Consider the following 576,716-nt stretch of genomic DNA (forward strand, 5'->3'; position numbering starts at 1 on the left):
TTGTGGGGTCTTTGTAAGAGTTTTGACAATTGGGTGCCCACATCCCCTCAATAAGAGAAGAGCTGAGGACTCAAAATGCTGACCAGCCCTGAGGCCAGGTCTTTAACACACCTCCCAACGTTGGAAGCCTCAAGCTGATCATCACATACAGATAATGCAGATAGGTGGTTCACTTTCCACAACGAATCCTGGATTTCCAAATCCAATATTTGGAAGGGAAAAATGCTTTTAAAAATTAGAATGCCAGGTTTAACCAGGAGTTTAGAGATTTACCGTATCTATGGTCTAAATAATCTTGTTAGTTATTAATTATTTTGCTGTCTTTGTCTGTTTTGTTGAGACAGGGTTTCAGGTAACCCATCTGGTCTGGCATTTACTGTGTAGCACGGGCTGGCCTCGAACTACTGACTCTTCTGCCTCCCAAGTGCTAGGATTATAGGAATAAATAACCATGCCTGTCTTACTTGCTACATTACATAATTAGATGAATTTCTGATTGTACATCTTATGAGTCTTTAGTTCCTTTTAGAAACTTTATTATTTCCAACTTTAAAACTGTAAAGTATTGGGAGAATATAGTTCATAACTATATTCTGATAATTTTGCTGACAATTCAGGAAATGCTTGTCTATTTTTTTTTCCAGTTTCTACAAGTAGTTTGGAAAAGAAGCTTAATGGCTGTTTGGAAACTCACAATTTTTTTTTTTTGTTTAGTTTTTGTTTTGTTTTTGAGTAAAATCGCAGCTTTGATCCCGAGAAGAAAGAGAGAGAGAGAGAGAGAGAGAGAGAGAGAGAGAGAGAGAGAGAGAGAGAGAGAGAGAGAGAGAAGTTCCCGAATGAGAGTTGATAGCATTTGTACCAGAAGATGAAGTCATAGATGAATATGGATGTGATTAGATGACTAAACCCTCTACCTGCCCAAGAGGTTCCCAGTTATTTCGTGGGCACAAAAGTTACAAAGTGTTGCAAGGCATTTGCATTGTGATAAGTATAATCAACACATTTTCTGCGGCTGAGGACCTGCTCGTAAGCAGCACTGAAAGAAAAATAAGGTGACACAATGTCTGGGAAGGATTTCTCAATCGAAGCGGGCTCAAGTCCATGATTTGTGGTTTTTCCAAGCTCTCAATTTCTTCAGGGAGGCCTGTTGACAGTTGAAGACTCTCTCACCTAGGTCTGAGTGGGTGGTACCTGCCCAACGGGACTACGTTTTTTCTACTATCCTCCCTGACCAGAGAGAGAAAGGAGCCTGTGGCTCTGACTCCAGGGGGAGGAGCCTGTTGCTGTGGCTCCAGGGGGAGGAGCCTGTTGCCTTGACTCCAAGCTTCATTCCACAGCCTTCTCCTTGCTACCTCTGGGACTGAGGCTGGCTTTTACTAAGCCTTGGGAGCCAAGACGAGACGCCTTTCCAAGGTCACTAATGACAGGATCAAATCTTCCCAGGCTACCGCGAGCGAATTGGATGGAGCTTTGCGCTGGACCAGGTGTGTCCTGAATAAACAAACCTGTCATTTCACAGGAAGTTCTAGTCTGGGATCATTCCCACTTAAAAGTTAATTGTTCTTTAAAAAGTAATGGAGGGTACAAAACTGGGTGTGGCGGCGCACGCCTGTAGTCTCAGCACTCAGGAGGCAGAGGCAGGCAGATCTCTGAGTTTCCAGCGAGCCTGGTCTACAGAGCGAGTTCCAGAACAGCCAGAGCTACACAGAAAAACCCTGTCAAAACAATACAAAACAAAACAAAACAAAACAAAAAACGAAGTGAGCTTATCAAACGGGAGGATAATAGTTTTTCATTAAAAAACCCCTGTATGGTATTACTAATTCTAATGGCTGACAACAAACCATGTTCAAATATGTGGAATTCTTTTATTTTTGGTGATTACTTTCAAAGTCAAAGTGGCATTAATCAGCATAGAAAGAGTGAAACGAACGGTTTTGAAAATGCTTCTCAACCATCATACATCAAATACCCGTATGTGCTTATCTAGTCAAATGGTAAGTAGGAATTTAGCCACTGTCTACCTGGAGGGGTGAACTCAGGTATCTGCTGTGTCTGCCCATGCCCATGGTATAAATATTCTCACCACACCACAACAATTTCAAGCTAATTGTTGCTGGTGGAATTTGGACAAAATACATGCCATTTGGCTCCTAGGAGCCAGCTTAATATATCAAGTGGCAAATTTAAAATCACAGAGCCATAAACAGGAAAATGCCTATTGCCCAGGTACGGCCAGATGTGCCCGGCAGTTCCAGACATACCTCTTTATATCTGAACATTATGAAAAAGAAATCCCATTGGAGAAAACCACACTAGGGTCAAGGTTGCAGCTTCTTTCTGATATGGCTTTGTTGTTGTTTAGAAAGGCGGGTCCTTCAGAGTTGTGTCTTTTCTCATCGAATTATGCATGGAAGGCGTTCTCCTTCATGGAATTAGAGGGTACTCGCAGACCGCTCAGTGACGTGACATAGAAGAAACCACTCATCAACAGAGAATGTGCTGCTGCCCCGCTCCCGAATGAAGACAGCTGCGGAGAGCCCTGCCCACCCAGCTTCTTAGAATGGAGGATGAGAACTATGAGTTAGGACTCAGATCCTATAGGCTGTGTGTGATGTGACTTTGTGACCTGGGACTTTCCCTCTCCTCTCTCCTTTTCTTCTTTTTAAAAATTCTTCTGTTATTTTGTGCGTATGGATGTTTTCTCTGCATGGATGTCTGTGCACAATGTGCATGCCCTTGGAAGCCAGGAGGGGCATATAACCCTCTGGGACTGGAGTCACAGAACCACCATATGGGGTGGGGCTTAAACCTGAGTTCTCAGGGAGAGCAGCCAGTGCTCTTAACACTGAGACATTGCTCCAGCCCCTCTTTGCAATACTGCAGCCTAGTCAAATTCTTTCTAGCCTTTGTACGATCTACCTGAGCTTTATTTGTATGAGCATAACTCAAGAGTAGCTGAAACCACAATTTTGATAAGAAAGACAAGCTCATCATGATGAATAGTGGCACAGCCTCATGAAAGTATTTATTTGGTTTCTCTTTTTTTTTTTTCCTGTAATCAAACTTTATATGAGGCTCACACTTCTTCTGAGTGCTGGTGCTCCTTCAATGTGTCCTCCAAGTATCTCATACTCTGGGTAAGGGCTTGCCTTCCTTCATTTCTCGGTTAGCTTCGAAAGTCTTCCTTAGAAAAACAAATTTCACTGTACACATTTAAGGTATGCAGCTTGATAGCATAAAGATTTATCTATGATATGTATGGTATTTGCACAGAGTAAAATAGTTTCTTTAAATAAGTTTTGTTTTATTTTGTGTGTGTGTGTGTGTGTGTGTGTGTGTGTGTGTATGTGTGTGTGCATGCACATGCCATATAAGTGAGTGTGGTGGTGTGAATGTAATTGGCCTCCATAATCTCATGGGGGGATGGCACTATTAGGAGGTGTGACTTTTTGGAGTAGGTTTGACCTTGCTGGAGGAGTGTTTCACTGTGGGGGTGGGCTTTGAGGTTTCCTATGCTCGGGACACCACGCAATGTCTCAGTCAACTTCCTATTTCCTGCAAGATGTAGGACTGTCAGCCACTCCTACAGCACCACCTCTGCCTGCATGCCACCATGCTCCCCGCCATGGTGATAATGGACTGAACCTTTGAACTATAAGCCAGCCACCCCAATTACATGTTTTCCTTTGTAAGAGTTGCCGTGGCCATGGTGTCTCTGCACAGCCACGGAAACCCTGACCGAGATCATGAGTGTGGGCCTCAGAAGCCATCAGCGGCCCACAAGCTGGAGTTGCTCCTGATTCTGGTTCTCAGGAGGAGGAGGAAGTGCTCCTGACTGCCGAGCCATCTCTCCAGCCCCCAGTAGAGCTGTTTCTGCAGCGGAACAAATGGACTTGTTGCCTCACCTAGTGCTCACCTAGTCATCCATTCCGCTCCCTGCCCATGGCAAGAGCTGAAGCAGTTTTTTTTGAGTACTTCTTCTGTTCCTCTGCTTTCATTTCCTCTCCTCTTTCCTTTATCCATCTCTGATCCACAAACTCCAGCCCCTATGGCTCACTTCAGTTCTTTTCATGAAGAATTTTAAAAAAAAGAGAGAGAGAGAATAAGAAAGAAAAAGAAAATGAATTCTAATCAAAATAGAAATACAGGAAATTCCAAAGTTAAGCTTCAGCTGGTGGGGCTGACTTGGCCTGCAGTATGGTGTGCTTTGGGCTTTTCTGATGCTCTATGTTAGGAGAAGGTAGCCAGATGTTCTGTGTTAGGTGAGATCGCGTCTCAGGTTTCAGCTGTGTTTGTTTGCTTGTTTGTTTTTGCTGCTCCTGATAATAGAAGAGTCAGCAGTTCCCATTAGAGTCACCCTACCCCTCAGGTCTGTTCTGACCCTAAAATGGTTTAACTCTTTTCTGACCACGATTATCATCCGGGGCTCTCGGAAGGCTTGTGATCTGAGATGTTGCAGCATGCCAAGGAGGCAGCAGCAGCAAATGCTGTTCTCCTAGGAACAAGTCATGTACTGCCTTCCAGCACAGAGGCCAGTCTGAGCCTATGGCCTCTCACTGGTCAACACATAAAGAAGGGTGCCTTATTTTAAGGGTGTGATGACTACTGTTTGCTTGACATAAGGCTTTTCAAGGTTCATGTGTTCACCCCTTATAAAGCCCACTTTAGCAAGGGGTCCTGTTGAATTGTGTTAACTAGAATCCCCCCCCCCTCCACTGCCTGCCCCGGCTCTGTATCTCATCACCCTTAATACAAAATTAGGCTCCTGTTCCTCTACCATCCCCTAGCGATGTCTGGTTTGCTGGCCTGTCTTCAGTCTTCTGTCTTCTGTCTTCAGCAAATACCCTCTCAGCACACATCTGAAATCCCAGCCCTTGGGAGGCATGGGCAGGATGGTCAGTAGATCAACACTAGGGAAGGCTATGGTGTTAAAACCCTGTCAAATGTGATAGATGGATAGAGTGATAGATAGATACATAGATAGATGAGAAGTTGGTGAATGAATGGCTAGATGGTAGTTAGGTAGACAGACGAATAGATACTTGATGGGTGGATGGAGGGCTGTTATATAGATGAATGGATGAATAGATGAATGCATGTATGGAAGTATAGATAGGCAATTGGTTATGTCTATATGTGCGTGTACATATACATACACACACATATATATACATATACATATATACATACACACATACCCACATATGTATATCATGTGGGGTTGGGTTTAACAAGAAAAATAGCCGTAACTCACTGTCTCTGTGACTTGAAGCCAGTGATACGGAACTCTCCTTCTCTCATGATGACAGGAGTGCTGTCCTTAATGGCATCTGTTCCCAGCAGTGCAGCTGCTGCTCTCCAGCTCCCGTTCCTCGGGACAAGCGTCATCTGGCGTCAGGAGAAGAGGAAGGTAAGATAACCAAGAAGAAAGAATCTCAAATGTCCAGAAAGTTGAGCTGATTAAGAACTGAACATTATTTAGTATACTTGATACTGGCCATTCCCCCTGCCCCATCCATGGCTCTTCCTTTACTTGGCCTTACCTTTTTAAAAATGACTTGCTTTTGCTGCTCAGAATAATATTCATTTGTAAACATGGACATTTAATTTCCTAATTTCCTGCAATTAAAAAAAGCAGCTGCAAGAGACTGGGCTCATTCTTAACTCTGCAGCGTGGCTCCTGTCCCCTGGCTGTGCCCACCCTGCCTGGGTTGTCCTTCTTTAACCAGAGCAGTTCCGAGCTGCCAGTGAACGTGCAGGTCATATCTATGCTGTGGTTTCTGTTTGAAATCACATCTGCAATGTATAGTGACTTCATGGTAATGATGAAATTCTAGATTGAACTTTGCACCACCACGTAGTTAAGTAAAAACAGTATGGTCACACCCTGTGGTGTATCTCAACCCTTCCAGAGCTGGTCCAATCTTTCATCTCTAGTCTGACCACCTGGCTTCCATTAGTGGACACCCCAAACCTGTGCCCCAGAATATGCGCAGCTGGGTCTTCAAGCAAGCTGTGCAGAGTTCTCCTCCTCATTTCTGCTTAGTCTTTTCCTTTGGCTGAAGTATTATTCTCTCCTTCTTCTTGACATGCATGGAGCTTTCCATAAAGCCAGATCAAATTGCTTTTTGTCATATGTATTCATTTATCTTGAGAGTGTTGGGGATTGATTGCAAGGACTCAAACATGCTAAGCACATGTCCCATGGTGTCCATGTTAGGGCTATACAAAATTGTACCATATAGTATCTATCAAGCAGTCAAGAGGAATGTGGAAAGTAATAACAAACTATAGCAAGAGATAGTGTAGTCAATTTTAATATTGTTACTGTATTAATATGGAAAATAAGTGAATAGTAATTAGGTAAATTTTATAAAGGATTAGAGATGCCTGTTGAAATAAACACAGGAGCATATGGCTGCAAAGTTATGAAAAAAAGCATATGGTATTGAAGTTATGAAAAAGCTCTCAGTTCCCCCAGAATTAATCTTTAAGTTCATTCTTTCTAAGTTATAGTTTCAAAATTGCCTCCAGACAAACTGGCAAACTGTACCTATTATGGAAGAGAAATATTCAAGGAATGGACGATCTCTAAGGAATATAGAAGCAAAGGAGATATGTCTTAGCTAGATATCAAAACATTAAAAAACTACTCTGCTAATGGACCATGCAATAGGTCAAAATTGGATATCTAATAAATGTAGCAGTTCAAATTAATGGAAAAATTGTTGTACAGTTCTACTTTCAAAAACAAAACTGGCTTTTCTTTGTACTTCCCACCGTTATAAAAAGATATAAAAAACTTGCAATAAGGTTGTAGAATAATATCTTTCATACATCAAGATAATAAAAGATCTTTTTATAAGAAAAGAAATAAAAATTTACTCTAAAATTAACCATAAACAAAACAGGAAGAAAGAGGGGGAGGAAGAATGGGAGAGAGGAAGACAGAAAGAAAAAGCACCCCTTCACATAAAATCTTCCTGAGTTCTCTGTGCCTCTTTGTGGCTAGATGGAACATTCAATGTTGTTCCCAGAGTTCTGGGCCACTGAAGGACACACACATAGATGCACATACATGTGACTTTTTGTGGGAGACTTGTCTGGGGAGATCAACAGTAAGAAAGGCTTTAGAGTTTTAAGTAGTTCAAACAATAATCTCAGGGTTTAGAACATAATTCTCAGACTTCTTAAATGTCCTGGCATTTATTCTGGCATTAAGCTAATCACATGGTTGTAATTATTGGAAAGAGTCTGTCTATGACAAGTTATTCAACTGGAATAATCGTGGGCAAGTAGGCAAGCAGCCATACAGTGATTCCCTTGTGGAAGGATCTAGAAGACCCAAATGGTTGAGCTGTGCACATCGTCCTCAAGTGTATTTGAACCCAGTGCCCATACTGTATCTGCCCAGCCTCTATGACATCATCATAGCTGGGCATCCTTAGGTTTTCAGACAATTGCTTCAATCCATAACTTTACTATTAAGCATATAGCTGACTTTTGTTGTAGAAAATGTTAGAACCTTTCTTGTTTATTGGTGATCCTGACTGAAAATGTCGAAAAGGATTCTATTCGGTGGCTGGAGCTGTCAACTCTCTTCTGAGGGCATTGAGTATCATATTATTCACTGGTACTATTTAGTATTTCAGTACACAAAATAGTATCACATATATCTATCCCTCAAAATTTAAGTCTGCAGCCAGGCATAGTGGTACATGCCTTTAATCTCAGCTCTGGAGAGGCAGAGGTAGGAGAATCTCTCTGAGTTCAAGGTCAGCCTGGTCTACAAAGTGCATTCCAGGACAGCCAGGGCTACACAGAAAAAAAACCCTGACTCGAAAAAAAAAATTAAGTCAGAGATTCTTAATTATAGTAGAGTTTGAAATCATTTAAAGCACTGAGAGGGGCCAAGGAGCAACTGTACGATGTGATGGGCCTACTTTCCTTGGGTGTGACTGGGAGCGGAAGTAGTCATATATCTCCATTCTATGAGATCTGCAATGGAACAAGCCAAAAGGAAAACTTGCCAGAGTGTGTCTTGAAATATTATAAATGCCACACATTTTCAAAAGTATGGAGTGACCTCTTTCTCTTTTCCTTTTCATCTTCGTCCCTAATGCCGTCTCTCCTGGCACTTCTAGAGGACTGTGCTAATGACCGGGCGGTTCATTGAAAGAGCAGGGACTTTTGCCCTGAGTCTAAACTTCAAAGCCTTGAAGTGCCACCTCCAAGTTTACTCGTTTTGTGACTGAAGGTCTTAACCTCCTTGTTTAATAATGTATACCGCAAGGCTTTTATGATAATTACAGGCAATCTTATACATAAACTATTATTCCCGTGTGTGTATCCACGCTTTTGTATGCCGGTGCTCACATGGCAGTGGTGCCCCATAAAAGGCTTGTGTCTTCAGTGGTGTTCATAATATACTAGTGTGCTCATGTGTTCTCGTGGCTTGGGCTCCACCTTTAAAAAAGCAAGCTTTATTTCATGTTTCCATGACACTCAGTGGAATGATGTGCACAATTAAGTCTTCCTCTAAAAGTTTGTTTCATTGAAATCTTGAGTCCTTTTCAAAATACAAGAACAGGGATTAAAGATCCAAACTGTAATGTTTATTTGTGTATACCAAGTATATGCGAACTCATTTTCAAAACAAAATGCGATTCAGTACTGCATTTTCTTTACCAATGAAACCCAAATCAGTGTTTAACCTTAAGGTTGCCAACTGCCTTGTGTTTGTCTGGCCATGGGGGAGGGGGGGGGGCTTCTAGTCAATGACAAAGAAGTTCAATGCAGAGAGCTGCAGTCACCGAGCTCCCAGCCTTTTTTTTTTTTTTTTGCCTATAATCACCCCATTTTAGACCAGGAAGAAGCAGAAGGTTGGGGGAGCGACATTCACTGCAGTGGTTTGAACCAATCCAGAGAAAACAGCAACACTGATAGCAGCTCAAGTTCCTCCTGTGTGGGCTCCATGCTACATGTGGAAATGGATTTGTCTATAAAAGCGAAGGACTGGGTTGGGAGTGCAGGGCAGAACGTGAAGGAAATAATCCAGTGTGGAGCGCTAAAGGGCAGAAAAAAGAAAGCTGAGCTTGAAGGCCAACCACGCCAGTAGGAGTTTGTGTTTGCCCCAGTTTAGTGTCCAGAGCCGTCAGCCTTTGAAAGGCTCTAAGCAAGGGTGCTTTAGGAACTGCCAATGCTTTTAAGTTTTCTTACTGGTGTAAGAACCGCAGAGACATGAACGCCTACCACCAGAGCTGATTCTGTGGAAGGGGCAGTGACCTCTTTGGCCATACCTCATCAGGGGTGTTTCTGTGCCAATCTCTGGTGGCTGGAAATGAGGCTAAAGTGCCACTGTCCTGTGTGTGAACCAACCCCAGAGGTGGTAGCAGTCTCAGACCTTCCTAAAGCAGAGGTATGTATATGCTTACTTACAACAGGATACATTCCTTGTGTAAACTATTCGTGGGAAAACAGCCTTTCCACTGCTGGCCCTTAGCCTTCTAGGGAAAATACTCACCCTCAAAACACGACTTCTGCAGGACAGAAATGAATACTAGCAGTCTAGAACAGCATGTCATCCTTTTGTTCCACAGCTATCTTTATTATTTTAATTAATTATCTTCTGGATTTTTGAGACAGGGTTTCTCTGTGTAGCCTGGCTGTCCTGGAACTTGTAGACCAGACTGAACTTGAACTACGAGATTTGCCTGTCTCTGCCTCTGGATTGCTGGGATGAAAGGTGTGCACCACCACTCCCGGAAAATATTATTTATGGGTATGAGTGCTCTATCTGCATCTACACCTGACTGCCAGAAGAAGGCATTAGATCCCATTATTTGTCATTATGTGGGTGCTGGGAACTGAACTCAAGACCTCTGGAAGAGCAGCCGGTGGTTGTCACCATTGAGCTATCTCTCTAGCCCCCTCAACAGTGATTCTCCCTCGCCCCTTTTTATTTTAAATTTAATTTGGTTGTGTGGGTCTGTGTCTATATGTGTATGTATGAACACATGAGGGTGGTTGTTCATGCACATCCTGGTGATACATGTGACACATGGGAAGAATTGCCTGGATCAGTCTCACCTCTGAGCATGTCTGTGAGGCAATTTCTTAATTGTGAATTGAGGTAGGAGGGCCCAGCCCACTGTGGGAGGTACCATCCCTACACTGGTGGGCCTGGGCCACATAAGAAAGGAAGCTGAGTACACCTTGGGGAACAAGCCTATGTGGTTTCTCTTTCAAGTTTCTGTCTTGAGTTCCTGCCCAGGTTTCTCTTGATGTTGATATGCTATAACTTAAAGATGAAATTAACCCTTTCCTCCTCAGGTTGCTTTTGGAGATGTGTTAGGTCACAGCGATAGGAAGCAAGCTAGGACAGTGTAGGTGCATCTGCACATTTCCAAGCATGCATGCAGAAGCTGGACATCAGCCTGTGGTGATCTGCTGGAACAGTCCACCTTGGATTTTGTGACAGAATCTCTCCCTGGATCCCAGGCTCACTGGGTCAAGTCAGGCTGGTGGACCAGTTAGCTCCAGAGATTCCCACAGCCTTCATTTTTGTGGATGTTAGGGAAATCTAACATTCTTAGGGTCCTCATTCTTGCAACTCTGAGAGCTTTCCCAACTTAGCCACCCCCGGAGACCCCTCAACAATTACTTTTGCATTCTTCCTATCTACCAAACACTGTACCAAGCAGTGAATTAGCAAGCTCATCACAGAGCTGATGGTTTAGTAGAAGAAAATGGAAACCAATAACTATAATAATAATATTGCTAATACTTTGTTGGCAAGTGATATACAGGCATTGTAATCAATATGATAAGGAAACAGATTATATCTGAGCACCCAAATCAATCTACTAATGCAAAGATATTTGGTTAGAAAAATATCCCCTTACCCTCACACCCCTGCTCAGGAACCTGAAACTTTTAAGGGGCAGACGACCTTAGAGGATCACCTTCTAAAAAATACAAAAGGTTAGGCATAAGGTCATACGAAATGAAGATAGGGTTGCACCTGTTGTTGGTGGGATCCTCCTAGAGGCTTATGTTCATTAAACATTCTGAGAACATATCAGGTACTCCAGAAACGTGTTTTGGGCTCGAAGATGTATTGGCAAGCAAATGGCTCTCAGGGCTTGAGAACCCGAGATCCTAGGAGGTCGCTGGTGCATTGCTGGGCATGCAGCATGGAACTGACTGACCTCACTGGGTTCATAGTGGCCAGTGAATGTTCTCCCTGCTGGCAGTGTGCCTCTGCCAGGCTTGTCCATGCTTGGACTTGTAATCCAGGTGGACTTTGACTCAGCAAACACTGCTTTATTTTCCCACAGGACTGTCTCCTGTGCCTTTACTCTGCTGCGTGATCCCCGAGTCTCTGAAGTTTATAGTTCGTTTGGCACATGCAGAATTTTTTTTTTCTAAACTCAGTAAAATCAAAATGAAGCCTTGGATTTACTGAGATAATTGAAAATTGAAAATCACAACACATAGAGCGCGGCGGGGTTCTTGCTTTGTTTTGTGTTTTGAGACAAAGTCTCTCTATTGCCTATCTTATAGTGATATTTTTATTTATGTTTTAATAAATAAAGCTTGCCTAAACATCAGAAGGGCAAAACTAAGTCACTAGAGGTCAGGCAGTGGTGGCACACACCTCTAATTCCAGGATTTTGGAGACAGAGGCAGACGGATCTCTGTGAGTTCAAGGCCACCATGGGTTACACAAGATTAATGCAGAAACAAGCCCAAGTGCTGGCGGCTTACACCTTTAATCCCAGTACTAGCAAGTCACATGCCTTTCATTCCAGCACCAAAGGGAATATAAAATGAGAGGAGAGAGAGGCTCAGGCTGCTTAGTCTGCTTAGTTTGTGGTTGCCCAGCCTTGGTAGAGGTTAAGACTTCTCTTGTAGCTTGGCTGCTTTGCTTTTCTGGTTTTCAGGTTGAACCCCAATTTCTGTTCTCTGGGTTTTTATTATTCATGCTATACCACCTGGCATGGAACTTGTGTGGCATAGGCTAGCTTCATATCTACAATCCTCCTGCCACAGTCTCCTAGGAACTGTGACATTTGGAACGGTCTCACCATGCTAACTGAGAATTCTTTTCTTCATTTTACACAGGGCCTTGCAAGTCTAAGGATGTGTTCTACCACTGAGTTGTAGTCTTAGCTCCGTGAAGGGAGGATATTTAAAATGCCTATCAGAAAAAAAAACAAAAAACAACTTGCTTATTGTGTTAAGACATGAATAAAATCATTAAGATAACTCTGACAAGTTACACCCATGCAATTTCAAGTTTAAATATATCTTTTAAGTCATTAGGTTGTCATGGAAGATGGTTAGATGCTATTTGTCAATGGCTAATTCATCCCTGCATTACAAGTGGGCAGTGGGCAGTGTATTTCCTAAAGACCATAGCAGATGCATGATGAACAGCTTCACAGTTCTGTATCTGTGCAGGGATTGAAAAAATTAAATAAAGCGACCAGCAGCCACCACGTTACAAATACATTCTAGTCCTTCAAGTTAAACACACTCATCAAGTAGTCTTCAAGTGGGACCAAATTTGGATATTCTGAAATTTTACTCTAAATATTAACCAGATTTAGGTCTTGTCTTAGTTATGATTTCCATTGCTTTGATGAAATACCATGGTCAAAAGCAATTTAGGGTGGAAAGAGTTTGTCACTGAAGGAAGTCAGGACTGGAACTCATACAGGGCAGGGACCTGGAGGCAGGAGCTGATGCAGAGGCACTGGAGAATGCTGCTTACTGGCTTGTTCCTCATGGTTTGCTCAGCCTGCTTTCTTATAGAACCCAGCACCACCAGCCCAGGGATGGTACCACCCACATGATCTGGAACTTCCCTGATCAATCACTAATTAACAAATACTCTACAGCCTCACCTACAGCCTGATATTAAGAAGGCATTGTCTTTTCTTGTGGGGAGGTGGTGAAGGGAGCTCTCAAGACTAGATTTCTGTGTGTAGTCCTGACTTTCTTGGATCTCGCTCTGCAGACCAGGCTGGCTTTAACTCAGATAGCCACAGCCTCTGCCTCCCAGGTGCTGAGATTAAAGGCCTGTGCTGCCACCACCCAGCAGTGGAGGCATTTCTTAATTGAAGCTCCCTTCTCTCAGATGACTTTAGCTCGTGTCGAGTTGATATAGAACTATTCAGCACAAATGACCTTTTGTCAGCTTGGCACACTAACACATCACTGTTAAGCCACAATCTTTCCTTTCTCATTAATGCCCAAGATCTCACATTAAAACGGTATTTACTTTAAAAAGTCCCACAGTCTTTACAGATTCAAACATATTAAAAATTCAGTCTCTTTAAAATATTCAATCTCCTTCGAAAATCCAAAATCCTTTTAAAAGTTCAAAGTCTCAGCTGTGAGTTCTTGTGAAAAGAAAAATTAAGTATTTTCTTCAAGAGGAAGTAACCAGGGCACAGTCACAATCAGAACAAAGCAAAACCAAACCCCAATAGTGTAAAGGACTCAACATCCAGTATCCGGAATTCACGCATGCTCTCCTGTGCTCCTCCAAAGGGCCTTGGTCTCTTCTCTGACTCCTCTTTCAGCTGCACAGAGCTTGTCTTCTGAGCTGCAGCAGGCTCTACCCCACCATGGCTGCTGTTCTTGATGATCATCCCACGGTACTGCCATCTCCACAGTGCTGGAGTCTCTGCTGCAACTGGGCTGCATTTTGTCTAATAGCCTCTCCTGGGCTCTTTTGTGGTGTAGAGCCTCAACTTTTCTCCATGAACCCCTTGATGCTTGGATTTCAACTGCTACTGAGGCTGCCCTTTCTCCGATGGTCTATCCTGAATTCTCAGAGTGCCAGTACTCAGTTGCTCTTCTTATCTTCACGCTTTCAAAGCCAGTACTACCTAGATGACTCTTCCAATACCAAGTTCAGATGTCAGCATGACGTACAACCTTGACTGTCTCTGGAACACAGCTTCTGTGTGCTAAATCTGACAAAACACTTCCCGGAAGATTTTACCTCAATGATACTGGTTTTTCCTTAATCATCATTAGTTTCTCAACTCTGGCTGACCAGCATTAATTGTCCCAGAAATACAAAATCAGTGCTTCTAGTCTTCCATTAGTTTTATCAATGGCTGATTCTTCAGCCACAACTACCGGAAACACAGATTCATCACACAGAAGGCTCAGTAGAGTTTGCTTCCTTCTGACACATCACAAGCCAGTCCTCCATTTTGTCCTCTGCTCTCAATGTTCTTATCTTCCTAGCTCCTACAGAATTGCTCACAGAGCTTTCAAAAGTCAATGGCTTTTCTAGTCCAAAGTTCCAAATTCCTTCCATAATCCTTCCCAAACGAACATGGTTTGGTCTGCAAGAATACGTTTAGTCCAACTTCAAAAGTCCCCATAGTCTATTATAATCTCATTTAAAAACTCAGGACAATCTCTTGACTATAATCCCCTGTAAAATAGAAATGAAAAGCAGATCACAGGCTTCCAACCAAAAATGACCCAGAATATACATCACCATTACAAGAGGGTGGAAAGAGAGCAGAAACTGGACCAAAGCAAGCCTGAAAACCATCTGAGAAACTCCAAACTCTGCAGCTCTGCTTCTGATGTCAAAGCGCTCTTCGGATCTCCAACTCCATTCAGATTTGTTGCCTATAACAGATTTCTCTTTCTTGGGTTGGTCCCATTCCCTGTTAGCAGCGGTCCTTGGCAAGTATTGCACAATTCTGTGTGTACAACACTGTGGGCTGTGCAAGGTAATCCAGGCTTCACCTTCACAGCTTTGTGCAAACACGTCCCCGGACTTCCATGCACGGACAGCCCTGAAACATGCTTGGTCTCAGCAGCTTTCCTTAGCCGTGGAGGGACAGGCCACAACCCCTTTCTTGTGTCCTTGACGTTAGAGACAGAACCATGTGGCCAAAGCAGCCACACTCTTCTGCTTTCTGGGGATGGAACATGGTCTTCTTGTACAATTACATCTTCAACAGCTCTCTGTTTTTAATGGTTTCCTTCACTGCCTAAGCTTGGATATTCTAGAACTTGCTCTGTGGATCAAGTTGGCCTCAAACTCAGAGATTCACTTGCCTCTGCCTCCTGAGAGCTGGAATTAAAGGTCTATGCCACCATGCCTGGCCTTAAGCTTTTCTTTAATTTCCTTTTTCACAAATTGGAAGCTTGGCTTGTTGGGGATCTTGCCTGAGGTCATCATTCCCTTTATTTCTTTTTGCATCAGGGTTTTCTTTAAACGTTTTATCTGCTTGAGCACTGGACTTCACTCCACTTCTTGGTGCTTGTTTTCCCCTCAAACTGTGCATGCCATATTTTACCTTGCTCAGCATATTTTTTTTGTGGCTCAGTGCACTCCTTTTCATAATAGATCTGCCTAAGAGTAGCCACTAAGAACCACAAGACACAGTCCATACTTGGCTTTTTTGATATCTGCTCTGCCAACACCGTTAATACAAAACTCCTCATTCTCACCTCAGGCTGACTTTTCAGACAAGGGTAAAAAACCAGCCATATTCTTCACTAAAATATCACCAAAATAATCTCTAGGCTACTTACCAATATTCTCCTCCTCTGAAACCTCTTGTCCTGGGCCGTCATAATCTACATTCCTACTGTCACCACTGTCTTCCCTGCTCCTACTCGTATGGCCCGTTAAATCCCACTTCTAGCATTTAATTGATATCGTAATCCAAAGTCCCAAAACTCACATTCTACCATCAAGAAACCTGGTCATGCCTGTAATTTAAATACCCCATTCTGGTACCAACTTTGTCTTAGTCAGTGTTCTATTGCTTTGAAGAGACACAGTGATCATAGCAACTCTTATTAATGAAAACATTTCCATAGGGCCTGGCTTACAGTTTCAGATGTTTAGTCCATTATTGTCTTTGTAGAAAGCATGGCTGAATGCAGCAGACATGGTGTTGGAAAAGTACCTAAGAGCTCTACATCCAGATAAACAGGCAACAGGAAGAGAGTAACACCAGGCCTGACTTGAACTTTTGAAATCCAAAAGCCTATTCTTGGGACACACTTTCCCCAACAAGTCCACACTTTCTAATCTTTTCCAAGTTCTGCCATTTCCTAATGACAAATATACATTTTGACATTGTTGCATTCTGTTGTCTGCTGCAAAGTTTACACTCACGAACGGTGCAGTCAACTTAAAAAAGAAATCTCAAAAAATTCCCCCTCATAATATCAAATAAGTTAATGATTTCTCATTGGGCCATGTTATTTTCAAGTATACTGGGGTGTATGCACAGATTCTCATGTATACTAATACCTTCAAATTGTTTTTAACTTTTTTTCTTTTGGAACAGTACCTATTATAATAATGCAATTAAAATCTAAGCTCTATGTTTTGTTTTTCTTGCCATGTTTCTTATTTATCTTGTATATTTGATATTTATCTTATTGATGACAAATGTATAATTTATAAGCCTGTATTCTTCTGTACACATATTATCTGTTCATATTTCTCTTTTTTTAAAAAAAGTTTCACTATAAATTCCTTCAGTAAATGTAGTACTTTTATTTTTAGCTAAATTATATTTTATATATTCAGGGCAAAGATGATTTCCTTTGATAATCACTTATAATTAATGAACTATGTTCTAAAGTTTTAATGAAATAATTCTTGAAATTAATGGAGTTTTAAAAATTGCATATGTAAAATATCCTAGCGAGAACTTTTAATCCGATAAAGGCTGAACAATTTAATTAAAAGCAAACTCTAAATGTGTAAACTTGTCTTATTTTCTTTATATGTTAATTTTCTTATTGTTTTATGAAAACTTTTTGTCTTCGGGTTTTTATAGTCTCAGGGATTTTATTGCTATGAAGGGACACCATGGCCACGCTAACTCTTCTATAGGAAACATTTAATGGGATGGCTTAGTTTCAGAGGCTTAGTCTACTGTTGTCGTGGTGGAACACCGTGGTGGGTCAGTAGACATGAAACTGAGAATTCTTCATCTTGACTCCCAGTCAACAGGAAGTGAACAGGGACACTGGGTGTGGCTTGAGCATATATGAGACCTCAAAGCTCACCTCCACAATGACACGCTCATTGCAGCAAGGCCACACCCACTCCAATAAAACCATGCCTCCTAATAGTGCCACTCCCTATGTGCTTATGGGGGCCAATTACACTGAAACTACCACAACTATCAAGATCTTTGGGAAGCTTATTGCAATTATTAGCCTTCAACAGTTATGATTTTTATGATAATGATAACTTTGCATAAGTTTCACTTGGTGGTGCATCTGAATTGCACAACTGATGATAGGAAGCATCAGACCAGGTAACTGTTACTTAGACTACTTATATTTTTTGTTTTTTTGTGTGTGTTTTGAGACAGGATTTCTTTGTGTAGTCCTGGCTGTCCTGGAGCTTATTCTGTAGACCAGCAGGCCTTGAACTCATGGAGATCTGCCTGCCTCTGCCTCTTGAGTACCAAAATTAAAGGTGTGAGCCAACACTGCCCAACAGCTAGAGTATTTGTACATATGCTACAAGCACATTTAGAGAAATACTGATCCCAATATCTTTTTTCAAGGACATAAATATTCACGCTATAAATACTAACCATATATTATATCTTCCTGGACCCTCCGACTTCAGGATTTTAAGATACACTTATGTTCCTCTGATCAAAGGCTGGAGACAGACTGTCTCCCGATCAAATGTCTTTGGAGTCTTAGTCTTCCGCAGTGTCTTTTCCCACTTCCACATCTGGTAAGGCAGCTCATAGACAAGAACCATCTCCAGCAGGGAATGCAATATTTTGGCCTCCGTCATAAAGAGGGCCTCAAGTGAATGCAGACCTGGCCATAAGCTTCTCATCTATCTTCCCATGGCACTTGCTGGATTCACATGGGTTCATCCTGGCATTCATTTGCAAAGAATCCGTGACCTTGGTTTGTGGCTGCTGAGACTAGAGTTCTGTCTTCTCCGTCCCTCCTTTAACATTATTTTCTACGAACCAGCCTGTCTAGCCCAGTTCTGAGTGAAAGTCGATGCTCATTTGCATTTCTGGAGTATTGCTGCCCCGCCATTGCTGGGTTATGGGGAACCCTTTCTTGTGTTGAACACAAAAAGCCCATGATTATTGGCACCACAGATTAGCACATTCTTAATCAGTTCCACCTGGCCAATAAACAGTAAAGCCGGGGCTGCTTCTCTCCTGCGTGGGTTTTCTACTTTATGGGTAGTAAAACTGTCTTTGGTGTGATTTAGGAATCCCTTTGATGCCTGCTAGTTTACCGTATTGATATTTCAGGGGTGTTGGCAGTCACTGGTGAGACTCCACCGGGGTATACCTGAACTGCAGCAGTGAGGTGAGGTAGTCTGAGTAAATTGTGGGGGGGCCCAGCTGGGAAAGCTTTTTCTTTTACCTAAGCCAACAAGGAAATGCTTAGAAGTTGGAACATGCTATGTCGGAGGTGCTTAGGGGCCTTTCAGACCTAGAGGAAGGTGCAAAAGAGATACAGGAGAAGAGGCAAAAAAGAGCAGAGGGAAGAAGCGTAGCAGTTTTGAACTCTGAGCGTTCTGAATTGAGTGTCTGACATGGTCCTGTGTTTAAAGTGACTTCAGTAAATCGAGCTGCCAGTCTGCAAGTTGAGAAGGAGGAGGAGGAGGGGAGAGGGGGAGGGGGAGGGAGAATAGATGTGGGAGGGCTGGGTGGGGGAGCAAGGGAAAACGGGCCTCCTGAAATTTTAAGGAAAAAGAAGTATTAAAGCCATTCTGTCTTCCCTTTTCAAGCTCCAAGTCTGAGGTCCTTTTATTTCCAATGCCTGGTTTCGGTCATGTGTTACTGCTTCATGGGGGAGGTGGTTTTTGTTTTTATTGTATTTTTTTTAACTCTAACCAATGTGTGAAAGACTTTTGTAGTGGGAAGGTCTAAATGGTGTGTGGGTTAGTTCAGTTCATCAGACGCATACATAAAAAGCAAACGTTTCAGGAACTTGCAGACCCTTGCATGGCGCTATCTTATTTTAAACAATTCGTTTAAATCGTATTTACCAATAGTTGTGACAAGCAGCACTCTTTTGAGACATTTTTATAACCCAGAGCCCTTCTTTGTGTGAGTGGCAGATATCTACCTGTAATTAATTATTGGGGTCACTTCTTGAAAAGAACAAATGCCATAAGCTCTATTATTAGTGTCATTATCATACGTTAATCACAGATAGTATTAATTATTCATAGTTTATAGAGTTTAGGGATGTTCTGTATTGTATGAGAATTCTCCCTTGGGCTTAGGACCCAAAGGTTATTAACCAAACACAGGCATCATTTGCATCATTTTCTAGAGTTTTGGAGATTCAAAATTTCTCCTAAGTACCTTTTCCTCAAATCCATTAAATATCTTAATTAATTTTTAAAATATTTGTATAATCAAAATGTTACTCAGGCAAGATTTATAATTTAATTTTGCAGATGGTGAGACACACTCTTAGAGACAGACCACATAGCATGTTATGGACGGGACCCTGGGTACATGGATGTGTGTGTATGTGTAAGATGACAGCTCAGCAGACATCTACCTAGATCATACTGCAATAATTTCTGGCACCATTAAAAAAAAATCAGTAATATGCAATCCATGCCTTTAGGTGCTGTATGGTATTTAAATGTGTTAGATTTTTCAAATAAATCGTCAGAATAAAAAGTGACCCACAGTAGAGGATGGTTTCCTCGGGGGAGTTGAGACAGATTGCCGAGGAGAGGAGTTTTGAACATAGCTTTGGTTGGAAGAAATGAGAAAGACAAAATCTGGGAAGAAGCTGAAGAGTCAGTGTCTGGGGACAGTCAGAGTATAGGTGGAAACGACAAGAATTGAGACATGTCACTTCTTTTAATGTCAAGACGTTACTCATTGGCTGCTCAGGCAAAAGGACGTAGCTGAATACTCGTCATCAGCCTTTCACGTCTTACTGACAATTAAGAGTGTTTTAGAAGAGAGAGGAGAGGGAAACACCAGCACAAATCTACACTAGATTGATGGAGTCCCTGGCAGCATTTCATAACCATGGTCTTCAGTGCTTAGGTATATTCCATCTACGTGTGTGGAGCTCTTTATGCATAGATTCATTTATCAACGCTATATTCCTAGTCTTATAAAAGGGTACTTGAAATAAAATGTTTGGTAACTTCACACTAAGTTAACACAAGTAAGGAACTTCCTATATTTATACAAAGTCAATATTTCCAGCTGGGTTTAAACAAGAAAATAACAGGTGTCGATAAGGCTGGGTTTCAGTAATCTATAGCATGAGACAGAAAGATTTTGTTTTAGCCGGGCGGTGGTGGCACACGCCTTTAATCCCAGCACTCGGGAGGCGGAGGAAGGCGGATCTCTGAGTTCGAGGCCAGCCTGATCTACAAGAGCTAGCTCCAGGACAGGCTCTAGAAACTACAGGGAAACCCTGTCTCGAAAAACCAAAAAAAAAAAAAAAAAAAAAAAAAAAAAAGAAAAAGAAAAAGAAAAAAAAGAAAGATTTTGTTTTGTTGTGTGTCTACATTAGTTACAGTTTATATAATACTGTTTTCCATATATTTCTTCATGGAAATAAAACTTAACACAAACACTAGTAATTATGACACTCCAATTGAAACTGATAGGCAGGAGATATTCAGCTACACACCTACCTTATGCACACCGACAATTGACAATTGTTATATATGGGTTGTCAAAAAAGAGAAATCAAAGTGCATTTGGAATGTGTGTGTGTGGTTTTGTTTCTTTTATTTGGTTTTGGTTTTTGGTTTTTCGAGACAGGGATACTCAGTGTTGCCGTGGCTGTCCTGGAAACTCCTTCTGTAGAACAGGCTGGCCTCACACTCAGAGATCTGCCTGCCTCTGCCTCCCATAGCACTAGGATTAAATGCATGTGCCAACACTGCCCATTAACACAGTGTGAGGTTGGCTTATAAAGGGGTCTAGGGCAGATTGGTGAGTACTATTGTGGCTGCTACTACACCTTTCTCTCTCTCTCTCTTTCTCTCTCTCTCTCTCTCTCTCTCTCTCTCTCTCTCTCTCTCTCTCTCTCTCTCTCTCTCTCTCTCTCTTCCTCTCTGTCTCAGTGCAAGAGTGAAATTTTCTGTGTAAAATTTAAACCTTTTGATCTGAATTATCTTGGGTGAAAACTGGCTTATTTAAAACATAAAACAAAGAAGATTTTTATATAACCATTAACAATTCTCATTATAAAGAATGAATGCCAAGCTACAGAACCTTTTTAAGGTATTGAGGATATATTCTTAAGGTTAGATCTGAACACAAATTTTTAACAGAGTGGAAAATAAGTCTATTAAAGGTATAGTTTGTAGAGTTGTATTTGTTACCCAACTTGGTCTGCATTCCTTCTTCTTTCCTTTTATACTGAACTTCTTTACTCTGCATAGACACGGTGTACCAGATAAAACAATAAAGGATGTTCTTATAATTCATTGTTGCTATCTGCTGTCCACCTGCTATGTGCTGCTGCTAACGGGCTGGGAAAGGCTTGACATGGGGACCTGTAATCACTTCAATTACTGTGGTACTCTGAGGAGCTCAGGTATTGCTCCTTACACAATTTCGACACCAGTAGAAACAAATTAGGTAGATGTCCATGAGATCATCCCAGGGCAGATGTGTGTCTTGTTCATTCCTAACCCGCCCAGCCAGAGGAATAGCCTGGCTGCACCAGGAATTCCTACGTGATATTCTTTGCATGAGCTGTAGATTTCCGGAGACATCCCCAGAATTCCAGAAGCTTCCCTCAAAACTTTGGCTTTGTGTTGAGGTAAATCTGAAGGAACTGCAGTCTACCATTCCAAACCCCTAAGCATCCTGTTCTCTTTTGGACTTGGTGGAAGGTTTCAGATGCATCTCTGAAAAAGGAGCTGGGAGGCAAAGGCAGAGGGATCTCAGAGTTTAAGGTTAGCCTGGTCTACAAAGTGAGTTCCAGGACAGCCAGGACTGTTGCACGAAGAAATCCTGTCAAGAAGAAGAAAGAAGAAGAAGAAGAAGAAGAAGAAGAAGAAGAAGAAGAAGAAGAAGAAGAAGAAGAAGAAGAAGAAGAAGAAGAAGAAGAAGAAGAACAACAACAACAACAACAACAACAACAACAACAACAACAACAAGAAGAACAAGAACAAGAAGAAGAACAAGAACAAGAACAAGAAGAAGAACAACAAGAAGAAGAAGAACAAGAAGAAGAACAAGAAGAGGAGGAGGAAGAAGAAGAAGAAGTTGGGTATATCTGTTTGCTTTTCTTCTGTTTTGTTTTTTGAGAGGATCTTAGAATGCAGTCTCACATCTCTGCTGCATTCTCCAGCGTGCTGGAATTATAACATGAGCTGTAGCACACCCAACACAAAGCTCACTTTTAATTTGCCAATGTGTTCACTGAAGCACTCATTAGGAATTTTCATAGCGGTCTGGTCTTAACAAGCAAGGGTCTGGTAAGGGCAGTTGTGCCGCCTGCTTTTCCTTTGGCTTGAGTGGATATGCTCTCAATACTGTCAGGATGAGACAGGTTCTGATTTCCACCTCAGAGAAATCTGTAAATATGTCCTCTGCTTTGATGACCACCGACTCACCAATGACTTCCAGACTTTAACTGCCCCAGACTCTTTCTTGACGTTCAGATTCTTGGACAGAGGAAGGTTTCGGGAATCCCTGACAGCTAACTATCCCAAACCTTGTGGTTCAGTGCTATTCTCTGTCCTAAGCAATATCACTCCGGTGTAGAACTGGAGCAAGTGACAGTGGAAATCTAGAGAACTTGTTTAAATTATCCTGACACAGCCTGCTCACCTGGGAGTGCATTTAACGGAGGGCTTTCCATGAAGATCACGCCATCTGACTTTGTGCTTGGTGAGCATCCACAAAGCAGTGGCAGAGCTGAAACAGAATGCTTCCATTGGATACTCTGTAGTCTAACACTGTTGACCATAATCTCAGTGTTTATCATTGTCCAGTGATCAGTTGTGGGTAACAAATTTTTCTTCTGCTGTTCCCTTCTATCTTAGCTGACAAGAAATGTTCAGAAAGAACATTTTTATGTTTATAGAAATCAAGTTTATATGAATCAAGAATCAAGTGAGCCCTTGAGAAAATCCTGCTAGCTGTAATGCTTTCACTGGGGAAGATTGACAGCAAAGATGAATTTTTTTTAATATTTTATGTCAATTAAGTTATTGTCCTTTCTTAAAACAAATATGTACACATATTTCTTAAAGAACAAAGAAATATACATTTTATATATAATATATATATATATATGTATATGGAAAATATATTCTGGAAAAAATTATCAAAGTGGGGTTGAGGATCTAAGAGGGGTTAACACATTAGCTCTAAGGAACTATAGAAACTCAAAATCACCCATGAAACAGATAATAGAGGAGCAGCATGTGACAATTTACTAAGAAAAAGGGCCCCAAATTGGGTCATGAGAAGGCGTGTCTCAGTGGAGAGAAGAGTGAGCTCCCATTGGTAACTATGGGGATAGAATTTCAGGAGGGTGTTTCAATGTAGGAGACCCATGCATACCAAATGGAACTTGGGTGACCCATGAAGATTCAAGTAGAGGCTACGGTGTGGTACCTGGTAGAGGAGGTTGCATGGGATAAGGCATTTCAGAGGGTGGATATGGTAATCACTGCGTCCTGGAACTCGGAGACCTAGCACGAGGTTATCTAAGCCATGAGGACATGGTGGGCCAGCTGCATCTGAGATGTCCTGACTAGGGCATGCCACTTGGTTGGAATGGGTCAGCATGTAGATGTCTATGACAAGGATGTCCAGTGTCTGGGGTTCCTGCTGCTAGAGGCCATGTCCTCTAGGCCCAGAAGAAATAAACGATGGGGCATGTGTCAGGGTATCTCTCTTGAGGGGTTCCTAGGAAGTATCAGTGATGGTGAGTAGTGTGGAGGAGACATCCTTGGTGGAGAAAGCTCAGATCCTAATGGTGATGCTACAGGTTTGGGAGCAGAACACACATCTTCAAACAGCTGGTGAAGTTGATGAACTTGGAAGAATGGATGCTAGACTCCCAGAAGCCATTCAGCTGCTAAATTGATAAACACCCTTAGAGTTCTTGAAGGCATAAGGCAGAGTGTGGGGCACTTATGGAGGTATTGCCTACTCATGGCCTCAACTACTATATCCAAAGTGCCAGATAAAATTAAAACAGGTGTAACATTTGATGTTGCCTGCGTCAGGGTCCCCCATGATTGCAGGGGTATATATGATGATCCAAAAGGCACTTGAAGTGTCAAAAAGTAACTTTTCATCACTTCAGATTCAGTTCATTGGGTTCAGATTCCCAATGAAGATGCTGGCCTACTCATTCATGGTTTGGTTCTTTGTTTTGCTTTGTTTGCTTTGAGATGGATATCTGTATTGGCTTCCCATAGAGTTTAAACCTGGTCATAATCTTAATGGCATAATTGGCCTCTTCCTTACTCAAGAGTTCAACAGAGCCAAACCTTGATACCATCTGGAGCGCATGTCAAGAGCCACGATAAAAAGGCACCCACCATCCTTAAGCAGCAGCCGTGTCCCAGATTCTTAATGCAATGAAGATTTTGGACAGACGTGATAGTAAGCAAGTTTTTGGTAGACTGTTTTGACCATTTCTCCCCCCCCCCCCCCGATTTGCTCATAGAGGGAGTTCTGAAGGTTTTATAAATGAGATCAGAATATGAGCCTCTGAGTGCTATTTGAATTGGAGGCAAGATTTTAGGCCACAAGACTGAGTTAACCCATTCCATCACCTGTGTCTTATAGTCGCCAGCATCTTCAGAACTCAGAGCGTTCCTGCAACAATCGCTTGGTGGTGTGAATAGCTGCTGTCTGGCCTTGGGCGTTTCATTTATCTTTTTATTTTTTTCAATTATATGATTGTAATGTCTTTTCAGGATAAAAAAAAAACCCACTACCCTAAAAGGGCAGTGTTTACTAACTTTTTGAAATCTTACATTTTTCACCAGCTAGTCATTAATATGCAGTCAAGCAAGACAGTAAGAAAAAAAATGCATAGATCATATTTACCCATAAATGAAGTGAAAAGGAGGATATTAGGATGTTTACTAAATGTGATGTTGTTTAGAAAGTTCTCCTGGTTAAGGATGAGACAGGCTGGGAACCAAGCTGTAGACATCAAGTAAACGCTACCATGTGAAGCCGCTTTCCCTGGTCTGGAGAATCACATGTGCTATAACCCAGGCTCTCATTTATTCTTCCACAGTGCACCCCCTTTTCAGGTCGGGATGCTAATCAGGCATGGCTGGCAGTGTGTGTCCAGCTTTAAGGTCCGTTGAGAGATGAAAACAAACCTTGTGTTTCAAAATAAAAAAAAAAAAAACATTACAAACACTATAAGATAAATGTCGATAAACAGTTAAATATCTATGAACATATTAACTTCATCACTTGTTAAAGTTAGTTTTCATAAAAGGTCATGATGTTTGGAAACAATCATCATTTAATTTTTTTTTTAGAAATTCTTGAGTAGGCAAGATGATTATCATAAAAGTAACCAATCTTAAGTACAGTGATAACCCTAGCCAAAGAATTTTAGGAGCAAAATTACACACACGAAAAGAATCCTCTACTAACTTAAACAAACAAAAATCAAGTTTAGGTATAATTTGAGTGTATTTCAGTACATCGGCTTAGTAACTAGTGAAACAGAACAAATTTGATACAATAGCATGTATCAAATGCTCGTTACGTGACAAATAGCCTAAGCTCCCATCCGTTATGGAGGCACCATTAATCTCTCTTCCTATCTAATCAATCGCTAGCTCAATATTTTACCTACAATTTTAAATGATCTTGCCTCCTCTTCTCTGCATTAATACCCACCCCTCCTCTCATTAAGAGCTCTCTATTTCAGCCGAATTAGTTCAAAGGTCTCCCAGGTAGCTTTCGTGCCTGTCCTAAAACTCACTCTGTAGACCAGGCTGGCCTTGAACTCACAGAGATGTGCCTGCCTCTGCCTCCCGAGTGCTAGGATTAAAGGTGTGCGCCACCACCGCCCAACTTGACATGGTGATCCTTTAAACACTAAACTGTTTTAATCCCTTAGGTGGCTCTTCATACTACCATGATGACTAAATACTAAATGTAGCAAGCCAGTCTCAAGCATTTTACAACCTGCCACTTCGCAGAGACTTCCTCTTTATGCTCCAGGGGGAGGAAATAAATGCATAGCCACCAACCTCAGGCACCAAAGCAAGGATCTAAGGATTGTTCAGGACAAGTGCCTGATGCAGGGAGACACCAGGAGTAGAGTGAGACCTAATTGAATCGAGTTTACCATCAAAGGGAGGGGGTGAGACTCTCCCAAGAGGAAAAGAAAGAAGCAAATGCCTAGCTAGGGAGAGGCTCTCCTGAGCTTGCCTGCACACCTACCACAAACCTGTGAAGCTCATGTATGAACATGTCCAGACAAGGTGCTCAAGGCAACACTAGTGAGCACACAATCAGAACATGGAATTTCCCTTTGAAGCCAATGTTTTTACTACTTAACACCTGCCTTGTTTTGTCCTTGAATATTCCTAGTCTACCAAAGAGACTCAAGACGCTAAGAACCTACCCAGTAAATGATGGGTAAATAGAAGTCCAATATGAAACAAGGACTTGCTAAAGGTACTTGCTCATCCTGGGCATCGAGACAGCTCTTGTAGAGGTTCGGTGCCTCTCCCCACATGTACCCATGTGTGTAGTGTTATGCAGCGTTGATGACATTTTAAGATGAAGCTACCTTAGAAAAACCTGATCCACATGAGCATTCTTGCGGCATGACTGCTATGGAGAAGACTTAATCAGGAGCACAGTGCTGTCTTTCTCTGAATACACTGGCGCTATTTCCAGGCCTTTAAAATGTGCCGGGGTGTGATGCTCTGTCTGGTTTTACTAGCGTACAGATGTAAATATTTTAAAGTGTTCACTAGAGCAAGGAAGGTAACCGCTTGGAAGCTTGCCGGCAGCTGCTCACCACCGGCCAAGACCTCTCTCGTGCCAAAATCTCCTTCTGTCAGTGAATGGGATGATGAGTGGCCAGGTGAAGACCACATGTGTGAGAGGTGCCCGTCAAACTCCATCACAGTTCCTCAGAAGCTCATCCACGGTTCCATTTTCCTCTGCTGCTTTCCCGATGTGTGGTTGAGAAAGATCTGTTTAAAGATGTAGCAAAGACTCATGGCATGTTCGGATCAGCTCTTTGATGAAAACAAATGGCTTCAAACTGCCTTTCCAGAATTCCCCACACCTGAAGTTTTTAAGTTAACAGCTAAGAATATTTATTTGTACAAGCTCTTACGTCTATGAAACGTTTTCCAGACAGACATTCTAATTATATTCTATTCACCAATAAACCAAAAACTCATAAAGAAAAATATCTCACTTCAGATTAAACAGAGAATGGGGGGTTAGCCACCCAGGAAGTGAGAGTAGGCACTTAGCTGGCATGAAAGGAAGCCATTGTAAGGTTGCACTTGAATTCTGTTCCTAGATCTTTCCTTTCCCACCTAAACCAGGAGCTCACAGAGATTTTGACTCAGCAGAGATGATGCCCAGTGTCTGGACAGCTCTAGGGTGGGTAGAAGTTGGATTGAAACTGTGGTGTTCTCATGCCTGTGCAAGGGACAGGGACAGGATTCTATAGAACACGCAGCTCTATTCCTAGCCTGTGACCTTGCCCAAAATTCCTAACCTCTTAGATCTTAGTATTTTTACACATACATAATTCCTTTCATCTGTGTTGCTGTAAGGAGTAAGTTGAATAAAGCATGTATATTAGATTAATAAGGCTGCCATCGTAAATGAACATAAATGAAGTGGTTTCAAAAGAGGAACTTCTGAACTTTCTTCTGAAATCAAGGACGCACTAGGCTCCCATAATTGTTTGTGGTTTAACTTGTATTTTAAATAATACAAACAAAAGACACATAGGTACCAAAGATGAAGAACACTGGTTTTTTTTGTGGCCAACTTAAGTTTTTCCAAAGGGATGATTGATTGCTAATAGACAAGTCAGTGAAGCTTATGAGGTCATCACTTCCTCAATAATTAAATAATCAAGCAGGTGGAATCTATATTTTCTATCTGTCATGTGACTTTCCCCGGAGAGACATGAACAAACGTGTATCCTCCAGATAGTATGCTTTATGACAGAGCAAAATTACATGATTCCACCCAAGCACAGCCTAATGGAGCAGTGAGTTTACTGGGGAGTATGGATGGGGGTTTCTTGAAGGGACACGGATGACTCACAGCAACTACATCACCAAAAAGCCCACCTCATCATGTGTGATAACTCACAGAGGCTCCTTCCCCAGAACTCACTACATGACTTACAGGCAACTTGGCTGGTTATAGAGCACGGTCTTCTCAGCCGCTGTTTACTGCCTGTGGAGGAACCTTGTAAATTATGTAAGTTTCAGGAACTTCCTGAGATTTGTGAGTTTTTCTTAGTTTCCAGAGTCTTATGAGCATTCCTCCAGCACTGAACGAGTCAATACAGAGGAAATATTATACAACACTGTCCACATTTCTTATTTTCAATTTTATTTACTTTATTGATGATACCAAGAAATTAGTTATGATCTTCATTTTCATTCACATATCTAAAAGTTGTTATCAAAATGAATCTGATCACCAGAATCTCTATTATCAGTATTGATATCATAACACATTTGATTCTGTATTTGAGTAAAGAGCCCCCTGTGTTACAGTATTGTGAAATTACGATCAGCATCTGAGGTGTGTGTATGAGATGTGAACACTTGGTCTCACAATGCAAAACATTTAGTTTAATGTCACCACATTAAAACAATAACATGGTGGCCCTATTTTGATATCCTGGCTAATTTGAAAATCACAGGCTGTAACATGTGAAGACAGAATCAGCAAATGACACCAGATGTAGAAACTCCCCATGCACAGACTCTGCTCTGAATCTTTCTATGTGTAACCTTTAATCCTCAGCCCTGTGTGCTGCATGTTAATAACTTCTCCACTTTACAGAAGGGGAAATCAGGACACATGACAGTGCAGTGATTTACACACAATCAGTTATAGACCTGTCAGTGGAGGGGTGAGAGCTCAGATACAATCTACTTCAAGAACATAGGCTTGCAACACAGGTTTAAGAAGGTATTGGCTTAATATTCACTACCTCGCACCATGAAAGTTTAACTCATTTTTGAAATTTGTGTTTCATTATTTTAATTCAATATTGGCGAATTAGGTATTAGATGGTAACATTAAGGTAAGTCGAAAATAGTTGAGTTACTACAATTGGAATTATATTCCAGGTATGTTATACAATACAATACAAAGAATTTGGAAAAGACTTACATGTCTGTTACATTGACTTCAGGAAGGCATTTGATAGTATTTGGAGGAAAGGACTTTGGGAAACAATGAGGTTCTACAGGTACCCAGAGAAAATCATAAGAATGGAGGAAGAGTGGATATGGGAGCAGGGAAGTAGATATCTTAATTAAGGGAACCATTTTAGGGTTGGCAAGAGATTTGACTCTAGAGGGGTTCCCAGGTATCCAAGGAGATGTCCCTAGCTTATTCCTGGGGCAGCTGAGGAGAGGGTGCCTGAACTGGCCCTATCCTATAGCCACACTGGTGAGTATCTTGCATATCACCATAGAACCTTCATCTGGCAATGGATGGAGATAGAGACAGAGACCCACATTGGAGCACTGGACTGAGCTCCCAAGGTCCAAATGAGGAGCAGAAGGAGAGAGAACATGAGCAAGGAAGTCAGGACCGCGAGGGGTGCGTCCACCCACTGAGACAATGGGGCTGATCTAATGGGAGCTCTCACCAAGGCCAGCTGGACTGGGACTGATGGAGCATGTGATCAAACCGGACTCTCTAAACGTGGCGGACAGTAAGGGCTGACTGAGCAGCCAAGGACAATGGCACTGGGTTTTGATACTACTGAATGTACTGGCTTTGTGGGAACCTAGTCTGTTTGGATGCTCACCTTCCTAGACCTGGATGGAGGGGGGAGGACCTTGGACTTCCCACAGGGCAGGGAACCCTGACTGCTCTTTGGACTGGAGAGGGAGGGGAAGGGAAAATGGGGGGAAGGGGGAGGGAAATGGGAGGAGGTGGAAATTTTTAATAAAAAGGAAAAAAAATGAAACCCATTATAGTGCACATGATTGTCATCTCTGGAAATTCAGAAGCCCTGCAGTAGAAAGAAAAATAAAAATGTCAGATAAAGATAAAGTCATCACATTCTCCAAGTCTTTCTAAAATACATAGGAAACCAATTTAAAACTGTATCACTAATTGATTAAATTTCCCCCAAAGAAGTAAAGATAATTGCAAACACTCAAAAAACAAAAAAAAAGAGAATACTAGAAAATGCCTATAGAGATACCTTTGCATCGGTCAAAGTCTGTGGAGAACTAAGGGATCAGTTGAAGACCATCGTAGGAGTGCTGCAGGGATGGGTCCACCCACCACCGCTCTTTCCTATATTCCTGGAATATAACAGCAACAGCCGTGGAGGATGAGGGTATAGGCGTGAAGGTAGGTGGAGTGTCAATCAGTAATGTGTTTTGTCTACGGTACAGCACTACTTGCTGAAAGTCCAAATGAGCCGCCCATGGTAAAGAGAGTGAAGAAAGTAAGTGGAGACCTTGGTATAGAAGGAAACATCGAGAAGACTGAGATGCAACATGTGGGAAGGGCGCACAGGGATTGTTAACATTGTCATAAAGAATCAGACCCTCATACAAACAATCAACTTAGTCTATCCGGGAGGAAGCCTCAGTTCAAAGGAGGGAACTAATTTCAGACGTCAAGAGGCAGATAGGGACAGCGAGGGCTGCATTCCAGGCACTAGGAAAGGTTATGGTCAGCAAGAGACGTAACGACAACAACAAAATTACAAGTGTATGAGACTCTTGTCTTGAGCTGCCTTCTTTACAACTCCGAAACCTGGGCAAGAAAACGCTCCTCAGAACAGTGGCTGAATGTTCTCAAGATGGCATGCCTAGTGTTGTTCTAGGTCTCACATGAAGAGATAGGCTGTTCAATGATGACATTAAGAAATATCTCCATTTACAAGGGGCTGGAGAGATGTCTCAGAGGTTAAGAGCATTGCCTGCTCTTCCAAAGGTCCTGAGTTCAATTCCCAGCAACCACATGGTGGCTCACACCATCTGTAATGGGGTCTGGTGTCCTGTTCTGGTCTGCAGACATACACACAGACAGAATATTGTATACATTATATATATATACATATATATATAATATTCCATTTACAGAAGGAAATAAACTACAGGATACAACAACAGTACTTGAGATATTTAGGCCATGGGATGAGAATGAATGGCAGCAGATACCCGAAGATAGCACTGCTTAGAGGAGTATATGGGATAAGACAAAGAAAAAAAGTAAGGCTCCCAAAACACTGGATAGACAGCATAAAGGATACCTGGAACCTTGGGTGTTACAATAACACAAGCATCTAGGACTGCCCAGGATAGGAACAATTGGACAACAGCCATAAACGGGCTGCCCGGGCGTGCTTAAGCATGGCCAGGGCATAAATGATCATGATGATGATGGTGGTGGTGATAGGGATATACAATACAAAGTTTTAAAGTCAATATCAGTTGTAAACTATGCTTTCTTTATACATTTTTGATAACTTCTTGGGAGAAAAATAAAGCAGCATTAATTTTTATAACAGATTATATTTTACTCTTCAGAAAAAAGTTTCATCTTTTGCTATCTTATGACTAAACTTACAAGATAAGTTTATCTTATTATGTGTAAGATAATTTTTATAAGTAAAACTATAAGCAAAGGTCCAGCACTCCCGGTTTGCCTTGCCTCTGGCCACCTTGCCGCCTCTCACATTGGTACTCATGGCTGCTGATACTTTTGTCAATGGCTGCATTAATACAGAAGATGAAGAGGAGTGCTGGCGGAGCTGGATGCTTCCTACCTTTTCCCGAGAACATGATTTTTGGTCATTTCTCTTTTAGGTCATTAGTATTTTTTTGGTGACGTTGATAGATGCAGTAGCAGGTGCATGTCAGGGATGGATATCCTATTCCAAATCTAATTGATTATGCCAACAAAGCCCTTTCATCTTCCTGACTCATGACCAGAGGTGAGGTAAAGAAATCCCCGGCACTCACAATGTTTGGGAGGCAGTGTTTGAGGAACACTCCAGATCAGGGGTAGTTCAATACATAGGAACGGGGAGAAAGGTTGTTCATGTTTCCCTTCTGACTTTCTTTTTACTTTAGGCTAAATGACATTGTTTATACACAGTTTTATCAGAATGCAGTGTGTGCTACAGACAGAAATCACGACCTGTCATGAGTACAGCTGTGGAATGGTCTTTCACTGCTTTGAGGCTATGTTGCCATAGGCAAGTTACTTCATAACTCTGGCCTTCAACTGCTTCATCTACAAAGCAAGAACCATGATAATAGACTTTTCATCTCCTATTATTATAGACTTTTCATCTCCTATTATTAGGATTACCAGTTAACCCTTGTAAAACAGAACAGAAACGGACATGTGGAAGCTGTCAGTGATACAGTTTCGGTTACTATCAATAAAGAACTCCATGCCTTCTTCCTTTCATACACAGGAAATTCCTCCTTACTCCTCAATATCCCTTTGTCCGTCCCATGGAGTCTTTTGGACATTTCGCCATTTCTCCTTAGAATGTCCTTAGTAAATTGCCTGCCACTTTCCAAAAGCATGCTTGTATATTTTTTCCCCACTAGCTTTGAACTCTCAGATTAAAACAAACAAACAAAAAACAACTCAGTTTGAGGAGCAATGTCCGGCCTAGCAATGAGTACAGTAGGTATCTGTGGATAGATTACTTGAGATCACTGAGCTACAGTGCAGCCTTTGTTACATTTATTATCTACTCCTGGTGTACTGCCAACTTGAAGTTCACTATCAGAATCTATTACAGTATTTGTGAATTACCCTAAATCAAGTTATCAGAATCCTAGTCAACCTGAGTACACGGCTTTAAAATTCTGTTTACTTGGCGTAGAATGCTAGGGTGCTTACAAATGATCAAAGTCATAACTGGTTCCTTTCCTCTAATCTCAACCGCTTTAGATAATTTTTATTTCTAACGAATATATTTTCTTAAAGCATTGCTCTCAACATTTTTTTTTCTGTTTCCAAACCTACAGCGTTTCCCAGGCCAAATGAAAAGTGCAGTAGCTATATTTTGCATGGCTATTTCATATCAGATTCTGTGCTAAGCATTTTTATGAGTTATTGCAAATAGCTAACACAGGTGCCTCTCGTTGGAAAGAAGATTCTCTGAGAACAGTGGCCAGTACTGTTCCTCTGTTAATGCCTGGTTAATACTCTAAAATATGTTGATGGAATGAATTAGGTACTGTTACTAATCCCGTTTTATTTTTTTAATTTATTTTTTATGGCAAACATTTTTTTTTTAAAAAAAGAGAATGGCAAATGAAAAAAAAAATCACACACCGAGAAATTAACCAGACCCAAAGACTATGCAACTCAATAAACTTCTATATAGTTAGAGTAGCCATTTGGAACAGCAGCTATGGGGCTTAATATTGGATTTTTATACCTTTACTGTTGGGTATATTTTTATATGCTTATCTATCACCCAAAGCAAGAAATCATGACAGAGCTAGAAGTGGAAAGACAAGCAGCTTTAAACCCTCCTTTATAACTCTTGTTCATTGCCTGCAGCCTCCAGGCCTTCCTCACTCCTTATTATTCACCTTACTTGCTCAATTTTCCACATGTTGTACTGTGCCCACATAGAGTCTGTATATAAAAGATAGTGGGTAGTTTTGTTTATGATATTGTGTGACCTCACTTAATATTCTTACTCCTCTTATTCCTTATTTATGAAAATAAGGAAATTAAGAAACAGAGAATATTTATTGTGAAGCAAATTCACTCATCCAGAGAATATTTATTGTGCATCAAAGGCTCTGGATCTGGATCTGGAGATACAACAGTAATCATAAAATGTGGTGTCTTTATTTTCATGACTGTATATTTGAAGTCAGAAAACAAATAAACAGATTTAACAAGAAAATGCTTTCACTTACGTGAATAAGCCTGAGAGACGAGCTAGCCAGTGGTAAAGATGGTTAGATGGTGATGGTAGGGGCTGGTATTAGGTGAGCCATCTCTGAGAGGGACCCATTAGAGATAGGTCAGTGGGCCCTGAGACAAGAAAGCAAGCTAAGGGCTAAGACTTTGGCTAGAGCCATAACAAGTGGAACACAGGCACATGCCTGGTGCCACTGAGGCAGACAGATGCAGCATGGTTGGGTATTGCTATTGGGAGAACAGATGGGCTCAGATTCAGACTTTTTGATAATGGAGGTGATGTTATGGGCAGACCTCATGTGACAAGCTCCAGCCAAAGCACAGATGCATGAAAGTGCTCTCTGCCATTACCTCTCTGCGCATAGAAGGCATGTAGGACACACATGTGTAGTGGCATTTTATTTGTATTTTAATAAGTAAAGCTTACCTGAAGATCAGAGAGGAAAACAGCCCCACATGCCAGCCTTACCGACGAGGCAGTGGTAATCCACACTTTTAACCCTAGTAGCCACACTAGTTGCCATAGAAACTGGGTGGTGCATGCCTTCTTTAATCTCAGCTCTAGAGAGTAATATAAAACGGGAGGAGATAGCTCTCAGTCTCAGTATCTCTCTGAGATTTCTGGAGGCAGGATTACCATTTCAGACTGAGGTCAAGATAAGAGCCAGTGTCTGGATGCTTTGCTTTTCTGACCTTCAGGATGAACCTTAATATCCGTCTCTGAGATTTTATTAATCATGTTTCATACATGGGTTTTATCTTTAGCTTCAGGTCAAAACATCTCAGTGCTCATATGTGCATATTTCTATTCTGATAGCTAACCCAGTTCAGGGGTGTCTCTATCCCAAGCAGTTTTAACCGCATGGACACCACAGTGAAATACTCTAGAATGCTAATCAACAGAGGACAAAATGTCAGCTTTCTATTTTGAAAGATATTCCTATTAAAGTCATAGAACAGAAAATGGACGTTCTTTTAAAGAGCTGTTGTGGCAATCCAGAAGAGAGTTGGGACACTGTATTCTAAAGAAGTGGTTTACACGGAGTTATGATTTAAAAACAATTAAAAATAAAATTACCTGGTAATTAAAAAGCTCAGTAAATACACAGTGGTTCTCTTTCTGAGAGATGGGTGTAGAGAAGCAACGTATCCTTAGCCCGTGGTTCAAGATACAGTAAATAGTGGGCCTTGGGACTCTTTCCTTAAATATATCCGCAGTTGTGGAGAAAGGGCCGCATAGCAAGACTTGTTCAAAGCGTTCATACCATGTTCCATAATAAAACGGGCAATCAAGTAACAAATATTTCAAGGGGTTCCATTTCTTTGTGTAGGGAGTAGAATTCCCCTAATAGAAACAGGGTGATAGGGTCCTCTGTGAGTGCAGGGAAACGCGAAGTTAGTTAGAAATTTACTTAAATTTCTAGACGTTAAGCATTTAGGAGAGCAAGTCAAATAGTCCACACACTGTAATACAGACGTGGAAAAGCAGAACTGCAAAGAAGGAAGGAATGCAGCTTGCTAAGAGGAGAAAGGTGCTTTCAGAACGACTTTGTGGGAGCCAATGACACTCTCGAGATGGTGAGAACATGTGAATGAGATCATGTGTTATGTGACATTTCATTGAGCAAACTGTACCAGCGTTTAAAGGGTACATCAACTACCCATTGTGTTTTATGTTAAAATAAAAAATGTATTATACTTTTGTCTTAAATTATATGTTTTACATTTTATTAAAGTACATTTTATATTAAAATAAGGAAATGTATAATGACGTATGGAATATATATGCATTCATGGATATTATAAATCTGTACGTGTGTATTTGTTTTAGAGGGTGGACTGGGGATCTGCAGTGTCAGGCAAGTGCTGTGCCCCTGACTGCTCTGGACTTCGGCCATTTCACATCATGGATTCTGCTGAGAAAATTGAAGTTACATTCTTCTTTCAACAGTGTAGTTTAAACAGAAAACGAAGCCAAAGCATCATTGTGACTTGAGGGCTAGCCTGGGCAACATTGTGAGTTCTAGTATAGCGTGAAATATGATCTCAAAAAACAAAAGTTAAACAAAAAAAACCGTAATGACACTCATCTTCACTTAAATGAGGTCACACGTAGCTACTAAGACCTGGAAGAAAAGAGCCAGTGTGTTGAGAAGGGTAGGAACACACCGGCTGAAGTGGGAGCATGTTGTTGTCTGTGTTATACCCAGGAGGCCATGAGAACTACAGACACTGGTGGAGCAAATTAGCATATTCCTATCTTAAAAAGAGAAGAATAAAATGCAGCGCTCAATTTACACTAGAAAGGAATATTCTGTGTATCCAGGAAACCCCACAAAAGTATGAAAAAGGAACAAGGACACGGAGATATTAACATAATACACAGATTATATCAATAGAAATAAGTTTTGTAAAATAAAAATAAATATGACTTATAAAATTCACTGGGAAGAGTTCAGCAAGGCTGTGCTCAAATACAATGTTCAGCAATGTGTTGGATAATGAATACACCTAAAAAATATAGGGAAATGGCCCGGCATAGTAGCGCATGCTTTTAAAATCCCAGTACTCGGGAGGCAGAGGAAAGGGGATCTCTGTGAGTTTGAGGCCAGCCTGAACTATGGAGTGAGTTCCAGGACAGCCAGGAATACACAGAGAAAGTCTGTCTCAAAAAACAAACCAAACACAAATGTAGAGGAAGAAAAAAACAGAAGAATATTTGGCTCAAATTCTATTGCCCAAGTGGTTCTGAGACATGGGCTTTATGTAAAACAAAGCAAAACATCTTTAAAAGAGGCAAAGGGCAAGGGCTTAAGGATTTGTAGGGATCAGGGACATAACTATTTGGCATATAGACCAGAGAGAGAGAACAGAGGTGAGGAAGTCAAGCAACAGAGGAAGAAGCAGTGGAATTGGGGATAGTATCCATTTTAAAAGACAGCCCCAGGCAGAAGGATGGGTGTGACCAGATAGAGGTATGGTCAGTACTGCACACCCTCAGGAAGTTCAAAAGATGAGAGGTGGAAGGAGGGGCGAGTACCTCGCATGAGAGAGGGCTGTGTGGGCAAGCTCCCTCCTCTAGTTCAGTTTTTTCTTATTTAAAAAAATAGTGCATGTATGTGTGTATGTATATAACACATGTGCATGTTCGTGTGTGTACAAGTTTGTGTGTGAATGCAGGCACACCTGTGCCATGGCACGTACATGGAGAACATAGGATGACCTCTTGTCAGTCTTGTTTCTGCCATGTTGGAGGGGGTTAGCTGTGTTCTCCTCTTCTTTTGCCTCTGAGGACTCTCCTCTGTCCATCTTCCATCTCGCCATAAGGGCGCTGGGGTTGCAGATGGACACAGGAGACACACTCCGCTTCCCATGGGGCCTGGGGATTCCAAGTCAAGTCCTTGCGTGGGTGTGTCAAGCTCTTTACCCATTTCTCCAGCCCCTCCTGCATTTGAAAATGACAGCCAAGGCCTCTGTTATTTGGACCGTATGACAATGAAACCGAAGAATCCATGGAAACTGTGTAGACTCGCTGCTGCGTGCTAACTTCAGTAGAGGCGTCCACTAGGACATGCTCAGATCTGTTTCCTTCCTGCCGATGTCCACTGCCGTCCATCCATTCCACTGTGTATATGGTTCTGAATCTTTACTCTGTTTTCTGAAGCCCTCTTGCCGTTTCCCCATTATTTCAGAAATGTATAATTGCAGAGAAGAATGAGAAATGACGGAGATGTTTTTAAAACCCACCTTGTCTCGGCATAGGTTTTTCTTTTTAATTTTTTTTCCCCGTATCCTCCCTTGAATTCCAAGAATTTGGCTGCTGTTTATGCAAGCGTGGGTGCTTGTATGCATGCTGCATCTGCCACACACAGGATCTCTCCATCTGGGTCCTCTCTCTCCAGGTTGGAAAGTGTTTCTATGCCTTTACAATGGTTCAGTTTTTGTTCAGGTATTGTTCATGTTCTAAGAATTGCACTTTCCAGTGCGCCAGGAGTGTGGGGGCAAGGCCTGGTGAATTCCTTCTGAGACAGGGCCCCACAATGGAGCCCTCAGCGGGTCTGGAACTCAGAGATCTGCCTGCTTGAGAGCCACCATGCCTGGCTAGCTTCGCCGTTCTTTGTGTGAGTGGTTTGGTTTTTTTTTGTTTTTGTTTTTTGACTACTTCACATTTGCCTTTTGGAGTTTTAGCTTTTTAAGTATGATAAATCTTCTCTTAAAATTATATTGTATTTATTAGTATAAATATGTAGTATTTGTGCATGTGGTGTGTATGTATGTGTGGAGTTAGTGTACAACTTGTAATCCTAGGTTCTTTGCTTCTATCATGTAGGCTCTGGACATAAGCTCAGGGTGAAGGTGTTTGAGGTCAGTGCCACACGGGCTATGGACATGAAGCTCAGGGTGCCAGGTGTGGGCTCAGGTATTTGGGGTCAGTGTCACGTGGGCTCTGGACATGGAGTTCAGGGTGTCAGGCGTGGGTGCAAGTGTTTTGGGGTCAGTGCTACGTGGGCTCTGGACCTGGAGTTCAGGGTGCCAGGTGTGGGCTCAGGTGTTTGGGGTCAGTGCCACGTGGGCTCTGGACATGGAGCTCAGGGTGCCCCGTGTAGTGCAGGTGTGGATGCTGGTGTTTAAGGCCAGTGTCTTCCTGCTGAGCCAGAACTAGAGCAGGGCAGGGATTAATTTTCTCCTCTCTCTCTCTCTCTCTCTCTCTCTCTCTCCCTCCCTCCTTCCCTTCCTTCTTTTCTTTCTTTTATTTTTGATAACTTTTTTTCTTTACTCAAAACCAGATTGTTACCTGCCTCCACACTTTGGTTTTCATAATAAATATTTCAAAATAAATGTCCTTCATAGAACAAAGAAACATAAATTTAATGTCTATAAACTTAAATGAGTCCAGTAATTAGTGTTAATAACAGTGTGTATATATTATTAAACTTTTGCCCATTTCTTTCCGTATCAAACAGTATTTCCTAAAGTGTAATTTAGGCCATAAAACTGCAAACAACTCTTAGGTTTTATTGGGTTAAACATTTCTCCTCCCAGCCGACTGCTGGTTTCTATCTGTCAGCTTTCGACTGTTAGTTTTGGAGTACCTAGCTGTGCTCTGTTTGCGTTTGTGGCAAATGTTCCCATTGGGTCTTTCTCTCTCTCCAAACAACTTTAAAGTTTGTTCTTTACAAATAGTGCTCAGTTGGGTTTTGTCTCTTAACTCGTCATTCTCTTAACGTGGACTGGTTATCTGCTGCGGGCTTGTATGCTTTCAAAGAACTGAGGTATTTCCTTAGCATGTGATCTTTCTGATTTTCTCTTTTGCTTTCCCTGATCTTATTTATTTTGTCCTCCCCTCCTCTCTTCTCCCCTTCACTCCCATCTCTCCTCCTCTGGTAGCCTCCCCACTTCCTTCCTAAATTCTCCTCTCCCTCCCCCGCCACCCCCCCCCCCTTAACCTCTTCTCTCTCCTCTCCTCTCTCCTCCTAAGGTCTTCCCCTCCACCCCTGCCCTCCCCTCCCTCTCTTTCCCTTCTCTTCCTTCCTTCCTTCCTCCCTTCTTCTTCTTTTCTTTTTTGTTTTCCATTCTTTGGGAAAGTGTGATTTTTACAAAGTGATTCCCTCTCAATTTGTCAAAGTTATGTCCAATCTCTGATTTAAAGGATGAATAAAAGAATATATTGGTGTATCTCTAGCCAAGATACAGTATTTAAGACGCCTTCGCTCGTCTCTCTCCTCCCCCTTCACATAGCATTTTCCAGTAGACTCTTAAACACTGAATAATTTTTACACTCTGCCTTTTTCACGAGTAGAATTCTGCTCCTTCTTTAAGGGGCAGCTGGGTGCCCACTCATCTTCCTCTGGCCCTTTAAGAAGGTCTCTGACGTCACTCCCAAGGCTTACATCAATCAGAAGATCACTGGATCTTCTGCCTGCCTGCTTTCTAACACATCCCGTATTGGTATCATGACTATCAGTTTCAGTGTGTGCCTCCCCAGTCAGTGGTGGATTTTCTCCTGATGAGAGCCAAGTCTTCAGGTTTGCATTTAGATGACACAGAGCTCATGACACAAGCTTGGTAACTTGTGGAAAGTAGAAGATAGAATATCTATATAAAGTATTTGGCATTCTTTGGGGAAATCTGGTCATCATAAAGGAATAGAGCATTAAAGATAAAGTCATTGTACTTACATGGATCTCAGCCCTTGAGTCACTAGTATATTCAATATTTAGTAAGCTCCTACAATTTGCCAAAGACGCACAATGTATCCCCTTAGAGTTAGAAAGAATTCTAAGACTTTATTATAAACCATGGAGTTGCTATGATATTACTATGGTCTAAAATAGTGGTAGAAGCTCATTAAACTCATTAAATTCCAGAGGGCAAACTTAAGATATCCTTAAGTAACTCCCTTTAATTCTCTAAGCCTCACCATGGGATTTGCCCCCCAAAAATTGGTTGCCATTTTGTTTGTGAATCCCTTTGTCTCAAGTCAATTCATCTTGCATTTTAGCTACAAGACAGATTACCTGGCACTGTGGAGGGGTCTCATAAATCTAAAACACTCAAGAACTTTTTCTTGTTAGAGTCAAGAGGCACAGCGCTGGTCTCTGGTCAGTCATGATTCAGCTAAGTGAACTACACACTGGGAGTATATGTTATCAGAACTTTTCCTTCCATCCTTCAGGGGAGGGGAGAAGCTCCAAATGATCTGGTCTTGGGTTTAGCGCGTTAAGATCATAGTCTAGCTGAACTGCTACACAGGTGAGTTGTTTTCTCTGCAAATGGAGCTGCCTCTGTCCTCCGTCCCCTGTGTTCTGGTTTCAAACACCCCGCAGCTGCTGTTGCCCCGTCAGGGCCAGCAACAGTTCCTTCCCTGAGGAAAGATATCATTTACAACGTCAGACACATGGCATCTTAACTGTGTCCTACTACATGTGCAAGGAAACAGGACTCAGATTTCTAGAATGCATCTGAATGGTGGTGCTAAAGTCTAAGCTCGCATTTGTCAGACTCGACAGGAAATTTTGTAAGAGAAATATCACTTCAAATTAAGCACTGTCTCCAAGTGGTGCACTTCTGGGTGTTCATTTTACATAGCTACAAAAACAGACCCATCTGCAAGCACACATGTGTGCATAGATGTTTGTGCAGGGAACATGGGCTCATTGACTCCACTTCATAGCATTTTATTATGCAAGTTAGTCATCATTTTTAGAATACAGCAATGAAATTTGCCATCAAAATTTAAGGGAATGAATAAGTAAACAATACGTTTTCTCATCTCCACCTTCTCGAATTCCCAATTAACTTCAATGGTATCAGTTGACACCTCTTCCCTACCCCACTCCTTCATACCAAGTTCTAAGCCTTTGAAATTCTACTCCCTTGAAAGGAGGTGGGATGCCCTTTGCCTACATGCTTCCCTGCTGAGCTGAGACAGACTTCTTTCTCTTTTGTTCGCCTTATGAATAACCTTAAGTGTACAAAGAGGTACTAGAATTTTCAGTCATTTCTTGTTATAAGCATTTCTTAACATCTGATGTCAGATTGAAGCTTTCTTTTCTAATACAAAAGTGTGTGGCTGACTTTCAAACCACATGGCTAATGACATAGTAAATATGAAAGTTCCCCTTCTTAAAGTCCTTTTCTTCTCAGAGGACATTGTAGGAGCTTCATGGGAGCAACAGCCAGAGCAAGGGAAACATTAGTCTGTCCTCAGCATAGCAAGTATGAAGTGCTGAACTTAGAGGAGCAGAACCAGGAAGGAGGCCGTTTGGCCTAATTGGACTTCCAATTCCCTCAATAAGAAGACTGGACCACTGAGATGTTTAAAATGTGTGTGTGTGTGTGTGTGTGTGTGTGTGTGTGTATGTGTGTGTGTATGTCTGTGTGAGTGTGTGTGTATGTCTGTGTATGTGTGTATGTGTGTATGTCTGTGTGTATGTGTGTGTGTGTATGTGTATGTCTGTGTCTGTGTGTGTATGTGTGTGTGAGTGGTAACTATGTGTGTGATAAGTGTGTGTGTATGTCTCTGTATGTGATAAGTGTGTGTATGTCTCTGTGTGTGTGTCTGTGTGCCTGTGACTGTGTGTCTGTGTTTGTGTTTGTGTGTGTGCCTACATGTGTGTGTGTCTGTGTGTGCATGTCTGTGTGAATGTCTGTGTTTTTGTCTGTGTGTGTGTCTGTATGTCTGTGTGGGGTGTGTGTGTGTGTCTCTCTGTGTGTGTATGTCTGTGTGTGTGTGTGTGTGTGTGTGGTAATTGTTTAGAGGGGTAATAAAAAGACAGGTGGGGGTTCATGGATTCCCTGGACCATGAGGCAGAACTAAGAATATGGAAATGGTATTTTTAAAAATCTGGAGTTCAGGGAACAGATGTCGCATAGGAAAAAGTTTGGAGACCTGAGGAGAATCTCATGTCAGTCTTTAGCCGAGTTCTGAGCACACTCATGAGAGAAACACTCGAGGTGAGGGAGGAATCTTCGGTTCCTACTAGACCCAAGGGCTTCGCAGTTCATGGAGCACTGGGTAAAAACCTTCAGAGAAATGTTTCCCTGCTTGTGGGGAATGTGAACCTTAGTTAAAATGCTCTTTTAGTCTCGCCAGCACATGGAAAAAAGAAAGCCTGAGAAGGATCAAATGGTCGTCATGTGACTTAATCGTACCCCAGAATGAAACATTCAAATTCTTAAGGAAACTAAATTCTGTGCCTGACTTGATAAAATTTGTAGTGCCTGGAATCAATCAAAAGTTACCTGGCATGCAAAGACACAGATATTACCAATAATGAGGAGAAAAATCAATTAGTGTAAAACAACCAAGAATTAGCAAGCAGAGACATCAAGGGAGCTATGTAATTGCATTACTTGTGTTTGAGTTTAGGGCAGCCCTAGAGTGTACATCATTATAGAAGTTGAACCTCTATGATGGAGAAGCACAGTATATACATCATACCCCCCCCCCCTTTTTTTGTATGTGGCTTTACCTGCCCAACTTTTTTTAACTAATGTAGAAAACAAAATATGCAATTTCTACAATTAAAAAATGTATGTAACATAATTCACAGATTAGATTTTGCAGAGGAAATAGTTGTAAGACTGAAGCCATAAAAATTATCCAACGTTTTACACACACACACACACACACACACACACACGAGAGAGAGAGAGAGAGAGAGAGACGAGAGAGAGAAAGAGATAGATAAGTAAAAGAGAGAGAGACACGAGAGAGAGAAAGAGATAGATAAGTAAAAGAGAGAGAGAGAGACACGAGAGAGAGAGCGAGAAAGAGAGAGAGTAAGAGCACAAAGTTGAGGTTAACTTAGTAACTCAGTGATAGATTACCTGTTAATCATGTAAAAATCTCCCGGTTCAATCTATATATACCACCATGAAAAGAAAAAAACAAGTACAGAATAACTCATCCAATCATCATTGAACTATGGGACAATGTCAAACCCTAATTGTATGTGTAATTGGGGGAAAATCAAACATGCAAAGAAATAGACACTTGGAGACATTGTTTAAGCAGATGAAAGTTCTAACTATCCACAAAATGCAATGAATTCTCGAGCACAGAAACATGAAAATAAGCACAAGACATATTACCCTACGCACAGTGAGTTCGAGATAGACATGGATGTAGATAGGAAGATGAAAAATAAGTAGGCAGGTAGATAGATAGATAGATAGATAGATAGATAGATAGATAGATAGATACATGATAAATAGATAGATAAATAAATAGATAGATAGATAGATAGATAGAAAGATAGATGATAGATTGGTGGAGAGATAGATGATAAATAGATGGGACAAAAATTAGATAGATAGATAGACAGACAGACAGACAGACAGATAGAAAGATAGATGATAGATGGGTGGAGAGATAGATGATAAATAGATGGGACAGAAAGGAGTTAGACAGACAGATAGATAGATAGATAGATAGATAGATAGATAGATAGATAGATACATGACAAATAGATAGGTAGATAGATAGATAGAAAGATAGATACATGCTATATAGATAGATGATAGATAGAAAGATATGGGGCAGATAGAAGATAGATAGATAGATAGATAGATAGATAGATAGATAGATAGATAGATAGATAGATAATAAATAGGTAGATGGTAGGTTGAAAGATAGATAATAGACAGATGATAGATAGATGATAATAGAACATAGAAAAAGAATTTATAAATGTCTGTTAAAAAGATTTCTCTGAAATCAATGCAAGTTAGAATGGGGTAATTATGAGGATTGCAAGGGTAAATAGACAAGTATATAATCATAATGAAGACTTTAACATTTTCTCTCAGCATCTGAATCAAAGTACAAAGGAGCATGGGTGACTTGAACAATATTTTCAACCAACTTGACAGCTGACATTCGCAGACTATAAAGTGAAATAAATAAAATTTCCATGTTCACAGAGAACACTTAGCAAACTAGAATATGTATCCTTGGCCATCAAACAAGTCTCCACGCACAAAGTTATCTGAAAAGTTCATAAATAATTAAAGATCAAATAACAGATTGTTGGATAATTAATGTATCACAGAAGGAATTAAAAGTGAATTATACATTGTTCTCAGTGAAAATTAAATGCCACCACTATGTGAAGCAAGGGAAAATAAAAGAATAAATTAAAAGTAAGGAAAGGAAGAGAAAGAAAATAAGAAAAGTCATAGAAAAATCCTTTTGAGAGCCTGAGGGTGGTGGCGCACGCCTTTAATCCCAGCACTTGGAAGGCAGAGGCAGGTGGATCTCTGTGAGTTCAAACCCAGCCTGGTCCTACAGAGTGAGTTCAAGGACAGCCAGGACTACACAGAGAAGCTCTGTCTTGAAAAACAACAACAACAACAAAACAAAAACAAACAAACAAACAAAAAACCAGACCAGAAATATTGAAATTAGAAAGTTTATGGAATCCTAGTCCCTGTAACAGCAGAAGGGGAACCGACACCACGTGTCTGTATGAATAATAAACATGACATCACTGCAGCGTGTGAAAGCATTAAACAGATAACTTTATAGAAATAATTTTATGAATGCAGATGAGATGTATGCATTCTTAGTCAGACAGACTGCCAAGGCTCACCCAAGAAGAAAGAAAGCTTTTAATGGCCCTTTGTGTAAGGGAGGAATCAAATTTGTGGTTAAAAACTTTTCATACAAAAAGCTCCGTGACCAGATTCCTTAATTGTTTTTTTTTTTTCCCCATCATTACAGGATGAAGTAATAAAAAGTTTAACGGAACTCAGAAAATCAAGAGGAGGCCACATTTATCAACTCACTCTATCAGACGATTAACCTGATTCTCAAACTCAAGGCATCGCAGGGAGAGAAAGTGTGGTTCTCTGTAGCTAATGAACACAGTCACCAGTTTTTAAAAATCATTCTGTGTGTGTGGGGGTGGTGGTGCACACATGCATGCACGTGCACCTGGACACATGCATAAGTTCCCATAGCACACATGTGGAGGTCAAGGGTGACTAACAGGAACCAGTTCTCCTCCTCTAGTGGATTCCAGGAATCAAACCCTGGTCCTCCACCCTGGTGGCAAGTCCCTTTGCTTGAGGATCCCAGAAACACTCTTTAAAGAAAGTAAACAAATCAAACCTATGGCTTTATGTGAAAGACGATTAAACAGGGTTTATTCCGGGACGTGCTGCTTTAATGTTAATCCCACTATGAGAAGAGCGAGACCACCAACCCAAATCGTTAATTCTTATTAATGGCCAAATTATTAATTAAAGCAAGCTTTCTTATTTGTGTTCACGGCTGTCTCTCCCTGAAGGTGGGGCTCAAGAGATCAGTGTTCGATGTGGGGAGGATAAGGTTTTTTAGGAGTTGGGGGTTTCCAAATGGGGGACTTTGGTGGCAAATACGTGGGGTTACAGAAGCAGATCAAGTTGATCATAACAACCTCTTGTGAAACAAAGTCATGGGTTTCAAGATGGTCCTAGCAAAGTAGTGGTAATAATCTTTTAAGACAAAAGCATGGCTGCCATTTCCCAGAGCAGGCAGTTCGGAACCGTATGCAGTTAAGGCTACAGCTGGGGCATAGCCCAATCTTCGAGAAACAGATTTCATCCCAAACAGGAATGAGCATAGTGTGTTTTACTATAAAAGATGACTTCCAAGCCTAAGATGGAGGCAGGGTGGTTCATCATTAACACCTGAAAGTCAATCTGTGTAATTCATTAGTTAACTAAAACTGACATACTTTAACTCCATAGGTGATACACACAGGATTGCCAAACAGTTTAATGCTGACTCATAAAAGTTCTTGTCAAACTAGAAGAGAAGAGAGTATCCTCAACCTGCCAGCACCACAGTGGTTGACTCTTTTGCTCAGACCCAGAGCAAAGCTGCCACCACCTCTGCTGCTGTTTCTACTCAGTGGCGTCATTTAGGTTCCGTCCACTACGACAAGGCAAGGAAAATGAACACAAAGACAGCCAGACTGAAAAGCTGACTTGTCAATACACAGTAATCAAATCTAACATTAAGCAGACTGGTTTTCTGAGAAGCAGAGAAACTGACTATAAAATTCATTTTTAAAGAATATAGAACATAGAGTTAGTCAACTCTTTCTCTAAAGGACAATTAGATGAGTTACTTATTTTAATCCCAGATTTAATGCAAAGATACAAGAAGCATATCATTGTATTGCCGGTGTCTGGGGAGACTTGTGTCAGTGGAGGAGAAGAGGGAATTTAGAAGTTGACCCAAACTGGTCAATTAATTTCCAATAAAGGGGCAAAGGCAATCCAATTATAATATGTGTATATATATATATATGTATATATATATATACACACATATATATATATACACATGTGTGTGTGTGTATTTAATACATGATACTGGATGGTTGGGGCTGTGGCTAAGCAGTGGTAGAGCATTTGCTCAACATTTATAAGGCCCTGGATTTGAATACATGAATGCTCCTTTTGGAGATTTAAAAAGAAATTCCAAGTCACAAACTCAAAAAACAAACAAACAAACCAATAAAAACAATTTGCCTTTAATTCACAGTGAGTACCAAACTAACCAACAACCTCAAAAGTATTACGATATTAAATACAAAGCTTAAAACTGGAAACCTTTTAAAGATAGGGTAGGGCTTACAACTTAAATTAAGCAAGTTCTTAGATGTACTGCTTTAAACAAAATCTCTTCTTCCTGGACTTCTAGTAAAAGTGGGCAGCCATGTGAACAGGTATAGTGTGAAGGAAAAATTACAGAGGCCAACTGAGGACATGAAAAAGGCTTAGCACTCCTTTGGTCACGAGAGACATGTGAATTAGGTCACTGCAGATGCCTGTCAGAAGAGCCTGAATTCTAAAACTAATTCTCACTAGTCTCATGACATGTCCTAACAGCTAAAAATCTGCAACTATCATAGTACGCATGATATGGTCCCTCCCTTTCTAGGAATCTCCTCCACATAAAAGAAAGCATGTGTCCAAATATGAACATTAAGCTTTTGTTTTTTTTTTTTCTTTTTGTCTTTTAGCATTGTCTGCAATGTAAGCCAATTAAAAGCAGCCTGGATGTGTGTCCGTAGGTAAAGAGATGAATGGCTCTTAGTATATTCATATGTGGTGAGCCCCCAAATGAGTGTGAACTATTGATAATGCAGAACATTCATGAACATAGATGAATTTTGAAGTAATTATGTTAATTCACTGAAACTGAGCAACAAATAGGAGCCACCACACATTCTGAAACATAATACCATGTGATTCCATTTATATAAAAGTTTATAATTAAAATTAGAAAGTTACGTGTTATTGAATAAAATATATCACAAAGTTTTTTAGACATTGGGAAATCTTAGAATTCCTTTTAAAATCATTTATAGTGTTGATTTTTTGTTATAAATATTCTAAGGGCTAATGGTTTGAAATTTTGGATTATTTTGAATTTGACTTGCAAGAAAATAAAATTTTTGTAGTTGTAAATTAAATTGGCCATTGCAAACTTTCTTGTTTTGAAATATTAGTTGAAGATGTGTTACATTTGTTTCTGCTGTGGAACATTTGTTTAGTGATGCAAAGATGTACTGTATTCTTTTATGTTGCATTAGTTTAACTCTAAAGCTGGGTTACTTTGCTTGTTTAAAATACTTGATTGGTCTAATAAAAAGTTGACTGGCCAATAGCAAGGCAGGAGAAAGAAATAGGTGGGGCTGGCAGGCAGAGACTAAATAGGAGAAGAAATCTAGGGGCAAGAGTGAGGAGTGAGAAAAGGAGGGGAGGAGGATGCCAGGGAACAGCCACCCGGTCATCCAGCCAGCCACGAGTAAGAAGGAAAGAAAGACATATATAGAATAAAGAAAGGTAAAAAGCCAAGAGGCAAAAACGTAGTTAAAAAGAAACAGGATAATTTGAGTTAGAAAAGCTGGCTAGAAACAAACCATGCTAACACCAGGCATTCATAAGTAAGTCTCTGTGTGTTTATTTGGGAGTTGGGTGACAGGCCTCCAAACAATTAAAAAGATAAAATAAAAAAGAAAACAACCATTCTTTCTTTATTTCTATCTTTCTCTCTTTCTTTTCCTTCCGTCCTCTCTATCTCTCTCTTCCGTTCTTCTCTCTTTCCCTCTCTCTCTCTCTCTCTCTCTCTCTCTCTCTCTCTCTCTCTCTCTCTCTCTCTCTTTCTCTCTCTCTCTCTCCTTCTTTCCTTTCAGTTGGTTTTTGAGACAAGGTTTTTCTATATAACAGTCCTCGCTGTCCTGGAACTTGCTCTGTAGACCAGTCTGGCCTTGAATGAAGAATGAAGATATCTGCCTGCCTCTGCTTCCCAAGTGCTGGCATTAAAGGCATATGCCACCTTGCCTGACCAGAGTTTTCTTTTAAATTTTCTCCCAGAATATTTTGGGCATCCATGCTTTTAAGTTATTTTTAAAGATGTATTTATTTTGATTTTATGTGTACAAGTCTTTTGCTCACAGGTGTGCCTATGTTTCATGTACCTGGCACTTGCATAGGTAAGGAGCCTTCTGAAAGTGGAGTCATTATAGACAATTGTGAGCTGCCATGTGGGTGCTGGGAATCGAACCCTGCTCTTCTACAAGAATAATTGCTCTTATACTAAGCCATCTCTCTAGTCTCTTGCTCTGTATGTGTGTGGGGGGGGGGGTTAAAATGAGGTGTTTGGCACAAAACACTTGCACACAATGACTTAGTTCAATGTGACCTTGAACATTACTTTTCGTTTTGGACCAATGTTTGGCACACACACAAAAAAAATCTAGGAAAGAAGGGAGGCTGGAAGAAAGTCTTCAGAGATTAACAGTAAAAAGAATATGTTGAAAAACATTTAAAATGCCTATTATGTTGGCTGAATTTTGAAAAAAATTATCAATTACAGAAAGACTGTTTTACCAAATATCCAATTACTTATCCTCTGAACTCAGTATCTGACTGGTTGATGCAACAGTCGATTCAAAAGAATTGTTCCTACAATATTCAAATTCCAACAATAGTTTCAAATTAAGAATAAAAGAAAAATTTCGTGATAGGTAGGCTGACACTGGTCAGAAAGACAATCATTCTCTCTGACTGTAGATTACAGATTTAATGGTCCCAAGCTTATACTTTAAGAAACAGATGACTAACAGGTTTTTTTTTTTTTTTTTTGGTTTTTTTGAGACAGGGTTTCCCTGTAGTTTCTAGAGCCTGTCCTGGAACTAGCTCTTGTAGACCAGTCTGGCCTCGAACTCAGAGATCCGCCTGCCTCTGCCTCCCAAGTGCTGGGATTAAAGGCGTGTGCCACCACCGCCCGGCTAGGTTTTTTTATGACAAATATGGCAATACATGAGCTAGCTAGGGAGATTTGGTTAAATAATCCTTATTGACTGAGGTTTCTGTCCTTTCCGGTTCCCACAGTCATTAAGTCCCAAAGAAATCACAGAGGCCTACATTAATTATAAACTGATTGGCCTATTAGCTCAGGCTTCTTATTAACTCTTATAGCTTATTATTATTAGCCCATAATTCTTGTATGTGTTAGCCATGTGGCTTGGTGCCTTTCTTGGCAAGCAGTCACATCTTGCTTCCTCTGTGTCTGAGTGGCAACTGCAGACTAAAACTTCCCTCTTCCCAGATTTCTCTTTCTGCCTGGCTCTTGTCCCACAGCACCCCCTCTTTTTTTGAAAAAAAGAAAAAAAGCAAGAACTCTGAATCGAATTTTCTTTGTTTAGCTTTTCTACTGACCATTATTCATAACAACTTGTAATCAACATTCTAAACAAAGGCAAACATGCATAATCCATTTTGGGGGAATGTGGGCATAGTTTTCTAGGCTACTTCATGCTGATTGGGGGCAGTGATTTAGAATTTAGAATTATGATCCAGTCCTGACTGGAGTATCCTGTGAGGTTTAATCATCTCAGGCAGCAGTCTTTGACCTGTTCTGGATGTAGAACTCAGACATCTGGGCCATTCTTCCTATTGGAGATTTCTCAGGGGGTCTTCCTTGGTCAAACCTGATTTTCTTAATGCAGAATGAATCTACAGTCCCTCATTTCCTGTGGAAACAAAAGCAAAACTTCTTCTCCAAAGTAACATATCTTTTGGCTTAAATTTTAAAGTCAAAGCATTATATATAATATAATATAATATAATATAATATAATATAATATATGATTGATCCAGTAGCATTTATAATCAAATGTCTTTTATAATCAAATATCTTTTAGCAGCTTTTGGTCCTTTCTCAGTCATCAAACAATTTAAAGACAACACAGTAACATACATTATCCAGACTCTCTATGTATTTTTCATCTTTATGGGGCTTTATTTTAACCTCTATTTATTTTATTTTTATTTTTAATGTTTGGTTTTTCAAGACAGAGATTCTCTGTGTATCTTTGGCTGTCCTGGAATTCACTCTGTAGACCAGGTTGTCCTTGACTCACAAAGATCTGCCTGCCTCTGCCTCCCAAGTGTTGGGATTAAAGGTGTGTGCCACCACACTGAGCTAGTCTCTCTCTCTTTTTTATTTTAAGGACTTTATCCTTTTTTTTCTCTGAAGCCCACATATATTTTTAAACACACAGTAAACTGTTTAGAGGTTTTCTTCATTTTTGAATCTATCTTTCTGTATACCTCTTTTTTTTGACCATATGAGTCTTTAATTTGCTAAGCAATATGGCTAGGATTAAAGCCGTGGCTTTGATGGCCCATTCCTTAGCTTTTTTCTTAGAGTCTAGCCTCATGGCACTGGTACTGGCTAGAACCATGTTTAGTGCCGCAACTCTATGACATTTCAAGGTTCCTGCCATCGCCAAAAAGTGTGCAGTCAGCTTTTCATCAACACCATTTAAGTGTTTCATGGCAGGACCTCTTAAAAGAGCTGCAAGGTTTTGCAGCTAAGGCTGAGTCAGAAAGCCTCTCTTAAATGAGAGCGCTTCTCTCTAGCAAGCAGAGCCCACTTGAGAAAGTGCTGCTATTAAGAAGCCGTGCTTAACTCTATTCTTTTCTATCAAGAATAACTTCCCAAGCTCTCTCAGGCTTTTAAGTGGATTTGGTCAGCCCCATGTTGGCATGCCATTCTTTTGACTGAGGTTTCTGTCCTTTCTGGTTCCTGCAGTCATTAAGTCCCAGAAAAAAATCACAGAGGCCTGCATTAATTATAAACTGATTAGCCTATTTGCTCAGACTTCTTCTTAACTCTTATCATTTATATCAGTCTATAATTCCTGTATGTGTTAGCCATATGACTTGGTACCTGTTTTTGGTGAGGCAGTCACATCTTGCTTGCTGTGTCTGGCTTCCTCTGTGTTTGGGTGACGATTGCAGACTGAAACTTCCCTCTTCCCAGAATTCTCTTCCTGCCTGGCTACTGGCCAATCAGCATTTATTTAAAATACACATGACAGGGTACAGACCATTGTCCCACAGCAAATCCTTATGATGAATTTGTCTTGTCCAGTCTTGGCAGTGAAAGCCAATTCCACTCACTGACTGCTGCACCCTATGAGGTCCTTTGTTTTAGAACGATGGAAAGATGGAAAGAGAGACAGCTGACTTTCATGGGAAGAATCCTTGCCTCTTTCTTTTTTTTTCTTCTTTCTGTACTTTTTTTTTTTTTTTTTGTAATGAGTTCCAATTGTGTAGGCTTCCAGCAGCATCTGCATTCTGCCATTCATCTGAGTAAACTTCCACGATTGTACAGCATGGAGATCACAGAACACATCTTCAAAGCTAATTAAGTCAACATGATGAGCTGCCACAGCTGTTGGCTCCATGTTGATGGCTTCCCATTGCAGAAACCCAACGTGTGCCTTCAGGATAATAAACCCCTCTGCTGCTTTTTCCTGCACTGTATCCTCTTCCCTCCTCCACTGAGTTTTACTCATTAACCATCTCTGCTTTTTTTTCCCCAGGCATACACTGGGCTACGCCCACATTGTTCATGTTGGAAGATCATGTTTTAGTAAAGCTATGTTTTCTCTCCAGGAAACTGACTGATCCACTTTGACATGTTACTGGTCAAATTCTTATAGAATAAATAGAATATCTTTTATGTTAAAACTACGAACTAAAGGCAAGATTTATGTAGCACTAATATTTAAAGGATTTTGTAAATCAGTTATATGTTGCCTAGCCCCAGCATTTATTAATAGATTCATTATTTTATTGTCGTCTCTGCAATGATTATATGAGGCATCTTGAGCTTTAATTATAAAAGGAGAAAACAAACTGAAGTAGCTTTCAGGAGTCCATTTTCTCCAACTGTGTGGGGTACAGGGACCAAACCCATGTCACCAGGCTTGGTAGCAGGAAAGAAGTCTCAGAGCAGAGAAAGTCGAAAACAGTAACTGCCTCTTGATTTTTGCTTTAGCTATTTTTGCACCTGAGCACACCGTTGACTTTGGAAAATAACTGGTGTCTTCACTGACAGCCTAGATGTCACTCTACTTGTGTTAATAAATCCTGTTTTTATATGTATTGGCAGGCTGTTTGGGAGAAATTTGTGGTCCAGCCATTTTCTTTCTTTTACCAAAAAGGAGGTTTGCATTCCTTATAACAAAAGGATGATGCTCGGCTCAACTTGACTTCTGTGTTTCAGAAGTAAAACTACATTCCTCAGGTATGTCTATTGCAATGCTGAATTCTCACAATGCCCCTGAAAGGGGGGCAGTTAGGAGACCCCATGCAAACACTGAAGCAATTTGCACAAGACAGAAGACAAGTTACTCTGAGCAAGCACCATTTGTCCTTTTGAGGACAGTTCTTTTGCATAGTGATCACATGTATAGAACATGCTACATCACAGGCACATGTAAAGAGCCTTGCCAAAGAGAGAGCTGGGTGGAGCCCAAGCCTGGAGCAGCATGGCAGTGTTTTCTGTCTCAGAGCAGAGAAATCCCCATCTTCTGAGCATCTGGCTCCGATCAGTGCTCAGGCCACTGTCAGCGTCTACTCAAGCAGGGAGAGGCTTCTTAGCCAGTGGCATCCTAGGGACACCATTATTTTTTAAGTGTTTTAAAAAGTTACATTTATTTATTATTTATTTGTGTGTGTGTGTGTGTGTGTGTGTGTGTGTGTGCGCGCGCGCGCGCACATGTATGGAGGCCACAGAGCAACTCTTCTGTTTATTCTCTGATTCTACTTTGTGTATCTCAGGGCTTGATATTACTTCATCAGCTGTGACAAGAAGCCCTTTTACCATATGAGCCTCTACGGCGGCCCAAAAGATGCCATCCTTTTAAGGTTGAATTGGTTTAAGTTTTTATTGACTAAGACAACATGGTGACACAAACAAATGCTTCCTGAGTTTGAAGTGAGTCATTTCCAGAGTTGCTTCAGTCACTTGAAATAACTTCCTTCCTTCCTCCCTCCCTCCTTTCCTTCTTTGCTTTTTTCTTTCCTTCCTCCCTTCATTCCTTCCTCCCTTCCTCCCTTCATTCCTTCCTCCCTCCCTCCCTCCCTCCCTCCCTCCCTCCCTCCTTCCCTCCCTCACTTCCTCTCTCCTTTCCTCCCTCCCTCCCTTCCTCCCTTTACTCCCTCCCTCCTTCACTTCCTCCCTCCCTCCTTCACTTTCTCTCTCCCTCTCTCCTTCCCTCCCTCCCCACTTCCTCAATTCTTCACTCCCTCCATTCCTCCCTCCCTCCCTCCATCAATTCCTCCCTCCCTCCTTCCATCACTTCCTCCCTCCCTCCCTCTCTCCTTCCCTCCCTCCTTCACTTCCTCCCTCCCTCACTTCCTGCCTCCTTCACTCCCTCTCTCCATTCCTCCCTCCCTCTTTCCCTTCCTCCCTCCCTCCTTCACTTTCTTTCTCCCTCACTTCCTCCCTCCTTCACTTCCTCCCTCCCTCCCTCCATTCCTCCCTCCCTCCCTCCGTTCCTCTCTCCCTCCCTTCCTTCTGCTATCACCCTTACCAACCCAGCTGATATTAGACTCTGCAAGCAGCATGGTGTTGGTGTTTGACTGCTATGGCTGCAAATAAAACTTGAACTGTTTTGGTCCGTTTCCCACTCATGCTGTTAGAAAAGCTGGGTATCTTGCCCTTTCCACTTCCATGCTAGAAATAGTGTGGCACAGCAATTGGGCACATGAACTCTGGACCAGGTTGCCTGGTGTGAGTCCTCACTCTGCCACTGCCTTCCATGGGATACTGAACACACCACTCCACCTACCTGTGTCTTAGAGTTCTCATCTGGAAAATGGGGAGATGTACTTGACAGGAAGAAACAAGTGTCATGGGAATCTAATGCTTAGCTTGAGTCCGACACGTGCACACTGCCCTTCCACTTATAGGCTGCTATATTGTAATAAAGAGGACATAAGAATGGCCTGTGTTCTCTCTGAGTATCCTTAATGACATTTAAATCAAAAGAAAATGTGGCTTGTTCACAACCATTGTCAGAGTCGCAAATTATTTCAATATCTGCGTACTAAAGAAGAAAAAGACACGCAAATTCTTCTCAAGGAACCCCAGTAATTGGATATTTTGAGACCAAGAAGGAAGCAAGGTTACTTTTTAACTAGATCCGTTGGGGTTAGATGTAAATTCATTTCAAATTCTTTCAGAAAATTCTACTTCCTCTATTCTATGTGCTCTCTTCATCCTTCGAAGAGAATATTCCCTCCGGGGCTTGGGGAAGAACTTTAATCGTCATCCTCTCCAGTTCCTTGCCCCAGCTTTCTTTGGCCAGCAACGATCTCCCGGGACCCTCAGTCAATGTCAAGCTGGCCCTGTCTCTCGGTCCCTTTCACAGCCTAGCTCTGCCCACCTCTTCCTCTCCTCTCTGCCTCCTCCCTTAGTTACCTGTGAATCCAAGTCCTCACCTCAGGCTGTGAATCACAGCCCAGCTTTCACTCCCTTCGAAAAGCCTTTCGCTGGTGCTCTAAGATGTGTGCATTGCTTTCAACTCTGCGTCCTCATTTGCTTTTGCCAATTATGACTAACAGTCACGTTGAAAGTCATATTTAATATGCTTATCATGGTTAACTGTGACGTCCTTGGAAATTTCAACCACACTGACTTCTGTGCTGCCAAACTTTGCCCCTGGGTCGCCGTACTTCGTGACGTCATTTCATATGTATTATTTGGATAAATTATGCTGAATGCATACATCACCATTTGGTTTCACTTATTTCCAGATGCAAGTGAAGAAAATGTCTCAGCAGTGCGTATTGTTGGAGACGAGAAAAAGAAACCCCAGTGGTCTAGATTTTCCATTGAAACTGCCTACCTGCTGCTGGTTATAATCCCTTGCAAATGAAGATTTAAAGTCTCCGTGCATTTTCATCTTGTTCAGACATCACCGAGAGTAAAATTAGTTTAATAAAAAAAAAAAAAAAGGATGGGAGAGCTGCTGACATTTTTAGGAAGACCTGGTTTAACTGAGAGTGAGGAAGATCGATACACAGAAAGGGCAAGTTCAGATTCAGGAGGATCCGGAGCCATGATTCTCGACCTTCCTAACGCTGCCACCCTTTAACACAATCCCCACAGTGTAGTGACCCGCAACCATAAAATTATTTTTATTGCTATTTTGTAACTGTACTTTTGCTGTTGTTATGAATCACTATGTAAATATCTGTGTTTTCGGATGGTCTTAGAGACCCCTGTGAAAAGATAGTTTGACTTTTGAAGGGGTCAGGACCCGTAGGTGGAGAATCTTTTTTCTAGAGTGCTATTAGGGGAGGGGCCTTGATCAGTCAGGACCTGAGCAGCAGCCACGGACACACTGTGGGAATCCAAAGACTGGTGGTGTCCAGCGAGCCATCTTGGACTGTGTTACTTTTAAGCAACTTGGATTATGTTATTTTCCAGTTGAGATTGGGCCTGAGACTTAGCACCTAGAAAAGACAGTTCACAGTAACCTGGAGGCAACTCGCCATCTCTCTGAAAATAGAGTTTACTGAGCTCACTGCAGCTCCGCAGCACGAAGAAGTAACTACACTTAGCAAAACAAATTAGAGTCAATAGTAGGTTTAAAGTTTGAAAAAGTATAGAATTATTGAGCCCAAATAAGATATTCTTTCTTGTCATTCCTCAACTCTGCTTAACAGAACGGATCAGAAAACCTTTCTATCCACACACAGTCCATAACACGTGTTTAGATTTCTAAAAGTGGTCGAGATGGAAATCATCGGCTTTACAAACCCTGCCTGTCTCACTGTTAAATTATTTGCAGACTGTCAAACAGTGTTCAGTTGGAGGGGTCAGAGGTCGCAGAACTGTGCTACTTCCCTTCTCTGCTGCAAAGAGCTATTCATATGTGAAAAATAGCATTTAAACCAGGTTTGTAATTACTTTTTAGAAGTGACTTTGGGCATTAAATCATACATGTGTCTGTGTAGGCTATCCACAATGTTTGCACTAAACCATACATGTGTCTGTGTAAGCTACTCAACATTGTTTGCATTAAACCATGCATGCATTTGTGTAAGCTGCTCCGCAATGTTTGCATTAAACCGTGCATGCATCTGTGAAAGTTACTCCACAATGTTTGGGGCTGGAGTAATCCAGTTCTATGATATCCTCTGGGCCAGAATTTAGCCATATTGAAAAAAACCTATGAAGAGGCTTGAGTACATGGCATTCTAATGCCAGTATCTTTTAAGTTATTATTTTTCTTTAAATTTTATTTTTGATTGTTTTGGGACAAATCTCCCTTTGTGGCATCGGCTGGCCTTGGAATAACAATCCTACAATGTCTTCTGACCTTCCCACTTCTCACCCATTTTCACATGTGTGAATGAGGCATCAAGTCTGTTTTTGTTGCCCCAGAACAGCCAGGATCAATTTTCTTTGAGTTTTGCTCTAAATCTGTCATTTTTTCATATTATAATTTTTATAGAGATACAAAACTCCTCTCTCCTATGAAGCCACCACTTTGGGGACTGATCTCCGGTTATTCCCTGAGCCTCTTCCTGTCCTGGATCCTCCATTCTGTCTCAAGAACACCCACTTCAGTCTCCCTTTGCTCTGCTCTCTGTAGGGTACACTTATTCCAAGTTTGTGTGTCTTATTCTCTCCTTCCTCAGTGCCAGGGATAGTCACCTTACTGAGCATAAGCCTTCATGTCACTGGTGTCTGGACTGCCAGTGGCTTCTCAATGCTTCGTGTGTTTGAAAAAGTTCCAATGTAATTAGCTTCATCAGTCCATTTCTCGCTGTGCAACACAGTCTGGAAAGCATTGCAAAGATCACAAAACAATTGTCAAAGGTAAATTCTGCCCTCCACTGTGGTAGAATTATAACTTAATTAATGATGTGCATGGCAGTAACCCACATTATTGCAAAATAAAGGACAGAACTCTGTGGTTTGAGAACACCATCCTAAACCTCAGTACATTCAGCCTTGCAAGCCATTTCTTCCCGCTAGGTTACCAGAGTCCCTCCTTCATACCTCTGGTTTTAGTTTTCTGAGCTGTTCCATATGAAAGCCATTAGCCACACAGGGTTCTGCTACCCTCAAAATGTGACCTGTGTGACCAAGGAGCAGAAACAATTGTGTTTAATTCTAATTAATTTCAACTCCAATTTTAAAACAGATATTCTGTTAAGCTGTTGGAAATTTTACATATCTGGGACAGCTTGCGCCTGTGAGCCTATTTTTCCCAGCTGTGAAATTTGCAAATCTAAATATAGATCACTGATTAATAGTGAAAATTTAGCATCAGAATTCTCTGAGTATAAGATATTTAATAGGTAGTGATGGTCATATGGGGCAAAGAATATGAAATACCCATTAATTTGTTTCTATTGATTGTATTTTAAACTGACAATCTTTAGTCTATTGGGTTAAATAAGATATACTCATAAATTTTAGTTCATTGTTGTTATTTGGAAAATTATGATTTAATTAATTTATTTTAAATTATAAATTATAATTTAATTACTTGAAAGCTTTAAATACACATGAAGTGCTGCGCCATTCTCTTAGCTAGCTTCTCTCTAGATGAGCAGGCCTATACTGGATTCCTATGTGTCCCTGGGTCCCAAGGTTTGCAACTTTCGTGAGACTATGTTACCCACAGATTTAGAACCCTGCCCTCCTGTTTTGATTATATTCATGCAGTATTAGGCTGTGTCTAAAAGCAGTTCTGTGTTGTTGTATGTTGCTAGAAAGAAACAGAGACCTGTGATCACATGGCTCGCTATAGGCACTTCACATGACCCAGTGCAGGCACTTCGCGTGATCGGCTACACGTGCGCATGTGAGCATGACGGGTAGTGGTGCCAACTTGACAGAAGAATCTAGAATCCCCTGGGGCATGGGCCTCCACACGTGTCTTTGGGGAAGTATCTTGCTCACATTAACTGATTAGCGGAGATTTGACTGTGAGCCGCTCTGCCCCCCTAGAGTGGATCGTGGACTGGATGAAACGGAACAGTGATCTGAGCACTGGCTAGGAAACTTTCATTGCTCTCCGGTTCTTGACCATGGACGAGAGGAATAGCCCTTTCAAGCTCCCACTGCCTCGACTTCCTAGCCCCAGACTTTGAAACATGATAAACCATTTATTCTCTGAGTGGCTTTTGTAGAGGTATTCTTGTGTCTGCAGCAGAAAAAGAAACTAAGATAATCAATGCCTTGAGTTTCTTCTTCTACCGAGATTCTTATTCCATCTAGTCCGCTCTCTGATATGGCTATGGCTTCTTCCATCTCTTTTGTAGGGTATGTTTTCCTCAATCTTGTCTTAGAAAATCAGTTCCCTTTTGAATTTAATTTCATGTCATAAACGTGATCGTTTCTACAACCAACTAGCTTCACGTTTGGTTTGGACCTGTCCTCCTGGTCTCCAGTCCATCCTGCACCATTCTAGTTAAAGGGGTTAAGAGCTACTCCATGGAACCAGCCTGGGGTGCAAGTCTAAGCAACAGTGGTCTGTGTTGGGATCTCAATAACTAGAGTTCTTATGACTTTAGGCCTCAGTTTTCCTCTTATTTATTAAATCCTTTGTTCCTAGCTTAAAACGTTAAGTTATTGTCACCAACCCATTATTCCTCATTTATTATATTCAGATCCAGATTGCCAGTCTCCCTCCACAATTCTTCTCTTATTTGGGAGATGAACTACAAAGTACTTGTATTATCTTGACTTCTATCTGTATTGACCCAACCTAGTCTGTCCTGGTTTCTTTCTTTCATGGTTCTCCTAACATTGCTTACATCCTTGGATTTTTGAAGGCTTGAATTAAGAACCTCATGAATACTAAGCAGATGGTCTAGCCATGAAGTGTACCTGCTAGTCCGTAGTAGTGACACTTTACATCACTCTCTTTGGCAATTTTCATATTCTCAGTTAAGTGGAGAGAGCTATTTAGTTTGACTCAAACATTTTAAATTGTAGCAACAGTTTAAAAAGAACAGATGGAATTGATGATATAGAGCTGGACATGAGTGAGGTACGAGTTAAATCTCTACCAACCACCCACCCATCTATCTATCTATCTATCTATCTATCTATCTATCTATCTATCTATCCATCCATCCATCTAACTATTTATCTATCTATCATCTATCATCTATCTATCCATCTATCTATCTATCCATCCATCTATCTATCTATCTATCTATCTATCTATCCATCCATCCATCCATCTAACTATTTATCTATCTATCATCTATCATCTATCTATCCATCTATCTATCTATCCATCTATCTATCTATCCATCCATCTAACTATCTATCTATCCATCTATCTATCTATCTATCTATCTATCTATCTATCATCTACCTATCTATCTATCTATCTATCTATCTATCTATCTATCTATCATCTATCTATCTATCATCTATCTATCTATCTATCTATCATCATCTATCTATCTATCTATCTATCTATCTATCTATCTATCATCTATCTATTTATCTATCTATCATCTATCATCTATCTATCTATCTATCCATCCATCTATCTATTTATCTATCTATCATCTATCATCTATCTATCTATCTATCTATCTATCTATCTATCATCTATCTATCTATCTATCATCTATCTATCTATCTATCTATCATCTATCTATCTATCTATCTATCTATCTATCTATCTATCTATCATCTATGTACTTAAGTATATATGTATCTGTTAATGATCTATATAGCCATGGGTAGTGCTATTTTGTTTGTGTTTTAACAAAAAAGCTTGCCTGAAGATCAGAGTGCAGAGCTAAACCACTAGAGGCCAGGCAGTGGTGGCTCACACCTTTAATCCCAGGACTCAGGAGACAGAGGCAGAGGATCTCTGTAAATTTAAGGCCACCCTGGGTTAAAGGAGATTAAATCTGTAAAAAAAAAAGAAACAGAGCTCACACAAAGGTGATCCCCGCACTTGGGAGTCCCATGCCTTTAATCTCAGCACTAGGGAAGGGGAGACAGGAATGATATGGCTGGGCAGAGAAAGGAATATAAGGCGGGAGGAGATAAGAGCTTAGTGCAGTCCCCAGCAGTCTGAGGAGCAGTGCAGTCTGAGAACAGGATTGCCCCTTTGATAGAGGTAAAAGGTATCTCTAGTGACTGGCCCACTGCTTCTCTGAATCTTTAGCTTTTACCCCCTAGTATCTGACTCTGGTTTTATTTATTAAGACCAATTAGAATTCATGCTACATCTATGTATCTATGTATCTATCTTCTATCTATCTACCTATCTATCTATCTATCTATCTATCTATCTATCTATCATCTATCTTTGTACCTATGTATATATGTATCTATCAATGATCTATGTATTTATGCATTTATATATCTATCATCTATCAACCCAACTGAGTAAACACATTGTTAAATTATTAAAAGTTATGAAAACTCCAGGCAGTGCATACAGAGTGGAGACATAAGGAACTAGAGGGGTGATTGTTTAAGCTGTATGAGTAGTTCAGGTGAATATCTTCTAAAAGGAGAAATTTAAGCTTCCAGCTCAATACAGAAGAGCCGAGGTGGGAGGAGTGGCACACGAAGGTCGCAGGAACAGAGCAACAGAGAAAACTTTATCTTAACCTCATTGATCCATGAGCCTCCCAAACCGAAGACAGTTTTGTGGTCCGTTTACCTTCTTCCTTCTGCTCCCATTGCAAGCAGAGCCACACACATTTATTAAAATGTCCCGACAATTAGAGTAAGACCATCCACGTTTGTCATTTGGCAGGAAGTCTGTCATTCCTTTTTGGAAACAGCTTCTATACTGATTGAATTTATGCACATGAATATTTGCCTACCCATGTGTATGTGCACCATATGTGTGCCTGTGCCTGAGGAGGTCACACGAAGGCATTGGATTCCCCAAAAAAGTTACAGAGCGTTGCAAACAGTGACATAAACATTGGGCCTTCTCTGCAGTCCTGACTCTGGTATTCATTAACTATTACAGAATATCATTTAAAAACTGTAGACATTTGTAGAATAATGTAAATGCACCGGCTATCTATGACCAGACCTTTGAAGGTCTGCTTCAAAGCCTCCGTGTCCTGTGTTTCTCGTCAAGTGCATGCTAGCTGCTTGCTGGCTGTGTAAGCTCGGGCAAATACATGAGCTTACGTATTTATTTATTAGTGTATTTATTAGTGAGATGGGGGAACGATCTCTACTTAAATGCCATTGTACAGTTTGCAGTTGATTAAAATATTTGAAATTAAAATATTTGAAAGCACTTGCCACAGTATTTTGCCATGGAGTGGGTATTCAAATATCCAACTCATAAATTTATAATCTCCACATAGGTCAATAATCCTAATCACTCACACTTATTGTGAGGTTATTACTGCATGGACCACATGAACTTTCACTGTTTGGTATGGTGGGTTCATGCCTGTAATTCCAGGATTTGGGAGATGGAGACAGAAGTTCTGAGGTCCAAGGCCAGACTCAGGTACGTAGTGGCACCAGTGGTACCGTGAGACTAGCCTGGGCTACATAGACCCTGTTCCAAAATGAAAATCCCAAGAAACACAGGAGGTGGCAGAGGAGGAATTCCTAACTCAGCTTACTCTCACAGAAATCCTATGGGATTTGTGGTGATTTGAATAAGAATGGCCCTCAAAGGCTCATATATTTAAATGCTTAGTCAAGTGCCAGAGAGTGGCACTGTTCCAAAGTATTAGGAGGTGTGGCCTTGTTGGAGGAGCTGTGTCGTGTCACTGGGGGTGGACTTTAAGGATTCAAAAGCCCAGACTTGGTCAAGTGGTTCTCTCTTCCTGCTTCCTACCATCTGGATGTAGAACTCTCAGCTACTTCTCTAGCGCCATGTTTGCCTGGGTAGTACCAAGCTTCCCACCATGCTGATAATGGACTAAACATCAAAAAAAAAAAAAAAAAAATCTAGGCCATCCCCAATTAATTGCTAAGTGCTTTATTTATTTATTTATAATAAGAATTGCTGTGGTCATGGTGTCTCTTCACAACAATAGAATACCAAGACAGAACAGTTTTGTTTGTTCCTGTAGTTTGTGTCTGAGGACCAGGAAGGAGACTACAACTTCCTCAGTGTCACAGACGCAGTGACAAACCCAGCAGAGGGGGCAGGTTTCAAACAAGCTTTGGGGATTGGCTTGAATGACACCCTTCAGAATATGGTTGGGTATCTAGAAAGGAAGGATAGAAAACACGTCTTTTCGGGTAAAGAGTGCAAGGCAGTAGGCATTGTGGGTGAAATCTGAAACACAGAGAATGGGTCGGGCTCACTGAGAACAAAATACCTTCTCTTTAGCATGACCTCTGTGGAGATTAAGGCCAGGTTTCAGAAGAAATAAAGCAAAAAGACAAACTGACCATTAAAATCTCTGGCTTGTTATTATAAAAGGCCGGGCCTGTGGATCACATAAGGGATTTTCACACCAATTTATTGTCAAACAGATAGCGGCATGTAAATTTCCAAGAATCAACTTGGCATGGCTGGAAAAGCATCCCCTGAGGCTGGGGGATGGTAGACAGTTCCACAGCAGCTGAATCATAAAGACTTTTATAGATCAATAACCTTCAACCTTGATTCATTAAAAAGCATCTTAATCAACACAGAGGGTTTCAGGGAGACCCAGAAGCGCAGTGGGATTATCAGAGCAGGTGGGCTTTTGCATTTATGTCTGTCTGGCTTTTACTTCTCACAAGGTCATTGCGGTATAGTAATGACTTAACCATGATTTAATTTTAATATTTAAATATAATATAGCATCAGTATACACTATAGTCTTTCCCCCTCTTGAATAATGCAATGGTTCTTCTTCATATCCATCCTCAAATCATTGCAGATCCAAATGCACTTGGTTTTGAACAACAGTATGGTGTTTGTTTGTTCTATGCAAGGTCATGATGATATATAGCCCTGGCTGGTTTGGTATTGGCAATCCTCCAGTCTCACCCCCACCAGGGCCTGGATGCACACATTCCTGTATGTAGACTTTTGTTGCTTTAATAAAACACTCATCAAAACCACACTGGAGAAAAGAAAACTTCTTTGTCAATCATCGAAGGGAATTAGGCCAAAAACTCAAGTAAGACATCGGAAGGGACCATGGATGGAAGCTAGAAATGGCGTGTTTTCCAGGTACATATTCAGTTATCTTTCTTATACCTCCCAGGAACACTGCCCACAGTGGGATGGGTCCTCTCACACTGATTGTTAATCAAGAAAAAAATGCCTTGCTCACCAGACAATTTGATGAAGGCATTTTCTTAATAAGATTCCCTCTTTCCAAATGAACCTGCTCTATGTCAGGTTGACAAAGTATTGGCCCACACCGTTATCACACCTGGCAATATGTTCTTTATTATGTATTCCAACCTGAGTTGTTTCATCTATCAATGTAAAGATAAGGATGAACACTTGATAACCATAACTTAATAACCAAAGTGCACATCTTGTGGAGTTCCTTTCTTGTGAAAAGTAGGAGTGAAGATCTATTTCACAGCATCATACTACCCGTAAAAGTGAGAGTGCAGGCTGTCTTCTTTAAAAAAAAACTTCTTTTATTTTTTGATATTACAATTAAGTAATTTCCCCTTCTCTTTTCTCCTTCTAAACCCTCACATATGCCCCTTCTTGCTCTCTTTCAAATTCATGGCCTCTTCTTTATTAATTATTGTTATATCCCTATATGTATATACACACATGTGTGTGTTTTTGCTATTTGGGTGGAATTTTCTGTAGCTCTCTGTTAAGACCATTTGACATAAGATGCCTTTAATTCTGCTATCTCTTTGTTCAGATCACTTTCCTGCTTGGTGCCGGGGCCTTGTCTGGCATGGACCTGTCCATGTCCTGTGCATGCTGCCACAGTCCCTGTGAGCTCATATGTGTCTCAGTCCTGTTGAGTCTGGAGGACACTATTTCCTTGGTGCCATTCATCTCCTCTGGCTCTTACAACCTTTTCTGCCTCTTCCACATAGCTGAGCCCTGAAGGTTGGGATTTGATGAAGACATCCCTTTCGGAACTGATTGTTCCAAAGCCTCTCACCTCTCCTCATATTCTTCAGTAGTGGATTTTTACATTAATTCCCGTCTACAGCAAGAGGAATCTTCTCTGATGATGGCTGAGGGAGACACTGATTTCTGGTTACAGTGGAATGCCATTAAAAGTTATCTAATTGCAATGCTCCTTTAGCAGAACAGTAATATTTGATTTCCCCCTAAGCCCATTGTCTAGGTTAACATCAGGTTCTTTGTTAACTGAGCAGTATTGTGCATAGGTTCCATCTTATAAAGTGGTCCTTAAATCCGAGCAGACCATGGTTGGGACTCCTATAATGTCTGTGACACTATTGTACCAGGCAGGTGACGATTTTAAATGACAGAGTTTGTAGTTAGGTTGATGTTTACGTTTCTCTTCGGGTAACATTCAGAGCTCCTTCTAGTCCATGAATACTGGTTGGTAGGGGGCGAAGGCTCTAATTAGGTATCACCTTGACTTCTTCACGTTCGGTGACTATTGGAGCACTTTTTTTTTTTTTTTTTTTTTTTTTTTTTTTTTTTTGGTTTTTCGAGACAGGGTTTCTCTGTAGCTTTGAAGCCTATCCTGGTATCCTGGAACTAGCTCTTGTAGACCAGGCTGGTCTCGAACTCACAGAGATCCGCCTGCCTCTGCCTCCCGAGTGCTGGGATTAAAGGCGTGCGCCACCACCGCCCGGCCTATTGGAGCACTTTTATCCATCCTTTAAGGTGGTGTCTGTCTTTGAAGTTTAGATGTGTTTTATGTTTTGTAGATAGCAGACAGGTGGATTTTGTTTCCTGATCAGTCAGTCAGCCTGTGAATTTTGATTGGAGGGACAAGGCCACTGATGTTTAAAGATATTATTGAAATGTGTGCAATAACTATGCGGTTAAAGTTTTGTTAATTTTTGTTTGTGTTCTCAGTGGGTTTGTATTTCTATCCACAGTCTCTTGACTATGGTCAGTCGTCTCTTCAACCCCAGATATTGCTTCCCGTATTTTCTCTAGGTTTGTTGAATTTTAATTTTTTAAGGCTGTTTATATTGTGGAAAGTTGGTCTTGCTTTTTCAATTACGGTGAACTTTTCTGGATGTATTAATCTAGGCTGGTTGGCATAGCCTTTGGGAACTTGAAATGTATCACTCCTGGCTCTTCTGGTTTTCAGAGTTTCTCTTGATAAATCAGCTTTATTCGGATGGATTTTCCTTTACGATGCCACTTGTGGGGTTTTTTCCCCTCTTACACCTTTCAATGCACTTTCTTGTTAATAAACTCAATGTTTTTCCTATGACATGCTGTGGGGATTCTTTATCTAGTCTTGTCTATTTGGTGTTACATGTACGTCTTATGTCTGTTTAGGTTTGTCTCTCTCTAGTTTGGGAAGTTTGTTTCTAAGATCTTATTAAAGATCTCATCTATGCCGTTGACCTGGGGTTCATCCTCATCCACTGTACTTATGATTTGAACGTTTGGTTTCTCCATGGTGCCCATTTTCACGTCCATTTGGTCTGAATGCTGCAGGCCTGAAGACTGTTTCTGAATCAAAGCAGATACAGATTCTCCTAGGAGGGCTGGGCAACTTACTGCTTTCACATGGCTCCTCTACCATGAATCTTCATTTGAAAAGATTCTAAAGCATGGCAACATGTTGTGTTTAAGCAGTGTATAATCCAGGAGAGGAAACCCAAAAGTTAACTGTTGCAACAGAATGTAGGCTCATATAAACCACCGGCCCATCTGCCACCTTTCCATGGAAATGAGAAGAAAGATAGACTCCAGGAAGGAATGTTACCTTTCTCCTTTCCCATATTGTATATCAAATATATTTTAAATGTACCTGGTTGTAATTTTTTTTCATTTCTTAAAAAGAAATCTTCCAATATCTGAAAAGTAACAGGTTTAAATAATTTTTTGTTGAACTCCAAATGCTTTCCTAATGGGTGCTGTTGTTCCCAAACTGAAACTTGGAAATTAGCTTTAAAATGAATGGACATGCTGGGGACTCTGTGATAAATGAGCTTCTCACCAGATCAGATGACTGCTAAGAGTCCAAACCAAGAATCGAGCCTGAGTATGAATTGTATTTGGCTCTTGCATATTATGATGAATATTTAAAAAGATAAAAAGCCATCAGGGAAAGTTTTTTGCTGGTAAATTATGTTCCTTGGGGGAAAATCCAGAAGAGAGAGACTAATTTAGTCAGGGGAAATTCTAGTCCACCAATCAGGATGATGACTCTCAAGCAAGGGCAAGCACATGGCAACAATTTAAACGTTACCCATGAAAGTGCCGCCCTCAGACCCCAGGGTGTCTTATTTGTCAGTCTCTGTTTTCATACTCCCTGCGAGAATTCTGCTGCTCCAGGAAGGAATATGGGCTTTGGGACGTTCTTCCGGCTTCAGGGTGGGACATGCAAGCTTAGTTTTCTGTCTACTGCTCTTGCACTGGAGAGACTTCTCTGAGTAGCCTATATTCAATATTTTATTCCAGATGATAGGTTGCAAAGAATTTGGAAAAAGTGTTGTAATTAGCATGCCACCCTCTAACCTATATTCTTTTTCTGTAGTTAACCCAAGAAGGTAGAAATTCATTCAGGCCTTCCTGTAAGATCTTTAGAAAACATTATTATCCTTAGATGGGTTTAACACAGACTTTTTCTGATTTAAAGAGAGCTCCTCTTTCTTGGAGCCACTTGAAGGTACATGTAATCACATTTTTTCGCCTGCTCACATCATAAAGTCAAACCTTGGTGAAGCTGTGACTTCTCAAGAAAATTCCTCTTGGGATCTCTTTTATTTCCGCTTAACGTAGTTCATCCTGATGGTGGCATTTGCTTGTGAGAAGGTAAAGGGATTGTATTTTTGATGATGGTGTTTGGTGGTGGGATTATCTTATCCTCCCAGGTTACCTGGGCTCTTGCACTAATGGAATATTCCAGACTGTGAAGATCTTCAGAAACCCACGATTGGCCGAAAGAAGGAAAATATTCTTCTGCGCTACTGGCAGGAAGAGCTATTGGTTGTGATCGTTTGGCTAGATGGACCTGTTTGGAGCTACAAGCCTCAGCCCTCAGGAGCATAAGTGTATGTGCTTCACTCGGTTTTATATCCCACTTTCTTGGCTCCAGTGCTGACTGATTTAGCCCCGCCCCACTTCAATCTTCTCTTAAACGAGGATATGATTCTTCCTCCCTCACAGAGTGATGCTAAAGGATTAACTCGGTACCCATAATGCTTCACTCTCTCGGTCCGTATTCAGACTCATAATGATGGATCTAGATATCATCCGTGTCTAGATGTGGAAACCCATAATGATTTATGGAAGACACAGAAAGGTGTGTTTTCTGCTGTAGAGCCTGAGAGGTTTAGGGTCCTAGGCGTGTCTGTCTATATCATGGTCCCATCATTTCTTGTTCTGGTACCATTCATGTTTCTGTTTCTTCAGCTCTTCTCTGCCCTTCATCTCTGTTTTCTCTTTCTTACCTGTATTCTCTTTCTCTTGGCAAGTTGATACTCTTTGGCTGGCTAACATTTTCTTTCTTGATCTTTGGACATGCTGTTCTTTCCGACAGGGATGTTTCTCTCTAACGCCCCTCTTCACTGAATTTGAAACCACCAATGGGCGTTGCTTGGGTAGATCTTTCCTGAGTCTATAGTCAGCTAGCTATCCTTTCCTCTGATCAGCTCTGGGATGCAGAACCAATCTTAAACCATTTCCTAGACTATGGTATTAGTCGATGATGGTCTTGGCCTTATCGCCACACCAAATCGCGTATTCTGAATCATGGACTACTGGATGTGGTAAGCCAAATAAGAGCTCCAAGCAGATAGTGATTTATCTTCCCAGGGATTAAATTTCTCAGAGAATTTCATTTCCTGCACTCTATTACATTGTCCAAAGCCAGGAGGTCTGAGTTTTCTCCAACCCTTGCTTTCCAGGTCTTCTTCAGTAATCACTTGCTGCCTGAATTCTTCTTGTGGATAATTACACCTAGACAAAGGTGAGAAAAATTAAATTTGCCTTGCAATTTGAGAATCTTTGTATATTTTGTTCTCTGCTATGAGGTATGTCTGTCAAAGGGAAACACATTCTTCCTTGAGACTGATGTTTAACGAACACTACATCCACTTTCCCAGCGTCTCTGGTAAACAAGAGACTAAAAGGTAAATACATGGTTTTGATATATTAGCTGACACCAAAGGTGTTTCTAGAGATATATCCAGCAGGTTCTGTCTCCTGCTGGCATTAATCTATCCTTATCCTTGTCCCACACCACTTCTCTGAGATGCTCAGTGGACCTCCTGCATATCCATCCAATGTTTCTCCACATGTCTGCCTACACTTGTGCGTTGTTCTAGCTCCTCACTAAATTGAGTCAACCCCCTTTCTCACTCCAATCCATTCCTCTGGCTGTAGTGAGGTGGGGGTTCAGGTGAGTTAAATTTCTCTTCTTTTTCTTTCTAGCCAAGTTCCTCAATGTCCCTAGAATCTTAGCTGCAGCAAGAATTAATTAAGAAAATACCCATATATTCCCACATAGTTGCTTTGCCTTTGACTCTTGGGTTTTCGTTTTTCCTTACATTTTAACTATTGTATGGAATTTGATGTCCTGCTGCTGCTTCCCAGGGGCTAAGGAGAAAGCTTCCAAGAGCTGGATCCTTTAGTTGAGAAAATATTGGGAACTTCTCATTTTAACTGAAGTGTAACTGGTTTAACTGGAATTCTTTGAATTGTGTTGTTATCTTACTGATTTTTTTTCTTTCTTTACAGAATAAAGATGATCAATTGGAGGTAAGGGCTCCTGTATATCCACGTTCAAGTGGTTCATTTCTCCTCTCAGTGCAAACTAGATTTTTTTTTAAAGCTTTGGTTTAGCATTTTGAGATTTGCAGAAACTAGTTTTTGAACACCCAACGTTAGTCTTCTCACTGCTCTGACTTTGGGCAGGCACGAAGAGGCACGGAGCACTGCTGAAGCAGCATTAAACAGGTGACTTTTTTTTCTCTTAGCCAAATTGAGGGCCTCCCATTTGGGGTGAGATTAAATATCAGTTAAAAATATTTTCTCATGTGCGCCCCTTACAAGGGTTCTTTTGAGGGCGTCCCGAGGAATGTGAGGTTTGGCTTTCCCTTTCACACGTGCACGGACAGAAAGAACAACAAAGGTATTTTAGGGCCCTGGGTTTGCATAAAGAGCCTTTAGCTTTGTAACAGTGGCCTGCGAAAATAGCTCTCAGCTGCTTTAGCTCGCGTGGGGGGCTGTGTGCACAGCTAGACCCACCACCTCGCCGTGTCATGTGAACACCATTTGCCTCCTTTGTTCCCTCCTGCTGACTGATCACCCCATCCTTCTGGCTTCTGGCTTCCTTTCTGAAATATCTCTAAAACGCACCCTTTCATCTCTCCTGGGTGCCCCTCAACCCACACCCTCCACTCACACCTCATTGCTTTGCACGCTGGCTGGTCTTACACATCCTCACCCTCTTCTCTTCAGCCTGCCTACTTCCAGCACCAAAACGGACACAGTTCTGTCTACTTCCCAGAATGCTTCCTGGGGGCTCCTATGGTCCACACCCAGTTTCGTTTTTTAACTCCTCTTTGAGACATAGTCACAGATTTTCGATTCCTCGGGGTCATTGCTTTCAACGTGTGCTCCAGAATCAAGGACTGTTTTCTAAAATCAAAGAAATCAAAGTGGCCTGGTGGCTCATGACTTTCTGGTCTCGGCCTGGGAATTTACATTTTAAAAAGAACTCCCCAAGATAATTCTTTTTCACTATTACTAATTTGTTATTTCATAGTTGCACACATATATAAAATACATTCTGGTCAGACCCCACTCCTTATCCCTTTCCTACTACTACCACCCTATCACCCCCCCCTACACACACACACACACACACACACACACACACACACACACATACACGCTCTCACACACACACTCACACACACATACACACATACACGCTCACACACACACACACACACACACATACACACAAGTACTTTTAGAGTTGGGTCTTTCTGTGTGTAAGCCACGGCTGTTTATCTTCATGAGCATGGGTGTGGCGCTATCCCCTGGAACATGGGGGCTCCACAATGGCTACATCACCAAGCACAATGACTCATCCACCCCGCCAATAGCTCCTCTGAGAAGAGGCCAGCATCCCCATGATCTCTTCCCCTACAGGTGACTGGATGCTGACAGGTCCAGTCTTGTGTCTGCCCTGTGTAGGCAACCGCAGACTGCTTCGAGTTCATGAGTGCAGCAGATCACACCAGAAGACATCATCAAAGCCTCTTCGCCAGGGTCTGCCTCTTACATTGGTTTTGGCTTCCTCTTCTGTAAAGCTTTCTGTGACTCAGAAGGGATGATATGGAAGTCCCCTTTGGGACTGAGAATTCAGTAATCACTTATTCTCAGTATATTGCCCAGCTACGAGTCTCCATTAACTAGCGTTTACTGCAAAAGGAAGCTTCTTAGACCAAGACTGAGGTGAACACACTTCTATGGGAATAAACATACATATTTAGGAGGCAGTTTGACAGCATATCTATTCAGCAAAACAGAAGCAAAAGGCTCATTCCTAGAGCCTATGATCTTCTCAGCTACTGACTTTTGATCACTGAAGCAGGCAGGGATTCTCTCCTGAGAAACAGGCATCAGGCCCAGTCACAATGCTATCAGAATCTCCCATGAGATGGTTGGTTTTTATCAACTTGACATACTATAGATTGACCTGAGATGGGAGTCTCAATAAGTAGTAGTCTAGACTAGGTTAACTGAGGTGGGAAGAACCTTCCCTGAATATAGGTGGCACTATTTTATGGTCTGGGACCTAGAATGAAGAAAAGAGAGAGCTAGCTGATAGGGCACAAGCGTATCATTACTCTCTGTATTGGGTGTTGATGTACTACGAGGAGCTGCTTCAAGTTCTTGCCTCCTCAACCCTCCCATGATGGTTGAATATCATCTGGAATTGAAAGCCAAAATTTTTTTTTTCTCTTAAGTTGCTGTATTTTATCACAACGCTGGGAATAAAACTAAGATACCATACAGCAATCATGTCACCACCGTGCCATGTGTGTCACCACTGTGCCATGTGCACATCTTGTTCTGTAGGTTGGTATTGGAGCTAGCGAGGCTGGCAGCTACATGAGGCTACTGATGGCTTTCTCCCTCACCTGGCTGCCTAGAAATGGTCAACACTATCGAAGCTAGCTAGCGGGGAAGAAACTCCCAGCTCCGCACCCCTGTGCCCAAAGCATGAGATATCTCCAGCAAGAGGGTCTCATCATCTAGTTCTGGGAGGCAACCAAGAACAACGGCAATGCCGTGTCTTGTTTCAGAGCCACAGCTCACAGAGAAGTGTTCCACACGCGTGACCAGCAACTCACAGAGAGGAGTTCAGTGCATGACATTTTTATTTAATAGTCCATGGCTTCTGGATTTGACATTATCTGCTATGCAGGATATGGCTAAGCAAACTTTGATTTTAAATATTTCATTTATTAAATATAATATTATTGATTTTTAATATTTTTATTTAACTTATAAAGAAAATTTCCATATGACTTCTTCATACTCCTTAGTTTCAGATAACCCACCCCACACCTACCTGTATCCTGTCCTCCTGCCCACATCCTTGTTTAAGCGTTGTCACTCCCAATGTGTCTCCTCTACTTTCATCACGTCTCTTATTCACAGCCCTCTCAATGTCCCTTCCCTCCTCCACACACTGTGGCCTTTTCTAGCATCCAAATGACTCTTTCCTGCTTGGACCACTTGCCTCTCTGTCTTCAGCTTCATTCGAACCTATAAGGAGGAAAAGGCCTCTTCTGCATCGGGTAAAATATCGCATTAACATGTCCACTTGGGCTTCTTTCTGATTAGCTGTTTTTAAGCATGGTCCGAGTTCTCTTGGGGCGGAGATTGTATTCGTTCTTTAAGGTGACGTAGAGAGATCATGGGCTCCTACAACCTGGATTTTGCTGGGAGGCAAGAATGGAGGCTGGTGAAGATGTATGCATTTCCTTCAGCTTAAAAACTTCAAGTGCTAAAAAGTGGTCCAAAGGATAAGAGCTTCAAGTCTTGGCTCTGCCTTCACCTTTGCTCTCCTTCAAAGAGGGGGCATAAATGTAGCTTTCAAGACTGGTGTGGAGATAGGACACTAAAGTACCTGGCACAACAGCTCATTTGTGAAGGTACTATCCATATTATCATTCCATGTTCTCCATTTCTCCTTATCCTAGATATAGGGAGGCTTGAGATTATTAATGAGATTATTAGTTATTTGAAAATATTCTGGTCCTATATAAGTTACTTATTCGTGACTTAATCATAAGATATGGAACAGACTGAGTTCAAGCTTGCCTTCACTCCGTGATAGATGATCAATTTGTGCATGCTTATTATTTAACTTTTTGAAGCGACAACTCTTATACTGACTTTACCGTGAAATTGTCGTGAGATTTAAATGAATTTATGCATGACAAAGACTGGCCACTACCTACCTCAGAGTTCCTGACCAGGCTGGTGTTCAGTGCTCTTGAACTCAAAAGACCCCCCACTGGACGCTGGGAGCACCCTCTGTGTTATATGTCTGTGTGGGTTGTCCTATCTCCCTGTACTTTGGTTTCTGCTCTCCAAAAATTGCTGCCAGTAACAACTTTCTATGGACAGCATGGCTAAACATAGAGAAGAATTATGGGTTAATTTAAGTTGTAAGAACTAGTTAATAATATGCCTGAGATAATCAGCCAAACAGTTTATAATTAATATAAGCCTCCATGTGTTTCTTTGGGACTGAATGGCTGTGGGATCGGGTGGGACAGAAACTTCCATCTACACTTTAATTCTTTGACGGTTTTGTGAAATTTTGTGTTGAATCCATCTGATCCTGGGATTTTTTTTGTTTTATAGATTTTTAATTATTGCTTCTGTTTCACTAGGGGTTTTAAGTATATTTATATTATTAATTTCATATTGATTTACTTTTGGTAGATTGTATATCATGAAATCCAACCACTTTTTAGGTTTTTCAGTTTGGAGGAATATAGTTTTGAGAAGTATGTTCTTATGATTCTCTGGAATTCCTCCATGTCTTTTGTGATGTCCCCCTTTTCATCTCTAATTCTATTACTTTGGACATTTTCTCTCCATTTTTGGCCAATTTGGTTAAGAATTTGTAAATTTTGTTGATTTTCACAAAAGATCAACTCTTCATTTCATTGATTGCTTTTATTTGATTCCATTTCATTGACTTCAGCCTTGAGTTGATTATTTCTTCTTGTTTACTCTTTTCTGGGTATTTTATCCTTATTTTTCTAGAACATTGAAGTGTGTCATTAGATTACTAACATGAGATCTCTAGCCTTTTGATGTAGGTTGTGATCTTACCTTTCAGAACTGCCTTCATTCTGTTTCAGAGGTTTGGGTTTGTTGTATCTTCATGTTTCTTCAATTCTAAAAGTTTTTAATTTCTTCTTGATTTCTGTCTTGACTCATTTTTTTCAACCCAGTAAATTGTCCAGTTCCCATGAGTTTGTAAGCTTTCTGTTGTTTCTGTTGTTGATATCCAGTTTTAATCCATGATGGGCAGATAAGATTCCAGGGGTTATTTCAATATTCTTATGTCTGTTGAGAATTGCTTTGAATCCAAGTATATGGTCAGCTTTGGAGAAAGTTCCATGGGGTGCTGAGAAGAAGGTATATTCTGTAATGTTTGTGTGGAATGTTCCACAGATGAGTACTAGGTCTGTTTTTTATTAGTAATGTTATTTCCAGCATTTTAGCTCTTGTCTGGATAACATGTCTATTGGTGAGAATGGGGTACTGAAGTCACCCACTGTCACTGTGTGAGGTCAATTTGTGATTTTAGCTGTTGCTGTTTCTTTCATAAACGTGGGTGCCCTTGTGTTTGATGCATAAATGTTTAGAATTGCTAAATCTTTGGCAGAATTTTCTTTTAATAGGTAGTAAGTATTCTCCCACATCTGTTTTTGTTTAATATCTATTTTTTCAGATATTGGAAGAGTTATACCTTCTTGCTTCTTGAGTCTGTCTGGAATACCCTTTTCTGTGTTTTTCCTCTATGGTATCTATCCCTTGTGGTGAGGTATTTTATCCTTTCCTTCTCCCCTACTGACTAGTGTTCATGGTGATGGGAAGTACTCTTCATTCTTCCAGAGGAAAAAAAGCCATCATCAATATCACCTAGTTACAAACCCCATCATCTACAAGAGAAACCTGCCTTCGAGATATACTGGTGCAAAAATGGCACAAATGTTATTGGAGTAACAAACCAGTTTTTAAAATTGGGTTTAAGACCTATTCTGTGAGATGAAACTACTGTAAAATGGTCAAGAAACTGAGACTGTATGGGTCTCAGGCTTAGGAGAAACACTAATGCTATTATTCTACTAAAGAAATCATGGCAGTAAAATGGCTCCCAATGACATACTGCTGTACCCATAGATTGGTGCCTTACTCAGCCCACACCAGAGAAGCTTGCAGTAGATGGAAATCAATGCAGAGACTCACCATTGGCCAATACGTAGAGAGTGAGAGACTTTAGAGCCTTCAGTCCTAAATGAGATGTCTTCATCAAAGTTCTGCTCTCATGGCTCAGGCATCTATGTAAAAGAGGCAGCCAAAAAATTTAAGAGCCAGAGGTTGTGGATAATTCCAAGTAACAGTGTCTGTCAGACTCAATGGACTGATATATGTATAAACGCACAGAGACTGGCAGCAAACCAAAACCTACACAAATTCAATCCAGACAGGGTCTCAGCACTGAGAGGAAGAAAAAGACACAGAATTCTACCCCTAGTCCAGAAGCTATCTACAACTGACACCCTGTGGCCAAGGGAGTTTCACCGGGATCCACGCTCCAGCACAGGCCTCATGCCCAGGAGTAGCTGGCCAACACAAAACAAACTCATGTCGTTTTTGTGGAAGTTTTGTTTTATTTTATCATGTCTTAGTAGTTTTGTCTTACCGAAAGTTTGCTTATTTGTTTCTTTTTGTTGTTTTTTTGTTTTTTTCTGAGGTTTTTCGTTTTTGTTGTAGAGAAGAGACAGGAGAGGGGGGAGGGAGGGAGGGAGGGAGAAAGAGGGGAGTGAGAGAGAGAGAGAGAGAGAGAGAGAGAGAGAGAGAGAGAGAGAGAGAGATAACATAAATTTGAGTGGGTAGGGAAGTGAGAAAGAGGATCTAGGAGGAGCTGGGAAAGGGAAAATATAACCAAAGTATATTGAAGGAAAGAAATAAAATTTAAAGAAAAGTTTGAATGACTAATACTGTAACTACATGTCTCAGTACTTGAACTCCACATCTGGATTTTGAAAACTGTGAGTGTGTTTACATGATCTCTGGCATGCCTGTATTATAAACTCAACAGCTGATAAGAATTATAGGTGAGCAGGGCGGCGGTGGCGCACGCCTTTAATCCCAGCACTCGGGAGGCAGAGGCAGGCGGATCTCTGCGAGTTCGAGACCAGCCTGGTCTACAAGAGCTAGTTCCAGGACAGGCTCCAAAGCTACAGAGAAACCCTGTCTCGAAAAAAAAAAACCAAAAAAAAAGAATTATAAGTTATACCATGTAGGCTAACCATTTTACCAAATGCTCTTATGTACATCGTATTAGATTACAAGTCAACTTGTCTATACATAGGAAAACATGCTGAATGAAGAACTCTGGTCTAGGTCATACAATAGAACTATGGAGATGTGAGTATTTCTTTCCTGATACCAAGTTTTGTATTGTTTTAAATACATTGTTCTCCTTAGGTATTATCTAATCTCTAACTGGTCTGACCTGAATGTTGTATTTTACGTAACTACTGAAGAAACCTCTCTTGCTGATACTACACTTTATAGCATACAATCATTTCATGTGGTTCTTACGTCAGCCCTCAGGAGAGCAACTCTTTCAGAGATGAAGTAAATGAAGGCCCGGGGAGGCTACATAGTTTGTCAAATTTCCCCAGTCAGTCAGAAGCATGACCAGCGTTGCATTTCTTCATGGGTTTTAATACTAAACCCCATTGCTGGTTTTGACATAGATAATTAAGATTCCTTAATCACTGTGTGTTTTATAGAAGAGTCTGGCGACTGAAGAAATATCTCAAGAACATGGTCATCATCCAAGCACTCAAGAGGAAGAGGCAGGTGGATGTCTGTGAGTTCGAGACCAACCTGGTCTACAGAGAGTTCTAGGACTGACAGGCTCCAAAGCGACAGAGATACCCTGTCTCAAAAACCCAAAAGAACACAGTCATCATAAAGTCACATTTGAAAATGCATATATTTTAAGGAAATTGAAAATATTTCCTTAAAGATCTGCTTTCAAATTTAGTTCTAATAATAGGCATTTAAGTAAACTAATGAAAAGAAATTGATCATTTTTTGTTTGTTTTGTTTTGTCTTGTTTTGTTGTTAAAAAAAAGAAAAAAAAGAAAAACAAGGGAATTGTTCTGCAGCCTCCAAGTACTAGACAACCCAAAGAAGCATTGGTTTTAATTGGGGTTTTGGTCAAGCATTGACTGAAGTTTTCTGAAATGTATATGCTTTCACTAATTAATCAATTCTTTTTTCATTATTTAGACCTTGCATTGTGCTGCTTTATGAGCACAATTTGATGCACTAATGATTAAAAAGGAAAACTGAGACACATCCATGAACAAGCCCAAAGCAGAAGTAGAGTTCCGTCTCCATGCTTCGAAGACTAGAATTCCTGTCTTCCTCTCCCCATCCCCATAAAAGGTCAGTGTCATTCAGCAGCAGCATGACAGCTTCATTTTCTTCTTCTTCTTCTTCTTCTTCTTCTTCTTCTTCTTCTTCTTCTTCTTCTTCTTCTTCTTCTTCTTCTTCTTCTTCTTCTTCTTCTTCTTCTTCTTCTTCTTCTTCTCCTCCTCCTCCTCCCCCTCCTCCTCCTCCTCCTCCTCCCCCTCCCCCTCCCCCTCCTCCTCCTCCTCCTCCTCCTCCTCCTTCTCCTCCTCCCCCTCCTCCTCCTCCTTCTCCTCCTCCTCTTCCTCCTCCTCCTCCTTCTCCTCCTCCTCCTCCTCTTTCCCCTCCTTTTCCCCCTCCTCCTCCTTCTTCTCACTTTAATTCCATAATCATTGTACTTGCTTTTTCATCCCTTTGAACATTAATGCATCAGTTACACAAGTTGTCACTGAATGTATTTGTTGTATTGAGCCTCTTAGAAAAAGCAAATTTTTTTGAAGTTGTTTTAAGGGGATGGATTATGTAACTAGATACCTTTCTACTTTCTCTTATGCTTAAGTATATTTTAAAAATTCAGTTATAGTGTTATTTAACATGCAAAATTTTTTGCTATACATAAAATAAAGTACACTTTTAAGAATTTAAATATATATATAAATAATATAAGGAAAAATAAAAACAAAATTCTGAATTTACCTATAAGGATAAAGATGAACATTCAGTGTAATTTTATTAGAATTTAATTCTACAAATAAAAAAGGAAAGAAAAAAAGAGAAATTAATTCAACATGTTGCTCTAGAGATTTGGAATTTTTTCTTCAAAGAGATTAGAATTTTTATTTATTTATTTTTAAACATTTCTTTGTGTGTGTGTGTGTGTGTGTGTGTGTGTGTGTGTGTGTGTGTGTGCGCGCGCGCGCGCGCGTGTGTGTGCCCCTAAGTATATGCATTTACACTATGTGTGTGCGGGAACCCCAGGAGGTCAGAGAGGCATTACATATCCTGTTACTATAGTTATAGGCAGTTGTGAGCTGCTATGTGGGTGCTGGGCACTGAACTAGATCCTCTTTGAGAGCCATCAATGCTCTTAACTACTGAGCAGTCTCTCCAACCAGCCCTTAGAATTTGATTTATTGAGGAAATAAAGTGGGTATTTGGCCCATACGCCATGTTAATCCATGTACCTAGACAAAAGCCATAGCAGTATAGCCAGTTAAGTAAGAGTGTAGCGAGGATAGATACCAGTGCGTCTCAACGACTCCAGGGTGAGGTGGGAGGATCATTTAAGCTCCGGAGGTCAGGACCAGCATGGGCACCACAGTATGGTAGTAGCTGAGCCTGAACCAATCAGCGAGCAAGGCTGCTCACTCTCAGCCAGTCTCGTCTTGCTGTCTCAAACCTCCTCAAGGCTTCCTGCGGTTTCCTCTGCCTTTCAGGTAGAAACTGGCACTCCGCCACTGAGGATCTAACTCTACCATAGCAGGGCTTGCAGGAAAAAACAAACAAAAGTCCAGAACGAGTCCTCGCATGTCCTAGGAAGCAGAGTCTTTGTCCTCATGTGAGAGAGATCAGCTAGCCAGGTTCCTCCCCGTATGAATTTGTTATCATCAATTTATTGCTGATATGAGAACTTCGATTTAACCACATTTCGATGTGAAAAACAATGGAATTTTGGCTGAGCAGGTCAGATTAGCTTTGAGATTTTCCTTGAACAGGGAATTTTACGTGAGCAAATGAAAGATTCTTTGCTTTTCACACAGTGCTGTTCAACCAAAGGCAAGTTCTTCATCGTGAATAAGAAAACATGCTCATGACCCCAGCACAACACTCTCCTTTTTTTTTTTTTTATGAGAGGGAATATTTCTCCTTTGACTGTAACTTTAATTAAACTCTATTAACTTTAATTTAATTTAAGCTGTTTAAATAGTTCAGATGCTATTAAATGCAAAGAACACATTTTTTTTTAAAGGTATTTAGTTTCTGGGCATTTTCCCTCGATCTCACACAGCCTTAATTATGAATCACTTATTGTTAAGTATATCATAAAATAAAATATAATGTATAAATTGCATTAATCTCCACTTGAGGCAGAGCCATGCACTAGCCAAAATCAGAGGCACAATAAATAAGCAAAGTGCATAAAACATCCTCAAGCACTTGGACCTCTGTGGATGGTGAGCAGACTTTATTATATTCTTCCGTTATTTCCGTGGAAATGAGAGGAGTCATTTTCACGTACCCCATGTCATTATATAATATTCCCATTCTATTATGTTATTCTCTATGTCTTCTTTTTTTTTTCTCTGCAGCATTTTAATTGTCTTTTCCCCAAAGTGGGGCCTTCTCTGTATCTAGAATAATTTTTGCAAGCTCGCCAAGTCATATATTTTCCTTTCATAATTACTTGTATAATTACAGTACCCTGGCACGTATTAGTAACTAGGGAAACAGGGCGATTTAATTACATCCTAATGAACATTTGCAATTATATAATTTTTAAAATCCATAGAAAATTAAGAAAATGCTCTCCATCAAGCCAAGGATTACTTGAATTCCATTTTCAAGAATCTTAATAAACTAAATTAACTCTTTCTAAAAGTATAGTTTCCATGTCATAAATGCTATATACACTTCAGCTTTTAGAATGTAGAATCTGTAATTCTCAGTTTGGAAGCAATTCTGGATGTCTTCAAGTTCATTTTTTCCCCCTGTGGTTTACTAACATGTTTTATTAAACCTTTTCTAATTTGCCGCACACACTCATTAATGAGACATTGCTTAAACATCTCCTGAGATGGAGTGCTTACCTTGTGTCAGCTGAACAGTTTTAATGATGAGCGGGTAGCCACTGACCCCTAATGTGTGCAAGGCACTCTTGATTTTGCATGGACTATAACATTCCAGTCAAACTTTACTTGTGTTCGTAGAGTGCCAACCTAAAGCAATGGATGTAGCAATCCTACAGGAAGAAAATGGCATGACTGGCGTCTACCACACGAACTGTGCACTCAGTGGAGAGTTCAGATGGTCTGATAGCCAGACAGCTGATCCGGCTCTGTAGCCGCTGTTTTGACCTTTGTCACTTTTAGCCCCGCAAATCGAATCTCTTTGACTTTGTACCTGAACTTTCTCTTCCTGTCCAGCCACTTTTGATTGACGGTACAGTTAAAAGGCTGGGGATTTCGTTGGTCACTTCCCAGAGGCTCTTGCGTTGGCCTAAACTTTCAGTTCTTTGTTTTCCAGTTCACGAGGAAGTCATCCCCACGTCCAGCCTTGCACGCCAGAGCAGTCAGGTCCAGACGCCGCCAGTCAGTCCAGACTTGGTGCGCAATCCTGCCGGGATTATTAGAGCCAGGTACATAGGTCATGGGGATTAGTTGGTGGCAGACATTTGAAAGGGTCCATTAAGAATTAGAAAGTCACGCTGATGAAGGCAGGAACTTCTCAAAGGTGGAGGTCACCTTGACCAGTCAGGGTTCCATAGGAATCCATCTGATAGCACTTAAACCGTTGGTCTTTGTCGACAAAATAATAATAATTATGAAAATTGCTGTGTCCATATAGCTAACCAGCAAAGGTACTTGGGAAAGGTAAAATATAAATATCTCAATAATTTCATTGTGTTGTTTTTTTAGGAAACAATGCATTCAAACAGTGTACTACTGCAAAACCAAATACAACAGTGATTTGAATATTATAAAAAGGAAATTACCATGTTCAAAATGGTTTTATGCATTTTCTACTTTATACTATTAATTTTTATCTTTTAAAAAAAAAAGCAGTAGAACTTACGGCTGTGAGACCAGAGCTTTTTCTCCAGCTCTGAAGGACTGCTTTGTGCACATGTGGCTTCATTCCATTGGTCCCCAGGGATACATAGGTCATGGAATTAAAGCCATATGGTGATCAAATCCGCGCACAGACATGGAACATGCAACGCCTTCCACATCCACGATGCTACCAGCTCTCAGAAGTACCCTGTGCGATTTGCACTGTTGTGCAGCAGTTTTGGGTGTGAGGAAATGAACTTGCAAGGGGTGAAGAATTGCCCTGGATACAAAACTAGTGGCAGCAAAGGTGGGGTTCAGTGCTGAGCCTCTGGGTCTTAATGGTCTCTATTCCAGGGCTGTGTAGCACTATTGCTTGGGTAGCAGAGCCATGACTGCCAATAAAGATGAGAAAGCCTGGAGTGGCTGAAGGGAAACCAGGGCTCAAAGCCACCAACCACCATCTGCACCAGCTGTGCTATGCCAACCGCCGTGCCTACCATTCTCCAACACTAACAGGGATGCGCCATTGAATGAACAAGGAAGGAAGGATTTTATTCCCATTTCACATGGTAGCCACCGAGTTCATGTTCATGTTAGACTGTAAGGGGTTTCACTCTTCAACACAAATTTGTTTCTTAGTGCTTTCAAGGCAAGAGTCAACAGCATGGTGACCACTCGGACTCTGTGAACACAACTTAGCTTCACCTCTGTCCTTAGCTAAACACCCTCTCATTATTAACCTGCGCTGTCCGAGTGAAAACAAGGGTAGTCAGAGTTTCAGGTATAATAGGTTGTGAAAAGTATCAGAAGTAATACAGGTGAGAGACAAAATGCTGTATGAGTTAGGAGGAAGAAAATATTTTATTAGGTCAGTGGAGATTTTATGCAAAAATATGTTGGCATATTCCTAGATGTTAATGGTTGAGTTTGGAGAGGTAAGTTTGATAGCAGAAGGGACCTTTAGACTAAGGACTATTGCTCTTCTGTTATCTAAACCAGGACACAGAAGAGAATCAAGGAAGCATTTCCCACCATTATACCAATACAATAGACAAAGCTGGGATTGACCTCGGCAAACCACAGCCATACAAAGCAGAGGAAAGGGTAGAGTAGTTCTTTGACTTGAGCAGGGAAGGGAAACAATAAAACATAAAACTATGGAAATGCACTAAGACCATATTGTAGAGGACATGGAGGGTCAGGCAGTGTTTGACAAAGTCTGATCTTCGCTAGTGAGAACAGTTGACTGTGAAATATAAGTAGGCTTGTCTTTCAGAGAAATACATTTGGTAGAAGAGAATAAGATGAATGAGTGGGTAGACAACAGACCTTGAAACGCTTTCTGAATATACTCAAGCTGTGGCCTCTTCCAGTAAGCCTTGCTTTGAAAAAAGCCTTTCTTCTTCACTGTGTAAAGCAGGACAGCTCTATGCTGTACTCTTTTTTTTCTGCACACATCCGATAAAACCAGGGGCAGACAAAAGCCATCCAATGCGATATTTTCCTTTCAGTAATTTGAACTTGGGATGAGGGCTTGAGTTGTTGAATTATGGGAATTCATTTTTCTAGAATGTTTCAGGTGGGCCATGAGCAAAAGGATTGGAGATAAGTTTAGAAAGTTGATGTGTGGAGAGAGAATAGCGCTATAAATGTGCAAATGAAGTAGAAATAAGACACGCATGTTTGTGTGTGCATGAGCACGTGTGTGTGCATGTGTCCGTGTGTGCGCATGTGTATGTGTTTGTGTGCACATGTACATGTGTATGCATGCATGCGTGTGTTTGTGTGTGTGCACACACATGTAAAGAGAACACAAAGGAGGGGTAAAGAAGGAGAAGAGGTCAGGTGTGCTACTGAGACTCTGTGATAGTGATCTTATCCTCCATGTGGCCACAGGACGTTGTTTTTCTCTCTCTGACATGTATTTTTCCTGAGGTAAATGTGCCTGTTTTGGATGGAATATGAAGCATTCCCCAGTAGGTTCGCTTCCTGATTTCCACTCTGCACTTTGAACGCTCGAGAGATTGCCTTCTCGCAGCAGCCCCTCAAGGTTTCAAGCCCACGTCCTTTCCTGCAAATCCTTTTCTCTTCAGGCTAAATGTTTCTTCCTTTGCAACACCTGTTCCGTCACTTGGTTCCTGTGAAAACAGAACCTCAAAATTGAGTACCTTATCTCAAGAGACATCTAGGCAGTCAGAAAAACATATTTTTTCATTTTTTTAAATATTATATTTTTACAGCCCGACCATAATTTCCCTTCCCTCCTCTCCTCCCGGTCTCTCACTCTCCCTCCCCACTGCCCTCCCCCTCACCCCATCCACTCCTACTCTGTTTCTTCAGAAAAGGGCAGGCCTCGCGTGGATATCAACCAACCACAGCATAACAAGTTACAATAAGACTAGGCACCTCCCCTCATATTAAGGCTGGACAAGACAACCCAGTATGAGGAAAAGGGCCCCAAATTTGACAAAAGAGTCAGAGACAGCCCCTGTTCCGACTGTTGGGAGTCCCAGAAGATTAAGCTACACAACCATAGGATATATGCAAAGGGCCTAGCTCAAACCCATGCTGGCTCCCTGGTTGTCAGTTCAGTCTCTCTGAGTTCCTAGGAGCCCGGGTTAGTTAGTTCTGTGGGTGTTCCTTGACCCTCTGGGTCCCACAATCCTTCCCCTCTTCTCTTCCAAAGGATTCCCTGAGCTCCACCTAATGTTTGGCTGTGGCTATCTGCATTTGTTAAAAAAAAAAAAAATATTTAACCTATTTTTTTCTTGCATCTCTTACCTACCAAGGCAAGAAAAATAATGTTTATTGTATCCAGGCCTGTTGTGGAATATTATTTTAACTAGGCAAAGATGTGCTACATTTGTTTATGCTGTGGAATGTTCCTTTAACTGTGTAAAGGTGTGTGACTTTTATTTATGCTGCATTTATTTAATTATGTACAGATGTGTTTCTGTTTCACCTTGCCTGCCTAAGGCACCCAGTGGGTTTAATAAAAAGCCGAGCAGCCAATAGCTAGGCAGGAAAGGGATAGGCAGGGCTGGCAGACTGAAAATAAGCAGGAGAAATCTAGGCTCAAAAAGAACAAGAGGAAGAAGAGAGGAGAGAATGAGGGAGACGCCTGGGACCAGCCAGGCAGCTGCCAGCTAACAGACATGGAGTAGGACATACAGAAGTAAAGGCAAGAAGCCCCCAAGGCAAAAGGTAGATTAAGAGAAACAGGTTAGTTTGAGTTATAAGAGCTAGCCAGAAACAAGCCTAAGTTAGGCCAAGCATTCAAAGTTAAGTCTCCATGTTGTGGTTTGGTAACAGGTTGGTGGCGCAAAAGAAAAAGCCTACTACACAGGCCTCTGCAGCTATGGAGCAGCTAAGGGATGGCAAGAACTGATAACATGTTCCTAAATGGTAATATGAATGCAGAAATGTCTATCAACATCTCTCCCTAAATAAAAGGTATAAACTCACTAGGAGAGGATCCTTTACTATTTTTGTCTAGGAAAATGACAAGATTTTTGAAAGTGTAGAACTTTTCACATGACCATGAGGATGTGCCGGAGATACTGATAATGAAAAACAGCAGGAGTTTGGTTCTCAGACTCCACTGCCCAGTTGGTGGACATTATACAAACTGCCACCACTACCCTGCCTACTTCATGGGAAGGGAGAAGCTCTTGTATGTACAGCAATACCATGCGTATTTCTATACCCTGCATGTTGATCTCAATAGCTAAGAAATTATTAAGTTTTGCATGTAACACTTTTTATGACATTTGGTGCAACACACACATGCCATGGCATTCATGTGGAGGTCAGTGGACAGCTTGGGGAGTTAATTCTTGCCCTCCACCATGTGGGTCCCGGGGATAGAACTCAGGTCTTCAGGCTTGGTGTAGAAACTTTACCAGCTGAGCCATCTTACTGGCCCTAGATATTATACTTTCTTTTCTTTTCTTTTTTTTTCAAAACAGGGTTTCTTTGTGTAGCTTCGGTGCCTCTTCCTGAAACTAGCTCTTGTAGACCAAGCTGGCCTCTAACTTACAGAGATCCACCTGCCTCTGTTTCCCTAGTGCTGGGATTAAAGGCATGCACCACCACCACTCAGCAGATATTATACTTTTATAAATATAATTTAAGATTATATTGGCTGTAAGTCATTCATAGTCTCCAACCACTGTAATTCATTCAGTCCTAGTGAAGTTAACCCTAGTCCCCAAATATGTATTTAGTAACAAACATACATGGTTTCTGGCTCCAAAACATAGCAACAATCCATGCTATTCATTATACCTGATTTTCTTTCTTCTTCTGCAAGAACTAAAGGATGGAAATAAATCCATCCTGAATGATTTGGCATAGAAAAGTGTGGCAGAAGGTTTCCAAGGTTTGGAGTTTATTTTGTAGTGTAGGATAATATGGAAAGTTAGCCACAGATTGAACACAGCTTTCTTCTAGCAGGGACAAAACAGTTTGTCCTCAAACAGGTAAGACATAGCGCATCATAAACACAAGCATGCTTTGGCCTCTCATATTTCAGCGTCTTCTGAATAGCTGATATTCATGTCACACACAGACATGAAGTGACACCAAAAGGGTGGAAGTGACATTAGTGTCGTGTGTCTGTTAGATTTATAAGAGCTCACGATGACCCCTTTACCAGCTCTGATTCCCTATGGGCCATGCATGGCATAGAGTAGGGCATGAGGAAATCCCAGTGTCCAGAAAGAGGAGCCAAGGGGCCGACTATCAAGGCAAGGAAAAGTCAAATCGAAGGTCATCACTCAGATCGTGAACAGCTAAGTATATCAAAGCCAGAGGAGCAACAGGCGGTGATGATATAGAGGAAAAGCAGCCTTCAAAGAAAGGCTATGAGAAATGATGACGGACAGTGGTGGAGCCTGCCTTTAATCCCAGCACTCAGGAGGCAGAGGCAGGCGGATCTCTGCGAGTTTGAGGCCAGCCTGGTCTACAGAGCAAGTTCCAGGACAACTAGGACTGTTGCAACAGAGAAACTCTGTCTGGAAAAAATAAAACAAAACAAAACAAAACAAAGAGAAATGATACAGCTTAGAACATAGCTGCAGGCTGGAGAGAGGTGAAGGACCTACTAGTTTGGCATCCGTAATTTTTATTTTATTTTTTTGCCATCTCTTATTGTTCTGAATCTACCTGGCTAAAAAGGAGAAGGTCAAGGGATGATGGGTAATTAAGAAAGCAATGCCCCCTGAACAGATTGAGTCAATCTGCTAAAAATTAAGTAATTTAAACAAAAGTACCCTGAGTTATTTAGAAGGGACATTTTTCAGTCTTTATTTGGAGAAATAGGAGCTTGTAATGAACTTGCATTTCTCAATGTAATTATATCTAATTTACAATGTATGCACCTTTGAGCTCCTTTAAGTATTGAATATTTGACTCAAGAGAATCCAGTGTACAAACATCTACGAGTGTTCTAACTATTACAATTTATCCTATGACTATGAGGTGGGCCTAGCATTTGAACAAAACAGTAAATGATGGGAATGATTTTAATGAGAGAGAAGGAAATGGTGGAGAGGGATAATTTCTTTTAGAAATGGAGCCTGGATGAGAAGAAATAGCCCAGAGTATGAAAAGCGAGTATTCTATTAGCTGGGGCAGATACCAGTTGATTGGACTACAACATTTTCACGTGGGAAAGGTGTTATGGTAAAAATAAAATGGCGCCAGTCACTGAGTGGCAGCAGTGGGTCCCAATGCAGTGGGTGAGAGACAGAGACCGATAGGCATGCCATGCAGAGTGAGTTTGGATATTTATTTAGTGGGTTATGGAAGGGAAGGGGAAAGGGAAGGGGGAGAAGGGGGATGAGGAAAGAGAAGCAGAGAGAGAGAGAAGGAGAAACGGGGAGGGGGGGGGAGGGAGGAGAGAAGCCATGGCAGCAGCTACCTCTTTGGGATAGAGACAGAAAATCAAGGAGCTCAGGCTGGAAGCAGAAGGAAGATCCACTTGCCTTGATGGATGGGGAGGGAGTGGGTGTGGCTTGTCTCTTAAAGGGACAGGAAAGACCATTGCTAAAGGTCTTTGGGAAGAACGTTTCTTTAATACAATTTTTTTAACCCATGCAAAAAAAAAAAAAAAAAAAAAACATAGGCATGGATAGAAAATAGTCTCTTATCCTCAAGCTGACAGAGCCCAGGCTCCCCAGACACGGGTGCTAGCCCTGTAAGCTACCCCTGCCCTCCATGGCAACAGAGGGCGCCATGCAGGCTGTTATGACCCTGGCTGTGAGACGTTCCTGAACATTTTGGGGAAGAGGGTTCTAATATATATGCCCGCTGAATGCCAGGAGAAATGGCGTAGAGTAGAAGACCCTGTAAATATCAGTGCAATCATCCAGGGAAGAACAGAACCAGGGCATAGCGTTGGGACTATACCCACTGGGTTATTTCTGGTGTCCTCATGCCTTGAAAACGTGCTGAGCGATTCTTGAATGAACTAAGAAATGAGTAAACCAATGCAGGCAGCAAGCACAGAATGCCACAGGATGCTCCATGACAAACATGTTTTTTAAGTCTGGTGACACCAATTGGTCATTAGACTTTGAAGAAGTTTTGAGCTTTGGATCCACAGAGATCCCGTGCGCAGGAAGGGCCGCCGTCATGTAAATTTTCAGTCGTGCCATTAGAAAATGAATCTGTTGCTGGGAGGGAAGACAGGAATGCAGATTGACAGGTTTGGAGTGAAATCAGAGATGCAGTACAAATTATCTCATGGCTCACACCATACCTATTCAAAGTGGGCTGAAGCTTCCAGTGGAGACTTGGGATCTCTTTCCATCGTGTGTGCCGACCTCTCTTGTTTTGTTTGTAGACTCCTTTTTTCTTGGTTTTTTTTTTTTTTTTTTTTTTTTTTTTTTTTTTTTTTTTTTTTGTTGTTGTTGTTAGCTTTTTTTTCCCCTCGGGGCACTGGGCTTGAACTCAGCAGTTAGATTCTAAAACTGAAGAATGCATGGGTGTGGTGCTATTTACTGGAAGCAGTGATTTATTTTATTGCCTAAACTGCAAGTCCTTTAATATGTTTCCTAAGAAGTCATCTGATTTGGAAAATTGTCCCCAAAATAAAACTGGAGGACTATGCCAGTTCGAGATAAAGCGGATGAATAAGTACAACTGGTCTTCAGGAACACTTTCATTAATAGAAAAATCGGTGTCTGCTAATTCATACTCGCTATGTGCTGAAAACAATATTTAACAATATTTAAGTGGTTAGTTTGAAGATAAGCCAGGATCGTAGCCTGTGGGTCTCAGTCCTGTTGGTAATGAGAAGAATGAAGTGGAATGGAACCCAGAAAGCGGGTTCAAGGAAAGGTCTGGTTTTATGTGTGTTTTAAAGAGAGACCTCACACCAACAACATTACAGCTCTTGCCACAGCCTGGTCAGTGCATGGAAGCTGTGTGAAGAAAGCAGGGAAGCCGGCCCCGGCTTGGTAACTGACCTTAGCGGTCCAGTCTCCAGCCAGTGGACGAGCCTCCAGCTCTCAACGATCTTGCTTTGAAAAGCTCCTGTCTGGTGGCATCAACCCTGACCCCGATGTCAAGGGACTCACATTCTTGTTATGACTCTGTCTGTGGCTAACCATATATCCCGGGGAAAGCCATTTAGCGTCTGCTTTGGTTTCCTGTCTGAATACCTGACCCTCCTGCTTTATGGGGATGTTGCAGAAGCCAGCGGAGGGAAAGTATGAGAGAACGCTTTGTATTCTCCTAAGAAACGTGCTCTGTGCTTTCGGAGGATTATTAGTAATACCCCCAGACTGAAGACCATAGGCTAGGCAGAACAATAAACAGACTTGTTGAAATTATCCATAGTGTCCTACTCTGACGAAAGTCTCATCGGACGCCATCAGCACCTAACGATCCCAGCGCTTATTCCAAATATTTAAGCAGTAATCTTATGTGATCGCTGGTTTGGTAATGCTTAAAAAGAAACAGATAAAGATAAAAGTCATGTGATCTAGGGGCAGCTTGGTACAAGGATAGGACTGGGTTTTTGTTTGCTTTTATAATTTAGAACAGAAGTTTAGAAACTTCTACCCCCACCAGGGCTAGCACCCAAATAACTGATTAAACAATGGGACAGCAACTAAATGCCACCTGACGCCGGATTGCTGAGCTTAACCTAAAGTCCACAAACAGCCAGAAACTATCAGTCCTCAGAGCACCACGCTGTCCTTTGGCAAATCTTCTATTTGTGGTGAGTGGCTGAGTCTATCTCCTGCAATTCCTAAGCTGGGAAACCTGAGAAAATAAGCCCAGGAGAGGTTGGAGACCTCAAAATAAAGCCGTGCAACCTGAGCCCTCGGCAGTTAAGTTTATATTAACAGTGATTAAGTACCGGGATCATATAGGGGGCTGTAATTTCATCGGGAGGCATAAAAATAGTGATTCTCTTTTCTTTCTTTCTTTCTTTCTTTTTTTTAAAAAAAAACTTACTGAATTAGGCAGATTCACTGTTTTTTGTTTGGTCAATTAGTTGGGTTTTTGTTGCTGCTGCTGCTGCTGTTTATCCAGAGCTGGAAATTGAGTCAAGGCCCTTGCTCAAGCAAGAGCACATGCTCGGCCACTGAGCCATCCCTCAGCCATGTTTAATGCTTTTTCTGAGAAAGGAAGAAGAAACCGAAGGGTTAGGAAGCTGCAAATACATCTAGTTGGTGAATGGTGGACCAAATAGAAACTAATAATAAATGAATTCGTAGGTAGTTTGGCATATCCCCTGACTCTGTGCCTGTGATCTGTAGAGTGACAATCCAGAGAAGAGGGACAGGGGGCACTGTCCCTGTCTGTGCTCCATTAAGGAATCTTTGGAAAAGTTGGGTTCACCCTCATCAGCCGGGAGGGACTCGGGTGACAGCCTCTGCGCCTCCCTAGGGTAGTCCTAGTCTTTCCTGTCTGGCTAACTGCTGTTTGCTTATGGAGAGTCAGATCCTTGTAGCCTCTTTTCTGCAGACCTCTGGGACAAGAACACACTCTCTACATCCATGTCTTCATCCCCCACCCTCAACCTGTGTCCTGTACTCATGACACCCACTTTTCCAAAGTCTCATGGCCTCCCTTTCTTGTAGCCCCTGAAAGGATGAGTTCGACTTTCACTTTTAGCGTGGCTGTTTTCTCTGTCACTGTCACCTGAACTTCCTCTCTTGGTTCCAGCCTTTCTCTCTTCTTCACACCCAGTGAATGCCTCAAGCTTTGGGCTTCTTCTCTCTTCCTGGTGTCCTAGGTAGCATCTGGATCACTTGGGGCATTTGACTCAGTTTCCCTCCCAGTTGCTTTAATCAACCTTGACTGTGGTCCTCTCGTCCAGCCCAAGTTCTGGTCCCATGATGATGTCCCATGACATCATGAGATGATACAATATGAAAACACCCAAATTGCACTTCAAAGCGTTTAGGGCATAATCCCAGTAGGGACAGTTAAGAAATATATTACATTGTTGACGGTAGCTAGTTTAATCAATGTCAAATTGAATTGACCACACGGTTCTCAAAAATAGGACTCTCATTGTATTCCCCTTTGCATCCAATGGAATTTCTAGCACCTAATATATTCTTACTAAATACAAAATTATTACATTACACAGGTACTACCTGAGGTAATTTTATTCCTCAGCTGAGGCAAAGTAGGTTTATTTACAAGCAAACTTTGTGAACAAGATATGGTCATGTAACAATGGGGATGTGTTCTAAGAAATGAGGCATTATGAGGCATTAGGTCACTGTATCACTCTGTGGACACTGCGGGTTATGACTATGCAAATGAAGATGTCCATGACATTATCAAATGATATAACCTATGGAAGCACTGTGCGGTCAGCGGTCTGTAAAGTCCCTGTTGAATGACACATGGCTTTGTTTTTTCCGAATGAAGAATAGTGAAGTGACATTCTATGGCTTCATGTAACCTTTTCTGGGGACTCACTATGATTAAGTCATGCATCTGACTCTCTTCTTCTCTCCTCGTCCTCCTCCTCGTCCTCCTCCTCCTCCTCGCCCTCCTCCTCCTCCTCGTCCTCCTCCTGCTCCTCTTCCTCCTCTTCTTCCTCTTCCTCTTCCGCTTCCGCTTTTCTTCTTCTTCTTCTTCTTCTTCTTCTTCTTCTTCTTCTTCTTCTTCTTCTTCTTCTTCTTCTTCTTCTTCATCTTCTTCTTCTTCTTCTTCTCCTTCTCCTTCTCCTTCTCCTTCTCCTCCTCCTCCTCCTCCTCCTTCATCCTCTTCTTCCTTATATTCTTCTTTTCCTTCTTCCTTCTTTCTTCTTCCTTCCTTCTTCTCCCCCTGCCTCTTCTTCCTCCTCTTTTCTCTCTCTGTCTCTCTGTCTCTCTCTCTCTTTCTCTCCTCTATGAGAGAGTGATGAAACTCTTATCAGAAAGCTGACATCTGGTTTCCTGCTGAGGGAACCAAAACATGACCACGAACGATTGCAAGAAACCTCTTGCTGCCTTATGTATGTTTACCTGTGGAACTGCATGGCAGAACCTCCCATTCCAAATGCTCATACCCTTAACATTACCCACAGCATCTACAGCATATTAGACACCAAGTATTTCATTTTTGAGAGAGAAGCATGACCACCAAAGTTCTTGTCTGCTGTTCTCTTGACCAAGTTCTTCAGTCACAGGCTGGACCACCCGCTGGCAAATCTATTCCACATAACAACTATGGCACCTAGCATATGTTTGGACTGTATGCAGTATATTTGGTCCATTTGTCTGTGCTTCCCCAGCCCAGCGAATGGTAAGTGCTCCCAGTATCGGTTTTGCTAGCTGTCTCCATTTCCTAATCGCTCACACTGTTTCACGAACACCTCTGGTGACTGCAGCTCTTGGCGTCCTCTTGACTTATAAATGTTGTCTGAGTTGAAAAAAGCCTCATGTATATCCACGGTCGGCCTCGGAGCAGCAGAGCAAGCACGGGCTGGGCTTCAGGCCTTCACATATCCTTTATGAGTTTTGCCCATTTAAATAGGAACCCATGAACTGAGGGTTGAGATTAAATCAACAAGAAATTCAAACCAGCGCTGCTTCTTAATTATTATTATGGGTGGCAGCATGATTTTAAACGTGAGGCAGAGTTAATGTAGGATTTCACTGACACTGGAGAGTCACAGTCCTAGGATGCTCAGCTTCTTTTCCTCCAAGCTGCTCCCAGCCAAAGTGAGCAGGAGTATGCTGTGATGTCTATTTTGATATAATATTTTGATCTCTTCTAATTTCATTAAAGCGTCCCCTCTCTCCCGTCCCTTAAATATACGTTGCTAGCTTTGTCTGGCCAAACTCCAGTTTGAGCAATTAATTGCATTTCAAGGCTTCACCCTTCCTGCAATCAGACAGCGAAGGTGAGCTCTTTGTTTCCCTCAGCCGTGACTGCAGGATGATGAAGCAGCTGTTGCTGCCTCTGCAGAGGAGAGGGGGGACCGGAGTGGGGAGAATGCCATCCCCCTCTGAAGGAGCAGCCATGTGATCTGGGACAAAAGGCGTCACTGGGAACTGGAACTCTTTTTTCTTTCTTTTTTTTAAACTACAACAACTTCCAAGCCATCCATCACTTCCCTTTTGAACTTCTGGCTGAACCCAGAACAAAATGGGAAGGGATTGTACTTTCTTCAAGAGTTGTTCCTGAATGTGACAGCTTCCTTTGAAGCCCTGTGAAAGGGATGTTTTTATTTTGTTTTTGTTTTTCTGAAATCCCCTCTGTTTGTCCCACCTCCTCCAAGATCTCACACCACAGCCTGACATCAGGCCAACTGCCTAAATGGCTGCTTCACACGCACAAGGGACAAAGAACACCAGAAGCAGATTATTCTAATGGGTTAGGTTAAAGGAGTCGAGTGAGCTCTTCTTTCTAATATTCTTTCGGAAAGTGAGAAGATTACAAAACCACCCTAAATCATTGGTGGAGCTCTCCTGTGGCATGGTCGGAGAAGTCAGAAATTCCACAAGCGGGGTTATATCCTGGGAGTGGGTTCGAAACCCAGGGAGCACACACCTTCCTAGATGCACGCTGTGTTTGCTTTGACCCAGACAAGGTGCCTGACGAAATGATGATCGGATACCAGTGAAGAACATCAGTTATCATTCCATTGTGACTTGAGGTATATTTCTTTAATGCGAAACTTTAAATTGTGAAATGAGCCATCCGGGTTTTACTTCTGGAAGTCCATTCTGATCCTTATTGGACAAGAGTGAGTCATTCCCATATCAATTGTGCTTATTGAAAATTGCACGATTACTTAAGTTTCAGGCATTTATCATGTAGATAAATAAATAAATAAAGCCCCTTTCAAGTTGCAGTCTTTAAGCTGTCTTCCTGAAAGCGCTGGGCTTCCCATGCAGCTCTGTGGCCAGCATTCAGAGGGACAAGGCTCAGGCTATGTTTGCATCTTCCAGGGCAGATCATCCATATGGTTCTGGGATCAGTGGTTGCTATATTCATCTCTCAAAGGCAAATATCAGTCTCGGAAATGTGTGTCTCTACAGGCAAGCAGTTGGCTGCACATTACTTGTCCCCAAAAGGCAAGCCCCCAAGTAGGAGAGCAGTGTCTCCTCTGAGGATCTCTTCCCTCTGTGGTCATCCCCTACCAAGGTAGGGTTGGGGCTGGAGACATGACTTGCTTGTTGCTGTGGCACACTCTGTAATCCTGGTGCTGAGGAAGCAGATTTGCCCTGGCCAGCTAGCCTAGCCATGAGGTAAGTTCCGGGTTCAGTGAGAAGACTCTTGTCTTAGAGAATAAGCAATTGAGGAAGACATGCAATGTCATCTTCTGGCCTCCACAACTCAAAATACACACACACATGCACACATACACACATATACACAACACACACACAAAAACTGGCAATTCAAACTTTTTCTAAATTTGTTTTTAGTATTTAAATTTTTTTATACAAATGGATGCTGCCTTAGTTAGGATTACGTTGCTGTGACCAAACACTGTGATCAAGCAGCTTGGGGAGGAGAGGGTTAATTTGGCCTACACCTCCACAGCACTGTCTATTATCAAAAGAAGTCAGGACGAGAATTTAAGTACCTGGAGGCGGCAGCTGATGCAGAGGCCATGGAGGGGTGCTGCTTACAGGCTCGCTTCTCGTGGCTTGCTCAGTCTGCTTTCTTATAGAAACCCAGGACCACCAGCCCAGGGACGGCACCATCTTATGATGTACTGTGCCCTCCCCGATTAATCACTAATTCAGAAAATGCCCTACAGGTTTGTCCACTTACAGCTGAATCTGATAAAGGTGTTTTCTCAATTGTGGCTCCTTCTCTCTTAGCTTGTGTCAAGTTAACCTAAAACTAGCCAACACGAGAGCTTTGCCTGCACGTGTATATGGACACAACCTTGTGTCAGCTGTCTATAGACATCAGAAGAGGTGTCAGATCCCTTGGCGCTGTATTTACAGCCAGTTGTGAATGACCAGGTGGATGCTGGGAATCAAACCCAGGTCCTCTGGAAAGGCTGCCAGTCCTCTTCACCACTGAACCACCTCTGGAAATTCAAACTCCTTGATGTGGAGGCCCAAAGGCTGCTAGGTACATGCATGACAGAGTCTCCGTGGCATCTGAGCACAGGACAGGAGCAGTGCTGGCAAACAAGGACCCTGTGGAATAGGAGGCAGACATTCATAAAAAATGTGGAACACACGGGCAGACAGTCTGGACACTCCTAAGCTGTGTCATTTCTGCAGATGGTCATGCAGAGCGGAACACCAACCCCATGAAGCTAATACATAACTCATTCAGTAATACGCTCAAAGCTCCACATGTGAGTTCTCGTGAAAACTACTGAGTAGCTTTTTTGACTGTTTTTGTTAATACATGATGCCTCATAGTGAAAATGATTATAATTTTCAATTTCCAATCAGTTTCTTCAGCATAGTGCACTCACAGTTATAGGCAGCATGGATTTGATTAGAGAAAACAGCTCACAAAAGATCCGTCCTTTATTTAGGCCTCATGTACCCAGAAACATTTTTGTGTGGCTAAACTAAGACTTTATTTACATACTTACGTAATTTTCTTTCATCTGGGGTTTCAGAGAGCTTTGTAATGTTGCTTGTTGAGTTGATTAAGACTCACAACTTTGCTAAACACCATGTTACAATATCACAGATGAACCAGGAGCAGAGGCAGAATTTCAATTTTTTTTATACACATTCTCTTTGTGTTTGAAATTGTTTAATAAAGAGTGACGCCTTATAAAAAAGTGTTCCTGTAAAGGAAAATTTTATTTTGCAATTGTTTTAGAGAACTGACCAGACCAGAGCACATGCTTGGCAGGTGCAAGGTCACAGGTCAAAGTCCTGTCACCCAGAGAGAAACAGAAACAGCCACTAGGAAAGTATCATTCACAAGAGGATTGCTAAATGGATATGTGCCTTGCTCAGGAATATGCAAATGGAAACATGTTGATATAAATGGGACATGTTATAGGACACAGAGATTAAAACTGAAGGTGATCACTGTCAAAAATGACAGAACCAAAAAGACAGCCTAGTGATGATCAGCTCTCACGCAGAACATTTCCTTAAGAACTGACAAACTCCGATAAAATAAATAAGTAAATAAATGTGGCCCCCGATTCTGCGTAAAACCTTTCCTAGAGATTTGGGAGTAGGATGCTTCTAAGAAGATGGGGGCTTTTGAAGAATCACGGACTCAAGAAAACTGACGCACAATGTCTGGCCCCGAATTTGAATATTCGTGGAATTGGCACGTACCCACACTCGTGTTTAGTCACTGTGAAAGGAGCTGAGTAGGCCACCCACATCAAGGTCAAGGCACATTGAGTGATGAGGGCTTGTCACATGCTGGCCGTACCTGCAGCTAGTCACTCTCTGAGGACTTGTCCCATGTGTATGCTGGTATTTCTATATGACAGAGATCTGATATCGTCATCCAACTTCCCATTGTCACGCTTGAGGCTGCTAGTGATTGTCACAACCAATAGCAAGTGTAGAGCGTGTGTGGAGCCGGCATACACTATGTGTAAGTGGAGCGTATACAGCCCGCACACACTATGTATAAGTGGAGCGTGTACAGCCGGCATACCCTATATATAAGTGGAGCATGTATAACTGGCATATACTATGTATAAGTAGAGCATGTGAGAACAGCATACACTATGTATTAATGTGTGGATCATCCCTTCTCCAAAATGCTTCCGGATCTCTGTGGGATTCTTGCCTTCCATGTCAGTACCCAGAATAGAGAGAACTGACAAACTGACTTTGGAAATCTCTGATCATTCCCTGACTTTAGAATTTAAATCCCTCACCCCCCCCCCATTCTTATTCAACTTTCAAAATGTATAAAGCATCATGACTAAAACTTGAAAGCCAAAGTCATCATAAGGTTTTCTAGTGCACAGAATAAATAGAAGAGATAGACACATGAAATAACGAAGTGGACGACAGACAAGGCAGCGCTCTGAAGAGCATTTTTAGCACACCTTTAATCCCAGTATTCAGGAGGCAGAGGCATGCATAGACTTGAATTTGACAGCAAGTCCCAGGCAAGCAGGGCTATATAGCGAGACCTCATCCAAAGAAAGAAAACAAAAGAGAGAAAATTATGCATGCTATTTCATAGAGACTGATGGAGAAAGGCCCCGGATCAGTAGTTCTCAACCTTCTAACGCTGTGGATCCTTCGATGCAGCTCTTCATGTTGTGGTTACCGCCCAGCCATTAATTTACTTCTTCGTTACTTCATACCTGTAATTTTGCTACTTTTACAAATTGTAATGTAAATACATGTTTTCCAATATTCTTAGGTGACCCCCGCAAAAAAAAAAAGTTGCAACACACCGGTTGAGGGAGAACAGCTGCCCTTGAGGATGCTCTTACAGAGTAGAGAACTCTGCGGAATTTCATTGGCGAACTGAATGGACTGTGTCATATCTGGGTCCTCGGTAGAAATGATCAGTCACTGGGCCGTGTGCTGGCTGCTGGGCTAGAACACACCTTCCGGCGTGAATACCGGCTGTTCTGCTGTAGGCGCAGCCTCTGCTGTAATCTCCTGGAACTTGTCCAGCACGGGCTACGTGGCTGACTAACAGGCGTGCTTGCTCTTGTTGCCGTGCTTCCTATTTACATTTTCCAAGCCAAGAGCTTATTCAATTAAGTTATGTTACACCGTGGAATCATTGGCAGTTAGGTCTTAGATGGTGTGCAGTTTGCTTTAACAACCAGTATCTGTGGCCAGGCCATTATTCCCAGCCAGCACAGACATGCTTCTCATTAGCCCATACATTGTGTGCTGAGCTAACCAAATTCCCTCTCTGAGGTTTGCAGCAAACTAGCCTGCAAATGGCCTCAAGGGGACCCTCGCTTCAGATTTGATTAAAGTTCATCAACCACGTATTATGCAGATACATGAAAATAGATTAAGAACCATAAAGGAATGACTCATGTATATTACCTAGAAGAATAATTGCATACAAAGTTAAAAAGACAGAAAAGGAATAAAAAAGGCAAAAATAGGAGCATTGCTAAATCTTCATAAAGTTGAAGAGAACTACTTCCGTTTGGGGGAGAGAATGTTGTTGTATCTTGTGCAAAACTTCGTTAATAATTATAAGAAAACAAGAGTCAAAATTGAGTTTAGGAAAGTAATCCCACTACATATTTTTGTTGTTGTTCATAGAAGCAAACACCTAAGCAATCCACTGTTCTGAAGAAAAGCCCAAGGATACGTGGACAACCGAGCTGAGGGGAAAATGCAACCCTTCAGAACTGAGCAGGACATTGTGGGCCAGGAGCTGCGCAGCTCAGGACTTGTTTGTCAGAGCCCCAATCCTCATTACCTCAGAATGTGGCATTGTTTGGAGATAATTAAATGACAGTGAAGTCATGAGGGTGGGCCCTGAGGAGCACAGTTGGCCATGATCCAGGCAAAAGAGGAAATGTGCAAACCTACACACACCACGGAGACACATGGACACACAGACACACACAGATACACATACACACATGGACACAAGCATACACACATACCATACACACACACGGAGACACATGGACACAAAGACACATACACACATGGACACAAACACACACATATCATATACACACAGATATACACATATACACATACATACACAAACATATACACATATTACACACACACAGACACACATATTACACACACATACACACACGGACACACACAAACACGCATACATACACACACAGACACACAGAGACACACACATACACCACACACATACACACACACACACACACCCCACACACACTATGAAGAACAATATAGAAGGACAAGGGAAAGATGACTGGGTACCAAATAGAGAATGAGCTGGGGACGGGATTGTCCTCACAGCTCTCAAAAGATATCCCGCTGCCCACTTGGCCTCCAGTTAGCCGCCTCCAGAACTGGACAGGATACCATTTTTCCGAGTTTTGACCTACTTGGTCTCTGTTGTTCTGGTGCAGTATCTGTAGTAGCTGAGTAAGAATGTCCGAGAATCGGCTTCTGTCCGCCAACTACTTGTTCCCACCTTCTGAGAGCAGGCTCAGTGGTGGCTGCTGGGAAAGAAAGGAAGCCCACTTAGTGCAGAAGAGGAAGCTCTAGCTACTTAAGCAGTCATGGTACCACTACCATGAATAAGATACATCGTTGCATAGTGAAATCTTATTCTCTAATTCTTTAAGTACTTACCAATTGCATAAACCAAAGTTACCAACTGTAAAATACAATGCATTATCTTTTTGTATTGACATAATTTTTAGCTGTAACAATTTTAAGATAGGTTCAACTGTGGCTTACGCTTAACATAGGCAAAATGAGTCTGTTACGCTGTTGGCTCTCTGTGTGTTCGGTACATGGGCTCAGAAAATCTGGGGTAATAAAATGTAAACATACATAATGTATAAATTATGTACCAATGAAATCCATTTGTTCCTCATTTCAGCACAGTCATTAGTCATATGATTTCTTTATGATTTTCATTCTTTTGTAATTAATTTCACAGCATAAAGAATTTCAGTATCTTCATCATGATGTAAATTAAATAAAATGGGATTATTTTCCCAGTGTATATAATTTGAACAGATTAGCATGAAAATGACTAAATGAACTAGGTTGTAAAAACCCATTTTTCATACGTTTTTCTAAAATATGCAGTATCCATTAAAATTAAAGTAAGACAACTTGAAGCTAGTTAAATTCTTTGAAGTATCAAGAAAAAATATAGGGAAGAGAGGATTGCTACCCTTTTCTAAAGCTACCCTACAAAATAGCTCCTTCCAAAATTGGCTGAAATGGGGTAATCCAAGATCCAGGCCTCTGAGGACTTGCAGAGATAGTAGTCAAGTCTACTCACTGCTGTTTCCAAATTCTCACTGTACCGTGCTAATAAATGAAATATGTGCTCGTGGCTTCTTTCTTAAACTATTCTTAGATCTATTGTTGCTGGGGTAAATCATGGGGAATGTGCTGGGAAGCTCCACTCAGCTCCTGAGAAAGCACATCAGGCTCCACCCACTGAGGTACTCAAGACCACGCCCACAGGCTATTTAAGGCTCCTTCCAGCCCCATCATCTGACATGCATGGTTCTCCCTCTGGTTTCCCCTCTTCACCCCAGACTACCGGGAAGTTGGAGTTGCATTGCTCATTAAACCTGGACTTTTAACTTGGCTTGGTTTGATAGGCTGCTTCATGAAGAGACTTAATAGCGGGGTGCAGAAACCTTCTAGAAAATATACTCACAAAAGTGGGAAAATCATGTATCATACAAGATTATAAAATTGTCTAGTGTCATTCCACAGGTTTGAGACTCATTCTTTCTGGGGTGCAAGAGGAAATGTTCTTTAACAAGTCTGCACAAGGGGTGAATGAAGGTAGCTGTTCTCAGTTCATGAGCAATACCTTGCCATCTTCCCGGGTAGTAAGCAGTGGAGGGTAGGATAAGTCCTTAGTATCTTCCATAGGAACCTAAAAAATTAGTATATGAGGTGGAAAGGTGGCCCAGCTGGTAAGAGTGCTTGCTGCCATCCTGACACCATGGGTTGGAGCCTTAGAACTCAAAGAGGGAAAGTGAGAACCAGCTCGTACAAGTTGTTCCTTGATTCCCCTATAGGCACCGTGACACCCTGAGAAACAAGCACACACACTAATCAAAAAATGTTGTTCTTAAGTTCATCAGATATCTTTATTAACAATGGACATATGGCTAATAAGAGGTATTGACTTAAGATCATAGGACTTGGAATCTAAGAGTCCCAAGCTAGAATACGTTCTATAGCTTATTGGGTGCTTGGGATTGGAGAACCTAAGATCAAGTTCCATTGTCGTCATTTACAGCACAGCAGCACAGTAACTGCTCACAGAATTCATAACGGGTTTGACGAGCCAGTTTCTACAGTGAGTACCCAATGCCTGATGGGTAATTGGCTACGATCAAACTAAATCTACCGTTTTTTTTTCCTCCATTGTCTAGAAATGTATGTTCAGCATAACAACCATTCTTTGAAACCCAAAATTTTAAATTATCTTTTCAACATGAGCCCTGTTCGATAGCACTGGGTCCATATTCAAAAGCTCCTTTTTCTCGGGACGATTTTGATTGGTGTTGGCAGTGGCTGCTCCAGCACCATTCCTCACTCCCTGCTACTGGGACCTGGTCTTCTCTTCCTTCTGGATGCTTCAAGACATGTCTGTGGAAATATCACCAGGAGAGGAGGTGCCAGCAGCGGTCATGCACCCTACACTTGGAAAAAAACCAAAACCTATCGCATTTATTTATGTTTCAGGAATGGGGCGGGGCCATGGCGACCACTGCCTGAGTGAGTGGCAACTTCTGGCAGCTGGCTCTTCCCTTCCACCATATGGGTACAGGGGACTGAATTCAAGATGATGGACAGCCTTGGTGATAGGAACCTTTACATACTGAGCCATCCTGCAATCCTCTCCTCTTCTTAGACTGCTAGATAGGCACTCTCCCACAGCGGAGTGCCCACGGGTGCAGTGAGACCAGCCGATGCTGCAGGTTCGAATCCGTTCATTCTCAATATCTTGTTGACAGTCATGCTTCTTGCAGCTGGCTCCTGTGTTCTCAGACAGTTTGTGTTCTGGGTAGCGACTGACCTGTGGGTTGTGGGCTCTCCTGCAAGCGAAGGCCTTAGAAACAGCCCCAGTGTTTAGAACGCTTATGGGAAATTATTCTCTACTCAGTAGAGTTCAGAAAGCCAATTAGTACAGTGTCCGGGTAAAGAAAGGGAATTAGATTGGATTAGGATCGAAATTTAATTTCTTTTCCTGATAAGAAAGACATAAAAACATGCTTAAATTGTGGCAACCAGTCTGCCCCCAAACCTCCTACATAGTCTATAGAACCCTACTGCCCATACTTCAATTATGATAAATATTTGGTGATTATTAAATATTTTAATTCTTGGCTCTTTTCCTTTGGAAAACTAATCAGAATCTGTTAATGCCCCCTCCCTTTATTTAGGCAAAGTCTGGCTCTCCTGGAACGCTCCTAGGGCAGGGCTGCATCTTTGAAACGGTTCGCATGAGCTCTTGGCTCCTTAGTATCTATCATTAACACCACATTTTACTCAAAGAGTAGGAATGAAGCCTAGATTATTTTATCATTGCTGTTTGCGAATTACAAGACTTAGAAACTCTTAGGTAAACTCTCTGATGTTGCCTGAGGCCCATTTCATCTGGGGTAAACAGGAAATCGCAGCAGGTTCATTACCAACTGCTGCTGCCTCTAAAATAATACACATCCTGGTATAACCATGGAGGCAATGTGGAGAGCTGAAGTATGTGAACAGACTTAGGGGTTGGCAGGTTCACATGAGATGGAATAGGGTCAGCCTTCTTTCTTGATTCTTTAGTAAGGTGGTAGCATTTATGTGGGAAACTCAATCTTAAATACCTCAATTTTAGAATTTAGTTTCCCTTAAACAGTTTACTCAGTGTACCCAGAACAAAGAAACAGAGACTTCAGGTTTTGAAAAGAAACAACAGTTCTTGTCTGGGTGGTGGCACTCACACCTTTAATCCCTCCCCTCTGGAAACAGAGGCAGGCAGATCTCTGAGTTTGAGGCCTTTGTCGTCTACAGAGCAAGTTCCTGAACAGCCAAGGCTGTCTTAAAACCAAAAAGGAAGGGAGGGAGGCAAGGAAGGAGGAAGGAAAGGAGAGAGGAAGGGCAATCTCTGGGGGGTGGGAACACATCTGTTTCGATGTGTTTTATGTGAACGTTACTTATTGGTTGTCCCTGGTGCTGAGGGAGCAAAAACACCCGCAACTCCTACGTAATGCTTTTCACACAACCCTTCTCCATTCCAGAATGCTTTCGCAAAGCCTTGGGTTGTGCCTGCGGCCTCTTTGATACACTTCCCATATAGTGCATTCTTAGGCTAGTATAAAAATAGAGCTGCAGAAACTCATTTTCTTCCTTATCTCTCCCAAATGGCAAATACCCATTTAAAAGTCATTTCCGTACCCCTGAAAGTCTCCCCCGCCCGCTAGTGATTCATTCCCATGGTTCATGTTTCATCAGGTTGGATTTCTGTATCCTGTGCATTTTTCCCAACCATCACAATCCCTGAAGGACCAGGACCGATGCTGTATAACCTTGGTAGACTTGGGTGTGATGCGCTCTGAAGTTCTAAGAACCCTTGATACTTTCTCAGTTTCTTCACAAATCTAACAGTTTCAGGATTCTAAATGGGGATCGACAGGGTAAAGAAAGTAAAATCATTCTGAGTAGATTGTCAAGTAATATTCTGTGGTAAAGAAAGACTCAGAGGAGCCTGTCTTCCTTTATGCTAAGTTTTTCCTACAGTTTTAGAAGAAACTTAATATAAATATAGTTTTTAGCTTTTCTTCAAGAGTTGACGTGAATCATTAAGAATTTTTTTATTCAAAAAAAAAAATCTCCCCCTAGACATCAATTGTGAAAAAGGGAAGAAAAATGGGAGACAAATGTTTCCTGGGGTGAGCTGACAGCTAGGTTTCCCTGCGTGTGTCTGCTTCCTTTCCCGGAGTGTGCATATCTACTTCTTTGTTTTATTACTAGTTAGGAAACGTCAGTAAGCGGCACATGTTTGCCAAGGGTCAGCAATATACTTCCCAGTGTAATTTAGCTCTTAACAATATTCTTATTAGATTTCCAGAGAGCTGGGCTGTGGATGGCTGATGCGAGGGGGTAGGAAGACATGAGGGGGAGCTGGCAATTCTGAAGAAGAGTCAAGGCTTTTTATCAAATGGGATTTTTTTTCCTCCTCCTTGTTGCTGGTGTCAAAGTCTAGCTCAAATTAGCATGAGCAAAACAGGAGTGGTTTGTTGGCTCTCGGATGCAGGGAGCACAGGCAGAGAGTGGAAGAACAGCAGCATATACCCTGGAGATAAGGACCCTCTACTTTCTGCCTTCCTGAGTAGACAGTTTTTATTTTTTATGATGCAGATGGATTTTCTTATATGAGCTGACCTTAAATGAGCATTTGGGCAGCAAAGGGAGGTTCACATTCTGGGCAGCCATCCCGTTCACAAGCAATCTTTTTTTTTTTTTTTTTTTTTTTTAACTTTTTTTTTTTTCCCTCATGGTTTATTTTTTTTTTTTATATTTAAAAATTTCCATCTCCTTCCCTCCTCCTCCCCCCTCCCTCCCCTCCTTCTCCCCCTTCTCTCCCCTCCTTCTCCCCCTTCCCTCCCCTCCCCTCCACCCATACCTCCCCTCCCTCCCTCTCAAGGCCAAGGAGCCATCAGGGTTCCCCACTCTATGCTAAGACCAAGGTCCTCCCAACTCCCCCCAGGTCCAGGAAGGTGATCGACCAAGCTGAGAAGGCTCCCACAGAGCCCGTCCATGAAGAACAATCAGAGCCCAGAGCCATTGTCCTTTGCTTCTCAGTCAGCCCCCGCTGTTGGCCACACTCAGAGAGACGGGTTTGGTCGCATGATCCATCAGTCCCATTCCAACTGGAGTTGGTGATCTCCCATTAGTTCTGTCCCACCGTCTCCATGAGTGAACGCACCCCTCTCGTTCCTGACTTTCTCCCTCATGTTCTCGCTCCTTCTGCTCCTCATCGGGACCTTGGGAGCTCAGTCCAGTGCTCCAATGTGGGGCTCAGTCACCTTCCCCATCTGTCGCCAGCTGGAGGTTCCCTCACGGTCCTGACTTTCTTTCTCATGTTCTCTCTCCTTCTGCTCCTCATCAGGACCTTGGGAGCTCAGTCCGGTGCTCCAAGGTGGGGCTCTGTCATTTTCTTCATCTATCGTCAGGTGGAGGTTCTTCTTATTATCTTCTCAAGGATCCCAAACTTATAGGCTCGATGTCCTTTAATCATGGCTAGAAACCGAATATGAGTGAGTACATCCCATGTTCATCTTTATGGGTCTGGGTTACCTCACTCAGAATAGTGTTTTCTATTTCCATCCATTTGCCTGCAAAATTCAAGATGTCATTATTTTTTACCGCTGAGTAGTATTCTAGCATGTATATATTCCACAGTTTCTTCATCCATTCTTCCACTGAAGGGCATCTAGGCTGTCTCCAGGATCTGGCTATTACAAATAATGCTGCTATGAACATAGATGAGCATATGCTTTTGTTGTATGATTGGGCATCTCTTGGGTAGATTCCCAATAGTGGAATTGCTGGGTCCTGGGGTAGGTTGATCCCGAATTTCCTGAGAAACCGCCACACTGCTTTCCAAAGTGGTTGCACAAGTTTGCATTCCCACCAGCAATGGATGAGTGTGCCCCTTTTTTTTTTTTTGCTGACTTTTCGTTCATTCCATTTTGAGGGTTAGGGTTAGGATTAGGCTCCTCCAGGAGGATTAGTGAGTTGGGAGGTAATTCCTGCAAGTAGAATACCCGTGTGAGAAAGAAGGCTAGAGACCACAGCACACAGAACAGTGGCCCAGTCAACGTCAGTAAGTCCCTTGGTGAGAGAGCACAAGAACACAGTGAAGATAGCCTTCTATTTAGTTTCTCTGTTTTAAAAGTAGCTCTTCGTTTGCTTTTTGTATATGAGAGTAGAGACTGAATCAGTATCTCATAGTTGCAAATGAGTTACCCTTACTGTTGTGCCTGTAAGTATGTCTAAACACATAGAGACCACAAAGGCAAGACTAAACGATGCTTCATTTGGAGGCATCATTCTTTGTAGCTCTTTTCCTTGGCAGAATGGTGTGTCCTCTACCAATATGTTCAGTAAATGAACAACTAGGCAAAAGTCACCTTCAAATAAGATATAATTGTATTTTTATACCAACTAAACGCTTTCATGTCTCCTGCACACATTTAGAAACCTAAATGCAGTGCTCTAACTTTGGATATTTATGAACACTTTTTAAAATAGTCATTTTGTATGGAAAGTTACTGAAGCAAACACATTCTCAGGGGCTCCATAACCTGTTGATGCCCTACTGGACATCAACTGAACACTTAATGCAATGGCCTAGAGGCACAATGAGAGCTTCCTCAAATGTGTTTTTTGCAGCTTGGGGGTACGGGTGGGCAGAAAACAGAAATCAAAATCAGATGGTGTATTTTTAAGTAGTTTCAAATATGAGAATAACTCTAGCAAAATATTCTTGATAGGCTATGTATTTAACATTATACAACGATAGTCAAAGGGCCTGATATCGTCTACATCCATTGGCCAAGGAGTAGAAACCTAACATATTAGACACTATACAGACTGAATCATGAGATATAGTTTGAATGTTCGTTTTAACTGAATTCATACAACTGCCCAGAATAATTATGTTTTATCTTATAGCTTCTTGGTTGCAAATAATCCTACCTGGGTTCAGATTCTCCCATATTTGACCTAATCTGGTTTCTTAAAGCCAACTCAAGAAGCTCAGAATGACTATCACTGACTACCAGCTCACTGTATCCTTAAGCTCCCTCCTTTAGAACGAGCTGCAGGTTTTCCTGAAAACACCATACACGTTATCTGGAAAGGGTAAGAAACGGACATGTAAAACTCATTATCAACACAGGATGAAGCTGTATCGTTGCCTGCCCTACCCCATTTCCCCAATTCCATGCATTCCTGCTTAAAAAAGACTTGCCTCTGTCTAAGTGCCTTTGCTCATTGAGGTGGGCAGTGTTGGACAAGAAGGAAGTCAATGTGTAAACACCGAGGTGAGGCCGAGCCTCGGAGGGTATTCCTTCTCATGGGGCGGGCTGCAGAAAGCCTGATGAAGGAAGAGGCATGATTAATGCTGATTATTGACAAGGAAAGCACATTTTGAGAAGACAGAGGCTGGCTAGTGAGGACAGGTCCAAGCCATCGTTAAGGAAGCAGGCCCCGAACAGCTGTGTGGACAGCCGGAAAGTAGCAAGCACCCTCACAAAGGAACACCAATAGACGGCAGAGTGAACGAGGCCACAGTTTTGAGCTTTTTCAGTAGGCTCTGTAAACACAGCCGAGCTGCCTGGGTGCTGCAGTCCCAGCAGAGCTGCGTGGGGGAAGAAGACGGAAGATCTGAAATATTTATGTGTGTGATAAGACTGTGGAGTTTGCAGCGGGAGGTGAGGGTGAGAAGGGATGGACGGGGCAAGGGGAGGGAGGCCCCGGGTCTATGCAGCACCTCCTCGGCAGGGGTGAAGTCAGTGGTGCAGGTGGCAATTCAACTTCGCCGCCCTGTTCTGGCGGGTAAATGAGTATTTTCTTTTTTCATGGCTGGATTAAATTACTTCCCCTAGGTCATTCAATTAATCACTGGGAGAGCAAGGAATAAAGTCCTTCTTGAGACCCTCATTTCACATCTGGAGCCGGCAAGCCAGGCTTCTACTCTCTGAAACACTCTATTTAATAAAAAAAAATCATTCCTTTCCCAAATCAATGATGTTTTGAGCTGCTCTGTACAGAATCTGCAAAATCCTTTCTCTTCTGTGTGACTTAGAACACAGATAGCCTAACTACATAGAACTACTATAAATTACCTTCTAGTTTATCTTTAATTGAAGAATTTGAAGTCTTTGTCAAAATTGCTTTGAACGCCCCTCCTCCCTGAGATTTCAACCTATTATTCTTGGGAGCTGGGGGGAAAATGAGTTACAGACCCGAGAAAGCCATGTGTGCGCCGTTCAGCGGCAGCACAAGTGACTGTGTGATATATTGCTCTTTGCACTAATAACCACAAAGCAGGTAGAGGCATGGCAGACTAATTTGGTTTATATGTCCAGCTGTAAGGCTAGACACTGCATCATTCTTCTCAGAAACCAGTGACTTTAGGCATGTGGAACTCGTAGTCATGACAACAATAAACTGGCTAGGAGTCTGAGTCTTAGCTCAGAAACTTCCTTGTCTCCATTACTTCCTGCTCATGGCCTGACTTTTCTTGCTCTCTGGGGCTGGGGGCTGGGGATTTGTGAAAGATCTATTGAACAGAGTTCCACTATAGGTTTAATGCTTAAAATGTCTGGGCTGAAAGTTTTGCTTGCACAGATGGCCGAGGGCTGAAAGGAAGCTAGATCAATCATTGTTATTGCAAATGACACAGTTATAAGGGCATACCCAAAGGTGAGCTGATTTGGAAAATAGGAAGAGGCAATGTGCAGAGAGGTTTGGAAGAATTCCTGTGAATAACATAAAAACAGATACAGCAGATAATTTTTTTTAAAGAAATCACCACAGGGAATTAAAGCATGATTCTGAAAAGATGCACCCCAAACATGCCTCAAACAATAGCAAAACCTGTTAGGACAGAAAACTGTACATGTGTGGTATGCATAGTGCTTTTAGTTCTGAAAAGAAATAGTTAGCAGATGCTCATGAGAAAATCTATGTAGGATCTTATTGTGTGTCCCATGTGCTGCAGGGAGTCGTATGACGACTTTGAGAGAGGGCACAGCTCAGCGGTAAGAGTGTAAAACCCATGGTCCGATGGTTGCTTTTAAATGCCAGATGTAATATTTGGAGAGCATAGCCAAAGGCTTTTGATACTCAACCATGAGGAGAGATCATACAATTTTCACTATAAACCTGTTGAGTTATAAAATGGAGAGAAATATTTTAGACCCATGACTAGGAACATGTAAATATTCAGTAAGAGAAAACCATCAATCAATACCCATCCCACTGATGGTGTTGCCAGCAGGATTTGGTGGCATTAATTGAAATCTGTCTTTCACATGCTTTTGATGCCCGAATGCTTTCTTGTTACAGTAGCATGATCATAGACAAAGAAAGATCTTTTCATAGATATGATCATAGACATGGGAAGATCTTTTCATAGACATAATCATAGACATGGGAAGATCTTTTCACAGATATGATCATAGACATGGGAAGATCTTTTCATAGACATAATCATAGACATGGGAAGATATTTTCACAGACATGATCACAGACATGGGAAGGGGAATGCGAATTGAACAATCCCACACTAGCTCGGAATAGGGTATAATAAGGTGTTCTTTATTCAAGAGAAATTCACGGATCACAGTGAGGAACAGGAGTGGAATCCAACATCTAGGTGTGGCAAGTAGGGAGAGGGAGAGACAGCTTGTGGCTGACCTGCACACTTTTTGGTACCCAAGGCCACACCCAACATGGTCCAGCCTCTGAAAGGTCATTGGCTGAAGGAGGTTCCCCATCAGTCATGGGAAAATCTTTTCAAAGACATAGGAAGATCCCTCCCCCTTTTTTTTTCTCCTGGAGAAATGCACAAGTAATATTAACACCACTGTTTTCTTGATTTATTTTATTTGTTTCCCCTCCATAACTTGGATTAAAAGATGGGGATTTTAGCCGGGCAGTGGTGGCGCTTGCCTTTAATCCCAGCACTCGGGAGGCAGAGGCAGGCGGATCTCTGTGAGTTCGAGACCAGCCTGGTCTACAAGAGCTAGTTCCAGGACAGTCTCCAAAGCTACAGAGAAACCCTGTCTCGAAAAACCAAAAAAAAAAAAAAAAAAAAAAAAAAAAAAAAAAAAAAAAGAAAAGAAAAAGAAAAGATGAAGATGGGGATTTTAAAGAAGGAAGGATACAAATTACTAACATAAAAGGTGATTTGGGCTTTGTAAGTTTTCACTGACCAGAGTTCCTCCACACACAGGAAGTAGCGAATTCCAGCATCAATTACATCTCCCATCCCTTACCCCAACAGCGTGGGTATATTTTATTTCCAGGCTTATTTTCTAGTAGTTTAGCTCCCATAAATCAACAAGTAGAGAAATAAAACATGGACCAAATCCTAGGGAGAATCAAATGCTCCCTCTGTTCTCTAGGCACTAAGCAATGGGATGATTACCTATCCCAGAGATCAATCAACCTGATGCAACAGCCAGCTCTGCTCGCCGTCTCAGACAGTACGGCTCACCATGCGAAGGGATGGTGGATCACATTTGGTTTGAGAAATCATTATATCCAAAGTGGATTTTTCTGTGTGTGTCTTGCAAGAATTTAGTCACATCACTGATTAAATTTCTCTTTTCATTGTTCTCAATAGGAAGCTACAATTTATAGCAAGTAGGTTCATTTTCGAAGATGAACGATCAGATACTCTTTGGTCTCAGAGAGTTTATGAAGGAAACAGTTTGCGCATGTGCCTCATTAACAGGAAATAGTTAACATGCCTTTAGGAAGAGAGACATACAGAAATACTCTATAGCGATATTAGTTTGATGTACATTTAAACTGGTCCAGTTGCTATGACAGCCTGTAAGCACCCTCACATTAGGCACTAGAACATATAAAAGGTATCTGTAATATGTAATTACTGCAGAAAAGATAGGATTGTGTAAGTAAGTTTCATGACTATTCCAGTGTTGTTAAGAGCCATAACCACAGGAGGCTTGAGAGAAGACTCAGTGGTTAAGAGCACTGACTGTTCTTCTAGATAGAGGACCTAGGTTCATTCTATTCCTAGAACCCACATGGCAGCTCACAACTGTCTGTAACTCCAGTTCCAGGGGATTGACACTCTTACACAGACATACATGCAGAAAAAAAAACCAATGCAAATAAAAATTAAAACAAGTAATGTTTTAAAAAGAGCCATGGCCACACACTTGTAAAGGAAAACTGTAATGTTATTACAATTGTCATACACAATGGATTTACACTGAAAGTTGCAGATGGACTTTTCTGTCTCACCAGCAGCTCCCAGATAACCACACCGATACTTATTGTTAATTGTAAATGCTCAGGCTTATTACTAGCTAACTCTTGCATTTTAAATTATAAATAAATATATATACATATATATATATATATACATACATACATATGGATATTCTATGCTCTGCTCTGTGACTTGGTACCTTTTCTCAGTATGGTAAGTTCATCTCCATCTCTCCATATCTCTTCATGATCTGAGACTCCTCCCTCCTTCTTCATGGCATTCTTTTTGTCTGCAAGTCCCTCCTAACTTCTACCTGTCCAGCTATTGGCCAGTCAGCGTCTTTATTAAACCAATCACAGCAGCATATATTCATATAGTGTAAAGGAATATTCCACAGAACGTTTTTCACTGTCTTTTGATTAAGTTCAGTTAAAAGACCACCAAAGTTTGGAAGAACTTCGACTTTTAATGAGCTCTCATAATTTTATAAATATTGGCTCCTCTAAGGCCTCCAAGCTGTGAGGAAAATCTTTTATAAAGCCCAAGCTGTTTCTTCCTAAGTTTGACTATTTAGTCTATGCAAAGATAAATCTTCTGAAGATTCTGAGTCTTTAAGCATACCCAGAGGAAACAACTGTTTCCAGAAGTTTCTTCCCAGAGTAAGTCTCTCTTCAATATTGGTAAGCTTTTTTTCATTGCTCGCAAATGCTTCTGATAAAGGAATTTTGAGTAAGGGAATTGAAACAATTGAAAAATAGATCTATTCCTTAATATGTAACAGAAGTCTGGTTCATCAAATATGGCTTAGTGGCTATGATTTGGCTAAGTGCGGAGAGACCTCTGTTTTCCTTGGAGGGTCTATGGGGATGTTTATAGAAAGATGGCAGATTCTTCCTCCTTAGAGTTCTCAGGGGATCGGTTCCAAGAACCAGGAAGAAATAGCATTCAGGGCCACAAATACAGATGTAGGCAAATTTCTATCCACACCTAGGTTACATGTTTGCTTTTTTACTGAGTATTTTTCCAATAGTTACAATAAATAATCAATTAATAATTGGTAAAAATCCAAGTTCCTCGGTGTGCAATGTCATTTTCCTAATCTTGACTGCAACTAAAATTTTTTTTTTTTATTTAGTTTACAATGGACTCTCTGCAAAGTTAGCAGTGGGGATTCCAAGTTTCTCTGTAATTTAGGAGAAGTTGAGAAGCAATAGCTGAGCTGACTGTAGGGTAGATAAGCAAATGTTTTCATGTCATGTAACGCGCATTCAGTTTCTAATCATATTCCACATTACAATATGTTTATGTTCTGAACACAGTCAAATGACTTCCCGGATGTGGTCTTGTTAGTCATCTGTCCGTTTTAACAGTTGAGCAAGAAACAGAATGGGGGTGGCCCTTTCTTCTCACTGACCTTATCCCTTACGTATTCTGATTATTCTTGAACCAGAAGCTTAAGGACAGATGCAAAAGTGATGAGAATTCGATTTAGTTTGGCTTTTGTTATCAGACACCCACAAGGAAATAAAGCTTTGATCCACTTCCTTGGGAAGATAATCCCCGTGATTAGGTTGAGATGTGTGCAGGGGTAGCTACAGGGATACACAGCTTTAATCGGAAGGTGCTGAATGCTTAAGCCGGTTCAGATTCTTGGCAAAGAGATTTAAAGAAAGAGCTAAATAATTATACTCTTCATAGGCTTTGTTTTCTGGAATGAGTTTTGAGTAACTCTCCTCGCTCTTTTACAGTTTAATGAGGATGCTTAGGAAAATAGATTTGGATTTACTTGGAATGTTGCAAAATTGATGACTTTTGTAGTTCTCAGCAGGGATATTTAAAAGGCTTCTTTTGATGAGTGGGCAGGTTGGGTGGTGCTTCCTACGTTCAGTTTGCCTCTGAGTGAAGGCTAACCACAAAGAAATAGTGAAATAATTACTCTGAAACTGAAAATTCTCATTAAGAATGCTTTTAAAATTATCAGTTGCATTTTTAAAATTTCCTTGTGCATATGTTGGTGTGTGCATGTGCACAGCATGCACACGAAGGTCAGAGGTGAACTTGCAGGTGTGCTCCTTCCACCACGTGGGTCCCAGGGGATAAAACTCAGAAGGCAGGTGACTTCATTCACAGAGGCATCTTATATTTTCCCATAAACAAAGACTTTATATTTCAGGACCCACTAAATCTGAATACAATCCTTATTCGTTGGAAAATGTTCTTAAAGTTAGCACATTTATTTTAAAAAGAAATGACTCAGTATTGCCAAGAAAATATGAATTGTGTTAATGCATATCTAAGTCAATTTTATTACCAGATTAATTCAAATAGTATGTATCATCTTTCCACTTTGCATAGTGCATTATAACAAAACTGCATATCAAAAAGGAAAAGAAGAAAATAAGCACAACCTTGTTGGTTTTTTTTTTCTTTTTTCTTTTGGAACTTTGGGAAACCCTGGTTTCTCTGTGTAATCCTGGCTATCCTGGAACTTACTCTGTAGACCAGGCTGGCCTCAAGTCATAAAGATCTGCCTGCCTCTGCCACCTAAGTGTTGGATGAAAGGTGTGCATGAACACCACCTGTTTCACATAGATTTTTTTAAAAAAATATTATTGATTGATTGATTGATTGATTCTGCATGGGGTATTATCTGTATGTACATCTACACACCAGAACAGGGCATCAGATCCCATAGGATTACAGTTATAGATGGTTGTGAGGCAACACATGAGTGCTGGGAACTGAACCCAGGACCTCTGGAAGAGAAGCCAGTGCTCATAACCACTAAGCCATCTCTTGGCCCCACCACATCAATCTGAATATATGAAGTATGAGCACAAAGATTGCAGCTTTATTATCTGAGCAAAATCTTCATTCTTGATTTAAAGAAGTTATAAACATTGCAATCACAAACCTATTGGGGAACAAATGAGAAATGTCAGAGCTTACTCTCTTTGAGTTTAATTCATAGTTTTAAATAAGCTGATGTGTAAAACATATATCGGTGTCATCTGATTTTTGTTTACAGTTAGTTATTGGTTGTTGATGTATTAGCAACCTGATAGTGCCTCAGACTTTGGGGTCTGTGTTTATTATCACAAGTTCCCATGATCCCTTCCTTAGGGGGTAAGACTCTCTTTTCAGCTGTGACTGACACATTACAGGACTCGGTTTTACTATCTTGAAAAAGCACATGTTCCAAATCATGTAAAACTGAGCCTTCAGAATGTCATCTTGGTAACAAGGAGCATGGCATCTGGGCGCCAGTGAGAAATGTCCATGCCGTCCAGGACAAGACAGGTTCGATTTGACATTTTATCGAGATTCACTTTCCACGGATTTCCTGGGGCAGTCCCTGGAAAATGTGTCATAACTTAAAGGGACCTAACAACGTTTCCATAAAATTCCAGCAGACTTTCTAGCTGGACACTCATAAATTAAAAAGACAGTCAAGGCTGTTTCTATTGGCTTTTTCCAATGAAGACTATGGCTGGTGTTTATGCTATGCTTGTTTTTTTTTGTTGTTGTTTTGTTTTTGGTTTTTTTTTAAAAGCTGAATTGGCAAAATATTCTGGCATTAGAAGACAAAGAACAAATCCTATTTGTGATCAACTCCAAATATTCCCAGTTGTGGACTGTGTATATTCCTATCCTCCAGAGTTTCCCAACTCTGCTCAAAGGTGATTTGTAGTAGGGAACGACCTTGAACTTCTGTGTTTATTATTTAGCAATTGAAGATGATAAAAATCTCTGTCTGAACTATGCATTCAGCGCAAATCCCTCCCTTTTCTCTTGGAAACTAGCCTTCAAACCATCCGTAACACTTGGATTATGTGGGATGGCTCTTTGGTCTTGATCCATGCTTTTGGCCAGGAGTCCTGCATGGTTGTAAAAAAGTGTAGGGTAAGGTGTGGCAGCGGGAGTGTCTGGTAGGTGTGGAGCCTGTGTGTGAACAGGAGAAACCAGGTGCCAGGTGGAAGGAGGTGAGCCTCATTCCCAGAACATGGGTGTATCCTCAACTCATAAGAAAAGAACCATAAGTTACTGATTTGGGAAGCGCCAGCCCATGCCACGCCTTTCTGGAATTATCACACATGGTGGCTGTTCCAGTATTTTTCTCTTTGTAGCCTAGAAACAGCAAACGACTGATTGTGCCCAGATTCCTAGGTTATCACTCTAATAATCTAGATCAGGGTCACCCAGAGTCAGATCTTAGAACAGCTTGTGATTGACGACTCACTGACTCATGATGAGGGGAGGAGCTGGGGCCAGAATGTCGATCAACGAGATTGCAAAACACACTGTTGGCATCCATACTATTTTATGTAGCAGGATGTTCTTAGCTGTCGCCTGAAGCGCTGGGTAACAAACATGTCATTGAGGGGCTTCTCTGAGTGGTGGTTAGTCAGCTACTTTAGACTTTGTAGTAGTGCCACACAGATGAAAACGGAGAAGTAATTAATGTGAAAAATGAATGTTTTCTCATAAAATTGGAAAGCAGCCCAAGGGGTGGGGCCAGGGAACCCGAGCCTTGCTTTCGACTGGGCCACCAACCAGCCGTGTGTCCTGAAGCAAATCAGATAATTTGGGTTTTCTCAGTTGCAAAATGAGTTGGAATTATTCATGCCTCAATATTTAATGAAATCTAGCACATTAAAGGAAGCGTGCACTTGGCAATATCACACTCTCAGATGTAGACCCAGGTTGATAGCAATACATTAACACTGGCTATCATGGGAGGAGGTGCTCGTTAAAGTGTTCATTTTGCAATTTAAGTTGCCAAAAAAGCTCCTTTTTTATTCTTCTCTCTTTTTTTTTCTATGTTTTTCTTGCACAGCAATATATTCTGGGATTTAACCTATGGAAGAAGAATTATATTTCAACCCCAAACTAAAATTTGTTTTCCTTTTATGAGGAACTACTGCAAAGTTACCTAGGCCTCTCTTTCAGTCACAAGAAGTATCTTTGATTGTTGTTATTATTATGATTATATTAAATTTTTATTTATGTTTATGTGTCTATGTCTGTATGGGTGAATGCTACCTGAATACGGGCCATAGAGGTCTTAGAGGCCAGAAGAAGGTGTCCCATTGCTGGCAGCTGGAGTTACAGGTGGTTGTGAGCTGCCTATTGTGGGTGCTGGGAATCGAAGTCTAGGAGAAGAGCACTTTAAGCCTGAAGCATCATCGCAGGCCAGAATTAGGGCACTCTTTAATCTGTAAGGATAATATAACCTTTCACCACTCAAATTTTCTTCCTTACTTGGTTTTCGTAGTAACTGCAACAATATACACATTTACCGAGGCTTCTTCCAACAACAAGTTTTCATGAGATCGGCACGGGCAAATCATCAGGATGAGGCAATGAGGGGACGGCGAGTTTTCCTAGGGAGAGCTCATGGGGACCAGCACAGGGCAGCCAACGTGGGAAGTGGGACTCCTTTTGGTGACTCTCACTTTCTTAGGGTGAGTGACACTTTTCAGTATTCCATGTACAATACACCCATGCTCAATAGATTCCAGCTGCTCCCGCCCCTTTAGCTCTTCATGTGTAATGTCCTATGAGGCGCACCGTAGCCGCAGCCTGTATTTCTCTGTACACCACACACCCCTGTTCCTTTGTTCTTATCTCGCCATGTTAGAGCTCTTGGCCTAAATTGCCCAATTACTCTTTTACAATTTAAATTTGAGGTTACCAAGCTGTTATAAGTTTTGTTCTCTGTGTGTTTCAGTAGGATGGGCACACGGGTAAATATTTGCTGAACGGAATGATCCAAACGTAATCTACCGGGAGCCAGGGCAGTGGTTGCTCTCTTTAACTCTTCACTGGGAGGTGCTCACATTCAGACTCACACAGGACTTTCTTTGAACTTTTGCCTTTTCCCACATAGTAGTGTCCTAGTAAAGCTGCCCAACAGTTGGAAGTTCAAACCCTGACTCCCGCCTCATGGCTTATTTTCTACAGGTTGTTGGGTTTCTCAAGCACCCAGCTTTGTCCTGGCCAACTGAGGAAGATGGGGTCTACATCACTAAGTTATTATGAAGATGACATAGTGTAATGGGAGTGCAAACTTCTTCGCCATAGAATTGGTCTCCGAAGCACTCACTACTGAGCACTTAGTCATAATAATGACAAAAGCATGTGCAATCCTGACACTTTCAAGTTCTTTGCACGTAGTACTTTATTTTTTTCCTTGCTACAGTGAAATAATACATTGGGCAAGCGCTGTTGTGTCCACTTAACAGGAAGAGAAACTGAGGCACAGGAGAGCTGAGCCCTATCCAAGGACATAGACCTGGCATTGTGTGATAATCAGATTAGAACTAGGACATCTGGCTTTTCTGCATGACACCCCCCTCCCTCTGCCACCTCCCCTAGAGCTGTGTACTGTTCTCGCCTCCTGCTTGTTAGGAGGGTTCCCTGCAGTAAAAGGAGTCATAAACCCGAATTGTTTCCCAGATTGCCAGCTGCTAATTGCCCCTGCCAATTGTCTGTTCTCCGCTAGCCTTAGTTCAGCTTTATTATCTGTGAAACACATGAACTTTCTGAGCTCCTTTCCTTGGGGGAGTGCCCCATTCCCAGCCTACTACAGAGAGGCTGTTGGGTACGGGGATACTAGGACTAACCCACTGAAGGACTTCCAGAGTTTTCTGTATGTCCAAGCCTAGTGATTCCCAAGGCTAAAACCATAAACCATGTACAAGCGGGGGGAGGGAGAGTGAGTTTATTTTTATATTCACAATATATACGTGAAATAATTACAAAGGCCTAAGACTGTACGGGACCGGCTTTCTTTCTAGATATAGAAAGGGCCTGACACCGAATCCAACACAAAGCTAGCCAAGCTGTTTCACTGGGGCTTCGTCATGGGAAGGGTAGAGCAGAAGAATGATAGGCTAAGTTAAGAATTGCCTTTAGGACTGTTTCTCTGACACTTAAAGTCAGCTATATCTGAAGGCAATATATTGCTATACGTTTTAAGTTTTATAATCCAATAAAGATGCCCCTCCAACTAGTTTGGGTTGGTTTTCTTTCACTAAACCTGAAGTTCTGATTCATCCAGACTTATGATCTGCCTTCTAGCTATTAGCATTCTCTAGCTGTGTGTTTCATAGTGTTTCACAGAATGTATGTGTTACAATAAAGCAGAGGAATATTTTTTAATGCATTTAATTGTTCGACTGGCAATCCAGGATGAGGATGGGCAAATCTGGGTTCAAAGTGTCTGTTTGAAGCGCTTTAGAGGCTCCAGGAGCCTGGTCCCTGGGTTAATGGTCTGGCATCTGTACAGCCAGGGTTTCGTTGGTTTAGGAATGATTCCTAATTCAGCTGCTTTCTTTTACGCTTTGCTTGGAAAACCAGCTCTCACTTGAGGCCTGATACACATTACAGGATAGCTCGATCAAAATGGGGACAGACCTGCTACTGAAATCAACCAGAGAAATCAAAGACAGGCTTATCGTGGGATCCATAGGACATATGCAGCACTCCCAACCCTGACTCCTATGCAAAGATTTCAGGTCAAAATTCCAAGAGGCTTTCGGGAAAGAAAGTCTGAATGAATCCACATAGACTCACATTTTTTAAACCGCATGGAAGGATCCTTCTGAAATCGCCCATCAGTCGAATGCTCTGTGAGGAGAAGGAGCTCCCTTAAATCTCCACTGTGCCAGATGTCTGCTAAATGCTTTATGCATCATCTCATAATTCCGTCAGCAGAGTTGAGACACAAAAGATACCATTACTCCCAGTTTACAACAGGGAAATTGAGATCGAGGGCGTTTAAACTATTAGAGCATTTATTCAAAGCCTCACACCTAGGAAGCCACGAGCGTCATCAGGTTCTAACTGCACTTTTTAAATTATTCGTCATGCTGCTCCTCTCAGACCTAATTAGTTGTAATGATCAAACAATACAGAGATATTGTCTGCTCAACAAACGAGGGAGTAAGGAGTTGGGATGAGATGGTGGGTTTATATGGGGATGAGATTCTGAGATCGTGGATACCTATGGTACACGGACAAGCGGGCAAAGCACAAATGCGAAGGGAGTTGACGGTGGCGGAAATAAGGCTGACAGGCATTCCTCTCCCCGAAGTGGTAAATCCTCTCTATTTACTGCTATGCACCTCATTTCGTGTAAGTGCTATGTATCACATGAACTCACAGTTTCGCAGCTCAAACCTGTTTGGCTGCTAACATCATGCTCAGGCATCTGCTAGACAGAAAGCAAGAGCCGGTGCCAGCGGCGGCCGCGGCGGCGGCAGGGCGGTGCGTGCTGCCTCCCGTCAGAGGTAGCGGCTGAAAGGCAGTAGTACATTTGGTATTTCCTGCTGGGCCTTTCCAAAAACTTCTCCGCTTATTTGTACGTGACTGGCCTATGTCCCCCCTAACATCTTGAACCATGCTTTTGGGGGTCACTTTCTTAAGGCTTCTGGCTCCTCATCCATTGCATCTACACAGCTCTGTAGGGGATCCACTGCCTCTACACAGCCTGCTTATGTGGAAACAGTGACATTTGATTTTTTATACTTTTTTAGTGAAAAATATATTGCCTATTATTAGCTTGCAAAAATAAATTCTCTACACCATATAAAAGAAGGAAGGGTCTCGTGCAAACTTCATCCATTTCTTGAGGTGACAGAGACAAGCTAATAATTTTACTGATGAAATAAATCTTTAAAGGCCCTCTGTGTGTGTGTGTGGAGGGAGTGTTGGGGGGGTCTTTGTAGGAGTGAGCAGGAACTCCATTTACGACAACATACTTGTTACTAACTGCTCACATCTGTTCATATCACAAATAGAAATGGAGAAGCATCATTATCTCTAAGGGAAGGGTTGTACTGTCACACCAAAGTTATACGAATTTAGGGGAAAACTGGCAGGCACACCAGATTCCTTTGTATGATGCCAATTGCCAAAGCTTTGATTTTTTTCCTCAATTATTTCTTTAAAAGCTAAGCTCATACATCTGCTCCTCAAACTTCTCTCACACATGGAATAGGGAGGGGGGAGAATTAGATCTTTTAACTGAGTAATTATGTCTACAGTCTGAGACAGCATATGTCACGGTTTGAATCCCTCGTGTTTCCTTGGAAGTTTCTGTAGATTGGATGGGCAGCGCATTTTCTTTCTAGACACCATTCCCTCCTTTCCATGCTCGCGTTGTTTCTTGCAGTCTCCCTTTCTTAGATTATAACTGCTGTCGGAAGCACCTGTAATCACCCCAGCTCAGCCAAGTTCTCAATGGATAGCTGTGACTGGTTGGATGGGGATTACGCTCAGGGTTTCATAAGCATACCTTGTTTGAATCATGATAGCAGCCGACAGAAGCATGCTACCTTCTAACTTCTGCTTACCAGAGAAGGAAACGACCTGTTGAGAACCCAGATCAATTTCTCAAGGCCAGAGAGCAGATCAACTAGAAAACACGGGTTCAGTTACGAAGCTCTGCCTCTAAACTTCACACTTCAATCTCTGACCTATATTCTCCTCCTGAAAAATTCACGTGGTTAAGATATGTGGGCACAAGTGAGGAAGAGGATTTGGGGTGATCCCAGAACTCAGGCTGTGTCTGTCATGAGATCAACTCACTCTGGTGGGAGTTTGGAGCATGCCCCTTTCTTTGCCTTCTGGTTAGATGGTTAGAATGCTGGAAAAGAGGCCAGCACTTTGGTGTTTACCCTCTACAACCCCTGTGTGGTGTAAAGAACCAGAGGGCAGCATGGAGAAATCATTCACGGCTCTGTCTTTCAGCCTCTTCATCTGCCTGGGTGCGGTTTCTGCTTTGAAAACATTCAGGTTTGAACTGGGTATATTTATGGTTTGGGTCTGGGCAAGAGAACAAAGGAAAAGTGGGAAAGAGAACTTTTCCATTTCCATATGAGGATATGTACACGTATGTGTATTCTCCTTGTATCCATCCATACATATTGATGTATTTAGAGATTTTATTTTACTTATGGGAGTATGCTTGTACAAGTGGAGGCCTGGAGAGGGGTTAGGATCTCCTGAGCCCCAGTTATAGGTGGTTGGAGTCACCTGACATCGGCAATGGGAGTTGAACTTGGGTCCTTCACGGAGCTATAACTCCTCTTAATTGCAAGTCGTCTCTCCAACCCTGTAGATATATACTTGGAACTACACGCAATTATACTTTTGCAGTCGTCCACATATTAAATCTTCCATAAAGAAAGCAAGTTCTCTCAAATCCTTCCCCTGTGCCAGGCACTCTACTGAACACAAGGGGAACATAACGGAAGCTACAGATGTCTGCAACACTGAGAAAGAGTAAACTTTCAAGGCAAATAAAGACCAAATGCACCTTATTTGAAATGCCTGGGACCAGAGTTGCTTCCGATTTAGCATTTCTTAAATCTTGAAATGTTCTTGTATGTGAAGAGTTAGCTGTCTTAGGGAAGGGGCTCAGGTCCAAACATGAAATTAGTTCATAGTGTGTACACATCTTATATGCACAACCCAAAGCTAAATGCACGCTCTGATTTTAGTACAGGGCATGTTTCAGCCTGTCTATTAGAGGCACATGCAAGTTTTCACTTGTGGCTTCATATTGGGATTCAAGATGTTTTGGGTATCTTCAGATCCAGGATGCTCGAACTGTACTAATGCTCAGACTTATTTTTCCAACAGGCTGTTCTTCCGGAAAAGGAGCAATGCTCATTAGGACGGTGGCTGCAGGAGTGGGTTCAGCTTCCTGGAGTCTGGGGTTCTGGTCTTCCTTCATGTCTTTTTCACCTGTTGGGTTTGGATTGGTAATGTTGTACTCTTGGTTATTTTCCTTCAATCTTTGTTTTTTTTCCACATTCTTCTTTTAAAACGTATGTTTATATGTCTGACTGTTTTGCCTGCATGTATGTATGTCTTATGCCTGTTGCCTATGGAGGTCAGAAGAGAGAATCAGATCCCTCAAGACTAGATTTATAGAGGGTGTAAGCTGCCATGTAGATGCTGGGAACTGACCTAGGAGAACAGTCAGTGAGCTTCACTGCTGAGCCACCTCGGCAGTTCCTTGCACGTTCTCTTAAATGCTTTGTGGCGTAAATGTGAGAGATGATTCAAATATATTACAACACATTTTATGGGTTAAGATTCAACCAATGACATGGGGTCACCAAATGCCATTCAGACTCTTCCTGTTCAGAAGAAACACTGACTAGAACTCTGTTTTTAAAAATAATAAACAAAGATCACCCATGGATAATCAATGCCTAACACTTTGACCCTCTCCTGGAGGCCAAGAGTCAGCCTTAATGCAATCTATGTTATTCTAGTTTGTTTAACCCAAATAGGTCTTTGCTTGCTTGTTTGTTCAATTATTGTTGAGAACAATAATCTAGAATGACTCTGGGTGGCCACCAAACCACCTGGACCTAAGTAGGCTCTCTTTTTCTTTCAAGTCATGTCTTCGGTGACCCTAACCTTCAATGGCAGCATCACACCATGCTGGGCTTGTCAGCACTGCTGCTTCTTATAAAGGAGAGCGGCTCAAAGATGCTCACATTTGGACTAGTCCTAAATAGTCAAAGCTTGCACTCTGGTCCTCAGTAAAGGCTCCCCCAGCAAGCCTAAAACACCGCTGGAACTGAGAGCTTGGTTAGGGTAGACTAAGGTGGCGGGCTGACTAGCCTAGAATCTGATTAATCTGTGTCCCAACTCATATAGCTCTCTATGCCAAGTGACACTGGATGAGTTCTTCAAGCTTCCTGAGCGCATACACTCACCTTGCAAATGGACAAATGGAAGCCGTGTGTCTTCACCACAGAACCACGTCAGAGGTTAAGTGAGAACACACGCGGTGCACCTATACGATGCCTGGCATAAAAGTGGGGTCTAGTAAATCAGGGTTATTGTCACTATCATCTCATTGTTAAGCTTCTGATGGGTGGTCATTTCTCTGTGTCAACACTGTATAGTGACAGAGATGGCAGAAGCTCCCCAGAAGTCTCTCTACCATCTGCTCTCTGTTAGACAGAGCTTGTACCAAGAATATCCTCACTGCATATCCAAGCTGTGTGGGGGCCATAGTTTCGCAATCACCGCCACAACCCTGATAGGTTTCTCCCGGTGGATAGAGCGCTCTTATTGTCAAGACTCCTTTTTCAGTATTAAGATTAATTTTATTCTTCTTAATTCTGATTCTATCATTGCATTCGTTCCTTTTATAAAATGCCAACACCAACATTCATGTTATCGTATTGTGGAATTCTCTTCAGAAATCAAAATACATTTTACCTTCCCTGTATTCAGAATAGGTAAGAAGCTATACTCCACATGGGACATTTAAGTTAACTACTCTGTTGCCACAGATTTATATTTAAAAAAAGACCCTTTACTAGTTATGGAATTGCAAGAGATAAACAAAACAAAAACAAACAAACAAGCAAACAAAAAACCCAGAGAACTCATAAAACCTTGAAGCAGAATTCCCTCTGAATTACCTCTTGCATACAGTAAATGCTCACATGACCAATAAATGAAGAAATAATGCTGTCTTTTTAAACAAAGTCATTTACCCAACAATGATTGTGGGCTTGCAAATTCTACAAAAATGGTTTGTGGCTATTTTCCATATTCTTAGAGGGTATTCATGCTCTGGCTTTGAGCGATGACACCAGCGTCTCACAGGCTCTTGATTTTGGAACCATTTTTGTACGGCTCGTGTCCAATACACTCAATGGCTTCGTTATTGTTCACTGCTCAGCCTCAGAGGCCACTTCTGAAATCATTCTTTCCTATTCTCTTTCCTAAGTGACCTGCTTGGTCTTCTCCACATGACTGGTGTGTTTTGTTGCCGTGACAAAATACCCGAGACAAGGACGCAAAGTGGCAAGGCTTTCTGGCTCGAAGGCTGAGAGCATCACTTGATTATCTGTTGGCTTCACTGCTTTGGGAAAGGGAGGCTATCATGACTGTACCATGGTAGAGCAAAATAGCTCTCACCATGGCAGGCAGAAAGCAGAGAGAAAGAAAAGGGGGCAGGCACAAAGTATACTCCCTAGAACACACTTTCTGCAGCTAAGCCTCCCACCTCTTAAGGTGTTGGTCACCTCATAAAACAGTGCCAGTGGCTTAGAACCAAGTACTCAACATAAGAACCTGCGGGGAGGCGTTCCAAATTCCAACCATGATGGTTACAATTTTTCTCTCCATAGTCTCTGCAGCTGCCATTATATCCCATAAAATGCATCCCCATAACTCTTGATCCTTCGCCTTATTCTCAAATCCTTGAGTTTATAATGAAATCCTATGTGATGATATTTTGTTTGTGCTATAACAAATAAAGCTTGCCTGAAGATCAGAGGGCAGAGCAAAGCCACTAGTTAGCCACAGAGGCCGGGCAATGGTGGCTCACACCTTTAATTCCAGCACTAGGAAGGGTGGAGACAGGAAGGGCTATGGCTGGGCAGAGAAAGGAAAATCAGGCAGGAGGAGGAGACCAGAGTTCAGTACATTTAGTCTGAGGATTCGTGGAGACAGGATCTTGCCCACTTTGATCTGAGGATTCGGTAGAGATAAAAGGTCTCTCTAATGACTGACTTCTTTACTTCTGAGATCTTCAGGTAAGCTTCATTTGTTAGATCACAAATAAAATATCACCACCGTCCCAACTGTATGGGTCAAACACAAAGGTTCGCCTCATTGAATCTGGAGGCCTGTCGTTCTGCGTTTGGGTCTTTACCCTGTGGCCTTTAACGACATGAATGTTGAGCACTATTCTTCTTTAGGCTTACCTTCTCACCTATAAAACAGGGGTTAAAAGTAACCTTAGAGTTCAAATACATATCCATAGACACTCTGAACACCATGTAGTAAAGAGTCCTGCCTCTCGGTGAGAGCTCAGTGAGCCTCAGTCAGCTTCTTTGACCTTCCAGTTCTAGATATTTACTTTACAGTTCCGTCTCTTGGCGTGACGCTCATCTGTCCCTCACACATTCTCCTCTCACCATGCATATGGCGTCTGTTCTCTCGTTTTTGTGGCTTGATTTTATTAATCTATGCATTCATACAGGTCTCTTCATCACGAATGTCTCTTCCTTTGGTTTCTAACTAACCTTTTAAAAAATTCTCTGGAGTGTCCCAGCCAAAATTCATCTCCAACCACTTTCTCCTAGGTTTTCTTAGTTTCAAGTCACCTTCTGTCCTTCCTGATACAGCTATCCCTGTAAGGTCCAGATCTAGCCCCCCCCCATTTGTGAGCCCCTAATGACAGGGCTTGATCTCGCTTGGTCTGTAGCTACAGATCTCCCCCACAGCTTCCTGTGTGTCAACTGGGAATCTCCTTGAGGTTTTACAAACCATTAGCCAATGTATTGTTTAGCGAGATTTTGAACTTGTACCGAAGTTACAAAACAAAGGCAGGTGCGATGATGCTATTTATTGATGATGCTATTTATTGATTACACTACTAGGAAAATTAGCCACGTCTGCCAAGCTTAAGTAACCTCCCAGGAGAGCGTTGTTATTAATCACATTCACATTTTGGAAGGCTTCCAATGGGTCCCAGAATGAATGCACAGACAGCAAACTTACAGTCACCCAGAGCTGGAGAACAAAAAGACTGGGGCTGGAGAAATGGCTCAGTAGTTAAGAGTACTTGCTATTCTGTCAGGAGGAGAGTTTTGAGTTTGGGTCGCAGAACCTATAATGGGCAGCTCACAACTGCACAGCTGCCTCCAGCTCCAGGGGATCTAGTGCCCTCTTCTGGTCGCTGCAGACACCTGCATGGACATGTATGTCTGTACGTGCATGAATACCCATAGACAAATAACACACAGATACACACACACACACACACACACACACACACACACACACGATTGCTTGTCCAACATGCATGAGACTCTTGAGTTCAATCATTAGAAACAAATAGGCAACAATATTAAGACAATGATGAAAGTCTCCCAATTATTATTATTTTAAAATCGTGTTTAGCAGAAAGGTGTGCAATAAAAAGCTTGAGAAAGCATCAGATCATTACAGCAGTGACCTGGAACTGGGAGCGAGAAGAACCTATGACTTATGGCTTTTTTGCCAAAGCGATTGGGTGGCAATACTCTGTGAAGACAGAGGCTTGGAACCTCCACCTAAGAGGTCTGAAGCATAAAAGGAGAAGAAAAGAGGTGGGTGGGCAAAACCCCTGATCAATACTGCAGCTTGCCCTGGGCATGACCTTAGTGAGAAGCAAATGCGTATTGTAAACACAAGGACTGAGGAGAACCCCACTTCGGGGTAAGCTGGGTCTCCCAAAGTCTGCTTGAATAATTGAGTACCAGCAACAGGGAAGGTTTACCTTTGACTGTTCGAATTCCTCCTGGGGCACGCCCGTGTTAGACGGAGTGCCTGTGAGTGAAACCGAGGGAGGGTCTGCCTCGGGTAGGGTGGGGAAAATTGTCGACGGCAAACCCCAAGTGGCAGAACCAAGGCGCTTCAGGAAAGATAATGAATGGCTGCTTTTTTCCAATAGGTTTTGACCTTTATCTGATATTGGAAGCCCCGGATGCTTGACTCTTAGCAGCGTCCTGTTATTTGTTTTATTGCTCCGATTTTAGCAGCCTCATCCTCTTTCTAATCCTTCTCAATTAACAAACCTTCTGCATCATTCAGCGAGAGCTGAAACGGGAAAGGACGTTCCTGGGAATGATGGAACATCTTCCCTGAAGAACATTATTTTTTTTTTTTTTTGGTCCAAAATTCAACCGGAGAGGGGGATGTCATTTATTTTTACTTCATTTGTTGTCAGTTTCTACTTAAAATTCAGATGTACTGCATTTTCTTTTCCAGGAATCCCTCTGCATCTCCTCAAAAGTAAAGAAGAACTTATACAAAGAGGGAAAGAAGACTCGGGCTCCCAGAGTAAACAGCCCCGCTGAGGGAGCCCGGGACCCAGGGAGAGCACTCCCCGCCCAGAAGGAAATCAGATTCCCGGGCAAAATAGGTGAAAAAAAAAATAGAGCAGCTGTTAAAACATTTAGTCTGTTTTTCTCTTCAACCCCCGCTGGTCCCCTGGCCTCCCAGCCCCCTCCCCCACGCGATTCTTTCCAACCCCAGGCGAATGTGCTGGCACGCAGGACCCTCACAGTTGAGCAAATACGTGAGCTAGGACATTCCCCGGCCTCCGCACCCTGGCCGCTTCCTCCCTCCTCCTCCCCGCATTCCTGGAGGATAGACAGAAGATTGATTGGATGAATTTTTGGCAGCTATTTGCAGAGCCCGCAGCGGCAGCTTGGTTTAATTAGGGAATCAGAGCGCTTCTTTTATGTAGGTCACATCAGGTTCTGATTCCAGATCTCATAGAGCCATAGCTTTCCTAAAAAGCCAGAAATACATGTACAATTAGAAATTCAAAAACAAAGATTTTCATTTTTCTTCCTTCCTTCCTTCCTTCCTTCCTTCCTTCCTTCCTTCCTTCCTTCTTTCTTTCTTTTCTTTTTCTTTTTGTAATTCGCTCTAGAATGGCTTAACTAGGAGCCCTCCCTCTCCAAGATAAGAGTGGTGTTCTAGCTTAATTCCACCCAACTCCTGTGGTCTGAAATAAAGCCCATCTGCAGAACACAGAGAATTATTAGCAGACACGAAGGACATTTTCTCGCTTTCTTGGTGATTTTGCACAGGAAGGACTCCACAAATTTCCTTCGAAGGAATCTCACAGTGAAGAACCTATTGAGGAACGTAGTTTGTTACTCTTTGGGATGTTTTTGGAAATAAGTCCGAGGTAGGAAGAGAAATGACAGACGGGGCATCGCAGTAACGCTCAAAGGAACTGAAATCCCAAATTAAATGTTTTCAGCCACAGGTGGGACCCAAGAAAACCTCCTCTGAAGATTTCGTAAAGCACAAAGAATTCTCCTTTGCAGGGAGTCAAGGTGATGGAAAAGATTGAGGGCTGAACAGGGTTTCTTCTATGGCTTTGGGGTGGGGGTGGGTTGAGCGAATCCTCCTCGTTTGTCAGAAATTTGTCCAAATGCTGCGTGGTTTGGATTTAACTTTTTCAGGCACCATATTTTATATTTACTTTTGCATTTGAAATGTGATCAGTCAAACATAAATACGAGGAGACCAGGACAGGCACTCAATACACTCTCCAACTCCAGAAGAAAACACAGCCATGTTTTCATAATATCCTTGAATGCAGGAAATGCATACTTAATGGACTAGGGTGACTTCATGTAATCTGCCACCCACAGATAATTAATTAAGCTACTCAGTGAGTGTCGGGCAGACAAGTGAGTGTTAAAGGCTCTCAGGAGTGTGAGGCAGTGTCCTGTTTACATTTCCTGGAGGGTTCAATGAAGAGCTGTGGGAAGCACTGAAATGGAATACGAGGAGCCCTTTCAGGTTGTGGTCCTCTCGAAATGTTAAGAGGGGCTATTAGCCCTCAAAGGCTGCTGGTCTAATCAACTTCAAATTGTGAGAAACAGCTGCCAGGGAGGCCTGTCTGTCAATGCAGGGGGTGTCTGGGAGTCGACTGGAGGAGCTTACAGACTCTGAGGCTCATCATTGCCAGAAGGAAAATGGAACCACAGCTGTCTGTTCTGATACATGTGATTAAACTGCTGAATTGGGGGTCAGAGAGAGCCGGGAGTGTCAGCGCCAACAGCGTGTGTGCATAGATTGGCTTTCCAAACTTCTTCCTGTGTGCAGGGAGTAGCACAGTAATAGAACTTGCCATGAGATCCCGGGCATGCTCCCTGTTGGAACCACATCTTTGAAACTGCTTGTCTTGGGATATTTTATTCTTCTTGTCTTGTCTGCGACTCTCCCGGCTGTGGATACCGGCCAAGAAGAATAAAATGAATTCATCATGGTTGTAAGCTTCCCAGGGCAGAGACTGCTTTCGGGCTGTGGAAGAGAATTCTCGGGGCAGATGTCCTGGTAATGATCCCATGGAAAAAGGTGAAGTTTACCTACCGCCAAATCAAATGTAAGGTGCCAAAAGTCTGGCTGACATCTTAAATCTTACTTCAAGAAAAGCCACCAACAATAGCTTTGAAGACACCCTGCTTTTTGCTGGAATGATTCTGCTGCATATAGAGTTTTCTATTTCGTTACAGCCTGAGTTAAAACACAGACCCTTTCCCATTAGTGCTGTTGGTAGCCTAGTACATCTGGATGGAGCAAAAGCTATAGTGTATCCTATAGAGCAGCAATGGCCCCTCCTGTCAGCTTCGCTGGGGTATTCAATCATTACTGTCGTTAGCGCAAAGGAAGTTCACACTCTACCCCATCACCACATCCTGCTGCTCTTCTGTACACGTCACAGACATCAGCAGAGATGTTGAGCCTGCAAATGTGCCGTTCTATATAGTCTGTAAAAAAAGGAAATCAAATTTAATATTTAAGGGTGTTGCCATCCTTCTTAAATTACACAGTTAGCTCCATTATCTCTGTGACTGTGGAGTTGGCAACATCCTCTATAAGGACCACATGAGTTGTCTAATACGTTACACACTTAAATAGCGACAGATTTTGTTCAAACACTAGAACCTTGATGGAAATAATCAAATGTGTCTGCATATCTCCCTACCTTTACAAACTGCATTGATCTCATATAGTAGTACAAAGACCATAGAATCATTTATAAAAACAAATACGGTAGACCACGTAGACTATGTCTTCGTGTTTCAGTAACTTGCCAAGAAGGAACTGATAAGACTCTTAGCTAAAACCAGTTAAAGGACCAAGCATTTCCCTCCGACTTGGTCTGTATCTTCTTTCATACAAGGCCTGCCTCACGTCCCTGGATCCCTTGTGGTCTGCACACAAGAGTTCTTGGGCAAGGCTTGGAAACATGCTGCAGAAGATTGTCAGGGCTTCTCAGGGCACCTGGTCCATGTCAGACTTTCTGTGGATTCATCATCATCAGTCATATTTTTGGAAGTTTACATGCTTCCAACAAAGTCTGAAACTAGTGAAAGCTCTTTTTGTATGAATAGAAATACAGCAATTCCTAAATTGTCCCTTGAATGTGTGCATGCATGTGCACTTAGCTTTGAGTGGTGTGTGTATGTGTGTGTGTGTGTGTGTGTGTGGTGTGTGTGAGAATGTCTTACTTTGGGGTACTTTTCTGATTTCTGGGTATCTAAACAAGTGCTATGGCAGCATTCTACCGCTCAAATCACATCTCCAGTCCTCTGTGTGAAACTTGGTAGTAGCTCAGTATTTGGAAATCAAAGGCAAATCCTAAAAATACTTCTTTCGGGCCATACGGAGACAACGGGTGTGAAAACTCTGCACGAGGAGAGCGGGTCACATGACGATTCTGTGTCTTTGTTGTGGGGATGATAAGAAGGGCCAGGTTGAGCCAGATCAGCCTTGTTCAATGAGTTAGTATGTTCTTTCAGATGTCATTTTCGATGAAGTTAGTCAAAGTCTTGCTTTCGGTAGGCTTCCTACTGCTCTGATAAACACCATGGCAAAAGCAGCTTGAGGAGGACAGGATTTATTTCAGTTCACGACTCTCAGGCCCCGCCTCAACATCCAGGGGAGTCGGAGCAATAACTCAAGGTAGGGACCTAGAGGCAAGAGCTTACACAGAAATTTTCGGGGGGGGGGGGGCTTCTGCTTACTGGTTTGCTCCTCGTGACTTGCTTAGCATGCCTTCTCATATCACCCAGGACCACTATCCCAGGGGTGGCCCTGCCCACAGTGAGCTGGGCTCTTCCACATCAAAATCACCAATCAAGGAAATGAATCACTGGCTGGTTCACCAGCCAGTCAGGTGGGGAAGTGTCTCAACTAAAGTCCCCTTCTTCTAAATACACAAGTCTCCAAATCACTGCTGGGGGTAAAAAGATCTCAACATGTCTCTTTGAGTGTGTTAGAATGTGCTGTGTTTGGAGGTCAGAGTGTGGAACCATGATCACACTTCCTAGTCTCTGTTTGTACTGTCCTTTGGGACTTCTACAGTAAGAGTAAATCTTAATGTCTGTCATTGGGTAGAAAAGGGTCAAACTGAATTGGAAGCAGGTAGAACGTGATGAAGTATTGAAACCTAGTCTTCAAAGAGTTCCTCTCTATTTCATCCTTGCTGGGATGACTCTAACCTAGACATGAAGCAGTAAAGCACTCTTTAGGCCCACTGCTACCCATGACTCTTCTTGGTGGAGCAGGGCCTGGGGAGGAGGCTTTTACTCTTGAAATGCATGTGTTCCCAGCCCACTGATGTTTCAGCTGCAAGTCCAGCTGGCTAGGGGATCCTTGGAAAAGATGTCAGTCCTGTCAAATGTTCCCTCTGGGTCTTCCAACTAGTACTCTATTGCAAACAATAACCTATTCTTTTCTTTAGCATCTGGGCACAGAGCTTACCAAGATGCTTTGCGAACTGAACCTTTGCCCAGAAAGTTACAGTTTTTTATGACTCATGATGAGGCTGAACCTGAAGTTGAATCTGTAAGTGAACAAGGTCAATAAATATTTAAACATTTCCCTTACTCCGGAAGAATGCTGCGCTTAGAAGAGAGAAACCTTTAGCCTGCTCTATTTTTATAGAGTTCCCTGCAGCAGAAGTTAAACAAGGAGTTCCCCCTACTGTGGCCAGCATTCTGGGACAGCACTCAAGCAAGCTCGTGTTGAACGTGAGGAACAAGTGACACAAGGAATGCTTTGCCATGAATGGAGTGTGTATATCCCTCACTTGTGTCTATTTGACAGCACCAAAACCCAACAGAAATCTCCCAGCTAACTGTGATGCACACACTTAAACACATACTTTCCCTTATTCTTTCTGTGTGTTTTTCTTGTAGTCTCGGTGCAAGAAATCTGGAACTTCTGTGATTATAACAATCAGTCATAAGTAAACACAAGATGCCCACCCACCTCTGCAGGCAACTCACACGTCTGAAACAGCACTTCCCACTCATTAAATGTAGACCATATGTAGTGAGTTCCTTCCATATAGTACAGACTGGAAAGGGGGTGAAGACTAGTCGGACCATGAAGAGTCCTGGGAAGTGTTTCCTCAACCCAGCGCTCCAACTTCACACCCACAGTGCCCAAGTCCAATTGAAGCATGCATTCTTGGTGTGTTCCAACTTCACACCAACAGTGCCCAAGTCCACTAGAAGCATGCATTCTTGGTGTGCTCCAACTCCACAACAACAGTGCCCAAGTCCACTAGAAGCATTCATTCTTGGTGTGCTCCAACTCCACACCAACAGTGCCCAAGTCCAATTGAAGCATGCATTCTTGGTGTGCTCCAACTTCACACCAACAGTGCCCAAATCCACTGGAAGCATGCATTCTTGGTGTGCTCCAACTTCACACCAACAGTGCCCAAGCACACTAGAAACATGCATCTTGGTGTGCTCCAACTTCACACCAACAGTGCTGTTTTATGGCAATGATGGTCTCCTCTGAAAGTATTTCCATTGTCCCTATGAAAAAATGAATAAAACAAGACAAATCCAAACTGAGAGGCATTCTACAAAATACTCCTTAGAACTATCATAAAAAGACAAAACAAGTCTCTGAGTTCGAGGCCAGCCTGGTCTACAAAAGCTAGTTCCAGGACAGGCTCTAGAAACTACAGGGAAACCCTGTCTCGAAAAAAACCAAAAAAACAAAAAAACAAAAACAAACAAACAAACAAAAAAACAAAAAAAAAAAAAACAAGGAGAAATTACTCTAGGTAAAAGGATCCTAAAGAGAAATCATGGATGATTTCTTATCATAAGAGCAAAAAGGACATTAGGTAAAATTTAAAATGCATAATACATAAATACATACATGCATGAGTAAAATAACTACTTTTGAGACTAAAAAATGTGTTAACATTTGTTTATTACTTATTAGAAATGTACCACAGTAATAAATAGTCTTATTAAATTAACCCATGTAAAAAAACAAAATATGTTATATGTTTTTAATTGTGGATCCTTGATCCTATACAGGTTCATAAACATTACATGTGTACATATGACATAAAGACAGAAACATAACTGTCTAGAGAAAGAGAAGGGACTGGGGTATGGAAGGGAAAGAAAAAAGGTATCAGAATATGTCCAATATGTAAATATATATTTTTCTAAAAATGCCCATGTGAAAAGACAGTTCCATGTACAATGACAATATATAATGAAACTTTTATAATTTTTTATATTATGTGTATGCCTGCATGTATGGCTGTGCACCACCTGTGTGCTTGATTGCCAGGGAGGTCAGAAGAAGGCATTGGATCTCCTGGAATTGGAGCTTTTAAACTGAGGTTTCTCTGTTCCTCCCCATCCTGCAGCCACTTCTAAATAATCACTCAGAAGCTTAATGTTGATTAGAAACTATTTGGCCTATAGCTAAGGCTTATTACTCACTAGCTCTTATATTAACCCATTTCTATTAACTACATTTTACCATGACACTCGTGGATTTACCTGTGCTCTAGCATGTTGCTTCTCCAGCAGCTCACTGGCATCTCCTCAACTCCACCCTTCTCCTCTCTATATCTCTGTTTGGCTTTTTCACCTAGCTATATCCTGCCTTGCTATAGGCTAATTCAGCTTTTATTATCAACTAATAAGAATAATATATATTGACAGCATACAGAAGGGTTATCCCACAGCAGGCGTTATAGATGGTTGTGAGCTATCATGTAGGTTCTGGGAATGAAACCCTGGCACTCTGGACAAGCAATCAGAACTCTTAACTACTGAGCATCTCTTCAGTCTCCAACAATGAAACCTTTACAAAAGATTAAAAAGCCAATAATAGAGGAAACTGGGTATGTGATTAGAGATCTATGAGAACTCTGTCTGTTATCTTTGCAATATTTATTTTAGGAACATCTAAACTGCTCTAAAGAGTTTGTTTTCTTAAAGTATCAGGGGAGAAAAAAAAAGTAACACACTGACTTAAACATCTATTGATTTTGGTTCCTCTGTAGTAAAACATTTGTTTGGTTTATTTCCCAAATATGATAATTTCATTAGGGTCCGAAGAGAAAAAAATGCATATTCATTCATTCTTTCAAAAAGCAAATATTTACTAGCAGTAGCAATAATAGCTAACCTTTATCAAATGTTTATTATGACCAGATAATGTGGCTTGGGTTTTGGCATATGCCATCTCATCAGTGAATACAACATCATGAGCCATTATTAACCCTGCTTGTCTTTATTGTCTTTAGTTTATAGATGGAGAAACTGAAGCTTACAGGACAGCTAAGTGTCTTGCCAAAGGTCATTTTTAAAGCTGAGGTATGACTATAAATAACCTATCTGTCTTCTTTACTTTTTGCTTATTTTAATTTTATTTTATTTTTTTAAGATTGAAACCAGGACCCGTTGAATGCTAAGCAAGCTTTGCCACAAAACTCCATCCACAACCCCATGCCGTTAGATTCCTTATCTGGCAGGAATGAGTTCAGCTGCATTGAACTGAAATGGAGGTGCAATGACTACACTGAGAGAGTTTTGTTTCTCATGTGAAATGACGGGAGCTTGTATGGTCTAGCTAGGACGTGTGAGATACCTCTGTGCCACTGTGACTTCACGCTTACACTTTTAATCCCAATACTAGGGTGTCACATGCCTTTAATCCTAGCACTAGAGGGGAATAAAAGATGGGAGGAGACTCAGGCTCCGGTCTCAGACTGCAGCTGCCCAGCCTTGGTAGAGATAAGACTTCTCTAGTGCCTTGGCTGCTTTGCTTTTCTGAACCTCAGCTTCATCTGTCTCTGGGTTTTTATTACCACCTCCTAAAATTTTTATCACCTTTATCTTTTTTCAGCTCCTTCAGGATTTCTATGGGATACATTTCATATTCAAACTATAAGATGGAAACGACAGAAGACATCAATGCCTGGATTTCTTCAACTGAGCAAACGGCCCTTCCCTTTAGAACTCAATCCCATGGCATGTGTGATTCCAGATGGAAGAAGAGAACTGGAAAGCATGGAATGCCACAAACACCAGAGCTTACCTCAGATGCCCAGTGGTCTTCTCCTGTTGTGCTTTCGTCAGAATACTGTCATCTGTATACTACAGCCACTCAGAGACTTAGTTCAGTGTTTCCTGTAATGTAAACACCCACATACTGCTTCTCAAAGTGAAACAGTACTCAATGAGTAAAGAATAAAGGGTGGTTAGCTTTAGGAGGACTCTGAAAAAGTGATTGTTGGAGTCATGAAAGGATGGATATTGAACACCAACTGGGAAGTCTGCATCGTTCTTAAACTGCAAGATTACAGGGACAGAAAGGCACCGAGGATAGTTTGTGATGTTGAATCACAGTTAATCACTCCGGACCATCTCGCAGGCCATAGTGATCCTTGTACAGAGAAAAGAATGTCACTGACACCCAGCAGGAGAGAAGTGTCGGGTCTTCCCAGAAGAAAGAGCACCTGATCTTTAGCAGGAAGGGAAGTATTAGAGGCCATAGGACAGGACCATTCATTTCAGGCGTTGAAGTGAAGATGTGTGGTGTCGCTTAGCAACAAAAGGCAACCTGGTGCTGATGAGGTTCAGGACTTGTCCTCTCTCTCTCTCTCTCTCTCTCTCTCTCTCTCTCTCTCTCTCTCTCTCTCTTCTCTCTCATCTCGTCTCTCTCTCCTCTCTCATCTCTCTCTCTCTCCTCATCTCTCTCTCTCTCTCTCTCTCTCTCTGTTTCTCCTCCATCCGTCAGGTCTGGGAGAGATCTGTCTGACCACTGCATCCAGAGATGCCCCTCCTGTTGTCTCTAGCTTATCTATCATTTATCTCATAACAATTTACAAATCAAGAAGCATCTGTGGGATGCATAAATAGCAACCACTTCATCTGTTTACTTTTAGAGCTACCTATCAACCTGACATTGTTTCCTTCCGGGTATAATTTCAAAAACAAATTTCAGAGATTAAACCTTGGGGTAGTCTTTTGCATTATCTTACACTTGTTTTTCTTTTATTGCTTTGTAAATTTGTTTATGTAGAATCAGAATGGTGGAGTAAGAATCATATCTAATATGTGTCTACATTCCCCCCCCCCCCAATTTTTTTCTTTTATTTGAGACAGAATTTCTGTAGCCCTGGCTGTTCTGGTATTCTCTTTCTAGACAACTTTGGCCTTAAACTAAAGAGATACCACTGCCTCTGCCTTCTGAGTGCTGGGGTTAAAGGTGCACACCACTATACCAGACTTCAAATTTTTCATAAACGTAAGCCATAGTAGATGAATAATATTTATTGCCATTGAATGTCTACGTAATAAAAACTAGGCACCCATGGCATGAACAACAGGGAACCATTTCTGTTGTGGAACAATTAGGAAGTTTATTTCTACCATTATTTGAAGCCATTCTGGTTACACTTTTTGGTGGCTCAGTTGACGTTTCTGCTGTTGATTACTGTGACACCAGATGTGTGGCAAATCATTTTGGGATTCCTGTTTCTACATGATTGCAGAGAGATGTTTATATATACAGTTCCTGTACCTGCTGAGGCCGCATCAACAGCAAAGAAAAACGGTAATAAGAAAAGTAAATTTATTTTGTACAGTATTGGAAGAACTGAACGTGATCCATAGAAAGTTATTCTCATAGGCTACTGCTCGCTTGGAGGGTATAGCAAGCTTCCCAGTAGCTCTATTTATGATGCTCTTTCTGCTTTTGCCTCATGCTGTGGCACAGCCAGTAATCTTGTTTTGCAATGCAATATGACCAGGAGCCCTGGGATCTAATCCCTAATGCAATGCTCCTCAGAGTGGAGCCCAGGAACTCCTGTGTGGCCCTGCAGGAGTGCAAAGTTCTGAAAGCTGAAAATGTTATTGGGGACAAAACGCTGAAGAGAAAGTGGTAGAGGAGACCAGGAGGCATGGTGAGTGGTGGAGAAAGGAGAACAAGGCTAAAGATTATTTCCTGGTTCAGGAAACATGCAGCATTGCAGAGGAAGATCTGAATGTGAACAGCGTTGTGAATGTTGGGTGTAAGAATGAGACTCATGCACAAGCCATTAAAACTAGTTTCAGTCAATGAAAATCTTCATATAAGGTCACAAAGATTGATAGTACCTCTTGGGAACAAAGCAATTAGGCATTTTAAGGGCTTATATGGATGTGGAAAAAGAAGGGAGGCTAGAGGGGGGGCCTGGCAATGAGGGGAGACTAACAGGAAGAGGCAGGGGCTCTAGGAGAATGGGGAAGGTAAGTGGAGGCACAGAACTGTGTTGGCTACTTTATGTCGGGTTGACACAAGAAAGAGTCACCTGAGAGGAAGGAGCCTCAGTTGTAAAATGCCTGTAGGCAAAACCTGTGGGTCATTTTCTTAATTAGTGATTGATATAGGAAGACCCAGTCCATTTTTAGTGGTGCCATCTCTGGGCTGGTGGCCTTTGGTGCTATAAGAAAGCAGGTCAGCCATGAGGAACGAGGCAGTAAGCAACACCCCTCCTGCCCTGTCCGAGTTCCTATCCTGACTACTTTCGATGATGAACTGTCCTATGAAGTGTGAGTGAAATCAACCCTTTCCTCCTCACATTGTTTTTGGTCCTGGTGTTTCACCACAGCGGTAGGCACCTAATTAAGACAAGGACCAACAAACCTCATGTTTCTGGGTGACGGGGCACAACACATCATATAGCAACCTAAGAAGGGAATTTAATTTTAAAGAGGATTTCTTTAAACGGAAATCTGAAAACAAAGGAACAGTCATTCTACTGTGGTTATTATGGGAAGGGATTTACACAGGACTCAGGTCAAGGGCAGGGTGCAGAGAAACTCTCCTTTGAGTACTCTGCCCTCAGTGGGGTGCTTTGAATAGCAGATGATGGCTGCCTAGTCATCAGCAAGCTCATCTGAATCTTTTGTTCCCCTCTCTTCATGGTGGTGGTCTGGCAGATCAGACTGAAATGGCTTCTTCTTTGCTTTATTTATACCAAAAATGCACAGGAATTAATATGTCCTTCAGTTCTTATTTTTGTTTTTTTTTTTTTTTTTTTTGGTTTTTTTTTTCGAGACAGGGTTTCTCTGTAGCTTTGGAGCCTGTCCTGGAACTAGCTCTTGTAGACCAGGCTGGTCTCGAACTCACAGAGATCTGCCTGCCTCTGCCTCCCGAGTGCTGGGATTAGAGGCGTGCGCCACCACCGCCCGGCCTCAGTTCTTATTTTTGTATATATCCTTTGTTTATGGACTCATGCTGAGTTTCACCCCCATATGTACATGCATATGAACACACACACATGTGTGTGTGCTCACACATGCATAGTAATATACATAAAACAAATATTCAGATGCAATTGTTCTTTCTTGTGTTTGTAGTTGTTCTTTGGATCTTTTTCAATGTAGAATGTGATGTTATATAACATTTATTTTCCTTCAATTGAAATTAATAATAAGAAGATAGATATATTGTATTGATAAACCAGCTTGCATTCATCTTAGGCTTGGAAGCCATCTTATATTAAGACAGACTAGGCTCATTCCTGTTTATGACTGAATCTGTTTCTCAAGGACTAGGCTATGCCCCAGCTGTAACCTTAACTACAACCTTAACTGTACCTCCTGTTCCAGGAGTGGCAGTCATGTCTTTGTTTCAAAAGTTGTTTGTAACCTTCTTGCAATCCTACCTTTGTCTCAAAAGGCTGCTATGACTACCTTGCAATCATGTCTTTGTTTCCGGAGGTTGTTATGACTAACTTGTTATCCTTATGTTCTGCTCCTGTAACTCCACCTATTTTACCCATCAAATCCATTTGGAAAATTTCTACCCCTGAACAATAAAAAAAAAAAAAAAAAAAAAAAAAAAAACCCTTGACTTTCTCATATCTAATGCTGATCTCTTGATCCATGCTTTTAGGGAGAGATAGCCCATATACATGTATATTAGAAAGTTTTAATTAATTGTTTGCTTTAATTAATTTGACTTTGATGATTTGGGTCAGTGGTTAAAACTAGAAACTGATGTCACAGTAATTGTTAAATACTGATATATCCAAGTAAAGACTGTTGATTTCAAAGATGTGAGGAGAAAGACTGCTGACTCAATTTATCAGAGCCAAATAAACTGTAATCAATTAAAAAATAAGTCATTTCATATGTAAAGATGACTACTATTTCAATAACTAGACATTGTCAAGCAATTAGTGTTTGTCTCAAAATAGCCGGCTTTTCGGCCTCATCATAAAGGGAACAGAACCAGCTTTTCTTACCATTTGCTGCTTTTTCTTTCATCCTACCTTTTACTTTTAATGAATCATTTGGTAATTATGCCCTCAACCATATTTTTTGGATAGTGGTTGGACATCAGAATTAAATACATAAATAAACTCAGAGGGAGGACATGTGTATCATCACCTGTGTCGGAGACCAGCTTTGACAAGTATACCACTTACCAGGGTAGGGGCATGAAGATTAGAAAAAATGTTAGGAAGGAGGAACAGAGATAAAAAGAATGACTAAGTGTTATAGGAGCCTGCTTGTTTATTCCTGGCTGCCCAGACTCGAAATAACCACACAGAAACTGTACTAATAAAATCATTGCTTGGTCCATTAGCTCTAGCTTTTTATTGACTAACACTTACATCTTAATTTAACCCATTTCTATTAATCCCTGCATAATTTGCTGCATAGCTGTGGCTTACCGGCAAGATCCTTGCCTGTCTGTTTCCAACTGCATAGTGTCTCCTCACTCTGCCTTTTTTCCCCCAGCATTGTTTAGTTTTCTCTGCCTACCTCTATTCTGCCCTGCACAGACCCATGCAGATTCTTTATTAATCAATGGTGTTTACAGCATACAGAAGGGAATCTCACATCAACTAAGACGTAGAATAGTAACGGGAGGGCAACTCAGAGAATACCGAATACTTTCACCTGCATTTATTTTCCTTACACTTTTATTCCTCAACACAAAAAGGGGAAGAAGACAAAAGGCTGCTTTAACATGATACAAAGGACAATTACAACAGTTACTTGCTTCAATACGTTGAGCCTTTAAGCCATTAATCTATGAATAAAGAATTCTGTTGTTTAGACAGTGAACCCATCCTAGACCAAGTATCCTGAAGGCAGCCACTCCCTAGGTCAAACCTCCTATTTCAAAAGAAGGGGAAGAAGTATGTTTGAATTTCCTGACCTCTGGCCAGGGTGGAGTGAATCTACCTGGATGGGCTATTTTAATGGCAAAAACACAAGTAACCACATCCTAGGTCAGGATGTGTAGCCACACTTGTCAACAATTTGAACAAGTTAAAACTCTCTGACCTTCAGGCAAGGTAGAAATAGGCTCACATTTTTGGGCCTCCACAGACCTGGAAAGGCATTTGTGACTTTTAGCATCAGAAAATTATTCTCCATTGATTAACTACCAGAATGCAACTTATCACCCCTGCCTCCACGTTTGCTTCTACGTCATGACCCAGAAAAGGAAGACAAGGGTGTAGCCGTGGGAATTTTAATGGTAGTAAATTAGGTGGCTTGGCAAACATAGGAGTAAGGAAACTATTTGGTTGTGCCTAAAGAACTTGGAGATCTGAGCAAAAGAGACATGAAGGCAGATTAAGACAACAGGAGGGAGGTGTTAAGCGCAGACATTAGGAGGCAGGTAAAGCCCAGCGGCTGGGAGAGAGCAAGCCAAAGCAACTGCATGTGAGCTCTTTCCATCTGGAGCAGCTCATGACGACTGAGTTCTTCTTGTATCTCCAGATTTGACCTGGAGCGATAGATCATATATCTCTCAAAAGAACTTTAGAATTCTAGGCATTCTGATGGAGGTTCTGTATAACCTGACTGAGGAAACTGTGGGCTGTCTGGATTATGACGTCACAGGGCCTCTATCTGCTTCTCCACTCATTTCACACACACAGAGAAAGCTTTGCCAGGGTCTCCATATAAGGAGCCATGAATCTGATACATGAGAAAAACATCTGGATACAGAATTGCCGGGATCTCAGCATCCTACCTTAACATTGGCACCCTGCCCTTATTTATTTAAAGATGGCTTGGGCAGGCATCACACTGTAAGGAAGACTTGGTGTCCAGGATTCAGGCCACATTACTGGAGGTGAAGAGCAACTCATTGGCCCATCCTTATTTTAATAAAACTGACAGTGTAAAAAAAATTCAGTACTTAAAAAAAGCATAGGTAATTCATTCGAAGGGTTCCCATGCACCTGCTATCCAGTCTATCAATTCCTGTCCCATCTTGTTTCTCCCATACAAATTCACAAAACCTTGATGCTCTCACACCTGGGTTAGAGCGAAGCACGTTCAGGGTATTATGTTTTAGTACCCTTTAGTGTGTCAGCAAAGGATGGACACATCTACCCCATACATTCCTTTACAGTGTTACTGTGGTGTCACGACCACTCCCATAACATCATATATGTTAGTGTGTGTCAGCAGAGGATGGACACACCTACCCCATACATCCCTTTACAGCGTTACTGTGGTGTCATGACCACTCCCATAACATCATATATGTTAGTGTGTGTCAGCAGAGGATGGACACACCTACCCCATACATCCCTTTACAGTGTTACTGTGGTGTCATGACCACTCCCATAACATCATATATGTTCACTCTAATGCCTCACTGGTCTGTAAGAGTGACTGAAAACTTACTGAAAACCTCTGAATCATTCAATTTATTGATTCAAGAACAAATATTGTTTGTCTGGGGCAATTGCTGCTCCTCACTCTGTCAAAAACCTATCCCCAAAGCCTCTGTAAAAACTAGCTGAATTCTTAGAGTTTATAATTGTAGCCCCATTCTGCTGCTGTTTGCACTCAATGCCTTTAGGCACTGCCGAGGTATCAGGCACTGTGCGGAACCTCACATGAATGAACTCATCTTTTATTCACAGAAGAAGAAGCAAAGTCACATCAGCTTTAGCGGATCTGCTCTGGGGTACTCCCAAGCAAATTGCAGAGCTGGGACTTGAATTTAGCGATTAGACCCCCAGGTTCCTTTGTTTTCAACAGCTTCCTGTATCTTCAAGTAGCATTTATTCACCCCGTGCCTATTACAAAATGTATGTTTTTGTGGCGGTCTGAATGATCACGGCCCCATAGCATCATTTGTTTGAATGCTTAGTCATAAGGGAGTGGCAGTATTTGAGAAGGATTAGAAGGTGTGGGCTTGTTGGAGTAGGTGTGGCTTTGTTGGAGGAAGTGCACCACTGAGGGTGAGCTTTGAGGTTTCACAAGCCCATTACAGGCCCAGCCCCCGTCCCTACCCCCTGCCTCTCCCTGTGGATCAGGATGTAGCTTTCAGCTACCGCTCCACATGTCATGTGTGCTGCCATGCTCCTATTGTCGTAATAACCCCTGAAATGGTGAGCAAGCCCCCAAATAAATGCCTTCTCTCCTGAAAAGTGTGCCAGTCATGGTGTCTGCAGAAATAGAACAGTGAGGAAGACAACCTTTAAAAAGGGTCGTAAAGAAGAAAGGAACAAAAAGAAAGGAAGGAGATGGAGAGGAGGGAAGGAGAAAGAGGGGAAGAAGAAAAGGAAGAAAGGAAGGAATAAGAAAAGTGAAGGAAGGGAGGAATGAGCAGGAAAGAAAGAAAATTCTACTGAGACTTGTAAACTAGAAAAGAAAAAGAAGGAACGAACCATTCCAAGGCCCCACACAGCATCAGATTGTCTTTTTGCTCCTCTGGATTTTGTAGAAGTCATAAAGCAGGTGCAACGTCTATATTAAGTACCAGGAAAGAGATTCCTGGAGGGATGGAGGCAAACAACGCAGTCCCCAAATCCTCCATCCTCCCGACTTTATGTCTGCTTGGGACCCCACAGAAAGGGCTAAGTAGCTCTTGTCTGGGATCAGCTTCTTCCACTGTGGGTAGCCACTCCACAGAAGGGATTGGGTAAACGTTATATGAACCAGAGATGAAGGTTTCTGAATCTCAATGACTAACGCATTAATTCATAGTCGATGGTGTGATGAGTCTCTGACACTGCTGGCGGTGCCCACATATGTCAAGTTGTGTGGCTTTGCTTCAGTTTCGGTTCTGAGCACAGTGTGTGCATTTTGCACTGTGTATGACATCAAACCATGAGACAGTAATGAACACTGATGGCACCTCAGCCCAATTTCAAGACTAGTGAAATCAAATTCAAGACTATTTCAAGACTCTTGGTGGAGAGGGCTAATGTCCTCAAGGAGGCAGGCACTCGGCAACAGCTCTGCTCTGGAATCCACAAGCTTCCTGAAGCCATGGGCCTGCTCCATCTATTGCTGACAAAACGCGGACATAAAAACCTTCCTCTTACAACGTGCTTCTATCACAAGGTGTTTCCAGGGAGAAATGACTTACGTCTAAACCACATCTGCTCACAGTAACTCATGTCCTGCTTCACCTTGTAAATATTACAACTCTCTCCGACTCTTCATAGCTCCTGCTACCTTTTCAGTGCCAGGAGTTCATTTTCATCAGCCATGGTTAGAATACAAACTCCATGGTGGAAGAACCATGTCTATGTTCAGTGTTTTACTTATAAAGTATCCTAAAACATGGTGGTCAATTATTCAATAATTATGCTATGGATAATTTGAGGAATGAATAAAATATAACTTTTAAATGCAGCTGAGAGGATACTGACACCATTTCCACAATGAGAAAATCGATAGGATAAATCCGACACATTGGTACTCATTTGTAGTCGAATGACCACAAGCCACTGACATTTGTGCAATATTTTATTTTTATAATTGATGTGAAAATTAATATCAGAATAAAAAGCAAAAAGGAAAAGGAATATAAAGGCCTCAGGGCCGATTGTGCATGATTAATGTTGGGTCTTTTTTTTCAGTCATAAAACTGAGGAAGAAATCTCAGAGCCCATAGAACCCAATATTCCTTTCCTCTCCATCACTCCAGAGATCAGCTTTATGAACGATCACAGCTGTTAGCAGCGAGAGTGGACCAAAGGAGCTTCCTTTCAATCCAATGACTTTCCTTCAGCTCATCCTACCTCACATTGTCTCAAACATTCTCTTTTAACATTTCCTGGTTTATGGCGTCTGAAATCTGAAAATTTAACAGCATATTTCCAGGTGTAAAATTTAACTTCCCCTTACCTTCCACACAATCATTCATGGGAGTTCCAACTGTGCAACGGAGCTAGGGCATGCATGTTTCTTCTAACCATTATTTTAAGGCCCTGCTTGAAGTCACGCACAACAAACCACTTTTCCATGGCTACAATGCTCCTGGTGTCCAATTTCTCACATATGTGATTCCATTTCAAAATACCACTCGAACCCTTTTCCTGGTCATGTCATGTTAACAATGCTGCAAGTGTTTCATAAAGCAAAAGGCCTGCAGGGGAACATTTGAGGAGCCGCGCACAAGTCTGGGATGCAGAATTAATTTTTGGCCTATTTCATTATTGCAACAGTTAAAGCAGATAGTATCCGAAAAATTTTTCTTTGGAGTGGACTTGTCAGCTTAGCATTAATGAGAAGCAAACTGAAAATAGGCGGATCTCTGAGTTCGAGGCCAGCCTGGTCTACAAGAGCTAGTTCCAGGACAGGCTCTAGAAACTACAGGGAAACCCTGTTTCGAAAAAAAAAAAAAAATAATAACTGGACAACCTGATAATTCAGATGCTATGCAAAAGCCAATCTGTTTGAAAACTAATCACTCCCAGTAACATGCTATAATTTTTACTTTGCAATGACTATAGGGATAATCTGTGAGCTTCATGCCCGTGTTCTAAAAATTTGCAATAAACTGCAGATGTTCATGTCAGATGTAAGAAAGGAATATGCCAGTTAATCTAAGAATTTTAATTAATGGTTCAACTGAACATCTTATTTACTTTCCTTGTTTAGGAAGATATTTATCCTTTTCATTTCCTGGTGGGCCAAGTGGTGGGGCGCAGGTAAAGGGACACAAAGACTAAAGCATCAGTTTGTGTTGCTTTCGTCGTCTTTGCTGAGTCTCTTGGAACATTGGAGAGGAAACCGAAAAGAAAATGGGAAAGATAAAGATGAAAAGGTGTCTTTATTTTCAGTGGAGACGGAACACTAGACGCCCCGAGAGATCCCTTCTGTCTGAATCCCCTTGACTAACTTCGCAGCAAGTGTGTGTCTGTATATAACATTCTTTGCCGCAGGCAATTCACCCCTTTGTACAGCCAGCTCTCTTGCTGGCAGCTAGCTCTCAATGGTAAAGGCATTTTTTTCTTCCTTTAAACTTTCCAAAGTCAGTCACAGTGCTGTCTTTTGGGACCTCATGGAACAGGTCTAGCCCCATCGTAAATCTCCCAATCGGTGGGACATTCAAGGACAGCGAGTGTAACACTCTGCTTGTCTGCACAGCTGACTGGAGTTGCATTATCAGGGGCAGGAGGGAGAGAAGTCAAGGGAGTTATGGAGAATGTTCATTGGTGCTGCTAGGTCTTGGATGCTCCCATGGGAGGGACAGTGGCCGAGGGATAAGGTGTTCTTCCTGACACTGAATGCTGGTGCATCGTCTCTGTCCATTTTTCTCAGTCCAGTTCTCTGCTATTCTACCCAGGAGCAGATCTAAACTCTTGAGAAGTCAAAAACAGATCATCAAGAGAGAGACTAATGAAGAGAAGCAAGAGAAATGTAAGGGGGAGCCTCGTTTCCAGGAAAATAAAATGATCACCACTGCCATGCGCAGCCCACCGTCACATGAGCATTTGAAATCTGGATTAAGGTAAGTGGTCAGGGAAGCCTTTGGTCTGACTGCTCCTGACGCATAAATATTCCGACAAAGCAACTTCATTTCCTTTCCCACACACTGAGTTTTCCTCTCCATTTCATCCCAACACCAAGGAACGTTTGCATCAAATCCAAGAGGACAAACAACACTCCTGCTCTCGTGGGGTTTAGAGTCTTCTTTGCATAGAATGTGCAAAGCGATAAATTGTATGTCGTATAGGGCAAAGTGCTTTGATGGAATTGCCGGAGCAGTTCTGGGGCAATAAAGAGACCAGAGCAGAGACCTGCTGACTGCACAAGTTATACCGAGGACCTAACACTTGATCTGAGTACTGAGAGATGAACTGTAGTTTATCGGGCACGAGGCAAAGATTGGAGGAACTTCTTCATGTTAATGGATCTGGTGTTCGTGGTCTTAGAAACACTCACCAAGGCAGGAGAGGGTCAGAGGGGATCTGAAAGGTTGGTTGGCTGCATTGGAAAGGATTGTGTTTGTCAACCAGAACACACAGCCCATGCTTGGTTAGGTTTTTTTGTTTCTTTTATTTCATTTGGGGAGTGAGATTATCAGCTTTATTTTCTACATTTGAAACAAGTTTTAAAACGAGCATTTTCCTGTGAATAGGAGCTAGAGAGGAGAATATAAATAGAACGAGAAAAGCAAAAGACCGTGTTACAGTCCTGGGAAGAGACGATGCAGGTTTGAATTGACATACAGTGGCAGTAGAGGTGCGAAGCCCCACCCATTTTCAGGGTCACTTCTGAGCTTTAATTTAGGATTGATTTAATTTAGGATTTAATTTAGGATAGCTGGAGATGAATGAGGGGAAGAACGGCAGTCAGATGGGCTTAAGATGCTGATGTTTTTGAGGAAACTGCATTTGAGGCTTCTGTGTGCATTCAAGCAGAGACTACTGTAGACAGTGTGACATTGGGTCTGGAGATAAAGAGGGACAAGCCCAGTCAGATAAATAGCTGCTTAGTTTGTACATAGCCCCAGAGCACCATGGTACTGTTGGCCTAGCAAGCTTACCATCTGCAGTAGGGCCATTCCCAGTGCTGCTCCCACTGATCTCCGGTTCTGCTTCCAATGATGTTTCAAGCCCTTCTTCCACTGAAGCCCCATACTGCTCCCACTGATGGCCCCAGTCCTGCTTCCATTGCTTTCCCTTGTGCTATTCCTGTTCTCAGTGCTGCTCCCAATGCCAGCATCTGAGATGTTCTCAACCCACTTGGGATTTCCTCATCAGTTATTGCTCCTTTCTATAGCTCACATTCTTTTTAACAATTCAAAACTGTCTACATTTATGACTCCTCCAAAACTGCCCACAGCCTCCATCTTCCTCTTCCCTACAAAGGGAATATTTAAGCCTCAACCTTCTGGTCTATTATGAGTTCCATTTATGTACACATGGTATATGATTCCCATGCTGTCTTGCGCATAGTAACACATTTCCCATGGCTTCTGAACTGTTAACCTGTCACATCTTAGTTTTATAAGACTGTAATCTTCCAGAAGGAAAATTTGGATTTCTCTGTCATCATTCTGCATTTTTCAAATTATGCAGTTTGATGTTCGTTTCATCATGGTTTTGTATTTGTCCCTTCTGCAACTATGAACTACGTCATAGCTGTAGACACTAGGAGGACAGCGGCCATTTTGCTCTGCTATGACTGGATTTGTTGTCATTTGAGGGAAATTTTGCTATCATAGACTTGTCTTCAAGTTCCTTGGGACCAAAGAAACAGGGAGACAAACCAGGAGTATATGGCATACTATCTGTTGACTTGTTGAGGTTAAAGGGATACCAAGATGGTGTCTTCTTGTTACTTGAATCAGATGAAGGAGGACCACACAGCAGTCAAGACGAAATGACTTTGTATAGCTGTGTACAAGTTTTATCTTAAGCCAGAACTGGTGATGTCAGGTAGTCTTGGTGTTAAAACTCCGCACGCCATTCTTTTATGCTTTTGTATGTGCTGGGTAAATATGAAGGATAGAGGCCAGGATTACTCAGAGGCAATCATGGAGTCAGCACTCAAGATGCCTACAGCTAGGCCAGGTTCCAAGTTGGATTTCTAGAGGGGCTGTACATAAATATTGTTCAAGAAACAATTGAATATAAATAATATTTTAGTGATTTAGAAATTATTCTGCGATTTCTTGTCCTAGAGTATTGTGTGTGTGTGTGTGTGTGTGTGTGTGTGTGTGTGTGAGAGAGAGAGAGAGAGAGAGAGAGAGAGAGAGAGAGAGAGAGAGAGAGAGAGAGAGAGAGAGAGAGACAAGAGCTGGCCTCAAACTCTCTGTGTAGCTGAGGATGACCTTAAACTCCTGGCTGTCCTGCTTCTGCCTCCCAGTGCTGGGATTCCAGGCTGGCATGGCCTTGTTTGGTTGATGTCGTGCTAGGGACGGAACCCAGAGCTTCATGTATCCTGAGTCAGCACTTTACCTACTGAGCTACGTTTTCAGCCCAAAGCAGTATTCCTTTTAGAACAAAGTCTACCTTTTTCATTTGTTTGGAGACAGGGCTTTATTGTATAGCCCAGGCCGCCTCAAGCTCATGGAACTCCATCTTCCTCAGCATCCTGAACACTAGGACAACAGATAAGCATCACCATGACTGGCTAAAAATATACTTTTGAAAATTAAAGGCCCGAAGCTGCTACCTCTTCCCTTAAATGTACAACATCTTTAACTATGTATTATAAAATATTAGAAACTCTCTTAGCTGCATGTTATTCCTTACAATTTGGTTTAGGAGTAAAAAGAAAATCATTAATAAATGATGTGTTTATCATGGCTCAAGTGAAAAAGAACTGAGTTGACATTTGGAAAGATTAACCAGTCATTAATAGTTTAGGAATTAGTCTTTACTTATTCTAGGACAGGGGGATATTGAAGGACTTTTACTCTCGGGGAAAGCAAACCGTAATACTTAGCATTAGCACCAACCTTATACAGGCACCAGCACACACAAGCTATGGTCCCATTGTCTCCCACACTAACATGTGGACACATTGTCAATGTGATGGAGTGACGAAGAACGACTTTTAGGGATGAGGAAAGTCCTCGTGACTGAGACCGGTAATTATAAAAAAAAACTAGAGAGTAATCCCTAGGCTCTTTGGTGTTTTCACCCGCTGCTATTTGAGAGCACTGAATTTAAGATAACATCTGAGAATCAGAGAGGAACTCTCACGGGACCGCGAGCCTGCCAAAACCTTATCTCCAGCCTCCAGGATGAAGAGAAAATAATTTCTATTCTGATAGTTATCCAATCAAAAGTGTTTTGTTATAGTGTTAAAAATAATGTAAGATAACAGGCACATGTAATTGATTATATCTATACATTTATTACCTATCTGCCACACCTATCATCTGTCCTATCTATCATCTATCTATCTATCTATCTATCTATCTATCTATCTCTATCTATCTATCTATCTATCTATCATCTATCTCTATCTATCTATCTATCTATCTATCATCTATCTACCTACCTATCTATCACCTGTCATCCATCTATCTCCCTATTATCTGTCTATCATCTATCATCATTTCATGTATAGAATCTTATACTTGCGAGATACTACTTTGGTTAGTGCCAGCCACAAGAATGCCTACAGCAACACCTAGAAGCAAAAGGATTGATAAAGGTAAAACTTCTGTAAAATCACAAAGGGGCATTTTCTCCATCTTTATACATTTGCATGACTGAAGAGAATTAATTATAGTATTAACAGAATTAAACATATAGTCACAGAGCCCAAATTAAACATACAGCTCAAATATACACATTTTATCATAGAAATTGGTTCCAATCCCATTGGCCTGTCAGAGTCATCGACGAAGAGGTAAAACTTCCTTCAGTGTTTCTCTTGCCTTCATCACGGTTGCTTACTTTGGGGAAGTCTAATCTCTGTAACCCAGTTGTACCATCTATGAAGTGGGAACAATAACTGTGTCTTGGAGATACCATGAGGATGCCATGGTTTGGGTCTTAAACGTACCCCAAGCCCCGTGTTCTAATAGCTTGGTTTTCAGTCTGTGACATCATAAGGAGGTGATGTAACATGAAAGCAATGGGGACTAGTGGAAGGAAGGTAGCTCCCAGGGGACATGCTCTTCATGTCTCTTTCTTGTCTCTCTTATGACTTCTGAATCTTTAAGAGATGAGCAGATCCTCAGTCACATGAATTTTGACACGATGTTCTGATGTCTCACAGGCTCCCAAACAACAGAACCGAATGACTATGGATCCAAACCTCTGCAATCAATGACCAGAATATCAGTTTTTTTCCTCGACGTGACCTATCTCATGTGCAATTCTGACTAACCGGAAGAATGGTGGAGTTAGTAGTGTGTGCATGAGCTAATGGCAATGACTGGGACCCACTCTTTGTGTGGTTTTATCCGTAGAAGGAGCTTGGTTTCCTCATTCTGGCACGGCATGGCTTAAACAGAGGGAGACATACGGGGTGCTGCAGTTGTCCAGTAGGGTTTGCTCAGCTGTTGATTCCTGAATGGCCTTGGTGGAGCAAACTAGATTGGGCAGGCTGAGGGCCTGATTTGGAGCTGGGATCAAATCTCTCTTCATCCTAGTTATTCTAGAATAGGTTTAGCCTCTTGTTTCTCCCCAGTCTTGGCGTCCTCTGAAACACGCAGTTATTTATTTTAATTGGAAAGAGAGACGAGTATGAAGAGATAAGCGCTACCATGTCAGCTGTCGTTTCTCAGCACGGACCCAGAACTTTAAAAGTCTGTTAACAAAACATGGTAGTAATCCTGGACCCAGATGACAAACTCTGTAGAGAGCAGCACAGGGCTTGTATAGTGGAGATCTCTGTGGCCAGAAAACCAAGCACAGAGCTTCTCCTTCCCGAGGGCTTAGCACAAGGTCAGGCCTCGTGGCTCACTTCCCTCATGGAGGGAAGTGGCTCTTAAGCTAAGCAAATGGCACTCTGCGTCTCTTCAGCTGAGCGGTGTGGGGAGGATCTGAACAAAATCGTGAAATTGTAGAAAAGTCCGCACGAAATTATGCCTCAGACATTCGCCTGGTATCATCTAAAGCGTGGTGGTCAATTTGTTGTCTCTCAGAAGCTCATCTATCCTTGTAATAGAAGACCCAACGACAGGCGTGTTTGTTGTATCAAGGAGAGCGCTAACCTGTCAGCAGAGGGCGCTAGAGGGACATTGTGGATCGTAGTCTTTCTGCTTCCTGTAGCTACCAGGTATTAGTTCCTGGGCATTTGCATTAATTACCCTGAGGGGCTCTGTCCAGTCACACACCAAGACTGCACTTTCTGAGCTCACCAACTGACTGACTTATAGTAGATTGTCTCCTAGAGCCCGACTCTCTCCGTGCACCTCCACCCTCCTTGAGAAGGTGCCTTGGCTTGCCCAGCAATGCTGAACCTCCCCTGGCCTGGAAAGGACAGGCAACAGACCATCCACCAGGCCCACCCCAGGCACCTTTCCAGCAGACCTGATTTTCGCCTCTGGAAATCTCTTCCTTCCTACTTCCTCCAGTCCCCTTCTCTGTTCTTCGAGCTGGAGGGTATTGCCTTTAAAAGGGGTCTTTGACTATGATCCGGTGTCAGTTTTTGTAAATAAAGACTTATTGGAATGTAGACACATTTCCTCTTCTGCTCTATGATGCTTTGATACTGTCATGGTAGAATGGAGTCCTTAAGGGTCGCCGAAGCCTCTACTCTTGTCATCTGATCTTTCATAAAATAAAGTTCGCTGGCCTCTGCTTTAGCTCTCAATTCTTTTCTCTCGCTTACAAAGTCGCTCCGTTGCTACAAGTAGCACAGTAATTATTCATTGTGCTATTTAGTGGCTCAGATTGGAAAGTCATTTCTGTCTCCTATTGGACCTTGCTATGATTACTGTCTTGTTACACTACAACCCAGAGAACCAGCATCATTTTTTCCAGTTCACAAAAGACACAGCGAATTCCATTCCCAGGCAGCGAAATCTCCAAAAACCAGAAAATTCCATGGATCTGGCTGCTTCCTACTATGTGGGAAAGAGGGAAAAGCAGGGAGATTAATCATAAATTAATTCTATGCTAGATCATCTCACCATGCCCACACTGCTCCATTTCTTGCCCTGGAGGGTAATCCAGATGCCTAGTATATAATAGAGAGTTAGTAACTGATTTTTGAACAAATGATCAATATGTACACGATTCTGAGAGAAAATGAAAACAGATCATGCAGTATTTTCCTTCCAACAGGAAGAAACGAAGCAATAAAATGGCCATAAAGCATGGGACATTTTCCCACTCAAATATTTACTCAGATCATATGAAAATTATAAGAGAAACACAAAGAAAAGAGATGTGTCTGGGAATACATTATCTTAAGCTATATATGCAAATGGAGTGGAAAACGCAACAAAAATAATTTTCTCCTGAAACCTTCCGATAATTGAGTTAGGCACTGAATTTTCAGTTTGCATTAGCCGAGCAGAGCCCAGAGCCCTTTGCAGGGGAGACCCAGCCATACAGAGCACATGCTGGGTTCACTTCAACAAGCGGCTGTGGATGGAGGTCAGTTCTTATTTTACTTAGCATTGTTCCCTCATTCTGAGATCACACTCTGCTAATTACTTGCAGGAGCAGCTCTCGTTAAGAAGAATAACTCATTTGCATGGAAGAAGAAGTCTACAGACTGCTCTTTCGCTTTTACCCTGTTTTTCTTTTTCTCCGATTTGGGAGGACCGGAAAGCAGGAGTATGCAATCAAAGCACTTCAAATCCCTGATTTTTTGTTTCCTAAACATTCAAACTCCTTTTTTTTTTGTGGGCAGAAATTAGCCTTTCCCACTGAATTGAAGCGAGAATTTGCATTTTACTTTATCTTTTTTCCAGGGCAAGCAGTTCAAGGCCTTCGCACATCTGTCTCTCACACGGAGCGCTAGTGCTTTGGGGTGGTGAGCTTGCCTAGCTGGGGCTGATCCTCACGACAGGGTGGAAAGTTTTGGACACCACAGTGATATTTTCTCTACTATTTACAAAAGCAGAAAAGAATTTGACACATTTTGAGCCCTGCAATTGGTTCAGTGCCTTGGAAGTCACCCATAAGCCCTTCTAAACAAACAACCCGACTGGGGTCGGGAGCAAAATGCTTGTTAGCACATTTCACCCCCACGAAGGATTGAGTTTTCCTATGTACACCAAATGAATTCAAGGAATGAATTTCTTTCTGGTCCTTTTTACTATGTCTGAAATGTAGGTCACTCAAGAGTAAGAAAACAAAACAAGTTTCTATTGCCACCAGCAGCAACTTAGTGAGTAACTGTTAGTCCTTACCGGCAATCTCATGGAAAAATACAGAATGTCAGCTAACTAGCATGTTTTGTTGATCTCAACCCATAGGTTAGGTGGTCTCATCTCAAGCTTGACTGTCCATTGGGAATTAATCTTAAAATAGTGATGTTGTCCCCACCCCCCAGAAACTTGATACCTTGTTTAACATGTAGTTAAGCTTTGGGGATCCCGAAGCTCTTCTCAAAGTTGCAATGAAGGTGGAGAACCACTGTTAGTTTGAGCCCCAAAATCCACATGGTAGAAGAAGAGAACTGGCAAGTTGTCCTCTGACCTCCATAACACACCATGCAGCAAGGAATTATAAAACTCTATCCTTCTTATAGCTGACTAACAGAGTTTTAACAAGTAATACTGCACAGATCCTCTGAGCGTCATTGTTGATCCACACTTGTAGTAGATGTGCAAATAGCAACAGGTAGGCAAGGCAGGCACACCCTGAAGGTCTTTTTGAAGTATTTAATTTTACATTTTAAAAAATATTTTATGTCTATGGATGTTTTGCCTGCATGTAAGTCTGTGCACCACATGCATGCAGTACCCACACAGGCCTGGAAATCAAACCTAGGTCTCTGGAAGATCAACCAGTGCTCTTAATAACTGAGATGTCTTTCTAGAACTGCACTAAATTCTATCTATCTATCTATCTATCTGTCTGTCTGTCTGTCTGTCTGTCTATCTATCTATCTATCATCTATCTATCTATCTATCTATCTATCTATCATCTATCTATCTATCTTTATATTTATATTTTTGGTAATTCCTATCTTTAAAAAATATTTCTTAGATTATTCTATAATTACAATTTTTTCTCTTCCCTTTTCCTTCTCTAAACTCTCCCATAAACCCTTCTCAAACCTCCTTCAAATTCATGACTTTTTTTATTAATTGCTATTTCAAGTACATATGAACGTGTAGATACATATATATTCCTAAATATAACCTAATACAACTATATAATATTACTTGTGTATGTTTCAGGACTCATCATTTGGCACTGGACAACCATTTGCTGTGCTCTTTTCTGGTGAAGACTACTTCTCCTCACCCAGCTCTCTTGGGCTGCATATAGTTCTTTCTGAAGGATATAATCCTTAACAACAATCTACTGCCATTTGTCCATCTACCCACAGAGAAGTGCAGCCTTTATGTCTCATCAAGGAAGCAGGTGAGAGAAAACTGCAGAAGACCTCAACCAATCAAAACACAGAGTTGTGGAGCCCTGCCCCAATATACACATCTACAAACACTCCCACAACTGAGGTTCAGAGTACCCGTGGAAGTGGGTGCAGCAAGACTGTAAGAGTCAGAGAATCGGGGAATTTGCTGTGAGATTGTGTCCCGTGGTAATATCAGAAGTTACACCCATAAAATCTCACTAATGTGACTGCCCAAATATGAGCAAAACAAGAACAATGCCAATGGGTGTGCCAAAGTGGATGGGGGAAAGCCTAGCAGGCCTCAGCCCTGAAGAGTTTTTTACTGAGACATCTGTCTCAGCCTCATAAGTAGCTGGAATTAGAGTCATCGCCAGGATAAAAGATTTTTATGCTAAGCCGGGCGGTGGTGGCGCACGCCTTTAATCCCAGCACTCGGGAGGCAGAGGCAGGCGGATCTCTGTGAGTTCGAGGCCAGCCTGGTCTACAAGAGCTAGTTCCAGGACAGGCTCTAAAAAAGCTGCAGAGAAACCCTGTCTCGAAAAACCAAAAAAAAAAGAAAAAAGAAAAAAAAAAAAAAAGATTTTTATGCTAATATAATTTTTTTAAAAAAAAGTTACAAGTATATGCATATGTATGTATGTATGTTCCTTGTGTATATATGCTACATGTATGTGTTGAAGGAAGCCAAAAGCAGGCATTGGATCTTCTAGAACAGGATACAGGCAGTTGTGAGTCTTTCCAACTCAATAGGGGATTCTGGGAACCAAACCCAGGCCTTTTGGAAAATCAGTAAAGTGTTCTTAGCCACTGAGCCACTTCTTCAGTACCACTAATAAAATTCTGGATGACCCCCCCTAAAGGCATGGCGATATGAAGATATACAAATATTATCTGATTTAACAAGATGATCAAATTTGTGTGCATAATATTACTTATGGACACAGCTTACAGTGCAGTGGTTGTGATGTCTGTCTTCTTGAAATGAAACGCCACAACATTCTTTCTTTCTAGTTTTACCACAAGCTTGTATATTTAGCTGTTTCTTTGATCATTTATTTAGTTTATCATACAAAGTAATGGAGTCATCATGATCTCTTCATAAATATGTATAATTATCATACTTTGTTCTCATTAGCTTCCCTCCCCTCCCCAGCTTCTCTCTCCCTCCCTACCCCAGTTAGTCATTCTTTTCTTTCCCATTGTGCTCTTTCCCACCTCCCTTAAGCAGGCTTCCCCTCCACTCAGGACTCCCTTTCTACAACCTCCTCCCAATATACAAACACACACGTATAAGAGAAAACATGTGGTAGCTGTCTTTTTGCATTTGGATCATTTGTTGATTTTTGATTGCTTTTTTTCCCCTTGGATAAAATCCCTGGATTTTCTGTTAAGCACAAATGTTGTTGGAGAGAGCGGGGCCCTTTGTTTGTCCCGGCTGCCCAGCTAGCTTACACCCAAAATAACCACACAGAAATTGTATTAATTGAATTACTGCCTGGCTCATCATCTCTAGCCTCTTATTGGCTAACTTTCACATCTTGATTTAACACATTTCTAATAATCTGTATATCACCACTAGGTCGTGGCTTGGAGGGAAAGATTCAGCATGTCTGACCTGGCATCTCAATGGCAGCTCTCTTTTTGCTTTCTTCCTCCCAGAATTCAGTCTGTCTTCTCCGCCTACCTAAGTTCTGCCCTATCATGCCAAACACTTTCTTTATTAATTAACCAATGAAAGCAATACATAAACAGAAGGACCTCCTACACCACACAAACATCAATATCACATAAATAATTTTAAAATAATACACAATAAAATGAGTAGATGTGTCTTATTTTTAATAGAATTAATATAGAAATACATAAATCAAACATATAATACAAACAATATATTTGGAACAAATTTTTAGTACATATTAAAATTTTGCTTTAATGTTTAATGAATTTATATATTCATAATTACCAACAGATAAACTAGTGGAGGTTCAACATTATGAATCAAAGAAAAATTACATGTGAATATTGAGCTTATCAGGGAATGTTAGCAGTTAATGTAGCCAAGACCATAAAAGCAGAAGAAAATAGTAATGGTGAGTGTAATTTAAAATTGCAGAATCAAGGATCTGGGGAGATGGATGAACAAAATCTTTCTGGGAAAATTGTTAACCCCAAAGATGGGAGGAGACAAACCACTGACCCAAATCATCATGACCAAATTAATTAAAGCAAAATATCAATCAAAAGGTCTTTTATTCATGTTCATGGGCCACCTCCCCCTAAAGCAGAGTTTGAGATGTCAGCATTAGATGTGAGGAAGAGAAGGCTTTTATAGCTGAGAGGTAGGGGGATTTGGTGGGCAAATAGGTGGGGTTACAGGAGGAGATCATAAGCATAACAAGTTAGTCATAACAACCTCCAGAAACAAAGACATGATTGCAAGGTGATCAGAAAAACAGGTAGTCATAGCAAGGTGACCATAGCAACCATTTTGAAATGATGGTAGGTTGCAAAATGGTTATTAATTTTTTAATTAATTTTATTGAGCTATACATTTTTCTCTGCTTCTTTCCCTTCTCCCCTCCCCTTCAAGTCTTTCTCATGCTCCCCATGCTCCCAATTTACTCAGGAGATCTTGTCTTTTTCTACTTCCCATGTATATTAGATACATGTATGTCTCTCTTGGTGTCCTCATTGTTTTCTAGGTTCTCTGGGATTGTGTTGTAGGCTGATTTTCTTTGCTTTATATTTAAAAATCACTTATTAGTAAATGCAGTGATAATTGTCTTTCTGTGTCTGGGTTACCTCACTCAATATGATATTTTTTAGCTCCATCCATTTGCCTGCAAATTTCAAGATGTTATAATTTTCTTCTGTTGTGCAATACTCCATTGTGTAAATGCACCACATTTTCCATTCTTCAGTTGAGGGGCATTTAGGTTGTTTCCAGGTTCTGGCTATGACAAATAATGCTGCTATGAACATAGTTGAGCACATGTCCTTGTGGTACAATCGAGCAGCCTTTGGGTATATACTCAAAAGCGGTTTTGCTGGGTCCTGAGGAAGGTTTGTTTCCTAATTTTCTGAGAAATCACCATGCTGATATCCAATGGAATTGTACCAGCTTGCATTCCCACCAGCAATGCAGGAGTGTTCCCTTAACCCCACAACCTCTCCAGCATAAGTTGTCATCAATGTTTTTGATCTTGGCCATTCATGCAGGTGTAAGATGGAATCTCAGAGTTGTTTTATTTTGTATTTCTCTGCTGGGTAAGGATGTTGAACATTTCCTTAAGTGTCATTCAGACATTTTAGATTCCTCCATTGGGAGTTCTCTGTTTAGGTCTGTACTCCATTTTTTTTTATTGGATTATTTGTTCTTTTGATGACCAATTTCTTGAGTTCTCTGCATATTTTAGAGATCAGACCTCTGTATTATGTGGGGTTGGTGAAGATCTTTTCCCATTCTGTAGGCTGTCGTTTTGTCTTGTTGACCATGTCCTTTGCTTTACAGAAGCTTTTCAGTTTCAAGAGGTCCCATTTATTAATTGTTTCTCTCAGTGTCTATGCTACTAGGGTTATATTTAGGAAGTGGTCTCCTATGCCAATGCTTTCACGTGTACTTCCCACTTTCTCTTCAATGAGGATCAGTGTGGCTGGCTTTATGTTGAGGTCTTTGATCCATTTGGACTTGAGTTTTGTACATGGTGATAGATATTGATCTATTTTCATTATTCTACATGTTGATATCCAGTTATGCCAGCACCCTTTATTAGATATGCTTTCTTTTTTCATTTTATATATTTTTTTTTACTTCTTTGTCAAAAATCAGGTGTTTGTAGGTGTGTGGATTAATATCCGGGTCTTTAATTTGGTTCTATTGGTCCCCCTGTAGGTTTTTATGTCAATACCAGGCTGTTTTCAGTACTTTAGTTCTGGAGTAGAGTTTGAAGTCAGGGATTGTGATGCCTCCAAAGTTCCTTTATCATACAGGATTGTTTTGGCTATCCTGGGTTTTTGCTTTTCCATATGAAGTTGAGTACTATTCCTTCAAGGTCTGTGAAGAATTTTGCTGGGATTTTGATGGGCATTACATTGAGTCTGTAGATTGGTTTTGGTAAGATTTCCATGTTTACTATGTTAATTCTGCCTACCCAAGAGCATGGGAGATCTTTCCACTTCCTGGTGTCTTCTTTCATTGCTTTCTTCAAATATTTAAATTTCTTTTCATTCAAGTCTTTCACTTGTTTGGAAAGACATGATTGTCATTCCTAAAACACGCAGTACAGAAACATTTGTAGTTAAGGTTACAGGTGTGCATAATCTAATCCTTGAGGAATACATTTAATCGTAAAACCATTCTCTCTTTACTGTGAGATGTGTTTTGAACCAAAGACAGACGTAGCCTGGTACTTCTGAAAATGAGCTCGGATCCTCAGAGCCCACATGTAGGCTGGATGGACATGGTGACCATCTGCTTGTCATGACAGACAGATATATAGCTGTATGCAGGCTGCAGTATCAGCACTGGGGAAGCTAATACAGAAGATCATTGAAGGGGGCCTCAAGACCACTGTAGTTTGGCATTCTGAGAGAGACCTCACCTCAAAAATTAATAACTGAGAATAACTGAAGAAGACACAGGTCTCAACTCTGGGTCTCTACATGTACGACTACACACTTTCACAGACACCTGCACATACATGTACACATACACACATGAACATGCATTCAAAAAATTTCATTTTTGGAAAAAAAACAGAATTGTTTGTTAACTTAAAATATACTTAGCATGTAATTTCATAAAAACAATTCATATAATCTATGCTAGGATTATAACTTAATTTGCAGAAAAGACTATTTCCCCAATATTTTTAAACTTGCTATTTAAAAAAATTTTTAAAAACCATGTACTGTCTAACATGTATGAATGTTTGACACTTTTATAAGGGGGAAAATACAATAAATCCATTAAGACTTTTTTTAAAGCCAGATGTGATGACTTTTTTAAAAAGATTAATTTATTTATTATATATACAGTATTCTGTCTGCATGTATGCCTGCATGCCAGAAGAGGCCATCAGATCTCATTATAGATTGTTGTGAGCCATCATGTGTTTGCTGGGAAGTGAACTCAGGACCTTTGGAAGAGCAGGCAGTGCTCTTAAACTCTGAGCCATCTGAAGGAATAATTTTAAGTTTTAGTATTAGTACCATCAATTATATGCTAATACTTGGTCATATTGTCTCTCAATATTTTAATGCATAAATAAACGTAGCTTTTTATAGTATTGAATCTGCTTCTCAAAATTTCTAAAGTGAAATATTTTTCTCCTAATTTCAAAGGTGAACATTATTACCATGTAAATATTCATGACTGATGAATCTGTCAGTTGTGGAACATTCATTTCATTAGGGTCTCTCAGACATTTGTGTTCTGGATGCCGGAAATGAACTTTTTCTACAACTGGATAGCAAATATTTTGGGATATGCAGATCTCTGTCCCTGTTTATTTTTGTGACTCATTAAAATGTGAAAATAAAAGAATTTCTTAACCTTTGGGCTGGACAAAAGTAGGTTACTCACTGGATTCGGCTACAAATTGACTGACTTCTACTTTTGATGACATATGCAGTGAGCAGGAGCCATGTTTTGTGGAATATTGCATCATTACCTCCTAAACTGTCATTGCTAGTGCCTTCACTGCTTGTGAGATACTGTATCTGTAAAGAGGAGGGACAGAAACAGATGTCAATTTGTCAGTTATTGCAAAATAAGGAGGGAAGGAAAAGAAAAAAAGGAAATGCTAAAAAAAAAAAACCTCACCCGAATTCAGCCTCAGCTAGGACGATCTGTCTCTGCTCCCACTCCTCACCCGTGGGCTCACAGGGTTTGTTTTCTGGGAGGATGGCAAGTCTAACATTAAAGCACTTTTAAAGCCTTCAGTCAAGGGATTGTTGTTTTTAATCCACAGCTGAAACTGTCTGGGAAAGCAGTTGGAGTCCCAAGAATCAGACAAGAATCGAAAAGATGGGAGATAGGATGTTTCTAAAGCAATCCATCTCTCAGCCCATCAGAACTTCAACTCCTCTCCGACATTGCCTTCATTTTCCAAAAAAGGGTCTCTCATGTCACATTTTTGGCTGAAAGATGTCTTCCGCACTGCAGGGCAGACCCAGTCATCATCTCTTGGGAGATTCAGCAGAATTGTCAGCATGGACACTCTGATCTCTGTTGTTCAGCTGACTCTGTCTCCATCAAGTCCACGTTGGAACTTCGGAGTCTGGATACAAGCAACCGTCATAGCTCAAGTAGGTGTCAGAACGTGCTGTTTCCATAGGGTAGGGGTGCTGCCTAACAGTGAGGAAATGCAATAAAATTAAAAGCTACTATTTGATTCCATAGACAAAATCAGCTATGTCTAGGAACCAGTGCACACATGGTAACAGTCAATGACATAATAATCCAATGAAGTACAAATTTCTATTTACATTTGAAGAAACCAAAGAATAAGAGATGAAGCAGTCTGCATGCCGGGGGACCATTTGGAAAGCTACCAGCAGAATCTTAATTAAAACCGGAGTATCTCTTATTTCTAAAAATAGGCTTATTCCCAAGGCTCTACTGCATTTTGTCCTTATTGTCAATTTTTCTTCTCAATTTTTTTACCTGCAGCATTTAAAAAAGGAATTATTTTCCTTGACAATCTACTCTCTTGTCCATGTTTGTTTAAAACAAAAAAATCATTTGCTTATTTATTTATGCTATGTGTGTGGGTCTGTGGGTATTAGAGGTCAGTGTGAGAGACTGACTTCTCCACTTCTGTTCTGGAAGTTTCGGAGACTGAACTGAAGTCATCAGCCTTGGTGGCAAGAGCCTTTAGCCACTGAGCTTCCTTCCTGGCTCAATGTGTTTCCATTTACAATGGAATTTACAACTGATCTACCTACCTATCCAGCCCCAGAACCTGGGAATCTACAAACATTTCAACTTGTTGTGATTGTTTGATTTATTATTATTTGATTCAACAGCATTTGCCTGTCAAATGTGCTTCGGCTGGTGGAATGCCAGGGGTACACTTAAATGGAACCAACAAGATTCCAGAGCCAACCAAGCAAGATGTGACTAGCTTCAGGGATGTCAGAATCACACCACACAAGAACATGTTATTTCAGCCTAGGCTCTGAAATGAGCTATGAAGGACAAATCTCTGGCCTGGAGCCCAACAGCCAGGCTCCACATATCCTAGATTGGGAAAACCACAGATGACCTACTGACTGCCAATCATCACTTGTAGAAAGTCTCTGAGTTTGAAAGCAGTAGGGTAGGCAAACTTACTGTTGAAACAGCACGTTAAACCTTTCGCTTAATTCTCTTAGTTTACAGTTTGGGCTTTTTAGTGGAACTGAAGGCTTGTAGCAGGTGAGATGTGCTTTACACACTGTATAGCGTCATCGCTGTACTTGTTGACTTGTTAATAAAAGTTTTCAGTAGTCCTATCACGCAAGGAGCTTGAATTGATAACTACGCATAACATTTATAGTGATGGCTGCAAGTGGCAATCCTTGCATTTCGGTGTAGCTCACTAGAAAGCTTTGCTCTGGCATGGTGGTATGCACGTTTAGTGCTCCTGGTGTTATTAATGGTCTCATTTAATTTTAACAATGTCTCATCTTATGCAGAAAAAAAAATGTCTGAAAAGGTGACAAGCATTGGTACAATCAGAATGATTTGAAGGTGTCCTAGGTTAGGAAGAGCCAAAGCTCGACCATGATTTCTGGGTAGGATTTGGAAGGAGTCTTCAGGAAAGCTTGAGTTCAACGTAATGCATTAGTTAGTAAGAAACCTAACAGTAAAATAATAACTTTCTAACCTTACTATATTTGTGGTCTCTCTGGCCTAGTGGCTCTAATTTGATTTTTTTCAAATATGTATTCAGACAAAAGTTAATTAGGCTTATACCATAAGTTTGTTGTAGAAATCATTAGCAAATATGTTAGACTTGTGGTGTGGAGAAATGTCATCAAAGACATTAGAAGGTTAATAGAAGCTGACACTGTTAGAAGAGGCAGGGTGAGTTTGGGCACTATTCTGCTGAAATCTTGGTTTATGGGGATCTGTGTGGTGTTGATAGCACGTTATAAGCTGCTGCTGTGTGTGTACCCTTTGCCCAGTATTGTACTCTATCATCATATTCACCCAAGGACAGGAACAGCCATTGCCATGCGTAAGAAATTGAACACCCACTGCTCACCAGATGCAGAGAAATAGTTTACAGCACACATTACAGTGTAGCAAGGACCACAATAAAAGTAAAAAAGCTAGGAGATTATAGTTGAGAGGATGAATGATCACCAGGAAGAGAATTGAGGTAGTTTGTAGGAGAGGTTACAAACGGAGTTCTAGTAAACTTTTCCCAGTAGGCACAGAAAAAAGGTTGAATCAAAAGAGGAGTTGAAACTTTGAGTCCAAAAGACTAAACAAAAACAAATTAACAAAAAGTAACCGGTGTTGGTATGGACAGACTATAAACCTGGCAAATTTGATACCATTAAGCGATAGTTTCTTTTGATATCATTAAGCAATAATTTCTATCAATTTGATAATTAATATGAGTTTTGATAAGTAAATGACATTTTTCTGGTTTGGTTCTAAGTGTTTTCTATGCATGACCTTGAAACATCATGCCATATTTGTGTTTAGCAATTTCCCTTGTGGAACTCAGGATAATTAACTCAAATGGGCTTGGTATTTAAAAAACATGAGACAACCAATTCCTGTTTGGTTCCTTTTGAACACAAAGTCTATTTTCTGCAAAGTGTGAATAAGATCTCATCTGTAACCTGTACTAATCTCACCTTTTCAGAAATCGTAGAGGCAGCCAACATGCTAAAAGCTTCAAGCTTCAACTCTGGGAGCTTCACATTCAAAACATAGTTAGACCATAACTGTGTGAGAAGAGGCATCCTGGACCATGCTAGAGCAGTGAGCCAGTCAGCCAATAACAGCTTTATTCTAAGGAAAGAGAAGGCTCAGCCAACCCCCACAGCCTTGGAAAATGTGAACAAAGACATTTGTTGGTGATATTCCAACCAGAACACATTTATTTTTTGAGGTTAAAGTTGCTAGTTTAATTAAGCCAGCTAAGATAGAAAGACTTGGGAAGCTGCTACTTTACTGTGAGGCACTTCATCAGACCTATACCTCTGGAAAAGATCATCCTGACCCTAGTGTTTCCAATACCCTATTTCAGTAAACCGGATAAAGTTCCCTGTTGTGTTAGGGCCTCAGCTTCCACATCTGCTTCTGTCCCTCCCCTTTCATTTTCTTTCTAAAATTACATTTTTAAATAAATTTCTTTTAGTTTTTGAGGTTATATATAATTAATTATATATGCATTTTATTTATATGATATATATATATCATGTGTAAATGATAAAATTACATCATTTGTCCTTCCCTTTACAGTCTTTACCCTACTTACTCCATCCAGAAACTTTTACAAAGGATTTCTTTCTCTTGGTCTCCATTGGCTTTATGTACACTTTATCCAAAATATAGTCCTGACAAATCTCTCTAATTCTATGATCGTCTATCTCGAAACTGGGGGGAAAGCAATGAATCTTAGGTTGCAGCATGACTCTGCTTTCCTTGCTCCCCTGTAGGTGGCTCCCCAGGCTGTGCCCCTACTAACCTTTCACTGGAGGCTGAGTTCCTGGAATCACCTGGCTACCACCATAGCCTTCGACAAATGTAGCCAGTACCCTCTCTGTCTCTCTGTGGGGGCAAATTCCTATCTCTCTGCTGTGGCTTGAAAGCAAATGTCTCCAAAGGGAGTGTGGTGCAGGACAATTGTCTATATTCTTTTAATTATGTTTTAAGTAAACATTGATTGGACAGTAGCCAGGCAGGAAGTATAGGCGGGACAACCAGACAGGAAGTAGAAGTGGGTCAATGAGAACAGGAGAATTCTGGGAAGGAGGAAGCCCATTCCTCCCCAGTCCTGTCCCAGTCACAGAAGAAGAAGATGTGATTGCCCCTCTGAAAAAGGTACTGAGCCGTGTGGCTAACATAGATAAGAATAATGGTTTAATATAAGCTATAAGAGTTAATAAGAAGCCTAAGCTAATGGGCCAATCAGTTTATAATTAATATAGACCTCTCAGTGTGATTTTCTTTGGAGCTAAACAGCTGTGTGACCTGGTGGGAGGACAGAAATCATGAAGGACAGAAAACCCTCACCAACAGGAGTGGTGCTATTGAGATGAGACCCTTGTTAGAGTAGGTGTGGTCTTGTTAGAGGAAGTGTGTCACAGTGTAGGGGGCTTTTGAGGTCTTATATATGCTCAGGCCACACATAGTATCTCATTCTTGTCCTGTTGTCTTTGGATCAGGGTGTAAGAACTCTTAGTTCAGTACCATGTCTTCCTATAGGTTGCCTTGCTTCCCGCCATGATGATGATGGACCAAAGCTCTGACCTGTAAGTGAGCCCTACTTAAATGTTTCCCTTTATGAGTTGCTGGGGTCATGGTGTCTCTTTGCAGCACTAGAAACCCTGATGCCCTCCTTCTAACTCTATTTTCTCTCCTCTGTCATAGCTTTAAGAAGAGTCCATTCTCCCCTTCTCTTCCTTCACCACATGTAGGATTTCCCTCTATTATACCTGCAAGTTACTCTGAACTTGTCTGGAAATCTAATTCAGTCTTGGGCCTAGTACTTTCTACACACTGGCTGGTTAATAAATATGTGATAACCATGGGTTGATTTATCTCCTGTGTTCTCATGCTAACCAAGGCACAGAAAGGAGGCCAGAGGACAGCTTGGCAGTCCTTTCCTACTGTGTGTGAACTGCGGATCAGACTCAGACTCTCAGGCCTGGCAGCAAGCACCTTTATCTGCCAAGCCATCTTTCCAGCTCTTTTATTTTACACATTTTATTTTCACAGGGTGTTTCTACATAGTCCAAACTGGCCTGAAACTTATGCCACCTGGGCTAGTTTCCAACTTGCCATGCTTCTGCCTCAGCCTTCAAGATGCTGAGATTATAGGTTTACACCAATGTGCCTGACTTCTACTTCATATAGCTACACCCAAGATCAAGGGAATAGAGGAACAAATGTTCAATCTTTCTTAATGTAAAGAATTGGTTCTGAGACATGAAAATGTACAGTGTGTGATCATGGTGGTGGGGAGACTTGTCAGGGATCCCTGGGGTATTAGGAAGTCACAGGAGCATGCCCATATTACTGGTTTCTGGGGGCTTTAGGGTCAATGTCCCTGGAAGACAGCAGTGGTTTTAACCCACTTGTGGCTCAACTTCAACCCTGGCTTCTGAAGGACTTGAAACCGTGGTGACACATTTGCTATAAATTTGACTATGGCCTCCCTTTGAGCGAGCTTGACCACTTTGGCTTACAAAAGCACTATAAATTCCAAGATCTAATTGGCACAGTTTTGCTTTTCCAAGGGGAAAGCCAGATTCAGAGAAATTCCCTGCTAGGTTCTATTGGCTAGACCTTGCTTTGTATAAGCTCCGTTGCTCTGTCTGTCTCTGACTCCTTCTCAGTCCCCCCTCTTCTCGCTCCCTCCTTCTTTCTTTCTCCTGAATGACATTTCTTTAAACAGTATCAGGAAACTGAAAAAAAGCCACAATTGAGATTGTATTTGAGGAAATACATAGAAACTGTTAGATTGTCATCTTTGTGCTTTAGCTTTTTGTCCACCTAGGGAAGTTTTACAAGGATCATTGTAATAGACAGACAGATGCCTCTCCCTTATTTGAAACACACTGACATATGAGTCCCTCAATCCCAAAACTTCAAACCTTATATGGTTGTCAGATCCTTCCTTTAAAAAGAATATTATCTAAATATTTTCAATTTATTAGCAATAAAAATAAAAGATTAAAATTGGACATTGGAGCTGGAAATGAGGGACTTAAGATAGACTTCGGGAGTGGCGTTGCAGCCTGGACCTCTGCAAGCGTCTCGCAGGGCTTTTCAGCTTACTGAGGAACTACCATTAGTGACTTGCCAGTGGGTGATTTTAATAAAGTGGTACAAAATGAAGCCATTAAATAGTAGATTAAATATGTAATGGTTGGAAAGAAAATTAAACCCACCACAGGAAAAATTTAATTTCATAAACTTGAAAGAAAAAAAGACAAGATGCTAACCATAGCTAGACAGCAGTGTGGGAGGAGTGGGGTGGTCACACAATCACAGTTGAATAAAAGCATTTTTTATCATGATTATGTATTAGGAAGCAGTGGAAAACAACCAAAAGCAAATGTAATCTAACTAGAATTTCATTCCTGGAGCAGAGGTGTGGCCCATATTCATGCGTGCTTCAGAGTTATTCTGTCACGTGACACATGCAGAGTTCTCCCAGAAAGTCTCACAGAAAGAGTTGATAGTTCACAGCATGGAAGAGGCGTTCAGACTTTTGAGGCAGCAGGCAACTGAGAAGAGAGGTCCAGACAAGGAAAAGGGTGAATCCCAAGATGAAGACCACACATCGTCATGCGCATTGCCCAGACATGCATAGAGATGCCATTGAGTTTAGTGGAAAGCAACAACTGGACCACTGTGTGTATTAAACAGACATTTCAGCTGCTGTGGAATTAAATCGGCTAAAATTAATAAGATAGTTGACTGTACAAGTATTTGGAGGGATTACATCTTTAACATACTTTTGGCCAAAAAAATGTATATAAAATGGCAAACTGCTTTGGAAAAGCAAGCCAGCTTCAGTGTTAAACATCAGTTATATGAATCAGCCATTTCACTCCGAGGAATCTGCTGGACCATGGGAAGGTGGAGGTGGGAAGATCCCCCAGGGTCTGGCAAGCCAGTCTAGTCTGATGAAGATGTCCAGGTCCCAGGGAGTGACCTTGTCTCAAAAACAAGATGAACAGCTCCCGAGGAACAACACCTCTGTGGATGTGCACCCACACTAGCTCAATGCCCCCCAATCAGAAATCTGCCACAGTAAAATGAAAGATATTCACATGAATACTTACTCATGAGTGCCCACAACATTTCCATTTGAAAGATGGATAACAACCTAAAAGTTGAATTTGGAAATTAATGATGCTATTGTGGATAACCACATTGCAGAATACTACTCTAGTAAGAATGAGCCCACAATAAATACGATAAATATGCTCACTGCTCAAATCTCAAAATTGTCACTCGGAGTAAAAAAGGTGGGCAATAAGCAACAGACACTATGTCATTGCAGTTATAGTATAGTGTATAAGTTCCAAATTCCAGCAACAGTAAATGCATGATTAAGCAGATGGGATAGGAAGAGTGAGATATAAAGGGCAAGAAGATACTTGCGGGTGATACAGATGTTTGCTGTCTGAAGGTGACCATGACCTCATCCATGAATCTGTAATATGAAAACTCATTAATTTGTATACCCATTATATTATGTCTATGCTCTTTGATTAAATATCAGTAACAATATCTTAAACATTTTCTGATGAAGCACTTACTACCTACCTCATTTATTCTTTTCTTACAAGATGTAATTGTCCTGGAGACAAAACTGAACAGTGGGCCCCATATGCTGCTGAAAAACATCGAGACCATTTTCTGTTTCTGTTCATCTGGAGATGTCAGTTCGGGCTCAGTATCCATGGGAGCCATTCCTAGAACCTCTTCCCCCAGTATCCAGAGATCTAAGCTTGGTCAAACCCTTTCCGCAGAGAGTCACAGTGCTTGCTCTTATAACCTCTATGTGCTTCTGCTACTTTAAGTCACCTCCAGATGACTTCCAGTGACCAACAGACTGTAAATGCTGTATGAACAAGTGTTGTTTTGTCTAACAAAAACTGACAAAACCACACAAGCAAACAAAGCAACAACTCTATACATTCATTAAAGATACAATCTTTTTCTCAGAATGTTTCTGATCTGGGCATATCCAGAGATGTGGAGCCCATGGTAATGGAAAAATGACCATAGTGATAGACACAGCCACACAGATGTGTTAATGGCTATAAATTGGAAGTATGAAATGGTGTCACAGAAAAATGACTCCAGGAGAATCTTTAATCACCCTAATGGGTCATTGTACTGTTTACTCATATACCCACAGCAATACAAAAATGTTATTCTCTTTGTAAACATTGGAATATGACCTTAAGGTACCTTGAAGATGTATCAGATATATTTAACAAATTTTCTTCTAACAACAGAATTAAAAACATTAAAACTTTTGTACATGTATATAATATATTTTGAGCATATCCACCTTCAGCTCTTTCCAGATGCTTCAATGGCTCTACAAATTTCATGCCTCCCCTCCCTCCCTCCCTCCCTCCCTCCCTCCTTCCCTCCCTTCCTCCCTCCCTCCCTCCCTCCTTCTCTCTTTCCTTCCTTCTCTACCCCATCCCAGTCCTTTCTTAAAGGAAAGAGGATTTCCTTCCTTCCTTCCTTCCTTCCTTCCTTCCTTCCTTCCTTCCTTCCTTCCTTCCTTCCTTCCTTTTAGCATAATTTCCTGAGTCCAGTTAATTTACACATGGGTGTGGGGACATCCAATGGAGCATGTGCCAGAGACCACATTCATACAGAAAACTAATTCCCCTTCCTAGAGTATCTATAACTTCCATAGCTACTCAGCTAGGGGTGAGGTCTCAGGGGACCCTCCGTGACCCCTACTGGAAGGTTGACTGACTTAAATTTGTTCAGGTCTCAGACAAACAAGGACTGCTACTGTAGATTCCGGAGAGCAATGGCCCTGTGATGTCCATATGAACTGTTTTACAGGAGTCCTTTCTCACTTCTGGTTGCTCTGCCTGCCTTCCCCCGAACCATTTTCACCCTTGATGTTCTCTGAGCCTGGCCTGAATTTCAAAACCATCTTTCAACAAATGAATCTTTTTCAATTTGGGGGGTGATCTAAGGATATAAGCAATATATTCATGTTGTAAACAATATGCTTTTGTATAAGCTGGTCTTCACTGTGATCTAATATAATACATACTTTGCTCTGGTCTTAGCTAACTTTAAAGTATTAATTTACATAATATGAATTATGAGAGCTATGCATTATAGCCTTTATTTTCCTGGATGAAAAACTATAAAGAAAACAGTCATCCACTTTCCATAAAGAGGCAATATTGAAATTCATCTTAAAACTCAAGATTCCCTGAAGGGACTGATCATTAATGACCCTGTTTAAACATATGCTTTCATAAATAAAACTCAAACAGTATATCGACTTCATGGTGAGAGACCTCTACCTACTTCACAGGTACGTGCATCAATTTGGTCTCTGCTGTCAGTTGAGATCATTCTTATATTTTACATGACAAATTTTTGCTTCATTTGCTTAGAGCGTTTTTGCATACTTACGTAACTCAACCTTAACAAATTGCCCACAAAAGGTGAAGTAAGACGTGTTAAGTTTAATTTTACAGCCAGGTAAAATAAAGCTTAAAAATACTTGATGAAACCCACCGTGAAGTTAGTAGCAATTCTCCTGGCTTGTTAACTTCCCTAGCACCAAATCACAAATTTTCCAAGCATTTTAAAGTTTATGTTAAAGAAAATTATGGACACATATTGTTAGTATGTAAGTAGTAGTAGCTTACACATGGCTATTACAGTCACCACCCATACACTATCACTAAAGAAGTTAACACTAGTAATAAATTGTCTTAGGGTTTCTATTGCTACGAAGAGGCACCGTGACTATGGCAACTTTTATGAAGGAAAACATTTAATTAGAGAGGCTTAAAGTTCAGAGGTTCAGTCCATTTTTATCATGAAGGAACATGGTAGCAAACAAGCAGACATGGTGCTGGAGAGGTAGCTGAGAGTTCTACACCTGACACAGGCAATAAGAAGTGATCTGAGACACTGGGTGTGGCTGGAGCATAGATGAGACCTCAGAGTCCTCCTCCACAGTGACATACTTCCTCCAACAAGACCACACCTGCTCCCAGAAAGCCATCTCCTAATAGTGCCACTCCCTGTGAACTTGCGAGGTCAGTTATGTTCAAACCACCACATAGAGCTGCTTCTTCCTCTTCAACATCACTGAGCATCATTCGAAGTTTAGGGATTTGACTCCTGTCTAGTGTCCTGGTATTTTGGTCAGCGTGACACTGGCTAGTTATCAGGAGAAAAGAGACTTTGGTTAAGAACATGATTCTATCAGATTGCCTGTAGGACGTTTCCATGATTAATGATTGATGTGCGAAGTCATAGCCCACTGTGGTTGCTGCCTCTCTTGGGCGGGTCATCTTGGGATACATAAGAAGGAAAACTAAGGCAGCCAATGAGTAGTTCCTGCTTCCAGGTTCCAGATATCAGTTCCTGCCTACATTTACCTCAATGACACTATTACCTAGAACAAGGTGAAATACCTGCCTGGTTGATTTTGGCTGTGGTCTTTATCACAGTAATGGAAATCTTGACTAAGATAGAAATTGGTACTAGGGTATTGCTGTGAGAAACCTGACCATGTGTTTGGGGGAGAACTTGGTGACATTTGAACTTTGGCTGGAAAGCCAACATAGAGTGCTCAGACCTTCACTGGCTGCCATTGGGAGAACATGGAAGATGATGTTAAAAGTTGCATAGATGCTGGAGGCCTGGCTTGCAATGCTCTATGGGGAAGCAAAACATTGGCCAGGGGCCATATGAGTGGTATTTTGAGTTAATAATTTGTGGTTCTAGTCAGCAGGAGCTGGAGAATCAGCTACGATTAAGAAAAGATCACAACCACTAAAGAGACATCTTTCCTTTCCTGGGCCAGATAAGACTGGTAAGCTGAAGCTGAGAAATCAGTGATGATGAAGATGAGATTAGTCTCGCTGACTCAAACCTTCTGGTGAGGTGTGATATGCTGGGAGCATGTCGCAGGGTCAGAATACAGACACTGAGTTCCCGAAAGAGCTGAGTCTGCATTCCATACTGGCTGCCAAACTGGTAATGTGGAAGACTGCCCCACTCCCAGGTGGTATTGGTGGTATTTGAAACGTTTGAAGGGGACCTAGAGAGCAGCTGAGGGATTCACACTGTGTGGCAGGTCTGCAGTCCCTCAGGGGAGGCCACTGGTGAGGGTTCAGCCTCAGTTGCAGTAAAGACACCAGCAGGTATAGACTGAACCTTCCAGACAAGCTGGGTGAGCCATGGATTGCAGAGCAAGGGAAATTACCCAGGACCTTTGGTTTAATTGTGAATTTGTCCTGGTTCTTTCCACTTTGAGCAACCAAGTGTGTAATCTTTCTTACTTTTCATTTTACAGCAGCCCACTGTTGAGACAACTGTTTTTTTTTTCTTCAAAAGACTGAACTTTTAACATTTTTATGCTCATCTTATGGCATTAATGTTGAGATCTTGCTGACAAAGTAAGCAGGAAAGATGATAGTTGACTGTTGACATGTTTGCATGTGAGATTGGCGAGGAGTCATTTATCCTGCTTCATTTTCCAAATGGATGTGATGTGGAGTCACGCAGTGGAACTTCAGGTGAGAACATCCCTGCATTAGATTGCCTATAAGCACTTCCTGTAGGGTAGTTTTTTGATCAATGATTGATGTGGGAGAACCCAGAACACTGTTGGTGGGACCAGCCCTGGAAAGGGGGTTCTGGTTGGTCCAGGACAGCACACTGAGCAAGCCCATGTGCAGCATTCCCCGTGGACTCTGCTTTAGTTCCTTCCTTGACTTCCCTAAGAGAGGGAGGAAATAAACCCTTTCCTCCACAAGTTGTTTTTGGTCATGGTCTCTATCACAGCAATAGAAATCTAGTTGAGATGGCAGATGACGTGCCCACAAGGCTCTCTCCTGAGCCCTGAGTCCTGAGCCATGAAAACTCCTAAGATTTGAATTACTAGTGTTTCCAGCAGTACTGGGTACCTAAGGCTGGCATATACAAGTGGGGTTATGAGGAGTAGACTCAGCTGTCAAGATGTCTCCTGAGACACAGGTGGCATATATATATATATATATATATATATATATATATATATATATATATATATCCTTTAAGCTAGCTAAGCTTGGAGCTTGTTATATAGGTGTCTCATTCACATATATATCAATATACATACTCATATACACATATACATATACACACAATACTTGCACATTTTTGTTTGAGGAGGGGCCGCTTGTTGGTTCCTGGACACACAGCTAGCTTAGACCTGAAATAATCACAAAGAAACCATATTAATTAAAACACTGCTTGGCTCATTAGTTTTAGCTTCTTATTGGCTAACTCTTACATCTTAATTTAACCCAGTTCTACTAATCTGTGTATGGCCACGTGACAGTGGCTTACTGGCAAAGTTTCGGCATGTCTGACTCTGGCGGCAGCTCCATGGTGTCTCTCTGTCTCCGCCCATCTTTTCCCAGCATTCAGCCTAGCTTTCCCTGCCTACCTAAGTTCTGCCCTGCTATAGGTCCAAAGCAGTTTCTTCATTCATTAGTGGTAATCACAGCACACAGAGGGGACTCCCATATCACCTATATACATATATGCATATATATACATATTCATACTATACACGTATATACATACATGCACATCTTTTTTTTAAAAAAAGAGTTCGCCTCTTCCAACAATTGTTTTCTGTCATAAGTATTTTTTCCTAACTCAGCATTAAGTTGACTATGTGTGTATATGTGTGTCCTTCCATGTGCTTGTTATTCATGTGTACATATGTATATGTATAAGCTTATACACATGTTAATGTGTACAAATCTCATAATTTGTCCTCAGGATGGCAGGCTTCCTAGAAATAGGAGTATTTTCCTTGTACGCAAAATCTAAAATCGCTGACACAAACAAGTGTGACAGGCTCTGCCAAAGCGTCTACCTTCTCGTTCTAAGTAGGAGCTGACCCGCCAAAAAAACTTCCTGTTTTCCATCTTTGTCAGGCACTTAACACAAGTTGAGAGAAAGATGCAAGAAGAGGAAGAAAGAAAAGAAGAAATGACAGAGAGTAGAGCAGGAGGGGATGGAGAGAGAGAGAGAGAGAGAGAGAGAGAGAGAGAGAGAGAGAGAGAGAGAGAGAGAGAGAGGAGAGATAGGGAGAAAGATAAGAAAGAGACAGACCTAGAGAAAATAAGAAAGAGAAAGAAATTGAGAGAGAGGAAGAATGGGGAGAGAAATGAGAGAGAGGGGGGGTAGAGGGAGAGGGAGAGGGGGAGAGAGAGAGAGAGAGAGAGAGAGAGAGGGAGAGAGGGAGGGAGGGAAAGGGAGAACTAGCATCAGAGATAAACCCATTGAGCTGAAATCCCTTTTATGCCCTGTAAACGTGCATTTTTGGTGCTGTCTGTGCTAACTAGTTAACTCAGCTGGATAATTCACAGTTGGTTCTTTATAATTCAAGTAGTTGTGCAAAACCAGTGAAGATTTGCTTCTATGAGGATGAGGAGGTTTAGCAAAGGATGTGAGGCAGAGGTAGCTTTCTTGACTGGATGACAGCTTTAGTCCTTTTTACTGTCATGAATTCTTGCTCCAGACGTCTCTGCTGAAGAGGGAAGAGCATGCTGGAGAATCTGCATGTCCCCAGGGCCTGCACTGGGTCTCCAGATGTGTCTTTTCAAGACGTTTGTTGAGTGTAGAAAGGATGGGTGTGCCTTAATTATTCAATAATCTCTACAGTTTGTACCTAAGCTTCCTGTCAATTGATTTTCCAGGCTTTGCCAGTAACAATCTTGTTTTGACTTTAAATTATAATCAAGTCTGACTGTTTAACTTTAGGCTTAATTTTAAGATTTAAACAATTTGGCCCCTAAACACTCACGATTGCATTCTTTGCTGCTTCTTCCTCACTCCACTGAACACTGGCGTTTCTTAATACACATTAACCTCTTTTGTTTTCAGACTCCCCAAGTTTTACTGCTTTTAGAATCCCTACGTTAATAACCTGGCGTGCCTGCCTGTCACGCAATGTAAACTGTAGGCACATAAATATGGTAGACACACCCTTAAAGTCAGGTCTGTAGTTTCAATCTAGCATGAAATTTATAGTACAGAAAAAAATTCCTCTTTTTCCTGTTTGTGTTAAAGTCCCCTGAGTTCTAGAGTTTCTATAAGACAGCAGAAGGGCTCTCAGCCAGTGTTTAGGCTCCATATGCTTCATTAAAGTGGCCAGATGTCCTGCATTCACCAGGGGAATATTGTGCTCTCTCTCTCTCTCTCTCTCTCTCTCTCTCTCTCTCTCTCTCCCTCCCCCCCCCCCTCCCCCCCTCCCTCCCTCCCCCCTTCCTTCCCTCTCTCCCTCCCCTTGCCAGCATTCTTTATCATTCCTTGCTATAAGCATGTCATCACTGATAACCTGTTCTTTTTGTGTTCAAAATGTCAGCGTTTTGAGGAATGCATTGGCAGGGTCTGGTTCTCCTTTGTGGCTCTGTGGTTTCTTGTTATAAAAATGTATCTCACAGTCTTCACACTGCTTGTGGAGTCCTATAAACTGCAGTGCGAAGCAGATGTGATCCTATTATTGTTCTTTAAAGACTCAGCTTCAATGCACAGTTGAAATTTTTTCTCAAGTGCTGAGTTTAAAAATACTGTCAGAAAAATATATAAAATGTCCAAGACTTGGAAATGGAAAAAAAAAAAAAACTATTCCTGGGCATCTTTTGCAGGAAGTTTGTTGCCTGTCTCTCTGACTTCCGGGCGCATCAGATTCTTCAAGGATGCACTCCTTTGTGGAGATAAGTCAGGTGTGTCACACCTTTCAACTCAGCACCCCCATACATTCTTATTTTATTCAGGTCTCAGAGATGTCTGCGTATGTACACATTATAAGCACATATTTGTCATATGAGAAATGAAAACTCCACACTTAGAATGCAGTTGGAAACTCATGTTAAATTACAATATTAAATCTAGTACCTATAAACATTGATACTCGCTTATCGTTGTGAAAAAGATTTAAGATTTGTTTCTATTTTTAAATTATGTGTATAGTTGCGTCTGTGTCTGGGTATGTATACACGAGCACAGTACCTGCAGAGACCAAAGGTTTCAAATCTCTTGGAGCTGGAGTCCCAGGTGGTTGTAAACCACTGTGCTGGGACTGGAACTCAAGGCCTCTGCCAGGGCAGAATCTTCTTAACTGCTGAGCCAACTCTAACGGCTTCTGGAATTTTTTTTTTTTTTACAGTTTCAAATATAAATTTTCTAAGCAAAATATTTAAACAAAGTGACACTGTTTTGCAATTTCGTAAATTTCTCAAACGTCAGCCTGGCGGGCGATAGCTGGGTTCTTATGTCTGCTTCAGCCTCTCGTCTGCTCCAGCCTCTTGTTTTGGTTGAAATGTTCATACACGATATTTAGCCACTTATATCTCTAGCTAGAGGAGGAAGGCTGTCCAAACAATCTTCTTATATAAACTTGGATGATCTTCTTTGCTGTTACTGTAAAAACGGGCAAAGGGGTGGGGGGGAGGGCTTCTGCGGCAGCGTGCGCCATGAGCAGTTGGAAACATTGTTGAAATCTCTCTGCCTCCCATTCACACGGGTCATTTGCTCACACCGCATCATATAACTTCTTGTATTGGCCATTTGGAAATTACTGACATATAGATAAATACAGATCAACTAAATGTTGATATAGATTACTCAGTACTATGAATAAGGATTTTTTTTTCAATTTATCAATCTCAGACATGTTTGCGAACCAAATGTTCTAAAAGCAAAAGCTATCTGCTGTCGTGTTGAAGGCTGCTTTAAGATGTGCCTACTGTTAGACCCGGGGAACTTGCTTATTAAGTATATTCTCTTAACGTATATGAAAGTATATTCTCTTACTCGAATATGATGGGAAACGCATCATAAACAGAATCATGCAGGGATTCTTCACGACGTTGCTCATGCCAGAGACAGATTTGGGATAACTGAGATTTTCTTTCATAATAGGCATAAATGGTAAAAGAAAATTTGGGACTAGAAAAAGCAGAGATCACACTCATTACAATACTATGTAAAAACTGTGTTGGCGGCACACCTGGATTCCCACCCCCTGGAGGATATAAGTATTCAAGGTTGTCCTTGGATTTCTAGTGAGTCCCCAGCCAGTCTAGGCTACATGAGACACCCATCTCAAAATACCAACCACGGATTAATAAGCAAAAGTTCTCTGGAAGTGTAGAGAGACATGAGAAAACACTATTGAGTCTCACATTTTGCCTGGCCTTTTGTAGGAATGATGCTAGACCATGGTAGAAGGAAGCTTGTCCCAATGATAATGAGACCAGATTTTGATTCTTCTGCATGAACTGGCTTTTTGGGAGCCTAGTCTGTTTGGATGCACACTTTCCTAGACCTGGATGGAGGTTGGGGGTGGGCTTGGAATTCCCATAGGGCAGGGCACCCTGACTTCTCTTAGGACTGGAGAGCAAGGGGGAGGAGAAGTGGGGGGAGTGGGAGGGAAATGGGAGGATGGGAAGAGGTGGAATTTCTTTTTTGGAGGTGGAAATTTTTAATAAATAAATAAATAAATAAATAAAATAAAATAAAGAAGGAGGCTTGTCACAGTGGGAGGACAATACACATGCTGGGGCGAGAGATTTAGGACATTTGTTTTTCTCTGTAATGCTGAACTTTTGTTAACAGGAGCATATGTCACATTTTACAGGCAGGGAACATAATGAGCTATTTTCTCTTTGGAAATAATTAAGCCAGTTTTGCTCCTCCAAGTAGAAGATCTAAATGTGTTTTATTTTGACAGCCGCTGTTGAGAAGAGTCCAGGGCAGTGTGCACACAGTTTATGTGCTCGTGGAAGGGTTAGTGTAACCCTCCCGAAGAGGAATTGGACTTCACAGTATGAACATTCGTGTCTTTATGAGTTGATCCAGTTCCCTTTACTAATTGATCCTGTAGATACACTCAGCTCTGTAGTCAAAGATGTCCATAAAGCACACATGCCAGGCTAAAGAGAAATACTGTGAAAATTTGGTCCATCTGTTTCCTGGCTACCGTGATGAGGATCTGATGCTGCTTTGCCTCACTGGTTTGTCCTCATTGGTTGGTCTTCTGATCTGGGAAAGAAGAGGTGGGTTCCAAGCTACATGCCTCTACTGTTCATGGGTTCTGTGGGGTTTCTCCTCTCTGCTCCTGCCTTTCCCTGCCCCTTCTCTGATTTCCAGTCTTCATGTTCTCTTGGTCCCCGGCATGGGTGCAGCCTGAATTTTAGGGCTCTGTGTTAGCAGCCAGACTCAAAACAGCAGATCCACCTTCCTAGATCTTTCTTCTGCTCTATTCCCAAGACCAAGGAGGACTAACGGGCTCTCAACACAGAAGAGCATTGTCCGTCAGCCATTGTTCTACTTTATGAAGAAGTATTCAATGAACATGCGTAAGCCAGAGATACTCAGAGATACCAGGGCAGCATACGCTTTTCCATTCCAGCAGAGGAAGGGACTATGTACATAATTGTTACACATCTTTTTAAAGGGAATGGTTTAAACATGTATTTTCTCTTCATGCATTTCTTGCAAAGTCATTAAAAGTACTTAGAAATTATTTTTTATTGATTTTTATTGAGCTCTACATTTTTCCCTGCTCCCTCCCTGACTCTCCCCTCCCCCTTTAACCCTCCCCCAAGGTCCCATGCTCCCAATTTACTCAGGAGCTCTTGTCTTTATCTACTTCCCATATAGATTAGATCTATGTAAATCTCTCTTAAGTGTCCTCATTGTTGTCTAAGTTTTTTTGGGTTGTAATTTGTAGGCTGGTTTTCTTTGCTTTATGTTTAAAAACCACTCATGAGTGACTATATATGATAATTGTCTGTGTCTGGGTTACCTCACTCAAAATAATGTTTTCTAGCTCCATCTATTTTCCTGCAAAATTCAAGATGTCCTTATTTTTGCTTTAGACACTTTTGGAAAAACTGTGCTGTTCAGCTTCTGTGTGTCCATTTGAAAGCAGCTCTGCAAACTCTTAAGTACATGGTTCAGACCTGTATTCTTAGGTATTACTGCTAGGAAACCTCCCAAGAGTGATAAAATTTCCCATCTACAGGCTCTCAGGCATTTTACCTGTTATCAAGACACTGAGAAAGTCCCAAGGTGTTCAAATCTGGTGTAAGAGTTCCTTCTGTTTGTGTGTTGCTTTCATTGGTTAATGAATAAAGAAACTGCCTTGGCCTAGTTGATAGGGCAGAACTTAGGTAGGCGGGGAAGACAGAACTGAATGCTGGAGAGGAAGAAAGATGGAGTAGGAGAGAGAGATACCATGGAGCTGTCAGAGATAGACATGCCGAGACATGCCAAATCTTTCCTGGTAAGCCATTGCCATGTGGCAATACACAGATTAATAGAAATGGGTTAAACTGAGATGTAAGAGTTAGCCAATAAGAAGTTAGAGCTAATGGGCCAAGCAGTGTTTTAATTAATACAGTTTCTGTGTGGTTATTTTGGGTGTAAGCTAGCCAGGCAACTGGGACGAACAAGCGGGCCCTCTCCTTACAACACAAATCTTCTTGTGTATTTAGGTTTCTTTCTCATTAAAATTTTTATCATTATCATCATCATCATCATCATCATCATCGCCACCACCATCATTACTGTTGTATTTAGTATGTGTGGGTTGGAGTGAGGGGGTACTCTGGCACATGTGGAATGCAGATATCAACTTTAAGGAAGATGCTCTCTCCTACCTTGGTGTCATCACAGGTTTGCACTAGGGTCATCACATTGGCCAGGCTGGAATTTTCATCTGCTGAGCCATCTCACCAGCCCCAGTTCCTTTTTCTTTGAAGTAGAGTTCTGTAATCCTAGGTTGTTTGAGATAGTAAAAAAAAAAAATCAATATTTTTAATACACAAATTTGTGTTTTTCTAAGAACCAGAATGTCTAGCTAGAATTGCCAAGAGAACTAGGGAGATGGCTCAATTAGTTAAACACTCACTGCACAAAGAGAAAACCCAAGTTTACATCCCTGGCATTCTTGTGAAGAGCCGGGAATGGAGGTGCATGCATGCAATTGTGGGATAACAACGCAGTCCTGGGGGTGTGTAGTCCAGCAAGCCTAGCTGAAATGGTAGCACGCAGATCAATGAGGGACTCTTATTAAAAATACAAAGTGTGGAGTGGGGAAAGCACCTGATGTCAGCTTCTGACCTCCATGTCTGCACATGTGGACACTCACCTCTACATGTATCATACACATAAACACACACACACACACACACTGAACTAGTTTCATTACTGAAATTAGAATATATCATTTGCAACCAGACCCTGCTCCCAAGATAGGTCATTAGCGATGTGTTTACACAACCATTGTTTTATTTGCCTGAGCTCAAACAGGAGGGAGAGAAAGCAGAGTCTTAACAACATTAAAATAAAATGCCAAGTGAGCAATGCCTCCTCACCTCTGTCTTAAGAAGTGGTACATGCTACCTAATAATCCTCCACTTTAGTTATAAAGACATTGTCAACATCTCCAGACAATTCTAAACTTGTTTTCATGAGTTCTCATTCCCTCCCTGTATCCAACAAATAATTCCAACAGCAATCACAGAGAGCAACACTAGGAGAGGGGCAGAGAAAGCCTCTCTTACTGAAGAATCTCACACATTCTGCTCTAACTTCTTGGCTTCCATGTTAATGTTTTTGCTGTAAAATTGCATACCTTTGTGTTGAGACCACAAAATTTTGGGGGAAATCCACAGGGTCTGGGGAGTTGGTTCATGTGGAGTTATCCTGCTCTCATTTTATTTAGGTTAGGGTTCAAGTAAACTCTAAATTTCCTAGTGAGACCAGATAGTCTTGCTTCTATTGGCCACTCTTAGAGAATATTATTATTGTCCCCAAGGACAGCAAAGGCCAGGGTAGCGCAGTTTAAGCTCTCATCAAGCTCAAGGTTGTTTCCAGCTTGTGAAAGAACTGCTTTTGTGGAAGACTAGTCTGATTATAATGGACCCATAAGCTAGTTTGATTACATTTCAGAATTTATAAATTAGAAAAACCCTCTATTTTCATTTCACTGTGGGAAAAGACCAGTCACTAAGTATAAATAAAAATATTATAATCATTATTAAAATTTCTATATTATACATGTATTTATAAGTCATAAAATATCCTAAATAATTTTTTCTAAACTGCACATTTCAAAAATATTCTAATGAATGCTCTTGGTATGATGTTTTCCCTCCCTAATACATTGACTTTTGCATCTTTAAAGATAATTATTTTATATGTATAGAGGTTTGTCTGAATGTATGTCGGTGCAGAATGTATATTCCTGATGCTCAAGGAGACCAGAAGAGGGCATTGGACCCCCTGGAACTGAACTGGAGTTCTAGACTGTTGTGAGTTGTCATCATGTGGGTGTTGTAGGTTAAGTGGCGGGCTGCATCCCGCCGCCCAGGTAGCTTAACCCCTGAAATCGCCACACAGAAACTTAACACTTTAAGTTTAAACACTTGCTGGCCAGTAGCTCTAGCCTCCTATTTGCTAACTCTCACATCTTGATTTAACCCATTTCTAATAATCTGTATGTCACCACAAGGTTGTGGCTTACCGGGAAAGATTCAGGATGTCTGACTCTGGCATCTCCATGGTGGCTCTCTGTCTGCTTCTTCCCAGCATCCAGTTCTGTTTCCCTGCCTACCTAAGCTGCGGCCCTATCAAAAGGCCAAGGCAGTTTCTTTATTCAGCCAATGAAAGCAACACAAATACAGAAGGAGCTCCTACACCAGGATGTTGGTAACTGAATCACAGTTCTCTCTGGAAGAACAGTAAGTGCTCTTAACTGATAAGCCAACTCTTCAGTCCCTGCTTTTGTGTCTTAACTATATATGGCTTTGCCTCTACAGTCATATTTTCTTCACTGTTCACATAGCCTAAATATAGAGTGATGAGGGAAAACAGTATTTGGTGGGCTTTCAGTCATAAGACACTTCATATTGTAGCCTTTTCATTTAATTATCTTCCCTCCTTCTCTCCCCCTCCCCTCTCTCTCTCTCTCTCTCTCTCTCTCTCTCTCTCTCTCTCTCTCTCTCTCTCTCTCTCTCTAAGTATACAAGCCCATGTGGGCTACAGCACACATGTGGAGGTCAGAACACAAATTGTGGGAATCAGTTCTCTCCTTCCACAAGGTGGGTACCAGGGATTGAATTTAGGTCATCAGGCTTAATGTTCATATCCTCTGTTTACTGAGCTATGCCATCCACCTGAAATCTAATATTTACCAAGTTATTCGAGTGTAATGCCTCATTGCTTAGCAAAATAGCTCAATTGTCTATATTTTCTATAGTGTCCCGATGATAAACTATGACTCACAGAGATTAATAATTAATTACTAGCTATGTGGTGGAAATGAAAAAAGTCACCAGGTTCTCTTGACCTCTTACTGAGTTTTCTTTTCAGGACTGCACTGAGGGAGGGATCATTAACTCAGATACCGGAGGCCATCACACTGACATGAATCCTTGATCATAATTGACCTAGATTATTCTGATCTACAGTGGCTCAAATGAAAATTCAACAAATAATTGCTCAACCTCACTTTCTGCTGACTGTGGAGACCTGGCCTTGGAGGGGCTGGAGAGGGAATCTATTACTCAGGGAATAAGGAGAAGTTCTTATTGGGTCAAATTAAAGTGATTTGCTTCCCTTTCTTCCTTAAAGATCTTCTCATTGATTGTGATTTTACACAGTCCCCTTGGGAAATTTCTTATAAGTGAATAGGGTTGATTTTTGTGATAAAACTGAGTTCTGCTGCCAGCTTTGACTGTCTTTTTCTTCACGGACAAGTTGACTTTCTCTCTGGGTTCCACTTCTACCATTTAATCTCCTTTCTTCTTACTTAAGACCAGGTCAGTGCCAGGATACTGTTTAGCCTCTGGTGGGCGTGTTAGTGAAACTGTAAATGTGCTCAACACTGGCATTTCTTATTTTATTCAATCTGTTTTATCTATATGCATATCTGTACAAGTTATGTGTGCCTGATTCTGGAGAAAACCACGTGAGGGCATCCGATTCAATAGAACTGGACTTACAGGAGGTTGTAAGTCGTTCTATGGGAGCTGGGAATTGAAACAGCATCTTCTGGAAAAGCAGGCCATGTTCTTAACCACTGAGTCATTTCTTCAGCCCCATTGCAACTTTTCTATTTTAAAATTCAGACAGGTAATGTTTGAAGAGATGTGTATAATGCATTTCATCTCTACACTAACAATACTGAGGGATTTTCAGTTTGAATAGTTATTTTTTTTAGGTTTAGCTAAATAAAATATCAAAATTTCATCTAGCCATGAAGCTGGATTGTTTTTGAGAAGTTTAATATATGCTTACTGAAATTATGAGACCCCCACATTTCATTGGCAACAATTACAAAGATTTGAACCTTTAATCAAACATTGTTGTATGCTTGCTTGTTACTGTTTATGCACTAAGCAGGGTTTCCCACAGAAATCTGTTCTGCCCAGATATAAGGACTGAGCTTCTGTTAATAGTATCCACGAGAGTATAAGCTTATGTGTGTCACATGTGACCACAGACAGGCGATGGGAGCAATCTGATCATGTGGAGAAAAGCTTCAATATCCTTGGTGTAGAGCCACTCGAGGGTGGCTGAGTTTCCACTCGAGAAGGAGCCTGGAAGTGTACTTTAAACAACCTCCTCTCTTGTGCTTGTCCAGTAAAGCCCTTCCCTGCCTCTTGTTGTAGCAAACATAACCAAAAATCTCTCCCAGAAGAATGAGCACAGTCAGACCCAAAGCTAATTTCTGTGAGCTCCATGCACTTGAAGTTAATGCCCTCTCTGACTTCTCCACATTCCCAAGTCGTCCTGCTGGAGTGGAGTGCAGCTCCAGCAGAACAAGCAGCCTGGAGTTCTTATCCACTCAGTGAAAGAGATGTCTGCTCATCTCTGGAAGGTTGTCATGGCATCTTCAGTTACAACAGTCCAATATTCATATAAGTGGAGACAACATTAAAGGCAACTTTTTAAGAAATAAATGATACTGAAAGGTTTTTTTCTTGACCACTCATTCCAAGAGCTGATATGCTCTGTCATTAGTGCCAAGAGAACTAATACTTTCATTTAACCATAATCACTTTTTTGCAGTGTGCTCCAGAGTCCTCTCTGGTAAAATATTCTGTAAAACAATATTTTTTTGTACAGAAAATATTATTAAAGAATGAACATACATACTTCAACGAAGTAAATACCACTTTTGTTGTTTCTTACTATTTCCATTTTACAAAATAGTCTTACATTAATTTCAACTATGCACCAAATGGTGTATACATGTGGGAACACTTTCTCATACCTGAGATGTCTGACATTCATATACATGTGTAAAATCCAAGTCAGAATTAAAAGCAGGTATATAATTAAGGAATTATTTGCTGGGTGTGATTGATTCGGTGTTTGTTTCTGAGACGGGCACTGAGCATGAGAAAACAAGACAGGCTGACAGCGACTGATCTCAAGGCTGGTAAAGAGGATTTACTCTATGGAAACAAAGAGGCAACCGTGAATCATGTCACCCGGGGTCATGGGATACTGTAGAAGTTGAGAAGGCTCAAGAGAGATGAGGAGGGCTCAGGCTGAATGAATGGAGACACAAGTAGGATTTTATCTTCTCATTTTGTTCCAAGTGAAAAAAATTTACCTATCCAAGTTCAGTGTTGATAGTTTTTAATTTTTTTAATAATGATCTTTTTCAATTCCTATGACAAGTATGTGACATGCATTCACTCCCCTCTCCATGCAAGAAGACTGAGCCTCAGGTAATAAGTGACTTGCTTACAGTCACATAGCTCATAATTAATGGGATGATTCCTCTGCCCTTTTACAGGCGTGCTGTCTCTACTGGACTCAGTTTGGCCCTGTGGTCATATATCCCACTGCTACAGGTCAGCTCCCAACTGATTATCCAGTTCACTATTGGGTGAGTCAGGTGCTGAGAACTCCTCCGGGCTTTTGACTGATAGAATCAGAGACAGGAATAAATAAAATCTATGCATGCGACCGTGTTGATGATGTTTATTGAATACAGGTACTGCGTTTGCATCGCTGTGCTAAAACACCTGAGCAAATCACCTTAAGAGAATGATGATGGTTTTGGCACTGCCCATCACGGTGGGGTGATACGGCTGTACTCATACTGAGTCACAGCTGTGGAAAAGGGAACACAAAGCTTCTGTTTTCTTCTGTCTGCTTGCTCTGTCTCAGTGGACTGGCAAACAGGCCCTTGGGTTGAAAGCAGAAGTAGCCCACAACATCGGTGCTCTAAGGAAACCCCGCCACCTAACAGGTCCACAACCTCTCCAAACAGCAGCATCAACTGGAGACTAAGTATTCAACCGAAGAAACTGGTGTCTTGGCCTCGCTTCACATTCAAACCATACAGCGGGTTGGTAGCTGTAGGACACAACGTCTTTGGTCCCATACTGCTGCACAGCAAAGCAAATTCCTGGCCTAGTGTGGTAAGCATAGGAGGAAGCTTGGCTACAACTCCAGCACTCTGAATTCAGGGCTCAGGAGCTTTACCCCTATCTTCAAACATCTCAAATGATACACGTTCAGTTCACCATATAATAAATAGTTCAGGAACTAACAAAATCAATCATCCAAACTCTCTGGAGAATCTTTCCAGGATTTCTTTGTGTGTGTGTGTTTATGTGTTAGTATAGATAAGTGTACAAGTATGTGGGGTTCATTCTCCACCTTTTAAATAACGAATTTAAAAATTTATTATTGTGTGTGTGTGCATGATATGTGCGGGGCCAACATGAAAGTGCACATGCAGAACTAAGGGGCAACTCTGTGGAGTTGGTTCTCATCCCCTATCTTTATGTGGGCTCCAGGGGTCAAACTCAGGTTGGCAAATTTCTATCGCAGGTGTCTTGTTTACCTCCTGAACCATCTCACTAAGCCTCATCCACCTTATGCTTTGAGACATCCTCTTTGAATCTAGAGATCACCAATTTGGCTAGATTGGTTAGCCAGCAAGCTCCAGGGACCCAATTGTTCCTTCTTTCCCAGAAGTAGGCTTTGAGGTGTGTTCTCTTGCTTTATGTGGTTCTGAAGAATGAATTTGTAATTTGTCTTATGCTTTCCCAGTTCCAGACTTTCTAAAAGATAAGGTTTCTCTACTGTGTAGGTGCAAAGGGATGACCAGAGGAAGTACTTGGATTTCTATTATTACACTTTATACTTGTTTCTGTTCTTTATATTTAAAACACTAAATGGGGGCACAATAGAAGACTCAGTTATTAAGAGCACTGGCTGCTCTTCCAGAGGACCCAGCACCAATAACTATCTGTAACTTTAATTTCAGGGGATCTGATGCCCTCTTCTGGAATCCAGAGCACTAGGAATGCACGTGGTGCACAGACATACATACATGCGGGAGAAACATCCATGTGCATAAATCTAAAAAAACTTTAAAAAAATATTTAAAAACCACTAAAGGATGTCACTCATACATTGCAGTTTGGGTATTAATAATGACTTTTCTAGACAGCAAGGTGGTACACAGAGGGAAAGTTTAATGTTCTTCTGTGCCCCCTGCCACACTGACAGGGGCATGTTTATCAGAAGGAGATGGCCCCACAAGGCTCCATCACACCAACTCATTATCTAGATGGAGATGGAGGAGGCATCACATCTTCAATAGACTTGGATTTGCTAGCAGCCTCTCTGTCTTCTTTCTTGGAGTTCCTGGGCTTTTCCCCACCGAGTGTTTAGGGACAGGAGAAAATACAAGACAGATGAGAAGAGAGAATTCCAGTTTCAGGAATGGAGCCTTGATGTTCCCCTTCAGAAACAAGATTCAGCGTAGGACCCCATGGAAGAACAAATCCGAGTGCAATCATTTGGTAGATTATGGCTTCTTTAGCCATGAGCTATAACTCCATATGGGAGCAGAACTGATTGTGGTAAAACAGCAGCAGGAGAGATTCTGAATGCACGGTGACTAAAACTTATTTCAGAATCAAACATGAGATGAACACAAGGTATTTCTAGCAGTGTGAACCTATGTTACTGCATACACAGCTTCTGTGTGTGCCCATGTTACTGCACACATAGCTTCAGTACGCACCCATGTTACTGCACACACAGCTCAGTACACACAGCTCAGTACACGCCCATGTTACTGCACACACAGCTCAGTACACACAGCTCAGTACACGCCCATGTTACTGCACACACAGCTCAGTACGCACCCATGTTACTGCATAAACAGCTCAGTATGCACCCATGTTACTGCACACACAGCTCAGTGCGTGCCCATGTTACTGTACACACAGCTTCTGTGCGTGCCCATGTTACTGCACACATAGCTTCAGTGCGCACCCATGTTACTGCACACATATCTTCAGTGCATGCCCATGTTACTGCACACACAGTTCAGTGAGTGCCCATGTTACACTGCACACACAGCTCAGTACACGCCATGTTACTGCACACACAGCTCAGTACGCACCCATGTTACTGCATACACAGCTCAGAATGCATCCATGTTACTGCACACACAGCTCAGTGCGTGCCCATGTTACTGCACACACAGCTTCAGTGAGCACCCATGTTACTGCACACACAGCTTCAGTGAGCACCCATGTTACTGCACACACAGCTTTTGTGCATGCCCATGTTACTGCACACATAGCTTTTGTGCATGCCCATGTTACTGCACACACAGCTTCTGTGTGTGCCCATGTTACTGCACACATAGCTTCAGTACGCACCCATGTTACTACACACACAGCTCAGTACACACAGCTCAGTACACGCCCATGTTACTGCACACACAGCTCAGTACACACAGCTTAGTACACGCCCATGTTACTGCACACACAGCTCAGTACGCACCCATGTTACTGCATAAACAGCTCAGTATGCACCCATGTTACTGCACACACAGCTCAGTGCGTGCCCATGTTACTTTACACACAGCTTCTGTGCGTGCCCATGTTACTGCACACATAGCTTCAGTGCACACCCATGTTACTGCACACATATCTTCAGTGCGTGTCCATGTTACTGCACACACAGCTCAGTGTGTGCCCATGTTACACTGCACACACAGCTTCTGTGAGCACCCATGTTACTGCACACACAGCTTCAATGCACGCCCATGTTACTGCACAGACAGTTTTAGTGCACGCCCATGTTACTGCATGTTGATGGAGAGAGAGTCCCTTTGATTTTCCTGGCCGCCCGGCTAGCTAACACCTGAAATTATTACAGAAACTGTATTCATTTAAATTACTGCTTGGCCATTAGCTCTAGCCTCCTATTGGCTAACTCTCACATCTTGATTTAATCCATTTCTATTAATCTGTGTTCACCATGAAGTCATGGCTTACTGGGAAAGATTTAGCATGTCTGACCTGGTGTTTCCATGGCAGATCTCTCTGACTCTTTGGCATTCTTCCTCCCAGAATTCAGTTCTGTCTTCTCTGCCTACCTAAGTTCTGCCCTATCAGGCCAAGCAATCTCTTTATTAATTAACTAATGAAAGCAACACATAAACAGAAGGACCTTCTACACCAACTGCACACACAGCTCAGTGTGCGCCCATGTTACTGCACACACAGCTTCAGTGAGCACCCATGTAACTGCATACACAGGTTCATGTTAGTCTTTGCTCTAAGAATAGAGCAGGCACACCCTACACTGTGTGCGTAGTCTGGCTACACAATACCAAGGAACCTTCCTGCAACACCAGCTCAGACTCGAATCTCTGGCATATTATGAACTGCAGTGCCTTTCTGAACACCCAACATTATCTACTCTTACAGAAACATAATTGCTTGATTATGAAAACAGAGAGTTTAAAATGTCTCTAACGTCACTCCTCAGCATGTAAGAATCAAATTGCTACACCATGGATTATATTGTGCTAGAATGTTTGATTTAAAAATTGCTGTTTCAGTTGATGACTTGACTTTTACATCACAAAAATATCTTTATTTTGCCTTGATATTAGAGCACGAAGTTTCAACTTTTCTAACATTTCTCCCATTTTTTTAAATGATGTATTCTTGTAAAGCAACGTTCTCGACATCCATTATTATGAAGTCAAGACATGGATCAACTCTGAAAAGTACTGAAGATACTCTGCCTTACAGTATTAAATATCTAGCCAAACTTTAATTTATATATATATATATATATATATATATATATATATCACATATATGTAGACACACTATGTTTGTAAGCACATTTACTTTCCTTTTAAATAGATGGTAAAATAATATGCATATCAAATGTTTATTTCCAAATAAATTTATGTATGAATGTTAGCAAATGTTTGGGTTGTATAGATACTTTATATACCTAGACACCCGCTGTCACATGAGACTTTCTGGAGGTGGGGAAGAGGTCATAAACGGAAATAGTTTCAGAATCCTCACGGTAAATCAGCTGTGGCCAAGGAACATTGCAGATGTGCTCTGTGTTGTAGTGAGGGGCTGTGGGCCAGCTTCCCGCTGCCCTATGCCCCAAAATAATTACACGGAAACTGTATTCTTTTAAATACTGCCTGGCCCATTATTTTCAGCCTCTTACATCTTGACTAAACCATATCGAATAATCTGTGTAACACCACAAAGTGGTGCCTTACCAGGTAGATTCTAGCGTACGTCCATCTTGGGCTGGAGCTTAATCGCATCTGGCTTCTCTCTGAGAAGAGGCACAGCGGTCTGCCTAACTTAAGAGAGGCATGGCATCTGACTGATCCTTCTACCTCACTTCCTCTTCCTGTTCTGTCTACTCCACCCACCTAAGGGGCGGTCTATCAAATGGGCCAGGCAGTTTCTTTATTAGCCAATGAAATCAACTCAAACAGAAGACTCTCCCACATCACTGTGTTATATACCTTTAGAAGCTGGGGAGGAGTGTGCTTCGGAGAAGTTGAGCATTTGTGCAGCAGAGCTCTGGCATCGCAGCCATGACTCAGGCTATGCCACAGCTCATTTCCTTCTCCAGGTACCCTGGATTTATGTGGTACTGGGGTCAAACTCTGGACTTCATGCATAGTAGACAAGAACTCTGCCAACTGAGCCACATCTCCTGTGCTTGATCGAAGTTTTTAAATACTGACATTTTTTTTCTTGCAGGTTTGATTTTGCTAATGGTCAAATTGGTACTAACAGTCATTGGTTTACTGAGATATTGTCCAAGTGTGAGGTTTATTTGAAATGAAAGTGTCCCCAAAGTTTACCTGGTAGTGGTAAAATGTTCACATTTTTAGTTTCTTATGAAATCCTACATATTGCATTTATATTTCCAGTGCAAGATATTCCATGAACTGGATGCTGCACGGGAGTGCTGTATATCCAGATCAGACAGTTTTCTTCTCTGCACCATAGACCTGAGTGTGGGAATTTAAATTTTTGGAACTGATTGGTTCTTAAAGAATGGTTTTAGAGAACTCCACACCCTACCACAGAGATATTTGTATACTCATGGTTTTTGCTGCTCTACACTGTAGTAAAGAAATGGTGTCAGCTTAATTATTCATCAAGAGATGAGTGGATAATGGAAATATGGTATATATAAAGATGGAATATTATTCAGCTCTGAAGAAAAATGAAGTCATAAAATTTTCAGGGCTGTGCATGGACTTAGCATTGTATAACATTTAGTGAAGGAGCTCAGACAATCTCAGGAAGAACGAAACACACAGATTCTCCCTCACAAAAGCACACTAACTTATAATGCACACATGTATGGAAGGGAAAAGATGAGCATAGCACAACATTTAGAGGAAAGAACAAAAAAGAGATTGAAAAGATAGAAAACCTATACTGGGGAGTTCACACAGTTTACTTTCAGTAAGTCCTGGGTAATCTCTCAAGATGTAATATTTTCAGTGCAAAATAAGAACTAAAATGGGCAGTGTTCACACGTGATCTCATGAGGGTTCTTACCTTACTGGGAGACCCAAATTTTAAATAATGTTTCTATTGACTGTTCCTGTAGTGGTTCTTTGTGAATTGCTGAACTTAGTGTATCTTATTAATAAACAAGAATTTTGGCTATTCGAATCAGAGTGTCAAGATTATTGAAGGATGTTTAAGGTATCATAATTTGGAGAATTCTGGGACTCCCTGGGCATGCTGATTGGCTGTAGCTGCCTGTCTCAGGAGTAACCGTGCCAAACATTTGAAAACACACAGACATTTGTTTGTTTTTCACCATATGTTCTAATTTTAAAATGTGTCATTGTTGATCAATAATTATACTCTAAAAAAGTTATTTTATAAAAGTGATTGGAATTTAAAAAATGCAACTTGCTTTCCCAATAAAAATCAGCATGTGATCAGGATGAGCCCAAACAGCTGGTGAAGAAGCCACTATAAAACAAGGCTAATGGTGGCTCAAATACCAACAATTTCCCTTTACGATACGTTATACTTATTTTGAGACATGATGCGCTGAAGTCCTAGGCCGAAATGAAAAGATCATTCAACAATTGACTTTTGTTTTTTTCTGTGGTGTTAACTGCTTGTTTGGATGAACATGGAATGCATGCAGTTGCTCGAGGAAGACAGAAGAGGGCGCTCAGGACCCCCGGAACTAGAATTGCAGGTAGTGGTGAGCCACCATGTGGTTTCTGGGAACTGAACCTGGATCCTCTGCAGTGCTCTTAACTGCTGGGGGAACAGAGAATGTGACCAGCAGAGGGGGCACTACTAGCATCTCAGGGGAAATAGAGAATGTGACCAGCAGAGAGAACACCCCTGTTGTGTCTGAGGTACCCAGCTTTGCTCTTCCACAGCAACAGAGAGCTCTAAGTGGAATGGGGTCACTGTGTAATAGTTGCTATACATTTAGACGGGCAGTCAGTAGACAGAAACCCTGTCCTGTGAAACAAACATACAAATAAACAAACAAAAAAGGATTGATTAAAAATAGTGCGGTGGCCAAAGCAGGAGATGAAACAGGGAAAATGATCGGGGTTGACTCTCCTTCAACATCACCTTAGATACTAAGACTATGACTCACCCGTTCGTAATGTGCCATTTCGTCTCCTCCCACAATTAATGTGACAAAGTCCTTCAGGAATCTGCAAGGATGGCCACCCTTCATGGACAACTTGTATGGTTTTTGTTTTTTTTTTTTTTTTTAAAAAAGTGTACTCACGTCAGCAAGATGGTTCGGCGGGTGAAGTTACCTCCAGGCCTGACCACCGTAGTTCTCTCTGGGTCCCTCTGGGTCACTAGGGGTAAAAGGGGAGAACAGATTGGGGTGAGTTCTCTTCTAACTCCTGTCACACACTGTGGTGTTCATGCCGCGCCCCGGCACACACGTGCACACTCACACAAAATAAACTGTATTTAAAAAAATTTTTAAAACCGTGTTCACATAAAATGAAGTCATTTTCTATCTTCCATCCCCAAAGTTAATTTGGTCCTTGGATAATTTATAGAAAACACTCTGATATATCACTAAGGTAGAGTTAAAGTTGGGAATCCTCTTATTTGGAGAAAGATTGAAAAAGATATGCTTTTATACAGAAAGTTGGTGTGGGAGAATTGTCTGTATTCTGTCAATCATGTTTTAAATAAACGCTGATTGGCCAGGCAGGAGGTAAAGGTGGGAAAACCAGACAGGAAATAGAAATGATACAATGAGAACAGGAGAACTCTGGGAAGGAGGAAGTTGATTCCTCCCACTCCTGCCCAGACCACCGAAGCAGCAGGATGTGATCTGCAACCACTGAAAATAGGTACTGAGCCACATGGCTAACATAGATCAGAAAAATGGGTTAATCAAGATGTGAGAGTTAGCCAGTGAGAGGCTAGAGCTAATGGGCCAATCAGCTTTATAATTTATAGAGATCTCTGTGTTATTTCTTTGGGGCTTGTGGGCTGTGGAGTACCAGGTGGGACAGAAACCCCAACAAACAAGCAGGCCTGGCTTCCTTCATGTTACAGAAAGTAATTTAGCAATTATTTTCAGAATTTGTCTCTCTGTCTTGCTATCTCTCTGTCTCTCTCTGACTCTCTGTCTCTGTCTCTCTGTCTCTGTCTCTCACTGTCTCTGTGTGTCTCTGTCTCTGTGTGTCTCTGTGTGTCTCCCTCCCTCCCTCCCTCCCTCCCTCCCTCCCTCTCTCTCTCTCTCTCTCTCTCTCTCTCTCTCTCTCTCTCTCTCTCTCTCCCCTCAGATTTGCTTCTGCGTCCATACTGGTTTTGCTGGCTTTATTCCAAACTGAGATTTCAATTGTTCTGATAATACCACAATGCACCCATTCTCCCCAACGTGGGGAAAGGAACAGGAAAGCCCCATTCCCAGGGCAATTGACCAGTAAATTCCAGATGCAGCCATGATGGCGCAATGTCAGCACAGTCATGTACAATAAATACGTAACCAGCCGCAGCCACATGATCCCAAAGGCAAATATCCATGAAAAAAGGAAACTTCTGAAAAAAGTAAAAATAAAATAAAAATAAATGCCAGCGTCAAAAAGACTGCTGTAAACTATCTCCAAATTGATCCCTCTTGAATCTATAGGAGGGAAAACTATTTTTTCCTTTTATCTATATTAGGCTTAGAAGCCGGGGCTGCGTGAGAAGGCAGATTAAGCTGAGATCACATACAAACTTACTTCATATTATTTTTAGGTGACCCCCAAGGAAGAGATAAGCCTGAATGTTTTGATAGCAGACTTGATGAGGAGTGAAGAATCAGGGAAACATTTGCTAGGACGAACGTGCAATAAAATCAAATCACTTTGCAAAGCCAGGGGACTCTGGAGGCCCCAGCTCAGGCTTTTCTTGCTGCCGGCAGGTCCTGTTTCTAGATATGGACGGGGCATCTCTCAGCAGCTGGTGAGGGGAGGGTCAGAAATATTGATTTCTGCATGTTCCCATCAAACTCTAGTTTTCTTTCTTAAAAAGAAAAAAATAACAGAATTAAAAATACTTTTAATTATTAATTTAAAAAGAAGAAAAACAATATTTTCTTAGAAATAGTTTTTTGTGGAAAGAGTTAAAATATATCTTAAAATATCAATTGTAGTGATGTACAAATAACCAAAAATTCAGATTTTTTTCCCCTTGTTTTTTTTTTTTTTTTTTTTTTTTTTTGAGATAGGGTTTCTCTGTATAGCTCTGGCTATCCTAGAACTCTTTTTGTAGGCCAGGCAGGCCTCAGCCTCACAGATATCTACCTGCCTCTGCCTCCTGAGTGTTGAAATTAAAGGTGCGCACCACCACCGAGATAAATGTATAGGATTTTAAAGTAACAATAAAATATCATCTCTCACTTGGCTCATTTTTGTTACGACAAGATTCTTAAAGAATTGCATAGAATGGCGCCTGTTGCACGTGTGTGCATGTGTCCATCGCTCCCAGTGGTCCTCTCCTGTACCAGAACTAGAGAGAGAAGTCAAGTTTTGCACTAGGCCAAAGCTGCATGGAGAGAAGCAGGAGCAGCCTTGCGTGAAAACCACTCTCAATTCAGTTCAGAATGGAGCTCTGGGTCACTGAGGCTGTGCATCTGGCAAGCTGGCTCCTTCACAGATGGTGGAGTTGTCCCCAGGTTGGTCTGACTCCCCCTTTCCCTCTGCTAAGTCCTTCCCTGATAGCCTTCCTTTGTTCCCTGGAGGGTTATTTATGTGGTGGATTCAAGACTTAGATTTCCAGGATAAACCCACGGTCTGTGTTTACAGAACAAGCAAGCCAGAACACTGGGTTCCTTTGACTGGAGATGATTTTCAAATATTTTCTCTTTTCCCTTTGCAAAGAATTTCTCTTCCAATTTGAGGCTTTCCTTTTTCTCGCTTGAGATTTAAAACTACTTAAATCTAGAAAAATGAAATTGTTTGATCAAACTCACTTCCCTAATAATTTCAGAAGAGTCAGTCAGTGAAGGGTTTACTCATTTTCTCTTGTCTCCCTGAAAGGAAACTGGGTGTGTGTATGGCTGGCATGTCTGGAGAATCACAGGGCTGCTTTGCCTAGTGTGGTTACTAACGCCCTCTGTAGGGTAAAATTAGGCTTGCTCTAATCTGCTAGATTGTCTTGCCCTCTAGTGGTCAGTGCAAAAAAATATCAGAAACACTGAAGGATCAGTCCATTATTTCTTCAATGTTTGTTAAATACAGAATTTTCAAGCAAAACTAAGGTGGAATATCACCTAACCTTAACTTAAAGATGTGACTTACAATGATTGTGTCTCAACGTTCATTTGCGGAATAGGTCAATAGAATCGTTAACAGTTAAATTAATCTGCTGCCATGCGAGAAATAACATATATAGTTCAGCTTGAGCGTATGTTTTACGTGTATGTTTTATTGTCATTTGTAAACTAAACATGTGCTTTGCCATGGAGCTGTGTGTCCTGGGACAGAATCACATTTTGTTGAAAATTAAATTACTTTTTTTTTATTTTTTTGCTTTTTTGAGACAAGATTTCTCTGTGTAACAGTCCTAGCTGGCCTAGAACTAGCTCTTTCTTTCTTTTATTGATTTTTATTGAGCTCTACATTTTTCTCTGCTCCTCTCTCTGTCTCTCCCCTCCCATTCCACCCTCTCCCAAGGTCCCCATGCTCCCAATTTACTCAGGAGATCTTGTCTTTTTCTACTTCCCATGTACATTAGATCCATGTAAGTCTCTCTTAGGGTCCTCATTGTTGTCTGGGTTCTCTGGGATTGTGATTTGCGGGCTGGTTTTCTTTGCTTTATGTTTAAAGACCACCTGTAAGTGAGTACATGTGATAATTGTCTTTCTGTATCTGGGTTACCTCACTCAAAATGATGTTTTCTAGCTCCATCCATTTGCCTGCAAAATTCAAGATGTCGTTATTTTTTTCTACTGTGTAGTACCCCATTGTAGAAATAAATGTACCACAAGCTCTTGTAGACCAGGCTGGCCTCTCACTCACAGAGATCTGCCTGTCTCTGCCTCCTGAGTGCTGGGATTAAAGGTGTGCGCCACCACTGCCCAGCATTGAATGACCATTTTTAAAAATTTCTTAAGGGACTCATGAAAATATAGAATTGCATATATCCATGGCATGTCAGTTCACACTGCAATATGTATATAATATGAAACCCAGCCACATTTATTTCTGCGAACAGTTGCTGTTTGCTTATGGAGAACATTTGGAATCATTCCTTGTAGTGTTTGAAGCTCACAGTTCTGTTGTTAAGTGTGTTGGCTCCAGTGGACAGTGGCAACCTAGGCTTTCCCACTCCTCTCTAAATATAACTTAGTGTCCCTTAGGGAGCATTTCTTTATCCACCCTTCCCTCTCTGTCCAGCTCTTCTACTCTTGTTTTCTATGACTTCATAAAAGCTCATTTTATTTCATGTATGAATGAACTCCTGGGGACAGGTGTCTTTCTGATATTGGCTTATTTTATTAACATTGTGATCTCTGGGTCCTTCTTTTTTTTTTCCTCAAATGACCAGACTGTGTTTTGAGTGACTGATTTGTAGTCCACTTTGATATGCACTGTGTTATCTTTATCTGTCTGTCAGTCAGATACTTTCCTCAGCTTGGCTACTTTGAATACAGTTTCAGTGAAGATGAGGTCACAGACGTCTCTGCAATACGCCCACTCCATTTCCGATGGATACCCAGTAGTGTGATGGGTGGGTAATTCAGTGGTTTTATTTTAAGAGACTTCAATACTCTTTTCCAGAATGGGTGAGTTCTAGTTCCTCTTTTTTTTCTTATACTTTTGTCTTCTAGAAATTCATGGTTGCATTCTGATGGTTTTCTTTATTGTGATGGACTTTCTACCTATGATTTTCTTTACTGCCACGTGAATATGTTTAGAGATAGAGAGAGGCAGATGCAGGTAGCCCCGCACTATCCTGAAATAGATATCTTAACCAAAAGAAACGACCCTGGAAGTAGATAGTGATGCAGTGTGACTCAATGCATATTTTTATTCCTCTAATTATTGAATTAAGCACATTATCTCTATTGAAATCCAATAACAGGATGCTTAAGTCCTCTCTGCTCTCATATTTTCATGTGTCAGTTGGCTACCTGGCATAGTACATGCCATGTCATTAGGTCTGATTACAAATCATGCTTGGCCATCTTCACTGAGCAATCCATACTTCTGAAAAATTCTGCTGTGTTAGGAACTGCTTCTAATATAGAAGTAATTTATTTTCTCAGCTTCACTCTCAAATTCACATTCTCCATTAAATTAAAATTATGCACAGTTAATGATTCTCTCAACACTTGAAATGTGACATAAACTAGTTTTCATATGTGCATTAGAACAGTATCTTTGGGGACAGGATTCACTTTGTTTTCTTTCTAGTGTTCTCCATTTATAATCATACAACAGAAGGCTAAATGCTGTTGCCCTTAACACAGCACAGAGAAACCTTCCTTTAGCTGCCCATGCTGCTCTAACTGTTGGAGGAGAACTACGGTTCATTTTTCTTGTAGTCGCTTACCAAATGAAAGTTTCAGAGTTGTCACAAGACAAGGATTCCTGGCTCTCTGAATAGGGTTTAGGGTTTGAATACCTAAATCTTCAGTCATTATGAAACTGTTCATGATCATACTCACAAATACAAGAGTCCATTATTCAATCAAAACAATGAATCCATTGCAATAGAGAGCTTTAATGATGGGATTTAGACACTAATTATTTCTTAGTAAAATGGGATGAACAAGATAATATAAAGGTGTTCTTCATTGATTGGCCTTTTTCAGTAGATAAGACTGGAACCCAGGATCTGAAACGGGACTTCTGATGCCACAAGAGTCTATGGAGAGCAAAATTTCCCAAGTAGTGTGCAGAAAGCATATCACTTGGTATAATATTGCCATGGCTGGGGCACGGAAAATTATGAATCACCAGAAATGTTATGCCTACATTTCTACAGTGTTTAATTTTTCATTTGTTAATTTTTTTAAATGATGAATCTAACATTGCTGCTAAACTTATACATTGACTAAACCTAAATTCACAATAAAGGCCACTGTTCATTGTTTCAGAATTAAGATATTTTTGTACATGTGTACTTTTAGAATAAAGAAACATTCTCTGAGCTGATTTCTTATTGTTATAGTTGAAGGTTGTTTCATGCGAATAAATATAGATAGCTGTTTATTTTAAATGTCCTTATAGGATTCGCTATCTGTATGTATTATAGTTCACTTAACTTGCATAAATGTATATCCATTATTTCTGCTTTTCTTCCACAAACAGCAGTGTTATGCTAATCTCATGCATACATATTCTGTAGTCCATACATATATGTAATAGTTATATCTAATATGTCTATTACATATAATAATTTATTTCTGTAATAGTTGACTCTGCCTCTCTCTTCAGGTAAATTTATACTCCTAACCACAGTGAATTAGAACCTTTTCTTTTTCACCCTAGGCTAAAGCAGGGAATCAAAGGCCATTTTTGTTTTTACTAATCAGTTAGATAAATGGTGGCCTATGTCCCCGTTTGATGACACCTTCTCTTTTTGTGAGATGCCCTGTTATGAAAGACTACCCTGTCTATCCAGAGGCAACATCAAGGTCAGCTTGAGTCTTCCTGACTCCAAGCCATGCTATCCCATGAGTGTTGTTAAAAGTATTTGGAGTTCTGAAACAGTGTTTGCTTGATTGCCTGATGCTGCAGAGAGATGAACTCAATTCATCTCAATAAAGAGCAACTATGTCCACAAACTCTAAGGTTGGAGAAGGTTTTGGATACATTGATGCCCATTGTAGTAAATTTGCAGTTTATGGGAATTTATTATATAAATATAATAAAATGTATATAATCTATCAGGGTGAAAAAGCAAAACATCACAGAGAAATATCACTGGATTCAGAGATAATTAAAAAAACCCTCATTTTGACCACTAATATGTATGAAAATGTAGCATTTCCCATCAATAGCCCTAACTATCCATTATTTAAAATAAAAACTAAAAGTAAGGAAATAACATGAAATTAAAAAATAAAAAATATTCTTTTTTTGGTTTTTCACAAAAATATTCTTTTTTGTTTTTTTGAAAAAAGCTGTCCTAGCTTTCCTGGAACTAGCTCTTGTAGTGCAGGCTGGCCTTGAACTTGCATAGATTCATCTGTCTCTGCCTACCAAGTGCTGGGATTAAAGGTGTGTGCCACCACTTCCTAGACAAAGATAGATTTTTAAAAACAACATTATGGATTGAAATGTAGTTCCTGTTGAGCGAAGGGTATTTCAGAAGAGGGCAGACTCAGGCAGAAGAGCAAGCGCAGACAAAGCCACTTGCTGAACGTCACGTTAGTTCCTGTCCAAGTTTGCTTCCAAAAGCAACACAGAAGGGAGATGGTTGACTTGGATTACAGGTTACAGTCATTGGAGGGAACTAGGGCAGGGATTTAAGGAAGGCAGGAACGGAACCAGAGACCATGTCAGGATGCAGCCTTTTGACTTCCTTTTGTGAATTGCTCAGCTAGCTATCTTTCTTATACAGCCCAGGTCCACTACTCAGGGATTGCAGAACCCGCAGTGAGTTGAATGCTCCTGCATCAGTTAGCAATCTAGAAAATGCCCATCTGGCCAACGTGATGGAATCCATTCCCAACCCGAGAATCCCTCCTCCTAAGTATGTCTAGGTTTGTGTCAAGTTGGCAAAAACTCATTATCACAATCTTCTAGCCAATTATTTTAATAACTATGTGGTTTAGAAATCATCCTGTTCATTTTACTTCAGATTTTTTTTTTTTTTAACAAAGCCGTCAAAAATAAAGACTTTTTTGAAAATATCATTCAGTTCTTTTAGGAAATATGACCAAACAAGCACACTACCAACCAATGTTTTCTATAAAATCATAAAACAAAATAAAACAACCTCCCCCCCCCACAAAACTGTGGAATTAACAGCTCTCCACATTGTCCATCTCTTTATGTGGAGGAAAAATGTTCTGCAAACAAATGCAATGAGCTAGAGAAAAACAAGAATCTAATTAGTTTGGTGGACACAATTTTAGATTTCCCCATTATTTAATAGGTGGTTTAGCAGGATCAACAAATTGAATTACAAATAAAACAACAGGAGATTACAATAAGTTCCTCAATTGTAAATAATTAATGGGGCTGCTTACAACATGGTTGTTATGTGATATTTAAACAGCTGATTAGAAGATTATTTTCACTAACTCACTGTGAGAGAATTTTTAAAAGGTACAGTAGACAGAGGAGTAGAGGAACAAATTGACGTGACTGTCACTGTCCATGGGAAAGTGACCAGTCAGGGATTGGGGACAGCAAGTTAACTATTTGTTAGATTTGATCCTAAGAGAACCCAGAATGCAGCTCTTCTGACAGAACAGCTTCAGCTTGTCTTAACCATGTAAAATGGACATTCTGTGTTCTGACTTTTTGTAGGGACCTGTTTGTGCAAAGATTGACTGTCAAAGTTGGGTGTCAAAATTTCCTATCTTCTGTGTGGCTAGTCATAACATCTAAGATTGCCTTGGCTGCTTTTGCCACAATTTGAGCCATACTGGTTTTAAGAAATTGCTATCTCCTTCCTCTCACTCTAATCAAGCTGTAAAATACAAACCACATTGTAAGTTTGATTTTCAGTGGGCTACATTTTAAAATCACACTGGGATATTCTTGAGAAAATTACAAATACTAAAACATGAAGTCTCATTTTTTTTTCACAGTTGATGCTTTTACTGAGTCCAAAGTGCCTAATCACTATCACATTTAGAAATAACCTTCTTCAGAACCTTTGACTTTGAAACACATGTCTCTTTGAGAAGAGGATAAATAGAAAAAATTCAAAGCGTTGGCTGTTTCACAGAAATGATTTTGAGTCAACACAAGTTTTCATTTTCTCTCTCAAATAAGGAAAATGAAAGAGAATGTACAACCTATTCACTAGGTAGTCTACTCTACAGATAATCAATTACTAATCTGTGGCATCATTGGGTTGAAAAATAATCTAGTGAAATAAATTATTCTGATGAAATAATTTATGGATTGAAACACAGAAAGCTCGTTCTCAGGACTCCAAGTATATTGCTTGTCTCACCCTGCCATGGGCTTAGACAATCAAAGATATCAATAACTCTAAATTATGAAAATGTCCCTCCATTTTTATATCAATATGATGTTGTAGATGAGAGCGCTATTGAAGCAAACCAAATCTGTCCGATCTTGACTCTAGATATTAGTTTCCTCTTTAGGAATTTTATTTGATTACATTTCATTATGTAAATTTAACAAGATCACATTCTGCAACATGTAGATGACTTCAACTATCAATTATGGTTTACTAAGACAATGTTTGTATATTTTAAAGTAATCCAATGAAGTGGTACTATGGTTTTCATACTTTAAAAGTCTACATTTAGTCAATATCTGCAGAAGCATACGGCTTTAAACAGATTTTTGTGGAAAGACACCCATTTGCAGCATTTTTATATGGGTAAAGCATTATATATGTCTGTATCTGTACTTTTATTTTATAGAACATTGAATTTTACAATAAGCAAATCAGTTGAAATTACACAATTAAAAAATGATACATCCCAGTAAGAATTTAGTCTTCTGATGATATGGCAGTGGCTATTGTTTTCAAAACTACCTGAAACCAATGAGATACACTTCCTGTGAAACTATAATTCATATTTACGGTAACAGTGACATGAAAATATACGACTTAGAATGTTCTTAAAACCATCAGCTAAAAAAGGTAAACATTTTGTAAATCAAACTGTCTTAGGAGGCACAGACTATTTCTCATTAGTACTGTTCATCTAATTGTAACTTTAGTGAAAGTCACACTATAACAGTTACTCGAGTGACTTAGAAAAGGGATTATTATTATTTTTGCCACATGGATAGGCATTTATGTTGTATGTAGATCAACAATGCAAAACTGTTGAAGCAACACAGGAGCTCAAAAGCAGTAATGCTGGCATTGTGGCTATAGCCAATCAGTTGCAACACAAATACTTTACTAAAACCAGTTTTCTGATGTAGCCTTTTATACCCAACCACTAATATATACAAGCATAACTATCTATATTACATCATCTGTTTATCTACCTATTATCAACATGTCTCTATATCTACATATCTATCATCTATCTGTCCTATTTATCAACCATCTTTGTATCATTTGCCTATTATCTACCTATGTATCAGTCTACTAATGTATCTAGTAATCTCTATTTATTAATCTCTCTATCTATCATCATCTGTCTATATCTCTATCCATTTATTTACCTATCATCTATCTATCTGTCTGTCTGTCTGTCTGTCTGTCTGTCTGTCTGTCTGTCTATAGTCATTTATCTATTTCTTTCTCTCATTTATCTATCTATATATCTACTTATCTATTTCTCTATAATCTATCTACAATCTCTCATCTATTAGCTATCTCTATATCATCTATCATCTATCTGTCATCTCTATGTCTATCTATCTATCTATCTATCTATCTATCTATCATCTATCTATCTATCATCTATCTGTCATCCATCTATATATATCTCATCTATCTATCTATCTATCTATCTATCTATCATCTATCTATCTATCTATCTATCTATCTATCTATCATCTATTATCTATCTATCTATCTATCATCTATCTATCTACCAATCATCTATTATCTATCTATCTATCTATCTATCTATCATCTATTAGCTGTCTTTTTATCATCTGTCATCTCTCTGTTTCTCTGTCAACTATCTAATCTATCATGTATTTCTCTCTCATCTATTTATCTATCTATATCTATATCTATCTATCTATCATCTATCTATCTATCATCTATCTATCTATCTATCATCTATCTATCTATCTATCTATCTATCTATCTATCTATCTATCATCTCTCTCTCTCTCTCTCTCTCTATCTATCTATCATCTATCTATCTATCTATGTATCTATCACCATTTTTTGTTACAAAGCAATGAAGAAACAATTGGCTAATATAACAAGAATATACATCTCTTGAATGCATAGCTTTCCCTTAACATATATGTTAGCCTTGTGCAGAATGTTTTCCCATGTCCACAGTTTCATCATTGGTTAAGATATTATGTTAACAGATCAGAAGATGATCACAATGAGAATGGAAGTGAGCAGTCACCTCCAAACTTGGGAAGGGAAGCTCAAAATTAGGAGGGGAATCTACACTAGTTATCTACATATACAGGTACAGCATCATCTGCATACTGCCAGCACAGGAGTTAAATGAATTTGCCAAAGCTACATTTTATAATGCTTTCTAGATTCTCTCCATGCTATAATATAATTAAAATAGTCCGTTCAAGTTATGTTGCTTTTGATTTTTTAAATAACAGAGCTGAAGTAGGGAAAAGCCCAGTTCTCTGGGAGGGAGCAGATATCAGAAAGTTAGAAGCAGGACAGAAATAATACATAACTCTTTTAGAAAAAAAATGTAGGGTCTCAATGGCAGCGTTGAAACTAGCCTTAGGTAGTAACTGCCAACAATAATAAAAGAGTATAGTAAATTAAGTAGCATCACCCCTTTATGAATTAAAAAGAACCAAACTCTGATCTGGCGGCCCCCACAGGTAGGGTGGAGTATTTTCTATGTGTGGAAGCTGAAAATGCATTGGCGGTGCAGCATTCTGGACTCTGCTTCCCTTCCTTTAGTGATTGTTATCACGGACAAATTGTTCTGCCTGAAGATGGGATATAGGGGACCAACGTGAAGGGTTTCTAGCAGCAACCAAACTCAAAGCTGCACTTTCAGGAAGGCAGTTTTGGGAAGTGGAATAGATAAGTCTACCTTGCTCATCCCAGAGCTTCTGGAGACCTGACGTCTCTGGGTAAGCGGGACCTACACTTACTCATGAACTCTAGCTGGGCATTTTGAAGAAGCTCTAAATATGAGGGATTATATTTATAGACTTTTTAACACAATCTTCTAATTTACTGTGTAGTTTGGGAACTTGGGTGAGAATTCCCAAATATGTGTCTAATCACACAGTGTGCCCTGCAGCACATGACAGTGGGTGTGTGTGATCTAACAGATTTTTGTTTCCTCCAGCTGTTCCATGTACGAGGACATGTCAAGAGTGGCAAACATGGGACTAATGTCTACTTTCTGTATTTGCTATTTTAAAATCTGTACTATAAGAAACATTTAAGAGACAGATTTTACTGTTACCAGGGAAATTTTGGAGTCAAATAAACTAGATACAATAGAAACATTAGTTACTGTGGTTTGGAAATGAATCCCTGCATATCATGGAAATGGACCTTAGCATGTGTACTTATCATAAATGCAAAGGAAAGGAGAACATGATTTAATTAATTCATTAACTTTCCTCAATCATTAAATAAATGTTGCATGAATACCTACAACATGTAAATCTTGTGCTGGCCCTGTAGGTGGAATAAAGATGAATAAACCATAGCTCTAGCCTGGGGCAGTCACTGTCAGGGTCTAGTGAGCAACAATAAAGAACTAAGTACATGAAGAGAGGGATTTACGTGATCAATCTGTTCGGAATTAAAGCCTGGTAGGCCATCTAGCCACAAAGGTGAGTTATTGATTTCTACCGTATCTTATTCCAAAAAAAAGTGTTGGAGGAATGAGATAGACACAATGAAACAGAAATAAAAGCTGGGGTATTGAAGAGAAAGAAAAAAATCTCATTGAAGATGTAGGGGGAAAAAATGAACCTGTTCCCTCAGAAGGTAAATGATAGCACACTACTCAGGTTTCTATCAAGGGTAGACAAAGAAAATACCAAGAAGATGAGAAGGCTGCAGATTTTCTGTAGGTATAAAGAAAAGAGCAAGTGTGTGTACTTTAAATATTGTTACATGTACTTTATAAAGCTTCAAAAAATTAAATGTCATTTCTCAGTATGAGATGATATGCACATGTGTGCTTTAAACTCAGAAAGGTGGTGTATGGCACTTACTCTTGGATGCTTTTATCTCTTTATACATTTTATCACTTTGTACTTATTGTCAAATCTCCATGACATTAAAAATGGAAAATGAAAAGAGATTAAAAAAAAGCTTAACATACTGTTATTTTTCTCACAGCTTTCCTAGAGGTTTGTCACCATCTTGACTTTTAAAGCTACTCCTGGTTGAGCCACTTAGTGTCCTGTGGCCTGGAGGTTCAGAGCACCCCAGAGCTCGGCAATCATGTCCTCTCAGCTCAAAGAGCTCACACCCCTTCCCTGGGGTCTTCATGACAAACATTACTACTGACAACACAGGTATTTCAGCCTCAAGTCTTGGACTAGCTACTGAATTAGAAGACCCAAATATTCACTTCACTACTTACGTGAAATATGTACAATGCCTTCTGAGTTGATAAGGTTTGTTTATATATCATTTGTTTGTCCATCCATCATCCATCCATCCATCCATCCATCCATCCATCCATCTATTTTGGGGGTTTTCAAGAGAAAGAGTGTCCCCACCGGATGTGCTAGCACATTAGCAAAAATAGGTTCTCTTAATTCAAGACACATTTAGGAAAAAAAATCCAAAGGATGTTTCATTTTTACAAACGACATCTGCATTTATTTCCTTAAATGCTTAATACTAACTACGAGTACAGAATGGAAATGATTTTACAATTTCCATCTACCTATCTAGGACTAATGATCTCCTTCCCATTTTCTTGTAAGAATCCATCTACCTTTCGGCCAGCAACATAAAATAATTAAGCATCCTTTATGTTGCTATGCAGAGAGAGACTAGTGATCTTTAAGGCTCAACCTATTTTGTAACATATAACCGCGGCTTATTAAAATATTAAGTACTCTTAAAACCCCAATTCGTGAAAAGACAATGGAAGCCAAAGAATCAGAAGTTATTTCTCTGACCCAAACGTAATCAATGATTTTTAACCTGCGCAGATCAACCCTTATGGTTTAAGTGGTTGATTCTCAATTCTCTAACTTCCTTAATTGCGCCTTTTGTGCCTCTGCTTGCATTAACTCCACAGAATATAGAGTTATTCAGTGGAGATGTTTACTAAATTTGCTTTCAGATGCTCTGATATGTATGTCTTTGAGAGCTGCAGCCAGACAGCCCCATTTTACATCAGTGTTGCTAGTAGCATTTCAGGTGCTGAATGCTATGTGACAATCGGCGACCGTGCCAGTTGCCTGAGTGAATAGAACCTTTCCCCGTGACGAAAGCTCGAGAGGAAAGTGCTATGTACATTACTGTCTTCCTCACTCCATCTCCTGTATCTAACTTGGGTGTGTGCACAGGATAATTGCGGATGTGAACACTGTGGCCAGAGGATGATGTTTCTTCCTTTGTCACTTTCCACCTTAAATTGGGGAGAGGGCAGGGTTTCTCACTGAAGCTGGCACTTGTCAATTTGGCTAGGTTGGCATGCTAACGAACTCCAGGCATATTTCTCTAGCTCTGGAACCTCGGATCCTTCTTAATGATGAACTATGATGAGTCATCTTAGGTTGGAGAGATGGTTCACTGGTTACGGGCACTTACTGCTTTTGAAGAAGGCCTGGGTTTTGTTCCCAGCTTCTCACAAATGTATGGAACTCCACTTCTAGGGGTCCTGACACCCTCCTCTGGCTTCATTGGCCATCAGACCTACACGGTGTACTTCCATAAGTTCAGGCAAATGCTCATATAAAATAAATCAAAAAGAAAAAAACCCAAATAATACTATCCATAATGCTTTCATCTACTCGTGAACTAAGGACAAACAATTGATGTAAACCTTCATTTGAACTTTGAAAGTATTTGTTTCATAACATAATACAAAAGTCTGTACAGAGTATGAAGCAAGGGTTTATGGTATTACAGTCCCTAGCAATAGAGACTTCCAGGCTGAGTAGAGGACTTGGGGGACAGGAATCTTGGTGTGTGGAGACAGCAGCTCGGTGAGCAAGGTGGAAAGTTTGGGCGATGAGCAGTTCACATTCACCACTAAAGTAGATCTTAGATTTGTAGGGAGAAGCCATGCATGCTGGCAGAATGAAACTAGAAAGAGGATAGCAATGATTGTATGCTAAGGTCTTACACACAAGTGAGACAAATCAAATTGACTTTGCATCCTGTTTCTCAAATATCAAAACGAAAGGTGGTTATATCCTTTTAACAGCAGCGGTTAGGAATCTGCACATGACGTTGAAGTGAACAGAATGCAGCCGTGTTCCTGTGGGTTTCAGGTTCAGAGCACTGGCAAATAATATTTCCACCCTTGTCTGCGCTGCTGATGAGACAGCAAGAGCAGCTGACTTCAGATGTGTCGTGTGTTGTAAATCATGGGGTTATTAGGTTTAACAGGGTCAATGCACTGCTCTGCATCCACTTCCTAACATCAGTGCCCAGAAAATAGCTAGAGACTGTGGAATAATAGCCCACATGGTTGGCTCGTAAGTAGAATGGACCTCTTCTGCGTAAGGGAACTAGTTGAAAGATAAATCTATATGCATCAAAAAGAGGGTAATTATGAACACTTATATAAACACCAAACTAAATGTTCTATTCCTACTCTCTTCAATTAAGACATGAATAGAATGGAAAATTGAGTTATGCTTAAAGGCATAACTTATTGCATTGTGGTTGATGATTTTCCTAGTTTTGGTGATTTTAAGTTTTTTTTTGCGTGTATAATATTGAATATAATGCTACAGTTGCCGTACTTCTCAATGCTTTACTTCATGTATTGGTGAGTTGTCTCACTTTTTCTCTCCCTTACATTCTGGACAGGGTCTCACTATGTAGCCAAAGACACTCTCAAACCTGAAACAATTCTGCCTCAGTTTCCAGAATTCTGGGACTATACATAGAGGTCCCTTGTTTTTACCTGTGTCTTCAAGGAAGGGATAACTCCTATGTTACTATATTTTATAGTCTTGCTATAGTTGTGCCAGAACCAAGATAACCCAGAACTATAGTGAGTACTGTCTGACTCAGCTGAAGTGCTTGCTACCCAAGACTGAAGACAGGGTTTTGGATTCCCCAGGACTCATGTAGAAACCAGGCATGGTAGTGAATGCACGAACCCTAATGCTAGGAGAGAAGAGATAAAGACAGGCAGAGACCTGTCTAGCCAGTCAATATACCTAACCCATGAGTTCCAGCCTCAAAATATAAGATGGAGTATGATTGTGAAGACACCAGATGTCAATCTCTGCCTCCCTAAACACAAATAATTATTTCTGTATAGCTTGAAATATTTTGAATTCAACTTTTAAAATAGCCTCACGGGTTCACAGCTATGAGCAGCTTCTACATCTCAGCAACTAATAGGTGTATCAAGAGAATATAGCTGTCATAATTTGGAAGAAAAGACAGTAAAGCCACCATTGTCACAACACATATAGCAAAATGAATCTGCAGAACGGTCCAGTTCTGCATAACCGTTCCAGCCTTACTGAGAAGCCTTCCCTGGTTACAGTGTGAGTCTAGCCCCGAGCCACAGGGCTGAGGAAGCCTCAGCAGTCGCTTGACAAATGGACTAGATTCAAGATTCCTATAACCAGCAAATATATGAGCTTTACCAAACAGAATATTATAAACAGGGAAAGAACCATTTTTGTCTTTTAACAAATTGTATCTAAACAGGGGGTGCATGTGAGTCATGTGCCCCCATCGAATTGTTCTACCTGCCTCCTTTCTAAAAATTTCGGATTTCTACACCATTATTGGAATCAGAGAAACCAACCGACCAACCCCAGTGGAATAGAAGTGGAATGTAGGTTAAGAATAATAGGTTAATTTGCTGGTTTTCTCCCCATGAGCCTCATCTTGGCCACTTAGTGCTGAGAATTCTGTTGCTCCCCCTGCATGGATGGAGAAGGCAGAGGAAGGTTTCCTGTCCCTTTGTTCCCCGCAGGCTTGAAAATCCTCAGCAGTTGCAGTGATGTAGCCCCGCATTTAAGTCCATGTGCTTCTCTTTAGAGACACAACTGTGAACCGTGCTCTCCCTGCATTTGTAATTAGAGGGTAAAACAGATGGCAAAGGCTGAACGGAAAGAGGCGTCCATTAAAGCGGCTTGCAGCGCCAAGAGATTGCTCGTTCCAAGAACAGATTCAATTTCCTCCTCACGAAATACAGCAGCACACACATGCTTCGAAGAGACTTTGCCTCTCAGAGCACATAACACAGGAGCCCAACATTCACGGAAAAGCCAGTAAACGGCCCCCTCACCACTTTTGAACAAAAGGGAGCGCTGATGGTTGTGGGAGTTGAGGTCTGGTTGGAAGCTCTCAGAGTTCAATTTACTATGCTAAGCATGTCACTTGTAAGGCTGCTGTTGTGCACAGCAACTGTGGCACATCATTTTCTTCTAAAATTGTAGCCGAACTTATGGGAACAGTTGAAGAGTCATTAGCAAGGATGTGAGAAACACCCTTGTGTGTGGCGAACACACATCTGGGAAGGCAATGTCCTGAAGAGAGTTGCGTTTTGTGTTTGAGTGTTTAACAGCCCTCCTGTCTTCACAAAAGTAAAGAATGTAAACTATTATCAGCATGAAAGCACAGAAATAATTCCTTGGAATGGAAATTGCTCATCTGTACCCTAGGCTATGAGTATTCTCACGATGAAGACATACCTATGTGTTCACACATGCTAGAATTAACTGACATTTAAAAATATTTACTTTTATTTTATATGTATGAGTTTTTTGTGCACCATGTGTGTGTGTATGTGAGTGTGAGTGTGTGTGTGTGTGTGTGTGTGTGTGTGTGTGTGTGTGGTGCATGCAGAAGGGGGCGTTGGGTCCCCTTGAACTGAAGTTATAGGCAATTGGAGGTTTACATGTGGAAATGAACCCAGGTCCCTTGCAAGAACAGAAGGTACTCTTAACTGCTGAGCCATCTCCACAGTTAGCTGGTATTTAAACAATGGTATCTTAATGATTTGTTGTAGATGGAGCGGCAGGGCTGCGTCCTGCCACCCGGCTAGCTTTACACCTGAAATAATTACATGGAAACTGTATTCTTTTAAACACTGCCTGGCCCATTAGTTTCAGCCTCTTATTGGCTAATTAACCCATATTTAGTAATCCATGTAGCACCACAAGGTGGTCGCTTACCAGGAGAGATCTTAACCTGCGTCCATCTTGGAGAGGAGAGGCATGGTGACTGTCTGAGCCATCTACCTCAATTCCTTCTTCCTCTTCTGTCTACTCCACCCACCAAAGGGCTGGCCTATTAAATGGGCCAAGGCAGTTTCTTTATTAATGAATGAAATCAACACAAACAGAAGACTCTCCCATATCAATCTGTTAGAAGTCCAGTATTGTTCATAGACAGCATATTGGGAGGGAATGATCTTGCTTGCTGGGAGCTTATGTTTTAATGGGGCAAAGAACACATTTGTCCTTTCAACTCTACATTCTCTAGAGTACACAGCAAATGAAAAGAAACATCTGTATACTTCTGAGGCTAGCCTCCAGGTTAATAGAAATGGCAATGTCTAGAAGAATTTGAAAATTCCATCAACTTTGTAGGATAAAGTTGGTCAAGCTCATCAGTCACACCTTCATATTCAAAAATGGTTCCTCTTTATCTTAAAGCACCGCCATGGTGAAAAACTGTGTTCATCTCCCATGTTTTCTGAATCATGTCTTGTGCTCAATAAACAGATGTTCATATCTCTATTTTAAATTACTTCCCAAGTTACTTACTTGAATGCAATTTACATTGATTATTCTATTATGGTCAATAGTTAAAGTCTATGATACAACCCCTTTGTCTGTTACCAGGTAGTGCTAGCTCATATTCTAAAAGTTCAGAACTAGGATGAAGGATATCAATTCTTACCCCAAACATCAAATTTAATGTCAAAATAGCAATAACAATAACTCACATTTATACAGTTCTTACTATGTGTGCTCAGTCTTCACATCAATCCATGAAGTCAGCATTGTCATTGTGGAAGTACATGGTGGTTCATACTTGCTTTTATTCACACTGCAAACACTTGGACATCAGTCCAAAAATTTAGCTTTCAGAACTAGCATGAATGACATATCCAAGCATTCTGCATATTTGGCCTAAATTTAGATCATTCTATAAAGTACTCTTTCCTACACTACTGAGGTTCTAGACTATATACGACCAGTAATAAAATATAAATATTAAAAAGAAGAATATAAAGGCTTCTTTTTATGGAAAAAGAGTTGACTGGAAAATTCTGAGTACTATTAAGAGATCAGTGCGACAATATACAAAATCAATATTTTTGTTCAATTCTGGTAGCCAGGGTTCTAGTCTCAGATACTTAGGAGGCAAAGTATCTAAGTAGAGAGATGTCATGGTAGAATGGTGAGTACAGTTTGGTGAAACCCTGTCCAAAGTAAACTTTCAGTGAGGTTAAGGATATAACTTAGTAGCAGAGCATGAGGTCCTAGGTTTCAAAGCTACAACACAGGTACATTTGTACTAATGATAACTCATTAAGCATTGTAAAAGAAAATATTCCCACTCAAAGTAAGAATGTAAGTAATGATAAGTGGTAGAAGAACAAGATTAAATCTTGCAGCCACTGAAAACATATGCTGAAAACAAAACTTTATAGCTGTGCTCACAAGAGCTTGGTAGAAGAAGAGCTATATTAATAGATGTAAAAAAATTTCCACTTAAAACCTCATTTGTTTTTGGTTTTTCGAGACAAGGTTTCTCCTGTCCTGGAACTAGACGTTATAGACCACGCTGGCCTTGAACTCACAAAGATCTACCTGACTCTGCCTCCCAAGTTCTGGGATTAAAGGCATGCACCATCACCTCCCATCTTAAAAACTAATTTTTAATGTGATGTAACAGTATGGACTTTTATTTGAGTTTTGTATGCACCTTGAAAGCTAATTCTAAATTTAGTGTGGGAAAGAAAACATAGAATTAGTATGGAAAAACGATTGTGAAGAAAAATAATGTGTCCTCAGATATCAAACACGCTTGTGATATTTATTGATAAACTGATATATCTCATGGAGCACAACAGGAATGCATATAATTTTGGTATACTAAGTTCACAGTAGGTTTTTTTTTCCCTGGATCATCTAACAAAATATTCACTTAGAAAAATGGGATTCAATGGTTTTCTAATCATTTGGAAAATAGCGATGGAATTCCCTATTATTAAAGATTCACAAAAAAACTATTCCAAATAAATACAAGAAATAGCTCTTAGCTGCACAAACATTCTTTTGTCAGTAACAGTCTTACCATGATACTTTTCTTGAGCTCCTCAAATTGACTTTAGTTTTTGATGGTCTCCGTTTGATATTGGAACAGGAAAAATAAGATTACATCATGGTCTTACAATGGCACATATTCAAACAGTGCAGGCAGGGATTCCATTATCAATCCTCAAATCTGTTATTCTTTAAAACATTACTCAAAATATTGAAGTTTAGTAATATGTTTCAAAATTGGCGTTTAAATCCAAATACTCTTGAGAAGACATTTCTTGTGCATCTTGCAATTCTGTGGTAAAAGTTATTTTTGTCAAATTGGGCACTTTTAAGAAGTGGTAGTTATTTTGTTAAGATAAAAGTATTTGCATTTGGGAAAGTGATTTCTTTCCTCCATAGGGAATGCCCATCGGTTATTTTAGACTTTACTTGAGTACTCTGACAATGGGCCTGAAGAGATCCTTCTCTGATCTGAGGTAGAAGTGAATTGTCACAGCCGTGCGTTCACTTCCTAGGGTCACCTAACATCAAACTGTGTTTTAACATCGGGTTAGTATGGGAACCAGCATCAGTGGACACAGCTGATGCCAGTAAAAGGGGCTTTGACGCTTCAGGGCATGACCCCATGGGGGAATACACAGAAAACACGGGCATCAGTCAGTAGATACATTATTGGGACTTCAACTTTTTTTCCTTTAAAAGTAAGTATCTTTCAATTGTTCTCAAAAGAGGAATTTGGTGAACTGGTCACCAACAATGAACTTTGCAATAAGTAAGACAAATGTCAGATAAATTCTGACTTCTTCACTAGCTCTATGATGTGGGCAGTTTCCTTTAACTCCAAATCTGACCCATAAGTTTCTGATAGTAGCAATCCGCTCATGGTTATCAGGTGTCTCAGTCTTTACACACGGTTGTAACAAAGCCCCATGGATTAGGTGGTTCAAGCAACAATTACTTCTCTCAGTGCTTGAAGTTGGGGTGTCTGGAGTCAAGGTACTGGCAGACTCAGTATCAGTTGGGGGGCCACTCGTTCACAAAAGAGCATTGTATCCCTGTGTTCTTATGAGACAGTAAGGGCAAGGCAACTCTTCAGAAACTTTTTAACAATGGCACTAATAATATTAATGGCAGCTGCACCCTTGTGCCTTAATCACATCCTCAAACCTCAGCTCAATATAGGGTTTTATTATAGGAGGGTTGGAGGCCACAGACATTCATTTGTTCTGTACAGCATTAAGAGAAAATTAGAAAATGTTTTTAAAATAGTTATTGTGTGTGTGTGTGCGCACGTGTGCATGTGTGCATGACTGTGTGTGTGTGTGACAGAGTGAAAGAGAGAGAGAGACAGAGAGAGAGACAGACGGACACACACACACACACACACACAGAGAGAGAGAGAGAGAGAGAGAGAGAGAGAGAGAGAGAGAGAGAGAGGAATCGCGTGTCAATAGTGCTTTCACCATGACCCAGAAACCATGCCATTAGGAAGAAATGAGCCATAATATCTAATTAAGTGTGACTGGCAGTTATAATTCTTAGACTCATCACGCGCCATACTACTAATCCTTTATCATTGACTTGACATAGCCCTGGCCCTCGAGTTCCCTTTGCTAACTCGGTGATGGCAATAACTATAAAGTCTAGATCTAGTCCTTGGACTTCAAATTGCTCAACAATATTAGCCACACTAGTCAGGTAGGAAACCCTAGCAGCGTCACATTAATGCCCAAGAAGATCAAGCGATGAGAGAAGTAACTAGTCTATACACAAAGTCGTCAATTTCAAGTCAGTATATTCTGATAGTTTATTTTCACAATAATCTATCCGAGTTATTAAAATATGAGGAATCTGAGTCTGCTAACTTATTCCTTCAACCTAGGAACTAAGATAATAATCAAAGGAAGAGGCAACTGGAAGGATTGTCGAGACAATGAAGTGTTTGTCTCATAAACGTGAGAACCTGATTTGTTGTCTAGAACTCACACTGAAAACTGGACATGGAGGAACACTTGCCATTTCAGTGCTGGGAAGGAAGAGGCAGATGGGTCCCTGGAACTTGCTGGCCAGACATCTCTGTTTGTTTGGCAATCACCAGGCCAGCAAGAGACCTTGTCAACAAATAAACAAACAAATAGAAATAAGATATGGGTGTCCACTGAGGAATGACATCTGAAGCTCATCTCTCTCTGGTCTCCACATTCATGCACACAGGCAAGCACAAATATGCATGATTGACTGTTCAGTGAATCCCAATTATATCAGGTGAGACTTTCCTTTTAAAATATGGTTGTGAACATTAGGATGGAGATGTAATTGAAGTGTATATTTCTTGCTCTCTGAATACTCCCAAGACACCTTCTAAAAACTGTAAAAGAATACCATCTCACTAGGTATTGAATTATGATAGGAGTCATAACATGTGACTCCATCTGACCCAACAAGAAGGCATTATTGTGTTCATATGACCTACAGAGTATATTGGTATTGGGCACAGAATAGCAATGCTTTGCAATATTATATTTGCAAAGATCCATTTGGCATTTGAATCTTATTGATGACATTTGGACAGTGTCTATAACTGAGAAATCTGTGATTAAATATATGAAATGGCACATTTTGGTGGAATATAGTTTTGATCTTCATTGGAAGCCCTGTCTGAGCCCTTTAGAGAGAGAGTTTGGAGACTTTCTTTCACTACACAGATGGCACTGATGATTAAAGTAGAACATTTCCATCAATTGATGAGGAATGTCTCAGTTCTGAGCAACGAGTACACAATATCCAACTGGACTTTTGTCCCCTTTTATTCAGTTTTTTTGAGACAGGGACTCTTTGATGATAATCCATTACCACTGTACTAGCCAGAGACAGAAACTCTTGTGGCCCAGCCTACTCTTGAACTCAGTACCTCCCTGAGGCAGGCCTTGACTTCCTGTTTCTCCTGCCATGCTCTCCTAAGTGCTGGAGTTAGATGTCTGTGCCACCTCACTTGGTAGTAAATGAGGATCTTTGAGTTAATCTGTTTTTCTTTAGATATGTTTATATTATTTTCAAAGCCTACGCTAAATATATTAATCAATGAGCTCACTCGTTACTACTGTAATTCCTTGTCTGGAAATTATATCTGATCAATATCTGTTTACAGTTGATTAGGCCTAAAGCAGACAGTGATCCATGACCAAACAAATCAATAGGCTGGCTAGTTCTTTGTCTTCTAGGGCTTGACGTTAGATGAGCTGGCATCTCTACTTTCGTCCTCGGGAATCTGACATGTTGACGTGAGACGTAAAACCATGGAGACTGAATCTAGAGGGAGCTTGTGTTATGAGATGGGAGGATTGCGCCTGGACATTCTATTAAAGTAAGGAGAAAGCGGCAACCATTGCATGGAGATAGTAGAGCAATAAGAGAAGTCGGGGGCTGGGGAAGGGGAAAGGCATCAGCTCATTGCTAGGGCTTCCCTTACTTCCATTTCTGCCCATTCCCTAAAGTTATAGGACCCTGCTCAGTGATGCTTTTCATCGAGGTGATCTGATGCATCTCTGTCTCTTCCCACTGACAGTGCATCTTAACTAAAATGCACCGTGGCTTTAAGATATTTATGCTAATATACAATTTTGATTAGCTCTGCTAGGAATTAATGCCATGGTAGAAAAAAATTCAACTTGTTATTTAGAGGCATTTAAAGTCTGGGATTGACACTGTGGGTAAATACCAATTTAGTTGACTTATCCTCAGGAAACCATCTTACTTCCCCTTATAGATTGTGCGTGTTCCTTGCAGGTGTGTGTACCCATGTATGTGAGAGTCAGATCACAGGCATGGGGTGGAAGTGGTATGCTCTGATTAAAGCTCTCTTTTCTCCTACTTAGGGTCAATGGTAATGCCAGGTGATCTCAGAAACCACAAGACGATGTCGTTGTCTTCATCAGTCAAAGTCAGCATGAAGCAGGAATGTCACATGACCAAAGCATTGCATCAATCTCTCGGCTAAGTCTGAAATAAACATCTGTGATGTGAGCCACGAAAATCTATTTATTTCTAGCATTGGACTAATTAATTAATAAATCTCTTTAATCTCCAAGTACAGAAAATGCCATGTAAATTTGTCATTACCCAGCTTGCATTTTCTCTTGGAAATATACTCAAGAGACACATGTGGAGAAAATGTAAAAATATATTACACAAATGAAGTATGGAATTGTTTATTCTAATTTATTTGTGATAACTATTTTAAGTTGAACATGTTTTACAAATACTATATATCGTTTAATAAAAGTGATTTGAATTTTATGGAAAGACCGGCCCTGTTTTTCTTTTTCACATTTGGGTTTATGAGACTTGTCATTAAACAGTGTCTAAGGGCTAGTTCTTTTCCAGACACAAGGCATTCTCCAAATGTGCGTGAAAACTGACAAAGCCCAGAGCTAAGTGATATAAAGCCCGTATCTGTCTTACATCTTTTTGAAGTTCCGCCTTATGCCATTTTCGTTGGTTTGTTTGTGACAGGTTCTCACTATGCAGTCCAGCGTGTCCTGGAACTCCCTGTGGAGTCCAGGCACACCTTGAACTAGTGTCAGCTTCTTGCCCTGGCCTCAAGAATGCTGGGATCACAGGTGTGAACCCCCCGTATAAATATAGCCAAAAATAGCTGTGGGAGAAACACCATCTTTGGCTTCTAAGCCACCATTCCAACAGTTGTTTCCACACTTTGGATTGGAGTCTATGCTCTGCTAACTCAAAGCTGCTTTTATGAACATACAGAGTCGATTATTGCTGCTAGGAGAGAGCAGAGAAATTTAGAAAGTAGCTCAATCCCTGCTGGCTCCTTCCTTTAAAGGTCAGAAATTCCCTCCCCATCCCCCCACCCCCCATCCCCCCATCCCCCCATCCCACCCCACCCCCATGTTCCCCTTTTTTGTCCGGCAATCTTGTCTACTTCCAGTATCCAGGAGGATAACTATATGTTTTTCTTTGGGTTCACCTTCTTATATAGCTTCTCTAGGATTTTTTTACGAATTATAGGCTAGAAACCAATTATGAATGAGTACATCCCATGTTCATCTTTTTGGGCCTGGGTTACCTCGCTCAGGATGGTGTTTTCTATTTGCATCCATTTGCACGCAAAATTCAAGATGTCATTGTTTTTTACCGCCGAGTAGTACTCTAATATGTATATATTCCACACTTTCTTCATCCATTCTTCCACTGAAGGGCATCTAGGTTGTTTCCAGGTTCTGGCTATTACAAATAATGCTGCTATAAACATAGTTGAATAAATGCTTCTGTAATATGATTGGGCATCTCTTGGGTAAATTCCCAACAGTGGGATTGCTGGGTCCTGGAGGATGGGAAGAGCTTGGGGAAATAGGATGGTTGGGATATAGGAAAAGTGGATATGGCAACAAGGAATTATATATCTTAATTAAGGGAGCCATTCTAGGGTTGGCAGAGACTTGACTCTAGAGGGGTTCCCAGGTATCCAGGAAGACGCCCCCAGCTAGGTCCTTGGGCAGCTGAGGAGAGGGTGCCAGAAATGTACAGATCCTATTGCCATACTCATGAATATCTTGCATATCACCATAGAACCTTCACCTGGCATTGGATGGAGAAAATGACAGAGCCCCACATAGGAGCACCGGACTGAGCTCCCAAGGTCCCGATGAGGAGCAAAAGGAGGGAGATCATGAGCAAGGAAGTCAGGACCGTGAGGAGTGTGTTTACCCATTGAGACGGTGGGACAGATCTAATGGGAGACCACCAAGTCCAGTTGGAATGGGACTGATGGAACAGGGGACCAAACCGGACTCTCTGAATGTGGCTGACGGTGGAGGAGGACTGAGAAACCAAGGACAACGGCAATGAGCATGAACTCTACAGCATGGATGGGCTCACTGTGAGCCTTGTCAGTTTGGTTGCTCCCCTTCCTGGACTTAGGGGGAGCTGGGAGGACCTTGGACTTAACATAGTGAAGGGAACCCTGATGGCTCTTTGTCTTGGAGAGGGGTGGAGTGGGGGTATGGGTGGAAGGGAGGGGAGGGAAGGGGGAGGAGATGGAAATCTTTAATAAGAAAAAATGAGAAGAAAAAAAAAAAGGTCGGAAATTCCTTCCCCCTGTAGGGTCGATTGTTACTATTTAATTCAGAGGTACAGTAGTCTCCTGCTGTCAGAGAATAGTTTGCACTGCATTTTCACCGTTAAGTATATCCAGCAATACAAAAACAGTCCTCCTAACAGAAGACAGCAGCATGATTCCATGCTAACCAAAGTGACTTTGCCATGTCCTTGTGGCTGCTGTCTTTATAGCCACTACACAATTCACTCTCTGAAAGACTTGAAAAACACAGAGACTTATTACATTCTTCTTTAGATCATAAAAAAGAATGTTCAATGGAGTGGGGAACCCTGATGGCTCCTTGGCCTTGAGAGGGAGGGAGGGGAGGTATGGGTGGAGGGAAGGGGAGGGAAGGGGGAGAAGGAGAGGAGGGAAGGGGGAGGAGGAGCGGAGGGAAGGGGGAAGGAGGAGGGAAGGAGATAAAAAAGTATATAATAATAAATTAAAAATAAATAAATAAATAAATAAAAAAGAAATTTATTTGTTGAGGATGTTTATCATTAACTTTTCTATATTCAGTAAAATGACCAGTTGCCCAATTTGGAGGGTGATTTCGTATGTAAATAATGTTTATAAGAGAACACCACCCCTGAATAAAACAAATTGGCCTTCAGACCTTAAAAATTACCGTTTTGGAGCTGGAGTTACGGTGAGAAGACCCTCACTGCCATTCAGTTTCCAGTGCCCAGCACAGAAGCTCACAGGATCCTATAATTTCAGCCCCAGAGGATCTGACTCCTTCTTCTGGCCTCCTTGGGCACTGAACTCAGATACACGCACCCCCACACAGATACATATGCTTAAAAATAACCCTATGTCATGGCAAGACAAGCCCACTGGGGCCATAGAGGCCTGAATGTTGTGGGACTAGCCAACACTTTTCAATTGATTTCAATTCGACAAATCAGAACTCGTATCTGATACCGTTACCTGGGCCGAGAATCCCTGGAAAACTAGGTCATGCATGGACCCTAGAGAAGAATCTAATACGATTCTTCTGCTATTTAGACATAGTAGTAACTGCTCCCTAAGTTTTTATTTCTATACCCATAGATCACTGTGTGTCTCAACCCTCATCAGAGAAGCTTCTGTATATATTACATGGAAATCAATATAGAGACCAGCAACTAATCAGGGAATAACAGACAGCGGAGGACTCAGGTCTAAATAGACCATGCATACCTTACCCCATCCCTCAAGGCTCATAGATCACTGAGGAAGAGGAAAGGAAAAGACTGTAAGATCCAGAAAAAGTATGCACCTGCAGCAAAATGGTATTTACTGGGCAGGATAGGGTGGTTACACACATGAACGCACAGAGGCTGGGGCTGTATGCATAATACCTGCACAGGACTAAGTCGACCCAAATCCCAGCGTGGATAGGGGAGGGAGTCATGAACTCCCACCCCTAACTGAAGAGCTGTTGGTAACTGCTAGCTGCTGGCAGTGAGAGAGTCAGTTTTCTTCAAGGATACAGCCCCAAAGAGGCTACAGATGCTGTAGCAAGTGACCCTCCACGCATGAACATACAGGCAGCTCACAGTGGGTTCAGGAAAGGCAAGGGGTGGTGGGAACAGGGAAGGAGGTGGAGGGAGGCAATGGGGGAGTTATTTGATCCAAACAGCCTATACGTATGTATGAAACTCTCAAAGAATAAGAAAGAGATTCTAAAAAAATTTAAAAAGAAGCTATCATTTCAGTATGTATCGGGTGACGAGCTCAGCTGCCGAGCAGGCTGTCTCCAAAGCCTTCTTTCGGAGGCAAACCCTTCTGCCCAGAGACAGCATTCTTAGCCGATGAGACCTGTGATCCTGATGAGCTCAACACAGATTTTCTTTAAGTAGTTAAATTTCTCCTATCTTAAGAGAAAATGATTACAAAAGAGAAACATGCAGTCACTTGTATAAATAGAAAATAATGTTATTTATTGTGGTGTGGTTGGTGAGAAAATCTTTTTGGCTCAGGTGGGATCTAATATATCACTACTCAGGAAACTTGCTGTGTCCACCCTGCTCTTGACACAGTCTATTTCCTTTCCTTATCCAGTGAGACAAAGCAGTGTGACACGGTGCACAGAACAAAGGGTCTAAAAGAAACGTCAGCTTTTATCCCATTTCTGTCCCTTGTTAGCTGTGCATGTGCACTTGACCTCCAAGACTCAAGTTATCCTTCTGTTAGTTAGGTTGCAGCACTAACATGCATCGTCTGCAAATGATGTGGAACTCGTTAAATGGCATATAAGTTGCTAACATGTATTTTATTTAGTCATATGTACTAAAGAAGCGAATGTATTTCCGAAGACCACAACGTGGAGTTTCTTTACGAGAGGCAAAGAAACCTGCTGATTTGGTTGGCCTACGTTGTGCTTTTGCGGAGTTCATATGTGAACATAATGGCTGGTTTAAAGATCTACACCATATTTCAAAAATATTGTGTGTAATCTAGATAATTTATTCATACTCCATTTTAAACCATAAGAGTAATGAAAAAGAACTTGCCTCATCCAGGATTATGCTCTTAGTGGTTCATTCGAGGCAGGCAGAATCCCAGGGTTACTCCACGTCCTTTGGTCTGTTTTATCTCTCTTTGCTTGTGTTGGAGACTGGAGTTGGTCCCTCCAGAAAAATGGTAAATGGGTCACAGTTTCTGTAACAAGCAAAAGGAAAATGTGGAGGGACGTTACAGGGCTCTGTCTTAGTCTGGTTTCCTTTCAAGCAGAGGTAGTCACGTCAAACCTGGGAGGGAGCTATTGAGGTGCTTTGAATGAGAAACGGCCTTCAAGTTTGGCATTTGAACACTTGAACACCTGTTGGTGGTGCCCTTTGGGAAGGTGTAGGTGACACAGCCATGGTGGAGAAAGTACGACACTAGGAACCTAGTGCAGTCTTTGAGATTGAAAACTTCCTGTTACCTCCAGTTTGCTCTCTCTGCTTTGTGTTTGAAGACCCGAGACTAGCCCTCACAATGCAGAGAGGCTGACAACAAGTTCAAGGCTTAGCTTACCTACCTAGCAAGGCTCAGTCACAAAACAAAACACTAGAGGTCTGGTTGGGAGATAAGCAAATGTAAGAAACTGCATTTGCTATGAACCTTTGCCAGCTCATGCCCCCCAAAATAATGATGTAATTTGCCTTATTAAATAGAAACAAGGAAGAAACTTCCCAAACCCATATGACTAACTAATTGTATCTATTCAGGGAAATTGTAACCCAGGAATGAAATATCTTTTGATTCCTTCCAGCTACGTGCCATACTTATAAAAAAAATCATTTATACAAATGACTCTGCATGATGTAAATGGCCAAGATCATTACCACCTAATTGCAATCATTATCATTATCTAATGGTATTTCTGAAAGAGACCACCTGCCCGTCTTTGCAGACGCACCAAGTGATGGATCGGTAAATAGATCATTGTGTTAGGGTGCATTTGACTAGGTTAAGGATTTAATTTGGAATGAAACCCAAGAAAGCTTGATAACACTTTCCTAAATAGAAAACATATTTAGAAAGATATTTTGAAAAATGTTATTGGAATTTGTAGTTTGACTTTATATTTATTTAAACTTTTATTTAGCTGAGTCGACAACGACAATACCTTAGATAACGCATTGCCGGTGTGAATTTTACCTGGAGAAAGTGTGACCCAGACAGACTGACGAATGAATTAGAACAATAGAGCATACTGGCTGAGGCGTCATGAGCGGATTTTTACAATAGGCATGTACTTGCTATTAACACCTGGGCTCCCCCTAAAGGAGGTGAAGATACATTACACCATAAGACAAAGCGAAAGAATGGCTAGATGAACCCTTACTGGAAAGTCTATAAACCAGTCTTCAAGGGGCCAACGGAGGCATAGCTGCTGACTGCGGAAATATTAATTCTTCTCAAAATATGAGGTTAAAATGTACAAATGGAAGTTCAGCCTAATCAAACCAAATGGACTCATTATTGAACAGTATATGCAATGCTCTGCTTGCCAGGGCACGTGGTGTTCTCAGGAGGCTGCTTTCAGAGCAAAGCCCATGTTGAACTGTTGTGTCCTGCCTAAGTGGAAGTGGACAAAGCAGAATGGTTGTTCTACCGAGTGTTGGGAGCAGTCAGGAACACTAACAGCCTCTGGTTTTTCCAGCATGTTGAATGATACAGTGAATAAAAATAATTCTTTCTGTGCATCAACATGACCTTTTTGCAGCAAAAGATGAACAAAGGAACCCGTTGTGCGACAGAAACTCTTGCTTCTAGCTGATGCTCCTTGAACTCCATGCTCAGGAACTTACATCTAGCCGTGAGGTGAAGGACATGGTTTTCCTTCACACATAATGTGAAATGGAACACCGAGGAGTGCCTTCAACAATTAACATTGATTTCCATGAGAGAAACCTCTAGCTATAGAGACAGAGAAAACATCTGTGAGTCAGTGAAAAAGCCCGTCCTAAGGTTAATTTTGTTAGCATTTTAAAATTATAAGATGGAGTTAATATACACTATGAATATATCTTTTTTTCATATAAAAGAATGGCCTATTATGCAATCTGGAAGATAATCTAAAAGCATAGATAGACTTAAGGAAAGACATTCCCAGCCTTTGAGCATAAGTAATGGCTAGAAAGAACTGAACTAAAGCTCACCCGTATCAGAAGCATGGTGGCTGAGGCCTCCACTTGGCCGTGGCACGGCCGAGTGCTTATCTAGCTCCTATGTCATTTAACACACACTTGCGTGTTGGAGAATCTCTAGATGTCGAATACAGCAAATTATCACCCTTTGAAACAACAGCATGACACACATGACATCAAGTCAAAGATCTGTCCTACACGAATAGATTTATGCTCAATGACAAGAACTTGGAATATAAAGTAACAAGGAGAAGGAAGGCTTTGGATGTCAAGACCATTCTTTAGGGTGCTCTAGGCATTGCTGAGTTCTCCACTCTTCCAGTGGCTCCGCTCATTTCAGTGTGTTAAACTGTACTGTATTAAATCATCTTTGATATTATGTGATTTCATCTTTACTAAGAGCTTCAAAACTGCCATCTTTGTTCTGACCTGACCAGGCAGCAATCTTTCTCCTGGAGAGAAAACATAAATTATGAGTTCGGGAGGGAGAGGGGGAGAGAGAAAGTATAAACAGCAGACAGATAAGATTGATCATGGTAAGGCACACGGAAAAGTTGGCACTTCTTGCAACACATTGGAATGTTCAAAAAATGTGAGCGTTATTCATGATTAGATGAAATGAATTCATCCTTAGGAACTTCATTAGCTTGTGTTCTAAGAGGCCATTTAAAAAGCATTGAAATAATATTAAATTAAATTTCATGAATATTTATTAGATGAGTCTGTACATTTGAATACAGATGCTTGAGTTAAAGTGATTTCAGTAAATCACTTTTATTTTTGCACCATCAACTGAGAGCTCTCTGTGGAAGTCTGACTCCAGACACTGCACGTTTGGATGGGCTGTGTGTTCATCAGTTTAGGTTTTAACAGCGATGGAAGAATAATGCTATAGTGTGTGCATGATTTTTCATTTGATAATTAGCTATGAAATTCACTTTGACTTCTGATTGTAATAAATATATGCATAGCATAGTCAGTGTGTATGAAGGTGGCCGAGAAAAAAGTTATTCAGAAACCAAAATTATATATACACGTGTGTGTGTGTGTGCATACATGTGTGTGTATGTGTGGAATGTTTTGGCAAGTAAAGTGGGAAGAAGGAAGCTCTATACAGCAGAGTATAATTGCAGTCACTGTAACGTATGATAAAAGGGAACTAGGAAACAGCAGACACAGAAGCACCTATAGTCATTGTGGTGGCTTGGAGGAAAATGCCCCCCCCCAAAGGGAGTGGCACTATAAACAGGTGTGGCCCTTTTGGAGTCGCTATGATCTTGTTCGAGGAAGTATATCAGTGTGGAGGTGGGCTTTGAACTCTCATGTATGCTCAAGTCATCTGAGACACCTCACATCCTGTTGCCCAAGTAAGATGTAAGAACTCTCGGCTCCTTCTCCAGCACCGTGTCTGCCTGCACACCGCCATGCTTCCCACTATGACGACAATGGGCGGGATTTCCGAACTGTAAGCGAGCCACCCCGATTAAATGTTTTCCTTTCTAAGAGTTGCCCTGGCCATGGTGTCTCTGCACAGCAATAGAAACCCTAACTGAGACACCGTACTTTGTTCATTCTAGGAGAACTTTACTTTCAATTTTAAAAATACCTTTAAGACTTTAAGTCATGAAATAACTCTAAAAGTCTATTAGTTTTGACAGGTAGAGACACTGAGATGAAAAAGGTAAATGCTTTTGAGATACAAATTTGCTGAGAGAGTTTTTCCTCCCACCTTCTTGGTTATTCACTGGCATAGACTCAGGTTGAGACTCTCTGGGATGGCCGCTTTTAGAAGTACAGCTGATCCCATCCCCCACTTCTCATAACTGGTATGGTCGATTGGCAGATCTCAACATTTGCTAGAACCTGTATTGGGCAGATCTACTGAGTGATGGGTTGAAATGAGTCCAGTTCAGCTACATAACTCTTCTTATTTTTCATTGCTTCTGCTTTTTGTGAAATGTTGTATTTTCTAGAAACCAAAGTAACCTTTCCCTGTTTCTTTTCCTCCCCCTTCATTGTAGAATAACCCCTCTGCTGGCTTTTTGCATCAAGTCTGTTGTTATTTGCTTCAGTGATGATCCTTTCTCCATCTATGTGAGTTTGTTATCAGCACAGAGGTGAGAATGGAAAAGGAATGGGAATACATAGTTTGTTCTGACAACTTGTAAGTCACAAACGTGTTCAAACATGCATGTGAATAATTTACAAAGGAAATGACCTGTTTGCTACACACAGTATCCTTTCATCTGAACATATGAGAAGCATATTAAAAGATGCAAGAAGCCAATCACATATGGGAACCTGATAAATACTGTTCTTCTTGACCTTTATCTAACCACTAAAGCTTAATGCCCACAGTCAGGTTGTAGATATGTTTTTCAAATCTTAAAAAAGTGAATAACATTCTCCAGCTCTATGCCCTTCCCAAAGATGCATGAATCAAATAATGTAATAGATGATAATAGTTTCTGAAAATGATCGATTTCAGAATATCTGACAGTAAAAGTTCATAGAGGATTGAAGGCTTTTTCTTCCTCGGTTCCTCTATTTGAGGATTTCAGAGCACTTGTATGCCATTAAAATGCTTCCTAACAGGGGCTGGGGAGATGACTCAGCTGATAAAGTGTTTGTGGGTGACCATAATGACCCAAGTTTCTCTCTCAGAACCCATGTAAGAGCTAGACAGTGCAGCATGCCTTGAAACTCTAGTTCTGGACAGGGAGGGAAGAGGACCTCTGGGATCTTGTTGGCCAGCCAAATTGGTGAACTCCAGGTCCAGCAAGACATTCTCTCTCAAAAACTAAGGCAAGAGGGACTGAAAAAAGATGCCTAGTGTCAATCCCTGAACCCCCCCCCCCCACTACACATACACACCTCATAACAAATTGAAAATGAAAAATTTCAGACATTTCACACAATTTTCTTATATTAGTTAACTTTCATTAAAAGAAAGTTTGGGATATGTTCTGCTTTGGATGTACATTGTCTCCCACAGGCCCACATATTTGAAATTTTGGTTCCTTGTGCGTGCTAATGTTTGGAGGTGTTGTGGACCTTGGGAGGTCAGGCCTAGCTGCTCGAAGTGGATCTTTGTGACCTTGAAGCTCATAGCCTGGACCCTTTTCCTTTCCCAACTCGGCTTCCTGCTCCACTTTGGTGTGATCGAATTTCTATCACAACAGCTGCAACCTACCCCTGCTGCCATGCATCCCCAGCCATGATGGCTGGCATCCCCTTTAACTGTGAGCCAAGATGGATCTTTCCCTCTTTAAATTTCCTAAGCCTCATATTCTTTTTTCTCTCTAGGTGCACACAGTTGGGATGGGACCATGAAAATGTATAATATCTAATGTAACAAATCTTTGTAGTCGTTGAAATACAGAACACTGGTGTACAATAATTCTGTAGCTAGAATCCAGCCCACAAGTCAGTTATAATACCTAATGTATTTTCCAATCCCAATCCTGGTTCTTCATTATGATAGGCACTTATTTATCCCCAAAACTTATTTAAAGCAAGCCTCTATTTTAAGAACCATCCAAGGAAGCTCACCTCTGAGAAAATGCTCTTTATTGGTGTAGCAGAAACTTAAGGAAAGTCAGGACACAGCTTGCTTGTATTCATCTATTATTTTATAGGAAGTAGCTATAAGATGTAAAATAAAATAAAGGGTCCTTGTTTGAGCTGCATTGAAATCAAAAGAACAAAAAAAGAGGTATACATGGATGAATAATGACCAGAAACAGAGGAGGGAAACATTTTTCTGTCAACTTCATGCAGTTAAAGAGTAGACAGCTATAGTTCAAACAGTATCACTAAGGGAAAGAGGCGCAAATGCCTGACTACCTGGGGATACGCAGTAACAATGTTTGTATTAACACCCTGCCTTGTTCCCTAGCCATTAAAACTGGAGACAAACCAGGTAGACAAACTGCGTCTCTACTGGGTCGCCAAAGTCCTGATCATTATACCTGGCACAGATTGAGGTTATGTGGAGGTTAAGTAGTAAAATGGGAGAAAATTAACTTGTCAGTACAAGGCTGTAAGGCTAGCTAGGGAAGGTTGTTAGGTCCCTGTGTGTGGATGCAGCACACTGACTCAGAGGTGTACTGAGCAGGATGAAGGTCACACCCCCCTGAGACTGCATGACAATCATCTGATTTAGCCACCAACCCAGGGTCAATGTAGCTTTACTAAGTAATATCTCAAGCAGGGTGTTGTCTGACAAGGCGTGTATATGAGGATAAATTCTTGTCAAGTGTATACCAGGAATGGTTTGCTTTCTGTGGAATGTGAAGACCAAAGACATGTTTAAGCAGTGAGCAGTCAGAGCCCACAAAATGCTCGGCTGCCTGCCTAGTGAGCCAGAGGGAGAAAAACGTTTGTTTTTATGATTTAAAATGCACAAACCTACTTCAGTTGAATTCATTTCTGTTATGGTGGTAGTTGATTTTCATGTTCCATATTTAACTGGACATACCAAAAAAGTGTTCTTTGTATGTGTGTACATATATATATATATATATATATATATATATATATATTCACATTCTAACAGATTTGAAAAATGCAGTGGTCTGACAATGTAATCTAACAGATTAAGGCTGTGAGAGATGGGTTATTACACATATTGCAGCTGGACAAAAATCAAAATTTACACCAGCTATGAAAAGGAACTTAGCACTGTTCAATGAAATTTATATTAAGGTTGTGGTGGTTTGAACAGGTATGGTCCCCATAGTCTCATGTGTTTGAAAGCTTGGCCCATAGGGAGTGGCACGATAAGTAGGTGTGGTCTTGTTGGAGGAATTGTGTCTCTGTGGGGGCAGGCTTTGATGTCCTAGATGCTCTAGCAAGGCCCTGTATGGGCCTTCTTTTGTTGCCCTTGGATCAAGACGTAGAACTCTCAGCTCCTTCTCCAGCACCATGTCTGCCTGCATGCCACCATGCTTCCCACCATGATGATAATGGAAAAAAAACCTCTGAAACTTTAATTGAGATGCCCAAATGAAATATTTTTCTTTATGAGTTGCTGTGGTCATAGTGTTTCTTCACAGCAATGGAAACTCTAACTAAGACAAGGGTAAACTTTCATTTCTAGAAATCTCTATGGAAAAATCACCGGAAGAACACACCGAAGAGTGAATCATCTTGAGACGGGTTCACCAGGAAAAACTGGAAGAGATGAAATGGCCTCAGCTGGGCTCTTGCTGAGCAGAGAATGGGTCTGCTGAAGGACCTGCAGAAGGAAAGACCCGGATATTTGACGTTCTGCTTTGCAGATGTGTTCACTGTTGGGTTGGGAGAGCCCGGTGGAGGAGCTGTATACTTTATGAATTTATGTGCTCACGGGGGGGTTGGGGTTGAGATTGGAAATAGATGTGTTTTCTCCTCATGAAAACAGAAATCTAATATTGCACAGACAGTTCCTTAGAGGGCAGATTAAGAAGGGATAGAAATAAACGTCACCCTTCCCTGAATAAACTGTCTTTCTCAGACTGGGTTTTGACACTACATAAATATTTCATAATGCAATATAATGCAATTAAATTAAACTTTCAAAATACCATCCTTCTAAGAGAACAGAGAATCAGATGAATGCAATTGTGTTGAGGTAAGCTCTAGCCACATATTCGCTCGTTTCAGGTAACATTAAAGTATGCCAATTTCATTACATAATTACGAGATATACCTGAAGCCTGAAGCCCAGGTAATAAGAATTATAGGTAGGGAAACAACCTTATTTTATTTTATTTTTAAAAGCAAACAAACTATCTATTCATATTACATACCAATCCAGTGCCCATTCCCTCCCCTTCTCCAATTTACTCCACTTACCCCCCCACCCCATTCCCCATCCACTCCTCAGAGAGGGTAAGGCACATTGATTTAGCGAAGGTCCAAGGCCCTCCCTACTATATCTAGGCTAAGCAAGGTATCCATCCAAAGAGAATAGGTTTCGAAAAAGCCAATGCACATGGTAGGGATAAATCCTGGTGCCACTGCCAGTGGCCCCTCAGTCTGCCCCAGCATTCAGAGGGTCTAGTTTGGTCTTATGCTATTTCCTTCCCTGTCCGGTTGGAGTTGGTGAGCTCCCATTATCTCAGGCAGACTGTTTCAGTGTCCCCATCATGGTCCTGACCTCTTTCCTCATATTCTTATTTCCCCCACTCTTCACCTGGACTTTGGGAGCACAGTCCAGTGCTCCGATGCAAGTCTCTGCCTCTGTTTCCATCAGTTGCTGGATGAAGGTTTGATGGTGATATTTAAGATATTTATCAAGGCCAGTTTGGGCACACTCTCCTCTATTGTTTAGGGTCTTAGCTGGGGTCATCCTTGTGGATTCCTCAGAAGTTTTCTAGTGCCAGGTATCTTGCTAGCCCCTTAATGGCTCCCTCAATCAAAATATCTCTTTCCTTACTCTCATCTCTGTCCTTCCTCCATCTTGACTATCCTGTTCCCTCAAGTTCTCCTCCCCCTCCCCTTCTCCCCTTGTCTTCCCCTTCCACCCTCCCTACTCCTCCCAACCCCACGCTCCCAATCTTGTCAGGAGATCCTGTTTATTTTCCTTTTCCAGGTGGATCTATGTATGTATTTCTTAGGGTTCACCTTGTTACCCAGCTTCTCTAAGATCATGAACTATAGGCTCAACATCCTTCGCTTTACAGCTAGTATCCACTTATGAGTGTGTACATACCATATTTATCTTTCTGGGTCTTGGTTACTTCACTCAGGATGGTTTTCTCTAGTTCCATCTATTTGCATGCAAATTTCAAGATGCCATGGATTTTTACCACTGAGTAGTACTCTAATGTGGAAATGTGCCACACCTTCTCCATCCATTTCTCAGTTGAGGGTCATCTATGTTGTTTCCAGGTTCTGCCTATTACAAATAATGTTGCTATGAACATAGTTGAGCAAATGCCCTTGTAGTATGACTGAGCATCTTTTGGGTATATGCCCAAGAGTGGTAATGCTGGGTCCTGAGGTAGGTTGATTCCCTATTTTCTGAGAAATTGCCAAAATGATTTCCAGAGTGGTTGTACAAGTTTGCATTCCCACCAGAAGTGGAGTGTTCCCCTTACTCCACATCCTTTCGAGCATATGCTATCATTGATGGAGAAAGAACTTTCATTCATCTCATTATTGATACACATTTGAGTAATTTTTTGATTTTTGTAATAAGGCATATTTACAACCATGCTGCTGTAACCAGGACTTCACACATTTCATAGAGAGAAAGAAAAAGACAGAAACATGAACAGAGGTGTCAGGAAACCTCCACAGTCCTGAACTTGAATGTGGAACATCAGAAGGAATTTCTATTTTATTCTGAAAGGACTGAGAGCTTTCAGAGATGCTCTGATTCCAGTTTTGATATTTTGTCTGCATCTATGTCTATGTGAGGCTGTCAGATCCCCGGGAACTAAGTCACTGCCAGTTGTGAGCTGCCACGTGGGTGTTGGGAATTCAACTCCAGGTCCTTTGTGACAGCAGCCAGTGTTCTTACCCTCTGAGCCATCCCTCCAGCCCTGATTCCAGTTTTGAAATGAGAAATGTTTGAGAAGATTCTGGGCTGTCACATTAGACTAGGACGTGAAGAAGTTCTCACAAGCTATGTGGTTGCATCTGGAGAGGGAAGATACGGATTTCAAGTGCTTCTCACTTGCTAAACAGGAAGGAGCCAATGTGTGGATCATAACAATAAGTGCAAGCAACTAAAAATACCTCAAACTTATTTTCTTCCCCAGCTCATAATATAAGCAAAAATGAATCAGAAAAATGCTAATGGATCCTATAATTAATTAGAGCAAATGCTGATAAATCAAATTGAAAGCAGGATGGTAGCAAGGAGTCCTATAGTCTCAGTCTCAAGTGAACATTTTACATGCAAAATGGCATTCTTTGAGTTCCAAGTTCCACATGCTGTGGCCTCAATCCAATGTAGCTGCGACCTTTTTCTGTGATATCTAATGCTAGGTCATTAATTATGATGGTGCAGTCACTCCGAGCTATCAGTCACCATGGTGGACAAAGGCTGAGGAAGACCATGCACTCCAGATGACAAATCCAAAATGCTTAAGAGGTACAGTTTCAGTCACCATCTGTAAGCACATGACTAGCTCTATCTTGATGAACCAGCTCAGAACAATAGACGACCCATGTACCAGAGGTAATAAAAACATAGCAGGTATCGTTTGAGCGTGCCAGGTTTAGGGACAGACCGTTTAGCTGGGGATGACCGCAACACGAAAGAATCTCCACTTTCTAAACAATGCATATTTCAAGGTAGCAAGGACGTAGTAAGAAGATTTTAAATATAAATATTTTGGCTAGTAAGTACGAACGTTTTAGAATAAGAAAGTAATCTATATGGATTATATTCTGCATAGGCAGTGTCAATACACAAAGTGAAAATTGCACAGTTTTAACTGGCTCTTATGAAACTGTTATCATTTTGGCATTTACTAAATTGTGAGCTGCGTAGGGGTATCTGTGTGCTAAGAGGGCACGTGGAGGGTCAGAAAATGACTTGACACAGTCAGTGCCTTCTATCAGGTGGTCCTGGGAGGTGAATTTAGGTCTTTAGGTTTGGTGGCAGGATCCTTGGCGGCAAGGTCACTAATCCATCTCTTAGGCACCCACAAAACATTCTTGCTGAAAAAAAAAGGAAAGAAACCTGAATTTAATGGTGCTTTTAACTACCTTTTTACGTGAAATAGAAGGTACCACTTTGGGTTTTTGTTTTATTTTGTTTTGTTTTTCCAGTATCAGAGACAGGACTTAGGGTATCACACATAGGAGGGAAGCATCTATGCAACTGTAGCCCCAGCCCAGAGGACAGCGCTCAGCCATTAAGCTACATCCCGAGCCCCAGAGAAGTATCATCATCAAACTCTAGCTATAGGAAATACTGTAGGAGACGACCTGATCTTTAAACAAGGTTATCTGACGGTAAGAAATGGAGAGAGAGAGGAAAACCAGCAATTTAGGAAATAAGGAAACAGCTGCAGTAATTTTATCCTGATTCAACCTAACAAACCAGGCAAAATATATATCAATATTCAGTGACTCCAGGCAAATATCAATATTCTAAATGCAGAGGAGACGCTGTGCTGGTGTTTAAAGAGAAGTTCCAGTCTTTTATAATTATATTCCAAAGTATTTTGCTGTGTAATAAATTGCTTTGAAGTAATGTAGGGCAGCCGCATAGAGGAAAATCTTAGGCTATGTGTCCGTACAGCAAACAGGGAAGGGTCAGGAGAGATCTTCTATTATTCCACTGTTGTGCAAGCTTGAATCTTTCCATTATGTAAAGTTTTTAAAAATGGATTTGGGTATCTTATCTCAAGAGAAAAATCCACTCCCATAGTACGGTGTCCAACAGATGAACCACAGCTGCTGAACTTTATTCCTAAAGGGATTTCTTCCTTGGGCCCAGAAAGGAAAGCCTTACGTTTTTCCTTCCTTCCGTGATTTCCATCCAATTATAAAGCTAAGTAAGGTGAAAAGTCTAGGCATAAAGGCAAAATAAAAGCAGCTAACAAATGAAAACATCGCTTCAGAACCGAGCAAATTACCAGAGGCAGTACATCGGAACAATGTATTGCTGAGCTCAGGAAAACTAGCTGCTTTTTTCAGCAATTCCGCTAATAAGGGAGTGACCTCAGGCAAGTTATGTAATGCTGTGGCTTCCTTTCCTCATCTGTAGAACAGCCCTTCTGTGATGCACTTTCTCTGCAATCCAGGCCAGCCCAGGCCACTTGCATCTCTTCCTCCCCACCCCCCTACATCCCATCTCCCTCACCACTCCCCCCTCCCCAACTGTTTTCATTCTCCCTACTCCACTGCATTCCATTCCATTGTGTCTGGTTTGGGTCTATGCTATTTTCTTTCACATATTATTTGTTAAAATGTGGGCTCAATGTATAGATTAGTATACACTGCCTAGGGATGGCATTTCCTGTCAGGGGTTGTAGGAGACATTCTCTAACAATGAAAAACATTTTCAAGTGTGTCAACAATTAGGACTAGGAGAGATGGTACATTATTTACATATTCACTCCAGTAACTAGGCTAGATACAACATGGTATACATACATATCAGTATTTCAGCCCTTTTAAATGACAGAATTATAAATTCCAAATTGATGTTATACTTCCTTTCCTTCAGTGTGATTGAAAAGATCTAATTCACATGACAGAATTTTCACAGGGTGAAAGTAAGCAGCTTCAGTTTCCTTGTGTGGTGTGGATTTGCAAACGTTTGTATAGCTTTGGGCATCTCCTTCATCTAAACCGTACACAGAATACCCACCTTTGCACGTGGTATTAAACTTCCTTTCTATCCCCATGAGCTTCATTCAAGTCTCAGTCCTTGCAGTTTGTGTTACTTGTGACTAGCATTCGCCCCATGGGGATGGCTGTCCTTTAGCAGATGGATATGCACGGAAAGAACTGCGCATGCTTGGGCTTGGATGGCCGCTCTATTGGATGGCCGGTTCTTGGAGTTGGTCTCATTCTGTTTGGAGAGCTTCAGACTGCCGGCTCTGCTAGCCTCTGTCTCTCTCTCTCTCTCTCTCTCTCTCTCTCTCTCTCTCTCTCTCTCTCTCTCTCTCTCTCTCTCTCTCTCTCTCTCTCTCTATCTCTCTCTCTCTCTCTCTCTCTCTGCCAAGCTTGAGCTAGTGCATTTGTTTACAGACCTAAACTGACACCACGTTTAGTAATGAATTTCCCAGTCACGACTCCCAAAATAAGGTAAGCTTTACTTTTGAGTTATAGAGAAGGTTAGATCCCAGAGACATGGTTGGTTCCTGTTACCAGTAAGTTGTACAGGTGAGTTCTGACTCCATGCCTAGTCTAGGAAAGGACAAAGTGAAGAATGCTGTACGCTTTTCCCTGAAGTACACTGAGTGATGAATCAAGTGGGGGCAGGTAAAGGGCAGGGATCTTTTATGAGGAGTTAACTAGAACACATGACCTCACTAATATCAAATCTCAGAATGAGTCAGATTTGCCTCCATAGGACAGGGTCAGACCACTCACAGTGACACGCCATCACTCCTTGTCTCCCTCTGTCCTGGGACCCTCAGGGAAGGGTCTAGCTTAAGGAGTAGCTGATGGGGGCTCCAGAGACAACTAACAAGGAAGCTTGCTTCCTGCTAGTGGCTCACACAGCAGGGAAAGGAATTACCGTCCCAAAGTTGGTGCCCCCAGCGTGCCAGTCACACATTGCCCAGCTTCTTCTGAGGTTGAGTCCACAGCTCAGGGTGAGGCTATAGTGAGCAGCAGTGCATTTACCTGGAAGGAATCATCAGGAGTGGGAAGAAAGCATTCACCCCCAATTCCCCAGATTCATTTTTCTCTAAGTCCATGAAAATTGAAACCATAACACATACCATGTCCCAAAAAACCAAGAAGGGGAGATGTATGTGTATCAGGATGTATTCCCTCATCTTGAGGATAGCGTTGTTAACACTTGTCCTTTTTAGTTCTCCTGGTGCCCCAGATAGCTGTAGAATTTGCTTCTAGAATACTCTGAAATATATATGCACATTTCATTAAACAAATCAACTTCAAGGCCAGTTGTAATTCGAAGCTTGAAATCCATTCTGTTCTTGTGCCATTTCTAAATATGTCCAGCTTTATCCTGGCCGGCGGGATACAAACGGGGGTCTCTGATAAACCTAGAGGAGGAAAAGCAATGGAGAGGAGAAGAGACACGAGAAACGACAGCAAGACAGGCTTTCTGATCAAGCTGGCACTTTATTATTCCTCAGAAGCTGTTATCTAGCAAACAGGCAAGGGGGGAGGGGAGGGTGTTAGGTCTGCTGGAATTCAGATCTGGAGACTTCCCTAGCTGATAAAGAAATACTGAGGGTCTGTGATTGTTAACTAACAAAGGAAATGCTAATTGTTTCTAAAGCCTGGGGCCTGTAGGTCTCACTAGGCTAATTTCTTAGGTCCAGAACTTGCCCTGCAAAGGCGAATATCTTACTTGTGAACTTATGATGGCTGTAAACAAAATACAGGTCTCAAAATACAGGTCCTTGGTTTGGGCACAGGTTCATTTTTTTTTTCAACAGTGTATCGCAAGTTCTTCAAGGAGAAATTAATGACAACCGAAAAGACAGTATAAATTTTCTCTAGATGTGAGATGCCAATACCTTGGAAAAGACCTCAAACTTTTAATATAAAGACCCTAATAGTATAAAAGACCCAGGGCAAAGCCGAAGTTCAAAGATTAAATCTTCTTTCAAGTGAAAGTCAAAATATATTAAAGTCCAAGTGAATTAAAGTCTGATATCAAATTATTTCCCCCGTGGAATTAAACGTTTGAAGTTTGAAACTTGTAAGTAGTAATTAAGACTCAACTATCTTTCTCACTCTGTAACTCATCTCTGTCTCAGAGAGATTCTGGATGCTTCATAGACTAGGTCTTTCAACAGCTATATTCCTGGAAGTCCCCTCCCTATATATGCACATGTGAGTGCACCCACCTCTCCCCACACACATATGCACACAGATACACACACACACATACACACATACATACATGCACACAAACGCATTCACACATGTATACAGATACACATGTGCACACACACATATAGCTATAGCTCCTTTATTTGGACTCGTAAAGTTTGTAGTGTCAGGTCTCAGGCAGACCTCATTCAAAATCTGCAGAATTTACAGATAATAAGATTGCTGAGCACTGGCTCCATACTTCTCAATTCAGACCACGAGCTCATCTCTAGCACTTACAGTAAAACTAGATGCAGAATTACGTTGCTAGAGCCATTGTTATCAAAGACGATGGCAGAATTCCATTGCTCTGTGTGAGAAGAGGAAATGGGTAGCAACTACGTGGTAGCCCTTGTCAACAATCCAAAACCTGCTTATTCAAACTACAGTGCGATAAATCTACCAGAAAAAAAAAAAAAAAAAAAACAAGACTGATTTAGGTGCCACAGGATTGTCTGTTTGGGATAGGGAATATTTTCCCCTATGTATTGCTTTCTGTCTTGGGTAGCAGAAAAGCCATGTGTATTTTCATAAATTTAAGAAATTTGTATTACTACAAGTTCTAAGATGTTTTTTTACTAACTAGCCTAGTATGTATTAAGCATCTTTGTATTGCCTCTGCTCTTGATACTGGCTGTGGCCTCTGTTCCCATGTCATCTCCTCTCTCTCGATAGCCAGCATCCATTGTGGGCCACTAAGAGTACAGTTCTCCTGAACTTATAGTTGGATTAGCTCCCCACAGCGTTTGTCCTTGAGAGTGTATCCATTTTAACTATGCATAGCCACATTATGACAGCAACAACTTGTAGACAATCCTCATAAATCTAAGGCTAAGTTTGTCATATTTTCTTTTTTATACCCTCGGGGATGATTCAGATCAAGAGTGAATGTAGAGAGGGAGGAAAAAGGAAAGGAAAGGATGACTTGAGAAGTCTACTTAGATCCAACACTTTAAAATTAAAGCACTTTAAATTTAAACTCTTGGCTGATCATCTGGTAATACCAGAGGAGCCCCTCATTCCTTGAAGGCAGAAATTGTGTGGAAGACCTGCCACTGATGAATGTCACCTTAGCCACTGCTCCTTTAGAAAGCCTGCGCCGGTCTGAGCTGGTGGGCTGAGACCATCTGCCACTAGAGATCTAATTGGTTCCTAGATAGACTTTCAGCTCCTTAGAAAACTGCCTGAATTTAAGGCTCTTCCCTAAGGTTGATACTCTCTTCTCAGCCTCAGTCACAAAGAAACAGACATTGGCCCGAGGATCTAGCTGCTTGACCTACTGCAGCCACTGACTTCAAAACACAGTGCTCTTCCAGACAGCACCGCTTCCCGTGTCCCAGGAACAAAAACCTGGCCCCTTGTCCAGATAAAAAATTAAATATTATTTTGAAAAATACAGAAAAATGACTAGACTGGATGTGAAAACTTATGTATAATGTCACATATATTGTCCCCACCGTAAGTCAGGACTTCCATGTCATTTTTCAACTCTTCCATGCTTCGGAGTTCTTGGCTCTCACATGAGATACTGAAAAATCAACAATTCTTAGTGTTGTTCTTCGGGAACCAGGTCCAGAAATAAAGCAAAGGGCTACAGAGAGACACAAAATTATCGATTTTCACTTCCATGATTGTGAAGTTGGAGTATATACACAAGCCATTTGTATTCCCTTAGATGCAGACATCTCTGAGACCACGGCTGCAGATAGCATTGGACCACAGGGATAGGATGGGAGTGGGAGATTCAGTCCTGCTCCCAAGCAGGAGAAGGGCTAGGAGAAGCTGAGATCCCGACTGATTCCTTACAAACTGTGTGGTCATGTCAGTCTAGTCCTTCCCTAGAGAAGGCAGAAAGAGACTGTGGAGTGCAATGCTCATGAGCTGTGACTGGCAAGGAAGGAAATAACTTCCCTTCCTCCCCACAATCATTTCCGACCTTCCCCTTGTAGATGCAAATCTCATAGAAAGATACCCATCTTTTGTCTGTCTAGTACCTGTGATTCCTGCATCTTGGGCTCTATTTGTAGAAAAGAATGTCCAGCTCTGGACAAACACGTCAGAATGAAACTCAGCAAAGCGTAATTGCTAAACCTTAGAATGCTCAGGGGTTAACGTAGCCCACACAAGTAGGGACATATCACTTTCTCCTCCCACAGAAACTGGAGTTAGAATACAAAGAAGAGACAGTGTGAAACAGTCTTATGAAGGGTACCAGCCCACAAGTCAGTAGAGAGACAGGAGAGAGCTAATGACTAGGATTTTATTCCTGTTTCATTCCTGTTGAAATGGTCTTCTTCATTTAAATGCTTGACAACACTTGACAAAGCATAGAAGTTAAAGTTGTAAGAATGGGTCCTTTCTAACCCCCCTTCTCTCTTTCTTAACAGAGGGAGAATTCATGAGAAATTCATCAGGGCAAGTCAAGCGATCTGTATTTCGCTATGCCTGTAGAGTCTGATTTGGGACATGGACTTTCTCATCCTTATTGTTGCAGATCTGTTATTTGTAAAAGACACAGAACATGCTAGAATTATCAGCACTAGGGAGCTGGAGGGCAAATAATGCTAATGGGATAAATAATCTATCATTTATTAGAAATACTCTGCAGGGCTCACTTTCCTAGCCTAAACAACATATTAGCAACCTCTAACAAGTTTCAGGGGGACATATTACTCTGTGACTCAACAAAGATCCTTGATTATACTGCCTAAATTAGACAGCATATTAAGAATTAATGACAGGCCAATTCCCTACAATTATACTTTTGTCAGGGGAGCAGACAGCCTGGTTTTCATGATATTAGCAACTTTTAGCAGCGAATCCCTTTTTTTATAGTGTCAGATGATTCAATTTGTCAATGATTTTTTTCCCCCGCACATGGGCATGCCAATAAACAATGCCTCAGGAAAAAAACTGAAATTATCTGCCAATGGTGGTTATTAAGGGAAGTGGCTGTGTGGTGGTGGATCTAGGATGCACTTCCCAGAGCTCTTTTCTGGAGGTGAAGGAATGATCTCCACAGTTTCTGAGATGATGTGAGACTATAGATACACTTCCTCTGTATCATATATGCTGGGGACACAGCTCAGTATGTACATACGTGTTCTCAGATGGTAGGAGAAGAGGATTGATTGATACACATTGTACTCCAACTTCAATGTGCCTACAGTGGCACAGGTGGTGCACGCATGCATACATACACACATGCACATGCACACACACATGCACATACATACGTATACATGCACACATGCGCACACATACACATGCACATGCATACACATGCACACACATACATGCACGCACATGCAGACACCCATGCACATGCACACATATGCACATACACACGCACACATGTGCACACATGCACATGCACACACACATGCAGACACACACATACATGCACACATACATCACATGCACACACACACACACACACTAAATAGTAAGGAAAAACATTTTAACAAGTGCATTGTGACAAAAAACTAGAAACCACAATTTTTTCTGAGAAAAAAGTCCTTTGTTAATGATCTAGAAACTTTGTGCTGTTGTTTTAAATATGTCTACTCACTCTAACATGCGGGTAATCAAATTATGTGGATTTGGATCTTTGTTGATGTCTACTGATTCCGTTCATGTTTATTTCACCCATATGTTACTTTTATATATTTACTCATTGTCAAGGCTTTCTCCAGTTTCCCTCACTAAATTAGCAAGTTCTTAGCAGAATCTAGTGTACGATGGAGCACCAAATGCCGGCCACTGTGAATGGTTAATATCTTACTATTCCCGATCTTTTTCCTTTCCCACATAAGGACTCCAGGTACTGCTTATGGCTGCTTGATTCTCTGCTACAGAGGGAAGAATTCTGACAGCCGCTCTACTTTTCTCTGGTGTAGCTTTTAAAAGAGAAAGCTGTAAATACAAGACTTAGACGTTCTAATGCATAAGCAGTTTTTTTTTTCCTACTGATTTGAAGAGAGGCATTCACGTGAAAGGGTGCCAGTCTTAAACCCTTGAGACTGAATGCCATTCCCAAAAGAAAAGAAAGGGGAGATTTCCTTAGTTTCAAGTTATGTTTTAGTTGTGACACGTACTGTTTTTAATTTTTACTGTTTTTAATTTTAATTTTACTAGATAATTTTTATCAGAAAGTTTATATGTTTATAACATTGGGAGACTGCCTTTACAAACAGTGTATTTAAGGTGGAAGTTTATGCTGAAGTCCCTCACACGACCAAATCTTTCTAGACACCAGTTATTTATTTATTTATTTATTTATTTATTTATTAAAATTTCTAGGCTGTTGAAAGTACAGAGGTAGTCAGGAGTATGGATCACAGAGGGCATCAGAATATTGTCAGGATGCAGAGGAGACTCATTAAGTTGAGTGCTAATGTCCAAAGTGAACACCCGGAGCACTAGCTTTTCTCCAGTGATGTGCCAGCCAGAGAAGAACAGTCACAGAGCATCGTGAGTCCCTGACATAAGAACAAGGAAACAAAATATTTGAACATCCTTGAGAAGTGGAAACCTGGGGAGTTTGTGGCACCCCAGAAGTTAGGTGCTCAATATCACCAAGCCTTGGGGTTCTTAGTGTCAACTATGAGTTATGCTGCAGTGCTGTACGCTTATTGGGTGACGTGAGTGGGACCAAACACAAGTCCACGGCATAGTAGCTGTTCAAGACACCCTGATATCATCTTCATCTCCCCTCTTATCCTTTCATGTAGAATATGTGCTAATCTCGGGAGGAGCCATAAATTTCTATGTAAATCTTCCCGGGCTGAAAACCATGGGGAAAGACAATTACGTTTAATCGATGAGCCGATATAAGCAGCCATTAACAGATGCCCCATTTAGAGCAGCGAAGGCTGGCTGCTCTGCAACTGCTTCTTATAAAATATGACATTAATCAAGAAGACTAATTTTGGCGCTGATGTGACTCTAAGTGCTTCCACTCAAACTCCACCTGGGGACAGTAATATGCTCACAAACAGCAGCAACTGGGGCAAATCCCTGTTGCTAATCTCACCTATATTAGCCTTTCCACCCTTGGGAGTATGATTAATTTCAAAGTCTAATGAAGAAAACAGGATGCAGGGAAAACAGAAAATTTAATTTCGTGATTAGGTGATAGCTTGGTTCTTAGGACATTACTTTCTTTTTTATTTCATTTGCTTATTTTTTTCTTTTATAGAAAAATTTCTTATACAATATATTTCGATTATGCTTTCCTTCACGTACTCTTTCCAGTTGCTTCCCAGCTCCCTTGCCATCCAGATCCACCACCTTCCTGTCTCATTAGAAAACAATCAAGTATCTAAAAGATAATACAATAATATAATATGCTATAATATGCTTTAATATAATATAATAATATAAAACAAACACATCAGAATAGAGTAACAAAAAAAGTACAATCAGAAGGAAGAAGAGCCCAAGACAACACACAGGAAACAGCTATAGACACAGAGACCCACCTGTTTGCACACTCAGTAATCCCATAGATAGACAAGTCCAGAAGCCATATATATTCAAAGGACCTGTAGGAGAAAAAAGCCCATAAAAACAAAAAAAAATAAAAGAAAGAAAAATACTTGGCACAGCATTATGAGCTCTCCAAACATGCTGTTGAGTTTGTTAGCTGCTTACCTCTATGGCTGGTCATGCAGCCTATCCTTAAGTGTAGTTTGTTTCCCCAGTGAGACTCCTTAGGAGTAATCTAAATTTTCATTTGCAAATGGTTATCAATTGGTGATAGCTTCTGGGGTAGGGATAGAGTCTATGTCCATTTCTTTTAGCTCGAGAACTCCTTTTGGCTCAGACCCCTGTAGGTCTTGTACATGCTGCCACGGTCTATGTGAATTCATATATGCTTTGGTTCTATTGTGTTTAGAAGGCTTTCTTTCTTTGGTGTCCTCTGCACCCTCTGGTTCTTACACTCTTTGGGCTTCCTCTTCTGCCGGATTCCTTGAACTCTTAGGGGAGGGATTTGATAGATAAACCCTGCTTAGGGCTGAGCGTTTCAAGGTCTCTCATTCTCTGTGTATTTTCTGACTGTGGCTGTGGGTCTCTGTGTTTGTTCCCATCTGCTGTAGGAGGAAGCTTCTCTGATGATGGATGAGCAAGACACTGATTTATGAGTATAGCAGAAAGTCATTAGGAGTCATTTTATTGCTACTTTTTTTTTTGTAGAGCAATAGTATTTGGTTTTCCCCTAGGTCCCAGGGCTATATAGTCTCAGGTTCTCAGTCACCCAAGCAGCAGCCTTGGGTATGGGTTTCATTTCATGGAGTACACTTTAAGACAAATCAAACACTGGTTGATTACTCCTGTAAGATTCGGGCCACCATTGCACTAGTATATCTTGCAGGCAGGTCACCATTGTAGATCAGAGGGTTTATAGCAGGGTGGGTGTTTATGGTTCTCTTCTGGTGGCATACAGAGTACCTTTTGGTACAAAGAACACTAGCCCATATTGGAAGGGTCATGGTATGCACCAGCTCAATTTTTCCATGTTTAATGAGTTATATGGCATGCACCAGCTCAAATTTTCCATGTTTAATGAGTTATGTGTGTGTTGTCTTGAGTAATAGGGCCTTGTTGTAAGTTTGTCTGACCTGGCAGCTTCATGGTGGGCGGCTCTCTGTCTCTTCCTCCTTTCTCCCAGCATTCTGTTCTGTCTACCCCACCCATCTAAACTGCTGACCTATCAAAAGACCAAGGCAGTCTCTTTATTTAACCAATGAAAGCAACACATAGAAAGAAGACCTTCCTACACCATGTTACATTTGTTTATGCTGCAATTATTTAACTCTGTGAAGCTGTGTTACTGTGCCTGTCTAAAACACCTGATGATCTAATAAAAAGCTTAATGGCAAAAGAAAGGAGAGAAGGGGCTAACAGCAGAGAGAATAAGCAGAAGGACACTCATGGAAGGAGAGGAAAAATGCAAAAAAGAGAGTAAGGAGAGGATGACATCAGGGGCCAGCCACTCAGCTACACCACCAGACATGGAATGAGAAGTAAAGAAAAGGTACACAGAAACAGAGAAATATAAAATCCCAGAGACAAATGCAGATGGGATAATTTAAGTTAAAAAAAAGTTTGCAAGAAATAATTGAAGTTAAGTCAGGGCATTTATTTTAAAAGTAAGCCTTCATGTGTGATTTATTTGGGAGCTCAATGGTAGGCTCCCTCAACAGAGTAAAGAGTAAAAATCCAATAACTTTTTAGCATTCCAACGTGGGGCTGGAGTAAAAGAAAATCTAACAGCAGTGCCCAGTTAGTGGCACTGTTTGTGACGAATTAGGAGGTGTGGCCTTGGAGGAGGTATGTTATTGGGGTGGCCTTTGAGGCTTCAAAAGCCCAAGCCATTTCCAGTTTCTCTCTCTCTACCTCCTTGTGAATGAAGATGTGAGCTCTCAGCTACTGCTCCAATGCCATGCCTGCCTGTCTGCTGCTGTGCTTCCTTCCCACTGTGTTGGTCATGGGCTCTGACCCTTGAAATAGTAAGCTCAAACAAACTCATTCTTCTTTACATTGCCCTGGTCAGCTTACCTCAGTGATAGGAACGTAACTAGGGTAGATGGTTATATGTGAACCAAAAATAAAAATAAAAATTGAATATAACAAACTTTTATAAAATGACTTGGACCAAAGAGACAGTCATCACATACTGCATGATTTATCAAGTTCACCACTGTCCTGTTCAGCAAAAAAGGGCTGGATGTTTTATGTCAGTTATATGTCCTTAGATGTTGAACACTGAAAGTTTAAACTCCTGTTTGCACTCAAGGCAAGGAATCAACTTTTAATATTGTTGTGTAAAAGTAAATAGTTAAAAACTATTTGCTCAATATGTGATGGAGGAGGGTCATCTGTCTATGTGTTACTTTCATTGGTTAATAAAGAAACTGCCTTGGCCCTTTGATAGGACAGAAAATTAGGTAGGTGGAGTAGTCAGAACAGAACTGTGGGAGAAAGAAAGCAGAGTCAGGCAGACGCCTCAGGCAGACACCATGCCTTTCCTCTCTGAGGCAGACACAGGTTAAGATCTTTCCTGGTAAGCCATCACCTCGTGGTGCTACACAGATTATTAAATATGGGTTAAAGCAAGATGTGAGAATTAGCCAATAAGAGGCTGAAACTAATGAGCCAGGCAGTGTTTAAAAGAATACAATTTGTGTGTTGTTATTTCGGGTGTAAAGCTAGCAGTGTGGGATCCGGGTGGCGGGACACAGCCCGCCGTTCCTTCTACAAATATGGATTTATGGTCAGGAGGTGGGCATGGCAGATGGTTACAGCAGTGTATTCTAAGCCTCTGCACTTGAGTTTAGAATCTATTAATTTTCTCTTGTTGGTTAATAATCTATCACACATTTGTTATTTGATATATATATATATGTATGTATGTATATATATGTATGTATACACTCACACACATACACACACACACACACACACACACACACATATATAGATATAGTTTTCTGTGGGTCAAGAGTCCAGTTGTGATTTAGCAGGCTTTCTTGTTCTCGAGTTCTTTTCAAGGCTTCACTCTTGGTCCCTGCCAGGGCTGAGTCCTCACTCAGCATCAGCTGGGGAAGGAAGGGCCTGTTTCCAGGCTCCACGGGGCTGGCAGTGTTTATCTTTCTGAAAGATTTTTTGGTGGGGCCTTTTTCTCTTAGTGCCCACAAATTCCCACTCTTTGGCATGTGCATCTTCTTAACATCCCTCACTTCTGTGTAAAATTATAGATACATGCTGCCCATTTAAAACAATGAAGCCTTCAATCATGATTTTCAGACTCACTTTCCCGTGTTCATTTTTTTCCCTACACACATGATCCAACCCTGAGCAAAACCAACTTTCTTTTTTTTTTTTTTTTTTGGTTTTTCGAGACAGGGTTTCCCTGTAGTTTCTAGAGCCTGTCCTGGAACTAGCTCTTATAGACCAGGCTGGCCTCGAACTCAGAGATCCGCCTGCCTCTGCCTCCCGAGTGCTGGGATTAAAGGCATGTGCCACCACCGCCCAGCTTTTTTCTCATTTTTTATGCTATCATTAAATTGAACAGTGTGAGAGGTTTTGAAGTTTAGGCATGCGTAGGTCTGCTATAGTGGATGACTGCAATTTGGCAAGGTAGCGGCCCAACTTTAATCTGATTTCCTAAACACAGTTTTTCTGCCTTCTTCAAATCATCCTGAGTGGTCGACAGTTTGTTAAGTCCAGTTCTCCTGAGAAGTACCATTCTGTATAGGTCATACCTGACAGGGTTTTTTTCTGTGAGACGATATGAACTGAACCAAATAAGAATATCTGCATGTTTTTAAAATGCACTTTGCACATCACAGTTTCAAGAGCAACAAGAAAATACAAAGTGCTCAAAAGTATGTATGACTTGGTACATTTGAGAGTCAGAACTAGATTATTCCGTCTGATTTCCGGGTAGAAATGTATTTATTTGTGCAATTTCGAGACCACGATTTGTTTCTTTTCTTATGCTACAGAGAGAGTAAGAGGTCAACAGATTATCCCACGGTGACTATAAAGTAATATAAGTATATGGGCAACCCTTCAGTGTCAGGTAACAAGGTAGAGACGGCAAGAACCTTGCCACTGCCCGAGGTACGTTTCTGCAGGTTACATTCAAATGCTGAGGGTCGGAGAAGTGAATTGAAATCCAGCTTCAGATTCCCATCATTCCCCTGGAAGCACAAAACTAACCTCTCAAGAAAGAAACAACCAGAATGTGGAAATTTCCACAAAACCCCACACAAATTTGATTTTATTTTTCTTGGCACCTCCTGAACTGTACAGCATCCCTATCTGGACAAGTACTTTAGGAGAATAAAATGAACGTGAAAATAAATTTGACGTCGGCCACTTTCTTCTAGCTTGTCTTTATGGAAATAGCACGACGCAATTTGTTTTGCATAAGAAGTTTTGAAAATATCAACAAGTCGTTAGGTTTTGTTGGCTTGTTGGCTGTCATGCTGAGATCTCTAATAAAGAACTGTAATGTGTCGAGTATTTGTTAAGGGCTCAAAAAGTAATTCCTTGGGGGGGGGGCTTTTGAGCCAGCTTCTGTGGTCTGACCCTGGCCACCATGCTGATTTCTTCTCAAGCCCCAATGTGTCAACTTCTGTTTCTTGCTCAAGCTGTCTGGAATCAGGTGAGTCAACACAGTGTTGTTCTTGGACCAATGTCTCCTTCAGCAGTTTCACTACAGACGTGCATTCTCATTCCAAAGTTCAACTTTCAAAGTTACTTGTGTTTCAAATTTTATACAACCAGAATATTCCTTGTCTATTGTGGAAGGTCATGTAATAAAGAAACTCTTGAAATTTCTCTTAGAATTAACACAGTTATAATACATTTTCCAAATTTAATTACTTTAAAAATTATACAAAATTCAAATGCCTTTCAGTAGTAATAACTAATGTCTCAAGGGCTAGCCTTCTTTAAATCATTTCTTTTAGTTTTGAGATTATAATCACATCATTTCCCCTCTTCCCTATGTCCCCTCTAAGCCCTCCATCAACCCTCCTTACTTACTTTCAAATTGATGGGATCTTTTTTTTTTTATATATAATTTATTCCTCATCGAGGAAACTTCTTTTTGCAATAGACGGAGATCATTACAGAAAACAACAGCTGACCCAATTGTAGAGTTGTTGAGCCCAGTCCCAGTGGATGGATGCTCTACAAAATGTTCCGATATCTAAGGCTCAGGGAACGTTGTGGAAGAAAGGGCAGAATGATTGTAAGAGCCAGGGAATCTGGAAGTTTGCTGTTTGTGTCTCTTAGTAATGTGTGAGAAGCCCCACCCATAAAGTCCCACCAACAGGACTGTCCAAAGCTGAGCTGGACAGAATGACACCGATGGACATGCAGAAATGGACAGCGGAAATCCTGCAAAGTCTAGAACGATATGCGACAGAGGAAAGCTGGGAGTAGAAGGTGGCCTTCCAGGGGAGGCGCACACCAGTTTGTTGTCCAGTGCCAAAGAACCAGCCCTGCAAACATACATAAGATTATTTTAATATTATTATACTGTAGGTATACACACATATCTATTTTCTTATGTGATGTAATATTAATTACATCATTAGAGCACGAATTTGAAGGAGAGTAAGGGCAGGTATAGGGTAGTGCTTGGAATAAAGAGAAGGAAGAAATGGTACTTTATAATCTCAGAAGGAAAGTTGTGTAATTGGTTCTCCTCATAAATAAAGCTAAGATGAAATTAAAGGACTTTATAAAAGTTATACATTGTTTTGTGGAAAAATATGCAAATGTGCTCATGTTTCCAAAGTTTCGCTTTGTTCTTTTATTATTAGTTGTTGTTGGTGACGGAATGTGCGTGCATGAGACAGGGTCACCTTAAGGAGACCATGATGACCTTGAATTTGCAGCGATTTTCTCCCCTATTTCCCAAGTGCTGGGTTCCAGGGATGAGGAGTGCAAGTAACTGAAATCTACCTTCCTGTTCTTTATTCTTCATGTGATGTTACCTTTCCTTCCCAAACTGGAAGGACATTTGTTTTTCATCTTATGACTTTCGGCTCTGATTAAATGTTGAATGAGACTGTGCCGGTCAATAAGGTTGAGGATTATTGCACACAGGTTGAAATTACACACCCAGGGACAATGTGTGGCCAGACATAAGCCAAGGACCCCACTTTGAGGGGATAGGAGAAGAGCCATCCAAGACAATTTGGCTTTCACTTAGTTTTAAACCAGAATTTGGAATCAATGAGAACCTTATTAATAAAATTCTACTACAAAGCTACAGTCCTGCAAACAGCCTGGTATTGGCATAAGAACAGACAGAAGGACCAATAGAACCAAATAGAAGACCTGGATATTAATCCACACATCTCCGAACACCTGATTTTTGACAAAGAAGCAAAAAAAAATCGAAAAAGAAAGCATATTTAGCAAATGATGTTGGCATAACTGGATATCAACATGTAGAAGAATAAAAATATCACCATGTACAAAACTCAAGTCCAAATGGATCAAAAACCTCAACATAAAGCGAACCACACTGAAACTTATAGAAGAGAAAGTGGGAAATACACTTGAACACAATGGCACTGGAGACCACTTCCTAAATATAACCCCAGCAGCATAAACACTGAGAGAAACAATTAATAAATGGGACCTCCTGAAACTGAGAAGCTTCTGTAAAGCAAAGGACATGATCAACAAGACAAAACGACAGCCTACAGGATGGGAAAAGATCTTCACCATCCCCACATCAGACAGAGGTCTGACCTCCAAAATATACAAAGAACTCAAGAAATTGGTCACCAAAAGATAACATAATCCAATAAAAAAATGGAGACAGACCTAAACAAAGAACTTTCAACAGAGGAATCTAAAATGGCTGAAAGACACTTAAAGAAATGTTCAGCATCCTTAGTCATCAGAGAAGTGCAAATCAAAACAACTCTGAGATTCCATCTTATACCTGTAAGAATGGCCAAGATCAAAAACACTGATGACAACTTATGCTGGAGAGGTTGTGGGGAAAAGGGAACTCTTCTGCATTGCTGGTGGGAATGCAAGCTGGTATAGCTCCTTTGGATGTCGGTCTGACAATTTTTCAGAAAATTAGGAAACAATCTTCCTCAAAACCCAGTAATACCACTTTTGGGTATATGTCCAAAGGATGCTCAATCGTGCCACAAGGACATGTGCTCAACTATGTTTATAGCAGCTTTGTTTGTGATAGCCAGAACCTGGAAACAACCTAAATGCCCCTCTACCGAAGAATGGAAAAGGAAAATGTGGTACATTTACACAATGGAGTACTACACAGCAGAAAATAAATAAATAAATAAATAAATAAATAAAACATCTTGAATTTTGCAAGAAAATGGATGGAGCTAGAAAACATTATTTTGAGTGAGGTAACCCAGACACAGAAAGACAATTATCACATGTACTCACTCATAGGTGGCTTTTAACCACAATGCAAGGAAAACGAGCCTACAAACCACAATCCCAGAGAACTTAGACAACAATGCGGACACTAAGAGAGACTTACAGAGATCTAATCTACATAGTAAGTAGAAAGTAGAACAAAACAAGATCTCCTGAGTAAATTGGTAGCATGGGGACCTTGGGGGAGGATTGAAGGAGGGAGGAGAGAGACAGGGAGGGGAGCAGAGAAACATGTAGAGCTCAATAAAAATCAATTAAAAAATAAAAATAAAAATAATTACAATCACCAATCCAAAACAATGAAGAATTTTGTAATGAGCTAATGAGGGAGATACTAAAAAGTCCTCTCGAAGAATCAGGAAAGTTAAATTTTATCTTATTTATACTTTGCAGAATTTGGGAGGTGTTTTCTAAGGGGCCGTATCTACCAGTGCAAGGGCTGCAGGGAGCTCAGTCATCTGAAGCTAAATACGTCATATGAAGGTGTGTGGATTCACTCTCACTGCTTTTGACAGCATTGAGGTCACTACGAGGTCCAAGGTGGAAACGGAATGGAACAAGTTGAAGATAAATGAACTGTGATGGGCTGAGAGTTACATGTTCTTAAAAATGAATTAGCTGTGAAGAGAAAAATCAGGACAATAAGGTAAATTTGGGTCTGTGGTCATGTGGGTTCTTCAGTTTGGGATTCTCAGGGCTGAAACTGAGTTAGTAGAGTGTCCCAACATGACACCAGGACTCTCAGAATTAATACAGCACCGGTCATGGAGGTGGCAAATCTCAGGGAGAGTTTGGACGAGTTTATAATTTTCTTGAAAGACAAGTCAAGATCACCCGGTGATACATCCTTTTTCAGTGAAGCTCACAAAAAGAAAATTAATGATGTTCATGTTTTCTTATTTTAAATAAACAACACATGCCAGGCTTTAAAGCAAACGCAAGTGGCTGCTTTGTATTCTGCCGTGTGCACTTGGACCTGGACCAGGCTGCTCAGCAGAAGGGTGTGAAGAAGCAGGGAGCTTTTTCTCTTTATAACAGTGGCTTCATTCTCAAAGGATGGAAGTTTATGTTAAAAAATGGGCTGGTTTGAAATCAATTCTACTCTCTGGAAGAGGGGAAGCACATTAAGAGCGCATTTTGCTAATGCTTGCTTTCTTCGAAGATAAAGAACTTGTAGCTTAATGCACCTTCCCCTCATTCTTTGTAAGAGAGAGAAAACAATATAAAATGCAAATGAGGCCAATATTTCTGCTGGTTTGAGCAGGCGGTCACACTGGGGCACATCATTTTTGGAATTGTTAGTAACCTTTCGCGTTCGCGAGTGGCCTTACCCTTTTTCTTTCTGCCATTTCTCCTAGACTCTCTCCCTTTATCTTTTCTATGAAGACTCCACACGCGAGAAGTGGACTAACGTTCCTACTTACGGGAAGTCTGCCGTCCCTTCCTGCTTTCATCTCGGTACGCTCTAGAGCGACTGCATTTCTGTTGTTCTTTGTGGCCTTGGTTGCTGATAATCTCACCCAGACTCTCAGGAATGCGGTGCTGTACCCCAAGTTCGCCCTTCAGAGAGTCTGAAACCCAAATGGTTTTGCCTGTGTTGAGTTTGAACAGTCTAGCTGCCGTGTGCGTGGAGGGAGCAAGGTAAAGTCATGTAGAAAACTGAGACAGAGAAGAAAGTGATTGCAGCGAATACCCACATATTCCATCCTATACCACAAATGAATTGCTAGATGTTTTGTTTCTTTCAAGTGGTACCCACAGCTAAAATTTTCCTTGAAATAACTTCAACAGTAACTAGTTTCTCTAAATGGATAATGGCATCACCTCTAAACCTACTGTGAAAAATATATCTTCTTCAAAAAATGGCAGACACAACATTAAATTTTTATCTTACCCTTAATGTCCACTTGGTTCTAGAATTTTCTTCTAAAACACCATACAGCAGGATCTATTATTGCGCAGCACCAATCCAAAATGCATCGTGCCCATTTCATTCCGTTTCTAAATGCACTATATAGCATTTATGCCCATGTTGTCAAGGCCAGCACTTTGCAAGGTTTTTACCCATTCTCAAAGCCTAGCTCGAGGCCAGCTATTTCAGGCTGTATGGATTTTCCTACTGCTTGTACAAACCTTTTATTAGTTGTATCAAGAATTTTGACACTAAAATGCATCCTGGAGTTCAGTTTTCATTGAAAAGACGTCCTAATGGGGAGCGAACCTCCTGTACACACTAATGTTATTCTCACAACTACGGACAGAGTCAAGATGCAAATCAGCGTTTCAATAAATGCTATGAAGCTGAAATACAAGGGAGTGATCTTAAAATAGGAGGGAGATCATTTCATAGAGTAGCTTTAGAAGAGACTTCGAAGCTGGGCAGTGGTGGTGCACACCTTTAATCCCAGCGCTCGGGAGGCAGAGACAGGCGGATCTCTCTGAGTTTGAGGCCAGTCTGGTCTACAAAGCAAGTTCTAGGACAGTCAGAGTTATGCACAGAAACCCTGTCTCAAAAAACTTAAAAAAAGCAAAACAAACAACAACAACAAAACAAAACAAAGAAATTCTTTGACAGAAACAAGGCCTGGTGTTGGGAGTGTCATACATTTATATATTTTGAATTCTTCAATTTGCGGCATAACTAAAAAGTAGTTGGCCAGTGTCTGTGAAGAAGGTCTGCCTTTCTCAAGGTAGGAACCCTTTTAGTTACTGCGGAGAACAAGGTTCATATTATATTACCCCGAAGCCCCCTCCTTATGACTCCTATTGATGAAATTATCCCTACCGCTCCATCTTGAAGCATACTGTCCCATTTGTCTTCTCTAGTCTGCCCAACACTTCCTATTTGAGGTATTTTGTCAATGTGTAATAATAACTCCTCCTCAAATTATCTTAAACTGAGGGAAAATTATAATATTTCACAACAGGAAGAGGCAGGATGAAATCCAGTGCTAACTGGTTTAGTTCCTCAAGGGCAGCACAGACATTCAAGATATTTTTTCTCTCTCCTTTTTCCTCTTCTGTTATCATGATGGTGTCTTTTTCGTTAGACCTGTGGGCAGATGACCTCTTCGCATGTGTCAGACCAGAAAAAGGATAATAAATTATCCTCCCTTGTGTTTCTCTATAGAGAATGAAGACATTTTCACCTCACAAATCCCTCAGCAGGCTTCATGCTTCTTAGTAAAAATGCATGCCTAGGGCAAAGCTACTGTTAGCGTTAACCTAACTGGTTTAGAAAAACTTTCTGATGTGGAGTCAAGGGTGACATTGCACACCATGGCCATAGGCTTCCTCTTCGGTCTGTCCATCTTTTTCAGATTATCAGTCATGGGGTGGACACCCTCTACATAGTGAGGTAATTAATTAGCCACCAGGTTATCACCAAGTCAAGTCGAATAAGAGGCCCTTATGATGATAACATTTTTCAAAAATCCAGTAACCATTATGTAAAGGGGACTGAGTTAAAAGGGGGTTCTACATGAGAAACACATTCATTTATTTGTGCACAAGTATATGTCCTTAAAACCTTTTCATACTTTGTACTTTACAAAAGCTATTTCAGTTTTCCATTCTGTTTGGTGTATAAAAGTATACTACATGCTCAGACATAAGAATTTAATGTGTAAAGCGAGTTATAGGTATATCTAAAAGAGAACTTGGTAGTTTTCAAGCAAATGCTGTATTTATATTTGTGCTTGGTGACCAAATTTTTTGTTCTTTCTTAAATTTTACTTTCATTTGTTTATCATATGTGTGTCTGTGGGTGTGTGTTTGTATGTGTGTGTATGTCTCTGTGTGTGTCTGGTGTACGTGTGTGTGTATGCCTTTGTGTGTGTATGTGTATCTATATGTCTGTGTCTCTGTGTATGTGTGAGTACATGTGTGTGTATGTCTGTGTATGTATATCTGTGTGTGTGTGTGAGTGTGTGTGTGGACATGCTCACTATGATGTGCACATGGAGGTTCAAAGACAGTTTGCAGGACCTGACTTCCCTTTGCATGAAGGGGTCTGTAAAGCTGAAGCTTAGGAGCTCAGGCTTAGCTTCTACTAACTTTAAGAGCTGAGCTATCTCATAGCCCCCCCTTTATCCTTTTTTTGGGGGTTGGTTTTTCTGAGGAAACAAATGATGATCTCATGATTTTAAAATGTTTCATTTTCACCAGGCTCATTCAGGACAGTAATTTAATGTATAATTGGTAAACTAATTGAAAAGTTCCTGTATTGTTGTGCAGACCGTGATTTCAATAGGATGTGTGCACTTGCAGAGATAAAATAATCACCAAGCAGAAACAAAGCGAACCTCAAGATGTCAAGTTTTCTGCTAAGGCAGTTTTACACTAAAAGAAATTGTTTCAGGAAGAGATACCCGCCGAAGATTTACAATAAGTGAAATTTTCTGATAAATACAAGAGCCCATCAAATACTCACAAAAACATATTCATCCACCATCTTAAAACCTAAGAAGAAACTATCGAGTTTTTCTTTTATTGTGTAGATAATTTCTTAGCTGTCATAAATATTTGGCAGAGCACACCATTTCAGTAGTTAGAATGTATTATTCAGGAAACACATTTTCTTTATGGTGTCGGAACATCTTTATTTATCAAACAAATTTGAAGAAAGCTGTGTACTAGATACTGCAAAGCAGGGTAAGAATTAGCTCTTTCCCTTCCCATTGTGTTACTTATAGGGTTAATTTTTATCTCTTACCATCTGAAAAAAAGAGGAAGCAAATAGATAATGAAGGCACTGGTTCATAAAGATGAGCTCTGGAGAAAATTATACAGTAGATAAGAGATGCAGACCCGTGTATAGAAGGCTGTGAAAGAGAAAGGCTTGAGGTAAATGCCTTTCAATTTTCTATCATCCTCTGCCAAAGGTTAGCCACCAAAAACCATCAGGCAGAACTCGGGGAGTGAAGGAACTGTCTGCTCGTGGAATATTTGCAGAAACTCATTAGCCTGTGGCTCATTCCCTGCTAAGTTTTCAGCAAATGAAGAACAAAAATCAGAAGTTGAAAATAACCCTTGTCCTTTAAAAGTTAAAGAAGGGAGCATGCATGTTTGGTGAAACACCTTGGTCTACTAAGTATATAGGAGTTTAGCAGGTGGAGACCAAGGGAGAAGTATTCGGATGGGTCATAAGGGCTCCAGAAAGAGTGTAATGCTATTCTTCTCTACCCCTCCTCTTGAAGGCTCTTGGGGTGGGGCAGGGCATATGGTCTTTATCTCTTACTGTAAGCCAAGTGAGCCATCAGTACAATCAAATTGAAAAGGTCAATTAGGTTGCATAGGTTTCATAAATTAGAATTTGCCCCATTTTAGAGAAGTCTTCAATGTGCTCTTCCAGGGGGTATGGGGAAGACAAATTTATTTTTTGATGTTCATCTGTGGATATCCTAGACAAGCAAGACCACTTAGGCAAGAGAGGCTCTTGACGTGGCCAATTCAGTTAGTACAAAGAGTACTAGACATATAATCAGATACAGAAGCAGAAGATGTTATCTTTCATTCTTTAATTATCTTTGTGTGTGTGTGTGCGTATATGAGAGAGAGAGAGAGAGAGAGAGAGAGAGAGAGAGAGAGAGAGAGGGAGGGAGAGAGAGAGAGAGAGAGAATGAGTCTAATACCCTCCCAGAGTATACAGATCACTTCATTCAGGCAATAGAAATCACAGGGTCTCACCTGGAGATCACTCAGGCTGAGATGACCTGACAGGTAAAGTGTTTGCTGTGCTAGTATAAGGGATCCAGACCAACATTATTAGTGCCAATGTTAAAGGCCAAAGCATTCATCTACAGCTCAGTACTAGGGATGTATAAACACAGGGTCCCTGGAGTTTTCTATCCAGACAGTCTAGTCAAATCAGTGGGCTCCAGGTTCGGTGAGAGATTTTCTCTCAGCAAGCGGAAAAGAGACTTTGGGAAACTACTGGCTGGCCTACATAGTCATATGTACCCACATGCATAAACACCCCCACACTTGAATATTTCTTATGCATCGAACGGAAAACAGTACAATAAAGAACCAATCTCAAGGGAGGAAAATCAGTTTAAGACTTCTTTAAGCCAAAGGCCAGAAACTGATGGCCACAGCCCTCTTAAGAAAGACATGTCTTGTCCTTCTCCCTGCTTTTTCTCTTAACCCCCAACTTTGCAGGAGAACAAAGGCATGGCTGTCGGTGTGTAGGAGAGACGAGAATGGAATGTGTGAGCCTGGGAAATAACAGATACCTCCTTCTTGTTCTGAAGTGGGTCAGGATTCCACACTGAGGGGCCAGTGTGTCAAGTCTGCCAGGCTATCCATATGGAAGAGGTTATAGAGTGGCCCTGCAGCAAGAAGGCAGCCATCTGAAGGACAAGGGAAGAGACCTCAAAATGAAACCTATTCTGCCAAAAATCTTTTTCCTTGTCCTTATAGCCTCTAGATCTATTAGGAATATGTTTCTTCTAGTTACCCCAGCCAGTCTAAGACTATTTAGTCACGGCAAACCAGAGAGCTGATCCTGGCAATGCTCCGTGTTTTTCAAAGTAAAGCAAATTATTAGATAGTTTATGTTTCACGCCAAGGTAAATGATAACTGCTCCTTACAGAACCATTTTCGTTTTTGAAGGTGTGTTGTAAAAGACTGGTGTTTTTTTTCTTTGATCCTGCATCAGTTGCTATTGCTAATATCTCTTAGAGCCAACTATGGCTCTATAGATGCCTTACACATTTCCCACAGAAACAATAATATCTGGTGAAAACTATGTTTCTTCCTTTGCCATTTTGTGGTTTTTTTTTTTACTTTATAATAGTGCAAAAGTTATGTGCTTTCTGTCAAAATCATGTTCCAAGTTGTGACGTGCGGTGCTTCCTCAGGCTGGCAATCTATAACGCTCTATAATGCTGGGTATTGGCTGGGAGCCTCAGCTCCCCATCAGCCGTGGGGATAAACTATGATATCTGATACATTAAATGTATTGAATGCATTATTAGCATGTTTTCCACATTCAATGGTGTGTAAAGCCATGATCACCTCATAAGGGGAAGAGTCCCTATAATTCATCAACTCACACAGCTGTGGTTTAGCTTTATATCTTAATGGCTCACAGCTTTGATTGGCTCACATCTTTCCTGATGATGATTTATGAAGAGTCAGATTTATCTGCATTTTCGCAGCCATGCCTCCAGGATTTGGGTCAGGAAGGAGGGGCCTCCGATAAAAGCATGGCAGGGAGGTGAGTTATAAGCTGGGGCCATCCCTGGGGAAAAGAGAATGAGAATGCAGCAGGGAAGGCAGATGAATGAATGACACGGTGACATTTAACCAAACTGAGAGAAAAGCTGTGCACTCCAAGCCTGCAAAAAGCTCTCCTGGAAATTTCTCCTTTGTGCACCAGGTCAAAACTGAGCTACACCTTGCCCGCTAAGGCCCCTTTTCTTCTGCCCTCTACACAAGGAAATGCCACCTTCAACATGTTTGTCCCTATATCTGTCACCATGAGCCACAATCCTAATAGTAGCTCAAAGGAGGAGCTTTGGTTTAAAAAAAAAATCTTTGTGAGGGAAACAATAATAAATGGCAGAGACAGTGATGGTTTCGGGAGAATGGGCACGGAATCAATAAAGGTACAAGAGATAGAGACGGAGCTGAGTTTTAAGAAGACACACGAAGTGTTCCAAGATGACGACTCCCATGCATCGGCTCATAGCTCGGAGACAAGCTGAAGCCAACAGGTAACATGTAAGATGTCAGAAATGCTTGGAATTTGGACATTGGACATACGAATGCAAAGGTAAAAGAAAGTACCTGCAGAGGCCTTCCAGAACAGCGGAGCTGAAGAAAGCTTTCGTTTACCCATTGAGACGGTGGGACAGATCTAACGGGAGACCACCCAGTCCAGTTGGAATGGGACTGATGGAACAGGGGACCAAACCGGACTCTCTGAATGTGGTTGACGGTGGAGGAGGACTGAGAAACCAAGGACAACGGCGATGAGCATGAACTCTACAGCATGGACGGGCTCACTGTGAGCCTTGGAAGTTTGGTTGCTCACCTTCCTGAACTTAGGGGGAGCTGGGAGGACCTTGGACTTAACATAGTGAAGGGAACCCTGATGGCTCTTTGTCTTGGAGAGGGAGGGAGTGGGAGTATGGGTGGAAGGGAGGGGCGGGAAGGGGGAGGAGGAGAGGAGGAGATGGAAATTTTTAATAAAAAAATGAGAAAAAAGAGAAAGAAAACAGATTCTTGCAGCAAAGCATTGGAGAGACTAATGCAGAGAGAAAGATCAAGAAGAAAAGGTCTAAGAGTGTCACGAGTTCCAGTACCTCTAGCAGTGACAGTTGGGCCAGTGAGTCTTCATCAGAGAGCTAGACATCTGCTTCCTCCTCCTCAGAGGACAGTGACTCAGAAGACAGCCGCTCTAGCTCCTCCTCCTCAGTTTACACCGCCTTGTCTTCCTCCTCCTCGGACTCAGACTCGGACTCCAGCTCCTCCTCCAGCAGCAGCAGCAGCAGCAGTACAGAGAGCAGCTCCGATGATGAGCCACCCAAGAAGAGGAAAAAGAAATAGAACTCTCCCTACACTGGACTAATGGACCAAAAACATCAGTTTGACTCACAGGGGCAATGAAAACACGCTCAAGCAAGCAAATTAGCTGGTCAGCTTGTTAGAATTCAGAACTTTCTAAGTATTCGCCATTGTATGAAATATTAATAAAAGATATTATATATATAAATAAGGCATTTATTTTAGGAATGAATATTGTGTTCTTGCTCCATTCTCCCCACTGGGCAGGTCAGTCAGACAAAATAATTAACAGAGAAATATGCAAACCAACAGATGTTATGACTCAAATGGACTTAAGAGACAGCTATAGAATATTCCATCCAAGCATAAAAGAATATATCTTCTTCTTTGGACCTCACGGAACCTTTTCAAAAATTGACCACATATGAGGTAACAAAGAAAACCTCAATGGATATAAAAAGTTGGAATAACCCCGTGTATCTTATTGGATCACCATGGCTTAAAGTTAGTTTTGGGCAATGCTTTATGTATCCATTACAAAGGAGACTCGGGTACTACAATATTCGACAGAACTAGGTTTCTAATGAAGTCTTCTTCTGTAGAAAGTTCAGAAATGAATCAGTTGGCAATCCTGAGATAAACTGTGCTCTTTGGGAAAATGTCAGGCTTTGGTTAGCACTGGCATGAGTAAATCAGGAATACTTTTGCTCTAATATCCCCTACAATTTATCAGAGGGACTTTTGTTTATTTGTGATTGTTGTGTAACTTTTAAAAAGCAGCTGAGGATATCAGATATGTCACATCCTTTAAATACTGTGGTCTGGCTTTTGTTGGAAGAGTGTAGCAATCCTGTCCTCATGCCAAAAGGACCTCTCCAGAACTTCTGTGAGACAGAGAAAGGAAGAGGTAAAAGGAAGAGGAAAGAAGAAGTGGGAGGAAGGAGGGGGAATGAAGGGGAATGGGGAAGCAAAAGGGGAAGTGGCTGGAAGGAGGTAGAAGGAGAAAGGGAATGAAGGAGAAGGAAGGAGAGGAGGAAGGGAAATGGGGAGGAGGGAGAGGAAATGGGAGGAAGAAGTTGGGCAGAGAAAGGGGAAGAAGGAGGAGAAAAGAAAAAGGGGGGAGGGAGGAAGAAGAGGAAGAGCGAGAAGGGAGGAAGGTGGGAGGAAAGAACCCCTTCCATCCATGCTTTCCAGCAACCCACAGACAAACTATAATTTCTGCTGTGCACTGTGCAGAAATCGAGCCAGAACACTGTCCACTTCAAATGTTGCTTCAGTTATTTGAAAATAGGAAAGCATAAGCTTAAACTGTCAGGAAATCACATGTGTATGTGTGTGTGTGTGTGTTCTCATATCTATGTGTAAACAGGTGTACATGTGCATGCTAGTACATGGGCACATGTGTGTGCATAGATGTGAAGGACAGTGGCCAATCTCAGCTGTCATTCTTCAGGAGTCATCCAGTCTGGTTTTTGACAGTATATTCTGCTTGTCAGGAACTTGACCACGAGGCTAGGCTGGCTGCTCATCTAGTCCTGGAGTCTTTGCCAGTGCTGGGATTACAAGTGCATGCCAACATACTTGACTAGTTTAAAAATGAGTGTTGGGGATTGAACTCAAGTCCTCCTCTCTGTGTGGCAGGCTCTTTGCCAACTGAGCTGCTCAATTCTCAGTTTCTATACTCATCTCCCAGAATTTCTTTATGGGTGTGGAAATAGCATCCATGCACACTGAAGGGCACTTTTGACTTGAGGAACCCTTTACGATTTCACAATGCTTGCAGTCACATGTGTGGTCTGTTCCCATTTCTATTCCTGGAGAATGCTTCAGACAAGCTTCTGCACGAAGAGTGGGTGCAGCAGTCCTTTCTTCGCCTTTGATCTTCTACTGTTAGCATATTGCCTAAATGAGCATTCCTGCTCTTTCTTCCAACAATGTTTTAGATATTTCTATTAATGACATTTCTTTTTAGCTTTTTTTGATATAGCCATACTGTTCATTTTTGAAATGGGTTGTGTGTTCAAAGGGAATGGTGACTACTCACTAACAGTTAAAGCTAGATCTACAAATCAGGATAAAAATGACTTCAAATTAGAAAAATTTCTCAAAAAGTGTGTATGTGTGTGTGTGTGTGTGTGTTTGTGTGTGTGTGTGTGTAATCTAGTCTTCTATTTTATGAACAGAATAAGCCCTCAAGAATATTCTTAAGTAAATGACTCAAAGAGTGAATGCTTCAGTTCTATTTGCACAGATATATATCGCTATCATGGCTCTTTCGTGCCTTTGTGTGCGTGCATGCGTGCGTGGTGTTCATGTGTGCGCAGATGCACCACTTAGAGACCAGAGGCTAACCCTGGACATTGTTCTGCCTCAGTAGTGGAATGATATACTCTGTCATTTGAGATAGCGTCCCTCACTGGGACCTAGGGCTCACCAGCTCAGCAGGGATGACTGGCAAGTAAAGGGTGGGGATTTGCTCACCTCTGCCTCTCAGCCCTGTGATTAGAGTGTGCACCACCATGCCTGGGTTTTGTGTGAGTTTTGTAGATGGTATTCGTGGCTTCCTTCTTTTGTAACCAGTGCTTTCCCAACTGAGTTAACCCTCTGGCCCTTCAGTGCCACCGTTCTCCTTGTTCTTTAGATACATGTAGGAATCACTGGCACAGGTTTCATCCAGAAACATCCCACTCCTGTTCTCCTAGCTACTACAGCCTACTGGCCTGATAACACTTATCCTTGAGGCAAAATTTTAGAACCAGGCCTTTCTTCCTTTAATCCCAATTGTATGGACCTCTTCGATTATCTCAGTAGCTCTGTAGTCAACATCTCTTTCTTGAAGTCCTGGGCTTTTTCAGTGCCATTGGCCTTCAATTAGTTGAAATTAGCCATCAGTCCATGCCATGCCCAACCTTGTCTTGTGATCATATGTAACAAGATTGCAATCAAACATCCTAAACTACTGCCTGGCAAGTCTATCACTTCAGTGGTCTACTTCCTGAAGACCCTTACTTCTCCTCAGCTCTATGCTCTTTTATGAAGTCATTTTGTTCCTTATCTAGATTCAAGCATTCCCTCTTTTAATTGCCATTTAATCATTGTTTTCAGAGGCTTTCTGTCTGCTTTGGCAGTTATACCGACTCAGTAAGACTGCAACCATGGATCAATCAATACAGATCAATGTAGCTATCTGATGCTTTCATTTCAAGCAATCAGTGGTCCAGGTTTCACTGTCTGCTGGGTGAAAGTGGCTGTACCTAGATAGTTGGCTGGCCACCATCTGTGTCTTCTGTCACCTACTGTCATCCCTGTACTGCCTGGCCTCTCTTCAAAGAGTCCTTTTTCATTCTGACTTTGACTCCCTGTGATGATTTATGTCCTTTGCCTTTCCAGCTCATCTAATATCTGCATATATTTATTTTTCTATTTTAAATATATATATTTTGAGTCAATAATGTAGAAATATCTCCTGTAATCTTTCCCATCTGCTCCTGTCTGCAATGGGGCCCATATCAGTGCTTGTTACTTCCCCCCCTGTCAGGGGAAGCAGATTGTCATCTTTTGTCTATGGCCATTTCCTCAGTCTGAACCCTGAACTTCTTTCTTTCCATTACATGTGCCATGTATTCACCGCCTGTCCCATCATTATCATTAATCTCGTCATATTTATTTTTTTTCCTGGACATAAAAGCCATCCATTACTACACACCTTCAAAAATGTTCTTACTTAGTGAATGTCCCTCTAAAAGCAATACTTAACTAAATGTCATTCTCTATTAACATCAATTCTCTTGAAAGAGTTGTGGATACACATTCCTAGTTTCTCCTTGTCTCCATTTATCCATCATATATTGAATCATTCTGAACAATGATAGTGATTTTTCTAAGTTCACAGGACAACTTTGTGTTCCTCCCTTCCTTGGTACTGAGCCTGTGACTATGTTTCATTTCATTCGTTTTGTTCTCTTTCTTCCCTCTTCCTCTCCCTCCCTTCTTCTGCCTCTCACCCATCCTTTCACTAACTATCTAGGTTGTCTTTATTTGTGATTTAAAGGTGTTTATTTCTATTGTATTCTTGTGTGTGTGTGTGTGCATGTGTGACCCTATGTGTGTGTTTGCAGGTATTGTCCAGAAGAGAGCATCACACCCCTAGGAACCAGAGTTACAGGCATCTGTGAGCCACCAGATGTGGGTGCTGGGCTCAAACACCCATCCTTTTTTATTTTTTATTTTTATTAAATTTTCCGCCTCCTCCCTGCCTCCCATTTTACCCCCCCCCCCCACCTCCTCCACTTCCCTCTCCCTCTCCTGTCCAAAGAGCAGTAAGGGTTCCCTGCCCTATGGGAAGTCCAAGTTCCTCCCCCCTCCATCCAGGTCCAGGAAGGTGAGCATCCAAACAGGCTAGGCCCCCCCAAAGCCAGTATGCATAGTAGGATCCAAATCCAGTGTCATGGTCCCTTGGCTTCTCAGCAGCCCTCATTGTCCCGCCATGTTCAGGGAGTCTGGTTTTATCCCATGCTTTCAGTCCCAGTCCAGCTGGCCTTGGTAAGCTCCGAAGAGATCAGCCCCACCATCTCAGTGGATGGGTCCCAGACTTCCTTGCTCATGTTCTCCCTCCTTCTGCTCCTCATTGGACCTTGGGAGCTCAGTCCGTTGCACCAGTGTGTGGCTCTGTCTCTATCTCCATCCATCGCCAGATGAAGGTTCCCTCACAAGTCCTGACTTTCTTTCTCATGTTCTCCCTCCTTCTGCTCCTTATCAGGACCTTGGGAGCTCCGTCCGGTGCTCCAATGTGGGGCTCTGTCTCTATCTCACATCCATCGCCAGGTGAAGGTTCTATGGTGATATGCAAGATATTCATCAGTATGGCTATAGGACCTGGCCTTTTCTGGCTCCCTCTCCTCAGCTGCCCAACGGATTGACCACAAGTGTGCTCAGATGCTGAGCCTTTCCTGCTCTTCCCCTGTCTTTAAGTTTCCAAGGATATAACCTTTTTATTTTTGTTCTCACCCAGTCATAGACATGCTTGGTTCTATACTCTGTGATCTACAAGCCACTGAAGTCCAACCATCACCTTTTGAGTCATGGCCTGTGAGACCTGAGAACTTGAAACTAAACTGTAGTGCATACATTCAATGAAACATTACTCATTAATAAAACTTACTGAGGCTCCCTTACATAACACTACTTATGTGACCTTGAAAGTACATATGAAAGTAAAATATTTAAATATACTATTTGCATTAAATATTTAGAACAAATATATAAAGACAGGAAAGCAAAATAGTGGCCAAGAGTTAAGTCAGCAGGGATGTGAGAGGGATCACTCAGTAGGTGCTGAGAACCCTTTGGGGACAAATGTGCTTTGTATCAAGAAAGACAATGGTTATGCAGCATCATGAACTTACAAAGCATTGTTGAATTATTTGCTTTGCAATGCTTGATTTTATCTTATGTGAATGCTCATTTTAGTGAAAATAATTAATGTGCTTATTACTTGCCATTCTCTGCCTATGATCCTCCACAGAAGTTCTAAAGATTACATAAATTCAATTATTATAACATTGTTCCTCAAATTATTTTGCAGCTTTATATTTTTATACCTTACCATCTCTTAAATCAATCCTGATATCCACGGTATATTCAATCTGCATGTTTCATAGGCACTGTATCTCAAGCTATTCTAACCAGAAATCCATCAGTTCTCAGCTTACTCCTGTTCTCTTACATACTTCCAATGTCATCCAACAATGTCAGCATCCGTCTCTATCCTTTCTTTCTCCCAATTAGGAGAAAATCTATTATGATTAGGCCAAGTCTATTGTTCCTATAAATAGACTTGGTCATATTTCTATTGGCATTGTTCAAAGTATTATTATTTTCTCTTTAAATTTTTACTAGTCTTGTAATTTAGTACTATACAGTATTACTCTAAAGTGGTAAAAGTACTTAGTATTTATTCTGTGGCTTCTTTTACGTTGAAATGTACATGTCTCTGAAGAAATTAAGTACAATTTATTACTTTAATTTCAACTTAAAAAATCACAGTCACTAAAAGTCAGTCATATTGGATTTGACATCCTTAATCCATGAACATTTGTTAGAAACTTAGAATTACAGGTCCCCCTGAGGACCTGTGAAATACAGTCTGCATTTCACTGAAGTTCACACAGTGGAGTTTAAAAAGATAACCCTGTATAGTAATTTCTCCATTTAATCCAGAGTAGTACCCAGGTTGATGTTGGAGACGATGACTGGTGGATAAAAGTATATACCCACCTGGGTGTGCTGGTGTGTGCACTGTGAGCTTGTGCTCACATAGTAAATTCCAGGCTACCTGGGGTGCAGAGTGAGTACTCAAACAATAAACAAGCAAAACAAATACAAAATGCTCCCAAATAACAAACTCTGTGCACTCCTTCCCTTTATAAACTCTGTTTCTCTTAGTTTCTAGGACGTAGAATACAATATTACCATAACATTTTTATCAGTGTTTCAATCCCATCTTATCTAATCTGTCTTATTAAGTGTCTCCAGTTCTTGCCTTTCTGTTGATAATTTCTCTATAAGGAAGGCTTCATTTACTGTATTTCTCAATTGGAAACGTCTACTAGCTGAATGGTGGTAGCTCCTACTTTGAAATCCATGCTAAATCTTCCCTCCATAGTCAGGCGTTCTGATTCTGCCTGGAAGTCTTCCTTCCCGATGCCACATTCACCTTAGTGCTCTTAGTCTCTCTCCATCCTTTCTGTTTTGTTTTATGTCTTACAATTTGTAAAACTGAATTCTTTTTTTTTTTTTTTTTTTTTTTTTGGTTTTTCGAGACAGGGTTTCTCTGTAGCTTTGAAGCCTATCCTGGAAACTAACTCTTGTAGACCAGGCTGGTCTCGAACTCACAGAGATCCGCCTGCCTCTGCCTCCCGAGTGCTGGGATTAAAGGCGTGCGCCACCACCGCCCGGCTTAAAACTGAATTCGTCATCTGAATACGTGTTGTATGTACATCTGTCTATGATAATTTTCTAGATGTGACATCTGTGAAGATGTGGATTGCATCTGGCACATAATAGATATAAAGATCATATTTATTAACTGGATAAATGAATCAAAGATTCCCTTTCATATAATATTAGAATATATTCTAAAACCAAAGTCCAAAGCCATAGATTTTGTTATGGGAAAAAATTCCCAAATTTAAATAGTTATTTATATTTAAGTTATACTTAAAATTTAATTCGAAATAGTTAAAGTTTAAGCATTTCTTTAACAAGATGCACATGTGTGTGCACACACACTCGCACACACACCTTTGTATAATGTCCAGACAAAAAAGACAGCTATAAAGAATTAAACATATGGAAGTTCTCCCAATGATACTGTATTATTGAAAGATATCAGGTGATATTACTAATAAAATTAGATTTTAAATAAAAATATGCATTATTGACTTGGTTTATAAACTGCCAAAATATACTAAATTTCTGTTTCCAGTTTTCACAATAAAGTTTATCTTCATAAAACTTTTATATAAATTTCAAGAAAAAAATAGTAACCAAAGAAAAAGTACCTGAGATATGTTATTAGAGTTTTTGATAAGTGTATATATCTAAGCAGTGCCCTGTATAATATAAAATAGTTACATAGAAGCAGAATAGAGATTAGAAGAAGTCTTGAGAACTCTGTGTTTTCCTTGATACAATGTAAAAAGTATTATCTCTAAAAAGAATGGATTTCTCTGTTGAGAAATGGTTTAAAATTTTATAGTGTATTGAGTTCCAAAATGCTTCTTTAGTTCTGAAGATGAGGCACTTACAGTTGACCTTTGGTAACAATCAATTGCTCGAGTTTAGTCTATAATCCACAAACCAAAATTGCTCTGAAGTGTCTTCCACTTTAGAAAGAACACCCAAATAACTCAACAATCCCCAAATTAGATTATGTTGCTAAAACATTACAAAAAAGATTAGTATTAGCTTAAAAATTCATGGAACCAGTAAAGAATGAGTGCAAATCCCGTTTCAGTTCATGATTTCAGGCTAACAAACCACCTCAACTGTCAGTCACCCCCACTTGTAGTTGAACATAAACATTTTTGTCAATAAATGAATGGATTAATACCAGGCTGTAGCTTGGTGGTGTCTATTCCTCTTGCTCTTCTTGAGTTTACAGAGCATTATAGGTAGGGTTTATACTGTAAATGTATTGATTTTGTTTGAGGAACCCCGGTCAGCTGATCTCTGCATTTTGACCAGTGGTGGCTTTCTGTAATAATCTCCATCTTGTGTGAAAATAATGTCTCTGTGAAGAGGGTAGAGAACTGCGCTTTTCTGTGCTCTGAGGATAAACATGTAGATATTCAGCTAGAGAAAAAGAGTTAGGAAATGACTTTCGTACATTCCACGGCCTCCTCAGGCACACCGAGTGCCACTCATGAATTCCCTTGTACAGAGAGGGCCAGTTAAACTGGGTGATGGTTACTTCCAGAATGTAAGTGCCACTCTTTACATGGTCTGGAACATAGTGCAATGCTAATTAGTCATTAATGCCATTGGCTGGTATCATGGTGTAGTGGGTTGAAGGAAAATAGCTCTCATAGGCTCATAGGGAGTAGTGTTATTTGAAAGGATTAGGGCTTGTGTGACCTTATTGGAGTAGGTGTGGCCTTGTTGGAGGAAGTGATTCATGGGGGTGGGCTTTGAGGTTCAGAAGCCTCAAGCCAGACCCACATGGCTCACAGTCTCTGACTTGCCTGCCTGCGGATTGGGATGTAAAACCCACAGCTACTCTCCAGCACATGCCTCCCTTCATGCCACCATGCTCTCTCACCATGATGACAATGGATTAAAGCTTCTGAATGTAGCCCAGTTAAATGTTTCATTTATAAGAGTTGTTTTGGTCACAGTGTCTTCTCACAGCGGTAGAAACCCTAGCTAAGGCACAAAGCTAGATGGGACAATAGATTGCCTTTCCTCTCCGCAGTTCACATGACTCCTTCTGAAACTCTGAGAGGTAGTTCTCAGTAAACAGTTTTCCATGGCTGATCTAGATCATTTTCTCCAAATCCTGTATCCAAAGTATATAGTGTCTATAGCAATAGGGCCACCTCTTCTTTCTTCCAAAGCACAGAAGGTAACAGTAATGGCCTGTATTGTTTGGGTAGTAGGGTGTGTGTGGCGGTCTCTTGGCCTCCCTTGACCAACAAGATGCTGAGTTTTCTGAGGAGCAACTTGCTTTTAGCCAGCTTGGCTACTGCCACTTAAGCGGCAAGACAGAGAACTGACCAGAAGAGTTGCAAACAAAAGAAATGACTTTCAGAAAGAGATGTTTTGACAGTTTGACTATCTGAAGATGTTTTCTAAGTATTATACAAAATTGTGTGCAGCATTGACCGTGAGCTCTGTGTTCCCATGGCTGAAGGCATGTAAGCCTTCCACAGCAAATGATGTTTTGTTGACAAAGGGCAGACATAATTTAGCTAATCTCAGTAACTGCCATCAGTGAATTATAACAACTGTAATCAGCAGCATAATCAGAGTATACATGTCTCAATTTCCTTGAATCTGTGAGTAGATTACTGTGTAACATAGTAAGGGGATATTAAGTTGGAAGAAAATGTCACCACTTTCTACTCAGCTGACCTTTAGGAATATTAAAATAGAAAATCCTCAAAAGTCCAGCGGATTGCAAGGGTCTTTTGGAATGGGAGGATAGGGAGATTCTGCAGTGCAGTGAGGCATGGTGACAGCTTCTGACTTTGAAGATGGAAGCAGGTCACAAGTCAATGGATGCTCTGCCTCCACAGCATGGAAAAACCAAGGAAACAGATTTGGGGGGAAGCTTCCTAGGGGAATGATTTTAGATCTCCCTTGATAACCCATTTTTCAACTTCCAATTTGGAAAGTAAAGGATAATATAGCATGTATTGGTTTCTGCCATTAAATTTATGATTGATAGGTTAGTTCATCAACATAGATCTACCAATTTTGAAAATACACGAGGCTGTTTTACAGGTCAGAATAAATCAATAGTTTTTGCTTAACATTAAAATTTACTAATTTTTACTACCTTACTATTTCTAAATATGTAAATTAATAGATAAAGTCTCCTGAATCCAACTTCATAGGTCTAAATCTTGCTTGAACAGGGAAGGGGATGTAGGACAGAGATATGCTCTCAGCTTGGCATGCATACCATCCTTCGCTCGATCCCAGCAGTAAAACAGTTTTGATTTTATACATCTCACAGACTATAAACCTGCCACAGCCTCAGCTAACTGGTTTTCAAAATGGAACCATAGGAGGTTTCTGACTCACAAAAGCAAATGAGACATGCGTGCCAAGAGAAGGGCCCATCTCCCTGTAAAATTCAGTGAAAGGTAATTATTATTCCTTTTCACATCCAATCAACTATTCATTTTATTATTTTAGTTTTGGCAATGTATCTAAAAATCTGTTCCTCATGCTCTACACCGAAGTGTAGATCTTTGTTTCTTATTTTATTTTAATTTTTACTGCTTTTATTGAGTTATATATGTTCCGCTCACCACCCTCTCTTCCTCTCTTCCCACCTTCTGCTCTCTCCCATGATCTCCATGCTCCCAATTTACTCATGAGATCTTGTCTCTTTTTTACTTCCCATGTAGATTAGATCCATGTAACTCTCTCTTAGGGTCCTCTCTGTTGTCTAGATTTTCTGAGATTGTGAGTTGTAGGCCTGCTTTTTCCTTTGCTTATTATGTCTAAAAGTCCTTATGAGTGAGTACATATTATATTACCTTTCTGGGTCTGGGTTATCTCACATCATTATGATGTTTTCAAGATCCTTCCATTTGTCTGCAAATTTCAAGATGTTATTTTTTTTTCTGCTGTGTATCACATTGTTGTGTAAATGTACCATATCCACCCCCCTCTCTCCTTGGTATTTCAAGACAGGGTTCACTGTAGTTTTAGAGCCTATCCTAGAGCTAGCTCTTTATAGACAAGGCTGTCCTCAAACTCACAGATATCCACCTGCTTCTGCCTCTTGAGTGCTGGGATTAAAGGCACTGCCCCAGCTTGTACCACATCTTCTCTTTATTCATTCTTCTGGCAAGGGGCATTTAGGTTGTTTCCAGGTTCTGGTTATGACAAATAAATACTGCTATGAACATAGTTTAGCACGTCTTTGTGGTATGATTGAGCATCCTTTTTGGGAATATACCCCAAAATGATATTGCTGGGTCTTAAGGTAGGTTGCTTCCTCATTTTCTGAGAACTTACCATACTGATTTCTAAAGTGGTTGTACCAGTTTTGTACAAGACAAACTGGCAGCCTACAGAATGGGAAAAGTTCTTCGCCAATCCTACATTGGACAGAAGGCTGATCTCCAAAATATACAAAGAACTCAAGAAATTGGTCATCAAGAGAACAAACAATCCCATAAAAAATGGGGTACAGACCTAAACAGAGAACTCTTAACAGAAGAATCTAAAATGGTTGAAAGACACAGAAATGCTCAGCATCCTTAGCCATCAAAGAAATACACATCAAAACAACTCTAAGATGATGTGGGATTCCCCTCTGTATGCTGAGATTATGTTTTATTACCACAGATTAATAAAAAATCTACTTTGGGCCTATGACAGGGCAGAATATAATCAGTTGGGAAATCTGAACAGAGATATAGAGAGAGTAGGCAGAGTCAGGGAAATGCCATATAGCTGCCAAAGGAGACAGACACCATGTAGCTGCCACAGGAAAAAGATACCTACCAGTAGGCCACAGCCTTGTGATGATACATAGATTGATAGAAATGGGTTAATTGAAGATGTAAGAGATAGTTAATAAGAAGCCTGAGATAATAGGCCAGGCGATGTTGCAATTAACATAGATTCTGTGTGATTTTTCTCGTCTAGGCGGTTGGGAAATTAACGAGCAGCCTTGGCCAACACTGAGGCTCCATCTTACACCCATAAGAATGGCCAAGATAAAAACTCTGATGACAGGTTATGCTGGAGAAGATGTGAGGTAAAGGGAACACTCCTGCATTGCTGGTGGGAAATCCTCTCTTCTTATCACCAGGACTATGACCTTAACAGGCCCTGCTGACTAGAATGGGATTACCATGGCCAGCTTCAGGTCTGCAGAAGGCTGACTAGTATGTGACTAGTGGCTGTTCACTGTTTCCCATTCTGAGAGGACCCACTGTACGCCCCTGTAATGCAGAGCTGCTTCCCCATGCCTGTTGTTTAGCCTCTGTCCAGGTTCCTCTTCCCATTTTATTCGTCACCATAATGCTCAACATTACTTTCTCATGAACATTTGCTAGGTTTTATCTCTTTCACAGAATCCTGTTGAAACCAGAACAAGACATTTGAAAAGAAGGAAAGCAACCAAAATTTCTGAAAAACTCCAGAATTTCCTTCACTTGTGTGACTATAGTATATCAGCTTCAGACAAAAGTAACTGCTTGCATATCTCGTTATCTTCATGTATTTATATGTAGGTAGCTATGTTCTGACACATAGAATATACTCTAAGACTTCTAAGCTCTCAACCAAGTTGCTTTCTCTTATATAGAATTTTTATATTGAAAATATTTGTATTCCATTGTCTAAAGGTATAAAAAAGAAGATAATATTTTTATTTATGTTATTTATTAAATGTTCTTTTCCTCACAATTTCCAAAGTAAAAATGTAACACCTGGTTTCATTTCCACAAGGCCCAAAGCTATAATGAAACTTCGAGTATGTGGAATACTTCATGCCTATAAACACTTGAAATCGTATCACTATTATTTGCTAGCCTACTTTAATTTACCATCAGACTTTCTTAATTCTACTAAGTAATTATTGATGGGTAAATTCTGAAAGAACAAAGAATGTAGAAAAGTCTGTCCTAAGAGTAAATATCTCCTTTCCACCTATAATTTGTGTGTTATTCATGCTACTTCTCCACATGAATCTCAAGTAAATTAACTTAAAATAATGATGTAAACCAAAATTCCCTATTTGAGGTAAGCAGAAACAGTTTAAAAACAAAGGCTGCCTCCTAGGAGCCACGTGAATGGCTGGTCTGGCCAGACATGGCTGGCTCAAGCCACAAGCATTTGGTAACTAGTAAGATGGGGAGTCTACAGCACTGGACCTCAGCTGTGAATTTTTCCTCAGCATCATTGTGAGGGCACATTCCGAGTACTCTATATCCACATTTACCGGTTCTCCAAGAAAAACGGCTCGACCTGAATGTCCATGCTTTCATATGAACGAGCTGATCAGACAGAGGCGAGGTGTCAGTCAGAAGTCGCACACAGCTGTTGAGCCCAGAAACTATGATGTGTGGAGAATGGTAGAAAGAACTAAAAATATGTCACTTTGAAAAAAGATTTGCAACGGAAGGAAAAAGGCAAGCCAGCTATCTCTAAGTATTTGAAACACTGCCATCTAAAGAATATAATAATTCTGAAGGAGTAAAATTCAGATACAGGTTTTAGTACTGAATATAATTACAATAACTAAAAAAAAAATGCTCAAAATTAGGATTGCTTCTATGGACATTTGGTGACCTCTCTGCACTTGGATCAAGTCAGTTCTGAAACATTGCTTATTCGGATAGTGGTCTGGTCCGTTGTGAAAACTGTGAGACCCATGCTCTAACTCACCTGTCAGTGGGGGCTTCTGACCTAGTATATTAAACATCTACTCCAGACTAGTACATCCATGTTGCAGGTCATTGCCAATAAAACCCTATTCTCATAAAAAAAAAAAAAGTTCATTATCATTTCTCACAGTCTTACAAAAAAAGGAGGGTTGGGGGAGAATGTGGAACAGTTGGGAACCCTTGTGCTCTTCTGATGAGAAGGTAAAGCGAGATCAACCACCATAAAACAGTGTGGAAGTTTCTCAACAAAATTGATGTGGGAGAGTCTTCTGTTTGTGTTGATTTTATATTTGTTAATAAAGAAACTGTCTTGGCCCACTTAATGGGCCAGCCCTTAGGTAGGTTGGAGTAGACAGAACAGGAAGAAGGGAAGTGAGGTAGATGGGCTCAGTCAGATGCCATGCCTCTCCTAAGTGAGACAGATGCCAGTCGCCATGAAGCCAGCCACCAGGTCAGATGTGATAAGCTCCGGCCCAAGATGGACGTACGCTAGAATCTTCCTGGTAAGGCACCACTTCGTGGTGCTACACAGATTATTAGATATGGGTTCATCAAGATGTGAGTAAGAGCCTGAAACTAACGGGCCAGGCAGTGTTTAAATACAGTTTGTGTGTTGTTATTTCGGGTGTAAAGCTAGCCGTGTGGGAGCTGGGTGGCAGGAACGCAGCCCGTCTGCTCCTCACTAGACAAAATGATCTGTTGATGTGCTCAACCCATTTCTGTATATGTCTGCTACAGTATAACCGGGAGCAGATCATATACAGCTAAATTCACAGTGGAATTATTCATACTAGCCAAAAGGTAAAAATCAACTAAAAATATACCAGTAAAATAAGTGATAAATGCATATTGTGTGTTTAAAATTAATTGTGGTGCCTAGAATACACACATTATAGAGACACAATGTTGAATGGCAATCCTGCCAAAAGCAATCTACAGATTCAATGCAATCCCCGTCAAAATCCCAGCACAATTCTTCACAGTACTCAATTTCTTATAGAGAAACAAAAAATCCAGAATAGCCAAAACAGTCCTTTATAATAAAGAAACTTCCATAGGCATCACCATCCCTGACATCAAGCTCTATTTTAAACCTACAGTAGTGAAAACAGCTTGGTATTGACATAAAAACAGAAATGTGAAACAACAGAATCTAATAGAAGACCCTGATATTAATCACAGACTTACGGACACATGATTTTTAACAAAGAAGCTAAATTTCTACAATGAAAAAAGAAAGCATCTTCAACAAATGGTGTTGGCATAACTGGATGTCAACATGTATAATAATGAAAATATTCATATCTATCCCCATGCACAAAACTTAAGATCAAAGACTTCAACATAAATATAGCCACACTGAACCTTATAGAAGAGAAAGTGGGAAGTACACTTGAATGCATTGGCACAGGAAACCACTTTTAAATATAACCCCAGAAGCACAGACACTGAGAGCAATAATAAATAAATGGGACTTCCTGAAACTGAGAAGCTTTTGTAAGGCAAAAGGACACAGTCACTAAGACAAAATGACAGCCGACAGAATGGGAAAAGATCTTCACTAACCCCACATCAGACAGAGGACTTAACTCCAAAATATATGAAGAACTCAAGAAACTAGACATCAAATTACCAAATAATCCACTCAAAAATATAAGATATAGATCTAAACAGAGAATTCTCAACAGAAGAAACTCAAATGGCCAAAAGACACTTAAGGAATTGCTCAATATTCTTAGCCATCAGGGGAGTGCAAATCAAAACAACCCTGAGATACTATCTTATACCAGTCAGAATAGCTAAGATCAAACCCGCCAATAATAGGTTATGCTGGAGAGGATGCAGAGGAATGGGATCACTCCGCTATTGCTGGTGGGAATGCAAACTTTTATAATCACATTGGAAACAAGTGTGGTGGTTTCTCAGAAAATTGGAAATCAATCTGCCTCAAGACCCAGCAATGCCATTTTGGGGCCTATACCCAAGGATGCACAACTCATACCACAGGGACATTTGCTCAGCTGTATTCAGAGCAGCACTTTGTTACAGTGGAAACAACCTAGATATTCCTCACTGAAGAATGGGCAAAAGAAAATGTGATACATTTCATATGGAGTACTTACTACTCAGTGGTAAAAACAAAATGACATCTTGGAAATTTGCAGGCAAATGGATGGATCTAGACAAAACCATCCTGAGTGAGGTAACCCAGACCCAGATATATCAGCATGGTATAATACTTTTCTCTCATAAGTGGATACTAGCCATAAAGTAAGGATACCCAGCCTATAGTGCATGATCCTAGAGAAGCTAGGTAACAAGAAGAACCAAAAACCCTAAGAGAGACATACATGGATCCCCCTAAAAAGGGGGAAACAGACAAAATCTCCTGAAAAAATTTGGGAGTATGGCGGGGAGAAGGTAGAGTGGAAGATGAGGGGGGGGAGGGGAGAAGGGGAGGAAGGAAGGAAACATGAGGAAATGGATGCTCAGGAAGGGGGAGGGACAGAGAGGGGAGAGAAAGGAAAGCGATATTTTTATTGGTGGAGCCATCAAAAGGCAGCAATAAATGTGGGATTAGGGAAATTCCCAGGAATCCGCAAGGTGACCCCAGCTAAGACTCTAAGCAACAGTTTAGAGGATGCCTTACCTGGCCTTCCTCTGTAATCAGGGTGATGACTACCTTAATTGTCATCATAGACCCTTCATCCAGCAGCTGATGGAAGTAGATGCAGAGATCTACACTGAAGCACTGGGCTGAGCTAACGCAGAGCAGACCAAGAGAAGGAGGGGTAATAATATGAACAAGAGTTCAAAGACCATGATGATGGGGATACCCACAGGAACAGCTTACCTGAGTTAATAGGAGCTCACTGACTCTGGACCTGATAACAGGGGAACCTGCATAGAACCAAACTAGTCCACTGAATGTGGGGGGCAATTGTGAGGCCTTGGGTGTCTGTGGGGCCACTGGCAATGGGACCAGGTTTTATCTCTAGTGCTCGAGCTAGAATCTAGGAGTACATTCTGTTTGGAAGGATGCCTTGTTCAGTCTAGATATAGAGAGGGAAGGGCCTCAGTCTGGCCTCATAGAGGAGTGCCAGACTTTGTTGACTCTCCATGGGAGGCCTTACTCTTCTGAGGAGTGGATGGGGGAGTTTGGTAGAGGGAAGGGTGGGGCAGGAGGAGGGGAAGGAGTGGGAACGGGGATAGCTATGTAAAATGAGAAAACATTGTATAAAAAATTCTTATTAAAAAAGTGAAGAGATAAATAAGAACAGTGATTGCTTTGGGTTGAGGAGTGGGAAGGTGGAGAATTATTTGATATTAAAGAAATTTTGTTTTGTAATAATAAAAAAGATTTTAAACAATAGTGATGATTATGTAATAAAAATAGATGCCTTTATGGCTTTGAGGCATTGTTCTGTTATATATCTAATGATGGCCTCCAAATCATAAGTCTCCTCCTTTAGGCTCTTGTGTGCTGAGATTCCACATCTGTGCCTTCCTGTCTGAAGAGCAGCTTTAGTGCCCCTGAAATGTGATTCACAAAAGGAAGATGGGAAATTCTGTTTATTTGTGTCTTAATTACACAGTTATCTAAGAAGCTCTTGTCCAGTTGTTTTTACTCCCATAATTTGAGATTTAAATTATAAGCCATCTTGAATAATATAAAATATCTTTTAATAACTATTTTATTTAATATTCAATGTTCCCATTTTAAAGATTAGTTCCCAGTGGCCAGCAACACGAACCCCTTACTTCCAAAGCTGGAAAACTCAGAGCAATTGTTAACACACCATTCTAGTTTTCCTTCCTTCTTATCTCTAAACAGTACCCAATTCCTGCTCGCTTATTCTTAATGCCTCTCAAACCTCATGCCACTTTCTGTCTGTAGACAATCCCCAGCTCGGGTCACCAGCAATTCTTTCTTGAATTTTTGTGGTAACCTTTAATTTAAGTCTCATTTCACTTTGATAAATTTTTCAAATGTAGTCAGGGCAATCTTTATAATCCTTCCTCATTTAAGTTTCAATTCCTCCCATGCGACTTCAATAAAGCTGATATTAAAAGATAAAATCCTAACTTTTCTCCTACCTTCTCATGTCCTGTTTCTCCACCCTTGTTCCTTGTGTATCCAATCAGTGATATTTTTTATAGGAAATACTTTGCTTGGAAGTGTGGATGAGCAAGTAGGAGAGGCAGAGTAGATGACATCACAGGGAAAGGCATCTCATATGAGATGGTGACATTTTAAACTGCGCTCGAAGTATTTATGTTTATAGTCATAGAGTAGTGTTGCTCTCAGCCTTGGTCAGAGAAAATTCATTTCTGGAGGAGGCAGAAGAGGTGGAAAGCTCTTCACAAGGGGACAAAGTGCAGAGAAGAAGTGGCTGTTGAGAATTCAGCTATAAGTGGGACATTTATATCACTCCCTTCAAAGTTCCAGGAACACTGTGGGGGAAAAAGGGAGGAGAGAATGTGAGAGCCAGAGAATGGGAGCAGTGCTTGGAATGCAATCTGATGGACACGGTGTGGCTGCTGCCCTCACAAGCTCACAGAATCTCTCTGAAGAATGGACCCAACGTTCCATCATAGAAGGGAGCTAATCTATAAGGAAGTGTAGGCAGCTAATGGTTTGCTCTCGTCTCAAGTTACTAGTGTCATATCCCTCAGCAGGGTGGATAAGTTTGTGTCTTTTGCTCAAGAAAATAACTCCACCCATAGTTGTGCAAGTAGTTGTAGTAAATTCACAAGGACAACACATCACATATACACATGCACCAATGCATGCACATCCATGCACGCACACACGCATGCACACGCATATGTGTGCACACACATGCACACACACACAAGAGAGACAAGAAAGAAGAAGGGTGACTTTTTGAGCAGAACAAAGCTTTTGATCATTGGGACAAGGTGATAAGAGGATAATGGGGGAATATAACTAAATACACGATGTATGAAATTGTGAAGAAATAAAGAATACAAATTATTATATAATACAAAGAGTGGTGATTGTCAGGAAGAGAAGATGCAAGATTATCTGAGAATAAAGATTCTGGAGGGCTGGAATTATCCCAGGAAGGGGGATAATTGTCTGGACTTCAGGAGTGACTGCAGGTTTTAGTTGTATAGAGTCAGGAAGAATAATTTCAACCAGAGAGCAACATGAGCTCTCATCTAAGCAATATAAAGGATAGACCATGTGACCAACTAAACCCAGTGTGTGCTAGGCACAGCGACAGAGAAGGGCATTGCAAGTGGGAGCTGTAAGCCTGACAGACAGCTAGGATCCAGCTTTTAGCCTCCAAACATGCTCTCCCACGTTTAGTTCCCCCATTGTCATCATCTTCTTCCTTGCTCACTGTACACTGTACTTCTGTCTGTAGGGAATGTTCTTCCTCATCCTCTGACTCAGCTCATCCTGTAGAATCCATCATAGCCTTTCTGGCTGGTACCATCTTGGTGCTGCTTGAGCCCTCTAAACTCCCCCATGGCAAGCTTCTTGCTGGAAAGCTGAGGGTTATGACCAGAACACTATGCCTTGAGGGAAGGAACGTTTCATTCATATTCATGTCTCTAGCACCTAGCCCCATTCTACCATAGCTTTAACAATATGTGCTTACTGAGTTCTCACACTAGAAAGGTACTGAAAAGAGTACCCACAGGTATGAAACTGTGCTAGCGATACTTTTAAGAAGGCTGAGGTTTATAATGGAAAATGATTTTGATGGGGAGCAATCGGCTTCCTAGTTTCCCAAGGACAAGGTTGCTCAAGGCAGCAGATTAAAACAAAAAGCTTTTGAACAACATATATTGGTGTGGGACCATCGTCTATATTCTGTCAATTACATTTTACATAAGTGCTGATTGGTCAGTAGCCAGGCAGAAAGTATAGGCTGGACAACCAGACAGAAGTAGAGGCAGGTCAATAAGATCAGGAGAATTCTGGGAAGAGGAAAACTTGGTCCACAGTCCTTTACCCAGTTATAGAGGAAGCAAGATGTGACTGCCTCGCTGAAAAAGGTACCGAGCAATGTGGCTAACATATACTAGAATAATGAGCTAATAATAGGCTATATAAGTTATAAGAGTTCATAAGAAGCCTGAACTAATGGGCCAATCAGTTTATAACTAAGGGAGACCTCTGTGTGATTTCTTTGGGACTTAACAACTGTGGGAACTGGGCAGGACATAAACTCAGTCAACAATATATGAAAGGATAAACAAATATTAAAGATAAACCATGTTTTTCCCAAAGACATGCTTATATTCTGTATTTCTAACTCATTCTTCTGTTAACAGCCTGTAAAGAGAAAGGTGACAAATCTTTGGAGAATTTTTTTAAGAAAAGAAGAAATTCGTTAATCTTCTCCAACTAGATATCAGAATAATTAAATAAAACAAGTTATTAACCTTCTGTTTCCTTTTTTGAAGTGATTTACTTTTAGTCTTTAATTTTCAAGTAAAAATGTATGTATGTAGTGTGGTAATATTTGTTTGTGTTATAAACAAATGAAGCTTGCCTAAGGATCAGAGTGGGGAGCAGCCACTAATTAGCCATGGATGATAGGTAGTGGTGCCACATGCCTGTAATCCCACACTCAGAAGGCAGAGGCAGAGACGTATGTTTGTGAGTTCAAGGCTACCCTGAGCTATACAAAATTGATCTAGTCTAAAGGAGAAACAGAGCCAGGTGGTATGGCTCACACCTCTAATACTAGTACTTGGGAGTCACACATCTTTAATCCTAACACTAGAGAGGTGGAGTCAGGAAGGGCTTATGGGTGGGTGGAGAGAGGAATATAAGGCAGGAGAAGAAAGGAACTTTCAGGCATCCAGTCTGAGGATTTGTGGACTCAGGATCTTGTCCACTTTGGTCTGAGGATTCTGTAGAGGTAAAAGGTCTCTCTAAGTGGCTGACTCCTTTAGTTCTCTGATCTTTCAGATCTATCGGATATCTGACTCTGGGTTTTTATGAAGACCAATTAGAATCGTGTTACAATGTAGGTTACACATCATATTTTTGGGCATACATACACTCTCTGGAATGGGAAATATAAACCATTTTTTCATGTAGACTCCTCATATGTACATTGTTTATACAGTTGGTGACAGCACTTAAGACTCCCCCTTTATGGCTTTCATTGTATCATATGCTGCTCTGCACTACAGACACCATGATATTGACAGGAAACTTTGTAACATACGTTTTGGCTGAAATTACCATCTTTTGATACACAGGTAAAAAACCCTCTTCCATTTAAACAGAACATTTAGCACCATATATTTACATCCATCCTGTATCAAATCTACTTCAAATTCTTATCTTCCTTTTCTAAAATTTGGTGCTTGTCCATAGAGCCATAAAGTCAATAAAAATAACTTTTATGTCACCGTTTTGATATCTTTCATTGAGTTTGTTTTGACTCTGTAGGGCTATACTTTTTTCCATGAAATGCCCTCAGAGTATCCTCTTCAGTTAAAGATGTCAAAATTCCAGTGTAGATCGTCCAATCTACCGATACCATTCCTGTATTCCGTTTCCTTTGATTTTTGCCTTTCTTGTGAAAAACTTTGTATTTTATATATTGATTGAGGATTGAATTATGTGATTATGATGGAATCCCATGGAAAGAAAATGATAGGCAGATCTCCAAGTATATCCCTGCGTTTTCTACCCTGACCTGCAGAGAACATCAGCCAACACAATTAGCAGTGAAAGTGGCCCATACCTAGGAAGTTGGGAATCTTTGCTGTAGACTTCTTTTGCGTAGACAATCTTAATATTAATCTTAATGTTCCTGTAATGGCATAGTAAATACAATCTAATTGACACTATCCAGAGATTTTGTCATGGACATTCTATTTTCTACAATTTCTATTGAACAATTGGAGCTAAAACCATACAAGCACTTTGGGAAATGCTGATCTGTTCATTTCTTTACATTTTACATGCACACCAGGTGAAACCCGAATTAGCAGTAGTAACATCATGCCTCTGCTATAAAATAGTTATGAGTACAACTTGGATTAAAGTTCAGCTTTTCCCTCCCAGTTGTGACCCACAAGGCTCATATTCTTTGAGAAGAAAGACAGATAGGTATGTACACGGACCATCTGTGGAGTCCCCTCAATTACTAGATACGACATGAAACAGATGGCTGAGTTAATGCTAAGAATTAAGAAAGCTTAGGTTTAATATCACCTTTTTATAACTTTAAAATATACCAGTGAAAATCAGTTTACTGGCATTTAAGAAAGATATATTTTAAAATAATCCACCTGCACTACCTACCACATGAGGCTTGTGCTATATTCTGTTTTAATGGCTCTAAGTGGAAAGTCATAGAGTTGTAATCAGTGCACATAGAGAGCATATATTTCAATAAAATATTTGGCAAGGACTTTATTCTACTTATAGAAAAAGGAATATGGTACCTAAATACTAAAACCCTATTAAGATGTGCTTCACAACTTATTGAATGAGTAGGTTAACATACTTTTTTGTTGATGAATTTAGCAAACACAGAGAGAAGTTTCAAATATTCTTTTGAATCCTGCCCTATTCTGGCTTTCTTAGGGCTTCTACTGTTACAGTAAAACATCATGAACAAAGTCAATTTGGAAATTGCATTAGTCTATGTTCTACTGCTGTGAAGAGACACCATGACCATAGCAATTCTTATAAGGAAAGCATTTAATTGTGGGCTGGCTTACAGTTTCACAGGTTTTATCCATTATTGTCATGATAGGGGGCAGGGAAGCAGACATGATGTTGGAGAAGGGGCTAAGAGGTTCTACATCTGGACCTGTAGGCAACAGGGAGAAAGGAGAAGAGAGATAGAGAGAGAGAGAGAGAGAGAGAGAGAGAGAGAGAGAGAGAGAGAGATAGGAGAGAGAGAGACAGAGACAGACAGACAGAGACAGACAGACAGAAAGAGAGAGAGAAAGACAGAGGCAGAAGGACAGAGTCAGAGACGGAGATTAGAATGGCTTGGACTTCTGCAACCTCAATGCCCACTCCCCACTGAAGTGTTTCTTCCAGCAAGCACAATTACTCTAACAAGGCCACACCGTATTCTAGTGTTGCTCTTTAAGATTCAAATAAATGTGCCTTATGGGGGCCATTCCTATTCAAACCAGCGCTGAGATGAGAGGTTTATTTATCTTACAGTTGAATGCTCATCATATAGTCAGAGTAGAAGTTCAAGCAGGGCAGGAACCCAGAGGCAGGAACTGATGCAAAGGCCAATGGAGGAGTAGTGCTGCTTACTGTCTGATTCTCACGGGTTTCTCAGCTACTTCCTTACAGAATGCCAGGACTACCAGTCCCTGGGGAGGGGACACTGCCTACAATGAGCTGGACCCTTTTACATCTATCATCAACCAAGAACGTGTACCCTAGGCTTTCCCACAGGCCTATCTATTCTGGACATTTTCTCAAATGAGGTCCCCTCTTTTCCAGTGAACTTGTATCAAGTTGACAATAAAACTAGCCAGTGCATCAGTAACTACAAAGGAAGCATAAATATCCAAATTGCATATTATTTTTTTTAAAAATTATAATGTGGGTTTTGTTAACAATATTTTGGATAGACTCTTAGCTTTTTCAATTGCTGCTTTTGAAATTCAGCAGATATAAATGCATGATCCTGATATGAGTAGAAAATTAATGACTAAACTTAAACAATAATAAACAGCAACAACAATCAAGTGCAGGCTAAGAAGGTTAAGGTGATGATGAAATGTATACCACTCACCATGAGGTCAAGGTGGAGTAGAACATGGTGGGCTGGAGGTTATCTAACACATTGTATTCCTAGCACTGAAGGATGTTAGGATTGGCTAGGAGGTAGGAGGAGAAGATAGCCTAGTTTTCAGTGATAAGGAGGAGGTAGATTTTAGGGCTAGGGGACAAATTTGGGACATAGGTTCAGACTCACCAGTTCCACTCATTACAGTTGATTGCCACTTAGTTATCGTCCTTATAGTTAATGAAGAATTTTAATATGAATTCTTCACCTTTCTCTTTCTTCTACTTACAACCACTGTTTTTTCTTACTCTGGCTCTGTCATATTGTCTCTTGTACACTTTTTTTCTTCCCCTTTCCTTTTGATTTTCTAAGTTTTCTTTCATGTAAACATAACATTTTCTTCCTTCTTTCAACGCAGGTGGGTGTGTTTTAAGAACCCCAGACTCCAGGCAGTATAGCTGGATTCTCTCTGTCATTATGGCAGCAATGGACTTATTATCGTGTTCCAAAATGTTCTCGCTGGTGGACGGTTAGCTTAGGATTGACATTTCTAGGTGCTATTATATGGCACAATTTATGGTAAAAATGGGGATGAGATTAATGCAATCTTCAGGTCATTAAAATACTATTAGATTTTTTCACTGTGTTTGATAAAAGAAAATGCCCACCCTCCACACCAGGTGGTTTTTTTTTTTTTTTTTTTTTTTTTTTTTTTTTTTTTTGGTTTTTCGAGACAGGGTTCTCTGTGGCTTTGGAGCCTGCTCCCTGGAACTAGCTCTTGTAGACCAGGCTGGTCTCGAACTCACAGAGATTCCGCCTGCCTCTGCCTCCACGTAGTGCTGGGATTAAAGGCGTGTCGCCACCACGCCCGGAACACACCAGGTTTTAAATATCTTAATTCAATTGAACAGATTACACAGTAACCTGTGAGGTTACAATGTTGATTACTAGTTGTTGATTTGTATTAAAATAAAATAGCTGATCATATATATTAAGGCAACATAATCCTTTAGTATTAAAATACACTAACATTTATCAGTGAAGTTGATCATGTGTCTGTCTAAATAGTTTTTAGAAACTGAATCTGCATTTTTTTTTGACAAATAAGAGTGATTATGGGCTTTCTTTTTAGTTCAATAGAATTAAAAATTGGTTAGTAGATCATGGCATTCTACAATATAGAAATGAGATATTTTTAGATTTTCCTTAAATCTGCAGGTAAACAGCAGTAGACCTATTTTTTTCAGCAAGATTTATTTTATAGATTACCAAATTTATATGCTTTATACTTAAAATTTATTTTTGACTAATACAGAAAACAAAGCTATATATATACCTAATGGTTTAACATGTTATGTTTTATATAAATATGTACTGTATAATTTGTAAATCACATTAGACATCTATCTTCTCCAACATTTCTCATAAAGAAAACATTCCACTCTTTCTCGTGCTTTTCTCTAGATTGTATAATGTATTGATAAGGTCTTTAGTCACCTCACCATGAAATAGGTGACTCAGAATTTCTTATATAGTCTAACCACAAGTCACTGTTCATAGATTAAGCTCCCAGCAAGCTTTTACTTCATCATTTTCTCAACCCCTCTCCTTTCTTCTTCTTTTTCATTCTTTTCTTCTACTCTTCCCAGACTCAGATAAGAATTAATTTCACTCTCAATGCTTTGAGATTAACATTTAGAGTTTATATATGAGTGAAATCCAATGCACAAATATAACTTTTACCCCTGTGACTCCGTGCTTCTGTGCCTAGCTTGTTTTGCTTAACACAGTGACTTTCTTTTCAATATAGGTCATCAAGATGACAGGATTCCTACTATTTTCCAAAGAACATTATCCATTGTATGTCTCCATTGCCTTTTGTCTTAAGTGAGGGAAAATATTATGGTGGTGCAAGCATGTGGAAAAAATTGCAACTCCAAGGTGGTAAGGAAGCAAAAGAAGGTCTAGGAATGTGCCAAGAAGACAATACCATTCAAGGGTCTTCAGTTTCCCCTATGAACTAGTTCCTCCAACCAGGCCCATTTACCAAAGGTGCCTTTGAAGTGTGAATACATCAATAGAATTCCCCTGGATTCTCTCTCTCTGCTTCTCTCTCCCTCTCCCTCTCCTCTCTCTCTCTCTCTCTCCTCTCATCTCTCTCTCTCTCTCCTCTCCCTTCCCCTCCCTCTCTCTCCGTCTCTCTCTCATCTCCTCCTCTCTCTCTCTCTCTGTTTTTTTTTTTTTTGAGACAGGGTTATCTGTGTAGCTTTGGAGCTGTGCTGGCTCTCACTGTGTAGATCAGGTTGGTCTCAAACTCACAGAGATTCCCTCTTACATCTGCCTCCCAAATGCTGGGATTAAAGGCATATGCACCATCACCTGGCCCCAGTTATCTGCTCTTAATGGTTAGGTCTATCACCTGGGGGATCACAACTTCCACTAGTACCCAAAGTTTGCATCCTCTCTGGAGTCCCTGAAGTTCTTCAACATTTAAAAGTCATGGCCAATGTTTCTTCTGGGACTAAAGACCTACTCTCAGATATACAGTCCCCTCTCCCCAAAAAACAGGTTCCTTGTTTTCAAGGTCATAGCATTAAAGTGGCCAATATTCAATTCTAAAGCAAGAATGTGGCAGGGGAATGAGGTTGGGGCCAAACAAGATTGATACCCAACAGGGGCAAACAGTACATCTTGTGGTTTAATATCTTGCTTCTCTGAGAATATGTGTGATGGTTGTTTGTTTTGTTTGTTCTTTTGTAATGGCTTTCTGTCTGTAAGCTCACATAGGTTGCCTCTGGTTTTGGTTTCACTCAAATGACGAGAGCCTTCTTTGGCTGACATTCATGCTCTTGACATTCTCTCCATTTTTTTGTTGGTCTTCACCGCAATTTCTGCCCCCTATTCAAACACTTTTTGTCAGAGGATATATGCAGGAAATCTGACCCTGTTGCACTGTTTGTCCTCGCAGACTTTCCTTTGGAATCTGGTGCGGTGAAAGCCTCCATGGCCCTGTATCTGCCTGCATCCCTGTAAGCATAAAAACAAAAATCACAGGAGTGTGGTGGTTGTTTACCACCAGTTATAGCAACAGGTGGGAGCACTTGAAGCGAAGGATGTGTGGTCAGAGCTATGCCAACCCCCTTGCTCTTTACTCGAGGTTGTCTTTTTAAAATCAGTGATGAGGGCTCCATGGTCCTGTATCTGTGCATCTCACAAACGATAGATTCTTTTATGACAAAACTTTACACGGGCTACAGTTTCTTCATGTCTTTACTTGGGACTTCTCCCATCCTCTTGATGCTGGCAGCGCTATCTATGCCATAGTTCAAAGTGCTGGGATGATGCCGAGAAATCTCTCTGCCAAATTAACTAATCCATCACCTTTAAGTCCTCTGCCCCCAAAGTTTCAGGGCATGGACAAATCATAGACCTTGTCTTTGCAGTGAATAATATGAATGACCCCTTAGTTCATTCCCAGCAGTCTCCCTTGCAATCGGGAACCTCATGAGCACAATCTTACTGTTTACTTTTTCTTCATTTATATCAGTAAACATCCTTAGAAAACATTTTCTCTAATACTGCAGGCTGTCGCTTCACTCTGTTGATATTTTTCTTCTATACAAAGCCCATTTTTGTTAGATACTGTTTAAAGGTAATTGCCGTGGTCAATTTTCCATTTGATTCTTCCGCTTTGTCTTATCCGGGTTCTTTGCATCTTAAAAGATTGTTTCCTTCTACTTCCACTCCTTTTATTCATGAAGAAGCTAGTTTAGCTCTTTCTACATAGTAGGTCTAAAACCATTTTAAGAAACAGCACATCCCAATCTTTAGATAGTTTTCATTCTCTACATCATTTCTGTTCTTGTTGCTTCTCTCACACAACACAAGTTTTATAGCCACGAATCAAAATCCACCCTTAGAGAGAATTGCACCAGGGACCTGGTTTCCTTGAGGGCAAAGGTTAGTAATATAGCCGAACAGATGCCTTTCAGTCTGAGAGTGGCATTCCATTTCCTTAATCACTAGCAAAATTCTGATTCCTAAGCCCAATTGCTACTGAGACCATGCTCTAGTGCTTTGTACTCTATAGCTCTCAACACTGCCCATGAGAAGTCGTACTTGCTCATAGAAAGGGGTGGTAGTTTTCTTATTGTCCTCCACTGATGTGGGCTTCCCCTCTGTATGCTATGAATTTGTTTTATTACCATTGGTTGATAACTAAGCTGCTTGGCCTATGGCAGGGCAGGAAATATAGCTAGGTGGGAAACTAAACTGAATGCAGAGAGAAAGAAGGCGGAGTCAGGCAAAACACCATGTAGCTGCCCAAGAGCAAGATGTGAGGGTACAAACCACGATCCACATGGTAAAATATGAAGTAATGGAAATGGATTAATTTAAGATGTCGTGAACAAGCGAGTAATAAGCCTGAGCCATTGGCCAAACAGTGTTGTAATATTATAGTTTTGTGTGATTATTCAGATTTGGGTGCCTCAGAAATGAATGTCTCCATTCTATACTTCCTGTAGAAACTCTGGGCTCTGGAGTCCTCTTTACTTTTGAGCTAACTCTGAGCCATCTGAATGCCTAACACTTTCTGATACCTTTTAAGCATGCTGCAAGTTTTTATAGATAAATTTGGACTACAGCCTACCCCCATTATAGGAAAAATGTATTGTAATTTCTCTCTTATTGTAACATGATTTTCTACACGATTGTCTCTAAAAATTCATTTTGAAATTGGAATTTTAGAGAAAAATAGCTTAAAAAACCTTGAGGTCTGCTTCAAGAAAGAGAGTAGAATATGTTTCTCTACCAAGGCACCTTCTGATTGTTTAATGAAGAGGAGAAGGGCAATAGTTAAGCAGGAGAAAATAGGTGGGACTTTCAGGAACAGATAGAAAACTCTGGGAAGAAGATAGGTGGAATTTGCTAGGGAGACATGGCATAAGTCAGACACACAATATGGAGAAACAGTAACATGGTAAACTGTAGATTAATAAACAGATTAAATTTTAAGAGCTAGCCAGGAACAAGCTTAAGATAAGGCCAAGCTTTCGTACTTGAGAAGTCTCCATCTCATTATTTGGGGGGCTGTAGTTCAAAGAAAGTCCAACTACAGATAGTATTTTCCTCTTAAGTGGATCTGCAGGTAGGAAGTAGCTCTTTCATATTCAAGGTCCCTCATTCTAGCTTCTCAATATTCCTCCTGGGTTTACCTGGAAATGTAGTTCTCTCTTTAATGTCATTACAAAACCCCATGCGCTATCATTTGCCATTATAGATGATTCATATTTTAGAAATTGTTCTTAGAAACCTTAGTATCTCTATAACACACACACATATACATACATATGTGTATATATAATATACATTTAACAGATAATATCAAATTTCTTCCATATACATGGCTATCATTTCTTCCAAAGCCACTCTCAGTTTCCTCGCTGATTTCCTTGTCATTAATATTTTTTAACCCAAGCTAGACTTTAATACTATTTTCCTTATTTACCTTATACGGCTTGTGCCTCTTATCCAGTCCCAAACTGTCCTATGGTTAGTTTCTGCAGGTGTTTGTGTGTGACACATATAACAACAGTAGCAGGCCTTTGGGACAGGCAAAACAGAAAGTCTAAGTGGTCCAACAAACCACAGCATCAACTAGAGTCATCAATGACCACAGCATCAAATTAGAGTCATTGATTAAGGATCTAATTAACCCAAGCAAGAATTCAAAGTTTCAAGATTTATAACGCCCTTCTAGATATATGTTACATATTTAAGATTTCTATTGTTATAATTTGAAACAAAAATAATTTAATGCTTTTAAAATGACATATTTCAAATTATATTTAAACTGCATATTCCTAAACAAATGCCAAATATTATAAACAACAACATTCAAATGTGATTAAATATTATATAGTTCTAACTAACATGTGTCCTAGTATGATTCTTCCAGCTACAGAACTTCTGAATTGTACCCTCATTGTCTAGCATTTCTACAATATTCTGGACTATAATTAAAGACTATTATGCAAATGGATTGCATGAGCTATGAGGCTGTCATTACCACATAAGTTTTTATTTACACCTGGGTTTATGGGAAATTCATTACAATGCTCAATTTTCCCACATTATCCATGTAAATAAATCATATCACCGTGGTAGGATGAGAATTACCAGAATGAAATATTGCATTAAGTAAACATCATTCATGGAAAATCACAAGTTTATGGTTCGTGGGCCTAAGTGAGTTAAATGAAAAAAAAAAATCAAACCATTCCAAACACTAACATATTTTTAATCAGTGAAGACTCTGCTTCTTCCTCTACGATTATGTTAACTACACTAGGGACAGGAGATATTTTTCTTAAGAAACAGCAAATAAGCAGAGACCCGAGGAAACATTAGGAGTTACCTAAGTGAAACTAATCAGACAAAGGAAAGAACATTCCAGACAAAATCATGATGGGTCGCAGAATGCCAATGACCAGGAACTGAAGAAGAGCCCTGGGATTGCAGTGGAGGGAAGTGGGTAAGCTGCAAGGGAGGGTCTGCTTGAAACCCTCTGCAAGGTTGTGCTCTGTTAGGGACTTGAAGAAACACAATGGTAAACACAGAGGTCTTGTTAAAAATGTTAGTCTCAACCCAGCTACTACCCAGGCCCAGAATCAGGACTTTGAGGTAGTCCTCCCCAACATCCAGTTCATCTATGAACTACTGGAACACGTGAAGGGGGACAAACTATGTATCCAAGCTACAGGACATCCATGACAACAGACAACAACAGGGTATCCAAGAGGAGTCCCGGTGAGACTCAGTATTGAGGGTATAGCAAAAGCCCGAGGTCTAGAACCAGACCAATGACTCAGTGCGATGAAACACTTGCATGTAAAGTCATATGGACTGAAAGGTTACTGTATGGTTTACTGGGCACACTACAGTTTCCATGTCAAAATTTTTTTTAAAATTTTTTTAATTTTTTTTTCTTACTTTTAACTTTTGTTTTAGGGGAATTTTCAAAGGCCAGAGGATGGAAGTAAGGGAAGGGGAGGGGGTGTGAAATCCACAAAGAATCAACAAAAAGTTGTTTTTAAAAAAAGAAAAAAACATTGTTCTCTGTTTTAAGAGTCTAAGCAATTCAGATATTATTTTGAATAGATGTTTTTAAGCTGTAGTGTAGACAATGGAAAGATGATATATGCCAGCTAAAAAGCTGGCAGGCTATGTACCTGACAGTTCTTATTCATGTATCTTTGAGTCATCCTCTCTCACGGTTCTCAGCTCCTTGCTCCAGCCCAGCCTCTGTGGCTTCAATTTCGCCCACATATTTCTATCCTCTGTGGTCTACCAGTAATTTAATTGTGAGGTTCAACTGTGGCCACTAGCCCTGTATCATAGTTTCTGGCTTTCCCTATTAAGCCTGGATTTCCATGAATTTGAACAGAATGTGGGCTTTGGATTGTGAAGTTGAGGCCAAGGCATCTGGTATTATTATTCTGAATTTGAGGACTATCTTTCTGAAATCGCTTTAGCATTAGAGAGCAGGGGATAGGAGAGAATCAACTGGGCAAATATTCTCTTGCCCACAGACTACACTCTGCAGCTTGGCACAGTCTCATTGTGTGTATCTTTCCGTATCTAGAGCTGTCTCCAGCAGTGAACTCCATTTCTATTGAAAGCTCATGGAGATACAACAGTCAGCACACTAGTGTGTCACACCTGCACTGCCTCTCGTCTTTCTTTCTTCCTCGGCTTTGTCTTTGTCTCATCTAGGAATCTAGGATGGCATGTCTAAAATTAAACATCAGTGTTAATCCTTTCTCTATGTCACAGGGAGACGTAGAATTGTCACGGCAGTCTATGTGACATGACAAAGATGTGCTCTGTGGTGAGGGTGGAGATTGCCAGTCTCCAAAGACAAAGCCCACCAAACTAGATTATTTAAAACAATAGGCGCGCTGCTGTGTCATAACCCTTCTGAGTGCTGCCAATGTGTGTTGCTTTTATTGGTTGATGAATAAAGATGCTTTGGCCTATGGCAGGGCAAAATATAACTAGGTGGGAAAGTCAAGATGAATACAGGGAAAAAGAAGGGCAGAATCAAAAGAGATGCCAGAAGCTGCCAGAGGAGAAAGATGTCAGAGCATTACCGGTAAGCCACAGGCCACATGGCAATAGGCAGATTAGTAGAAATGGATTGATTTAAATGTAATAGCTAGACAGTAAGAAGCCAGAGACACTGGTTTTAAACTTACAATTAATATTAAGGCTCTGAGTGATTATTTTGTAAGCAGCTGTGGGACTGTCAGACAGGATTGAAAAGCTTCCAGATACACCAAGCATCTCCCCCACCTCCTGCAGTGAAGGGGACAGAGGTTCCAGCATCTTCTCAAGTACTTTAGCACTGAGCTGCATTCCTCACCCACAAAACAATAAATTGCTGTTTATGATTTATAAATTTATGAATGTAGAAGTTTCAAGCCTGAAATGAAGTTGTGGGTGATATCATTCTCTTCTTTTTCTTTCTTGCTCTCCTTCTTCTCTCTCCCGCTCCTGAAGGGGAAAAAAAATCTAGCTTTGCCCCTTTCTTATTGCCAGCAGTTGCCTGTATCCTGCACCCTCCTAAGCATGCAGACAGACAGATGGACATTCAACCTCTGTCTCAACCTTCACTCGGCTTCCTCCTTTGGATGTCTAAGCACGAGTTTCCCTCCTCTTATGAAGGCATTCGTCATTGGATAAGCATCGGACTATGAAAATGGGCCAGAAATAAACTCTATAGATTTCTTAGGGTTGACATTAAAAGTAGATCACAAGGTAGGTAGCTTTAAATAACACAAGTGTATCGCGTGTGACAGTCTGGATGTGGAAACCCTGTAATCAGATGTCAGCAGGATCACACTAATGTTGAAATCTAGAAGCACGATCTTTCCTAGTCTTTTCTGGCTTCTCAAATGAACAACCATTCTTGGGATTGTTGGGCTTGTAGGCACATTCCTCAGATAGTCTCTGCCTCTGGTCACATGGCTGCCTTCTTGTATGTCTCTATGTTGTCTTTCCTCAGGGTTTAGCTGTTTCTGGGTTCAGGTTTTCTTCTTCTCAAGATATCTGTCATTCTGCATTGAAGTCCATCTTCATGACCTTCTCTTAAATACATTTCCCTTCCAAACAGTAAACAAACAAATAAAAACCTATTACACTGGCTTCTTTTCTTTTCACCTAGGGAATAGCATCTCACATACTCTTCCTCCCCCTTTTTTTGCTCTTACATTCTTTCTTTCTCTCCTTATAAGGGATTCTTTGAACCTTAAAGAGACACAGCATAAATGCCTTATTTAGGGCTGAGCAGTTCATGCAAATCTCACTCATTCTCATCCTCTTGAGTAGCCACGATTCCACAATGACCACCCTTCTTTGCAGAGAGAAGCTTCTCTGATGAAAACTGAAAGTAGCATTTTTCATGGTCTAAAAATAAATCTAAGGCAATTTGCTACTTGTCTATTAACCTTGAACAAAAGTAAAGTCCTAGACCTAAGATCGCTCCGGTTATAGGCTTTTGAGTGGGTTGGTAGTAATAGGCATAAATTTCCTGTCCTGAAACCAGTCTCAGATCTAACCACAGAGCTCTTGGTTACATCACCCGTGTGAATTGGGCCACTGCTGGAACAGACTGTCTTTCCCAGGCATTTTCTATGTTGTGGTTTATAAGGTCCACAGGTACGTTAGATCACTGATGCTTCTTCTCTCCCAGCAACCCTAGTAGCACTTTCGAGAATGATGAAAGCTAGCCAGCAGGCAGGAAGCTTCCAGCTCAGACTCATTTCTCTGTAATGCTAACCCAAGGTATGTGGTATTTTCATCAGCAGGAAGCATCCTACTTCTAAGTAAGGTCATATTCACAGAAACTAAGGGTTAAGACTTCAATGCATCTTCTTTCCTTTGAGGGAGTATGTAATTCAATCTACAATACAAGTACTTTGACTTGTATGGAAGGAAGGAAAGGCCATACATACATCTTTTGCTGGGCTGGCTAGTCTTATTGTGAGGATCTGACTTTGCAAATTCCGTTTTAAAGAAGGGACTTCATCTTAATCCATATAATGAGCAAGGGCCATCTCAGCTCCAGAAATGTGCAGTCATAGCAGAAATGTAAAAGAATGCCCTGAAAATAGACAATTAAGGTGCTAGGGATCAGGGCCATAAAATTTAAACGAGGTCCAGTTGTTCCTAGGAGGCATCCTGTCCTTGAAGATACCTTGTCAGCTATTAATGGCCCTTTGTTAGGGTTTTCACACCCAAAAAACTGACCATTGGATTCAGGAACTACCTTGCCCTAAGCCCTCCTTATCCAATCCCAAGACGAAAGGACATGAACTGCCCTGATTATGGGGTTTCCCCTTTAAAGTTCTCCCCTCCCGGGGTTCGCAGCCACAGTCTCCTCACCCGCCATGCTGGGGTGCTGGAAATGGGTGGCCCAAACTAGAGTCTGTACACTAAATACTCTCATATAATTCACATTGGAAATGGGGCTCTGTGAATTCATTTAGGGACCAGTCACTGGGGCATAACGTTATGTCAGCTCGGCACAAACTGGTGTTATCTAAAAGGTGGGAATGTCAATTGAGAAAAGTCCCTCCACAAAAGTCAGCTCTAGGCCATAGGTTCGGCTTTGGTGGTGCACATGCCTTTGATCCAAGCACTTGGGAGGCAGAGGCAAGCAGATGGATCTCTGAGTCCGAGGCCAGCCTGGGTCTACAGATTGAGTTCCAGGACAGCCAGGCTACACAGAAAAACCCTGTCTCAAAACAACAACACCAAAACTAAAAGAAAAACAAAAGCAAATTTATCTGTAAGGCATTTTCTTAATTAGTAATTGTTGATGGGGGAGGGCCCAACCCATTGTGGGTGGTGCCATCCCTGGGCTGGTGGTCCTGAGTTCTATAAGAAAGTAGGCTGAGCAAGCCACAGGAAGCAAGCTAGTAAGAAGCACCCCTCCGTGGTCTCTGTATCAGCTCCTGCCTTAGGATTCTGTCCTGACTTCCTTCAACAATCGAACAGCAATAGAGAAGTGTGAGGCAAACAAACCCATTCCTTCCCAACTTGCTGTTTTTATTGCAATAAAATAGAAACCCTAAGACATTTGCCTAATAATATTTCAGCAGGATAATGGGGAACAAAAAACTCAGGGAGCATTTCTTAATCTTTCCAAGAATAATGACAATTTTGAGAAAATTTCTGTCTGAAGAGACACCATGACAAGGCAACTCTTTTGTTTGTTTGTTTTGTTTTGTTTTTTGTTTGTTTTTTCAAGACAAGGTTTCTCTGTAGCTTTGGAGCCTGTCCTGGAACTATCTCTTTTAGACCAAGTCGGTCTTGAACTCATAGAGTTCCAGCCTCCCGAGTGTTGGAATTAAAGGTGTGTGTCACCACCGCTTGATGAGAAGGAAACTCTTAAAAGACAGCATTGATTGTTTACAGTTTTGTCTATAACCATAAACACAAGAAGCATGCAGTCATGATGTAGGAAGGGTAGCTGACAGTTTTACATCTGGATCCATAGGCAGACAGACAGACAGACAGATAGAGAGGTTGGGCCTATTGTGAACTTTTGGAGGGTCAAAAAGCCCACCCCCAGTGACTCACCTCCAAGGGTACACTACTTCCAGTAAGGCCATATCTCCTAATGTTTCCTAAAAGTTGTACCATCTTAGGACTAAGCACGCAAATATGTGAGTCTATTGAAGTCATTCTCATTCAAATCTTTACAATTATGAATATGAATGTAGCCATAAATGTGTGAAGATATTTGTTCCAGGTTATCTGCCTCAGAATATTTTATAATATCTAAATTTATAGACATTTAAAAGAGACATTAATTTAAATACTTTAAGTATATGGATGCTTTGTCTGCATGTGCATTTGTACATCAGAAGAGGGATTTTTATCCCAAGGGACTACAGTTATAGATGGTTAAGAGTCACCATGTGGGTTTTGAACTCAGGACCTCTGTAAGAGCAGCCCGTGCTCTTAATGGCTGAGCCATCCCTCCACAGCCTTAAAAGTGTCATTAACAAACTACTAGCTGGATACATTGAGATGTAAATGGATATGATAGAATAGTATTTTAAAGTAAACCTGTTAAATATTAGGGACACAGTAACAGTTATATTAATGATTGGAACAGTAATTGCTCACTAGTTTCCTGATAATATGTTGAGTGCTTATTTTAGCCATATTTAGTCCCAGGAACTAATTTTGCCTCTTGTATCACATTCTGCATGTAGGCAGTCACTAACAGGTTAAGGAATTTGCCCAGTCTCCCACAGTGCTTATTGGAGAAGTTGCAGAAATCCAAATCGTGCAACCACAAGTCTCCTGAGAGTTGGCCCCTCTGCTGATGCTAGTTGGATAAATGTGTTGCTACAGATGGATTCTAAAATGCAACAGTGCAATGGATACTTGGAATACTGTGTTCACCTCCTTTATATAAGTGGGGTGGGGGAAAATAGGAAGTGAATTACTACATAGGCCATACCCACCAGTGCTGGGAGTGCTAGGTATTTAATAAAGAAAGTGTGACTGAACATCCCCATTTGTCTTTGTGGAGTAAAGGCAAATAGCCAGGAAACTTGAGAAAGAAATCTTGAAGGTAGAAGTTTGCAAGCAAATGGTGTCTGTACACTCAACTCATTTTTCCTACTCTGCAGTCCTCGAAGGCTTCCCCCATTCCGGTCACTTTGGCAGGTGACGGATCTGCTGTCACGACAGGCTTCCACAAAAATTACATTTGGTTCCATACAGGAGGCAGAGATGCAGAATTCGTAATAGCTAGTTTCCAAGGGCTGAGAGAATTTGTTTGATCTGCCAGGAGGAAGGACGGAGGGATGGGAAGCAGAAACGTTCCTCCTTTTGCTAAGTTTGGGGAAGGAGATGATGGCTTGGAGGGATTCCTGGCCTGGCCTCCCAGGGTAAGCAGTAGTCACAACTCCAAGTGCTCATTAAGTTGCTAAAGGAAAAAGAGCTTGGGAACTCCTCACAGGAGGAGGCAGAGGGCTTCTGACAGTAACAGGCTGTGGATGGATGGAAGCATTCAGCTATGGGGAAGCAATTGAATCTTTGAAAAGCGGCTCATGATTAGAGCCCAGCAGTTTTGACATACCGCAATCAAGCTGCAAGGAAACACTGCATGGTGCGGGATAAGCCAATCAAAAGAACAAAAACCAAGTGCGTGCAGGTGGAGTTGAGACAGAGGTTTGAGAAAGAGGAAAGCAAATTAGCCAATCTAATACGAGATGGCGTTGTTTTCAGTTAATCCAACTATTTAAGAAGAGCAAACATGCAATAAGTCATCCTTCTTGTTAGAGATGTAAATAAAATTTTTTATGAAAAACAAAATACTATAAAGCTATTTATGAGAAGAGAAATACCCCTAAAAGATGCACTCTTAAATTGGTGATGAAGAGAAAAATATAAATGATGAAATATTGCTGAATGCTGTTTTAGTAGAATAATCAATGGTGCCAATTTAGGAAGGATGTTAATTGTCTAAAGTTTGACTACAATATCTTCTACTTTTGATAAAGCACATGGATTCTTGATGCCATAAAGTTGTGAATGTAAAGCTCAGATTCATGATTGATGTCAACTCATAATAATCATTAAAGTTTATCAGTGATTGCAATGTCAAAATAGCGCTTTAAGCAGCTTTTCTTAGTTACCCATTCAGTTCTGACAAGTGTATGTGGTAAGAGCTATTATTAACTTCTATTTGAGGTACAAGTTCATTAAGGAAAGTATCCAAGATTGAATCGTTATTGTATATCAGAGTTGGGACTCTTAGCTAGACAGCTTGTCCCCAAAGCCTGTCACTTCCTAGTATTCCTACTTCAAAGTAACTCGAAAATCATGAGTTGTTACAGACGCAAGCTTATCAATTCAATTCTCAGATGCTAATAATAGTTATATAATAATTACCTGCAGATTTAAACATCTATTCACAAAGTGCTTGAGAGTCAGGTATTGAGGTCAGCACTATCACTGCGTTAGGTTTAATCTGTAGTTTGTAGGTCTAGTAGTATTTGTTTTAGGCAATTGTATGTACTGGTGTTTAGTGTGCAGGTTTAGAATTGTCACATCTGCTTTGTGGACATTCCTTTAATGAGCATAAAGTGACATGATGTAGTTATTGCTCACATGACTTCGGCAACTGTGAGCACCTGCACAAATTCAAGCCAATTGAAAGTTCTACCATAGAGAAGAAAGGGTTCCACGACCCCACTCATAGGTGAGGGAACTATTGGCCACTGATGCCAGCTAGAAAATAAACATTCTCTTTGCTTTGGAGAATGACTGTTGAAATTGTCCTAATGGATAATCTCACACTGGAGCACATGTGGGTAGTATTAGTCAGTCTTAATGGTTGAAAAATAAGGAAAGATTTGAAACTGGAGGGAGATATATTAGGGAAAGGGACCAGGGCAATTGGGAAGGATGGAATGAGATGCTGGTAGGGGTGGTTTGGATGAGAAGTGCCCCCCATATGTTTGGGCGTTTGACTACTTGGTCACCCATTGGTGGAAAGGTTGCTGAAGGAAGCGTTTAGTGTGGTTCTCTCTCTCTCTCTGCTTTGTATTTGTAGTTAGGTATGAGAGTTCTCAGCTGCCAGTCCCTGCAGTCTGCTACTTCCTGCTATGGCTCCCACCATAACGGATGCTCCCTCTGAAACTATGAGCTCAACGAATCTCTTTCTTCATCAAGTTGCTTTGGTGTGGTGTAGAGTGTTCTTCTGGGGATAATGGACTAAAGATTCTTGAAAGGTCTTCCTTATTTTGTTGGTTAACAGAGATTAAAAATTCCAACTTCCCTACATAGTTTCTTGATTGTTTTTCTCAGTATCATTGAGTTTCAGTTTATTGAAAACAAAACAAAACAAAAATGGCAGTTTAGCATTACTTTATAAAATAATTTTATTGATTTTTAAGCATAGGAACCACACAGACGTGTTAGAAAAAGCATTGCATTTGAATAACATCACAGGCAGCAGCACAGTGATTTTTAAATGAAGCTGTCTCCTCTCTCTTTGTGTGTGTGTGTGTCTGTGTGTGTGCATGCACATGTGTGCACGTGTGTAGGTGCATCTTATTAAATGGCTTCTTCATTAGTGTCACACTAATACATATCTAGGTCATGGCTGTGATAGCAAGGTCTTTTGTGTGAGTAGAATGCCAGGCTATCATCCCTCACTAATGACTTCTAGGGATTATATAGCTACCCCGGGGCTCTGATATCTTTCACACTTACTCTGCTTGTTAAATTACTTATCTGTGGTCTGAAAAGACTGAGAAGCTTCTCCTGTTGCTAGGCCCAGAGAGAGCTTCATTAAAGGCAGTGGAGTTTATCTGTGGTCTTTGACATTAAAGAGAAGACCCTGGTATGTCCCCTTGGAGACTGTATCCATGATGCTTCTGACTGTCACTCAAGCACTGACTTCCCTTATTTTCAGGGAAGCCACTGATGCTTCCTTTAGCCCTGTTCATGGCAATCTTTTTCAGAGTCGCATTAAGAAATCCAGGAGAAGCCGGGCGGTGGTGGCGCACGCCTTTAATCCCAGCACTCGGGAGGCAGAGGCAAGCGGATCTCTGTGAGTTCAAGACCAGCCTGGTCTACAAGAGCTAGTTCCAGGATAGTTACTCTATGTGCAAGGAATGTTTTGATGGGGCAGGGTGGAAGTAAGAGGGAGGAGGTGAGACTACCTCTGAAATCATTTGCATAAGATACAATGTACTGTTATGTAACATTAATTTAAGATGCGCTACATTTGTTTCTGCTGTGTAACAGTCATTTTGATGCAAAGATGCATTGCATTCTTTTATGTTGCATTTGTCTAATTCTGTGAAGTTGTATTACTTTACCTGTCTAAAATACCTGATTGGTCGAATAAAGAGATTAATGCTGTGGAATAATGCTCTTGTACCCTGTAAAGATTTGTGACTTGTATTGTTTTAATAAATTTCTGATTGTCAAGCAGCCAGGCAGAAAGTATAGGCAGGGCAACCAGACTAGGAGAATTTTGAGAAGAGGAAAGTCTCAGTCTGTAGTTGCTACCAAGTCACAGAGGAAGCCAGATGAGAATACTACCCTGAGAAAAGGCACCAAGACATGTGGCTAAATATAGACAAGAATAATGAGTTAATTTACATTATAAGAGTTAGTTAATAATAATCCTGAGCTAATAGGCCAAACAGTTTATAATTAATAAGCTTCTGTGTGTTTCTTTGGGACTGGACAGCTGTGGTACCAGGCAGGATAGAGACTTCTGTATATAGCTGAATGGGCAGCAGAGAGAAAGGCTAGATGGGGCTGGCAGGCAGAAAGGATTAATAGAAGGAGAAATCTGGGAGGAGGAAATAAAGGTTCAAGAAAGGGGCCAGTCACTCAGGCACGCAGTCAGACACGGAATAAGAAGGGAAGAAAAGATATACAGAAATAGAGAAAGGTAAAGCCCAGAGGCAAAAGGTAGATGCAATAGTTAGGTTAAGAAAAGTTGGTTAGAAAGAAGCCAAGCTAAGGCAGGGAATTTATAAATAAGAATAAGCCTCTCTGTGTGATTTATTTGGGGGCTGAGTGGCAGGCCCCCAAAGAGTAAAGAGTAGAGACAACTGACAAAAATACATGCCAAGGACGAAAGGACTGCACATTGCTTCTTAATGTTCAGTTAGTATTAGAACTTAACTTCAGCTGGCGGTGGTGGCGCACGCCTTTAATCCCAGCACTCTGGAGGCAGAGGCAGGCGGATCTCTGTGAGTTTAAGAATAAGGAACTTTACTTTGTATTTATTGGGACTCTACCACGTGTTAGGATTTGTACTAATTGCTGTGCACACCTCAGAGAATGAAGAAACCCTTGTCCCTAGCGGACTCACATAAGGAAGATAAATATTAGGGACATAAAGGAACTGATAGTTGCTAGTTGTGACTAAGTCATTTAAAGGAAAGTGCCTAGAAATATGAGGGGTCTGAGGATAGTCGTTTCATTTGGTGGGGGAGGGGACTGGCTATGAAACTCAGGGCCTTGTGTATAAAGGTGAGCACTCCATCACTGAGTCATATCTCCCGCAAAAGAGTCCATTTAAGACAAACATAGAAGCCAGCAAGGAAAAAGTTTGTGGTAGGATCTGGAAGTTGTTGGAGGAAGGGAAAGAATACAATCAATATATATTCTTTGAAAAATTAAAAATGTGTGTTTTATCTATGAGGTGACAAAAATAATTTTTTTTTGAATTTACATTCACATCACATAAATGTTGTACAATTATAAAACAAATAAATTTATAAGATGCTTTAAAAAATAGAATTAGAGAGGTTAAGTTAAAACCTTAAAATATTAAGTTAAATTTTAAATAGCCAAATTTATGGTCTAATTTTTCTGAGACAATACACATATTCCTCACTGTATGCCCTCCAAAATAGGCCCAGAAAGAAAGGCCAACTCAATACCAAGGAACAGCGGCAGTGCTTAGGATGTGACTAACAGTGTCACCCATAGCATAAATCAGAGACGTGAGAGAGATGAGAGGAGCAGCTAATGCATCGCATCCAAACCTGGGAGTACTGTTGCACTGGAAGGAAAGCAAGTTACCGAGACTGCATCACAGAAATGGAGGGACAAGCTTAAAAGGGCTTTGATTTACTAGAGGTAGGATAATTTGAACATCCTAAAGAAAATACCCTAAATGAGCTCTTTTGCATTCTAGACACAAGTCCTCTGTCAGATGTTTGAATGGCAAGAATTTCTTTCTGTTTCGTGGGCTGCCTCTTTACTCGCCTGACAATTTCTTTAGCTGTGCAGACCATTTTAAGCCTCACGAGATCTCACTTGTCAGTTGTTGCTCATATTTCCTGTGCTACTAAGGACCTTCGTCCTGTACCTCTAGGTTGATGTGTACTTCCTCACCCTCCAGAAGTTTTAGGGTATCAGGCTCTTGATCCATTTGGAGCTCAGTTTTGTTTATAGTAAGAGTGAAATATTTGACTTCATTTTTCTCTGTGTTGACACCCATGGGTCCTTATGCAATTTGTGTTGATACCCATGGCTCCTTACACAATTGACTCTTTTCTCTTTGCTCTATTGTTGGCATTTTTGCCAAGAAACATATAAGTGTAGTAGAATGGACTTCTAGGCACTCTCTTCTATTCCATTACTCTACTTTTCTACCAGTGTGCTGGTACCATACTCTTTTTATTACTATGCCTCTATAGCATAATTTGAAGTCAGGTATCATTTCGTTTAGGGTTTCTTTGGCTACCCTTGATCTTTTTTTCTTCCATATCAAAAATAAGCATACAACTCAATTTAAACAAGAACAAGAGAAGGAGAGAGGGGCCCTCAGGTGCTGAGCGATCTCTGTCCCAATTCAGCCTCCAACATGCTGAGCATCTTGCCTCACAGTCTCCATCTGAGACTCCTAGAAGAAGATAGGTTGGGGTTTAGGGAGCCCTGTTCTCTTGAATATAATCAATTAACTCCATTGCTCTCCCCGAAGTCAAATAAAACAAAAATAGATGGTGGAACTTAAAAGAAAGTTCTAAAAAGAACTACAGGTGGTTAGCAGACACTTTAAAGAAGTGTCCACTTTTAAGAAGTAGCTCTTGGAAAGTTATGTACTGACTGCTCTAAGCTAGCATGTCACCCCAGTTGGAATGACCAGCAACAGAAATGTAAATGACAACTAATATTGGTATGGAGGTGGTAAAAAAAAGGAACCCTTATACCTGTTAATAGGAGTGTATTAATAGTAGAGTAGCCACCTTGGAAATCAGTCCGGAGATTACAAAAACCGAAGCAGTACAACAAAACTGCCCTATGATTCAGCTATGGAACTCCTGGGCATATACCTAAAGGACTTTACATCCTATCATAAACATTTTGCATTTCCATGTTCATTGCTACCCCATTCAAGTAGCTAGGAAATGGGACCAGCCTGGATGCTCATTAGCTGAGGGATAGATAATGAAAATGTGGTACATATACGCACTGGAATATTAGTTATAAAGATAATGAAATCACAAAATTTGCAGATACATAGGAGGAACTGGGGGAAAATTATACCAAGTAAAGGAACATAGGCCTAGAAATACAAACACTACACATTATCTATCATATGTGGATCCTAGCTGCAAATATTTTGCTTCCCATATTTAACTTGAAATGCACATAGAATCCAGGAAGGTCACTGGGAGTGAGACTCATTGAAGAAGGGAAGATGGTAGAATATAGGTGAAAGCAGAGAGCGCAATACTGGGATTAGAAAGATGTAAGTATGGAAAGGAGCAGGAGATTCCAGGAATGAGAGGGTAGGAAGCAGGGTTAACTAAAAGGAAGGATATAAAAGACATAAAGAAATGTACTTTCTTGTGATGCAATTAATAATGTATTGGGAAGTGGTAGTAGAATCCATATGATATGAAAGAAGAGAATGGATACTAAACATTAAAGGTTTGAGTGGGAGAAGGGTGGTGGGAGAGAAGCAGGAATGAGGGATGTATTAGTTAAAATAAAAGGATGTAAGAATCACAACAGAAACCCAATATTTTGTAAGCTAACTAAGAATTAATTTTAATAAAGGCATGGGATCTCCCAAACAAAAATCAGGCTATTTCCATTGCTCTTGATTGTCCATAAAGAACTACTTACACTAAGGTAAGCTCTTACTGCTAAAGCCACCACAAACGTTTGTTGTAAGGTATAGAAAAATCAACCTGGAACTTACTGGGGACCATGTCACCTGCTGACCAGATTTTATAGTGCTGCATGGTGCTTTGCAGGCCCTTGGAGGAGAGGACGCCAGTGGTCCTACCTAGTACTGACCCCTATCTACAACAGTACAGACATGTCGACCAAGATGTGCCCACTCAAACAAAAGTAACATGATTGCCACAGGAGTAACAAAACACATTCTGATTTTGAGGTACGTTTCACAAGAACCTGGTACTGTAAAAACAGGTGAAAAGCCAAAGGCTAGGGAGGTCATCGTCATGGCATAATGTGGTGTTGTTTGTACAGATTTACTGTTGTTTGATATATGGTCATGTCAAACTGCCTTGTAAATATTTAAATTTATCTCAATAGATTTATGCTGCTTCAACACTGGTCAAATAAGCTTTTATTGGCAATGATTGATGGTTATCACTGAGACTCATAGCTGGACAAAGTGCTGGGAGTACCGAGTCTTAAACAGAACATGTATGGGACATGTACGCCAACTTTCCATCCTCTAAACCTAGGAAATGTCATGGAAGAGGGTTTGGGAAGAATTTAAGAGATGAAGGATGGATAGGAATGCTAAAAAAAAAAAAAAAACTACCGTCTCGGGATACAGCATGGCCTCTGTAGCTGCGGCTTCCTGGAGAAGCTCGTCAGTTGACATCCAGCAGTGATGGGGTACATGAAGTCCCACCCATAGATGATGGGGTACACGAAGTGCCACCCATAGATGGGATGTTGAGGTGCTCTTAACAAATGACAGCTGCCCATGTTCCAGTAGATGTCCCCACACCCATGAGCACAAAGGCAGCCACAGGTGGATCCGGAGGGTTATAAAGAAAGAACATAAAGTTGGGAAGGTATGACATATCAGGGGGTTTCAGGAGGACTGGGGGAAAGTGGGACTGGGTATGTGACCAAAACAAATGATAAAAATTCTGAAATAACTTCCTAAAGACCAAATTAGTATTATTAGAAAAAGAAAGTAATTGAGAAGCACAGAAAATAGACTCAAAACTTAGGAGTCTATCATACAATAAAAATAAAAGACCTTCATATCAGTCTTTGTGTAGGATGCTAAAGAAGAATGTCTGAATCCTGGTAAAAAGGATGGATTTAAAATTTCTCAGATTTTAATGAACAAACTCTGTATAAGAGTAAATAATTGGTAAGATGAAGTTTGAGTTAATTGACAAATTTCAAGTATCAAATTAAAATTTACAGGAATTACAATCTGCATATTTTGGACTCTTGTGAAGTGACAGGAGCAGAATCTGCCAAGTATTGCCTATTACCATCGAAGGCAACTAGAAACAGATTCTCTACAGGGACGGGAGATACAGATGAAATCATTTGCTGAGAATCTGAGCCTGAAACTGAATCCAAATCTAGTTCTAACTCCAAGATGAGGAAAAATGCAAATGCAGAAAAAACACATTAGGCGACTCACGGGGCTCTAATTGACACTGCCTTAGAAGATGATGGCAGAAAGAGTTACCCACTTAAAGAGAACTAGAAACTTATTTGAAAACATAGGCGTGATGAAAAGAGACTTCAGAATCCCTTCAACTAATTCCAGTGCATAGGCTTTGCTTAATTCAGATTGTGGTCAGTGGTAAGAAATGACGGATAACTGGAAAACTTGAACAATACAAGCATACCTGGTTATATCAAAGTTTTATTAATTTCATGTGTTTCTACAGGAATAGTGCAGGGGATACAGGGATAGTACAGGGATATTTTTAAATGATTTATCTTATCTTCTTTTTAAATTTATTTATTTATTTTATTTTATATTTATTTTTCATACAGTATGTATGCTTGTGTGTCTATGGTAGTTTCATGTATGTGTATGGCGTACGTGTGTATCTTCTTATCTCCTCCTTTCCGTGTTAGGATAACAAACTTGCAGCACCAAACCTGGATTTTTTTTTTGCCCTGGAGGGTAGGGGATAGTGATTGTGTACAACAAATTCAGGGTGTCATGCTTCCCCAACAAGAACTTCATTCGCTGAGCCCCCACTCACCCCAGAGCTTTCTAAACACATGTATACTAAGGTAATTAGCTGTATATACATGTATATGTACATAACAGCAGTTAAAGAAGAAAAAGAGAGCATGAATTTGAAACAGAGAAAAGAGTAGAGGATACATGGGAAGGTTTTGGTGGAGAGAAGGGAAGGGGAAATGATGTAAGTATTATCTGAAAGTATTTTAAAATATTTCCTTTAATGGTTTTTGCTCCTGAGTATATTTCTGTGTAACCCTTACCTGTGACATCCCCATGTAGCCCTTACCATAGTGAGTTATGATTGGTGCCAGGAAAATGATTTCCTGTGACTTTTGAAGTTGTAATAGCAAAAGAAAACAAAACAAATCTGCAGTTTCTTCTTTGGCTTTCATATCTGCATTTATGGCAAAAGCTAGAAGCATGTCATGTAACATTTAATTGACCCAACACACTTCCTCTTGTACGGGGAAGATGAAAACTCCTGCCAACAGCCATTGTTAACTTACCATTCATGATACCTAGACATCATGGAGTAGAGCAGATCTAGCCCAAAACACTTCAGATAAGAGAAGCCCAGAGAGGTCAAGACCTGTCCGGAAAAAAAAAATGTTTTCTAAACCCTTGCTCTACAAAAATGTGAGTTCACAAGTCCTGCTAATTTGAAGTTCCCAATCTATAGCAACCAATGATCCAGTGAGTATCTGAAAATACTTATGAACTAAATCATATGATGCCTGGGAATTCTTTTTAAAGTAATCAAGAGAAAACATGATCCAGGGCAGAATAAATAGTCATGTATTATTAATTACTGAAACTGAGTAAGGGACACATGACAGTCAGTTAGCTATTTTCTTTATTCCTGAGATCTAAAAAATTTTAATAATAGTATAGCTTATTGATCCAAAGTCCACAAAATATGATTATTTAATTTTTCAATAGTGAGTATGGATTTCATCAAAGAATGTATGATGTGAATTATTTATACATCCTGAAGTCATCAGTAGAAACTACAGTTGTAAGCTATGGACTGAGGAATGGATCCATGCATCAAACCACCCCACTTCTTGACTGAGGTGAGAACATGGCTTCTAAACAACTCTTATAGAAGATACGTCTTCTTTTAGCTTATTCATCTCTTACAGTAGATATATATTAGTTTAGTTTATCCATTTTTCTGATATTGCTGGACGTGTAACAGCTTATATTCTCTCCCCCATAGTCTTCCTTTCAGTGGGGTTGGTCTTTGAGCAACATCTCACTCCACATGTTCGGTAGCTCCTGTTGGAGAGCTTAACAGAGAGGACTGTCCATGTAGAGGGTGGCTTACTATATCGTGAGTTTGTTTATTCACTTGAAATTTAATAAAACCTAAGAAACCATGTGGTACCTTGGTAGTATTTCTAGGCCTGTGTCCTTTATGTGTTTGGTGCACACATCTGAGATTTACTGGAAAGAAAATCTGCCTACGATCATGTATCTCCACTTACTAGAAGCATGAGGTAAATATTGAACCCATCAATCACACACTGAGATGGATACCAAGATGTGAATTTTAGATGATTCTGATTGCCAAGTCCAATCTTACTTAACATTTATAATAAATCTATTGGAAAAACATACAATGTGAGCTGTAATGCTAATTGATAAAACTCTGTCCAAAAATAAAATAATAAAGTAACATACAGGGGCTGGAGATATTGTTCAATGATTACATTGAACTTTCTCACCTAAAGGACCAGAGTTGGTTCCAAGTACCTGTTACTCCAGTTCCAGGGGATATGATGCCCTCTTCTGACCTCTGAGATACCTCAGTATTCACTCAAAGAGACATGCACACATATACATAAATAAAAATAATAAAGTATTAATAATAAAGATAATATGTTGGGGGATTCCAGTAAATGTAAGGATAGTGAGAGTTTCTACAGTCAAAGCAGGATTGAACAAGAAATCCTCCAGGATCTCTGCTAAGCCTGAAAGGATCTTATTAAAATGCGATTCAAATTTCAGCATTGGCCATTCTAACATCTTCAGTGGTTGCACCTAGCATCCATGATAAATTTCTTAGAGATAGATTACAGGTATCTATTTGTCCTGGGTACTATGAACGTGTTAGTGACATTTAAAGCATGACAGAACATAATAATATCTAATGTTAAGTCTTCACATAAGCACTCTTTTTGAAGGTTATTTTCTTATCGGTTAGTACATATGTTGGAGGATGGGGAAATTTAGTTCCCTTGCTGTCAGCTATTAGACAATTGCCTGCCTTTACAGTACTGCTAGTCAAGCAACTGGCTCAAATACCCTTAGACCAGCCCTAAACATTTTGTATACTTTACAAAGTATACATGGGAGCCATGAGACAATGACAATGACAGTTGCTTGCTCTGATTCCTGACATAAAGATTCCTGGGTATAGCTCTATGTACAGCTTTCCGAAGAGGTAGACCAGATGTTTCCTACAGTCATTTCTACCAATGTCAGGTAGGAGGACTTGGCCTGAGAGCTGAAGCAGAAAGGCTATTGTGATGGCTGCAGAAGCAACAGTACAGTGAACCCATAGGCATATGAAAAGACATTCTGCAATCCACATTCTCATCTTGCTGGGTGCATCTTTTTTTTCCCCCATAGATAGGGCATAGCACTTGTAGGCTGGCTGTCTTTAATGTATGAACTGTTCACTGCAATAAATACATAATAAATTCTTCAACATAATTTTTGCCAACATTGAGCTATGTGAAGGATATCTAGAAAAGTGTGGTACTCACTCAACTAGATATTTTAAAGGTATTCTAGAATCTGCCAGGTCAGCAGGGACTGATTATCTGATAGAGTTGGATGGCCTCTCTTTCCCTCACATCTCACCCTTTACCACAACACCCTCTGAAGAATACTTAGAAAAATATCACTATGGACCGTCTGCTTATTTGAAGGTAGTTTTTGCTGGCAGGCTCTCTGACACTGAGAATAGATGTTTCTGGGCAACTGGTGTCTTTCATTTTATGTGCACTAGCCCATTGGGCTTTCTCTGACATAGAAGCAGAAGCTGTTTGGAAAAACACATTGTCTGAGTGAAAGAACATGTGTCATTGTAGTTACTTTACACAGAGAATTGATGGTTTGCACTGATAATGGTAGACTTAGGACACAAAGCCATTAGAATCTGGTGACATCCAGGGGGACACTGGGAGGCATGCATAAATCTCAGCTATCTCTCAGGGATCTAGTCTTGGCGGGTTTCTAAGGAAGTCACTTTTTATCTGCCACGAAATGGCATATTAATAATGTCTCATCTTCAACCTTCTGCATCTGATGTAAGCTGAATCTTACAAGGAAAGGTACCATGGGTGCTACCAGCAGACATGAAGCTGTGAATGTCTGCCAGTTCTAGGTAACTTGTGAAATATCACCCCAGTCCTATGTAAAGCCCCCATTGCCACTCATGTTCACCAAGTCCTGATAGGATTAGATTGCCCACAAGTTTCTCTGCTCAGCTGTGTGAGGGCTGACCATTGCTCAAAGATCTAAGATGTCAATTATTGATTCTTCAATATCCTTACTTACTTTGGAATTTTAAAAATGTTGAGCTGGACAATCCATAGACCCAGAGAGACTGGATAACAGGGAGGCTGCCAGATCTCCCTGGAAAGGGGAAGTGGAGGAGATTTTGTATGTGGACTAAGGGTGGGTGGGGATGGGAACATGAATGATTAGGTTGAGAGAGAGAATAGAGAGGGAGAGTACTGAGAGAGAGTGTTGGAAGTCATTTAGAGTGGGGGAGTCATTTAGGGGTTAAGTAAAAACTTGGCTAAGGGAATCTCCCAGAAATCTACAAGGAAGATTCCAGCTTAGACTCCTAGCAAGAGCAGACATGCGGCCTGAACTAGCTATCTCCTGTGACCAGATTGTTGCTTAGCCCAGTTGTCATGAGAGCAGCAGCGTCCAATAACTAATGGAAATGGGTGCCAAATATTATGTGGCATTTGGGGAATCTTGCAGAAGAGGGAGATAAAGGATTGTAGGAACCAGAGAGGTTAAGGACACCATGGGAAGGCTCACAGAGTCAACTAACCTGGGCTCACTGGGGCTCACAGAGACTGAGCTGATGGCCAGGAACTTGCCTGGGAGTGACTTAGGCACTCTGCATATGTGTTGCAGTTGTGTGGCTTGGTTCAATTTGGGACTCCTGGAGGTTGGAACAGGGGCTTTCTCTGACTGTTTTGCAGGCTTTTGGAACTCTGTTCCTCATTCTGGGTTGCCTTGTCCAGCCTTGATGCATGGGGAGGTGCTTAGTCTTGCTAAGGCTTGATATACTACAGTTTATTGAATCTCATGGGAGACCTGCCCTTTCCTGAACAGAAACAGGGGAGGAGTGGATTGGGGGATGTGAGCAGAGGGTGGGTGTTGCAGGGGTGGGGAGAATGGGTGGAGAGGAGAAGGGGAAAGCTGCGGCTAGGATGTAAAACAGGAAAACTAATAAATAAAAACTGTTGATAGGTGCATTAGTGAACATATTTGTGTGACCGAGAGCTGAGAATGATCTCGGAGTTTCTAGGCCTTTCTTTTTTCAGCACTATACTGTACAATTCTAAATTGAGAGCAGTATGGGCTCTAGGGCTTTTCAGATGGAGTTTGTCTCTCACGGTTCATGTGAGGGACTTTTGGTCCCTAGTGTGTCAATGCTGAAAGGTGGGGGGCTCTTTACGAGGTGGGACATAGGGTAAGGTCCTTAGTTCATTGTGGTAGCTGCCCTCAAAAGGGTAGTTCACAGAATCCCAGGGTTTCATAGACAGAGAGCAAGTCCAGTCTCCGAGTTGCTCTCTGCTTCCTATATGCCCTCTGGGTATTCTGCCACAATATCCTTGAACTTCCAAAAATGTGCAAAACAAATTATTTTAGTTTACAGAGATGGCCTACTCCCATTATTTTGTTATATTAACTAAAATAAATTAATGTATCCAGTAAAATGTATCTTCCTGATAAAAACTTTTTTAGTATTTCCAGGAATATGATTTTCTCTTATTTAGTGGAAAATAATAGGATGTTAGATGAAGAGAAATGACTATTAATAGCCATCTTTTCAATTAAAAGTTGAGGCCAGTACTGTGGTATATGTGCAGCAAAGATTACCATATTCTCCAGCCAATCATATAAGCCTGCTAGTTCATTTCTAAAATAAGTCCATGCTTTCCTGTCCTTTCATGTTTGGAAAATCTCCAAATATGTGGAAAATAAATGGGATTATTTTTAAGCAATTTGGTTTTTAGAGGATCATTTCAAATTAAAGAGAAGGAAATGCTCTCTCACTTTGTCCTGAGTTGAACATTATTTCATCACCATCTGGTTAGGCGTGAAAGTCCACACTGACCTTCAGCATATTTATTATTAGATATTCTTAAAGCGGCAACGGAGTGATTAGGGTGCCGGCTTTGCCTTCATGCCGAGGAATTTGCTTAAGCACAGGTTTTATGAACTGTTTGGAAAACAGAGAAGGACACCAAGAACTAAGTGACTTCTCTAGTGATTGGCAGTGGGACCCTCGTGGCAGCAAGCACTGGCATGATGGCCAAGCAGAATGAGGAAACAGCCTGGTTTTGTCAGGAGTTGTCTGGTCCATTTATCTTTTTCATGGCCCATCTGTATGCTGTGCAGTCATAGCAAACTCCATTCCAGAGAATAAAGATGTCCGTGTGATGTCTACTCGGAGAATTCTGACCAGGATCAAAGGATGATGAAAAAGACCTGCTACTAATAGGAGCTACTTTGAATTCTATCAGTGTCTCATTCTTGTGGCAGTGGACAAATGACCCAGCCTGGGGAACCGAGTGCCCTTTCTAAGATGAATTAAATTTCATATCCTCGTAAGTAATAGATTATAAACCCTAACTCACAGAGCTCTTAGGAAGTTTAAAGGAGGCAATGCGCTGTGAGAGTTGAAAGCTGCAGAGCGTACCTGTGTCATTTGCCTGAGTAAGTGACCTGACTAGCAGGCAGAGAATAACTAAGACACTTGGGGCAGAAAAGGCTTTGAGAACCCACTGCATGCATACTTGAAGAAAGGGAAGTGCTGTTTACAGGGTTTCTGCAACAAAGCCATCCAACCAGAATAGATAGAGAAGCACACAATCACATTAACACACCTGCCAAGGCAATCCAACCAAAATAGATACTGACATACAACGGTGTTAGCGCCACCTGCCATGGCACAGCTGAGCACAGCAGGCTGGCAATCATGGTCGGTTAACGTTCTCATGCCCTTCCTAATTTATTGGATTGGTTTAATGAGTCTTGCGTTTGTAAGCGTATTACAATTAAATTTAATTGGTGTTCGTGAGGAAGTCACAAAAGAAATACTATTACTGCTCTGATTAGAGAGGTACTTTCCAAAATGTTAATAAAATATACACATGTTTGTTTATTCACCAAGACTTGTTTATATATGGATGGATAAGTAGGCAGGCAAATAGAGAAATGCATGGGTAATTTGCTGTGTTCTGTGTACAGTAGGCAATACTACCGTCAGCAATGTCTGACTTTATACATGGAAAACAGCATTTTGCAGCCATTTCATACTGTAACGCCATGTTGGTGGAAGCAGTGGAAAGCTTATGATTCCACCGTATCTCACATTCACCCCTTAGACCTCATATTGTGGTGCCCATACTCTGAATGCCCAGCTAGGGCATAGAGTTTCTATGTCCTGGAGAGTTACCCAGGCCCCTATTAGGCCCCGCGAGCCAGCAGTAGGTACGAGTTAAGGAGGATGGCTAAGATTTTGGGATGAATCTAACAGAGTCTAGCTTACCTGGATGGATTGATAACATGTATGTGACTTATCTAAGTAGAATTAGATCATTTTCTTATTTTCAGCTAAGATGCCTGACAGCCATGCTTCCGAGCCAAGATCTCTATTGCTCACCTCTGCCTGCAGGTACTTCTGTCAAGAGAGGATTATGGTTTCCAAGTAGGCAGAACAAAGCCTTCCTTCTTGTCTTAGGGTTTCTATTGATGTGAAGAGGCACTGTGACCATGGCAGTTCTTAGGAAGGAAAGCATTTAATTGGGACTGGCTTACAGTTTCAGAGGACTAGTCTATTATCTTCTTGGCAGCATGCAGGCAGACATGATACTGAGGAAAGAGCTGAGAGTTCTACAGCTGCATCTGCAACAGTGAGGGACAGTGAGCCACTAGGCCTGACCTGAGCATCTGAGATCTCAAAACCTACCCCAGTGACGTACTTCCTCCAACAAGACCACACCTCCTAATAGTCCCACTCCATATGAGCCTAAGCGGGCATTTCCCTTCAAACCACTGCAATTCTCACATCAACGAAAGGAGAACTGGCGTCCTAAAATATCCTTTCCCCAAGATAGAGGTCTTCTTGTGTAAGGGATGGCACTGGTGTCTTGGATCAAGGCAGACAAGGGGAAGCCAGCCTAAGGTCTTTTGTTTATCACTCAGGACCTGTAGGTCTGGATTAATCTGATATTGGTGCTTTGTCTTTTGTTTAGGTTGCTGTGGAGTTAGTCTGGCTACAAGAGTAGAGCAGACTTGCATACAAATTTTCTGGGAACTTCCCAAAGCTCTTCAGGTGACATTTTGCCAACATATCTTTAAGGGGTATTGATTTCACATGTGCCAATTTACTCAACATATCCTAAGTGGTATGTTTTTTAATTTATCAATTTTTAATCTAATTAATACCATATTTCTCAATATCTTAAAAGAAGCTGAGATGTGGAGTTGTGTGCTTTATTCTTCAACCAACAGTACATAAAGTTTTCTACTTTTTAATGCTTTTGTTGTACCATGTGAACAATTATTTTTCTGGCTGTTGACTAAAATTTGTCTTTATTTTGTATTCTATCCATTTGGAGTATGTGTGAATACTGGATCCCCGCCCCCTGCCCTACTCACTCCACTTGTGACTGGTGAAATCTTTGCAAGTTCTCAAGGGTCAGTTTTACCACCCGTGTATCTCTTGTTAGTTCTTTGGAAAAAAAAAACTGTCTAGTGAGGAAATTAATTCAACGTACAACTATTTTTCTTACTGGTTTTGGCTTTTAATGACTTATGCTTGCTTCTGATGATGCCAGTTTTAAAAATCCATGGTAACTGTTTTTATCGATATGGGTCCATACGAACCTCTGTGCCATCGATTGTGAATGACATATTTTCAGTCCCTGCATTTCCAATTTCACAGTAGCATTATTTCTGAGGCTAACAAGGGCAACAGAAATTACATTAGAATGTGAAATTATCTTTGCAAATACTCTTTGTAGCTTAGCTGTCACATGCATGATTGATTGCTACCACAATAAAAAGTAGACAGAGACAGTTCCATCTGGGTCCTGACAAGCTGGCACAGCACCGTGGATATTGGTTCCATGCGCAAGACCCCCTCACACTCTGTTCACATGGCATTGACTGTGCCTCTTCCTCTATGGTTCTTCATACACACCCCTTTCATTCAGTAGTTATTCACCTGACAGTTATCCTGTTTCACGGGTTGGGAAGCTTGGCTGTTGCATAATGATGTGCTTAAAATATGTCTTTTAAGTTCATTTTTATTTTGTGTGTGTGCAGGCCTGTATGTGTTTATGTGTACGCATGTGTATATGTGTTCATGTGTATTCCCATGTGTATGAAAATGTATGTAGAGACCAGAGGATGGGTCCTAAGTCAAAACAAAAGGGAGACAGAAGCATGAGAGTCTCTTGGAGGCCTGAAACTCACCCGATCAGGCGGCTACAGAGTCTGCCTCTTCCTCCCCAAGGCCTGGGGTTGGGAATGCTTCCATCCTCATTCCCAGACCTTCCAGGCAGGCTCTGGGCTGGAACTCTACCAACTGAATCGTGTCTGCTTCTCTAAACTCTTGTACCTTTGTTGGAAAGCTCTGGACAAGTGAATCCTGCTATATCCATCCTATAATAGTGTATATCAAAAGTAAATTGCTGTCAATTGCTTTGTACATAAAAGGTAATGAAAACAAGCTCCCATACTTAACCCAGAGGCGATCTTCTTTTGATATCTGCTTTCACAGAAAAAAAAAAACACGCTTTCTCTGATAGAATCTCACAGGGGACACAAACCACACTTAAGTACAAGCCCTTGGTTATAGATGGCCAACACAAAACGAACTCCATGATATTTAAAAAGGTTGTATTGGGTCTCATATTGATTTGTTTGGGTATTTCCTAGTATTGGTCCTTTTTTTGATACATTATACTTTCTGGTTTTGTATGTTTATGTTTGCATGTGTGTGGTGGGGAGGCGGTGTATGTGTTTCTTATACTTTTTTGAAAATTCTTTTTGCCTGTCTTCTTTTCCAAAGAGAACTGGAGAATCCATAGTTAAAGGGATAGCAAGTGGAGATGTTCTTACAGTCACAGCAGAGATGCAGTCCCTGAGAGAGGATACGGGTTCATTTCAACAACCGCACGACCTTAGATACAAGCAGAAATCACCATTGTCTTATATTTTTTTTCTTTTTCAAAGATTACACACATGAGTGTGTGTGTGCACGCTCATACACACACACAACTTGCACACTGGAAGAAAAATCTGGCAAGTTCTATGCTTTTTCTGCTTTTGCAGAAAATAAACTTATCTTCTAGTTTGGTGTTGTGGATTCAGTCCTGATTAACAGTACTGGTGCTCTGATGCCAGCCTTAACAGCCTCTAGGTTGATTATGTCTCCACTCAGTGGTAAACATGATGAAGGATGTTAAAATAACTCATTAGTGTGTAATAATATTGAAAAGTTAATTGAAAACTAAGTAAATACATATAATCCAGAATAAGAAAGAATATATATACATATATAATTACTTTAAAGTTTATATATATATATGTATATATATATATTTGTATATTTGTTAGTGATAAACATCTGATAGCTGGTAATAACTGTATCCAGTGTTGACGGCCTGAGAAAAATTAAGAAATATGATGATAATTTACCTAACAAGTTTTATAACAGTAAAATGAAATGAAAGTTTTCATTTGTTTCAACACATTATACATTTTATTATATCTTTGGAATAGACTCCAGGAGATATGGGTTTCGGATTGAAATAGCTACTACATATCTGCAAAGGGAACAAATTTCTTAACCATATTACTCTCCATTCAAAAGGAAGTACAGAGACAAACATTGTCCCTGAATCCTAGAGGGTATCAAAAGACTACTTCAATTTATCAATAAGGAGAATTATTCACTAAAATTAAACATGGTAGATGAATAATAACATTTCTCTCCTTTTTTAAAAAAAGGAATTCTCAAAAACCTCATTTCCCAGATAGCAATAAGGACCTTCCTTTATTAAAGGTCTTAACCTGGAATTTTCTCTGTGACAGATCTCCATCCCTGCCATGATTAAATGGGCCGTATGACACAGTGACTCACAGGATGGAGGGAGGGCGCTCTCAGCCATCTGGGACTTTAGTGTTGACAGCAGAGTTGGGCACCTCCAAGAGCAGATGAGAAGAGTTCTTTCCAGCCAGGTCATCTGCATAGGAGCAAACCCCTGTAGGGAACTTAGAATTCATTTTCTTCTCATAATTAGGATTTCCTGAATGTTTGCTTTCTTTCACATTTGAATTTTAATGACACAGTAAAGAATAATGGGAAAAATCATTTGATGGAGTCAAAGATTGTATTTAATTCTAGTGTGTGTTAATTGGCTTTATTAAAAATTAGCATTTTAAAATTTCCAATTCTCTTTCTAATGTATGAAATGTCACTCATTTTTGTTTTCATGGATCGCATTGCAATTAAATTTGCATGGGAGTAAATTTTATTTGTCTCTGTTGAGGAAACACTGAAGAACTGCCTGCACAACAAACATGGATATTTCTGTGTTTGCATGTTGACAATAAAATATTCATTAATTTAAATCACTACAACAGCAGTACACAGGCTGCAGATGTAATTACCATTGCTTAGTAACAGTGCGTTTCAGAATGACAAGGGAGTTAACTGAATAATTATTACATGCACCTCAACTTGAAATGCTTTATCTGCGTAGTTCTGGTCCCTGGGTAAAAGTTTCCCCGGTAGGTAAACACTTTTGAGCCAAATGCTGATGCCGCTCCATAAACCAGCAGAGCAGTCTGTCCCAGATTGCCACTGACCCACGATTAATCACATGGTAGCTGGATCTATGGCACGTTGTCAATATGAACAGGAAGCATTCAGGAAAGCTGACCAGGATGAAATTTCTCTACGCGAATTAGATATCATACAATTAGCAGAAAAAAATTGTGGAGCCCATGCTCTGGTTTAGTTAGCAATGCCCACCCCTTACCTGATGCATTTCCTAGTTCCTGCTTCCTTCTCTTTAGATGGTCATCTTCCTCTCTTTAGACAGCTCTCTCTGGGGCCTGTGTCCCAGAACGATGACAAACGGCAGGAAGCATCATCAATCAACACTCTATATTTTTGCCATTGATTTTCAGAACAGGGATGTTTGATTCTAGGACATATATTCTATTATCTGTCTTAAATAATTAAGAAACTACTACTACTACTACTATTATTTTTACTATTATATATATGTATTATATAACATATATTTATATATTATATTATATATGTATTATATATTATATTTATATGTATTGGTATTTTTCTTGTGTGTATATGTATATCCAACATCAGTGCCTGGTTCCCACAGAAGGCTTAAGTTCCACAGAGTGGATTTATAGCCAGTTGTGAGCTACCACGTGGGTGCTGGGAATCAAATCTGGCTTCTCTGAAAGAGCAGCCAGTGCTCTTACTTGCTACACCATCTTAAATCCCCCACATTTCATGTTTTAAGAGATAATTTTAATACCTATGCTTTTCAGTAGACATTTTCAGTTAATTTTCCTAAAAGAACATTCAAATGTTCTCTTAGCATGCTGTAGACTTTTAGAGTGTGTCTTAGCTATTTGAATCATATGCTCTAATACATCTTGTTGCCAGTAAATCTTTCATTTGAAGTATTAATGCCCGTGTTTAGAACACTGCACCTCTCATTCTTCTCGTGGGCTATGGTCAGATGTGAACTTTGAAGCCAGAACTTTTGTGGTGCTGTTCTGGTCTGGCTTGTTCAAGTCCTATTAAAAGAAACAAAACCATAGTAGACTGTTTGCAGCCCACTGACTGCTTCAAATATGGTTGGTTTTAGGTACAAACTTCTTGAGGATGAGCCTGGAAATTCAAGTACAAATTTGAAAGGTTTCTTCCCTCGGCTCCAAGCCCCTTAGGACTACAGTTGTATGAGGAGAGGGTACCAAGTTTCTACACCCATTTGCCCTCTGTGTGGTGGTGGTGGGGACAGTCAGCAGGGGTCCTCCTCATGTCTTATGGTTTACATGTCTACAGAGTTTTCCCTGCTGGGTCGGAAAGACATATTGGGAGGATCTGCTTTCCATGTCAGTTTGTGTGTGTGTGTGTGTGTGTGTGTGTGTGTGTGTGTGAGAGAGAGAGAGAGAGAGAGAGAGAGAGAGAGAGAGAGACGAGAGAGAGCGAGGGAGGGAGGGGGGGAGGGAGATGGAGAGGGAGAGGGATAAGGGGGGAGGGGAGTAGGGGGAGGGGGAGAGGGAGAGGAAGAGAGAGAGGGAGAGAGAGAGAGGGAGAGAGAGAGAGAGAGAGAGAGAGAGAGAGAGAGAGAGAGAGAGAGGAGAGAGAGAGAGAGAGAGAGAGGTGTCCCTTAATGTTTTCCATTTACATGATTGAAACTGTCAGGTACAAGCAGTTTGGTTGCTTGATTTGCAACTGTAAGACCATATTCTGGTGCCTGTTGTCATTGTCTTAAAGCATAGTTGGGTTGAATGCTCCAGACCAAGAATGGGCAAAGACCAGATACATTTGTGTGTGTGTGTGTGTGTGTGTGTGTGTGTTTACCAAATGGGCTGAGACTACACAGGCATTGTTACCCCTAACAATTTTCCTGGCTCCAACAGAGTTTGTCCTTTTCGCTTCCCAGAAATAATTTTAAAATTTTGGCGTTCCCAGTGCAGGGTTTTGCTTCTGTTATAGCTACTTCAGATGTTCACTATTATTCTCTGAGACTTTGTAAGTCCATGGAAGCTTCAGACGAGCCCTGCCCATAACCGCCCCACCCCTGGATCTTGCTGTATCCCTTAATCACTTCAGGAAGCAGGGCCTCCCTGACCCATGGCCGTTAGTGCACATGGTACTCCTGTGTGCCAGCCAGCCATCTCGCACATCTCAGCTGTGTGTTTCAGACGCCTCCTTCTGGGCACTCCTCTTTCCGGCGCTAGAGCATAGCTCCCAACACAGCATCATCTGCTTGGCTGTTATTACAGGTAGAGTGCGTTGACCCGGGAACAAAAAGCACAGATGCCTGCCTGTGCTATCAGCCCCAGGGATACTCAACAGCAGCTAACGGGGAGCTGAGAGTTCCACTGAAAGACTGGGAACAAAACTGCAAACAGCCAAGGCTGCAAAGACTGTGGAAGGCAAGAGAGGAGGAGAGTGAGAAGCAGAAGATGAAACGGCATGAGGTACCAAGAACACGGAATGCAAGGCACACCAAAGGATGGAGACTGTAGAAGTGCTGCAAGCCCCAGCCACTGAGGAAGATGTAAAAGACGGCCTCCGTACTTGGCCCTAGCATCCTAGGAGTCACCACACTAACCACCACACTAACCATCTTCTTCTGCTGCTGGTTTATTACCTTAAAACTTGGAGCATAGAGCCTGAGACCCTGGACCCAGAGATGAAGACTCTAGGAGAATTATAGTCCTTGTAGTCATGGCCTTTGCCAGAATAGGACAAAAGGACCCTCAGTTAACAAGTGAAAGTTTCTCTCTTTCTCTTGGCTATGTGGATACCTTTGGCTGCTTTGAGTAGGCTCTGAATCTTCTCACCAAAGTGGGGGAAAGAGAGAATTCAGGCTGATTAATATTTCAAACTTGTGTCACACATATTTTTCCTTGATGTTGGATGTTTTTGACTGCTTCAAAGTGGGCTTAAAAATTACAGAAGAAAACATACACATAAATTAATATTTCAAAGTTTTGTCCCACATACTTTTTCAGGACTTTGAAGCGTAGACTGGGAGACATGGAGATATTAGTTTGATTGCCAGGTACAGTGTGGGCTTTCAGACTGCATTGCTACTAACATACCACCAGGGTTGTTTACTGTACACAAAGCCAAAACAAACCAACACTTGTTGATCCCTCTGGATCACGCTGATAGTCTGGAGATGTGCTATGAGGTATATGATCCTAAAGCTGTCATGCCTTTGGTCAGAAGCAAATTCGAGTGAGGGTTGTATGTGGGTTATACATGTATGTTATACATGTTATATGTATAACATATATGGTTATACATGTATGTATGTTATAGTTACTGGATGCACTCAAGTCTCAGACATAACTAACAAGTCTTTTTTTGTCAAGTAAATAAAGGTTTATGTGTAGATCAGCTCTCAAACCCTTTCTGTGCATTATAGATTTCAAGAATGTAGCTACTACTCCCCGAGAGTCCATTTTGTCTTCTATGAGAGATGAGCATGACCACAGAAAGGACAGTATGGTCTAGTTGACACAATGAGAACATTTAGGAGGCACCTTGATGTCACAATGATCAGTTTAGGTCTCTAATACGCACACAAAGAGAAGGAAACAACAGGCACAGATAGATATGTGAAAATTCCATATAATATTTAAAATTAAATTTTTATTCCAAGAAGGAATTGGATCAAAAGTGGCTTTCTCATACCACTTCTTCTTTTTCAGATGTTTACGTTGGGGCTGAGTGGGTAAGCGATTGCCTGCTTCAGAAGAAAAGCCGAGGTCAGAACTGTTTTCCTCATCTGTAAACCTTTACTACAGGCCTCGAGCATCTCACATAAAGCTCTCTAGGTCTGAATCCACCATGTTTCTTGAGCTTTACGAGAGGCCAGGCATACTATGAAATGTGCAAGTGGCAAATACACTATAATACTAATGTGTCATAAACTGATACTGGTAATCAAAATGTTAACCACAGCCAGTAGCCAGCATTCAACAGGAAACGCTTCTCTGCTTAAAACACAGGAGCCTGTGTGGACAAAACATCAGGAATACAGATCACTGGAGAAGGCTGTGCTGAGAAATCCAACAAGCAATTCACGTATGTGCACACATGTTCCTCAGCAGAGAGTCATTAAAATTATTACAAGTAATGCTTCTTTACAAATGATTCAGTTTTAACAGTTTTCAAACATCTATCTATCTATCTATCTATCTATCCATCCATCCATCTATCATCTATCTATCTATCTATCTATCTATCCATCCATCCATCTATCATCTATCTATCTATCTATCTATCTATCTATCTATCTATCTATCTATCTATCTATCTATCTATCATCCATGCGTGTGTCTGAAGAAAGACAGGAAGTGACAGCTGCTTTCTGACCAAGGGGAATAGTGGTTTTTAGTTAGATATTCTAACTAGCAGAATGCTGTTGTTTTGGTCGGTAGTGTGTTCTGACGTGCTCACAGGATGATTGAGTTTGGTGCTGGTTTGTTTCTTTGGAGTTGGAGGGTTCTGGAGTCGAAGCTGGAGTTATCTACACAAGATGCCCCCGTGACCAAATATAGCAGTCCCAACTATCCAGGTCTGCTATGACCGCACTAAACACAATCCTCTTCCATCCTGAGAAGATCTGGTGTTTTCATATACTCATGACCCAGGATTTTCAGTTATGAACTCTTGTTTCATTTTACTTCTTGAAGGCATCTTCTTGACCTCTTGTAGTTTCCTTCCAAGAGCCAAGATTGGAGGAAAATCTGGTTTATATGTATGTGGTACCTATTGCCTTCATTCAATTATATTTCCACTTCAATTGCATTAATCAGTAGTGCTCTATTATTAGTTCATGGTCCTTCTTAAAATAAATTTTCCACTGAACCTCCAGCATCAGTTCGACCTTCAGTTCTCTTTATCTTCCAGGAAACAACTTGCTACCTTCCTTTCGCTTCTGAGTTTTGAATAGCAGAAGCGAGATCTTGGCTACTAGCACAAGTAAGAACTGTCCCATGTGTGCTTTTATATGCATTTTTCATTTACATAATATTTAACTTTTGAAATTGGACACTGTAACCCTTGCTCTAACCTGCTACTGTGTGACATGTGTGTTTCTGTAGCACACATCTGAATGCTGTTTATTAAAATCCACGTCTGGATCCTTTGTGTTAAGCCTAGTACTATAGATTACGTGGATATCTTTGGCATGGGCAGGTCTTTCAGAGCCCTGTTTGTAAGAAAGGCCTAAGACCCAAGAAAGAATAAAAGCATTCACATTTGACTAAAGGTGTCAGGTTCCTGGTAGAAGGACACATGGATGGACACAGCTTGGTGTGTCCCACCCAGGTTCTCAGTTGACCTTTCCAAAGGTTTGAAATAAAACAAAGGTTTGAAATAAAACGAGCAGGTAAGAACTGAAAATTACTCTCCTTAACAACTTGCATGATACCTAGGCATGGTGGCTAAAATGCCAGCAACTGGGAGGCTGAGGACAGGAAGATTGTGAGTTTGAGCCAGTCTGGGCTAGATGTATAGTGAGACCCTGTCTTCACAAATATCTATGCATCTATCTATCTATCTATCTATCTATCTATCTATCTATCTATCATCTATCTATCATCTATCTATCTATCATCTATCATCTATCTATCTATCTATCTATCATCTATCTATCTATCATCTATCTATCTATCATCTATCATCTATCATATACCTATCATCAATAGGGAGAGAGGGAGGGGATAGCTACATAGATGTATGTATGTATGTATGTATGTATGTATGAATGGATGATGGAGGAATCGGGGAAGGGGAAAATGAATGGTAAGCACATGGGACATTGGAAATATTCTGGACAGCAGCTATGAGGGTCAGTATAGTGACATCATAGGAGCAAGGATGAGCAAAGCCTCTAGAAGGGCAGACAGACATCTGTACAGGAGAAGGTTCTCAATGTCTGTTAGGGTCTGCTGCAGCACAGAAGTGATTGCATGAGGCACCTTCAGTGACCAGCTTCAGCAGGACTTGTGGCGTCTCTGTCATCAGGTGGCACACACACATTGCATTCAGGAGGCAAGGCATAAAGGAAAGCCAGGATGATGGACAGCACAGCAGAGGGAACAGAGCCTTGGGTACACTTAGGCTTTATTGCTTGAACTGAGCTGAATTGTTGCCGGAGAACCACAGACACCATCAGAATCAGCTTATGCAGAAGAGGACACAAAACACCTGGTGTGTAGGCTTGCTTTATGGCAAATTCACTTCAGGCCCTCTGGGAAATATCAGCCGTGGGGCAGAATTTGAAGAAATATGATTTTATTAGGTGAAGGTAGGAAAAATAATAGGTTTTGTAACCCCCACCTCCTCCGTTCCTCTGCAAGCTGCTGTGGCCCAGGAAAAATGGCTTTCAGCTCCTTAAGGGGGTACTATATTATCTAAATGCTCTGTTTTCAAAGGGACCTTTAGAGAGAAGGGAGCAGCAAAAAGTACCAGCTGGGAGATGTATAATTTGAAGAGAAAAGGGATGGCCATTGCTCTTTGATTTGCAGCTTTTGGGGTAATTTCGGACTGTTTTAACATGACTGCTTGGGAGACAATCCTAATTCTTTTTCCCCCTGGCAGATGCTGCTGAATGGCTAAATAAACGCCGAGTTGTCTGAACTGTGGCTTGAGCCCTATACCCCAAAGACACGCACAATAAAATGGCATTTTTATTTTATGCTTCAAGACCCAAATAGCGATTTCTTCCAGTTTTCAAAGAAGTATGCATCGGGGAGCGTGGCTCCAGAAGTGGGTATGTACACTTCCACAGAACCGAGGGGAAGACGCAGAAGTGACTGGCAGTAAAAGACACCTTCATATAGTGAGTCCCCTCAGGTACTTAAGGTGTTTACTACTTGGGGCAGAAAAGGCATTTAAAATGAAGTCAGTGACACCTTTCAAATGACACAGTTACATTTGGAAACATCCACCACCTGTCGGATTATTATTTTCAGCTGATACCATGGGTGCTGAGATAAACAGCAGATTTCTTCCCTCCTTTTGGCCAACCCTTTCAACTGGGGCCCGTCGGATGGCATCGCGTCAGCATCTTCTGTCTGCTGAAGATCAAAATAGTGATAAAATACCTCTGAAGCAAAAAGATCGATGGGTAAAAAAAAGAAAGTTTTGACTTAAAGTTCAAATTGAACTTTTCCTGACACATCCAGGTGAGGTGCCCCCTGCCCGCTTCACTCCCGGAAGAGCTTGTTAACTGGTCCTATGAAGGAAGATGCTACACACTCAGCCTTCTCCCTTAGAAGGGACCATAACAGGCACCGAGCGGTGAGCCGTTTGCTCATTGTTTACTGAGTGCAAGCACGCACGGCCGACCGTGCTGTCACTGCCGAGTCAAATCTATCCAGGCGAGTCCAAGTTTACAAGTATTTCCTAGGGAGAAACCCATCTCCCCACAACTATTAGGATACATAGACAAAGAGCATCTCTTGCTGGGTGCTAGCTGAGCGCATCCACAGTGCGCAGAATAACCACGCCCACAAACAAGCGCAATAGGTACGCTATGGATACATGGTTGTATGCTGATCGCTCCAGAGAGACTGGTGAGTGAACACGTAAATCACCTACACTGGAATTTTGGTATAACTCAAAGCAAACTGCTGCATTATGACATGCGAAAATGGAGGTGGATAGAGAAGGCTCACCCACTAGGGCACTTTCTGCTCCTCCTCATGTCCCGAGTTTTTGTCCCAGCTCTCTTCTGGCAGCTCACAATCACCTGCAATTCCATTTTTAGGGCATCTTCAGCCCTCTTCTCATTTGTGCAGGCACAGACAGACACTCACGTCTGCAGGAGAACAACAGAAATATTAGCAGAATAATAACAGAAAAGAGCAGAAAAATGCAGGAGAAACATCCATGCACTTAAGATAATTAGAGCCAAAATATTCACTTCAATATCCAATAAATATTTTGTGTATAGTTAAGGAGGCTCAGCAAAAATGCCCCAGATACGCTCTTCTTTCCCGTGTGAGCTCGCTTAAAAATTAGACAGGACTAATGCAAATGTCAAAACACCAGAGTACCTCCGGTTGCTTTAGAGCAGAGTCACTTGGGGGATGAGACTCTAATGAGAAGCATTCTCATGCTTCCTAAACTAGATCCTACTGTGAGATTGCTCATTCCTATCCAATCAGAGCGTCTCCTAAAGCCTGGAATCAGATACAGGGCTGCCACACCCCTGCCTAATGTGCTCACTGTATGACAGTGCCATGCAAAGACATGCAGTAGCAAAGGCTCATGCTTGCCTGCCCCAAACCCTCTGGGGAAAACAACTTTCCTCAGAGTCTTCTGCAAGGCTGTAGGAACACGTTTTATGACATGAGACCACCAACCACAGTTTTAGTGGCTCAGGGTGGCCCTAACACAATGGTGACTATCTGGAGATTGCTTATTTAGCTAATTGCAATGGGGAAAACTTGAATCAATAAAGTAGGAGATGTTTGCATGGTGCCATCTGGTACTATGAATGCTAGCCTTCAGGGAGGAGGATTATAGTTCAGATCCAGCTCAAGTCCTCTGGGCCCTGTATCTGAAGTGCCTGGTGTCTTCAGCAAAAGACTTAACTTCTACCTCCAGAGAGCAACCAAAACCAATAGTAAGCCCATAATATTTTGGGAGTCTTTTGGCCAACCCTGTCATGCCTGGTATTTGGGGTTTTGCTATATAGTCTACGGCTCTTGTTGGGCACCATTGCCAGCCCAGATAGAAAAGTTTTATTTAAACTGTATATTTATATTCATAGTCTAACTTAAGTGTGTTATGACTGTTTTAGGTAGATATTTAATAGTATGATTCCTTATGGATGTTTCAGACATATATTATTTTATCGTCCTTCCTCAATGGTCTATGTTTTTCTCCCCCTTGCCTCCCTAATTCTGTATTTAGGAACACCCACACACACTCTTAAAAATTTCATGACCAATGATAAGTGATAGGCATTAATATTCTATCAGTTCACATAAATGACCAAGTATAAAATTAAAACACTTTTAAACCTATTTTAGATGTTAGTCTTTCGAATTTTGTATACATTGTTGTGTTTTATGGACTGCATTCATAAAGGTAGCCTTTCTAAAAGTAGCCTTCCTTCCTTCCTTCCTTCCTTCTTTCCTTCCTTCCTTCCTTCCTTCCTTCTTTCTTTCTTTCTTTCTTTCTTTCTTTCTTTCTTTCTTACTTTCTTTCTGTGTTCATGTGTTTAATGTGTGTATGTGTATATATGTGTGCACATTTGTGTAGGGGTTGATGCTTGAGTCCATGTATGTGGAGGCTGGAAGATAGTCTCAGGGATTACCTTTAAGAATTCTGTCTATTTTCTTCGAGGCAGGATATTTCCAATTCCGACATCACCAAATAAGTAAGAGTACCTGGGTAGTGAGCCCCAGAATCTTCCGGCCTCTAGCTTTCCACCACTAGGTCCGGGAAATGAACTCTGCATCCTATATTTTTATATTTATTGTGGGATCAGACTCGGGCTTTCATGCTTTGAAAGGCAGCATTTTATCAACTGAGCCACCACCCCAGCCCAAGGTAGCTTTACTTAGTCATATTTTTTAAATTGCTATTTTCTGGAAAGAAATGGAAGAGAAGTGGATATGGGGGCAGAGGAGAGGTAGGGAGAGGGACTGGAAGGAAAGGAAAGATTGGAAACTGTTCAGAATGCAAACAAACAAAAAAAACAGTTCTGATATAGGGCATAGAAAACAGAACTTCCTGATTTTTCCAAGGGTCCTTCCCCATTCTGATGTTTTGGGGACAATGTCATGGTCTCTTTGGTATTACAGGAATATTTCTTCATCCTGGTACCCATGACACACAAACTTCACAATCTCTGTGTTATTTTATTTTTAATTATTTTTGATGTCATAACTAATTAATTTTCCCTTTCCTAAGTTAAAACCTAAGTACTCTTCCTGCCCCTTTTCAAATTCATAGTCGTGCATCTTTTCCTTCAATTGTTGTTACACACACACGCACACACACACACACGTGCACATGCACACACATGCACACATATGCATACACATGCACAAAGAGGGATAAAAGGTTATCTTTAATAGATAAATGCAATCCATAAGACAAGATATCCACAATAGTTAAGACATGTCTAAAAAGTAGACTTAATTTTAAACATCATCATTGATTTGATTCCATAGAATATTTATTCCCATCACTCATCATTGGTCGTGAAAATTTGTCAAGTAGAAGTTTAAGCTCTTTAAAGTGTTTGTTTGTTTGTTTGTTTGTTTGTAGGGTTCATAGGCAAACACTCTACTTCTGAGATCCACCACAGTCCCCAAATTCTTGAAGCTATAAAGACAAGTTACCTCGTTTTTCTCCATGACATGTTGATGTAACTTAAAAAAACATTATTAGAGAATCAATTATAGGCCAGAATAATGTATCTTCTTTATTTTCAGAGTAAATTGGCCTTTAAAATGATAACCTGTAAACTAAATAGAATTCCACATGCTTGCCCACTGCACAGCTGTCTGCAATGTCTGTGTGCTGCTGGTGGAATGATCTTGGATTGTCTCTAGCATGGATTCTGCCAGTGATTGTCAAAATGTGGTAAACATCTTCACATAGAGACCATTTTTTTTGAACAATTGCTAATATTATTATTTTTGGGGAAACAGTAAACAAAGGGAGAAATTGTGAATTCAGCAAGTGAAAAGCAACAGTGATGATCTTGTTAGGGGAGGTGAGAAAGATCCAGAGGTGAGAACGATCCAGAGGTGAGAATGATCCAGAGGTGAGAAAGATCCAGAGGTGAGAAAGATCCAGAGGTGAGAACGATCCAGAGGTGAGAAAGATCCAGAGGTGAGAACGATCCAGAGGTGAGAAAGATCCAGAGGTGAGAAAGTTCCATAGGTGTGAAAGATCCAGAGGTGAGAAAGATCCAGAGGTGAGAAAGATCCAGAGGTGAGAAAGATCCAGAGGTGAGAAAGATCCAGAGGTGAGAACGATCCAGAGGTGAGAACGATCCAGAGGTGAGAAAGATCCAGAGGTGAGAAAGTTCCAGAGGTGTGAAAGATCCAGAGGTGAGAACGACCCAGAGGTGAGAATGATCCAGAGGTGAGAAAGATCCAGAGGTGAGAAAGATCCAGGGTGAAAAATACAGGATGGTATAGGTGGTGTTGGGGGCAACACCCCCACATCAGTTTTAATAATTAAGTTTTGCAGAAACTCCCCAAACCATGTATATCAAGCTAATTCTCTAGGGGTTAGCTCTTCAGTGAACTTACCTGTGTGACCCTGGGAAAGTCACTTAGCCTCTCTGTGCTTCATTTCCCTCTTGTAAATGGGAGTAATATCTACCTCACAGGGTTGTTGTGAGGACTAATTAAATACTGTAAAGTATTTAAGGGTCTTAAATAAGATGCTATATAAATACAAAATAATATCTATTAAAGTTGGCTTATTTGTTTAAAAAAATCAAATAAAGGAATCCATACAGCAAATTACTTCATACATTATGCTACAGTGTGGATTGTTAGAAAAGAGTTTAAATTCCAAGATCTTTCTGTGCCCTGGTTTAGATGTGACTATTGTATTTTGATTATTTCCAAAAGCGGCACTCATTTTTCCTTCTTTTTGTTTAGTGGGACTTTATAGGTTTGTAGCTAATGCTTTTATAATAAACAGCTACCTTAAAGTGTGGTCGTCTGAAAGGACATGGTGAGACACGCAGAAATGAGATTAGCTTTTGTGTATATGAAAGCACTTTGTTCAATTATCAAATTAGTAGTTATGACAGTTTAGGAAAACGAATGGGACCATATTTCAAGAGCGAGGGCTCTGTCAGAAAACATTGGTTTTTTTCAGAGTCATTAAAATGTGTGATTAGTACAACTTTAATTAGAATTCCACATACAGGGTTTATTCAAAACTTGTAACTTAAAACTACATTGTTACTGAAAGAATCATGACATGCAATTTATGTTCACAAATAAAAAAAAATTACAATGGGATAAAATGAGACTGTTTTAATGTTGTGCATCAGTAACAATGCGTTCATCAAGGAGGAAGAAGTGATTGACATGACACCTTAGAACACATGATCCGCAGCTGCAGGTCACGTGAACTTTCATTCTCATGGCAATCAGCACTTTCACTGTTTATACGACTCTGACCTCTTTTTCTTCAGAAAAGTTTTTTTTTTTTGAAAATGTCTTGCTATTTAGCACAAGTTGGCATGCATTTGTTATGCCTCATAGGGTGCCCTCAATCTTGCGATCTCTCTGCTTCAGACACCCTAGCGCTGGGATGATAGACGTGCCTCTGGGCCCAGCTACATCTGGGATCATAAATGTCCCTTGAAAGGCTGTCTGCTGAAATCTGGGAGTCAATCTGTGTGGCCATTATGAGACTGTGAGACATTTAGAAAATAGGATCTCCTGGAGGGAAGACAGTTCCTTGGAGATGTGCCCTTGAACGGAGTATTGGGACCCAGGTCTTTTCTTTCTCTGTTCCTCAGACATCATGAAATCAGCTATTCTTCAGTTACAGGGTCTCTGCTATGACATCCAATTCCACCTTAGGCTCAAAATGAGAAGTGTGAGTAATGAGAGATCGAAACTTCAGAAGCCATGAACCAAAATGAAATTTCTTTTTTTTTTTAAGCTGATTGACTTGGGGCACTTCTTTCTCATAGCAAAGGAAAGAAATCTGACTAATGCAGAAAAACTGGTACCAAGATGTGGGATCATTGTTGAAGAATCAGGAATCTATTCTTCACAGGCCAGGAGAGTGGAGCCATACCTGCTTAGGATAAACCAAGCACATAGGTGAGTGCTTTTCTCTTTGCCATTCTTTTCCCTTTAGAGGGCCCCAAACCTGACAGTGTCACCCACATTTGGAATGTGGCCTCCTGCACTCAATTTATTGACTCATATGCCAATCATCTCTAGAGTCTCTCTCACAGCCAAACCCAGAACCTTGCCTGCCCAACATTGTAGGCATCTCTCAATCCAGCCAAGTGAACATCAATAGTAACCACCATCACTAATGATATTTTAGTCAATATTTTTAGTCTTATCTGCTGTTTTATTGCTATTCACATTTTGGTCATGGTCTGAATGTTAGTCGAATCTTGTCCAATTTGATTTTGATATTGAATTACTAGTCTCTAAAAGACAAGGACTCTGGTGAGTACTTAGTATATCTGGAATATTATAGCACTGGGGTACCATATATTAATGTTTTCTTTCTTATGGCAATTACAAAATCTTAACTTAATTTCAAGAAGTATCTTCGAATAAAGATACTTTGGAAATTTCCTACATTGGAAATAAAATATGAAATAAAATAATACAGGCCTTTGTGGGAACATTGTGTAAATAACTCGTTGTGGGGTATCTTTGTAAGTAACAGACAAAGTGACAAGTTTGGGTTGGGTGTTTACTTACATCTTTATCCACCTGCATGCTGGGGGACAGTGCTTACTTAAATATGTGTTTTCATCCACTAGAGCCAATACTTGTGAGGTTCCAAGTTGCCCGATTACTACACTGGCTCTTTAAAAATGCACGATTAATTAGCTAAAGGAACAAATGCCAGAGTGTGTCATGAGCACAGAGTTTTGTCTGTTAGACAGTTTGGATTTGCATGAGGAGATTTTTTTCAATCTGGTTTTTACTTACGAGGAATAAAGGGAATAAGAAGTAACAGTCTTAAGTATAGATTTTTTCGGGGGGGGTTGCACCGTTTCATGCATTATGAATTAACAACTGATAATCCAAGCAAGGAGAATTAAATACAACGTGAAGCTAGGGACTGAAGCCAGGGTCTAGGCTAGGAAAATCTATCACCAGACTAAAGCACCAGTCAGAAAAACGCATGTTTTGAAAATTGGATACCTATAATGTTAATGCGAACCAATTAATACTGGAAGGATAATGAATAATCAGATGTTCTTTGGTATTTTTTTCTCAGCAAACAGAATCCAGTGTCCATGCAGTTTTGTTTACTGCTTTGCTTTCTTATTTCTTTTAAGCATGCTCTAAATAGTCAGAAATGTGGCCTGGTCTTGAACCTCCTGTCAGTGTGTATCCAACCATGACTTGATGTTCTCTTTCATTAGAGGCAAGAAAGTGAGGTCATGTTCACAGATTTTTATCCCATTCACCCTTAATGAATCATATTGCGGTAGCTTTTTCTTCTGTAGCTATTCCTAGGAGAAAGAAGAAGCAATGCATAGTTAACGCTAATCTACAGTAACTCATGCTTTAGCTGTTTGCTTAGTGTGAAGGGTAGAAGGAAAATAGCTCAGTGGCTTGAAGTTTCAACATTTGCCCTCTATCCTGGATCTTATTTATTCTTCTGACTGTTTTGTGAATGAAACTACCAAAGCACTTTCAAAGTTTCCTAGATTCTTCTACTGGAATTGCCACACCTGAAGATTTCACTCACCTCAAAGATTCCATACAGACCAGCACACTAATTCCCTAGACGGCAGTTACGGTGACCTCTTCAGAGGAGGTTACAAGAAGAACAGGAGATAAGAACTAGTTAGACTTAGGGATGGGACCCCAGGAAACATCATTTCCAATAATATCCTCCACTCTCTAGCCAGGAAAGAGCTGCTTCTCGTCTCCTAAATGAGCATGCTGGAAGCTGTGTGTGAGGTGGGAACTGAAACTCAGATTCAGACATTAATTCCTTCTGGTGAGAGCTTTGCAACCAGATCTCAAGGTTTTCACAGTGAATGGTTTCCAACCATTCTCCAATTTCAATGCGTTTCCTAAATGACTTCTTCATTGGAAGAAGGAATGTCATTAAAAAGGAGAGGCCCCTTAAGATCCTGTAGATCTCTGACCTAGGTGGAGACCTAGCAGTCCAGTTAGACTGCTCAATCACCTCCCAGGAAGGTGAGGCCATCTTAAACCATGCTAAAAGGAATTATCTGTTTAACAAGATGGTTTCATTTTCCTTCCCAGAATTCCTGCTTCATACTATCATATCTTCAGAGCTACCGCAGAGACTGTTGGGTCTACCCAGCTTTCTGAGTTCTGATTCAAGTAGGTGTAACCTATTTTTCTTCTCTTGTCATTTTCTTTTGGATGCTGGCAGAACTTAGTCATGCTTTCTCTCGTGCTTTGGCCATTTTATTCTTGGTCTAGAGCTCCCTGCCCATCATATGGAAGCTTGGCTTGTCTGCTGCTTGATTGACATCCTTGTTAGCTTAACTCAGTTGACGTGGATTCTCTCTCTCTTGTCCATTTCACTCCTCCAGACAGTGGCTGAGATATACCACTTGTTGCCTTGTGGTTTTTCTTTTAAAATCTGATAAAGTTGCTTCCAAGCTTCATAAAATTAAAGTAATAATTAATTATGGAAGTAAAGAAAGATACAATGACAACAAGGTTGCTTTGGGAGCTACCTCTGTGCAGCTTTGCCTGCATGGCTTCCTGAGTTATTCAGAAAAGACTACATTTTGTTCTTCTTTATATTTTTCTAAGAGACAGGGCATGCCTTTCCTGACTCTTTGGGCTTCCCCAGTTTTCCTCTAAAGTTACTCCATCTGCCCCACCTGCCATCTTCTTCATCTACAAAACTAAGATTTGCAACTTGCCAGGCCTGTCGTTTTTCTCTCAAAATTCAATAATTGAGCTTCCTTTTGAGCCTTTTGAAAATTTATTTTATTTAAAAGACTAACAACCCATGAAATGGACCCAGCTTCCCAGGTAAAACATGGTATCCAACATGGGACACCCCAAAATTTCCAGTAGCATTACTTATACTTACCCCAAACATAAACCACTGGGAGTCTCACCAAATGAGAGAATAATAAATGAAGGAATGTGCTATATCCATACAGTAAAATATTATTACGCTGTGAAAAGTATGTATTGTGTTTGGTTTCTGAGGCAGGGTAAAGAGAAGGAGTCCGGTAGCCAACAGATGAGACCATGTTTATTAGTGTACAACATGAGAAGCAGTCTCCCTTCCAAAGGAAATTGATGAGAGTCTGCTGGAGGTGAGGTGGAGGAATCTGGCTGTTGCCCCTTGTAGGGATTGGGTGAGGGGCTTAGAATGAGGAAATTCTTGCATCTGTAATGCACTTTTCTTTCCTGTGTAGTCTTTTCTTCCTGAATTTGTTTTCCCAAGAAAGATAGAGTATCTTGGAAGACTGGCTGTGTCAACAGATATTCCTTTCTGTGATAACAGAAAATGGTTGAGCAAGGTCATTTGTAATCTTGTAGGATTCCTGTTTTACGTCTGTTATGGTAAAAGTAAAATCTTCAGGTCCCCAAGTGGCTACAGTGGGCAGCGTGCCACGAGACAATGCAGCAGGTCCCCAAAGTGGCAGCAGTCAGCGGGCAGCAGGTCCTGAAAGCAGCCAGTCTCAGGCAGGGACAGTGTGGTAGGTGAAAGACCTCAATAGGGCAGCCAGTCCCACGAGGAGAGACAGATGGATGGGCTTGCCACAAGACCATGTGGCAGGTCTCTGAAGGCAGATGGTCCTGGGCTGGGAGCCACACACAGAGACATGGATAGGCATTCCATGCAGAGTGAGGTTGGACATTTATTTAGTGGGTTATGGAGGGGAAAAGGAAAAAGGGGAGAAGAGCAGAGGGAAAGGGAGGAAGGGGAGAAGTAGGGAGAAAGGAGAGATAGAAGCTGCCTCTGATAGAGAGAGAGAGAGAGAGAGAGAGAGAGAGAGAGAGAGAGAGAGAGAGAGAGAGAGAGGAAGAGAGGGGGGAGGGAGAGAGACAGAAAGGAAGGGACACTCAGGTTGGAAGCTGAAGACCAGCTTGCCTCAGTAGACTGGGGAGGAAGTGGGTGTGGTTTGTCTCTTAAAGGGACAGAGCAGACCAATACAATTTCCATGTTATCATATGAACCTTGAGCACATGTTAAGGACAAGAAGACAGATGTAAGACTCAACACATTTTTTATTTCCAGTTAGGTATATATTGGTAAGTGTGTGAAAGAGTTTCCTGGGAGACTCCACATGTTAGTGTGTGCACACAAACTCATATGCACACACATACACACACATGTGCACGCACACACACACATCAGTTAAAGAATCTATGACATACAAAGTAATCATTGCACCAAAGTCCTACGTGGTAGAGAAATGAGGTTTCATTGGCATTACTAAGAAGAATGTGGGTGAATGAGGAGTCACAGGAGCAGAGAAGTCTCAACAGTACCAGGATTACTGGAAAGCCCACTCCCACACTGGTGACTATGCAAGAAAACAGCACCTTAGAGCTCTCTACATGACTTACAAACAGGTGGAAAGATCATTCTCCTTGGAAGTTGTTCACTGTTCCTACAGCCCCAAGTGAGAGCCTTGATGAATTAAGCAGATTTCTGCTTTCCAGGTCATGTGACATTTGTTTCCCTCCTGAGTCTCCTAAGTCTCCTTCTCCCCACTGGAGGAAAACTGTTCAATCTGGAGGAAGCTGCCATACAACAGTAAGAATAGAGAGATGTATTTGAAGGGCTGGTAAAGGAATTGTGACTGGTTACCAAAGCTCCAGTTTTTCTCTTTGAATTGATAAAAATATTCTAAATGTTTTCTCTGTAATGGCTACATAAATCTGTGGATATCCTGAAGTTAATTATGTCATTAAAATGGATAATTTGTGTGGTTTATAAGCTATACTTTAGTAAAACTATGACAGGGAAGTAGCAAGTCAATGAAGGCAATAGGGAAAAGAACAGCAGGGGAAAGACACACACTCACATGTATATATAAAAACACACACACACACACACCACACCACAGCAGAGAAGTGACCACCTCCACATGGAGATAAATACATAGTCTAGGTATCTAGTAAAAACTCTTCCTGTATTTCCTTAGTATAGGATGAAGATGAGCAGTGTCTAAAACATGAAGCCTTTCCCAGGAAATTCTACCTGTGGCCACACTTGTTTACCTTTGTGCTAACCTAGCTGTGAAAAGGGTAATTAGATTCTCCTTGGCACGATGCAGACAGAATAAATGTGTGTGTGTGTGTGTGTGTGTGTGTGTGTGTGTGTGTTGGGGGCGGGTTCATGGTTGTGTGCATTTATTGTGTGGTAACTGAGAGACGCAAACGTCATCACGGGGCCTTGAGTACCAGCCTCAAAGCTCGTTCAGGGCTCTGTTATGATGTCTACGGCAGAGAACTGGATGTCTACGGCAGGTGAGGATCTGAGGATAAAATATTAACTCAAGTGCATTGCCTCTGCATCTTCTTTATTTTTTGTGCAAGAGGAAAAATGAAATGAGGGGGGCACAAAGGAGAGGAAGAAGAAAAAGAGTAAGGGTAAGAAGAAGGAGAGTAAGGGGAAGAAACAGAAGTAGCGAGGAGAAGAAGAAGAAAAAGAGTAAGAGTAAGGGCTGGTCTCCATGAGGTTTCTAGTTTTTTACAGGCCAGGTTGGAAAATTACACAGCCAAGAACAATGATAGCATATCAAAATCACAAAATGGGGCAGGTAGAACCTGAAAAAGCTGTACTCTGGAAGAGGTGACACTACCCAGATAGAGCCAGCATTCAAGGGGAAGTATCTGACATTCCAAACCACTAGATAAAGTTACTAAACATCCCTGAATCCTGGATTCACCCATTCTCCTCATCTAATCTCTTTGGTGGTAATCAACTTTGGGGACACCAAGATTTGTTTGTTAGCAAATGTGGGGCATGCTGCCTTCCTGCTTAGTGTCTGTCTTCTATAGAATTTCTGTGTGGTCGGTTAGCAGGCAGCTTTGTGAGACTGTCTCTGTAAATTTGACTGTTAGAACAAAGAATGAATGTTATCGCTCTAAGGCCTCATGGTGTGGGGGAATGGAGCAAGGTCATTCCACTGCCCCTGCAGAGGTTACACTGCTGAGGTGTTCTGGGAACGAATCCCATTTTGAAGGGAAGATTCATGGCTTCACAAGGTTTTTACAGATATGACAGTAACTTTTCCAAAAGACAAGTGTTCCCACAGCTCTGCAAAACGGGTTGTTCCATGTGGACTGGATGTGATCTGCTTATTGGTCTGTCATCTGTATATTCACTGTATAGTCTTGTGGTCTTCAACACAAATAACCAAATAATAGGTAGTGTTGTGCGTTACCCATGTGTGCCAGCATGAAGAGAACCAGTGTGAAGTGCACACCTGTTGAGGGGCCTATATGGAGCTTCATGTTTTAAACTAGAGGTTTGCAGTACAGGGCGAGGATCCAGTTATCCCTTGGCTACTTGATGTGTTTTATCCTTTGTATAGGTCTTTCTTTAGCTAGAGAAGTAACTTTATTTTAGATAGTCAATCTTTACTGCTTATTAATAAAATTTAATGATCATCTGTCTTTGAAAATAATTTAAAAAGAAAAGACATCTAGAAAAGGTCCCAACCCATGCTCTATGGCTATTCTAGGCTAATGCATATTTTGGTTCTTGTCTTCTCAGGCTTTGCTTCTTCCTCTATTCATCTTTATATATACTCACTCCTATGTTCTCACTTGCATGCTTATAGATTCATTCATTTATGAGGTACTTTGTGAACACATACACACATGCAAACATCTTCCATATTGCAGCGAGATGAGATGCCTCCAAAGAATTTAAGAAAACAAAAGGGCTTTACACACCAGTAACTCATCCATCTCCCTTCTAATCTGTAATAACCAATTTCCTGTTTTCCCTGGTCTCCATCCTTGGCCACCCTTACCCTGCTCAAATCATCTCATTATGCTGAACAATTTAGTTCTGTAACATGTGCTTGGCGAGAGTCCAGGCATAGTTCCGCATATACAAAGACTCAAAGCCTTGATTAAAACAACAGGCCATTTCTGTCCATTCTCCCGTCTCCAAGGAAAATTTGACAGAGGACTGATATTTCACTTCTTCTATTCTTTTTTTGTCAATCTCTGAGTAAAATAGAGTAGTAGATAGATTTACTTTCCTTTAACTAAAAATGTGTTATTCCTTTATAAGGATTAAATGGTACTAGTCAAACAGTTTTTTTAAAAAAATAATACTCTATTATCTAAATATCTGAGGACATCCACAGAATTTAAAGATTTGCTTTGCAAAATTATGAGCAAAGTGTTTTGATCAATGCTTAAAAACTTTAATCAGATAAAATTTATATTAAAAGTGTTTGACAAAATGAAACAGTGCATAATAAAACAATCATAGAACTCTAATATGTCAGGTGGTATTAAAAATTCTTACTTTGAGAATTGTATACCTTTTGTTTGAAAGAAACTCATCATAAAAACACATCACAGACAAATGAGTGTAAAATTTCAGAGATTTTTTATTATTTAAATATGTTTATCATATTTAATAATTATAATATCATATCATATAGTTTGCCTTTAGTATTATCAATGAATATCACTAGACTTCCTTGGCATATTTGCAATATCTAAGGAAACTATTCTTGGCAGCTATTTTGCCTCATTTGTACCTGGTGATTTTTCTTCCTGGACCACCCTCTTACCACCTCAACTACTCCTCTTTCTACCCTCAATCTACATTTCTATTAATTAATTTTTATTTTTATTTTTTGTAGACAAGAACATGCTTGGTAAACAAGGACTCAGGTTGAGTTTAGCTTGCTCATCTTCCTGCCTTCACCTTCCAAGAACTGGAATCATGGGTATAAGCTTCAAGTCCATGTCTGCATTATCTGTTTGGCAGAGATCTCGTCATTGCCTTCAATTTTATTTACTTCTCCCACTTTTTTATTGTAGAAAAACATGTTTGTCCTTAAAACACATGCTACACTTTTACATTGCTTATTACATTTCTTCATACTTTTCTCTTTCTCTCTCCAGATGCCGAGTTCCTTGAGGCAGAGACCATATTCACCATTGCAGCCCTGCTCCTGGCGCATTGTCTAGGGAAATATTTGCTGAATAACACAAGAGCAAAGAACCTGGGAAGGGTCTATATGTTGTATGAGGCCACTTGCTTGTTCCCAGCTGCCCAGATTACAAAATAATCCCATAGAAACTATTGGCCTATTAGCTCTAGCTTCTTGTTGGCTAGCTCTTACATACAAATATAACCAATTTCTATTAATCTGTGTATTGCCACGTGGCTGTGGCGTACTGACAAGTTCCTAGCATGTCTGTCCCTGGTGGAGGCGACGTGGCTTCTCCTGGACTCTGCCTTTTTTCTCCCAGCATTCAGTTCAGTTTTCCCTGCCCAACTCTACTCTACCCAATCACAGGCCAAGGCAGTTTTTTTTTATTCATTAACCAATAAAACAACATATACACAAAAGGACTTCTCACGTCAACAACACATGATGTAGTTGTAATAGTTCCTTATTACGCTTAAAGACAAAGCCTTCTTGATTGATCTGATCTTACGAAATGAATTGTATTTGTCACGAGGGGGTCTGATGAGAGTGGTTAAAGACCTGCAAGAAGCTGCGAGAAAAGTTGCACTGGCACAGTACTGGAAAATCTGTATTTGGGATATTCCTTGTTGTAAAGAAGGTCTCTCTTCCTTCATCCGTCTTGGTCAGAACATCCTAGGCTGTTCCTGTGTAGTTCTGGAAACTTCTTGCAGCACTAACTCGTGTCTCTCAATCGTCTTCTTCATCAATCTCCATGGGATGCAAGGCATTGCCAATTTTTAGCACCTTAAAATTAAAAAAAAAAACTATTCTGTTGCTAAACTGATGTTAAATGGAAAAGAGGCCCTCCGTCTACAAGAATGTTGGTAACTCATTTCAAATAGAGTTGTTATTTCACAACAATGATTATGGATGGAGTATTAAGTAAGATGCTGTTTTAAATAGAGCTGTTACTCCAGAATAATGAATGTGTGGAGCATTAAGATGACACCAAACTCTACTCATATTGACGATATGCCATCATCAGTCTTGTTAGCATTTTAATCATAACTTAATATTCGTAATTTGACAGCACTATGAACATTATTCAAAATGAGGTGATGAAAACATATACAGCTAGAGAGAGTCTTTGGGTGGCTTAATGCTTACTCAGAGCAGTAACAGCTAGATTATTCTCCTTTAGAGTGCATTGATTTTCTGTCTTTAGGGAATTCTAATTACCGTCTAGATAAAAGACAACCGGACCTGCCTCTTCGCTGAATGCGCAAATCTTCACACGTTGGGCTGCTTTCAAATGCTATCTTCTTAAAACAATGTCTTCATTTTAGCTCTAGAGAACACATTAAGTGGATGCAAGTGGAGCAAGTTACCTCCACAAACAAACCAGACTGTGAAGCTGGAGCAGCACACCTCATTTACAAAGCAGCTTGATAGAAGCATCCAATAAGTGGAGGGTACACGAAGTATGACTTTTATTCCATATGTTCAAAAGGAAAGTTTCATATTCCCTTTCAGTGATGTGCAAGAAAACTGCATGTCAAACTTCTGACTTTGAAAATGTCTCTTCCAGTTCCTTTCTTTGCCTTATAGGATTTAGCTCTACATCCTCGTCTTGCTTGTTCAGTCAACTGCAGGAACACACTGGAACGGCCTCCATATGCTTTCTATCTTCTTAATTTTTGGTCCTCACCCCATGACCATATTGTGGCTTTCGAAGTTCTCTGTTTCCATTCATTTTCCTTGCCCTAAATTATTTTCCAGTCCTTCATCCCTGTATGCATTTATTTGCTTTCCATGTTGTCTAAATCTCATCCCACAGCCATTTGTGACAAATCAGAACCTCAAGAATGGCCTATTTCTTTCTTCTTACTTTTGTTTATATCATATTATAATATTATATTATAATAAATACGATTACATCATTTCCCCTTTCCCTTCCTCCCTCCCATTCCTCCCGTATTCTTCTCCTTGCTCTTTGAAATTCACAGCTTCTTTTCCATTAACATTCTTATATGCATGCATGTATATGAATACACACACACATAGATATATATATTTCTAATTACACCCTTCCTCCATCTGTGTACAACTATCACTTAGGCTTCACCACTCGCCTGCAGAATAGCATACTCAGCAGACCAGAAGATGGTGCTTCCTTCCTTTGCTAAGCCACCCAACTTCAACTCCACTGTTGCTTGAGTTACCATTTTTCAAGTGCCATGAACATTTTATAACATTCCTACCATTTGTTTCCAAATGACACTCTTCAACCTGGGAATTCCGTCTCTCTCTTCTTCCTTTATATCTTTGATCAAGAACACTTGCAGTCACCCCACAAGGTGATTTAACGTGATGACTCATTTCTCATTTAGCCATGAAATGGACAGACCCAAGACATAGTGAGCAGGTCATGTTTCGCAAACTTAAATTAACAACTAGCCTGTGGGGAAAGAAAATCACATCTTAAAGGGTGTGGTGCATGAATCACTCCCCTTTATCCCCACAACCATTTAGAACTTACTTTAGCCACTTCTCTTGAGGATACTGCCAAATTGCTAGATTGCTTTTCCAATTAGATATTAGGCTTTATTTGGTGAGTTTAATACACTTAATTTTATGCCCATTAAATTATAATTTATTTTTGTTTCCTTCCTTATGTTTTTACATACTACTTCCTTTATTGACTTATTAACTTCCAACATTTCTGCTTTCCTTCAAATACTGTCTGTGGTCCCAAGTTGGTGGAACTGTGGGGGAGGAATTAAGAAGTAGGGTCTTGCTGGAGGAGGTGTGTCATTGGGTGTAGGCTTCAAGGTTCCAAAGGACTCCTGCAGTTCCTAGTGCTCTCTGTCTACACCTTGTGGTTGTAGATGAAGACATTTCACCACAAGGGATCTCTAGCTCTCTGACACTGTGCAGCCAATTAATGCTTTCTTTAATAACTTGCCTCAGTCATGGTATTTTATGATAGCAATAAAAAAGTAACCAAGACAGTGTCTGTCACCAAAGGTCCAGTGTTTTATTTAATATGCTCTCATGTTCCCTCACTCCTTTATTCTGTTTTCCCCTTTTTTGTCTTAATATTTTTTAGGCAACAGCAAACTTCCCTCCCCCAGTTGACTATAAATTATTTGTTGACCTACCTCTGTAGTAAGAGGCGCAGGCTGCATCCTGCCACCCGGCTAGCTTAGCCCCCGAAATAACCACACAGAATTTGTATTAATTTAATTACTGCCTGGCCATTATCTCTAGCCTTTTATTGGCTAACTCTCACATGTTAGTTTAACGCATATCTAATAATCTGTATGTCACCACAAGGTCATGGCTTACCGGGAGAGATTCTAACCTACATCCGTCTCAGGCCGGAGATTCATGGCGTCTGCCTCACTGCCCTTCTTCCCAGCATTCTATTTGGTCTACTCCACCTATCTAAATTCTGCCCTATCAAAAAGCCAAGGCAGTTTTTTATTTAATCAATAAAAGCAATACAAATACAATTACCCCCAAAATGGACTATGGATATTTTCCTTTGTTTAAAAAAAAAAGAGGGAGAAGTGGTGAAGGAGAATTGTCTGTATTCTGTCAATCGTGTTTTAAATAAACACTGATTGGTCGATAGCCTGGCAGGAAATAGAGTTGGAGCAATGAGAAAGGAGTATTCTGGGAAGAAGGAAGCCCATTCCTCCCAGCCCTTCCCAGATCACCGAAAAAGCAGGATGTGACATCCTCTGAAAAAGGTACTGAGCCATGTGGCTAACATATACTAGAATAATGGGTTAATATAAGTGATAAGAGCTAATAAGAAGCCTGAGCTAATGGGCCAATCAGTTTATTGTTAATATAGACTCTCTGTATAATTTCTTTGGGACTTGCTGGCTGTGGGAACTAGGCAGGGCAAACCACCCCCCCCAACAATCAGGTCCTCATGTTATAGACCTCTTATAGTGTTCTCATGTGAGTGACAACCTCCAAAGCCAAGGCAAGATCCTAAATGATGCAGTTCTATGTCATATGTCTGTGAGTACTTTAATAATCTTTTCATTATTGAATGACTTTCATCAGATTGCATAAACGTTCTAACTCTAAAGTTGTACCATTTATTACTACTTAATAATTTATTATTGGCATATGTATTGTGTTGTTTATAAATTACAATCGGATTACTTACTTCTTTTCAATTTGTTAGATTTTAAAAATTATTTCTCTTCAATTTCCTTAAAATAATAAACTTATCTAGGTATGCATTTTCCATATTCCTATTCATTCATACCCTCAAAAATCTTTTAATATACTCTTTCTTGTTTACTTCATGAGATATAAATAACAAAATATGTATTAACCCAGTGTGTAATCATGTGATTACTGCTTGCCTTGATTAGTTGTCTGCCATTTCTGTTGGTGATGAGATTACTTAAGAACTAGCCTTATAGACTATTTTAAATACACAAGACAGTACTGTTACAATTGTCACCATGAGGTGTAAATGCAGCTTTGTAACTTTTGAGCAGCATTTCCTGCATAGCTTTGTAAGTTTGGCCAACGTTTTTTGCTTCTCCACCCCCCAAATCCCTGGTAACTACACTTACATGGACTGTAAACTTTACATTTTTGATTCCAGGTGTGATGGAGATCATGCAGTCACCTTTTCTCTACTTGATTTATTTTGAGTGAATTTATTCTGTTTTTTCTTTGAAATATATAACACCTCATAGAACTTATAGGGTAGGGACTTGTATGTTGAATTTGGCAACATAATTTCAAGTATTCTCTAAAGTGCTTGTCATGGCAATTTATTGAAAACATATACAATATTAATTCATTGTGTGTGTGAGATATTATATATATATGAATGTATACTTAATATGTACTTTATACACATAAACATGTATGTATATGCATATACTTCCAGGTTTCTACTTTTATAAGGTCTTATGAAAAAATATGTCAGGATCTTGATTTGTATTATTTTAATTATTATTTTCTAAAATACGTTTTTTGATTTGGGGACGTGTATTGCTTATATCTCTGTGAAATGTTTTTGATCATTTCAGATTTTTATTCATTTAATTTTTTATTTTGCATTTCAACCACAGTTTTCCCTTCCTCTTTTCCCCTCAGTCCCTGCCCCCCGCCACCTCCCCTCTGCTCCTTCCAATCCATTCTTCCTCCATTTCCATTCAGGAATGGGCAGTCCTCATATGGGTATCAATAAACATGGCATATTAAGTTGCAGTAAGATTAAGCTTTTCCCCATGTACTGTGGCTGGACAGAGTGAGAAATGGGATCCCAAAAGTTGACAAAAGACTCAGAGACACCTCCTGCTTACAGTGTTAGGAGTCCCACAAGAAAACCAAGCTTCACAACTGTAACATATATGCAGAGGGCCTATGTCAGTCCCATGCAGGCTCCCTGGTTGTTGGTTCAGTCCCTGTGAGTCTCTATGGGCTCAGGTTAGTTGATTCTGTGAGTTTTCTTGTGATGTCTTTGACCCCTCTGGCTCTTACAATCCTTCCTCCCCTGCCTTCCATAGGATTCTTGGAGTTCAAACTAATGCTGGCTGTGGGACTCTGCCTCTGTTTCCATCAGTTTCTGGATAAAGCCTCTCTGATGGAAATTGTGCTAGGCACCAATTTATGGTATAGCAGAATATCCTTAGGCACCATTACATTGACATTTTGTATTTTTTCAGTCATGTTCAGTTCTATCCTAGGTCTCTATCCTAGGGCCATCTAGCCTCTGTTTTCTGAAGCTCCAGGCAGTATCATGCTCACTCTCATGGCATGAGCTTCAGGCTGGACTAGCCATTTGCTGGCCACTCACACAATCTCTAGGCCACCCTTACCCCAGCACATCCCATAGGCAATTTCTGCTTTCAGCAAGTAAATTTGCTCTCCATCTAAGCAATTAGTGGCTAAAGAAAGTACTTCTGGTCTGATGGATTTTCTGCCTCCCGCTCTAAGTGATTTTTCTGGGTAATTTCCCGAGAACTACATACCTAGTTCTTCCTTGACTTAACCAGCTGCTTCAATCTCATGTATCCTTTATTTTTTTCTTTCTCATCATTGGAGTCCCAAGGAGCACAGAGGGTTTTTTCTCATGTCCTTTTAGCCTACCTCTTTGTAATCTTGCCATCTTGATACCATGGTTCATTCTTCTGCCTACTTGAGGGCTAAAAGGGAGGCAAGATTTCCTATTATAATGTCTTTAAATATACTCATCCCCATCTCTCTTAGTTCACATATAAAATGGACTGATGCTCAGAAAATAAAGAGAAAATTTTCAATCGTATATTAGTCTGCCAGAGGCTGTGTGTGTTTGTGTGTGCATTCTCAATATGTACCATAATAATTTTTCTCGGTCTCTGTTGCTTTTGTATACGAATAAGCCAAATCATTTTTGCCTAGATTGCTTAAGTACCTTACAAGTCTCCTGCTGCTTCTGCACTGGCTATTCCCTAGCAATTCAGGGAACAGCCAGCTGTTAGTATAGAAGAGTAACATATATAGCTGAATGTATCACAAAAACAGCTCTAAAATCTCCCTAATATGTAGACTTTCCAAAATCCTCACTATAACCTATATATGTATATGTACAATGGGGTCATATATGTATATATCAATATGTATAATGGGGTCATATATGTATATATCAATATGTATAATGGGGTCATATATGTATATATCAATATGTATAATGGGGTCATATATGTATATATCAATATGTATAATGGGGTCATATATGTATATATCAATATGTATAATGGGGTCATATATGTATATATCAATATGTATAATGGGGTCATATATGTATATATCAATATGTATAATGGGGTTCCATGGCTCCTTTTCTTCTTTTTTTTTAAAAATATTTTATGTGTATTAGTGTTGTTGGTGGCACGTGTGTATCGCGTCACTTGCATGCCTGTTGCTCATGGAATACATGATGGCTACGATCTTCCGGATCTGCAGTTACAGATGTGATCTGCCATGTGGGTGCTGGGAATGAAGCTCTCACCTTGAGAATAAGCCGCCAGTGCTCTTAACTGCTGAACCTCTTGTCCTGCTCTAGTCCCAGCTCACTGTGTGATCTCTTTCTCCTCTTCCCACTTGGTCATTCCACCCTAAGGAAACTAGCCTCCTCCGCAAGGTCCTCAATTTTCACCTCAGGGCCTTTGGATTTGCTGCCTTCCTACACACTCTTGCTACAGCTACAGTTTAGTTCTTCCCTTTATTGGGTAAATACAACAAGAGCTCTTTGCAGAGAAAGTCTTACTCTGTTGATTCTGTTTGAATGAGTTCACCATTGCTGTCTTACCTTACACATCACCTGTAATACTAGCACTGAATTACATATTTCATGCTATCTGGTTACAAGCTTCTGAAAGGCATTTGCCTTAGTCACAAACCTGCTCTAGCTCTTGAAGGCATGTTGTAGGTGTTTTTATTTCTTTCCTAGAAAAATCTGTCAAAAATGGATATGTGATCATTTGGGATTCTTTTTTTTCTTTCTTTTCAAGACAGGGTTTCCCTGTAGTTTCTAGAGCCTGTCCTGGAACTAGCTCTTGTAGACAGGCTGGCCTCGAACTCAGAGATCCGCCTGCCTCTGCCTCCCGAGTGCTGGGATTAAAGGCGTGTGCTGCCACCGCCCGGCACTCATTTGGGATTCTTAAAAGGGGCCATTGGAATCTAAAAGTTAGTCTAAACTGAATAAAGAAATTAATAACTAGATTAACATAACACTGTGAGACCTCGGAACCAGAACTAGGCATGTACAGTAGCCTGAACTAGGTCTAGTGGGACATCTTTGCAACATTATCTAAAAATATAGTAAGCTATGCTTATTCTGTGGGCAAACATTTTGAGTGCAATCTGTAACTCTCCCCCTGTTGGAAAATAAACCAAGACAGTTTATGTAAAATTTCAGTCACATCTAAATGTACACAGGGACCACAGAAAATATCATTATAAAAATATCATCATGGAAAAGAAGCAGATACGCGTAACAAGATTCAAAGAGCAAAATATGTAAAATAAAGGATATATGTATTTTTTTTTCTGAAATCCCAATGTAAAACTTATTGCCAATGAACCACACCCTAAGACACAGAATGACCAACTACAGACTGAGGGAAGTCGTTTGCAACATTTCAGATAAACACTCAGTAACCTAGAACATGAAGAAACATGTTCTCTAATTAGACAGTAGGGAAACTATAGGCAAAGACACTTACCAGTGATCTTCAGAAGCAGAAGCCAGGGTATGCAAAGAATGAAGGATGCTCACATCTGTAATAAAGGAACAAAAAGAAGGAGCTGAAAAGCTAGCTGCAATTTGCCATTCATCTATCCGAAAGATAACCTCCTAAAATCTGGGAATACTGAATTTTGACAGGATTAATGAGCATTCAAGAATAAATGGGTAAAGCTACATGGAGGTCAATGTTGAAATGTGTAATAACATTCCTACAAGTCAGAAACTGCCCTTCTCATGGGGAAACCCAGTGAAACCCATGCCCATACACAAAGAGAAGAAATGTGCAAGAATAAATTTGAATTGCTTAAATATTCATGGAATTTTTTTTTTACCCTAAGCTAACATCTCCCATACAGTGGAATAATGCAGAGCGGTTCATCATTGGAGCTGCAGCTATACCCTGGCTGCTGTGCTCTGGGTACGGCTCAGCTGTGCCACAGAGCCTTTCTCTGTTAAACTTAATCCCCGCTAAAGTGTTAAGGGGAAGAAATTTTATCCCACTTTGGTTTTTAAAGGTGATGATTAAGATGGGATAAGACCACAAATGTGGACTTCCATGACGGAATCCTTGAGGTTTTACAGAAGAGGAAGGCCTACCGATGACAGAGCATGAGCGTGGTCTCCTTCTGTGATGCCCACACCTCCTCAGGGCTCAGACTGCAGGAAGGAAGGATGTCACCAGATACAGCCGCTTGATCTTGTTCTTATGGAAAGGAGAGCCAATGTAAGCCTGTGTTCTTTCTAATTTGCCCAGTATAAGTATTTTTTTTTGGTAATTTTTTTAATGAACAACAGGAGATGGACTAAAACAGCTGATAAATCTGTTAAAACATAATGCTAAGTAGAATTAAGTGTCTTTAAGAAGAGAATCCGTATATATAAAGTTTAACAGTTTATGCAAATCAGAAAATTATGAAATTCGGAGTTGTTTAGGAAATATATGCATTGCCATGTGATTTAACATGTCTTTTATTGTATGAATATAATTATTTTAGGTGAATATGAAACAAGTACAAGAGGAAACATTTATGTTAAAAAGTAATGCATTAGAGGCGTGCAGGGAGCTAAGAGTCTGATGAGGGATATGCTTGCCACTCTGTGACCCAGGCTGCTCAAAAACTCATTAGTAGCCCTGTTTAGCCTTGATCTCATCCAGTTCTCTTACCTCAGGCTATAAAATACTGGGCGACAAGATCAGAAAGATACATTTTTTTTCTTCATTAAGAGTAATCAAAACTTCCCATACCATAGAAGTTTCTTTGATTTCTTTGCACAAAGCTAATAAAGTTATTGTATAATTTACTTCCTGTGCCATCTGTGCACTCTTTGATGAGGGAAAACTAGACAAAATCCATAACATTTGCAAAATTTAGACCCAGGAGGTGAAGTGTCAGGCAACCATTCAAACTTAGCCTCTATTTTACATTGCCTTGGAGGCATCATGATTTTATTTTATTTTTCTATACAAAATTCAAAATGACATTGTGCTGTAGTTTATTATATTTAAGCTCCAGATTAGATGTTGATTCCAATGCAAGCTGAAATAAACTTATATATACAATGCTTTAAAAATGAAAGAAAGTTGGTGTTATGTGAAGCCAGAAACACCAACAAAATCATTTTTCAGTTTGTTGGACTAAAGCAAACCTGTATCAACCAATCTACCTATCATCTATCAATCATCTATCATCTATCTATCTATCTATCTATCTATCTATCTATCTATCTATCATCTATCTATCCATTTATCTATCTATCTATCTATATATCTATCCATCTATCTATCTATCTATCTATCTATCTTCATCATCATCATCTATCTATTTATTAACAATGACAATAGTAGTGTAAATTTTCTTACAAAATTCTTACTTATTTACCAGTTATAGTCAGGGGAAAACACTTAGATTTGAAACTCTCAATACTCTCGATGCTGCTTTCCAGTAGTAGATCCACACAGTGCCTTTTTGCCATGTTTAAAATACATATTCTGTCAAATTATAAGTTGTTATTTATGACCCTATTAATGAATAGTTGTCACTTAATTTTATAAGCAAACAACAGAGAATCACTTAAAATATAAAATTTCTCAGTGGAGTACAGTAAAATATTTGGTATGGAGAACCATGCAAATTATTGCTTTTAGATATCACTTGTTAGAAAATATTTTCAGAGACAGAAATCCCTTAATATGACATGAACCATTAGCATTGCAATCTTTGTGTGGCATTTATCAAAGTATACATGACAGACTGTCTTAGCTTGTTGTGAGATAAATTTTCTATACACTCTGAAGATATGTCTTTGCTAAGGTGATGGAGGACTTTCATTGGTTAATTAATAAAGAAACTGCTTGGCATAATAGGTCAGAACATAGGTAGGCGGAGTAGACAGAACAGAATTGTGGGAGAAAGGAAGCAGAGAAGGCAGGCGCTTCAGGCAGTCACCATGCTTCTCCTCTCCAAGACAGACCCAGGTTAAGATCTCTCCTGGTAAGCGACCACCTCATGGTGCTACACACATTACTAAATATGGGTTAAAACAAGATATGAGAATTAACTAATAAGAGGCTGAAACTAATGGGCCAGGCAGTGTTTAAATGAATACAGTTTCCATGTAATTATTTCGGGTGTAAAGCTAGCCGGGTGGCGGGACGCAGCCTTGCTGTTCCCCCTTCTACACTAAGGCACCTACTGATTGGCTTAATAAAGAGCTGAATAACCAATAGCTAGCAGGAGATAATAGGTAGAACTTCTGGGAACAGAAAGATCTCTAGGAAGAAGAAGAGAGGTAGCGAGACACCTGAGAGACTGAAGAAGTCAGACATATGGTACAGAGGAGAGGTGCCTGAGCCACAGGGCAGGGAACCCTGACTGCTCTTTGGACTGGAGAGGGGAGGGGAGGAGAGTGGGGGGAGGGGGAAGGAAATGGGAGGTGGGTAGGAGGAGGAAATTTTTAATAATAAAAAATTTTTAAAAATATGAGTTAATTTAAGTTATAAGAGCTAGTTGGGAAAAAGTCTAAGACAGAAGGCAAAGCTTTCATAATTAATACATAGCAAGTCTCTGTGTCATTTTCAGGCTGGCAGTTCCACAAAGCAAAATCCAACTACACTAGTCACTGAAGACGATGCTGTATTCTAATTTATAGACCCAACACCAGTATGTAATCACTTCCAAAGAGCCAGGCTGAGAGGAGCAAGTACGAAGCTGACTTAGAGAGAAAGGAAGCAATAAAAGTTGAGAAGTCCCCATAACCCAATTTAATGTGACAACAAGGACTGCTCTATTTCTGCCTACAAGAATAAGAAGGAATAATTACGAAAGCATAAAAATTTACTGCAGTCAGCTGAACAGAATGTTTGAAATTTTAAAATGCTACACACCCAGAAGAACTCAAGATTGAACATGAAATACAGTGCAGCATGCATATTTGCACTTATCTCTTGTAGACCATATGTTTCCTCCCCAGCTATACAAAGATTTATCATTTGCCATATTTCCACATATTAAATATTGTTAAATGCTCCAAGACACACAGTTCATACATGTGTTGAAGATTACAACTAAAACCACAAACTCTATTTTAAATCTATCTGCATTAATTGATAACTTGAGTAGTACTCTGCCCCTCCTTTGTAATTCAATAATACAAGTATAAACTTAGTGAAGGCCTATGTGTCTGGTTGCTTGTATCCAAGTCTTGACTCTATAAAGTAGTATATTAGAAACTTTTTATAAATCTGAGAGGGACATCAAGACTTATTATTTGTATATTTTTTTCTATTCTCTATACAACTGTGTGCTTATGTTTGTAATTGGCTTTTGTCTTTTTCAAGAAACCATTATAAAAACCAAGTCTTATTTAATTGTTAGATTCCATTTGCATAACTTTAACACTACCTTTTGTGCCATAATAGCGGAAATACTTCATTTGGAATGTGGGGACATTATTTCTCAAGTGTCTTTTCTATGGTAATAAGAATTTCCTTTTGGTAAAATGTCCTTATCAAACAGTAGTACTTGCATTTCAATATTGCTCTACAGTATGACAAATTGTGCTTTTTGATTCTACTTATTTCCACAAAATTGGAATTCATAGCCTTTTCTCTATTTTTGCTTTGTTTGTCCAGGGTAGCATAATTGGAGATAGCTTCTGGGTTGTGTCTACTTACCCTCAGAGTGCTGGGGCTTCATCTGGCTAAGAGCAATGCAGACCCCAAGCAAACAGCCAATCTTTGTGAGTTCATAAATGCATTGTCTTGTTGTGCCTAGAAAGCTTTTTCTCATTGGTATCCTTCATCCCCTCTGGCTATTTAAATCTTTCTATGTCCTACCCCACATAGTTTGCTGAGCTCCAAGGGGAAAAATTTGATGGAGACACACCATCCTATTTAGGATTGAGTGTCCAAGCTTTTTTGTGCTCTGCAAGTTGTTCACCTGTAGGTCTGATGTGGGATTCCCAAAACCTGAGAGAATTTGGGAAGAAATTCTAGGAAATCAATCAATCAATCAATCAATCAATCAATCAATCAATCAATCAGAGTTAAGCATGGCTTAACACTGTGGCTCCTTTATGTGAGGTTTACCTGATTCAGCAGCAGCAGCAAAATGCTGCGTGGTTTTGAAATGGTGGCTTCCTGGGCCATGCTGCCAACACAAACTCTGACTCTTTCTGAATGTCCAGCTATGGAGCATTTAAATGGGTTCTGTGAGAGAGTGTTACAACTTGCTTAATGGTAACAGGGACCCACTATGTGCCTGAAAGTGGGGCTGTGAATGGCTCACACTAAACAGACCTCTGCCCACCATGTTGGACTGGGTGGAGCAAAAAGGCAAGGTTGTCTCTGCCCTAGCAATGCTACCACTAGGTTAATAAGAAGCATGTAGCATTGGTCAGAAAAGGATACACATTAAAGACACAGTAAGATGGAAATAAAACCTCTAAATGGGTCACCGTGTGTTCAAAAAATGTACATAAGCTTGGGATAGAGAAGAAAAGGAGTATAGTTATAAGAGGAAGTAAATGGTTTATAAAAGACCAAAGTTTTTAAAGAGGGAGTACAGATAGATTAAAGGAGTAAAAATAATAAAATTAAACTTGTTGAAAAAGTAATAGAGTAAAAAAATAGGCCACATAAACATGGAAAATACACGGAGTCTGGATTATGTATATTAAAGTGTTTTCTTCAAAATTTTTGACTGTGAAGGAGCTAAGTAACCAATGTATATACTTTAAAGGTATCTTGTCTTCAAAGTTTGAGTCTAAGGATATGTTATTTTGTTTATAACATATATTTTGCTATATATGTTTCTTTTGTTTCCACAGAAGATGAGAACTGTGGAATTCTTCCAGACTAATATGGTTTGATGGACCAAGACCTCCTGAAAGGCTGCCTCAAACATCTCCCAAAGTTACTTCACCCAACAAAAAGCAGGAAGCAGTTTGGAGAGAACTATGCCCATATTCCCAAATATTGTTTATAAATGTGTGTTTACATTTAAAGGGGGATATGCTATAGAGATTTGCATTGGCATGTGTCTTGGTTTTTTATACAAATTTAAGGTCAATTTTGTTATACTGTGTTTATATATTTCTGATCTTGATTAAGGTATTGTGTTTGCCCATCTCATTTAAAAATGTAATGTATAATTAATAAATATAGGTTAATAGATAATCATCTATAATAGTCAAGCTTTTAGTCATGTTAGATTTTCTAGATGTACAGTGATGTATTTCAGACGGATAGGCATTCTTCAAAACTTTCCGAGACTACAGAATATGACATTTAAAATTTTTAAGTACTTAGGACTTTTCTTGACAATAAGATATATCTGATCCTGGCAGCAGCAATCTACTTCAAGAGGATGATAGGCATTGAAGAGGTTCCTTATGGAGTTTGCTAGTCATTTGGGCAAGAAACTGCTCTTGCCTGGACTGCTTGCTGTTATGCTGAATAACCTTCGGAGAAATGACTGCTGAAATTGCCTAAAGAAGGTGAGACTGTCCTTTGGGGTTCCTGCTTCATGAAAGAGTCTGCTAGACATTCTTCAGGACACAGAAGAAAGTGACTGACAAACTGCCAGTATAGGTGGAACTGTCTGTGAAATTTCCTGCTTCATGGAAAAGTCTGCTGGACACTTATGGGCCTGTAGGCTGAAGATGAATTCCCCAATGGTACAGAAGAACTTTGGGTGACTCTTCAGGCAACAAGATGTTTCTGTCAATTCTAGAGTTTTAGAAGTTGCTTACAATAAAATTCCTGTTTATATCCTTCTGGAGTCTTTGATGGAGTTGAGGAGTAGATACCTATAGTTTTTGTTAGTCATGATAAAAGATAAAGTAGATATAAATATTGTAATTGTAATTCTTTCTTGATACCTGTTTTGTTATATGTAATTTTACTATGTTAAAGTTAAAACCTTCCTTTTTATTTAAAAAGAAAAGGGGAGTTGATGTGGGATATCCCTCTGTATGCTGTGAATACAATTGGTCAATAAGGAATCTGTCTTGGGCCTGTGATAGTGTGTAGTAGAAACAGGCAGGGAAAACTAAACTGAATGCTGGGAGAAAGAAGGCAGAGTCAAGGAGAAGACACGTAGCCCTGCCAGAGACAGATGCAGGATGTAACTTTACCCAGTAAGCCACAGCCTTATGGTCATACACAGATTAATTGAAATGAATTAAAATAAGATGTAAGAGTTAGCCAATAAGAAATTAGAGCTAATGGGATTAGCTGTGATTTAACTAATACAATTTCTGTATGATAGTTTCAGGAGTCTGGGCAGCCAGGAAACAAACAAGCAGCCTCCTATAACATAAGTCTCTATATTTGTGCCTTTCTCCTACAGAAGGCAGCGATTGTGATGGCTGAGCAACACACTGATAGGTCTTTTGCTTATAGATTGTAGTTTCAGTTTCCAATTTTGTATCTTTTTGGCATTTCTGTGTCTATGAAAGTATGTGTCATGTTGAGCTTCTTGTGATTTTTCTTTGGCTTTTTCTTTTCTGTTCATTTGTCCATTTTCCATCATTTGGGTTTGTTTTTCTTTCATCTTATTCTATTTTCCTACTGCTATTATTATTATTTTAAAGATGCCTGTTTGTTTTCTAACAAGAGAACAAAAAAAGGTGTAGAATTTGGTGGGTGGAGAGGCTTGGAGGTCTGGGAGGAGTAGGCAGAAGAGAAAACAATCAGAATATACTGGCTGAAAACAAATCAGGTTTGAATTAAAATAAATAAAAATAAGAAGGAATAATCTGCATAGTCATGCTCTAGTCTTGGTCATGCTACATGTAAAAGAACAGATCCAGAATGGCCTTCTGAAGCAAATATCAATCATATGACAAAAAGTCTCCTCATTGGCTCTGGAAAGATTGCAAAACTAGAGCAGGCTCTGGCCTGGAACACAAAAGTCCCCTTGTTTCCTACTGGACCTTCTCTACAGATGAGCTTGGGAGAGGAGTGGGAAGAGGAAGGAGTGGATCATGGTTCTTGTTCATGTAAACCCAATTAGTATTTACCTCATCAAGTTATTTTGCTCATTTGAAGGACTCCTCGCCAATATGTGTTATTCCATAAATTTTCATTAATACTAAAAATTTCCATCACTTGTGAATATGTTAGACTCACTAAATTACACGTGAATAAAGACTTCTGCTTTTTGTAATTTCACCTCAGCATTTCCTGATATTAATGAATCCTGTTCCTTCTCTATTCATCTAGGAAGCAAAACTATTGCTTTTCCACGTGTTATTTCTGCCTGACTATGCTCTCGCCGTTTTCTGCTTTACAGAGTTTGGGGTGCATATGTATTTGCATTTTCATTTACTGTTACATCAACATACAAGTCGAACAGTATTTATAAAATGATTATATAGATTTCCTAGTTTAGATCTTAGAGTTCATTCTGTTGTCATTGTTCCATATGCCATACATTGTCTCTTTCAGTTGTTATTATCATCATCTTGACATGTTCTCCAGATTTAGCCCTGGTTGGCTTCCAAGTTGTGATGCCTCTACTCTAGTCTCCAGATGGAAGGAATGACAGATGTGAATCTGCACCTTAGCACCCAACTAGTGTGCCTTCTACCCAAAGGTCCTGTGTGTGAATCCTACCTACTTCCCAGGGCCAAGAAAAAAAGAAGCTTTTTAATGAGATGATTTTATTCTTTATATTTAATTTTCAAAGGCTATAAACTATTATCAAAAAAGTGTCTGCAAGACTAAGTCATTTTAATGATATTGTCATTGTTTATACCACTCATAATGAAATACTATTTTATTCCTAGCCTCTAGCAGAGTCCATGGAAATACTATGAAACAACTATTCTAGTGAGAGTAAAGTTATTAACTATATTGATTTCATTCAACCAGTCATTTTTATAATTAACATACAAAACTTCCTCAAAAATAACTTATATTATTTAAAGATAAAGACTGGAAATATGGCGTAGTGAATGAGTCTTTGTTGCACAAACATGAGAAACTGAGTTCAAAGCCCTACTACCCATTTAAAGTACAGTGTGTGGAGGGGAGGAGTTTGTGGGTGCCTACATGTGACTCAGTTTCCATCTGGAGTCATTACTGACTTATAGAACTGATTTGAGTTCAAGATCGCCTGCTCTGCTTGCTCCAAATATCCTTGATGGCAGTGAAAAGGTTCTGATTAAGCACATGGGAAAGAGCATTTTTTGCCCATAAGAAAGAACATATTAACTATGAAGATTTGGGCTGGGGTATGACAACCAGAGGCACTCCTCATGAGAGATTAGAAGCTGCTTAGCTGAATGAGATAATGCACCTGCTTGAGCTTCCTCCCAAGGACAGTGCAGGGAGGTGGTTAGCTGACTCTATTGCCCTTTGTTCTGTCTTTAGTCTATTTGCTGGCTGAGAAATAAACTCTGGGCTGTTTGGTATTAACCTCCAGTCTTCCCAATCTATCCTATATTTCTGTCTTCATTTCTCTTAATCTGCCATTTCCTATAATCTCACCCCCTCTCAGGTACCCCTTGATGATTCCTGTTGACGTTCACTCTAACAGGGGTTCATGAACTCCCATCTTTCATTGAGGAGCTATGGAGTGTTGATGGCTTCTGGGGGCAGGGATGGCCAGCTCTGTTTAATTGTATAGCCCCGGCAGCTCAACTGTGTGCCAGTGGATGGCTCCACACTCAGGAGTAAATGGGTTGTATTAAAACAACATAGAATGAAGTTGTAGAAGCTAAGAGGGACTCAGGGGGAAGAGTGAGGGTGAATTTGATCAAAACACACCCGAATATCTCAAATAATTAATAAAAATAATTATGTTATAAACAAAACCACCAGCCTGTATGGGAGTTCTCATGTCATGTTGGTTGTTGTGGTTCATAGGCAACACATCTGGGTAGAACTCTTGGTTGTTTTCCTCCTTTTAGAGTTTGAATGGTGCCTTCTGATACTGCTAAAGCTTGTCCTCAGGAAGGAGGCTTTCATTTAATTTCCAGTTCAGGGTCCTATGGGTCTTGCGTTTGAAGTACATAGTGTCTTTAGCAATAGACACTTACCTTTAGCCTTTGGTGAGCAATCAAGTGTAATAGCAATAATCTGTAATGTTTTGGGAAACTCTTGGTTAGGAATATCAAATAGCCATCCCCGAAAACAAACAATATTTCAAATACTAGTATATAGACTTAGTAGTTTGCTTTTATGTATTTAAAATATATGTATATAAATATACACATACATATATGTATATATAACAACATGAGAAAAGAAGCCATGGATTTGATAGAGAGCAAAGAGGGAGGAATGGAGAGGGGAAATGATGTAATTATATCATAATATCAAATATAAAAGAAATAAATAAAAAGCAACACAAACCAGGCATGGATGTACCTGCTTGTAAGTCCTGTGTTGGAGGCATAGAAAGGAGGATCCCAATCACTGTCTTTGTCTCAAAGAAAGGCAGTGGCAAGTGGCGGAGCAAACACCTTGTATCCTCCTCTGGCCCACACATGTGAACACATGGTCAAAAACACACCCATTCCCACACTCACACAGGCTGCCAGTAGCATTGCAGACCTGAAGAGACCTGTGACAATCCTCTTGCCTCTTTCAACATCAGGCTTCTCTTGGGGGCCTCATGGTTTCGTTCAGGTTTCTATCCTCCCACTGTTTCAGAATCTGGCTCATCCCTTGTACCAGAAAGTAAATTTGATCTTGTGTAAACTAGTTGTCGTGTGTCTTTTGCACTTGCTCCTCCCTTCGAGACTCAGTAGCAGGTGGAATTCTCATGAACCTGGGAAGAGTGTCACTGGAGGGACACTTAGCCTTGGAGGTTCATCTCTTTGATAGAGCATCTTTGGATCATGTCTGGGTTCTGGCTGGGGCCTCAGGTTGGTCAAAGAAACTCGGTGGATGTAGGTCTTGGGGGCTAGTGACACATGAATAAACCAAATGACTAGTTTACTTACCATGCCGCTGAATTAACTGCTAAGCCATTGTCTTTTCCTGCTGCCTGAGAATAATGTTATCTGACAGTCTTTCTAAGTGAGTTAGTGAATTTCCAAATAAATCCCAACTGAGGTGATTAAGTTGTGATTTCTGTGCTTGCTTGGAGAGCATTCACACTGCCATTTCACCTGTCGACTCCCTGTACTTTTACTCAAAAGTATTTAATCACAAATTCATTTTCTCTTTTTGTGTTTTAAATTTGTTGGGGGTGAGAGCTATTTCTCTTTTGTTTTGCTAGGAGCATAGATACTATACCCAAGATAAATGTCATATTTTTGCTGCTCAATTTAATTTTTGATATAAGTTTTAACAACTCTGAGAATTTTATACATGCATACATAATACATTTATAGACTATTCAGTTCTGGTACCCCCTCCAACACCTCCCTCACTTCCCCCACCTCCATATTTTAATTTCTATGCTCTAATCTTATTTTGAGTTATACTTATAAGAATAGAAGCATTTCATTTTTAAGCATAAAAGCTTATTAAACATAAACTTCTACAAGAAGTATATAGCGACTTTGTCAATTCCACAATCCTTTCTATGATAAATTGATCACTAATTTTGTTATGCAAGGACATGTTGCTATGCTATGCAGGAAACAGGAAATAGACTGTGACACTGAGTGGTATCTTGAGCATATGTGAGACCTCAAAGCCCACCTCTTCAGTGACACACTTCCTCCAGCAGGACCACACCTACTCCAACATGGCCGTGTTTCCTAATAGTGCCACTCCCTTTGGCAGTCTTTTTCTTTCAAGTCACTGCAGTTATTAAATATCCTGACTCCCTAAAATTAAACATCGTTTATTAGTTCAGTTTAAGACTTTGAAGAATAAACTTCCTAAGAGAAAATTGCAAGCCCAGCGGTGGTGGTGCACTCCTTTAATCCCAGCACTCGGGAGGCAGAGGCAGGTGGATCCCTGTGAGTTCGAGGCCAGCCTGGTCTACAAGAGCTAGCTCCAGGACAGGCTCTAAAGCTGCAGAGAAACCCTGTCTCGAAAAACCAAAAAAAAAAAAAAAAAAAAAAAAAAGAAAAAGAAAAAAAAAGAAAATTGCGTCCCCCACACAGTGTGATTATCTCTTTTTTCATGCTAATCTTCCTACAGCTTCCACTGAAACAAGATGAGCAAGGGAGACATTAGATCTGATTTAGCAGATTTGCTTTTGTGTAGCAGCTTCACCTATAGATAGGTGATTGACAAGCCAAGCAAGTAGTTATTTTTAAATAAAGGTTGATGAAAAGTTTCTGACTACAACAGTAACTGTGACAGAAAATAAAATAGATATTAAAATGATCCTGTTACTTTTCCTATATTTATTTATTGCCTACAGTTTCTATTTATATCAATAATTTTTTAAGTGAACTGGCAGAACCTCGGGAACTCTGTGTCATATAAGTTTTCTTTGCTAATTATAATATTTTCTCAGTTAAATCTTGGAATTAGAAAATACCCATGCATGAGAATTTTGTTTCTTCTTGAAGTTCCAACTTCGGGAGAGCATGCAAGGATTTGTGTTTCCTTACTTCCCCTCCAGAAGTGTTGATAGCACTGAATCGGTAATTGCACATTCTTGGCAATGGGAGCTTCTGCGCCAGCAATGGCCTTTCCCGAGCCTCTGCAGCCTGCCACTTATTGTGCGCATTGAAGAGTGGGTAGCATGGGTTATTCCACACACCCATTTTATGTCATGGCTCTGCTTCTCCCATGCATACACTTGTAGAGGCTGCCGTAACATCTCAGCTAACACATCCTGAAACCTTTTGTAGAACACAAATTAGGGCAGTAAGAAAAGTATCTCAGTGAATTGATTTAGTTTATGCTGATGCCTTTGGAGAAACCTGAGGTGCACTACCTATTAAGGTATTTGTTATTAAGGTATTTGTGTGTGTATGCATATGAGTATATACACACACACAGAGACACACACAGACACAGACACAGACACACACACACACACACACGAGATCTAACTTGTTCATGCCAGTTGTCTTACATTAATTTGCATTTGAACCAGTCCCATGTCAATATGCTTGCCTAATGCTTTAACTACAAATTTTCCTTTAGTAGACTAAAATGTTTTGCTGACACCGCTTAAGTAATAACACACTAATACAGTTGCTAAACTTAAATATTTTGTTCGTTTACAACTGTATGTTTGACCCTTTGTAACTAGATACACCCTTCAATTCTTATTCCCTTTCCCAATACATCTGGTTTCTTCTTTCCAAAGGTATTTTCACCTTGAATAGCTACATATTGTAAACATATACATTCATTTACTTAAAAAAATTATGACTTTCCCTTTTCTCTTGTTAGTGAAGTCACCATCTGTATCCTTTGTGGAGGAGAAGCCCTTAATATTCTTCAGACCCTGCTGGAAATGTGTGGCCCTCTCCAGAGAGCGTGAGCTTATTTGGGTTATAGCATTAGTTACTTTGAGCTCTGCTTTCTTTCCCTAAAGGAACACATTCCATTAATTTGCTGAGAACTGCTTTAATAGACTTCGCTTTCCTTTCCCTTTTGACCTCAGCAATTCACTTAACACATTATTGGACATGATCAACCATAATAGCATCAGAGAGCAAGAAATCCTGATCTATGGCACCAGAAGGGCTGCACTAGAAGCTTACTCCACCATTATTGGTTCTGCGGTCTTGATCTAACACAAGACATTAACCCATAGCTTATTTTCCTCTTTTGTGTAATTGGAACTGTCTGGTGGAATAACCTGGAGTTTGCCAAGCTATGGTGGCCAAGAGAAGAATGACAGGATATTTGGAAAATGACCGACTGGGTGAGCTGAGATGAACCTCTTCCTAAGGGAGCTTAGAAAGGGAAGAGGGAGGGGGAACAAAACTTGTTGAAACAGCCACACGATGGGCCTGTGTCTAAAGTCAGAAATCTTTGGACACATGTTAAGACAAATACAGCCTAAAATATGGTAGGACATGATGATCTTCCTTTTTCTGTGTCTTTGTCTAAGCATTTCCCTTGCTCTATGCCTTCTCTGACTGTCTCTCTCTCTCTGTGTCTCTGTCTCTCTCTCTCTCTCTCTCTCTCTCTCTCTCTCTCTCTCTCTCCCCTGTCTCTGTCATCCTCTCCAAATGATCTTTTCTCTTGGTTCTCCTTTTTAATCCTCCTAAATCAGTGGTTCTCAATCCCCCTGATGCTGCGACACTTTAAAACAGTTTCTCATGTTGTGGTTAATCCTAGACATAAAAGCATTTCTTTGCTACCTCATTACTTTTGCTACGGTTGGGAATGGTAATGGAAATATCTGATATGCAGCCCTCCCTCCCCCCAAAGAATTGCGATCTACAGGTTGAGAACCACTGTTCTAAAATGCTTTGGATTGGATGTCGCTTGCCTCCCAGTCATTCTTGTGCTGGGAGCCTGGCCTTTGATGTGGGTTTTATCAGGTGGGTCATAGAGGGAAGTAGTCAGGCCACTGGGCTGCATCTGTATGAAGGGAATAGAGCAGGTCTCCAGATGCGGTGACTGTAACAGCAGTGGGTTAGTTCTCCGGAGCGCAGATTGTGTGAGGGAGCGGGACTAGCTATCACTAGAGTGGGACTAGCTATCACTAGAGCGGGACTAGCTATCACTAGAGCGGGACTAGCTATCACTAGAGCGGGACTAGCTATCACTAGAGTGGGACTAGCTATCACTAGAGCATTGCTTTTTGCCTCACAGAGAGGCCTTGCGTTGTCAGGCGATGACACAGCAGGGGCAGAACATCTCCAGTGATAAGACCCCCTCATCCTTTCACCCACTAGATCATAACCCAAAATAAACCTCTTTATAAGAGCCCTTCCTCCGTTACAGTAAATAAACTAATGCACCAAAGTTTGACTCATCTCATTTCTTTTTTAAAAAAAATATTTATTTATTTATTTATTTTGCATATACAGTATTCTGTCTGCGTGTATGCCTGCTGGCCAGAAGAGGGCGCCAGACCCCATTACAGATGGTTGTGAGCCACCATGTGGTTGCTGGGAATTGAACTCAGGACCTTTGGAAGAGCAGGCAGTGCTCTTAACCTCTGAGCCATCTCTCCAGCCCTCCTTATTTCTTTTTATCACAACGTCCACACCCCTTCCCCCTAAATGGCAGGTCCCCACAGCTGCCAAGCTCAAGGGACTTCCTTATTGGATTCACCTGTCACATCTTAAACCTTTTACTCTTCCAGCTCAAAATACTCCCTCATATATAATAACTCAAACAGGACCCTGTTCCCTTAAGTTCCAGAGAAAACCAAGATCAGCCCCTCTTTCTCCAGTACCAAAAGAATAAAAGTCTCATCCTTATTCAACTGTCTTGTGCCAATATACTCTCCCTTTTCCTCTTTTCCTATATACAACTTCTCCATATAAATCCAATTGTCATGCTTAAATTTCCAATTAACCACTCAGCTGTTATTACAGAAACCATCATTAAACATAGAGCTAGAAGTAGAAGGACTGTCGAAAGCCCAGGTGGTAATAAACAATAATAGATTTATAGCCCCAAACTCCAAAAAAAAAAAAACCTCACAAAAGAAAATTTAACATTAACAGGTTTGCCACTGACTGCAGCAGTATCTCCTGGATGTCGAGGTAATGCCATGATGCAAAAATTTACTTCAGGTAAAACATTAAAGAGTCTAATAATTATCCCTTTCAATAATTTCCTCCTTCTTCCCCCTCCCACCATTTTCCATTCTAGTGTTATAATCATAAACTGTTAATATGTCTAAAATTTATTTCTTTTCAAACATTTTTTATAAGCTCCAGGAAGCTAATTTGACCTACCTAAATGGACCAGACTTGCCCGGAATAAATAAGTATCCTTTAATTCTTGATTTGTCATTCCTGATATCTGGAACCCCTATACCCCTTTCCCCTCTATGTTACATCTTGGTATTCTCCTCTATTAATCACTAGGATCTAAATGTTTGTTTCCTCCCAAACATAATTTTTGTCTTTCCAGCATCTTGCGAGATCCAAGCTACCAGCCAACCCAGTTGTCTTGGACTGGTCTCTGGACGTTAGCCCAGTGCTTAGCTGTGAATCTCTGCATTTGCTTCCATCAGTTGCTGGATGAAGGCTCTATGATGACAATTAAGGTAGTCATCAATCTGACTACAGGGTAAGGTCAGTTCAGACACCTTCTCTACTATTGCTTAGGGTCCTAGCTGGGGTCATCCTTGTGGATGCCTGGGAATTTCCCTGGTGCAGGTTTCATGCTAGCCCCATAACGGCTCCCACAATAAAGATAATCTCTTTCCTTGCTCTCCCTCTCCGTGCTTCCCCTATCTAAACTATCCTGTTCCTTCATGTTCTATTCCCTACCTCTCCTCCCCTCCCCTTCCCTCCCATCCTCCCTTCTTTCCCCCTCTACACTCTTCATATTGAGCTATGTAGGCTTGCCACCAGTTAGATTATTATATATTTATGAGCATAATAACTTGTAAAATTATCTTAGTTATTTACAATATCTGTGATAGGTCACAAATCTATATGCACTATAATATATATGTGTGTGTGTGTGTGTGTGTGTGTGTGTGTGTGTGTGTGTGTGTATTAGTCACATGACAAAGGAGATGTCTGCTCTATCTTTTTATCTGTTTTATTGGTTCATTTTGGCGCTGGGGTATTGTGCATGTGATTTTATCTCTGGGTATGGCATGCCCCTAGGAGTAAAGATTACATAGGAGTCATGGCAACTAACTAAGCAAAAAACACAGCTTGAGCTGCCTGATGTTGGTTGTTTTGTCTCTTTTCTCTTAGACTATTACTCTTTGGGGTACCCACCACCCAGCTCCCAAATAAATCACACATGGAGGCTTATTATTATTTATAAATGCCTGCCCTTAGCTTGCTTTGTTTCTTGCCAGCTTTTCCGAATTTAAATTATCCCATCTACCTTTGCCTCTGGGCTTTTATCTTTTTCTATTTCTGTGTATGTTTTCCTTTCCTTCTTATTCTGTGTCTGGCTGGGTGGCTGGTCCCTTCCTTTTTGGCTCCTTGATCTTTCCCTTTCCAGATTTCTCTTCCTATTTATTCTCTCTGCCTTTCAGCTCGGCCTATAGTTTCTCCTGCCTTGCTATTGGCCATTCAGTGCTTTATTGGATCAGTCAGGTGTTTTAGACAGGCAAAGTAACACAGATGTAAACAACTGCAACTTAAAAGAATGAGACACATCTTTGCATCACTAAACAAATGTTCCGCAGCATAAACAAATGTAACACATCTTAAAGTAATATTCCATAACAGCTACCTATGGCGATCACATGGAGCGTGTGATACAGTCATAAAGGAAAGCAGGTCACAGCAGTCCTATAACAGGGTTGCTGGAGTCAGGCTTCCCTGTAGTATTCCAGCGGCAAGCGGTCATAGGCGGTGCTGGAGCATACAAGAGAAAAACGTTAAATGAAACTGAAATCCTCAACACAAATTTTCTGAGGTCCGCATCCCTATTAAGGTAAGACGTGGTGGAGACGCAGCTGTTCCTTCTGGTGTCTTTCACGCTCCTGTCAGGAATCCCTCACCCATGTCTTTGTAAGCCAGCCCAGTAGCTCAGGCTTGCCACCTATGGCTTCGGTAGAAGAGTGACTTCAGTTTGTCTTTGGTGCCTTATGTGGATCACTAGGCGATCACTCATGCATCCCCAGGAAGAGGTAACACAGTACGCAGGTCGAGCCTAGGACTCTGCGTGTCACGTGTACATGGTCTTTTGCTGAACCCCTGCCTTCATTTCTTTTATTGCTCAGAATATCACTGTGTGAAATAATCTTCAGTTATCATACCAGAAGTGCTTCATTTAAAGCCAGCATTTGTGTTCCACACCCATTATGAGTGTGCTACATTAGAAACACAGATAAATATATTATGTCTTTGCATTATGTCAAAATTTATTGAATAGCATTAATTTACACAGTAAGGTACTTTCAATGGTAGCAATTTGTCAGATATTTCTGTTTTTCTTGGTAATCCTCACCAAGTCAAACATAGGTGCCTCTATTTTAATATTTTAACTAATACTAATTCTTAGATAATAAGTTATACCACATACATAAATAAATCCCTTTGTGTGTGTGAGTGTGTGTAAGTTGCAAAGTAACTACAAAGGGTTAAAGATGCAAGGATTTTCAAAGAACCCTGAGAAGTTAGTTAGGAAACCATTTCAGGATGTAAGTGTCCCCATATTGTTGGCATAAGCTGTAGAGTTGTATTCAGATGCAAAGCAAAAGGACAGGACCAAGTTCAGCAAAGGGATGGGAAGACATGGATGGGGACAGCAAGCCCAGAATAACAATCAGGAGGGTGTTCTGGTGGCAGTTGAGCAGGCCACATCAACAACAGGGAATGAGCTGAGCTGAAGTCCTCTAGGACAGTTGGAAATACCGTGAAAATGTATAGGTCCCTCAGTACCACGTACTGTGTGGCCATATGACAGGTTGATGGAACTTGCTGCCATCTCAGTTGCTGTGGATCCAAGTGAGAGGGTTACACCATCTACTCACTCTGGTAAGTTCTCAAGCCTGGATTCCCTGATACGATTTTAATACCCGGTGCCCACCCACAGTCTTGATTTACCCTGGTAAGTTTATAGGGTGCCACTCTTACCACCCCCAGGAGTAACTAATTTATCACTACCTGGGGGTCCAGGACAGGTGGTGCCACTCACATATCCACCCAGGGGATATGTGAGTCATCCTCCATTCTCCAGGTAGAGTAAGAAAGTTGCTGATGAAATGTAGTCTCCATGGGCAAGGCACAGTTGAAAAAGTAATCGTCATTTTACTCAATATCAAGTAATGAGAGGAAGGACATAGCCTGATTCCAATCTCACCTTAAAATGCTTCAAGTAAATCCTGATTTTCCTGGTGATTATAAATTCTAAAAACCTGAGGTACTATTTTAGGAGCCACCCCCTCGTATAATGAGATACATTTCTGTTGACTATTAAATGAAGAAATTAAGAACCACAGATTCTTAATATTAACAGCATAAATTATATACTTCAGTCTTGATTGGGTTTTTATTCCTCCAAATTGAAATGTAATGTTAATGATTTTTTTTTTTTTGGTTTTTAGAATAAAAAATTGTAGCCTATTTGAAACAAAATTGGGCCCTATTTCAAAATACATATTATGTAATAGAATATAAATATCATCTTATGGTATTATATAAAGTTGTTTCATTCACTTAAATTATCAATGTTTATATTTTTATTTATTATAATTGACAGGGCAATCTGAAGACTTAATCTAACCTTCAAGAAACAAATATTATCAACAGTAAACTGTTCTGAAGAAGAAATGGTTTTAGGAATCAGGAAATTGTGCTTTTTAATTCATTCTGTTGGTAAGTCTGTATTTAAGGTGCTTTAGGTTCAAAGTTTAATATTTCAGGTGACTTACTTTGATCGTGACACTTGGACCACGTTTTCCTCTGCCAATCTCCTCACTTGAAAAGTAGGGACATGGTATTGACCCTAAGGAGAGTTGGGCACGAAATGTCAATGAAAGCAGCAGCTATCTGAAACTATGACGGAAAGAGAAGTCTCAGGTCTAAGGTATTTAAGATCAGAACAGCAGGGTCATGATCCAGGTGGTTTGTTAATGCCAAACATCCATGCGAGGTATTGGAAGACGCCCACCCACAATGTAGAAACAGAGTTCTTCCGTCCACTGTGGAGGAGCCATGACCTGTACGAATACAAGAGATAATAAGTAATGACCGGAAACTGGAGCAAGCATTGACCACACTTTTGGATTTAGGGTAATTGTTAACTTAGGTTCCCCAGTGATCCATTCAGGCCCTTTTCATTATAATAAGGATGGGGGAAAAATAAAAGTGTAGTCTGGAATCATTTGTTACTCTTCAGGCCAATAATAGAATTATATTATTATAATTATATAAATAACAATTATATATGTATAATTATTAACTTTCTAAGGTACAGAAAGAGAGACAGACAGAGAGAGAGAGAGAGAGAGAGAGAGAGAGAGAGAGAGAGAGAGAGAGAGAGGAGAGAGAGAAAATATATGGATGAGATCTTTGTTGACTAAAGTGGTGAAGATTTAATAAAGATTTCCTATCACCATTATAGCATCTGTATTTTTTAAAGTTATTTATCTATTGGAAAGCTTGTCAGAACTGCATTAGAAAATTTACCACCTATTGCATTGCATTGCAAGAATAGTCGATGAAGATTGTATTCAGTGATGTGTTATAATACAGGGTTACATCTTCCCTGTGCTCATTGTGGGTTTATAGCATAAAAAGCACTGGATAAATGATAGAATATTTAGAGAATGCAAGTTGCCCTTAATAACCTGGTGAAGAAATAACTTGAAAGAAAACTAGATAGAAATTCCATGGAGAATAAATGTGTCTAATAGCATAATTTCTGATATATGTGGTCCTCATGCTCCTCCCAAGGCATTAACTAACAGGCAACACTTGTGGACATGGACAAAGGGTTGTTCTGGCTTCCATGATACCCTTTTCTTTTTCTTGTTGATTTCTTTATTTCCACTCCAGCTCAACTTACACATCATGGTAATCACATTCACTTCTCAGGTCACTAACACCATGATCCTTCTACAAATGCATGGGTTAGGAACCTACTACTGTAGCACTGTGGATTAGAAACCTTGCTTGAGCTGTCAGTCACTCTCGGTTCTGATAGGACTTAACCATGTTCTCATTCTAGCTCCTGTGACAAGTTGGCAGAGCTGTCTTTGCATGTAATTGCTTTTCGACAATCTCTTTTGTAAAAATGTACACAGGTTGACGTCAGTAAAACTGCATTTTTGATAGTGTGTTCTAGTGGTATTAACATTAATGGGCTTCTTGTGGGGACAACCATGATAAAATTGTTTTAGAAATGTTGGCCTACAAACTTTCTTCTTCAATATTGCAAAGAAAGATCTAGAAAGCCCTGTAGAAATAATGCTTGAGTAGCTGGGATTGATGGAATTCTGTAGCTGAAGAACATGGCCTTTAACAGCATTCTCTTGTAGTCCTATGTTAAAATAATTTTACACTATATTCTTCAGTGTTATACCCCATAATAATAATAAATTAAGCTAGACTCCCTGCTTCTTCTGACACTGTGCACATGGGCATAATTAATTTCCATGGCAATTTTGCTATGGTTTTTGTTAATTGTCCTGTCATAGTCACAACACGGCTCCTGTGAACTTGGATTTTCTAGAGACATGCACAGCAGGGAGAAGAAGGAAGGTTGCTGCTTGAGACTGCCTTGGACACTGCCTTAACTAACATACACTCAACTAGACACCAGAATCATCGTCTCAGTGAAATATACCAGACCCACAAACATAAGTCTCTCATATGTGGCACCTAGGATAATAATCTAAAAGGGAGACTACCAGGCATATGAAAAGGAAAAATGCAGGAGAGGGAGAAAGAAAGGAATGTTAAAATAGTATTTGGTAAACATGAGTACGGTATATCCTGTGCATGCATGAAAATGCCATAACTGAACCCACTACGTGCACAATTAATATACAGTAATTAAAATGATATGAAAATCTTAACTCAGCCCCTTATCTAGTTCACTTTATTCTTTGATGTCAGACCTAGTAATCTATATTTCAAATCAACAACCTAGTGGATAAAATTCTGAATGAATTTTATTACAGCACACTCTTCTCCGGGTGTTAATGGCAATTGTTTCAGTCAAAGAACATGTGACTTCTTGCAGAAGACCTTCAAGGGTAGGCCCACTAATGATTAATATTCCCTCACAAAACAGGTGGTGAGTGTCATTGGATCCCTGCCTGAGATACCAGCTGCTTCTACTTGCACCTTCTAATGCACTGTATGTAATTCTTTCCCCACTTGTGAGTACCCCTTTTGCTTTGGAAGATGGTGGAATTCATTGACTATGGAAGGTTAAATTATCTGGGAACTGCATCCATGTAGCTATGAGGAAGTCATCATCTAGGCGGGACTGAGACTTTCTTGCTGCTGCAGCTGCTTTGGGGTCTCTTGTGTTCCTGTAATTAACTTCTCACCCATGTTCTGTAAGTAAACCCCCCAAAAAATCATTGGTCTTCCAGGCAGGACTTTGCAGAGTTCTACTTCCTGTCACTGGTATCCTGAAAGGGGGTGGTAGACATTTGTTCATGTCTCCAAGGGGACAAGTCTGACAACAAATGCCAACACAGGAAGACCCTGTTCCCTAAAGTAATACAAACTCAGATGGTTAACCTATCTTAAAAGTGGGCATTGGTTAGGGGGTGTGTAAGCATGTGGCTGACAACCTCGTCCATGAATCCCAGGTAGCTCAGAGATGGCTTCCTCTGAAAATCTGTCTGGTGCCCATTGTGTGGACCTAATTCTTTGTCCATTCTTGCTCTCTACTGAATTTTTGACTGATCAGCTCACACTGGTCTTTTGTCTTCTATGCCCTCCCGCTCTTTTGTCTTTGTAGATGCTCTTTTCCCTAATGAGTGCCTTCCTACCTCTTCAGCACAGCTCTTCAAGAATCCTTACATTGTTTGGAACCACTTACTTGAATCAAAACTGGTCATGCTTGGCTAAAAATATTCTAGCATCTTTCATTTCTCCAAGAGTATGAATCCTTAGTTCAAACCCCAACATTACTGAGAATCTGTGCAAAATGTGCAGTCTCTTTTGTACCGTTAATTAGTCCACTATACTTCACTTTTAAAATCCGATTAATATTCAGATATAAAAATGTGTTTATGGATCTCCCGTCTCCCCCTTTTCTTGTTCATGGTTAAAAAAATCCAGACACTGCCTTTGGTTTTTCATTTGCATACCCATCAGCTTCCTGTTTGGCCAAGAAAATAAAAGCTTGAGAAATAGGCAGAAATTGTGAGTGTTGTTTGCATTTCACTGAAATATTTTTCTAGCTGAAGGGGATCAAATCAATAAAATATGATGAAACCATATGCTCATTATTTCAAAGGAGAGCAGCTGCTGCAGGGGATATTGGGAGATTTATTAATTCTACCAGTACCTCTCAATAAGGCTGAATAACTCTAAACCTGATTTCCTAAATAAAATGCAAATCAGTAGAAAAAAATTCACATGTAGAATTTGCATTAATAATCTGCTTACTATAATTCCATAGTTAGTTTTATGTTAAAGAAATTGTGTGGTTTAAAACTGCCAAACAAACTAAGACAGTTTATGCAGTGAAGAAAGTTTATAGCATTACCACAGTTTGGAAATACCTTAGAGGAAGAATGATGTAGGAATGTCTTCTGTATTTGTGTTGCTTTTATTGGTTAATGAATAAAAAATCTGCATTGGCCTGTGATAGGATAGAGTAAAGCTATATAGGGAAAACTAAACTGAATGCTGGGAGAAAGAAGGTTGAGTTAGGAGATATGCCGTGTAGCTGCCAGAGGGGAAAGACTCAGAGCTGCCAGCTGAAACCTTGCCGGTAGGCCAAAAGCCTCATGGTAAAATATAAAATAATGGAAATAAGTTAATTTTAGATATAAGAGCTAGTTAGCAATGCACTTAAATGATTGGCCAAGCAGTGATTTAAAATAATATAGTTTTGTGTGATTATTTCAGGAGTTTTGGTGGCTGGGAAACAAACAAGAGGCTTCCTACTACAAAGGAAACAAGGGCCTTGCTACTACAGAAGGGGGCATGGAAAAGTAAATAATTGTCACATGTGCGTCTCATTGACTTTAAGTCATCTTGGTGCTCATCAACTGTCTGGTACAAGAGGCAATATGTCCTGTCTCCTCCTCTTCTCCTTCCTCCTCTTTCTCCTTCTTCTTCCTTCCCCTCATACTCCCTCTCTTTCTTCTTTTTTCTTCCTGTTTTTATGTATATGAAAATCTGCCTGCATATGTGTCTGTGCATTTGTGCAGTACTGGTGGAGACCAGAAGTAAGGTGTCAGCTCCTCCTGGAACCAAGGTTATAGATGCTGTGAGCTACCAAGTAGATTCTGAGAACTGAACCCAAGTCCCCTGGAAAAGCAGCCAGCTCTCTTATCTGTTGAGTCATCTCTCCTGCCCCTTGTTCCATCTTCTTACTCCCAGTTTTAGGGGAGCAAAGAGATGCCTGTCGTCTTTGGAAAACAATATCAATACACAGACAAATTAAGTAAGGTACTTATGTACTGAACAGTTTAACAAATCAGATGCAAATTTATATATACATATCCACCAGCATTTAAAGTACTGATATATCTTTGTTGAGATTTTTAACCTCAATTATAAAGTATATTCTACTGTAATCTTAAAAATTCAGGTGAAGAATTTTTAAAGATAATTTAATTTTTATTGAAATAAAATTGACATTCATTAATCTGCACATGTTTGAAGAATATTTTGCTAACTTTGGAGATACAAGACATACAAGATAGTAAACACATCTATCAACCTTAAACGCTAACTCATAGTCCCTGGAATGCCCTCAGTATCCCTCACTTCAAACACTGATCTGCCTTCTGCAGCCACACGCCATACCTCTCTAGAGGATTATCACAAATGAATCTACAAAACAGGATCTCTTTCATCTAATCTATCTTCCTTCCCCTTTTTCTTAGGGTAATTGTTATATTGTTAATTAATTTTGTGGCTGAATACTAATTTTTTATTTGGTTATATCTTTTGTACATTTGTATATTGGATATTTTTCTTATTTTGGAATTTCTAGGAAAATCTGAATGCAAGCTCTTCTCTTTTCTTAAACGGGCACTTGCTCCCACTTCTCTTGGGTGTCTCTTGGATCGTGTTTATTTATAGTTGGACCATGACATATGATTCAGCCACTGAACTATTGCCATTCTCCAGCTGCTAAGCTATGTAATGTTTCATAAATTTTATGTAGCTTCCCAGTAACTAATGATTATGAACATCTCTTCATGTACTTCCTTGCCAAATATGTCTCCTCTTTCTGTATATTTCTTAAATACTTTTCCCCATTGTTAATTTAGTTGTTTTCTTATGACTGAATGTTAAGACTTGCTAACAAATTCAAAATACACACCCACTAGTGAATAAATATTTCACAATTCCAAATTGGTGGCTTCAATCTAATTTTGGTACAGTATATTTTGAATAAAATTTGAAGTTTGGTGAAGGTTGCTGACATTTAAAGTGCTTTTGCTTCTGTTATGTAATGTAAACAGTGTTTGTCTTCTTAATTTTCCCTTATTCTACTCAAGATGTTTCAGAGCCTGGCTTCTATCATATCAATGATTTATAGTGATATTTTTATTTAAATATTGTGTAATCAAGATAGATATTCATTTAGGTTTTGCATATGAATAATAATATATAATTTGTTGTTAAACAGTTAATCTTTTTGAATTCCCTTGTAATATTTGCCAAATTAAGGTGAGCACATTTTTGTGGCTCTGCTTTGGGATCCTGTCCACTTCGATTTAACTAAGAGTCTATCTCACTACACTGGGATTTAGTTAACAAAAGCTTTTTAACACTTAGAATCAGGTTCAGTGTCCCCTCCCTTAACATTTTCAAAGTTGAATGGCCTCTGTATTTCACATATATTTTTGAATTATCTTTTCAAGGCTTCTAAAATATGTTCAATTTTGATAAAGATCATATAACATTTATAGATAAATTTGTGAAATACTTTTGAGGACACAAAGTCAAGCCATAAACTGAAAAAAAATGCCCATCAACTCGAGTGTGCAGACAACTGTGGCATATTCACAAAAGGAAATACCATTCAATCATTTTTAAAAAATATCAATACATGCAACAACATATATGAACTCCCCAATGCAGCGTCAAGCTGAAATCAACAAAGACAAATAACTTATATTTTAAAATTCTATTCATCAGGAATGTTGTAGAAACAGCAAAAATAGAATGAAGAAAAGAGGAGTGGTTTTCAGGAGCTGAAACCAGAAGACCACACTGCAAGCATATGCGAGGGTGTTTTTAGGGTGTTGGTGTGTTCTCAGGAATGCCTGTGGTGGCAGCAGCTACTGAAAGCATGTGTTCTTTTTTTTTAATCCCTCTAATTGGATCCTTAGATTTTTTTTGCACACACACACACACACACACACACACACACACACACACTGAACCTAACAAAAATCCATATCACAGTAAACATACTGGTTGTTTCCCCAAACAGTGAAGGCTGAGAAGGTTTAGTTTCTGCTCTGACAGTTAAAGATGCATTACTCCTGATGCTGTGCTTCCCGTATGGCAATTGGCTACGTAACATACTGCAGTTGCCAACGTAGAGAATTCAAGACCATTTAAACTTATGGAAGAAATTTAGGTACGTAGAAAATCCTTGATGCAGCCAACAATTTATTAAAAGCTTAATATTATAGAAAGAGCTCTTTATATCCTAACCAGAATCACTTTTAGATTTATAATGAAAAGATCTCTGTGTTGTTTTACATGAAATGATCATTTCCTCCTGGTCCCAAGGCTTAATGTGCTGTGGTAGCCATGTGGGAGCCACTGCCACATGCAGGAGCTGGTGGCAAGCCCTGAGAACACTGAAGACATAAGAAGCTGCGGGGTCCCATGGGAAGTGGTGTGGATGCCCCACTGGGTGGCAGCAAGGACTGGCACAACAGGAGAGGAAGCTAAGCTGGGCTGATAGGAGTGCTAGTGCTTCTCCCGAAACCAGGTGGCTAGGTTTGGGTTTCAGTTCCTAGAGATGGAAGCCCATTCCCAGCTCTGGTCTGGACTGGTGGCTAAAAAACCTCAGGCGAATGACTTTTTCATGAATTCATGCCCCAAAAGTTGGGCACCGAGTGAAGCACGGTTAATAACATCTCAGAGACAGAAATTGGTGTTCAACCTGAAGGCCCGAAAAGCAAAACAGCCAGACACTGGCCCTTACCTCTTGAGTCTAGGAATCTCAGAATGAGACTGAGACTGAGAACTGTCTCCTCCCGTTTTATAATCCTCTCTAGGGCTGGGATTAAAGGCATCTACCACCCAGTTTCTATGGCAACTAGCGTGGCTCCTGGGATTAAACGTGTGTGTTACCACTCTTTGGTCAATAAGGCTGACCAGTAGGGTTGTTTTACTCTCTGATCTTCAGGCAAGCTTTATTTATTAAAATACAAATGAAATGCCACATTAATTTCATGGCTTCATCAACTTAAAGTGACCACACCTAACATTAGTTCACTGCAGAGGGAGTTAGAAATGACTAAGTATGTTCCTTTTTTTGACAACTTTTTTCCCTTTTTATTATGAAAACACTTCTCAATTAAAGAATGCTTAAGAGTTGGAATGTTGTCACACAGCCTTTATAATGTAGAATCAACATTTGGTAATGATTCTAAAAATACTTTTGAAATGTTTACTTTTTGTTTTGTATTAAGTGCTGTGCATGGGGGAACCATATGGTTAAAGAATTTATAACTTTCTCTTTCAGCCATCATTATTGCAAACCTAGTACCCTGAATGTAACCAAGAATATATAAAATCTTACTAGAATTTAAATGATCTAATGAGAGACACATTGAGTTAGTGAAGATGCCAGGATATCATAAAAGCCCTTTAATTTACTAGCAGCTGGAGGCAGACACACTTTAGAACCGATGTAAATTTAGAGAAATAGAAAACCTGCTTTTTTGTACAAGAAATTCACAATTCAGGGAAAAGAAGGTTTTCCTGATATCACAAAGGTGAATTAATATTTACATTCTCAATATCTCATGGAGTTCACAGATAAGACTTTTTTTTCTCTTTTACTGAAAATTAGCTTCCACTGTGTTAAAGCTAATGAAGCTGAGCTTAATCCTGGAGCTGTCTCTACTTGGGGAGCTATTCACATCATCTAATTCCAGTGTGTAGCTGTGTGGCTGATGACATCAACATGTAACTTTGTGAGTGATAACATCAAGGTGTAGTTTTGTGGCTAATGACATCAGGGTGTAACTATGGGACTGATGACATCAGCGTGTAATTTTGTGACATTTTCCCCCAGGAACATTGCTACTGCTGTATCCATTGTGGAGCCAATCCAGTGTGCAGACCACCTCTATAATTATACAGATAACATTTCAAAAAGTAAATGCAGTTTTTAATCTTACCATGATAATGATCGAACAATAAATAAACGAGGAAAGAAGACATGACAGGAGGAAGGCATGTTTAAAATACTGTAATTGTATTACATCCAGTGTGAAGTGAAATTTGAGGCAAAATATATTTTCAGATATTTCTGAGATTCAAATAGTGTGTATTATATAAACAATATGTAAGAACATTGTGGCATGCTGGTGTCTGGTAAACCTGCTCTCTCTCTCTCTCTCTCTCTCTCTCTCTCTCTCTCTCTCTCTCTCTCTCTCTCTCTCTCTCTCTCTCTCAGAATAAATTTCCTTTATTGCCATTCTTTGTGTAAGTGCTGTCAGGATACAAGCCAAGTGCTGATGAGACCAAGACTTTCTAGAAGTAGAGCATTTACCTTCACCCCATCCCTTGTCTCTTGGGAGGTTCTTGTACCTCAGACTATTTCCAGGGTTGTATTATCTAAGCAGCAGGTGCAGAAAGACCCCAAAATATATATTGTTATTAGGGCAAAATTACTCACCTTTGTAGTCCTGTCTTCAGTGAAAGGACCCAAAGTACTTTCTCTTGACTGAAGTGTCAGACATGAACAGCTGATTAAGTTTGGTTCTAAGAATTAATACAAGAACAAAAGCATTCATCCTTTCTATTCCATAGCATTGAGCCATCATTTCTTCACTTATTATGTAGGCTCAACTATTTGAAATGTCTTTTAAAAAATATCTTTTATTTGGGTTCTACTTCCTCTTTCATCTCCTCCTTCTTTCCCTTCCTTCTATTGGTCTGTCCATTCCATCCTTCTTATACAGAGCTATGCAAGACCATTTGTGTAGTGATTCTTTATTTGTATTTTAATAAATAAACCTTGTCTGAAGATCAGAGTGTAACACAGGTCCACTGGTCAGCCTTACATACCAGGGAGTGGTGACACACACCTTTTATTCCAGTAGCCACACAAGGTGCCATAGAAACTGCATGGTAGTGGTGCATACCATTAATACAAACACTAGAGAAGAATGTAAGATAGGATGAGACAGCTCTCAGACACAGTCTCATTCTCAGATTCTGGGAGGCAGGATTGCCATTTCAGACTGAAGTAGAGTCAAGAGCCATTGGCTGACTGTTTTGCTTTTCTGACCTTCATGTTGAACCCCAATATCTGTCCCTGAACTTTTATTAATCATGTTACATTTGGTGCCCAATGTTTCGGATATGAATTCCCCCAAAAAGAGCACCATTTGCCTGAGGCTTTTTAGCCACCAGCACAGGTCGGAGCTAGACACAAACCTAGTGACCTGGGTTTGGGAGAAAAACTAGTACCACCCAGGCTCAGCTTTCTCTCTTGCTCTTCCCGTCCACCCTGGCTTTCTGTGTCTTCCCATGGCATCTGCGGTTTGCTACCCCCACTGAACAACACCTACACAGCTTCCTATGGCCCCCTTGTAGCTTCTTGTGCCTCCTTTAGTCCCCAAAGCTTGCTGTCAACATTGTATGTGGATCCCATGTGGCTTCTGTAGCTTCCCTTGGTTGCTGCAGTCCACGCACATCCACTGAATGGCTACCCAAACCAGCATCTCTTTAACAAAAATCAGTTCAGTTTGGTTTTGAGTTGTGCTTAGAAAATCCACAAGTTAGCAACACTGGAACAAGTAAGACCAGAGTTCCAGTGTCTCTCCACTGCCTTAATGGTACAACCGTGAAACCTGCTAGCCCACATCATTATTACATCTTAAATTCTCCTCTGAACCTGGATTTTAATGGAGGGAAATCACCTAATAATGGCAGACAATAATACCATCCAGGAATTTAAAAATCTTTCCCTTTCTACTATAGAGAGACTTCTAAAAGGGGTATATGACCTACATGGGACTTATACATTAATAGCTATAGCTGCTATTAGTTTGATACTTCATAGTATATTCTTAAAGAAATGGTTTGGTAACAAAGACAAAAATTAGAAACTTTTAGAAATGCTACTAACTTTACAGACTAGTATTGAGAAATTGACTGAAAGGATTCATACCATTGAAAATGACAACCATAATTTGACAGGCAAATTTCACTAAATGACAATGGGTTACAAAACTTTACAGAATGGTACTGAGAGATTATCTGAAAGAATTCATACTGTTGAAATTGACAATCAAAATCTTAAAGTATTACAAGCTAGCAGAAATAAAATCCCTCCTGGAAGCCAATCCACATGCTATCCAAATAATCTCTAAGGATGAGAAGACATCATGAATGGAAAAACTTAAAGACTTGTAATCATATGTACATGATGAGAACCAGAATTTAATTGATTTGTTGAAAATTGTTAGATATATTCACAGGTCAAGAAATTCAGACTCTACAAAAGAAAGTGATACGTAGATTTGAAACTATTGAAGAACTTATCAGAACTGATAAGCAGGGAGATGAGGTACAAATAAAATAATACAGGTGTAACATCATGCGCACCTCTCAGAGTCAGAGATAATTTACCGAGAGTTTTATATATTTATTCTGTTACTTTACAGAATGTTTCTAATCTTGTTTGAGGTATTATACCCATACAACTCATTTAACAATGAAATGTAAATTACTAGCCTTTGAAAGTTATTATTACCAACTGTTTAGAATAATAAGGAAATGCAGATTAGGATTTAGTTACCTAGTATAATCAAACCTGTAATCACATTAGGTATGTTTTCAAGATCAAACAAAAATGTATTCTAGATAGGCAGGTCATCTTCACACACGAGCGACTTACAGAATATGGTATTTAGGACGTTTTAATAACACAAGACTCTTTTTTATGACAATGAGACCTGTTTGCTCCTGGCAGCACCAATCTACTTCAGAAAAGACAATGGGCATCAAAGAAACTCTACAAGGAGTTTACTTTTTTGTGACAAAAGCTAAACGACTGAGCAAGAAAATGTTCTTGCCTTGTCTGCTGACAGTATGCTGTCCTAATTGGACAACCAGGACACAAAAGAAAGTGACTGCCAAATATTATCACGACAAGGAGGGACAGCTCTTCAAAATATCTGCTTCACAGAAATATCTGTTGTATATGCTAGGCCTATAGGCCAAAGATGGATGTCCCAATGTTGCAGAGGAACTTTGGGTGACTGTCCACGCAGCCAGCTTTTTCTGTCATTTCTTACATTTTTGGAAGTTGCTTCTTGTCTGTCTTCCTTACTCAGTTAATACTATTTTCTTTTTGAGTCTCTGAAGGAGTTGGTACTATAGTTATAGTTTGTTCCTTGTTTACTTGATGCAGAAAGCAAGTTATGATAGAAAATAAATTAGGTATAAGACTTTGAACTCACCAAGATATGATAGATATGGATTATTTTCTCTGAATTTGTCAAATGCAAATGAACTAGACATTGTTGATGGATCTATATTGTATATAGTCATTGTACTTATTGTATATAGTTTTTCTTATATTAGTTATAGACTTCTTTTTTATTTCAGACTAAAATGGAAATGCAGTGATATTTCATTTATATTTTAACAAATAAAGCTTACCCAACGATCTGAGAATAAAATAGCCCCACTGGTCAGCCTTACAGACTAGGCAGTGGTGACACACACCTTTAATCCCAGTAGTCACATTAGTTTTCCATAGAGACTGGGAAGTAGTGGTGAATGCCTTTAAAACCAGCCCTACAGAGGAATATAAGATGGGTGGAGACAGCTCTTAAACACAGTGTCATTCTGAGATTCCTGGAGGCAGGATCGCCATTTTTGACTGAGGTAGATGTAAGAGCCAGTGGCTAGCAGTTTTGCTTTTCTGACCTTCAAGTTGAATCACAATATCTATCTCTGGGATTTTATTAATTGTGCCACACATTTTCACTCAAGTACTTAATGTATTTTAAGTAGAACCCACATTTTCTACTTCCATCTCCCTTCCCACTCCCATTATCCCTCTTTGATCCTGGACAGATTCACTTCTACTTTTATATCATCAGAACATATATGAAATTATGTTTATACACCATCTGGTCCCCACAAGTGGGAGAAATTTCATGTCTGTCTAAGACTGACTTACTTTACTGAACATGGCGATCTCCTGTTATTATGTGCACTTTTGTACAACTAAAATATGTTCATTCTCTTTGCTTAAAATTTCCCTTGTGTGTATACATGCTTTCTATCCATCTCTGTTGTTGGACACATGGTCTGATCCATAAGCAGGCTGTTAGAAATAGTGTTGCAATAAATACCAGTGTCCACCTTTACCTATGATGTCTTGACCAAGACGTGGTACACAAGGGTCATACACAGATCTACTTTCTGTTTTGTGAGGTGTCTCAACACTCATTTCCACAATGACTGGGTTCATTTGCATTTCTGCTACTCCCTTCTGTTGGTATCCTTTCCAGAGTGTGTGGCCTTTGTTTTCATGATGACTGCCATTCTGTCTGGGTTGAGAGAGAACTGAGAACTAAAACAACTATATACAGAGTTTGTCTGCCAGAAGCACAACACGCTTAAATGCGTATGAGAAGAGCAATGCAAAAAACTAGTCTTGAGCCTGGATGACTATGTGTCTACTATGTTAAACCAGAGGGATTTGTTTTTTTTTTAATTAGTTTATTTCTATTTTATGTATATAGGTGTTTAAACTACAGGTATGACTGTACACCAGGCATAATCAGTACTCTCAGAGTTCAGAAAAAATGGGTCAGAATCTCCTGGAGCTGAAGGTACAGACAATCATTGGTCACTATGATTGTATGGGAACCGAATCTGGGTCCTCTTAACTGCTGAGCAATTCCTCTCGTTCCAGGATTTAAGTTTTACTAATAAGAAAAAGAACACCACTGTTGAACTTTTGCCAGAAATATGTCCTAATCAGAGCTGCATTTCTGAAAACTAAATTGCCAATTAAAAGCACTCTGTGTTGGAAAGGGCTGGAGAAATGGGTAGCAGTTAACAGCACTTGCTCTCTTTCAGGGGACATGGGTTTGGTTCCCAGCACTGAGGCGCCTTCCAAGCCTGTAATTCTTGTACTGGGGATCTGTCTCCCTCTTCTGGTCTCCCTAGTACTGCACCCATTTGGTGCACATACATTTACTAAAGCATAAACACATGTGTGTGAAATAAATAAATACATAATTAAGTAAATCTTTGGGCAAAAGTGCTGAGTTATGGTACACAGAGTGCAGGTCCTTTGGTTTTGTCTCGGCCGCCTAGCTAGCTTACACCCGAAATAATCACACAGAAACTGTATTAATTAAAACACTGCTTGGCCATTAGCTCTAGCGTCCTATTGGCTAACTCTCACATCTTGATTTAACTGATTTCTATTAATCTGTGTTCACCACAAGGTCATGGCTTACTGGGAAAGATTTGGCACGTTTGACCTGGTGTCTTTATGGTGGCTCTCTCTCTGCCCTTCTTCGCAGCATTCAGTTCTGTCTTCTCCACCTACCTAAGTTCTGCCCTATCAGGCCAAACAGTTTCTTTTTATTGATTAGCCAATGAAAGCAACACATAAACAGAAGGACCTCCTACATGAGAGCTATCAGTTTATTAGCATTTTGTATCAGTATTCTGTTTCCTAACTCTTAAATAGTAGTGTGCATCATTTTATAAACCTGTGTTCCATATCTGAAGATCTATTTAACATATGCAAAGGTATCAGAGACATATCATTTTTACTTCCCTGAACTCTACAGTCAGGAAAAATATATTAATGGATTTAAGTGATTTTCACATATAAGTAGTTCAAATGCAGTATTGTCTTTATCTTTATAACTATGATACTTAGCAGTTCTTCAATAAAAAGCTATATATCTAAGGCCAGTTGAACCAAAGGGATAACTGACAATGGAGAACAAGCAGGTAACAGGGCTGCAACTCAGGTGACAAAAATAGAGAACGATCTGTCAAAGCACCGTTGACTCCTACTGGAGGAAAAAAATGCTAATGGCAGATAAGAGCTCCAGGCATCGTAACATAGAACCAGTTATCATGTCTTTCCATTATTGTATCACCAAGTTTGTCGTTTATCCCATTCAGTTTATGTTCATGGCCTTTAGCTAGGTGGCTGACAATTAACTGCATGTGTCTACAAAGTCTAATAACAAAAGCATAATAACTTTTACACTAACTCAAATATCAGTTAAAAATATTAAGCACTAATTAGTTCTTGTGATGTGCATGAAAAGTTTGAGATTTTTTTAATAAGAAAGGATTTTGCAGAGGGAAGCGATATTTATAACCCTGTCTTATTTACTGCTATGTGTAGGTTACCAAGTAACCCGAGGAACGTTGAAAATGTTGGGAAATAAAGAAAGAAAATGTAACCCATTGTTTAAATTAGGCTCCACTGGTACAGGAATAATACACAAACTCTAGAAGACATCATACCAGATACTGTATAACCTGGCTCCTATCTGGCTGACAACTTCATATGAATATGGAGTCTGTATTATACCTACCTCTGCCACTTCATCTTTCACTGCTGCCCAAGTCCATTGTCTAGATTTGCTCCATGCTGCCCTCCTCTGCATTCCTCTCAGGTCCATGTTCATCTGTGCTTTTTCTATTTCATCTAATGTCTCCACTGACCACCCATTCTTTTAATAAGTTCTCTGTCCACAAAGACTGAATTCATCATGGTTTCCTTTCCACCGCTCTAGGCTTTGGACCTGTTTGGGGAATAAGACTTGATAGATGGCTTTACTGTTTCGACTGAGGCCCTAGAGTTTTTCTCTGGTCAGAATGAGGTGTTATGTATATGTTTGTTTAATATAAATTGGTCCACAGCACTCCATTGCTCAAAATCCTCCAGTGGTTTAGCCTCACATTTCACTTCAGGTCTTATATCTTTGATGCTCTCATGTTCCCACTTCTGTCCCCACACTTGTTTTCCTCCAGCCATTTGCTCTCCGATGCTCCCATAGCTGGATGAGCCCCTAGTAACCTCAGGCCCTTTTCATTTGCTGCTGCTTCTTGGGTAAAACAGATTTTTAGTCTGCTTTTGTTTTACCATTTAATTCTTTCTTCTATTCCTGTTTCTATACAAAATGTCCCCTTCTCAGGGAAAAGGCTGGCTTACTCTTCATACAACATTCTCAGTTTTTCTTAAATCTATATCCCTCTAATCTCGTTTATTAATGAGCCCCAAGTGTTTAAGATATTCTGATACTTCCTTCAGCAAACCGAAGGTGAGGTGGACGCTAAATTGGATTAGAAATAATCTGGTTGTTAACGAAAAGGTGGAGGTAGCAGCTAACACGGTACAGCTGTTCTCTTCAACAAACTAAAGCTACAGGAGCCCGTAGAGCGTTGGTTCTCAACCTGTGTGTGGCAGCCCTTTGGAGGAGTCAAACAAGCCTTTCACAAGGGTCGCCTAAGGCCACTGGAAAACAGATATTTACATGCGGTTCATAACAGTAGCAAAATTACAGTTATGAAGTCGCAACAGATGTAATTTTATGGCTGGGGGGTCAGCACAACATGAGGAACTGTATTAAAGAGTCCCAGCATTAGGAAGGTTGAGAACCACTACAGTAGAGAAATTTTACCTCTTGGAAGTGAGTAAAATGTGTTTCCTTAGGGTTAAATCATTCTTCCATTACAATTCAGGAGAGGGAGTTCTGCTGCCCTGGTTTCAGTGGGTTTTCCTAGGTAGGGTGAAGTAGGAAGGACCTAGACAATAGATGTGGTTTTGACATGCCATCTGCCTGGAAGATGGTGAATGTTTAATCAGGAAATTTTATTCTGACAAATTCTAGCCTAGGTCTCTTCTTTTACCTTCAAATTGCAGAAACATTAGCCTTTTACACTTGTTTTGCCTTAGTTAGTAATGCAGAAAGCCTGCACACGACCTTATGGCCACAAAGTTATTTACTCTCCATTGGGCTAAATTTCACTCTCCTTGGTTTGCTCATATCTTTGATTGTTCTTGAGTCGCTGCTGCCAATCTGTGATTGCTTTTTGTAGAAAGCACGGATTCTTAACCCCTGATCTTAGTATTAATGGGTTTCTAGGAACCCATCTTCTACTCATCCCCTCGCAAAATCAAATGAAAGATTTTCATTTCATTGTTTCTTTGAAAGTGGTGAATTGAAAGCATTCTAACTTTACCAAGTAGACTTGTCACTTCCAAGGGAACACATCTCACGTATACACAATTATATTTTCTCTGTTTTAACATTTAACAATGATTGGGGGGGGAATATTTAATTTATAGACATTTGTTCTTATAGTAGAGCAAGCTTCTGTGAGGAGAAGTTTAGAAATAGTAGTGAATGCTCCTGCTTTTGTTGCTTTGTTGCCATTTTCTAACAGGTGCATAAGAACGAAGAGTTCCTTGCCCATAGAAACACAGAATAAACAAAGCTAAAGAAATGACACCTGAATCACCTACTGCTTATTGGGCTTGGCATCTGTCATCATCCTTGTCCCTTTTTTCTTTGATAGCAAAAGTTATGGTGAAATCTGCCTTTTTCCAGGGACCAGAGCTCCTGGGAGACTTGGAAAGCAGGAAACAGGACTTTTACTATGTTCCTTTTGACTTGGCACTATTCAGTCGGCACTTGGCCCTGGAGGGCAGGACAGCTATAGCGTTCCAGTGCATACACCAATGGTTACAGAAGTAACTCTGTCCCCTGTATCATGCCTAGCATAGTGTCACACGAGACGGCTTAAGATGATCCCATGAAATTTACCCGTCCAAACCCTTCACTGGTGTGCTTACACTTAGTACTACCTATGCACTCCTCTCTCTTCATATAAACCCCACCTGATACAGAAGTAGTGCTTTTTATTCTTTTTTACCCTCAAAGGAGAGCCTTTTGTAAGAGCAATGCTTTATTTTTTCGATGATTGGCATGCCATCAAATTGCAGGTTGCTTTGAACACAGAAGCCAAGTCCTCAAGCATTCTGCAGGGTTTCCCACCTCACTCTTACATTGCAAAGCAAACCTCCAAGGGCCACAAAAATTGAGAAACTTGCTGTTTATAAATAGATGAGCTGATTTGAAAGGGAGCAACACTAAAATGCACTGGTGTCAGTCTGTCCCCAATTTCCTGGTATTCTCTTTAATATTTGGAAGTAACAACGGAATAATTGGTGCTTGCTTATTCTATTTCCTTAAGGCAAGTCACTTGCTGAAATCATGAGTGCAGTAAGTTCATGGTTTTGAAATAGCTTAAATTTTATATTTTACTGAGAAAAATATAAATGGAAGAAAAGTCTTAGTATTTTTTTTTCTTATAGTAAGGTATTTCCCATTAAGGTAGTAGTCAGAATGTACCCTGAGTTTTCTATGACTTTGGGAAGGACCAAATTCTGTATTCACAGCTCTCTGGCTCTGTAACTGTTCATCCAAAGGCTACACCAGAAAAGGACTCTATTATTGCATGACAGTTTATTGTCTTTGACAGTTATCACCCCATAAATTCTTTGTTCAATGATTTTGCCAAGAGGTGACAATGTGATATAAAGGTATTTTCTATTACCCAGATACTCACTGATTTTGTTTGCATAATGGATTTGTGCTTGAGAGTAAATTTAAAACAAATTGTTGTCTTATTGAGAAAAGGGATACAAACTTTGAATAAAATATAGTGAGGAAACAAATTATTTTTCCTATAGTTTACTCTGGCCAACTGAAAGATATAATTTTAGAGTTATTCTAAAATCTTCACTCTGTAAGAACTTTTGCCTTTAAATAATATTTCTGTGCTAAATATGGTTGTTGGACTCAGATAAATACATAAAATTCTTTTCATTCAAGACTGTTTTGGAACTTGTTCTGTAGACCAGTCTGGCCTCAAACTCACAGAGATCTGCCTGTCTCTGCCTCCCAAATGCTGGAATTAAAGGCATGTACCACCAACGCCCAGCGAGTACATAAAATTCTTAATAAAATATTATTATAAACCAGATATAAATGACTGATTTTATAGACAGCATATTGTTTATGCTTTTTCATTAAGTTAAATGTTATTAATACACTGAGATAGCTATTAAATGCATAGTTTGATAATTATAATATGTTAGTAGATCTGTTTATGGCTATAAAAATATAGAAAGTTCCAATATTTATGCAAATAGCACTGTTCCTGACACAAGTTTTATATATTTCTATAATTATAAAGGGCACTTATTACAACTGGACTCGCATGCTATGGATTCGTTCATGTATGCGTTGATTTGTTTAACTAATGATTTGGGGTATTTGCTCAAGCTGATAGGCACAATACTATTTTATTTTAATTTGTATTGACAATTTCCATAAGTCTTGCATTCTCTCTTCAGCCCCATGTACTTCAATTCTTCTTAGCTATGCCACAAGCTATTGTAAGCATATGTCTTATTTTTTAAATGGGCTACAAAGTACTATTGGTTATCTTTTTATCAGATAGTTATTGCTGTTAGATTTTGTTGCTGCCCAAAATACCTACATGAGAAACAATTTCAAGGGTATTGTGTTTTCAGAGTTTCCTGTCCCTAGCCATCTGACTCCATTGATTCTGACTGGATCATGCATGGTAAAACAGAACACCACAGAGAAGTGTTCTGTGGAATGAAGGTGTGCACCAGGAAGCAGAGGGAAAAAAAAAAGAAGGTACCTAGAGACTTGGCTTCTCTTTCTGGGTCACATTCCCAGTGATTTACCTTCTCCAGGTAGGTCCAATGTTCTACTTGGTGCTAATTCCTAATACCATCATCATGCTGGTGATCTATCAAGGGATACATACATTTTATGAAGGCAAAAACCTCATCATCTGGTCTCCTTTTAATAGCACCACCCCATCCATAATTACTTTGTGGTGTGTTATTTCTATTCCTAGTTTCTTCTAAGCTTTTAATCATGAAGGTGTTTCAAATTTTATCAAAGGTTATATCAACATCTATGGAGATGATTGTATAATTCCTGACTTATATATGTCTGATAAGACCCCTTCTGTAGTTCTTATTTCATTTGTCTAGACACAAATTGTTTTTTATCCTCTGTGAACCTTCAATATTTTTAATACCAATTTCTAGCAATTTGTATAAAATGAGCTTAGATGTGCATTTTATATCTTTGCTTTTTCATTTTTATTATATTATATTATTATTATTTAGAATAATTTTTAATTTAAATATATTTTAGATCATATTCTTCCTCTTTCCCAAGTTCTTCCTTATCTTCCTAACTACACAACTAAACAAAACCCCCAAATAACAACAACCCTTACCTCCCCCCCCCAATAAAATCCAAGAAAGCAAAAGGTAAAGGTAAACAACTTACCTGTCTCTTATACCTGCTGGGAGAAGGAAAATCAGTTCTTCCCAATAGAGTGACACTGGGCATATCAACCACTCCAAGACAGGCTCATGTTCAGAGTAGTTGACCAATAAAGCTTTTTGTTTGGTGTGGTGTTGTGTGTGTTTGTGTGTGTGTGTGTGTGTGTGTGTGTGTGAGAGAGAGAGAGAGAGAGAGAGAGAGAGAGAGAGAGAGAGAGAGAGAGAGAGAGAGAGATTTTATTTAGTTAAAGTTTGGTATTGCCCCCCCCTCCACCTTAGTCAGGTTTTTAACTTTTTTAAATATATTTTTGGTTTCACTGAATTCCATGGATGTACAGATCCATAGATTTTAAAAAACTCCACCAGTAATTCTTCATATGTTCTTTCCTGTGTCTTAAGATAGCTTCCTGGAATTCTAATTATACATGTCTGTTACTGTATTTTATAATACCCCATAGAAAGAAATCTCCTTCTCTCTCTCTCTCTCTCTCTCTCTCTCTCTCTCTCTCTCTCTCTCTCTCACACACACACACACACACACACACACACACACTCACACACACTTTTGTGTTAAGCCACATATCTTCTCTACTAGTTGCTCTTATTACAGCCATAGATTCCTGTCACCTAACCACTTATAAGTTTATTATCAAGTGTGTAATTATTTAGCATTTCCATTTCACCCTTTCTCAGAGTCCTCTCTGCTCATGAATGCTGCCAGCATTTCCCACTAGGACCTTTATCTTGTTCATAAATCATTTTAAATTTCCTGATGTGGGAATGTCCTTCTCGTATGTATGTGTTGCTTTTATTGGTTAATGAAGAAATCTGTTTTGGCCAGTGGCTTAGCAGAGTAAAGCCAGGTTGGAAATCTGAACAGAGAGAGAGAGAGAGAGAGAGAGAGAGAGAGAGAGAGAGAGAGAGAGGGAGGGAGGGAGGGAGAGGGGGGGCGAGATCAGCAAAGAAGAAGGAAAGAAGAGATGCCAGAGCATTACCAAAAAGCACCAACCTTATGGAAATATATAGAAAACAATTGATGAACTTTGCCAGTACCAGGAAAAATAGATCTTCAAATTTCTACTTCACTGAAAAGTCTGCCAGATATTATGGTCCAATAGGCTAAAGATGGATGCTCCAATGTCCAAAAAAAAGAAAAGAAAAGACAACTTTGGGTGACTGTCCAGGAAGCAAGATGCCTCTGTCATTTCTAAAACTTTGGAAGTTGCTTACAATGCACTTTCCATTTACTTAGGTAATATTATATCCTTCTAGAGTCTTTGATGGAGTTGAAAACAGATAGTTATAGTTTTCCTTAGTTATAATAAAAGATAAATTAGATGCAAAACTTTAGACTCATAAAGATAAAATATTTTAAAATAGATAAAGATAGAATATTTTCTTTAATTTTTGCCTAGTATAGACTAAATTTTGTAACTGTAGTTCTTGCTGGATAACTGTTTTGTTATATGTAATTTTACTATGTTAAAGTTAAAATCTTCATTTTTCTTTAGACAGAAAAGAGGAGATGATGTGGGATGTCCTTCTGTATATAAGTTGCTTTTATTGGTTAATAAATAAACCTGTTTTGGACAATGACTTAGCAAAGTAAAGCCAAGGAGGAAATCTGAACAGAGAGAGAGAGAGGATAGGCTGAGTTGAAGAAGATACCATGTAGCCTTCAAAAAAGGAAGATGCCAGAACATTACCAATAAGCCACAGCCTTGTGGTGATACATAGATTAATAGAAATGGGCTGATTTAAGATGTGAGAGCTAGCTAGGAATATGCCTAATCCATTGGCCAAACAGTGTTGTAATTAATATAGTTTCTGTGTGATTATTTGGGTCTAGGCAGCCGGGAAACAAAAGTGCAGTCTGCTTACAATTTCCTGCTTGATTCTATTGCTTATGTTGGTTCCCAAAAATTTTTATATTTTCCTTGTCTCTTGATAATCAGTTCTTCTTTTTTCCTCCTTTTATATGTTTCTTAATATTTAGAATGGACTAAAGCATATAGTGTTTTCCCCACAAAGCTGGGCTTCTTCTCTCTACTGTATCTAAAGTGTGCTGACTTCATCTCTGGTTCAGTTTAGCTGCTTAGATTATTATTGTTATCTCCAGTATACCACATGCTCAGAATTCTTCTAGTGGCTCTTATGCTTAATACAGAGATATGTTGAGAGCACTTTCTCAATGTTCCTCTTCTATCTTCAGTTTGAAGTGTGTTTTAGTGGCATGTGCCTCCAAACAGATTTTCTCTGTTCTCCTGTCTATCCTCCCTTGGTACATTCCTGTTTCTTGTTTCTGAGTCTTGATTATGTACAGAGGAGTACATGTTTTCTATTGTTGAAGTTCAGCCTCCTTTAGCTAAGCTCCACATCTCTGCATAAGGGGATGGTGTTTCTTTCAATGATCTTAATACTTATAAAGGAATAAGATATTAGTGGCCTAAGGAAAAGATTTAGTTTTCAACCAAAGTAGAGAAATTTTCTCTTTTCATTTCTAGCAAAATGTGTTTTCTCTTCTTCTTAGAGTTGGCATATGTGCACACATACACACTCACTCACTCACACACACACACACACACACACACACACACACACACATACACACACCATCTCTCCCTCATACCTGCACCTGAAGATGATTTTCCCATTCTCCATGTATTTCATGGACATCTGATGAGACCGACACAGAACAGCTTTAGCAGGACTGCAGCATCTAACACTACTCTATAAAGCCCTTCACGGGTGAGTAAACATTGAGGCTGAATCTTCCTGTCCAAGTTATATAGTTAGCTGTCTCCTTCCATGTTCTGCCTCAGGAAGCCAGCCATGGGTGTAGATGTCTGACTGTTTGTTTTAGATTTCAGGCTTACTTATTCGCCTATGTTCTTTGCTTTTCAATGAACTTTTCAAAGTTATGGTTTCAAAGATTACCTGGATTTTTCTTGTTGTTGGTTTAAGATTAAGCTCTTGCCAACTTTATATCCCCCAAGTAGAGGCTGGAAATCTTCCATTTTAAAAGGCTTTTTTTTTTTGGATAAAGAATGTACAATAGCATTCTTTCCATTTTTAAATCTATTAAACGTTGTCTTGTGTTCTTTTCTGTCTTGTATGCTTTTGCATAAGAAGTCTATGGTTTTCCTTGTTTTGCTTCTGTGTGCTTGCACTACCAGGATGCAGCTCAGGACGTTTTTCTCATTTGTGTGTTCCTATTTCAAGTGCTCTTTTACACTGTAAAGATCTGTCACCCATATTAGTTTAATAAAATGCTGATTGGCTAGTAGCCAGGCAGGAAGTATAAATAGGGCAATCAAACTAAGAGAATTCTGAGAAGAGGAAAGGCAGAGACACAGTTACCAGTTAGACACAGAGGAAGCAAGGTGAGAATGCCTTACTGAGAAAAGGTACCAAGCCACATGGCTAAAGATAGATAAGAATTATGGGTTGGTTTAAGTTGTATGAGCTAGTTAATAATAAGTGTGAGCTAATAGGCTGAATAGTTTATAATTAATATAAGTTTCTGTGTGTTTCCTTGGGACTGAATAGCTGCAGAACCAAGTGGGACAGAAACTTCAATATTCAGTGTTTTTGTTTTGTTTTGTTTTTGTTTTTAGCAGCTTTGCTACAAGATGCTCTTTGTATTCAAGTCTGCACTGTGTTCATCTTCCTGGGTCTGTGAGTCTAGCTTTTATAAAATTTGGACTTTTTTTCAATTATTTTGTTGGTTCTACAAGTCTGGCACTTAAAGTAACAATGGGACTGCTTGATTTTGGCCTATCAGACCCTTCTCTTCTAACTATTCTTTAGGTTTTCTCCTCTGTGTGTATCTTGGCTTTGTAATTTCTGCTGTGGTATCACAGAGCTCATTGAATTTCCTTCATTGTTGTACTTAGCAATCGGCTGCTAAATCTGCCCAGCATTTTAGATTTAGATATGATTTACTTTTGTCATTAAAAATGCACATCTTTGATTCTTTAATTATGTACATGTTTTTCTTTACATCTTCAATCATGTTTTACAGAGTTGTGATATGGTCTTTGTCCTAACTTTATCATTTCTACATTGTTTTTTTCTGCTGTCACACTTTTTTTTTATAATTTATTGAGTGCTGGATATGGTTCAGTACTCAATTTGTGCTTCTACCTCAAGATTTTGCAGCGCTTGCCGGAAAGTGGTCCAGTCATTCAAAGAATAATACTGATTTTTAGTGCCAGGCTTATTTTGGAGCATTCTTATGTTGATTGTAATGTAGCACTTGCCTACAGCTAGCTTGCTTATACCTTTGCTATGAAGGCATTGCACATCTAGAGGATTTCTTGAATGCCTGAGCATCGACGAGAATTCTCAACTCTGTTAACTTGAGTTGGAATAGTCTCACACTGTACTAGCTCTAAGATTCATTTTGGTCAATTTCTCCTGCTTGAGTTCACTTCACATACATTCACCTTATGGTTAGTAACACATTGTAGGAAACACCTATGTAAATTTCTAGAAAATTTTGAACTGACTGTTTTTCTTTAATTCTCTCTCTCTCTCTCTCTCTCTCTCTCTCTCTCTCTCTCTCTCTCCTCTCTCTCTCACTCACTCAAAATCAAAAATTCCAGCGGCCTCTACCTTCTTTCTCTAATAGTCTATCTTATTAATTTAGCAGCATTCCTCCAATTGCTTGGGGTCATTTTAGACCACGATGTGGGATATTCTCCCAGGCAGGTAAGTGTGTGTTTCTGTGCTCATTCATTCACTTCCCTTCTCTGTTGATTGTCTCCACTCTCCAGTGTCTACAATAATTCTGTGTACACTCTGTACTCTCTAATTTAGAGACAGCAAATGCAATGCGCTTCATTGTGATCGGAGCAATTGCTGAGTAATTTGTTTGTCCACATGGATCTCTCCGAGATCACAATTAACGCCATCAGCTCAGTTATAAATCAAGGCCTGGCTGGTTCTCAGTCATTTTTAACATGTGATCCTGCCACTTCATGGTCATTCAGACTGAGCATCCACCCTCATGCATAGCCTGTGTTCACAGCAATTTCCTTTTCTGAGACAGCTTGTTTCTCTTGGAGTCTATTCAGGTTTATTTGTATCTACCACTTTCACTATTCCCATATGACACTGGTTTTTAACTGTGGATTGCAGTCCCTTTGGGAGGATGGGGTCAAATGACCTTTTCACAGGGGTTTCATTTCAGATATCCTATATATCAGAAGTTTACATTTATAACAGATTTGCATATACAATATTAGCCATTTATAACAGTAGCAAAATTTTAGTTATGAAGTAGCAACAAAGATAGTCTTATGGTGGGGGGGGGGGCGGTTACCACAACATGAGGAAGCATTTTAAAGGGAAGCATTAGAGAGGTTGAGAACCACTGCCATAAAACATTATGAGTTTTTAAATATTCTCTCTCAAAATAGCTTCAGGAAGCCCATGAAACTGAGCATATTCACTAGTTCCCTCCTTTTCCAAAAGTATATAAACAGAAAAGAGTGCTTAGAATCACCCTCAGACTAGCATAGAAGAAGCTCATACTAGCTGAGCCACCTGGGAAGGATGCCTTCTAACCCTGTGAGTTGCCTATAGGCTATGCAGTATGCTCCATGCTTCTGTGAGCTGCCACCAGTGCTTGGTGGTCCGGCTGTCCTTGTGTCATTTCTGCTCCTGCAAGTAACCCTTCACTTATATCCCCGTGAGTAACCCCAATAAAATGCATTGGTACATGCAAGCACACATGCACACACACAAACACACACATGCACACAACCAACCAAACAAACAAAAAACAACTTTGATCAATATTTCTTCTATTATCAGGGAGTGAAAAATCTTATCAACCTGCATCCTGACCAGAATTAGAAATATAGTTTATTTTTAATAATGCACTTTAGTAATCAACTAATAGCAATCTTTCTGACATATTTGTTAATTGATATGTTTCAAAGCATTCAGGATTATGGAAGCATAAATCAACCCACATGAATTTTATCCAGCAGAACTGCACATGAGCCTGGAATTATAGTCTCCCCACTCAAATTTACAAGGTAAGCTTTTTTTCTTTTCTTTTGAGAGTTCAGATAGGGACAGGAGTAACAATTCCTTGACTTCCCCTTGTCCTCACTTATTCCCTTCTCTTTAGAATCCAGTAAATGTGAAAGCAGGCCAGGGAACAAATGCCATGTGTTTTCTGTATACATACCAGAAAGGGCTCTCCAGTAGTTTCTTTCTGGTATAGAATTAATAACTATCTTTCTGGGAGCTAGTTATTAGTTAGAACCTAAACACTGAGGGAGCATGCGTGTGCGTATGTGCGTGTGCACACACACACACACACACACACAAATACACACACACACACACACACGAAAAAAAAAAGCTTGTCCCAGGACACTGATCTGTCATGCTTAAAAACAAACCACTAAAAAAAAAAATAAATGAAATAAATTTCAAAACCCACTAGCCTGGGTGTGCAAATACCAGCAGAAAGCTCTGCTTTGAAGGCTGATACCTCAGAGGTCAAGTTTATAAAGCAAAGAGTTGATTTTCAGAAGATCACAAAGGTTTAAGAATGCAGACTTCCAATGCGTCACTTTTTCTCACCATGTCAGAAACAGATCTTTTGACACAACCCATTCTTGTAATTCTTCCCTACTTTATCACTTGGTGGAATGAGACGTGGTTAAAATGATTATCCAGCGTTATGGAGTAGGATGATTCAGGTTCAAATATTATCTGCATTGAATAAATTTATTGAATATGGGGTTTGCAGAAAAAGCAGAGGGGGAACTATGTCTTCTTGTGAAATCTCTTCTTTTTTCCTGAAGTCAAGGTAGGAAATTTTACAATATGTCAACAAATGCAGACATAGAAAATCAACAACAAAGTCAAGGTTTCTAGGAGTTAGTTACAGAATATTTTCACTAGTTGGGGGTTCATTAAGCAAATATTTCTGAAAGTCAAGATTATACTGTCCAATTATAAAGCCACTAGTTCATTGTTTCAAACCGATTGCATATGGTGTGCTTGGGAGGCACCTATGTGTGACACCTGTGTGTGACACCTGTGTGTGATAGTTATGCTACCAGCTGACATAAACAAAATCTTCCATCATTGCTGAAACTCTCAGTGACCAGTGCTAAACCATCCACATTTCATTCTGTGCTAGGGACACGGGTCATCACCATCACACACAAAAGGTGATGTTGCTGTCATATGGTCCCTGAGGGCAGTGTTTTTGAGAGTGGAAACTGGCCGGGTTGTGTGAAGTCACGGGTACACAAGTTAAACAGCTTCCCTCAGCAGCATCCTGACCCTCTCTGTTTTCACTTTGTGCACAACAGGGGGTAGGTAAACTGTAGTGTCTCTACATTCTCCTTCCAGTCTTTCTGTGTAGGACTCACGCTCTAAGTGATGAGCAGCTAGTCAGTGATGACAGAGACAGCTTCGGAAAAGTCTGCATTCGGATCACAGGAAAAGGACCAGGGCAGCTGTTATACTTTATCTTTTACTTATTTTTTACTTTTAATTTTCTTTTGGTCAACCATTTTCAGCTACACCATGCCAAGGCAGAGCAAAACCTTTTCCATGACTCCTTTGATCCTATTTGATATCCAGTGTTATCTTAGTGACCATCCTGTACTGTATATTTGGATGTTTTCCCTTAACCAGATAAAATGGGTCATGTTGCCTGAAAATATAATGGAATACCCAGCGGTACTCCTGGACTTATAGAAAATGTAGCTCAAAATAAAAAACAAAAGTAAAACAAAAAAAAACAAATAAAAAACAAAGAAAAAGGGAAAAAAGAGCAAATCAGAAAAAAATACAAGTATTGAAGCCACAGAAAGAAAAGGGATTAAAAAGAAATATATAAAAAATTGTGTGTTATTAGACAACTTTGAAGTGAAGGCAAATTCTTGGAAAGATGCACTTATCAAAATTGAATCAAGGAAACAATAAAATATAAAATATTTTATATTTTATATATAAGCAATAAAATATAAATAGATTTAAAACAAACATAAAAACCTCATTGGATGAGTAACTTTAAAATATTCTCACAATGACAATGCAAGCTTAGGTACCTGTGGTGGTACCTTCAGTGAAAATAACCACCATAGGCTCAAAACTAGTTGCACGGTTTGGAAGGATTAGGGCATGTCACCTTGCTGGAGTTGGAAGTGTGTCACTGCGGGTAGGCTTAGCAGCTTTCAGATGACAAAGCCAGGCCCAGTGGCCTCTTTTCCTGCTGCCTTCAGATCTGGATAGAGAACCCTCAGCTCCTTCTCTACCCCATGTTGGTCTGTGTGCTGCCATGGTTCCCTCCATGCTGATAATGACCTAAGCTCCTGAAACTGCAAGCCAGACTCAATTAAATGCATCGCCTTATAACAGTTGCTGTGCTCATGGTGTCTCGTCACAGCAACAGAGCAATTGACTAAGATATTACCATACTAGGTAAATTTCATCGGGAATATCAAACCCTCTGACTCTTTGCCAGCAATGGAAGAAGGAATACTCCCATATCAAGGGCAAACCTAATCAATGACTTAGGAAGACGGATAAAAATATGAGAAAATGATCAATTCAAATATTTCTAAATGTGGTCTTGAGAAGTCCCTAAGGAGATGGTGAAAGCTGCTGCAGTTGAGATGCTCTGAAGGCTGTCATTCTTGTCTCCATGCTTCTCTTTGTATTCTGCCATGCTATTGTGTGCCATAGTACTGTAGTACTACACTCTGTGCATAAACAGCACCCCAGTGCACAGCGACTATCTGAGTCACTGTCTGACTTCTGAGCTAGGCAATTAGAGGACAGCTCCCACCCCTCCGCTCAGTTCTCATGGGGCGCCACACTACACTGCTCCATCTTTCCCTTGGTTTTTATAGAACCAATGGCTTATAACAGACTCCCGCGGGAGATCTGTGGAGTCTGTCAATGTTTGCAGAGCATTGACTGACATTGCTGTTTTTGTTTTTTTTTTTTTTTTAACACCTCACTTTTCAGGCTTCAGGTGAGAAAGCAATTGACCCCTGGGTCACTATGGTGCTTAAAGGCAGAAATGTCAGCCAACTCTCGGGAACCCCAGGGATCAATTGCTTTTTTTCACACCTGTTGGAAATCTCTTGAACACATAGCACCATAAATAGATCTGTTCATGATAGAAGGCAAAGCTATGACTGTGGCCATACTCTCTCACACCAGGGCAGAACTCACATATGGACAAGTATATTTTTCCCAGTATGAACAGAGTGTCGAACACCTGCAGCATCTCCAGTTCCGCCAGAGGGCAGTATTGCTTAAGTCTGGATGACCACCTGCCACTGACGCTCTAATTGTGAACATCCCTGCAGAGATTTCTTAAAAATGGAAGTAATTTTATATTTTGAAATATATGTTTTCTGGGCAAAAGTTCTGTGAAAAGGTAAACCCTTTCAAGTATGAACAGGAGTAGAACTAAGGTTAAGTTTTCTCTACTAACAAATTGGTTTGCCTACCGACTTCTTAGGGAGACCCAGACTCCCGAAGTGTCTCCGAGTTGCATGTTCCGGAAGCATACACTTGTCCTTCGCAGCTCCCAGACCCTCCTCCATCTGGACAACTCATGCTCATCCCTCTCACTCCTTCACTTTGTGGCTCTTCCTGAACTCCCCTCACACTCCTCTCCCTGACTGTGAACAAATTTTCTTGAAAAATGAAGGACATGGAAGTGAAAAAGAAAATGCTCCTGGGATATAGGACATTTTAAAATCATCTTTATGACAATCTTACTCACTGCAGGAAACACATCTGGAAACGTCTCACATGAGTGTCTGAGACTAAGACCCTGTTTCCTCTGGGGCGTAAGCATTAGACCAGTTCTAAGTTAATGAAGTCTCCTCTATGGGAAGGAGGTTTCTACGCATTGTTTCTTGGTACTCTTGAATGGAAAAACATTCCAGGAAAGGCAAATCTATTTCATTTTTCTGGTATGTGTCTTAAAACACTTCCTGTGTTATCTGGTACTGGGTGAGATATGCGCCTAGTTCTAGAACCTACCAATTGTACGATCCTTGCTCTTTCCCTCAGCCTTTGCACATCAGCTGCATTCTCTTCTTTAATTTACAAACATTTTTAAAAATTATTCTTTGAAAAATTTATACGTGAGTACCGAGTATCACGATCACATCCCCCCATTCCTCACAGCTTCATACCTCCAGCATGTATCCCGCCCAAATCGTATTCCCCTTTTTTTTTTTTTAACCACAGTGCATCCAGTTATCAATTCTTGTATGTCAACAGGTGTGGGACCATTTGCTAGTGCATAGTCAACTTATTACTGGACGTAGAGAAAAATAGTATCCCTCTCCCAGTTGCCATAAGCTATCTTAGCTCTTCAGCTAGGGGTGTGTGAATGAAGTCTCATCTATCCACTCAGGAATTTAAAAACATCATTCTATTGCTTCTAGAAAGTTATGCCCATACTTAATGTGTTTTGAACAAACCTACCCCAACTCCCTGCTGGCTCCTACTCTATCCACTCATTACTGTCCTCTCTTGGTATCATGAACCTTATTTTATTTTTATCCCCTGAGTCCACTTAGTGCTTCTGCATGTTCACAGGTACAGAGTCATGGGTGCTGGATCATGTAATCCCCCAGCAGCCATCAACTGCAGATCAGCTAGGGGTGCGACTTTGTGAGTCCCTTCCCATCTACGTTGGGGTTTCAGTTGATTTGTTCTTGTGCAAGTCTTCAGCATCTGGTAACAGTGGCTGAGAGCTCATGTGGACAACAACCCTGTTTTGACGCAGGGTACATTACCCCTGTCTCTTAACTTTTTGTCTGTGACCTGTCCCTGGATGATTCTTCAGCCCATGGGGAAAGAAGATGTGATATAGATGTCACATTTAGAGCTGTGTACTCCACGGCCTCTTATTCTATACACATTGACCAATTGTGGGTCTGTATTAGCTTCTCTGAGCACAGCTGGGAGAAGCCCAAATCTATGGCTATAAATGTGAATAGTTAGAAGGCAGTTTGACAACACGGTCATTTAGCAAAATAACAACATCTGGTTTCCCCCAGCCTAGGGGCAATGACCTCCCCAGCTGTGGACTTTTGACAGGGTTTACAGTAGCAGCATGAATAGCATGAATTCTCTATTGTGGAATGAACCTCATATCTAATATTAAGGCAGTAAGTTACCCCCAAACAGTCACTGTTGCACCTGTGACCCATCTTGTCTGGCCAGTTGGTATTACAGCATCTAGTGGTGGGTCAACTAATTTACATATTTTCCTTTCCAGCAACCTAAATGGCACCTTCCAGCACCATGAGCTCCAGGCAGGAAGGAGTTGCCTGGTCAATTCAGAGTTAGTTTCTCTATGTCCAACAAGAGTGTGGTGTCTTCAGCACTAGGATTTACCATCTAGTTACTGTGGACGGCCAAGTGCAGTGGCAATAACCTGTGCTTTTCTCCAGACCCCAGGACTTCCTTGACCAACAGTTACTATATAGAACGTTATCCCATAGCCTTTCAAATATTTGTTCAAGAGAGTTCATCTAAAAGTTTCATTAACAAGTCAAGTTTTGCACAAAGTTTGGATTTACTTTAAGGAAGGAAGCAATTGTTTAGATCATTATTTGAGCAGAGCAAGTTTGACTTCTAAAAAAGAAACCTGGGTGTCTACACAGACAGAATACGAGGGTGAAAGCCACTGGGTAATTGCTCAGATCACAAGCATGCTTTTTAAAGTCTGAGAAACTCTATCCACAGGTCTGTAATAAAAGTGAATAGGTACCAAGAATTACTTTCCCCCCTTCTTTTACTGGCAAAAATCATATCTTTAAAATAATTCTTAATATGTGCAGTGTGGCAACTGCCCAAACTAGAGCCCTCTTTTATGTTACTAAAAGCTGCATTATAAGGATGCACAATGAAAGCAGCTTACAGTGTTTCCTTTATGACATGTTAGAGCCATGGTTCTGAAGATTAAGTCATGTTAGTACTAATATATCCAAACAAGACCAGTCTTTTATTTCCTGCCCATTTCACATACATTTTCATGCTTACTTCTTACTTTGAACTAAATGAGCTACATATGAGGATTAAGATTCTGTGCGTAGGAACTATACTGTACCACTGGAGAAAAAAATCATATTAACACAGTGGGAAGCAGAGACCTTTGTCTGGGGGGGTCACCTTCCTACTGCTGGGCCAGAGGGACCGAGTTCTGGCTGAACAAGAGCATGACAGTGAGACATCTCACCCTGATCCAAACTGGAAGAGTTTTCAAAACCCCGGCACTGGGTGAGGTTCCCTAATGAGAGTTCTCTTATTCCCATGTCCGTTCACATCTCCACTCTTGTTCTCAAACACAAATTGACTGAATAAATCCTCTGTGAACTGTAGCCCAAGTGCCCTGAACACTGCCCTCTGTGTTCCCATTGCTGATGAATGAACTAGTAAGAGTTTTATCAGCCAAGTACACGCTGAACTAAATAATGCATGTATATACTCTAAAACAACAGACGTTTTCACTTTATTGCTTTTACTTGCAGAAGGTATTGAAACACTTCTGAGGATAGGAAAACCAATCTTAAAACGTTTGAAAAAATTCAAAGAAATGTTGAATTTGAGAAAGATTGTCAGAATTCTTTTTGTTTTCTTCTTTAGGGGATGACATAAAAAGAATTGAAGGAACTAATACATAAATGGAATATTAGTTAGGAAAAGTCATTTACTGTGTATGTAGAATTTGTATACATGATCTCATGTGATTCTCTCAGTCTCTTTCAATTCTTGCCATGTACATAGGGCAACAGGAGTTCAGAGATGCCAAATTCTTTGCTGATGGCCACACAGCTTCTTGCTAGCAAAGGCTTGTTTCTTAGGCACACAGATCTATCGCTAGTTCATGAAGAGAGCTAGAATTTAAGGCTACAAATGACCCCAGGTAAGCCGATCGTTGAATAACTACACCTGCCAGTAGCTAAGCAATGTCTTGTTTCAATGACAGACATGATATTTACAGTGAAATTGACCTTTTATTCTGTATGTAAGAGATTCAGTACAGGATTCCAGTTGCTAGAGAGGGATATGAAATTGACTGGTGAGGTTTGACCTTCCAATAGTGCTTTCAAGGTAAGACCAAAGGAAGAAAAAAAGAAAACACACTGAACCTGACAACAGGCTTATTCCAAATAGTGACTGAATGGAAGTACTGAAGAATGCATATCTGGAATATTAAAGGTTAGTGTCATGGTTAATAGTGATAATTAAATGTACCCTAGAACAGGAGGCCATGATCTATTCCCCCTTCCCTTAAGCTGTTTTGTCAGCTCTTTGGTCATAACAACAAAGAAAGTAACTAATAGACTTAAGTTATTTTTTATTATTATTATAGTAACTTCCTTTGATCCAGCTAAGAAACTTAGGTTTCTACAAGACTATTGAGTTTATGTCAACATAAAGTAGCAAGCTACTATATGAATTTCCCTGTGAGCTCAACACTTCAACTTTAACTGTGCTTTATATAAAGATGTCTTCCACAAAATACAAAAACTACAATCATTTTAAAATTAATTTAGAAGTTGATATGTAAGTATTTATGTATTATATAGTTATATAAAATGATACGGTACTATTACAGAAACAGACACATAGACCAACAGAACAAAACAGAAGACCCAAATGTCAGTACTCGAAGGTAACAATAACCAACTTCTGTTTGACAAAGAGGCAAGTCCTACACTGGGGAAGAGGTGCATCTTTAGTAAATGATGCTTGGATAATGATGTCCGCATGAAGAAGAATGAGATTACACCTGTATCGATCATCCTGCAGAAAAATTAGCTGCAAGTGGACAAAAGGCATAATGTGAAGGCCGAAGCACTAAAACTGCAGGAAGAAAACATCTGCAGGATCCTCCCAGATGTAGGTGTAGGAAAGCTCTTCTGAACAGAACTCCATTTGCCCAACAATTAACACAAATATTTAACAAGTGGGACCTCATAAAACTAAAAAGCTTCTTAACAGCTAAGGAATATCAGTTGAGTGAAGAAGAACCCACAGAATGGGAGAGAATATACTAGTTACACATCTGAGAAAAGACTAATATTCAGAATATAAAAAGAACTAAGGAACAAGTATAGGAAGCAAATGACCCATTTAAAAAAAAAAACGGAGAAAGGATCTAAACAGAAAGTTTTCAATAGAAGACTAAAAACAGCTAAGAAAGAACTCAAAAAGTGGTCATCACTCTTAGGAATTAGGAAAATGACAGTTAGAACAACTTTGATATTTCATCTTACCCCAGTAAGAATAACTAGATCATCATCAAGAACAATCCTGACAACAGACACTGCTGATGTCGTAGGGAAGAGAAACACTCACTCACTTTTGGTTGGAATGCAAGCTGGTACAGCTACTTAGAAAGTCAGTATGGCCGGGCAGTGGTGGCGCATGCCTTTAATCCCAGCACTCGGGAGGCAGAGGCAGGTGGATCTCTGTGAGTTCGAGACCAGCCTGGTCTACAAGAGCTAGCTCCAGGACAGGCTCTAAAGCTGCAGAGAAATCCTGTCTCGAAAAAAAAAAAAAAAGAAAGTCAGTATGGAGACAAAAAGTAAGCTATTCCATTACTTGGCATTCGCCCAAAGAACTGGATATTCTACTCCATAACATTGCTTAGCCACATTCATTGCTGCTCTCTTCATAATAGCTGGGAAAGGAAAACAACCTAAATATCCTCCAAAAAATAACGAATAGATAATAAGAACATTATGCACTGTGGGATTCTCTTCATTTGTAAAGAAAAATGAAATAAAAATTGCATAAAAATGGGTGGACATAGAAAATATTATACCGAGTGAAGTAACCCAGACGTGGAAAGACGAAAGCCACATTTTCTCTTTCATATGCAGTTCCTTATTCCACATCTTCAGTGTAGACACAGAAACCAGAAAAACATAAATAAGTGGTAACTTGAGAGGGGGGATTCATAGAATGCAGGTATTATGAATCTGCCAATAAATAAAAACAGGTGGAATGTCCCATTGTGAAGGATGGTGGGAGGTTAATACAGAAAGAGAATGATGGCGAAGGAACCAGAACCACCAAGGTTGTTTGATGAAGCTTCAAGGATGCTTATTATTTTATATTTACCTTAAATCATACTATATGTACATCCATACATATGTGTTGTATATAACTTAATTATAAATTACACATAACTATATATAATTGTGTATATAATTTAAAATTATATATATATGTACATATATGCACATATATGTATAACTTTAAAGCCTCACAGGGGTTGACAATACTTTCCATAGGAACATAGTCTTACAAAAGTCTCAGTATCAGTCAATACCCATTTTCTTAGGAGTGTTTGGTTAAGGCAGTCCACGTGATTCCTCCAAACACCAAGACTGCACCTGTTGCCCTCTTTTGCTCTTCAGAAGTCTAAGGTGAGCCCCTGTTGCTGAAGACATTGCATATTTGAGCTGAATCTAACCTGAAAGGCTCCTTCATGAAATCTAGCTTTCAAGGTAGCAGAGAAAACAGCAAGCTGCTGAGGGAGGGAAACAATGAACAGTTCTACCCAGATGAAACACTTATGAGTCACAATGGTCAGCATGACATGCTGTCGGTAAAGGTGGCAGTAGCTGGCACTCCCATGGTTGTGGTAACTGACAGCTTTTTAATTGACCTTAAGGCCCTCCCAGCAGGAAGGAAATCATGCTTGGTTCTAGGAACCTAGGCCAACTTACTGCTGCTGGTGAAATCATGGCTCTTAGGGGAGAATTCACCTACTGCCATTTTGCTAAACCAGCATAATTCCTAATTACATTTTAAATCTTTGCCTTATCCCCACATTTCTTTGCATGTAGCTATCACCATCTTCAAAGAAGCATCTCTTTACAGCAAATAAGGATATTGTAGACACAAAAAACCCTACTGGACACAATGGAGGGATCAATTGATGTATCTTCATAATAGCGTCTACATCTATGGCTCAAGAAATCTGGAAGGAGGGGCTGGAAAATTATAAAAGTCAGAAAACCAGAAAGTCTACTGAGAAATGGTCTTTCATAGAAGCAGATCTGCATAAACAAGACTGAACAATGGCAATATTAATAGGCGTGCTAATAAGGAAGGAGAACGATCTCATGGGGTCACACTCCTGCGCAAGGAAATGTAGGCACCTGATGACTGCTGGGAGAGGGAGCATTAGCTTCTTCCAGGAATGAGACCATAATTGGCTGTCCAGTGTCAAGTGATCAACCCTGAGACACAGAAATAGCAAAAGCCAGAACGAATAGTTTGTATTTATGTATTTTTCATACATATACATGCATATGTAGTTATAATAATCTGTAAGAAGAAGTTATGAATTTTAGAGTGGTTGGATGTTTAGGAAGAGTTGGAGGGAAGAGTTTGGGAGAGGCTGGAAGGAGAGGGAAGGGGGAAAGTAATACAATAATATTTTAATTAAAATGTGGAAAATATATGTGCATCTTGTAAATAATATCCTATATTTAAACATGATAGGTGACTGTGGTAATGGTGATGTGGCGGTAATAGCAAAATATGGAGACAAACCTCATCTTTGGTTGAAGAATGAAGTTAGTTAAGGAAACCCATTGCTTTACTATGATGGGCATTTCCCAGACTTAGGATTTCCCTTTATCTATATATACATAAGCACACATGCATACACTGTAGCTAGATTAGTGTTTATTAGGTAGCTGTATTTTGAAATTAATAACTTGTGCTGGTCAAGGACAGTATTAATGAACCCTGTCAAATACTACTTTCTCATCATACACAAAAGAGTTACATTTTGTACTGTGCTTTCGTTGTCTTTGTTTTGCAATGGGGTGATGAAATTCCATTGCAGTATTAGGAGACAATATTTACTCTTGGAAATAAGTGGTAAGTTGACATTTTTGAATCTCACTGGACATAAAAACACCCATCTAAGGGGGGGAAAAGGTCAAATATAAAGGGTAAAATAATGAGTTTCATCATAGCTATCTTTGAATTTGTTGAGAGTATTCATTATTACTTTTAATTTTAATACAGATATTTCACTAGAACTCATTTTTATAAAACAAATATATAATATAAAAATGATGTGTACCATGATAGGTCAATTTATGAAGTACATAGAATAATATTTTCTTGAATCAAAGAAAATGATGTTATTAAATATAATTAGCAATTTCTTTGCAATTAAAATTAAACCTAAAATTATCTCAACTGCATTTATAATGGCTTAAAGAGTAAGTCATTTCACAGATATGCTTATTTTTATTTTGAATAACTCATAATTATATCTGAACCCATGATCTTATCACTAAAGGATAATGGCTCACTTGTATGATTCATCTAATTGACATTTAAGCAGCACAAGCCTCTAAGAAGAATCCACACCTCTCCAGTGATTGAAGAAAAGAAGGCTTGGTATGTGTGAGGGCTGTCTGCAGCAGGGCCCTCCTGCATGTGTGTGTGTGTGTGGGGGGGCTGTCTGCAGTGGTACCCTCCTGCACGTGTGTGTGTGCAGACTGTCTGCAGTAGTGCCCTCCTGCATGCATGTGTGAGGGCTGTCTGCAGCAGTGCCCTCCTGCATGTGTGTGTGTGTGAGGGCTGTCTGCAGCAGGACTTTCCTGCATGCGTGTGCGAGGGCTGTCTGCAGCTGTGCCCTCCTGCATGTGTGTGTGAGGGCTGTCTGCCGCAGTGCCCTACTGAATGTGTGTGTGTGAGGGCTGTCTGTGGCAGTGCCCTCCTGCATGTGTGTGTGTGAGGGCTGTCTGTGGCAGGGCCCTCCTGCATGTGTGTGTATGAGGGCTGTCTGCAGCAGGGCCCTCCTGCATGTGTGTGTGAGGGCTGTCTGCAGTAGTGCCCTCTTGCCTACTTTTACATTTAATTGGGTTCAGTTCCCTGCAGTTTCAATAGTGGCATATCTATCAACACGCAGGTACTCTGGCCATGCCCTGACATGATGGATAACCAAACACATAAGAAAGCTGGGATGTTTGTGAAGTTTTCCTCGTGTGCCTCCCTGCAAGGAATTTTCACAAAGACTAAGACAGACCCACAACTTTGTACAAAGTCCACTTCAGCCGCACACAGCAGAGGCTACTGCAAGGATAGTGGCCAACTAGCTGTGCTCTAGTTGTTTGATGGCACTCTGCTGGTGACCCATGCAGACAAGGGTAGTTGTCTCCACATGTCTTTGTAATCCTCTGCCTTGTGTCTTGAGAAGCCTTTTTCTGCCTGACCTCTGAATATGCATTCAGTTTAGCACAATATGGTGATTTCTATTGTACTGCTCTGCTGTTCATAACTAAACCTAGTAATCGTTGGAGAATCTTTAAGAACATTATTTAAGTGACAGTCCAAAATATTAAGCGTGATAGTTCATTAAAAACCAACTATTTTTAAATTATTCATGACTCTGTACACCCATGGAGTCTATTTACCCCACTGGCTACTTAGAAACCATATGGGTTGTCGGGTTGCCTATCATGCATGGAAGGGTATGTGCTAAAGTAGAGTAAGTCACATGTGCAGGAGTGAGCCAAGAAATGAAATGGTACGGTTTACGTTTACAGGAAATATTTAATATAGTCCTTTACTTAATAGCTTAACATCACATCACCATGCTTCTATTGTGAGCCGCATCTTGCCTCATTTCATAGGCTCCCCATCATCTTACATCATCAGAAGAGGGTGTACTCATTTAGCAGGCTATTGCAGGGAGAGATTGCTTCCACATAATTGTATGGTACAGCATTATAACTGCTTTGCTTTATTAGTAGTTATGCTAAATCCCATATTAAGCTTTATCATAGGTATATGCATAGTTTAAGAAAAATATCACAGATACAGGCTTGTTATTGCCTGCAGTTTCAGGTATCCATTAGGGACTCATGGGCAAGGAAGTGACCACTGTATCTCTCGTTCACAAGGAAACTGTAGTTTTAACATCTGTAAGTAGCAGGCTTATATTTATGCTACTCGAGGAACTGTGCTTGCCTTTTTTGAGAGCCAAAAATTTTGCTTGAGTGTTAGTAGAAAACAGGAGACGCCAAGGTATGATGCCAAGGCATTGATACAGTGCAGCCAGAGGCTGGAAGCATCCCCAGACACTTGCATTCCCCAGCCTTGGTGCTCTCAAGAGGTAGGGGCATGCAGAGAGTGCTGATGAGGATGGCTGTGAAGGCATCCTCGTTGTGAGGATCTAGGCCCGAAAGTGGCATCACTGTCTGAATGCCCTAGCTTCCCTCTGGCCAGACTTTCAGGTAAAGGTGACTAACCAGGGCTATCTGAGACTTTGGGTAGGAAGGAGAACATAGGATGCCTGGGAAGCCTTAGGGCGCGTAAGTGGAACAGGATGAATTACAATGAAAAGGAAGTGGCAACAGCTGTTGCACAACTGAGAAGCCAACAGCCAGATGTTTTTGGGCCCTGTGGCCGGGGGCCTCTGCAGTTCCAGTCCGGTACCGGAGACAGGGAGAATTCCTGGTCCTGAGCCAGGGATGGAAATGTGAAAACAGTGTTCTGATGTCAGAGAAGGAATCTGCAGCAACAGCAGCAGGATAGAATAAATTGCCGGCTAGAACAAGCGAAAAGGTGGATTTTCCTCTTGGCTGTTAAGCTCTTTCCACTTGGACTGTTCCTAGGAAGTGCAGCCCACATTTGGGGAGGGGCTTCACACATCAGTAAAGGATGTCAGGGCAATCTTTTGGCCAAGGCTCCCAATGCAGAAGGTTTTAGTTTACAGCAAGTTGACACTAAAAACAGCCACTGCAAAACCTTGAATTAGAAGAAGAAAAAGGAGAAGGAGAAGGAGAAGGAGAAAAAAGGAGAAGGAGAAGGAGAAGGAGGAGGAGGAGGAGGGGAGGAGGAAGAGGAGGAGGAGGAGGAGGAGAAGAAGAAGAAGAAGAAGAAGAAGAGGAAGAGGAAGAAGAAGAAGAAGAAGAAGAAGAAGAAGAAGAAGAAGAAGAAGAAGAAGAAGAAGAAGAAGAAGAAGAAGAAGAAGAAGAAGAAGAAGAAGAAGAAGAAGAAGTTTTATTTTTCTTTCCTTTCATTGCATCTCAGCCTAGGAGGCAGGCAAGATTAGAAGAACCCAGTAAGGCCTCACTCAGTGCCCAAACTTACACGATGATACAGGAGCGGACTGGTGATAAGGGAAACGGAGTCAGAGATAAATTTTAAATTTGCATGTGTGTATATAAACCCATATTTTACCCATCACTGGTTTCAGAAAACCACATAAGAAGAGTCTAGGATGTCCATCATTTTACCCATTCTTGCAAGATTCCTGCAAGTAGTGGATGTTCAAGAAAGGTCTGTTAAGTGGATGATCAAGTAATAAATCCTTTTCTCCCTTCTTTTAGTTTTCCCTTGTTTTTCCCATGCTCCAGTCCTTTTCTGTGGGCCACATGGTCTCTAGGATGTGATTCTGTTCCCTTCCAGGACCTCCCTTGCTTTTCGCTGCTGCCGCCATTGTGTAAATGTACCACCTTTTACTTGGTCTTTTGTCATTTCAAAGGAGAGTGGTGATTTCTGTCTTTAATTCACTTGTTTGGACTTGCAGAGGTAAGTCTCTTTTCCATGAGCAGATGGCTCAATGGTGCAGGTACAGGCTTTATTCATGTGTTTTATGGGGGGCACACACTTGTGGAGGGATGTGCTGAGGACATGTGAGGGGTATGGGGACCGTTACTTGCTGTAGTTTTGTCTTGCAGGACTGATCATTTACAGGTATAGGGTAGATCACAGGTGAGCAGCTCCTTCCTCAGGCCTCCTTAGAGAGCAGCAGCAAGTCTTAGCTGGAGGAGGAGTGGACAGCTCCTCAGGGATGCTAGTTAGATCGCTTGCCCTCAGTGAGTTACTCATCTTTCTAGTAGAAGCATTGTTCCAGAGCTGTGGCAAAATAGGTAGAAGTATTTTTACGTTTTTGCATATTTTATCTATATTTTCCCAAAGATATTGATAAAATTGAATCTTTTCCCGAAATATACAAAACCCCAGTCACCCACTGTTTGTTCTTACTTTCTACAGGGTTAGTTTCAAACATTATTGGAAAGAAAGAGATAAATTCACAAGGGAATGTTTTCTCTGGCCTTTATTACTTTAAGCTAGCCCACTCCACTCATGTGCTAGTCACTAGCAATGATAGCAAACTATGTAGATGTTGCCCAGCCTCTCTTGGCCATTCCTTTGGCTCCACTACTTTGCTACTGGGTTTCTTATTCCTTCCTGATCCTCAACTCCTCTTTCCCTGTTAGGCTTTGACACAAAGACCTGGCTCTCACAGTAAAATTGATTTTTCATTCTCCAGATGTGGCACAAGATTTGAACGAACTAAGTTGACTGTTTCCTTCCATTTCCAAGAGTGGGAGTCTTCCACAGGGCTCTCCACTACAAAGGCATTATGGGATTTGGAATCTGGCTTCCTGTAAGTTTGTTTCAGATCCTGAGCAGAATGGCTTTGCCTTTCTGGTTCCCCTGTCTGTAGAAGGGGATTATAACAATGCAACCATTATAGGATGGTTTTGAGAAGAAAGTAGGCTGACACTCAGTCTATTGAGAACATTACTGACTGATATATATATGTTAATTTTCACACATATAAGTAAATGCAATAAGGTAGTCCACTCACTCAACACAACTTCTCTGAATCAGGAAGCACATTTGATACGTGTCCTGATTTGCAAAGCTAAATAATTTTCTCTTTGGGGCTTATAATATTTCAACCCCAAACCTGAAACAGTTGTGTCTCTTTGGCTCTTTATTAAACACCCAGAATGTTCCAGGCTTGGTTCTGAACAGTCATAAAATAAAAATTGGCAATCCAGGCCTCTAATTAACCTGAAAACTTCTTAAAAACTATAAGGACATTGCATTTAAGGGCGCATAAAATTTATAGAGACTTAGAAGGTGTGTGCTCCATGGGCAAGTTTTCCTCAAGTGTAATGAAAAGCAAGAGTAAAGGGTTGTAAATTCACTGTAAAAGGAGCAAGATAAATAATGCTGAGACGGGTAGCTTGACTTTTTACCCTGACAGCTTTGCTGTGTGTGTGCTTCGGGCATGCATGCGATGAGAGCTGTTCTGGAGGAGAATGCTTCCAAACTGTGCATTCCCATTGCATTCTCAATTAGACCAGCTTCTTGCCGACTTTCCCTTTCCTCCAAATCAGATGACGTCTGGAGTCTGGATTCCTCTGTCCTGTCGTTCTCTGTATTGTCACATTTCTGTTAGGGTCATGTTGACATTCTGCTTTTCCTCCTTGTTCAGTTTATTTTTTTCAAAGGTCAAAAAAGCCTCTTTCATCTGAAATCTTCTCAATTAGCATTTATTTCTCCTATCCTTTCAATATGCTGTCAAATATCTAAATCTATGAATCTCATACTCAATTCTCTTCACTGAGTTTCTATTTCAATCGAAATAGTTTTTACAAACTTCATGCTATTTCCCAAGGTACATCTGCCTTTTACGATTAACTTGAAAGAAACTGAGCCAGTATCAGGTCTGCTTTCATGAAATGGAAGAAAAACGTGTGACTCATAATAAACAACATGAGTCCTGTATGATGTCACCGTAGCCTGATATGATGTCATGAATTTGCTGTCCTTCGTACTTACGAGAACAACTAACAAGGAGAGAACGCAGTCTCACCTTCGGGGAAAAACTTGTGTCAACATGAACTGCACAGTGCAGAGGGAGCTAATACAAACAGAATAGATGGATTCTTTCAACATGTGCCAAGCAAGGTCATTGGCCTCAAAATTACAATGAGTATGAGAATGTCCTTGCACTTTAATGTCAAAGCATTGAAAACATTCTGTTTAGATGGAAAGGAGATGTGTTAAACAATGATTTCAAATTGTTCTTATGTAATGTAGATCCTTTTCTTATATAGGAATTCGCTGGAACTAAAACAGCTGTTGCATTCTCTTGCCTTATTAACCCCATGCTTCTAATCTATCAGAAGTATGGTTCTCAACTCAGAACAGCTTTGCTCCCTGTGGGGCATCTGGCGACATTTGCGCATGTGTCAGCGTTTACAATTGGGCGCGGGAAGGACTGCTAGAAAGCAATGGGGCTGGCTAAACACCCTCCACTGCATAGGATATCTGCCCACAACCGAGCTGTCTCATCCTAAAGATCAGCAGTGCCAATGCTTTGCAATCACTTCGGGTATTTAAAGCCAGGAAGCAAGGTCATTCACAACCAAGAACTCATGTTATTTCAGAGAACCTGAAGAAACTTTAATCGCCTTCCTACAACAAAAGACTGAGAGAAATTTCAAAATAGCTTCTCAGAATGCTTTAATCTTTTCTTTGGTATCCTCATGCAGGGCTCTGGCAAAGGAGAGGACTTCGGTTGTTATAATGTGCTTGAGGTTGTTTTGTAGCATGAAGAGAGAGAAACAGCTACCCAAGAGCTCTTGTGAGGGCCCTGCCCATGCCGTCCTTGGGCACTCTTTGCTGCTAGATCCTGTTGCTGACATTCTTAGCCACTATTCCCGGCTTTTATTCAACTTTGAGCATAATCTTTACCCATACTCTTTCACCTGGTACTTCCTGTGAGCTTCCCCCTCCACCCACAAAACACAGTGTGGCAATTTTTGTATGAAGTCTTATCTTTCCCAAATGTCATAGGTTCGGTTTCCAAATCTATTTACATAAGCTAGTAATTTTTGGGGTCGTGGATGAATTTCCTAGGCGTTGGTAGGACAGACAGTCTCTCTTGCTTCAGTATGATGAAGACAGTCCCCTGAAGGTCTTCAGTGACACTCAGTTGTCCGCAGACTTGATAATAGTGATTTTCAGCCATAATTCCTGGTGCTTACACTAGGGGCTTTTGTAAATTAACATCCTCAGTGGTTCAGATACAGTGGGATGCACAGCAAAGGGAGCAAAGGCAGTGATAGCTGAACCTGTGCTTCACGAAGGAAGGAAATCAGCACAGCCAGGAACAAGCATTCTGACTGTTTGCAGACAGGAGTCCTTCTAAAACTCATAGCCTGTATAGATGAGGTTATATAATTCTATCATTGATCATTCGTTGACTCCAGCTCCCTTAGAATCAGTATTTCCTTCCTTTCTATATCTATTACTTCAGACACAGAAAATAACCACACAGAAGAAATATTTATTATGTGAACCAGAATTGGGCTGCTCAAATTATCACACCTCTTGGCTCTAAATTTCTCACAAAACATTGTAAGTTAGATTAAAAATTTAAAGGGGCAGTTAAGACAGATTTATTTCTAAACACAGTCTCCCAAATCATTCTTCATTAGAGCTAAAGCATTTCTCTGGTATATTTCTCTTATCATGGTCATGTAGTCCATTAGACATTTGCTAAGACAGCTTGTGTGGTTTCAGCGTTGACAGGCTAAGTAGTCTGCTGTCCCATTTTGTAAACCCACAGAAAGTGTAGGAAGGAAGCCCCAGATGACTGAAGTCCAAGTAAATGTATATTTGGACATGGTCACAGCCCTGTCAAGTATTTCCAAGACCTTTGAACCATGGAGCAATTGGCAAAGCCATTACCCATATAGTTCAGGCTCAAGAGGAATGGCAAAGCTTTGCTCAGAGTCTATATTTTCTAAGGGTGTTTAACAATTGATTGGTGTGTGCAAATACTAACACCTTCAGCTTCCTCCTCCCAGATGTTTACAGTATGAGTCTGTTCATCTCTGTACAAGACATCTAAGCAGAGACTAGCCAACCCTTTCGACTGTGCTATTCATAATGAACACCCAAGGTTCCAGGTTGCAGTGGTAGTTTTTAGAGAACCCCACTTATCCCGGCTTTACTGTGTCTGTGTGTCTGTCCTTTCTGCATTATTTCCACACTGCCCTTATACAGGGTTCTGGGATATAACCCATGTTGGCTACAGATAAAAAAAATGCATTGCAACTTGGAATCTATTTAAAGAGGAAATACATTAATGCCTTTTTATGATGGATTTAAGTAACAGCTATTTAACTCCAAATTGAATGACTTATTTATGAGCAAATATTTACAAATTATTTCCTTTCAAGTATTTTGTTATCAAGAACTGACTATTATTAATACAAAGTCAGAGCTAATCGCAAGGTTGATACGACATTCCAAAGAGGTCTTGTGACATGGTCATCTGACTCTAGAAAAATTTTACAAACATGTTTTGTGTAGGTATTTTTGTCCATGATATTCTTGAATCTTAACAACATAGAAATGGGCATAGTGAGCACCAGGCATTCCTAGAATACATTGCAAGAGCTGGCCCAACAGTGAAAAAAAAAAAACAGCTTTGAAGGAAGTGGAAATATAAAGTAGCTAAGAAGGATGTCTGACATAACATGACTTGTGTGTAGAGAGAATTAGCATCCTTGCACAGAAGAAGGCAATAATGATATGTTTCTGACTGCTCAAGAATAGTCTCCTAAATATTCTCCATCTTCTCTGTTTTCATTTCACTTTTTAATTGAGATATGATTTCACTGTGCAGTCCAGGATGTCCTGAATACATCATGTAGCCCATACTTAGCCTTGAACTCACAATCCTCTTTTGTTTGCATCACCGTGGTTATGATTATAGAAATCAGAATCTTATTTTGTATTTTTCTGTTAGGTTTTTGAGACAGTGTAGCCGTGCTTTACTTTGAACTTGTTTTGTGGCTGAGAATGAACTTCTGTCCCTCTTGACTTCTCCTCTAGAGTCAAAGCACTATGCTGGTATGAATCAATACCCCTGATATGAACTGATTTATCATTATAGTAATTTTATATGCAGTAAATCTTTTTCTTGGTTTTTGAGGTTCCTTTATTATTAGAACTTTTGATATCTACATATCTTTTTATTGCTTTAATTTTTTTATTTCTTGAGTGTATAATATAGCTATATAATTTCCCCCTTTCTTCTTCTTCTTCTTCTTCTTCTTCTTCTTCTTCTTCTTCTTCTTCTTCTTCTTCTTCTCCTTCTCCTTCTCCTTCTCCTTCTCCTTCTCCTTCTCCTTCTTCTTCTTCCTATAGGTGGGACATTCACTATTGTTTCTTTGTTCCCTCTCTTGGAACTGGAGAAACAGGATTCTTGTAGGCAAGAATATACAGTCTGTTCTTTTTGTGACCTGAAATTTTCCCCCATCAAAATGATGGTCACCCTAAAATCATGACTTCAAATATTACAAGTCACCCTACAGTTTCTCCATGGCAAGAATCTTTGTCAACTATTTTAAGAGCCTTCTTTGCTGGTACTTTTATTTCTTGTTTCTATCGTTGTTTTTTTTGTTTTGTTTTTTGATTAATCATGGTACAGTTTGTGTTCTAGTTTCTTTTAGTGCCTCTAATAAAGTACTCTGACAAAATCAGCTTAAGGGAGGGAAGGATTCATCTGGCTTGCAGTTCCAGATTGGAGTTCATCTTTTCAGGAAGTCAAAGTATGAATTGAAGGCAGCAACTTGAAAACAGGCCTGCTTGCTATTCCATACAGCACCCTATCTGACAAAAGAACTCGCTTAGCATCCAGAGAAGTGTGACAGGAACCATGAATGATGCTGCTTGCTACCCTGCAGGCTGGACTACACTCATTTAGCTTTATAAAATTTATAAAATTTATAAAATTCAGGACTGCCTGGATAGGGAATGGTTCCACCAGCAGTGGGCTAGGCCTTCTCCACCACGTAATATTCCTCAACTGATATTCTCTTCTGAGAAAACTCTAGGTTATGTTGAACTGATACTTACACCAGGAACCATTTTGATTTCCAGTATCCATTCATACAATCTTGTGATGGTTTTCAAAAACACTGGAAATAGTCTTATGCTGTTCTTAATGCCTTGAGCTACAAATTTCAAGTACTTGCCTAATTTGGCTACCAGTGCCTCAATGACGTGTTCTTCTTTGTTTACTGAAATACCACACCATTCCCACAATTCTACAAGTTTCTCAAGAGCTCTTTTCTGTCTTGCCATGTCATTCTCCACCTGATTCCACTCTTCAACATGCAAAATTTACTAGAGTTTTCTGTACTTGCTGCATTCCTGATCGCCACAGTCTGAACTCTCCCATATTTGAAATCTTTCTATGTCCAAATTTAATTCCAACTATTTATTGAAAGTCTCTGCTATAAATGGGTTTTGTTGAGACGATAAATGATTAAACCTCCCTCAGTACTGCTGTCTTTATAATTAGCACAATGAATTTTTTCGCAGGGTTTGTTTCTTCCAACCATTTCATCTGGAGCTCATTGGACAGCATTCCAATTTTAACCGAAGAATCACATTTGAGGTAGTTGGACTGTATTAAACATATGTTCTTTAGAACAGAGATCAAGCATCAAGATTTTCTTCCGTCTCCTTGGATATTTATTAGAATATCTGTTGTTGTTTTTTTTTTCTTTCTCTGATACCTAAGAAAGTATTTGGCCTTGGATGATAATATTAACAATGAATGACTGTTGTTTAGCCTATGTCAAAAGAAGGGATATGATGATATTTTCTTCTCTTACATTTGAACACTTGAATGTTGAGAAGCAAAGATGCTTACTGTGGGAATACTAACGTCATTGAATTTTAAGACCCTCTTAGGGAGTGACAGCTAGCTGAACTGGGGCTACTGAAACCCTCTAAATCAGTGGTTCTCAACTCTCCTAATGTTTTGTCTCTTTAATACAGTTCCTCATGTTGTAGTGTCCCCCAACCATAAAATTACTTCCATTGTAATCTTGTAACTGTAATTTATGCTACTGTTATGAGTCTGAATCATAATGTCAATACTTTCAGAGATTAAGATTTGTAGGTCATGACCTAAGGCTGAGAACCACTGCTCCAAGTCTCCTGCAGTTCAAGTTTTTAGATAGATGATGGTCCCCTTTTGGAAATTTATCAATTTTCAAGTCACTAACCTCACTATATCTTGAAAATTCATCTTCTCTTTGTTTAGCTTGTCTCTCTGAAACAGGATTCAAGCCCTGGCTATTGAAGGAAACCAGTATTTCTTTCAGCTCTAAACTTTGCATTTCATTCATAATGTGACAGTAAATAAAATATATGTACTCATCCCTATGTGGACAAACAAGTAAAAGAAATATTCCACGTTATTGCTCATTTAGAGGTGTTCGCACATTTAACCTTAAGTTCCACCCTTATTTCCAACTTTAATGTCATTTCTCTTTCCCTCACAGATCTTGTCAATTTCATAACATTTACGAGCTGGTTGTTGTTGACTTTCGAATAAATTGTGTTCTGTTCTCTAAAGCCAGCCAGTGTTTCATTCCATCAACTCCTCCCAAGCTACGGTCCTGCCTCATCTCCATTGGAATGAGCTGATAAACATTTGTGTTGTTGTTGGTGGTGATGGTGTCTAGTGTTCAATTCCTTCCTTCTTGTATGTGTTTGGTCTTCTTGAAGTAAATTTTTATAGGTCACATATCCTGAATAGAAAATGAACTAATACATCCCCAGTTTTCACAAGAATCAAACACCACCTATTTCTGGTCAAGGGTATTGTAGATTTAGATTTCCCCTGTTCTCATTATTTCCTTTTCATTCAGCAAACACATTAGCAAGTTTAATACCCATGTTTATCTTTTACAAATTTGTCTACAAGAGAAAAACTTCTGTAATCATATAATTTTCTTGGCTAAGATTTAAAATGTAGCCTTAAAAATCAAATATCTTTCAACTTTCTTGTAATTTGAGCAATAGATTAATTATAAAGAAAAGATTTTAAGTGCCTGCTCCAAAGGACTCACGTTTTCAGTTCGTTCAGGTCAATTGGCTCCACTGGTTATTGTGTTTACGGTGAAGGAGAACATCATGGCGATGGGGAAGTACTTGAGGAGACTCTTCACCTCATGAACGCTGAGAAGGAAGGAGGGAGGGAAGGTAGAAAAGTTGGAAGAAAAAAACAAGAAAGAGAGGAAATAGGAATCAGGGTTCCAGTATCCCTTTCAAGGCCACTCTCATCCCTATAATCTAACCTACATCAGCTATATTTTGCCTCCTAAGTTACTCCTAGCTCCCATCAGCTTGGGACCAATTCAACAAAAGATCTCTAGGGCAACTCCATGTTAAGGATCCCAATGCCTCAGCCATGTGGAAGTGGCAAAGCATTTCTGGGGTAAGCCTCAGAGGGCTGGCAAAGTCTTCCTCTGGTCCGCGTGTGGATACTGGTGGTGTGTTCATTAAAGGTTTACCATAGTTTTCTCCACCTGGATGTTTATAATCTGAAGAGTACTTAGTTACAGAGACTACTACTATCAAGATCAGTTAAAACCACCTCGTTGTTCAGCTGAATGTATTAGCCTTGCTTCCTGATTCATCTGTATATAATAAACATGCCAAACTTCCTGCGTGCTGTGACTTCTCCATCTAAGACCTTAGCCTATCCATCCCAGTTTCCTTGTGTCCAAGTGTCCCCGTGTTTGTCCTTTCTTCATTCTTATCTCCCTAGTTGAGGTTCTGGAAACCAGATAATGGATGGACTTGTCAATGAGCCTTTGCAGGACATTGAGATCAAACTAGAACGATGCCTAAAGGTGAACTGATTAAGATGCACCTAGAACTGTGTTATCTGCTTCGAAGTCCTTATTGCATGGCATCTCAAAACAGCTTTCTGCAGGCAGAGCGTCTGTTGTGCCTGCTCTTCCTAGGAAGCTACTGAAGTTTAGAGCTTTTAAAATGTGTCTAAGACCACACAGTGAGTGGAAAGAAAAGCTGTAACCCTGAAACACTGCTCACCACGTTGCTCTTGCCTTTGTAAGATTCAGCCAGGCTGAACACAGCTGTGGTGACACTGGAGTAAGAGGGAGCAGTCACTGACAGTTCTCACCTGTCGCTCTCCATTACTCCATTGGTACAGGGAAAAGGGTGTCCTGGTGTTTTTGAAAGCTCAGTCTAGTATCCAGGATCCAGTTTTGTCACCTTTCCTGGGGAGAAAGTGAACAGCCTATTAAATAAAGTGTGAGCAAAGCATCTCTGAAGTCAACACCCACCCGGAGAACATCCTGCCACTTCAACAACACAGTAGCAGGCCACTGTGAGAGGACCCCTGGCAGCTCAGAAGACCTGGATGTTTGGAAATAACTCCAGGCAAGAGAGAAGGCATCATTTCACTTAAAACGACATTTTCACATTAAATAAATTTACCCTGTAGCCTGTCTGCTTTTGTAAATATGGCCAAGTGTATTTACTCAGAAATGATTTCATTTACTTATTTTTACTTATTCTAAAATTAACTCTTTTTAGTATTTGCCAAAGTGTCTTCGAAGATATTGGTTTTTATATCTCAGATGCGATGTTCTAATTTGAATTTTTTCTTAAAAAACCTTATATGGGAAGGACTTTTTTTAAAAAACTACTTTTTGTTTATTTATTAGTTTTGGGGACCAGAAGTTATTTGGCAAGTATATATTTTTCAGCGGAACTGGGAAAATCCTGGCATTTGGGTATAGAACTAGAGTGAGTCTAGTTTGGCTCCCTGGCAATGAAGTTAATGAGACTGTAGGCATTTAGAACTGTTTGCTTGTGTTTTTACAATGCTGAGAATCAAACCAAGACTCTTGTACATGCTAAGCAAGCACATTATTACTGAGCTTAAACCGCTATACTTCTGGCCCAGGTTCGTGTCTTGCTCTAGCTGTTGGCCTGATGAGAGTATCTTCAGCTGGTGGATATGCAGTCTGTCCATAGTTATGCAGATTGAGGAAGACTCCAGCAAAGGAAACAGCGTGAACAACTATGTAGATATTATTGCAGAAATTGCTTTTGTTCACTGTGGGAGGCAATCCAGGATTGGTTCTATAAAGAGCTGGGCACCTACCAGCAGTTAGGATATTTTTTGGAGTCGTAAAGAAAGGGCAGATGGCTTTCTGAGTTGGCACGGGTTCAGAAACAGAAATATCATCACTGCTGTGGGTAAGCAACTTTAACCAAGGTCAGTTTGTGGGCCCCGAGAGTATCGAACTGCACAGTTCCCTGTTTTTCTCCTCTTTGTCTGCAAGCTACAGAGTTTCTTGTTGTTTTAAAAAGTACTTTGAAGTTAGAAAATAGCAAAACAAAAAGTAGATCAGGCAGCATTCCAAAACATTGTATTTTATGTCTTGTCAAGAATTTAATGCCTATTTTCCCCTAGTTTTATTGTGATATATTGCTCTCAGGTCAGTGGGCATTTTGCAGTAGAGAAGAGAGCCTTGGGATCAAATGAAAATAATGCTTCCACGAATAAACCTCACTTCAGTCAGTAACTGAGGTCAACACATGTCAACCAGATAATAATTATCATGCTGATTTTGAAGATCCGTATTAGTTAATAAGGTAATCATTAAAACATGTGGCTAAGTATAATTTTGCATGGTAATCTTTGAGTCCTTCAAAAAGACCAAATTAAACTTCAGATCTTTCTTGATTTTCCACTTTTCATTCTGTAGCCTCAATTTATGATAGAATATAAGTGTTGCATAGGCAAAGTACCCATGCAACTATTTAAAATCTATTTGGGACTGAGAACCTAAAAAGAGTTCTCAATTCAAGGCTTTCAGAGATTGTTCACCAGACCCCACAGATTGACTGCTGTCTGCAGTTGTCACCGTTGTGAGCATTTCTCCTCCGAACTAGTCACATTGCATTGTCTTTAGAGAACTATGATCCAATACCAATACCAGCGGTGAATCAGAAACTCACATTTTCTGAAGTCTCACATTCAGGAGAGCCTGGTTGCATGAAAACAAGCCTGATTCTAGAGAAGAGAAAACAAGTCTAAAAATGTTCATTATTTCTGTTACTCACTTGGACCAATAAAATCATATGTATGTATAAATTACAACATGGTGTTTTCAAATCTTTATGCTTTTATAGTGGCTGCATTCTAAAATTAAGATATACAATACAATAAGATACAAAATTAAGATATACAATAAAATGTGTGTTATTTTTATCAAGACTCTTAAGTAATTGCTCTCTTGGGAAATTTCAGTGATTTCATATTTTGTTACTGTTGTCAGAGTGGTGTGCAATAGAACTTTCTTACCTTTCTAACTGAAACTGTGTTCTTTGACTAGCATCTTTCCAGTCTGCTTTACCCAAAAGCCCTGGCTACCACCACTGCTACGTCCCGTTTCGAGTTTGACGAGTGTAGATTCTCCCTACAGGAGGGACAATGAGATGCTCGTCTTTCTGTGCTGCCGTTCCATTTCGATAACGTTCTCTATGTTCACCTCTATTGTTTCAGACGACGGGGTTGAAATCTTTTGCAAAGGTTGAATATATTTCGGTGTTGTAGTGGGAGCTGCAGACAGGCCTGCTTTTCGTCCTGCCCGGCTCCTGCCAGAGTAGCTTAGCCCCAGAAATAATAACACACAAATTGTATTCATTTAAACACTGCCTGGCCCGTTATCTCTAGCGTCTTACTGGCTAACTCTCACATCTTGATTAACCCATTTCTAATAATGCGTGTAGCACCACGAGGTGGTGGCTTACCGGGAAAGATTCAGCATGTCTGACCTGGCGGCTGACTTCATGCCATCTGCCCGATTCTGCTTCTTTCTCCCAGCATTCTGTTCTGTCTACCCAGCCTACCTATGTTCTGACTATCAGGCCAAGCAGTTTTCTTTATTAATTAACCAATGAAAGTAACACATAGACAGATGACCCTCCTCCATCACGTTGTCCATTCATTGTTTGATAGGAAGTTAAGCTGATTTCACAGTTTAGCTAATGTTGATAGTGCACAGTGGACACTGGCATGCAGATACCACTTCAGTTTACGGAAGAGAAGAACATAGATGTCATGCTTTTGTGTCAGCTGCTTCCTCTAGGTTGAGACGTGGCCTCCCAAAAGGAGAAGGAAGGCTGAATAGTTGCTGGAAGCTAACGTAACTGTGAGCTTAGGAAGCCCATGGCACTTCAAAGATCCAGAAGCACAGAAAACTGGCAAGGTTCATGAAGCCTCTCCACAAATTTATGTAAGCAGTATGCAATTGCTGGGGAGAAGAAGACTCCATTAAAACTGCCTGTAAGTTGGGTAGGCAACTCCATGAATGCAGCCTCTCTGTGGTCATCACCCAGGCCAGGGTGGGCTTTGTGGTGACACAGTCACCTTATGTCACCCATGCTCCTGTAGTAACTGCAGTGCACGCTCTGGGTCATCTAGCTAGAGTTGGAAGGTATTGTTCCTCTGATGTTGTATCAGTATTGAATCTTGGATTAGGACTTTTTGTTCATGTCTCTCCAGAAGTCACACAACACAGATATCAAAGCCTGCTGAGTTATCTGTAGTTTAGGCTCTTAGTAACAGAAAAGAAACAAACACACAAGCCATGATAAATTAAAGATTAGGTAGAAGCATGACCTCATATCAGATGTAACTGATAAAAGTCTAAAGGTCTTAGTAATTAAAGGCATTTATTCTTTGACTTCAAAGCCCTCTCTAGTAAGACAATTGTGGGATCATGCTTGCTGGTGCTGGGTCTACTCAGTAGAGAATTCTGACTTACCAGGTCATAATGTGTAGTGATTTGTGGTTGAATCATTTTATTTTGAATATCCACATTTTTTAAAGTTATTTTTATTTGCCTTACATGATAAAAGTTGAATATCCACATTTTTAAAGTAAAGAAAATTAGAGACTCATTTTTGTTATTCTTTACAGATTAATGCAAGGAGTATAGTAATAATCACTGTATTTATAATTCATTGTAGTCATTAGTCCTTCTAAACCATTCTTGACTGTTATTCATTTCCCAGTTATGATATAGGTGGTAGCTAGGTCTGTCTTCAGTGAGCTTTTCTTCCAGTTAGAACAGTGAACATACATAGCTTTGTGTCACATTAAAGGGATAGGAGAAATAAATGCCAGTGCTGTATTGGGAAGGAGGACTAATATTCATAAAAGAGAAAACATAAGAAGATAGGGAAATGCACTACATTTTTATTTGGAATAAAGCAGTTTGGAGATCCTCTTTAAACTTAAGAATTCAGTACTTTATCAGACTCCAACTTGGTTTGTACATCAAAGTAACTGGAATTATGCTCTAAAACCAAGTTTGCTAGTACGTCATACATTAGTATTAGCAATAGAACATTCAGTTTGGCAATGCCATCTATCTTTGAATAAAGGTTAAGAGTTCTGGAGAATATTACGAGACCATGTATACCGACACACAAGTTTTCCAATGAGAAAGTAATTGCTCACTTAAAAGTCACAGAGAAAGAATGTTTTCATGAAGTGTGACTTTACCCTCAAATGGCAGTTTTCTCTCAATAAGTGATTAATCCAAACAGATGCAACAGGAAAAAGAAAACAACTCCCAATGTTAGGCTGAGGTCTTCAGCAGGCGGAGCGGTGTTTAATGTCATATGGATGTAATTTAATATGAATTTCTTCAACGCTTGAGCAAGCATCCCCACCAAATCTGCTAAATGGAGTTACTGATTTTGTTTCTTTCTAGAACGATGATTTAGTTGTGCAATCATGCTGTCACTAGAAGAGATTCATCACAATAATGATGAGTCTTTTTCCTAAGGACATTAGCATAAATCATTTGCATGCAGCCCAAGAGAAAGATTTCCAGTTAAACTTTCTAAATGTTACAAAAACGGTTATAAAGCATGAGTTGTTAGAAATAGGCATTATTTTTATTTCAATTTGGGGAACATATGGCAAAATGATTATTCACTGATGTAGAATTGATTTAGCGAATGTGCACGCACAAGGAATATCTTAAGAGATGTTCGGGATCTGCTACGCTCTGACATTGATGTCATATTCTTCAAATTATATTTATAATCCTTTGGGAAACTAATATAAATATTGGGTTTCAGTTTTTGAAGAAATATTTTGGAAAGTTTTATGCGTTTGTATAATGTGTATTGATTACAGCCATACACCATTACCTCCCTCAACCTCTAACCTCCCCAGTTCCTCCCACCCATCGGGTGCGAACTCGGAGGCCAAGGGTCAACATTACGGGCTAAGAACTGGTAACTTCCTTTATTTGTCTATATATTTATTGATTGATCTATTATTTATTTATTTGTATTTATTTATTTATTACGGAGAGGGTCTCTCACTGAACCTAGAACTTACCATTTTGGCGGTTGGGCCCCAGCATCTGTGTGTTTCCACCTCAACCACACCTACCATTATGGTCACAGACAAACTTCTCTCATGTGAACTCAGGTCCTCATGCTTGTACGGCAAACACTGAGCCATCTTCCCAGGCACAATGTTTATGAGGTAGTGTTACAGAAAACACTTGACATTCATAAACCTGTCACTTCCCAAAGACAATTAGGAGACAAACTGATAAAGGAAAGTGGATTTACTTATAGTTGGGGAAAATTGAAGAAAGACTCCCAGACCCCCAGATTCTCTATGCTTGTGTGACAATGTCATAACCTTATTGAAGAAGAGGAATTATGCACATGTCAATTCATTATGTCAAGAATTATGCACATGTCAATCCATGTGTCCTCTAGAAGGCTATTCCTGAAAGAAAGGCTGGTGTAAGTGTGAGTGTGTGGGGGCGGGTAGCATTTGCTTCCCTCAGCATGGGATCCTGGGGGAAGTCAAGTCCTTTGGAGTATACTGTTTCAATAGCCTGGTAGTAACTTACCAGTAATTCTTCCTCCCTCTTCTTCCTCATCCTCTGATTAATCAGTTCTTTTTTCCCTCTTCTTCCTCTACTTTCCCTATGTCTTCTTCTACCTCATTCTTTACTTTTCTATTATTAATCACAAGTTTATCGGGTTAAGCATATATCATGTGCACCTTTCTCCTGGTACTCTCTCTATCCCATCTTCCTCCTCCACCTGATCCTGCTCACTCTAACTGTCCCCCAGTACACCCATTGCAAGTATGGCTTGCAATCTTGCTTCACCTTCACAGACTAAAAACTAAATTCAAGGGAATTAATACAGTGAAGTTTTTTGTTCCATTTTAGTCCATTCTCATCTCCTGAGAACACTTTTCCTAAAACCTACATTCCATTAAAAAACCATATTTTCAAATTGACAATATACTCTCTAGTCAAGAGCTTGAAGCATGGAATTTAATTTACTTATTTCTTTATCTTTTGTGGTCAACTTTAAACTATAGGATATGGTAGAGCCATTCATGTGCCATCTAATTATTTTCCACACCTATTTTCTCCACAGCAGTCAATTGAGTCAAATTATCATTGGAAAAAGAAAATGTATTACTCTGTTATTAAATAATTGGCATCATGAAATTTGCAGACAAATAGTTGGAACTAGAAAAAAAAATCATCCTGCATGAGATAACCCAGACCCAGAAAGAGAAATATATTATGTATTCACTTTTAAATAGATATTAGCCATTAAGTAAATGATAGACTACAATCCATAGACCCAGAGAGGTTAGATAATGAGAAGAGGTATGGGGGGATGCATAAATCTCTGAGAAGGGGAAATAGAATAGATTTTATGGGTGTACTGGGGGGCAGTTAGAGTGAGCAGGATCAGGTGGAGGAGGAAGATGGGATAGAGAGAGTACCAGGAGAAATGCCTGAAACTGGGGGGCAGTTTGGGTGTGTGTGTGTGTGGAAAACTAGCGCAGTGGAATAATTGAAGATGATCCTAGAGAGGACTTTTAGTAATGGGTGGTAGGTAGTCTCAACTGGCCATCTCTTATAGCCAGACAAGTCTTCCAGTAGTGGGTCTGAATTGCATTTAATTGAATAGGCGAAGTGGGGGGGGGGGGTTCCCATGGAAATTCCCAAACAACCCAGGCTGATACTACGACTAAGGGTTACTTTCTGCTAACTGACTTCAGGGACCCCATTGTTGAGGACAACAACCACACAAGTCATTGAACATGGAGAGGTAGAGTTGGTGCCTACTTGGAGCCTTGACCACTACATACTAGATTCTTTGGTGGGGAAAGTCCTCTGTTGACTACTGAAAGAGAAAACATGACACCAACCCAGCCTCAAAACTTTTGAGCTATAATCTGTCCTGTCTGTGAGATCTGCTAGGGAAATGGCCACACAGAACCAGGGAGAGTGGGCAAACAATGTCTGATTTACTTAAGGCCCACTCCATGAGAAGGAACCAATCTTTGACAGTGCTTGGGTAACCAGGAGCCAGAGACTAGGTATCCCAGAGACCTAGGGTAAAACCAAACACTACAGGTTTAAAAACAAGAACAAGAATAAGAACAACAAAAATCAATAAAAACTTTTTCTAATGTTAATCTGTTGTACTCACGGATAGATGCCTTATCCAGTCATCATTGGAGAGGCTTCCTCTGTCACCAGATGGGAACAGATGTGGTGACCCACAGCCAGACACTATGAGTAGAGAGAGTCTAAATTGGAGGTCTCCATCAAATCTGTCCCTTCAGAGCTCAGAGATTCCTGTGGAAGAGGAATCAGAAAGACTGTAAGAGCCAGTAGGGATGGAGGAGACCAGGAGAACAAAACACTCTAAATCAACTAAGCAAGGCACATATGAACTCCTAGAGACTGAAGCAGCAAGCAAAGGGCCTGTATTGGTCTACACCAGTTCCTCTACACTTACATTATAGCTATTGGCTGAGTATTCTTGTGGGACTTTGACAGTGAGAATGAGTGGGTCTCTGACTCTGTGCCTTCTCTTAGGACTCTTCTCCTGTTATGGTCCCATGTACAACCTTGATATGATAGTGTTTCTTCCTCTTATTATATTTTATTTTCTTATGTTTTGCTGTTAGCTCTTAGAAGCCTAGGTTTTTTTTGTTGTTGTTGTTTGTATGTTTTTGGATTTTTTTTTCTAATAAGAGATCCTGAGGGGAGGGAAGATGGGGAGGAACTGAGAGGGGATGAGAGAGGTAAAACTAAAAAAATGGAAAGAAAATTTAAAAACTGTATAAAAGATTTTATTGTCTTGCATATCACCATACAACCTTCATCTGGTGATGGATGGAGAAAGAGACAGAGACCCACAAGGAGACGGTGGGACTGATCAAATGAGAGCTCACTAAGGCCAGCTGGACTGGGTCTGAACGAGCATGTGATCCAACCGGACTCTCTGAATGTGGCTGACAATGATGGTGGACTGAGAAGTCAATGATAATGACACTGGGTTTTGGTTCTACTGCATGGACTGGCTTTTTGGGAGCCTAGTCTGTTTGGATGCTCACCTTCCTAAACCTGGATGGAGGGGGAGGCTTGGACTTCCCACAGGGCAGGGCACCCTGACTTCTCTTAGGACTGGAGAGTGAGTGGGAGGGGGAGAGGAGGCAGAGGCAAATGGGAGGGTGGGAGGAGGTGGAAATTTAAAATAAATAAATAAATAAAATTTTAAAAAAGAATGCGTTGCTTTTTGTTTGTTTGTTGGTTGGTTGGTTGGTTTTTTGAGACAGGGTTTCTCTGTATAGCTTTTGGAGCTTGTCCTGGAACTCACTCTGTAGACCAGGCTGGCCACGAACTCACAGAGATCGGCCTGCCTCTGCCTCCCGAGTGCTGGGATTAAAGGCGTGTGCCACCACCACCCAGAAAAACTGTATAAAAGTTGTATACACTCTTATTTTTTTTTATTTTTTATTTATTTATTTTATTTTATTTTATTTTATTTTTGTTTTTTCGAGACAGGGTTTTCCCTGTAGTTTCTAGAGCCTGTCCTGGAACTAGCTCTTGTAGACCAGGCTGGCCTCGAACTCAGAGATCCGCCTGCCTCTGCCTCCCAAGTGCTGGGATTAAAGGCGTGCGCCACCGCCGCCCGGCCACTCTAATTTTTTTTAAAAAAGAAAATTAACTAGAAGTAAATTGTAAAACTTATTACTGATTCTAAACGCTACTGAAATGCTGATCTGGAAGAAAGCATGGGAAGGCTAAGAATTTCTCTTCCTGGTAGTTAGGTAATTTGTTGGTATTTGTGAACTTACTTGGTCTATGCTTCCTGTTGGCAGAAGTTGCTAATGGCACGGATAGCATTTTGCTTAGTCAGAGAGAGTGAGTCTTCAAAAAAATTTAAAAAATGTATTAAAGTATTAGCTAAACCAAAAATGAGGAAAGGGCTCATTTTTTTTAATCCCTTAAAACGTAAGCTTTTTCTTTTCATTTCTTTTCTTTCTTTTTTCTCTATTCTTTCTTTTTTTTTTTTTGATAAGCTTCTCTGCATACCACTTCCTATCTTCTTGTTGTAACAGAATCCAGTTAATTTTATTTTAGCTATCCAGTGGTCACACCCTCTTACTTTATCTTGTGAGACAGAGTTTCACACTAGGCCCAACCTGGTCTTGAACTTACAATGTGGGCAAAGATGGCTTTGTGCATTAATTCTCCTGTCTGTAGTTTCCACGGATTGATGGACATGCATCACTGTACCTGCATCTTTGGAGTACTGTGACCGAGAGCCAGGGCTCTGTGCATGCTAGGCAAGTGCTTTACCAACAGAGCTACATCCGCAGACAATTATTTTATATATGTAAGAGTTCTTTAGATTTTTTTTCCTTTTACTACTGGAGCAACATACCACATACCAAGTTATTTTTTTAAAAAATAAGATTTAATTTAGAAGTTTTTGAACCTGAGAGATCTAAGATTAAAATCCATCCACCATTCTGACCGTGCTTCTTGCTGAATCCCAATGTCATGGATGGGCAAGGACTATTTCAAAAGAAACAGTCCTGCTGTGTTTGGACTATTTGCAAAGGTAACTAAATTACTATTCCCAAAAACATTGTCCTTATGGCTCAGTCTCCTCTCAGACATCCCATATATACCCACCACTATTTTACTTGGATTTTAGATGGTTTACCTTAGAATATGCAAGATGATACCTGATCACCATTAGTCATGATAGAGGATGCTAACACTGAGAAACTTAATTTCCTGTAGTATCTTGACCCTTAGAATAGAATCATCAAGGAGAACCTGAAAACAACTGAGACTACTTCAATGAGATAAAATACCCTGAGAGTGAGGGGTGGTTACATCACTTCTTATAAGGCAAAGAGATGCATGTGTGTGGCTGTTCAAGCTAGGGAGTGTTTTCATACCTGAGTTTTCTTCTTTGTAAAAAGTGGTCATGATGATGATAGGAATTACCTATCTCATACAGTCACTATCAGCAATGTGTGAGTCACAGCGTTAACCTAAACATGCCTGGAACAATGAAATGGCTGAGAAAACGCAAGACTTCAGTGGAGATAATGCTGTAGGCTCTGCAACCCCCCCCCCCTGTGTTTTTCAGAGGGCTCTCTGCCTTCGTTGCTTTTCTTCCTCAACCCACCCTCTTCTGCTTGGATTATGCTTCACTTTCTCTTATCACATGGTGGTCCTATGATGGATGGGACATTCTGCTTGCCGAGTCCTGCATCATGTACTTAACGCTCATCATGCAGTTCTTACACCATCTTGGTTTAAGATTTTCTAGAAAAAGTTGATTCTTCATGATCCAGGTTGTAAGAAACCCAATGTGGGAAATATACTGGGGGGGGGGGATGATATTAGAATGTCAAGTTGCTTCTAATTGCTGTAGAAAATGATTAACACAGAGCCCACAGCAACCCCAAATTGAACAAGGTACAGAAAATAAGAGACTGGGATTCCTAAATGGGATATTTATAGTATACCATCTGCTCCCAAGGCCCAGGTACCATTGAGGCAGAGGGTGCAGAAAGAGTGTTCGAACCAGAGGAGGTGGATGACACAGTTACCTGTGTCTTCTGGACACAACAAGGAAGCTGCACATATGAACCCACAGCGGTTGTGAGAGCATGCACAAGACCTGTGCAAGCTCAAGGTAGACCGGATCCCATCATGGAGGTAAGAAGTGACCATGAAGTCTACTCTTTAGCTATTTGCAATTATATCTGTTGGGAGAGTTAGAGTCATTCTCTTTAAAGGTTTTGCTTCTGTTAGGTTTACCATGCTCCAATGGAAGACCACAGACTCAAGACTATATATAGGCAAAACAAATTGTACTTTATATTTGTGAAAACAAACAAAATCCAGGAAAAAAAGACAGAAAATTGGGTAGGTATGGAAGAAGGGTGGTTCTGAGAGGAGTTGAGGGAGGATTGTGACCAACATACATTCAATGAAATTCTCTAAGAATTAATAAAAACATTTTTAAAATGCTAATAATCACAATGGTTTCTTTTAGAAGAGTTTGGGGTGGGGTGTTTTTTAATACCGTCTAGAAATATCCAACAGCCCCCAGGACTATGCCAAGAAGAAAATGCAAATTCTGTAGACTTCTCTGCTACAGAAACTTTGTCATTCAACAAGTATCTATTCTTTATGCTGGGTTAGAGATTTGATAGCAGCTAGTTTGTCCCATAGGTCTCAACAAGATGCAATGGACAGCTGTAGAGTCAAGGAATCTGTGTCTTTTTCAAATGAGAGTCACTGAAACTACATTTAATTTTTAGGCAGTCACTTAATCCTACCATTTTCTCTGCAAAATGAAACACACCATTGGAAAATACAACTTGGAAGCTTACAACATCATAATGATAAAACCTTGTTAAATATGTGCCAGGTTTTCTAAGCAGGATTATAAGAAATATTACCTTCCCCATGATTCAGCGGTATTTTCATATTTATCTTTTGCACATAAAGAAACTGAGGCTCTACATATGTATGTAACTTGCCCAAGTTTGAGGGAATGAGTGTAGTCAGTGAGATACAACATTTATTCCACAGCTCAGGTTCTTTATTATTTTAGATTGATAGAGGAATAAACATTTATGGGACCTACATAGTTCTCTATTAGTAGTAGACTGCATAATTCAGTGGATGGTGTTGGTTGTCTACTTGATATGGCAGGGAATCCCCTCGAACAAGCTATCAGACATGCCAAACAGGGGTTATCTAGATTAGCTTGACCACTGGACATCCCGTGAGGGATTATCTTGATTAGATTATTTAAGGTTGAGATCGCAAGTAGGGGGCTGCGTTCCTTGGTCTTGAATCCCAGAGTAGATAAAAAGAAGGACACAGATTGGTCATTTTCTTCTTTCTGACTTCAGGTTCAATATCAACAGATGCTTCAGGCTCCAGTCACCTGCCATGATGAACTGTCTTTTCAAACTTTGGGACAAAATAAACCTTCCTACCTTAAGTTGCTTTTATAAGAGCATTTTAACACAAAAACAGGAAAAAATAATAAAAGACCAGCATTCATATGTCAATATGAAACACAGTTAGGTCTACATCATTCACCATGAAAACAACTCACTTCGTTCCATTGCAGAACTCTCTCTCTCTCTCTCTCTCTCTCTCTCTCTCTCTCTCTCTCTCTCTCTCTCTCTCTCTCTCTCTCTCTCTCTCTCAATTGATCCTAGAACACATATTTTCTTGGCAAGATGGGCTTCCAAATAACAGCTTACACTTAAGTAGCCATGTACTGATGAGCCCTTTGAGCTTTATTAATTATTGATGATCTAAATGCAGGCATTTGCTGCATCCAAGTTTGAGGTCCATTGTGAGTGATGTCATGATCTTACAGTCAGTAAACCTAAAGCTCTCAAGAATGACCTTTCTGAGGCTGGTAAAGTGAATGAAGAGGAAGAAAGCATATTTTAAAATTGCAAAAGTCTCTTCGATTTCCAATCTACAGAAAAACTGTGTGTTTGTCTGGGAGCTCTCAGCGCTGTTGATTTCTTTGAACGTCTAAGCAGAAAATAGCAGTTTCCTTCTCATGTTCTTTGAATATTGAATACAGTGTGAAATCAAAAATATCGCACATGGAGAAACTGGAGGAAAACAAAGAATGGGAGTCAGAAGCAGCATTCTGACTGATAGACAAGAGCCAGCTACTTGTGTGCTTTTACAGCCAATTTTGAACGTTTCATTGCCTTCCTAACCCTCCCGAGGAAATTGGTGGCAATGACAGTGAGATGTACTGTCTTCTATGCCTTCCACACGTAAAAACAATCTATTTGAATAGAAGAAATATTGGAAAATGGGACTCAATTTCTGAATAATTTTAGCTCTACAGAATTCATATCATCCATCCAATCATTTAGGGTCAAATGACAACTTCCTTATCTTTCTGATAAAACTAAGTATCCGCACAGAGAAACCCATGAACAAAAAGGACTACGAAAACTAAAAATAGTTCATATTCTGGAAGAATGGACACCAAATTGCTCTGTTATATTTTATTTCCAAACTAAATTTCTCTTACTATAAAATCCTATGAAAAATTTATTCCTTGTAAATTCATGTATTCTTCAATATAATAAGGGACAGGAATATAAAAGAAAATATCCTACAATAAAGTACATAAAAACAAAATTTTCAAAACTATACTCAATGAGGTTATGGGACAGACTTCGTTGACTTCCCAGGAGATGCTTTACCCTCTCTGAGGAGCAGATGAGGGGTGGGGGTGGGGGGAAAGTGGGCTGGGGGTGCAGGAGGAGAGAAGGGATGAAGAACTAAGATTCGTATGTAAAAAAAAAAAAAAAACTATACACAGAACAACAAACCAAAAATGAAGCGCATTGGAAATGACAAAAGTAGAAATTTCAGTAAATCACTATACAACAACAAAATGAGATTCTTTTCCAGTCAGTCACGACCACCAAATATGTCCCATCATTGCTTTCTTACTCCCTGCCTGTGGAGCTCTCTCTCCTCCTTCCCTCCCCCCCCCCGTCATCGAGAGCATCATTTATAGATGATAAAAGCTATGAAAGCAATCATTATGTGAAGCAGAGGGAGCCAAAATTTAAAAGGGTTGCTTCCTTTTTTTTTTTTTTTTTTTTTTTTGCTGGGCTGAACTGTTCATTATTCAATTAGTTGTACTTTTAAAATTGAGGAAGAAAATAATTTTACCTAAAATTAATTAATTTCATGTTCTTTAATTTGAATGCTCACATTATCCAATTGGATGGCAATTATAATGCACATGAAAAAAAAGGCTTTAGAGAAAGACATCTTTAAAAATGTTCTTCATAGTCTTGTCTCTGTTCATTTCTGATCTTTGCGTGAGGAAAAAGTGCCATTAATTGAACCAATTTTGCAATACAAAATAGCTTGCCTTGTGCTTTCGGTGACAAAGGAAGATTAATGCTGCATTTGTCATACCAGAAAGGCTTTTAGAGAATTTTCCATTATACAAAGGAGAGTCAGTTTTATTTTGTTTGTGACATGAGTAAACATTCCATGGTAGATATTCAATGTAATCTACTCTATTCTTGTTAGCCTAAAATTTAAGATTAAAATGTTTTCATCTGCCTGTTTCTTCATACATCAGTTGTATTAGCCAGTTGTAAGAATCTCAAGTACAGTGTAAGTAACCATTCCAGCATCCAATTGGGTGCGAGTTTATCTGGAATGTGTATGGTAATTCCCTTCTAGCTAGTAGTGCTTAATTCATTATGGCTTAGTGCTGCAATAACAAACTTCACAACCAATAGATGGCACTAGAAGTATTCCAAACATTTTCTTTATCATTTCTGTTTCGTTTCGTTTATTTCCAACACGAAATGACAATTTATATAGTTAAAGTAAAAACAAAGGTGTGGGGAATGCCCATGTTGAAGAAATTCAAATAATTGATTGATGCCCAGGTGTTAGGCTTTTCAGCATCTCAATGCTATGAAAGTCTCTGCTTGTCCACATCGAACCTCAATGTGTCACTCAAAGAGGGATCAGCACATCCTGCTAAGGCTTCTGGGCTGTCTGTAAGCTCGGCTGATGTGTCTGGTGTCTGCAAGGTTTTGAGTTTGGTGCTGTTTGCCTGTTCCTGTGATCCCAGTGGGAGGAGAATTGGTTAGAAATGTTAATTAAGTCTTCTCTTTTTTGGCCCTCACCTGGATTTTTCAAAATCCAACTTAGCAAGTAACCTTTTCATTCTCCATAATAAACGACATCATAAAAAAAGCTCAGTGAAACACACAGAGAAAAGGGAAATGCTTGATGGCCTTTCAACAACAAACTACAGTGAATAAAGTAATCCCCGTGTAGTGTGAAATTAATGTCCCTTGCATTTAATAATCATTTGTTCAATTTGTATGTACTTCCTCTTACGTCAATTTATTTGCACTACATGATTGTCTTTTCAAAACTATACACAGATTAATAAAGCAGATGAGAGTATCAGGTCCTCTGGTCCTTGAGCTACTGTGAGCCCTGTGGGTGCTGGGACTGGAGCTTGGGTCCTGTGAAAAGAAGCAGGGGCTCTTAACCTATGAGCCCTTTCTCCAGCCCTTCTCCCTAAATCTCACTAACGATGGATGTGATTCTCTAGAATAGATTTAAAAAGATGTTTGTAGGTGGAATTTAATGAGAATACTGCATATACAGGTGGCATAGCTTGTACTAAATCTGTATTGTAAGGAAGTTTAAGTGACTGTTTTAATTTTTTTAGCAAATATTTTGCAGTTATGTCGAGTGTTCAATGATTCTCAGTGATATTTTCAGAGAAGTGTTCTTAGCCTGGTGTCTTCACTTGATGTCTGCAATCATAGTTTTAATAATATTGTCTTTCTAAAACTGCTATATTCCCTTTTATAGCAAAGTAATAGAAAGGAAAGGAAAGACAAAGAAAAAAAATAACCCAAACCCAAAACAATAGATAGTAACATTTCTTCTTGGCATTTTAGATTAAACAGAGATTACGGTGTGGATGGTGGAATTTGTGTACTGTGAACAACTTTACATGTCATTAAGAGTGGTTTGTAAGAAGTAGTTAATGATGTGTATATGTATTGCTTTTACTGGTGATGAATAAAGCTGTTTGGGTCAATGTATTAGCAAAGTAAAACCAGGCAATAAATCAGACCAGAGATAGAGTAGGCAGAGTCAGGGAGATGCCATGTAGCTGCCAAAGGAGATAAACACAGCCAGAATCTTTACTTGTAAGTCACAGCCTCGTGGCGATATGCAGATTAATAGAAATGGGTTAATTTAAGGTTTAAGAGTTAGCTAGGAATATTCCGGAGTCATTGGCCAAGCAGTGTTGCGATTAATATAGTTCCTGTGCTATTATTCTGGTATGCACAGCAGGGAAGTGAACACACAATCTTCTTCTTCTTCTTTTTTTTTTTTTTTTTTTTTTTTTTGGTTTTTTGAGACAGGGTTTCTCTGTGGCTTTGGAGCCTGTCCTGTAACTAGCTCTTGTACACCAGGCTGGTCTCGAACTCATAGAGATCTGCCTGCCTCTGCCTCCTGAGTGCTGGGATTAAAGGCGTGCGCCACCACCGCCCGGTTGAACACGCAATCTTCTATGACAAGTTAATCCTAAGGAGAATGTTGGTTGGGAATGTTTAATTCACTCAACAGCAAAATAAAAGCCACCACAGTAGCAGCATTCTTCTATATTGTAAGAAATCAACCCATCAGGGGTAGCTTACTGTCAAAGTCTTTGTTGGTTTGTTTGACATTCTGGGTGGTGACTACCCCCAGGAGAGCAACAACTGACCTTGAATAAGTTGTCAACACCTCAAACCTCCAGTCATGTCACTGACATAACAAATTTGTCTACCTCACATATGAATGTTGGGGACTATATTTAAAATAAATGTACTTCCCATAAAAGAATGTGTTGACAAGCATTTGGCAGTATCTCAATATATTAAACCTAGAATTATCTAAAACCCCCAAATTGCACTACCAGGTATGCTGAATAGGTATTGAAAATAATTAAAAACAGATGTTCAAATAAAACCCTTTACGTGGATGGACCATAGCAGTACTATTAAACATAGGTGAAGTAGTGAGAGCAGCTCAATGTCTGTCAACCAAGGAGGAATTAAATGTGGTATACACACGCAATGGAAAATTATTCCAAAAGGATGAACTATTGATACCTGCTGCCCTGTGGATGAATCTTGAAAGCAAGCTAAGTGAATAAAGTTATATAGAATATCTCTGTATTATATACTCTATAGGGAACATCCATATTAAGAAAGTCTTAGCGAATGGGAGCAAGTTATTGGTTCATAGGGGCAGGGGAATAAGAAAGAGTGTGATAATGTAATGGTTGTGAGACATTCATTTGTGGTCCTGAGAAAATCTTGAAACTCTACGATAATATAAATAAACTAATGCTACTGAATATACCATGATGTTTTCATTGTTCCCTTATGGAGACTGGGTTAAATATAGCTCAGGTATGCATGAACTGATAAGTTGGGGATTTACTAGTAGGTTTAGAAGCTAACTTACTGGTAGATTTTGAAGCCAACAAGATTAATGGTTTTTCTAAGTCACTTGGTTTCAAAGAAATATAAGCATCTAGCAATAAAAGTTTATAAGATTTTGACTTTTCCTTGTAATGAGGAGATAAAGATAGCCATTTATTATTAAAGTCACAACTCAGACAAACAGAAACCCCAGGTAAGAAATTGAAAGAGTTGCTCATATCAATCAAATATCCTTGATCCCCTTGACCTATTTTAGCATAAAAAATGTTCTGTTTATCAAAAAAGAAATTAACTTTCATGCAGCCCTACCTAGAGCACCTTCAAGTTCAAAATACCTAACATAATCTCCACATGAAATAACTCAATTATCTGTGACTACAGCAACCCCTATATGGGGTCAGGAGAGCCCCCCAAAGGCCCCGGGTCTGCTAGCTTGCTCTGTGCAGCAGGGGACAGCAAGAGAAATCCTCTCACACAAGGTGGAAGGCAAAGATTAATTCCCAAGTTTGGCTTCTGACCACTGCAGGGTCCTATGGCATGTGTGTGGCCCTTCACATGAACACACAATAAGTAAACAGACAAACAAAACAAACATAAATTTAAGCCAGGGAATCAAGTTATAAATTACCAAAGTCATATAATGATATTAATAATAAAGTCCAAGAGAGTCAACAAACATATTTTATGTGTCCTTTTTTATTAATTATGGGAAGTAAGGAAATACAAAAACTCATTAAGATGATTTCAAGTGTCAATTTTTTGAGTATATTGTGCTAGATTTTGTGTGTGAGGGGATGTTGTTCTTCATAGCCTTCTCCAAACTTGTGATAAACATAGAGCCCGCACATAGGGAAAGGAGAACTATTCACTGCTAGTTGGAGAGAAAAATAGTGCTCTTTCTATAGAAGTCAGAGTGGAGCTGTCTCAAAAAGCCAGAAATTTATTTGCCGCATGATTTATCTATTCTCAAAATAGCCAGGAAATGAAAACAACCTAGATATCCATGAATGAATTAATGGGTAATAAAAATATAATGTACTTGCACAATAGGATATTAGCCAGCAGTTAAAAACTGAAATTGTGAAATTCTCTTGTCAATGGTTGGAGTGGAAACAACCATTGTGAGTGAGGGAACCTCAAGCCAAAAAGACAAATGTACCATATTTTCTTTCATTTGTGGAAGTTAGCTTTGAATCTTTAGATACACATGTCTTGTTTGGAATATCTGTGGCGGTCAGGAAAGTAATAAGGAGTCACAGGGATGGGGTGGTGTCCAGGGAGGGAAGATACAATGCAGGGATATAAAGTGAATAACAGAAGAGGAAGGGTTAAATGGGATAGGGCTGGGTGGAACAGGTGGAGGAGAGAATATCCAGGTAAATAACTAACACTAAAGAACACTAAAGACCTTCTGAAACCATCCTATGAGGAACGACTAAAGAATGTGTGTGTGTGTGTGTGTGTGTGTGTGTGTGTGTGTGTGTATTGGGGGGATTGTTAAATGAGGTTAGCCTATAATGTAGAGTTCCACAATCTAGATACTACAGGCTAGCAAAAAGTCCAGTGTCAAAATTGGGTTATCTCTTTTGGAACAGAATTGGGTTACTTCTGTTGGCCAGTGAAGTCCCATAGATTCCCCCTCCCAAAATACAGGCTATTGCTATTGCTCTTGATTACCCTCTTGAACTTGACAGTAAGACCCTGCTGCTGAAGACATCACATACTTGAGTATGTGACATATATGGAGAAAACAAGTTGGGATTGTTCTGGAAGTTTCACCTATACTGTTTAGCTTTCACTGTGCAGCATGGTATCATAGGAGAAAAGAAACCACCTATCTTATGTAGCTGTGAACCTAGTGAGCATCAACTTATCTGATCAGACACCCCCATGGTTCAATAGTAGCAAAAAATGTCATGAGAGTAGCCAACCACTTTTCAAATGTTTTCTAAGGCCCAATCCACAAGATAGAACCCAAACCTAGAATAGTTATTGGAATCAAGATCCTGTGGCCAGACAGGTCCTAGGTCCTAGGGGAGAAGCTATTACTATGAGTCTCCCAATGAGAGAGGAAGTGAGTATTAAACCGACTCCTAATGACTCGTGCTCATAGATTAATGCAGCCCTTAACCCTTTTCAGAAAAGCTTCCCTTTGCAGTAGATGATGGTGAACAGACCTTAGGACATAAGTGACTAGTGAGTATTCAACCTTAAATGGCACGTCTATATCACACACCCTTCTCTGTGGGCTCCGAAGTCTTTGTAGAAGAAGGGTAAAAATGACTGTAGGAACCACTATTGGTGGATGAATGCACAGACCAGCGTTTTGTACCCACAGCAGGGAAGTTGTGCAGAGGTGCGCACAGAAGATGTAACAGCATAGGTTAAGAACTGTGAAACCATAAGCCAGCTTGGAGAAGGGAGGTAGGCACGAAGTCCCACCTTAGCTGAGGAACGATTGGCAGATGATCTAAGAATTTTACGGGAAGATGGGCATTTCAAGTTGCAGTCACCCAAATAAGCAACCAGAAAATCCAAAGATGTAAACTAACAATTGTCATCTACCCAGAAAAAAACACAAGTAGGAAGTTGGGTGAGGGCCACCAGTTTTTAAAAACTGCTCATTTCTGCCAATAGTATGTCAGAGCTGTGAGCCTCAAAATATGTAAGAAATACGTACAGTCATTCACAACACCCCCCAAGGAGGAAAACAACCACTATGGAGCCAATTTGTGGAAATTAATGGAAATATTTGGGGATTAAAGTCACCAGGGGGGGATGTAGGCGTGACAAAATTGGTGTTAAAATTTTATTATTTGATTTGCAAATCAGGGACAGCTGAAGCAAGTATCAACCATTGCTTTAATACAGATTTGGAGACTTCTCTAGATCCTGAATAAAAGAACTATAAATGTCCTGCTCACTTACGTGTCCACAGTTGCCAGACTAACAACCTTGTTGCCCTCCGTCTGCTGGCAAAAGCATGCTGGAGCTGTCTTTAAACACACAATCATATTCTGTTACTTGTTTATTGGAAAACTTAGTGTCATCCCAGACTGGTCACTTGCATGAAACTAAGTGCTTGACACTTACCTGAGTTAGCCAAAGTTTCTCAATCACTTTTGCCATTTTTTTTTTACTAAGCCCCACACAGGCATATTGGTAAATCAAGCAGACTTTCTCTATAGATTTATAAAAATAAAAGTGTTTCCATAACTTCCAGTTCATATAGCTTGTCATATTTTTATACTCCATGGTAGCATGCCCTATAGCACATATCACTGCTCCACAAATCACAACTTTTCCAATAAGTGGCTAGTAAAATTATTGAAATCAAAACCAGGAGTGAGAAGCACATTTAAAGCTCAGAAATTAAACTTGCTAAATAAAAGTTCTAGATTGTTTTTTCTGCAGGTCCTGGTTATGTATGTTTTTTTCTTTCTTCCTCTTTCCCCCTCCTTCTCCCCCTCCTTGCCCTTCTCTTTCCTTTCCTCCTTTATCTCTTCCTCCCTTCCCTTCCTCTCCTCCTCCTCCTTTGCTTTCTCCTCCACTTTTTCCTCCCCCTTCTCTTTTTAAAATCTTTAGATGCTCAGAAAGAGTTGTGGCAAGGAAAGGCCCCCAAGGGGTGCTCATCAGCTCTGCACTGGGGACGCTGAGTCTGATTCCCATCAGTGTGGAGAGATATGACTTACTGGAGAGGGAGAATTCAAACCCAAGTGAGTGCCAGTAAGGAAGTAACAACTTATAAGTAAATCATCTCAATTTTTAAAAATTTTATTGAGCTGTACATTTTTCTCTGCTCCCCTCCCTTCCTTTCCCCTCTCCTTCAACCCTGTCCCATGGTCCCCATGCTCCCAATTGACTCAGACCTTGTATTTTTCCCATGTGTTTTGCTGCTTATATCACCCATCTGAAAGCCAGGGCGCATGTTTCGATCATTTGTTCTTCCAAGGATCCCCAAATCTGACTTGATTTTGTTAATCTTTTAATGTTTATTGATTTATTTTTAAAGAAAATTTATTTTGGTTAAAGAAAAAGTGCTCCATGAATAATATTCATCATAATGACTTCACCTATGGGGATGTAGAGTATTTTCTGTTTCTAATAAGTTTATGGACTTTGTTCTGATTGTACGATTACATATAACTCTTGATCTTAATAATTTTTTAAAAGATAAAAGAAGTTAATGGCTATCATACAATTAGGTACCTCAGTATAAACAAACACATATAAATTGGGCTGCTATAGGATGAAGTTACATGATTTATTAACAAAACATAATTTATTTTGATCAAATAATACAAAGTCCAAATTGAAACAGAAATAAAAGAAATGTCCTTCAACTGATGAATGGATAGATAGAATGTGGCACATATACGTTATGGAATACTGATCTTTGTAGAACCGAGATGACTGAGGTGTAAGGACAATGGAAGACTTCACTTTACAAAAAGAAATCTGACAAACACTGGGCTCACAACGAGCATTCTGTTGAGAATGACTAATGCCAGTCCAGCTGTGCTGTTAACCCAGACAGTGGCACACCGTGACCTTAGCCTCATAACTCAACTACACTTAAGTAAAATAACATAAATTTCTAAGAACTGGACTTGAAGTACAGAAGGATCTCTGCAAATATTGGCTATTAGTATTGTAGTCTTTTATTGTAATTATTAGTGTTGAAAGTAGTCTTTGTTTTAAAAAAGTTACATTTTCTCAAATATATAGTTTTTCTTAAAGATACTAGAATCCGCATTGATGAATGACATATACTGCCTACTGGAAGAGTATTAGCACTTAGGACTCTCTATTACATAGTAAAAATACTCTAATTTTAACAAATATTAAGACCACGTAGTAATTATATCTACAGGAGGTTGGTTCCAAGACACAATAGATTCTAAAACCCATGTTCACTCAAATCTTTTTACATAAAATGGTGTAATATCCACATGTAATTTTACATTCCCTCCAGTGGACTCTAAATCATACTGAGATTACTTCTTTGTCTTAATGCAAAGTAAACATTATGGAAATGGATCCTGAATTGCTTGTGGAATTACAGTGTCTTCAGTATATATGCAATTCTTTTCCCATGTATTTCTAGTCCCTGCTTAGACTCCGAATACGCTGGTAGGGACAGTGATGGTAAATGCAGAATAACTCTCTCAGATGTTGAATGTTGATCATTTCAGAAATGCCTTGAAAATTTCACATGCTCACTTTCAGAAAAACGACAGATACATTGGAGTAAGAAAAACACAGGCTTAGCTTAAGGGTCCCTATCTCAGAGATGTGCAAAGTGAGTGTCAGATGGGTTGCTTGACTTGATAACAAATTCTACATGTGACCTTTTCTGGGGAAGCTTTTCCTACCCATCCTGGTACAGAGGTCAATGGCAGCCCACAGGAACAAACCATTTAAGTCCTGTTGAACTACACATCATGGATCACGATGGTAAGCTATTGCTACTGACCAGGGAACAATCACTGCTATGTAGCTCGGCATCTCCCTTCTTTCTCTGTAATGAGTTCAGTCCTCTTTGAAGAAGAATTGGGGGTCACCCCTCCACCTCAGAGGTGTAAGAAACAACTTTGAGTAGCTTCCTCAGTTAACCGTTTTGACAGGTAAAGAGCGGTTTCTCATGAACGTATCATAACTCTCCAGGGGCAGGAATATGCTTAATCTTTGTTTTCTGTTACACAGGCAGCCGGATTGAAACAGTGTTTTAGTTTAGAAAGTAATAAATAGCCCTTTAATCTGAGGGATAAATGTAAGTAGTCATAGACAGAGAAAATGAACATCAAGGTTAATTAACAAATTTAATTAGCAGCGAGAGCAATGGCTTTGACTTTGAGTCCTTTCTTTGTGATAGGCACTTTCCCCTAGGAAGTGGTAATATTATTACCTACCTATCTTTAAAGTGGCTTGGAGACAGCCGACCATTTTCTCCAGCTCACAAACCTAGTGAATTAGCCCAGGAGCCTGGCAAGCCTTCTCTCCTTCACAGCAGGTTGTGTCTGAGAGAACTTTACAGTTATTTACTTTCTCCTTTTTCTTTCTGCTATTGTGACCTCCAGCTAGAACATTCAAATCAAAACAAGATAAAGATGATGGCCGTCTTACTTGCTTGTTCCTTGTATTTTCCTCAGTGTTCCAAGTTATTTCTGGTTCACTGCAAACACTTGGTAAACCCTTGCTGAATGAAGGCATGAACCAGGTGACTGACTGCATTGGCCCCTGAGTCCGGTTCTGGGGCTTACATTTGACTTAGTGTACTCGGGTCGCACTGTCCATCCTTACCATAAGACACGAAAGGTGGCTAGCTACCAGGGTCTTCCCTTAGGTTCAAAGAGATGGTGGATGGTGGATGACTACCTGGTATAAATTTGACAACATAGACTAGCAACAAATTATTAGTCTCACATGTTAAATCAGAGTGCAACACCAGAAAGGAAAAAAAAAAAAAAACCCTGGAAGTTAAAACAGAGATCCCATATTTGTTTGCAAACGACTTTAATTTAAGCTAAAGAACAAAGAGACTCTCGCCATTAGTCCAGACTCGCTGGTTGCTGTATATCCTGATTTCTCTTGAGATCTTCCTATTATTTCAAAATCGTGAGCTATACGAAGTTAAAATTAGTAAGGGGATTTGAGGCCCTGCGTTTCCCTGCCGGGTTTCTTTGCACTTGAATAATTTGCATGCACACTCTCAGGGTTCAGATTCAGAAGTTTTAATGGAAGTGATGTATTGGGCCAGGTGACAGTGCTGTTATAAACTGAGGCTGGGACCGAGTCACTGTGTCAGGGCTTTGGTGGCATCCTCAAGAAATCAAAAGAAGAGGAAAAGAGTCTTTCAGATTCTTTCAAATTGTGACTCTCCTGAGTAAGTTCAACAGCCCTTGTCTGAAGTCCATCCCATGTGACTCCCTGCTCCTGTGCCCGGATGGCTCCTACTGCCATAGTTCCTTACGTTCTACTCTGCAATTGCTGTCGCCCAGCTTCCGTCTGGCCGCTACTTTACAGGTAAGTTCGCGTAGAACCTGACTCCATGACAGCTATGAAAAGCCATGCAGCCATCACATTGCTAATGCGAACTAATCCAGACCACGAAAGACACACGTGAGACGTAAAATTTCCATTAGTAAAATGGAAAAGTATATAACTCATATGACTCATGAATTTCTCCAGACTTATCCGTGATAGCATGTCAGCAAATTTAAAGTATGAATCACGTATGCATATGCACAGGACACAGACTTCAAATCATGCTTTCACGAAGATATTGTGCCTACTGCTTACCACTTTCTTTGCAGAGCAAGTCAGACTGTTTATCTCCAGTGGACATCGTAGTAAATGACAATGATTGTGGATTTATTTGCGTATAACTTAGTCGTTCTGATCCTCCAGTTGTTTCTAATTCTCATTATATACATCCAATAGCAATAATCTTGCCTGCTTCTGAGAGCTAGCTCACTAAGGCATCTGCTTAGAGTTCCTTTGTTGGGGTAGGAACCTGTTCTGCCCCCATGCAATGGGGATTAGTGCTCTGATACACAGTGACAACGCACAGCAGGTAGCTTGTTTGAAACTGGCCTTGTGTTTTGTTTACTAAGGCTTGCTTGGGGTTAACAGGAAGATCTGCTTCTGAATGTCTTTTCTTAAAAATTACTTTTTAGTTTTTTAAGCTGTATCATTTCCCCTTTCTTTCTTCTTCTTCCTCATAACCCTCCCATGGACCATCCTTGTTCTCTTTCACATTCATGAATATGAATTCACAGCCTCTATTTCTTTGACTATTTTCCTAAATATATAAAAACCATCTGCTTAATACAGTGTTAGTCTTTTTTTTTGTTTGTTTGTTTGTTTTGTTTTTTTCGAGACAGGGTTTCTCTGCAGCTTTTTTAGAGCCTGTCCTGGAACTAGCTCTTGTAGACCAGGCTGGCCTCGAACTCACAGAGATCCACCTGCCTCTGCCTCCCGAGTGCTGGGATTAAAGGCGTGTGCCACCACCGCCCGGCTACAGTGTTAGTCTTATGTGTGTCTTCAGGGCTGACCATTTGATACAACAAATTAGTATGTTCTACTTTATGAAAGACTGCTTTTCCTGCTTTGGCATTCCTTCATAGCCTGTAGTTCTTCTAGAATCAAGGCCTCATGACTTTCCTGCTTCCATGTCTATTAGTGTCTTCCTTGTGCAGGTCCTGTGTCAGCAGCCATGTTGCTGAGGCTTCATGGGTAGAACTTCTCCGACGTGTATAGGAGACAAATCTTACAGCAAATTTCATGTTCCTCTGCTCTTACAATATTTCATAATATGCCATCTACAGTGATCCCTGAATAACTTTTGCAGATGGTGATGATGTGCCTGATGTTTATCATTTGATGATGATGATGATTATGATGATGTGTCTGATGTTTATCATTTGATGATGATGTGTCTGGTGTTGATTATTTGAGGGTTTTCTTTAAAGTGACCAAATGCTTGCATTTTACCCATGTTAATATGTATTTCAAAATGTGTCTCTTTTTCGATAGCTACATAAAATTGAAGGAATAAGTAAAGGGTTTCCTTCATAAAAGAAAATGCAGCTACGGCTAAGAATTTGAAGAGTGGGTGTGGATTGTCTTCATAGCAGAGCCCTCTCTTTCATTCTTGATATTCCCTGCTTGGTATCACCAGACTCTGCCAGGAAGGAAATATTTACGATCTGAGAGAAGCAGGGGCTCCCATAACCTTATGCTCATGAACCTTTATGTGTTCAGGAAAAATCATCTCAATATTTAACTAAATATCTCTTTTTACAAGATAATTTACCTCGGGTGATAAAATATACATAATCAGTGGAAGTAGATGGACTCTAACTTCTACTTTTCTTCATTTTGTTTGTTTTTTTTTTTTGAGACAGGATTTCCCTCTATAGTCCTGGCTGTCCTGGAACTCACTCTATAGACCAGGCTGGCCTTGAACTTATAGAGATCTGATTGCCTCTGCCTCTAGACTGCTGGGAATAAAGGCATGTTCCACCACAGTTGGGCTTTTCTTGATTTTATTTTACTTTACATGTGCAAATTTTTTGCCAGTGTTATGTCTGAATATTATATGAATGAGTGCCTGGTGTCCACAGGATCCAAAGGAGGGCATTGGGTCCTTTGGAACTGGAATTAGATATTTGTGAGCCCCATGTGCAGGCTGGAAATAGACCCAAGTCCTCTGGGAGACCAGTCAGTGCTCTACATCATGGGGTCATCTCTCCAGCGCTGACTATACGTTGTCAGACCAGCTTTTCCATGGGTGTTACCGTTCCAGCTCCCGTCCCCATGTTTGCACATGGTTGGGCACTTTCTATATGGAGTGACTCAGAGGGACATCCTGAGATAAAGGAGCCTCTAAAGTCTGTGACTTCTTGTTCTTTATTTGTTTGTTGTTTGTTTCTTGTTCTTTGTTTGTTTTCTTTCTGCTGATCTTGTGCTAACAAGGATGGGCTGGATCAAAACTCCTTTTCTACAAAAATTAGTTTGGGGCTCATCTGATCATGTAGGGTTTTCATCTGCCTCATCCCCAGAAATGGCAGCCAGCTGGTATTTTAAGGAACCCTGGGTGCTCCCGCAAAGCCTCCGTCTTGCCTTTCTCAGGAAGCTCTTGACAAACATTGTCATTCAGTAGTTCAAAGGCAGTTTGAGTGAACGGTATTGGGGGAGAAAATGGTGGAGGAGGATTTTTAAAAATTAATTAATTACCTTTCAGAAAGAAAGCAGTCCATTCTCAGAGCTCTTGCGTCTTCATTAGGAAGCAGGAACCTTGACCTTCCACAGGGGAGTCTGTCATGCCTGTGTCTGTTGGGTACTAGCTCTCTGTAGATGTCACCACATGCAAATTTTGACTTCTGGGTTTCCTTTCGATGGAGCTGGTCCATTTATTTCCTTCTTGTAATTGTTCAGATCAAGATTCAGGCCGGGCTCGTTGTGCCACGATCCATTTTGTTGAAACAGGATATGATGGAAAGCGATGTTTCAAAATTCTGAATCAATATCACTGCGTCCAGACTTGACTGTTAACGGCGAATTGGAGACTGAGGCCAATCTTTCATTGAGAATGCTAATATGAAGAGTGCTCCGATGAATAATGATGTTGCCATATCAGAAAGCTGTTTCTGGATGTGATATTTTCTTATATTTACTTATTGTGTATGTGTAACGGAGAACACATTTCAGACATATTCTAGTTACTAAGTCATCTGTATTTTTTAAAATATGATAAAGAGACAATAATGTAGGCTACTTTATAGTGTTTATCCTTAAAGGGTCAAGGAATCAAAGGTGTTTTTGAGATTATAATGTAATTACATTTCCTCCTTCCTTTTCCTCATTCCAAAACTTCCCATAAACCCCTCCATGATTTTTATCAAATCCACAGCATATTATTCATTAATTGTTATTATAAGCATGTATGTATGATATATATATATACATATATATATATATGTATATATATATATTCCTAACTGATTCTGTCTGTCTAATATTACTTATATGTGTATTTTCAGGGCTGAGCATTAGGCACTGGACAACAAATTGTGTGCTTTGTCCTAGGAAAAAAAAAATCATCTCTCTTGCTTCTTTATTTTTTTTTCAAAATATTAGTGAAGTCTCTTATTTAAAAAAAAGCCAAAGAGAAACTAGTATAAAAGGGAAACTAGTATAAAAAACTCACATCATACCAGATGAATGGAGCACTGAGCTTATTAAGAGGGAGAAGTTAAGTTCACCTCTGCCCTGACAGCCATAGATCAAAAGATTTGGCACCTCACTTAATGACCTCAATATATACGTCTAAAAATTGCAATTCTCCTTTATATCTAAGTTGTTCTATTATATGTGATACAGCACTACAGAAGTAAATTTTCCGTTTATTGAAAATATATTTTTCTCCCACATGACAGGTCCCCATCATGGTCTCCCCTCCCTCTTCCTCCCCTGCTCCTTTCCACCTTCCCTCCCATCTGTATGTACCCCCATTCTGTCTCTTGTTGGGAAACAAACAAGCCTCCAAGGGATAATAATAATATAAGATAAAATAAAAGATTAATAAGTTGAAATTAGGTAAAGTAAGCAATTAGAAGGAAGAGCTAAAGAGATGGGTAAAGAAGTAGAGACCCACTAGTCCAACACTTAGAAATCTCACAAAGTCAAAGCCACTATACATACATACATACATACATACATACATACATATATGTTTACATATAAACACACACATATACAAGGCCACTGTAGGGTAGAAGCAGACAAGAGAAATATATATTAATAAAATAATTAATGAGATAAAGTTAAAAAAAAAAAACAAAGAAAAGCCATGACATACACGCTGGAGAAGGAACCTTCAAAGATGTCATTGAATTAGTTTTCTGTTGGCATCTTCTGCTGGTCATACAACCTAGTCATAATAGTAGTCTGTGCTCCTAGTGAGACCTTCATGGATGAAACCAAGCTTTCGTTTGCAAGTGGGCATCAACTGGAGATTTCTTCAGATTAGGGATGGGGTCACATGTCTGTCTACTCTCTTTTCAGTGGGGACCTGAGCAGACCCTTTGCACTCGGCCTCAGTCTATGTGCTCAAATAGGCTTTGATTGTATTGATGAAGAGGGCTTTGTTCCCTTGGTGATTTTCATCCCCTCTGTTCTTAAACTCTTTCAGCTTCCTCTTCTACAGGGTTTCCTGAAGCCTGAGGGGAGAGGTTTGATGGAGACATCCCATGTAGGGCTGAGTGTGCCAAGGTCCCGCATTCTGACTGGCGGTTGATCTCTCTATTAGTTCCCATCTGCTGAAGAGGAAGCTTTCTGGTAATGGCTGAGCAATGATCTGATCTATGAGTACAGCAGAATGTCATCAGGAGTCATGATATTTTTTCTGTGATTTGTTTTTAGAACAGTAGTAATTGGCTTTATCCTAGGTTGCTGAGCTAACTAGTCTCAGTTCTTGGTCACCCAAGCAGGATATGGTACAGGTTCCATCTGGTGGGATGTGCCTTTAGTCAAACCAGATATTGTTTGGTCTCCCATAAGCTTTGAGCTTCCATTACCCTAGCATATCTTGCAGGCACAACACCATTGCAGATCAAAGAGCCCATGTTTGGATTGGTGTTCAGGGCTTGTGGCTGGGTTGGTGCTTTTGTTTCTCCTTTGGTAGCTTTCAGAGTGTCCTCTTGTACCAAAGATGTTATAACATAGGGCTGAAGGCTCAGTGTATGTACCAACTCGACCTCTCCATATTTAGTGAGGTGTATAGATGCTGTCCTCAGCAATAGGGCCTTGCTACCAGTTCGTGTAGACCAATCTGACAACAACCTCATTTGTTTAAGAATTCCCATGGAACCCCTTTGGTCAAAAATTCAGTTATATGTAACCCTGTCCTGGTACTGGAAGCTTCATTTAGTGATGAGAGATAGTCAGTTCAGATTTTGTCTTCCCCATTATTTGACAATTCTATTGAAATCGTCTTTATATATGTCTATATTATAGGAAGCTTCTACTATATCAGATATCCGCACTGTACCTAAAATGGCTCTTAATTTTAGCTGTCTCTCCCTGAACTCAGGCCCTCCCTCCTTCCCACCTGGTCCTCTCACTCTAGTCTCCCTTCCCAACCTATGCATATCTACCTAAAAGATTGCCCCCTCCTAGGGTGATCCATCTGTCCTCTCCAGTCCTTTACTCCATGCCTAACTTATGTGGCTCCAAAGACTGCAGCTTGGTTACTATTGACTTAACATCTATTATCTACATGTAAACAAATACATACCATATTTGTGGCTCGGGTTCTGGGTTGCCTTATTTACAATGATTTTTTTCTAACTATCCATTTGCCTTTGAATTATATTATTTCATTTTTTAAGGCTGACTAACACTCCATTGTGTAAACATACCACATTTATTTATCCATTCTTCTCTAGAGGGACATCTAGGTTGTTTCCATTTTCTGGTTATTATCACAAGAACACAAAGAACATGGATGATCAAGTATTCTCGTGGTAGGATGAAGTGTTCTGTGGGTATATAACCAAGAGTGGTATAACTTAATCTTGAGGTAGATAAATTCCCATCTACATAAGGAACCACCGCAGTGATTTCTGTAATAGTTGTGTAAGTTTGCACTCCCATCAGCAGTGTATGAGTGTCCCCCTTGTTCCACGTTCTCACCAACATAAGCTGCCATTTGTTTCATTGATCTTAGCCATTCCAACTGGTGTAAAGTGAAATCACAAAGTAATTTTTGATTTGTATTTCCCTGATGACTGTGAATGTTGAACATTTCTTTAAGTGTTTCTCGACCATTTCAGTTCTCTTGGAGAATTCTCTTTTGTCTGTACCCCATTTTTAAATTAGTTTGTTTCCTTGATCTAGTTTTCAGTTCTTTATATAGTCTGGATATTAGCTGGCTATTACATGAGTAGTTGGTAAAATCTTTTCCCATTCTGTAGGCTGTTACATTGTCTAAATGATGGGGTATTCTTTGGCATGCAGAAACTTCTCAGTTTCAGGAGGTTCTATCTATTAATTGTTGATATTAGTGCCTACACTAGCTGCGTTCTGTTCAGAAAGTCTTCTCCTGTGCCAATTCAACTCTTTTCAACACTTTCTCTTTTATCCGGTTCAGTTTATCTGGTTTTATCATGAGGTCTTTGGCTCATTTGGGGTATAGTTTTGTTCAGGGTGATAAGTCTGGATCTATTTGGACTCTTCTACATGTAGTCACACAGTTTGAGCAGCACCATTTGTTGTAAATCCCCTTTCTTATCCAGTGTTTATTTCTGGCTTTTCAATAAAAACAAGGAGTCCATAGCTGTATGGGTTTACGTCTGGGTCTTCAATTTGATTTCGTCAGTCACTGTGTCTGGTTTTGTGTCAATGACATGTTGTATTTAATACTACAGCTCTGTTGTGCAATTAGAGGGATAGTCATACCTCCAGCAATTCTTTTATTATTTGGGACTCCTTTATGGCGCTCTTATTTTTTGTTTGTTTGTTTATTCCTGTGTGTGTGTGTGTGTGTGTGTGTGTGTATTGTGTGTTTCCATATAAGGCTGGAATTTGTCCATACAAGAAAGACCTGTGAGGAATTTTGTTGGCATTTTGATGAAGATTGAACTGAATTTTTAGATTACTTTTTGGTAGGGTGACTATTTTTACTATGTTAATTATACTGATCCATGAGTATGGGGGATCTTTCTATCTTCTGATATTTTCTTTAATTTCTTTTTTCAATGACTTGAAGTTTTATCATAAAAGCCTTAAAAGTTAGTGTTACCTCAGATATTTTATATTTTTGAGACTATTGTGAAAAATGTTGTTTCCCTTATTTTTTCTCAGTTCATTTTTCTTTTGTACATAGAAGGGTTACTGATTTTATAAGTTAATTTTCTATCCAGATACTTTGCTGAAAGTGTTTATCATCTGCTGTTTCCTGGTGGAATTTTTAGCTTCACTTTGTATACAATCATATCATCTGAAACGAAGCATAGTTTAACTTCTTCCTTACCAATTTGTATCCCCTTGATCTCCTTTGTTGAATATGTATGGAGAGAGTGATCAACAATATCTTTTTCCTGATTATAGCAGAATTAATTTGAGTACTATATAAGTTAATGTTTACTATACACTTTCTCTAAACTGCCTTTATTATTGTTGAGGCACACACCTTATGTCCCCAATATCTCTAAGACTTTTTAAATGAAGGGTCTTAGATTTTGTCAAATGCCATTTCTTGATCTAATGAGATGATCATGTTTTATTTTCTTTTGGCTTATTTATGGTGGATTAAGTTTATTGATCTGTATATATTGAACCATTCCTACTTCTGGGATGAAGCCTACTTGATCATGGTGGGTGATTTTTTCATTGTGTTTCAGATTCAGTTTTTAGGTATTTTGCTAAGAATTTTTACCTTAAAGTTCATACAGGAAACTGGTCTGTAATTCTTTTTCTTCGTTGGGTTCCGTGTAGTTTGGGTATCAGGGTTGCTATGACTTCATAAAACCAAACTGGGAAACATTTCTTCTATATATGTTTTGTGGAATAATTTGAGAAGTATTAGCATTAACTTTTCTTTGAAATTCTGGTAGAATTCTGCACTAAAATTAGCTGGCCTGGAGAATTTTTTGTTGTTGTTTTCTTTTGTTTGCTTGTTTTTGTTTTTATTGGGAGACTTTTAATAACTGCTTCTAATTCATTAGGGTTATATATCTGTCTATTTTCTCATATGATATTGATTTAACTTTTGTAAGTGGTGTGTATCAAGAATGGCATGTACCATTTCTTTTAGATTTTCCAGGATGATAAAAAAGTTTTGAAAGAATAAGCTGATAGTTCTCTGAATTTTCTTTGTATTTATTGTTATGTTGACCTTTTCATTTGTAATTTTGCTTTGTTTTTTAGATTTCTTTCTTAATATCTGTCTTGATCTTTTTTATTCAATAGAGATTTGTTTAGATCCTATGAGTTTTAAAGATTTCAGATATTTCTTTTGTTGATATCCAAATTTAAACTGTAGTGGTCAGATAGTATGTAGGATATTATTTCTATTTTATTGTATTTGTTGATACTTGCTTTGTGTCCGAGTATGTGATCAATTTTGGAGATTGCCCGTGAGATACAGTTTTGTGTTTTGGTAGAATGTTCTGTACATATCTATTAGGTAAACTTGGCTTTTAACATCAGTTAGCTCCAGCATTTCTCCATTTAGTTTTTGTCTGGAAGACCTTTCTATTGGAAAGAGTGTGATATTTAATTCTCCTACTATTAGTGTGAGTGCATATGTGTGATTTGTTTTTTTTTTTTTTAATGAATGTGAGTGTCCTTGTGTTTGGAGCATAGGTGTTAAGATTTGAAAGGCCATCTTGATGGATTTTTCCTTTGATGAATATGCAGTGTCCTTTCTTATCTGTTCTAATTTGGTTTGGTTTGGTTTATTTTGTCAGGTAATAAAATGGTGATTGATACCTGCTCATTTCTTAGGTTCAGTTGCTTAGAAAAATTTTTCCATCCTCTTACCTTGAGGTGGTATCTATCCTTGACATTGAGGTGTTAGTTTTGAATACAGCAGAAGTCTAACTCTTATTTTCATATCCATTCTGTTAGTCTGTCTCATTTTGGGATTATTGAGGCCATTGATGTTGAGCGATATCAATGACCAGTGTTTGTTGATTCCTGTTTGTTGTTGTTGCTGTGGTAGTTGTGATGGTGTGTATATGTGCTTCTCTTTTGATATGCTGATCTGGGATTATATATTGCTTGTGTTTTCTTTGGTGTGGTTACCCCTTTTAGGTTAGAGTTTACCTTCTAGCACCTTCTGAAAGGATGAATTTGTATATAAATACTGCTTAAATACAGTTTTCTTGTGGGATATCTTATTTTCTTCATCTATTGTGATTGAAAGTTTTACAGAATATAGAGTCCAGATTGGTGCCTGTTGTCTCCTATTCTATTGCAGGATATAAAATATTTCCCTAAAACTTATTGATCATAAGGTTGGCAGAGGCTCTCAAATACTTGCTCTTCCAACATCACTTGGTTTATCACAGAACTGTATGGTAAAACCCTATTGCTGAAGCCACAACGAATCACGATTGCAAAATTTAGAGAAGCCAGACTGGAACTGACCTGGATGCTGATTAGCTTCCACAGCATCAGAAGGTGCTGTGCAAGCTACTGAGAGAGAAAAGATATTACTTTCTCACTCAGTTTTGAGCTCTATAGAGAAGTAAAGGTAACACCAGCTGCAAGGCAGTATATGTTTGCTTATGCAATAATGTCATGATTGCAACCAAGTACCCACTGACTGGGTCTGAGGTCACTACCCAGGAGGAAATCCAAACCAAGCACTTTAAGCCAAGTCTAAAAATGCTTGGATGGATAAGTCATAGGCTATATCAGGGCAGTGAATGTTGCTGCTAACTAAACTGACACGGGGTTATACTGGCTTCTAACAACTATGTTTATATCCACAAACAACTGCTGCTTTCAGCTTTAATCAGAGAATCCCCAACCTCTTTCAGTGAATGGTGTTGACTCTAGAAGAGACATGGCTGTTCATGGTGTTAGGACTAAGTTATGTTTGAGTGCTGAGTCCTACACAAAATGTGCATCCCTTCCACTCTAAGTTTCAGGCAATGATGTAGAAGAAGGGATGAAAATGATACATCCACTCCCCTCTAAAGTTCAGGTAGCAATGCTGAAGAAAGGACAGAAACGATACGTGAACTGGATAATAAACAGAAGGGCTGTGATAAGTCATCTTCTGGGAAAGGCACAGACATCACTATCAAAAGTCACAGCAGCTTCAGTTACCTACACAACTAGCCCAGAAAACAGCCATAAATGGAGGATGGGCTCCCATGGTCCTATACAACTCGCTTGAACTAGTGCCTACTCATAGATATGGAAGAGAGGGCCTCAATGTGTTCAACTTTGTACCCATTGGTGAGCCCACCACTACTCAGTGGATAGTTTCAAAACTGTGATCACAAAAATAACGTTGGTTAAATGAAGTAAGTCTTGAAACAAAAGGCATGTATGTGGTAAAGGACTTTTAGGGATGCTGGTGTTGATAGGTGGAGGAAAATAAGGGAGAGTAGGGGCTGAAGGTAATCGGCATTCATTTTTTACATGTATAAAATTCTTAATGAACAAAATTAGTCAATGACAAAGGAAAATAGTAGCGGTAGATCTCTAGTGCAAGGATTTTCTTCATAGGGCTCAATGATAGACCAGATTTGCAAAAGTGGTCTCAGACTAGTACAGCAGAAGAGTTCACATTGCCAGTGGCATCATCAGGAGTGTGCAGTGCAACGCACACTCACAGTGAAGATGTTGCTACTCCCAGCTATAGTGCACTTGAGCAGAGTACAAAGCACTTGGTAATAAGCAGCCCTGTCACTGCCTTAGATATTTGCTAGACTGTACTTTCATCCATTTTTTTTAAAAAAAAAAACATGCTCATATTATGTATGTTGGATGGAGAAAAATCATAAATAATTTACAAGAATACTATTAGAGTTAATGTAAGAGCCAACAAGTTTTCAGAACACGAATTCAATATACAAAAATCAATTCTAAAAAAAAAAAACTGGTAGGAACAGTCTGAAAATGAAATCAAGAAAGCAAATAAAATACAGTAACTTTAAACAGAATAAAATATGTATGATAAACAACAGAACAGACTTGAAGCTTGCACATATTAAAGCAAAACAACATGAGGAAGGCACTGTAGGCCTGCATCAGGGAGGTGACATTTTCTATACTTATCTGAGAATGGAAAGCAACCCGTCCATCACTTCCGTTAATGTTTTTGGAGATACTTGACTACCTGGCACCAAAATTCATGTGGAAATGTAAGGGGCCTACACTAACTAATTGCCCTAGAAAAACGGGACAAAGCTATATTTTCAGATTTTTTAAAATTTTCTGCTCTACTAGCATCGCACAGTAAACATAAAGTGTGGTGTTGACAAGGTGAATTAAAAGGATTTAAATCTCCAAGTGCAAGAGCTCACATTTACTTCAGTGGCTTCCCCCATAAGCTGCTCTCTTGTCCCATTCCGCTGCTATGAGCAAATATCCGAGTCTTCATAGTTATTCATAAACATTGATATTTATTTTCTCACAATTCCAAAGTCTGGAAATCAAGTATCAAGCCCCAAGCATTTAAAATTTGGTTAAGGTTGCTCTTGCTTCCATCAAGAGACCATGGTTGGTGTGTGTCCACATAACAGAAGCGACAAACTGTCTCATCACCAGGTTCATAAGGCAAAGAGGCAAGAAAGCTCCTTGGAGATTGGAGCTGAGGTCTGACTCCCACAAGTGAGCAGCCTGCCGAGGGACTACTTCATACTACCATTGCACAGAGGAGTGTATTTCAATGTGAGTTCTGGACAGCATAAACACTTAAACCACATCCAATTCCAAGATAACACTGAGAGACCAACATGTTCTTGACAAACAGTTACTGGAATAACTTGAATTTTTCCCCATGTTTACTTCAGCCATTAAAAGGCTAGGACACCCAACTGAAATGATGAGAGAAATTCATACCACGGTGGTTTTAAAACACAGTAAGCATCTCTTCAAGTCGTCACAGATCAGTTATAGATAATAATGGAATCCCAACTGTAGGCCATAGAGAATTAACTCAAATTGGATCTCAGACCTAAGTGTAAGGACTGTTTAAAAAAAAGTCTTAGAAGAATTCAAGATTTTTATTACAGGTAAACCTATTCTTTTTCTTTTTAATTTACAAGTTTAAATATTTATGTCATTTCTACTCCTTTGCTCTCCCTCCTCCAAATTCCCCTTTGCCCTCTTTCCAATTAAGTAGTATTGTTACATTATGATATATTATCATATATATAATATGTGGCATACACACATATATTTACATATAAAAATTTTAATGAGGTAATGACTTCTTCAACATGACACCAAAGTGTACCAAGCTCAAGAAAACAAATCTTAAACTTGCTTAATTTTAAAACTTTGTTCCCAAAGGTACTGTCATAGTTTCTTTTCTGTTGCTGGGATGAAAACACCATGAACAAAAGCGACTGGGGTAGGAAAGAATTTATTTGGCTTACGCTTCCCTGTCACGCTATTATTTAGGGAACGCAGGAAAGGAACTCGAGGTGGCACCATAGAGGCAGAAACGGAAGCAGAGACCACAGTGAAATTCTGCCTACTGGCTTGTTCAAATCTCTTTTTTATACACCTGCCAGGGGTAGCACCCCTTACTGTCTGCTGGGCCCTCCCACATAATCATTAATGAAGAAAATGCCCTAAAGACTTGCTCACAGGCCAATTTGAAAGATGCGTTTTCTGTTTCCAAATAGCTTTCGCTTCTGTCTGGTTACAAAAAGTAAGAACAGACACCATAAATGAAATAGAAAGACAACTCAGAGGATGCCTGAACACATCTTCAGCGTGTCTGAAAACCACTTATCTCTCGACAAAAAAAAAAAACAAAGAAAGAAAGAAAAGCACAAAGAAATCAACACTAATAAATTATAAATGGGCAAAGCATTCACATGAACATGTCTCCAAAATGGACGCAGAAATTCCTTTAAAAATACATGAAAAGATGTGTTTAACTCAAATGGAAAATCAAACTGAAGCACAACGAGAATCCACTGCACACCCACTCATGGGGCTATCATGAAAGAAAGAAGACGGGCAATTTGCAAATGTTGGCAGAGATGCAGAAACATGCACCCTTCATTACACACTGCTGGATGAGATTTGGAATAGTGCAGTCACCATGGAAAGCAGTTAATCTTCAAACAATACACACTGAGTTACCAAATAGCCATGCGATCCCACTATTAGGTGAAAAGTAAGCCTGTGCAGCTGTGTGTTTCTGTGCATTTGAATTTAATTATATATAGATATGACACTACATACATGCATGTATGCATAATACATACATACATACAAAAATATGACATATGTAGGCCTGAGAAGTTTGCCCAGTAGGTGAGGTACTAGCCACACAAGCATGAAGACCTGAGTTCATAACACTAGGACACATTTAATTTAAAATGTGGCAGTACATGCCTATAAACCAGCATTCCTAGGGCAAGGCAGAGATAGGCAGGTTTCCCCCAGCTCAGTGTCCAGATAATATAGACAAAAATAGAAGGTCCAGGTTCAGGTAGAAATCATGTCTCAAAAAATACAGTAGAGATCAATAGAGGAAGATAGCTATATTGATATCAACTGCTATTTTTCGCAAACAAGCCAAAGGAGAAATACATCTGCACACATATGATGTGTGCTTGTACTACACATAAAAATAAATGGAAAAAAGTGACTCTCTCACACAATGTAACATCAAGCCAAACAAAGCAGTAAGGTGATACAAGAAAAATTCATCTTGATTAAATTATTTGAAGTGAGTGAGCTCGACCACAGAGGGCATAAGAAAAATTCCACCAACAGAAAATAGTTTTCAGGGACTGTGTCAGATTGTGTTGTGACTGACAATAAGTTAGGGGTTTGCTTATGAGATGATGAAAATGTTCAAAATTGATTTAATAACATTGTGAATGTATTAAATAAAAGCACACTCAACTGTGCACACTATACACGTGTGAATTGCTCCTCAATGAAGCTGTTTAAATTCAAACTTCATAAGAAAACATTAAAACAATATAGCATGTCATGGTCCTTAATAAAACCACTATACACTTCAGAATAGTTCACCTGGGATATGTGTTGGATGAGCAGCATTAGAGCAAACAGAAGAACGTTTAATAAAGGAAATAGCCATTTCTAAGACAAAACTCTAAAAGAAAAAAACGCCATTTGTATTTTCTGAGTACAGGATTTGGCCCACTATGTCAATGAATTATTCACGATACCCTTAGCAGATCCTGTTGGATTTTAGTTGGTTACATCCTCTCATGTAGATGTTTCTGTGGGTATCCCCATCATGGTCTTGATCCATTTGCTCCTTTTTCTCTTTGCCTAGACGCTGGGAGCTCCAAAGAGAATGGGCCCCAAAGACTGCCCAAGTTTTTAATAGTGGTTTAATTTATTCCTTGAGAATTTTATGAAATATAGTATGCTCGTCTTCATCTCCCACCCCAGCTCCTTCCAGGTCTCTCCCCACCTCTCTGCCTATACAGCTTAATTTTATCCCCCTTTTCATTGTCTTTAAATTCACTGCTCCTGTATGTGAGTCTGCCTTGGAGTGCATCAGTGTATGAGACAGTACTCCATTGGAGGAAAATGTCTTCCTTCCTCAGCAGCAATTACATAGCAATAGCTCCAACGTTTCTTTGAAGTCACCCACCACCTCTGACTCTTAGGATCTTTCTGGACCTAATCTGCAAAAATCTCTGTGTTCCCTCACGGCCTCTGTTTCAGTTACTGCCTCCAAGTTGATGCCCCGAATTTCCCTCCTGATGGACTCTAAACATAAGATGATGTAAGTCCTTTCCTCCCCTTGTCGCTTCTGGTCACGCTGTTTATTGCATCGACAGGAAGCAAACTAAGACATCTAGTTAAGAAAAAGAGGCTTCACAATTTGTTTTTGGTATCTTCAGATTCTTGCTCCAACCTCATAAAACATTCTACTCATATATTATTGACAAGGCCCTCTCTCTCTTCATTGATGAGGGAATGTTACTCAGCTGACACACAGTTGGATTCCTTTGTTTCAGATTTCTTTCAGGTTTTCCTTCTCCTAACTTCTGACTGAGCTATCTTCGACTGCTTCCTAAATCAGCAAGCACAGGAAGTAAAACTGGAAAAGAAATCACACATCACACCATTCCTTTTCACTTTCTTGTCTCTCCCACAGTTTGTGGCAGACCAATTTTGCTGTCTTCGCTTCCCTGCGTTTTCCCTGACGATATAAGCAGCACAAGGAGTTTTCAATACTTCTCCCTTTCTGTCTTGCACCAAATAGTGTACTATAATGCCCTTTTTCGTACAATTTGTTATTTATGAATAGCAATATTTTCAAGAAATGACTTCATATTAATTTATGAAATACAGCCTCAATTATTTTCTAACTCTAACACAATTCTATTGGGTTTATTTGCCGTTTGTGGCAGTTTGAATGTAATTGGCCCCCATCAGTGACATTATTAGGAAGTGTGACTTTGTTGGATTAGGTATGGCCTTGTTGGAGGAAGTGTGTCACTGTGAGGTGGGATTTGAGGTCTCATATACACTCAAGCGATGCCTAGTGTCTCAGTTCACTTCTTGTTCCCTGTTGATCAAGATGTAGGGCTCTCAGCTCCAGCACCATGTCTTCCTGCACGCCACCATATCCCAGGGTGATGATAATGGACTAAACCTCAGAAACTGTATGCCACCCATTAAATGTTTTCCTTTCTAAGAGTTGCCATAATCATGGTGTCTCTTCACAGCAATAGAAACCCCAACTAAGACACCATGTTTCTCTTTACAACTAATCTAAGTGTGGACATTTGGCTATTTCCTAGTGGTTTGCAGTTACAAATAATGCGAGCATCTGTTACCTTTGGCATAATGATGTTTGTGTTAATGGAATCATATCTGACAGTAAATTCTTAGGACTGGGGTTTCTGAATAAATTCATATGCAGATTCGACAGATATTGCCCAGAACTTGTGTGGTAAAGTGGCAAGGGGCAAGGCAGTGACTTTGGTGATGGATAGTACATAAATGCTCATGAAAGGAGATTTGATATGTCCTGGGTCTTTTTGGTCACAGTGGTGTCATATTGTTATAAATGAAGATGTAGGTCATCTCCTTATAAGCAAATTACATCGTATTCACATGGTTGCCAATAACCTTCCTGTAGCATCCCACTCAATCGGCCTCTTCTTAACAAGCACAGGACTCCCTGAGCTAGTCTGATGTTCTATGCTGTTGGCCATTGCTCATCAACCTTACCATCCTAAGAAAGACCCCATGCATTTGCCAAGCCAGAGCAACCAAACTTACCATCTATTCATCTATTTTGGAAATACTTTGAATGTTATCTGAAATCTATAGACATTTATTTATTCTTTTCTGTATTTGTGGTTTTTATTTATTCTTTGAAAAATTCGTACATGTATGAAACAATGTATCTTGACCATACCCACTCCCTACAGCTCTCCTCTAACTTTCCTGGTGTGGGACAATTGTCTGTACTCTGTCAATTGCATTTTTAAATAAACGGTGATTGGTCAGTAGCCAGGCAAGAAGTATAGATGGGAAAATCAGGCAGGAAGTACAGGCAGGGTGACAAGAACAGGAGAATTCTGGGACTAGGAAAGCTTGGTTCACAGTCCTGGCCCTGCCACAAAAGAAGCAAGATGTGACTGCCTCCCTGAATAAGGTACCAAGCCATGTGGCTAGCATAGACAAGAATAATGGGCTAATAATGGGTTATATAAGTTGTAAGAATTAATAAGATGCCTGAGCTAATGGGCCAATCAGTTCATAACTAATGTAGACCTCTGTGTGATTTCTTTCAGACTTAACAATTACAGGAACCTGGCAGGACAGAAACCCAGACAACTCTCTCCTGTGTCCCTCAATATATCTCATTCACAACCTCATGTTTTCTTAATAATCCACTGAATCCAAGTAATGCTGACCAAATGTATAAGGATATGGGCCCATCCACTAGGACACAATCAAACCAGAGACTACATCAGCAAAGAAAAACCTTTCTCCTTCTCTTAGTGGCCATCAACAGCCAATAACCCACATGGTAAATAGGTTTTGGGTTAACGAATCCCAATAGTAAAATGTCCTTTCGTATGCTAATTTAATGTGGATTTTACCCATGTTAAGGGGTAAAAATAAGTAAATAAGTGTCATTTCTATTGTGTCTCGCACCACAGGACATATTGCTTAAAAAATTCAGCTAATATATATTTTGGGTACCATTCCTGTTTCAGGATATTCCAAAAGAGTGGTTCTCCAAATGCTTAAATGACATGTTTGCAAATGGAAATAATAGCATTGCAAGTTCATATAAAACAGACTCCTTAGAAATGACACAGATTACCAGTGCCATCTAACTGGAAGGAAGAGTTATTTTGTCTAGCTGGAATGATCAAGAGTTGTCATGGAAAAGAGAACACTTGACAAGAATTTTGAAAAATGAGGGTTTTAGCAGACATGAGAAAATGACTCACAGTAAATAGAGTTTTATTATTCTGTCTATGCTAGGATGTGGCAAATGTGACTTGACACATTTTGAATGTAATTTTTTTAAAGGGGATGTCTCAGCTATGCATAATGGCATTTTAAGGTTGTACTTAACTTCTTGCTTTATTACACACAAAATAATCGCTATTGCTTGGTACAGTGGTACTATACTATAGTCTTAAAATTCCCGGTGCTTTACTAGCTGAGGCAGGAGGATGAGAAATCTGTGCCCAATTGGGTTGAAAACTGAAACTGTGGTTCATAGGAAGAAATATCATAAATAAAGTTGGGCTTTAGAAATAATCTTTTTTTGTTTTTGTTTTTTGTTTTTTTTTGTTTGTTTGTTTGTTTTTAGAGACAGGGTTTCTCTGCAGCTTTTTTAGAGCCTGTCCTGGAACTAGCTCTTGTAGACCAGGCTGGCCTCGAACTCAGAGATCCACCTGCCTCTGCCTCCTGAGTGCTGGGATTAAAGGCGTGCGCCACCACCGCCCGGCTAGAAATAATCTTGATTTAATAGAAAATACTAGCAAAAACAATGAAACATAAAAACATTAGATAATTATCATTGAAATTTTCATTTTTCATGTTTATGTATGTTGTTTGTATGTATGCATGTCCTGATTTATATACATAGAGGTAGAATTCAAAGGCTCTTATACATATTATAAGATTACATATACATACATACATGCATACATACATACACACTGTGTATATATATTGTGACTGAACTTTCCAGTCTGGCTAGTCTGACTAGCCAGTTTGCTCCAGGTATTTCACTGTCACCTCCTCCTGAGGGAATGGGAAGAAGTCTGGCTCACACACTGGCCAGACAAGTACTTCACCCATTGAGCCCTTAGCTCCATGTCTGAATCATTGAAGAGAAAATTAAGCTTGTTCTATAACCTGTCTTTTTCCCTTAACAAAATTCTACTTGAACAGCACTTACCTTGGAAGAATAGTTAATTTGAGACTCTTTGATGTTAAGCAACTTTATTTCTTTCTCTGGTCTTTTAACAACCTAATTGAAAATGGGTGGTAGATGTCGTGGGAGTAGGTTCTTGATGTTTGTGTATTTTCTCCTCTTTTTTCTTTTTTTTGCTGCTGGTTCTGAGGATCCAACCCAGCAATCTCAGCCAACAAGTCCATTCATATATATATATATATATATATATATATATATATATATATATATATATAATTAGAAGATAAATAGAAGCTTCTCAGGTTTGTAGGAGGTCCCATTTATTAATTGTTGTTCTTGGAGCCTGTAATGTCTGTATTCTGTTTAGAAAGTCTTCTCTTGTGCCCCTGAGTTCAAAGCTATTCTCCACTTTCTCTTCTATTAGCTTCACTATTTCTGGTCTTGGATCTATTTGGAGTTGAGTTTGTGCAGGGTGAGAATATGAACCTCTTTGCATTCTTCTACATGCAGACATCCAGTTTGGCCATCACCATTTGATGAAGACACTGTCCTTTTTGTGGTATATATCTCTTGCTTCTTTATCAAAAATCAAGTGTCCATAGCCATGTGGATTTTATGTCTGGATCTTCAATTTAATTTCATTGATCAATGGACAAAGAGAAAAAGAAAATAAATAGAAACTGAAAGTTTGAAAAAGTATTTTCCAAACTGTCTATCTAAATGAGATGTAAGCAGTCATGGAGAATATAAAAGCAGTGTCTCCTTTCTTCCTCCTCTGTGACTGTCACTACAAAAGCTACACAGCAGGATGAGATTTTCATTTAATACTTCTCAGAGAGACATATGACAGAGCAATGGCACCTTCACAAGCCACTGATGTCCTGAAGATGTCACTTGGCATGCGCACATCTGTCCTTCCTGGGATATGATAGCAAAAAGGGGAGCACACATGCACAGTGGCTAGGCTGTCAATTAAGCTTAATAACTGTTACCTTTAAAATACACAAAAAGCACTCTGAAGGCAGATGCAGGCAAATCTCTGAGTTCAAGGCAAGCCTTGTCTACAGAGTGAGATACAGGACTGCCATAGCCACACAGAGAAACCCTGTCTCAAAAAACGAGAGAGAGAGAGAGAGAGAGAGAGAGAGAGAGAGAGAGAGAGAGAGAGAGAGAGATTTTAACTTTTGTACTGTTGCTTGTTTGGCAACTATTAATTGAGTCCCTAACATGCCCTAGCCAATATTCCAGGTTTGGAGATATAGCTGTGTCTTTGTTTCAAAAACCTTAAGTTTTGGTGAGGAGAGAAACAATAAGCAAACAAATTAAATTAACACATGATTTGCTATGTAATGGTAAGTCAGTCTCATGGGAGTGCCCCAGTGTTGGCTAGTGGACCAGGAGACAATGGCTGAGCTTTCCTTGATCTACACTGTGATCATCAGCACTGACTTCATGTTGGGGTAGAAATATCATCACCCTGATACTGTTCAAACATAAACCCTTCCTTCTTGTATTCATTTGGAATCTCTGGTTCCCAAGTTGTCTTTTAAAGTTACTCACAGCCGGGTGGTGGTGGCGCACGCTTTTAATCCCAGTACTCAGGAGGCAGAGGCAGGTGGATCTTTATGAGTTCGAGGCCAGCCTGGTCTACAAGAGCTATTTCCAGGACAGGCTCCAAAGCCACAGAGAAACCCTGTCTCAAAAAACCAAAAAAAAAAAGTTACTCACAACTATGATATTCATGTCACATTTGAAATAGTTCCTGTCATAATTTGCTCAAGAAAATGGCCAAGGGCAGTATGGATAACCCTGAGTCCACAGCAATATCCACCACCTCATATGGGAGTAGCATATGTTCTGTGTTCTTAAGCCGTGCTCCACTGGAGGGCTTGTGGATGTAATTCTGCAGTGCTGTGTGAGTGATATGCAGGTGTGACATGCTGAGTTTATTCATTTTTAGAGGAGGTGTCTATTTTAAAATAGACACTCGGTGTTAGATAGCCTTAGAACAGAAAGATAAATTAGATTCTGAGGTTTATATCAGCTTTTGTGTTTGTGATAAGCAAGCAACAAATAGCTCTTTTGAGAAGCTTGTTTGTGTCTTTCTTTATTACTATCCTCCTGGATAATTTTCCCTTCCAATTGCAATTAATTTGAAGGCAATCTAGGCATAAATTTACTAGTAGGGGCAGTCATAGATTCAACTAACTTTGTAATATGTTTCAAATGTTAGAGTTATGCGGGAAATCCATCCAGAGAAGGGAAGACATTTAATTTCTCACATGTAGACGAAAAGGCAAACTAATTAAATCCAGTTTGATAAGACTGAAATATAGATGATTTACAGTTAGGACTGTTTTGTGCCTTTGTTACTGAATGCTCACCGTTATTTTTACTGTGCTGTTTACAAACTGCTTCTGAAACAGTTGAAAGTGCCACTCACCTGGCTTCAGCTCTGCATTCATAAACAGCACTGCTGGTTTCTAGGACAGATGTGCGTCACGCAGGACTCCATATTCTTAAGCAGTGCTGCTTTGATCTCATGGAAGAAATGTTGTAGGGGTTCCTCTCAGGGTCAGGAATAAAGAAACCAGGAAGGTTGTCTAAGCACCGGTTGAATTCCCACTCTTCAACAAAGGATGCTGTAGTAATATTTCCTTTGTATTTTAATAAATAAAGCTTGCCTGAAGTTCAGAGAGTAAAACAGCTGCACTGGTCAGTCTTACAGACCGGTCACTCGTGACACACACCTTTAATCCCAGCAGCCACACTAGTCTGCCATAAAATCTGGGCAGTAGTGGTGCACGCCTATAATCCCAGTGCAAGAGAAGAATGTAAGATGGGAGGAGACAGTTCTCACCACAGTCTCATTCTGAGATTCCTGGAGGCAGGATCGCTGTTTCGGACTGAGGTAGAGGTAAGAGCCAGTAACTGGCTGTTTTGCTTTTCTGACCTTAAAGATGAACCCCAATTTCTGTCTCTGTGTTTTTATTAATCATGCAACAAATGGTACCTAATGTTTGGAAATAATTTTCATATAAACCCCGAGAAAGTGTTTAAAAAATGATTCTAGACAGACAAGAATAGAGTTACATGTGGCTTCTTGGTGGCAACATTTTCTCGGGTGGGCTCTGTCTGCTAGAGGCAAGCTCCTTTAAGAGTGGCTTCCTAACTCAGTGTCAGCAGCAAAGACCTCATTCGTAACTCTTAAGAGGGTTTGCCACCAAACACTTCATTGGTGTTAATCAGTGGCCAGCATCAGGATTCTTGGTAGTGGCATGGACCTAGAAACTCCACAGAGCTGTGGCTTTAAATGTGACTCCTGCTGGTACCTCCCCCATGAAACTGGACTCTCAGGAACCCAAGGATGGGCAGAGCCAGACACCAAAGCCTCAGCTTTAAACCTAGTCATTCTGCTCAGCAGACTAAAGAAAAAGGTAGAGATATACAGTAAAGACAGATTCAGATAGAAAAAATAAAACTTCTGAACAGTTTATAGTATGTTTAACAATATACATAGGATAGAGAAAGTCTTTAAAAAAGAAATAGAGCAGCCAGATGTGACAGCACACTCCTTTAATCCCAGCACTTGGGCGGCAGAGGCAGGCAGATCTCTGAGTTCAAGCCTAACCTGGCCTACAGAATGAGATCTAGGACAGCCAAGGATACACAGAGATGCCCTGTCTCAAAAAAGAAAGGAAAAACAAAAATTAAAAATGAAAGTAAAATAGAGTAAAAACCAAAGTAGTGTAAAGATGAAAAATACACAGAGAATCTTGATTCTGTATGTTATTGTGTTGTCTTTGAATTGTATGACTGCTGAGCAAGGAACAACAGCTGCTAAAAGACATTTAGTTATAAATGCTACTGTATTAATCCAACCTATATATTTTTAAAATGCCTTGACTTCAAAATTTAAGGCAAAAGATATCTTACTTTGGAGAAGAGGTTTGGCTTTTTTTCCCCATAAGCAATGAGAGGCTATGGATTCATTCTGGGTTAAGAAAAATAAGGATTGATCAAGGACTCTCTTAAAAACCTCCATTAGGAATAGATGACCCAGATGATCCAACATGTTGGAGCATGTCTGTTGGAGTCTCCTTTGAGTTCTATATCCAGAACAGTTCCAAGATTGTTGGCTGAGATGATCCAGACTCACAGAATACTCCAGACAGGAGTTGACAATAATTCTAAATTTTCTTTGGGTCATCATAAGATTATCAGCAACCCCAATCAGAAGAAATAGCCTAGACAACTATGCTCATATTCCCTCCAAAAAATGGATTATAGATTTTTTTGTCTTTCTTTAGTGTGTTAGTTACAAGTTGTTATGGATAATGGTCAGGGAAAAAAAAGATAAACAAAGGAAATTAGATTCAAGGTTCTTGTTTAGAAGTGAAAATGTGTCATATAGATATGATAGGATAAAAGGGTAGATTATTGAATCTACTCTGAAAAGAAAAAAGGGAGGATATAGATATGACAAGATAAAATGTAGATTATTAAATCTGCTTTTCAAAAGAAACTACTAGCTTTAAATTGGATTGGACTTTTGTATACTGATACAAATTTGAGATTAATTTTGTTAAAACATACTATGCATATGGTTGTAATCTTGTTCAAGGTTTTATACATATATATTTCATTTAACAATGTAATGCAAATTTCTAGTCTTTGAAAGTTATTATTACTAACTGTTTAGGATAATAAGGAAATACAGTTTAGTTATTTGTCACCTATTATAATTGAACTTGTAGTCACATTAGGTATATTTTCAAGATATATTTTATATAGACAGGTTATCTTCAAGCACTTCAGAAATCTACAAAATATGGAATTTAAGATGTTTTATTAACATAGACTCTTTTTTTCTGACAATGACACATGTCTGCTCCTGGCAGTTCCAATTTACTTCATAGAAGATGATGGGCATTGAAGAAACTCCACAAGGAGTTTACTTTCTTTGTGTCAAAAGTAAGTCACGGGGCAATAGAATGCCCTTTCCTCTACTGCTGGCATTATGCTATCCTAATTAGACAAGCAGGACACAAAAGAGAGTGACTGCCAAACATTGTCAAGACGAGGAGGTACAGCCCTTCAGAATATCATGCTTCACAGAAAAGTCTATCAGATATGCCAGGCCTGTAGGCCAAAGATAGCTACCCCTACGTTGCAGAGGAACTTTGGGGGACTGTTCAGACACCCAACTGTTTTTTGTTGTTTTTCACATTTCTTTTGGAATTTGCTTGCTCATACTTTCTGTTTGCTCAGTTAATATTAATTCCTTCTTGGATCTCTGAGATAGTTGAAAACTAGATAGTTATAGTTTACCAGATGCAGAAAGCAAGTTATGATAGAAAGTAAATTAGGTGTAAGATTTTGAACTCAACAAGATAGGATAGATATGGAGTCTTTTCTCTGAATTTGTCAAATGCAAATTGACTAGATATTGTTGATGTGTTTATTGCCTGAATATATTGTATATAGTTATTGTACTTATTGTATACAGTGTTCTTATACTAATTAGTCTTTCTTTTTGTTGTTTTAGACAAAAAGGGAGAATGTGATGATATTTACTTTGTATTTTAATAAAAAAAGCTTGCATGAAGTTCAGAGAGTAAAACAGCTACACTGATCAGCTTTACAGACAAAGCAGTGGTGACACACACCTTTAATCACAGTAGCCATACTAGTTTGCCCTTGAAATCAGGCAGTAGTGGTACATGCCTTTAATCCCAGCACTAGAAACAAATATAAAATGGGAGGAGACAGCTCTCAGACACAGTCTCATTCTGACATTCCTGGAGGCAGGATCACAATTTCAGACTGATGTAGATGTAAGAGCCAGTGGCTGGCTGACTTGCCTTTCTGACCTTCAGGTTGAACCCCAATGTCTGTCTCTGGGTTTTTCTTAATCATGTAACAGGATGCCTAGGATAAAGATACCATCTCTCAAATATATGTACCTTTCTTTCTGTATTTTTCAGTTTAAAGGAGTTGCCCAAAACTTCATTCTGAGTAGCATACACATTCAAAATGTGAGAGGGAAAATTAATCACTTAATAACCCTATGCCTTTTGAACACTGTGTCAGGTAATGAGAAATGGGAATGGTTAGAATCTGAAGGGGTTGCCCCACACAGGTGTTCCCTTTCAAATTCAACGCCCAGGGTTGGAGAAATGGCTATCAGTGAAGTGTCCAAATGCCAGCATAGAGACCCGCGTTTGTATCTGCAGAACTCACACCAAAACTGGGTGTGATGATGCACCTATAATTCCAGCAACGGCGAAGCACAAATAGAAGGGTCCCTGAAACTCGTTGGGGAGTTAGCTAGTCTTGACAAATTTTTAAGTTCCAGGTTCAAGAGGAGACCTCATCTCAAAATATGAGCCCGGGCGTGAGAGAAGAACACTTGGCAGTCAAGCTGTCTCCTTTCCATGCAGCCACTGACCCACATACACACATGAACACATGCACATGAATATTATATACATGCAAGTACACGCGTACCCCCCCACACACACACCAACTTAAAACTAAGATGAGCCTTGCTTGTGACAGAAGCATTTATGGCTCTTCAATTCAACTGTCTTTGCTCTAATTTCCCATGCCTTATATCATACGTGACCAAGAAAACAATAACATTAATCTGATTAGAAATTCCGTAACCAAGGTCTGTGTTCTAACAAATAGCCACTCAATAAAAACCATTGCTGCCCTTCACTCATTATTATTAGGAATGCCCCTTCTCAGGAACTCATATATATTAGCCATTCTCATGATAAATCAACCTTATTACTTTAATGTTATATCTTTAATTGCCATCCAAAATGTTTCTAATGTGGTTATCACATAATCATTAGACTAGGATCCAAGTGTCACTGAGTCAGTGGAAAAATAAGTAGAGGAAGTTTGTCACCAAAAGAAGAAAGTTTGTTTAATTTTAGTTAATTATTACTAAAATTTTGGGTAATTATTTTGAAGAAATGACTTATAGAAATAAGTATGACTACAGTCATACTGATAGTGGTAGGAAAAAAACTCATTCTCAAATAGTCAAGTACCAAGACTTGATTTTATTTGGGATCAATAACTCAAATAGTTGCATTGTCTGAAAATTTAAATACATATGTTGTCATTAAAAGCATACATTATACTGACATCTAGGATTGGGTGTGGCTTTAGTATTTGAACCAATATAGAATGCATCTATCAAGAAGGATGAGTCTGCCCACTTTTTGCTTGGTTGCCCTATTAAATATTCCACTGTCCTCTTTATGTACTATAATTTATTCAGTTATTTTGATACTTGTTTGTATTTATGACATAATAGTTAAATAAATTGAACACTATAGCAATATACTTTTTACTTTGCTTTAAGAAGGCAATGAGCCAATATGAAGAATTAAACTGGAGTTAATATATATAACACCATTCACACTTTCTGCCTCACAGGATTTCCATTGCTTGGTCTCTGGGGCCTGTTGTGGTCAGTCTGCTTGGGTTACAACCCTCTCCGTTTTTATTCGCTTCCATCCATCCTTCCTTACCCTACTTTCTGCTTTATTTCCTCCCGGACTTTATCACTTTCCAACAGTTTACCTCGTCCTTGTGTTTATTATTTATTCTCTCTCTATATTGGGATATAAAGTCCACATGGCCATGGGTTTCTCATTTTCTTTTCCCATTGTGAGAGGGGTTTATGGTAGCATGTGTGACACTTGCTAGTCATACCCAAGGATTTATCGGTTAATCAACGTGTTTGATTTTCACTTTTAGTTCTTAGCAGAACTTGCAGACGCACTGACTCCAGGCACGTTGCTTCTTGGTTTGGGCTCTGTTTTTGCTGCTTGTCTTCCATCTTCTTGGAAAGACCTGTTTTTAAGTTTACTTTTCATTCCCCTTGAGTTTTTATTCGCTTGAGTTTCATTTGTAGAGACCTCAGATTTTTTTTCCTTCCACCACAATACTATGCTCTGCTTGCATTCTGACAGCCTTTATCAAAGTCAAGAGAGATCCAGGGTTATCTGACTTATTTTAATTTATTTTTTTTTTTAGTTTTGAAATTTTTTGTAGTATTTCTTAAGAATCTGACACAGACACACAATGTGTTTTGATCAGATCCACCCATGCACACCTCTCCAGTGCACATTCCTTCTGGAACCTTCCCAATTTCCCTCTTACAAATGTATGTCCTTTTCCTTTTTAATTAACATTGAGTCAAAAAGCAGTGTTACCTACATGTGCATGAGTGTGAAGCTGTCTGTTAAAGACCATAATTTATATGGCTTTTGTTGTCAAGACATTTTGGTATATTAAAATAATAGCCATATTTATTATAGAAATATTCAAGCATCAATACTAGTACTGTGTTTTTATTACAATGAATGCTGATGTGTAAATAAATTCCAGTATCCAAGAGATATGCTCTTCCCAAATTTTACATGTTGATTTCTGATTCTCCTTTATAATTATAATACAGTCGTAAGAACATTTGCATAAAACTTAAAAATAAATTTGTATCTGAGACTGAAATAAAATAAATTTAATTCTGTCTATGGCTGTAAAATTCATAATCCTTGATCTTGCCATGAAAGGTGTATAGAAAAATTATCTATTCAGGGCCATTCCCATGTGGATTCATTTAGTGAAACTTTACTAGCAAGAACCTGTAAAAATGCTAATCAACTACATTCTTCCCCAGTTTAGGCCTAGCTCTTTATTTGTTTCTGGCTTTGAGATAACTTTGAATAGGCAGTGTAGTGTCACCATGGGTAATGAATGATGCATGTTAGAAATAGTGACCTTAACCCAGCACATTTCCCTTTAAGAAATCAATTTACACATGACTGCTGCTTACATTTTAGCAGCAATTATGGATCATGTCTTTCCTATATAAAGGATAGAAAATCTATTTTAATCAACATTAATTTCCGTGAGATTGTAAATTCCTTTGTCCCCATTAACAATAGGTATAGTTTCAAGAAAATAAAGATTAATGGGAAAAGCAGATAAAACTGTAGGGAAAAATACAATTTTCTTTGAAAGTTAAATGTCTTGGAAAAATACAGGAAATGTCAGCTATATACCAGGAGCATGATATGACTCAGAATGTTGGCAGATCTGCACACTGGAAGTACATTCAGAACATACTGTTGTAAATTAGGAGGCCCTATAGTACTTCTGAGATGATGAGATATTATTTCTGTACAGGTAATAAGCAGTGCAGCATATTTCCATTTCCTCCTTTAAACACTGCCTTCTGATTTTAATCCTATGAAATCACAATTTGGTATATACCATTATTAATTTTTTTTGCTTACCCAGAAAAATTTAGTGATTCCTGGCAGTAACGTAAGAAGCAGTGGGTAAAATGCCGAGAGGTGTGCATTGACACCACTGATTTGCTACTCTTTGTAAACACTCAAGTTACAGAAGAAAATTACACCTGAAACACAGTAGCCTTGAATAAGCCCATCCATCTGTGTCATGTCTAGTTCAGAAGACTAGAGACAGAGATCCAAGCATGCCACCAGGAAAGGTGCTATCTATAGTGCTTTCCCCACACAACTCAGGTAAATCCCCAAATTGCTAGCCAATTTTTCCTAACTAGTGTTTTATTCATTCTTAAATCTTTCTTTGTCTTTCTCGCCACCATGCCTATACCTTTAAGTTCACAACTTTGCTTTGTGCCTCCTGTAGGAGGAAGTGATGAAACAGGAAGTAATCAATAAGAAGCAAACCATCATTAACTCTGTGATCCACATTAAGTTCACCCTCTGGGTCAATGCCACTCCACCATTTGCTATCTTTGGGACCTAAGATGGTGCTTATTCCTTTTGTGCTTGAGGTGATGTGCAGCGCTGGTAACTATGTCAGCCTTCCAAAGTTAATAATGTGTTGCATCAATTCAAGAAATATACAATGGCAAAGTCATTCACATATATCGGAAAAAGATCCAACATGTAGCAAAATCAATGAGCGCTCCTCATTATTTTCATGTATTAATCTCTCCTGTTAGGAAGGCATCTTATTGCCAGTGGTCCTCTACCTGCCCTTATCGTATGAAGACCTTGACTTCCTCTTTCCTCATCTTCCAAACTGGTCACTCTCACTTTTTGTTACATTGTTACCAGAATAGATGCTAACATTCTCTCTCTCTCTCTCTCTCTCTCTCTCTCTCTCTCTCTCTCTCTCTCTCTCTCTCTCTCTCTCTCTCTCTCTCTCTCTCTTTTTTGGTTTTTCGAGACAGGGTTTCTCTGCAGCTTTTTTAGAGCCTGTCCTGGGACTTGCTCTGTAGACCAGGCTGGCCTCGAACTCACAGAGATCCGCCTGCCTCTGCCTCCCGAGTGCTGGGATTAAAGGCGTGCGCCACCACTGCCCGGCTTAGATGCTAACATTCTGACTCTAAAATGTTACCTCCTCTGTTTACTCATCTCCACCCTTAATCCCTGATTCTCTGTGAAGCTGTTGAACTATGAATTAAGATGGAAACAGTCCATTGCTTTTGACCACGTGGAGAAAAGTCTTTATTCTTACCAGTTCTCTCTGAAACACTCTTCACCATAAACCACCAGCCCATGCTTGGAGCCTTCTCTTTCTGGGCTTTGATGACATCATCAGTCTGCTGATTGTCCCCTACCCTTTTAGTTTTCCGTGTTAATAATTCTCTCCTTCTGTCTTTCTTCACCTTTGGAGTTTTCTTTGTTTCTCATTTTGCACTGTCTCCACACGGGAGCTCCTATAGTTCCAGATATTAAAATGGAAGTAGTTTTTGTTCTGATTTTCTCCCCATTCTTCTATAATTCTCCTTTGTTCTTCAACAGATGGCATGTGGTTCTGTTCAAAGAGTTATTGAAATAGAAAATTAGGAAGTATTCTACAGGGTATCACCCTTATGTCTCTCCTATGTGTTACAGTATAAAGCTCGTGTGTGTGTGTGTGTGTGTGTGTGTGTGTGTGTGTGTGTGTGTGTGTACGCACACGTGCATGTGGACGTTCACACCTCTGGGACTGGAATAATGTCTGAAGGTTAAGAGCACTGGCTGCTCTTCCAGAGCACCCAGATTCAATTTCTAGTTCATACAGTGGCTCAGAACCATCTGTAACTCCAGTCCCAGTGTATCTGATGACCTCTTCTCGTCTCTATGTGCACTGCATGCACTCATACATAAATAGATAAATACTTTTAAGTTGTATACATGTTCACTCCCTCATATTCATTTATGTTTATTTTAACATAGGATCATGATTCCTTAACATCAAAGAGCTGGCTATTGGCTACAAATGTTGTATGATATCATTCTGTCCCTTCTCCTTGCTGGCCACACTGGTCTTCAAATCCCCCAGAGTCCTGCTTTAATCTCATCCCTTATCACTACTTCCTCTGTGAAATATTATCATGACTACTCTCCACTCTGATGTCTTATTCAATGGTTTGAGATTCACTTGTCTCTCTCAACTCTTTTTTAAGTTGAAACTAACGTAGGGTTCTCTCCTGACTTTCTCATGTGACACTTAGTTAGGTAAGTTCTGATGTACGTCGACTTCTCCACTTGTTTAATCTGTGAGTTTTGTGGGAGAAGACACTGAACATGCTCTGTTCAAGCCATGTATGGCCCTCTATGGACATCTAACATGGAAGTCACTGAACAGCAGACATGGAAATCCATGAGTCAATATGTATTATAAATGTCACAGCTTCTTTGGCTTCATCTGAACTGAAACTCTCAATGACAAGCAAACACAGATTATCTAGAATGGATCTGTGTCCAACTATGATCATTTCTTCCACCCCTATTGCTGCCATATTCAAGCTTCACCCCTGGAGAGTGCTAATCGTTTGAAATAACTTTACTTAATTTTTAGTTTTCTGATTAATACCTGTGTAACTTTGGTCAAGTTATTGAATACCCCTGATGACATCTATAAACTAAGTATCTTCTCATGTGAAAGTGTAGCCAGCATGACATTGGCTATCACATCTAAAGTGTAAGGAATACACTCTCCTCTTCACTGTGAGCTTGAAATTCTAAATACCCAAGGTACCATGCATAGCACGATTTTCTAGCATCTTCATATGAAATTACAGGTATTCATACTTCTAAGCAAAACTGTTATTTGATGTGAAAATAAATCAGGGAGTTGTTACATGTCTTTCTTTACCCAGAGAGCTTAATCAAAACAGAAAATACAAGACTTCTGCCATGGCCTCCAATTCAGCTCTCACACTGGCCTCCGATTAAGCTTCTGCAATGAGCCCAGACATTTGTGTTTTGATCAAATTTACCGACTGAAGCAGGTGTTCCATTAACTCCACTTTGAAAACCAGTGTCTCAACACAACCCAGTTTGGGAAGTGGTAATTTCAGCCCCAAACTCCATATATTTGCAGAAGCCAACAGTGATGAACGAGACTGTGTTTCCTCAAAGGGCACATTTATTTTCTTCTGAATTGTAAGATTATTCAGGATGCATTATGAAATAAATTTAATGCTGAAATTAGAAAATATAAGAGCAGTTCCTTTCCCCAAGGCACTGTGCATCAGACCCTACTATAAACTGCACATAAATCTCAGGTCTTACACCTGTGTGTGCTCTTCTATTTGGCAAGGAACTCCATATACCAATAAGACATGATATTATAAATGTAGATGCACTTCAGAAATAATGCATTTTCAGGAAGAAAATCCACTATTATTCATTGGGTTGACAAGCAGGCTTACATTTTATTAAGGACATTCTTTAAGGAGGCTTTTCTATATAAAACAGCAGCCATAAGATATGAAATGAGCAGGAATGAAGCAATGGAAAAGTGTTGTAAACAAAAGACTTTATGTAACTTTTTAAAACAATTCAGAGAAGTTCTAAATATTCCTTGATAAATCTTTTACCAGATACACCCTTACTTTTAAAGTGATTGATATTAAAGATTTCAACTGCAGTAGCTTCTCATGTAAGAGTCATTTAGTTGTCTTTTAAACACAAAACTGTTAAAAATAAGATTGAATTTTTAGGTACAAAAATGCCCAAGGCATAAGCCCAATAAATTCCATGTGGAATAGCCTCTAGATACCTTACACAGGGTAAAAGCATGCCCGAATTGCTTCCACTTTTTAAAATAAATGCATTACGGATTTTCGCTTATGCCATGAAATGCTTTAGCAGTGATTAAAATGGTTAAATGTGTAACATTTGCTTTGATGACTTTAACTTCAGTACCTAAAACACTGAAGACGAAATTTATATCCTGCCAACATATCATGTAAACATATTTTCCTCTAGCTCTGTAGAAATTGTTTCTGAGTTTAACATTTATAACCAAGATAGTTCAAAGACTCACTGTCTTTGGCTCCTGAAATGTCAGGAAAGGAACTGTCGATCTGTGAGAGGATGTGTCAGATTCTGGCTTCTTATTGCTGAAAGTAAGATGCATTTTCTGTTGGGTAAATGAGAAGACTTGAAAAGTCAAGCTAGAAACGATCCGAGATCCTGAAGAACTCACTGCTTTCCATACATCGAAAGCACAGTCTCCCTGGTGAGACTGAGCAGCCTCTGTGGAAGAGGAAGCGGAACAGCTGTAAGAAGCAAAGGCCAGAGGGGACTGGGCTGAGCCAGTGCCGTCTGTGCAAGACTGGACTACTTTATTCATGAGCTTACTGCAAGAAGCCCACACCAGATGAAGACAGTCAACCCTCCATCATAGAAGAGGGAAAGGTTTCTAGGCCCCATTTATGAGTAAGGAGTTATTGACCCTTGATAGCTTCTGGAGGCAGGACCATTGATAGCTTTCTTTAAGGGTATATCTCCCTGCTAGGTCCACCGTGCTTCACCGGAGAGTTTAACAGCCATGAGTTGCACAAATTAGACTCAGTGGGCAACGGAAACCAAATGGTAACCTGAAGGTATGAGGGTAGGCAGGGTGAATCGGGGAAGGAGTAGGTAGCAAAAATGATCAAAATACTTTATGGGCATGGATGAAATTCTCAAAACATAAGTTAAAATGTTATATGTTCAAAATCTTCCCTCTCCTTCAAGTTCCAGCAAGCAAACACCCCCCCCCCCTTCTTCAAGATCACCTTAATCAAGAGTATCTCGAAATACTTTGGTCAGTTTTTGAACATGAATAAGGCCATTGAATTAGCCTTAAAAATACTAAATTATCTTGACACCTCATGAGCAATATTAAATTGATTCTCAAGCACAAATCTCATGAAGAGATCTCCAGCTTTCTCTTCTCACCATTCTCCCAATAACATGATCCTTGAGCCAACTTTCTATCTATCTGAGGATCATCAATCTTAGATGATACCTAGGCTTTGAGTTGATCACATTGTGTTGGTGTCCTTCATGATCCTTGTTTTTAAAATGATATAGAAATGTGAAATTTGTCAGAACATGCAGTATTTTTAATGAAGTTCTACCTTGTTCATCTAGTAATATGCTTATACCCTCTGTTATTGTTCTTCTTAGAGAAAATAATCAAATTCTACATTGTGAAATTGAACTATAGTTCTGGATTAACAAAGAGCTCCAACTATTTACACTTGGTGAGAAATATCTAGAAGCAGATTGGTTATGGGTACATTATAGAAAATGACAAGGTTCACATCATATTGCAAACATTTGAATCTCTAATAAGTCATACATGTTTACTATGAAATACTAGAAAATAAAACAGAAAGGGAGAATTTTATGAGTGAAACTTAAAAAAATGAATACTATGTTTATCAAAGACTTGTGGCCATCAAAGAAGAGGCCCTGGCCGTGGAGTAAAGTGTGTATTCCTTTGCTGTGCATCATGCCCTCTCTGGATTAGTCCTCATTCAGAATTCCCCATTGTTTTTATGAGGCTTTCGACAAAAACCAATGCAAAAGAAACTCATATTCTTATCCTCAATAAGTAACAGCATAAAAGAGAAAACAAAGAAATTGGTGAAAATCGAGTAGTTCTGTATTCCAATAGGTGGTAAATGTTTACAGCACCTATTGGATCTAGTAGAAAATTAAAGTTTCACATGCACAGCAAAAGATGAGAGTGAGAGAAAATGAACTCTAAAGGAACTGAGTTTCCAATAGACGTGGTATTCTTGTTGGCATCCTTAAGCTTCTCAATCAAAAGGCTTGGTTGCCAGTTAATAGACTTTGAGAGATGGGTGGATATTGAGGATGATAACTTCATCACAGATGAGTTCATGTTGAATGGGTGATTAGGAGGGAGTAGACCTTTCTTAAAAACCCAGACAATGTCTCCAGTCACGTTGTACCTCTCTGACTCCTGACTGCTTGAAGGGGAGCAGCCTGATCACACATTTTACCGCATGCTCAGAAACAGTGGAAACAACAGGCAAAATCGACTGGAAAAAAATTGACATATAGAATGTTAAACCTTTAACTATAAATTCTAGAGCCCAAATTTTCTAAACTGACCATTTAGAGAATGGTGGGCTTTATTAGAACAAGTGTTAAACCGTAATCAAGCACCTAACAAAAGCAGATGGGTGTTTCTGATAACACAGAAGCAAACAGTGAAAGAATGGCCTTTCTAATAAATACTACAAAATAGATTTGTCAGCAGCATCCAGTCTAAAGCAACAGAAGCACACATATACACACCAGAAAATAGAATTGAGAAAATGGCCACATATTTGACCCAAATCATTTTTACCCTAATCATATTAAATATAAATGGTATAAATTCATTAATTAATAAACATTAGTTCATCTAAATATTTGCTAATCATATATGTGATGAAAATGTCACTACACTGCATCTAAGAGTGATGGTCAGTGTTGCTAACCTGACAGACTCTAGAATGGCACTAGAGACGCATCTCTGTGCATCCTGTGGGAGATTATTTTGATTGTTTTAACTGGGGTGGGAAACCTTGCCCATTATAAGATGCACTAATGCTTGCCTGAAGTTATGGACTGTGTCATGGGAGAAAGAGGGCTGAGTAGGGCCACAGGTTCAATACTGCCTGCCTTCTGCACATACATTCGATGTGATCAGTTCCATCGGGCTTCTGCCATCACAATTTCCCTGACTTTATGTCTGTACCCTGGAACTATAAACCAAAATAAGTAATTTTCTCCCTTCCATTGCTTTTATCAGGATGCTTTGTCATAGGAAGCAGAAGAGTAAAGTAAGATGATGTTAAAAAACCAACCAAACAAAAAACCCTGCCATGTTGACCCAGGTTTTCTGTCCCACCCGGTCCTGCAGCCATTAAGTCTCAAAGAAATCAAAGGTCTACTTTAGTTATAAACTGATTAGCCCATTATCTCAGGCTCTTTATTAACTCTTATAATGTATATTATTCCATTATTCTTGTCTATGTTAGCCACGTGGCTCAGTGCCTTTTTGGCAAGGCAATCATATCTTGTGGATCAGGACTGCAGCCTGCAGAATCCTCTTCCCAGAATTCTCTTGTTCTCATTGCCCTGCCTCTACTTCCTGCCTGGCTACTGGCCAATCAGGATTTTATTAAACAAGCACAAGAAACAAATATTTACAAGGTAAAACCATTGTCCCACAGCACTGTCATATTATTGTGAATTAACAATCTAGATCATTTACATTAATCTGAGACAAAGAAAATGCAGTCCAATGTATTACATAAACCCAAAGCTTCCATGAATCCAGAGGATATCACTATTCTAAGCATGTAAATGTTACAATAATATACTCGAGAAAAAAATCTGACAGAAATGACATATCCATAATTACTGTAGAAAATATCAGTCTATTCTCTCAATTATTGTCATACTAAGTATTTACGAAGATTAGTAATATCAGTAATATAGAAAACCTGAATTTCATTCCCAGGAAATTTACCCACTTGGTGTCTCTTCAATGATTCACCCAAGGAAAGTTAAAGTACTTTAAACTATTTACCAAGAAAAAAGAAATTTTATGGCCTAAAACAAAACTCAATAAATATGACAGCTATCATAAAATGTTCAAATACATATCTACCATATGTCACCACTACCACAGCCTTACGTATATGCACACAGGAAATGGAAGAACTGTATACAAGTGCTCATAAATGTTTATATTTTAATAGTCCTCAAGAGGAATCATCACAAGCAGGGCCAACATATGAATATAGATTTCATAATACACACAAATATTTTTATCACAAAATGGAATATTAATATCAGTGAAAAATACATTAAAAGTCAAAACCAGTGGTTCTCAGCCTCTCTAATGGAGCAACACTTTAATACAGTTCCTCATGGTGTGGTGACCCCAATCATAAAATTATTTCATTGCTACTTCATGACTGTAATTTTACTACTGTTTTGAATCATGATTTAAACATCTGATATGCAGGATATCTGCTATGTGAACCCTGTGAAAGGGTGGTTAAATCCCTAAAGGGGTCACAAACCACAGGTTGAGAACCACTGCCCAAGACTGTATCATTTTAGACTTTATCACTTCTAAATAGAATTACATTTATCGTTGTGATGATGAACTTACAGCTTTACATGTGTGTTAAACCACATTCTCTGTTAAGTATACATAGTGTCGTGCCCACCAATTACACCTTCAATAATGTTGTTAGACTAAAATAGTCACCTTCTAGCTCCCAGGAAAACATTCCTGAAGCCCTAAAAACACCAACTTTAAATCAGCAACAAGATCTAGATACTTCTAAAAGTTTTCCCTCGTTCCTTATCTAGAAGAAGGAAAAGCAACATAGGATTTTACCATGGTCCCCACAGCATTTCTCACGCTGTAAACCTCTAGTACTATCAGGTGTAGAGAAGTTTTCCCTCAAAAGATTACTCAGAAACTCACAGAAATGAGATAGTTAATCTCATTTTAAAAAATATTTCTTTTTTATTTTTATTTTCTCCCCTAAAATACGGCATTCATGCAACCAAAATTTACAGGAATTGCTTAATAATTAGGAATCTTGCCTTGTCCTGAATTCTTGTAACATTTCTTTTCTTTTGAAAGTAGAATTAAAAGACGCATTTCTTATACTTTAGTGCATTTTCTGCTTTCCTTTGATTACTAATTTAATAAGCTTATTAGCATTTCTTCTTTAGCAAAGGTTGATTTTTTTTTTTCTAATGGGAAGATAATCAAGAAATAGTATCCTTTTTTTTAAGACAGGGTTTCTCAGTAGCTTTGGAGTTTTGGAGTCTGTCCTGAAACTCGCTCTGTAGACCAGGATGGCCTCTAACTCCTAGAGATCCACCTGCCTCTGCCTCCTGAGTGCTGGAATTAAAGCCATGTGCCACCACCTCCCAGGAAGAAATAATATCTTTAGAATAAATAAAACATTTTACAATATATTTTTTCTCCCATCTTTCTTATTTTGGTTTGACTTGTCAGCAAAGACCTAGGGATTGGGTAGATGTAGATGACTCAGTCATGAAGATTTAAATTTGGATCCTGATCACCGACAAAAAATCCAGGCACCTGCCACTCCCAAGGAAGTACTTAAAGAAATAAAACATTCAGCAGGTTAAAATGTTTCTATCTGTGTTCTCAGTCAGCAGGAGAAAACTGGAGGGTGAACATGACTTTTTTTCTTGCTTCTCTTCACTCTCCTAAAAGCTGTATCAATGTAGTGCCCATGTAACCAGATTTACATGAATTACATGCAGATTAGGGAGCTTGCCTTTTTGTTATGAATTCATTAATCCTAGTTCTGGGGAAGCAGAGACAAGAGTATCCCTGGAGCTTGCTGGTCAGATATTCCAGTCAAAACAAAAACATGTGAATATAATTTAAAAAAAGATTTGTGAGGAGAAGAGGGGGTTGATAGTAGGGGAAGGGAGACAAATGAAGGTGGGAAAAATCAGAATGCATTATACTTAGGTATAAGATGTCCAAGAACAAATTTAACAGTAAAGACATCTTAAGTAAAGATAGAACGTGTAGATAAAGACACCCAAAATAAGCCTCCAGCATCCACACGCACATACACATACACATGTGCACACATGAACATGAGCAAATACACATGCATATGATACAAAAATTGTCTTAACTCACAGACCCAACATCCTAGAAAAATATTTTATTTGATTTTTACCATCTCATATAACTTAAAGAGTTTCCTAACTTTTCTATGTACTAGAAGAAATCCCATTGTGATGCTAGAGGAAGAAAAAATGAGAAAGATGACAGACTGGCAAAGAGTCATTCTGAATTCACGTTGGAAAATTTTCATGATGACAGTCATTAAGAGAATAAAATTTGGTAAGATTGGGCTTATTGGTCACTTTTCTAGCACTCAGCATTTTGAAAATACTCTCTTGTACCTTACATTATTTGCAGTAGATTTTCTGTATAATCCATTTTTAAGAGTAAAATGTTAATTTGTCAACATGATAGGTAAGACTGAAATAAAGTAACATATATGTGCATGAATAGTACCTAGGAGGACGGACTGGTGAATGGACCAACCGAGGGTAGACAGGGAGATGACTGGATAGATAGATAGGTGAGTAGGCCATACAAAACTGACATGTCTGTATCACATACTAAAGTTCTTATAATAAAGCACCCTAGATAACAACCAATCTATTTTTACATTGTGCTTTAATACTTTAAAGAAGTTAATCCCTTCTCCTTTTTAATTTTTTATTACGTATATAGTGTTCTGGACACCGGATCTCTGATCTCATTATAGATGGGTGTGAGCCATTATGTGGTTGCTGGGAATTGAACTCAGGACCTCCAGAACAGCAGTCAGTTCTCTTAACCACTGAGCCATCTCTCCAGCCCCAGTTAATCCCTTCTCAAACAATGAGACTGCTTTGGTAATTAACTATATAACATTAACCAAGCAATCTACACAATTTTTTATTATTAAATACTAAATTCCATTAGACTACCCATGTTTAATGATATTTTATCTTTGATCTCAACTCATAAAATTTACCATAAATATCTAAAATATAAAAATAACAGTGAGAAACTGACATTAAGAATTGTTATGATTTTATTTGTCATAAAAAGGAAAATGTTCTTTCTGTCCATTTAATAAAGCTTGTGTCCAGAGTCTTAAAGCCACTGCTTGAATAACTGTATTTTATGTTTATTAGTTTAATGTAAAAAATTAACATTTATTTTCTAAGGTTCTAAGATATAAAATGCTATTTTAGTAATTTCTAGATTTCATAGATTTAGTCTTCCATCATAACATTTCGGAGAAATCTGATAATTTAATTTGGTACACTGCAAACATTATTCAAGAATTTGAAAAGATGCATTAATTTGACAAACCAAAGGTCTTGATATATCATATTTCCCAATGTGCCCTGCTGACCTTTCGAAGATACATGCCTTTTTCTTTCTGATATCTTATCTGATCTCAAAAATAAATGAACCCAAAGCAAAAAGCCCTTCCACTCTAATTCTCAAGGTGACATTTAAGACTGACATCCTGCTAGCAGAAGAAGATCTCAAAATTTATTCTTGTCCTGTGGGGATAAGCAAATCATTAATATAAGAAGGTATCAGGCCATTAAGTGCTTTAAATGTCCACGATAAAACTTTAAAATCAATGGGAACCCTGACAGGAAGCCAATATGAAAGCTGGTGCCCAAAAGTGATGTACTTTGAACAGGTAAGTAGCCTCGCTCAGTGAAAGAGACGAGCCTGGAGATTGATTTATCAAGAAATCGAAGCACCAAGATGTTGAACCAGTCCACTCCCGGTGATTATCACGTTGCAGGAGTTTCAGGACTATTCACACATCTTTACTCAAAAGATGTGCTGCGGGAAATAACCAGCTCTTCAGAAAGCATCCCTTAGTAACTGGACTCGAATTCTTCATCACACTACCATTCTGCAGAAAGCCACGTCGTCACATTCCGCAGGGGCTGAGCAACTCACATCTGAAGCTAATACATCCGCAGGCATGCTTTCACATCAATACCATTTGAACGATAAACAATTGTAGAATGCAACTATCAAAATGAAAGTGTACTTTGTTTTTAAGCTATACGTCTAAGCTGCAAAGGTTCCAGTTTATATGGATAGCTCTGATTTCCTTTTGATATGGTTTTGTGTATAAAATGCCTGAGATGAAGGGGGTAATAAGAGCTAATTTATTAATTGTAAGTACTTAGTGCAAGACATACAAGGACAGACAACCTACTACGGGTACTCCCATTTTAAAGATAAGGAGACTCATAACAGATAACGCAAACTCACAAAGATTCCAAGACTTGTAAATGTCAGAATTAGTGCCCTGACTGTAGAAACTGCAGGCCTGACATGGACACAGTATTTTAATAAATGTGTATTGTCATTCACATCTCTGGATGTGTAAATATAATTTTAAAAATCAACAAACAGCTATCATATTGAAAATAGAGAAAAAGTAACGTGAGGAGAAGTAAAGCCTCTAGATAGTACAACCTTTCCCTTAGTGCATCAAAACTTTCAGTGTTCATGCTCAAACGGCTGTTTCACATTTTAGCTGAAAAATTTGTTCTGTGACTTTCTTTTTCTTTCTCCTACAGGTTTAAGACAGGGTTGGGTGACAAGGGAGAGGAGGGGTGGGTAAAGGGTCTACCAAAACTAGTGGTGCAGGGAAAAAATTACATATGGAAAACTATTTTGTAAACTCATAGCATGAACAAATGTAACACATAGTTAAATATTCCACAAGAGAAATCCACTTTGTCCTCTTTTGTACAATAGACCATTTTTAGGGAAAGTTCGCCATTTTGATTAAGGATGAAAATCATGACCTTAAAAAGGATAGTGTTTGTTTACATTACATCAGAGGTGATAAAGAAGTGATCTATTTCTTTTTTGGACATGTACCACATTATTCTTAAATAAACAGACAATAAATTAATGTATAGTACTCTATAGTATTATATATTGGCAGGAGTTTTATTAGTAAAATTAATAATAGCAGTTAAAGGCACTATGGTTGACAAGGTTTGTAAAGAGAAAATCAGGGTAGTCAGATTAAAATGAGCAGGAGAGGATTTAGGAGACAAATGGAGAAAAATGCATGAAAGCTTTATAGAGCTGAGTCATCTCTAAGAAGGACTTTAAATTTCAATGCAGAGTTCCAAGTGAAGGCAGGTTGTACTATCATGTTTGTTTTAAGAAGAACACCCAGGATTGTTGTAAAGTATTTCATAATTAAACATTTTGCACAGAAGCTGTGAAGATGGCCCAGTCCATAAGTGCTTGCCATATAAGCATGAGAACCTGATTCTGTATCCGTAGAAATTATGTAAATAACTGGATACAATAGCCCCAACAAAAAGACATGCTAGGTGTTGGAGTTGATAAAAATAACAACTTCCCTGATATGATTGTTATATGTTCTATTCCACATTGTATTTTATAAATGCGAACAATTAATATGCTTTTAAATAAAAAGTTCTTTATCTTTTTAAAATTGATTTTATTAAGCTCTACATTTTTCTCTGTTCCCCTCCCTGCTTCTCCCCTCCCCCAAAGTCCCCATGATCCCAGTTTATGTAGGAGATCTTATCTTTTTCTACTTCCAATGTAGATTAGATCTATGTATATACCTCTTGGGCTCCTCATTGTTGTCTAAGTTCTCTGGGATTGTGATTTGTGGGCTGGTTTTCTTTGCTTTATGTTTAAAAACCACTTATGAGTGAGTACATAAGTGTCTGGATTACCTCACTCAAAATGATGTTTTCTAGTTCCATCCATTTGCCTGCAAAATTCAAGATGTTATTTTTTTCTGCTGTGTAGTACTCTATTGTGTATATGTACCACATTTTCCTTATCCATAAAAATCAAGTTGAAATGGATCAAAGACCTCAACACAAATACAGCCACACTGAACCTCATAGAAGAGAAAGTGGGAAGTACACTTGAATGCATTGGCACAGGAGACCACTTCCTAAATATAACCTCAGTAGCACAGACACTGAGAAAAACAATTAATAAATGGGACCTCCTGAAACTGAAAAGCTTCTGTAAAGCAAAGGACATGGTCAACAAGACAAAATGACAGCCTACAGAATGGAAAAATTTCTTCACTAACCCCACATCAGACAGAGGTCTGATCTCCAAAATATACAAAGAACTCAAGAAATTGGTCATCAGCCGGGCGGTGGTGGCGCACGCCTTTAATCCCAGCACTCGGGAGGCAGAGGCAGGTGGATCTCTGAGTTCGAGGTCAGCCTGATCTACAAGAGCTAGTTCCAGGACAGGCTCTAGAAACTACAGGGAAACCTTTTCTCGAAAAAAAAAAAAAAAAGAAAGAAAGAAATTGTTCATCAAAAGAACAAATAATCTAATAAAAAAAATGGAGTACGGACCTAAACAGAGCACTCTCAACAAAGAGTGGCTGGAAGACACTTAAGGAAATGTTCAACATCCTTAGTTATCAAAGAAATGCAATCAAAACAACTCTGAGATTCCATCTTACGCCTGTAAGAATGGCCAAGATCAAAAACACTGATGACAACTCATGCTGGAGAGGTTCTGGGGAAAAGGAAATACTTCTGCATTGCTGGTGGGAATGACCCTTTGAATGTCAGTGTGGCAACTTCTCAGAAAATTAGGAAACAACCTTCTTCAAGACCCAATAATATCAATTTTGGGTATATATCCAAAGGATGCTCAAATGGTATGTTTTATATGAAAAGAAATACAGTTTTAAGGACGATAACTATGATCATAGGCAATAGCCAAATATTTTGCCTCTGTATTTATAACAGTACTGAGCAGAGGAGAAATATTCACTTCTACTTCCTCTGATATTTGACAAATAATCCCTCTTTTAAACATGGAAAAATTATGGAGTGATGATTTCCATTATGCAGACAGTCTTTCCAGTAAATGCGAGTTTCAGAAAGATAAATGTCTTTGATATCTGTGCTCACATAATTCTAAACAGCACAGACTTATTTTGGAAAATGCATCTGTCAAAATTTTACATGAAAACAAGTTTGTGATTATCTACCACAATACAAAAAAAATCAGGACACACTGATGTTTGCGCTGCAAAAGACTCTCTATTGTCTTGTCCTTTCTCTCTGGTTGAGTATTGACTTGGTTGGGATGGCTTACAACTATTTCAGAATGTTTTTCAAAGCTCATTAATAAAGTTTCTCTGGAGGATTGGAATCAATAGAATGAACGTTCATTAGGTTGTCTTGCACAGGTAGATGAAAAGTCTGCCCCAGAGTGACAGACGACTCATGAAAGCTGCATCCGTGGAGCTTCCTGCGTGACTTGCAGGCAGATCAGTTGGTCACTCTCTTCTTCCTAAAGACTGTTTACTGCTCACATGACCCTGCTGAGGGCCTATGTGAATCCTGCAAACTCCGGTTTTCCTAGATTCTTAAGGTTATTTGCTTCATGAGTCTTATGACCTACTTCCCTCCCTCCAGGAGGTGATGGTTCAGCTTTCTCTCTCTCTCTCTCTCTCTCTCTCTCTCTCTCTCTCTCTCTCTCTCTCTCTCTCTCTCTCTCTCTCTCTCTCTCTCTCTCTCTCTCTCTCTCTGTGTGTGTGTGTGTGTGTGTGTGTATGTGTGTGTGCCTGTGTCTGTGTGTATGTGGTCCATGAATGTGGAGACCAGAGGTTAACCTGTTATTCTATGCCACCTTCTTGTTCTTGTTCATGTTCTTCTTGTTCTTGTACTTCTTGTTGTTCTTGTTGTTCTTGTTGTTGTTGTTGTTGTTGTTGTTGTTGTTGTTCTTCTTCTTCTTCTTCTTCTTCTTCTTCTTCTTCTTCTTCTTCTTCTTCCTCCTCCTCCTCCTCCTCCTCCTCCTCCTCCTCCTCCTCCTCCTCCTCCTCCTCCTCCTCCTCTTCCTCCTCCTCCTCCTCCTCATTATTATTATTATTATTATGATTATTATTATTATTGCAGTAGGGTATCTCACTGGACTTGAAGCATGCTGTTTTGGCTAGACTAGCTGGCCAGGGAGTCTGTTAAGGTTTGCCTGTCCCACCTCCCTGCCACACCTCCTAGAACTGTGGTTACAAGCTCTCAATGTTATGTGTGGCTTTCATATGTGTAATTGTGGGAAATAAGATTCATATGTTTGCATGGCAAGCCTTTTACCCACTAAACCCCCTCCCTGTCTCTTTCTTCTATTTTTTATTCTATTCAGGCTCTGGGATTTGTGGTGGGTCCACCTATATCTGGTACAAGTCTTCCCTACCCAGGGTGGTCCTACATAGTGATTCTCAAAGTAAGTTTACAGACTCATCCACAGGAGTATGTTTTATCAATTTTCCAGTCCTCTCTTAGGTTGGTAACCAAGGACTGTAATTATATCAATACCATTGAGCTTTTAAGTAGCTATATTTTTAAAATATAAATCTGTCCTCTCTGAAATTACATAGTCAAGATTCAAGTATGTAGCTTTGATCATACTTCATTTTGTTTTTTTTTTTGTTTTTTTTTTTCGAGACAGGGTTTCTCTGTGGCTTTGGAGCCTGTCCTGGAACTAGCTTTTGTAGACCAGGCTGGTCTCGAACTCACAGAGATCCGCCTGCCTCTGCCTTCCGAGTGCTGGGATTAAAGGCGTGCGCCACCATCACCCGGCCATACTTCATTTTGTTATCAATAAAGAGAAGATAAGGTCTTAAGATCATCGGAGACAATGACACTAAAAAAAATGATTAAATAACAGTATTTGAGACCCATCTGGCACTTGGTCAAATATGGAGTCCTGTTTACATTGAGACGCATAAATGATACTTCAGCATGGCACTTTCAATGCACTCCTGTGACTGAGAAATTGAATTTCAATTTTCTGTAATTTTAGTTTAAGTGGCTGAATATCAGATAACATAGCTTTAGAGAAAGTAAAATACAATATCTAAATGAAGAGGAGACATATATTCTTTTCTTTTGTTTAAGAATTAAAATTCTGGGAGGTTTAATTCTTGCTTCACATGTTGAAACAAACCCACATTTGGCACCATAATCTAGCCAAGGTCCTATTATAGGAAGATCAGTCGTAGTTAGAAGAGAGCCTTCTATAAGCTTGCTAGAAGGATATAGTATTATACTGACTCCTAATGATCTATATTTTTACCCATGGATTGATGTATCTCTCAATCATCATCAAAAAACTTTTATTAGTAGTATTACGTGGAGCTGAACACATAGCCTTGAAATTGTTCAAGGAGAAGAGAACAAAAGATAGTTGAATGGTCAAACCTATAACTATCTATCCAAATCACACCCATTTTCTATTTCTATATATGCATATTATACCCCTTTCCACATATATATATGTATATGTGTGTATATATATATATATATATTGGTTTTTCGAGACACGGTTTCCCTGTAGTTTCTAGAGCCTGTCCTGTCCTGGAGCTAGCTCTTGTAGACCAGGCTGACCTCAAACTCACAGATCCTCCTGCCTCTGCCTCCCTAGTGCTGGGATTAAAGGCGTGCGCCACCACCACCTGGCTCTCCCTATATATTTAATTCATGTCACACCCCTTTCTCTATGTCTATATATCCATAGCATACCACTTTCATTATATCAATCTATCATATCATACCCCTTTCTATATATCTTTATATCTATGTTATACTCCTTTCTCTAAATATCTATATCATACTCATTCCTCTATATAATATATCTATATCATACCCCTTCTCTATATCTCAATATCCATATCATACCCCTTTTTCTGTATCTTTATATCTATATCGTACCCCTTTCTCTATATCTATATCATACCTCTTTTTCTATAGCTATATGTCTATATCATACCCCCTTTATATATCTATATATCTATATTATACCCCGTTCTGTCAAGACTCCGGGATCATTGAGGAAGAGAGGACCAAAAACAAATCAAAGGTAATAGATGACTACAAGGATATTTGGACCCAAGGATATAGGAATTGTGATGGCTTGCATGCGTCTTGTGCAAGCTCATGTCAGTCCAAGATGTAAAGAGGAGGTGACCATAAAGTTCCACCCCTCCTGGAGCTACTAGAAATTTATAAATGCTTGAAGAAAACAAGTCAGTTTTGTTTCTAAGAGTGTATCCCTTGGTAATTTGGCCATACTCCAACTGAATGCCAAACATCCAAAAATACCTGATCAATGATAATTGTTCTTGATGAGTTAATACAAAAAATAAGACACAAAATTATGTGTGTGGAAAGGAGGTGGATCTTGATCTATGAGGAGCTGGCAGAGGAGGGTGTCGATATGATTAAAGTATGTCATGCAAAATTTTAAAGAATTGATGAAACATGTATTAAAAAGGAATTCAAGGGAAAGATTTAATAACTAGCTTGTAATGTGTGCAAAGCTCAGACGATAAGATGAGGAGAAATAGTTAAGTCAGATATACATGTATCAAAGTGAATGTTTTCATATTCTTACATGCAAAGGAAACTAGGAATACTCAAGAGAAATTACCAGGTTAAAAGCATAAAGAAAGGATAAAAATTTAAGAATTTATAATATTAGTATTAATACAATTTTGTTTTTAATCTTCTATATCTGCTGGTCCCACATCTATGGGATTAACCAATCCCAAACTTAAACTATTCAAAAATATTTATTTGAACTAAGTTTGATCAAATATTTTTCTTTGTTATTCCTTGATAATCTAGTATACATTCGTGTCTATAGCATTTAATTGTATGAGACATTAAAAGTAATCTGTAGGTGACAAAATTATAGAGGAAAATAATAGTACATAAGATGCTATGACATTTAATGCAAGGATGAAAGATGTAAGCTTCTGTGGATCAGCTCTTCTTTGCAATAATGGGATTAGTGTCTTCATAAAAAGAGGTCGGAGGGGCATCGTTTGTCTAGATTAGGATGTGAGGGTATGGTGAGAAGTCACCATCTATAAGAAGAAGGCCCTGACCTCATCAGAGAGCAGTCAGACTGGCACCCTAGTCCTGGGTTTTGCTTATACATAATCTACATTGTGACACGTAGTTATATGTAGAACCCAAACAGAATAAATAAGTATACTAAAAACAACACTTTCAAAGATTTATTTTGGTGTAAAATTTAAGTAATTTAAGTTATTACATTTGAAAACACTTATTTTTAAAATGGAACTTTCCAAATTTCCCCTAACTTCTGTTTTCACTTATTTGGTAACTTAAAGGTATTTTACAAAAATGAAGACATCAGTTCCTACCTCTAATTACATCCAAAAGCAGTTTAATTCAAGAACGATGACCTGGTTTGACTCCTGAAACCTAAGTGAAAAGGCCAGATGTGGCAATGTATATCTACAATCCCGGCATTGCTATGATGAGATGGGAGACAAAGACAGGAGAATTACCCAGAAGCTCCCGGGGCAAATAGCCTGGACTATGTACCATGAAAAACAAGACAGGCTCAGGAAAGTGGAAAGAGAATTGAGTCCCAACAGTTGTCACTTGGTCAATCCCCACACACCATGGAACATGCATGCATTCTTGCACGTGTGTGTGCATGCACACACGTGGGCGCACGCTCACACACACACACACACACACACTTTCTCTTAAAGATTAGGAACATTAAAATGGTTGAATTTTACGAATATCTACTTCTAAAAGATGGCACAGATTGCCAAAAGGCTCATGAAAATGTGCTCAAGACAACTAATCATTAATAAATCTAAGTCAAAACCCTAAAAAGTAGCACCTTTCCTTCAAATTAGAGGGGATACTATAAAAAAGATCATCAAAAACAAATACTGGGAAGAGCACTGATTCCACTCTCTTCTTCTGCTGTTAAAATCGCAAATATGCAGCTGCTGTGGAGAATTGTATAGAATTTCCTAAGCGAGCAGAAACACAATTGTTCTTCCATCCAGTAACCATACCACCACAGGCATATCCAAAGGAAATGGAAGCAGTATATTTTTGTGTATTGAAAGATACTCAGAACATTTGAGATATAGAATTAACCAGGATGTTCAGTAATAGGTGGGTGCCTAAATAAAAACATAATATACTGGTGCATGGTGTAATATGATGCAGGCATGAATAATAACAGGCTCACTCCTATCACCATGACAGCATGGATGGAACTAATGTGTTACGAAATCTGATGGGATCCGAAAGACAAGCTGCGCATATTCTTGTTTATTTGTGGAAACTGACAGATTTGGCTGTATAGAGTAGAATGGCAAGTAACAAAGCTGGGAGGATGATGTGGGACATGAAAAGACAGGGGGGGTAGCAGATACGGGGCAGCCATTGGGTAGGAGGAAAAAGGTCAGTATTCTGTGGCATAGCAGAGTATCTATGGCTGACAACAGCTCTGCATTTCTAAGTGTCTAGGAGAGAGATTATTTCAACACTTCCCTCCACAAAGGGATGATGAATGTTTGAAATAGCATATTCAGCCGTGATCCTCATCTGATCAATAGACTACGTGTATGTGTTGAAATATTACACTGCACTCCATGCGTTTTTAAAAGTATCTTATTTAAGAAACAAGATCTGGTATAAAGTTGGTGCTAAGTAAAGGTTCATATTTAATGTAAGAATAAACAAATCTGAGAGAAAAGCTGATGTAGCATGAACTTTTCCTTCCCTAACTGGAGACTCTACCAGCAATCTCATTACTCCCATGTCTGTCTCCACAGCTCTGCCCATTCCTCTGGTAGTTCTGGTAATCTGCACTATACTTCCAGAAGAACAAGTCTCAAAACAATGCTATGGTGTGAAATACGACCAAAGATCTATGGAGTGATTACACCTGACAACACACAGTGAACCTTTTAGGCTAAAAGGATAATAAAAGATATTAAATGGGCAATAGCATTTACATCTGTAATAGATAAAGATATATTTTAAATTATTTAGTTTTATTTTATGCGAAGTAGAGCTTTGCATGAGTGAATGGCTGTGCACGACATGTGGACTTGGAGCCCACAGAGCCCCAAAGAAGACTTCAGATCCCCTGGAACTGGAGTTATAGATGCTATTACAGATGGAGTTACAGACGTGGATGCTGGGAATCAAACCCTGGTCCTCTGGAAGAGCAGCCAGCACTCTGAACTGCTGAACCATCTCTCTAGCTTCTGAATATATTATATGTAATATTTAGTAGTATTTACATATGTTGTGTTATGTGTTTGTTCCTGAGTATATGTATGTGCATCACGTGTAGTCAGAAGCCATAGAGGTCAGAAGAGGTCACCAGACTTCCTGGAACTGAAGTTTTCAGCTGCCATGTATGTGCTGGAAAGTGAACCCTCTACTTGAATAGTAAGCACTCTGAACTACAGAGCCATTTCTCACACCCCCACATAAAGATGTATTTTTAAGTGATTTTTTTTTTCATTTTACACAACCCCAGTTCCCAGTCCCTCACCTCCTCCTGCTTTCCCCACCCTCTCCCACCCTTCCCCCATCCACTCCTCAGAGACTATAAGACCTCCCCTGGGGAGTCAACAAAGTCTGTCACATCATGTTGAGACAGGACCAAGGCAGAAGCAAGGTTCAGGTTAATATATAGTTTGCTGTTCTATGTAGAAAAAAAAAAGGCAATAAAACTATCTATTCAGAAAAACAGCACATGATGGCCTAATAAAAGGATTTTAGAAGGTGTAAACTAAAGCAGAAGCAAGAATCAAGCTAAGGAATTACTGCCTACTTAAAATTAAATTTGATTGAATGTTAAAAAGATATAAATAAAAAGGTCCAATTTTTCCAATTGATTATGTTCAATGTAAAAGTACATCTGTTACAAAGACATCTGATTTTAATCATAGCAGCAATTTAGGAAAGAAATTTGCAGGAAGATGTTAAGCAGCTACATAATTAGTATTTAATGTGAAGACATTATCATGTACCAAATCACCCATATTTCTAAAAGTTCATATTCTTGAGGCCTACCCTACACTGTACATGACTGGACTAGAATAAGGGTTTGAAAAATTTATGTTTTGCTGGGGAATTTGGTTTGTTAATATTGAAATGTATTGATTCTACTTTGAATAATCATAATTATTATGTTGTTGTCACATATTAAAAATCTTTAAGCTATCAAAACTTTAACATATTCTAAAATATTAAAAACAAATGTCTCTAAAGATATTAACAGGAGTTGTTTGCCATTCTCAAATTGACATTGCATTTTTGTCTTCATTTATTTATTTAAAAATTCATTTTTACAAGTCCATTTACTTCTTTTACTTGGCATGATTGGATAATGTTATGGAATAAACAACATATATTTATAATTCTCATGTAAAGGAAAGGCCCTGTGTTAGTTGGACTTCTTTTGAGAGGTAGAAGAAATAGGATATGGAAGTAAATTTATTCTGGAAGTGGGCTCAATCAATCACAGGAGCTGTGAAATACCAGAGTCTGTCATCTGCAAGGCAGGTTTAGTCAAAAAGCTCTGTGGGAGAAGGAGTCCCGCTGTGTAAGCCCAGAGTTCAAAGGCTGGAAGCTTAGAACTCCTATCTGGGGACAAGCAAAAACAGTTGCTCATGCTTAGAAAGACAGAGAATTTACTTTTTCCTTCTATTCTGTGAATTGGATGATATAAGCTCAGAAAGAATGAGAATTTACCTTTTTCTTCTGTTCTGTGAATTGGAAGATGCCCATCCCACACTAATGAAAGGGCACGCTTCATCCTGTGATGTACTGACTCAAATGCTGACCCCCTTCTAGGACACACTCAGACGAGCCTAGCAACACTGTATTAGTACCCATCTGGGCGTCCTAAGTCATGTCAAGTTAACAGAAAATTAACCATCATGGGTTCATACTAGTTGCAGAAAAAGTTTCGCATTTTTAAAGTTGAATAGAAGACATTGACAGTCTAGGTATCTGCCACTGAACTTCATTGCTGTTTGAGAAATTCTGCACTTTTATATCTTGGGTTGAGAGGTAGGAAATTCCTTTTCACATAGAAACTTGTACTCTGTCTGCAGAACCTTGTTTGTGACAACAATCAAAGTTCCCTCGGATTCAGGAAGATGAAGATAAAACAAACTATTTCTTTTTGTACAGATGGTCCTAACTCTACAAAAGACACTGAGAGCCACCTAGTGCCCTTTTAACACATTCTTCCCTCATCAACAGAACAGTTTGGTTCTGTTTCTCACATCTAGGAACTCAGAATAATACACAAAGACTTAGGTTTAAAACCCATTTAAAATAGGTTAGGGATATTTGTGGAAGAGAGATCGAAAGGCTTGTACTGGCTTTTGAGAACCCATTCCCTTTGGATGGATACCTGGCTCAGCCTAGATATAGTAGGGAGGGCCTTCATCCTTCCCTGAAGCAATGTGCCTTACCTTCTTTGAGGAGTGAATGGGGTGTGGGGAAGGGGGAACGTGGAGGGCACGGGAGGAGGGAAGGGAGTGGGAACTGGGATTGGTATGTAAAATGAAAAAAGATAGTTTTTTAAATAAAATAAAATAACTATATTTGAGAGAAGAAAAAAAAAAGACAGAAGAAGCCAGAGCAACAGTAAGTTTGCTATGAGGTTATGTCTCGTAGAAATGTCAGACGCCATGATATCTCACCAACATAGCTGCTTAAACACGGGCTGAACAAGGACACCAACAATAGACATGTCAAAGTGGACAGAAAAAAAGACCATGGGGCCTAAACCACACACAAAGAACTACAGGCAAACTAAGGCGTGCTGAGAGTGGGTGGGAAAGAACATACTGATTGTTTATCCAATACTGCATTGACAGCCATATGAACTCTAGTGTTGTATTTACATATTTATGAACACATACACATCACCACCATCATCACCACAACCAAACAACAACAATTAAAGAGAAAGTGGTTACAGAGAAAAAGAAAATGAGAGTAAGGGGATGTGAGAGGATTTGGAAGGAGGTAAGAGAAGGGGTAAATGTAGTCCTATATTAATCCCAAAATTTTTTAAAAATTAAAAATATGTGGGAAGCTAGGTCATAAGAGTTTATTTAAAACAAAATTCAACTTCTAACTAATATAGTTCGATCATACCTGTATATGCTTAGGGAGAGGGCCAAGCCAAAGACAGCAGGGAAAGGTGATTCTACTACTCCACATTGGTGCACAGATACCTCACACACCTGATTTGGATTTGTGCCCTTCATTCTTAAGAAACCTTCAAGAATGGGTGGTTCAAGAGAAAACCCTGAAAAACATAAGAAATGTCAAAGCAAATTAAATATATGCCAGCACACATAGAAGATTCAAGGAAGATCTTGTGAACATTAATTCTGAATACACCAAGAATTTTCAGGAGAGAGAAAATGTGAAATTTGTACAGGTACCAGAGAGCAGCATATCCACAACACATTTCCATTATAATAAGGCAACCATACAACAGTTTCCTTCAAATTGAAAGGTTCCACGCTAGACAGTGGCTCACTAAAACAAAGGAAATAAATAACTCAGAAGTCTCACCAAGTTCCTAAAACTTAAGTGATTCTCAAGGACCCTCCCTAAGGTTTTATAAGAAATATGACTGCTGGAGATAGAGAGGACTCTGACTTGTCCAGCTTCCTCCAGTTATGCAGAGTGCTACAGCAAGTAGCTTTTGGGTGTTGTCACCTAATTGTGTAGGGTTTTCTGCACTGCAACTGCCATAGAGCCATCCATCTTTACATGAGTAACCCTCATTCATATTTCTCTTATAAATAACCTCAATAATCTTATTAGATTTCTTAGTTGAATTTGATGGAATAATTTTTGGCCTATTATCAGTGTACCATCTGGGATGTATAGATGTTTGTTCTTATCCCCCCAGGAACCATCAAAGAATACTTAATAACAAAAAATACACAAGAAAGAAATAAGATCATTCAACATAAGCCTAAAGATAATGTTTCATAAAGTAAAAAAAAAAACCTTTATGAATCATTATATGGAAGAAATGTGTTAAGGTATAGATCCATAACTCAGAAAATGTAATTTTATTTAAATGAAAGTAATTTTAATTGAAAATTGCAGTCTATTAGATATGCTATAATGAACCATTCAAAATCACTCAAAAATATAAAGTGCATGGGATCATAGTAGGCAAAGTTATGAAAATAATTCGAAGAGTCTGAACTGTGTAGACAGGCTTTGCTACTGAGCATTCTGTGTGTCCATGGCATTCTGTGAGGAATAGTCACTTCTGCTATATGAGAATTGTAAAGTAAAGTAACTCTCTAGAAGTATTTTAAATAATATCCAATGAGACATATTGGTACATGGATCACTTAAAATTGGCTGTTTTACTTGGAGTTAATTGGTAGTTTAAAGTTTACATGCAAGGCAAGAGATAGCATAACTATTAATATCAGTTCACCTTCCTAAAGTTGCTAGAATCATCTAAAATAAATGTCAGTGTAGAAAATTTTCTACTCAGCTTCATTTATTTATATGTGTCTGACTGTGTGTGAATGTGTGTGTGTGTGTGTGTATGTTGAGACAATGTACCATGTAGTCCAAGCTTGCCTTAAACTCCTGATCTTTCTACCTCCACCTCACAAGTGTTGAATTCACAGTTCCCATCATATCTAAGCTCAGTTTTGGAAAGCCTTAAATAGTAAAAGGAATATAAGAACCAGGGAAGGGAGGAAAGAAAAGAAGCTGGGTGAATTACTCATTCATATGTCAATTTTTCCTCAGCCTCTTGGCATCCCAATTCTTTCCATCTGTTGAAACCTGAAGGTTGTAAAAGATAAAACAAGATTGGACTCAACCCCAAAATAAAGGCATGTCTGTGAGTTAAGGAAAGCAGAATGTGTGGTCATTTTGTGATGGGGTGTCTTGGGCTCTTCCAGGTCAGCTATCAACTCCATTTTGAGGCAAAGAAGAGATGAATATGCTTTAGGCCATGCAGAGACTGGAAAAATGAAAAGTAAGTATTAACTTATTAATAACGCCAGAACTTAAGAGTCAAGAGCACACGATTCTCTTTGTATTTTTCAATTCTGTCTATGATCCTTATGAGAGCTACACTGTAGGGAAAAATTCAAGTCTGATTCCAAGGCTGTGAGATGTATACATTTTTATAATTGTTACTTTTTAAAATGACTAAATGAGAAAAGAAATATATGAAAGCTCCCCCCCCCCCAAAGATTCATTCTTCTAATGCACACATGCTTCCCAGATGTATAAGAGGGACCAGATTGATTCCTTTATTGTACAGGTGGATTAATTGTAATTGCATGTCATCTCTAGACTACATGAAAGCAGCCCTTTAACTATCCTGTTAGGAAGACTCTCCTCCGTGCCACCGTCAGCCTACTTAGCCCCTAGGGTTATTTTTATCATTGATGGGGACGATAAAACTCAAATTTCCAAAGTTTTACGAGATTTTTGTGAGTGGCGCTGTGTAACGAAATCTACTTCATCAATCCCTAGCTAATTTTCCTCATTTGCTCCATCTGTTTATACATTGTGCAAATACGCCTTTTACTTGGAGGCTCACACCATTGCTCTGAATTAAACATACATCTACAAATCCTTCCCATTGCAGTAGTGCCGAAGCTGAGGGAGACACCCCACCACCAGAGTCATTGTCATGACAAGGTGACAATTTCAGCACTACATAGACCATGCCTACATTTTCAGGAGGAACTGTTCTGATATGGTCTTGTACAGAGGAGTCCTACAGGGTCAGTCTGTAAGTGAATGGCTTATGGCTTTCAATGGAGAAGGCAATACTTCTGGATGTAAGATGATGAGCAAGCAAGGGTCTTAGAGCGTTGTCAAAACACAGGGCATCTGAAGAGCAGAATGGTTCACTAAACAGGAATCTAGGAGTAAGACGTGAGATAAAAACCAGGAGGGCAGTATGCAGTGCCAACTATAGGAAGCCGGAAGCAATCAGCAAGGTAAGAAATACTGAGAGGATTTTGTAGATAATAAGGGAACATGGAACGTTAGTCTAGGAATTCCTGCCCTAGAAACTGAGGTCTGTCCTTCAGACAAGTGAAAAACTCAAACTCAAGAAGATATGAAGTTTAGAGTAGGTTTAGTATCTCTGTGTCTTTATCAGAGATTGCTGACGAGATAAATATCTAGTAATGATAATTCAGCAATGAGCCAAATTTTGTCTGTACTTGTTCATTTGATGATCATAGCTAGTCCTAGGCTCAAATCCATCACTGACGTCCATTCTGTCAATGTATCTGGATACCTTACTATGGCATTACCTCCAGACTCTCCTCAGAAACATATTTCTTCAAGTTCGTACATCCAGATCTCATTCCCGTACCTTTCCCAGTCCTTACTCCACAGTTGCTTTTATGCCAGCAAAAGCATTAGGACTCCCCTTGTTTTTTAATCTAGCCAGTATCCTTTATTCTTTCTTCACAGACTACACTTGTTCTTTAATAATTTCCAAATTTTCATTATATTTTCTTACAAATATGTCAAAAAATATGCTCGTTTTTCTTGCATTTTCACTACTAGTCTTTTGTGTCTTCTTGAATATTTATAGACAGAATATCAGATTGACTCACAGACCAAGCAAGTGCACATTTTCTTCCCCATTTAGAGGTACTTATGGCTCTCGATCAGTATTATTCTAGAATTTACATTGTGGATTGTGGGGAGATAGCTAGGGAACTTAAGAAAGAAGATTTAAGACTCTTGCTGTGCTAACCACCTATGTTCACTCAGATTATATAATTTAAGTAAGTGATGCAAGAGACTGAGATGTAATAATAAAGTTTCTCAACTCCTGTTCTTACTGGGATGCTGTTTTCATTTGAAGCTAAGATAAAGGAAGTATTCCATTAAATGATCTCCAAACCACAACCTTTTTTCTAGTGTCTTCAAATCACCTTCCAACCACCCACACCACCTTCTCCAGCTGCGTTTCTACCGCAGAATATATCTTACTAACACTAGATCTCGATTATTTTCAGCCTGTTTAGTACTAAAGGTATATGGTCTTTGGGAACCTTTCCTGTGTTATTCTAACTGCCCCATTGAGTTTCCTTTTACTTTTAAAACAGATTCCTTATTTGTCCATAAAATATGCCACCTATTTCCAGATGATTATCAAACTTGAACTATGACCTCTTCCACATCTGCTATTATCCTCTTCTTTTTTAAATGGCTTGCATGCATAGTTCATAGGACAACCTTGGGTGTCAGTCCTTGGCTGCTCTCTTGTTTGAGACAAGGTCTTATAAGCTTTGAATACTCAGAATATCTGTTTCAAAATCTTCTTGGCATCCTCCTGTCTCCGCCTCCTGTCTCACCGTAGTCCCATTAAGCTTAGAGATGTGCATAGTGCATCTGGCTTTACATGTGTTCTGGAAATTTGAGAGCAGGTCCTCATACTTGGATGACAATCCTTTGCCATGTAGGACCAACACTTAATTTTCACCATATTGCTTTCTACTGGAACATTGAATTCTACTAGAATGTTAGTTCAGGGTCAATGAAATCTTATATATCTGTTCAACTAGAGGCTCCCAAATCCAAGAGAGCCATAACAGGATATGCAATAAAAAATATAAAGAGAAATAAGAACAAAGGTGAAAGAGGAAAATATAATTCACTATGAATGTTTCAAATATCTTTAGTGTTATTTATTCTTTCTCTTTCCCCTATATCTTTAGTGTGCCCTCTCCCCTCCTAATTAACTCCTCCTCTGCTTTTTCCATTTTACTGTGGGGATACTCTTTCCCTCTTGGACTGTCCCTAGCCATCACTCCCAGAGGAGCAAGTGGCAGAAGGGGCAACAGAAAGGTTTGTAATACCCATGAGCACGAATGGAGACAGCCCACCAGAAAACAGACTTCAGCGAATCAGATCAATTTTATTCCAAAATATAAGGAATATATAGAATTGGAAAGCCTTGGGACAAACCCTAATTTTCATTAAGTGACACGCTCCTATCACAAGGCTTTGTCTGTGGCAATAGATTCCTAGAGCTGAACTTCTAGCACAGGTTTTCTTAACAGGGATCTGGGTCAAGGTTCAAGCTAAAGATGAATTAAGCAACTTGTTTAGAGACAGCTTTTAGATAAAGTCAGTCCTCCAAGCCCAGCGACATTCTCCGGATAAGGGCTGGTAGAAACAGGGAGTTCTTCTGGAGGGAGAGGGCTCCATGTTGCCAAGCAATGGAGATAAGTTGCCAGGCCATGGGGAGGCAGTGACTTGTACCAGCCAGCAATGTCATCCAACATTTTCTTCTTCATAGTACCTGTATCCTGTTATCCCATTGCTATCATCATCATCATCATCATAATCATCATCAATGCCCCAGAAACACTTACCTTGAATGGGCAGCCCACTTATGGCAGTTCTCCAATTGCTCCTATCCTGAGCAGTCCTAGATGCTTGAGTTATAGTCATACTCAAGGTTCCTTTATGCTGTCTATCCAGTGTTTTTTGGGCCTTACTCTTTACCTTATCCCATGCATTTCTCCAAGCAGTGCTATCTTCAGGCATCTGCCATCATTCATTATCAAAATGTGCCCAAAGTATCTCAAGCACTGTTGCTGTATCCTGTAGGTTACTTCATTCTGTAGATGAAGATGTTTCTTGTTGTCATCATTGTCCAGCCTATCTCTTTTTATGACATCCAGAATCCTCCTGAGACATGCCATCTCAGACACATTCAACCACTGTTCTGAGGGGGAGAATTTCATTGTCCAGGTTTCAGAGTTGTAAAGAAGGCGGCTCAAGACAAGAGTCTCATATACTTGTAATTTTGTTGTTGTTATGTCTGTTGCTGACCAAACCTTTCCAAGTACCTGGAATACAGACCTCTTTATTCCTATCCACCTCTTCACATTTAAAATAGTTCCCTCCTTTGGGCTGATGTCTCCTGGTAGCTGCCTCTTCAATGGCAAAACTAGAAACAACCGCCTAAGTTGTCTGGAAATCTGGGGAATGTAGTATGTGAATGGAAAGAGATACACCTGGGCGGCTAAAGGCTACCACATGAAGAGGAAGCGACCTGGTGAGTCGTCCTCATCAATTCAGGTCATGAAAAACAAACCCAATATGGACAAGTGTCCCACTGCTAAATGCACTCAAATACTCATCTTTGTATTCACAGGTAAGTGTAACTCTCATTCCTCGTCTTTGATCTTTTTATCATTGCAGAGAGCCACTACTGGTCAACAGGCAGAGAACAGGTGATTGTGAGGTCCTCAGCCCCAGTGGATACATCCATGACACCACCCTCACACCCAATATACAGGGAACATGGCAGAAGACGGGGTGGAAAGATTCTAAGAGAGCCAGGGAGTCTGCCGCCATGGGTCTTCTATATGTAACTGGGAAGTTACAACCACGGAATCTGGATGATATGGCTGCTGAATAAGACTGAATATTGAGCCGGGCGGTGGTGGCGCACGCCTTTAATCCCAGCACTCGGGAGGCAGAGGCAGGCGGATCTCTGTGAGTTCGAGACCAGCCTGGTCTACAAGAGCTAGTTCCAGGACAGGCTCCTTCAAAGCTACAGAGAAACCCTGTCTCGTAAAACCAAAAAAAAAAAAAAAAAGACTGAATATTGACAACAGCGGTACACACATCAGTGTGGAGAGAGGGTATTTGATGGGGTCCCTAGCTACAGGCCAATCGTGACTGCTGAGAAGAGATGTAATCTTCCCTAGAATGAGCCTTTAAGTGGTTAACTACTATCATGTTGCCAGGCGTAAAAATACACTTACAAGCAACAATAAATAGGCTTAGTGGGTTATATTTATATAATTATTCACACACACACACACACACACAAACACACATGAATCACAATAATAAAGAAAATAAGGCCATGAATTTGAGATGGAATAGAAGAGCATGGGAGATATTTAGAGGGAGGAAAGGGGGAGGGAAAATGATGTGATTATATTTTAATTAAATAAATGGAAAATTATAAATGCTATATGCAATAAAATATATCTCTATATGAATGTATTAATCATTTTAATATTGTATCACTGAAATATATCCATCTGTTTGAAAGTGATGGTTAACTAATTCCTAGCAGTATTTTCTTGGCAATATGGTGTTCTTTCTTTGAATATTATTTCAATCAATCATTTCACACTTATTCCTGCTGTTTAACAGTAAATTGTCTCTTGCAAATTGTTTCAGTCTAATGTTTGTAAATTGGACTAATTTCTTACTGACACAAGATATAAATTAAGAATTTTAATACATGATTTATCTTCCCTCAGAAACAATTTTTGGAACAGTAAAGTTTATCTTTATACCATAGTAAGAAGTTAAATACATGAAAATATTTAAATGCTTAAGTGATATTGTCATTAACCCTACTTAATTATTTTAAGTAAAATAAACATTAATTTTCTGTATAAACTGCAAGGATATGTTTCATACATATTTTCATAAAATTATTTTGGTATATTAAGTTTCTCCCAAAATTCCTATTCCTCATTAAAGCCATGCATTACATCTTGAAAGTGAGTATATTGATGTGATTTCAGAAAACCTGTGTTGTTACATATAGTACCAATTGAAAATCTGTGGGAGTTTAGAAATAAAAAAATTGTCTTTACGGAACCAAATTCAATAGATGTCTAATGTTGAAATTTATTATAATCTTTACACAAGATTTTGTTGGAGAAATTTCATTGAGAAATACATATATATCAACAGCACCTAAGTTATAAAAATTCATTTAGAGACCCTTGAATATCATGCTAGATATTATTAGACATTTATAAAGTGCCTCAGGTTGACATTCAGATTTAATCATTTCACACAATAAAAGAATAACTCCTTGAAAATCAGATGCAATATAAGAAATTACTTTAAAATTTGTTTTCCCTAATTCAAAAACTTCCTATTAAATCACACTTTCCAATAGAAATGTTTATGAAGCAGTCAATTGCATGAGAAATATGATGCAAGTTTTCAGGAAGCAAGTGTCCCAGAATGAAGTGAGTGTGAGTGTTCTGTCCCATGTGCATTTGCATGTCGTACACTCTCATCCCCATGAGCTGTGGATTAACAAGAACTTTAGGTATATATATATATATATACATATTAATAATGATTAAGGTAAGTGAATTTTGGCAAAACTTAGCAACTAGAGTCATTTTTCAAAATTCAAAGATGTTTATTTTTATTTTCCATTAGATAATAGAAGTCATGACAGATTGACAGATGATATGGCTTAAATAGTAGGAAATTTTAATGTTTGTATTCACAATTATCAGTTAGACGAGAATATTAATATTACATAATGAGAAAATGACTTACAAAATATTTTCTATTGTTTATTTCTATGGTTTTTATTAGACTTCATAAAATAATGTAATGTAGTATAGAAAGTCTGAGCTCTAGGACCATATTTTAATAGAATATTTTAAGTATGTGGATTTAGTGTGATGGATAATATTGTCAATTTGATAGGATCTGGAGTCACCATGAGGACAAGCTCCTGGGTTTTGCATTGCAAGGGGTGGAAGATTATAGATTACAAGTAATGTATTTGCAAGTCAAGCTGACAAGGAGTAATAACTATAATGTTTAAGGCTGACTGTGGCCCTGACAGGATCCATCCAGGAGCCTGACCTAAGGGTGTGCCAGTGAGGGTTGTTGAGACTAGGGAAATGAAGTGTGTAGACCTAGCCTAACTTCTAGAATGAGCAAAAAAGAGAGAAAATGTGAAGTAAACACCAGCATTCATCACCACTTTTTACTGAAGACACCCAACATGACCAGTTCACCTTCGGGACACTTCCATCTAGTGCTTCAGTTTTCCATATATAAAATGTAGTTCATAACTTTTCCACTGAGACAGAATTCCTTGTGTGCTTGAGTTTGACGAACAACTTTATTATCCATGAATTAGCCCAAATAGACCCTGGAAATTTTTCTTAGCTCCTTATTCTCTACCGGCAATATTCCCATCTTCTTCTCTAAATACCCATCATTATCATCATCATCATGCTTTATTAGTCTCCAAATAATTTCATTCTCTGTAATGCTGCTAATGTTCTCCACTGAAAAGGCAAGCCTGAATAAACAACACAGTCGCCTTCTTAACATTCCCTGTAATTCTTTTCTCTGTCACTTAAGCAATGTTTAATACTTAACAGCATATAAAAACCTGGTTTGAAGATCTGGTTTTATACTTTATTTGCTTGCACATCTTCACCAGAATACAAATGTCTCAAGAACCAATCAGAAGCTTCAATCCTCAGCACATTGTCTTGTATAATAAATATTTATAGAATGAATGTATTCTTTGCATGGTTGCTTGCTGTAGACCAATTAGGCTTAAAAGGAGGAATTATTAACCTGTGATCCATAGATAGAGTTCATGGCTTTGTTTTCTCTGTTAACTATGGCTAAAGTTAGCATTGTGTTTGAATCAGAAAACTTTAGTCTAACTTGTAAACTCGACAGTAATAAAATTGTAGATTTTTCACATATTTAAACTAGTTAAAAGATACTTGGAGTATTTAAGCTTATAAAACAGCAAATATTGCTTCCTCTTAGTATAGCAGCTATTATCCACAGCAAGATTCACCTTTCCTCATACATGAAGTCACGTAACTAAACCACAGTTTTAAAGGTTTTAGTATAAGCATCCTGCACAGCGTTTTCTTTCAGAACTCCTTTGTGCTTGATTTTGTTCCTTGAAATGGAAATGAACAAACAATAGGTGCACCTTACCTTTCACTTGGCAAACACAGGGAGCAAAGCACCCGTTAGGAGATTTACTGTGATCCTTCTGTCGAGAAACAGCTCTGGTGACTGCAAGAGATAGTGAGGAGGAGCCAGAAGCATGTTGGGGTGTGTGTTGTAACTAAAGGAGAGAGGGAAAAGGAAGGGGGAGGGGGAATTCAATTTTAAAATGTAGCAGTAGAAAAAGTAAGGAATTTAACTTAGTGATTAAACAAAGAAATAAGTCAAGGCACGTGTTAAAAAGAAAATAAAATATAGAATTAATGCTAGACAATAAGAATTTATGTGCTAAAAGTTCAAGTACACTTGTATTGAGGAGTAGGAGTCCATTGGGCTATATGATAAGAACCTTCTGTAAAAATCTTAAGCAAGACCAGTGCCTTATTGAGGCTGATCATATCCTCAGCCAGAAAAAAGTAACAAAAAAAATTTGAATCACTTAGGAAGAATATGGCAAAGATTATGAAACAATTTAAAAAATACCTACCTAATATTAATATATCATCCAGTGAAATATTACCAATCCCACATGGATGTCAACTGTTTGTCAAAACCTGTTGTTTATCACATAGACTCTAAGTGGAACTATTTTTTTCCTCATTTTTTAATTAAAAATTACCATCTCCTCCCCTCCTCCTCCCCCTTCCTTCCCTTCCCTTCCACTCATACCCCCACTCCCTCCCTCTCCAGGCCAAAGAGCCATCAGGGTTCTTTTCACTATGTTAAGTCCAAGGTCCTCCCAACTCCCCCCAGGTCCAGGAAGGTGAGCAACCAAACTGACAAGGCTCACACAGAGCCCATCCATGCTGTAGAGTCCAAGCCCATTGCCATTGTCCTTGGCTTCTCAGTCATCCTCCACCATCAGCCACATTCAGAGAGTCTGGTTTGGTCGCATGTTCCATCAGTCCCATTCCAACTGGTCTTGGTGGTCTCCCATTAGTTCTGTCCCACCGTCTCAGTGGGTGAACGCACCCCTCACGGTCCTGACTTTCTTTCTCATGTTCTCCCTCCTTCTGCTCCACAGAACCTTGGGAGCTCAGTATGGCACTCCAATGTGGGGCTCTCTCTCTATCTCCATTCATCGCCAGGTGAAGGTTCTATGGTGATATGCAAGATATTCATAAGTATGGCTATAGCATCTGGCCTTTTCCGGCTCCCTCTCCTCAGCTGCCCAAGGAACTAGCTGGGTGCATCTCCCTTGATACCTAGGAACCCCTCTAGAGTCAAGTCTCTTGATGGAATTGAATAGAAGACCCGGATCTTAACCCACAAACCTATGAACACCTGATTTTTGATAAAGGAGCCAAAAATACACAATGGAAGAAGGAGGGCATCTTCAACAAATGGTGCTGGCATAACTGGATGTCAACCTGTAGAAGAATGAAGTAGATCCATATCTATCACCATGCACAAAACTCAAGTCCAAATGGATTAAAGACCTCAATATTAATCTGAACACACTGAGCCTGATAGAGGAGAGAGTGAGAAGTACTCTACAACAAATGGGCAGGAGACTGATTCCTACGTATAATCCCAGCACCACAGACATTAAGGGCAACATTGAATAAATGGGACCTTCTGAAGCTGAGCAGCTTCTGTAAAGCAAAGGACACTGTCACTAAGACAAAAAGGCAGCCTACTGACTGGGAAAAGATCTTTACCAACCCTGCAACTGACAAAGGTCTGATCTCTAAAATATATAAGGAACTCAAGAGACTAGACTTTAAAATGCTAATTAACCCATTTAAAAAATGGGGCTCTGAACTGAACAGAGAATTCTCAACAGAAGAAGTCCAAATGGTCAAAAGACACTTAAGGTCATGTTCAACCTCCTCAGCTATCAGGGAAATGCAAATTAAAACAACTTTGAGATATCATCTTACACCTGTCAGATTGGCTAAAATCAAAAACACCAATGATAGCCTTTGCTGGAGAGGTTGTGGGGTAAGGGGTACACTCATCCATTGCTGGTGGGAATGCACACTTGTGCAACCACTTTGGAAAGCAGTGTGGCGATTTCTCAGGAAATTCGGGATCAACCTACCCCAGGACCCAGCAATCCCACTTTTGGGAATTTACCCAAGAGATGCCCAATCATATTACAAAAGCATTTGCTCAACTATGTTCATAGCAGCATTATTTGTAATAGCCAGAACCTGGAAACAACCTAGATGCCCTTCAGTGGAAGAATGATGAAGAAACTGTGGAATATATACATGTTAGAATACTACTCAGCGGTAAAAAACAATGACATTTTGAATTTTGCATGCAAATGGATAGAAATAGAAAACACTATTCTAAGTGAGGTTACCCAGACCCAAAAAGATGAACATGGGATGTACTCACTCATAATCGGTTTCTAGCCATAATTAAAGGACATTGAGCCTTTAATTCGAGATCCTTGAGAATATAATAAGAAGGTGAACCCAAAGAAAAACATATAGTTATCCTCCTGGATATTGGAAGTAGACAAGATTGCCGGGCAAAAATTGAGAACTTGGGGGTGGGCTGGGATGGGGGCAAGGGAAGATGGGGAGAGAAAAGCATGAAAGGGAGGATGGGGAGAGCTTGGGGGAATGGGATGGTTGAGATATAGGAAGGGTGGATATGGGAGCAGGGAAACATATATCTTAATTAAGGGAGCCATCTTAGGGTTGTTAAGTGGAACTATTAAAGAAACAAAATTTCAACGAATCTTAGATTGCTGATTATTTGACTTTCACAATTATACATAGCTTAAAGATTTACTTTCAAACTTCCTGCTCTTATCTTGGACAAATTTCAGATTTAGGCTACTTTTAATAAGCATTTTGTATATACCTCTTTACCAGTGACCAATAACAAGTTACCCTTGAATCTATCCTTCTTGCCACAGACAAAACAGAATAGTGCAGAGGAAATAGATTTATACAACAAAATACAAATTCTTTCATGAACCATGGTAAAAATATTGTAATTTATTATAGAAGATACCATGCACAATTCTTTAAAGGTTTTTCATTTAATTCATCCAGGTACACAGATTTCTGTGTTCATTGACTATAAAATGAATTGACAAGCAATGTCAAAGGAATGTAGGCAGAAGGAAGATTTTAATTAAATCAACACAAAAATTATAATTCAATGTGACATGTGTTATAAATACTATATAGAAAAAGATTCTTGGTGTGTAATAGGAAGACCTAATCTGGAATGCATCCTTAATATTAATGGAATGACATTTTGGCTGAAATACAGCATCTCTGGGGATAAGCACAAAACAGAAGCAAGACAGCAGAAACTGAAGATGTGAAAGAACTTGGTACCATCCAAGACAGGGGTAGAGGCAAGTCAGGAATGGCAATCAGTGAACTAGGGTAATCATAGGGGAGGTGTCAAGGGGCAAAGCTGAAAGGCCACATGAACTTGAATTATTGAGTGAATGAATATTCCAGAGCTTTTGCATAGCTTAGGCTTAATGAAGTAAAAACACATAATAATAACAAATAATGACTGTTGCCTATTTCCAAATTATAAGTAGCCCATAGTGAATGTACTATTATTTGAATTCTAAAAATCGGTAGGCTAAATCATAATCTTAATTAGGAATAATGATGGAAAGCTAATATCAGATGACAAAAATAATTAACACTTTGAAAAGATAGAGGCTTAGCCTGTTGTGCAGGTAGCCTTCTGCAATGCCAGCCCGCAGCTGGTGAGGGGTTTGGGAGTTTGAACTTCCCATGGGATACATAGCATTATCCTATATCAAAAATGATTTTATATACCTCTCTTTTAAAGAGAATCCCATACCTATATTCTCAGGTGTTTCTTACATTTTTTTTAAGTTCTCTTTTTCTTAACCCACATGCTTAAGCCTATTAAAATATTTTTATTGAACCAAAACTCTACTTAAATACACACACACAGGGGGCTGGAGAGATGGCTCAGTGGGTAAGAGCATTGCCTGCTCTTCCAAGGGTCCTGAGTTCAATTCCCAGCAACCACATGGTGGCTCACAACCATCTGCAATGAGGTCTGGTGCCCTCTTCTGGCCTTCAGGCATACACACAGGCAGAATATTGTATACATAATGAATAAATATTTAAAAAAATACACACACACACAATGTATATGTGTAAAAATGATATTTAATTTTCCACACTTAAAAACAAAAATAAATAAAAATAACATAGCATGAACCCCTGGCCTAATCTCATAGAATCATAGATACATCTTGTTTTTGTACCTCCAACTTTGTAAATTAGGGTTGAAAAGATGATATGCTTTCTTTATTCCTTCCATGCATCATGCTAATACTCCTGTAACAACAGAGGCTTCAGAAATGTGAACTCAGAAGTCAAAGAGAGGTGATTTTCATTTGGGTCTGAGAATGGATATGGGTATGGACTCAAAATGCTTGGACACAATGAATTAGGAGAAGTGAGATTCCCAGCAGTACCTGCTTCCTCATACTTCTCGTTTTAAATGAAGTTCCTTCTTTCTGGATATGGGGCAAGATTATGAGAATCTTTTGACCTATTTTCAGAAAAGTTATTTGGAAGAGTGACCTTCCTTTTCGAAAACCATACATAATTTTTAGCAGATCATTTTACATATGTATTATGGTACAATGTACGTATTCTGGTTTCTCTTCAGAACATATAGATCCTATACCTTTTATATAGTATAGTGGAACATTTTGATACTGGCATGTGATATTTAACAATCAGACACTCTCTTCCCTCCTCCTGCTTCACTGACCTTTCCTCTACCTCGTCCCCCATGCATTCCTCAGAGCAGGTAAGGATTCCCATGGGGAGTCAGCAAAATATGTCATATCACTTTGAGGCAGGACCAAGATCCTCCCCTATATCTAGACTGAGCAAGGTATCCCTCCAAAGAGGATGAGTTCCAAAAAGTCAGTTCTAGCATTAGGGATAAATCCTGGTCCCAGTGCCAGTGGCCCCACAGACTGCCTAAGCCACTCAACTGTCACCAGAATTCACAGGGCCTAGTTTGGTCTGATGCAGGTTCCACCACTGCCAGTCCTCAGTCAGTGAGCTCCCACTAGCTTTGGTTGGATCTTTCTGCGTTTATCCCCTTCATAGTCTTGACCCATTTGGTCATATTATCACTCCTCCCTCTCTTCGACTAGACTCTGGGAGCTCAGCCCGAGGCTTAGCTATGGATCTTTCCATCAGTTGCTCAATGAAGGTTTTATGATGACAATTAAGGTAGTCATTAACCTGATTAGAGGGCGAGGCCAGTTCGGTCACCCACTACACTATTGCTTAGGGGATCATTTTTATGGATTCTTGAGAATTTCTTTAGTGCCAGGCTTCTTGCTAACCCCATAATGGCTCCCTCAATCAAGATACCTTTTTTTCTTGCTCTCCCTCTCTGTACTTGATCCATCTCTACTATCCCATTCCATCATGGTCTTCTCTCCCTCTGTTCTCCCATCTCCCCTTTCCACCCTTCCTTCTCCCCCCTCCACATGTTTCCAATTTTCTCAGGATATCTTATCTATTTTCCCTTCCCATACATGGAAATTTATATATGTCTCTCTTAGGGTTTTTGTTAACCTAGCTTCTCTGGGGTAGTGGACTATAGGCTGGTTATCCTTTGCATCTAATATCCAACATGAGTGAAGATCTTTTCCCATTCTGTAGGCTGCCATTTTGTCTTATTGACTGGGTTCTTTGCCTTACAGAACCTTTTCTGTTTCTGGAGGTCCCATGTATTAATTGTCGCTCTCAGTGACTGTGACATTGGTGCTATGTTTAGGAAATGATCTCCTGTGTTCAAGGCTACTTCCTACTTTCTCTTCTATGAGAAATAAATACAGTGTGGCTGGATTTACATTGAGGTCTTTGATCCATTTGAGTTTGAGTTTTCTGCATGGGGATAGATAAGAATCTATTTGCATTTTTATGCATGTTAATATCCATTTATACCAGCACCATTTGTTGAAGATGATTTCTTTTTTCCATTGTATAATTTTGGCTTCATTGTCAAAAACTGAGAAAAATCAGAGAATCATTAGGTCATACTTTGAAACTTGTACTCTACAAAATTGGAAAATCTCAAAGAAACTAACATTTTTCTGGATAGGTATCATATACAAAATTTAAATGAAGACTAGATAAACAATTTAAATAAACTTGAACCCCTAAGAAACTAGAAGCACTCATCAAAAGTCTCCAACCACCAAAAGCCCAGGGCCAGATGGTTTCATCACAGAATTAAACCAGAACTTGAAGAAGAGCTAATACCTATACTCCCTAAATTGTTCCACATGATAGAAACAGAAGTAACATCACCAAACTCTTTTTACAAGGCTACAGTTGCCATGATAATGAAACCATACAAGGACTCAACTAAGAAAAAGAATTAGAGACCAATCTCCCTCATGAACATTGATGCAAAAATACTTGATAAAATACTGACAAACTGAACCCAAGAATACCACCATGGTCAAGTTGGTTTCATCCCAGAGATGCAGGGATGGTTCAATATTAGAAAATCTGTCAAGGTAATCCATTATATAAATACACTGAAAGAAAAAAAACTGTATGATCATCTCATTAGATGGTGAAAAAGCCTTCAACAAAATCCAACACCTCTTCATGATAAAGGTTTTAGAGAGATCAGTTATACAAAATCATAGCTAAATATAATAAAAGCAACATACAGCAAGCTACTAGCCAATAACAAATTAAGTGGAGAGAAACTCAAAGCAATTTCACCAAAATCAGGAACAAGTCTGTCCACTCTTTCCACTTTTGTTCAATATAGTCCTCAAAGTCCTAGTAAGAACAGTAAGACAACAAAAGGAAATCAAGAGGATACAACTTGGAAAGTCAGACTTTCACTATTTGCAGATGAGTCTTTGAAGAAAGAAATTGAAGAAGATATCAGAAAATGGATAGACCTCCCATGCTCTAGGATAAATACAATCAACATAATAAAAATGGCAATCTTACCAAAAACAAGCTACAAATTTAATGAAATCCCAATCAAAATATTAACACAATTCTTCACAGATCTTGAAAGAACAATATTGGACTTCATATGGGAAACAAAAACCCCTGGATAGCCAAACCAATTCTGTATAATAAAGGAACTTCTGGAGGCATCACCATCTCTGACTTCAAGCACTACTGTAGCTCTTACAATAATGAAAAGAGGTCAATACTGGCTTAAAAACAGACAGACGAACAAATGGCACCTGCTATATCTTTAACCTCAGACATTTATATATTCTTTGTCTTCGTAACCACTAAAATTCCAATAGCCTTGGTGAAAGGGATATGTTATAAATGCCTCATTTGGTGCTGAACATTCTGTGTTCTCTTATTCTGTGCATGTTGTTCAGTTGTGTATCTCTATGTTAATTACTATCAATTGCAGGAAGAAGTTTCTATGGTGGTGGTTTAGAGATGCACTGAAATATGGGAATAGCAATAAGCCACTAGAAGTTATTTTAATCTCTGCCCACTTAGCAGAATAAGAGTAATCGGGCTCTGACCTGTCTACCCATGAGTTACTGGCCAGATAATGGTGCCAGGTGTGTTAAATCTTTCTTAGTTACTTTTCTATTGCTGCAATAGAACACCATAACCAAGGCAATTTATTAACAAAAGCATTTAAAATTTGGGATTAAAGTTTCATTCAGAGGATTAGGATTGAGGATAGTGGAGCGAGGACACAGTGGCAGGAAAATCTGGGATTTTACATTTTGATCCACAAGTGTTAGGCAGAGAGATGGAGAGAAAGAGGGAGATGGGGAGACTGAGAATGACATAAGTCTTTTGAAACTTCAAAACCCATTCCCAGTGACACACCTTCCCCAACAAGGTCACACCTCCTAATATTTCTCGTCAAACAGTTCTACCCACTGGAGATCATATATTCAAATATGTAAGTCTATGGAGGGCCATTCTCACTCAAACCACTATACATATCATGAAACAAGCTTTAGATACAATCCAAAGGTGGTTGGCTACTCTCCTAATATCAGTGCCACTACTGTACCCGTGGACATATCTTCCAATACAGACACTATTGTAGCTCACTAGAATCACAGCTGGGTAAGGCTGATGATAACTTTTTTCTTCTGGTAGCATGTATAGCATCTTCCAGTGCTATGAAAGCTAATGACTAGGGATGAAAGTTTTAGGTCAGTACCAGCGTGGTTTCATCATCAAGTTCTGTAGGGTAACCAAGAGCAATGACAATAGCCTGTAATGTTTAGGGGTTGATGGATCCCTATAAGTGGAGACTGCCCATTTGTTCCCAGCTGCCAAGACCTGAATAATCATACAGAAACTATATTAATTACAACACTGCTTGGCCAATGACTCAGGTGTTTTTCTAGCTAGTTCTTACATCTTGAATTAACCCATTTCTATTAATCTATGTATCACCACAAGGTTATGGCCTACCAGTAAGTTTCTGGTGCCTGTCTCTTTTGGAAGCTACATGGTGTCTCTTTGACTCTACCTTCTTTCACTCTCTATCTCTGTTAGGACTTCCAGTCTGGGTTTACTCTGCTAAGCCTCTTCTCGAAACAGCATTATTTAGCAACCAAAAAAAGCAACACATATACAGAAGGACATAACACATCATAATGCCACTGACCAACACTTTTTTTAAAAAAGAAGTTAACTCATTTCTGGTGATAGGATCTGTATTTTCTAGGATGTGGTATCTTGTGGGGGTGTTGTGCCCTCATTATAGGGTAGCTTCATTTTAACTCCTTTTAAATATGTATATGTGCATATTTTAGGAAGCCATCTACAGTGGTAGATTGCTATGTGGATTTCTCAAAAGGCCTTTAATACTGGTTATCAGTTTCCACCTGCCAATCCCTAATCCAATGCATTTAATCCTTCCAGTTCCACTATTTCCTCCTAAGTGGAAAGTAGGTTGTTAAGGGCATACTCTTAATATACACAAAGCAGTAATTAGCATATAGACATCAACTTAAGATAAAAGTTGCAGACAAACGTGACACAACTAGGAATCTCAGGGAATAATGAGAACAGAGACCTAAGATCAAGATATAAGTCCGGTCAGAGGTGATGGTGCACATTTTTAAACCCAGACATCAGAAGGAGGATCATGTCAAAAAATAATGAGTTTGTGGGTAGCCCGATTCACATACATAGTGAAACCTTGCTTTAAAAAAATAACAAAAACAAACAAATCCCATCATCCAGAGTTATTGAAGATGCTGTTTCAAGAAAATTGAAAATGCTTATATAACAAAGTAGGAAGACACACAGGGGTGTACCATGACAGAAGCCAATGCAGAACAGTCTCCGTCATAGAAAACATTTGAGAGTCATGTACTAGTGAATCTATTTTACACTGTCCTTGGGGGCTGTCCCAAACTTTCATAGTCTTTGAAAGATCACTGGCAGAAGAGACAGCATTGGCCTCTACTTTCCCAAAATCCCTTACAGACCTTTTCTGCTAACTCTCTATTTATAGTCTTAGGGCTCTGGTCACTGAACCGTCTCTGTTTCTGTTTTAAGCCATTTTGTAGTAGGTCTTTCATGAATATATCAGCTCTTTTTGCCAGAATATGAACACTGGGAGAAAGGCCCTTAACCTTTGAAAGGAGAGGCAGGGTGGACCTCGGAAAAACTGTGCAACGTAGGTCTCTGCAGAAACAAGGTGCAACCAATGCCTCTGCAGAAACAAGGTGCAACCAATGCTTCTTGGCTGGCAGGAAATGCAAAGTGGACTGATTTGCATCAGAAGCCAGTTTGTGCAGCAAAAGAAATAGGTACTCAGCTTCTTTACTTGGAAGTTATTGTGAGCCTTTTAGCTATATGATCAGTGTAGTAGTAGGTTCAAATTTGTTCTTTAAAATATCAACTAGGGAAACAAGACCACACACACAGGAAGAGAGGCAGGATTGGAGGCTTGTGGAATTTATTTTTTAAAAAGCAGTATTTTTTTAATCCTTTATAATGATAAAGCATCTAGAAATGGGCAAAGATGGGTTCAGGGGAGATTAAGGGGGTATGACTATCAGAATAAAGGAACACGTTAAATACGAGGAAGAAATAGGTGAAGACAGTGAAGTCTGGAAAATCACAGGGTGAACTTGTATACTCCAGGTTTTATAAATGGCAGGTGTTTTCTCCACACTGTGCTTCTCTGAACCACAGAATCTTTGAGCTTAGGTCATAATTGCATTTCCATAGCACCTTAGAGGATCTAATACACCCACAAAAAAATATATTCCCCTCCATTTCTTATCTCACTTTTATCCACGTGAAAGCATTTCATGCCTTTGTCTTTTAAGGTCCATTTGTTTTCTTAAATTGCCAGTAAACCGAGAATCCACAGTATGAGCTGTCATGACTCTAGCACTTTTCGCTTTACGCTTTTAACTTTTGCAACACGACACGAGGCAATTAAATATTATTACATACAATTTTTAGATAAATAAATTAGATCCAGGTTGAAGCTCAGTATTCTAGTTCCTAAGTTGCAGAACTATGGTTCAAACCCATCTATACAATGGCCTTTAGCACTGCCCTCAGATGCTTTTCTGCCTACAAGAAGCTATCCTTGCTCCCTTCCTCAGCAAGAAATCCCTATGTTGTTGTCTCATCTGAATTGCTAACTGGCTTGATCTGGAAGCCCATGTGGGCTCTTTCATTTCTTTGATCTATAGTTGTCTATGTGAAACTTCTAACTTGAACATGCCCTATTTTGCAAAGCCTTTTCAAGCAGAGACAGCTTTTTCCTTCCTCTCTGAACCTACAAGCTGAGAAAGTGTATCCCCGCAGCAGATTTGATGCCACCACAAATTGTGAAATCAGAGTTGCATGGACTCAGTTCTATTGACTTGCTATGTGATGGAACCTGCCTGCCTCAGCCTCTTCCTATGAAAGATGGAAGAACATCTCTTTGTGTTGATTATGAAGATTGAGTTTAACATGGTGTGATACTACTGGGTGTCTATTGTTTCTATTACTGACAGAACATAATAAATTTTTCATAAGTATTTGTAAATAATTTACTTCATCACTGAGATTACATATAAATATATTTGCTGGAAAGCATGAAGCAGCCACATCTAGTTAGTCATAAAAGAGATGTAATCGGGAATTTTTATCATACTGTATATTGTTCAGTTAATCATCTACTTTAGGTTTGAACTTATAAAACGTGAGTTTTATTTTATCTGATACATTATTCCTATGCATACAAAATGATACTCATGAATTTTCAGATAACAGTAGATAGAGAAAACCTCAGTTCAGCTTTATTTCAAAGTTTGCCCATATTATTACAGTATTTCCATCTGTACAATGAAAAATAACTCAAACTCCTTCATTAAGGCTAATTATATTTATAAGATAGGAAATTAAAATGAGAAATATTAATAATAAATATCCAATAAGATCAATTGGGACTGAGAACTAATTATTTTATGAGTGTTTTATTGTTCTCAATAGAAACAATTTTCTTTGCTAAGAAATCATAGAAAATAATTTCATCCAAGTCTGTGCTTTCCTCTCTTTGCATCCACATAAGGAAACTTTTAATGAAGAATGTTCTGACTCCAGGCAAAGGTAAGGCACATGTGACTCTTCCTCCAGCTAAGCAAAGGTATAATAACATGTGACTCACCTACTTTGAGCTAAAGTTCAAAACTGCTCTTTGCTGTCACAACACAGGCCAGATTGTGAAATGTTTCATGAACTGTACAGTGGCCATCATTGCAAAGCAAGCACTGCGTATGCACACTTCTTACTTAAAAGTGTTTTCTAGACTGAGTCATGGTGTTCCAGTAGGTGAGACAAGGCATTGTTTTAAAACAAACACATGTGCCTTTCAAACTCCATACCCACTTTTAACCCGTGACTTCTACTTAGTCTTCTCTTTCTTTTGTAATATAACTTTGTATGTCTAGTTTAAATTTATAAATAAAACAGCATTTATAATGTATATTATGATGTCTTGAAACATATACATACTATGGGATGATTAAATCTAGTTTATCAACACACATCATAGTACATAGATATTATTGCTATAGTAAGAATCTATAACATCTAGTCTCTTAGTGTTCCTCAAGAATACATTGTCGTTAGCTATAATCACCAGTCTATATAACAGGCTTCTTGAATTCTTCCTAGGTGGTAAGAGGAGGGCCCAGTTGTTGTCCTGGCCTCCTGGCTAGCTTAGCCCTGAAATAACCACACAGAAATTGTATTAATTAAATCACTGCTTGTCACATTAGCTCTATTTCTTATTGGCTAATTCTTATATCTTAATTTAATCCATTTCTATTAATCTGTATATCACCACGTGGCAGTGACTTACAGGGTGAAATTCAGCACATCTATCTCTGGTGGCAGATCCATGGCGTCCCCTGACTCTGCTTTTTTCCTCCCAGAATTCAGTTCTGTCTTCTCTGCCTACCCAAGTTCTGCCCTATCAGGCCAAGGCAGTTTCTTTATTCATTAACCAATACAAGCAACACACAGAGGGGACTCCCACATCAGGTTTTTCTTTTCTTTTCTTTTTTAATCTTTTGAGAAAATCTTTATAACAATCCTGTTTTCTCAGGATCACTATTCTCCTCCTGTGAGATTCACAATTTTAGATCCGATGAGTGGAGTTTGGGCAGCTTGCACCTGGTTGATTGACTTCAAATGTCTTCTATTTTCTCCCATTTTTTGTTACAAATAACTAGGTCTTACAGCTGAGCCTTGTCACACCATAGGGATAGGAAAATGACGCAGTTTAGAGACACGATGGGAGGTTTCTTAGACTTCGCTTGCAGGCCCTTCACTTTCACCAGGAAAGCTTCCCAGAAGAAATGCAACACCATGCCCTCACAACGGATGAACTACGTGGGGAGGACCATCTAGAAAAACATTAAAGTCATCCCAGGGATGCCTGATTAGAGCTTGAATTAGGATTAATTCAAATTGTCTAAAAATAACCTTTTCTATTCTCAACAACCTCTTACTGCAAGTTCTAGAGTGGAGATGTTTCCTGTTAAATGAACTTAGCGGCTAACGAAGCAGTAAGCCATTGAGACATAACGGTTCCAGGGAGAAGGTGGGCGATACACCCAGCGGTACTAAAGCTGAAATATAGATTCATTTGAGCTCGTGAATCCTGTAGCCTCATTGTGATCCCTCAGTGCAGGAGGGGAAGGACTGAGAAACCTGGAGCTGCGACCTCAGAGAAAGGAGCTAGCTTGACTGATTGGAAATGGCAGAAGTGAAGCCCCAAGCACAGCAGCATGGGAGCTGGATGAACACGGTATGTGGAGTCGCGATGGAAACTCCTCAGGTGCATGTCAGAGCCTGCTGAACTGTCCTGAGACTTTCCCAAGGGCTGCTGGGATGCTACCGAATTAGAAACATGCCTGTACGATGGAATAACTTACCAAGAGAAAGAAAAAGAGCTACAAGAAATTTTTTTTTAAGATTAGGAAAATACAAAAAAAAAAAATGAAAACCGAAATCCCTAGCTGCCAAAAGCTGGATGTGGAGTTTAAGAGCTGATGGATGATCAGAGTACCGGTTCCAGGGATGAGTACATTTACCATAACTCAAGACTATACACCTACGAGGTTTGAATGACCTTCGAAGGAAGTCATACTTCAAAAATCCTGAGAGAATATTAAAAATGAGCCTGTTTAACTTAGAAAGGTGAGCATACTATTGTAAAAATCAAAGGCACATGCATGAGTGACTTTACCCACAAACAGGTATAGTCCACTTCCCATGGTATTAGGTGAGTAAGAGTCTAGAAACAGAGAAGGCCCTGTAAATAGTTCACTTAGCTGGTCAAGGATAAAATGTGCATGTAGTAAAATGTGCAGGTTTGAATAGTACATGTGGTTCAACCAACCTTGTAGGGTCATGTGATCAATGTCTGGGATCAGTATGGGGTTTGATGACATGTTCATATTTCCTCATGATGCATCATCAATTAAAGAGGACTGAAAAGTTAGCGTGGTTTCAAAGAAGACCTCCAAACACTCATTTCTCTCTTTTGGATATGAAGGTCATATGGTTTTTATATTCTCTTTGGAATGATATAGAAAAGAGTTGATTTTTCCAAGCACTGACGATAAGCTGCACACTCCTGGCTGAGCTAACCTACTGACACCATTCCACTCAATGGCAATACCGAGGGCTATTGCTTTGCTGAGCTTGTAGTAGCTTATAATAGTTCCTCGAAAATAATCCATTTTCTGTAGGAGCCAGTTCAGTGAACTGATATTTATTAACCTGAGATCATCATCCCTGCTTCCTTTAGACCGATTAGAGTGGCCCTGGTCTCCTTAGCTCTCCACAGTCCCATCACCATGGGGGTACTGTTTAGCTTTACCAAGTTGACTAAAGAGGGCGACCTAGATTCATAGACTTCATTGTGGTTTTTCTCATTATAAACGATAAATTTTATTCATTATTCAGTGTGGCAGTTGCTTTTACTCTTGAGTTGAGGTTATTGCATGTTTGTGTCTTTTTAAAAACTGAAACTCTACCTCATACTGGGGATGCTTATTTGGAGCTAAAGGTACAGGAAGCTAATTCAGAATCGATGAGGCCATGAAGGTGATGAATATTAGTATTCTCCAGGAAAACACAGAGCTTCCCAGCAGGGTCTTTGTGAGGACCCAACTACAAGCTGTTCATCTGCATATCGTAATTCAGTTTCTTATCAAGTCCCTGGCTTGTGGGCCCACTGCTTCTGCATTTCTGTCAGAAATAAGTGTGTATTATTTAACCCACACAATCTATTGCATTCCACCACAGCAACCTGAGAAACCCAAGACATTAGCATGTCAGTCTTATGGAAGAATGGCCACGAATGAGTGATCAAAAGAAGAAGCCATCTAGCTGAGTTGGACCTTGGTTGTAGCACACTTACTATTTAGAACTCAGATACCCAAGGTCTACATAGGGAAACGGCAAATCACTGAATTTCTAGGTGCCTATATCTGTTTGCACACTTATCAATCTATTTGCATTGTGAGTATGCTTTCTCCAAACACATAGGCATAGGCAACTTCAGGGAAAGATTCTAAAAATCACTTAAGTATAACTGTCCTGGTCTTGCAGAATTGTTGCTCCTAGCAATCAGTCATCTATGTAGCAATAGTATTTTAGTTCTAAAACCTGGCTCGAGGTGGAAAATGTGAGAGTTTCTAAGTGTTAGAAATAATATTTATATTTCATGGTTTTATAAAAATTCCATGGGCATACAATATGTGGGCTTTCTTCTAACATTTTCATATGCAAATTGTGTGGCCACACCTCTTTATCTCACATTAACCCAACTCTGATATTTTTTTTTGCTGCTTCAATGTTAAGAATATCTCTTCAGTTATCTGCTAATTTTTCCTTTGACATAACAAGGTAAATTGATCATCTCGCTGATTCCCAACCATGCTTTTGAATGGCAATGGTTGTAGTATCTTGATCTCAGCACTGTTATCTGAGTTATATTGGTGTCTTAGGGTTTTTATTGCTGTGAAGATATACCATGATCATGACGACTCCTATAATGGAAACGTTTAATTATAGTGGCTGGCTTACAGTTTCAGAGGTTCAGTCATTATCATCATGACCAAGAACAAGGCAGTGTGCAGGAAACTTGAGCAAAAGAAACCCAAAGCCCGACCCCTCAGTGACACATTTCCTCCAACAAGGCCACACCTCCTAATAGGGCCACTCTCTTTGGGGGTCATTTTCGTTCAAACCACAATTGCCTTAGAATGTTCTCAGTTCCATTGCTATCAATGAGTCAATGAGACAAGGTTTGTCTATAACAATTTTCCCTCCTACACTGAGGAGAGCCACTGAGAACATTTCAGTGATAGAAGCTCCCCTCCCACTAGGACACCATGTAAGGCCTTGTTTTAAATTCCATGCAGTACTCCCAGGGGGCTGCAACTATCTGCAACAGTGCTTCTCAATCTGTGGGTTATAACACCTTTGGGGGATATAATGATACTTTTACAGGGGTCATGTAACAGATATCCTGCATATTAGATATTTACAGCACAATTCATAAAAGTAACAAAATTACAGTTATGAAGTAGCAGTTAAAATAATTTTATGGTTGAGGGGGTCACTACAACATGAAGGACTGCATAAAGGGTTGCATATTAGGAAGGTTGAGAACCACTCGTGTACACACAATAATTCTTTCTATGCATAGACTTCTTGAGAGCCCTAGTGTTTCCCATCATCAGATGACATAATGAATTCTTCATTTCTGCATTGCTAAAATGATTGTTTCATCAAATATCAGGAACAATATCACTGCGGTGGTATCTTTTGTAAAAGTGATAACCATTTTAATCAGTAGACTTTTAGTAAAAATGATACCCTCGATGACATGCTGGAACTAACAATCTTAGGAGACAAACCTCAGTTGTCTTGACTCAGGACTCTACGGAAGAAAGAATTCTGGCTCAGATCTCCAGAGATTCTAGATTGTAACATCTCTCCTCTTTAGCTCAGTTTCCACACTGTTTCAGACTTGTCACCATACCTCCTTAAATAAATCTACCTACTTTGTCCCTTCCTCAATGTCTAGATGCCTGCTGAAAAAAAAAAAGCTGACAACGGCAAGAATGTGACGTCTGTAATTCAAGCAGAATGTGAATCTACTACTGTAATGATGTCGCCTCTTAACTGATACATTCTCCCCTGGTTGGTGGTTGGTTGACTTTAGTAGAAGCCACTTTCAGGGATCATTAATATACAACTTTGTCTGGATCTCTATGATCAAGTCTTCTTGGAGTGCAGAATCCTGTTGCACAGGTACCCTTCCCCCAACTCCATTGCTGCACTGGACTCCAGTCTCACATTTTAATGTCATTTTTGTACACAATGTAAACAGCCTGGCATTTCTTTCATGCTAGTGCATGCTTTCACTAACATTTCCTTCCAATACTGCTGAACAGCTTTAAGTAGTAGATCACCACATTGTGCAGAAAATGTTTGTCTTCATTGTCAGTCACTGGTAAATAATTCAGCTCCAAAGCTCAAAAGTCCATACTTACAAACACCTTCTCAGACTCTTCCTGAGAGGAACTAATGTACATTCCTAAGAGAAGTTTGGATATATAATAGTTATTTGGAGCTGATACCTAGGAGCTAGGCATGGAGCTTAGTGAAGAGTTCTTTCCAAGATATCTAGAACTGATATCTTAAGGGAGAGCAGAGTTGGGCCAATCAGCAACCCAAAATGATGAAACAGTGTGACAAGTCAAAACTAGCAGACCTCTTTTACAGAAATCATACCTGACTACATTATCCTACACTGGATCACAGGGAGTAGATCACCTGATATAGGTGAAGGAAGGGGCTGTTGAGAGCAGACACGATTTCCTTTAGCAGAATCAGAAGTTAAAGATACTGTTATCTTGGGGCTACCTGTTAGCCACATTGCTTATAGCTGCGCTGAAAATTCGATGAGAAGAATTCTGGGAAAAATAACTAACCTTGAAGTCAGGACCTAAAATCTAAAATAAGAAACAAATACCAACACCAAAACACACACACATATATATATGTGTGTGTGTGTGTGTGTGTGTGTGTGTGGTGTGTGTGTATGCATATATATGTGTGTGTATATATGTATATATATATACATATATCTGTGTGTGTGTGTTGTTTGAACCTCTCATGAACAACACACATAGTTTCCTAGTGAACAATAGAATGAAACCCTTACCACTTCTGCTTCTTCTACTAATACTGTTCAGTCTATCTATCTATCTATCTATCTATCTATCTATCTATCTATCTATCTATCTATCTATCTAATTATCTATAGAGAGATAGATATAGATATACAGATTATATAAATATATACATATATTTATATATAAATATATAGTATATAATACTATATAGTATTCAATTAGATGGAGTGTTACAGAGAGGTAAAGAAATAGAAGGATATAGCTTGATAATGTGTCCCAAAAGATTATGTTAGTATCTTGGTCCCCTAGGTAGCAGTGTTGAGGCAATGGGGCTTGGAAAAGCTGTTTGGTCACAGTGGTATTGCCCTAGAAGGAGCCCTATTGACAACTGCTCCCCAACTCTCCTTATTTCTTGTCTTCCCTCTTGTAAACATCATTCTTGATGCCCTCCTGCATGTTGTGATGTAGTTGGAAGTCTCTGGCCAGAGCCTTCACAACTGAAACCTTCATTATCTTCATTGCTGTTGACAGAGGTTTATGTCCCACGCAGTTCTGCAGCCGTTCAGTCACAAAGAAACACACAGAGGCCTACATTAATTATAAATTGGTTGGCCCATTAGCTCAGGCTTCTTGTTCACTAACTCTTACATCTTACATTAATCCTTAATTCTTGTCTGTGTTAGCTATGAGGCTTGGTGCAGCCTCTCATTTCCTGTGGGAATAAAAAAGCAAAACATCTTTTCCAAAGTAATATATCTTTTGACTTATATTTTGAAGTCAAGGCATTTTCAAAATATATATGTTGGATTAATCCAGCAGCATTTCTAATCAAATGTCTTTTGGCAGCTGTTGCTTCTTCCTCAGCCATCAAACAATTTAAAGACAACACAATAACATTCAGTATCCAGATTCTATCTGTATTTTCCATCTTTACCTGGATTTATTTAAAACTCTATTTCTTTTATTTTGATTTTTTGATTTTTTTTTTTTGAGACAGGGTTTTTCTGTGTATCTTTGGCTTTCCTGAAGCTCACTCTGTAGACCAGGCTGGCCTTGAACTCACAGAGAACTGCCTCTCAGTTGCTGGGATTAAAGGTGTATTCCAACACCACCCAGCTTCTGGATTTGCTTCCTGTTCTCCATTCGTGCAGAGGGCTGTGATCTGTGAGTCTACCCCTAGCAAATATTTTATTTTATTATACTCAATTCTGAGCTAGTGTGGGATTATTTTATAACATCCATCATGATCTGACTCCCAACATGTGACAGCTGGAAGTAATTCTAGAAGATGACTTCCCCTCCTCCAACAAAATTTGTCCTCAGGGTTAGGAACATCAATTGGGGGTTGATTATAATTGGTATAGGGTTGGGAATTGGGGTGAAAATTATGTAGGCTTAGGGCTCTCTTTAGATAAAAAAGGGAAATTGGGTGGGATAATAGGTAGATTTTTATGAGCTTACGTACACAAATAATAATAGTGAGTAATAGAGTGAATACTTATGAAATATTATTTATAGGCAATTTACATTGGTATAGATTCTTGTATATTGATACAAATTCAAATTATATTGAATATGCTCCTATTTCTGTTTACAATATTTGTACACCTAGGCAATGTTATTTTGTCATATTATATGCATAACTGTTTCTACCTCTTCTTAAGACATTTTGCATATTGAAACAATTTTAGGATATATTTATCATAATGCATTGTACATGTCTCCCTCTGATCAAGATACTTATACATTTACATTTTGAGGTCATTGTCCTCATTTGCTGCACAGTTGTTTAAAGATTAATATTCTAATATGAAGTCTTAGTCCTTAAGTTATATAGTTATTAAGTATCATAGGTCTAATCCATGTTTGTCATAGTTAGACTAATCAGGTTCTTTAGATACAAAGAAATTGTATTCCACATAGATAGGTAATCTCTAACCACTTCAAAGAAATATAGAATATGGAATTTAAATAACTTAGGGTTCTGTTGATGTGAGACACGATTGCTCCTGGCAGCATCAATCTATTCCAAAGAGAATGTTGAGCACTAAAGACACTCCACTTGGAGCTTGTTTTCTTCTTGGCAAAACTGGCCTTTTGGCAAGGAACTGCCCATACCTTGACCACTGACAAAGTGCATGGTGTCTGGACAAGACAAGCAGGATACAAGAAAAAAAAAAAAACTGCCAAACCTTGTCAAGACAGGGTAAGGCGATCCTGAAAATTTTTCTGCCTCTGAAAATGGTCTGTTAATTATTCAAGGCCTTAGCCAAAGTTGGTTGCTCCAATTTTGCAAAAGGGACATTGGGTCATTGCCCAGGTAGCCAGTTGTCTCTGTCATCTATTACACATTTTGGAAGTTGCTTGATTCCACTTCTTGTCTACTCAAGTAATATTATCTCCCTTCTCAGGTCTTCGATGGGGTTGAAGACTAGATAGCCAGAGTTACATTGCTCTCATGACTTAGCCAAGCCATTTCTAATATAAGACTTAGACTCCTTAGGATAGGATAATTATTAAAACATTTAGCATATGTTTCTTGCTTGATATTGTTTATGCTGTTTGTAATTCTAATTTTTATATTTGATATTTGTCCTTATTGTATATATTTTTATATTAAGCTTAGAACTCTTTTATTTAAGAAAAAAGGGGAGGTGTTATGGGAGCCCCATCAGCCAGTAGCCTTTAAGATACCAGCCCACTTAGGCATAGCCTCTTAAATTAAATGCCAATGTAAAGCATGTGCTAGCTCTCTCTTCTGGCTTCTGGATTCGGTTCCTCTTTCCCGCTTGTGCAGAGAAATGTGACCTGTGAGTCTACCCCTAAATAAATAACCTTTTATTATACTCAATTCTGAGCTAGTATGGTATTATTTTGCAGTATCCATCATCACTTTGCTTTATGAATATCCAGCCTCGAATAAGCTATTATAATAATAAAAAATTTGGTAAGTGTCAAGTCCTACTTTTTTTTCTGAAAGCAGTATAACATCTTCCATCACATATCTCCTAAGGTCTAAGTTAGTTATTCCACATTTGGAAGCAGATTGCACTGTATTCAGTAGGTTCTGTGAGCATGCTCTTATATGGCAAGAGGGATTTTAAAGATGTAAGATCACAAACTTTAAAGGAGAGAGGTTATCTATATAAATTCAGTCCACTCAAAGGAGCCCTTAACAGATGTTTTGATAAAGGAGAAGGCAAAGAAATTCAAAGCAGTAGACAACCTTAGGGTCTGTAGTTTTGTGAAGATGGAATGCAATGTAACAAGGAATTTTGGCATCTTAAGAGATCTGAGTTGCTACTACTCACGAAGAATTAAGCCAGATAGGACAAGGCAGTGGTGCACACCTTTAATCCTTTAATCCCAGCACCCAGGAGGCAAAGGCAGGCAGATCTCTGTAAATTTGAGGTCAGCCTGGTCTGCAGAGCAAGTCCAGGACAGCTAGGGCTACACAGAGAAACTCTGATCTTGTCTTGTAAAACAAACTAACAAAGAAAGAAACAATAACAAAAAAAAAAGAAAAAAATCAAGAAAATAGGGAGTAGAGGCTGAAGATGTAGCTCAGTTGGCAGACTGCTTGACTGGTATGCATGAAGCCCTGAATTAAACACCCAGATTCACATAAATTTGGCTATGCTAGTACAAGCCTGTTGTCCCAGCACCTGGGAGGAATAGACACTTATTAGAAACTATACCCGGGAGATGGCGGGATAGCTCAGTGGAAAAGTGCTCACCAAGGATTCTAGAAATTGATACCTAAATTAGTAGTGGAAGACCACAAGTCCAAGGTTATCCTCCATTACAGAAAACCTTGTCTCAGAAAATAAAACAGCAACAAAAAATAGCAAGGACATGAAACCCTATAAAAGCAAGGAAACAAAATTTGTTAGCCGATGTGAAGAAGCTTGGCAACAGACTTTCCTCCAGATTGTGAGACCCAGAGCAGAGACTGTTCACTTACAGCAAAGTAAGTTCATAGATTGTGATGTTAGAAGCCAGCAACTCTGTGGTCCTTTGTTACATCAGCAATAGCAAACTAATACTGACTTATGATTCCCATGTACACAGGAGAATTTGTAGGACAGTAATTTCTGAGTCAAAGCTTACCTTTTCCTTTTGTTGAAAAATAGGCCACAGTAGACCTCCTCTCTGAGCAAGTCATCATGCTCTGATAATCCTAAATCACATGGAGAAATCATGTTTCGATGACCCACATAGACTGAAGATGTTTCATTGTGCCCATCCTTTTGACATTGTGACATGACCTTGTCATTTATAAAGTTCATGCTGAAGAATCATCCAATCAAGTTAGAAAAAAAAAAAGAAATAGAGAAAAAAGAAAAGAAAATCATGTTTTAAGTAAGTTGATGCTTTTGTGTTGAGTTATATACATAGATGTCTTAGACTTTAAGTTGGACATGGCTATATGATATTAGCCTATGTTCTTGTTCTCCACTCTTGCTAAGATTCTACATATCAGAGAATAGGCAATCAATTGATTCTTATTTTGCAAACAAGATCAATAAACACCATAAGATCACTGCTGGTTTAACTACTTTTGGTTTTGTTTGTTTGGTTGGTTGGTTGGTTTTTTTTATAGACAAATAACAGTAAGAGCAGAAAGAGAGGAGAAAAATGTTCCTTCAAATACAGGCAGATACAATCTTTAAAGGTCCCATACCTGGAGTGGGGAAGAAATGAATTTCTCTCTAGTATAGTCAAGGGTCACAGCTTTATTCTACAATTATAACTTGACTGAGTGATGGGGGATGAAAATACATTTGTACATTCTACTTCCCAGCCATATCCCTAGCTCCTACATGACAAATGATCCTCCTTATGGTGAACCAAAGATATCCATCTTATCTTAATATGAGATTTATTTCAAGTATGATGACACTAAAGTGATTGATTTTTCTATGAAAACTATGTCTGCATTATGCAACTGTCCAATTTGTCCATTAAAAATGATTAATGAAACAAGCTTCCATTGTCTTATTTCTGGACTATTTCCTAAACATGTACATATGTTGTATTTAATAATGCAATCTTTTATTTCTATAAAAAGGGTTATAACCTACAAAGCAATTCTGTTTACATTATTTGGTTGACATTTCTTAGTTACCAAGATAGCTTATATCACTTATGAAGAACGTATGCTTAACATTTTGCTTTTGCCCAAGCTGTGTGTTAGGAGTACATGTGTACACCTAATACACTTTCAGATACCTAGTGGAAATTGTATTTTTTTTAAATAAAACACGAGTTTATTTTGCACATTAAAAACAAGTCAATAACACATGTGTACAGAATAACTTTATTTACACAATCATAGAAATTAATAATAAAAGTATTTCAAGTATATAAAACACAGGAATTGTTTTGTGCTTTTTTTCATATCATAGAATACTTCCTACCAAAAAAAAATGTCCAAGCTACTGACTCATACCTACACCTACATGTATATAGGAAGAACCGGAACTTGTGAACAAAAAAATGTATATTACTCCAATTATATAACATAATATTTGAAAAAACTCAGTTACTCCTAGGCCAACAGTCTCCTGAGATAGGGGAGAGGGTGGAAAACGTGCACACAGGGCAAGGCACATTCTAGACTTAGGAGAATGCTTGTGTATCTAAATTTGCCAAAACAAACCAAACTGTAAAATGCATACAGGCTAATGCACTTGAACTGTAGCTCAGTAAAGTTTGTGTAAACTAAAGTTGCAATATCGCTTACAAAACAAAACAAAAAACAGACAACAAAATCCCATAATTTCCCTTTGACTCTTTACCCTTGTGGACCAAGCCCATTAACTGGAAGGCTACAGTGGAGAGGCTCTCATATCTTTTTGGAACATATTTTCATGTCTCCGGATAGCATTGCCAGGCAGCTTTTTTATTACTGTGACTAACTACCCTAGATACTGTACTAAAACAGAGATTCACTCTTTGGAAAGTTCACAGTACATGGTGGTTTAGCACAGTTGATCTGAGATAATTGCTTGCTTCATGGCCAGACGTAGAAAGAGAAGGACAAGCATGGTCTTTGCTCTAACACCACCTTCAGTAACACGCCTGAATGACCTACAGTCTCCACTATTCCCATTACTTCCAAAGTATTCCACCACCCCTTGATGGCACCATAGGCAATAGACAAAGCTACTAACACACAGGTCTAAGATCTAAGATATAGCAACAACTCATCAATTAGGTAATGAAGATAGTGTATTTTGGTTTTTAAAAAACATAAAAATATTACTAGACGAACCCTCTGTCTCAAGGTTCATATCTGTGTGTCTGTAGACATACTTATTTGATGAGTGTTTTACAGACATACTTATTTGATGAGTGTTTTACGGACATACTTATTTGATGAGTGTTTTATAGATATACATACTTATTTGGTGAGTGTTTTGGCATCTGAACTATACATATTGTGAAGGTTCAAAGCCTGATGCATTATCTGCTTTAGGTCATCACAATTTATAACTGAAAAATAATCGCACAGCCTTTAATATAATCAGCCCTAAAGTATATTCAAGTGAAATGATGGAGGTAAGCAATCTAAATGGCTATGGACCTTGTGATGCTGGGTCTGCCCTGACAGATGAACTCCTGGTAAGCTAAGAAAAAAAAAAATGAGCAGAAAGTGTATGATGTAAGTGAAAGCTAATCCTATTATATTTTCATCCAGTTCAAGGGTCAAAGAGCAGAGGCATAGACAAATGGCTCTAAAAATATACTTCACTGGGTACAAGAGATCTGGACTAGATAGCATTGAAGAATGATAAGATCATAATTACAAGACTGTTAAAAAAAGTTAAATAGCATTAAAAAAGAATTGGCACACAATATGTAGCACACCAATGTATCAATTCTTGGTACACAATTATTGGCACACAATATGTAGTGCACCAGCGTATCAATTCTTGGTACACAATTATTGGCACACAATATGTAGCGCACCAGCGTATCAATTCTTGGTACACAATTATTGGCACACAATATGTAGCGCACCAGCATATCAATTCTTGGTACACAATTATTGGCACACAATATGTAGCGCACCAGCGTATCAATTCTTGGTAGGCGGAAAGTAGAAAACCAATGGAAAAACGAGGAGCAACCTGCTTTACTTTTAAGCAAATAAACCATGCAATTGCACTGAAAATCCAGCTTACTGAGAAGTTCTCGGTTGAGGGAATTTTCTGTGAAGGTCTCGTATGACCTTGAGTTATGATGTGAAAGCGAATAGTGATGAACTCCCCCAAGGTCATTCTAAAGACTTGACAAGTTTCACAAGGACCAAGCTGGCAAATCTAGGTTGACATATTATGAAATACCTTGATTTACATCGCTCTCCGAAATCTTAGCAACAAGCCTGTTTCTGTAAAATTTTCGTATTTAGGAAAGTGAATTTGCCTGGGGTTTCAAATAATAACATGCTACATTAGTAGTTTTCATTTTTAAGATTGCCCATAAATTCTTTACTTATTTGTAGTCATGAAATGCTTAATAATGTCATAGAATTTTTAGAGACCTAAGCTACCTATTAAGGTTTTAATGTAAATCCTGTGACCCAGAGAGTTTAAATGACTCTTCTTTGATTACATGCACAGAAAATGGTACTGTCTTACTTAATTTTCAGGCTGACAAAACATGACCGAAAACTTAGTCAGTGGTCCTCAGTGCATTGCAGCTCCTTTGAGGGCCCAATGATTTTTTCACAAGGGTTGCCTAAGACCATCAGAAAACATAGATATTTACATCATGATTCATAATAATAGCAAAATTACAGTTATGGAGAGGCAATAAAAATAATTTTATGATTGGAGGTCAGCACAATCGGAGGAACTATATTAGAGGACTGCAGCACCAGGAAGAGTTAGAACCGATGGTTTAAGAAAAGGGGGAGGGGCTGGAGAGATGGCTCAGTGGTTAAGATCACTGACTGCTCTTCCAGAGGTCCTGAGTTCAATACCCAGCAACCACATGGTAGCTCACAGCCATCTATAATGAGACCTGGAACCCCCTTCTGGCATGCAGGCACACATGGAAGGAATGCTGTACCCATAATAAATAAATAAATCTTTTTTTTTTAAAAAAAAAGGGGGAGTTATCTTGGCTTGCAGTTTGAGAGGATACAATCCATCATGGTGGGTAAGGCATGACAGAAGGGGTGGTTTTTGGATGATTGGATCATGTTGGCAGCCAGAAAGCAGATGATCTGGGTAGGAAGCAGAAGCTGGACCCTTCTCCCTGACACATTTCTTCTTCTTTTCTTTTTTTCTTTTTTCTTTTTTTGGTTTTTTAAGACAGGGTTTCTCTGCAGCTTTTTTAGAGCCTGTCCTGGAACTAGCTCTTGTAGACCAGGCTGGCCTCGAACTCACAGAGATCCGCCTGCCTCTGCCTCCCGAGTGCTGGGATTAAAGGCGTGCGCCACCACCGCCCGGCGACACATTTCTTCTTATAGGTTCCTAACTTTGCAAAGAGTATCATCAGTTGGGGACAAAGTGCTTAACCTCATGAATTGAAGGGGACATTGTATATTTAAACTCTAGCAGGCACTAACTTCTGGGTTCTTTGGAGCCATAGTCAGCCACCATGGAGCATATCACACAACTCACCAAATAATAATTTACTCCTAGTTGGCACTTATGGAATCTCTACCTCTCTGTTTATGTCTATGGTAAAACTTTCAAGTCTTTAGAACAGCCAGAATAGTTAGATGATAACATCTATTAGATACTTGGAGTTCATTCAACTTGGTTTATAAATAAAATAATTAAAGTGTAAAATTAGGAAAATATAAGCTGATAAGGTGCTTTTTTACTTATTTATTTTTAAAAATTCTCTCACTCTTTTGAATACTGTGTGTGTGTGTACGTGCCGTGTATATGTGGGAGGGGGTTGCTGGGACCAGAACTCATTTCCTCTGAAAAAATAGTAATTGCTCCTAACTACTGACCTATATCTCTCCTGGTCCAGAAAAGAAATATAGTGTTGAATCTGCTGAAGGAACTTTGGGATGAAGCAACTTAGGATGGGCCACCAAAAGTCATTTTCTTCGGCAACAGATCCAGTAATGCTGTGGTGAAATTATTGAAAAGTGTACCACCAGTGTTCTTCAAAACTTCATGAGAGGGCTCCACAGAAGACATTGTCAAAGTGACCTTATGACGATTCACTCCAAATGCGCAGCAAGGAGAGAAGAAATGCTGTTTACACTTTGTACAGACCATGGGGCCAGGCTGCAGAAATCCCACTCAGGGCTTTGAGTCAGCTATAAACCCAGTCACAGTTCACCACTGCCTGATGCCAGGTGCATGTTTGGTTTTATTCCAGTCGAGGGGGGGCTATTGAGTAATTTTATCTTTTGTCCTCAGTTAAAAACCAATCTATCGTGGGTCAGATGCACCTGCTTGGTCTTACTGCAATGCTGTAGAGAGATTGTTGGATGGATTTGGGGATCACGTGAGTGTTTGTATATCTCATTGAAGGGCACAGAAGAACAATGCTGAAAGTTTAATAATCACCCAGTTTTTGTCAATGTAACCACTAGCAATAGTAGAGAGGGTGCCTGAATGGGCCTTCTATAATCAGATTAGTGTCTACCCTAATTGTCATTATAGAACTTACATCAAATAACTGATGGAAGCAGATGCAGTGGCCCACAGCCAAGCCCTGGGCTGAGCTCCTGGAGTTCAGTTGAAGAGAGGAAAGCAGAATCATATGAGCAATGGGATCAAGATCATGACTAGAAAAACCACAGAGACAACTGACCTGAGTTAGCAGAAACTCATGGACTGACAGCTGGGGAACCTGCATGGGACCGAACTAGGTCCTCTGAATGTGGGTGACAGTTGTATGGCTTGGTCTGTTGTGTGTGGGGGGTGCTCTGGCAGTGGGACCAGACTTATCTTGGGTGTATGAACTGGCTTTTTGGAGCCCATTCCCTATGATGGGATACCTTGCTCAGCCTTGATACAGGGGAGGGACTTGGCCCTGCCTCAACTTGGTATGCTAGACTTTGTTGACTCTCCAAGGAAGGCCTTATACCTTCTGAGGAATGGATAGGGTGGGTATGGGGGCTGGGAGTAGGAGAAGGTGAGAGAGGGGAATTGGAATTGGTATGTGAAATGAAAGAAATTAAATAAAAAATTATTATCAAACAGTATCTTATACTGTTTATAACTAGATGGGTTAAGTTCTCATGATGAAGCAGTCCTGAAACCACTGAGGGTCACATGCCTACACAGAGGCCAAACTGGCCATCGTATTTAGGAACTCCAGATTGTGCAGTTAATCTATTGGAAACTTGGCAGGGTGGCAGAGAAAGAGAGGGATGTAGTAGCATGCTGGAATTATCATCATCATCATCATCATCATCATCATCATCATCATCATCATCATCCCAAGGTTATTCTAAGATTATTATTTATTGTAAGGGAAAAACTTAAGGACCAGGAATGGAAGTCTAGTTTCAAGGTATGGAGCATGGGGAGAAGAGAGAGAGAGAGCTGGATGGGCCAGCAGCTTTCTCTGGGCACCCAAAAGTCATACCCTAACCTGGTCCAGCCTCTTAAAGTTCATTGGAGGAAGGAGGTTCCTCATTACCGCCTCCTTTTGTCTAAATAAGAGGTTCCAAACATAATACAAAACTATATACATAAGAACAGATATCAAGTATAAAATTAGAATTACAACCAGCATAAACAATATTAAGCAAGGAACATATGCTAAATGTTTTAATGAACATTCTATCCTAAGGAGTCTAAGCCTTGTATTGGAAATGGCTTGGCTAAATCATAAGAGTTAGGTAACTACAACTATCTAATCTTCAACCCCATCAAAGGCCTGAGTAGGCAGGAAGTGCAATCAAGCAGCTTCCAAAATGTGCAGTAGATGACAGAGAAAACTGGCTAACTGAGCAATGACCCAAAGTCTCATTTACAGTGTTGAAGCAACCAACTTTAGCTAAGGCCTAGAGTAATTGACAGATCATTTCAGAAAAAAATAAAACTGTCTTACCCTGTCTTGGCAAGGTTTGGCAGTCTTTCTTCTAGTATCCTGCTTGTTCAGTCTGGACACTATGCATTTTGTCAGTGGTCGAGGCATGGGCAGTTCCTGGACCAAAGGCCAATTTGCCAAGAAGAAAACAAACTCCAAGTGGAGTGTCTTCATTGTTCAACATTCTCTTGGGGATAGATTGGTGCTGCCAGGAGCAATCATGTCTCACATCACCAGAACCCTAAGTTATTTAAATGCCATGCTCTACAGATCTTTGAAGTGGTTGAAGGTTACCTATTTATGCAGAATACAATCTCTATGTAGCTAAAGAACCTAATTAGTCTGACTATAAGTATAACAAACATGAATGACTTTTGACCTATACTACTTAATACCTGAATAACTTAAAGACTAAGACTTCATATTAGAATATTAAACAATCTTTAAACAACTGCAACAAATGAGGACAATGACCTCAAAATGTATAAGTATTTTGATCAGAGGTAGAAATATATAATGCAATAGGATTTTATACTGAAGTTACAGGCAACTTAAACTCATTTTCAATTGGATCAACCAGAAAGGACACAGAGGTTTATCTTTAAACAGTAACCCTATTTCGAACCAGGCAGACACCCCCAATATAACTGTAATGGAAGTACAAAATGTAGTTGGGTAGATCATTGCTCCTGCGGTTATTGTCAAGAGCCTCTATTGTTTACCTGCCTTCAGTGTTCACAAAGTCTTCCCTTTCCTCAAAGGTGGATAGAATTATTTTTTGATCTGGCAACCTTTGTGATGGGTGCTAGAAGATTTCCAAAATAAATGAAACATTATAATTTTTTAGCAGCCTGTTGATTACAGTGAGAGATAATTTAAAAACCCCAAAGACATACAAGTGTACTTTGAATTGTAAGGAAATGGTCCAAAAGGTTAAATCATGGTCTTTGGGAGAACTTAGAGAGGGACAGATTGCTATGAAATACTGGATGGGATACAGAGTTGATGACCTACTGTCTGTGCCTGGGAGGGGCATGCAGATACAAGCTACAAAAGGTGGGGAATGAAAAAAGAGAGAAAAATATAAGAAGTTAAGGGCTGAGGATAAGGATGGAGGCAAAGAACCAGAGCCTGAAGTGGGCAGTTGTGGGTATGGACAGTCTACACAGCCTATGAATTCACTGGTTTGTTTCTTTGTGGGATGTGAGCTGCTAGAGTGGCAGATACCATTTTCTTTTGCCTGTTATTTTTTTTAACCATTCTTATTTTAGATGATGAATAGCGAAAATTTGTAGGCAACCTTTCCACGTCAGTGTTCTGAATACTCCTCGTATGAGTTCTTTCCTCACTGAACTATATTTTCTCCTTAAGCTCTGAATAATATCAAGTGACAAATTACATGATTATATGCATTAATTAACTGAACTTATTCTCGGTACATTCTACTTTCAGATTCCTTTGTAATCCAAACAAATATTTACATACCAAGCCTAGCTATAGCAGCAAAGCAATTCAGAAAGGAATTCCCAATTATAACCCAAGGGAGGCAAGAAAATTAGATTCAGAGTTTTTTTAGGGGGGGATTATTTGTTTGTTTGTGATCCTGGGAGTTTAGCATAGGGTATTGCACTAGGCAAGCTTCATACTGTTAGGCTACACTCTCAGCCTTAAACCAAAAATAGAAAACCTTTTTTTTTTTTTTATTGGAGGCAGTGGGTTTTGAACCTGTGGGTGGCCATCCCCTAGGGGGCTGCATATCAGACACCCTTCATATAAGATGCTTATATTACAGTTCATAAGAGTAGCAAAACTACAGTTACGAGGTAGCAATGAGGTAACTTTATGGTTGGGGGTCACCAGAACATGAGGAACTGTATTAAAGGGCCATAGCATTAGGAAGGTTGAGGACCCCACTGTTTGGAAGCATTAGCTCACTAGTAGCTCTTGATGCTCCTGAACTAGCTATGTAGCCTGGAACCTCCGGTCTTCCTGCCTCAGCTGCACCACCAGGCCATGCTGGATTCAGATTTAAATACTGAAAAACAACACCATAAAAGCATGCTCAGTAATGGGATAAATAAGACAAGAGACTGAAGAAAGTATAATATAAAAATAAAACATACAAGAGAACAGATTAAATTCAAGAACTGTATATTTTCTTGTGCTTCCTCTTCTTAGAAAAGAAATAAAAGTAATGAATGGACAGAAAAAAATCTTAATAACAAATAACCAAAAACATGACCTTGCTATGTCTTTATGTTGTTTCTTTTAAATGCTTATCACTCTTTTTTTGGCAATGAAACAGAGAAATTTATAGTCTTTGTTAGATACTCAATTGCTACCGTCTACAAATATCCACTTATGCTGATTATTTTTTCTCCTCAGAAAACTGTTCATTTCTAAAATGTTCTGCCTTAACTTTTATTTTTAAAATTATAATGTTCTTTAAAAAATCTAACATTTATTATTATTTTGTGCATATTGTATGTGTCCATGTGTGTACATGGACATATTTGCCAGGGGTGTAGAGGTCAGAGGACAGCTTGAAAGAGCAACCCCTCTCTGCCATGTAGATGACACTCAGGTCACCTGACTTGGTGGCAAGCATCTTTACCCACTGAACTTTTTGGCTGCCACATTTGGAAATACTTGATATTTTTTGTTTGTTTGTTTGTGGGTTTTTTTTTATTTTTTTCGAGACAGGGTTTCTCTGTGTAACATTTCTGGTTGTCTTGGAACTCACTCTGTAGACTAGCCTGGCCTCAGACTCGCAGAAACCCACCTGCTTCTGCCACCAACACCCGGCCTAATTGGATCCTTTCAAATTATCTTCCAATTACTTTATATAGTATTGTGCTTAAGTCTTAGGGAAACAATATTCCTCTTATGTAATTGCAGGAGTCGATATTCAAATGCTGCCTTTGCATACAGACTGACTAACTGGGACAAAGTAAGATGTTATAAACGTATCCAAGAGGTACCACCTTACTGTGTCTGTCTCCAAGTGTGTATAACGTGAGGAATTGTAGACTGCATCTAATGGAGTATTGCATTATGAAATTAGGAAAGAAAAGACCAGTTACATGGGCAGAAAACTTGGACCAAGTTTTCAAATCAAGCACTTACTTCTCCACACAGTTTTTTGTCTAAGTAGAGAGTCCCACTTAAAGATACTAAAGAAAGCCAGTCTTGGGTGTTGTCCAACCCTTCGGCTCCAACCCTTCCTCTTTTTAACTTCCCCAAGGAGGTCATGTTAGGGGAAGAAACCAAATCAACATCTGTGGGGATTACCATTATTATCCTTACATTCTTTGTAAAAAACTAAATCCTGTCTTCAAAATGTAAATAATGTGAGTTACAAATAAGAAAGAAATTAGTTACAATCGACAGCCCCATCCCCACCCCCTACTCCGCCACCGCCCGCCCGGAACTCTCAAACTTTCAGTGTTTTATGGTACTGTTTTCTGTTCCCCCTTTATCTTTTACATGGGGGGATTTGGCTCTGACCATAATCTCTTTCTCCATCCTCAATCAGACCGGCACTCCCTTCCCTACAAAATCCTAATTGAATGAATGAACAAACGAACGAATGGACGGGTGATTCACACATCCCCTTCTGCCCTAGCTCATAAAGAGGTCTTGCTCTTTTCTCTGCCTTCTGCCGGCTCCTCTTGGCATCCTTATCTAGAGATTGCGTAACAGCCCAGGTCTCTCCAGCCACCTCACACCTGCCTCTTCAGGTTGGGCGCCAAAACGCAAGGCTAGGAGCTAGTCTGGGCCGCCCAGCCACCACAGATCGCTCCTGGTCAGAGCTAAAATCCGAAGTGGAGTGCCGGGAGCCACAGAGCCGGCGCCAACAAGTGCCAGCCGCGGCGTCCTCAGGAGCATGCTCAGTGCGCCTTCCTTCCCCGCGTCCCCAGCCCGCGCCCTCCTCCTCCCGCGTCCTCCCCCGCACCGCACCCAGGCGCGCTCCCGGGCACCCCAACCCGCCTCTGCTCCCGCATCTCCCCTCCCCCCCAGGCCTTGCCAGGCGAGGACACGTCAGGAGACATAAATAAATAAATAATTCCATTCAGCCGGTGACAGCGAGGCGAGGCGGCTGCAGCTGGGCAGGGGGACCGGGAGAGCGGCGGTGCGCGCACCAGGTGCCAGAGCCAGGTAAAGGCGGTGCTCCCGGGGAGGACGGGAGGAGGAGGACGAGGCGGGAGGAGGGCCAGTGCGCCTACCAAGGGACCGCAGGCGGGTGCGGAGTACCCGCAGCCCTGCTGCCAGCCCGCGCTCGCCGTGTGTCGTGAGCCCTTATATAGACAAAAATCCCCAAGCCGAGAGTGAGCGGTCTCGGGCGGGAGCTATGAGGTCCCTGAGGTCCGCGGATCCAGAGGTCCCAGGGTTCACGCCACCAACTCCACAGCTGGTACCACCCTGGTCCGGGCATGGCAGGACGTCAAGCGGGCCCGCCAGGCGAGTGCTCTCGGGCTGCTCCCCAGCATCTTTCCCGGACCCACAGCATCCCGGGTGGTGTCCTTGCAGTGGGTGTGGATGGGTGGGGAAGTGCTTGAAGGGAATGGCTGCTCTTTCAGCAGAAGACCAGAGCCTGGGAAGAAAGGAAGGTGTTCTGTTTAGGTCCCCAGGAATCCTAGGTAGAGGCTGCTGGCAAGGTGGATGCAGGAGAGGATTGTGGCCTGGCCTAAGGGCTGTACTATCTTACAGGAGCCTGAGAAGAGCCTGCACCACCCTGAGGTCCTCTCGGCTTTCTGGGCCATTTCACCACGCTGGGCTTGCCAGTCTTGGCCAGGTAGCACAGGTGGCTGTGAGCCTCAGAGGATGCTGCATCCCTTCTGGCTCACTGTCCCTTTCTACTTCTGCTAGTTGAGAGGACAGCAGATCGCTTTGGGAGGGGCGGTAGCGCTCTAGGCGTCTCTCATTCCTGGTTGGACTACTCTTGTTACACTTGGGGAAGTAGTGCTCGGGCAGGCAAGCAACGCACACGCACACGCACGCACGCACGCACACACGCACACCAATTTCTCTGCAAGTATTTCCTTAACTTCGGTTGAGAAGTAAGAGTGGGCCACCTTGAATCAGGGCTGTCTAGTAGCAATTCAAAGCTAATAGTCCATGTCCTCCTCCCTCGTCAAACCACCAAGAAATGCAGCGAAAGAATAAAAATAGCAGGGAATGACGAACATGACCCTTAAAAGCCCTGGCAATAGAAAATCGTGGGCATACATGCCCTTTGCTGGCACTCCAGACTTCAAGGCTGAACCCAGTCAGCGCAGACCGAGGAAGCCTTTCAAGGCCTGATTAGGTTCCAGCGACTGCATACTCTGTCACAAGGTGTGCATTTAAAGAGGGTGCAGGAAAATCAGCGTTGGGTGCGGACCCCAGAGCGAAGACTAGAGTTGAAGGGGGTAAGTCACATGAGGACAAAGAGACAATCCTAACTCCATGTTCTACTCCCGAGTGCTGCACATTGAAGTCCATCTAGACGAGAGGGTAACCGATGATCCCAGGGACAAGAAAGGACATGGTGACACAGGAATCAAATGTGTGCTGTGCTGCCACAACTCATAGACGCTCACATTATCACTTCGTAGCTACAGACTGCTCTTTCCTTTTGAGCTGTTTGTTTACTAACAATCTGAATTTTTGTAGGGAGTTTCAGAGGTTTAAATTTAGGGCTCTGTCATTGGGCAATGATTTTTTAAAAAATCTCCACTTTTATTTTGAAGCAGACTCTTGCTAAATTAGCCAGACTGGCCTTGGATTCTCTGTGCAGACTAGGAAAACTTCACACTGGCCCTGCTCCCCAGGGACAGGGATTGCAGGCATGCACCACCCTTCTATGATGTGACCTGCAGAGCCACCAACAGTTTCTTTCTTTCTTTTTCTTTCTTTTTTTTTTTTTTTTGTTTTGTTTTTCGAGACAGGGTTTCCCTGTAGTTTCTAGAGCCTGTCCTGGAACTAGCTCTTGTAGACCAGGCTGGCCTCGAACTCAGAGATCCGCCTGCCTCTGCCTCCCGAGTGCTGGGATTAAAGGCGTGCGCCACCACCGCCCGGCCAACAGTTTCTTATATACAAATTAGGACACACTCCTATCAGTTCCATGTTCCTAGGCACACCTGTTTCTTTGATAGCATCTGTCCTGTGTTTCAGACTTTCATCCTTCCTACTGGTATGGAAGGTGGAATGACTTCACAATTGCTCCTTATCCAGAATTATATTTTGGGCTCATGAAAGGGATGTCTCTAGATGTTTCTTTTGATTCTGTGCCTATTCACCAAACACTTAGGAGACATTTGTATGACAAAGGGAAGCCAAGTATAAAGTCAGTAAGAGCCAGATACCAAGATTGTTTCCGCGGTGGCAGGGATTCCCCCCCCCCCAAGATTATTTTGCTCAGAGAAACTACCGTTGTACACATTTTTATCCTTCGAAGTCTGCACAAAACTTCCCAGAGGGAAAGGCATCATAGTGAGAATCACTAACCGTGAAAGTAAGAGGGTTGCTGGAGAATTGTCATCTGCAAAGTACAACTTTGTCGAGCAGCAGTCCATGCCACGGTATGTAATATCCTTAGCGTCTTTAGAATGCTGTCTTCAAGCCTGTCACTCTTTTCTTTTAGCATATAAGAACCCTATAGGGTAGATTGGTCTATACTGATATTTACAGATGAGTTTAGGCACAGTTATAGGGCTTACTCTATCAGCAAAGTCTGTTTAGTGTTACTCTAACAATATGTGATGCTGTGTTACATATTTGTAAAAAAGAGGTTAATTTGCCTCATGATATAGATGGCTGGAAAACCCAAATGCCATGGTACTGGCGTCTTCTCAGTGTTCCCTGGAAAATGATAACATAGCAAATATAGTAGGGTAAGCAGACACATGCAAAAGTGGCCAAACATGTTGGATGGTCTTAAGTTTTATCAAAGTGCTCTCCTGGTAACTAACTGAGTCCAGCTTGGCCTAACATCTCATGAGAAGTGTCACTCCTGTATGTGTGATACCCAGACTATCTCAACTGCTTTTTCAAGGCTTCGGCACCTCTCAGCTTGACAACATTTTATACGTGTTTCAGGCTCTACATGTGTGTTGTTGGGAACAAACCAGATTCAAGTTATAGCAGCTCCTCGGTGACAGAACTGGGACACACAGGCCGCCTGATCCTAAGATCTGTGTGATACAAGTTCTGCCCTGTATGACATTAATCAAGAGCAAATACTTCTTTGTCTGTGGGGCCCTTTGGCCCCTGGCGCGTGGTACTACTGAAGGACAGATTACAGGAAGACTAACGTCAAGAGCAACAGACGTGGATATTGAGGGAGAGGAGGAGAAGGAAACGAGCAAAGGTCACACTAACCTCCGATGTCTCCAGCTCTAATTCAGGCAGGAAGTACCACAGGGATTCTGCCCTCACAGGCAGGATGGCTGAAATCCTCCGGAGGAACTCTTTGTGTTTAATTGAGCCATCTAGTTTGTGGGACTTATTTATGTGAATTAGAAAACTGTTTTCCCTTGCATAGGGAATTAGCAAAAGGAGCACATATACCATGCTAGCAGAGTGAAGCCCACTCTGAGTAGAAAGGAGAGCTAGTCAACACATACACAAGACCCCTTCAGGGGCTGGGTTTAAATGGCTTTTAAGATGGAGCAATTGTCTTTGCTTTATGCCATGTGAGAGCTGAACTTCTATAATATTCTTTAACACCCAAGAGGACAATAATGATGTGAAATGTCACAAAAGATGCACAGCAAATACAATGCCATGCGACAATTGCAAAAGATGTCCTTCACTGCCTGTGTCTCCCTTTCTAGCCCATCTTCCAACCTATTTCAGGGGTCAAGGCCCCTCCTGTCCCCATGACTGGGTGTCATTTGTCTTCATCAGGCCTCTCCTGACATTGACCTGGGAGTCTCTTCCACCAGACATTCCCTTTTGCCTTAAATTCTACTTATTTGGGAAGCATTCTGTTTGTTCTCCTGACTTCTTGGTCTTGAGAACAGAGATCATATCTGACTGATCTGGGAAGCCTTATGGATGGGACAGAGCAGAGGTCAAACCTGGTGATCTGAAGACTAGCCTGTCTATATTATGATTTATTGGTTCTTTAACCAGTTAGGGCTACTTGTCAAACATCTTCGAATCTCAGTTCCTTCTTTGTAAAATAGAAAGGACACATTACATGTAGCTTAGAAAGATCAAATGCAATAGTGTTTAGAACTAACACGTGCATAGAAATAATTTAAGGTGTGCTAGCTAGCCAATATTAATGCTGACTTTGGGCTTAACAGGTCATTTCCAAATTCACTGGCTTCCTTATCTTCACTGATTGGAAACCCCAGGTAGGTGCCTTCTTGGTGGCACATAATTAAACATTGAACACACTGATTTTTTTTTTTTTTGCATCCTGCTTTGTGGCAGTCTTTCTGAGCATGGTCAGCCAGGTATGCATGTTCACTATTCCCGCATTGGGGAGGTAGAGACAGGGTAATCGAGAGCCACATGGCCAGTCTCAATTTCATAGCTATTCAGAGGCCATCCTTGGCTACATAAGATACTTGTATAATGATAAAAAATAAAACAAGCAGCAGCAGAAGAACATTTGGATCAATGTGTTAGGAAAAGCATTGGGAAATGACTGTATAATGAATGGTACTTAATGAGTAGTAGAACTTTCAAGAGAATTTCAGAGAGAGCTTTGTTTTCCTACTTGGTCACTTAAGTGTTGGGCTCAGAAGGCCAGTCTGCCTGTTTGAAGATTCGGTTTTTACACCCAACATATGACAGAGCAGCCTGACAGACGATTTGTAGAAGAGTAAATATTAACAGCCCCTTCCATCTGTGATAACCAGTAAAGACATGGGACTACAGTGGACATGGACTGAAAAATAAAAATATTACATTAGAATGCAAACAGCCCAGGGTTCCACCCCTAGCACTATAGAAGATGGAAATAATTAATTATAAATTAAACACTGAGCTTAACAATAATAAAAGTAGTCCAGGTAGGGCTGGAGTAATTTGTGCTTGGGTTTGCCAGAGACCTTTTCAATATATTCATATGTATCAGTGCTGATAAATGATGCACATATTTTGTAAATAATTTTCCTGACCTAATAATAAAACCCTTGCCAGCATCTTCATTAATATTCATGGAAATCCCAAAGGAGTTTCTGAAAAACCCCACAAGTTTCCTGAGTGGCAGCTACACTGTGCTGAGGGAGTTTTTAGTTTTTTTCTTCTTTTCTTTAGTTTTCTTTTCTGTTAAAGGTGTTGTGCAGTTTATGGGTATTTCCATGGCAGTGTTCATGTAGTTTAATTACAGAAAGCAGTTATTCATATTTGGCAACAGCTGTCATAAATACAATAACTTTCAATCAAAAGCAAAATGTTTGTTTAGATAAAGACTTACATAAAACATTGGTAGTCTAAAGAAAACTATTGCAAACCCTTGCTCATTTCATCACTAATTATAGTGTGAAACTATATTTATTCTTAATTAGATTCCATTTAAAGCTGTTACCTGGCACAATTTGTGTATTGGTCAGACATACTCTACTGAACTGAATTCTGAAGCAAGTTCCTAGGAAGTGAAATGTATTCATGTAACTCACAGTCTCAAAGGTTTATGTATCTGTGGCATGGCGGGCATTAGTTTCTCCTCGTTGAGGGTGGTATATAGTGGCATATTATGGTGGGCATTTTTAAAATGCAACGGGGCGCAACCCAGAGAGGGACTGGGATTCTGTAATCTTAAACCCATATCTATCATCAGTAACCTAAGGACCAAGAGGCCATATTTTAAAGCAGTGGCCTGGGTTAGGGATGTAGGTCCGTTTGTAGATTGCTTTACATGCGTGAAGCCCTGGGCTCAGTTCTCAGCGGTGCATTAGAAGTAACCAGAACTCTGGGCCTTTGTAGAAATGCACATGCTTCTGCTGGACAGCTCCCTGTGCTGCACTCAGTGGTCCCCTACCCTGCTTCTCCTTCCTCCCTCTTCTTTTTCTCTCTCATTGTTTCCACATCTCCTTCGCTGGTGTCACATCCATCGTGACATTCGAAAGACCCCCTTCCTCCTTCCTTTTTCTCACCGTCATTTTTTTTTTAGCTGTGACAGTTAAACATCCGAAATACACATGCAGTTAGATGCTCTTCATGCGGCAGACCCCACCCTTGCAACCTGCAGACAAGTAATAATATTGATATTGGCAGTTCCCACTACCTGTGTCCCCAAAGCATATCATTGGAAACAGCTTTCCAAGGCTCACCTCTTACTGTCATCCAAACCAAACCAAACCAAACCGAACTGTTTCCGTGCCTTCTTCATCTTCATTCTATCCCCAACATCATGTCTTGGGTCATACTACTCCTTCAGCCCGAAATCCTGTTACATTCTAGTATTTTTGTTCCTAGTATTAATTTTACTGTGAGGGTCGAGCTTAGACTCTACATTCACATTTTGTCTGACCTGGGATAGGTCAGATAAACTTTCTAAATGACATTGCATTTCATGTATTTTATTCTTCTTAAGCCTACTGTGACAGCAGCCTTTGTATATGCCTTTTGTTTCTTTATGTCTTCTTTGGCCTTTTGTTGGTTTGTAGGATTGCAGGAAAGATATAGAGCAGCCATGTGGTGAGAAGTAGCAGATAGGACAGACTCCACCATCTTTAGGTAAACACGCTTAGGATTCATTTCAAGCATATGTATGGAGACAGCCCTTAATTTTGAGGATAGTTCCAATTATGACTCAATCCCTTCTGTTCTTCTGGGGTGTTTACTCGGTTTGCAGGAACCAATAAGACAAATCTCTGCCTCAGTTGAGAGAGTACCTATGTATCAGTGGTGACAGCATACATGCCTTATGTTTCCTCTGTCAAGTTAGCAGCCCCGACTTTTTCTGTCTGCCTCTCCTATGAGTTGGCTGGGTGTAGGTGGAGGCTGCTTGTTCATTTCGCAGCCACACAGACCTGAAATAATTACACAGAAGCTATATTAATTACAACACTGTTTAGCCTATTAGCTTAGGCTTCTTATTAACTATTTCAACCCATTTCTCTTATTCTGTATATTGCCACAAGGCTGTGGCTTACCAGGTAAAGTTCCAGCATCTGTCTCCCGTGGCAGCTACATGGCATTTTCTCTTGTCTCTGCCTACATTTCTCCTCTATCTCTGCTTAGAATTCTTGTCTTGCTCTCTTCTGCCCTGTCAGGCCCAAAGCAGCTTTTTTATTAATCAATGGTAATAAAACATAGTCACAGCATAGAGAAGGGAATCTCACGTCAACTGGGGTCTTTTTCATGAATGTTGAATTCTTGAAGCATTCAAATTCAGGAAAGTCTAGACATATCTACAACATCCATGATCATAGCCCTTCTGCCCTTCATGACATATTTGATCATCAGTATAATCTAGAGAGGTGAAGTGGGATGGCCAGAAAGCATGAAAACTCATGTGTATGGCATCTACTTCTAGAATAACTCCTTTATGATCCCAGAATGACCATGTCCTTGTGTGGAGCCTCAGGGTAGTGAATTCACAAGTGAAGAAACCACTGGGAGGAATGAAGGATACCTCCCTTTAAATTGTGATTTCAACTGGAAATTAGGTAACTGTACTGGCTGGTTTTGTATCAACTTGACACAAACTAGATGTATCAGGGAGAAAGGAACCTCAGGTGAGGAAATGCCTCCATGAGATAAAGCTATAATTATCATAATTAGTGGCTGATTTAGAATGATCCAACCCAATGTGGGTGGTGCCACCCATGGTCTGGACCTGGGTTCTATAATATAGCAGACTGTGTATACCAGGGGAAGCAGGCCAGTAAAGAGTACTTCTCCATGGTTTTTGTACAAGCTCCTGCCTCCAGGTTCCTGCCTTGTGTGAGTTCCTGCCCTGACTTCCTTCAGTAATGGACAGCGCTGTGGACGTATGAGCCAAATAAACCCTGTCCTCCCCAACTTTCTCTTCAGTCATGGTATTCCATCAGTGCCCTAGAAACCCTAAATAAGACAAATTTGTACCAGCATAGAGGGGTATCGCTAGGATAGACTTGACCATGTTTTGGGGAGGGTTGAAAAATGATGTTGGAACTTTGGACTAGAAGATCCACTGAGTGTTAAGAACTCAGTGGAGCGTTCTTTAAGAGCTTGGAATATCAGAACGTTGAGGACAGTGCAGAAGATGGAGGCCTGGCTTGTGAAATTTCAGAGGGAAGTTTAAAGACTTCATTAGAGTCGTTTGCTATTTTGAATTGAGATTCTGTTGTCGTTCCGGTTACTTGGGACGGAAGAGTCAGCTGTGATTAACGAGAAGCTGGCAAAAAAAAAAGTGAAACTTTGTATTTCTAGGACAGTTGATGCCGGATGGCTGGAGCTAAGCAATTAGCAGTGGTTGAGAAGAGACCAGCATCCCTGAGGTGAAATCTTCTGGGTAGTAGTTTCTAAGAGCACACAGAAACTGTGCTTCAGAGGTGGCCAAGCCTGTTTCTTGTCCTGGGAGCCAGATTTGGTAGGGTGTAAGAGTCACCCAGGTGGTATTGGTTTTGAAGGCATGAAGGGGTCTCATCTCATGGAGAGAGAGCTGCTGAGGACTGATACCATGAGAGGCCAGGAAAGGCCACTGGGGAAGCTGCAGCCTCAGTGGCCGTTGAAGGGAAGGACTGAAGGGGTCGTGGGGAAAAGCTGAGGCTGGGCTCCCTGAAGAGAGCCTATAGGAGGCTAGAGGTGAAAATGCAGCCCAGTTGCAGCGGAAGTCCCCAGCATTTGGTGATGCCAGTACCCTGGGATGACCACCAAGAACAGCGGCAGTGGAGTGGAGCCAGCCAGAGCCTAAAGAACAAGCTGTGTGTACTACAGAGGGCAGAGGAGTCTAGATAGTGAGTGAGTCCCAGACAGTTTGGCATTGAGTTATTTATACTATCGGAATTTGGTTTTGCTTGGTTCCGATTGTGACTGCCCTGATTTATCCCTCTTGAAGTAAGAAAGTATTTGGTTTATTTTTAATTTTATTGTAGTCCATAATTGAGGGGCGTTGAAATTTAAAATACTTCAGATTTAGGAAGAAATTGGCAACTTTAAAGAGCCTGAAATTTTAATGTGTTTGAATTTGTAAAGATGGGAACTTTTAAGTTATTCATGTTTTTCATGTGGGATCTTGGGGATGAATAAGAAAGGAAGGGCTATGGCTTAATAGTGAGATGGTTGTGTGTCAAGTGGACAAGGGGGTTAGTTGCACTGGGTGGTTTGGTGAATCAACTTGGCACAAGCTAGAGTCATTCATTAGGAAGGGGCCTCACTTGAGGAAATGCCTCCATGACATCCAGGATTATCTCAATTAGCAATCAAAGGGGGAGGGCCCATCTCTGGGCTGGTGGCTCCTAGTTCTATAAAAAAAAAAATACAGGCTGAGCAAGCAGGGGAGCAAGCCAGTAAGCAGAACCTCAATGGCCTCTGTATCAGCTCCTGCCTCTAGTTTCCTGCCCTATTTGAGTTCCTGTCCTGACTTCCTTAGATGGTGATGAACAGTGCTGTGCAAGTGTGAGCCGGATAAACCCTCTTCTCTTAGACTGTTTTTTGGTCATGGTGTTTTAAGACAGTAACCTATTGTACTTTATCTGTGATCTTCAACAACCTTAGGAGGTACTGTTTTTATATTTAGGTTATTCATGAGGTAATTTATGCATGGGGTGAAATATTTTGCCAAGGTTACACATCTCCTTGGTGGAGCTTTCCAGATTTAGACTGTTAACCTCAAAACATGCCTAACTTTTAGTATTTTCAAGTATTCAGTGCTGCTGTGTGTTTTCAGTAATTTAGAAGAAAAAAAAATGAGAAATGTTTAAAACAAGAGACTAGTGTAGTATAATAAGTTTAGGTTTATTACCTATGTAGCAAGGATGGCAAACTTTCCTTCCTATTTGGAGGCAGTATTTGGGGTTCAGAGAGATGGCTCAGGGGTTACCAGCTCACAACTGTCTGCAACTCTAGATCCAGAAAATCTGATGCCTCTCTGACTTCATGGCAATACCTTCATGTGGTGCACATATATACACCCAGGCACACAGCCACATACACATAAAAAATTAATATATATCTAAAAAATAATTGAACAGACCATTCCAAGGCAAGAGGAAACATAAGGAAATCTCAAAATCTTATTGCTTATGAACTCAAGAGAGGCAAGTATAGTAGGAGGCCATTTGTTCATTCCCAGGTGCCCAGACTGGAAATAACCACACAGAAACTATTAAGTCACTGCTTGGCCTATTAGCTCTAGCTTCTTATTGGCTAGCTCTGACATCTTAATTTAACCCATTTCTTCTAATCTGTGTATCACCACATGGCTGTGGGTTACTGGCAAGGTTCTGGCTTGCAGCTCTCGTCTTTCCTCTTTGATGGCTGCATGGCTTCTCTTGACTCGGCCTACTCTCTCCCAGCATTCAGTTTAGTTTTCCCTGCCTAGCTCTATTCTACCCTATCACAGGCCAAAGCAGATTCTTTATTCATTAACCAATAAAAGCAAAACATATACAGAAAGACTTCCTATACCAGGCAAGAACCATGATGACCTGAAAGTAATTCAGAATCCCACCGTTCAGTTCATTTTTAAGGGATGGCAGAAGCCATGGAGGTCACCATTTCATGGTGGGTGCCAGTGGATGACTGAACAGAGTAGAGTAACTTTAAAGAAAGCTTTGACACATCTAAAGGTAGAGGATGTGACCTTTTTTCAGACTGTTCTAATAAATACTCTTTTAGATCCCCAGTGATGATTGTGATTAAAGCAGATAATGCTTTCTTTCTATGTACTTATATGAATAATTTTAAAAAGAGAAAACAGTTATGTCTCTAAGACAAGCTCTTGGGAAAACTGGAATGCCATGTCTCTGTGGTCTATCTCGTTCTGTAATTTTTATTTTTAGCATTTCACCATTTTCTCAGTCTCTGCTAGGTTTTGACTTTGGATTTAAAAAGGTAGATCTCTGTGGAATTTTTGACTTAGCAATGACTAAGCTGTGTGACTAAAATATGTTTATCAGCTCACAGAGCCAAGCTTTCTCATTTTTAGAACAGTTAGAAAAAGCCCATTTCTTGGTTTGTTTTGTGAGAGTAAACAATATCTTTAACTTATAAATGATTGATGTGATCATTTGATTTTCATTTGATTATATTTTTGTGTATTTTCAGAAAGAACTTTCTTATTCATGAGGAATTCTTTTCTTTACATAACATTTATGAGTTTTAATACAACATTTCACACACTAAACCAAATAGAAGTTCATGATACAGAGAGTATCCTGAATTCCTGATGTTATACATCTTTCTACTATGTAAAAACTTTCTGGATTGGGGCTGGAGAGATGGCTCAGTGGTTAAGAGCTTTGCCTGCTCTTCCAAAGGTCCTGAGTTCAATTCCCAGCAACAACATGGTGGCTCACAGCCGTCTGTAATGAGACTTGGTGCCCTCTTCTGGCCTGTACTGTATATAATAAACAAACAGACAAATAAATAAATAAATAAATAAATTCTGGTTTTGGGAGCCTATAGGAAATTACTCAGTTATTGATATAATGTTCCAAAAATTTCCAATCTGAAGTTTTCATTTAGCTTTGAGAGCTAGTGATGACATTTGGGTATCTCAGGGTCATTTCAAGGGGAATTCTTTAGTCTCCACATAGATGTAGTTGTGCACAGATGCACATTTAAATATTTCTACCACAATGAGGAAGATATATCAACAGTACTATTAATACTATTTATATGCCTCTGTTCTGTGTGCTTCTTTAAACACAGTATCTCTTCTCATCTCTATTGCCATGGAAGACAGAATATACTAACTTACAGGTAGGGAGCATGAACACTTACAAGGTAAAATGAGATTTGCTGCCTCAGCAGATATTCCAGGGCAAGGAAGATGCAGATAGCATGCCGATCTACCTCCCACATCTTAAATCAGTGCAAATCAGTAAATTATTACAGATTCTAGGTCACACATTCTGCAGAGAGGCTGGGGAAAAATGTAAGAAAATCTTATCTAGATCCATCTCTCCCAGGATACTATAATTTCAGAAATATGTTCACTAATTAAAGAATAAATCAAACATAGAACTAAGTCTTAAAATGAACAGCAGAGAACATATTTGTCTTGAATGGTAGATGACAAATTACCGCGTTGGGGGCTGCAGCCAGCCTGTTGTCTGTTGTTTGTAAGGGAGCTACACCAGTGTTTCCATATGTTCTAGATGGCTCTGTCTACAGGGGAAAACTGGGTAGCTGTAAATTAGCTTCCAAGTGTAAGACACATATTATTTTGTACTTAAAAATGTTTGCTTTAGAATTTCAGAGATCTGTATGTCTTATGATGCAGGTGTCAGGTGTTAGTGGAGCGAAGAGAACAGATTGGCACTGGTTAAGTGAGGAAGGTGGTCATTTCAGATACTGCAAAACTAAACATAGAAAGCTTGTGGAAGTCTGCCAAACAAAAGGGCCATATTACTGCATTTGTTATAGGCATTGCCCATGAGTCTTTTTCGTGTTCACCCAGAACACTGTTCCTTAAACTCAATATATGAACTAAACTGAATTTAAAGTAAGGGTTTTATTTTATTCAAGAATCTGTGATGTCAAAGTGTAGACTTGTAAACAATCGTTTATCTAATTAATTTATTCATTTGATAAGTTGACTATTTTCTGTTGACTACCAGGACTCCTGTTATATCTCTATTTTCACTTACTATAGGCATTTTGGTCACTATGCTAATATTTTTCTTTTTAATGATTAATAAGATAACTGTTGGATGTCAAGTATACCACTGTGCTCCAGCCCTATTTCAGAAGCATCCCAAATCTTACCTCATGAAAAAGCACAAGAACCCAGTGAGGTGGAACTTCTCCTTACTGTTTGACAGGAGAAAGCACTGAGCAGCCAATAGGAAAGATTGGCATCGATGTATAGAACTAGTAGGAAGATCTCCTTATACAACAAATGAGAAATTTTTGTAATTATGACACAGATTGAAATTCAGAAAATTTAAAAAGCGAATATTCTAACTTGTTTTTTTGCTGAGACTAAATTCTCTTCTAGCCAAAGCATTGTACTATATATTACGACATTAAGTCAACTCTTAACACTGATGCTTCTGCAAATTTTTAATTGAAAAATACTGGCTTTTAAAGAAGGAGACCTCATTTTCTTTCTGCGTCTGTTATTCTTTGCAGCTCCCTATCTCAGCTTTTTGCCTCTTAACATCAGACTGTTTCTTCTTTTTCTTTCTCTTGTGTGGTGTAGTCTTCCTCCTTCCCAATAGTCATGTTGGTTCTACTTAACCATTGTGTATCACTAAAGTGCTTGATGTATTTTTCTAAAGCAAGACCTACTTTCAGAGGAAAAAAGAATCAATGGAACTTACTGCCAGTAGTCCCTGAATATCCACAGGGGATGCATTTCCAGACCCCAGTAGATGCCTTAACCTAGCAGTAGTATTGATCAGCTTTTCCTCTACATACATCTTTCATATATTTTTTGTGTGGTCACTTCAAGTAAGCTCTTTATGGCAACTCTTTGGTGTGTTTAGACTACCAGGACCATTTCTCTTGCCTGTTTGAGAATTGTTAAGTACAATTAATGTCAGATGAACATAGACAATATAGTGCCAGCATAGCAGCAAGCATACACTATATGGACGCACTGGACAGTGATAATGTATGCCATGGTTGGCAAAGAGTGGGAGTACAAGCCTTCGTTGTGCAGCTTGGAATGTCATCTAATTTTAAATGTCTGAATTCTTGTTTCTGGAATCTTGCAATTATTACCTTTGGATTGTGGTTGACCACTAGAAACTTAAACTTGGGGAAGTAAACTGGATGGAAGTCTACTGTAAGAGCTTCTCCTTGTTTCTGCACTTGAGGCCGATATTACAAAACCATCTCTCTATTAGATATGACCAAATAATATGGAGCTAGAGAAAAGTGGATGACAGGAAGAAGCTGCAGGGAGCCTAAGAAAATATGAACGCTGTCCCATGGGCTGCATTAGCATCTCTATGGAGAGTTATCTGGCCACCGGGCTATGGGGAGAACATTAATTACACACAATAATGACCTGCCACGGGAAGACATGCAGATATCAGATCTGAAAGTCATATGGCGATTGATCACTTTCTTTCGTCATTAATTTTTAATTAATACTTACTATTAATGTAAGAAAAATAACCCAGTGAGTAACTGTGTAGATATTTATTGTTTTTAATTGTATTTTTTATTAATAACATAGATTTATTAGTCTGTCTTAGTAAGAACCTGGGTCTGTTATCTACAGATGTTTTCTATGTTTCCACACAAATGGAGGACACATGCGTAAAGATATTTAATCTTTTATAAATTTAATTGTAACTATTTGCTAAGGCATACCGATATTTATGATGACATTGCTTATGTATGTATGTCTTTTAAGTGTCATTTTTTAGTTTCCAGATATTTTAAATTGTTCCTCATTTTATTACTCCTCTTTTGTATTAGGCCTTGTCTCTAAGTAATAGTACTTAATATCTTATGTGTGATAAACTCAGATTGTGAATTAATTTATTCATTAATAGTTCAGGAAATTTAATGAATTTTTTTTTGTACATGTGCCAGTGCTGTGTGTGTGGTATGTGCACATATGCATGTACCGGTGCAGAGGTCAGAGAAGGATTTCATGTGTCCTGTTCTTGAATCCTCTGTCTTGCTCCAATTGAGACAGGGACACTCATTGAACCTGGGATTGTCACCATGCTCTAACATCTGGAAAGCCTTAGTGATTCTCATGGTTTCTCCCCAGACAGCACAGTTACAGGGTGTGGTCCTGAATCCTAATGCCTAATCACTCGCTTGGTGTCTGAAAGTTTTTCAAAAGGTTTTACAAACTTAGATTTTAGGGAGTGGAAAGTGAGAAAGAGAAGATAGTTAACGAAGTTGATGCTGTTTGTGGGCCAGCGTTTGGGAAGTGTGGCTTTTATATGTGTCATCTCACATAGCTCTGCAAGCCACCTGGCAACCTCAACGGCTACGTTCACTGTTAACCACGATCTAGTTCTGAGCATGTTCTAAAAACGCCCAGGTGAGTTAGGGAAAAAGTTGAGAAGTTTGTGTGCGCACACACCCTCCTGGCTCCTGTGCTCTTCTGTCCCGCAGGATTAGCACAAACCTTGTTTGTCCATGTGCCATGCTAGACGGAAATCATGGATACTGCAGAAGAGAAATCACCTGGATCTGGGCCTTTGGGTTTTCCTGTGGGGGACTGAGTTAGTTATATTCGTTGATGTGTAAAGACACGTCTTGTCTCTGGGCAGGACTATTCCTGGACAGAGGATCCTAGATTCGATAAATGGAGAAAGCAAGCACCCTGGGCAGTAGGACACATTCATGGCTGTTTCTTGATTGTTGATCAGTGTAACCACCTGCTTCTAGCTCTTGTTGCCATGATTTCTGTACCATCACAGACTGTCGCTTGAACTGAGTAAGAATAAATGCTTGCTCTTGAGGTGCCTTTACCAGAGTATTTCATCACTGCAACAAAGAATAGAAACTAAGACAGGGTTGCTTCACACATTGCAATTAAAAATCACTTTCTTGACTCTCAAAGGAAGTATGAGAAATCATCAGGCACAATAACATCACCAACAGAACAGTCTTTCATGGTGGAGAGATAAGAAGGAAAACAAGAAATGTTCCATGTTTTAAAATTCTTAATTCTCATTTATTTACCAATTTACAATGTTTTTGTTGTTGTTTTTAGTACTCCATTGTTAAATGAATGCTTTTGTAGACAGACCGGAAGCTCAGATTATGTGCTTTTTCCAACAATTATTCTTTTCAAGTTGTTCACAAAAACCAAAGGACTGAAACCAGTAATTCACACAAGAGGGAATTATGTAAAGCAGGTCTTCCTGAATATATAAGACATCTTCTGTGGAGCACTGCAATAAAAGGTCAAGTTGGAAACATTATAGGATTATAACTGGTATTCTGGATCAGTCTCTTATGATGCTAAATAGGATTAACATGTATAGTAGACACCCTCGAGCCTCCAGGAAGCACTTGGTTCCAGACTGTATCCCAGAGTGAGAAATACTTATAAATAGATGGTTTGGACTCTAGCAGAGGAAGGGGGCATTTAAAAAATAAATCAAATCCCTAATGATTGAAAAAAAAGTGGTTTGGATATGCTTCTCATGTTATTAAAAGGGACCAGCATGCTATCAGAATGTCACGGCTTTATTTTATTGTTGAATCAAACCCTATTTTGTGAAACGTCATTACTTGCCATTGTGATTGTAGTGCTTTGGTCATGTGTAGGAACATGGTAGGCAGCATGACAGCATTCTTCAGTAGGGCCTTCACTGGTTGGTGGGTTGTGAGGATGCATGCTTCATTGGGATGAAGGCTTCCTGCAGCCATTGGGCCTCATGCCCTTCTGCCAAGTAAGAACGTAGTGCTCCTCTTCTTGCAGGGCACAGCCTCGAAGCAGCGGTCTGGAGGGAGAAATGTGGCCTTGGTGCAGACTCTGAACCTGCCGTCACTTTTTATCTTGTTCTCTCTTAATTGTGATAGACAGGTCCCTGTGCTTTGGAGTTTACCCATTCCTTTTAAACGGCCGTCTTCCTTTCCTGCCTCTGCCTCCCCCCCCGAGTGCTGGGGTTAAAAGCGTGTGCCACCACCGCCCAGCTCCAGACTGTGTCTTAAATGCCTGCCGTACTGAAACTTAATACACACAGGGTGACCTAATTTCAGTAGAATTTTGTTTAAAATTTTCAGTAAAATCTTGTCTTAAATATGGCAGTTATCACGAACAAACCCTTTTCTTCCTTTCTCGGTGACTTTGATATTCTGTTAATGTAGAGCATGCTAGAAGGATTTCCTGCCAGGGTGGGAAGCCGGTTTATAATGAGACGTGTGTGTCATGACTCGAAGAAACTCAGACGTAGAGTTCTCCCAGACACCTCTGTGAAATCAACACTGTCTAGTCACATTAACTGTGCTGATGGGAACATCTCCCTGTTACCAGGCGTTCTTCTCTCAGTGACTATTTATACACTCTGAGCATCATGGATGACGCAGCCCTTGCTCTAAAAATCCACTCCTGGACATGCAAAAGTTAAGTTCTAATCAGTATAAAGAGGTTTGTGTAAGTGGCAATATTTTCATAAACTTTGCTGTACTCAAAATCAAAAGAGTATTCATCCCTGCAAGCTCCCTGTTGCCAGACAATCACAAAGGGGGCCTGCTGGAGCCTGGCATTGCCTCATTGTGCACCCTGACCTGGTTCCAACACTACGACTTGACTCAGTCCTTGGCATTAACTCTAGCCGAGCGTTGGTGGCTGTTCTCTGCGATGTGCTTCACTTTTGCTAAAAGGGGAAATTACATCCAACGGTCACTGGAACCCAATAGTTCCCAGAAGCCAGACCTACAAAGAAAAGCGTAAAGGACACGCAACAGCATGGTGCCAAAAGCAATTGGTTTGTGACTTCGCCACCTCAGGTCTCTAACCTTTAGGTATAAATAGAGCGGGCATTTCATTGTGCAGGATTTCACTAGGTATATGTATAGTAGAAAAATTAGGGGCACTTGTTATCCACTGAGCATGCAAGCGCCTTGAGAATACCTTCGTCGTATCCTGCGTGGTTATTTTTCTTTTTGCTTTTAATGTAAACCATTTGGTCATTATTTTGAGCAAAACCAAATAGAATTAGATAACCAGAACTATAAAAAAAAATCATTTGCCCCCTCAACACAGACATTCTGGGCAGTTCACTAAAATAATCTGAATATGCATTTATTTACTCATAGAGCTCATTTTCCTCAGCTTATTCCAAAATTGATGGGTGCTTTGCTTTAATGAAAAAAAAATCCTTAGATATTTCTTACAAATACAGTGAATAAGTATTCAGTGAATTTTGTTTTAGTTGACATTCAATTTGGAAAATAACCTAGTGTACCTTTAAGACTCTGCTAGATTAGTTAATTCAGTTGTTTCAGTTTGGCCGATGGTGAGAGTGGCAAGAAGGGGGTATTTAGTAGGCAGGATGAAAAGAACTGGGGCACTTTTATTCTCGAGAAAAGTAGAGTTCCCAGCAATTAATTTCTGCATTTCTAGAGCAGAGGCATTGCTCGAGCAGTGTGTTTTCTTCCACAATTTCCCTAGCAGGCATTTAGAAGATGAATAGAACTCCTTCTACACAGGCTCGGCAGGATGTTTGAGTACTTTCGCCTTTTAAATCAGAATAAGATTTTTAAATCTTATTCTGATGACGATTTTGTCTAAGATAAGACTTTGTGAGTTTTAATTGCCGTGTGTCATGACATAAAGGTGTTGTTTGGCTAGGTAACTAATTTAGTTGACAGTTAACCCTACATTTTCCTTTGAATAATTTTTGAGTTAATAGTGTGGTGTGAGGACAATATCACTTCATTGTTTTAGTATTATTCTTAGCCTCATTTCCCCCATTACATAGAGTAAATGCTTAATATTCCTGTATTATCAATTTAATTTATTCTGTATCTTTAGTTCTGTGAATATATTATTTATATAATTTCTTGCTCATGACACTTCTACAGGTATCAATACACACACATATATATGCACACACATACACATACATACACACACACACAGAGAGAGAGAGAGAGAGAGAGAGAGAGAGAGAGAGAGAGAGTAATCCCTCCTTATCGTTAACATACTCATCAAATGCTGCTTGGTTAGAATAGCACTCAACTTAATCTAGAGTATAAAATTTCAAAACCTGGTAAGCATACCGCTTGGTTAGGAAATGACATTAATGAAATTTTATAGAGCATCTTTCAGAAGAGAGCTTCTTCAAACTTTTCCATTTGTAAAAGTTTTTTTTTTTCTGCCGAAGTTATTTTTATGTGGCCCTGGGTACATAGATATATGAAATGATTATGTGAACATAAATTTACCAATAAACTACTTATTAATATGCCATGAATTGATTTCAAAGGCACTTTACTATTTGTTAAAGACAAAAATAATCTCATTCTCATAAAATGCATGTGTTTCTTTTGGATACTTAAATATTGGCTGAATATTTGATAGACAGGATGTAAAACATCTTCGATATTTTTCAGAATTGATGGGTATTTCATTTTTATAATTCCTAAACTTATAATTCAAAGTTGTCAGTTCTGGAAGGCTGCTTCAAGTTAATGCATAGTACAAAAGGCAAAAATGAATCCAAGGCCATTTCAGAAATTGTTGTTAATCCTTTCCTAGACCCAACCCCAGATTCATTTATTTTTTTTTTTAATGAAACTCAGTCTGCAACTAAAGTAAGATTTGTGGCAGCATCTGACACCAGGCTGTGCCGACCTGATTCTTCCCTGCTGAGTGATGGCAGTAGACATACTAACTACTTTTCAGGTCCTGTGATCAAACACCATGACCAAGGCAACTTACCCAAGAAAGAGTTGATTTGAGCTTTCGGTTCCAGAGGAATAAGAGTCCATCAGTAACAGGGAAACATGGCAGCAGTCCACAGGCAGAGACCAGGCAGCTAAAGCAGGTTTGGTTATAGAAGCGATATTTGACTTGGGCATTGACTTCTTTTGCTATGTAGACATTATGAGTATATCCTTCCATGATTTTTTCCTATTATATGTTTATACTTGTAAAATGATTATAATGAAAATCTCAAAAAATCCATTGTTTTCTGTCATCTCTAAAACTCTGATTTTAGGTAAAGCTAGCATTTAGACTTTAAGAGCAGTTTCCTTTAACCTTCTGTTCCAATGCACATTTGTCTTTATGTAAACATAGTGACTAGGCATGCGTCTTCCCTTCTCAGATGTATAGGATCCAAAGGAGAACTTCTTTAGAAGTTACAGAATTACATTAAGACTTAATTACAGTTTAGTACCATGGGTTACTTCACATAGTCTCCCTCTACGGAAATGAATTATAAAATCAAAGAAACTTAAAAATTATTTGCCCTAGTATTTGCTCACTGTTGTTAGTTAATGTCCTTCAGTCGGTGAACCACTATAAAATGGCTTCATTTGAAAGGTTGACAGAAAAACAGTGAACTCGCCACCGTACAAGTAGCTCATTTCTTTTTCTTGGACAGCACCATTGCTTATGAATTTATCTTCATATTGTACTGAGAGGAAAAGTATTTCTGCCTTATATTCTTTGTGTTGTCAATATTTTTATTCCCCCCTGAGGTAGGCCAATTGTGAAACTCCATCCTGTCCACACACCCAGTGAGGTAGCCATGTGTGTCAGACTTGGCCCCCGGAGTTGTAAGACAACACTCCACTGAGCTAGCGGCTGTGTGGTACACGTAAACTGTGACAGAGCCCCTGGGTAAGGAGAGAGAATGGAGCATGTGTCCATAACACATGTGTGCATAATAATGAGCTACAGCTGGCGGGCACCATTCTGAATCTTTAATATGTTATTTTGTCTAATGCATACACATAGAAAGGACTTGTTATTTCCTTCTGTTTTTCCAGAAAAAGAACCAAGACATTAAAACATAATATGATTCACTAATATTCACCAAGTTTATAAATAATAGAGATGATATTTGAAACGAGATGTTCTCACCCTACACTCTACACGATAGCACCTCGCCGTATTCCCAGCACCTGAAACCTTCAGGGCCCGTTGTAGAAAGTGCAGGTCCTTATCACCTTCGCTGGGCAGTGGAGTTCTAGGTTGTTGCTTCTCCAGCAAAAGGAGATTAATATCTGTCCTGTGTAAAGCAACACCTTCGTACCAAAAGACAAGTTAACTGATAAATATAGATAATAGAATTATAAATACCTCTTTAATCATTTTATGCACAACACAGGACCTTACTTTTGAAGATCCTAAATCTTAGGCTGATTTAACTCTTTTTAAGCTTAAGTGAGAAGTAGCTGTGCAGAAGTTTTTGCTTCGAGTGGGTGTGATCTGTTAATGATAAACTGAAGAGGCTCTGAGAAGATGGGTCGGTTCACAGTGTGTACAATTCCTTCCTCCCACCTACAGTGAAGAATTCTTTCTGAAATAGAAATGTATTGTTATGACCTTCAGTCAAACGTGTGTGTGTGTGTGTGTGTGTGTGAGAGAGAGAGAGAGAGAGAGAGAGAGAGAGAGAGAGAGACAGCACAGACAGAGAGAGACACAAAGAGATAGAGACAGGGACACTGAGAGAGAGTATATAGGTGCATGTGCACGCACACACACACACACACACACACACACACACACACACACACACATATGTGAGCTCAGTGGTCAGTGTGGTTATCACCTTATTTTTTGAGACAGGGTCTCACACTGAACCTGTCGCTCACCTATTGGTTAAAGTGGCTGGCAGTGAGCTCCAGGTTTGTTTTTTTTTTTTTCTCCTGCCCAGTACTGGGGTTACAGGTGCTCACAACTGCCATACCCAGCTTTTTATCTGGGTTGGCGATTTAAACTCAAGCCTTCTTGCTTGTACAGCTGGTGTAGTCTAGACTTGAGCTCAGCCCCTTAGACGATTTTTTTTTTTTTTTATGGCCAATTCTTAACAGACAAATGTTAGGAAGGGCCAATGCAGTACTGTTGTCTGACCTTACAGATAATGGATTCTGGTTTCTGTTCCCTTCTTTGCGGCAAACAGTAGATTCTGTGGCTTCCTTGTGCAGAGAAGAAGGCAGGAGAGAGGAGGGCAGGAGAAGGACAGACACAAAACTTTGTTGCTTATACTTTCATTTGGGAAAATAATTTTTCTCAGCTTCAGCAGTCTTTATTTTTATTTGTTCTCTTTACTTAAACTAAACTGAAGAGATTTTGATTTGTTGTTGCCAAAAATACCTGTCTGTGAAACGGGTTTGATTATGTATGTTATTCTGAGTTTTGCCAACAGAAAGTAGGCTCTGAGTATTGTAGGTTCGGCGTTCAAATTTGAGATGCAAATCAAAACAGGTCACCTTGGAAAATTGTCTCCTACTTCAACTAACAAACAACTCCCTTTCCTCTGAGGAGTCAAGGTTACTGACATTAAGTGAGGTGTGCTTATGAAAGACAAAGACAGCACAACATTGTTGGTCTGCATCAGGATTAGTATTAAGGAGGCAAACATGACCTTGCTCAGGTGTAGTAGGAGGCCGCTTGTTTGTGTCTGCTGCCCAGCCCCAAAATAACCATACAGGAACTATATTATTTAAATCACTGCTTGACCCATTAGCTCTAGCTTCTTGTTGGCTATCTTTTACTTCTTAATTTAACCCATTTCTAGTAATCTGTGTATTGCCGCATGGCTGTAGCTTACCAGGTAAAGTTCCATCTGGCTCAGGTGGAGCTCCATGGCTTCTCCTTGACTCTGCCTTCTTTCTCCCAGCATTCAGTTCAGTTTTCCCCACCTAGCTCTGTTCTCCCCATCACAGGCCCCAAACAGCTTATTTATTATCCAATGGCATTCACAGCATACAGAGGGGAACCCCACATCACCCGAGGGATGAAGATGTATTTCTGGCTCATGAATCTCAGAAGTGATAGCATTTATGTTTCCAGGACCGACAGTCTGAAAAGTTGATAACTAAGGGCCTTCTGATTGCCTGTGCTCTTGATGTGCTTTTATCCTCATGACAGAATAAGGTTGTATGTGTCTAATGAAGGAAAAAGAAACAGGAAACTGGTTAGAGAAAATTAGTGACATCCTTTTAGAAGAGGTAGAAGCATCAAGCATTTGGGAATAAGAAAAAAAAATAAACAGGAACATCCCAGAGAAAGGATAATATACAAGAGTTCACCTCTCTACAGTGGAAGAAACACATATAGTTTTTATTATTCTCGATATTACATTTCAACAATTTATCATTTACCTCAGTTTTTTTTGGAAGAGGATTCTAGGCCAGTGTTCATGACCTTGTGTTTCACAACGTCACATTTCTTCCTCTGCTTTGAGGGTTGGTTTAGGGAAGCTCCCAACACAATCTATTGGTTACATTGAGTTTTCTGCCTATGCAGTCCACAGTGAGTGCTAGAATTCTGCCATGTTCCTTCGATGGGTAACGGAGTCTTTGCTTCCTGCCCAGGTGCTGAGATCCTGGTGTCTTAGAGTGGATCGTGTGTGTGAAGATCCCTGTGCTGCCTGGGCTTCGTGCTGTTCCCCTTCATGTCCCTTTCATCTACTGGGCCAAGTGTAGAGTACAGATCCTTTTTTATGATTTATTATAGCTTCCAGCCATGCTTATATTTCCTCTAATGTTTAGTCTTGTATGCCTAGTTCTTTGGGATACCCTCTAATCAATTTCAATGTTTGCCTAAATGTCCAAGCTACTGTTCTCTTTTTATTCTTAGATCATAGGGATTGTGAGAGGAAAACTGAGAATGTGGTCGGAGCACAGTTTTGTTTCAAATGTGGGCATGTACCCATATCATTTTTTTAAATTTAGTTTTGACTATAAAATTTACTTTTTCACATACGACATCGACAAGTACATGATTTCAAATGTTTCCAGTTAGTGTTTGAGTTAGAGGTGGAGGACGGTGCAGAATATACCTGCCCATAGTGTTCAGTGGGATAGAAGCAGAGGGCAGTGCAGAGTAGACATGCCAGTAGTATTTGGGTGGGACAGAGGTGGAGGGTGGTGCAGAACATACCTGCCTCTAGTGTTCCAGTGAGGTAGAGGCAGGGGGCGGTGCAGAGTATACCTGCCCATGTTTGTAACCTTCTCTCCTTTGTCAACACTGCTACTCCATCCCTTACCATTTGTTCTCTGATTACTCAGGTTGAAGTAAATAGGAAATTAATGCCCTAGCCCTATCAAGCCCTGCTCTCAAAATGAGAAAATTGGGAGTGTCCTTTGGGCTTCTCATGTATGTCGTAGTGAGGTAAAGACAGATTGTTAAGTGAGCTAGAAAACCGCCTTTTAATGAAGCGTAAGCTAACATTAGAAGCATCCATTTCATTATACGTTCAAACATTACTATCAGCCTACTCAAATGTTGCTGGGCTGCCATGTAATCCATGATCATTTTTCTTCTAGTTTGAAATATTTAAGTTGTCTGCCTCCTCCTAAGCTTTGGTTATTTAAAAATAAAATGCAGAAGTTTGTCCAGTGCTTCAGTCACATAATATATTGATAAAATAAGCCGGAGTATAATTGTCTTTTGCCATCATCAAGTACCTAATAAATCTTTGTGCATTAGCTAGATGGTTTTTACTCTTTTAGTTTTACATATGATATTATGTATCTTGCATATTTTATATATATATATATACCTATTGCAATGATATTATATTATATTAAGACTTTGCTTCCACTTTTGTATAATATATCTCTACAACAGTTCTAAATTTTAATTTGTGCAAGACTGTCTTTTTAATCTAAAATTCCATTGTTGAAATTATCTAAACATTTATAAAATATGAAACATAACAAATAAGTATGAAACATCTAGAGAATAAAACTAGCTGGATAGGGAAACTTGTGGTTAAACCAACCACGCAGGTTTCCTTCCTTAGGTACTTGGTGGACCATGTGAGTTGGTCTTGGAGTTTCAAAGCCCAAAGGATACATAGAGCAGAGGTGACAGAGTTGGAAAGTCTACAGTGTGTAGACTTGTGACTGAAGCTATGTAACCCTGTGCCAGAGCTTGCAACCATATATGGTATACATCTGAGAGAGAGAGAGAGAGAGAGAGAGAGAGAGAGAGAGAGAGAGAGAGAGAGAGAGAGAGAGAGAGAGAGGGATGGAGGGAGGGAGGGAGAGATGCACCTACCAAATGCAGAGAAACCAGTCTACTTGTAAACTTGGCAGTAGTCTAAGGGAACAACAACAGCAGCAACAACCACAACAACAAAATTAGATGAGAGTCTGTAATCAGCAGGCATTCTTCAAATGGCTCGGAGCCCAGACTGGTTTACAACATCCAGTTTACAGTGCTTTATAATGCCTTAGGCCCTGGCAGAAAGAAACATAAATTCTTAACTAGCAACCTGACTTAGTTCACCTTTTTAATAATTCTCACATGATAAAGATCCAAACAATGCCCATTTATAAGACCTTCTTAAGCAAGAACCAGGGGAGCTGCAGATAAAACAGCCTGGAAAGATGTTAAGCATAAACTGCCCATGCACTTGCGATGGGAAATGATCTCACACATCTAGTACCTGCCAGAGCACACTGACTGAGTCTCCCCATAGATCACTTAAAATTCTTGACATGCAACTGGCTTAGCCACATGTATGAACAGCTGCAGCAGCAAACTAGTTAAGAACTCTATATAGGATGATTGGAGGTCAGCAGGTAGACTAGCCGACTGAATCTCGGCTCCAGATTTTACCAGATCTGATCCTTAGAGAACTTTCCTGATCAGCATCAAACTCCCTTTTTTTTTTCTTCTGTAAATGGAGATAATGACTATCCTAGGTATCCTGGAGTTAAAGTCCTGAAATATAAGTATGTCTAGTTAGGTTTCTTAGTACCATCTAGAAGCAAATAGAATAATGAGTGGCAGTGACTATCATCTCTAATACAGATATGAAATATGAAGTCAAATAGTACACCAGTCTGGGCAAGACTATTGTATAAGCTCATTTATATATGAAAAAAAGAATGTTAGCGTTGTTAGCCAAAGAGGCAAATTTTGTAATGTTTCAATGTATCATGTATTTATTTATAATTATCTACAACATATTTTGTGTGTCAACACAACACAATTGGGCAAGTATATATACATACATTTACACATACATGTTACTAACACACATATACTAACTTGTACATGTGTTACTAATAAACACATATAAACGCATACTAACATAGATATATGCATATCTTTGTGTGTGAGTAAGAATAATCATGGGTTGTAAAAGAAAATTTATGAATTTTTTAGGGAAATGAGTATTTTTGGTGCCAAAACTCTAAGAAAATTTTAATTATTTCAAAGAATAGTTTTTTTTGTCTATCCTTTAAGCATTTGACAGTTTTGTGTTTATTTTGCTCCTTTGAGGGAAGGGTTTAGCGATGGTCTATGAGGCTAACTTCCCATAAATGAGTAGAGTCACTCACATTCTGAGTATCCTCAGGACTTAGGTAACTCAGAACTGAAGACGAAAGCGATGAGTACTTCAGTTGTCCCTTTTCCGTGGTCACCGTGCAGTCACGCTTCCATCTTATTTTCTTAGGGAGACCTCTCCGTGCTTGCCAATTTTACAGGTGATAACTGCTGAAGTTTGGGACTTCAGGGACTGTTTCCCAGTTGGACAACAGAGGCAGGGTCCTTCCAGATGTGGACACGGGAGTCCCGCTCCTTGCTTGGGAGTCCAGTTCACATAGAAACGAGCATCTTGCTGTCTGCGTGCGAGAGTGAGTTCCAGCTCACTCCGCAGCATGAGTTCCCTCACTTTTCCTTTGATTGCTTCTCTCTCTCTCTCTCTCTCTCTCTCTCTCTCTCTCTCTGCCAAGGTTACAGCCCCGGCCTCGTGATCAGAGTAAAGAGAAAATCTAACAGGATGCAGACAAAAGGGACTCAGATTGTATTAAATCCTCTGCCACTAAATAAAATGGATTCAAACTTTCATCTGAATATATAGCATGTAAGAGTCAGTGCCCACCAAGAGACTATAACATTCATAAATATTTATAAATATTATTTAATGTCATTTTTCTACTTACTAGAACAGGGGTAAGAGTTGTTAGACTACTCGACCTTTAAATGTGGAGTGTTTAAATAATAATAAATAATAAATAATAACTCACGTTATTGCTTCAGTTTCACAGCTGAGTTGTCCTGTAAATAAAACTTTTCCCTCATTAGAAATGAAGCCAATCTTGCAGCTCCCTGCAGCTCCCGTCTCTTTCACACCATGCTATGCTCCCACACATTGACCTGGGCCCCAGTGGAGTCTGGGCACAACTGGTGAATTAAACCAGAAATAATTTCTTGTGGCATTGTGTCACAACCTCAGTGATGAAAAAGGAATCTATTCAGGTCTTTGCACTTAATTAGAAAGAAATTAAATGAAATCTTCCAGAAATATTTAAAGTTTAAGAGGCCCATATTCAGGTTTTTTTTTAGACTCCTACAAATTTCACAGCTACCTCTTTGTTAAATGGTGTTATGAAATTCTTTCTCTCTTTCTCCCTCTGTCCCTCCTTCCCTCCATCCCCTCTTTCTCTCTTGATTGTGTTTTGTAATGTTTGTGGTTAATTTTGCCAGAAAGAAACTTCAGCCTCAACAATTTACTTTTAACATTTGAGAAATGACATGCCTTTTGCCCATAGGTGTTCCAGGAACGTAAGATTGAGTGTGACATCTTTCTCTTGGTAAATGTGCCATTTCTACTCAGGTTCATGCTCTTTTATGTGCATGAAACCTTGTCTCCACCCTTCTCTTCTTCCTAGAGACCTCCCTTTTCTCTTTGTTACTTGGGTGTCTGCCTTTTCCTTCTTTCATGTTTCTCTTCATTTGTAGCAATACAGCTTCTTCACTGTCGGGTGAATCCTGCCGAGCTGGAAGGGCTCTAGGTTGCTCTTCCTCCTCTATTGACTTGTGTAGTGGTCATCTTGAGTGACCACTGGCACTTGGGCTCTTCTTGGTACCATGGCTAGAATGGCAAACATGCTAACCAGTATTCAACCAGTGTTCCATGAGGGAAATGCCAGGGGCTTTTTTTTTTAACACTTCTTATTATCACACTACATTTACACTACATGCTTGGTTTAGATGCACTCTGTTTTTTAAATTTTTTAAAAAAGAAACTATCTTTTTTTCATTTTACATACCAATCCAAGTTCCCACTTCCTCCGCTCCTCCCATTCTTTCCACATACCCTCCATTCCACCCCTATCCACTCCTCAGAGAGGGTAAGGCACATTGCTTTGGAGAAGGTCCAAGGCCCTCCCTACTAAATCTAGGCTGAACAAAGTATCCATCCAAAGAGAATAGGTTACAAAAAAAGCCAGTACAAGCAGTAGGATTAAATCCTGGTGCCACTGCCAAAGCCACCCCCCCCCCCAAGTCTGCCCCAGCCATACAACTTTACCCACAGTTAGAGGAATTAGTTTGGACCTATGCTGTTTTCTTTCCTGTTCGGCTAGAGTTGGTGAGCTCCCATTAGCTCAGGTAAACTCTTTCAGTGGGTGTCCCCACCATGGTCTTGACCTCTTATTCTTACTCATCCCACTCTTCAGCTGGATGTTGGGAGCTCAGTCAAGTGCTCCATCTGTTTCCATCAGCTGCTGGGTGAAGAAGGTTCTAGGGTGATATTTAAGGTATTCATCAGTCTGACTACAGGGCAAGGCCAGTTTGGGAACCCTCTCTTCTATTGCTTAGGGTCTTAGCTGGGGTCATCTTTGTGGATTTCTGGGGATTTCTCTAGTGCCGGGTTTCTTACTAGCCCCATAATGGCTCCCTCAATCAGAATATCTCTTTCCTTGCTCTCATTCTGCCCTTCCTCCATCTCAACTATCCTGTTCCCTCAAGTTCTCCTCCCCTTCCCCTTCTCCCCTATCCCCTTTCCTATTCTGCCCTCCCTACTCTCCCCCCACCATGCTCCAAATTTTGTCAGGCAATCTTGTCTATTTCCATTTCCCAGATGACTCTATGTATGTTTTTTTAAGGGTTCACACTGTTACTTTGCTTCTCTAGGATCATGGACTATAGGCTCAATATCCTTTGCTTTACAGCTAGTATCCATTTATGCGTGAGTACATACCATGTTCATCTTTCTGTATCTGGGTTACCTCACTCAGGATGTTTTGTTTCCCTAGTTCTATCCATTTGCATGCAAATTTCAAGATGTCATTGTTTTTTACAGCCAAGTAGTGCTCTACTGTGTAAATGTACCACATTTTCTTTATTCACTCTTTGGTTGAAGGGCATCTAGGTTGTTTCCAGGTTCTGACTATTACAAATAATGCTGCTATGAATATAGTTGAACAAATGTCCTTGTAGTATGGTTGAGCTTAGATGTATTCTTAAATCTAACACCTCTGCTCTCATTGTTGCTGCCTGTGCACTTGAGAACTTTCACATCTGTCTGAATTATCCTATTGCCAATCTTCCTCTCTGTTTTATTCCTCACTGCTACTGATTTTTCTAGAAGTTTACTCAAATCTAATCCTCATCATGCGTAATGTTCTACAGTGACCAGATAAACAGGGTTGCTACAATCCTTAATTTTATTTTTATTATATGTTTTCAGACTCTGTCATATACTTCCTTATCTGCTCCTGCAGATCCCGACTGAGAGCCGTCACTTTGTGGCTCTCCTCAATAATTAAGTCTTCAAGTGCTGTGCGATGTTTTATTTTTTTGGCTTTTTTGGGGGGGGGCTACCATTCAGCTCCCAAATAAATCACACATAGACATTTATTATTAGTTATTAGTACCTGGCCTTAGCTTGGCTTGTTTCTTACCAGTTTTTTTTTTAACTGTAATTATCCCATTTATCTTTGACCTCAGGACTTTTATCTTTCTCTGTTCCTGTATAACATTTCTTTCCTTCTTACTCCGTGTCTGGCTGTATAGCTGAGTGGCTGGGTGACTGGCCCCTAACATCCTTCTCTCCTTGTTCTCTTGTTGCGCCTCCTTTTTCTACTTGTTTCTCCTTCTATTTATACTCTCTGCCTGCCAGCCCTGTCTATTATTTTTCCTGCCATGCTACTGGCCCTTTAGCTCTTTGTTAGACCATCAGGTATTTTAGACAGGCAAAGAATCACAGCTTCACAGAGTTAAAATACAGCATAAACAAAAGTGACACATCTTTACACCATTAAACCTATCTTCCACAACATAAACGAAAGTAACGCATCTTAAAATGATAGTCCCCCACATTTGAGTTTTGATCTTACCTCTGAAATGACTTCTCCAAACTTCCTCTCTAGCTTCTTTTCTTCCATGACTCTGCCCATTGGTACTTCTCTACAAAGTCATGCCAAGGTCTCTAAGGGAATGTTTGATGCTTTCAAACAAACTTCATCTAAGCCTTATCACATTTGATTGTAATTATAGGCTTCTATATCTGCCTCCTATATTATGTAATGACAGAAAACAAATAATACCTTCCTTCATATTTTTCCACCAAACACTTGTCTTAGGAACAGCCGTATCGACAAATCTGCAGCTGGTGACTAGACAGTGTGACCAGTTAATTAACAACAGAAGATAATCTAGTCAAGCTAATACTTTTCTCTTTTGCATAGACATCAAACTAGCTTAAGACTACATTAGTTTCTTCCAAAATACTTTGCCCATCTTCACTTATATTGCTTACAAGTTAAGTTGTCTGCCAGTCAATAGATCTCTCTTTATGTGTTTCTTCCGGTCGAGCTGTATAAGGGACTATGAGCAGCTATTTTGCTCAAATACAAGACATTTAGTCAAGGTATAAAGATGGTTGGTTTCTGGGGAGTGCTTCTCCTCGCCATTTTCTTGGATTAGGAGAAGGGGAGAGAACGTGTTACCTGGATTCTGCATTTGTGCTTGCAAACGAGCCAACACTACATTTATGGCCTTTCAAAGCTTGTCAGATAATAGCATCTCATTTAGGACTTTACCATATAAATTTGTGGAAACACAAGCATTTAGCCCACAACAACCTGCACTCTATTATACCCTTTGTTCTCCATTTCTGCTACATACGAGCTGGAACTCAGCAGTCATTCATTGCTTTATCAAATTCTCACCTAACACTTGTGCAACTATTAAAATGATACCTTCTCAAATTCCTTAAATACTGTACAATGGCCACTATCTACGTAACACAAGACACTTACAGTGTATTGCTCATAAGAAATAAGATGAAAGACGATAAGCCATTTTGTGAGCAACTTTTAAAGGGAATGGAAGTGACTGATATTTTTAAGTCATCTGAGGTTGCAAAGAACCTGAGTTTTTTTAAAAAAATACTTAAGCACGAGTTTCTTAAGCTTTAAATCTATTATGGCCCTTTCTCTTAAGTTTTAATTATATCTTTCTGTATGCACACTTTTCACCTGTTCTTATGCAATCTATGTCCACTGACAGTATTGTGTTCTTGTAGGACATCTCCAATTCCAGTTTCTTCAGTGAGGCTTAGGTCACTTAAGTGAGGCTTAGTTCAATGTCTCCAACCAGAAAGTGTGTTCCTTTGGGATGTTCCTTGATAAGAGATTAAAATCTAAAGAACTCATCCTATGCTAACTTGCTTTCTCATTTTTTTTCTCATTTTCTAAACCTTTTGACTGAGGTAGTATTTACCTCTTTTACCCTGTTCAACTGATACTGTTACTTACTGTCGTACTAAGTCATAGCCTGGTAAAGCAAGGCGGGGGGTGCAGCCGACTCTCCTTTCCTTCTCTTTGGATATTCCACTGAACTTCAGGCAGAGTTCTGCCTGTCTGTGGCTGTTCTGCTTGGTGTGGTGTGCTGGATCTTGGCGAAGCTCTGAGCCCACGCCTCAGATTTACTGCAGCTTCACACTGAGCTCAAGAGCCTATGGAATGCCCCGAAAACAGAGAGCTGTTTTCTGTCTTTCATGGGTTTGAGCATGCTCTAGCACATTTTGTAGCTGGTTGGAGGAGAACAGTTGCACGAGCATGCTTCCCAAGTGCTGGCCACGTATCAAGGGAATGAAAATAAGAAAGCTCGTTTAGACACTCAGGGGTTCTTTCTTCATCTCCCATGTGGGAGGCAAGGTCTCTTTCGTCAGAGTGCCCCTGTTGCAAGCTCTAGTGGAGCACACGTGGGGATGAGCTGGCTTGCACAGGCCTTCGAACTGAGCCAGTTCCCTTCTCCCACCTGACATCAAACAAATCCACTGAGCGCGGAATCAAATACTGTCTCACGTGGCCAGTCTTTTACTACATGCTTTAAGATTTGGATGGATGGGGTACATGTGCTTTCAATTTTGAATATTTATTTTCTCATAACTATTTCATAACTAACCAATAAAGACATGATTTTGTGTTTCCAGGGGCTAAAGTTTCAGCGGATTCATTGATAAAAAGTAGATACCTAAGATCAGCGGATTTCTAGTGCACATGGAGTAGACACCCTTGGTCATGGCTGGCAGTGGCAGGGAGGCATTTTGAGAAATGTACCCTTAGGCAATTTTGCCATTGCACAAACTTCATCTGGTGTACTTCCACCTATTAAGGTTAGGAAAAAAAAATTCTTAAAGGATCTGTGGTAGTTTGAATGAGCATGGCTCATAAAACGTTATATATTTGAATGTTTGTTGTGAAATTGGAGGAACTATTTAGGAAGGATTAGGAGGTATGGCCTTGTTGGGGGAGGTGTGTCACTGGGGTTGGACTTTGAGGTCTCAAAAGCCCGCACCATTCCCCGTTAACTTTCTCTCTGACTTATGCTTGTGGATCAGATGTGAACTCTCAGCTACTGCTGCAGCCTCATGCCTGCCTGTCAGTCACAGTGTTCCCTGCTATGATGGTCATAGGCTCACTCTCTGAAACTGAAAGCCACTTAAAAAATTTTTTTCTATACATTGCTTTTGACAAGGTGTTTTGTCATGAAAATAGAAAAGAAAAATAACATAAAAGGCAGGTGGTTATTAGCATTAACTCTAGTTTATGAACATGGGAACTGCAGGTAGCCAGGTTCTTTATCTTGCCCACAGTCACGTGTTTAGGGCCATGTGATTCCACACCTGCCGCTCCCAGGTATGTGCTGTTATATAATACTTCAGAGCTGCCTGTAGATGACCTTCAAGGGTGGGCAGAACACTTCCAACTGGTAACACTATGTATACATGAGCAATCTAGGGTTTAACCTATAGATGTACAATGCATGCCAAGTGAATTCCAGCGTGTTTATTATTTATTGTACTAAAGAAAAATGTTCAAAGATGTGACTAGAAGCCAGATAAGGGAGATTTATGTGGTGCTGTTGGATTAGGAAGTGGGGTCATTGCAGCAGTATTGACATTGGCTCTGAAGATAGCACAGGCAAGTGGGGGGGGGGCAGAAAAACCTAGAGCATTCTTAAGGCCGAAAGACCGGGGTGACAGGGCAGACCTCCTGTGGCTGAGGTGGAAGCTGTGGACCCTGATTAGATTCTTGATTAATGTGAAGGTCTCCTGCTTACCTGTCTCAGCAAGTTCTTTTGGGAAACTAGATTTTTTAAATAAGACATAGACGGCCTTAGGAGAAGACGCAGGGATGTTATGAAAATCAGCCTAAGGAAAGAATCTTTGTCAAGTGTGGATTGTTTAGCAGGTGTGGAGGAAATGAACCGCGCCACTCCTCCCTTCTCCCTTCCTTTCCTTGTTTCTTGCATCCCTCCCCTTCTCTGTTGTTCCTTTTTCTCCTCCATCCTCCTTCAGAAATGGGCTTGGGTGTGAATTAGCCCGAGAGAAGGAAGCAGTTCCTATAAAAGGTTATTTCTCACCTCTTGAGGTTTCTCTATCTCACGCATCTGCTACACTTAGAGCGAAGCAGCCCCCTCAGAACTCGTTCAGCAAGCACCAGCGAAAGCTGTAGAATACTGCCAGAGTTCTTTCCCCAAGGCCTAAGGCTAGAATGCTCTCTGTCCGTTATTTATTACTGTCATGCAGCTCTTAGCTTTTGCTTTAAGAACTCTGCTTATACTAAAGGTGTTACCACTGGATGTATGGGCTCCTGATTCTCATTACGCGCTGCTGACCTCACCTTATAAATCTCGGCTTGGACTTACCAGCTTTCCACTTGTTGGCCCTAATTGGAAAGCTCTCTGCTATATACAGGTACAAAATGTATGATCAGAGCTTGAATTTCTGCCCCTTATTAACATTGCCTCTGTGACTTATTCCCTCAATTCTCTTTCCATTGGAAATCTAGCTGAAGCAAATTCTTCAGCTTTAAATACAAGTGAGCTTAGGCAGAACCTATTACATACCACGCAATCTACCAACCGGGAGTCGTGATACCTCGACAGCTAGGGGATGGTAAAATGGCCTTTAATAATTAGTTACTTGGGCACCATTTGTTTTGCTGAATAATCTAGAAAAAAATTCAAGGAGTTTTCAGAGTTGGAAACTTATTTTAGTCTTTGAAAAAAAATCCAAGTGTCAGACATATAATACTAAATGTTGTGATGGATCTGTCGTGGGAGATGTGTACTAACTTCATAGAACTGTCCTGTCTGATGGCTTCTGTTGGGCAAAGACTGCTGAGTGTCTGGAGGAGGAAAAATAAATGCTTCTGTCAGAAGAAAGTATTTCCCTGACATAATCTTTTGGATTTTTCCTTAAATTAATACATTCATGCTGGGGTATTTTCTAGGAGGCGACCACAATATTCATTTTAAGAATTAGCTGTACCCTGTACTCAGAAACCCTTTAACACCAACATGTACCTACCTGTTCCGGGTCTTTGCATATGAATAGAAGACCATAGAAGTCAGTATTATTTACAGAGAGACTCATCTTAAGTGTACACTTAGAAGTGTTGGTATATATACATATTTAAATAGTTATATCACGAATGTCATTTACATAGTATTTTGGTATAGTTGTGTGGGATATTCTAAGTGAATTTTAATCTCATCATATTTTTATCTTTTTATATTAGAAAACCTTCTGATGCAATTTCAAAGAAGATAAACATGAACTCCATGATCTCATGAGAGGGAGTAATCACGACTTTGAAGTTAAGATATGTGTAGAATTATTGTATGTCTAAGAAATTAAACATGATTATTCAAATATTATCCTGTGGCATGCAAGTGTTCAAACAATACATAAAGTTTTTAATAACCTGAGACGGTATTCACATTTGAAGAAGAAACTCACTTTCAGTGGTTAATTAAGCTTTTCAGGTTCCCACAGGTCATCAGTGGTTGACCCAAACATGCAAACCAGACCCTTTTGACACATTCTGCAAGTAATTCTCTCCAATCTTAGAAATTTATTAAAATCTCCTTCATGTTATAAACATGCTGGGCATTTTTATCAGGTTCTATACAAGACCAATAGATTTCATAATAGTTGTGTTGATCGATAGTTAGCACATAGAAAACATTACTGTGGATATTATATAGCAATTACTATTTATGAATAACTTATAAATTACTTACTACATGTAAATACCAAATTGAAAGGAGACTGTGGTATTTTCATAGGTCTTCTTGGGTTATTACATCTCTGTTATCTGAGATGTTCTATACCCTGGTCTCGAACTCACAGAGATCCGCCTGCCTCTGCCTCCCGAGTGCTGGGATTAAAGGCGTGCGCCACCACCGCCCGGCACTCTCGAGATATCTTAAAATGAAATCTTAACGACCCAGCATTGAGATGAAAACGATTATGAGCTTTTTCCGCGGCTTCATAAGATTCTAGACTAACCGCACAAATTTGGCGGGTAAGCTGATCAGCCAATGCATTCCCCTCGCTCAAGGGACCAGGGAGGTCAGTATGAGCCCGTAAATGCCCTACGTAAATGGGAACAGACCGGGCCCAAAGCAAAGTTTGAATAGCCAATAACTGCGTCTGGACTCGAGATACAGAGGCAATATAAGCTGCAGTTTCCAAAGGTGCAAGAATTTTGCTTATATACTGACTATCAGTAAAAAGGTTAAATGGAATATCAGCATATTTCTCTAATGCCATTTGTACAGCGATCAATTTAGCCACCTGAGCAGATTTAGTATCAACAGGCTGAATATCAAAATCAGGAGGGGAGGCTACCACAGCTCTCCCTGTGGAAGATCCATCAGTAAACACATTCCGAGCCCCTGCCAGAGGCTGCAAAGAAATAACTTTAGGGAAACATACCGGATGATTTTTGAAAAAGGTGACCAACTTATCAGAAGGATAATGATTATCAAACTTTCAGGGATTAGTGCATAAAAACAAGGTCCAATCTTCAGCAAAATTTTGTAACCAAGTTATTTCTGCCTGGGTATAAGGCGTAATAACCTTATCAGGTAACATTCCAAAGGTTTGCAAACTAAGTTTATACCCTTTCTGAATAACACGTAGCACAGCTGATGGGTAAGAGATAACAACTTTTACAGGTGACAAGTGTTCATGTACCCATAGGATGGGTCCTCGCTGCCAAAAAAACTCCAGTAGGACTATGCTGAGAGGGAAAAATTATCAATAGCAATGGCTGACTATAGTCAATATAATGAGTATGAGCAGAGGCAAGCTTTTTCTCAATTAAAGTAATACATTTCCTTGCCTGAGGTGTCAATTCACGAAAGGAGGTTGGGTCTGGTGCTCTAAGATCTTACAGCAACCTCCATTTACTAGACTTTTTCTTAATAACAAAGATAAGAGTATTCCAGGGAGAAATGGATGTCACTATGCATCCTGCCTCTAGCTGTTCTAGGAACTCACTCTGTAGACCAGGCTGGTCTTAAACTCATAGAGTTCCACCAGTCTCTGTGTCTAGTTGCTGGGTCTAGTTGCTGGGATTAAAGGCTCGTGCCACTACACCTGGCTTTTTTCCTGGGCTGATTAACCATCCCTTTACCTGCAGGGCAGTTCCTTTTGTTGTGTCCTGACCTTCCATATTGAAAACAATTCCTTAACCTGGCTTCACTTTGACCTTCCTTAAGGGCAGAAACAATTACCCTACCCATCACGTGAGTGCCATCAATGTCCCAGCCTAACCGGATAAAGTCATTTAAATCTCCATCTCTATGGGGGCGTAAAACCTCTTGACAAAAATCATGTGACAAGGATCATATGCAACCTGTGCTGCTAAACCAGCATACTGTCCTTCACCAGTTAACTTGTCAAGGTTATGCTGGGGGAAACCCGCCTCGGCATTTTTCCGTGCTGTCTTTTTGCAATTTTCCTGCATTTCACCTCTCCATAACAAATAATCTCCCCCTGAAAGACAAGCCCTGCAAAGCTGCATCCAGTCATTGGGTATAAGGTTGAGTTCTGCAAAGGATTCCAAAAAAGCTATAGTGAAAGGAGCATGAGCTCCATAGTCCATACCTGCTTCTTTTAACTGCTTAATATCCTTAAAGGCCAGGGGGTTATGCTGCCTGACCCTCTGTCCTTGCGGATCAATAATTTCCACAACAGGATAAATCTGCCTCTCTCTACTTAGATTATTTAATCTGTTTTGGATCTCTCGAATTTCTGCCTCTAAGTCTATAGGGGCGGAAGCACTGGTATAAGGATTTGAAGTGTCAAGAAATGTATTTTGCGGCGGAGGTCTCATGGAGACATCTCTATTTGCTTCCTTCCTTTCCTCTTTTTCTAACTTCTTTTTATCAGTGCGATCTCCTTTTCTAAAATTTCTTCTTCCTGTTCTATATCCCTTCTAATACTCTTAACTTCCTGTTCCTCAAAACTCTTAATAGAACTCACAGATTCTCTACTTCCTGAATCTCCTCAAGGGTCTTGTTCAAATTCTCTAATTGCTCTTTTACTTTAACATCATCCCTGAGAAGAGCATCTCTGACTAAGCACCATAGCAAAAATATTGCTAAGGGGAATTCTTCTGGCCCTCGCTCATTTAGAGCATTTTGAAGGTCAGCCTTTACCTGCTCCCAATCAGTAATATTAAAACCCCCTGCATGTAGAAACCAGGGACTAAACTCTAAAACCGTCTTAACGATCTCTTGTGCTGTCTCAACTTTAATGCCGGTGCCTTGTTTCTCCAAAAGACTTTACAACTGGCCTGTTAACCGGCCCCTTAACACTGGAACAGAATTACTTGCACCCATAACCAATACACCCTCACCACTCAATTCCTTACCTGCTGGCCAGACTTCCGAGGGCGACCTCTCAGGAATCCCTACTTCCCGATCTCGCAGATGAGTCTCCGACTGTAGTTGATGATCCCGGCGGGGCCTCCAATTGTAACACCCGATTCTGTGTTACCCCCTCGGTACAGTTCGCGCGCCACTGTACCTTAAGCGACTCGGACAAGGGCCTGGAGATTGAAAGAACACACAAAGAGACCTGGGTCATTCGGAAGGAGATCAGCCGAATGCCGTTTATTTAGCCTTGGGGAAAATCTTATATACCCCACTCTTGCCTAAGGAATTCCACCCAGGCAGGTGGGAAATTACCATATCTAACTGCTGCACAAGGACTTCCACCTAGACAGGTGGGAAATTACCATACCAACAATAGAGTCAACAATGTCCTACAACAAATCACCAGGCAGGGCAGAAAGCACAGGAACAAACAGGATGCTTAGTCATCTGACCAGAAACTGTCCTCAAGATGAGCCCCAGGAACAAGGGCAGACCCGGGCCCTACAATCTATGAGGTTGTGGGCTTTGGCAGTCCCAGTCCAGTGCTAAAGGACTCCTGGAGCATCTTGGTCCGCAGTTCCCACGGAAAGACTGACACCTGTAGAGGAAGTAAGTAGCAAGGTAGATGCACTTGAAAACAATGTAGATGCACTCTCCAGCAAGATGAAAAATGACAAGCAGGCAAAATAGCCAAAGTTTTCCCTTTGCCTACTGTCTGTCTGGGACAACACTGGAAGTGCCACTTCCCTTCAGGGTGGGCGTTCTCACATCAGTTAATGTAAATCAAGATAACCCCCCCACAAATGTGCACAGGGCCTCATCTCTTAGTTGATTCCAGATCGAGTCCCAGTTGACAATGGTGATTATTCATCTTACTGTCTTTGCTCTTCTCTGGGGAAACTAATTTCGGTCTGTCCCATCAAAGTTTTGTTTGCTGCAAAAAAGTGTGTTGCACTTACTCTGGATGCGATCTTCCTCTGCTTACATCTCCTGTATTATAAAACAGAAGCAGAAAACACTCTACCTCTGGAACATAGTCTTTGTGATAGGGAGTATATAATCAGAGATTAAAGCAAAATAAAATGGTTGTTTCCAACCCTCTGACACCGGATGTATAGATTTTTCCTACTTCAATGGATTCTGCAATTCTCAGCCAACATTAGGTAGACATTTTACAGTTGAATTTAATTCAGTCTCCTAGTTTAAGGGCTCAGTCCATGAAAGCACCATCGTCACAAACCACAAATGATGTTCATGGTCTTGTACAAATTCTGTCAGAATTCTTTGCAGATCAAGATTTTCCCAGGAGTCCCTCTCACATTGAACAATTCCCTAGACAATTCCCAGACTCGACAGTCTTTCTGTTGATGCTCTCCCAGGATGTAAAGGACACAGATCAAATGGCCAATGGAAGGGGACATGGTGCAAGGTGCGTGTGAAGTCAGAGGACTTATACCCTGCCTGGATATGGAAACTACCTAGGAGTTGGCGTGACTTTTGAGGTGTCTGTTTCTTTTCTTTTCTTTTTTTTTTTTTTTTTTTTTTTTGGTTTTTCGAGACAGGGTTTCTCTGCAGCTTTTTTAGAGCCGAGCCTGTCCTGGAACTAGCTCTTGTAGACCAGGCTGGCCTCAAACTCACAGAGATCTGCCTGCCTCTGCCTCCCGAGTGCTGGGATTAAAGGCGTGCGCCACCACCGCCCGGCTGAGGTGTCTGTTTCTTAGCTCTGTTCTAACAGTTGAAGGGAGCCAAGAGGTGTTGCTAGGGAAAAATTGGAGCTCTCGCTTTTGTGAGCTATCCCAAAAGAGTTGGTATGATTTTTTTCCTTTCTGTTTTTAGTGTTTGAATTGGAGGAGGAACATGTCATGATTACAACTTATGTGTTTTATTTAAACTTTTGCAAATGTCCCGATTATGGTGTTCACATGTGGTCTCATGTTATCTTGTACTGTTTGCACAAGAAAAAAAATTCAAATTCCACCTTTCTAAACAATGTGATTATTTTAGCTTGTTATAAGAAACGAAATGACTGCAGTTCTGAAAAAAATTGAGCGATTTTCCAAAAAAAAAAAAAAAAAAAAAAGGCCACTTGGATTCTATCTACCCAAATATCAAGAAGACCTATGCTGCTATTGTCTACTAAAACCATTTATCATACCAAGTGTTTGTGATTGTTTAGCACTGTTTTTGATGACTCCCCCTCTCCCTTTTCAATTTGATTGACAGATACAATGAAAATTGTTGGCAGCCCCTATCACAATAAAGTGCTGCCATGTATTAATAACTGGAAATAGCCACTTTCATCTCGGCACCCTCAAAAAGAGTCTAAGATTCCAAATTTCTTTTCCAAGACATTACACAGAAGTTAAAGTATTTTGGTATCAAGAAAAAATTTCCTCAGTAATCTAATAGCTCATACATCTCATTGGAAATCACCCTATGTGACGTTTTAAGCTTTATTGTCTGTAGATATGTGAGGCATGGTGAGTACTGGCACTTGTATGTGCTGGTATGAACTTGGTGGAGAAGCACATGGAAAGTAACTCTGTAGGTGGCTGTCTTCCCCACCTCTATCCCAATGGTCTGTCATGTTGGCCGAAGGAGGGTTCTACTCCTCATTCCTATACTCTTCTCTGACAAATTTCGAATGCGGTGGTCTTTTTAATTTGTCTATTGTATTGGCAGAGCAGGTGTAGGTTTAGTCAGTGCCAGCATTTCCAGGTTGTTATTAATCATAATTAGCCTTCTTTTATTTATGCATCCAGAAACGTTGCTGAGAGCCGTTTTCTTTGATAGAGATAGTATGCTTAACATTACACAGCTCCTGACTTCTAGGACACATTGAACTTGTATTCATAAGTAAATTTTTTTAGTCTTTCCAAACTTATAATCATTCTGTAATTTTGAGGTATATCATTAAATTTTGCCAGCATAAAAACAAATTCATTTGTTTTAGTTTTGCATTGCAAAATATTGCCTTTGTAGTATTCCAGACAGTCATTTTGTGTAGACGTTTCTGATTTGAAGAGAATGTGTCAGCTGTATTGGGCATTCTGATGCCTTTCTCCAGCCCAGACCTTAATGAAGCATAGCTGGTCGTGCCTTTCAGTGTGGGTCATGCTTGCTACAGGAAGTGTCTGGATTTTTTCTGGATGGGCATTCATAGGGAAGTTTGGATTTGCTAGAAGGATGTGTAGTGATGGTGTGACACCCACGTTGTGCAGTCTCAGACTGAATCTGTGTACCCAGCAATAATGACGCACATCCAAAAACCTGCTAATATTGCTTATACAGTGTCAAGAGGAAAAAAGCGTCTTTAGTACTTACAAAGTAAATATGTATGTATACATGCACATATATTCCCATGTATTTCTCTGTATTATTTATTATTTATTTAAAATACACATTAAGATATATATTGTATACTATTTAATATATGATATATACTTTATAAGTTATATTTAATTAATAAACATGTCAAAGAATATGTGTGTGTGTGTGTATACATACGCAATCTAAATTAAGCCTTTTCCTACCAGACACCAACTTTGTGAGTTAAACTTCAATCTAATAAAAGTTTCAAAATAATGTTTCCATCTTAGCAAATTCTGTATACATGTACTTTACTTATTTTGGTGCTTTTATATTAATTGGCAAGCCTGGTATGAATTCTTGGTCTTTTGGCCTAATTGATACCTCCTAATTTTATTATTTTTAAATGAAAACTATACACTTATTTCATTTTTCCATGTCCTTTTTCATTTTGTCTCAATGTTTATTTTTAGCAAATATAAAATATAAGATGAAACAAAAACTGTCCTTCCTCCTCCTCCTTCCTTTTCTTCTTACTCTTCTTTTGTTCTTTCAGTAGTGTTTGGTTTAACCCTAGATCTCTGAGCTATCTAGTGTCTGGTTCTTGGCCACCGAAGCAATATTAGGTATGTAGTCCATCTCCTGGAATGATTCTTAAATGACATTGGTTGGTTGCTCCCATAGGCTTTGTGCCATTATTGCCCTACCATATTTTACAGGCAGATCGGATTGACAAAGGGCTTGTCACAAGGTTGTTTACTTTTCTCTTTTGGTACGCTAGTACCTCTCCATATCAAAGTTACTAGAAGATGTGGGTGAAGGTTCTAGGTAGGTACCAGCTCTAATTCTCAGTGTTTAATGAATTGTGTGGGTGTTGCCTTTAGCAATGGGGCCCCACTGTCAGTTTGTGGAAGCAACCTATTTTCTTGGCAACAGCCTGAGTTGTTTGGGACTTCTTTGGGACCTCTTTGGCCAACAACTCAGTTGGATGTGACTGTCACAGTACTGGAAACTTCTAGTCCTGGTATTGGAAACTTCATTTGGTGACAAGAAATGGCTAGTCAGGACTCCATGCTGCTCGTTATTTGGAGACTGCATTGGGATTGCTTTTATATATTTTAGGACTGCCACTGCCCCTAAAATGCTCCTCAATTCTAGCTGACTCTCTCTGCTTATGCCATTTCTTACCTCCATATCCACCCCTCCCCCGTTTCCATCCCTACCCACCCCCAGTCCACCAATAAAATGTATTCTATTTCCTCCTTCCAGGGAGATCTATGTGTTCCCCCAGTCCCTTCCTCTATGCCTAACCTCTGTGGGTCTACAGATTGCAGTTTGGTTATAATTGATTTGAAGTCTGATATTCACATATAGAATATAATATAAAATATAAAATACATACTCTGTATTTTTCTTTCTGAGTCTTGGCTGCATCACTCAGGGTGATTTTTTTTCTACCTCTATTCATTCTACTTACAATTTGATGATGCCGTTTTCTAACAGCTGAGTAACACTCCATTGTGTAAATGTATTGCATTATCTTTATCCATTCTTCTCTTGAAGGATGGCTGTTATGAACGCAATGAAGATGGTTGAGAAAGTGTCCATGTGGTAGATAGGATGAAGCATCCTTCTGGTGTGTGCTGAAGAGTGGTGTAATTGGATCTTGAAGTACATAGGTCCCCTATTTTCTGAGGAACTGGCAAACTGATTTCCATTGTGACTGTACAAGTTTGCATTCCCACCAGCGATGGTGTAAGATGGAATTTAAAAGTAGTTTTGATTTGAGTTGCCCTCTTTAAGAATTGTTCAAAGCCTTCCTTTTCTCAGGATCTTTCCGCATCCTTCATTCATCCCAGGCTGTAGGTAACCCTCCATAGTCTTCACGGGAGATCCATCATGCTCATGCTGAGTTCAATTACTGCATTTTCTGTAATCATGCGCTTCTGTGTTTCTACCCCTAAAATTGTAAGTCTTTTGATCCTATAGGACCTTACAGCTCTGTCCCCACAAAACAGTACCTGGCTGGTATATAGTTGAATCTCAGCAAATAATCATTGGTTAAATATTTAAATCAATATTAAAGATTAAAATCAAGTTTGATTCTTCATTCAGAGGACTACAAGACAGGGGTAGCCCAGGAGAAAGTCCAGTTTAAGAGTGACTCCTTCAAAATGTGCAAAATTGCTGATCTGAGGAAGATCATGAAGTGTGAGCCAGAGAGTTGATGTCCCATTGCTTTCGGACTGCTGTGTGGGCCAGAGGGATAGACTCCAGCAGGCTTACGAATAATGCAGGCATAATGTGCAGGAAAGTGTCCTAGAATATAATTGAAAGAAATTTGTTTGAGAGGGATGGGTGGTCTTTGTTAAAATAGGCATGAAGAAGTTGGGAGATTTGTCTAAATACTCTGCGTTTTTGATGAGTTATCGCTCTGCATATTTGTTCAAAACAGACTTATATTGCCAAGTTTTTTTTAAAGATTTATTTATTTGTTTATTATGTATACAACATTTTGCCTCCAGGTATGCCCGCATGCCAGAGTGGGTGCCAGATCTTATTACAGATGGTTGTGAGCCACCATATGGTTGCTGGGAATTGAACTCAGGACCTCTTGAAGAGCAGCCAGTGCTCTTAACCACTGAGCCATCTCTCCAGCGACTATTGCCAAGTTTTAAAAGGATAGTTTAGATTAATATAATTTACATAAAACTGACATAAATATTAGTAAGTGATATTACCTCCTTCACGTATCTCCTGCTCTGTGTGTGGTCCATGCTGTGTATTTGTTACATTTGTTTATTGTAGCATAATTGTACACATTCCACAGATGACGAAATGAGGGATAGAAAGTTGAGCGCGCTGGGTTTTGTTTATTTGTTTTTTTTCTCATAGACCTTTAAATATCAAAGCTGGCATTAGCTCTATTACACTTGAATTGGAAAGTCTGTGCTTGACTGTACTGTACTCAGAGTCTGTGAGAGCATGTTAGTTTTCTTCATGAGTTTAAAATTACTTAAATGTGTGTGGACTTAGTTCTCTCTGTGTTCCTTGTTCCGTTTGTTCATCATTTATTGACATTTTGGGCACGGTGAGAGGTATTATGTATATAACGTATCCATGTGCCCTTGTGGGGTTTTTTTTTTTTGTGGTGGAAACTATGCCATTAGAGGTATAAATAACCATGTAATGACAATTTTGATAAGTGCTTTAAAAATGGTAGTGTCTTTCCTTAAGTCGATTACAGAGAAGCATTCTCAGGTGCCTTCTTCCCTGTGGGTAAGTGTAATTAGATTTACAATACAGCTTACTGTAACCTGAGAGGATGCTTAAAATAGGCTTAGAGAAGTGTTACCACACAAGCGTAATCGAGCCCAGAAATACGAAGACAGACAGCGTTCCAGCAGCCTTTCACTGTACAGGGAGAATTTTGGTGAAATTTGGTATTGTTCAAGAAAAGTGTGCTATCTAAAACGGCTTTGAAATCTGAATAAATATCACAGCCACCTTCCAGTTTGAGAGGGTGACTATGGGATTATCGAGATCACCTACATCAACTCACAAAGAAGCTTAAATGTCCACTGTGACAGTTCCTTTTCTTCCCTGAGGGCCATACCTTCTAATTCAGCTCTGAACATGGAAGAGGCATTGGGCTAGAATTGTGAGTATAGTATGAATTGCCTACGTGTGAATATTGACCTTCAGATAGTGATGGCATTTCACCTAAAATAAAAATTCTATTAAGATAGGAGAATTTATTTCACTGAAGACATAACAGTGGGTGGGTGCTAAAACAAGCAAAACAAACAAACAAATAAACAAACAAAAACTTATCTTTTTAGGAGATCAAAAGTTGAAATCTTCAATTTCTGTTTTAGAAAATACTTTAGACGTATTTTATAATTTCAGAAATAACTAGCCTTTAAGGAATTTTTGTACTGTAGAAACATCAGTGACCTGTTTGTGCAATGTTTACTTTCCCCTCGGTGAGCGAGAGGTATAGCCTGACTTCTCCCTTTCTCCTTCCCTCTTTAAAATCTCTGCACAGACAACAGAACAGGGCCATTTCCTAACAGTTGGAGATACCTTTGTAGTAATTTTCCTGGAAAATTTCAGAAGCATGAGACGATTTCTGAACCATCAGGGAATGGTTAATGTGCTTTCCTACAGTGCAAATGTTGGAGAGAGAAAAGCAGAGCAAGGATTGCAGCTCTGGTCATCAGTAGAGTCTGGAGAGCATGCTCAGCCCTTTACCGCTAGAAACATTATCCTGTGAGAAGTTCATGTTTGAGAACTTTGCAGGTCACTTGAAAAAGGTAGAAATTAAGTAAAATTTCATAATGTTTTAAGTCTGTTCATGACTTTGAGTTGGCCACATTCATAGCTGGAGAGCATGCGCCCTCAGTGTGAGGCTTCCTTCCTACTGCCCTCCCTGAAGATCTAGCCTCTGAGTAAGTCTCCTGATTCTCTTTTGAAAAGTCTTTCTGGTGGGCTGCACTTGTAGGGGAGGAACCTTTAAAGCGGTCTTGAGGAATAAGTAGGAGCTTGCTTAACTGAAAAAATAGACAATTCTTTAGTAGGACTCCACACATTAAGGCAGGGAAGACTCAGATGTGATCTAACATGGAAAGAGCTGGAGGACGAGATTATTTCAGTGTTATTAGAACATTTAGTGAAAGCAAAGGAATGTTGTCTCAGGTGGTCTTTTATTTCCTACTTTGGTTTTTATGATTACCACAATGTGGTGGGCTGGTAACAAAGACAAGGCAATGTAAGTGGCTTTAGAATGGGAACCAAGGTGAAGACAGTCAGCATCAATGGTATTGGTGATGAGAAGGCAGCTGAAGACCTCAAGAGAGTGACCAGGGCAGTAACAACACGGAATGGAGACTTTAGAAACTCAGAGGGCATGCCCAGCTGGGAGAAGCTGCAAGCTCTGGTTGTGGAAGGAGCTCCAAAAAGCTGTCAAGACTTTAGGAGACCAAGGCTCTCAGATGTCTTGACTCCAAGGACGGGAGCAGTGCCCACTGGGACCTTACCACTCGCAGTGTGCAGTGTAGAGTTGAGTGGGCTGGGGGTCTCTGAGCATCCAAGGTCTCTTTGAGAGCTGTGACAGGAGCAGCTGCTGTCTGCTCTTGGTTGCTGCTGCCTGCGGCAGCTCCTCCCTGCTGTTAGAAACCTAGAATTACAATGGCTGCCACATGCTGGGACTATCCTCTGTTCAATGCCAGACTGTAAGCCTCCAACAGGAGTATCAGCTGTCATTAATCTATGACTTTTACAGTCCAGAACAAAAGGTTCCTAACTCATAGATTAGAACTGTGAACCGTGAATCTACCAGGACAGCACTTAGACCTTGGGCATTGTAAGACCTGGGGTTGCTGGCAGTTATCAGCTACCTTCTATTTCTATTTAGATGGAGCAAAAGGGCCACATGTTCACTTGGTAACAAAATTAGAATTATGTTTAACTTTTTATTGAAGCTTCGGATGTGTGGAGAAGACACGTCAAGAGGCTGGGAGCTGACTCTTAGTTTGAAAGATGTGTCAAGGGTCTGCCCAATATCGAGGAGATTCTAGAATGGCAGCAAATATTTTATAAAAGACAGGAATCTGTAATTTGGAAATACAGTGTCAATGCCCAAGACTCTGGTAACAGAGGTAGTCATAACGGCCATGAAGTCCAAGTTTGAAGCAGATTACTTCAGAAATAAAAGTCGAGTAGAGGTCATGAATTTTATGATGAAGTTATTGATTGCAGTCTCTCAGTATTGATTGCCATCATTAATTATGATTGTATTTTGGGATGATGAAAAATGGATCTTGAAGAAATGGTCTAAAAGAAGATAGATGAGTCTTGGTATTCAGGGTGATGTGGCTTTGAAATGAACCTCGATTAAAATGGATTTATTTTCAGGAAGGTAAAAAAGATAAAATTCCAATGGCCACAGAAGGATCGCAGTGAGCTTTGCATATACCGCTCTAGACCTAAATGTGTGCAGAAAAGAAAATCTAAAGCAGTCCTAGAAATGAAAAGTATTTGGCGATGATACAGTGTCCTGGCTGAAAAGAGTTGGTTTATCATCTTTTAAGTAGAAATCTACAGGGTGGAAAAGCCTGAGAAAGGCTCCCGAAGTTGTGTGACTAAGTAGAGAGAGTGACCCAAATGGGAAAATGCACTGCTGGGTGAATACTATGCAGAGACATAGAATAAGTCCTTAGAGGAAGCTGCTTATTTGGGTAGTTAGAGCAATAACCAGAGAGATATCGTGGGAACTGGGGCCATCATGCTTGTAGGTTTTTTAACTGCGTACACTTTCTTGTTTCTGGAAAATATTGTTGTGCCCTGATTTAACACACTTTTCTTTGAAGGAAGTCAGTATGCACACTTCTTGGGGTGCTAGGCTTGTGTTCCTCGCCTCTGAGTTCAGAATGGCAAATGGATGAAATTAATTGGATTTATGCATCTGGTTTTGTGGGTTTGGTTAATATTTGACTAATAAATTCTAATGTTGATATACATGCATACTTAAAAATGTTATTGTTTCATTTTTAAAAATTATTCTATAACACTTAGAGTTCATATATTACATTTTTTGCTTATTTGAATCATTCTCAATGAATTAATTTCTATTGTTACATATTAAACCAGTACCATCTTAGCACTTTGGTAACTGTAATATAAATTAAGCAATTTAAGTTTGCTGAATAGATGCACTTGTCAACAATATATAAAAATAAGGTTGTTTTTCAGGGGATGCATGACAGTATTAACTGAAATTTTGCAGAAATTCAATAAAGTTTAGTGTGAATATTTTATATATCATGTAGTACATTCATGCATTTGTTATGAATACATTTGGTGTTTATGAGATGCATTTTTTAACTGTTTGACTCTGTGGACAGGATGATAAAGCTCAAGCGATCTTGATAATAACCCCTGTCCTTAAAGCTCTGCAACATCGAAGACTAAAATTAATTGTACATAGTCTTCCCTGCCTCTGAAATGGGGATGTTTGCTTCAGCATCATGTTTGGAAAGACTGGAATAGACAATTTTACCTTCCAGTATTTCTTTGTATTGAATAAAAAAAAAAATTCATCTGTAGTTGTAACCCATTTGCTACAAATTCCATATCCTAGAATTTGAAAAGTTGAACATTTCTTAAAACTGAATCTCACTGTGTGTTCAATTTCTATTATTTTTGCAGCAACCTTGGCTGTGAAATATTTTTTTTCCCCAAACATTTCTCCAAGGACAACAACTAAATAGGAACAGCGGAATAACCAGGCAAGGCCAACTGAAAGTCCCCTCAACAAAATCAGTGATCAGGTTCAGGAACATGTCTGCTTTCCTCTGACTCCTGTACTGAAGCCTGAACAGAGGTCTGCCCATGGGAGACATGCTCTCTAGGAATTCAGCAGGGGACCTGAGAATGGAGCAGCCTCTTAGCTCATCCTCAGCCCTACACTCTCGAGCTAGAAATCTCTGGGGTCTCTTCTCCATAGCTCTACATTATACATGTCCATCTTAAATGTGTAAAAGCAGTATTTGTGAAGGATCTCGTGTACAGTTGCCTTCAGAGAAGGAAAGGTGGATATCAGTTAGGCTTTTTTCTTTATTGCTGTCTGGCTGTTCCTCCTGGATCTCCCATCCCAACATACTTCACTGCTGTCTCCACCTCCAGCGTAGTATTATCGTAACTCTACGTGGTGAAATTTTGACTAGACAGGCTGAGGTCAATGGCTGTTTGCAGTACATTTTGGCTTTGAGGCTCTTAATGGTTAACATTGAGCACTGCAGCAAACAGATTGTATTAGGTTTTCAGTGCCTGTAGACTTCTTTCATCCTTGACTTGAGTAGGAAGGTAGACCATTTGCATCCCTCGTTCAAAATACGTGAAGAAGATTCATTCATTCAATATTTCTGCTAAAGCATTAAGATAAAAAAGGAAATGCTGAGACTGAAAACAGTTCTCTCTTTTTATTTTTATTCTAAGGCAGTGGGTGCTCTCCCTTGGATCCCAGTTGTCTCATATTTCAGTTGTTCTAGACTTATTTGCAGATGTTAGGTGATAATATTTGGTAAAGAATACAAT

General features: G+C 40.0%; 1 pseudogene; it reads left to right on the forward strand.

Annotated features, from left to right (window-relative positions):
- Positions 1-254,687: 254,687 nt before the first annotated feature.
- On the forward strand, positions 254,688-255,575 carry LOC119803712 (annotated as a pseudogene).
- The last annotated feature ends 321,141 nt before the right edge of the window (positions 255,576-576,716 follow it).

This window comes from Arvicola amphibius, chromosome 17 (genome assembly GCF_903992535.2).
Source record: "Arvicola amphibius chromosome 17, mArvAmp1.2, whole genome shotgun sequence".
In the NCBI taxonomy this organism is placed as follows: domain Eukaryota; kingdom Metazoa; phylum Chordata; class Mammalia; order Rodentia; family Cricetidae; genus Arvicola; species Arvicola amphibius.